The sequence below is a fragment of the Sciurus vulgaris genome (assembly GCF_902686455.1).
Source record: "Sciurus vulgaris genome assembly, chromosome: 9".
Lineage (NCBI taxonomy): Eukaryota > Metazoa > Chordata > Mammalia > Rodentia > Sciuridae > Sciurus > Sciurus vulgaris.
In genome coordinates, this window is record NC_136469.1 from 71,920,204 (window position 1) to 72,428,246 (window position 508,043).

General features: G+C 39.4%; 3 protein-coding genes, 1 long non-coding RNA gene and 5 pseudogenes across 9 annotated transcripts; 2 read left to right on the top strand and 7 right to left on the bottom strand.

Annotated features, from left to right (window-relative positions):
• Positions 1 to 42,056: 42,056 nt before the first annotated feature.
• LOC306669405 lies at positions 42,057 to 67,953 on the top strand. Its single transcript, XR_013766104.1, has 3 exons — positions 42,057 to 42,170; positions 53,506 to 53,645; positions 66,871 to 67,953. It is a non-coding gene; the product is annotated as an uncharacterized lncRNA (long non-coding RNA).
• On the bottom strand, positions 60,678 to 63,030 carry LOC306669264 (large ribosomal subunit protein eL32-like; annotated as a pseudogene). Its single transcript has 2 exons — positions 62,947 to 63,030; positions 60,678 to 61,281 (listed from the first exon to the last, which is right to left on the bottom strand). The product of its transcript is annotated as a large ribosomal subunit protein eL32-like (transcript).
• An 18,566-nt stretch (positions 67,954 to 86,519) lies between the features above and the next one.
• LOC306669365 (calumenin-like) lies at positions 86,520 to 87,501 on the bottom strand (annotated as a pseudogene). Its single transcript has one exon. The product of its transcript is annotated as a calumenin-like (transcript).
• A 28,706-nt stretch (positions 87,502 to 116,207) lies between these two features.
• On the bottom strand, positions 116,208 to 118,367 carry LOC306669366 (calumenin-like; annotated as a pseudogene). Its single transcript has one exon. The product of its transcript is annotated as a calumenin-like (transcript).
• Positions 118,368 to 167,037: 48,670 nt separating this feature from the next.
• LOC306669807 (protein-L-histidine N-pros-methyltransferase-like) lies at positions 167,038 to 167,969 on the bottom strand (annotated as a pseudogene). The gene has a single exon. The product of its transcript is annotated as a protein-L-histidine N-pros-methyltransferase-like (transcript).
• Positions 167,970 to 194,076: 26,107 nt separating this feature from the next.
• Positions 194,077 to 482,513, bottom strand: LOC306669808 (broad substrate specificity ATP-binding cassette transporter ABCG2-like; the record flags this gene model as incomplete). The annotated part of the gene is made up of 21 exons (XM_079153964.1): positions 194,077 to 194,215; positions 194,301 to 194,440; positions 195,471 to 195,556; positions 196,717 to 196,803; positions 199,495 to 199,649; positions 200,752 to 200,876; positions 202,121 to 202,210; positions 211,528 to 211,610; positions 216,567 to 216,814; positions 217,141 to 217,230; positions 219,098 to 219,249; positions 391,880 to 391,962; positions 396,140 to 396,387; positions 396,710 to 396,799; positions 398,210 to 398,361; positions 402,315 to 402,451; positions 410,021 to 410,173; positions 410,719 to 410,833; positions 411,499 to 411,558; positions 417,957 to 418,165; positions 482,253 to 482,513. 21 exons carry the CDS (start codon positions 482,511 to 482,513, stop codon positions 194,109 to 194,111), a joined length of 2,871 nt encoding a protein of 956 aa, XP_079010090.1. The 3' UTR covers positions 194,077 to 194,108.
• LOC306669381 (broad substrate specificity ATP-binding cassette transporter ABCG2-like) lies at positions 255,487 to 264,822 on the bottom strand. Its single transcript, XM_079153356.1, has 3 exons — positions 264,751 to 264,822; positions 256,245 to 256,359; positions 255,487 to 255,677 (listed from the first exon to the last, which is right to left on the bottom strand). The coding sequence occupies exons 1-3, from the start codon at positions 264,810 to 264,812 to the stop codon at positions 255,516 to 255,518; spliced, it is 339 nt and encodes a 112-aa protein (XP_079009482.1). The 5' UTR covers positions 264,813 to 264,822; the 3' UTR covers positions 255,487 to 255,515.
• LOC306669357 (N-terminal EF-hand calcium-binding protein 2-like) lies at positions 256,830 to 257,977 on the top strand (annotated as a pseudogene). Its single transcript has one exon. The product of its transcript is annotated as an N-terminal EF-hand calcium-binding protein 2-like (transcript).
• On the bottom strand, positions 376,973 to 383,148 carry LOC306669265 (broad substrate specificity ATP-binding cassette transporter ABCG2-like; the record flags this gene model as incomplete). Its single annotated transcript, XM_079153121.1, has 4 exons — positions 382,772 to 383,148; positions 380,180 to 380,269; positions 378,938 to 379,020; positions 376,973 to 377,120 (listed from the first exon to the last, which is right to left on the bottom strand). The coding sequence occupies exons 1-4, from the start codon at positions 382,892 to 382,894 to the stop codon at positions 376,973 to 376,975; spliced, it is 444 nt and encodes a 147-aa protein (XP_079009247.1). The 5' UTR covers positions 382,895 to 383,148.
• Positions 482,514 to 508,043: the final 25,530 nt, after the last annotated feature.

Below are 508,043 nucleotides of genomic sequence, written 5' to 3' on the forward strand. Positions count from 1 at the left end.
TTTCTCAATCTTCCTATGCCTGGTTTCCTCAGGTATAATGGAGATGGTGTAATTTTTGAATCATACTTTTTGGGAGGATTAATAATCTAACTTGTCTAAAATACCTACAGTCATTCTTGACTCCAGATAATCTGGTCAATGTTTGAAAGTTTTGTTATTCCCTGTTATTGCCTGGAAAACCCTACCTTGCTCTAAGTTAGCTTGTCCTGACATTGTCCCCTGCCTATAACAGTGGTCCACTTTATGCTTTGAATGTAACCCTTGCTGCTCTCCAACTGCAACTTATTTTTAAAATGGCTGTGTTTCTCTTCCTCTCTTCCTGTGCCTCCCTAATCTTTCCTCCTCCCTAATCTCTGGGGAAATAGGATTGCCTTTCTGCCCCCATGTTAGGCAGATTTACCTGTCCTTGAGTGCACAACCACCATAGGAATGAAGTAATCCAGACTTTGGGGATGGTGGCAGAAAATCTCCAGAAATGACTATCTCTGAAATTAACAAGTGAATTACAACGAACAGAGAACAGGTGGAATGTACCCTTTGAATCAACTGTTTAAAAGTTCCTCTTCCTGCTGACGGGTAGTCTTGAGTTTCATCCACATCCAGCGTGAGTGAGGGAAGGGTTTCTGTTGGAGGGAGGGGCTGGTTGTAAATTAATCACTAAGAAACATTTAATAGAAGAAAACACAGGAGACAATTATCTCTTGAATCAGGGGCATGACCGATTGAGCCATGCTGATCTCTGGCTCTGACAAAAAATGGAAGAGCCCACCTTTCCTTTATTTATAGTCATATAGGTAAAGAGGGGGACCAGGAGGAGCTTCTTGTGTGAGAAACAGGATGGGGTGGAGTTAAGGAAGCCATTTGCTCTAGTGGGTTACCCCAGCAGGACTTGCAAATTCCGGCAGTGAACCACTGCACAGATACCACATACTCCAGGGGATCTGGAACAATATCTTAATGGTTGTCAGTTCCTGTGAGCCAGATTTCCATGTCTGACTGCTTGCCAAGCCTGGTTTTATTTGCTGGCCATGGATGACTCCCCTCAGGGCAGAATCACAGCCTTTGGGACAGGCATCTCTGTGTTTCTCCTTTGCTGGCAAAGCAGCAAAACTTTTTACCTGTCCTCAAAACTGTGTCCTCATTATTGGATTGGCATTGGGGACAAGGAAGGAGCTTTTGGCAACATGCTAACACATGTCCATCCTCTGTTCAGTCAGAGTTACTCTCCTCATTTGTTCGGTAAATGACTCATTTGTTCATTCATTCAAATAATATCAGAAAAAGGTAAAGAATAAATTAGGGAGAAAAAGAACAAAAGGAAACATATAGAACAAATGATATACAGAGACAGGCATAGTAGTATGTGCCTGCAGTCCCAGCTACTAAGGAGGTTGAAGCAGGAGGATCATTTGAACTCAGGAGTTGGAGGCCAACCTGGGCAACACAGTGATGAAGCCAGAATTAAAGATAGGTAGTTAGTGTAGAATAAGTGATTGGGTCAGATAGAGAATATGGAGGCCGATTTGAGTCTGGGAAGTTGGAAAGCGCCCCTAGGAGATTGGAACATCCCCCAAAGCCCATTGATACTACCTTTCCCAAAAAGGTTGTTAATGAAATGACTGCTGAGCAGAGAGCTACTAATCAATGCCTCCTGGACTGCCGCTCCCTTCCTGCCTCGCCCTCCACCTTGGCCCTTCCAGCCCCCCTGTTCACCCCTCCACATTCCCTCCAACTCTGGCCCAGGCCATTCCACCTACATCTCCCAGTCACTATGCAGGTTTGTGGGAAATGAACAAGAGAAGGGAGAAGAATGCAGGAGAACAAAGGAAACTTTATAAGAGGGGCAGGGTGCTCCCAATCTTGGGATACCAGAATACCAGACATGGCCCCCTTCTCCCTCCCAGGAGAAGTCTGTGTTACTACCTTTAAATAAAGCCTGCTCTTTTTGCTTGCTTCGGGGTGCTTCTCTAATGTTCACACTTCAACACTTAAGGAAGCAGAACTCGTCACTGACTACCCGCAGTATCAGTGAGATCCCATCGCAAATAAATACATAGAATTTACCTACTGTATCTGCCTATGTGCCAGAAACTGTTCTAGGAGCTGAGGACACAACTGTGAATGAAACAGACAAAATCTCTGTCCTTGTGGCATATACACTGTAGGTGAAAGACACAGAAGACAGAACAGATAACTATATCCTTTGATATCCATAAAAATAAATGATCTGTAGGGGAACATGATGAATAACAAGAAAGAGATGGGGAGGTGTGCTATTTTAGGAAAGAAAGCCTCTCCAAAATTCGGGGCTTCTGGGGCCAGAGACCATAATGAAGGCAGAAAACAGGCCACACATATTTGAAGGAAAATTATTCTAAGCACAGGAAAGGGCAAGCAAGGTCCTGGCAGGGCTCAGGCAAGGAAGCCAGCATGAATGTGAAACTGAGAAGAAAGGAGCTCAGAGAGCCAGACACCGTGAGGTGTAAGAGATCAAGATAAGAAATTTGGATTTTATTCTCAGTGTTGAAAGATAGGTTTTTTTTTTTCTAATTTGTTTATTTATTTTTTTGTTGGCAGCACTGGGGATTGAACCCAAGAGTCACTACTGAGCTACATCCCCAGTCCTTTTCATTTTTTATTTTGAGATAGTCCCACTGAGTTACCCAGATTGGTTCCAAACTTGCTATGCTCCTGCCTGGGCCCCCTCAGTAGCTGGGAATGCAGGTGCACACCATGTGCCCAGCTATAAATATCGTTTGTTCCTGTAGTTGAGATTACAGGTGTGTGCCACCACACCCAGTTTAAGAGCTGATTTGTGATTAATAAGCATCACTCAATTTGCACACTGCAGGAAGCCAGGGTAGCACAAGGGATCCAGGAGGGTTAAATCCTTTAGGTGGATTTGGAGGAGCATCAGGTCTGCCTTTGGTGAAGTTAAGTTGGTGAAAACAAACTCACAATGAGGATTCTGTGTTAGGCACTTAGATATGTTCATCTGTTGTTCCAGGGAGAAGTCACTTGTGTGTAGATAGTATTTAAAGCCATGTGGGTGAGGTCTTCTTGGGAGTAAGTATGGAGGGAGAAGAGAGGAGATCAGAGCTTGGAAATCTTGCATTATTTAGAAGGTTAAAAAATAAAAGAAAGAGGATTGTCAAAGGAGAATAAAAAGGAGGAGTGTTGAGGTAGGAGGATGACAGATAAAAAGTGAGATAAAGGCAAAAGAAGAAAGTTTCAAGGAGATTGCTCTGTGTCAAATGTAGTTAGAGGGGAAGTTAGAGGAAGCCTCTGAATTGATGATTGGACTTCAGCTAGAGGTCAGTGAAGGATAAGAACAATTTCAGTGCCATGAAGCACATGAGTCTGGACAATGAGACCTCACGATGTAACAGGGATTCACGTGATGCTTTGACTATATCCCTTGGCACTTTGAAAATTACATGTTTTTTTTTTTTTTTTTCTTTTTCCCAACCTTCTCCCTGATCTTCTTTCCCCTAACCTTCTCCTCCTTGTTCTTCTTTTCCCTAATCTCCTCCCTGGTCTCTCCTCCCTGATCTCATTTTCTCCAAGTCACCTCTTTCAAAGCCTGCTAATGGGCAGAATCACAGCCTTTGTGACAGGAGTTCCCTGTGTTTCTGCTTTGCTAGCAAAGCAATAAACCTTTTCCTTTTTCTCAAAACTGTGTCCTCACTATTGAATTGGCATCGGAAATAAGGATCAAGCTTTTGGCAACAAAGAAACTGGATGCGCTTGAGGGGTTTCATTTGCAGGTAGGACACAGGAATGACATAGCAATGGAAGGGGATTCTTGTTGTTGTTGTTGTTCTTTGGGGAGTATTGTTCATTTTGACTTAAAATAAGAGAAATTTATTCCTTCACAGTTTTGGAGGCTGAAAGTCCCAAATCAAAGTACAGGTGGGGCCATGTTCTCTTAAAGTCTCTGGAAAAATTCTTTGTTTCTTCCTAGCTTCTGGTGGTTGCTGGAAATCTTTGGCCTTTCCCTAGGCAGGTAGATGTATCACCCCACACTTTACACCCATCTTCAAGTGGCTCCTCCCCTGTGTGTCTCTGTGTTTCTGTCTTCACATGGTGATCACCACCATCAGAGGATATTTTAAATTTTATTTTGAGACAGGGTCTCACTAAATTGCATAAAGCCTCACAAAGACACTGAGGTTGGCCTCAAATTTGTGATCCTCCTGCCTCAGCTTCCTGAATCACTGGTATTACAGGCATGCACCACCACACCCAGCTAGAAGGGTTTCACTTATTTATTTTGGTACAGGGAATTGAACCTAGGGACGCTTTACCACTGAGCTACATCTCCAGCCTTTTGTATTTTTATTTTGAGACATGATCTCACTATGTTGCTTAGGGCCTCACTAATTTTCTGAAACTGGTCTCAAACTTGTGATCCTTCTGCCTCAGTCTCCCAAATCATGGGAATTATAGGCATGTGCCATTGCACCCTAGTAGAAGAATAGTTTTTAATGAAAAATATTATTAAATGTATGCATGCTGATTGTGATGGGCTGACAGATCTGGCTCCATGAGAATGTTATAGGCCAGACTCTAAGGGAAATGACTAAACAGACTCCATTTTGCTCTGAGACTCCATGTAACGTAGGAAATAAGCTTCTCCCTTGGGAACACCCTGTTCTGTACCCATCAACAGTTACTTAGTGTGACATGTTTAATACAGAATGATAATTCCTATGTAAAGAAAAATTGTTCTCTTTTGATTCCTATTGCTCCTAAACAATGTACCCTGTGAACAGTGATTGTGTGGATGTTAGTAACCATTCTTTAGTTTGTATCTAGGTAAGGGTCATTTTGACCCACTTCCCCCTATGTTGATGATCTCATGATGTTAATGTGTAATTTCGAATCATAGCAACAGACACTTATGATAAGAACTCCTACAACCCTGTGGTCAGGGCTGTAATACAAAGCTGCTCCCCTACCCTTTCCACTGCATCACAACCTAGCTTGTCAGTCTGAATGCCTCCCCGCCCTTTCTGGTGCAGCCATTTTCCCCGCCTCCCAACTACTGTCAGTCTGTGAACATCCTAGCTAGCTATTGGTTCATCAGTCAGCTTGCAAGTATCCTTCTCCATTATTGGTCCCCTGTTAGCCCAGCAGGATTCTTTTTTTTTTTTTTAATTTATTTTTATTGTAAACAAATGGGATACATGTTGTTTCTGTCTATACATGGAGTAACAGCATACCATTTGCCTAATCATACATTTACATAGGGTAATGATGTTTGATTCATTCCATTATTTTCTCTTTCCCCCAACCCCTCCCACCCCTCTTTTCTCTCTATATAGTCCCTCCTTCCTCCATTCTTGTCCCCTCCCACCCCCCATTATGTGTCATCATCCGCTTAGCTGCGAGATCATTCGTCCTTTGGTTTTTTGAGATTGGCTTATCTCACTTAGCATGATATGCTCCAATTTCATTCATTTGCCTGCAAATGCCATAATTTTATCATTCTTTATAGCTGAGTAATATTCCACTGTATATATATATATATATATCACAGTTTCTTTATTCATTCATCAATGAAGGACATCTAGGTTGGTTCCACAGTCTGGCTATGGTGAATTAAGCAGCTATGAACATTGATGTGGCTGTATCTCTGTAGTATGCTGAATTTAAGTCCTTTGGGTATAGGCCAAGGAGTAGGATAGCTGGTCAAATGGTGGGTCCATTCCAAGTTTTCTTAAAGAAGCTTCACCGCCATCTTTTCTCTCTTGCTTTTCTCTCCCCCAACTCACTTTCTTTCTCCTCTTTGCTCTTCCACTCTCTCTCATGTGTGCTCTTTCTCTTTCCTTTCTATTTTCCTCTCATTTTCTCTCTTACTCTGTTTGCTTAATAAACTCCCTTATGTGATTTCCTGTGTCCAGCATGGTTTTTGTGGGTTTACTTATAGGGGCTGTTCTCCCAATAGCCATTTTTTGAGGCATTGTGTGAGACAGTCAGCTGGCTGGCTTAATGAAGACTCTCAAATTTGGACTTCTCAGTGGTGACCGGTCTGTTCTTAAGTTGCACCCCATAACTCTGATAAGAAGAATTTTGAAGAGAATGAAAGGCTGATTTACAAAGGAGAAAGGGATAATTGAAGGAGCTAAGTGCCTCCATAGGTGGGAGGGGATGGAATTCAGAGAACAATTGGAGCAGTTATGGTTACAACTGATAGTTTCTCTATTATGATGAGATGCAAGGGAGATAATGGACACAAATAAAGGATGGATGGTGGTAAAACAATAAAAATAATTTCTTCAGATTGCTTTTTTCTTTGACAGCTCTTGAGATCAAACCCAGGGCCTCACACATATTAGGCAAATCCTCTACCACTGAGCTATTTTCCCCAGCCATGATTACTTCTATTTTCTCAGGACATTAGGACCCAATGTTATCAGCAGATTGGAGATGGAGAAGGAGGTATGGAGGCTGAAGGACAGAAGAAAAGGGCAAGATGGTCATCTAGGATGGGGAGAAAGTTAGAGGACTGGGAGACACCACAGGGTAACTAGATAGCTCTAAGAGCCCACTAGAGGTTAGGCTCATGAATTTGGAGAGAGGCCAGTTAGCATGCACTGTTTTTTTTTTTGTTTTTTTTTTTTGTATTTTTTCCCCTCTCAAGCCAAATCCACCTGCCTGAGTGCAGATGTAGATTAGGTCAAGGGTTAGATTTGGCCTGGTTAAAGGTTAGCTAGCTGGGTATACTAAAACAAAAGAGGGGCAAAGAGCTGGGTAAGAATTTTTTTATTAATATGTTTCCCAGAAGAAAGAACATAAGCAAAGGTAGATCACTTTTTTAATTAATTTCTTTTGTTTGTTCTAATTGGTTATACATGACAGTAGAATGCATTTTGACACATGGATCATCTTAATAACTAAATTTAGTCATAATTTAGTGGCCATAGTGGGTTTTGTGGTGATATATTTATTTATATAAGTATATAATATATTCTGTACTTCAGAGGAATTTATAATCTTAGGTATACAGTCATGAACCTGAAAAATTATAAGGTTTGTATAAGAAATTTTTAAAACTATAACCTTGGTACTAATAATGAGAGTAGATAGATCAGGACTGAAAGAGATCATAGCAATGTTGTCATTATAAAGAAATTAACAGAGTTGCCCCCAGGAGATATGAGGCATTACATATCATGGCAGTGATGACTAAATGCTAATCAAATATCCATTCTATCCTTCTTCCTTAGTATCAGAACCGTGTCCCTGTTTTTTTGTCTGTTTGTTTCTCCAGCGCTGGGGATCAAACCCAGGACCTCAGGCATGCTGGACAAGTTCTCTACCACTGAGCTGCATCACTAGCTCATGACTTTGCTCTTAAAATCCCGCTGTGTAGACTTCTGGAAAGCCACTATACAAGGAAGGAAGTGTCCCTTTTTGTCATCTTTCTTTACTACAATATGGGCATTGATGATTGGAACTTGAGAATCATCTTGGATCATGAAATGACATGGTAGAGATGGCAGAGGCTGTGTCTTTGAGCCCAGGCAACCACAACAACGCTGGAATGCTCACCTTTGGACTTCTTTTATATGAGAGGAATAGGTTCTGTATTCTTAAGCCAGTCTCAATTTGGGGCTTTTTGTTGTCTCCTGTCAAACCTAACAATAACAAATATGTTTATATATCACATGTACCACAGTCTCTACCAAAATTTTGGGGTTGGGGACATATCTCAGTTGCTTAGAATGGAGGAAGCCCTGGGTTCAATTCTTAGTATTGAAAGGGGGGGGGGGGGAAGCCATTTAAATTGAATTTGCCTACATTCATTTTTATCTTTAAAGAGGAATGTTCTTTATATACCAAGACTGGAATAACCTTAAGCACAAGGGACTGATGATTGAGGCTTCCATGAACCTGAATAAGCAACTCTTTGAAGTAACACTTTTCTTCTACTAGCTTCTACACCTGTCCCTGCACATATCTCTTAGTGGCAGCATTCAAATTTACTACACTAGTTCAAAATCCATTTGTCCTGTCATTCCTTCACAAATTTTTTTTCTTTGTCTAAAAGCATGAAAGTATCATGCTTTGATCATTTCTTTGGACTTTACTCTCTTATAAAGATCCCCATGTACATGTAAAATTAATAAAACTCATACAATTTCCTCTTGTATAAAATTAATGGAACTCAATTAATTTGGTTCCTTGATCTAAAGAGACCATATGAGAAGTAAAGTGGGTTGAGGAGATCTCTTTCTTCCCTCCAAAACCCACAGAATTTTACATAGCTATTTTAAGCCTCTTCATTTAGGGATGGTTTAGTATTATTAAAAGTTTATGAGAGGACCCGTAGGACCTCTGGCTGGACTGACTGAGCCCCGACTCCAGGATCCCTCAGCCCGACTGATCACTCCCTGCCTCTGGGGCCCTCACATCGGCTGACTGTTCCCTACCACCAGGACCCACAGGCCAGTGGTCTGTGCACTATCACCAGGACCCCAGACCGACTGATTGCACCCAGCCTCCAGGATCCCACAACCACACCAAACACACCCGACCTCCAGGACCCCTGCCTGACCAACCGCATTCTGCCTCCAGGACCTCCAGCTGACCATGTCCACATCCTGAGCTGCAGCTCCCCATTTGCCAACACATTTGGAAGCCAGAGTGGCCATCTTGGATAATCCTGGAAGCTGTAGCTCTGATCCTTAGATGGAGCAAATCCCATCCTAAGACACCTGCTGGAGACTTGAAGATCATTGTCAGGTACCTCTCATGCATCAGGCTACTGAAGACTGGGAGGTTTCATTACTATATGACTGTTATACTATAGATTTCTTTTTTTCCTTATTGAAAAATTTTAAGTTTTTATTTCTTTACTTTTCTTCCTTTCTTTTCTTTTTGTTTACCTGTTCCCTCAGTCTCTTTCTCCCTTTTTTGCATGCTAACATCCAATTCCTTTTGATTACACTCTCACACTTTCTATTATCTAGAACTTCTGTATATTATTTTCTTATCCCATTAACAGCCACATTCTACATCCCTCTGCATCCTCTTTGTCCTCCATTAGAAACTGCAGACCTTATTGCAAATCTGTTTGTTATACTGAAGATAACATTTGAACTCATTCTGATTATTATGACAATATTGTTATTGTCCTCGTAGGGGCTATTTGGTCAAGGATTGCATAGTGTTTGATTTGGGCACTGGTAATATACATCTCCCCCTAAAGAAAGGGTTTTGGAAACCTATAGGACCACTATAAGCCTATAGGAGGAAATCTGCAATACCCCAGATCTGCACTGCTAGAGGGGAAGATACATGAACAACATGAAAAAACAATGGAAGAAAATGATCCAAACAAATCTAGATTCTATAGTAATAGAATCCAATGACAGTGTGTTAGAAGAAATGTCAGAAAAGGACTTCAGATTATACATGATTAAGATGATTTGCGAAGCAAAGGATGAGATAAGAGAGCAAATGCAGGCAATGAATGATAATACCAATAAGCAGAAAGAGCCCCTGCAGGAAGCAAAAGATCATTTCAACAAAGAGATAGAGATTCTCAACAAAACAAACAAACAAACAAACAAAAACAGAAATCCTTGAAAACAAGGAAACAATAAACCAAATAAAAACTCAATGGAAAGCATCACCAAAAGACAAGACCACATGGAAGACAGAACCTCAGACCATGAAGACAAAATATTTAAGCTTGAAAATAAAGTTGCCCAAACAGAGAAGATGGTAAGAATCTCCAAGAACTATGGGATATCATGAAAGACCAAATTTAAGAATTACTGGATTGAGGAAGGCACAGAAATACAAACCAAAGGAATGAACAATCCATTCAATGAAATAATATCAGAAAAATCCCAAACCTGAAGAATGAAATGGAAAATCAAATACAAGAGGCTTACAAAACACCAAATGCACAGAATCACAACAGATCCACACCAAGGCACATTATAATGAAAATGCCTAACATTCAAAATAAAGATAGGGTTTTGAAGGCTGCGAGAGAAAAGCATCAGATTATATATAGGGGGAGACCAATACAAATAGCAGCTGACTTCTCAACCCAGACTCTAAAAGCTAGAAGAGCCTGGACCAACATATTTCAAGCTCTGAAAGAACATGGTTGCCAAGAAAGAATCCTATACCCAGAAAAACTAACCTTCAGATTTGAAGAAGAAATAAAATCATTCCATGATAAACAAAAGTTAAAAGAATTTACAAATAGAAAGCCTGTGCTACAGAATGTTCTCAACAAAAATTTCTATGAGGAGGAAATGAAAAACAACAATGGAGGTCAGCAAAGGGAGGAACTACCTTAGAGAAAAACCACTCAAAGGAGAAACCAAGCCAACTTAAAAAACAAAAATGAGCCAAATGACTGGGAATACAAATCATATCTCAATAATAACTCTGAAGTTAATGGCCTAAACTCATCAATCAAACGACATAGACTGACGGAATGGATTAAAAGAAAAACCCAACAATATGCTGCCTGCAAGAGACTCATCTCATAGAAAAGGACATCCACAGACTAAAGGTGGAAGGATGGGAAAAAAACCTACCATGTCCATGGACTCAGTAAAAAATGAGGGTTTCCATCCTTATATCAGATAAAGTGGACTTTAATCCAAAGTTAGTCAGAAGGGATAAAGAAGGACATTTCATACTGCTTAAGGGAACCATAAATCAGGAAGACATAACGATAGTAAATATTTATGCCTCAAACAATGGTGCATCCCTGTACATCAAACAAATCCTTCTCAATTTCAGTAATCAAAAAGACCAAAACACAATAAGTCTGGGCAACTTTAACGTGCCACTGTCACATTAGATAGATCTTCCAAATGAAAACCAACCAAAGAAAACATAGAACTCAATAACACAATCAATAAACTAGACTTAATAGGCATATATAGAATATTGCATCCATCAATGAGCAGATTCACTTTCTTCTCAGCAGCACATGGAACCTTCTCAAAAATAGACCATGTGTTATGCCACAAAGCAGCCCTTAGGAAATGCAAAAAAATAGTGATACTGCCTTCTGTTCTATCAGATCATAATGGACTGAGAGTAGAAATCAATGACAAAATACAAAACAGAAATTACTCCAACTCCTAGAGACTAAATAATATGCTATTGAATGAAACATGGATAATAAAAAACCTCAGGGAGGAGATAAAAAAAAATTCTTAGAGGTCAATGAGAATGATGACACAACATATCAAAATCTCTGGGACACTATGAAAGCGGTACTAAGAGGAAAATTTATTGCATGGAGCGCATTCCAGAAAAGAATGAGAAGTCAATAACGAAATGACCTAACATTACAGCTCAAAGCCCTAGAAAAAGAAGAACAGAATAACAGCAAAAGTAGCAGAAGACAGGAAACAATTAAAATCAGAGCTGAAATAAATGAAAGTGAAACAAAAGACACAATTCAAAAAATTGAGAAAACAAAAAGTTGGTTCTTTGAAAAAGTAAACAAAATAGACAAACCCTTAGCCACAATAACAAAGAGAAGGAGAGAAAAAACTCAAATTACTAAAATTTAATATGAAAAAGGAAATATCACTATAGGCACCACTGAGATACATAACATAAGGAGAAACTACTTTGAAAATCTGTATTCCAACAAAATATAAACTACCAAAGACATTGACAAATATCTAGTGACATATGCTCCTCCCAAACTGAACCAGAAGGACATACGAAATTTAAACAGATCAATATCAAGCAATGAAATAGAAGAAGCCATTGAAAAACTACCATCCAAGAAAAGCCCAGGACCAGATGGATTCTCAGTTGAGTTCTCCAAGACCTCCAAAGATAAATTCATTCCAATACTTATCAAAGTATTCCAGAGAATTGAAAAGGAGAGTATCCTACCAAACTCATTCTATGAAGCTAATATCACCCTCATACCCAAACCAGGAAAAGACACATCAAGGAAAGAATATTTTGACCAATATCCTTGATGAATATAGATGCAAAGATCCTTCACAAAATATTGGCAAACCATATCCAAAAACATATTAAGAAAATCATGCAGCATGATCAAGTGGGGTTCATCCCTGGAATGCAAGGATGGTTAAACATCCATAAATCAATAAACATAATCCATCATGTCAATAGGCTTAAAGATAAGAAGCTTATAGTTATTTCAATTGACGCAGAAAAAGCGTTCGACAAAACACAACACCCCTTCATGCTCAAAACAATAGAAAAAATAAGCATAGTAGGAACATAACTGAACATTGTAAAGGCTATTTATGCTAAGCCCATGGCCAACATCATTCTTAATGGAGAAAAACTGAAACCATTCCCTTTAAAAACTGGAACAAGACAGGGATGTCCTCTTTCACCACTTCTATTCAACATTGTCCTCGAAACTCTAGCCAGAGCAATTAGACAGACTAAAGAAATTAAAGGGATATGAATAGGAAAAGAGGCACTTAAGCTGTCACTATTTGCGGATGACATGATTCTATATTTAGAGGATCCAAAAAACTCCTCCATAAAACTTCTAGACCTCATCAATGAATTCAGCAAAATAGCAGGCTATAAAATCAACATGGATAAATCTAGAGCATTTTTATACGCAAGCAAAGAAACTTTGGAAAGAAAATGAGGAAAATAACTCCATTTATAATAGCCTGAAAAAAAAAAATACTTGGGTATCAATCTAACCAAAGAGGTAAAAGATCTCTACAGTGAAAACTACAAAACACTGAAGAAAGAAATTAAAGAAGACCTTAGAAGATGGAAAGATCTCCCATGTTCTTGGATAGGCAGAATTAATATTGTCAAAATGGTCATACTACCAAAAGTGCTATACAGATTCAATGCAATTCCAATTAAAATCTCAATGATGTACCTTACAGAAATAGAGCAAGCAATCATGAAATTCATCTGGAAGAATAAGAAACCCAGAATAGCTAAGGCAATCCTTAGCAGGAAGAATGAAACAGGGGGTATCGCAATACCAGAACTTCAACTCTACTACAAAGCAATAGTAACAAAAACAGCATGGTATTGGCACCAAAATAGATAGGTAGATCAATGGTACAGAATAGAGGACACGGACAGAAACTCAAATAAATACAATTTTCTCATACTAGACAAAGGTGCCAAAAATATGCAATGGAAAAAAGATAGCTTCTTCAAAAAATGGTTTGGGAAAACTGGAAATCCATATGCAACAGAATGAAACTAAACTCCTATCTCTAACCCTGCAGAAAAATCAACTCCCAATGGATGAAGTACCTTGAAATCAGATCAGAGACCTTGCATCTTATAGAAGAATAAGTAGGTCCAAATCTTCACCTTGTTGGCTTAGGATCAGACTTCCTTCCCATAGCCCAAGAAATAAAAGCAAGAATCAACAACTGGGTTAGATTCAAACTAAATAGCTTTCTCTCAGCAAAGGAAACTATCAGCAATGTGAAGAGAGAGCCTACAGAATGGGAGAATATATTTGCCACTCATACTTCGGATAGAGCACTAATTTCCAGAATATATAAAGAACTCAAAAATCTCTACATGAAGAATACAAATAACCCAACCAAAAAATGGGCTAAGGATATGAACAGATGCTTCACAGAAGATCTACAAGCAATCAACAAACATATGGAAAAATGTTCACCATCTTTAGTAATAAGAGAAATGAAAATCAAAACTACACTAAGATTTCATCTCACCCCAATTAGAATGACGATTATCAAGAATACAAGCAACAATAGGTGTTGGAGAGGATGTGGGGAAAAAGGTACACTCATACATTGCTGGTGGGGCTGCAAATTAATGCAGCCACTCTGGAAAGCAGTGTGGAGATTCCTTAGAAAACTTGGACTGGACCTACCATTTGACCCAGCTATCCCACTCCTCGGCCTATACCCAGAGGACTTAAAATAGCATACTACAGAGATACAGCCACATCAATGTTCATAGCTGCTCAATTCACAATAGCCAGACTATGGAACCAACCTAGATGTCCTTCAATTGATGAATGGATAAAGAAATTGTGATATATATATACACAGTGGAATATTAGTCAGGTATAAAGAATCATAAAATGATGGCATTTGCAGGCAAATGGATGAAATTGGAGAATATCATGCTAAGTGAGATAAGCCAATCTCAAAAAACCAAAGGATGAATGATCTTGCTGATAAGCGGATGATGACACATAATGGGGGGTTGGATGGGCAAGAATGGAGGAAGGAGGGACTGTATAGAGGGAAAAGAGAGGTGGGAAGGCAGGGGAAGCAAAAAAATACCAGAATGAATCAAACATCATTACCCTATGTAAATGTGTGATTATGCAAATGGTATGCTGTTACTCCATGTACAGACAGAAACAACATGTATCCCATTTGTTTACAATAAAAATAAATTTAAATAAAAGTTTATGAGAGTGTTGGGGCTGTAACTCAATGGTGCAGCCCTTGCCTCTGATGTACAAAGCATGGGTCTGCTTCTCAGTATCACATAAAATAAATAAATAAAGGTAGTGTGTCCATCTACAATTAAAAAAAAATTATGAGAGGCCAGTGTTTGGGACTACCCTACACTAGACCCCAGCAAAACAGACCACATCAGATTGAATCTCTTGTGCTAAATGCCATGTAATCAAACTAAACTTTAGATGAGCACACTTGTAATTCCAGCAACTCTGGAGGCTGAGCCAGGAGGAGAGCAAGTTCAAGACCAGACTTGGCAATTTAACAAGACCCTTTCTCAAAATAAAAAGGGCTTAGGATGTGGTTCAGTGATAGAGCATTCATCAGTTCAATCCCCAAACTAACAAATGAAAAATAAAACTTTAAAGCAGTGTAGTTTTCCAAACTACAGGAGAACCTGAATCATCATAATAAGCAAGTATCTTGTTTTAACCCTATAAGAAAAGCAACTTAGATAATGTGCAACTGCTTTTTGTTGCTGTTTTTGGTACTGGGGATTGAACCCAGGGATGCTTTATAACTGAGCTGCATCCCCAGCCTTTTTTTTGAGACAGGGTCTCACTAAATTGCTGAGGCTGGTCCCCAGTGCAATAATGTTCAAAGGTGGGACTTTGGGGAAGTCATTGGATCAGGAGGGCTCTGGCCTCATAAGATTAATGATAGATTAATAATTTGACATTAGTGGGAGGTGGTGGAAACTTTGGGAGGTGGAGCTTAGCTGGAGGATAGGTCACTGGAGGTGTACCCTAGAAAGTGTATATCTTGTCCCTGGCCACCTCCTCCGGCCATCTTCCTTCCTCTTTCCTGCCTTCTTCTGTTTCCCAGGTGTCATAAGCTAAGCAACTTTCTTCCTCCATACCTTTCCACCATGATATTCTGCTTCATCTTAGGCCCAAAGCCATGGAGTCAGCTGACCAGAGATTGAAATCTCTAAATCTGTGAGCCAAAATAAATCTTCCTTCCCTAAGATGATTTTCTCAGCTGCTTAAAACTGACCCTCTTTAATTTCAAGAGGAAGTTTTAGATAGCATTAGCTGGAGATGGGTGAATTTGTGTTAATTCTGATTCTCTTCCCCATAGTTATTTTATCTCCCACATAGTTATTGAGGTAATGTTTGTGGAGTAGCTACTGTGCTGGACATTTGCCAGGCCTTGGAGACCCTGAAATTACAAAAACACTTCCTGCTTCTAGTGTTTTACCATGTGAGCAGTCTCTAGTCACCATTTATATTGTGATTGTGAGCTTTTTGCAGGGTCTCTATGGGTTTAAAACAGCTTGCATGTAGTATTTATTCATGTGGGAAGTGGATTAAGCTGGATTGATAACCAATCTGAAATCCATTTTCTTTCTTCCACTGACTTCTCTCAGTCAAATCTCTGTGTACTCCAGGAGCATCCTATGAGTTGTGGTAGCAACGGTTCCATTTTTGACATAAGATTTGTCGAAGGACAAAATTTCAACAATTGAAAGGTCTTTATTGGCTTTTTAAAAAAAAATTCTTAGTTGTAGATGGACACAATACCTTTATTTTATTTATATGTTTTTATGTGGTACCGAGGATCAAACCCAGTGCCTCACACATACTAGGCAAGCACTCTACCACTGATCTACAACCCCAGCCTGGCTTTATTTTTTGATTGTATGATTGGGCAAGTCTTCATTCCTTAAATTAGAATAAGTATTCAGTAAGTTGAGCCGAAGAGGTTGGTTTTATAGACAGATAAGGGCTGAAGATGGTAGAAAAAAGAACAAAGAACCAATTGATCATTTCACTTGCAAAGCCAGCACCCTATGGGATGGGCTATATTGTCAGCATCCAATTGGTCATTTCCAAGTTAATAAGTAATGCCAGAACAGGCAGACAGAAAAACAGAAAAATAACTGATTGGTACACATCAGGATACTTCAGATTACTTTTTTCATGTAAGGATCAAGTCAGAGGAAAGCTCATTATTATGCCAAATAAGACTGGCTTCTTTGAAAACTTTCCTGATTTCTCAGAAGTTCAGATAACAACTTAGTTTCAAGTTGGTGACATGGCCCATTAGCACTGGTGACTGTTTTGATTTTAGGCAGGTCTGTTAGGACCCAGTACAGGTGGCTAGGTCCAAACAACAACATAATAACAAAGCTAGGCTAAGAGACAATTAGCCCCAGCAAATTATGGATGGCCCTTTGTATTTGTAGGTTCTCCATCTGTGGATTCAACTAATTGTGGATTGAAAATATTCACAAAAAAATACAGCATCTGTACCAAACATGTACAGACATTTTCTTGTCATTATTCCCTTTTATAACATACAATATAAGAATAGAATACAACAAAGCATATGTTATGCTTTGTCTTTGTCTCTGATTCCTATCACAGAGCAAGAAAAACCCTTGGAATTTCCCAAGGGATAGGAGTCTCTTTTGTTAGTCAGGGATCACACCTGCATTTATGCTAATGAGATGACTTAGGGTAAGGGCCCTAGATAGCCTCAGGATGGGAAATTTTAGTCCTACCAACTTCAGGGACTAATTCTATAGAAAATATTAGAGAATGATATTTCATGAGTTCCAGGTCACTAAACAGATAGTGGTGCTGGAAGAGTTGCACTCCAGAGAGGACACAAAAGCATGGTGCCACCACTATACCTTGCCCTATTCATCTCTCCATTTGACTGTTCATCTGTATCCAATATAATATACTTTTTTCTTTTTTTTTTAATTTATTTTTATTGTAAACAAATGGGATACATATTGTTTCTATTTGTACATGGAGTAACAGCATACCATTTGCATATTCATAAATTTACATAGAGTAATGATGTTTGATTCATTCCATTATTTTTTTCCTTCCCCCCCACCCCTCCCACCTCTCTTTTCGCTCTATACAGTCCCTCCTTCCTCCATTCTTGTCCCCCTCCCACCCCCCATTAAGTGTCATCATCCGCTTATCAGTGAGATCATTCCTCTTTTGGATTTTTGGGATTGGCTTATCTCACTTAACATGATATTCTCCAATTTCATCCATTTGCCTGCAAATGGCATAATTTTATTATTCTTTATAGCTGAGTAATATTCCATTGTATATATATACCACAGTTTCTTTATCCATTCATCAATTGAAGGGCATCTAGGTTGGTTCCATAGTCTGGCTATTGTGAATTGAGCAGCTATGAACATTGATGTGGCTGTATCTCTGTAGTATGCTGATTTTAAGTCCTTTGGGTATAGGCCGAGGAGTGGGATAGCTGGGTCAAATGGTAGGTCCAGTCCAAGTTTTCTAAGGAAATCTCCACACTGCTTTCCAGAGTGGCTGCACTAATTTGCAGTCCCAAAAGCAATGTATGAGTGTACCTTTTTCCCCACATCCTCTCCAACATCTATTGTTGCTTGTGTTCTTGATAATCGCCATTCTAATTGGGCTGAGATGGAATCTTAGTGTAGTTTTGATTTGCATTTCTCTTATTACTAAAGATGTTGAACATTTTTTCATATATCTGTTGATTGCTTGTACATCTTCTTCTGTGAAGTGTCTGTTCATTTCCTTAGCCCATTTGTTGATTGGGTTATTTGTATTCTTAGTGTGGAGTTTTTTTAGTTCTTTATATATTCTGGAAATTAGTGCTCTATCTGAAGTATGAGAGGCAAAGATATTCTCCCGCTCTGTAGGCTCTCTCTTCACATTGCTGATAGTTTCCTTTGCTGAGAGAAAGCTATTTAGTTTGAATCTATCCCAGTTATTGATTCTTGCTTTTATTTCTTGGGCTATGGGAGTCCTGTTAAGGAAGTCTGATCCTAAGCCAACAAGGTGAAGATTTGGACCTACTTTTTCTTCTATAAGATGCAGGGTCTCTCGTGCGATTTCAAGATCCTTGATCCATTGTGAATTGAGTTTTGTGCAGGGTGAGAGATAGGGGTTTAGTTTCATTCTGTTGTATATGGATTTCCAGTTTTCTGTTGAAGAGGCTATCTTTTCTCCATTGCATATTTTTGGCACCTTTGCCTAGTATTAGAAAATTGTATTTATTTGAGTTTGTGTCCATGTCCTCTATTCTGTACCATTGATCTACCTGTCTATTTTGGTGCCAATACCATGCTGTTTTTGTTACTATTGCTTTGTAGTAGAGTTGAAGTCCTGGTATTGTGATACCCTCTGTTTCATTCTTCCTGCTAAGGATTGCTTTAGCTATTCTGGGTTTCTTATTCTTCCAGATGAATTTCATGATTGCTTGCTCTATTTCTGTGAGGTATGTCATTGGGATTTTAATGGGAATTGCATTGAATCTGTATAGCACTTTTGGTAGTATGGCCATTTTGACAATATTAATTCTGCCTATCCAAGAACATGGGAGATCTTTCCATCTTCTAAGGTCTTCTTTAATTTCTTTCTTCAATGTTTTGTAGTTTTCACTGTAGAGATCTTTTACCTCTTTGGTTAGATTGATGCCCAAGTATTTTATTTTTTTTGAGGGTATTGCAAATGGAGTTGTTTTCCTCATTTCCCTTTCAGCTGTTTCATCACTTGTGTATAAAAGTGCTGTAGATGTATGCGTGTTGATTTTATAGCCTGCTATTTTGCTGAATTCATTGATGAGGTCTAGAAGTTTTCTGGAGGAGGTTTTTGGATCCTCTAAATATAGAATCATGTCATCCGCAAATAGTGACAGCTTAAGTGCCTCTTTTCCTATTCGTATCCCTTTAATTTCTTTAGTCTGCCTAATTGCTCTGGCTAGAGTTTCGAGGACAATGTTGAATAGAAATGGTGAAAGAGGACATCCCTGTCTTGTTCCCGTTTTTAAAGGGAATGGTTTCAGTTTTTCTCCATTAAGAATGATGTTTGCCATGGGCTTAGCATAAATAGCCTTTACAATGTTCAGGTATGTTCCTACTATGCTTATTTTTTCTAGTGTTTTCAGCATGAAGGGGTGTTGTATTTTGTCAAATGCTTTTTCTGCATCAATTGAAGTAACCATATGATTCTTATCCTTAAGTCTATTGACATGATGGATTACGTTTATTGATTTACGGATGTTAAACCCTCCTTGCATTCCAGGAATGAACCCCACTTGATCGTGGTGCACAATTTTCTTAATATGTTTTTGGATACGGTTTGCCAATATTTTGTGAAGGCTCTTTGCATCTATATTCATCAAGGATATTGGTCTAAAATTTTCTTTCCTTGATGTGTCTTTTCCTGGTTTGGGTATGAGGGTGATATTGGCTTCATAGAATGAGTTCGGTAGGGTACCCTCTTTTTCTATTTTCTGGAATACTTTGAGAAGTATTGGAATGAGTTCTTCTTTGAAGGTCTTGTAGAACTCGGCTAAGATCCATCTGATCCTGGGCTTTCCTTGGATGGTAGATTTTTAATGGCTTCTTCTATTTCATTGCTTGATATTGATCTGTTTAAATTTTGTATGTCCTCCTGGTTCAGTTTGGGAGGAGCATATGTCTCTAGAAATTTGTCAATGTCTTTGGTAGTTTATATTTTGTTGGAATACAGATTTTCAAAGTAGCTTCTCATTATGTTCTGTATCTCAGTGGTGTCTGTTGTGATATTTCCTTTTGCATCATGTATTTTAGTAATTTGAGTCTTCTCTCTCCTTCTCTTTATTAGTGTGGCTAAGGGTTTATCTATTTTGTTTACTTTTTCAAAGAACCAACTTTTGTTATGTCAATTTTTTGAATAGTTTCTTTTGTTTCAATTTCATTGATTTCAGCTCTGACTTTAATTATTTCCTGTCTTCTACTACTTTTCTGTTATTCTGTTCTTCTTTTTCCAGGGCTTTGGGCTGTAATGTTAGGTCATTTAGTTGTTGACTTCTCATTCTTTTCTGAAATGCACTCCATGCAATGAATTTTCCTCTTAGTACCGCTTTCATAGTGTCCCAGAGATTTTGATATGTTGTATCATCATTCTCATTGACCTCTAAGAATTTTTTAATCTCCTCCCTGATGTTTTTTTGTTACCCATGTTTCATTCAATAGCATATTATTTAGTCTCCAAGTGTTGGAGTAATTTCCTTTTTTTACTTTGTCATTGATTTTTACTCTCAGTCCATTATGATCTGATAGAACACAAGGCAGTATCTCTATTTTTTTGCATTTCCTAAGGGCTGCTTTGTGGCATAACATATGGTCTATTTTCAAGAAGGTTCCATGTGCTGCTGAGAAGAAAGTGTATCCACTCGTTGATGGATGGAATATTCTATATATGTCTATTAAGTCTAGGTTATTGATTGTGTTATTGAGTTCTATGGTTTGTTTGGTTGGATTTTGTTTGGAAGATCTATCTAATGGTGACAGTGGCACGTTAAAGTCACCCAGAATTGTTGTGTTGTGGTCTATGTGATTCTTGAAATTGAGAAGGATTTGTTTGATGTACAGGGATGCACCAGTGTTTGGGGCATAAATATTTGCTATCGTTATGTCTTTCTGATTTATGGTTCCCTTAAGCAGTATGAAATGTCCTTCAATATTCCTTCTGACTAACATTGGCTCGAAGTCCACTTTATCTGATATAAGGATGGAAACCCCTGTTTTTTAACTGGGTCCATGGGCATGATAGGTTTTTTTCCCATCCTTTCACCTTTAGTCTGTGGATATCTTTTTCTATGAGATGAGTCCCTTCAGGCACCATATTGTTGGGTCTTTCTTTTTAATCCATTCTGCCAGTCTATGTCTTTTGATTGATGAGTTTAGGCCATTAACATTCAGGATTATTATTGAGAAATGATTTGTATTCCTAGTCATTTGGCTTATTTTTGGTTTTTAATTTGGCTTGGTTTCTCCTTTGAGTGGTTTTTCTCTAAGGTAGTTCCTCCCTTTGCTGACCTCCATTGTTGTTTTTCATTTCCTCCTCATGGAATATTTTGTTGAGGACATTCTGTAGTGCAGGCTTTCTATTTGTAAATTCTTTTACCTTTTGTTTATCATGGAAGGATTTTATTTCATCTTCAAATCTGCAGGTTAGTTTTGCTGGGTATAGGATTCTTGGTTGGCAACCATGTTCTTTCAGAGCTTGAAATATGTTGGTCTAGGCCCTTCTAGCTTTTAGAGTCTGGGTTGAGAAGTCTGCTGCTATCCGTATTGGTCTCCCCCTATATGTAATCTGATGCTCTTCTCTCGTGGCCTTCAAAATCCTATCTTTATTTTGAATGTTAGGCATTTTCATTATAATGTGCCTTGGTGTGGATCTGTTGTGATTCTGTGCATTTGGTGTTCTGTAAGCCTCTTGTATTTGATTTTCCATTTCATTCTTCAGATTTGGGAAATTTTCTGATATTATTTCATTGAATAGGTTGTTCATTGCTTTGTTTTGTATCTCTGTGCCTTCCTCATTCCCAATAATTCTTAAATTTGGTCTTTTCATGATGTCCCATAGTTCTTGGAGATTCTGTTCATGATTTCTTACCATCTTCTCTGTTTGGGTGACTTTATTTTCAAGATTAAATGTTTTGTCTTCAGTGTCTGAGGTTCTGTCTTCCACTTGGTCTTGTCTGTTGGTGATGCTTTCCATTGAGTTTTTTATTTGGTTTATTGTCTCCTTCATTTCAAGGATTTCCGTTTGGTTTTTTTTTTTTTTTTGAGAATCTCTATCTCTTTGTTGAAATGATCTTTTGCTTCCTGCAGGTGCTCTTTCAGCTTATTGGTATTATCATTCATTGCCTGCATTTGCTCTCTTATCTCATCCTTTGCTTCGCAAATCATCTTAATCATGTATGATCTGAAGTCCTTTTCTGACATTTCTTCTAACACACTGTCATTGGATTCTATTACTATAGAATCTAGATTTGTTTGGATCATTTTCTTCCCTTGTTTTTTCATGTTGTTCATGTATCTTCCCCTCTAGCAGTGCAGATCTGGGGTATTGCAGATTTCCCCCTATAGGCTTATAGTGGCCCTATAGGTTTCCAAAACCCTTTCTTTAGGGGGAGATGTATATTAGCAGTGCCCAAATCAAACACTATGCAATCCTTGACCAAATAGCCCCTATGGGGACAATAATATCATGTAAATAAGGGAGAAAGCCACTCTGAGGGAACAGGTAAACTGAAATGAAAAGAAAGCAAGAATTGTAAAGAAATAAAAACTTAAATATTTTTTTAAAAAAGGAGAAAAAAGAAAATCTACTGTATAAGAGTTATATACTAATGAAACCTCCCAGTGTTCAGTAGCCTGATGTATGAGAGGTACCTGACAATGAGCTTCAAGCCTCCAGCAAGCATCTCAGGATGGGATTTGCCCCACCCATAGATTGGAGCTACGGCTTCCAGGATTATCCAAGATGGCTGCTCTGGCTTCCAAATGTGTTGGCAAATGGGGAGCTACAGCTCAGGGTTGGACGTGGTCAACTGGAGGTCCTGGAGACAGGGTGCAGTTGGTCCGGCAGCGGTCCTGGAGGTCAGGTGTGTTTGGTGTGGTTGTGGGATCCAGGAGGCCGGGTGCAATCAGTTGGTCTTGGTTCCCAGTGATAGGGCACAGTCTGTTGGTCTGGGGGTCCTGGCGGCAGGGAGCAGTCAGTTGATGTGAGGGCCCCAGAGGCAGGGAGTGATCAGTTGGGCTGAGGGATCCTGGAGACGGGACCCAGTCAGTCCAGCCAGGGGTCCTACAGGGCCTGGCTGTTGTCTCAAAATGGCAGCAGCCATGTGTAATCAAACCTGCAGGTACTGTAACAGTGAACTTCCAGGCAGCAGCAGGCAGCTGGTTCTCCACTGGCGGTCTGTGGTCAATTTGCTGGCAGCTGTGGGACGATTGGGAGGTGAACCTCGAGCGTTGGGTGATGGGTATGGGTAAGGCAGGCGATGGACAGGTGAGAGGCAGCAAATGGTGGATGATAGACACCTGACAGTGAGCAATCTGCTCTCAAAAAAGGCGTCGATATGCTGGCAGATTGCAGGTGATCACAGCAGAGAAATGGGGTAAAGAGCAGGGGATCGATAAGCAGCAAAAACTGCCTCACCGAGAAACAGATATCCTTGGCTTGAATCCGGCGTTGTGGAGCAACAAGGAACACAGCCTCCCTCTAGACCACCATCTTGGATCCCCAAATATACTTTTTAATCCATTGATAGCATAGCCAGTTGTAGTGGCATGTACCTGTAATCTCAGCAATTTAAGGGTCTGAGGAAGATCCCAAGTTCAAGACCAGCCTCAGCAATTTAGCAAGACCCATCTCAAAAAAATTTTAAACCAGGTGTGGTGGCTTGTACAGGAGGATTGCAAGTTCAAAGTCAGCCTCAGTAAATTGGCGAGGCCCTAAGCAGCTTAGTGAGACCCTGTCTCAAACTAAAAAAATATAATGAAAAAGAGGGCTGGGATATAGCTCAGTAGCTAAGCACCCTAGGGTTCAATCCCTGGTACCAAAAACAAAACAAAACAAAACAAAAATTTAAAAGGAGGGGTGGAGATAGGGATATAGTTCAGAAGTAAAGAGGTCCTATTTCTAGTCCCAGTACTACAATAAATAAATAAATAAGTAAATAAAAACTGATAGCATACCTGTCTCCCTAAGTTCTTGAGTCATTCTTGCAAATTAATTGAGTTCAAGGAGGGAACAGTAGAAATTCCAATTTATACCCTGTTAGTCAGAAGTATATGTGACAACTTACTTCTTGGATAGGTATGGGAAGTTGTGACCAGTAGTGGGACTGAGCCCTTTACCTGTGTGGGATCTGACACTCCCTACAGGTAGATAGTGTCAGAATTAAATTATAGGACAACCTGCTGGCATCCAATGTTAAATATAGTTAACAGCAGCTATTCCTAGATATATACCCCAGCAGTGAAAATATATTTACACAAAAACATGTACACAAATATACAGAGCAGCATTATCCATAATTGTGAAAAAGTATAATAACCAAATGTCAATCAGCAGATGAATGGATAAAAAATTGGTATATTCATACAATGGAATATTATTTAATATAAAGAGAAATTATGCAGTACTGATACAGACTATGACATGGATGATCCTTGAAAACATTATGCAGAGTAAAAGAAACCATTCTCACAAATTGCACTATTCCAGTTATATGAAATATTCCAAATAGGAAATCTGTAGAGATAGAGAGTAATTCCTGCAGTGGCTTACACCTATAATCCCAGTCACTCTGGAGGCTGAGTTCAAAGCCAGCCTCAGCAACATAGCGAGGACTTAAGTAACTCAGCAAGACTGTTATGGCTTGGATGTGAGGTGTCCCCTGAAAGCTCACACGTGAGAAGATGCAAGAAGGTTCAGGGGAGAAATGATTTGTTGTAAGAGTCTTAATCCAATTAGTGAATTAATCCCTGATAGGAATTCACTGAGTGGTAACTAAAGTGGTAGGGTTGTGACTAGAGGAGGTGGAAATTGGGGGTGTGGCTTTTGGATACATATATTTGTATCTGGCAAGTGGAAACCTCTCTCTCTCTGTGATTTCTGATCACCATGTGAGTTGCTTCCCTCCACCACACTCTTCTGCCATAATGTTCAGCCTAACCTCAAGCCCAAACCAATGGAACCGACCTTCTATGGACTAAGACCTCTGAAACTGTGAGCCCTCAGATAAACTTTTCTTCCTCTACAGTTGTTCTGGTTGGTTCTTTTAGTCACAGCATTGCAAAAACTGATTAAAACAGAGAACCTGGTCTCTAAATAAAATACAAATAAGGGTTGGGGATATGGCTCAGTGGTTGACTGCTCCTGGGTTCTATTCCCAGTACTGCTCGCCCCACCAAAAAAAGATAATTCTTGATTGCCTTGGGTTGATAGGTGTGAGAGTTTGGGGAGGAGCAGGAAGTGAATACTAAAGCATAAGGGATTATTTTGGGGGGTGGGGTGGAAATGCCCTAAAACAGATTGTGGTGATGGCTGTAGAACTCTGTGAATACATTAAAAACCATTGAATTTTCTACTTTAAGTGGGTGAATTCTATGGCATATGAATTATACTTTAATAAAATGTTAAAATTCATAAATAGACATATATGTAAAATATGGGCGTAGCCTAGAGAGCAGAGCAAGGAGTGCAAGAAACTGAAACAACAGGATCTACCTGTCTCTTCTTGGTGCATCCACTTTAGTAAGGCTGAGTCATTTACTAAAAATATGAGTCATTAAAAATAAGAGAAATGAAAATGAAAACATTCTGAAGGATATCACGTTACACCTTTCAGGCTAACAAAAGTCAGAAACTTGAATGATGCCAAGGTTGGAAGGGATGCGAGAAAAGAGGAGCACACTGTCCTCTGCATCTTAACTGACACAGCTGGACAGTGACCTGGCAGGATTTATTCTTTTTTTTTTTTTTTTCACATATGGAGTTTATTAAGCAAACAGAGTGTCTCCCTGCAGGGTAAGAGAGAAAATGAGAGGAAAAGAAAGAGAATGAGAAAGGGCACATGCTAGAGAAAGTGTGAAAGCCAGGAGGATAGAGAAAGTGAGGAGGAGAGACAGAAGGATGAGAAAAGATGGCAGGGGTAGCTACAGTAAAGCAGTTAAATTGCACCAGGCTAACAGGGGACCAATAACAGTGAACGATACTTGCAAGCTGACTGATGAACCAATAGCTAGCTAGGATGTTCACAGATTGACAAGTGGTTGGGAGGCGGGGAAAATGGCTGTAATGAAAAGGGTGGGGGAGCAGCTTTATACATTACATTCCCCTGTTTCTGTTTTTATAAGAAAAATCTTTTATCTCCAGTTCTTTCTGAAGCCTTCTCTCCCCTTCCTGCCTAAGTGACTGGGGCTGGTTTTGCAGGTGAGATATAAAAAGCCCATTCTCCCAGGGGCAGTCTTGCAGACTTCCAGAGGCAGATGGCTTTCATGGACTTCATTTCCTCAATTTGACTGATTCCCTATTTCTACATTAACTGCCCATCCCCAATTCTGGCTTCATTTACCCCTCTAATTTTAGGAACTCCTTTGCTGTAGGGAAAGGGGGCCGATGACCACTCTGGCTTCATCAAGCTGAAAGGGGGCAGCGTGGGGCAAGCAGTTTGGAGTTCCCTGTTTAGAAATTGGGTCAATTGAGCGGTCCAAGGTAGAAGTCCGGTTGGGGAAGAGCAGGTTGTAAAGGCATCTGGGGATGGGTGCTTCTATGAGAGAAGAACAAAAAGACATGAGTACTGAGATGACATTGATACAATATAAATGTTTCAGGATCTGGAACGTGCCAATGCATATTATAAAGATGACAGAAGTCAGTAATTTCTCACTAGGAGGTGGAAGAACTGAGACGTTTTTCCCCTAACAAGGCCTAGCAAAGGCTGGAGAGGATAAGGCCTTTATTTGGGGACTTTAACATTGTCCAGGTTCTCAGGAATGTAAACACAACATTTAGTAGAGATCATTATACTTCTGTTACTAGCAAACATAGATTAAGCCTACCTGTGTCTGTAGGCCTTAAACTGACTAAAACTTTGACTCTGGCAGTTTCTCTTGATAGTTATCAGGCATATTTGCCTAAGAATCTCTCTTTTGTAGCTTTTAGTCTTTATTCTAGTGGGCTAACCCAAGTGTACATCTCAAGTTACATTTAACTATTATTTCTTTTAAATGCCCAAGAATGGCTATATTTTGGTTTTAACGGTTTTGCTAGGTGTTTAAGATCAAGTTGGTCAAAGTGACCTGTTCCTGTCTGTTAAAGAGTCAGCTGAATTCCCACAGGGGTAACTCATAGAGAATTTAAGAGAAGCTTTTTAGCTCCACAGTGCCATTGGTTAGGCAGGGTCTCCTTGATGAGTGGCTTCTCTTGGAAGCATTAGGGGTGTCTCACTTTTTCTATGACCCTCCTCTGCAGCAGGTGCACTGAGTGGCTTTTCATTCTCTAGTGGCCTCATCAATCTCCTTGATCAGGATGTTGTGTGACCCACCCAGAGTTGCAAAGCTCCTGAGAGAAGTCCTCTTGTTCCCTGGGTTCAGGCTGACTTTGAGGGCAGGACCCAAATATGAACTTTTCTTGACCTCTGTATTTAATCTCAATCTCTAAATTTGATCTTAACCATCAAGCAAGCCAGTCTCACCAGTCATAAAGTAAGAGTACTGGGCTTTAACTTCAATGTCTATAACTTTACAGTTATTTACCCCCTTTATCTAATTCGGGTCTACAGTATCTGTCTTATAGGTGAAGGCTTTTCAAGTATATCTATGGTGTGCTTCTGCAAAACATCAGGCAACAGAGTTTACAAGGAAATACAAAATGGAATCACCAACAGTAAAACATTCAGTTTGTGCAATAGTTATCTTGAATTTTGGCTGAGTTATTCATTATATTCCCTGTTTGAGATCACAGTAATCTTTACAACAAATATCAAACTTTTGAACACAACTTTAAATGAGTTAAAGTCTGGCTTACTTTGGAGCCATTCTGACATGCAGCAGGGTTGTGAGGCAGAGTCTTGTCTCAGGTAAGGCAAAGCTTTTCACAAATCTTAGGTAAAATGTTTTAACCCTGAAGATAATTTTTCCTCTTTTGCCATGACCAGCATGACCAAATTCTCAAGTTCAGTGAGGGGCAAAGGAGTATTAGAAAATAAAGATTTATAAACAGATTTTGAAGATTAAGCTGAGATCAGATGGAGCTCTGTTCTCTGGTGGAAATGCAGATCTAAAGAGCTATGTCAGTGATCTTTATATATGTATGTAAGCATTATTCTTTGTTCTCAGGAAAGTTACAGAGACTAGGACATTAACTTAACTTTTTTCAGAGCTGCCAAGTGCAATGTTAAGAGCTTTGTGTAGCTCTCAAGGAAGTCCTATGTCCAACGTTCCTGTAAGGTGGGCAGGAACCAGAGAAGGGAGCCGATGAAACACTGGTTATCTAGCCAAAGAATTCCTTCCTGCCCAAGAGCTGTGTGCCTGAGATCAATGTCAGAGCTGATAGGACTCCTATATAGAGCCTCCCCAGGGAGGGTACTGCCACAGCAGTTAGGCATCTTGTGCCCCTGCACAGGAACACTCCCAGGCACCAAGCATGCCACAGTCATGAGGTCAGAGACCCCAATCTAAATCACTGTTGTCCCATTTTTGTACTGCGTATTACACTCTTTCTTAGATGTCATTTTAAGAAGTTTACATATATTGACTCCTGAGTCTATATGAACATTAGTTAGCACAATTTAACATTATATCTAAAACGTGAATCAAAGAAAGTCTGAGAGAGCTTTTAACTTTCCTTTGTGTGGCAAAGAGACAAAATGCTTTCATGTTTCACGATATTAAACTTTAAACAAATCAGGCTCTCACTAATTTTTAGAAATACATTTACATTTAAATTTCTTTTATCTCAGTGTAACAAATTTTACATATACCCTCATTGATGACAGGTCCTATAATAGAACATTAAATGATGAGTTTAAAATTACCATTACAGACAAGTTTAATTTGGAGAATAGGAGCTTGATAAATTTTCTGCTTTAAAGTCTTGTATACATGGAAAATATGAACACATTTAATATACAAAGAATAATGTTTAAGTATGTTACTCCATGGGATAACTTTATAAATTAATCAGATGTCTCTAACAAACACATTTGAGTAATCCCATACATGTCGACTCTAATTCACTCATCTTATTGTAAAAAAACCAAGATATCAGAAAAGTGTAAAAAAACCAAGATATCAGACAAGTGTACCAACAGTATTTGCCGTCTCTTTCCTGTGGAAGAAAAGTCCTAGAAAAATTGATGTTCGACATTTTATAAACATCAACATTTAATGAGTTTGACCACATAGAGACTTGTGAGTTAATTTTGAAGACATTTTGCTTCTACTAGTTTACCCAATTCATATTGAAACTTTTAAATCACATGAATTAAAAATATTTGGATCCATTTTTTAATTTTTAATTTTATGCACATTTATATTTAACACAAAAGCAAAGGCCTTGTAATGCTTATCTCCTTTGCAATGTAACAGAAGTTCAAAAATAACTCTAGAGTTGGATAAAAAGAAATGATCAAAAATGATTAACCTAGGTATGTAGGATCAAAATTGTGAGCTCAAAAAATAGCATTTAAGAAAAAAAATTCCTAGAAGAAAAATGATAATGGCCATTAATTATAGCATGAGAGAGTGAGAAGGAGAGAAGTGGTGAAAGGGAGAGAAAAAGTATTCTGAGTTGCAGCCCAGGAGAAATTTAAAATGGACACTTTTTTCCTTGGGTTTGAGACTGGTTTCCTACTGAGCATTCTGGTTTCCTCCATTTACATTTCAATGTAAGCCTTGACTGAGATCTGGATCTGAAAGGAGCTAACAGTTTCTAGCAGAAACTTGATGCCTAGGGCATTTTAGCCCTTTTTCCTGGTTAGTAATCAATTCAGTTTTGGACATAGAAAATTGTCAAACAATTATCTCCCACTACTTGTGGGGAATGGGGCTGCTTATATCATACTCCTTACTGGGACATGCCACTGATGGGTGGGCTGGTTACTCCCTCAACACCAGCGTATGTGGGACCTCTTGTCTGGAGGACTAGGTGGGCTGGGCTGGGGAATGGAAGCAGAAAACAGCTGAGTCGAAGTTGGAAGAGGAGGAGGGATTAAGAGGGGGAGAAGAAGGAGGCTTTCGAGTTTGCAGGAAGAGCATAGACGCGCAAGAAAGAAGAGACTTGAAGATAAGGAATCCCTTTCCATCTGCCTGCTCTCTCACAAAAGCTGTGTGCCATTATGCAAATGAATTTTGATGGCTTTAAGCTGGGGGTTAGGTGAAGGGGTCCCAGGGTTGAATCTGCCAGATTGGAGGACCCAGGTCCCATGGTGGAGACTGATACACCCGAGTCTGTGGCCAGGGCATATGTGGCCATTTTGGATTGATTATCTAAAGGGTACCGTGGCCAAATATAAACCGGGAGTCAGGCGAGGGGTTGAATCTGCCAGAATGGATGACCCAGATCCCATGGTGGAGGCTGATATAGCCGGGTCTGTGCCCCGGCGTCCCGAGGCCACAGAGTAGTTGACTGGAGATGAGAAGGCAGCACATAGATGGTGTCATCACACAAACATCAATGTGGGGCCAGGCAAAAGCCAAGAAGAGTTGAAGACCTGATATCAGGGTTTTTGAGTACAAGTGCGCGAGTGCGAGATGAGCCTCAACCCTGTGAGAGAATCTCCACCACTAAATCAGATATCCACCCAGCAGATGAGACTGACTGTAGGGGCCAGCTGTAACTATACAAGTTGTGGCTGGGGGTACCCCCACCCCTCAGCTGCCTTGAGGGTCCTGGATAAATTGGCCTAGGGGAACCGGCCTAGAGGACTCACCAATCTGAAGTTCGGTGATGAATGCAGAGCAGAGCGTCCAGGCAGAATGGAAGGTGAGGCTGTGTCCGGGGGGCACTGGGGCTTAGATGGGGTTCCACTCGCTTAAGAGACAGTGGAAGGACCCATCCGAGTCACGGCACCAATGTAAGGAATCCCACGGAAACCATGTAGGACACAGGAAATCACATAAGGGAGTTTATTAAGCAAACAGAATGTCTCCCTGCAGGGTAAGAGAGAAAATGAGAGGAAAAGAAAGGGAAAGAGAAAGGGTGCATGCTAGAGAGAGTGCAAAAGCCAGGAGGAGAAAGTAAGCAAGTTGGGGGAGAGAAAAACAAGAGAGAAAAGATGGTGGTTGAATGCCATCGGGCTAACAGGGGACCAATAACGGAGAAGGATACTTGTAAGTTGCCTGATGAACCAATAGCTAGCTAGGATGTTCACAGATTGACAAGTGGTTGGGAGGCAGGGAAAATGGCTGCAATGGAAAGGGCAGGGGAGCAGCTTTATACATTACAATATGAAACTCTGCAACGGATGTCAGAAATTAGTCAAAACCAAGTCCCTATTTGTGAAGCCAGAATTAAGGACAGGTAGTTAGTGTAGAAATATGGGATCAGGTCAAATCGAGGAAATGAAGCCATGAAGCCATCTGCCATTGGAAGTTGGAGACTGCCCCTGGAAGAATGGAATGTCAAGGATCTCCAGAGCTCATTGATTACCAAATTTACCTGCCTTTATCAAGAACTACAAGCAAGGAGCTGCGAATTAATGCCCCCTGGGCCCTTGTCTGCCTGAATCACCTTGGCCCTCCCCCTGCCCATGGCTTCTCACTTAATGTAAAACCAGGCCTAGTCATGTAGGCAGGAAAGAGAGATAAGCGGGGAGAGAACTGGAGAACAAAAGAGACTTTAACCTATAAAAGATTTAGGGTGCGCTCACTTCTTGGGACTTTAGAATATCAGCCATGGCCCCCTTCTTCCTGCTGGGAGAAGTCTGTATTATTACCTTTAAATAAAACCTGCTTAATATGCTTGCCTTGGTGTGCTTCTCTAGTGTCCAATCTTCAACATTTGAAGGAGCAGAACTCGTCACCGTTAAATGGCGGTATCATTTGCATGGAGTTCACTGTAGTTCTCTCTCCATGAACATCAGCAACAAAAATAACCAATATGTGTAGCAGGCTTACTGTATGCCAGACACTTGGTTGTTGTACTGGAGATTGAAGCTAGGTGTACCCTACCAGTGAGTTACATTAAGACCTCTTTATTTTATTTTGAGACGGGATGTAAGTTGCAAAGGCTGACCTTGGATTTAAAATGCTCCTGCCTCAGCCTCTTAAGTAACAGGGATTGCTGGGATTATAGGTGTGCACCATGATGCCCAGGTGCCAAACACTTCATAGTTGTCAGAAGCAATGGACGAATTATGGGTCTTGAGCTGCCAGAGACAGAGGTGATACCTCTCTTGGGAAATTCTCGATGCAAAGGCTCCAATTGAAGATTGCCCAGTTGCTATGCTGAAGCCCTGTTCAAAGGGGAATTCTGTTCCAGCCACAGAATTTTTCAGCTCATAGGAACTAAGGTTCAAATGCCAGCCACCCAGGGGTAGAGAATTATGGGTGCAAGCTGTTAACTATAATTGGGCTGTTTATACCTAACCTTGGTTCTGTTTGTTTTAAAATGACTTTCTCACAATAAATCCTTTTGATGTTAAAACCTATATAATAAACATGCCAAGCTTGCTCATTCATGGTCAGTCTTCCTCCATCAGAGGTTGTCTGAACCATCAGTCCCAGCTTTTTCTCTACTTTTGTGTCTGATTGCCTTTTCTCAATCCCCTCACCACCAGGTTCAGGTGTGAATAAACAGCCATGCAGGACACAGCAACAGTTATTAATTAATGCAGTCCTCACATACACATATAGGTATTATTGTTGCTCATTTGACACTGCAGAATTTCTTCAATGTCACATGGCTGGGGTGGAGGAGGCTGTGTATTATTTGCCTCTCCTTTACTGTATTTATTCACCTGCCAAAGTCATGTCACCTGAGATGATATACTATTCCATTCATTTACTCATTCACTGGCCACATAGTTACTAAATATCTTTGATGAGTCAGATATGTGGCATGGCTCTGGGCAAAGAAATTAGCCCAGTCCCTGCCATTGGGTAGATCAGAGCCTACTGAGGAAAAATAGACCCATAAATACATAATTCCAACATAACCTGAAATGTTGCAGGGTGATGTACAAGAAATGGAAGTGGTGCATACCTGTAATCCCAGCAACTCAGGAGGCTGAAGCAAGAGGATCACAAGTTCAAGGCCAGTCTCAGCAACTTAGTGAGACCCTATCTCAAAATAAAACACAAAGGACTGGGGTTGTAGCTCAGTGGTAGAGTGCACTGGGATCAATCCCCAGTATCAAAAAAAATATATAATTTAAAAAAGAAAGAAAAGTAATGGCAACAGTGAGGAGGAAATGTTTGAGATTGCTGAGGAAGACTTCACAGAAGAGAACATTTTTATTAGTGTCCTAAAGTCTAAATAGCAACTCATTAAAGAATCACAGGGAGATCAATCCCAAGAAAGGAGAGGACACTTGGAAAAGCCTGGAGTCCTGCCAGTGCCAGCACGTATTTGCAATGATGATCTAGGTGGAAGGGAGGTATCAGGACTTGAGTAGAGGTTGAGTTAGAAATGAATAATAAATGTTGACTCAAGGGAGGTAGGCTTGCGAGGAAACCATGTGGTCTGAGTTTTAGAGAGCCCTCTCTTACCACTTTGAAGGACATAAAGGTTAGAAGATTCTGAGGAAAGGAAGAACAAGTTTGTACTTATTGCAGAGATTTAAGCAGGAGTTAATGAACCATCTAAGGCATTGGAGAAAAGAGATTTAGGGGGGTGAATCAACAGAATTTGATGACTTCTTAAATTTGGGATAAAAGGAGTGATTGGGTAGATAATGGTGACAACCCATGTAGCATACAAGTTTACTCTTTCCTTCCCTCTCTCCCTCTTTCTTTCTTCCAGTACCAGGTATCAAATCCAGGGCCTCATGCATGCTAGGTAAAAGCTCTGCCTCTCGGCAACATCCTCAGTCCTTTTATTTTGAGGCAGGATCTCACTAAATTGCCCACACTGGCCTTGAACTTGTGATCCTCCCACCTCAGCCTCTTGAGTAGCTGGTATTACAAGGAGACTTTTGAGCCAGCATTGGCTTAGAGTACATTCAACACAGCATAGTTGGATTCTGAAGGCCCAAAAAAAACAATAGCCAGCTCATGCATAGCTGCATAGCTCTCACAACATAGTCAATGTTTCAGTTATGGAAGTGGATTAATTCAGGATTAATTCAGTTAAGCCTTACCATAACCTTATAAGGTAAACAAGACTATATCCCTACTTTACAGATGAGAAAATCAGTTCTGTGAACTTAGAGCCAAATTGGCTTGCCCAAGACCATGCAGCCTTTAAGTAGTGCAGTCGGGGTTTTTTTTTTTTTTTAATTTATTTTTATTGTAAACAAATGGGATACATGTTGTTTCAGTTTGTACATGGAGTAACAGCATACCATTTGCATATTCATATATTTACATAGAGTAATGATGTTTGATTCATTCTGTTATGTCTTCCTTCCCCCCACCCCTCCCACCTCTCTTTTCCCTCTATACGGTCCCTCCTTCCTCCATTCTTGTCCCCCTCCCACCCCCCATTAAGTGTCATCATCCGCTTATCAGTGTGATCATTCCTCTTTTGGATTTTTGAGATTGGCTTATCTCACTTAACATGATATTCTCCAATTTCATCCACTTGCCTGCAAATGCCATAATTTTATTATTCTTTATAGATGAGTAATATTCCATTATATATATATATATATATATATATATATATATATATATATATATATCCCACAGTTTCTTTATCCATTCATCAATTGAAGGTCATCAAGATTGGTTCTGTAGTCTGGCTATTGTGAATTGAGCCACTATGAACATTGATGTGGCTGTATCTCTGTAGTGTGCTTATTTTAAGTCCTCTGGGTATAGGCCAAGGAGTGGGATAGCTGGGTCAAATGGTAGGTCCATTCCAAGTTTTCTAAGGAATCTCCACACTGCTTTCCAGAGTGGCTGCACTAATTTGCAGTCCCACCAGCAATGTATGAGTGTACCTTTTTCCCCACATCCTCTCCAACACCTATTGTTGCTTGTATTCTTGATAATCGTCATTCTAATTGGGCTGAGATGGAATCTTAGTGTTTTGATTTTCATTTCTCTTATTACTAAAGATGTTGAACATTTTTTCATATATCTGTTGATTTCTTGTACATCTTCTTCTGTAAAGTGTCTGTTCATTTCCTTAGCCCATTTGTTGATTGGGTTATTTGTATTCTTGGTGTAGAGTTTTTTTAGTTCTTTATATATTCTGGAAATTAGTGCTCTATCTGAAGTATGAGTGGCAAAGATATTCTCCCACTAGTAGGCTCTCTCTTCGCATTGCTGATAGTTTCCCTTGCTAAGAGAAAACTATTTAGTTTGAATCTATCCCAGTTGTTGATTCTTGCTTTTATTTCTTGGGCTATGGGATTCCTGTTAAGGAAGTCTGATCCTAAGCCAACAAGGTGAAGATTTGGACCTACTTTTTCTTCTATAAGATGCAGGGTCTCTGGTCTGATTTCAAGGTCCTTGATCCATTGTGAGTTGAGTTTTGTGCAGGGTGAGAGATAGGGGTTTAGTTTCATTCTGTTGCATATGGATTTCCAGTTTTCCCATGAAGAGGCTATCTTTTCTCCATTGCATATTTTTGGCACCTTTGTCTAATATGAGAAAATTGTATTTATTTGAGTTTGTGTCCGTGTCCTCTATTCTGTACCATTGATCTACCTGTCTATTTTGGTGCCAATACCATGCTGTTTTTGTTACTATTGCTTTGTAGTAGAGTTGAAGTCCTGGTATTGCGATACCCCCTGTTTCATTCTTCCTGCTAAGGATTGCTTTAGCTATTCTGGGTTTCTTATTCTTCCAGATGAATTTCCTGATTGCTTGCTCTATTTCTGTGAGGTATGTCATTGGGATTTTAATTGGAATTGCATTGAATCTGTATAGCACTTTTGGTAGTATGGCCATTTTGACAATATTAATTTTGCCTATCCAAGAACATGGGAGATCTTTCCATCTTCTAAGGTCTTCCTTAATTTCTGTCTTCAATGTTTTCTAGTTTTCATTGTAGAGATCTTTTACCTCTTTGGATAGATTGATACCCACGTATTTTATTTTTTTTGAGGGTATTGCAAATGGAGTTGTTTTCCTCATTTCCCTTTCAGCTGTTTCATCACTTGTGTATAAAAGTGCTGTAGATTTATGCGTGTTGATTTTATAGCCTGCTATTTTGCTGAATTCATTGATGAGGTCTAGAAGTTTTCTGGAGGAGGTTTTTGGATCCTCTAAATACAGAATCATGTCATCCGCAAATAGTGACAGCTTAAGTGCCTCTTTTCCTATTCATATCCCTTTAATTTCTTTAGTCTGTCTAATTGCTCTGGCTAGAGTTTCGAGGACAATGTTGAATAGAAGTGGTGAAAGAGGACATCCCTGTCTTGTTCCCATTTTTAAGGGGAATGGTTTCAGTTTTTCTCCATTAAGAATGATGTTGGCCATGGACTTAGCATACGTAGCCTTTACAATATTCAGGTATGTTCCTACTATGCCTATTTTTTTCTAGTGTTTTCAGCATGAAGGGGTGTTGTATTTTGTCAAATGCTTTTTCTGCATCAATTGAAATAACCATATGATTCTTATCCTTAAGTCTATTGACATGATGGATTACATTTATTGATTTACGAATGTTGAATCATCCTTGCATTCTAGGAATGAACCCCACTTGATGGTGGTGCACAATTTTCTTAATATGTTTTTGGATACAGTTTGCCAATATTTTGTGAAGGATCTTTGCATCTATATTCATCAAGGATATTGGTCTAAAATTTTCTTTCCTTTATATGTCTTTTCCTGGTTTGGGTATGAGGGTGATATTAGCTTCATAGAATGAGTTCGGTAGGGTACCCTCCTTTACTATTTCCTGGAATACTTTGAGAAGTATTGGAATGAGTTCTTCTTTGAAGGTCTTGTAGAACTCGGCTAAAATCCATCTGGTCCTGGGCTTTCCTTGGATGGTAGATTTTTAATGGCTTCTTCTATTTCATTGCTTGATATTGATCTGTTTAAATTTTGTATGTCCTCCTGGTTCAGTTTGGGAGGAGCATATGTCTCTAGAAATTTGTCAATGTCTTTGGTAGTTTATATTTTGTTGGAATACAGATTTTCAAAGTAGCTTCTCATTATGTTCTGTATCTCAGTGGTGTCTGTTGTGATATTTCCTTTTGCATCATGTATTTTAGTAATTTGAGTCTTCTCTCTCCTTCTCTTTATTATTGTGGCTAAGGGTTTATCTATTTTGTTTACTTTTTCAAAGAATCAACTTTTTGTTTTCTCAATTTTTTGAATAGTTTCTTTTGTTTCAATTTCATTGATTTCAGCTCTGACTTTAATTATTTCCTGTCTTCTACTACTTTTCTGTTATTCTGTTCTTCTTTTTCCAGGGCTTTGGGCTGTAATGTTAGGTCATTTAGTTGTTGACTTCTCATTCTTTTCTGAAATGCACTCCATGCAATGAATTTTCCTCTTAGTACCACTTTCATAGTGTCCCAGAGATTTTGATATGTTGTATCATCATTCTCATTGACCTCTAAGAATTTTTTAATCTCCTCCCTGATGTTTTTTTTTTTTACCCATGTTTCATTCAATAGCATATTATTTAGTCTCCAAGTGTTGGAGTAATTTCCTTTTTTTACTTTGTCATTGATTTCTACTCTCAGTCCATTATGATCTGATAGAACACAAGGCAGTATCTCTATTTTTTTGCATTTCCTAAGGGCTGCTTTGTGGCATAACATATGGTCTATTTTCAAGAAGGTTCCATGTGCTGCTGAGAAGAAAGTGTATCCACTCGTTGATGGATAGAATATTCTATATATGTCTATTAAGTCTAGGTTATTGATTGTGTTATTGAGTTCTATGGTTTGTTTGGTTGGATTTTGTTTGGAAGATCTATCTAATGGTGACAGTGGCATGTTAAAGTCACCCAGAATTGTTGTGTTGTGGTCTATGTGATTCTTGAAATTGAGAAGGATTTGTTTGATATACAGGGATGCACCAGTGTTTGGGGCATAAATATTTGCTATCGTTATGTCTTTCTGATTTATGGTTCCCTTAAGCAGTATGAAATGTCCTTCAATATCCCTTCTGACTAACATTGGCTCGAAGTCCACTTTATTTGATATAAGGATGGAAACCCCTGCTTTTTAACTGGGTCCATGGGCATGGTAGTTTTTTTTCCCATCCTTTCACCTTTAGTCTGTGGATGTCTTTTTTCTATGAGATGAGTCCCTTCAGGCACCATATTGTGTCTTTCTTTTTAATCCATTCTGCCAGTCTATGTCTTTTGATTGATGAGTTTAGGCCATTAACATTCAGGGTTATTATTGAGAAATGATTTGTATTCCTAGTCATTTGGCTTATTTTTGGTTTTTAATTTGGCTTGGTTTCTCCTTTGAGTGGTTTTTCTCTAAGGTAGTTCCTCCCTTTGCTGACCTCCATTGTTGTTTTTCATTTCCTCCTCATGGAATATTTTGTTGAGGACATTCTGTAGTGCAGGCTTTCTATTTGTAAATTCTTTTACCTTTTGTTTATCATGGAAGGATTTTATTTCATCTTCAAATCTGCAGGTTAGTTTTGCTGGGTATAGGATTCTTGGTTGGCAACCATGTTCTTTCAGAGCTTGAAATATGTTGGTCTAGGCCCTTCTAGCTTTTAGAGTCTGGGTTGAGAAGTCTGCTGCTATCTGTATTGGTCTCCCCCTATATGTAATCTGATGCTTTTCTCTCGTGGCCTTCAAAATCCTATCTTTATTTTGAATGTTAGGCATTTTCAGTATAATGTGCCTTGGTGTGGATCTGTTGTGATTCTGTGCATTTGGTGTTCTGTAAGCCTCTTGTATTTGATTTTCTTATCTCATCTTTTGCTTTGCGAATCATCTTAATCATGTATAATCTGAAGTCCTTTTCTGACATTTCTTCTAACATATTGTCATTGGATTCTATTACTATAGAATTTAGATTTGTTTGGATCATTTTCTTCCCTTGTTTTTTCATGTTGTTCATGTATCTTCCCCTCTAGCAGTGCAGATCTGGGGTATTGCAGATTTCCCCCTATAGGCTTATAGTGGCCCTATAGGTTTCCAAAACCCTTTCTTTAGGGGGAGATGTATATTAGCAGTGCCCAAATCAGACACTATGCAATCCTTCTCCAAATAGCCCCTATGGGGACAATAACAAAATTATGTCATAATAAACAAAATGAGTTCACATGTTATCTTTGGTAAAATAAACAGGTTTGCAATAAGGTCTGCAGTTTCTAATGGAGGACAAAGAGGATGCAGAGGGATGTAGAATATGGCTGTTAATGGGATAAGAAAATAATATACAGAAGTTCTAGAAAATAGAAAGTGTGAGAGTGTAATCAAAAGAAATCAGATGTTAGCATGCAAATAAGGGAGAAAGAGACTCTGAGGGAACTGGTAAAGAAAAGGAAAAGAAAGCAAGAAACGTAAAGAAATAAAAACAAATTTTTTTTTTAAAATGGAGAAAAAAGAAAATCTACTGTGTAACAGTCATATACTGATGAAACCTCCCAGTGTTCAGTAGTCTGATGTATGAGAGGCACCTGACAATGAGCTTCAAGCCTCCAGCAGGCGTCTCAGAATGGGATTTGCCCCACCGGAAAATCAGAGCTACGGCTTCCAGGATTATCCAAGATGGCCGCTCTGGCTTCCAAATGTGTTGGCAAATGGGGAGCTGCAGCTCAGGGTTGGACGTGGTCAGCTGATGGTCCTGGAGATAGGATGCTGTTGGTCCGGCAGGGGTCCTGCAGGTTGGGTGTGTTTGGTGTGGTTGTGGGAACCTCGAGGCCGGTGCAATCAGTCGGTCTGGGTTCCCGGTGATAGGGCACAGTCAGTTGTTTCTGTGGGTCCTGGCGGCAGGGAATAGTCAGTTGATGTGAGGGCCCCAAAGGCAGGGAGTGATCGGTCGGGCTGGGGATCCTGGAGACAGGACTCAGTTGGTCCGGCCAGGGGTCCTACAGGGCCTGGCTGTTGTCTCAAAATGGCAGATTTTATATTTTTTTCCTACATGTTATATCCCTATCCATAAAATTTAATTCATAACAAATTTTTAAAAATAGGCAAAAACCTCCCAAAAACAAACAAGAAAAAATTAATTTATAAATTAGCTACAGTAAGATATTAACAACCATAACTAAAAATAAAACAGAATAATTATAATAACACTGTATTTAAATTTGCCAACCTCACTAGTCTTGTCCATTGAAAGCAGTATTAAGTAGAATAAGATCACTTGGCACAAACACTGTGATCCTGACACAGTGTATCTGATAACCTAGATGGCTACTAAGTGACTTAAGGGATGGGTAGAGTACACAGGGTGGAAACACTGGACAAAGATGGTTTATGTGCTGGGTGGGATGAAGCAGGATGGTGTAACTTTCATTACACTAAGAATAGCATACAGTTTTAAGCATATTGATTGTTTATTTCTGGAATTTTCCATTTAATATATTTTAGCCACTGAAAAACAAGTTAACTCCTGCAAAGCTGTGAATAACTGAAACTGTGAAGGCAACACTGCAGGTAAGGGGGACTACTGTACTATTTTGTTTTCGACCTTGGGACTAGGGATGGAATGCTGTTCTGGGGAAGTGCTGAGTGTTAGGCGATAAAAGGCACAGTTATGGTTCTTCACTAGCTCCCAGAAACGCTCCACAGATACAGGTCTCACACAAGGAACCTTTTATTTGCGCAGACGATTCACATCTGCACAGGGGAAGGGGAAGAAAGAAAAGGAGCAAGATGGTGCAAGGTTTCTCTCAGACATAGGAATTTCGCGGACTGAGAGGAACCAATCGCGGAGGAGAATTCTTGCAGACTGACTGATGGACCAATGACATATTAGGACTAACCGTGAGAGGCAGGAAGATTACATCTATGTAAGCTGGAAATTCCTCTACCGTGAGAGGCGGGGAAAACACAGATTGACAGATCGTTGGGAGGTGGGAAATTCCTGTCACGGGAGAGAAAGGTGGCTTTATATCTTACACTGAGGATTGCTGCACATCACATATCACAGGAGAAATTTTCATACAAGTCCCCTTGTCACTTAGATCCAGATCCTTCTGCTCACTCTCAAAAGCCAATACTTGGGACACAAGAGTTGGTAGCAAAGAAATCAGGTTTATTTAATGGGTTGTCACCTTTAAGATGGGGCAAGGGCTGTTGTCTGCAAAACAAAGACCATGTTGGGAATTCAAGTATGTGAAAGTGCTTTTATACCAGGGAAACAGGAGCCAGTGGGCACTGGCAAAGAAGACCACATACTGAGTCACCTGTCCAGGCTTGATAAACATCTCTCTCACTCAAGGGACACATTTTTTTCTTTTTTTGCCAAAATATCCTTGCAATAATTATTGTTCATCTCCTAGATTATTCCCTAGTATGTGTTTACATTATTTCCCTGTATATCAAACATTAGCTATACTTCTGCTTTTATTTATTAAGTTTTGGTACTGGGGATTGAAACCACAGGTGCTTTACTACTGAGTCACACCCTCAGTCCTTTTTATTTTTTATTTTGAGGCAGGGTCTCACTAAGTTGAGGGTTTCCTGAATTGCTGAGGCTGACCTTGAACTTGTGATCCTTCTGCCTTGGCCTCCTGAATCACTAGAATTATAGGTTTGTGACCAGCCTCTATGGCTTTTAGTAAAAGAAGAGAAATGCAAATTGCAAATTTTATGTTAGGTGATGCACATTTTAATGTATCTGAAAGCTATCAGATAACATTACTGATGAGTAAGTTTTATGACTGATGGCTTTTTAGTTTTTTTCCTGGGAAAGGGTTAACCTTGCAGTTTAACATACAGAACAATGGAGGAGAACAAAGAACAACTTTTGTTGGAAAATCATTTTAACGCATTATCTGGCTTCTATCAGAGGTAGCAGCTGGCAGCAAAACTAATGGGAGACATTTAAAAAATTTCCCAGCTATGTTACCTCCAAAATTAGTGATTTTTTTAAAGTCAACTAAAAGCAAATGAAGCTAGCAGGATTGTTTAGGGTTTTCCTTGGTTACATTCCCCCAGCTGCTAAAGGGAGCTCCTCAGGGTTGCTGCTATTGTGCTGCTCTCATTGAGAGCTGCCTCCCTTGCCTGTCAGTCTCTGTTTCACTTTTAGCTGAAAGAAGTGATCCTCCTGGTTTACTGCCCTCTTAGAGGTGAAGTTCCTTCAGATCAGACTGCTTTTGCTGTAGAGAATCAAGGCCTGCTTTCATTTCAGAGGAAGGTAAGAGGAAGAACAAGAATCTGGGATAGTGAAGGACTGAGATGTTCATTTGTATATACAAAAAATTTGTGATCACATGTATGTAAGTGTAAGTACATATTTTTTCATATATAAGTACTATGAACATTTTTTGATATATTCTCTTGAGATTTTCCTCTTTTAAATACTGTATTTCCTTTATTTTATAATTGTAATTATGGTTGTTCCATTTCAAACAGGGCTTTTCTCCCATATGATGCATAACCTGCTGCTTTAAAAAAAAATCTTTGTTTGCTAGGCGTGGTGGTGCACACCTGTAATCCCAGCAACTCAGGGGGCTGAGGCAGGAGGATTGTAAATTCAAGGCCAGCCTCAACAAGTTAGGGAGACCCTAAGCAACTTAGTGAGACCCTGTCACAAAATAAAAAGAACTGGGGATGTGACTCAGTAGTAGAACACCCCTAGGTTCAATCTCCAGTACCCCCAAAAAATTGTTTAAAAAAAAAACTTTAAGTAACTATAAAAAGTACATTCTTATTGTTTCAAAAAATAAAAGTCTTGCACTAAAAAATATATAGTAAAAAATGTACATTTTCTGCAGAATAGAGTTTTTTCAAGGAATTCTAAAAAGCCAAGCATAGTGTCATGCACTTATAATCCCAGCTACTTGGGAGGCTGAGGCAGGAAGATCTGGTAAATTCAGGAGTATGAGACCAGACTACAGAACATAGAGATCCCATCTCAAAAATAGATATTTTTAAATTAAATATTAGAGACAGAATACAGACTGATCCATTTGAAGGGAGGCTGCAATCAATGGAATTTGGAATTCCTGGTTAATGTTATTTTACCTATTCATCCTGCATCTTTCAGGCAAAGGTGTGTGAGGGGTGGCTCCACCAAATGTCATCTGTGAGTAGAAATCCTCATGCTGTGATTTCAGAGATGAGTGATGTCGGACATGACTCCATTCACCTACCCATCAAACATTCTGCTTGAAATTACAGCAGCAAGGGGATTTGTTTACCACTCTGAAAAAAGATGCTTCCAGCCGGGCAAGGCAGTACATGTATATAATCCCAGCTACTCAGGAGACTGAGACAGGAAGATCACAAATTGGAGGTCAACCAGGGCAATTCAGTGAGAGAGACCCGGTCCCAGATATTTAAAATAAAATAAAAAGGGCTGGGGATGTAGCTCCATGATAGAGTGCCCCTGGGTTCAGTTCCCAGTATCACGAAAAAAAAAAAAAAAAAAAAAAAAAAGAAAGAAAAAAAAGAAAAAAAAATTAAATTAAAATAAAATTTAAAAATGCTTCCATATTACTTCCTTAAAAGTATAAATCTCCATCTTAATTTATCAGGTCCATTTCTTCAGTGCATTGTTGGACAAGGCTGTGTTGGTGTAAGAGACAGTGTGTATAGGACTGGTTTGGGAACACAGGGAAGAACCTGAATCATATCCAGATGGTGATGTTGAAAGAAATCAGGGTGTTCTCTTGGGAACTGGATGCCTGGAGGTGGGTGTAGGGGAGTGGTTCGCAGGTAGGAAGATTAGAGAGCAGGGAACAATGCAACTGTAGGTGGGAGATACATTTCCATAAGATAAAATGGGGAAAAGCAGGTTTTGCTTTCTTTCTAGCTCTTCATACAGTTAAATCAGTGCTGTATGGAACACAGTGCACGGAGCACCCAGGAGGAGCTGGGAAAGCAGCTCAGGGGTCGAGGGCATCTTAACATGCATTGGTTCAATCCCAATGCCACAGACACACATGTGAAAATCCATGAATGTGGTTGGTATTCAGCAAGTTTACCTTGATACCATCACATTGAAACAATTCTACTTTAACTGGTAATGCAACTGCTACCAGAGCTTTTTCACTCTCCCTTTTCATGCCCTAGTTGCCCTGCCTCCCCAGAGACCCCTGAACCTCCTGTGATTTTGCAAGAAGATTAACAGTTGGCATAGCAAGGAAGCCCCCCCCCATCCTTTCTGATGACTTTGCCAAAGTAGTGATAAATATATGTATATCATTCCTACTGAGGAAGACAGGACCACTTGCCATGTCTTAAAAGGTGACTATCGAAGTTGAGAAGATCCCACTGGGCATGGTGGTGCACGCCTAGAATCTCAGCAGCTTGGGAGGCTGAGGCAGGAGGATCGCGAGTTCAAAACCAGCCTCAGCAGAAGCAAGGCACTAAGCAACTCAGTGAGACCCTGTCTCTAAATAACATACAAAATAGGGCTGGGGATGTGGCTCAGTGGTCTAGTGCCCCTGAGTTCAATCCCTGGTACCTTCTCCCCCTCAAAAAAAATTTAGTTGAGAAGATTCCAACTATCAGAGCTTCCAGACAAAAAGCAGGCTTTTACAACGTAGATAGATCCATTCACATATTGGTCTTATCTTCCTTTTTTAAAACTATTATGGTAAAAAATCTCTATATATTTTTAAGTATCTTATTAGCTGTTGAAGAAACTTTATTTATTTGTATGTGGTGCTGAGAATCGAATTAAATTTTTGCACCTTAACCTTTTTTCTCTTCTCCTTTTTTTCTTTGTGTGTGTGTGTGTGTGTGTGTGTGTGTGTGCGCGCGCACGCACGCATGCACTGAGAATTGAACCCAGGACCTGTACATGCTACATGCTAAGCATGCACTCTACCACTGAGCTACACTTCTAACCTCTGGTCCCTACCATTTTCTTTTTTCTTTTTTTTTTTTTTTTGTACTGAGGATTGAACCCAGGGGCATCCAGGGGCATCTTACATGCTAAGCAAACACTCTACTACTGAGCTATACACACAGACCTTTTTTATTCTATTTTGTTTTTTGAGGTAGGATCTTGTTTAGTTGCCCAGCAGCTTGGAATCCTCCTGCATCAGCCTCCTGTAGCTGGGATTATTGTGTACACCATTATGCGCAGCCACTATCATTTTTTAGGCTGATTTGTTATTGTTTTTGGGTACTGGGGAATGAGACCAAGGTCACTCTACCACTGAGCTACATCTCTAACCCTTTTATTTTATAAGAGAGTCTCACTAAATTGCCCGGGCTAGACTCAAACGTGAGATCCTCCTGCTTCAGCTCATGAGCAGCTGGAATTACAGGTATGCACCATTATGCCTGGCTATGTTTCCTTTTAATCTCTGTGTAATAAATAACTTTCTTTTGATTTTATGTTTTTGCAGAATCAGCATTTATTCATACTCAGTTGTTTGTAACATTTATTTAATTTTTAAATTTATTTATTTTTCCTACTCATCTTTTAAATTATTATTTCCTTAGGGAAACCACTTCCTCCTAGTATTCTACTGTGTAATTCATATGGTGATAAATCTACTCCCTGGCTCCAGAAGTATGAATGCTATACAGGCCACCCCTAGAGGAGTAACAGATTCTCCTGGCCACAGTGATTGGTTTAGAGGGTTATACACACAACCCGAGCTGAAACAGAAGAGTAGAGCTTGGCACAGGAGTAAACTCTATCTGTTGGGATTGCTATACTGGAGTCATGAAGTTTGAAGCCACCACATAGATGCCTGAGAGTGGAACCAGCACAGAAGATAGTAGAACCTAGAGATGTGTGAGAAAAACAATGTCCTAATGCCATCATTTCAGTACCTGCATCAAGCTTTGCCTGAATTTTCTATATTTTCTTTCTTTCTTTCTTTTCTTTTCTTTTCTTTTCTTTTCTTTTTTGTATGGGGGCTGGGGAACAGGGGGCTTGTATTTATTTATTTATTTTTATTAAAATCTTTTTTAATTTTAAAAAATGCATTTTGATTCATTTTATACAAATGAGGTACAACTCACACCATTCATGTAATCATACATGTACATAGGGTAATGCTGTCTGTTTCATTCTGCTATCTTTCTGTCCCCTACCTCCTCCCACCCCATTTTCCTCTAACCATCAAAATTACCTTCATTCTTCTCTTCCCCCCCTCCTTATATATTTTCATGCACTTAAAAGAGACAACATTTGGCTTTTGGTTTCTTGGGCTTAGCCTATTTCACTTAGCATGATATTTTCCAACTTCATCCACTTACCAGCAAATGCCATAATTATATTCATCTTTATTGCTGAGTAATATTCCATTGTTTATATATACCACAGTTTCTTTATCCATTCATCAGTTGAAGGGCATCTAAGTTGGTTCCACAATCTAGCTATTGTGAATTGAGCTGCTGTGAACATTGATGTGGCTGCACCACTGTAGTATGCTGATTTTAAGTCCTTTGGGTATAAACTGAGGAGTGGGATAGCTGAGTCAAAAGGTGATCCATTCCAAGTTTTCTGAGGAATCTCCATACTGCTTTCCAGAGTGACTGCACCAATTTGCAACTCCACCAGCAATGTATGAGTGTGCCTTTTTCCCCACATCCATGCCAACACTTATTATTATTTGTGTTCTTGATAATAGCCATTCTAATTGGAGTTAGATGAAATCTTAGAGTGGTTTTAATTTGCATTTCTCTAATTACTAGAGATGATGAGCACTTTTTCATATAGCTGTTGATCACCTGTATATCTTCTTCTGAGAAATGTCTGCCCATTTCCTTAGCCCATTTATTGATTGGGTTCTTTGTATTTTGGGTGTAAAGTTTTTTAAGTTATTTATAAACTTTGGAGATGAGTGCTCTGTCTGAGTGTGAGTGGAAAAGATTTTCTCCCAGTCTGTAGGCTCTCTTTTCACATTATTGATTGTTTCCTGTGCTGAGATAAAGCTTATAAGTTTGAATCTATCACATTAATTGATTCTTGCTTTTATTTCTTGCACTATGGGGGTCTTATTAAGGATGTCTGGTCCTTAGCCAACATGATGGAGATTCGGGTCTACTTTTTCTTCTATTTAGGGAAGGTTCTCGGGCCTAATTCCTAGATCCTTGATTCATTTGAGTTGAGTTTTGTACTGAGTGAGAGATAGGGTTTTAATTTCATTTTACTGCATATGGATTTCCAGTTTTGCCAGCACCATTTGTTGAAGAGGCTATCTTTTCTCCATTATATGTTTTTGGCACCTTTGTCTAGTATGAGATAACTGTAATTATGTTGGTATGTCTCCATGTCTTCTGTCCTGTACCATTGGTCTACCTGTCTATTTTGGTGCCAATACCATGCTGTTTTTGTTACTTCTGCTGTATAGTAGATTTAAGTTCTAGTATTGTGATACCTCCTGCATCACTCTTCCTGCCCAGGGTTGCTTTGGCTTGTCTGGGTCTTTTTTTCTTCCAGATGAATTTCATGATTGCTTTTGCTGTTTCTATGAGAAATGTCATTGAGATTTTAATTGGAATTTTGTTAAATCTATATAGCACCTTTGGATAGTCATTTTGACAACATTAATAATATTAATTATGCCTATCCAAGACATGGGATATCTTTCCATCTTCTAAGGTCTTCCATTTCTTTCTTCAATGTTCTGTAGTTTTCATTATAGAGATCTTTCACCTCTTTGGTTAGATTGATTCCCAAGTTATTTTATTTTTTTGAGGCTATTGTGAACAGAGTTGTTTTCCTCATTTCCCTTTCAGATGTTTCATTGCTTATGTATAAAAATGCTTCAGATTTATGCATGTTGATTTTGTATCCTGCTATTTTGCTGAATTCATTTATGAGGTCTAGAAATTTCTGGTGGAGTTTTTTGGATCCTCTAAATAGAGAATCATGTCATCAGCAAATAGTGACAGCTTGAGTTCCTCTTTTCCTATTTGTATCCCTCTAATTACTTTGGTCTGTCTAATTGCTCTGGCTAGTATTTCAAGGACAATGTTGAATAGAAGTAAGTAGTGAAAGAGGGCATCCCTTTTGTCTTGTTTTAGTTTTTAAAGGGAATGGTTTCAGTTTTTCTCCATTAAGAATGTTGGCGGCCATAGGCTTAGCATAAATAGCCTTTACAATTTTGAGGTATGTTCCTAACTATCCCTGTTTTTTCTAGTGTTTTGAGCATGAAGGGGTGTTGTATTTTGTAGAATGCTTTCTCTGCATCAATTGAAATAATCATATGATTCTTAACCTTAAGTCTACTGATGTGATGAATTTCATTAATTGATTTCTGGATGTTGAGCCAACCTTGCATTCCCGGGATGAACCCCACTTGATTGTGGTGCACTATCCTCTTAATGTTTTTGGATGTGATTTGCCAGGATTCTGTTAAGGATTTTAGCATCTATATTCATCAGAGATATTGGTCTAATATTTCTTTCCTTGATGTGTCTTTATCTGGTTTGGGTATGAGGGTGATATTAGCTTCATAGAAAGAATTTGGTAAGGTTCCCTCCTTTTCTATTTCCTGGAATACTTTGAGAAGTATTGGAATGAGTTCTTCTTTGAAGGTCTTGTAGAACTTGGTTGAAAATCCATCTGGTCCTGGGCTTTTCTTGGAGTGGAGGCTTTTGATGGCTTCTTCCATTTCATTGCTTGCTTCTTCCATTTCATTGCTTGAAACAGATGTGTTTAAATTGTGTACATCCTCCTGGTTCAGTTTGGGAGGATCATATGTCTCTAGAAATTTATTGATGTCTTTGAGATTTTCTATTTTGTACAAGTATAGATTTTCAAAGTAACTTCTCATTATGTTATGTATTTCAGTGGTGTCTGTTGTGATATTTCCTTTTTCATCATGAATTTTAGTGATTTCAGTTTTCTCCTTCTCTTTGTTAGTGTGGCTAAGGGTTTGTCTATTTTGTTTAATTTTTCAAAGAACCAACTTTTTGTTTAGTCAGTTTTTTGAATTGTTTCTTTTGTTTCAATTTCATTGATTTCAGCTCTGATTTTAATTATTTCCTGCCTTCTACTACTTTTGGTGTTGTTCTGTTCTTCTTTTCTAGGGCTTTGAGCTGTAATGTTAGGTCATTTAGTTGTCAACTTTTTTTCTTTTCTGGAATGCACTCCATGCTATGAATTTTCCTCTTAGTACTGCTTTCATAGTGTCCCAGATATTTTGATATGTTGTGTGTATGACATTTGATATGTTGTTTGTATCGTCATTCTCATTGACCTCTAAGAATTTTTTTATCTCCTCCCTGATGTTTTCTGTTATCCACACTTCATTCAATAGCATATTATTTATTCTTCAGATGTTGGAGTAATTTCTGTTTTTTATTTTGTCATTGATTTCTGATTTCATTCCATTATGATCTGATGGGACAAGGTAGTATCTCTATTTTTTTGCATTCACTAAAGGCTGCTTTGTGGTATAACTTATGGTACATTTTTGAGAAGGTTCCATGTGCTGCTGAGAAGAAAGTGTATCTGCTCACTGATAGGTGGAATATTCTATATATGTCTGTTAAGTATATGTTATTGATTGTATTATTAAGTTCTATGATTTCTTTGTTTAGTTTTTGTTTGGAAGATCTACCAGTGGTGACAATGGTCTGTTAAAGTCATCCAGAATTATTGTGTTGTCATCTACTTGATTCCTGGAATTGAGAAGTATTTGTTTGATGTACATGGATGCACTGTTGTTTGGGGGCATAAATATTTATGATAATTATGTCTCCCTGATTTATGGTTTCCTTAAGCAGTATGAAATGTCCCTCTTTATCCCTTCTGACAAACTGTGGCTTGAAGTTCACTTTATCTGAAATAAGGATGGAAACCCCTGCTTTTTTACTGAGTCTGTGTGTGTTGTAGGTTTTTTCTCATCCTTTCACCTTTAGTCTGTGGATGTCCTTATCTATGAGATGAGTCTCTTGAAGGCAGCATATTAGTGGGTCTTTCTTTTTAATCCTATCTGCCAGTCTTTTGTTTGATGACTTTAGGCCATTAACATTCAGGGTTATTATTGAGATATGATTTGTATTCCCAGTCATTTGGGCTTATTTTTGGTTTTTAACTTGACTTGGTTTCCCCTTTGATTGGTTTTTCCTTTAAGGTAATTCCTCCCTTTGCTGACCTACATTGTTGTTTTTCATTTCCTCCTCATGGAATAATTTGTTGAGAATATTCTGTAGTGCAGGCTTTCTATTTATAAATTCTTTTAACTTTCATTTATCATGGGAAGATTTTATTTCATCTTCAAATCTGAAGGTTAGTTTTGCTGGGTATAGGATTTTTGGTTGGCAACCATGTTCTTTCAGAGCTTAAAATATGTTGTTCCTGGCCCTTTTAGCTTTCAGAGTCGTGGTTGAGAAATCTGGTGATATCCATATTGATTTCCCCCTATATGTAATCTGATGCTTTTCTCTCACAGCCTTCAAAATTCTACATTTATTTTGTATGTGTAGGCATTTTCATTATAATGTTCCTTGGTGTGGATCTGTTGTGATTTTGTACATTTGGTGTTCTGTAAGCCTCTTGTATTTGATTTTCCATTTCATTCTTCAGGTTTGCAGAATTTTCTGATATTTCATTGAATAGGTTGTTCATTCCTTTGGTTTGTATCTCTGTGCCTTCCTAAATCCTGATAATTCTTAAATTTGGTCTTTGCATGATGTCCCATAGCTCTTGGAGGTTCTGTTCATGATTTCTTACCATCTTCTCTGTGTGGTCAACTTTATTTTCAAGTGTAAATATTTTGTCTCCATTGTCTGAGGTTCTGTCTTCCAAGTGTTCTAGTCTGTTGGTGATGCTTTCCATTGAGTTTTTTATTTGGTTTATTGTTTCCATCATTTCAAGGAATTCAATTTTTTTTGAGAATCTCTCTTTGTTAAAATGATCTTTTGCTTCTTGCAGTTGCTCTTTAAACTGCTTATTGGAGTGATCATTCATTGCCTTCATTTGATCTCTTATCTCATCCTTTGCTTTATGAATCATTTTAATTATGTATATTCTGAACTCCTTTTCTGACATTTCTTTGGCCATACTGTCATTGGATTCTGTTAATATAGAATCTAGGTTTGTTTGGATCATTTTCTTTCCTTGTTTTTTCATGTATCTTCCCCTCTTGCAGTGCAGATCTAAGGTATTGCAGTCCACCACCCCCATAGGCTTATAGTGGCCCTATAGGTTTCCAAAATCTTTTCTTTAAGGGAGAAATTAATATTAGCAGTGCCCAGTATAGACAATATGCAGCCCTAAACCAAATAGCCCCTATGAAGATGTTAACAATATTGTCATAATAAACAGATTGAGTTCAATTATTACGTACAGTATAACAAATAGATTTGCAATAAGGTCTACAGTTTCTAATGAAAGTCAAAGATGATGGGGAGGGGTGTAGGATGTAGCAGTTATGGGATAAGAAAAGAGTATATAGAAGTTCCAGATCATATAAAGTGTGAAAGTGTAATCAAAAGAAGTTAGTTGTTTGTATAAGAAAAGGGAGAAAGAGACTCTGAGAAAACAAGTAAACAAAAGGAAAATAAAGCTAGAAAAGTAAAGAAATAAAAACTTAAAGATTTTCAAAAAGTAGAAAAAAGAAGAAAAAAGAAAAAAAATCTACACTATAACAGTCATATAGTATTTTACCTCCCAGTCTTCAGTAGCCTGATGCATGAGAGGTACCTGACAATGAGTTTCCAGTCTCCAGCAGGTGTCTCAGTATGGGATTTACCCCACCTAAAAATGGGAGCTACTGCTTCCAGGATAATCCAAGATGGCTGCTCTGGTTTCCAAATGTGCTGGCAAATGGGGAGCTGCAGCTTGGGATGTGGGTGTAGTTGGCTGGAGGTCCTGGAGGCAGGGTGTTTTCGTGTGGGTGAAGGATCCTGGAGGTGGGGCACAGTCAGTTGGTCTGGGGGTCCTAGAGGCAGGGAGTGGTCTGTCAGGCTGAGGGGTCCTGGAGATGGGGCTTGGTCAATTGGTTCAATGGTGTTACAGGTCGTGGTTGTTGTCTCAAAATGGTGGCAGCCAAGTGTAACCAAACCTATAGGTATTATGACAGTGAATTTCCTGGGAATGGCAGGCAGCTGGGGATCCACTGGTGGTCTGTGGTTGGTCTGCTGGCTGACAATTGGCAGGTGAACCTTGGGTGGTGGGTGATGGGTTGTGAAAGGCAGTTGATGGGCAGGCAAGAGGCAGGAAAATGGTGGATGATAGGCGCCAGTCAGTGAGCAATCTGCCCTCAAATAGTAGTTGATATGCTGGCAGACTGCAGGTGATCACAGTAGACAAATGGGGTAAACAGCAGGGAATCAATAAGCAGCAAAAACTGCCTCACTGAAAAAACAGATATCCTCTGCTTGAAACCCAAGTTATGGAGCGGCAAGGAACGCAGCCTCCCTCTAGTTCGGCATCTTGAATCTCCCCCTCCTGAAGTTTATTTCTTGAATGTTCATATATTGAGGCAATTTATCCCCTTTCTAACTGAAGCTAATTTAAGTTAATTTGAGTTGACTTTCTTTCAAATACAACAGGAATGCTGACATTACATTCTGTTTTGTTTTGTTTTCAACAATACTAGGGATTGAACCCAGGGGCACTCTATCACTGAGCTACATTCTCAGTCCTTTTTAATTTTCATTTTGAGTCAGGGCCCTGCTAAATCACCAGTGCTAGCCTGCAACTTGTCATCTTCCTGATTTAACCTTGCTAGTAGCAAGTAGTACCTTGCTAGTAGCAGGGATGACAGGTGTGCACCACCATGCGGAGCCTGATATACATCTTTCCTGTTGTCTTTTACTACCTCGCATTATGATTGAACAACTTCAAGTCTTAGACTTTCCAGACTTCTCTATTGCCAATGCTAAGTGGTTTCACAATTACGGTTCTGGCCTGTTCAGATTTCTCTATTTCATGCAAACTTGTGAAAGGATATGATTTAAATCTGTTGGAACAGCCTGTACACAGTCTTGTTTGTGAAATGAGTGATTGACTAACCTAGATAAGGACAGTCTAGTTGTCATCTTTCCTGGGAGAATTCCCTGGTTCCCATACTTCCCTCAACTCCAGATTAGGAGGGTCTCTGGTCTTCTATGCCCCCACCTTACTCTAGCTACCTACCTCTTCACTTTCTATTAGTTATTTCTCACCAGCTGCCCCACATGGAGTTCCCTTGTCTTTTCTTTCTTTATAATCTCCAACATCATGGCTAGTGGGCTATATTTGACATACAATTATTAAATGAATAGATGAACAAATGATGATAACTGCATAAATTAGAGATAACTGTTCTCTTTTTCCCTATCTTCTCTTAAAAGGATGCAGAAAATCAGTCATTATATTCTCACATTCTGCTCCTTGATCTGGAGGCCTTGTCCACAAGCCACACTTAGAGATGGATATTGACAACAATATATTCAAAAAGCTGATAATCAGTTGTGATGTGTTGAAAACATGATAAAGGAAGATTGATTGAAGGGAACAGAAATGGTGTAGAAAATAATATTTCTTCAAATACTTGTAGTGGACAAGAGCCAGGGACAGTAAATTCAGGCTAAAGTTTTGTTTTGTTTGTTTTGTTTTGTTTCAGTGCTGGCAGTCAAATGCAGAGGGCTCTACACTGCACCCAAGTCCTTTCATTATTATTCAGACAGTCTCACTAAATTGTTCAGGTTGATCTCGAACTTACCATTCCTCCTGCCTCAGCTTCTTGAGTCACTGAGATTAGAGGTATGTACCACCTCAGGCTAAAGTTCTCCTAGTGAAAGAAAACTCTAATAATGAGGGTTGGAAAAGATACAATAGGATGCCTCTGCACTCCCTAAGCTTTCTACTCCTAGGGGTCTCCTGAAGACCATTTGATAGGAACTCTGTGAAACAGATTTCTGCATTAGGTGGTAGGGATTAGGAATTTGAATATCTGGGGCCTTTACAAAGGTCTTCAGTCACCTTGAGAACATTAAATTTTAGAAACTTTAAAAGCATTCTAAGAATCATAGAATTTTAAAAAGAATTTTAAAATATTTCATTGAGCCTGTGTCCCTTCTTTCATAAACACAGATGAAGAGTTCCACCTATGTCTTGCTCCAGTGCTGTGGTGATGGACAAGGTCACTGTGTAGCCTGAAGGGGTGGCTGATTTTGGTTAAAATGGGCTCAGAGATATGAAATTATCCAATATATGCCCTGCATTCTGTGCGAACCCAACCATAGGGTTTTATAAGTATAAGCTTTGCTCAAGTTTGTGTGCATGTTTGTGACGTATGAGTTTTTTGTTTGTTGTTTTAAGGTGGCTGGTTAGTTAATGATACAGGCCCTTCATATGTGAACCAAAGACTGTAGTTCAAGGGCCACGTGCATCAGTCTTTTGGGATATTTTAACTGTAAGAAAAATGCTGCTCAACTTGGGTCCCAAGGCAGTTCAGACCCTTAAGTCAAGGGGAGCAAGCACTCTGGGGTGCCCGTTTGAGTCACGGTCCAGTAGCAGCACCCAGAAAGCCACTCCGGACACGGGAACTCGCACCAGAGATTTTATTAGGTGGATGACTAGAGTGTCGGCTTGGGGCTAGAAAGAAAGGAAAAGAGAAAAAATGGCAGGGGCTTCTCCTAAATATTGGAATTCCGTGGGCTAACAAGGGACCAATAACTGAGAAAGATACTTGCAGGCTTACTGGTGAACCAATAGCTAGCTAGGATGTTCACAGATTGACAAGCTAGGTTGTAAGTTGGGAGACGGAAAAATGGCTGTAGCTAAAGGGCGGGAGAGCAGCTTTATATTATATTAACAATGCATATTCCTGTGTCTCCCCTAGATTCTTAAATCTGACTCTGGGAATTGGGTCCAGGAATCTGCTTGTTAAGAAGCAGATGAGTATGCCTGGTGTGGTGGCACACACCTATAATTCCACCTACTCAGGAGGCTGAGGCAGGAGAATTGCAAGCGTGAGGCCAGCCTCAGCAGCATCTTGAGACCCTGTCTCAAGATAAAAAATAAAAAGAGCTGGGGATGTAGCTCAGAGGTAGAGCACTTGCCTGGCATATTTCAGTCCAATACCTGCTCCCATGCACACACACAAAAGAAGAAACAGATTAGTGTTACGGCTGATTTAAAAATTAGCCCAGACTTATCCCATTTTGTTCAGACACCTCACACTGTATGAAATTGGCCCCTTCCTCATGAACCCATTTGCATAGAAGGCTAGCACCTCCACCCCCACCCACTTGCACCCTGACCACAATATCCTTGATCTATGAAACTAATGCAAGATTATTTTTCTGAGAACATACATTCTACTATTCTAAAAATGTAATTTCTGAGAATATGTAGCCTGATACTTTTCCACTTTATGAAATGTATCCCATAATTATAATTACCTCTCCAGCGCCCCCTTCTTTGTGGTTTTAATTCTTACAAGCTTGTTCCTACTCTAATTGTGGTCGAGAGTTGCAGAACTGCTGGCTTCTCTGCACTCTTGACCCTGGCCAGCAATAAATCCTTTGTCTTTACCTTCAAAGGACTTGGAGAATTATTTGGGAATTTGGGAAAAGCACCTTAACATTAGTACCCCAGGGCCTAATGAAAAACTTCATGTTTAAAGGTCACGACTTTAGTAGGTAGCAGGAGAGCTGTGAGAAGAACTTATCTCTTTTGAACACAAAATTATTCTTTGGGGAAAACTGAACTGTTTTCAAACTTCCAAAGGCAGTCTGGTTCATTGGAGAATGGTTCAGCTACATTTTTTTCATTGTTAATTCCCTGAAAACAAATATGCCTTAAAATAAAAAGATGGACATAGTGCTGGGAATATAGCTCAGTGATAAGAGTGTATGCTTAACATGCAGGAGGCCTTAAATTCAATCCCCAGCACTACCCCTCACACATACACAAAAAAAGTGGGACATGGGGATGTGGTGGCACACGCATGTAATACCAGCAGCTCCAGAAGCTGAGGCAGGAGGACTTTGAACTTTTGCAAGTTTGAAGCCATCTTCAGCAACTTAGCAAGACCCTGTTTCAAAGTAAACATAAAATGGGCTGTGGCTGTGGCTCAGTGATTAAGCATCCCTGGGTTCAATCTTTGGTACCAAAAAAAAAAAAAAAAAGAAAAGAAAAGGAAAAATATAGATGGACATAAAATTGCATTTTAGTTGTTAAATTATTGAAAATATACTTAAATTGTGATTATATAGAACCACATATTATGTAACTGATTTAAAAAGAAATTGGGGGAAAGTTGGGTGCATGACATATTTAGTCTTCAAACTATTATGAATCTTACCAAATATCTTATGTGATAATCATGAACAATGAGAAACATGGGAAATCAAATGACTTGCCTTTCAAACTGATAGTGATAAAATCTTATGTCCACACTGGATATCAAGCCCTTAGTACAACAAGAAAATTATGTGACACTTCTCATTTGACACCAAGACATTATATCTCCTAACGGGCACTGTTCCAGGTCACAGAGAGCTACGCTGTTTGAAAGCAATTCCAGAGATTTACATTTTTGTTTTGATTAGGACACACCTGTTTATCAGGAAATATCTCTAGTCCAGTGACCTTTGGAAGAAATTGCTATTCAGAATCTGAGGTATCAGACATACTCTCACCAATAGTGACTAAAACCTTAAAATGGACTTCAAAAGCCTAGGATTTTAAACCAAAGGACAGCTTCCACTGAGAAGATTCTTGAGACGTAGCTTTCCAACGTTCCCTCTCTGCTACCTTGCTTTCATTGATTTTTGTAGCGTTGGGAACTGAATCCAAGTCCTCACACATGGCTAAGTAAGCACTCTACCACTGAGCTATACCGTAGTTCCAAGACCTAGCTTTTTTTTTCCTGGTGTTTTGAAAAAGTAGTCTGCTCCTAATCTCCATCTATGTTTTTCTTTCATTATACCTATTGCTGTTACTACAATTCATATCAGGTAGAAGGCTTACATCCTTTTGTACTGACTACCAAGTTGTCAATGAAAAAGCATATTCAGAGACAAGAGTTTTCAGGAAATTAGGCATTGGTAGGTAAGAATGCTATGCATTTTGTTTTTGTTTTTGTCTTTGGGATTATAAAACAGGACACCTCCCACCGACACACACACACACACACACACACACACACACACAGGGGATTGAATCCAGGGTTGTTTAACCATTTAACCACTGAGTCACGTCCCTCCATCTTTTTATTTTTTATTTTGAGACAGGGTCTTGTTAAATTGCTGAGGCTGGCCTGGAACTTGTGATCCTCCTGCCTCAGCCTCCTGAGTTGCAGGGATTACAGGCAGACACCACCACGTCTGGCTTAAATATCAGGAATATTATACTGTGTTGTGTTGATAAAATGCTGATATAAGCAGAATATATAAAGAACTCAAAAAACTCTACACCAAGAATACAAATAATCCAATCAACAATGGGCTAAGGAAATGAACAGACACTTCACAGAAGAAGATATACAAGCAATCAACAGACATATGAAAAAACGTTCACCATCTTTAGTAATAAGAGAAATGCAAATCAAAACTACCCTAGGATTCCATCTTACCCCAATTAGAATGGCGATTATCAAGAACACAAGCAACAATAGGTGTTGGAGAGGATGTGGGGAAAAAGGTACACTCATACATTGTGGTGGGATTGCAAATTATTGCAGCCACTTTGGAAAGCAGTGTGGAGATTCCTTAGAAAACTTGGAATGGACCCACCTTTTGACCCAGCTATCCCACTCCTTGGCCTATATCCAAACGACTTAAAATCAGCATACTACAGAGATACAGTCACATCAATGTTCATAGCTGCTCAATTCACAATAGCCAGATTATGGAACCAACCTAGATGCCCTTCAATTGATGAGTGGATAAAGAAACTGTGGTATATATATACAATGGAATATTACTCAACTATATAGAATAATAAAATTATGGCATTTGCAGGCAAATGGATGAAATTGGAGAATATCATGCTAAGTGAGATAAGCCAATCTCAAAAAACGAAAGGACCAATGATCTTGCTGATAAGTGGATGATAACACATAATGGGGGTGGGAGGGGGGCAAGAATGGAGGAAGGAGGGACTGTATAGAGGGAAAAGAGAGGTGGGAGGGGTGGGGGGAAAGGAAAAAAATAACAGAATGAATCAAACATCATTACCCTATGTAAATGTATGATTATGCAAATGGTATGCTGTTACTCCATGTACAAACAGAAACAACATGTATCCCATTTTTTACAATAAAAATAAATTTTAAAAAATGCTGATATAAGTACAGAAAGAATTATAAGCAACTTCATTTAGTCAATACACTTTGTTTTTATTTACTTATTTAGAGATGAGGGTATCACTAAATTGCTCAGGTTGGCCTCCAACTCAAAATCCTTCTACAACTTCATAAATAGCTGGAATTATAAGAGTGAACCATTGCACCTGGTTCTTATATACTTTAGATGATACTTTTTGGATTAAAAATTTTAAAATTCTTTCATTAAGTTATACATAAGCACTCATAATTACATTAATCATACCTATGCACTTTGATGAATTTTTATTATGTATACATCCAGGCAACCTCTAATCATACCAAAGTATAGAAAAATTTCAGTCCTCCAAAAGTTATGATTTTTATTGTATTTAAAAATTAAATGTAAACCCAGTGCAGTGGCACACCCTGTAATCCCAGTGGCTCTGGAGGCTGAGACTGGAGGATTATAAATTCAAAGCCAGCCTTAGTAACTTAGTAAAGTACTAAGTAATTTAGTGAAACTCTGTGTCTGAAAATTAAAAAAAAAAAAAATAAATAAAAAGGGCTGCAGACATGGCCCAGTGGTTAAGCACCTCTGGGTTCAATTCGTAGTACCAAAAAAAGAAAATTAAGAAATAATCTGCCAGCTACATGCCTGTAATCCCAACTACTCAGGAGGTTGGGTCAGGATGATCACAAATTCGAGACCAGCTGGGGAAACTTAGTGAGACTGTCTCAAAATTAAAATATAAATTAATTAATTTTTAAAAGGGTTGAGGATGCAGATCAGTAGTAGGACACTTGCCTAGCACATGTAAAGCCCTAGATTCAATCTTCAATATTGCAAAAATAAATAAATAAAGAAAGTTATCTTCTGTTATGATTTAGATCTAGAAATGTCTCCTGAAAAGCTCATATTTCAAAACTATGATCTCCAATGCAGCAAGGTTCAGAGGTAGGGCTCTTAGGCAATGATGAAATATGTAACCTCATCAATGGATTACTCCATTTCATGGATTAATAATTTGAATGGATTACTAGGTGGAAAATGTGGGCAGATTGGGGTGTCTGGAGGAAGTAGGTCACTGGCTACATACCCTTGGGGATTAAACCTTGTCTCCCTGTCATCATCATTGTCTTCTTCTTTTTCTCCTCCTCCTCCTCCTTTTCTCTCCACCCCCCTGCCCTCTCTCCTTCCCTCTCTCTTCTCTCTCTCTCTTTCCTGGCTGTCATGAGGTGAATAGCTTTCTTCCCCCATACCCTTCTGCCATCATGTTCTGCCATGATGTTCCACCATTACCTATGCCTGGAGCAATGGAGTCCCTGACTGTGGACTGAACCTCTGAAACTGTGAGCCCAAAATAAACTTTTCCCCTTCTAAGTAAGTCATTCTTGTCAAGTATTTTGGCCACAGAAATAAAAAGCTAACATATCTTTCATTGTCTTATCACTTAATAATATCATTTTAATTTCTGATAATTTCATTTGCCTTTTTCATATACTTTTTAAAAAATTGGGGATGTAGTACATATAAAATTTTGAATCCTGATTTTTCCACCTTAAGTTGTATGCATTTCTATGCTGTTTCATAATTTCTTGGGTTGGTTGTTTGTTTGTCTGCTTTTGTGGTGCTAGAAATTGAACCCAGGGCCTTTTGCATGCTGGATAAGTGCTATACTGCTGAGAAACACTCCTAACCCCTAATTCCTTGAATTCATAATTGTATGATCCTGCAAAGATTGAACTAAAGAAACATACTGCCATCTTCTTAACTATTCTCCTACAGTTAAGAAATAGTTTCTTTCAACATTTTGCCCTTTATCATGATGAATATTTTTTGTGTGTAAGTATTTTTGCAGTTTGACCATGAGTTTTCCATTATTTGTTTTACTAAAACAAACAAAACAAAACAGGGGGGAATAAACAGGTCTTTAGTACCTCCGCCAAGGCATTAACTTATTTGACTTTCTGTTCCATAAATACAGGGTCAGGCTGGGCGTGGTGGAGCATGCCTGTAATTCCAGCAATTTGGGAGGCTAAGACAGGAGGATGGCAAGTTCAAGGAGGTGGCTCAGTGGTAAAGCATAACTAGGTTAAATCCCCAGTATCAAAAACAAAAAACAAAAACAAAATACATAAATATAGGATCATTTTATTATTCTGCTCTAAAAAGAACCTTAAAATAACCTGATTCTTGGAACTTTAGTAAGATCATTTCCATTTGTTTTAGAATTGCATTTGCTATATTCATTTTTAGCACATAAAACTTGAATCAGTCTCTTAGGCTTCCTATGAAACCATTGCCATCACCCCACCCACACCCTAGCAGCTTCTGTCCACAAATTTTAGTCATTGACTTGCCCATCTTCCCCTTGGTGCTTGCTGTCCTCAACTTTGTCTCTCTAATTCCTCCCCTCCTTTACTCTCCTTCTCTCTAACTCAGGAGACTGACCACTACAGTCAGCAATTGGCTGGTGCCCCCAGCAAGGAAGAAGCAGCAGGAAGCAAGGATATTTACTCTGCTGAGCACCCCTCTGCTGGGTCACTTAAAGATGGCCATCAAAAGTCACAAAAGTCACAGCTTCTCTCAAGGAAGTCCTCTCCACAGAACTTTTTTTTTTTTTTTTTTTTTTTTTACGGTTTTAATTAAGCACACAAAAAATGTGCCCATGAACTGTCTATTCATTTTCTTCACTGTGCAGCTTGGTGTTGGGACTGGTGACTCTGATGGCCAGTTGGGCTGCTCCTTTCACAATGGCTTTGCGGTTCTTGGAGGAAACGTTGTGAGCAATCTCAGCACAGTAAGATTTGTTGCACATGAGCTCCAGCTGGATTTGTTGCTTCCAGCTCCTTGATGTTGTGGACCAGGAACTTCCAGAAGCCACTGGGCAGCATGTGCTTTGTCTTCTTGTTGCTCCCATAACCAATGTTGGGCATCAAGATCTGGCCCTTGAATCTTCTCTGCACCCTGTGGTCAATACCTCTGTGTTTCCGCCAGTTGCGCTTAATTTTGACATATCGGTCTGACTGGTGCTGGATGAACTTCTTGGTCCTCTTTTTGATGATTTTGGGCTTCACGAGAGGTCTGAGGCAGTCATGATGCCGAATACAGATGGCGGTCACCTCCGTAGGCAGCACCAAGGAAGAGAGAGCTCCACAGAACTTTCTACAGTTTCTCTTTCTGGGTCTTTTTAACCATCTCTCACTTTATCCCTTCGTGCTTCCAGATAACAGCAGCCCAGGATATGGCACCATTCCTTTGGCTTCCCATATCCTTCCCACATGTATAAATAGTCCCTTTCATTGACCTGTTTGATTATCCTAATGTGAGTGTGCCATCTTTTTCCCATTTCCTGCTGAGATGTGCCTCACTCACTTCAGATACACTTTTAATATAGTATAATTCAGACTGCCACAAAATTGGAGCAATAAACATTTGCTTTGTTGATACTTATGGTCCAGAAAATATTGACCATGGCTCACACTGCCTACATTTTTAGCTTTCAGCTCTGTGTTGCTCAGTTATTTCACAATTCCCTTTTAAAACCAGAAAGGAATTTTACTAATGAACTTACATTCAGGCTGGGTACAGTGGCTCATGTCTGTAACCCCAGCTGCTCGGGAGGCTGGGTCAGGAGGATCTTGAGTTTAAAGACAACCTCAGTAAGTTAGCAAGGCCTTAAGCAACTTAGCAAGACCTTATCTCTAAATAAAATACAAAAATGGCTGGTGATGTGATTAAGTGCCTGTGGGTTCCAAAAAAAGAAGTTTATCCTCCGTGGTCCATGAACTAAGAGTTTTATTTTGCTTAAGGAAAGCAAAATAAATTTTAAATTTTTGTCTCATAAAAATTCTTGTGTTAAACAATGATCTATGTCAGAACTTCTTTAGTAATAGTAGGGATAGATGTTAAATAGGTATTTTCCCTTAGTCAATGTGCAATCCTAGCAGGCCGTGATGAAATAATAACTCTGGAAATCACAACTTGAAATATAATAATCCACCTCTCTTGAGTGTTCCAGTTATCCCATATCTGTAAAACAATCTCATGTAGACACTGAAGTAAGTCTTCCAGGCCTTCATTTTCATTTATTTATTTATTTATTTGTAAGAATTGAACCCAGGGGTGTTTTACCACTGAGCTACCCTCCCAACCCTTTTTATATTTTATTTGGAGATATGGTCTCTTACTAAATTTCTTAGGTTTCCCTACAACTTGTGATCCTCTTGTCTCAGGTTTCCCAATCACTGGAATTACAGCTGTATGCCACCATACGTGGCTCTTCCAAACCTTTAAAAGCATTATCTGACAAGTCATTTTCTGAGTGTGCTTAGTCTTAGGTTGTGATTTCATAGAGAAAATGATTTTTTAGTGTTAAGAGACATTAATTTAATTAAAGGCAAATAGAATTGCTGGATAAATTATTTCCTTTTATAAGTGCTTGATGAAAAAAGACAAGTAAAGGTGTCCAAGGGTGAACTCAATCCATTATTTTATTTTCTTTATAGGTTTCTCCTGATTTCCACTTGAACTTGTTTTGCTCTTACAAAGGAGAGGGTGTGGATTAGTACCTTTAAAAAACAATGAGAAAGGAAAGGGCTGAATCAAGGCCAGGGGAATCTTGGTTTTCCTCCCAGCTATTAGGCAATCTTCGCTCCACACTTTCCTTAAGCAAACTCGTCTATCCCCAGGTCTCTAGTTATCACAGATGACTCTCAGACTTAATCTCTAGCACAGACCTATCTGAGCTCCAAACTCACAAATGCAACTGTCTTCTAGACACTCACCAGTGGCGAATGACCTTCCTTCTCACACCCAGATTCATTCCTTTTCCTAGGTTCTATGTACAAAGGAATGACACCACCATTCATGCAGTGACACAAGCAGGAAGCCTAAGGATCATCTGGACACCTCCTGCCTCTCCTTCCCTCACCCACTTTATCTCCAAAATATATCTCTCACACAGCCATTCTGTCCAACACCAGTACAAACTCTCCATTCCTGCTACTCTCACCTCTTTCCCAGACAACAGTAGTCAACTCTGTATTAGTCAGCTTTGAGAAAATCAATTTACTAAGAGAAAAGGTTTATTTTGTCTCATGGTTCTGAAGTACCAGTCTAAGACTGGGATACTCCACTGCTTTGAGCCTGTGCTGAGGGCACCAGTTGGCAATAGCAGGGAGTTCATGGTAGAGCAGTTTACAACAGGAGCCAGGAAAAAGAAAGGGAGAAAACAAAATCCCTTTTGAAGGCACAACGCAGTGACCTAAGGACCTCTCAAAGCACCCTCCCTCAGAGGTCCCCTCATGACCTGGGGACCACACCTTTAAGACATGGGCCTTTGGTGGACCCTCATCCAAACCATAGCACCTCCTAACTGGTGTCTCAGCACTCACCTTTCCCACCCTTTCTGCCAATTCTATGTGCTAAGGTAGAGCGACTGTTTTGAAATGCAAAGGTGTTCATGTTACACACACACTCCTCTTCCATTTTCCTTTGGTGACTTCCTATTTCTCTTTACTTCTTTTATCATAAGTCTTTTAACCTGGCCTAAAAATCTAAACTAAACTCCAAACTAATCATCATTTCATCTTTACAGATGTATACATCTTACTGGATGGTCAATTTTGGATAAATTACTTCTGTATGCCTCAGTTCCTTCATCTGTAAAAAGAAGGATAGTAATAGTATCTCCCAGGTAGGATTGTCGTGAGGATCAAGGTGAAGTACTTAGAACTTAGTTGGTAGGGCTCGACATCATTAAGCTCTTGTTAGGATGTCTTTGCTTCCTGCATCATTCTGCCTTTTCTTAAGGAGTCATGCTTCATTCTAACCCTAGGATCTCCACGTGTAATGTTCCCTTGGCTTAGCATTGACCTCTTCCATCAACTTCAGGAGGCCTTCCATGGTCTCCTCAACTGTATGTCTATTACACTCTTTCATCGCATCACTTTTCCTTAATAACACCACAGTTGTATTTTTACATTTATTTAGGTGATCATATGATTAATATCTCTTTCCCACAGGACATTGACCTGTCCATGATGGCAGGGCAGGACCAAGGGGATCTTTGTTTCCCCTTTAGCACCATATTTTCACCTTGTAGCTTCTTTCTTGGCACAGAATAGGTCTTCTACGTTAACTGATTGAAAGAAAATGAATCTCCTTGTATATTGGGAGAGTTCAAAGGGAAAGGGCCTGGGCACAGTAGCATATGCCAGTCATCTAAGCGACAAGGGAAACCGAGGCAAGAGGATTGCAAGTTCAAGGCCAGCCCAGGATACATAGTGAGACCTTGTCTCATGATAAAAAGTACAAAGCCATGGCTGTAGTTCAGTGGTAGAACACTCGTCTGTCACCCACAGGACCCTGGGTTTAATTCCCAGTAACACACACACAAAGGCAAGCACATGTAGGCTCCTGCCTCTCCCCTCTGCCAGACAGCAGCACTTGCCAGTTAATAAGGATAGGTGTTCCTTGGGGAAGCCTGCCTGACAATCACCCCTGTTAAACTATTCCAGAATAGTGATGGTTACCCCCTTCTCTAGGTGTAGGCCATCCCAAAGAGAACCAATCCAGTAGACTTATGGTTCCAAATCATGCTCCTTAAGAAGGCCTAACCTAATCATGCAAAACCATAACGTCCACCTGGAAAAATCCTCCTAGGAAAGCTCAGTCACTGACCAGGAGATGTCAGACTAACTGTACTTCCGGTATCTTTGATTTTCTTCCTCTCAGGACTGAGTCTAGTTTGCTCCCTTTTAATGGGCTCTTTTATAGTGTTATACAGGATAAAATAATAATAACAATAATAATATTAGCTAACATTTATTTACTGTTGGCATTTGCTATTGCCAAGCCCCATGCAAGATATTTCTTACATATTACTTTATTTAATTAGAGAAAATTAAGGCAAATGCTATTATAACCTCCATTTTATAGTTGAAGACAGAGAGATGATGTTTAGAGAGATAAAGAAACTAATATTATTTGGCCAGTCAGTAGCAGCACCAGACTTTGAACCCAGGGAGTATTATACCACAGTCCACACTGCCTAGTTACAGCTAATGAAGTCTTAGTGATCCTAACTCATAAGCCTCATCCAGTGAGGTAAACTCCAAAGACCTTTAAATTGCCTTACCCTGCCAAACACATCATGAACATAAATGACATAAATTTTAGGACCAAAAGGCAGTTACCCATATTCAAAACACAATATATCTTGATTTGTGATTGAGCATATCATGAGTGCCAGCATAATAATTGGTAAATGCTCAAGAAGGGGCATTTATTTAATGAATAAATTAATTGCACCAGTCACATTAAGTGCCCTTTAGTTGAATTGTGACTACTTCCTCATACAATTTCTCCACAACATAAGATCCTCTCCAAAAATACAGAATGAGGGAATTCCTTCTTTTTCTACCCTTTTTTTTTTTTTTATTAACTTTCTTTTTTCAGCACTGTGGATCCAACCAAGGGCCTCCCACATGCTCCATGAGGGTTCTACCACTGCGCTGCATTTCCAGCCCAGGATTTCCTTCTTCATTCATTTTCCAGGGCCTAGACAATCAGATTACCAATAGGAATGCAAACTGTGCTCAGGAGGTTTCAGAGGGAAATGAGAACTCTATTGGAAATTGGACTAGATGCTACTCATGTTATATTCTGTCAAAGAAATTGCCTGAATTTTGCCCATTTCCTGAGATTTTGTGTGAGGCTGAATTTAAAAGTGGTGAACTAATTAATCTGGTGGAGGAAATTTCTCAACAGCACAGCATTCAGAGAGTAGCATGAATATATCGCTGTCAGGTTATTATGGGAACTAGGAGCCAATAGTAGAGCTAAAGGATTTTTAAAAATCTGCAACCTAACCAGAAAAGTGTAGGTAAAACTGGAACTAAGAAAGTTGTGCTTGTTGAAGAGATTATAGCTCCTAACAATTTGCTAAGTAATTTTCACAGAGATAGTAGGAAAGATACCTCAAGTGTATCTTGGAATTTGCAAGACCACCCCCATTGCAGGTTTAAGGATATAGAAGGGGAAATTCCTTTGAAGAGTTCCCCTAATTACCTAGGGGAACTAGGAAGTTTTTTCACCATGCCAAGTTGTGTGCAGGCATTCAAAGACCACTGCAGCTAAGGTCCCAGGAAGTTCACCCACTGCATGAGCTGGCAGCAGAACTTGGCATCATCCTTCTGGTGCTGGTTCTGCAGGAATGAAGGATTCTTAAGTTAAGGGGGTGTTGGGGTTTCTGTCAAGATTTCAAGGGAAGGCCTGGGAGGCCTAAGAAAGCATAGAAGGGTTGTGGTTGCTGTGTACTGTTCCTGAGACTGTGATACATGATGCTGTAAAGGTAAAGTCAAAGCTGGAATGGGGACCCCGGAAATTAAGAGGTACCTGTTACATGAACTGTCTGACAAAAAAAGCTGCTGACCATGGAGAAAGTCAGGCTAAAAAAGACTTCACATATGCTGAAACCAGTAAAGCCAAAGGCACAGAGTTGCACAAATCCTTTGGAAACAACATCTCATAGCAATGAGTTTTAGATATTATACTTAGAGTTACAGGACCCATTTGCCCAGCTGGGTTTTGGGCTTGTTTGGGTCCCATCCCTTCTTTCTATGTCCCTATTTGTCCCTTTTGGAATGGGAATGTGTACTCTGTGCCACTTTAAATTGGATAGATGTAACTTATTTTTATTTTTACAGGGGCTCACAGACAAGAGTTTGCCTTAGGTCTCAGAGGAGAGTTTGGGCTTGGACTTTTGAGCAAGGCTGGAACTCTTGGAAATGATCGAATGCAATTTGCATTTTGAAATGAACTTGAGCTTTTGGGGGCCAGGGTGGAAATATTATGGTTTGGATATGAGTTGTCCCCAAAAATCTCCTGTGTTAATGCAGGAATGTTTGGAGGTAAAGTGATTGGGTTTTGAGAGTCATAAACTAATTAGTATATTCTAATTTGAACTGACCATGGTTACTGAAGGCAGTGGAATATGGCTGGAGAAGGTGTCACTGGGGGTATGCCCTGTATTTTTGTCAGATTTGTTTCATCATGCCTGACAAGAATAACTTAGTGGAGAAAAAGTTTATTTTGTCTCATGGTTTTAAAGCTTCTGTCCATGGTTAGCCAATTCCATAGCTCTGAACCCAAGATGAGGCAGAATCTCATGGTGGAAGGACATGACAGAGGAAAGTGGTTCAGGACATGGGAGACAGGAAGCAGAGAAAGAGAATCCCACTCACCAGGGACAAAATATAAACCCCAAAATCATGTCCTCAGCGACCTACTTCTTCCAACTACACCCTACCAGCCTAGAATTATCACCCAGTTAAACCATATCAGTGGATTAATCCACTGATTAGGTTGCAGCTCTCAAAATCTAGTCACTTCACCTCTGAATATTCTTTTGGGGGACACCCCCAAATCTAAACCATAATATCCTGAAAGGATGCATCTTTCCTATGGCCTCTCCCTCCACTGCTTCCTGGCTGCCATGAAGTGAGGAGCTTTCCTCTGCTGTGCCATTCAACCATGATGCTCTACCTCACCTTAGGCCCAAAGCAATAGAATTAACCATCTATGAGCTGAGAACTCTGAAACCATGAATGCCAAATAAGCTTTTTCTCCTCTAAGCTGTTCTGCTTATGTATTTTTGTCACGGTGGTTAAAAAAAAAGTTGAGTAAAACAATAGTGATGCTGGCAATTCAGAGATGCCAAAGAGAAGCTCTAAAATATCCCCTTTAAAATCTCAATCAGAAAACTTAAAAAAAATTAATTAATTAAATAAAAAATATTTCAAGGTTGCTAAGATCTATGCTCATTACAGAACTTCTACCTGAAAATTTGAGGAAGGAAAAAGAAACTCATTCTAGTTTTCCTGTCACACCTCAAGCTGCAAAAACCATGGTCACAGTGTGTCAAATTTCGTGAAGATGTAAAATGCAGCCCCTAGGAATGGTGGTTCACACCTGTAATCCCAGCAACTCGGGAGACTGAGGCAGAAGGATGGCAAGTTTGTGGTCAGCCTTATCAACTTAGCAAGAACCTGTCTCAAAATAAAAAGGGATGGGACGTAGTTCAGTGATTAAATTCCCCTGGGTTTAATATCCTGTACAAAAAGAAAAGAAAACAAACAAACAAAAAGATGTAAAATGCATTAAAGTACAGAGTTAAGTACCATTTTTACTTCAGGCATCTATTTTCTGGAATAGTTGACACTAGCAGTTAATATCTCAGTCATTTAAAGGTTTTTCTTTAGAAGTTACAATGCTGGGCAAAGAAAAGAAAAAACTTTAAAAAGTCTAATGCTGCAAAATAAGGCTGATCTTGAGTAGGGCAGCATAAAATAAAGTGGTGTTGCCATTGCCACAGTTCCATTGATTGTTGGCACCTTCTTTGTGTCCTTGTGTGGCAGAAGTGGCAAACCATCTCCTTGGAGTTTCTTATAAGGGTGCTAATCCCATTGATGAAGCTGGAGTGCTCATAATAATCACTTCCTGCAGGTCCCACACTACTACCATCATATTGGGGGTTGGATTCCACCATATTAATTTGGGGAGAGGGGCACCAACATTCAGACTATCATACTATATTTTTAAAATCAAGGAATATATGAAATTCAAGGGAGAAAATAATTATTGCATCTACCACTCAGTAATAACCCCCTCATCATCTTACCGATCACAATTTTATGTCTCTTTTATCCAATACTATGTATAATTTCTCATGAACAAAACCTTATCTCTCTTTTACTACATTCCCTAACTCCCACCCAACAAATGTTATAAATGAAAGTAGAAAAGGGGTTTATTATTTATTTTTAAAAAATGGGGATTGTTTTATACATACTTCTCTTCAATTTTCTCTTCTCACTCATAAATACATTTTGAAAATCCCTCAAAAACCACATCTGCTCTTTTTAATGACTGCATAATATTCTATTGTGTGAATATGCCACAATTTATTCAACTATCACCCCTATTCATTTAGGTTTGAATGAAAGAAAATGAAATGAAAGAAATTTGAATGAAATTCAAATTTCATTTGAATGAAAGAATGAATGAAAGAAAATTCATTTAGGTTTCTTTCCCCAACCTGCTTCCAAACCAAGAAAACTTTAATCAACAACCCTACACAAATGTTCTTGCCTACTGGAGCCTCTGGAATAGATTCCCTGAGGTGATAGTCTTGTGTGACTTTTAAACCTAAGCCAGAGTTGGGCAAACTATGCCCCATGGGTCAAATCTGGCTTTCTTCCTCCCACCCACTCCCATCCCCCACTTCTGGGTCTATAAACTAAGAATGAATTTTTACTTTTCTTTTCTTTGTGGCACTGGGGATTGAACCCAGGAACTCACTTGTGCTAGATAGGCACTCTACCACTGAGCAGCATCCCCAGACCTTTTGGTTTTATTTTGAGATAGGCTCTTGTCATGTTACCCGGACTGGCCTTGAACTTGTGATCTTCCTGCCTCAGTCTAAGTAGCTATGATTACAGGTACACACCACCAATTCTGGCTACCTTTTATGTTTTTGTAATGGTTGAAAACAATCAAAAATAACTTTTGACTCATGAAAATGATATGATATTCAAATTTTAGTGTATATCTGATGAAAAAAAAAAAGGTTTTTTTTCACCACCACACACTCTGTGACCAAATGTGTGAGAATTTCCCCTACATTCACAAGCAATTCTCCAGTGAACACCAACTGGGCATTCTATAATTCAATTCTTCAATTCAACTCTGAAATTATCTACTGGAGATAGTGTCAGATCCTACAAGTTAAGGGCTCCGTCTCACAAGACTGTTACTTCAAATGCCCGTTTTAAGCCTCAGATTGACTTGTGCTTCTGACTGACCAGATCCCCTCCTCTGGTCTGACAAATTTGCTCCAGTGGCTCATGTTACTAAGGAAAGCATTTTATTTCCATTAACTAGTTTATTACAGTGATGATATAAAGTTCCTTTTTAAAATACATTTTTTAGATACTGGTTTTCTACTTATGATGATGATATAAAGTTCCCCCATTACTATTTTATTATAAATGATGTTACAAAGAATACAGATGAATAGTCAGATAAAGGGGTGCAGTTTCCATGCTCTTCTCAGTGTGCTACCTTCCAGGCACCTCCATGTGTTTGGCAGTTGAAATGTTCTCCAAACCTAGTCCTTTTGGCTTTTTTATTTTTTATTTATTTTTTTCCCCTCAACTTCCATACTGAGGATTGAACCCAGGGATGGTCTAACAGTGAGCTACATCCCCAGCCCTTCTTATTTTATTTTGAGATAGGGTCTCACTAAGTTGCCCAAGCTGACCCTGAACTTGCAATCCTCCAGCCTCAGCTTCCTGAGTCACTGGGATAGCAGGCGTGCACAACCACCCCCCTGCCATTTTGGGTATTTATGAAGGATTCACTCTGTGGGTATGATTGACTATATCATTGGTCACTGGTGATCAACTCAACATTCAGCCCATCTCTCTTCCCTCCCTGGAGACTTGAGTGGGAGAGCTGAAAATCCCAACCCTGTAATTGTGCCTTGATCTTTCTGGAGACCAGTTTCCATCCAGAATCTACATAAAAGCCACCAGCCATCTCATAGCATATATTTAAAAAAAACAAAAACAAACTCTCCTTATTCCTGAAATTTCAAGGATTTGAAGAGATGTATGTCGGGAACCAAAGGCAGAGTCAAATATATTTTTCTTATTATATCACAATACCACAGCATAGTAAGACTTTTGGAACACAGTCATACTTACCCATTTATGTTTCATCTGTGGCTACTATCACAGATAGTACCATGACAGAGCTGAACAATCATGCCAAGAATGGGCAGCCCACAAAGCCTATTAGAATGCTTACATTTTAATCTGGCCCTATTCAGAATAAGTTTGCTGACCTCTGCTGTGGGCAACAATGCAATTAAATGGACAGAATAACTATTTTAAAATGCATATATTTTAGAGTAGGAGAGGAAAAACAATCAATACTAGGAATTTGGCAAAGTATTTAAGGCCGTATTGGGAAGAAAATACACATATTGATTACTTCCTGTGAATAAAAATAAATTTGATATTCAGATTTTAATAGTTATCTACATGGGCATAAAATCTACGGTGATGCGAAGGTACAGTCTTTTTATTGAAATTTATTTATTTTGATTCATTATAAAAAAAGGGGGTAAAATTTATTTCTCTGGTTGTAAAGGTACAGTCTTTGGACAGGTTGCAGTAAGGAAAAAAAGATCTTGTTCTTCCAACACACACTGAAGACAGGAAACTTAGCATCCAACCTAGTTTCTATTCCTTCCCTTCTCATGTCTTTAGCTGCCCACATGCCTTCAGCTGCTGGGATAACTAGGCAATTCACTCTTTCCAACAGCAAACTAAAATAAGTAGGGACAAGAGGGGGGATTCTGGTGAGAAGCAGTTGTTGGAAGTGTTAATGAGCAAGCTGAAGGACTTGTGACTCATCCTTGGCAGAATCCAGAAAAGTGACATGAGACCACAGACATGTGAGCTCAGTCCTGAACAGAAAGGCAAGCAGAGTAAGAGAGAGAAGGAAAATGCCAATGGGGGGTGGGTACCATGTTTTTTATAGTTAAACATCGTGAAATAACAGATTTCCTTTTTATGTAGATGCACTATAAAGCTGGTTTTCTAATAGAAGGCACCCTTGGAAAATAAAAGCAATTAATTAGGGTTTAACTACAAACTAAGAATTCTAGGAGATGGGAAAAATAGGTGAGCAGGAAGGCAGTGCAGCTGTGAGCTGGGTACAGTGGCCCACTCCTATCATCCCAGCGGCTGGGAATACCGAGGCAGGAGGATCAGGAGTTCAAAGCCCATCTCAGCAACTTAGTGAGGCCCCTAAGCAATACAAGGAGAGCCTGTCTCTAAATAAAAAAGGACTGGAGATGTGGCTCAGGGATTAAGCACCCCTGGGTTCAACCCCTGGTACCCAAGTATATAAAAAAAAAAAAGCAGCTGTGATATTTTAACATTTTGTATCCTATGGTTTTTTGTTTGTGGGAGGAGCTTATTTGTCCACTGCTAGTGGAAGTAATGACCACAGGCCTTAAAATAAAACAAATCCCTCCTATTTTCTTCACCACCACAGGTTCACTGGTTTAAATTTCCTCTGCTGCTGTGGAAAGGTTGGTCCTTATTCCGGCAACCAATCCAATAATTAGGATGCAGTTTAGAGAAAAAAGAAAAGAAAAAAAGATTTATTGCTTTACTAGTAAAGGAGAAACATGGGACTCCTGTCCTAAAGGCTGTGATTCTGCTCATCAGCAGGAACAGGGGCTTTTAAAGAGATGACTCAAAGGCTACATTCCACATGTCCTCTGTTGGGGTTGTAATTCACTTGTTAATTTGGGAGAGTCATTTCTGAGGTCTTCTGGTACCATCCCCAAAGTCTGGATTACTTCATTGCTAGGGTGCGTGTGCACTCAAGGACAGGTAAATCTGCTTGGATGGGGAAGAAAGGTAATCCTGTTTCCCCTGAGATTAGGGAGGGGAGAGATTAGGGAGAAGCATGGAGAGAGGAAGAGAAAGAAACATGTCCATTTAAAAAATAAGTTGCAGTGGCACAGCAGCAAGGGTTACATCCAAAGCATAAAGTGGATCACTGTTACATGCCAGCTGTGGAGTATTGCTGAAGTTCTGACATTCAATATTCTACCAAGCACAGAGCATTGCACAGTAGTAACACAGATCGCCTGCCTTGGTGGCTCATGCAGTCCAGTGGAGGAAGAGAAAATATAAATCAGAGCACTGTGGTATTCAGAGGCTGATGGAAGCTATAGGAAAAAAATTAAACAGCCAGAAAGGAGGCGGGGAAGGGGTTGGTTTAACAAACCCTCAAATAGCAAGGTCCTCAGAAGCCTTACTTAGAAGTTACAGCAGGAAGACTCTCTCGGGCATGCGCAGAGGGGTCCTCCAGCTCAGAGGATCCAGTGCAGTGGGTCTGCCACTGTGCAGGGATGGAAGGCATCTTGGGTGGTGAGAGGAAAGCAGAAGAGGAGGGGAATACTTGGGGATGGTGTTGGAGAGTTAAGAGCTGGTGGCTGGATTGTACAACCTTGCAGGCTTTGACTTTCTTTCTTTTTGTTTTAACATTTTTTTTTTAGATGTTGATAAACCTTTATTTTTCACTCATTTATTTATATGTGGTGCTGTAAGAAATCCCATGAAAACCACGCTGGACACGGGAAATCACATAAGAGGGTTTATTAAGCAAACAGAGTGTCTCCCTGCAGGGTAAGAGAGAAAATGAGAGGAAAAGAAAGGGAAAGAGAAAGGGTGCACGCAAGAAAGAGTGTGAAAAGCGAGGAGGAGAAAGTAAGCAAGTGTGTAGGAGAGAAAAGCAAGAGAGAAGATGGCGGTGAAGCTATCTTTAAGAATCCTGCCAGGCTAACAGGGGACCAATAACGGAGAAGGATACTTGTAAGTTGACTGATGAACCAATAGCTAGCTAGGATGTTCACAGACTGACAGTAGTTGGGAGGTGGGGAAAATGGCTGCACCGGAAAGGGCGGGGAAAGCAGCTTTCAGACTGACAAGCTAGGTTGTGATGCAACAGGAAAAGGTGGGGGAGCAGCTTTGTATTACACCCACTGCCTCACACATGCTAGGCAAGTGCTCTACTGAGCCACAACCCCAGCCCAGGCTTTGACTTTCACTGTGGATGAAATGAAATGAATTCTCTCCTTTAAGGTGGAGATTTGAGATTGAAGATCTATGATCCACTCCTGTGTTTCCATGCCTGTCCCTAATCAGACCCCCCAACACAGACAGACAGACACACACACATACCTGGGGACAGCTCACTAAAGCCTGGATTAGGGGGAAGTGAATAAAGCTTTGCCTCCTTTGCAAAATTGAAGTGGGCACCAAAATCTCAGTATGACTGAGTTTTCTTTGCCTGGGGTGCTGGTAAGGTACATCATAGCACTGTTATTGATCCTGTATTTATATTTTCATATTTTGTATGTCACGGATCTTTTGCACATTTTTTATTTTCAAAATAGTACATTAAAATATTGTTTGGTTACTGCTAATTTTTTTTTTCTGGCACATCTTCCCCTTACATTTTGTGCCCAAGATGTGTAACTAATCATAGTTTCTCTGTTCTCCCTTGTCAGTCCAAACCAGGGTTCTGTAAACAGTTTCTATTAAGGCCAGATAGTAAATATTTTATGCTTTGGGGACTGTGGTTTCTATCTCAACTAAAGCTGCCATAGATAATAGGGAAACAAATGGGTGTACTTATGTTCCAAGAATACTTTATTTATGGATACTGAAATTTTAGTTTCAAATCATGTTCACAAGTCATGAAATATACCTCTCCTTTAGATTTTCTCCTCCAATCTTTTTTTTTTTTTTTTTTTCTTTTTGTACCGGGGATTGAACTCAGGGACACTCGACCACTGAGCCCCAGCCCCAGCCCTATTTTGTATTTTATTTAGAGACAGGGTCTCACTGACTTGCTTAGCACCTGGCTTTTGCTGAGGCTTTGAACTCCCGATCCTCGGGTCTCAGTCTCCAAACCACTGGGATTACAGGTGTGTGCCACCATGCTTGGATTCCTTCAATTTTTTTTTTTTGTTCTTTTTGTTTGTTTGTTTGTTTTATTTTGTTTTGCGGTGCTGGGGATTGAACCCAGGATCATGTGCTTGCAAGGCAAGTACTCTACCAACTGAGCTATCTCCCCAGCCCCCCAATCATTTAACAATGTAAAAATCTTAGCCCATGGGCCATTCTGAAATGGGAACAGTTGGGTCTGGAAACTCTTGATCTAACTTGTTGATGCCTCAGAAAACTCCTTCAACAGTACAGTATTCTCCAGAGCTGCTCAGCCTCCTCTGGTGAATCATTTAGAAGGCAAACTTTCAAGGTCTTTATGTTTTGGCCCATGCTTTCTAGTGAAACTTGTTTTCTCTCCTTCCCTAAATACACACTCCACGTGGAACCAGAAAGTTCATTTTATTGTCCTCTAAAAGCTGGGTTTGTTGTTTGCTCTGTGCTTTTGATCTTGTTGCTCTTATCTCTAGAAACTTCCTCTCTTTCTCTCCACATACACAAATTCCAGGGTCCTCCAAGGTCATTCTCCTTTTCTGCCTCCACTAACTTGTAGCAGGGCCACTTTTTCTCTGAATTCTTACTGCACCTGTCAGTAATACTCCTCTGAGTTCTAACTTACAATGTGTCCTTGTTTTTCTTGGTTTTGTTTTTATTAATATGTATGCAGTGTTCCTAATGGAATGTGAATCCTGAGGGTGCCTAGGCCAGAGTTGAGAACAAGGTGGAAGCTTGATACACATGACTAACTCAACCCAGTTCTATGGCATTTTCTCTTAAAATCAACCTTCAAATAGTCCAATGGACCTGATGATTTCCCTTCTGAATTGGGGAAGACTGAGAATTTGATTCATGCACAGATTACCTGTGCCCTCTTGCTTTCCTTGCTCCGTGATTGGTGACATTTTGGGACCAGGTGATTTATGTAATGTATAAAGCTGCTCCCCTGCACTTTCTGGTGCAGCCATTTTCCCCACCTCCCAACCACTTGTCAATCTGTGAACATCCTGGCTAGCTATTGGTTCATCAGTCAGCTTGCAAGTATCCTTCTCTGTTATTGGCCCCGTTAGCGTGGAGGAATTCAACCACCATCTTTTCTCTCTTGCTTTTCTCTCCCCCTGATTTGCTTTCTTTCTCCTCCTTGCTTTCCACTCTCTCTAGCGTGCGCCCTTTCTCTTTCCTTTCTCTTTTCCTCTCATTTTCTCTCTTACCCTGCAGGGAGACACTTTGTTTGCTTAATAAACTACCTTGCGTGATTCCCTGTGTCCGGTGTGGTTTCCGTGGGATTCCTTACATTGTTGCCTCTTGGGTAAGTGGAACCCCATCTGACATCCCAGTGACCCCCGGACATGGCCCCACCTTCCATTCGCCTGGACGCTCAGCTTTTTGCATGCAACACCAGACTTCAGATTGGTGAGTTCCCTTAGACAGGTACCCACTCTAGACCACTTAAACATACCTCTGCTGACCTGAGAAGCAACCGTCAAGTGTCTGGGGCTCTCGAGGCAGCTGAGGTGTGGGGTACCACCAGCCACAACTTTTATAGTTATGGCTGGCCCCTATTGGTCTTATCTGCCGGGTGGATTCCTGATTTTATGATGGAGATTCTCTCTCAGGGTTGAGGCTCATCTCGCACTCATACACTTGTTCTCGAAAACCCTGATATCAGGTCCTCAAACCCTTTTCAGCTTTTGCCTGGCACACATTGGTGCTTGTGTGATGACACAATCAATGTGCTGCCTCATCTCCCGCCCCGTACTCTGGCCTCAGGACACCATGGCCACAGACTCAGCTGTATCAGTCCCCACCATGGGATCTGGGTCCTCCAATCTGGCAAATTCAACCCTGGGAACCCTTCGCCTGACCCCCGGCTAAAGCCATCAAAATTCGTTTGTGTAATGGCACACAGCTTCCGTGAATGAGTGGGCAGATGGATAGGAATACCTTATCTTCAAGTCTCTTCTTTCTTGCGTTGAGCCTGCAGGTACAAGCGTGTCCGGCCCCTGTTTCTCAGTCTTCCCCTGCTTCTCCATCTCCTTTACCCCGTTCTGTTTCTGCTTCCATTCCCTGACCCAGCCCACCTAGTCCCCCTGCCAAGAGGTCCTGCATACACGGGTGTGGAGGGAGTAACCAGCCCAACCATCAGTGGCATGTCCCAGTAAGGAGTATGACCTGTTAGCCCCTTTCAAATCTGAGTCAAAGCTTACATTGAAATGTAAATGGAGGAAGCCAGAATGTTCAGTGGGAGTCTCAAACCCAAGGAAAAAAAAGTGTTCGTTTTAAATTTCTCCTGGGCTGCAACTCAGAATACCTTTTCTCTCCCTTTTCACCTTTTCTCTCTTTCTCATTTTCTCATGCTATATTAATGGCCATTATCATTTTTCTTCTAGGACTTTTGTTTTTCTTAAATGCTATTTTTTGAGCTCACAATTTTGATCCTACATACCTAGGTTAATGATTTTTTGACCAGTTCTTTTTATCCAACTCTAGAGTTATTTTTGAACATCTATTACATTGCAATGGAGATAAGCATTACAAGGCCTTTGTTTTTGTGTTAAATATAAGCGTGCATAAAAATTAAAATTTTAAAAATGGATCCAAATATTTTTAATTCACTTGATTTAAAAGTTTCAATATGAATTGGGTAAACTTGTAGAAGCAAAATGTCTTTAAAATTAACTCACAAGTCTCTATGTGGTCAAACTCATTAAATGTTGATGTTTATAAAATGTCTAACATCAATTTTTCTAGGACTTTTCTTCCACAGGAAAAAGACGGCAAATATTGTTGGTACACTTGTCTGATATCTTGCTTTTTTTACAATAAGATGAGTGAATTAGAGTCAACATGTATGGGATTACTCAAATGTGTTTGTTAGAGACATCTGATTAATTTATAAAGTTATCCCATGGAATAACATACTTAGAAACATTATTCTTTGTATATTAAGTGTGTTCATATTTTCCAGGTATACAAGCCTTTAAAGCAGAAAATTTATCTAGCTGCTATTAAACTTGCCTATAATGGTAATTTTAAACTCATCATTTAATGTTCTATTATAGGACCTGCCATCAATAACGTATATGTAAAATTTGTTACTCTGAGATAAAAGAAATTTAAATGTAAATATATTTCTAAAAATTAGTGAGAGCCTGATTTGTTTAAAGGTTAATATTGTGAAACATGAAAGCATTTTGCCACTTAGCCACACAAAAGGAAAGTTAAAAGCTCTCTCAGCCTTTCTTTGATTCATGTTTTAGATATAATGTTAAGTTGTGTTAACTAATGTTCATGTAGACTCAGGAGTCAATATGTGTAAGCTTTTTAAAATGACATTTATGAAAGAGTGTAATGTGCAGTAGCAATAATAGGACAACAGTGATTGAGACTGGGGTCTCTGACCTCATGACTGTGGCATGCTTGGTGCCTGGGAGTGTTCCTGTGCAGGGGCACAAGATGCCTAACTGCTGTGGCAGTACCCTCCCTGGGGAGGTTCTATATAGGAGTCCTATCAGCTCTGACATTGATCTCAGGCACACAACTCTTGGGCAGGAAGGAATTCTTTGGCTAGATAACCAGTGTTTCATTGGCTCCCTTCTCTGGTTCCTGCCCACCTTACAGGAACGTTGGACATAGGACTTCCTTGAGAGCTGCACAGAGCTCCTAACATCGCACTTGGCAGCTTTGAAAAAAGTTGTTAATGTCCTAGTCTCTGTAACTTTCCTGAAAACAAAGAATAATGCTTACATACATATATAAAGATTGCTGACATAACTCTTTAGATCTGTATTTTCATCAAAAACAGAGTTCCATCTGATCTCAGCTTAATCTTCAAAATCTGTGTTTATAAACCTTTATTTTCTAATGCTCCTTTGCCCCTCACTGAACTTGAGAATTTGGTCATGCTGGTCATGGCAAAAGAGGAAAAATTATCTTCAGGCTTAGAACATTTTACCTAAGATTTGTGAAAAGCCTCGCCTTACCTGAGATAAGGCTCTGCCTCACAACCCTGCTGCACGTTAGAATGACTCCAAAGTAAGCCAAACTTTAACTCATTTAAAGTTGTGTTCAAAAGTTTGATGTTTGTTATAAAGATTACTGTGATTGCAAACAGGGGATATAATTAATAACTCAGCCAAAATTTAAGATAGCTATTGCACAAACTGAATGTTTTACTGTTGGTAATTCCATTTTGTATTTTCCTTGTAAACTCTAATTGTTACCTAATCAATATTTTGCAGAAGAATTGCTTCAAGAGCGCACACCATAAATTAACTTGGAATAGTAAGCCATCACCTATAGGACAGATAATGTAAACCCCAATTAGATAAAAGGGGGTAAAAATTGTAAAGTCATAGACATTGAAGTTAAAGCCCAGTACTCTTGCTTTATGACTTGTGAGACTGACTTGCTTGATGGTTAAGATGAAATTTAGAGATTGAGATTAAATACAGAGGTCAAGAAAAGTCCATATTTGGGTCTTGCCCTCAAAGTCAGCCTGAACCCAGGGAACAAGAGGACTTCTCTAAGGAGGTTTGCAACTCTGGGTCACACAACCTCCTGATCAAAGATAGATGAGGCCACTGGAGGAAAAGCCACTCAGTGCATCTTGCAGAGGAGGGTCAAGGAAAAAGGGAGACATCCCTGGTGCTTTTAAGGGAAGCCACCTCATTGAGTAGACCTTACCTAATGGACAGCACTAAAGTTAAGGCTCTCAAGTTCTCTATGAGTGACCCCTGTGGGAACTCAGCTGACTCTTTAACAGACAGGAACAGGTCACTTTGACCAGCTTGATCTTAAACACCTAGCAAACAATTAAAATCAAAAATATAACTATTCTTGGGCATTTAAAAGAAATAATAGTTGAGATGTACACTTGGGTTAGCCCACAAGAATAAAGACTGGAAGCTACAAAAGAGAGATTCTTAGGCAAAAGCGCCTGACAACTATCAAGAGAAACTGCCAGAGTCAGAAGTGTTAGTCAGTTTAAGGCCTACAGACACAGATAGGCTTAATCTATGTTTGCTAGTATTGCTACTAAATGTTGTGTTTACATTCCTGATAACCTAGACAATGCTGAAGTTCCCAAATAAAGGCCTTGTCCTCTCCAGCCTTTGCCAGGCCTTGTTATGGGAACAACTTCTCAGTTCTTCCACCCCCTAGTGAGGGATTATTGATTTCTGTCACCTTCATGGTAGTCATTGGCATGTTCCAGATTCTGCAACATTTATATTGTATTAATCTCATTTCAGTACTCATGTCTTTTTGTTCTTCTCTCATAGAAGCACCCGTCCCCAGATGCCTTTACAACCTACTCTTCCTCAACAAGAGTTCTACCATGGACCCCTCGATTAACCCGCTTTCTAAAAAGGGAACTCAAAACTGCTTGCCCCATGCTGCCCCCTTCCAGCTTGATGAAGCCAGAGCGGTCATCGCCCCCCTTTCCCTACAGCAAAGGAGTTCCTAAAATTAGAGGGATAAATGTAGCCAGAATTGGGGATAGGTAGTTAATGTAGAAATAGGGGATCAGTCAAATTGAGGAAATGAAGTCCATGAAAACCATCTGCCTCTGGAAGTCTGGAAGACTGCCCTTGGGAGAATGGACTTTTTACATCTCACCTGCAAAACCAGCCCCAGTCGCTTAGGCAGGAAGGGGAGAGAAGGCTTCAGAAAGAACTGGAGATAAAAGATTTTTCTTATAAAAACAGAAATGGGGGAATGTAATGTATAAAGCTACTCCCCCGCCGTTTCCGTTGCAGCCATTTTCCCTGCCTCCCAACCACTTGTCAATCTGTGAACACCCTAGCAAGCTATTTGTTCATCAGTCAGCTTGCAAGTATCCTTCTCCGTTATTGGTCCCCTGTTAGCCCAGCGGAATTCAACCACCATCTTTTCTCTCTTACTTTTCTCTCTCCCTGACTTGCTTTCTTTCTCTTTCTTGCTTTCCACTCTCTCTAGCATATGCCCTTTCTCATTCTCTTTCTTTTTCTCTCATTTTCTCTCTTACCCTGCAGGGAGACACTTTGTTTGCTTAATAAACTCCCTTATGTGATTTCCCATGTCTGGCGTGGTTTCCATGGGATTCCTAACAATTGATTAATTTCCTTTCTTGCTTTCTTTCTTCCTTTCTTCTTTCTTTCTTTCCTTCTTCCAGAGCATTGCACATGCTAGGCAAGTGCTGTACCACTGATCCATCCCCCAGCTAAGCTAGGTGATTTCTAAAGCTAAGTGAATCATTGCCTGTTGATGTCCTTCATGCATACCTCCTCCCTTTTCCTGATACACCAATTTATAATATGAAACTGTGAAAAAAAAATTAGGACTTCCTCTGTTAGACTAAACAGAGAACCATTTGGTCACTTAGTTAATGAAAGAGGAAAAAGGAATAGTCATTTATTAAACACTTAAATGACAAGCAGTCTGTTAAGTAATTGATATAACATCAGAATAGCTATCCTGTTCTTCAAAGGAAGAGAGTGAGGTTCAGAAACGTTCAGTAACTCATCTGGGCAGGAGTGATAGGAATAAAATCAAACACTCAGGAAGTATTGTTATTGGAGTCCTAGACCGGGAGCTTGGCTACAGGGGTCCTAACAAACTAGATCTGGCCACTTGACCTAAAAAACAAACAGAAAACTTAATGTTGAAAAGCAAGAAAAGAACTTTAATCAATATGGTCACATGGATGGCCACGTGAGATTAGAATCTCAGCTCACTGTGCTGACAGGAACTTTAGGTTTAAATAGATGAAGAATGGTGTGGGGGTGGTGGCAAGTGGAGGAATGCATAATTAAGCTGTCTTGGTCAACTGGTGGTCTGGATCATCATTATCTCAGTTCTGGTTCTGCCGGATGGCTCCAGAGAAGTTCTTGTCACCTAAGGGAGCAATGTCCATATCTTGCTCAGAATGTTTATCTTTTGGCTGTGATCCTGGAAGGGGACAGTGCAGTTCCCATGAGATAATTTCTCCTACTTAGGGGGGAACTGTCTCATTGTGGGAAGATGTGCCTACCTCCTACTGTTCCTGGAAGGTGTACGACAATGACTGAAGACTTCTAGTTGCCACTCTTGGGGACAGAAACAGGATACTATAAAAGTTGAAGGTCTCCATCTTGGAACAAGATGAGATAGGTTCAGCAAACTTAGGGCCAGTACACCTTGTGTTACCAGTTCCTAGACGTGCACTTCTTAGCATGTATTCATGCTGAAAGGAGCGGACACCTGACCTAAAGTTTAAGGTGATAAAGGAGATAGAAAATGAAGGCAGAAATACCAAGCTTGATTCTGCTTCTCATTACGCAGTGGTCATATTTGCAGGCCTAAGTAATGAGACACTGTTTTCAGCAAAGGCAGCCTCTCTAAGTCCCTGTTACAGTTCCTGCAAAAGGATTTTGTTGTTGTTGTTGTTGTTGTTTTGTTTTGCAGGTTTTATTTTATTTTTCTTCAAAAATAATTTAAAAAGAGAATTAGCCTCACTGTTGCGTTAGGTCAGTGGACTCTTCCCATCCTTGCTTCATCTCTGTGTTACACTACCGCCCTCTCCTCTTCCTTACTTCTGCTAAATTTCCTGATATTCATGCTGCATTATAACTAAGAGGATTAAGTGAGGGAAGGTATAAGGTTCATAGCACAGTGATACCTACTCCAAAAATACTGTTTTCTTCCTCATAATCTCTTTCACTTCAATCTCCCAACCACTACATGTCTCCTTAAATTGAATGGCTATTTTAAATCCATGACTAAATTATAATTTATATGTGATTCATCATAGTATGTTTGAAGTAGAAAAGTCACAAGGGAAGATATTTAAATGTGTAGCTCCAGTACAACCTAGGGCCTGGAATATGTGGCATGTGCTCAGCAAATTCTTGTTGAGCTGAATTGGCCTTGGAGGCATTTCTCTAGATTTCAATATAACGTAAACAGGCTTCTTGGTAAAATTATGGTGCTCCTGTGTTCAACTCCTGTCAATACTACTCCATTGCTTGCTAAAATCCATGTGAAGGGCCTGGCCACCCAACCCTGTCATGATGGCAGTATAATATCCCATTGTATGGCCTTCTTATCTTTCCAGGTGATCACCTGCACTTTTATTTCCATTCCAGGCTCCAGGCAAATTGGCCTAATCAGTATCTTCAGATAGTAGTGTTTAAGGACCTTTGCCTCTTTGGCTTTAAAACTTGGATATTATTTAGGAAAACACTCCGCATATTTCACCTTATCTGTGTGTCTTTGTTCATGCCATTTCTCTATTCTGGATTGCTTTACACCCATTTCTACCACTTGAAATCCTCCATATTCTTTTTTTTTTAAACTAAATCCAAGAAAGATCTAAAAAAAAAAATCTATCAATTTTATGCAAAATAGTTGTTCAACATATGGCAAAATAGGATACATGTCACATAGTTGAAAGTGATGGTGGTCCAAAGCATATGGGGGATATTTAACCTAGAAATGAATTCATCATTAAATGAGTATATTTGGGCCTCCATATTAACATGTTCTGCATCTGCAGATTCTGCAAACAAAAGATATAAAGTATGTTTATCTAAATTTTATCTGTCCTGAACAAAGACTTTTTTCCATGCCATTATTCACTATACAATATAGGACAATATCTACTTATATAGCATTAGCATTGTATTAAGTATTGTAAGTAATGTAAAGATGATTTAAAGAGCATGGGAGGACGTGTATAAGTTACATGCAAAAACAATGCCAGTTTATATAAGGAACTTGAAACAATCTGATATACTGTAATCAACCCACTGCAGAAATGGAAAGAAGAGAGTACATTGGAAGTTATTAGTAGATTGAAAGAAACCATAATTTTTTGTATCTTATCTCAATGAAGATTTAAAGATTGTCTTCAATCCTGAGTAATAATAGATAAACAAATATCAAGCAAAATAACTGGCTAGTAATGGAAAATTTTAGTTCCACCTATTGAATCAAAAAGTTATTGTGTTTATATACCAGTTTCTTTATCCATTCATCTATTTTTTTTTGTTTAAACAAAAGGATACATGTTATTTCTCTATTTGTACATGAAATCAAGGCATACCATTTGTGTAATCATAAATTTACATAGGGCAATGTGTTTGATTTATTCTGTTATTTTTTTTCCTTCCCACCCACCCCTCCACCTCTCTTTTCCCTCCATACAGTCCTTCCTTCCTCATTCTTACCACCCTCCTTATCCCTAATCCTAAACCTAACCCTAACCCTAAAACTAACCCCTCATACCCCCCCATTATATGTCCTTATCCACTTATCAGTGAGATCATTCATCCTTTTTGGTTTTTTGAGATTGGCTTATCTCACGTAGCATGATATTCTCCAATTTCATCCATTTGCCTGCAAATGCCATAATTTTATCATTCTTCATGGTGGAGTAATATTCCACTGTATATATATGCCACAGTTTCTTTATCCATTCATCAACTGAAGGGCATCTAGTTTGGTTCCACAATCTGGCTATAGTGAATTGAGCAGCAATGAACATTGATGTGGCTGTATCTCTGTAGTATGCTGATTTTTAATTCCTTTGGGTATAGGCCAAGGAGTGGGATAGCTGGGTCAAATGATGGTTCCATTCCAAGCTTTCTGAGGAATCTCAATACTGCTTTCCAGAGTGGCTGCACTAATTTTGCAACCCAACCAGCAATGTATGAGTGTACCTTTTTCCCCACATCCTCGCCAACACCTATTGTTGCTTGTGTTCTTGATAATCACCATTCTAATTGGGGGTGAGATGAAATCTTTAATGTAGTTTGATTTGCATTTCTCTTATTACTAGAGATGTAGAACATTTTTTCATATATCTGTTGATTGCTTGTGCATCTGATTCTGTGAACTGTCTGTTTCATTTCCTTAGCCCATTTGTCGACTGGATTATTTGTATTCTTGGTGTAGAGTTTTATATATATATATATATATATTTATTTATTTATTCATCTTAGTAACCTGAGGGTTAAAGATTTGGAATACAATAGTTCTTCTCAGAAGAGGTCCATCAGTAAGAAAGGGACTAAAATGGACAGTTTGTTACATAAAATATGGTTAAATGGAGTTGGAAAGAGGGTGGTTTCTTCAGCTCCTTCTACAGGTATTCTTCTCTTTGATAATAACAGATACCTGCTGATCCAGGATAAATCTTTTTTGTTTTTTTGGCAGCAGCAGAGAAGGAAGGAATGAGGGAATGGGGTGTGATGGTCAAAGGCAGGAAGAGTGAGCAATGGTCCTCAAACCAAAGAGTCCCCTATTTGTAGGTCCTCCTACCCTTGACTCTGAGCTCAAGCTCTAGGGTAGACACAGAGGCGCCTAGTAGTGAGTGGTTTGCATTCTGAGGTATGAGGATCCCTGGTAAAGTCAGCGCACCTGGTTTTTGGAAACCAGCCCACAAGATAAGTACACTGCAACCAAGTTTATAACTAATACTGCTATTTAACTATCATCCCAAAGAGAAAAACGGGGGAAATCCCCACTATATTGGGAGGTTTTAAGCTTTCATATAGATGGTCTAATAATCTCTTCATTTGATCTTAGGGTTTCTTAAGAAGATTCTCATTCAGTAATCATACCTCTAATTAAAGGCACTTTTGATGACATGATTGGAAAGGATGTGAATTTTTTTTTTTTTTTTTTTGGTACTGGGAATTGAACCCAGGTATGCTCTGCCACTAAGTTATATTCAGCCCTTTTTGTTTTTTATTTGAGACAGGGTCTTGCTAAGTTGCTGAGGCTGGCCTCAAACTTGAGATCTTCTTGCCTCAGCCTCCCAAGTTGCTGGGATTACAGGCATGTGCCACCATGCTGGCAAGGAGTGAATTTAACTGCAGTGACATCAAGATTAATTCCTGGGAAAGAGGAGCCACATGGAGCACTTACAGTGATTTCAACAGGCAAATAATTTTGTTGTGAGCATTTCAACAGATGCATACCCAGAAAAAAAAAAATGGATGCCCTGAACACACTTGTATTCTTCCTTTAGTTTTCCAGCTGTTTCTAGCTGGAAACTGGTCTATAAAAAGCTAGAAATAACTCTGTAAAGAGATCACACTCACTACTGATTGATTTTCAAGACACTGGCCCTAGCTTCCTATCACAGCTGTGCTTGACAAATTAACAAATAGCTAGTTCTACAGGGGAAAAAAGAATGAAGCCAAGTTGAGCCAAGCTTCTTAGAGCACAGGGATTCTGTTCCTGACCAGATAATGGCAGGACCGGTTGCTGGACCCATACCAACTGAATGCAATCTGAAATGTCAGACTTTCATAGGCAAGATTAAGTGTTATCTCTCAAAACATAAATCATGGAGCATGTAATTTTCCTTTCTCTCAACATTTCTTATTGATCTCAGGTTTAAAATATTGTTAAGTGAGGAATTACAAAAATTATATAAGGGGTTGAGAAAGAGTAAAGGGCTAATTTTTGCCTACAAGTGTGGGTTGAGGATCTTGATCCTTCATATAATACTCCCAACTAGAAAACAAATACAAAAATAAACACACCATGTTATACATTATACAAAGTGTAAATCTACAAACACAAGTGTACTAATTAGAGTTGTTCCTCAGAAGCACAGTTCCCTCCAGTCCCTTAGAGAGGAGGAGGAATGGGGGACGGGATGATTTTCATTATTTCATACGCCTTTTCATGTCTTAAAAAGTTGTAATAACAGTATCAGTAGCGCAAACAATTTCATGTGAAACGAAAGCTGTAAAAATAAATTACTTTGAAGCAACACGGGTTCCTCTGTCTGCAGCTCAGAATTCATCATGTCGTATTAAAGCCTCCCCCAAATCTGTGGCCTGGCTGCCCACAAACAAATCATACTTGTCGACGATCTCCTCCTTAGTAAGCTTGCCATCCTGTTTTGATCTGACTCATAGACTAGGTGCCTAGCTTCTGCCTCTGCATGGTCATAGTCTGAGGGAAGTATCCAGTCTTTGGTTTCTTCCTTGTCCATCTTCCCATTACGGTTCTTATCTCGAAACTCAACGAACTGCTCTCGCTGTCTTCACCCATTCTGGCTCATCTACATTTCCATCATTGGCTGTACATGTCACCAATATACTCTTCTAGATCAATGAAACCATCCAGCATTCTTATCTATATCCTCCATTGTTCCTGCCACTACTATGTCCTTCATATAGTCATATTCCTCAGGATGCAGGAAAGCTGTGAATTCTTCCTTTGTGGCAATGAGATCTCCATCCTTTGTCTGCCATCTTAAACCCTCGTTCATCTCTAACCATCATTTCGTTTATAGTTAAATCCATCATCAGGGTCTGGATCATCTAAAACATAGCCGTAGGTGGCCTTTTTATACTCTTCCCAGGAAACGAGGCCGTCCTCATTGAGGTCATGCCCCTTCACTGTCGCTCTACATCCTCGTAAATCCAGCGCTTTTGTGCAAATTTAATCCAGTCTTTGAGTTCATCCACAGTAACAAACCCGTCCTTGTCGCCATCTATTTTACTTACAATCTTTCCAAGCCTTTCTTTGCTCTCTTTGGTGTCAGCTGATCAAAGGTCTTTGCTTCTTCAGCACCCAAGAAGGCATCATGATCATAATCAAAACTCTGAGCATCATTGTGAACTTTATCGCTAAGTTGAGGCTCATGGATGTACACAGTCCTTTCTTTTCTGTGGGCTTGCTCAAGGCAAAGGACTGGTGCACAGGGACAAGCACATAAGGAACTGTCGCAGGTCCATCATAATCAGATCTTTTTCCGCAGCCTCACAGCCCAGGTTACAGTGCGGTGTAGAGTTTTTTGAGTTCTTTATATATTTGGAAATTAGCACTCTATCTGAAGTATGAGTGGCAAAGACATTCTCCCACTCTGTAGCTCTCTCTTCACATTTACTGATAGTTTCCTTTGCTGAGAGAAAGATTTTAGTTTGAATCTATCCCAGTGGTTGATTCTTGCTTTTATTCTTGTGCTATGGGAGTCCTGTTAAGGAAGTCTGCTCCTAAGCCAACAAGTTGAAGGTTTGGACCTACTTTTTCTTCTATAAGATGCAGGGTCTCTGGTCTGATTCCGAGGTCCTTGATCATTTTGAGTTGAGTTTTGTGCAGGGTGAGAGATAGGGGTTTAATTTCATTCTGTTGCATATGGTTTTTCCAGTTTTTCCAGCACCATTTGTTGAGGAGGGCTATCTTTTCTCCATTGCATATTTTTGGCACCTTTGTCTAGTATGAGAAAATTGTATTTATTTGGGTTTGTGTCCGTGTCCTCTATTCTGTACCATGATCTACCTGTCTATTTGGTACCAATACCATGCGGGTCTTTGTTACTATTGCTTTGTAATAGAGTTGAAGATCTGGTATTGCGATACCACTTGCTTCACTCTTTCTACTGAGGATTGCTTTAGCTCTTCTGGGTTTTTTATTCTTCCAGATGGATTTCATAATTGCTTGCTCTATTTCTGTAAGGTACATCATTGGGATTTTAATTGGAATTGCATGAATCTGTATAGCACTTTAGGTAGTATGGCCATTTTGACAATATTAATTCTGCCTAACCAAGAACATGGGAGATATTTCCATCTTCTAAGCTTTTCTTTAATTTCTTTCTTTAGTGTTCTGTAGTTCTCATTGTAGATTTCTTCAACTCTTTTGAGATTGATTTCCAAGTATTTTATATTTTTCAGGGCTATTGTGAATGGGGTAGTTTTCCTAATTTCTCTTTCTGAAGATTTCATCACTTATGTATAAAAATGCATTGGATTATGGGCATTGATCTTGTAACCTGCTACTTTACTGATTCACTTATGAGTTCTAAGAGTTTTTGGTGGAATTTCCAGGTTCTTCTAAATATATAATCATGTAATCAGTGAACAGGGATAGTTTGAGTTCTTCTTTTCCAATTCGTATCCCTTTAATTTCTTTGGTGTGTCTAATTGCTCTGGCTAGAGTCTCAAGAACAATGTTGAATAGAAGTGGTGAAAGAGGGCATCCCTGCCTTGTTCCAGTTTTTAGGGGGAATGCTTTCAGTTTTACCATTTAGAATGATATTGGCCATGGGCTTAGTGTAGATGGCCTTTACAATGTTAAGGAATGTTCCCACTATCCTATTTTTTCTAGTGTTTTGAGCATGAAGGGGTGCTGTATTTTATCAAATGCTTTTTCTGCATCTATTGAAATAATCATGTGATTCTTGACTTTAAGTCTATTGATATGGTGAATTATGTTTATTGATTTCCTGATGTTGAACCAACCTTGCATCCCTGGGATGAAACCCACTTGATCGTGGTTGCACTATCTTTTTAATATATTTTTGTATGTGATTTGCTAAAATTTTGTTGAGAATTTTTGCATCGATGTTCATTAAGGATATTTGTCTGAAATTTTCTTTCCTTGATGTGTCTCTGTCTGGTTTTGGTATCAGGGTGATATTGGCTTCATAGAATGAGTTTGGAGGGTTCCCTCCTCTTCTATTTCATGGAATAGTTTGAGGAGTATTGGAATGAGCTCTTCTTTAAAGGTTTTGTAGAACTTGGCTGAGAAACCATCTGGTCCCGGACTTTTCTTTGTTGGTAGGCTTTTGATGATCTCTTCTATTTCCTTGCTTGAAATTGATTTATTTAAGTTGTGTATGTCAGCCTAATTCAGTTTAGGTATTCATATGTCTCTAGAAACTTGTTGATGTCTTTGAGGTTTTCTGTTTTGTTGGAGTATAGATTTTCAAAATAGCTTCTAATTTTGTTTTGTATTTCAATCGGTGTCTATTGTGATATTCCTTGTCTGATTTTGTTTTCAAATCTGAAAGTAAGTTTTGCTGGGTATAAGATTCTTGGTTGGCATCCATTTTCTTTGAGGGCTTGGTAAATGTTGTTCCAGGCCCTTCTAGCTTTTAGGATCTAGATGAAAAATCTGCTGATATTCTTATTGGTTTACCCCTGAATGTAATTTGATTCTTTCCTCTCGCGGCCTTTAAAATTCTGTCTTTATTTTGTATGTTAGGTAGATTTGGGAAATTTTCTGATATTATTTCATTGAATAGATTGTTCATTCCTTTGGTTTGTTTCTCTAAGCCTTCCTTAATCCCAATAATTCTTAAATTTGGCCTTTTCATGGTATCCCATAATTCTTGTAGATTCTGTTCATGATTTCTTACCATCTTCTCTGTTTGGTCAACTTTGTTTTCAAGATTAAATATTTTGTCTTCAATATCTGAGGTTCTGTCTTCCAGGTGTTCTATCCTATTGGTTATGCTTTCTATGGAGTTTTAACTTGGTTTATTGTTTCCTTCATTTCAAGTATTTCTGGTTTTTTTTTTTCAGTATCTCTAACTCTTTATTGAAATGATCTCTTGTTTCCGTATTTGTTCTTTTAATTGTTGTTTGGCCCTGATCATTTAATGTCTGCATTTGCTCTTTCATCTCCTCCTTCAATGCCTGCATTTACTCTTCATCTCCTTGTTTGCTTCCCTGATTGTTTTAATTATGTACATTCTGAACTCCCTTTCTGACATTTCTTCTGCTGTGCTGTCATTGGGTTTTATTGATCTAGTATCTAGGTTTGTTTGGGACATTTTTCTTCCCTTGTTTTCTCATATTGTTCAGATATCAGTGGGACTCCTGTGATATTGCAGATTTTCTCTATTGGCTTATAGTGTCCCTGTAGATTTCCAGTGTATCCACCTCCCAGCCTTCAGTACCCTGAAGTCTTGGAGGAACTTGATAATGCAGTGCTTCCAAAGAAAGCTGCCCCTAGCCCGCTACTGGTTTCAGGGCTTGGAGCTGGCTCTGTATGGGAAGGCTCTCACTAGGGGGCCTGCTTCCAGAAGTTGGCGGTGTGGGAGGAGCCCACTGCTGGAGGCTCAGGGCTGCCTGGTGAAGACTCTAGCTGCCCTGCCCTACTCTTATATGCCACCCGTATCTGGGCCTGCTGCCCAGGCGAGCTTCATCGGGTGGGAGAGACTCACCCCATGGCTCTATTTTAGTCTGAGTCTCTCAATGCCTCCCCTTCTTGAATCCTGAGTTCTGGAGTGACTGGAGATGCAGTCACCCTCTAATCCACCATCTTGGATCGCCCCGTGGAAAAAGCCTGTGGCCGAAGGGGCATGGCCACCTGGAGAGGTCTCTGACTGCCCTGCCCTGGTCCCAGAGGCTACTTGCAGGCCGGAGCTCTCCACTGGCTTGGGGAATTGTGGCTGGCTCTGTGTAGAAAGGTTCTCACTGGGCGGTGTTCTCTGAGAAGCTAGCCTAGAAATGCGCTTCCTGCTGGAGGGAGCCGGGCTGCTTGGGGAAGTCCCTGGCTCCCCTGTCCTGCTCCCTGAAGCAAGCTGCGGGCCGGAGCTCGCCGTGCTGGCTCAGGGACTTGGAGCTGGTTCTGTGCAGAAAGGCTCTCACTGGGGGGGGCCTGCTCTGAGAAGCTGGAGAAGCTGGCCATGTGGGAGAAGCCCACCGCCTGAGTGCACAGTGCTGCCTGGGGAAGACTTTAGCTGCCCTGCCCTACTCTAATAACCCACCCGTATCTGGGCCTGCCACCCAGGCAAGCTTCACCAGGTGGTGGAGACTCACCCGATGGCTCTATTTAGTCCGAGTCTCTCAATGCTCCCCTTCTTGAATCCTGGGTTATGGAAGCGACTGGAGATGCAGACACCCTCTAGTCCATCATCTTGGATGACCCCGTGGAAAAGCCACCATATTCTTTTTTTTCTTTTTTTTTAAATTTATTTTTATTGTAAACAAATGGGATACATATTTTTCTGTTTGTACATGGAGTAGCAGCATACCATTTGCATATCATAAATTACTAGAGTAATGATGTTTGATTCATTCCATTATTTTTTCCTTCCCCCCATCCTTCCCCACCTCTCTTTTCCCTCTATACAGTCCTCCTTCCTCCATTCTTGTCCCACTCCCACCCCCCATTAAGTGTCATCATCCGCTTATCAGTGAGATCATTCCTCTTTTGGATTTTTGACATTAAGCCACCATATTCTTTAAGGTACTTTACAGTGGAAATTTACCCTGATCTCTGAAGGGAATCAGAACCTGCAATCCCAAAATATGCCACTTTGGCATAAGGATAATTTTAAGCTGAAGGCAGTTGAGGATCCACATAGACAGGAAGAGGTTTCTGCCCTCCCCTTATCTAAAAACAAGGTATAAATTTCTCTTTGAGGAAGGTATAGGTATCCTACTCCAATCATGGAAAACAGAGTTACTCTTATCAGCAAAGAGAGGAGTATATGCCAAGATGAATTTACATAAATAGGTTTTTACTAAAGTAGTCCTATCTTTCTTTTATTTGCCCCATTTATTTCCTAGTTGCTTTCCCAAAATTGTCCCTTCAAACCCAAACCCTTTTTCCTTCCTTAAGGAGAGGAACTGTGAACTCCCCTGCACATGAGTATTAATTTAAAAAGTGCATGCCTGCTCAATTCACAGTAGCTAAGTTATGAACCAACCTAGGTGCCTTAAACAGATGAATGAAAAAAGAAATGTGGTATACATGTACTATGGGATATTACTTGGCATAAAAGAAATGAGTTTATGACTTTTGCCAGTAAATGGATGGAACTGGAGAATATCATGCCAAGTGAAACAAGCCAATCCCCAAAAAATCAAAGACCGAATGTTCTCTCTGACATTTGGATGCTAACACATAATAAGGGGGGGGGGGGTTGGTGAATAGAAGTTCATTGGTTTAGGACAAAGGGGAATGAAGGGAAGAATTGGGGTTAGGAATAGGAGGACAGTAGGATGAACCAGATGTAACTTTCCTATGTTCATATATGAATACCTGACCAGTGAAACACCACATCATGTACGACCATAAGAATGGGGCTCTAATTAGAAAAAGTTATACCCCATGTTGTATGTATAATATGTCAAATATGTTCTACTGTCATGTATATCTAAAAAGTACAAATAAATATTTTTTTAAAAAGTATTGCTTTTTCTCCTGAGAATCTTGTCTTCTGTTAATTTAATTTTCAGGCCCCCAGAAACAGGGAGTATTTCTCCCTGACCCCTCTTTATCCAGAGATTATACCTTTTATCTATAAGTGCCTAAAATGCTTTGCTCGCCAAGCCCAGCACTCTTAAGAAACCTTACTAAAGCTATTAATGTGTACATCTCATCTCAAGGCAGAAACCATGAAATTTCTCAGTGATTGCTTGTATTAGTGGAGCACTCAACAAATGAAATTAAGGGATGAAAAATGGACACATCCCCCAAAATAATGTAGATAGTCCCCTCCCCACCCTTTAGGAATAAGACTTTAAGTTACCCTAAAAAGCTACTCTCAAGGAGGAAACACAGCTTTTCCTCAGTTTGAATTGCTGTGAACAAGGCACAGTTGGGACAGATCTCCTTAGCAAAAGACAGATTAACAAGAGGAAAAAAACTAATCAGTTTTCTAATGTGTGCTGTTCAATCATGGAGGAGAAACTTCAGTGAATGGTAGCTGACAACAGTGGCTTAGAATTCGGCTCTTATATAGCATCTTCCACAAAGGACAATAAACTTTTAGAGAATAGTGGAAGAAAGGAAAACTGTTTTGGCCTTCCAATGATGGGAGAAGACTGAGAAGGCAAATATTTGGGAAGACACCAGAGGGATAGAGTTTATTTATAAACTTGGGCACCCCTGTCAGCTGATAAGAGTTGTCTCCAGTACAGGAGAATTTAAATCTGTCTTTGGGTGGAATAGAGAAGGATAGAGAGAGCTCATCCTCCATTTTATACTGCTCCTTCATTGCTGTCAGCTCAAAACTATTTGTCCAAGGAGGTGGATTTGGGGGTGACACATTCTGTTTTCCTTCAAAACTTACAGTGAATGCCTTTCTTAATGGAAGAGTGACATTTTTTAAAATTTATTTTTATTGAAAACAAATGGGATACATATTGTTTCTGTTTGTACATGGAGTAACAGCATACCATTTCATAGTCATAAATTTACATAGAGTAACGATGTTTGATTCATTCCATTATTTTTCCCTTCTCCCCCACCCCTACCACCTCTCTTTTCCCTCTAAAGAGTCACTCCTTCCTCCATTCTTGTCCCCCACCCACACCCCATTAAGTGTCATCATCCACTTATCATCCACTTTGCCTCTATACTTCAGATAGAGCACTAATTTCCAGAATATATAAAAACTCAAAACTCTACACCATGAATACAATAACCCTCTCAACAAATGGGCTAAGGAAATGAACAGACACTTCACACAAGAAGATGTACAAGCAATCAACAGATATATGAAAACATGTTTCAACATCTTTAGTAATAAGAGAAATGAAAATCAAAACTACACTAAGATTCCATCTCACCCCAATTAGAATGGCGATTATCAAGAACACAAGCAACAATAGGTGTTGGAGAGGATGTGGGGAAAAAGGTACACTCATACATTGCTGGTGGGACTGCAAATTAGTGCAGCCACTCTGGAAAGCACTTTGGATTTTGAGATTGGCTTATCTCACTTAACATGATATTCTCCAATTTCATCCATTTGCCTGCAAATGCCATAATTTTATTACTCTTTATAGCTGAGTAATGTTCCATTGTAGATATATACCACAGATTCTTTATCCATTTATCAATTGAAGGACATCTAGGTTGGTCTCCATAGTCTGGCTATTGTGAATTGAGCCACTATGAACATTGATGTGGCTGTATGTCTGTAATGTGCTGATTTTAAGTCCTTTGGGAATAGGCCGAGGAGTGGGATAGCTGGGTCAAATGGTAGGTCCATTCCAAGTTTTTCTAAGGAATCTCCACACTGCTTTCCAGAGTGGCTGCACTAATATGCAGTCCCCACCAGCAATGTATGAGTGTACCTTTTTCCCACATCCTCTCCAACACCTATTGTTGCTTGTGTTCTTGATAATCGCCATTCTAATTGGGGTGAGATGGAATCTTAGTGTAGTTTTGATTTCATTTCTCTTATTACTAAAGATGTTGAACATGTTTTCATATAACTGTTGATTGCTTGTACATCTTCTTTGTGTGAAGTGTCTGTTCATTTCCTTAGCCCATTTGTTGACTGGGTTATTTGTATTCGTGGTGTAGAGTTTTTTGAGTTTTTTATATATTCTGGATATAGTGCTCTATCTGAAGTATGAGAGGCAAAGATATTCTCCCACTCTGTAGGCTCTCTCTTTGCATTGCTGATAGTTTCCTTTGCTGAGAGAAAGCTATTTAGTTTGAATCTATCCCAGTTGTTGATTCTTGCTTGATTTCTTGTGCTATGGGATTCCTGTTAAGGAAGTCTGATACTAAGCCACCAAGGTGACGATTTGGACCTACTTTTTCTTCTATAAGATGCAGGGTCTCTGGTCTGATTCCGAGGTCCTTGATCCATTGTGAGTTGAGTTTTGTGCAGGGTGAGAGATAGGGGTTTAGTTTCATTCAGTTGCATATGGATTTCCAGTTTTCCCAGCACCATTTGTTGAAGAGGCTATCTTTTCTCCATTGCATATTTTTGGCACCTTTTTCTAGTATGAGAAAATTGTATTTATTTGGGTTTGTGTCCGTGTCCTCTATTCTGTACCATTGATCTACCTGTCTATTTGGTGCCAATACCATGCTGTTTTGTTACTATTGCTTTGTAGTATAGTTGAAGTTCTGGTATTGCAATACCCCCTGTTTCATTCTTCCTGATAAGGATTACTTTAACTATTCTGGGTTTCTTATTCTTCCAGATGAATTTCCTGATTGCTTGCTCTATTTCTGTGAGGTACGTCATTGGGATTTTAATTGGAATTGCATTGAATCTGGATAGCACTTTTGGTAGTATCGCCATTTGACAATATTAATTCTGCCTATCCAAGAATATGGGAGATCTTTCCATCTTCTAAGGTCTTCCTTAATTTCTTTCTTCAGTGTTTTGTAGTTTTCAGTGTAGAGATCTTTTACCTCTTTGGTTAGATTGATATCCAAGTATTTTATTTTTTTTTGAGGGTATTGCAAATGGAGTTGTTTTCCTCATTTCCCTTTCAGCTGTTTTATCGCTGCATATAAAATGCTGTAGATTTATGCGTGTTGATTTTATAGCTGCTATTTTGCTGAATTCATTGATGAGGTCTAGAATTTTTCTGGAGGAGGTTTTGGATCCTCTAATATAGAATCATGTCATCTGCAGTAGTGACAGCTTAAGTGCCTCTTTTCCTATTAACATCCCTTTCATTTCTTTAGTCTGCCTAATTGCTCTGGCTAGAGTTTCGAGGACAATGTTGAATAGAAGTGGTGAAAGAGGACATGCCTGTCGTGTTCCCATTTTTAAAGGGGAATGGTTTTCAGTTTTCTCCATTAAGAATGATGTTGGCCATGGCGCCTTAGCATAAATAGCATTTACAATGTTCAGGTATGTTCCCTCTATCCCTATTTTTTTCTAGTGTTTTGAGCATGAAGGGGTGTTGGATATTGTAAATGCTTTTTCTGTGTCAATTGAAATAAACATATGATTCTTAACCATAAGTCTATTGATATGATGGATTACGTTTATTGATTTATGGATGTTTGAACATCCTTGCATTCCAGGAATGAACCCACTTGATCGTGGAGCACAATTTTCTTAATAAGTTCTTGGATACGGTTTGTCGATATTTTGTTAAGGATCTTAGCCTCTATATTCATCAAGGATATGGTCTAAATTTTTCTTTCCTTGATGTGGTCTTTCCTGGTTTGGGTTTGAGGGTGATATGGCTTCATAGAATGAGTTCGGTAGGGTACCTCTTTTTTTCTATTTTTCTGGAATACTTTGAGAAGTATGGAATGAGTTCTCTTTGAAGGTCTTGTAGAACTTGGCTAAGATCCATCTGGTCCTGGGCTTTCCCTTGGATGGTAGATTTTTAATGGCTTCTTCTATTTCATTGCTTGATATTGATCTGTTTAAATTTTGTATGTCCTCCTGGTTCAGTTTGGGAGGAGCATATGTCTCTAGAAATTTGTCAATGTCTTTGGTAGTTTATTTTGTTGTAATACAGATTTATCAAAGTAGCTTCTCATTATGTTCTGTATCTCAGTGGTGTCTGTTGTGATATTTCCTTTTGCATCATGTATTTTAGTAATTTGAGTCTTACTCTCTCCTCTTATTAGTGTGGCTAAGGGTTTATCTATTTTGTTTACTTTCTCAAAGAACCAACTTTTTGTTATGTCAATTTTTTGAGTAGTTTCTTTTGCTTCAGTTTCATTGATTTCAGCTCTGATTTAATTATTTCCTGTCTTCTACTACTTTTGCTGTTATTCTGTTCTTCTTTTTCTAGGGCTTTGAGCGTAATGTTAGGTCATTTAATTGTTGACCTTTCATTCTTTTCTGGAATGTGCTCCATGCAATGAATTTTCCTCTTAGTACCACTTTCATAGTGTTCCAGAGATTTTGATATGTTGTATCATCATTCTCATTGACCTCTACGAATTTGTTAATCTCCTCCCTGATATCTTTTGTTATCCATGTTTTATTCAATAGCATATTATTTAGTCTCCAAGTGTTGGAGTAATTTCCTTCTTTTACATTGTCATTGATTTCTACTCTCAGTCCATTATGATCTGATAGAACACAAGGCAGTATCTCTATTTTTTTGCATTTCCTAAGGGCTGCTTTGTGGCATAACATATGGTCTATTTTCGAGAAGGTTCCATGTGCTGCTGAGAAGAAAGTGTATCTGCTCGTTGATGGATGGAATATTCTATATATGTCTATTAAGTCTAGGTTATTGATTGTGTTATTGAGTTCTATGGTTTCTTTGGTTGGATTTTGTTTGGAAGATCTATCTAGTGGTGGCAGCAGTGTGTTAAAGTCGCCCAGAATTATTGTGTTGTGGTCTATGTGATTCTTGAAATTGAGAAGGATTTGTTTGATGTACAGGGATGCACCATTGTTTGGGGCACAAATATTTACTATCGTTATGTCTTCCTGATTTATGGTTCCCTTAAGCAGTATGAAATGTCCTTCTTTATCCCTTCTGACTAACTTTGGCTTGAAGTACACTTTATCTGATATAAGGATGGAAACCCCTGCTTTTTTACTGGGTCCATGTGCGTGGTAGGTTTTTCCCATCCTTTCACCTTTAGTCTGTGGATGTCCTTTTCTATGATATGTCTCTTGCAGGCAGCATATTGTTGGGTCTTTCTTTTTAATCCATTCCGCCAGTCTATGTCTTTTGATTGATGAGTTTAGGTCATTAAAGTTCAGAGTTATTATTGAGAAATGATTTGTATTTCCAGGCATTTGGCTTATTTTTGGTTTTTAAGTTGGCTTGGTCTCTCCTTTGAGTGGTTTTTCTCTAAGGTAGTTCCTCCCTTTGCTGACATACATTGTTGTTTTTCATTTCCTCCTCGTGGAATATTTTGTTGAGAACGTTCTGTAGCACAGGCTTTTATTTGTAAATTCTTTTAACTTTTGTTTATCGTGGAAGGATTTTATTTCATCTTCAAATCTGCAGGTTAGTTTTGCTGGGTATAGGATTCTTGGTTGGCAACCATGTTCTTTCAGAGCTTGAAATATGGTGGTCCAGGCCCTTCTAGCTTTTAGAGTCTGGGTTGAGAAGTCTGCTGCTATCCGTATTGGTCTCCCCCTATATGTAATCTGATGCTTTTCTCTCGCGGCTTTCAAAATCCTATCTTTATTTTGAATGTTAGGCATTTTCATTATAATGTGCCTTGGTGTGGATCTGTTGTGATTCTGTGCATTTGGTGTTCTGTAAGCCTCTTGTATTTGATTTTCCATTTCATTCTTCAGGTTTGGGAAATTTTCTGATATTATTTCATTGAATAGGTTGTTCATTCTTTTGGTTTGTATCTCTGTGCCTTCCTCAATCCCAATAATTCTTAACTTTGGTCTTCTCATGGTGTCCCATAGTTCTTGGAGATTCTGTTCATGATTTCTTACCATCTTCTCTGTTTGGGCAACTTTATTTTCAAGATTAAATATTCTGTCTTCAGTGTCTGAGGTTCTGTCTTCCAAGTGGTCTAGTCTGTTGGTGATTCTTTCCATTGAGTTTTTATTTGGTTTATTGTCTCCTTCATTTCAAGATTTCCGTTTGGTTTTTTTTTTTTGAGAATCTCTATCTCTTTGTTGAAATGATCTTTTGCTTCCTGCAGGTGCTCTTTCAGCTTATTGGTATTATCATTCATTGCCTGCATTTGCTTCTTATCTCATCCTTTGCTTCGTGAATCATCTTAGTCATGTATAATCTGAAGTCCTTTTCTGACATTTCTTCTAACATACTGTCATTGGATTCTATTACTATAGAATCTAGATTTGTTTGGATCATTTTTCCCTTGTTTTTTATGTTGTTCATGTATCTTCCCCTTTAGCAGTGCAGATCTGGGGTATTGCAAATTTCCCCCATAGGCTTATAGTGGCCCTATATGTTTCCAAAACCCTTTCTGTAACAGGAGATTAATATTAGCAGTGACCAAATCAGACACTATGCAATCCTAGACCAAATAGCCCCTATGGGGACAATAACATCATGTAAATAAGGGAGAAAGCAACTCTGAGGAAACAGGTAAACAGAAGCAAAAGAAAGCAAGAAATGCAAAGAAATAAAAACTTAAAATTTTTTTAAAAAAAAAGGAGAAAAAAGAAAATCTGCTGTGTAATAGTCATATACTAATGAAATCTCCCAGTGTTCAGTAGCCTGATGTATGAGAGGTACCTGACAATGAGCTTCAAGCCTCCAGCAGGCATCTCAGGATGGGATTTGCCTCACCCATAGATCGGAGCTACGGCTTCCAGGATTATCCAAGATGGCCGCTCTTGCTTCCAAATGTGTTGGCAAATGGGGAGCTACAGCTCAGGGTTGGACGTGGTCAACTGGAGGTCCTGGAGACAGAGTGCAGTTGGTCTGGCCTTGGTCCTGGAGGTCCGGTGTGTTTGGTGTGGTTGTTGGATCCAGGAGGCCAGGTGCAATCAGTGGTCTGGGTTCCTGGTGATAGGGCACAGTCAGTTGGTCTGGGGGTCCTGGCAGCAGGGAGCAGTCAGTTGATGTGAGGGCCCTAGAGGCAGGGAGTGATTGTTTGGGCTGAGGGATCCTGGAGACCGGACTCAGTCAATCTGTTCAGTGGTCCTACAGGGCCTGGCTTGTCTCAAAATGGCAGCAGCCACGTGTAATCAAACCTGCAGGTACTGTAACAGTGAACTTCCAGGCAGCAACAGGCAGCTGGTTCTCCACTGGCGGTCTGTGGTCAATCTGCTGGCACTGTCGGACGATCTGGAGGTGAACCTCCAGCGTTAGATGATGGATAGGGTTAAGGCAGGCGATGGACAGGTGAGAGGCAGGCAAATGCCGGATGATAGATGCCTGACAGTGAGCAATCTGCTCTCAAAAAAGGCGTCTATATGCTGGAAGATTGCAGGTGATCACAGCAGACAAATGGGGTAAAGAGCAGGGGATCGATAAGCAGCAAAAACTGCCTCATGGAGAAACAGACATCCTCTGCTTGAATCCGGCATTGCGGAGCGACAAGGAATGCAGCCTCTCTCCAGACTGCCCGAGTGATATTTTTATTAACTAGGAAACTTTTGTTTAAAGGAAGAAAATATATTAAGAAGGAAATATATTAAAGCTCTGTTTGCAGGCTGAGAAAATGAGCCCCAGTAATAATCTCTTTATTTACAGTAAGTATCATATTAAGAAAGCAAAGTTACACTAGGTCAGATCACCTGACCACCAGAGTAGTTCAGTTCTTAGCATTATCCTCCAGCAGAAGAAACTGATGCGTAAATATTAATGAGGTTCCCACTTCAAATTGGTGGGTTTTAAAATATCTCGTTTCTGATGTAACTCCTAGGGAGACAAAAACTTGCCTCTGATTTCAAGGGAAAATATGTTAAGTAGATGAAGGTATTGAGGTAGGATAGAAAAATTAAGAAATAGAAATGAGATGCAAAGGAAGGAAAAGGGGAAAGGATTTCAATTCAGAAGTTCTGCATTTTATTTCAGGCCTGTTACCCCCTGAGCCTGTTCCCTTAAGGTCTATTATTCCCAGGTTCCAGGGAAATCTATAAATCTACCTGTGCACTGCTAATTAACCACCACATAAATCAATTAAGCAAAAAGAGCTATGTTATCTTGAGATACCCATGTTTTAGGGGACTTTCCAGCTCCATCTAGTGATCCAATGATGACCACGTGAACCTGAGTATCCTGAGACTGACCAAGCCACCAGAAACTGTCTTGAGACAACTGGACTAAAATCTTTCCTATGTACCTTCTCATACCCACCCTTCACCAAATTTCCTTTAAAAAATAAAGTAAAAAAGAGGAACTCCAAAAGTCTCAACATGTCTGCATTCTTCCTTGAATGTGTATTCCTTGCTTTACCCCAAAGGCATCCATCCCCCTTTTGAGATGACCTCGCTCCCCCTTGAATCTGCACCTACTTTCCTAAATAAACCTCCGTCTATGCCTCTGACTGTCATCTGCTGAGATTCTTTTCCCTCACATGTGGCAAGGACCCCATGGTCCTTAGTCAAGTTCCCCTTCTCTCCAAGAACTCCTCAGGCCCCTCCTGGAAGACACATATTCTCTGGTGACAGTCAGTCTGATCACAAGGTGGGATTGTTATAGATACCTCATGTCTCTCCATCTTCCCTGGGTAAGGGCTGCCTCTGTTGAGTTCTTCTGGAAGCAGTTTCAGATTTAGGGTGTGAACTAACTTATTAGAAAATATTCCCAGGGGGGGAAAAAAAAAAAAAAAACTCCACAGAAACAGGAAATCAAAACTGGGAAGGACAGAGTCCCCAAAAGGGAATTTTGAGGAAAATCCTGTGAAGGGTAATCTTGAGTCAGTCCTATAAGAAGTTCTGGAGACAGTGGAGGTCAACATTGTCTAACAGAAACATAATGAGAATCAAATGTCATTTAAATGTTAATATATTCACATTTTAATATTTATTTATTTATATTGAAGTACTGTGAATTGAACCAGAGCACTTACACTGAGTTACATCCAGTCCTTTTTTATTTTTTATTTTGAGACAGGGTCTTGCTAAATTGCTCAGGCTGGCCTCAAACTTGCAATCCTCCTACCTTAGCTTCCCAAGCACTGGGATTACAGGTGTCCATGACTATAATGGGCAAGATATCTACATTTAAAAAGGAAATTGGAAGGAGATCCAAGATGGCGGACTAGAGGGAGGCTGCTTCCTTATCACTCCATAACTCGGGTTTCGAGCAGAGGATATCTGTTTCTTGGTGAGGCAGTTTTTGATGCTTATTGATCCCCTACTGTTTGCCCATTTGTCTACTGTGATCACCTGCATTCTGCCAGCATATCAACTAATTTTAGAGTGCAGATTGTTCACTGATTGGCACCTGTCATCCACCATTTGCCTGCCTCTTGCCTGTCCATCACCTGCTTTTCACGTACCCAGCACCCACTGCCTGAGGTTCACCTACCAATTGTCTACTAGTAGCCAGCAGACCACCAGTGGATTGCCAACTACCTGTTGTTGCCTGGAAGTCCACTGTCACAGTTCTTGCAGGTTTGGTTACACATGGCTGCTGCCATTTTGAGACAACAGCCAGGACCTGTAGGACCCCTGGCTGGATAGCAGAAATTCCATTTTATTTGGGGTTTTAATGTTCTCAGATAAGGATACCTTGTATATCCCAGCATCTTCTACATCTACTATAATAATGTATATAAATTTTGGTTAATAGGATGGGTGAAGAAGTGTCATTTGGGATTTCTGGGATAGTGGACTCATTCCTTTTTCCAGCTGCTTGGAATACAGTTGCAATAGCTAGAACCCCAGCTAGAATCTTAGATAATGTGAGGTGACCTGTGGGTAGATATTAGGTTCCCAAATGAAGGCAAAAGGTAGAAGGTGCTAATGTCCCTGAAAACCATGGTGTTGTCAAATGAGCCCTGAGCTGTTGCCTCTAGATTTTTTATGTGAAAGAAATAAACTTGTATTTGTTAAATGATTGATAGTTGCAGTTTTATTCTGTGCATGTAATGCTAATCTTAACTTGTGTGAAAGTTTCCATGAGTAATAGGTTAACAAATTCAACAATAGATTGAATTCAAAGTTCAAAGAAAAAACTTGTATTTGTTAAATGATTGATAGTTGCAGTTTTATTCTGTGCAGGTAATGCTAATCTTAACTTGTGTGAAAGTTTCCATGAGTAATAGGTTAACAAATTAAACAATAGATTGAATGCAAAGTTCAAATAGTCCTCAACTGGCTTATTGGGTAAGACATTGAGAGGTCTGTGATTTGACTGACAATCATTTCTAGGATTTAGAAGTCCTTTCCTCCTCCTTTCCAATTCAGGACTGTTTTTTGGAGACTTGGGATTGCAGGAATACTCTGGGGGAAAAATGCTGTTACTTCAACAACAATGATACAGTAATAAGAGAAATAATATGTGAATATAGCATTTAATATTTTTCCTAAACAATTTAAATACAAGAATCTTGCAACATACATGGGGAAGAAAAAAATCCGTGTAGGTAATTCTAAGATTATCTATAGAAAATTGATGTCAATTTTCCATTCCTATTCAGGTTGGAAAAGTGGCCTAAGATTGAAGCAATCAAGTTGACTAATTCTGCCATCTAGAGTTTAAAACTCAAAACTACCTTTTCTTGCCTGTAAGGAGAATATGAAAATTCTATTTTGAGGGTTTTCCCTGAAACTTACACTTACTTATGCCTGGTCATCCTATTTGTCTTGCACATTTCTTTCCTTTTTTTTTTTTTTGGCAGTGCTATAAACTGAACCCAGGGCCAACACATGTTAGGCAAGCACTTTCCCAATGAGCTATGTAACTACCTTGTCTATTTGCAAAAAAACAATAGAGACAAAATTTCCAGGAAGATACCTGGAAGCAGTTGGGATAGTCATTAGAAAGTAATAAAAAGCTAAGCAAGTTTAGAGAGTGTGTTCTATTTTATTTTCCCTGAAGGGCTGGGAGTGCAGTGAGGGTTGAACTCAGAACAATGGGAATTAAAGCAGAAGAGAGTCAGGAAAGAAGAGGGTAAAGGAAAGTGGAGAAGGGAAATTTTCCTCTACCCTCTGAAGGTTCACTGGAATAAACTAACAAAGGTTAAATAGGAGAAAAGGCAAATAAATTTATTAACATGTGAAAGGAAAAGAATCACAACATGCAGGAAATCACAGGAGTGTGATGATCCATAGGCCCAAAGTGATTCATCGTATATGCCCTATTTCTAAGGAGATGGAAAGGATAGGAAGGCAATTATTTTTTAATTTTTTTTAATTTAAATTTTTATTTTTACAGACTCAATTTTCATTCATTGTAAACAAATGAGGTACAACTTTTCATTTCTATGGTTGTACACAATATAGATTCACACCATTCATGTTATCGTACATATACATAGGGTAATAATGTCTGTCTCATTCTACTATCTTTTCTTCCCCCACCCACTCCCACCCCATTGTCCTCTTCACCATTCAAAGTTCCTTCATTCTTCTCTCCATCTCCCCCCTCACCCCTTCTCATTATGTATCGTCATCCATGAGAAAACATTTGGTTTTGGTTTTTTGGGCTTGGCCTATTTCACTTAGCAAAATATTCTCCAACTCCTTCCATTTACCAGCAAATGCCATAATTTTATTCTTCTTTATGGATGGGTAATATTACATCGTGTATATATACCACATTATATATGAGGCAATGGAAGTGATGTTTGGGGAAACTCAATGAGTTTGGAGGATATACAATGACCTGGGACAAAATCTGTTTGGGGCAATCATTTATAAATAACTCTATGGGTCTGAAATAGAGGAAAATGGCATGTGACAAGTCTCTCCAGGTGTGTTGATAGACCTAAGTCTTTCTCCCTCCAGTATGAGGTTAGTTAACAAACACTTGCAGAGGTATTTGGGTTTTTCTTTAGGTTTCCAGTCTGTAAGCAGACAAATGGATACAGAGGAAAGCCTCTTTCAGCACTTGCTGCTCTCTACATTCCTTTTATTCAAAATAATCATCATATGCCATGTTTGGGGTGACAGTCCCTGGACTTTTTCAAAAACCGTGGAAAACCTGCAGCACCGGAACCTCTTCTCCATGTTCTTGCAGCTGAGCCTTGAACTGCCTCAGAACCATTTTTCTCCTTTCTACTTATTCTTTCCTCAGTCCCACACACTTAATCATGGCATTTATAAGCTCATCCTCTCTCTCACCCCTGTTTCCCAAGTGTCACTGAGTCCCCGCTATTGGGTGGCAGGAGGTTTGAATCAGGGCTCCCCACTTACCTTACTATTTACCCTGAGCAAATCACTTAGGCTTTCTGAGATTTAAACTATTTATGCTGCATGGGGGTGCATAATATGTACTCAATGGGGCAGTCCTATAAATAGGCAAGTGTATTGTGAAAGACACTCGCATGTGGTAGTTACTCAGGAGGTTTTACTTTCTTTCCCATCTCTCATTCTCTTGTCTTCTATAAATCACTGTACATTTTGTGCCCAAGATGTGTAACTAATCATAGTTCTCTGTTCTCCCTTGTCAGTCCAAACCAGGGTTCTGTAAACAGTTTCTATTAAGGCCAGATAGTAAATATTTTATGCTTTGGGGACTGTGGTTTCTATCTCAACTAAAGCTGCCATAGATAATAGGGAAACAAATGGGTGTACTTATGTTCCAAGAATACTTTATTTATGGATACTGAAATTTTAGTTTCAAATCATGTTCACAAGTCATGAAATATACCTCTCCTTTAGATTTTCTCCTCCAATCTTTTTTTTTTTTTTTTCTTTTTGTACCGGGGATTGAACTCAGGGACACTCGACCACTGAGAGCCCCAGCCCTATTTTGTATTTTATTTAGAGACAGGGTCTCACTGACTTGCTTAGCACCTGGCTTTTGCTGAGGCTTTGAACTCCCGATCCTCGGGTCTCAGTCTCCAAACCACTGGGATTACAGGTGTGTGCCACCATGCTTGGATTCCTTCAATTTTTTTTTTTTGTTCTTTTTGTTTGTTTGTTTGTTTTATTTTGTTTTGCGGTGCTGGGGATTGAACCCAGGATCATGTGCTTGCAAGGCAAGTACTCTACCAACTGAGCTATCTCCCCAGCCCCCCAATCATTTAACAATGTAAAAATCTTAGCCCATGGGCCATTCTGAAATGGGAACAGTGGGTCTGGAAACTCTTGATCTAACTTGTTGATGCCTCAGAAAACTCCTTCAACAGTACAGTATTCTCCAGAGCTGCTCAGCCTCCTCTGGTGAATCATTTAGAAGGCAAACTTTCAAGGTCTTTATGTTTTGGCCCATGCTTTCTAGTGAAACTTGTTTTCTCTCCTTCCCTAAATACACACTCCACGTGGAACCAGAAAGTTCATTTTATTGTCCTCTAAAAGCTGGGTTTGTTGTTTGCTCTGTGCTTTTGATCTTGTTGCTTATCTCTAGAAACTTCCTCTCTTTCTCTCCACATACACAAATTCAGGGTCCTCCAAGGTCATTTCTTTTCTGCCTCCACTAACTTGTAGCAGGGCCACTTTTTCTCTGAATTCTTACTGCACCTGTCAGTAATACTCCTCTGAGTTCTAACTTACAATGTGTCCTTGTTTTTCTTGGTTTTGTTTTTATTAATATGTATGCAGTGTTCCTAATGAATGTGAATCCTGAGGGTGCCTAGGCCAGAGTTGAGAACAAGGTGGAAGCTTGATACACATGACTAACTCAACCCAGTTCTATGGCATTTTCTCTTAAAATCAACCTTCAAATAGTCCAATGGACCTGATGATTTCCCTTCTGAATTGGGGAAGACTGAGAATTTGATTCATGCACAGATTACCTGTGCCCTCTTGCTTTCCTTACTCCGTGATTGGTGACATTTTGGGACCAGGTGATTTATGTAATGTATAAAGCTGCTCCCCTGCACTTTCTGGTGCAGCCATTTTCCCCACCTCCCAACCACTTGTCAATCTGTGAACATCCTGGCTAGCTATTGGTTCATCAGTCAGCTTGCAAGTATCCTTCTCTGTTATTGGCCCCGTTAGGTGGAGGAATTCAACCACCATCTTTTCTCTCTTGCTTTTTCTCCCCCTGATTTGCTTTCTTTCTCCTCCTTGCTTTCCACTCTCTCTAGCGTGCGCCCTTTCTCTTTCCTTTCTCTCTTTCCTCTTTTCTCTCTTACCCTGCAGGGAGACACTTTGTTTGCTTAATAAACTACCTTGCGTGATTCCCTGTGTCCGGTGTGGTTTCCGTGGGATTCCTTACATTGTTGCCTCTTGGGTAAGTGGAACCCCATCTGACATCCCAGTGACCCCCGGACATGGCCCCACTTCCATTCGCCTGGACGCTCAGCTTTTTGCATGCAACACCAGACTTCAGATTGGTGAGTTCCCTTAGACAGGTACCCACTCTAGACCACTTAAACATACCTCTGCTGACCTGAGAAGCAACCGTCAAGTGTCTGGGGCTCTCGAGGCAGCTGAGGTGTGGGGTACCACCAGCCACAACTTTTATAGTTATGGCTGGCCCCTATTGGTCTTATCTGCCGGGTGGATTCCTGATTTTATGATGGAGATTCTCTCTCAGGGTTGAGGCTCATCTCGCACTCATACACTTGTTCTCGAAAACCCTGATATCAGGTCCTCAAACCCTTTTCAGCTTTTGCCGGCACACATTGGTGCTTGTGTGATGACACAATCAATGTGCTGCCTCATCTCCCCCCGTACTGGCCTCAGGACACCATGGCCACAGACTCAGCTGTATCAGTCCCCACCATGGGATCTGGGTCCTCCAATCTGGCAAATTCAACCCTGGAACCCTTCGCCTGACCCCCGGCTAAAGCCATCAAAATTCGTTTGTGTAATGGCACACAGCTTCCGTGAATGAGTGGGCAGATGGATAGGAATACCTTATCTTCAAGTCTCTTCTTTCTTGCGTTGAGCCTGCAGGTACAAGCGTGTCCGGCCCCTGTTTCTCAGTCTTCCCCTGCTTCTCCATCTCCTTTACCCCGTTCTGTTTCTGCTTCCATTCCCTGACCCAGCCCACCTAGTCCCCCTGCCAAGAGGTCCTGCATACACGGGTGTGGAGGGAGTAACCAGCCCAACCATCAGTGGCATGTCCCAGTAAGGAGTATGACCTGTTAGCCCTTTCAAATCTGAGTCAAAGCTTACATTGAAATGTAAATGGAGGAAGCCAGAATGTTCAGTGGGAGTCTCAAACCCAAGGAAAAAAAGTTGTTTTAAATTTCTCCTGGGCTGCAACTCAGAATACCTTTTCTCTCCCTTTTCACCTTTCTCTCTTTCTCATTTTCTCATGCTATATTAATGGCCATTATCATTTTTCTTCTAGGACTTTTGTTTTTCTTAAATGCTATTTTTTGAGCTCACAATTTTGATCCTACATACCTAGGTTAATGATTTTTGACCAGTCTTTTTATCCAACTCTAGAGTTATTTTTGAACATCTATTACATTGCAATGGAGATAAGCATTACAAGGCCTTTGTTTTGTGTTAAATATAAGCGTGCATAAAAATTAAAATTTTAAAAATGGATCCAAATATTTTTAATTCACTTGATTTAAAAGTTTCAATATGAATTGGGTAAACTTGTAGAAGCAAAATGTCTTTAAAATTAACTCACAAGTCTCTATGTGGTCAAACTCATTAAATGTTGATGTTTATAAAATGTCTAACATCAATTTTTCTAGGACTTTTCTTCCACAGGAAAAGACGGCAAATATTGTTGGTACACTTGTCTGATATCTTGCTTTTTTACATAGAGAGGAATTAGTCAACATGTATGGGATTACAAATGTTTGTTAGAGACATCTGATTAATTTATAAAGTTATCCCATGGAATAACATACTTAGAAACATTATTCTTTGTATATTAAGTGTGTTCATATTTTCCAGGTATACAAGCCTTTAAAGCAGAAAATTTATCTAGCTGCTATTAAACTTGCCTATAATGGTAATTTTAAACTCATCATTTAATGTTCTATTATAGGACCTGCCATCAATACGTATATGTAAAATTTGTTACTCTGAGATAAAAGAAACTTAAATGTAAATATATTTCTAAAAATTAGTGAGAGCCTGATTTGTTTAAAGGTTAATATTGTGAAACATGAAACATTTTGCCACTTAGCCACACAAAAGGAAAGTTAAAAGCTCTCTCAGCCTTTCTTTGATTCATGTTTTAGATATAATGTTAAGTTGTGTTAACTAATGTTCATGTAGACTCAGGAGTCAATATGTGTAAGCTTTTTAAAATGACATTTATGAAAGAGTGTAATGTGCAGTAGCAATAATAGGACAACAGTGATTGAGACTGGGGTCTCTGACCTCATGACTGTGGCATGCTTGGTGCCTGGGAGTGTTCCTGTGCAGGGGCACAAGATGCCTAACTGCTGTGGCAGTACCCTCCCTGGGGAGGTTCTATATAGGAGTCCTATCAGCTCTGACATTGATCTCAGGCACACAACTCTTGGGCAGGAAGGAAATTCTTTGGCTAGATAAACCAGTGTTTTCACTTGGCTCCCTTCTCTGGTTCCTGCCCACCTACAGGAACGTTGGACATAGGACTTCCTTGAGAGCTGCACAGAGCTCCTAACATCGCACTTGCAGCTTTGAAAAAAGTTGTTAATGTCCTAGTCTCTGTAACTTCCTGAAACAAAGAATAATGCTTCATACTATATAAAGATTGCTGACATAACTCTTTAGATCTGTATTTTCATCAAAAACAGAGTTCCATCTGATCCAGCTTAATCTTCAAAATCTGTGTTTATAAACCTTTATTTTTAATGCTCCTTTGCCCCTCACTGACCTTGAGAATTTGGTCATGCTGGTCATGGCAAAAGAGGAAAATTATCTTCAGGCTTAGAACATTTTACCTAAGATTTGTGAAAAGCCTCGCCTTACCTGAGATACGGCTCTGCCTCACAAACCCTGCTGCCACGTTAGAATGACTCCAAAGTAAGCCAAACTTTAAACTCATTTAAAGTTGTGTTCAAAAGTTTGATGTTTGTTATAAAGATTACTGTGATTGCAAACAGGGGATATAATTAATAACTCAGCCAAAATTTAAGATAGCTATTGCACCAACTGAATGTTTTACTGTTGGTAATTCCATTTTGTATTTTCCTTGTAAACTCTAATTGTTACCTAATCAATATTTTGCAGAAGAATTGCTTCAAGAGCGCACACCATAAATTAACTTGGAATAGTAAGCCATCACCTATAGGACAGATAATGTAAACCCCAATTAGATAAAAGGGGGTAAAAATTGTAAAGTCATAGACATTGAAGTTAAAGCCCAGTACTCTTGCTTTATGACTTGTGAGACTGACTTGCTTGATGGTTAAGATGAAATTTAGAGATTGAGATTAAATACAGAGGTCAAGAAAAGTCCATATTTGGGTCTTGCCCTCAAAGTCAGCCTGAACCCAGGGAACAAGAGGACCTTCTCTAAGGAGGTTTGCAACTCTGGGTCACACAACCTCCTGATCAAAGATAGATGAGGCCACTGGAGGAAAAGCCACTCAGTGCATCTTGCAGAGGAGGGTCAAGGAAAAAGGGAGACATCCCTGGTGCTTTTAAGGGAAGCCACCTCATTGAGTAGACCTTACCTAATGGACAGCACTAAAGTTAAGGCTCTCAAGTTCTCTATGAGTGACCCCTGTGGGAACTCAGCTGACTCTTTAACAGACAGGAACAGGTCACTTTGACCAGCTTGATCTTAAACACCTAGCAAACAATTAAAATCAAAAATATAACTATTCTTGGGCATTTAAAAGAAATAATAGTTGAGATGTACACTTGGGTTAGCCCACAAGAATAAAGACTGGAAGCTACAAAAGAGAGATTCTTAGGCAAAAGCGCCTGACAACTATCAAGAGAAACTGCCAGAGTCAGAAGTGTTAGTCAGTTTAAGGCCTACAGACACAGATAGGCTTAATCTATGTTTGCTAGTATTGCTACTAAATGTTGTGTTTACATTCCTGATAACCTAGACAATGCTGAAGTTCCCAAATAAAGGCCTTGTCCTCTCCAGCCTTTGCCAGGGCCTTGTTATGGGAACAACTTCTCAGTTCTTCCACCCCCTAGTGAGGGATTATTGATTTCTGTCACCTTCATGGTAGTCATTGGCATGTTCCAGATTCTGCAACATTTATATTGTATTAATCTCATTTCAGTACTCATGTCTTTTGTTCTTCTCTCATAGAAGCACCCGTCCCCAGATGCCTTTACAACCTACTCTTCCTCAACAAGAGTTCTACCATGGACCCCTCGATTAACCCGCTTTCTAAAAAGGGAACTCAAAACTGCTTGCCCCATGCTGCCCCCTTCCAGCTTGATGAAGCCAGAGCGGTCATCGCCCCCCTTTCCCTACAGCAAAGGAGTTCCTAAAATTAGAGGGATAAATGTAGCCAGAATTGGGGATAGGTAGTTAATGTAGAAATAGGGGATCAGTCAAATTGAGGAAATGAAGTCCATGAAACCATCTGCCTCTGGAAGTCTGGAAGGACTGCCCTTGGGAGAATGGACTTTTTACATCTCACCTGCAAAACAGCCCCAGTCGCTTAGGCAGGAAGGGGAGAGAAGGCTTCAGAAAGAACTGGAGATAAAAGATTTTTCTTATAAAAACAGAAATGGGGGAATGTAATGTATAAAGCTACTCCCCGCCGTTTCCGTTGCAGCCATTTTCCCTGCCTCCCAACCACTTGTCAATCTGTGAACACCCTAGCAAGCTATTTGTTCATCAGTCAGCTTGCAAGTATCCTTCTCCGTTATTGGTCCCCTGTTAGCCCAGCGGAATTCAACCACCATCTTTTCTCTCTTACTTTTCTCTCTCCCTGACTTGCTTTCTTTCTCTTTCTTGCTTTCCACTCTCTCTAGCATATGCCCTTTCTCATTCTCTTTCTTTTTCTCTCATTTTCTCTCTTACCCTGCAGGGAGACACTTTGTTTGCTTAATAACTCCCTTATGTGATTTCCCATGTCTGGCGTGGTTTCCATGGGATTCCTAACAATTGATTAATTTCCTTTCTTGCTTTCTTTCTTCCTTTCTTCTTTCTTTCTTTCCTTCTTCCAGAGCATTGCACATGCTAGGCAAGTGCTGTACCACTGATCCATCCCCCAGCTAAGCTAGGTGATTTCTAAAGCTAAGTGAATCATTGCCTGTTGATGTCCTTCATGCATACCTCCTCCCTTTTCCTGATACACCAATTTATAATATGAAAACTGTGAAAAAAAAATTAGGACTTCCTCTGTTAGACTAAACAGAGAACCATTTGGTCACTTAGTTAATGAAAGAGGAAAAAGGAATAGTCATTTATTAAACACTTAAATGACAAGCAGTCTGTTAAGTAATTGATATAACATCAGAATAGCTATCCTGTTCTTCAAAGGAAGGAGTGAGGTTCAGAAACGTTCAGTAACTCATCTGGGCAGGAGTGATAGGAATAAAATCAAACACTCAGGAAGTATTGTTATTGGAGTCCTAGACCGGGAGCTTGGCTACAGGGGTCCTAACAAACTAGATCTGGCCACTTGACCTAAAAAACAAACAGAAAACTTAATGTTGAAAAGCAAGAAAAGAACTTTAATCAATATGGTCACATGGATGGCACGTGAGATTAGAATCTCAGCTCACTGTGCTGACAGGAACTTTAGGTTTAAATAGATGAAGAATGGTGTGGGGGTGGTGGCAAGTGGAGGAATGCATAATTAAGCTGTCTTGGTCAACTGGTGGTCTGGATCATCAGTATCTCAGTTCTGGTTCTGCCGGATGGCTCCAGAGAAGGTCTTGTCACCTAAGGGAGCAATGTCCATATCTTGCTCAGAATGTTTATCTTTTGGCTGTGATCCTGGAAGGGGACAGTGCAGTTCCCATGAGATAATTTCTCCTACTTAGGGGGGAAACTGTCTCATTGTGGGAAGATGTGCCTACCTCCTACTGTTCCTGGAAGGTGTACGACAATGACTGAAGACTTCTAGTTGCCACTCTTGGGGACAGAAAACAGGATACTATAAAAGTTGAAGGTCTCCATCTTGGAACAAGATGAGATAGGTTCAGCAAACTTAGGGGCCAGTACACCTTGTGTTACCAGTTCCCTAGACGTGCACTTCTTAGCATGTATTCATGCTGAAAGGAGCGGACACCTGACCTAAAGTTTAAGGTGATAAAGGAGATAGAAATGAAGGCAGAAATACCAAGCTTGATCTGCTTCTCATAGCGCAGGTGGTCATATTTGCAGGCCTAAGTAATGAGACACTGTATTTAAGCAAAGGCAGCCTCTCTAAGTCCCTGTTACAGTTCCTGCAAAAGGATTTGTTGTTGTTGTTGTTGTTGTTTTGTTTTGCAGGTTTTATTTTATTTTTCTTCAAAAATAATTTAAAAAGAGAATTAGCCTCACTGTTGCGTTAGGTCAGTGGACTCTTCCCAATCCTTGCTTCATCTCTGTGTTACACTACCACGCCCCTCTTCCTCTTCCTTTACTTTCTGCTAAATATTCCTGATATTCATGCTGCATTATAACTAAGAGGATTAAGTGAGGGAAGGTATAAAGGTTTCATAGCACAGTGATACCTACTCCAAAATACTTGTTTTCTTCCTCATAATCTCTTTCCTCTCAAGTCTCCCAACCACTACATGTCTCCTTAATTGAATGGCTATTTTAAATCCATGACCTAAATTATAATTTGATATGTGATTCATCATAGTATGTTTGAAGTAGAAAAGTCACAAGGGAAGATATTTAAATGTGTAGCTCCAGTACAACCTAGGGCCTGGAATATGTGGCATGTGCTCAGCAAATTCTTGTTGAGCTGATTGGCCTTGGAGGCATTTCTCTAGATTTCAATATAACGTAAACAGGCTTCTTGGTAAAATTATGGTGCTCCTGTGTTCAACTCCTGTCAATACTACTCCATTGCTTGCTAAAATCCATGTGAAGGGCCTGGCCACCCAACCCTGTCATGATGGCAAGTATAATATCCCATTGTATGGCCTTCTTATCTTTCCAGGTGATCACCTGCACTTTTATTTCCATTCCAGGCTCCAGGCAAATTGGCCTAATCAGTATCTTCAGATAGTAGTGTTTAAGGACCTTTGCCTCTTTGGCTTTAAAACTTGGATATTATTTAGGAAAACACTCCGCATATTTCACCTTATCTGTGTGTCTTTGTTCATGCCATTTTCTCTATTCTGGATTGCTTTACACCCATTTCTACCACTTGAAATCCTCCATATTCTTTTTTTTTAAACTAAATCCAAGAAAGATCTAAAAAAAAAATCTATCAATTTTATGCAAAATAGTTGTTCAACATATGGCAAAATAGGATACATGTCACATAGTTGAAAGTGATGGTGGTCCAAAGCATATGGGGGATATTTAACCTAGAAATGAATTCATCATTAAATGAGTATATTTGGGCCTCCATATTAACATGTTCTGCATCTGCAGATTCTGCAAACAAAAGATATAAAGTATGTTTATCTAAATTTTATCTGTCCTGAACAAAAGACTTTTTCCATGCATTATTCACTATACAATATAGGACAATATCTACTTATATAGCATTAGCATTGTATTAAGTATTGTAAGTAATGTAAAGATGATTTAAAGAGCATGGGAGGACGTGTATAAGTTACATGCAAAAACAATGCCAGTTTATATAAGGAACTTGAAACAATCTGATATACTGTAATCAACCCACTGCAGAAATGGAAAGAAGAGAGTACATTGGAAGTTATTAGTAGATTGAAAGAAACCATAATTTTTTGTATCTTATCTCAATGAAGATTTAAAGATTGTCTTCAATCCTGAGTAATAATAGATAAACAAATATCAAGCAAAATAACTGGCTAGTAATGGAAAATTTTAGTTCCACCTATTGAATCAAAAAGTTATTGTGTTTATATACCAGTTTCTTTATCCATTCATCTATTTTTTTTTGTTTAAACAAAAGGATACATGTTATTTCTCTATTTGTACATGAAATCAAGGCATACCATTTGTGTAATCATAAATTTACATAGGGCAATGTTGTTTGATTTATTCTGTTATTTTTTTCCTTCCCACCCACCCCTCCCACCTCTCTTTTCCCTCCATACAGTCCTTCCTTCCTCCATTCTTACCACCCTCCTTATCCCTAATCCTAAACCTAACCCTAACCCTAAAACTAACCCCTCATACCCCCCATTATATGTCCTTATCCACTTATCAGTGAGATCATTCATCCTTTTTGGTTTTTTGAGATTGGCTTATCTCACGTAGCATGATATTCTCCAATTTCATCCATTTGCCTGCAAATGCCATAATTTTATCATTCTTCATGGTGGAGTAATATTCCACTGTATATATATGCCACAGTTTCTTTATCCATTCATCAACTGAAGGGCATCTAGTTTGGTTCCACAATCTGGCTATAGTGAATTGAGCAGCAATGAACATTGATGTGGCTGTATCTCTGTAGTATGCTGATTTTAATTCCTTTGGGTATAGGCCAAGGAGTGGGATAGCTGGGTCAAATGATGGTTCCATTCCAAGCTTTCTGAGGAATCTCAATACTGCTTTCCAGAGTGGCTGCACTAATTTGCAACCCAACCAGCAATGTATGAGTGTACCTTTTTCCCCACATCCTCGCCAACACCTATTGTTGCTTGTGTTCTTGATAATCACCATTCTAATTGGGGTGAGATGAAATCTTAATGTAGTTTTGATTTGCATTTCTCTTATTACTAGAGATGTAGAACATTTTTTCATATATCTGTTGATTGCTTGTGCATCTGATTCTGTGAACTGTCTGTTCATTTCCTTAGCCCATTTGTCGACTGGATTATTTGTATTCTTGGTGTAGAGTTTTTATATATATATATATATATATTTATTTATTTATTCATCTTAGTAACCTGAGGGTTAAAGATTTGGAATACAATAGTTCTTCTCAGAAGAGGTCCATCAGTAAGAAAGGGACTAAAATGGACAGTTTGTTACATAAAATATGGTTAAAATGGAGTTGGAAAGAGGGTGGTTTCTTCAGCTCCTTCTACAGTATTCTTCTCTTTGATAATAACAGAATACCTGCTGATCCAGGATAAATCTTTTTTGTTTTTTTGGCAGCAGAGAAGGAGGAAATGAGGGAATGGGGTGTGATGGTCAAAGGCAGGAAGAGTGAGCAATGGTCCTCAAACCAAAGAGTCCCCTATTTGTAGGTCCTCCTACCCTTGCATCTGAGCTCAAGCTCTAGGGTAGACACAGAGGCGCCTAGTAGTGAGTGGTTTGCATTCTGAGGTATGAGGATCCCTGGTAAAGTCAGCAGCACCTGGTTTTTGGAAACCAGCCCACAAGATAAGTACACTGCAACCAAGTTTATAACTAATACTGCTATTTAACTATCATCCCAAAGAGAAAAACGGGGGAAATCCCCACTATATTGGGAGGTTTTAAGCTTTCATATAAGATGGTCTAAATAATCTCTTCATTTGATCTTAGGGTTTCTTAAGAAGATTCTCATTCAGTAATCATACCTCTAATTAAAGGCACTTTTGATGACATGATTGGAAAGGAGTGAATTTTTTTTTTTTTTTTTTTGGTACTGGGAATTGAACCCAGGATGCTCTGCCACTAAGTTATATTCAGCCCTTTTTGTTTTTTATTTTGAGACAGGGTCTTGCTAAGTTGCTGAGGCTGGCCTCAAACTTGAGATCTTCTTGCCTCAGCCTCCCAAGTTGCTGGGATTACAGGCATGTGCCACCATGCTGGCAAGGAGTGAATTTTAACTGCAGTGACATCAAGATTAATTCCTGGGAAAGAGGAGCCACATGGAGCACTTACAGTGATTTCAACAGGCAAATAATTTTGTTGTGAGCATTTCAACAGATGCATACCCAGAAAAAAAAAAATGGATGCCCTGAACACACTTGTATTCTTCCTTTAGTTTTCCAGCTGTTTCTAGCTGGAAACTGGTCTATAAAAAGCTAGAAATAACTCTGTAAAGAGATCACACTCACTACTTGATTGATTTTCAAGACACTGGCCCTAGCTTCCTATCACAGCTGTGCTTGACAAAATTAACAAATAGCTAGTTCTACAGGGGAAAAAAGAATGAAGCCAAGTTGAGCCAAGCTTTCTTAGAGCACAGGGATTCTGTTCCTGACCAGATAATGGCAGGACCGGTTGCTGGACCCATACCAACTGAATGCAATCTGAAATGTCAGACTTTTCATAGGCAAGATTAAGTGTTATCTCTCAAAACATAAATCATGGAGCATGTAATTTTCCTTTCTCTCAACATTTCTTATTGATCTCAGGTTTAAAATATTAGTTAAGTGAGAATTACAAAAATTATATAAGGGGTTGAGAAAGAGTAAAGGGCTAATTTTTGCCTACAAGTGTGGGTTGAGGATCTTGATCCTTCATATAATACTCCCAACTAGAAAACAAATACAAAAATAAACACACCATGTTATACATTATACAAAGTGTAAATCTACAAACACAAGTGTACTAATTAGAGTTGTTCCTCAGAAGCACAGTTCCCTCCAGTCCCTTAGAGAGGAGGAGGAATGGGGACGGGATGATTTTCATTATTTCATACGCCTTTTCATGTCTTAAAAAGTTTGTAATAACAGTATCAGTAGCGCAAACAATTTCATGTGAAAACGAAAGCTGTAAAAATAAATTACTTTTGAAGAAACACGGGTTCCTCTGTCTGCAGCTCAGAATTCATCATGTCGTATTAAAGCCTCCCCAAAATCTGTGGCCTGGCTGCCCACAAACAAATCATACTTGTCGACGATCTCCTCCTTAGTAAGCTTGCCATCCTTGTTTTGATCTGACTCATAGACTAGGTGCCTAGCTTCTGCCTCTGCATGGTCATAGTCTGAGGGAAGTATCCAGTCTTTGGTTTCTTCCTTGTCCATCTTCCCATTACGGTTCTTATCTCGAAACTCAACGAACTGCTCTCGCTGTCTTCACCCATTCTGGCTCATCTACATTTCCATCATGGCTGTACATGTCACCAATATACTCTTCTAGATCAATGAAACCATCAGCATTCTTATCTATATCCTCCATTGTTTCCTGCACTACTATGTCCTTCATATAGTCATATTCCTCAGGATGCAGGAAAGCTGTGAATTCTTCCTTTGTGGCAATGAGATCTCCATCCTTGTCTGCCATCTTAAACCTCCGTTCATCTCTAACCATCATTCGTTTATAGTTAAATCCATCATCAGGGTCTGGATCATCTAAAACATAGCCGTAGGTGGCATTTTTATACTCTTCCCAGGAAACGAGGCCGTCCTCATTGAGGTCATGCCCCTTCCACTGTCGCTCTACATCCTCGTAAATCCAGCGCTTTTGTGCAAATTTAATCCAGTCTTTGAGTTCATCCACAGTAACAAACCCGTCCTTGTCGCCATCTATTTTACTTACAATCTTTCCAAGCCTTTCTTTGCTCTCTTCTGGTGTCAGCTGATCAAAGGTCTTTGCTTCTTCAGCACCCAAGAAGGCATCATGATCATAATCAAAACTCTGAGCATCATTGTGAACTTTATCGCTAAGTTGAGGCTCATGATGTACACAGTCCTTCTTTTCTGTGGGCTTGCTCAAGGCAAAGGCTGTGCACAGGGACAAGCACATAAGGAACTGTCGCAGGTCCATCATAATCAGATCTTTTTCCGCAGCCTCACAGCCCAGGTTACAGTGCGGTGTAGAGTTTTTTGAGTTCTTTATATATTCTGGAAATTAGCACTCTATCTGAAGTATGAGTGGCAAAGACATTCTCCCACTCTGTAGGCTCTCTCTTCACATTACTGATAGTTTCCTTTGCTGAGAGAAAGCTTTTTAGTTTGAATCTATCCCAGTGGTTGATTCTTGCTTTTATTTCTTGTGCTATGGGAGTCCTGTTAAGGAAGTCTGCTCCTAAGCCAACAAGTTGAAGGTTTGGACCTACTTTTTCTTCTATAAGATGCAGGGTCTCTGGTCTGATTCCGAGGTCCTTGATCCATTTTGAGTTGAGTTTTGTGCAGGGTGAGAGATAGGGGTTTAATTTCATTCTGTTGCATATGGTTTTCCAGTTTTTCCAGCACCATTTGTTGAGGAGGCTATCTTTTCTCCATTGCATATTTTTGGCACCTTTGTCTAGTATGAGAAAATTGTATTTATTTGGGTTTGTGTCCGTGTCCTCTATTCTGTACCATTGATCTACCTGTCTATTTGGTACCAATACCATGCGGTCTTTGTTACTATTGCTTTGTAATAGAGTTGAAGATCTGGTATTGCGATACCACTTGCTTCACTCTTTCTACTGAGGATTGCTTTAGCTCTTCTGGGTTTTTTATTCTTCCAGATGGATTTCATAATTGCTTGCTCTATTTCTGTAAGGTACATCATTGGGATTTTAATTGGAATTGCATTGAATCTGTATAGCACTTTAGGTAGTATGGCCATTTTGACAATATTAATTCTGCCTAACCAAGAACATGGGAGATATTTCCATCTTCTAAGCTTTTCTTTAATTTCTTTCTTTAGTGTTCTGTAGTTCTCATTGTAGATTTCTTTCAACTCTTTTTGAGATTGATTTCCAAGTATTTTATATTTTTCAGGGCTATTGTGAATGGGGTAGTTTTCCTAATTTCTCTTTCTGAAGATTCATCACTTATGTATAAAAATGCATTGGATTTATGGGCATTGATCTTGTAACCTGCTACTTTACTGATTCACTTATGAGTTCTAAGAGTTTTTGGTGGAATTTCCAGGTTCTTCTAAATATATAATCATGTAATCAGTGAACAGGGATAGTTTGAGTTCTTCTTTTCCAATTCGTATCCCTTTAATTTCTTTGGTGTGTCTAATTGCTCTGGCTAGAGTCTCAAGAACAATGTTGAATAGAAGTGGTGAAAGAGGGCATCCCTGCCTTGTTCCAGTTTTTAGGGGGAATGCTTTCAGTTTTACCATTTAGAATGATATTGGCCATGGGCTTAGTGTAGATGGCCTTTACAATGTTAAGGAATGTTCCCACTATTCCTATTTTTTCTAGTGTTTTGAGCATGAAGGGGTGCTGTATTTTATCAAATGCTTTTTCTGCATCTATTGAAATAATCATGTGATTCTTGACTTTAAGTCTATTGATATGGTGAATTATGTTTATTGATTTCCTGATGTTGAACCAACCTTGCATCCCTGGGATGAAACCCACTTGATCGTGGTGCACTATCTTTTTAATATATTTTTGTATGTGATTTGCTAAAATTTTGTTGAGAATTTTTGCATCGATGTTCATTAAGGATATTTGTCTGAAATTTTCTTTCCTTGATGTGTCTCTGTCTGGTTTTGGTATCAGGGTGATATTGGCTTCATAGAATGAGTTTGGGAGGGTTCCCTCCTCTTCTATTTCATGGAATAGTTTGAGGAGTATTGGAATGAGCTCTTCTTTAAAGGTTTTGTAGAACTTGGCTGAGAAACCATCTGGTCCCGGACTTTTCTTTGTTGGTAGGCTTTTGATGATCTCTTCTATTTCCTTGCTTGAAATTGATTTATTTAAGTTGTGTATGTCCGCCTAATTCAGTTTAGGTAATTCATATGTCTCTAGAAACTTGTTGATGTCTTTGAGGTTTTCTGTTTTGTTGGAGTATAGATTTTCAAAATAGCTTCTAATTTTGTTTTGTATTTCAATCGTGTCTATTGTGATATTTCCTTGTCTGATTTTGTTTTCAAATCTGAAAGTAAGTTTTGCTGGGTATAAGATTCTTGGTTGGCATCCATTTTCTTTGAGGGCTTGGTAAATGTTGTTCCAGGCCCTTCTAGCTTTTAGGATCTAGATTGAAAAATCTGCTGATATTCTTATTGGTTTACCCCTGAATGTAATTTGATTCTTTCCTCTCGCGGCCTTTAAAATTCTGTCTTTATTTTGTATGTTAGGTAGATTTGGGAAATTTTCTGATATTATTTCATTGAATAGATTGTTCATTCCTTTGGTTTGTTTCTCTAAGCCTTCCTTAATCCCAATAATTCTTAAATTTGGCCTTTTCATGGTATCCCATAATTCTTGTAGATTCTGTTCATGATTTCTTACCATCTTCTCTGTTTGGTCAACTTTGTTTTCAAGATTAAATATTTTGTCTTCAATATCTGAGGTTCTGTCTTCCAGGTGTTCTATCCTATTGGTTATGCTTTCTATGGAGTTTTTAACTTGGTTTATTGTTTCCTTCATTTCAAGTATTTCTGGTTTTTTTTTTCAGTATCTCTAACTCTTTATTGAAATGATCTCTTGTTTCCCGTATTTGTTCTTTTAATTGTTGTTTGGCCTGATCATTTAATGTCTGCATTTGCTCTTTCATCTCCTCCTTCAATGCCTGCATTTACTCTTTCATCTCCTTGTTTGCTTCCCTGATTGTTTTAATTATGTACATTCTGAACTCCCTTTCTGACATTTCTTCTGCTGTGCTGTCATTGGGTTTTATTGATCTAGTATCTAGGTTTGTTTGGGACATTTTTCTTCCCTTGTTTTCTCATATTGTTCAGATATCAGTGGGACTCTGTGATATTGCAGATTTTCTCTATTGGCTTATAGTGTCCCTGTAGATTTCCAGTGTATCACCTCCCAGCCTTCAGTACCCTGAAGTCTTGGAGGAACTTGATAATGCAGTGCTTCCAAAGAAAGCTGCCCCTAGCCCGCTACTGGTTTCAGGGCTTGGAGCTGGCTCTGTATGGGAAGGCTCTCACTAGGGGGCCTGCTTCCAGAAGTTGGCGGTGTGGGAGGAGCCCACTGCTGGAGTGCTCAGGGCTGCCTGGTGAAGACTCTAGCTGCCCTGCCCTACTCTTATATGCCACCCGTATCTGGGCCTGCTGCCCAGGCGAGCTTCATCGGGTGGGAGAGACTCACCCCATGGCTCTATTTTAGTCTGAGTCTCTCAATGCCTCCCCTTCTTGAATCCTGAGTTCTGGAGTGACTGGAGATGCAGTCACCCTCTAATCCACCATCTTGGATCGCCCCGTGGAAAAAGCCTGTGGCCGAAGGGGGCATGGCCACCTGGAGAGGTCTCTGACTGCCCTGCCCTGGTCCCAGAGGCTACTTGCAGGCCGGAGCTCTCCACTGGCTTGGGGAATTGTGGCTGGCTCTGTGTAGAAAGGTTCTCACTGGGCGGTGTTCTCTGAGAAGCTAGCCTAGAAATGCGCTTCCTGCTGGAGGGAGCCGGGCTGCTTGGGGAAGTCCCTGGCTCCCCTGTCCTGCTCCCTGAAGCAAGCTGCGGGCCGGAGCTCGCCGTGCTGGCTCAGGGACTTGGAGCTGGTTCTGTGCAGAAAGGCTCTCACTGGGGGGGGCCTGCTCTGAGAAGCTGGAGAAGCTGGCCATGTGGGAGAAGCCCACCGCCTGAGTGCACAGTGCTGCCTGGGGAAGACTTTAGCTGCCCTGCCCTACTCTAATAACCCACCCGTATCTGGGCCTGCCACCCAGGCAAGCTTCACCAGGTGGTGGAGACTCACCCGATGGCTCTATTTTAGTCCGAGTCTCTCAATGCCTCCCCTTCTTGAATCCTGGGTTATGGAGCGACTGGAGATGCAGACACCCTCTAGTCCATCATCTTGGATGACCCCGTGGAAAAAGCCACCATATTCTTTTTTTTCTTTTTTTTAAATTTATTTTTATTGTAAACAAATGGGATACATATTTTTTCTGTTTGTACATGGAGTAGCAGCATACCATTTGCATATTCATAAATTTACTAGAGTAATGATGTTTGATTCATTCCATTATTTTTTCCTTCCCCCCATCCTTCCCACCTCTCTTTTCCCTCTATACAGTCCTCCTTCCTCCATTCTTGTCCCACTCCCACCCCCCATTAAGTGTCATCATCCGCTTATCAGTGAGATCATTCCTCTTTTGGATTTTTGACATTAAGCCACCATATTCTTTAAGGTACTTTACAGTGGAAATTTACCCTGATCTCTGAAGGGAATCAGAACCTGCAATCCCAAAATATGCCACTTTGGCATAAGGATAATTTTAAGCTGAAGGCAGTTGAGGATCCACATAGACAGGAAGAGGTTTCTGCCCTCCCCTTATCTAAAAACAAGGTATAAATTTCTCTTTGAGGAAGGTATAGGTATCCTACTCCAATCATGGAAAACAGAGTTACTCTTATCAGCAAAGAGAGGAGTATATGCCAAGATGAATTTACATAAATAGGTTTTACTAAAGTAGTCCTTATCTTTCTTTTATTTGCCCCATTTATTTCCTAGTTGCTTTCCCAAAATTGTCCCTTCAAACCCAAACCCTTTTTCCTTCCTTAAGGAGAGGAACTGTGAACTCCCCTGCACATGAGTATTAATTTAAAAAGTGCATGCCTGCTCAATTCACAGTAGCTAAGTTATGAACCAACCTAGGTGCCCTTAAACAGATGAATGAAAAAAGAAAATGTGGTATACATGTACTATGGGATATTACTTGGCCATAAAAAGAAATGAGTTTATGACTTTTGCCAGTAAATGGATGGAACTGGAGAATATCATGCCAAGTGAAACAAGCCAATCCCCAAAAAATCAAAGACCGAATGTTCTCTCTGACATTTGGATGCTAACACATAATAAGGGGGGGGGGGGTTGGTGAATAGAAGTTCATTGGGTTAGACAAAGGGGAATGAAGGGAAGAATTGGGGTTAGGAATAGGAGACAGTAGGATGAACCAGATGTAACTTTCCTATGTTCATATATGAATACCTGACCAGTGAAACACCACATCATGTACGACCATAAGAATGGGGCTCTAATTAGAAAAAGTTATACCCCATGTTGTATGTATAATATGTCAAAATATGTTCTACTGTCATGTATATCTAAAAAGTACAAATAAATATTTTTTTAAAAAGTATCTGCTTTTTCTCCTGAGAATCTGTCTTCTGTTAATTTAATTTTCAGGCCCCCAGAAACAGGGAGTATTTCTCCCTGACCCCTCTTTATCCAGAGATTATACCTTTTATCTATAAGTGCCTAAAATGCTTTGCTCGCCAAGCCCAGCACTCTTAAGAAACCTTACTAAAGCTATTAATGTGTACATCTCATCTCAAGGCAGAAACCATGAAATTTCTCAGTGATGCTTTGTATTAGTGGAGCACTCAACAAATGGAAATTAAGGGATGAAAAATGGACACATCCCCCAAAATAATGTAGATAGTCCCCTCCCCACCCTTTAGGAATAAGACTTTAAGTTACCCTAAAAAGCTACTCTCAAGGAGGAAACACAGCTTTTCCTCAGTTTGAATTGCTGTGAACAAGGGCACAGTTGGGACAGATCTCCTTAGCAAAAGACAGATTAACAAGAGGAAAAAACTAATCAGTTTTCTAATGTGTGCTGTTCAAATCATGGAGGAGAAACTTCAGTGAATGGTAGCTGACAACAGTGGCTTAGAATTCTGGCTTATATAGCATCTTCCACAAAGGACAATAAACTTTTAGAGAAATAGTGGAAGAAAGGAAAACTGTTTTGGCCTTTCCAATGATGGGAAGACTGAGAAGGCAAATATTTGGGAAGACACCAGAGGGATAGAGTTTATTTATAAACTTGGGCACCCCTGTCAGCTGATAAGAGTTGTCTCCAGTACAGGAGAATTTAAATCTTGTCTTTGGGTGGAAATAGAGAAGGATAGAGAGAGCTCATCCTCCATTTATACTGCTCCTTCATTGCTGTCAGCTCAAAACTATTTGTCAAGGAGGTGGATTTGGGGGTGACACATTCTGTTTTCCTTCAAAACTTACAGTGAATGCCTTCTTAATGGAAGAGTGACATTTTTTAAAATTTATTTTTATTGAAAACAAATGGGATACATATTGTTTCTGTTTGTACATGGAGTAACAGCATACCATTTCATATTCATAAATTTACATAGAGTAACGATGTTTGATTCATTCCATTATTTTTCCCTTCTCCCCCACCCCTCCCACCTCTCTTTTCCCTCTAAAGAGTCACTCCTTCCTCCATTCTTGTCCCCCACCCACACCCCATTAAGTGTCATCATCCACTTATCATCCACTTTGCCTCTCATACTTCAGATAGAGCACTAATTTCCAGAATATATAAAAAACTCAAAAACTCTACACCATGAATACAAATAACCCTATCAACAAATGGGCTAAGGAAATGAACAGACACTTCACACAAGAAGATGTACAAGCAATCAACAGATATATGAAAACATGTTCAACATCTTTAGTAATAAGAGAAATGAAAATCAAAACTACACTAAGATTCCATCTCACCCCAATTAGAATGGCGATTATCAAGAACACAAGCAACAATAGGTGTTGGAGAGGATGTGGGGAAAAAGGTACACTCATACATTGCTGGTGGGACTGCAAATTAGTGCAGCCACTCTGGAAAGCACTTTTGGATTTTTGAGATTGGCTTATCTCACTTAACATGATATTCTCCAATTTCATCCATTTGCCTGCAAATGCCATAATTTTATTACTCTTTATAGCTGAGTAATGTTCCATTGTAGATATATACCACAGATTCTTTATCCATTTATCAATTGAAGGACATCTAGGTTGGTTCCATAGTCTGGCTATTGTGAATTGAGCCACTATGAACATTGATGTGGCTGTATGTCTGTAATGTGCTGATTTTAAGTCCTTTGGGAATAGGCCGAGGAGTGGGATAGCTGGGTCAAATGGTAGGTCCATTCCAAGTTTTCTAAGGAATCTCCACACTGCTTTCCAGAGTGGCTGCACTAATATGCAGTCCCACCAGCAATGTATGAGTGTACCTTTTTCCCCACATCCTCTCCAACACCTATTGTTGCTTGTGTTCTTGATAATCGCCATTCTAATTGGGGTGAGATGGAATCTTAGTGTAGTTTTGATTTTCATTTCTCTTATTACTAAAGATGTTGAACATGTTTTCATATAACTGTTGATTGCTTGTACATCTTCTTGTGTGAAGTGTCTGTTCATTTCCTTAGCCCATTTGTTGACTGGGTTATTTGTATTCGTGGTGTAGAGTTTTTTGAGTTTTTTATATATTCTGGATATTAGTGCTCTATCTGAAGTATGAGAGGCAAAGATATTCTCCCACTCTGTAGGCTCTCTCTTTGCATTGCTGATAGTTTCCTTTGCTGAGAGAAAGCTATTTAGTTTGAATCTATCCCAGTTGTTGATTCTTGCTTGTATTTCTTGTGCTATGGGATTCCTGTTAAGGAAGTCTGATACTAAGCCACCAAGGTGACGATTTGGACCTACTTTTTCTTCTATAAGATGCAGGGTCTCTGGTCTGATTCCGAGGTCCTTGATCCATTGTGAGTTGAGTTTTGTGCAGGGTGAGAGATAGGGGTTTAGTTTCATTCAGTTGCATATGGATTTCCAGTTTTCCCAGCACCATTTGTTGAAGAGGCTATCTTTTCTCCATTGCATATTTTTGGCACCTTTTTCTAGTATGAGAAAATTGTATTTATTTGGGTTTGTGTCCGTGTCCTCTATTCTGTACCATTGATCTACCTGTCTATTTTGGTGCCAATACCATGCTGTTTTTGTTACTATTGCTTTGTAGTATAGTTGAAGTTCTGGTATTGCAATACCCCCTGTTTCATTCTTCCTGATAAGGATTACTTTAACTATTCTGGGTTTCTTATTCTTCCAGATGAATTTCCTGATTGCTTGCTCTATTTCTGTGAGGTACGTCATTGGGATTTTAATTGGAATTGCATTGAATCTGGATAGCACTTTTGGTAGTATCGCCATTTTGACAATATTAATTCTGCCTATCCAAGAATATGGGAGATCTTTCCATCTTCTAAGGTCTTCCTTAATTTCTTTCTTCAGTGTTTTGTAGTTTTCAGTGTAGAGATCTTTTACCTCTTTGGTTAGATTGATATCCAAGTATTTTATTTTTTTTTGAGGGTATTGCAAATGGAGTTGTTTTCCTCATTTCCCTTTCAGCTGTTTTATCGCTTGCATATAAAAATGCTGTAGATTTATGCGTGTTGATTTTATAGCCTGCTATTTTGCTGAATTCATTGATGAGGTCTAGAATTTTTCTGGAGGAGGTTTTTGGATCCTCTAAATATAGAATCATGTCATCTGCAGTTAGTGACAGCTTAAGTGCCTCTTTTCCTATTCACATCCCTTTAATTTCTTTAGTCTGCCTAATTGCTCTGGCTAGAGTTTCGAGGACAATGTTGAATAGAAGTGGTGAAAGAGGACATGCCTGTCGTGTTCCCATTTTTAAAGGGAATGGTTTCAGTTTTTCTCCATTAAGAATGATGTTGACCATGGGCTTAGCATAAATAGCATTTACAATGTTCAGGTATGTTCCCTCTATCCCTATTTTTTCTAGTGTTTTGAGCATGAAGGGGTGTTGTATATTGTCAAATGCTTTTTCTGTGTCAATTGAAATAACCATATGATTCTTAACCATAAGTCTATTGATATGATGGATTACGTTTATTGATTTATGGATGTTGAACCATCCTTGCATTCCAGGAATGAACCCCACTTGATCGTGGAGCACAATTTTCTTAATAAGTTCTTGGATACGGTTTGTCGATATTTTGTTAAGGATCTTAGCATCTATATTCATCAAGGATATTGGTCTAAATTTTTCTTTCCTTGATGTGTCTTTTCCTGGTTTGGGTTTGAGGGTGATATTGGCTTCATAGAATGAGTTCGGTAGGGTACCCTCTTTTTCTATTTTCTGGAATACTTTGAGAAGTATTGGAATGAGTTCTTCTTTGAAGGTCTTGTAGAACTTGGCTAAGATCCATCTGGTCCTGGGCTTTCCTTGGATGGTAGATTTTTAATGGCTTCTTCTATTTCATTGCTTGATATTGATCTGTTTAAATTTTGTATGTCCTCCTGGTTCAGTTTGGGAGGAGCATATGTCTCTAGAAATTTGTCAATGTCTTTGGTAGTTTATATTTTGTTGTAATACAGATTTTCAAAGTAGCTTCTCATTATGTTCTGTATCTCAGTGGTGTCTGTTGTGATATTTCCTTTTGCATCATGTATTTTAGTAATTTGAGTCTTCTCTCTCCTCTTTATTAGTGTGGCTAAGGGTTTATCTATTTTGTTTACTTTCTCAAAGAACCAACTTTTTGTTATGTCAATTTTTTGAGTAGTTTCTTTTGCTTCAGTTTCATTGATTTCAGCTCTGATTTTAATTATTTCCTGTCTTCTACTACTTTTGCTGTTATTCTGTTCTTCTTTTTCTAGGGCTTTGAGCTGTAATGTTAGGTCATTTAATTGTTGACCTTTCATTCTTTTCTGGAATGTGCTCCATGCAATGAATTTTCCTCTTAGTACCACTTTCATAGTGTTCCAGAGATTTTGATATGTTGTATCATCATTCTCATTGACCTCTACGAATTTGTTAATCTCCTCCCTGATATCTTTTGTTATCCATGTTTTATTCAATAGCATATTATTTAGTCTCCAAGTGTTGGAGTAATTTCCTTCTTTTACATTGTCATTGATTTCTACTCTCAGTCCATTATGATCTGATAGAACACAAGGCAGTATCTCTATTTTTTTGCATTTCCTAAGGGCTGCTTTGTGGCATAACATATGGTCTATTTTCGAGAAGGTTCCATGTGCTGCTGAGAAGAAAGTGTATCTGCTCGTTGATGGATGGAATATTCTATATATGTCTATTAAGTCTAGGTTATTGATTGTGTTATTGAGTTCTATGGTTTCTTTGGTTGGATTTTGTTTGGAAGATCTATCTAGTGGTGGCAGCAGTGTGTTAAAGTCGCCCAGAATTATTGTGTTGTGGTCTATGTGATTCTTGAAATTGAGAAGGATTTGTTTGATGTACAGGGATGCACCATTGTTTGGGGCACAAATATTTACTATTGTTATATCTTCATGATTTATGGTTCCCTTAAGCAGTATGAAATGTCCTTCTTTATCCCTTCTGACTAACTTTGGCTTGAAGTACACTTTATCTGATATAAGGATGGAAACCCCTGCTTTTTTACTGGGTCCATGTGCGTGGTAGGTTTTTTCCCATCCTTTCACCTTTAGTCTGTGGATGTCCTTTTCTATGATATGAGTCTCTTGCAGGCAGCATATTGTTGGGTCTTTCTTTTTAATCCATTCCGCCAGTCTATGTCTTTTGATTGATGAGTTTAGGTCATTAAAGTTCAGAGTTATTATTGAGAAATGATTTGTATTTCCAGGCATTTGGCTTATTTTTGGTTTTTAAGTTGGCTTGGTCTCTCCTTTGAGTGGTTTTTCTCTAAGGTAGTTCCTCCCTTTGCTGACATACATTGTTGTTTTTCATTTCCTCCTTGTGGAATATTTTGTTGAGAACGTTCTGTAGCACAGGCTTTTTATTTGTAAATTCTTTTAACTTTTGTTTATCGTGGAAGGATTTTATTTCATCTTCAAATCTGCAGGTTAGTTTTGCTGGGTATAGGATTCTTGGTTGGCAACCATGTTCTTTCAGAGCTTGAAATATGGTGGTCCAGGCCCTTCTAGCTTTTAGAGTCTGGGTTGAGAAGTCTGCTGCTATCCGTATTGGTCTCCCCCTATATGTAATCTGATGCTTTTCTCTCGCGGCTTTCAAAATCCTATCTTTATTTTGAATGTTAGGCATTTTCATTATAATGTGCCTTGGTGTGGATCTGTTGTGATTCTGTGCATTTGGTGTTCTGTAAGCCTCTTGTATTTGATTTTCCATTTCATTCTTCAGGTTTGGGAAATTTTCTGATATTATTTCATTGAATAGGTTGTTCATTCTTTTGGTTTGTATCTCTGTGCCTTCCTCAATCCCAATAATTCTTAACTTTGGTCTTCTCATGGTGTCCCATAGTTCTTGGAGATTCTGTTCATGATTTCTTACCATCTTCTCTGTTTGGGCAACTTTATTTTCAAGATTAAATATTCTGTCTTCAGTGTCTGAGGTTCTGTCTTCCAAGTGGTCTAGTCTGTTGGTGATTCTTTCCATTGAGTTTTTTATTTGGTTTATTGTCTCCTTCATTTCAAGGATTTCCGTTTGGTTTTTTTTTTTTTTTTTTTTTTGAGAATCTCTATCTCTTTGTTGAAATGATCTTTTGCTTCCTGCAGGTGCTCTTTCAGCTTATTGGTATTATCATTCATTGCCTGCATTTGCTCTCTTATCTCATCCTTTGCTTCGTGAATCATCTTAGTCATGTATAATCTGAAGTCCTTTTCTGACATTTCTTCTAACATACTGTCATTGGATTCTATTACTATAGAATCTAGATTTGTTTGGATCATTTTCTTCCCTTGTTTTTTTATGTTGTTCATGTATCTTCCCCTTTAGCAGTGCAGATCTGGGGTATTGCAAATTTCCCCCATAGGCTTATAGTGGCCCTATACGTTTCCAAAACCCTTTCTTTAAGGGGAGATCAATATTAGCAGTGCCCAAATCAGACACTATGCAATCCTAGACCAAATAGCCCCTATGGGGACAATAACATCATGTAAATAAGGGAGAAAGCAACTCTGAGGAAACAGGTAAACAGAAGCAAAAGAAAGCAAGAAATGCAAAGAAATAAAAACTTAAATATTTTTTTAAAAAAGGAGAAAAAAGAAAATCTGCTGTGTAATAGTCATATACTAATGAAATCTCCCAGTGTTCAGTAGCCTGATGTATGAGAGGTACCTGACAATGAGCTTCAAGCCTCCAGCAGGCATCTCAGGATGGGATTTGCCTCACCCATAGATCGGAGCTACGGCTTCCAGGATTATCCAAGATGGCCGCTCTTGCTTCCAAATGTGTTGGCAAATGGGGAGCTACAGCTCAGGGTTGGACGTGGTCAACTGGAGGTCCTGGAGACAGGGTGCAGTTGGTCTGGCCTTGGTCCTGGAGGTCCGGTGTGTTTGGTGTGGTTGTTGGATCCAGGAGGCCAGGTGCAATCAGTCGGTCTGGGTTCCTGGTGATAGGGCACAGTCAGTTGGTCTGGGGGTCCTGGCAGCAGGGAGCAGTCAGTTGATGTGAGGGCCCTAGAGGCAGGGAGTGATTGTTTGGGCTGAGGGATCCTGGAGACCGGACTCAGTCAATCTGTTCAGTGGTCCTACAGGGCCTGGCTATTGTCTCAAAATGGCGGCAGCCACGTGTAATCAAACCTGCAGGTACTGTAACAGTGAACTTCCAGGCAGCAACAGGCAGCTGGTTCTCCACTGGCGGTCTGTGGTCAATCTGCTGGCAGCTGTAGGATGACCGGGAGGTGAACCTCGAGCGTTGGGTGATGGATAGGGGTAAGGCAGGCGATGGACAGGTGAGAGGCAGGCAAATGGCGGATGATAGACGCCTGACAGTGAGCAATCTGCTCTCAAAAAAGGCATCGATATGCTGGCAGATTGCAGGTGATCACAGCAGACAAACGGGGTAAAGAGCAGGGGATCGATAAGCAGCAAAAACTGCCTCATGGAGAAACAGACATCCTCTGCTTGAATCCGGCATTGCGGAGCGACAAGGAATGCAGCCTCTCTCCAGACTGCCCGAGTGATATTTTTATTAACTAGGAAACTTTTGTTTAAAGGAAGAAAATATATTAAGAAGGAAATATATTAAAGCTCTGTTTGCAGGCTGAGAAAATGAGCCCCAGTAATAATCTCTTTATTTACAGTAAGTATCATATTAAGAAAGCAAAGTTACACTAGGTCAGATCACCTGACCACCAGAGTAGTTCAGTTCTTAGCATTATCCTCCAGCAGAAGAAACTGATGCGTAAATATTAATGAGGTTCCCACTTCAAATTGGTGGGTTTTAAAATATCTCGTTTCTGATGTAACTCCTAGGGAGACAAAAACTTGCCTCTGATTTCAAGGGAAAATATGTTAAGTAGATGAAGGTATTGAGGTAGGATAGAAAAATTAAGAAATAGAAATGAGATGCAAAGGAAGGAAAAGGGGAAAGGATTTCAATTCAGAAGTTCTGCATTTTGTTTCAGGCCTGTTACCCCCTGAGCCTGTTCCCTTACAGGTCTATTATTCCCAGGTTCCAGGGAAATCTATAAATCTACCTGTGCACTGCTAATTAACCACCACATAAATCAATTAAGCAAAAAGAGCTATGTTATCTTGAGATACCCATGTTTTAGGGGACTTTCCAGCTCCATCTAGTGATCCAATGATGACCACGTGAACCTGAGTATCCTGAGACTGACCAAGCCACCAGAAACTGTCTTGAGACAACTGGACTAAAATCTTTCCTATGTACCTTCTCATACCCACCCTTCACCAAATTTCCTTTAAAAAATAAAGTAAAAAAGAGGAACTCCAAAAGTCTCAACATGTCTGCATTCTTCCTTGAATGTGTATTCCTTGCTTTACCCCAAAGGCATCCATCCCCCTTTTGAGATGACCTCGCTCCCCCTTGAATCTGCACCTACTTTCCTAAATAAACCTCCGTCTATGCCTCTGACTGTCATCTGCTGAGATTCTTTTCCCTCACATGTGGCAAGGACCCCATGGTCCTTAGTCAAGTTCCCCTTCTCTCCAAGAACTCCTCAGGCCCCTCCTGGAAGACACATATTCTCTGGTGACAGTCAGTCTGATCACAAGGTGGGATTGTTATAGATACCTCATGTCTCTCCATCTTCCCTGGGTAAGGGCTGCCTCTGTTGAGTTCTTCTGGAAGCAGTTTCAGATTTAGGGTGTGAACTAACTTATTAGAAAATATTCCCAGGGGGGAAAAAAAAAAAAAAAACTCCACAGAAACAGGAAATCAAAACTGGGAAGGACAGAGTCCCCAAAAGGGAGATTTTGAGGAAAATCCTGTGAAGGGTAATCTTGAGTCAGTCCTATAAGAAGTTCTGGAGACAGTGGAGGTCAACATTGTCTAACAGAAACATAATGAGAATCAAATGTCATTTAAATGTTAATATATTCACATTTTAATATTTATTTATTTATATTGAAGTACTGTGAATTGAACCAGAGCACTTACACTGAGTTACATCCAGTCCTTTTTTATTTTTTATTTTGAGACAGGGTCTTGCTAAATTGCTCAGGCTGGCCTCAAACTTGCAATCCTCCTACCTTAGCTTCCCAAGCACTGGGATTACAGGTGTCCATGACTATAATGGGCAAGATATCTACATTTAAAAAGGAAATTGGAAGGAGATCCAAGATGGCGGACTAGAGGGAGGCTGCTTCCTTATCACTCCATAACTCGGGTTTCGAGCAGAGGATATCTGTTTCTTGGTGAGGCAGTTTTTGCTGCTTATTGATCCCCTACTGTTTGCCCATTTGTCTACTGTGATCACCTGCATTCTGCCAGCATATCAACTAATTTTAGAGTGCAGATTGTTCACTGATTGGCACCTGTCATCCACCATTTGCCTGCCTCTTGCCTGTCCATCACCTGCTTTTCACGTACCCAGCACCCACTGCCTGAGGTTCACCTACCAATTGTCTACTAGTAGCCAGCAGACCACCAGTGGATTGCCAACTACCTGTTGTTGCCTGGAAGTCCACTGTCACAGTTCTTGCAGGTTTGGTTACACATGGCTGCTGCCATTTTGAGACAACAGCCAGGACCTGTAGGACCCCTGGCTGGATAGCAGAAATTCCATTTTATTTGGGGTTTTAATGTTCTCAGATAAGGATACCTTGTATATCCCAGCATCTTCTACATCTACTATAATAATGTATATAAATTTTGGTTAATAGGATGGGTGAAGAAGTGTCATTTGGGATTTCTGGGATAGTGGACTCATTCCTTTTTCCAGCTGCTTGGAATACAGTTGCAATAGCTAGAACCCCAGCTAGAATCTTAGATAATGTGAGGTGACCTGTGGGTAGATATTAGGTTCCCAAATGAAGGCAAAAGGTAGAAGGTGCTAATGTCCCTGAAAACCATGGTGTTGTCAAATGAGCCCTGAGCTGTTGCCTCTAGATTTTTTATGTGAAAGAAATAAACTTGTATTTGTTAAATGATTGATAGTTGCAGTTTTATTCTGTGCATGTAATGCTAATCTTAACTTGTGTGAAAGTTTCCATGAGTAATAGGTTAACAAATTCAACAATAGATTGAATTCAAAGTTCAAAGAAATAAACTTGTATTTGTTAAATGATTGATAGTTGCAGTTTTATTCTGTGCAGGTAATGCTAATCTTAACTTGTGTGAAAGTTTCCATGAGTAATAGGTTAACAAATTAAACAATAGATTGAATGCAAAGTTCAAATAGTCCTCAACTGGCTTATTGGGTAAGACATTGAGAGGTCTGTGATTTGACTGACAATCATTTCTAGGATTTAGAAGTCCTTTCCTCCTCCTTTCCAATTCAGGACTGTTTTTTGGAGACTTGGGATTGCAGGAATACTCTGGGGGAAAAATGCTGTTACTTCAACAACAATGATACAGTAATAAGAGAAATAATATGTGAATATAGCATTTAATATTTTTCCTAAACAATTTAAATACAAGAATCTTGCAACATACATGGGGAAGAAAAAAATCCGTGTAGGTAATTCTAAGATTATCTATAGAAAATTGATGTCAATTTTCCATTCCTATTCAGGTTGGAAAAGTGGCCTAAGATTGAAGCAATCAAGTTGACTAATTCTGCCATCTAGAGTTTAAAACTCAAAACTACCTTTTCTTGCCTGTAAGGAGAATATGAAAATTCTATTTTGAGGGTTTTCCCTGAAACTTACACTTACTTATGCCTGGTCATCCTATTTGTCTTGCACATTTCTTTCCTTTCTTTTTTTTTTTTGGCAGTGCTATAAACTGAACCCAGGGCCAACACATGTTAGGCAAGCACTTTCCCAATGAGCTATGTAACTACCTTGTCTATTTGCAAAAAAACAATAGAGACAAAATTTCCAGGAAGATACCTGGAAGCAGTTGGGATAGTCATTAGAAAGTAATAAAAAGCTAAGCAAGTTTAGAGAGTGTGTTCTATTTTATTTTCCCTGAAGGGCTGGGAGTGCAGTGAGGGTTGAACTCAGAACAATGGGAATTAAAGCAGAAGAGAGTCAGGAAAGAAGAGGGTAAAGGAAAGTGGAGAAGGGAAATTTTCCTCTACCCTCTGAAGGTTCACTGGAATAAACTAACAAAGGTTAAATAGGAGAAAAGGCAAATAAATTTATTAACATGTGAAAGGAAAAGAATCACAACATGCAGGAAAATCACAGGAGTGTGATGATCCATAGGCCCAAAGTGATTCATCGTATATGCCCTATTTCTAAGGAGATGGAAAGGATAGGAAGGCAATTATTTTTTAATTTTTTTTTAATTTAAATTTTTATTTTTACAGACTCAATTTTCATTCATTGTAAACAAATGAGGTACAACTTTTCATTTCTATGGTTGTACACAATATAGATTCACACCATTCATGTTATCGTACATATACATAGGGTAATAATGTCTGTCTCATTCTACTATCTTTTCTTCCCCCACCCACTCCCACCCCATTGTCCTCTTCACCATTCAAAGTTCCTTCATTCTTCTCTCCATCTCCCCCCTCACCCCTTCTCATTATGTATCGTCATCCATGAGAAAATATTTGGTTTTGGTTTTTTGGGCTTGGCCTATTTCACTTAGCAAAATATTCTCCAACTCCTTCCATTTACCAGCAAATGCCATAATTTTATTCTTCTTTATGGATGGGTAATATTACATCGTGTATATATACCACATTATATATGAGGCAATGGAAGTGATGTTTGGGGAAACTCAATGAGTTTGGAGGATATACAATGACCTGGGACAAAATCTGTTTGGGGCAATCATTTATAAATAACTCTATGGGTCTGAAATAGAGGAAAATGGCATGTGACAAGTCTCTCCAGGTGTGTTGATAGACCTAAGTCTTTCTCCCTCCAGTATGAGGTTAGTTAACAAACACTTGCAGAGGTATTTGGGTTTTTCTTTAGGTTTCCAGTCTGTAAGCAGACAAATGGATACAGAGGAAAGCCTCTTTCAGCACTTGCTGCTCTCTACATTCCTTTTATTCAAAATAATCATCATATGCCATGTTTGGGGTGACAGTCCCTGGACTTTTTCAAAAACCGTGGAAAACCTGCAGCACCGGAACCTCTTCTCCATGTTCTTGCAGCTGAGCCTTGAACTGCCTCAGAACCATTTTTCTCCTTTCTACTTATTCTTTCCTCAGTCCCACACACTTAATCATGGCATTTATAAGCTCATCCTCTCTCTCACCCCTGTTTCCCAAGTGTCACTGAGTCCCCGCTATTGGGTGGCAGGAGGTTTGAATCAGGGCTCCCCACTTACCTTACTATTTACCCTGAGCAAATCACTTAGGCTTTCTGAGATTTAAACTATTTATGCTGCATGGGGGTGCATAATATGTACTCAATGGGGCAGTCCTATAAATAGGCAAGTGTATTGTGAAAGACACTCGCATGTGGTAGTTACTCAGGAGGTTTTACTTTCTTTCCCATCTCTCATTCTCTTGTCTTCTATAAATCACTGTTGGAGAAAATTAGTTTAACAAAGGAATAAAGGAAGGGAGGAAGGGAGGAAAGGAAAGAAGGAGGAAAGGGAGGAGGGTGGGAAGAATGAAGGGAAAAAATAGGCTATTGGTATGAAAAATTAAGTACAAATAACTAAAGTTTGATTTTAAAGATATCATGACAATAAATTTTGACTGACTTTTGGTTTGACACACAAATGATGGGGGCAGGAAGTGGGAAGCAGACCTTGAATCAGCAAGCTCTTTATTTTGTTGCAGAGCCAATCTGTCCAACACCTAGTGTGGCTCATTTTGGGGGCCAAAAATGGTGGCCAGCTGAAGCAAGGGTCTGGGTTAAATAAACTTCATTTAGGGTGGGACAGGAGGGTGGTTCCTGCAGCTTATTGTATTGGGGTCAGCTGACCCATTAGAATGGGGGAGTCAGGTGTCAGGTGTGAGTTCCTTCTCTGTTCCTTCCTCTTACTGAGACCTAGGCATTTAAAAAACAAAAGCTTTAATTATACCCTGGACAAGGCAGATGGAAGAACAGCTGCAGATGGTGGAAATGTCCTTGGACTCATTCTCCATAACCTTTATTCCAGACTCTGAAAGGGGATAATGAATTGGGCATCCATATCAAATCTGGCTTCTTCTGCTGAGAAGGGGCAAAGTAGGGCCACCTCCTACTTTCAGAGTTCTGGAAGAGAACATGGAGACTCTAGTGGTTGAGGCTGAAGGGGGTATTTGTGGGAGAAGCCTCAAGATTGTTGTGAACAAAGTCCTCCTTTTCAAAAAGCCAGGTGATGGTCATGGGAGAGATGTGTCCTGGGAGACTGCGAGATTGGGCAGATCACCTCCCTAAGAAACTGTTTCTCTACTAAAATTAAGAATAGGGAAAGAGAGGTTATTATGAATGTAAGTGCAAAAAGGCAGGAGGTAGACCTCATACAGTTCAGAGAAGCCTTTTTGCCTTCCCAGACTCAGGTGCTGTTGTGGCCCATGGGATTTTGGTTTTATAGGGTACAATGAGGATGATGTAATTATTGGAAACCATGCACATGCAGTTTTGACCATCAGGAGCTAGTTGTATAGGTTAAAACCAGACTCCAAGGAATGAGTACACAAATCTTGCCCATTGTCCAAATTTAGGACTAATTTGCCATATGTGTAAGAACCCAGAAAGCCATGCTGGACATGGGAATTGACATAAGAGGGTTTATTAAGCAGACAGAGTGTCTCCCTGCAGGGTAAGAGAGAAAATGAGAGGAAAAGATAAAGAGTGTGCACAAGAGAGAGTGTGAAAAGTGAGGAGGAGAGAGAAAGAAAGTGAGTAGGAGAGAGAAAGCATGAGAAAAGATGTCAGGGGAGCTATCCTTAGGCAGTTGAATTCTGCTGGACTAACAGGGTACCAATAACAGAGAAGGATACTTGCAAGCTGACTGATGAACCAATAGCTAGCTAGGATGTTCACAGACTGACAAGTAGTTGGGAGAAAGGAAATGACTGCAGCAGAAAGGGCATGGGAGTGACAAGAAGTTGGGTGGCGGGAAAATGAATGTGGCGGGAAAATGAATGCAGCATAAAGGGCGGGGGAGCAGCTTTATATTATATTACATTCCCCCATTTCTGTTTTTATAAGAAAAATTTTTGTTCTCTAGTTCTTTTCTGCCTTATCTCTCCTTCCTGCCTACTTGACTAGGCCTGGTTTTGCAGGTGAGATGTAAAAAGTTCATCCTCCCAGGGGCAGTCTTCAACTTCCAGACTTCCAGAGGCAGATGACTTTCATGGACTTCATTTCCTCTATTTGACTGATCCCCTATTTCTACACTAACTGCCTGTCCCCAATTCTGGCTTCATTTCCCCCTCTAGTTTTAGGAACTCCTTTACTGCTGTAGGGAAAGGGGGGCGATGACTGCTCTGGCTTCTTCAAGCTGGAAGGGGGCAGCATGGGGCAAGCAGTTTGGAGTTCCCTTTTTAGAAATCAGGTCAATTGAGGGGTCCATGGTAGAAGTCTGGTTGGGAAAGAGCAGGTTGTAAAGGCATCTGGGGGTGGGTGCTTCTATGAGAGAAGAACAAAAAGACATGAGCACTGAAATGAGATTAGTACAAGATAAATGTTGCAGAATCTGGAACATGCCAATGAATATCATGAAGATGATGGAAGTCAATAATTACTCACCAAGGGGTAGAATAACTGAGAAGTTGTCCCCATAACAAGGCCTAGCAAAGGCTGAAGAGGACAAGGCCTTTATTTGGGAACTTTAACATTGTCCAGGTTATCAGAAATGTAAACACATCATTTAGTAAAGATCTCTATATTTCTGTTAATAGCAAACATAGATTAAGCCTACCTGTGTCTGTAGGTCTTACATTGACTAGAAACTTCTGACTCTGGCAATTTCTCTTGATAGATATCAGGCACATTTGCCTACAAATTTCTCTTGTGTAGCACCTGGAAAATATGAACACATTTAATATACAAAGAATAATGTTTAAGTATGTTACTCCATGGAATAACTTTGTAAATTAATCAGATGTCTCTAACAAACACATTTGAGTAATCCCATATATGTTAACTCTAGTTCACTCATCTTATTGTAAAAAAAAAAAAACAAAAAAACCAAAAAAACAACAACAACAACAACAAAAAAACAAGATATAAGACAAGTGTTAAAAACCCCAAGATATCAGACAGGTACACCAACAATATTTGCCATCTCTTTCCTGTTGAAGAAAAGTCCTAGAAAAATTGATTTAGACATTTTATAAGCTTCAACATCTTATTAGTTTGATCACCTAGACACTTGTGAGTTAATTTTAAAGACATTTTGCTTCTATTAGTTTACCCAATCACATGAATTAAAAGTATTTGGATACATTTAAAAATTTTAATTTTATGTGTACTTATATTTAACACAAAAGCAAAGGCCTTGTAATTATATCCATTGCAATGTAACAGATGTTCAAAAATAACTCTAGAGTTGGATAAATAGAACTGATAAAAAATCATTAACCTAGGTATGTAGGATCAAAATTGTGAGCTCAAAAATATACCATTTAAGAAAAACAAGAGTACTAGAAGAAAAATGATAATGGCCATTAATTATAGCATGAGAGAATGAGAAATAGAAGGGCAGAGAGAAGAGGTGAGAGGGAGAGATAAAGTGTTCTGCGTTGCAGCCCAGGAGAAATTTAAAATGGACACTTTTTTTTTCCCCTTGGGTTTGAGACTGGTCTCCCACTGAGCATTCTGGCTTCCTCCATTTACATTTCAATGTAAGCCTAGACTGAGATCTGGATCTGAAAGGAGCTAACAGGTTCTAGCAGCAATTTGATGCCTAGGGCATTTTAACCCTTTTTACTGGTTAGTAATCAATTCAGGTTTGGATGCAGAAAATTGTGAAATATTATCTCCTACTAATTTTGAGGAATGGGGCTGCTATATCCTACTCCATACTGGGACACATCACTGACTGTTGGGCTGGTTACTCCCTCCACACTGGCCACGTCCCATAGGGGGGACTAGAATATGTGTGTGGGAGCTTGTGGCAGGAGGACTAGGTGGATTGGGCAGGGGAATGGAAGCAGAAACAGAGCTGAGTTGAAGTCAGAGGAGGAGGAGGGATTAAGAGGGGGAGAAGAAGTCGAGTTTGCAGGAAGAGGCAAGAAGCAAGAAAGAAGAGACTTGAAGATGAGGAATCCATTTCCATCTGCCCACTCACTCACAGAAGCTGCGTGCCATTACGTGGCCATTTTGGATTGATTAACTAAAGGGTACACAAAGGGTCAGGTGAAGGGTTCCCAGGGTTGAATCTGCCAGAATGGAGGACCCAGATCCCATGGTGGAGACTGACAGTCGAGTCTGTGCTCTGGAGTCCCAAGGCCACAGATTAGAAGGCTGGAGATGAGAAGGCAGCACAATGATGGGGTCACCATCCAAGCACCAATGTGGACCAGGCAAAAACCGAGAAGAGTTGAGGACCTGACATCAGGGTTTTCAAGTGAGAGCATGAGCGTGAGCATGAAGACAAACCTCAACCCTTAGAAAGAATCTCCACCATAAAATCAGGAACCCACCCGGCAGATAAGACTAAGGGGGCCAACCATAACTATAAATCGTGGCTGGGGGTACCCTCACTCCTCAGCCACCTTGAGGCCCCCAGACACTCAATGGTCACTTCTCAGGTCACAGAGGAGTGTTTGAGTCAGCCTAGGGGAACCCACCTAGGGAACTCACCAATCTGAAGTCTGGTGATGAATGCAGAGCAGAGCAGAGCGTCTAGGCAAATGGAAGGTGAGGCTTTGTCTGGGGGGCACTGGGGCATCAGATGGGGTTCCATGTGCTTAAGAGACAGTGGAAGAACCCATCTGAGTCACGGTACCAATGTAAGAACCCAGAAAACCACGCCGGACATGGGAATTGACATAGAGGGTTTATTAAGCAGACAGAGTGGCTCCCTGCAGAGTAAGAGAGAAAATGAGAGGAAAAGAGAAAAGGTGTGCACAAGAGAGAGTGTGAAAAGTGAGGAGGAGAGTGAAAGAAAGTGAGTAGGAGAGAGAAAGCATGAGAAAAGATGGCGGGGAGGCTATCCTTAAGCAGTTGAATTCCACCGAACTAACAGGGTACCAATAACAGAGAAGGATACTTGCAAGCTGACTGATGAACCAATAGCTAGCTAGGATGTTCACAGACTGACAAGTAGTTGGGAGGTGGAAAATGAATGCAGTGGAAAGGGCAGGGGAGAAGCATTATATTACAATATGGGAAGGTCAAAGTTTATGGTTTGGCTTTTCATATCCACACTTTCCTTTAGGACCCATTGTTATCAGGAATGCACTGTGAGAGGTTTAATATTTGGCCAATTCCCCTCCCACCTCCCAAGCCACACCTTCCCTCCATCTCCTTGAGGAACTATCCTATAGAATAATATTTTCCATAACCCTTCATTTCGGATTCTGAAAGGGGAGAAAGAATTGGGGCACTGAGTCAGATCTGGCTGCTTCAAACTGAGAAGGGGCAAAGTTGGGGGACCCCTCCTTTCAGAGTTCTGGAGACCCTAGTGGGGAAAATTGTGGGGGAGGGTACCTTGATGTCATTGTAGGTGGAGTTCCCCTTTGTGGTCTTAGCGAGTCAGGAGGTGAGCTGGAGAATGGTGTCCACATGTTCCTGGGGGCTGCTGGGGCCATGCAGATAAACTTTTATTAAGAAATTGTTCCTGAGTTGTCATGAGGAAACCTTCTCTGTGTGCTGGATTGTCTCCGCCTGGATCCAGAATTTGCTGGAAAAGAAGAAAAAAAAAAAAAACACATCTGGAGATTGCTCACTTACTGGTGCCTATCATCTGTCATTTGCCTGCTTCTTGCATGCCCATCACCTGCATTTTACGTACCATCACCAACTGCCCAAGGTCCACCTGCTGATCATCCACCAGTAGCCAGCACACTGACCACAGACCATTGGTGGATTGTCACCTACCTGCTGTTGCTTGGAAGTCCACTGTCACAGTACCGGCAGGTTTGATTAAATGTGGCTGCTGCTATTTTGAGACAAAGCCAGGACCTGTAGGACTCCCAGCCCAACTGATGACTCTCCTGTCTCCAGGACCCCTGCCCGACCATGCTAACACCCCATCCTCCAGCTCCCCATTTGCCAACACATTTGGAAGCCAGAGCAGCCAAATTGGATTATCCTGAAAGTGGTAGCTCTCATCTTTAGGTGGGAAAAATCCCATCCTGAGATGCCTGCTGGAGACTGGAAGCTCATTGTCAGGTACCTCTCATACAACAGGCTGAAGATTGGGAGGTTTGAATACTATATGAGTGTTAGAGTGTAGATTTTTTTTCCTTTTTCTTCTTTTTTTCTCTCCTTTTTAAAAATTTTAAGTTTTTATTTCTTTACTTTTCTCACCCTATATTCCTTTTGTTTACCTATTTCCTCAGAGTCTCTTTCACCCTTTTATCATGCTAACAACCAACTTCTTTTGATTACACTTTCACATTTTCTGTGATCTAGAACTTCTATATACTTGTCTTATCCCATTAGCAGCTATACCCTACACCCCTCCCCATCATTTATTAGACATTATTAGAAACTGTAGACATTATTAGAAACTGTAGACATTATTGCAAATCTATTTGTTATTCTGTAGATAATAATTGAACTCATTCTGTTTATTATGACAATATTGTTAATGTCTTCATAGGGGCTATTTGGTTTAGGGCTGCATATTGTCTATACTGGGCACTGCTAATATTGATCTCCCCCTTAAAGAAAAGGTTTTGGAAACCTATAGGATCACTATAAGCCAATGGGTGTGGGGGACTGAAATAACACCAATCTGCACTGCTAGAGGGGAAGATTCCTGAACAACATGAAAAAACAAGGGAAGAAAATGATACAAACAAAACTAGATTCTATACTAACAAGATTCAGTGACAGTATTGTAGAAGAAATGTCAGAAAAGGAGTTCAGAATATACATAATTAAAAAGATTCATGAAGCAAAGGATGACATAAGAGAGCAAACGCAGGCAATGAATGATCACTCCAATAAGCAGTTGAAAGAGCAACTGCAGGAAGCAAAAGATCATTTCAACAAAGAGATAGAGATTTCAAAAAAATTCAAACAGCAATTCTTGAAATGAAGGAAACAATACACCAAATAAAAAACTCAATGGAAAGTATCATCAACAGACTAGACCACTTGGAAGACAGAACCTCAGACAATGAAGACAAAATATTTAAGCTTGAAAATAAAGTTGCCCAAACAGAGAAGATAGTAAGAAATCATGAACAGAATCTCCAAGAACTATGGGACATTATGAAAAGACCAAAGGTAAGAATTAATGGGATTGAGGAAGGCACAGATATACAAACCAAAAGAATGAACAACCTATTTAATGAAATAATATCAGATGTACCAAACCTGAAGAATGAAATGAAAAATCAAATACAAGAGGCTTACAGAACACCAAATGAACAAAATCACAACAGATCCACACCAAGGCACATTATAATGAAAATGCCTAACATACAAAATAAAGATAGAATTTTGAAGGCTGTGAGGGAAAAGCATCAGATTACATATAGGGGGGGACCAAAACAGATAGCAGCCGACTTCTCAACCCAGACTCTAAAAGCAAGAAGGGCCTAAAATGACATATTTCAAGCTCTGAAAGAACAAGATTGCCAACCAAGAATCCTATACCCAGCAAAACTAACCTTCAGATTTAAAGATGAAATAAAATCCTTCCATGATAAACAAAAGTTAAAAGAATTTACAAATAGAAAGCCTGTGCTACAGAATGTTCTCAACAAATTATTCCATGAGGAGGAAATGAAAATGACCTACAACAATGTAGATCAGCAAAGGGAAGAACTACCTTAGAGAAAAACCACTCAAAGGAGAGACCAAGCCAACTTAAAAACCAAAAATAAGCCAAATGCCTGGAAATACAAATCATTTCTCAATAATAACTCTGAACTTTAATGACCTAAACTCATCAATCAAAAGACATAGACTGGCGGAATGGATTAAAAAGAAAGACCCAACAATATGCTGCCTGCAAGAGACTCATATCATAGAAAAGGACATCCACAGACTAAAGGTGAAAGGATGGGAAAAAACCTACCACGCACATGGACCCAGTAAAAAAGCAGGGGTTTCCATCCTTATATCAGATAAAGTGTACTTCAAGCCAAAGTTAGTCAGAAGGGATAAAGAAGGACATTTCATACTGCTTAAGGGAACCATAAATCAGGAAGACATAACGATAGTAAATATTTGTGCCCCAAACAATGGTGCATCCCTGTACATCAAACAAATCCTTCTCAATTTCAAGAATCACATAGACCACAAAACAATAATTCTGGGCGACTTTAACACACTGCTGCCACCACTAGATAGATCTTCCAAACAAAATCCAACCAAAGAAACCATAGAACTCAATAACACAATCAATAACCTAGACTTAATAGACATATATAGAATATTCCATCCATCAACGAGCAGATACACTTTCTTCTCAGCAGCACATGGAACCTTCTCGAAAATAGACCATATGTTATGCCACAAAGCAGCCCTTAGGAAATGCAAAAATAAAAAAAAAATAGGGATACTGCCTTGTGTTCTATCAGAGCATAATGGACTGAGAGTAGAAATCAATGACAAAATAAAAAACAGAAATTACTCCAACTCCTGGAGACTAAATAATATGCTATTGAATGAAACACAGATAACAGAAAACATCAGGGAGGAGATAAAAACGTTCTTAGAGGTCAATGAGAATGACGATACAACATATAAAAATCTCTGGGACACTATGAAAGAAGTACTAAGAGGAAAATTCATTGCATGGAGGACATTCCAGAAAAAAAATGAAAAGTCAACAACTAAATTACCTAACATTACAGCTCAAAGCCCTAGAGAAAGAAGAACAGAATAACAGCAAAAGTACTAGGAGACAGGAGTAATTAAAATCAGAACTGAAATCAATGAAATTGAAACAAAAGACACAATTCAAAAAATTGACAAAACAAAAAGTTGGTTCTTTGAAAAAGTAAGCAAAATAGATAAACCCTTAGCCACACTAACAAAGAGAAGGAGAGAGAAAAGTCAAATTACTAAAATTCGTGATGAAAAAGGGAATATCACAACGGACACCACTGAGATACATAACATAAAGAGAAGCTACTTTGAAAATTTGTATTCCAACAAAACAGAAACTACTGAAGACATTGACAAATTTTGAGACATACGCTCCTCCCAAACTGATCCAGGAGGACATACACAATTCAAACAGATCAATATCAAGCAATGAAATAGAAGAAACCATTAAAAGCCAACCATCCAAGAAAAGCCCTGGACCAGACAGATTCTCAGTTGAGTTCTACAAGACCTTCAAAGAAGAACTCATTCCAATACTTTTCAAAGTATTCCAGGAAAAAGAAAAGGCGGGTACCCTACTAAACTCATTCTATGAAGTTAATATCACCCTCATACCCAAACCAGGCAAAGACACATCAAGGAAAGAAAGTTTTAGACCAATATCCTTGATGAATATAGATGCAAATATCCTTAACAAAAATATTGGCAAACCATATCCAAAACATATTAAAAAAATCCTGCACCATGATCAAGTGGGGTTCATCCCTGGAATGCAAGGATGGTTCAACATCCGGAAATCAATAAAAGTAATCCATCATGTCAATAGACCTATGGTTAAGAATCATATGGTTATTTGAATTGACCCAGATAAAGCATTTGACAAAATACAACACCCCTTCATGCTCAAAACACTAGAAAAAATAGGGATAATAGGAACATAGTTGAACATTGTAAAGACTATTTATGCTAAGCCCATGGTCAACACCATTCTTAATGGAGAAAAACTGAAACCATTCCCTTTAAAAATGGGAACAAGATGGGGAATGTCCTCTTTCACCACTTCTATCCAACATTGTCTTCGAAACTGTAGCCAGAGCAATTAGGCAGAATAAAGAAATTAAAGGGATACGAATAGGAAAAGAGGCACTTAAGCTGTCACTATTTGCTGATGACATAATTCTATATTTAGAGGATCCAAAAATTCCTCCAGAAAACTTCTAGCCCTCATCAATGAATTCAGCAAAATAGCAGGCTATAAAATCAATATGCATAAATCTAAAGCATTTTTATACACAAGCGAAGAAACATCTGAAAGGGAAATGAGGAAAACAACTCCATTTGCAATAGCCTCAGAAAAAATAAAATACTTGGGACTCAATCTATCCAAAGAGGTAAAAGATCTCTACAATGAAAACTACAAAACTTTGAAGAAAGAAATTGAGGAAGAACTTAGAAGACGGAAATATCTCCCATATTCTTGGAAAGGCAGAATTAATATTGTCAAAATGGCCATACTACCAAAAGTACTATACAGATTCAATGCAATTCCAATTGAAATCCCAATGATGTACCTCACAGAAATAGAGCAAGCAATCATGAAATTCATCTGGAAGAATAAGAAACCCAGAATAGCTAAAGCAATCCTTAGCAGGAAGAGTGAAGCAGGGGGTATCGCAATACCAGACATTCAACTATATTACAAAGAAGTAGTAACAATAATGGCATGGTATTGGCACCAAAATAGACAGGTAGATCAATGGTACAGAATAGAGGACATGGACACAAACCCAAATAAATACAATTTTCTAATACTAGACAAAGGGGGCCAAAAATATGCAATGGAGAAAAGATAGCCTCTTCGACAAATGGTGCTGGGAAAACTGGAAATCCATATGGCAACAGATTGAAACTGAACCCCTATCTCTCACCCTGCACAAAACTCAACTCACAATGGATCAAGGACCTTGAAATCAGACCAGAGACCCTGCATCTTATAGAAGAAAAAGTAGGTCCAAATCTTCACCTTGTTGGCTTAGGATTAGACTTCCTTAACAGGACTCCCATAGCATAAGAAATAAAAGCAAGAATCAACAACTGGGATAGATTCAAACTAAATAGCTTTCTCTCAGCAAAGGAAACTATCAGCAATGCAAAGAGAGAACCTACAGAGTGGGAGAAAATCTTTGCCACTCATACTTCAGATAGAGCACTAATTTCCAGAATATATAAAGAACTCAAAAATTCTACATGAAGAATACAAATAACCTAACCAACAAATAGGCTAAGGATATGAACAGACACTTCACAGAAGAAGATCTACAAGCAATCAACAAATGTATGAAAAAATGTTCACCATCTTTACTAATAAGAGAAATGCAAATCAAAACTACCCTAAAATTCCATCTCACCCCAATTAGAATGGTGATTATCAAGAATACAAGCAAATTCATTGCATGGTGCGCAATCAAGAAAAGAATAAAAAGTCAACAAGTAAATGACCTAACATTACAGCTCAAATCCCTAGAAAAAGAAGAACACAGCAACACCAAAAGTAGTAGAATATAGGAATAATTAAAGTCAGAGCTGAAATCAATGAAATTGAAACAAAAGAACAATTAAAAAATTGACATAACAAAAAGTTGGTTCTTTGAAAAAGTAAACAAAATAGACAAACCCTTAGCCACACTAACAAAGAGGAGGAGAGAGAAAACTCAAATTACTAAAATTCATGATGAAAAAGGAAATATCACAACAGGCACCACTGAGATACATAACATAACAAGAAGCTACTTTGAAAATCTATATTCCAACAAAATAGAAAATACTGAAGACATTGACTAATTTCAAGAGACATATGCTCCTCCCAAACTGAACCAGGAGGACATACACAATTTAAACAGATCAATATCACGCAATGAAATAGAAGAAGCCATCAAAAGCCTACCATCCAAAAAAAGCCCTGGACCAGACGTATTCTCAGCCACGTTCTACAAGACCTTCGAAGAAGAACTCATTCCAATACTTCTCAAAGTATTCCAGGAAATAGTAAAGGAGGGTACCCTACCAAACTCATTCTATGAAGCTAATATCACCCTCATACCCAAAGCAGGAAAAGACACATCAAGGAAAGAACATTTTAGACCAATATCCTTGATGAATATAGATCCAAAGATCCTTAACAAAATACTGGCACATTATTAAATATTAAGAAAATTGTGCACCACGATCAAGTGGGGTTCATCCCTGGAATGTAAGGATGGTTTAACATCTGTAAATCAATAAACATAATCCATCATGTCAATAGACTTAAGGATAAGAATTATATGGTTATTTCAATTGATGCAGAAAAAGCATTCAACATAATACAACACTCCTTCATGCTCAAAACACTAGAAAAACTAGGGATAATAGGAACATACCTGAACATTGTGAAGGCTATTTATTCTAAGCCCATGGTAAACATCATTCTTAATGGAGAAAAACTGAAAGCCTTCCTTTTAAAAATAGGAACAAGACAGGGATGCCCTCTTTCACTACTTCTATTCAACATCGTTCTTGAAATACTAGCTAGAGCAATCAGACAGACTAAAGAAATTAAAGGGATACAAATAGGAAAAGAAGAACTTAAGCTGTCACTATTTTCTGATGACAAGATTTTATATTTAGAGGATCCAAAATCTCCTCCAGAAAACTTCTAAACCTCATAAATAAATTCAGCAAAATAGCAGGTTATAAAATCAACACACATAAATGTAAAGTATTTTTATACATATGTGGTGAAACATCTGAAAGGGAAATGAGGAAAACAACTCTGTTCACAATAGCCTCAAAAATATACAATACTTGGGAATCAATCTGAGCAAAGAGGTGAAAGATCTCTACGATGAAAGCTGCAAAACATTGAAGAAAGAAATTGAAGAAGAGCTTAGAAGATGGAAAGATCTCCCATGTTCTTGGATATGAAGAATTAATATTATCAAAATGGTCATACTTCCAAAGGTGCTATACAGATTTAATACAATTCCAATTAAAATACCTATGACATTTCTCATTGAAACAGAAAAAGGAATCATGAAATTCATCTGAAAGAACAAAAGACCCAGAATAGCCAAAGCAATCCTGGGCGGGAAGAGTGATTTAGGAGGTATGCCTATACCAGATCTTAAACTCTATTATAGAGTAACAAAAACAGCATGGTAGTAGCACCAAAATATACAGGTAGACCAATGGTACAGAATAGAGGACACAGAGACATACCCACATAAATACAGTTATCTCAAACTAGACAGAGGTGCCAAAAACATACAATGGAGAAAAGACAGCCACTTCAACAAGAGGTGCTGGGAAAACTGGAAATCCATACAGAGTAAAATGAAATTAAACCCCTATCTCTCACTCTGTACAAAACTCAACTCAAAATGGATCAAGAAAAAGTAGGCCTGAATCGCCATCACGTTGGTTTAGGACCAGACTTCCTTAACAAGATCCCCATAGCACAAGAAATAAAAGCAAGAATCAATAAATGGGATAGATTCAAACTAAAAAGTTTTTCTCAGCACAGGAAGCAATCAATAATGTGAAAAGAGAGCCTACAGAGTGGGAGAAAATCTTTTCCACACACACTTCAGACAGAGCACTCATCTTCAAAGTTTATAAAGAACTTAAAAAACTTTACACCCAAAATACAAAGAACCCAATCAATACATGGGCTAAGGAAATGGGAAGACACTTCACAGAAGAAGATATACAGGTGATCAACAGCTATATGAAAATGTGTTCATCATCCCTAGTAATTAGAGAAATACAAATTAAAACCACCCTAAGATTCATCTAACTCCAATTAGAAGAGCTATTATCAAGAACACAAGAAATAAGTGTTGGCGTGGATGTGGGAAAAAAAGGCACACTCATACATTGCTGGTGGAGTTGCAAATTGGTGCAACCACTCTGGAAAGCAGTATGAAAATTTCTCAGAAAACTTGTAATGGACCCACCATTTGACCCTGGTGTCCCACTCCTCGGTTTATACCCAAAGGACTTAAAATCAGCATACTACAGTGGTGCAGCCACACCAATTTTCCTAGCAGCTCAATTTACAATAGCTAGATTGTGGAACCAACCTCGATGCCTTTCAATTGATGAATGGATAAAGAAACTGGTATATATACACAATGGAATAGTACTCAAGCATAAAGAAGAATAAAATTATGGCATTTGCTGGTAAATGGATGAAGTTGGAAAATATCATGCTTAGTGAAATAGGCCAAGCCCAGAAAACCAAAGGCAGAATGTTTTCTCTGATAAGTGCATGACAATCTATAATGATGGGGGCTGGCAGGGGGAAAAGAAGAATGAAGAAACTTTGGATGGTGTAGAAGAAAAAGGGGTGGTAGGTGGTGGGTATAGAAAAACAGTAGAATGAAACAGACAGTATTACTCTATGTATATGTATGATTACCTGAATGGCATGAATATACATTGTGTAAAACCATAGAAATGAAAAGGTGTACCCCATTTGTGTACAATGAATCAAAATGTGTCTGTAAAAATAAAAAAATATTTTAATAAAAAAAGTTTAAAAAAAGATTTTTGGCTCTGTTTAAATTGAAGTACTGTAAATAACATAAGATATTTCATCTTATTAAAATAGAGTAATTTAGGGGTTTCAAGATGGCGGCCTAGAGGTTGGCTGCATTTCATGTTGCTCCAGGACTCAGGATTCAAAAGAGGAGATATTGAGACGCTTGGGACCAACTCAAAGCAGCCGGGTGACTCTCACCCCTTGGGAAGGCGTCCCGAATGGGACGGTGGTCCTGGAACGCAGGAAACTTTGTGAAGTAGAGCTGCCGGCGAGACACCCCTCCCCCCGCTGGAGCAGTGAACGCGGACAACTGGGAGCATCGTAAAGGAGGCCGCTCAGCACAGCGCTGGGACTCGGAGCAACCCCTGGGGCGCCGGCGGCTGCCCAGGGGAGGAGTGGCGAGGAGAGCTGTGTGGACTCAGGACACCGGGGCCTGCGCTGAGGAGGAGGAGGAGGAGTGTGGCCACTTGGATTCGGAGTGACTGCACCAGAGCTACAGGCGGTTGCCAGAGGAGAAGCTGCGCGGCGAGCTGTTTGGACTCACAACGACGCTTCTGAACACCAGGGCCTGCCCTGAGGACGAGGAGGAGGAAGAGGAGCGCGGCCGCTTGGATTCGGGGTGACTACACCAGAGCTACAGGTGGTTGCCAGAGAAGGGGCTACGTGGCGAGCTGTTTGGACTCAGACCACTTCTGAACCCCGGGGCCTGCCCGGAGGAGTAGGAGGAGGAGGAGGAGGAGCACGGCGGGACCTTTGGACTCGCAGTGACTGCATTAGCGCTCCAGGCGGCTGCTCAGAGGAGAAGGCAAGTGGTGAGTTGTTTGGACTTAAAGTGACAGCTCCTGAACACAGGGGGGCTGCCTGGAGGAGAAGCGTGGTGGGATGCTTGGTCTTGAGTGGCCGCACCAGAGCTCCAGGCGGTTGCCCAGAGGACCTGTGCTGCGGGTCACGTGGACTCAGAGCCACTCAGAGCGACCGCTCCTGAACACCCGGGGGGTTATCTGGAGAAGGAGGAGGAACGGGGAGGGTCACTTCGGCTCGGAGTGATTGATTGCCCAGGGCTACGGGTGGTTGGTGGAGGTGGAGGCACGCAGTGAGTTTCTTGGACTCCTAGTGACTGCACCGGAATACTGGGTGGCTGTCTGGAGGAAGAGGCGAGTGGCCAGTCTCTGGGACTCAGAGCGATTGTACGGGGCCCCAGGTGGCTGCTCAGAGGAGGGGCCGCATAGCCAGGCGATTAGGTGCAGAGCAGGGTCCCAGGATCTAGGAGGCTTCTTGGTGGAACAGCCGCACAGAGACAGGCTTAGGGCGGAGCGAAGGTTCCAGGCCTGCGGGCAGATTCTCTGAGGAAGGGCAGCCTAAGGAGAGTCATCTGCAAAGGGTGAGGCTCCCAGGCCCAGGAGGTAGGGCCGGGCCCCTGGGAACTTTGCAGAGGAAGGCAGCCCAGCCCAGGCGGTAGCTGTAAATTGAGGGGAACCTCTAGGAGGGAACTGACCAGCGAGACCTCCCCACCAGGTGAGTCTTCCCTGCTGGGTGAGGTTTCCCCACAAGGACGGTAAAACCAGAGACTCAGGCCCAAACAGCCTTGCCTCAGCCCGCAGCCTAGGTCCCCTTTGGATGACCATTGGTCAACAAGTGGAGGCACCTCTGCCCACTAGCAGGGATTATACCCCACCTGAAGGCCACCACTCCTAGAGAGGCAGCTTCCTTGTGGAGCACCGCATTATCAACTTCCTCCAAGACTTCAGCCTACTGAAGGCTAAGGGGGCATATATATAGAAATCTTCAGGGACATTGTAAGTCAATAGAGGAAATCTGCAATATCTCAGCGGTCCTCTGATACCTGAACAATATGAGAAAACAAGGAAAGAAAATGCTGCAAACAAATCTAGATGTTACATCAATAAAACCCAGTGAGAGCATGGGAGAAGAAATGACAGAAAAGGAGTTCAGAATGTACATAATTAAAATGATCAGAGAAGCAAACGATGAGATGAAAAAGCAAATGCACGCACTGAATGATGAGATGAAAGAGCAAATGCAAGCATTGATTGATCGCACCAATCGACAGTTAAAAGAGCAAATACAGGAAGCAAAAGATCATTTCAACAAAGAGTTAGAGATATTGAAAAAAAAACCAAACAGAAATCCTTGACATGAAGGAAAAAATAAACCAAATTAAGAACTCCATAGAAAGCATATCCAATAGGATAGAACACCTGGAAGACAGAACCTCAGACATTGAAGACAAAATATTTAACCTTGAAAACAAAGTTGAACAAACAGAGAAGATGGTAAGAAATCATGAACAGAATCTACAAGAACTATGGGATATCATGAAAAGGCCAAATTTAAGAATTATTGGGATTGAGGAAGGCCTAGAGAAACAAGCCAAAGGAATGAACAATTTATTCAATGAAATAATATCAGAAAATTTCCCAAATCTGAAGAATGAAATGGAATATCAAGTTCAAGAGGCTTATAGGACTCCAAATACACAAAATTACAACAGACCCACACCAAGGCACATTATAATGAAAATAACGAACATACAAAACAAAGACAGAATTTTAAAGGCTGTGAGAGAGAGGAACCAAATTACATTCAGGGGGAAACCAATACAGATATCAGCAGATTTTTCAATCCAGACCCTAAAAGCTAGAAGGGCCTGGAACAACATTTTTCAAGCCCTGAAAGAAAATGGATGCCAACCAAGAATCTTATACCCAGCAAAACTTACCTTCAAATTTGACGATGAAATAAAATCCTTCCATGATAAACAAAAGCTAAAAGAATTTACAAAAAGAAAGCCAGCATTACAGAACATTCTCAGCAAAATATTCCATGAGGAAGAGATGAAAAACAAAGAAGTAAATCAGCAAAGGGAGGAATTATCCTAAAGGAATTGTCAAATAAAGGAGGAAACAAGTTGTGTCAAACAAATAAATAAATAAAATTTAAAAAATGAACCAAATGACCGGGAAACCAAATCATATCTCTATAATAACCCTGAATGTTAATGGCCTGAATTCATCAATCAAAAGACATAGACTGGCAGATTGGATTAAAAAGAAAGATCCAACAATATGTTGCCTGCAAGAGACTCACCTCAAAGAAAAAGATACCCATAGACTAAAGGTGAAAGGATGGGGAAAAACGTATCATGCACATGGACTCAGCAAAAAAGCTGGAGTATCCATCCTCATTTCCGATAATGTGGACTTCAAGTCAAAGTTAGTCAGAAGGGATAAAGAAGGTCATTTCATACTGCTTAAGGGAAGCATAAATCAGCAAGATATAACAATCATAAACATCTATGCCCCAAACAGTGGCTCATCCATGTATGTCAAACAAATCCTTCTCAATTTCAGAAACCAAATAGACCATAACACAATAATACTAGGTGATTTTAACACACCTCTCTCACCACTGGACAGATCTTCCAGACAAAAATTGAACAAAGAAACCATAGATCTCAATAACACAATCAATAATTTAGATTAACGGACATTTATAGAATATACCATCCAACCAAGAGCGAATACACTTTCTTCTCAGCAGCACATGGATCCTTCTCTAAAATAGACCATATATTATGCCACAAAGCTAATGTTAGCAAATACAAGAAGATAGAGACACTACCATATATTCTATCAGATCATAATGGATTGAAGTTAGAAATAAATGAAAGAGTAAAACACAGAAACTATTCCAACATCTGGAGATTAAACAATATGCTATTATATGATGAATGGATAACAGAAGATATTAGGAAAGAAATTAAAAAATTCTTAGAGGTAAATGAGAACAAAGAAACATCATATCAAAATCTCTGGGACACTACGAAAGCAGTACTTAGAGGGAAATTTATTTCATGGAGCGCATTTAATAAAAGAAGTAAAACTCAACAAATAAACGACCTAACACTACAGCTCAAAGCCCTAGAAAAAGAAGAACAGAACAGCACCAAAAGTAGTAGAAGACAGGAAATAGTTAAACTCAGAGCTGAAATCAATGAAATTGAAACAAAAGAAACAATACAAAAAATTGACAAAATAGTTGGTTCTTCGAAAAAATAAACAAAATTGATAAACCTTTAGCCACAAAAAGAGAAGACGAGAGAAAACCCAAATCACTAAAATTCGGAATGAACAAGGAAATATCACAACAGACAGGATTGAAATACAAAACATAATTAGAAGCTATTTTGAAAAATCTATACTCCAACAAAATAGAAAATTTTGAAGGCATCAACAGGTTTCTAGAGACATATGAATTGCCTAAACTGAACGAGGAGGACATAAACAATTTAAATAGACCAATTTCAAGTACTGAAATAGAAGAAGTCATCAAAAGCCTACCAACAAAGAAAAGTCAGGGACCAGATGGGTTCTCAGCCGAGTTCTACAAAACCTTTAAAGAAGAGCTCATTCCAATACTTCTCAAAGTATTCCATAAAATAGAAGAGGAGGGAACCCTCCCAAACTCATTCTATGAAGCCAATATCACCCTGATACCTAAACCAGACAGAGACTCATCAAGGAAAGAAAATTTCAGACCAATATCTTTAATGAACATCGACGCAAAAATTCTCAACAAAATTTTAGCAAATCGCATACAAAAACATGTTAAAAAGATAGTGCACCGTGATCAAGTTGGTTTCATCCCAGGGATGCAAGGTTGGTTCAACATCAGTAAATCAATAAACGTAATTCACCACATTAATAGACTTAAAGTCAAGAATCACATGATTATTTCAATAGATGCAGAAAAGGCATTTGATAAAATACAGCACCCCTTCATGCTCACAACACTAGAAAAAATAGGGATAGTGGGAACATTCCTTAACATTGTAAAGGCCATTTATGCTAAACCCATGGCTAATATCATTCTAAATGGTGAAAAACTGAAAGTATTCCCCCTAAAAACTGGAACAAGGCAGGGATGCCCTCTTTCACCACTTCTATTCAATATCATTCTTGAGACTCTGGCCAGAGCAATTAGACAAACCAAAGAAATTAAAGGGATACGAATTGGGAAAGAAGAACTCAAACTATCCCTGTTCGCTGATGACATGATTATATATTTAGAGGAACCTGGAAATTCCACCAGAAAACTCTTAGAACTCATAAGTGAATTCAGTAAAGTAGCAGGTTACAAGATCAATGCCCATAAATCCAACGCATTTTTATACATAAGTGATGAATCTTCAGAAAGAGAAATTAGGAAAACTACCCCATTCACAGTAGCCTCGAAAAAAATAAAATACTTGGGAATCAATCTCACAAAAGAGGTGAAAGACCTCTACAATGAGAACTATACAACACTAAAGAAAGAAATTAAAGAACACCTTAGAAGATGGAAAGATCTTCCATGTTCTTGGATAGGAAGAATTAATATTGTCAAAATGGCCATACTACCTAAAGTGCTATACAAATTCAATGCAATTCCAATTAAAATCCCAATGACATACCTTACAGAAATAGAGCAAGCATTTATGAAATTCATCTGGAAGAATAAGAAACCCAGAATAGCTAAAGCAATCCTTAGCAGGAAGAGTGAAACAGGGGGTATTGCAATACCAGATCTTCAACTCTACTACAAAGCAATAGTAACAAAAACAGCATGGTATTGGTACCAAAATAGAAAGGTAGATCAATGGTACAGAATAGAGGACACGGACACAAACCCAAATAAATACAATTTTCTCATACTAGACAAAGGGGCCAAAAATATGCAATGGAGAAAAGATTACCTCTTCAACAAATGGTGCTGGGAGAATTGGAAATCCATATGCAACAGAATGAAACTAAACCCATATCTCTCACCATGCACGAAACTAAACTCAAAATGGATTAAGGACCTGGGAATCAGACCAGAGACCCTGCAGAGTATAGAAGAAAAAGTAGGTCCAAATCTTCACCTTGTGGGTCTAGGATCAGACTTCCTTAACAGGACTCCCATAGCACAAGAAATAAAAGCTAGAATCAACCACTGGGATAGATTCAAACTAAAAAGCTTTCTCTCAGCAAAGGAAACTATCAGCAATGCGAAGAAAGAGCCTACAGAATGGGAGAATATCTTTGCCAATCATACTTCAGATAGAGCACTAATCTCCAGAATCTATAAAGAACTCAAAAAACTCTACTCCAAGAATTCAAATAATCCAGTCGACAAATGGGCTAAGGAAATGAATAGACACTTCACAGAAGAAGATCTACAAGCAATCAACAAACATATGGAAAAATGTTCAACATCTCTAGTAATAAGAGAAATGCAAATCAAAACCACCCTAAGATTCCATCTCACCCCAATTAGAATGGCGATTATCAAGAATACGAGCAACAACAGGTGTTGGCGAGGATGTGGGGAGAAAGGTACACTCATACATTGCTGGTGGGGCTGCAAATTAGTGCAGCCACTATGGAAAGCAGTGTGGAGATTCCTTAGAAAACTCGGAATGGACCCTCCATTTGACCCAGCTATCCCACTCCTTGGCCTATACCCAAAGGACTTAAAATCAGCATACTACAGAGACACAGCCACATCATTGTTCATAGCTGCTCAATTCACAATAGCCAGACTGTGGAACCAACCTAGATGCCCTTCAATTGATGAGTGGATAAAGAAACTGTGGTATATATATATACAATGGAATATTACTCAGCCATAAAGAATGATAAAATTATGGCATTTGCAGGCAAATGGATGAAATTGGAGAATATCATGCTAAGTGAGATAAGCCAATCTCAAAAAGCCAAAGGACGAATGATATCGCTAATAAGTGGAGGATGACACATAATGGGGGGGAGGGAAGGGTTAGTGTTAGGGTTAGAGTTAGGGTTAGGGAGGGGGGCAAGTATGGAGGAAGGAAGTATGGTGTAAAGGGTAAAGAGGGGTGGCAGGGATGGGGGGAAGGGAAAAAAATAACAGAATGAATGAAACAACATTTTTCTATGTAAATTTATGATTACACAAATGGTATGCCTTTACGCCATGTACAAACAGAGAAACAACATGTATCCCATTTATTTACAATAAAAAAAATAGAGTAATTTATCTAAATTCAAAAATTTCATAAGAGTTGTTTCAGAATGTAAACAAAAATGTGTCAGCAGATAGGAAAGAGAAAATAAAACGTTCTTGGCATGGAAATATATTTAGTAGAGGGAGGTATTTCTGGGTAAGAAAGTGCTTGTGTGATGAAATACATGAGGGTCTAATAAGTGTTAAGAAAGTGTGTGTAAATAAAGGACCAATTTCAACAAGTTTGTATGTAATTAAGTTGGTTATATATGTATGTGAGATGAACAATTAAAAATTAATGTTTTTCCTTAAGGTAAAATATTAATGTGCTGATATAAACCAGAGTTTAATCTATATTTTAAAATGACAAGGATTTCTTTAAAAAACTAATTTACTCAACATTATGTGTGTTATTTTATTCTTAAATTAGTCTTGAAGAAATTGGGGTTTATACAATTAAGTTTAAATAACTGTTAAAGTATTGCACTACATTATGGAGTCTAAATTTTTCTTTGAAAGCAAATTTGGTTAGTGGAGTTATCACTCTTCTTTGCATATTAAATATGTTTATATCTTCCAGGTACACAAGTCTTTAAAGCAGAAAATTTATCAAGCAGCTGTTCTCCAACGTAAACTTATTGGTAATGGTAATTTTAAATTTATAAGAATACAAATTTTATTGGGGACTTATTTATATCATTTAATGTTTTATAATAAAACCTGTTATCAATAAGGTATAGGTTGTCTTTTTACACTGAGGTAAAAATATTTTTAAGGAAAGATGAGTCTGATCCATTTATATTGTGAAACAAAAGCATTTTGCTACTTTTCCACACAAAAGGATAGTTAAAAATCTCTCAGTCTTTCTTTAATTCATATTTTAAATATAATGTTATATTATGTTAATTAATGTTTATATAGACTCTGAAAGCAAAATATGCAAACTTTTAAAATGACATTTAAGAAAGAGTGTAAAAGAGTGGAGGATGGGACAGCAGTGACTGAGATTGGGGGTCTCTCAGGTCCCATGGCTGTGACATGCCCAGTGCCTGGCAGTGTTCCTGTGGAGGGGAGTGAAATTCCTGCTTGCTGTGGCAGTGCCCTGCCTAGGGAGGATCTGTGCAGGAGTCCTATCAGCTCTGACCTTGATCTCAGGCTCACAGCTCCTAGCAGGAAGGAATTCTTTTGCTAGACAAGCACAATGTTTCACCAGCTCCCTTCTCTGGTTCTTGCCCACCCTACAGTAACTTTGGACAGTGAACTTTCTTGAGAGCTACACAGAGCTCCTAACATTGCACTTTGCAGCTGTGAAAAAGTCACATAGATATCCTAGTTTCTGTAACTTTCCTGAATACAAAGAATAATTCTTACATAGTCTTTATCCTGATAGTAAGACATATATAAATAAAGGTTATTTGTATAACTCTTTAGATCTGCATCTCCATCAGAAAACAAATCTCTGTCTAATCCCAGCTTAATCTTCAAAATCTTCAAAATTTATAAATCTTTATTTTTCAATCCTCCTCTGCCCCTCGCCAGCCCCTCGCTGGACCTAAGAGTTTGGTCATACTGGTTGTGGTAAAAGAGGCAAAAATCAGCTTCAGAACTAGAACACTTTATCTAAGATTTGTAAAGAGTCCTGCCTTACCTGAGAGAAGGCTCTGCCTCCCATCCTGCTGCATGTTACAATGACTCCAAATTACTTCAGCTCATTTAAGGTTTTATTCAAAAGATTGATTTTTTTGTTGTAATGTTATTGTGATCTCAAACAGGGGATATAATACATAGCTCAGTCAAAATTCAAGATAGCTATTACACAAACTAAATGTTTTACTGTTGTTAATTCCATTTTGTATTTTCCTTATAAACTCTATAGCTGCTGCCTGATTAATGTATTGTAGAAGTACTACTTCAAAAACAAACTACCTAAATTAATTTGAGATAATAAGCCATCACCTATAGGACACATAATATATACCCCAATTAAATAAAAGGGGGTAAAGAATTGTAAAGTCTTAAACATTAAAGTTAAAGCCCATTACTCTTACTTTATGACTGGTGAGACTGGCTTGCTGGATGTTTAAGATCAAACTTAGAAATTGAGGTTAAAACAAAGGGACCAAGAGAACCAGTATTTAGCTCTTGCCCTCAGAATTAGCCTGAATCCAGGGAACAAGAGACTTCTCTAAGGAGCTTTTCAATTCTGGGCCACACAACCTCCTGATCAGGGAGATTGATGAGACCACTGGAGGATGAAAAACCAATCAGTGCATCTGCTGCAGAGGAGGGTCATTGAAAAAGGGAGACATCCCTGATGCTTCCAAGGGAAGCCACCTCATCAAGGAGACTCTACCTGGTGAATAGCAGTAAAGGAGCTAAGAAGCTGCTCTCAAGTTTCCAATGAGTGACCCCTATGGAAACTCAGCTGGCTTTTAAGAGAGAGGAACAGGTCAATTTGACCAGCCTGATCTTAAACACCTAGCAAAACAGTTAAAACCAAAACATAGCCATTCATGGGCATTTAGAAAGTAAAACAATAGTTAAATGTAACTTAAGATGTACACTTGTGTTAGCCCCCTAGAATAAGTGAATACTGCAATCTACAAAAGAGAGATTCCTAGGCATGAATGCCTGATAACTATCAATAGAAATTGTCAGAGTCAGAAATTTTTAGTCAGTTTAAGGTATACAGATCTTCCTAAGCTACACAGGTAGGCTTAATCTATGTTTGCTAGTATGATTATCTAGCCCTAACAGAAATATAGAGATCTCTACTAAACACAGGTTATACCAATAAAAGAATATTTCTAAAAACTCAGATGGCATCCATTATGTAGCTTAACTATATTTCCTGGAGATATCAATGAAATTAAAAATTAAATGTTGTGTTTACATTCCTGATAACTCTGACATTGTTAAAGTTCCCAGATAAAGGCCTTGTCCTCTTCAGCCTCTGTTAGGCCTTGTTATGGGAACAACTTCTCAGTTCTTCTACCTCCTGGTGAGAGATTGACTTCTGTCATCTTCATGATATTCACTGCCATGTTCCAGAAGCTGCAACATTTGTTCTGTATTAATCTCATTTCAGTACTCATGTCTTTTTTGTTTCTCTCCCATAGAAGCACCCATCCCCAGATGACTTTACAATGGGCCATTTTCCTACCAGTGGTGGTGGGACTCTCCCTAACCTCCTCATTCACTGCTTCCAGGTTGGGGGTTGGGCCACTTGGTTATGCAGTCACCACCACCCGGAGACAAGAACAGTGACTCCTAGAAGCAGTAGAAGCATCTGCTGCCCCTTTAGCCTCCCTACAAAGACAAATAACATCTATTGCCCAAGTTTCCTTATAGAACCGCCAAGTGCTAGATCTTCTGATGGCCGACAAAGGGGGGAACATGCCTATTCCTAGGAGAAGAATGCTGTTACAATGAAGCCAGGCTGGTGGAGAAAAACTTTGGAACCCTCAGGTGCCTAAGTGAAAGTATCGAATAACAGTAGTAATTAGATGGCCCCTGGCCAAGATGGCTGAACGCCACTCTTGCCACCTGGCTAACTCCCATCCTTACTCCCATATTGGTGATAGGACTTCTATTGGTGATTGCTCCCTGTCTCCTCAGGTTCACCCGAAATCGTCAAGGTTGCTACAGTTACTGTCAACCAAATGCTTCTACACCCATACAGCCGCCTCCCTACCAATCCCACATCCAAGCCTTCTCCCCACGACAGGAAGTAGCCAGATGGACTCTGGAGCCCTATATCATCAAAAAGACCAAAGTGTTAGGGTGGTCCGAGGTGGCTGAATGGGGGGCAGGGCATCAGGCAGCCTGCGCATGTGCAAACATTCAATCAGGTGCTGACAGGTAAACCCTTAGGCACTCACAATCACCTGGTGGTCGGTGGAGCCCTGGGTCAATCCCAGGAGGACATGAGGTCCTTGGGCTTTCCCTGCCCACCCTGGACTATAAAGGTGCCACCCAGCTGGGACGGTGCGGGACTTCGCCGGTCCTCACCCAGGTGGCTCTTGCCCAAGAGCCAACCCAATAAAGTTCTTTTTAAAATTACATCTGGCCTATCTATCCTTTGGTTACCTCCATCTGATCTTACAAGGATTAGTTAGTTTAATGGGTAAAATTTAATAAAATGTTAAGAGCAAATTAATGTTTTAAGAAATCATTGTTTTCATTTGGGGTACTGGGGATTAAACTCAGGGGCACTCAACCACTGAGCCACATTCCCAGCCCTATTTTTATTTAGAAACAGGGTCTCACTGAGTTGCTAAATGCCTCACTTTTGCTGAGGCTGACTTCGAATGAGCATAATTTCTCATTCCTTTGGGCTGTACATGGTGTTGAGTCAAACCAGTAGTGTAATCATAAATGAATATAGGGTAATAATGTCTGTCTCATTCTACCATCCTTTCTACACCCACTGCCCCAAACCTCCCCTCACTCCCCTCTACATAATCCAAAGTTTCTTCATTCTTGCCTACCCACTCCCCATTATGGATCAGCATCTGCTTATCAGAGAAAACATTTGGTCTTTGATATTTTGGGATTGGCTTATGTCACCTAGCATGATATTCTCTAGTTCCATCTGTTTACCTGCAAATGCCATGATTTCATTCTTCTTTAAGGCTGAATGAAGTAACATTCCATTCTGTTTACATACCACATTTTCTTTATGTATTCATCTGTTGAAGGGTATTATGTTGGTTCCATAGTTTAGCTATTATGAATTGAGCTGCTATAACCACTGATGTGCCTGTGTCATTGTACTATGCTGATTTTAAGTCCTTTGGGTATAAACTGAGGAGTGGAATAAGTGGGTCAAATGATGGTTCCATTCCAAGTTTTCTTAGGACTCTCCATTCTGCTATCCATAGTGGTCACACCAATTTGCAGTCCCACCAACAGTGTTTGAGTGTACCTTTTTCCCTACATCCTCGCCAACACTTATTATTCCTTGTATTCTTGATAACTGCCATTCTGACTGGAGTGAGATAAAAACTTAGAATAGTTTTGGCTTGCATTCCTCTAATTGCAAGAGATGATGAAAATTTTTTCATGTTTGTTGGTTGATTGTATTTCTTCTGTGAAGTGTCTGTTCAGTTCCTTAACCCATTTTTTGATTGGGTTATTTGTATTTTTGGTGTGAAGATTTTTGAGTTCTTTATACATTCTAGAGATTAGTGCTTTATCTGAGGTGCATATGGTAAAGATTATTCTGTAAGCTGTTTCTTTACATTCCTTTTTTTTTTGATGCAATCACCACTAATTTATTTTTTTTTTTATTTTTTATTTGTAAACAAATGGGATACATGTTGTTTCTCTGTTTGTACATGGCGTAAAGGCATACCATTTGTGTAATCATAAATTTACATAGAGTAATGTTGTTTGATTCATTCTGTTATTTTTTCCCTTCCCCCCATCCCTCCCACCCCTCTTTACCCTCTATACAGTACTTCCTTCCTCCGTACTTGCCCACCTCCCTAACCCTAACTCTAACCCTAACACTAACCCTTCCCTCCCCCCCATTATGTGTCATCCTCCACTTATTAACGATATCATTCGTCCTTTGGCTTTTTGAGATTGGCTTATCTCACTTAGCATGATATTCTCCAATTTCATCCATTTGCCTGCAAATGCCATAATTTTATCATTCTTTATGGCTGAGTAATATTCCATTGTATATATATACCACAGTTTCTAATATCTTTGCCAATCTTTACATTCTTGATTGCTGAGAAGAAGCTTTTTAGTTTGAGTCCATATTGTTTATTGATTCTTAATTTTACTTTTTGCACTTTAGGAGTCTTTTTAAGGAAGTCAGGTCCTGAGCCAACATGATGAGGATTTGGGCCTACTTTTTCTTCTATTAGGTGCCTAAGTCTTTGGTCCACTTTGAGTTGGTTTTTGTGCAGGGTGAGAGATAGGGGTATAATTTCATTTTGTTACATATGGATTTCCAGTTTTTCCAGCACCATTTGTTGAATAGGCTACCTTTGTCTAGTATGAGATAACCATATTTGTATGGGTTTGTCTCTGTGTCTTCTATTTTGTACCATTGGTCTACATGTCTATTTTGGTGCCAACACCATGTCAGTTTTGTTACTATTGCTCTGTAATATAGCTTAAAGTCTTGTAGTGCAATGCCTCCTGCTTCACTCTTCTTGCTACAGATTGCCCACTATTCTGGCTCTCTTATTTCTCCAAATGAATTCCATGATTGTTTTTTCTAGTTCCATAAAGAATGTCACTGAAATTTTAATAGGAATTGCATTGAATCTGTATAACATTTTTGGTAATATGGTCATTTTTGACAATATTAATTCTGCCTATTCAAGAGCATGGGAGATCTTTCTATCTTCTAAGATCTTCTTCAACTTCTATCTTTGATGTTCTGCAGTTTTCATTGCAGAGGTCTTTCACCTCTTTTGTGAGATTGATTCCCACATGTTATTTTTTTTTTTGAGGGTATTATGAATGGGGTAGTTTCCCTAATTACTCTTGCAGAGGATTTGTCACTTAGGTATAGAAATGCATTTGATTTATGGTATTTAATTTATATCCTGCTACTTTGTTGAAATAATTTATGAGTTCTAGAAGTTTTCTGGAGGAACTTTTTGGATATTCTAAATATAGAATCATGTCAACAGCAAATAGTGACAGCTTGAGTTCTTCTTTTCCTATTTGTATCCCTTTAATTTCTTTCATCTGTCTGATAGCTCTGGCTAGAGCTTCAAGGACAATGTTAAATAGAGGTGGCAAAAGAGGGGCATCCCTGTCCTGCTCCAGTTTTTAGAGGAAATGTTTTTAATTTTTCTCCTTTTATGATAATATTTGCCATGGATTTAGCATATATAGCCTTTATGATGTTGAAGTATGTTCCTACAACCCCTAGTTTTTTCTAGTGTTTTGAACATAAATAGGTGCTGTATTTTGTCAAATGCCTTTTCTGTGTCTATTGAGATAATCATGATTCTTGTATTTAAGTCTATTGATGTGATGTACTATATTTCTTGATTTCCAGATGTTGAACCAACCCTGCATCTCTGGGATGAACCCACTTAATAGTGGTGCACTCTTTTTAATATGTTTTTGTATGTGATTTATCAGAATTTTATTGAGAATATTTCCATCTATGTTCATGAGGGAATTGTTCTGAAGTTTTCTTTCCTTGATATGTCTTTGTCTGGTTTTGGTATCAGGGTGATATTAGCCTCATTGAATGAGTTTGGAAGGGTTCCCTCCTTTTCTATTTCATGGAATAATTTGAGACATTTTGGTGTTAATTCTTCTTTGAAGGTATTGTTGAACTTGGTTGAGAATCTATCTGGTCCTGGGCTTTTCTTGGTTGGTAGACTTTTGATGTCATCTTCTATTTCATTACTTAAAATTTGTCTGTTTAAATTGTTTGTCCTCCTACATCAGTTTGGGTAGATGTATGTCTGTAGAAATTTGTTGGTGTCTTTGAGATTTTCTATTTTATTTGAGTTCAAATTTTCAAAATAGTTTCTAATTATCTTCTGTATTTCAGTAGTGTCTGTCATGATAATTCCTTTATCATCACAAATTTTAGTAATTTGAGTTTTCTCTCTCTTCATTAGTGTGGCTAAGGGTTTATGAATTTTATTTAGCTTTTCAAAGAACCAACTTTTTGTTTTGTCAATTTTTTCAATTGTTTCTTCTGCTTCATCAATTTCAGTTCTGATTTTAATTATATCCTCTTTTCTGCTGATTTTGGTGTTGATTTGTTCTTCTTCTTCTATGAGTTTGGGATGAAATGTTAGGTCATCTATTTGTTGACTTTTTATTATTTTAATGTATGAGCTCAATGCAATGAGCTTTCCTATTAGCACTGACTAAGTGTCCCAGAGGTTTTCATATGTTGTATCAGTGTTCTCACTTACCTGTAAGAATTTTTTAAATCTCCTCTGTGATGTCTTCTGCTATCCATTGTTCATTCAATAGCATATTATTTAGTCTCCAGGTGTTGGAGTAGCTTCTAATTTTTATTTTATCATTGATTTCTAGTTTTATTCCATTATGATCTGATAGAATGCAGGATAGTATCTCTATTTTTTTGTATTTACTAAGAGTTGGTTTGTGGCATAACATATTGTGGGAAGCCATCCTTATTTAGCAGAATCAGACTAGGTTGAGCTATGGGACACAGAGGCCTGGCTTCCAGGAACTAACAGTCATTGCCAGGAAGCAGGTGGCGCTGTGTGGGAGTGGTTTTCTATCTCCTTCAGGAGCATTCCTCCTAAGAGAATGGCTCCCCTAACTCCACCCTATCCTGTCCATCACAGAAGCTCCCCCTGGGGGTCCTGGCCCCCTTTATCTATGTATTACAAATAAAAGAGAATTGGGTAATTGTTGTTTTTGTTTTTGTTGTTGTTGTTATTAGAGGTCAGAGCTGGTATGGCCAGAACTCATCATGCCCCCCTCTCTTTTAACAAGAGTATTGGCTCTTGTGTGTTTATTGAGTAGACAAGTTTTTGGATAATTGAGTGATATGCAGCCAACATCCTCCTCCAGCAGTTAACCCTTTTCTCATCCATGCAGGACATGGCAGAGAGCCCCTCCCCCCCCAATATATGGTCTATTTTAGAGAAGGATCCATGCGCTGCTGAGAAGAAAGTGTATTCTCTTGTCAATGGATGAAATATTCTATATGTGTCTGTTAAGTCTAAATTATTGATTATATTATTGAGCTCTATGGTTTCTTTTTCAGTTTTTGTTTGGAAGATCTATTCAGTGGTGAGAGAGGTGTGTTAAAGTCATCCAGAATTATTATGTTGTTGTCTATTTAATTCTTGAAATTGAGAAGTGTTTGTTTGATGTATGTAGATGCTCTATTGTTTGGGACATATATATTTATGATTGTTATGTCTTGTTGGCGTATGATTCCCTTACACAGTATGAAATATACTTCTTTATCCTTTCTGACTAACTTTGGTTTGAAGTCCACTTTGTCTGATATGAGGATGGAAATCCCTGCTTGTTCATACAGTCCCTGTGAGTGATATATTTCTTCCAAACCTTTCACTTTCAGTCTGTGGATGTTTTTTCTTAGGAGATGAGTCTCTTGAAAACAGCATATTTTTGGGTCTTTTTTTTTTTTTTTTTTTTAACCCAATGTACCACTCTATGTCTTTTGATTGATGAATTTAGGCCATTAACATTCAGGGTTATTATTGGTATGTGATTTGTATTCCTGGTCATTTTGGTTTATTTTTGGATTTTAACTTGACTTAGTTTCTCCTTTGATTGAACTTTCCTTTATTGTGGTTCTTCTCTTTGCTGGTTTCTACTTTTTTTCCCACTTCATCTTCATGAAATATTTTGCTGAAGATGTTATGTAGTGCAGGCTTTCTAGTTGTGAATTCTTTTAACTTTTGTTTTTCATGGAAGGCTTTTATTCATCCTCAATATGAATATTAAGCTTTTGCTGGATATAAAATTCTCAGTTGGTATCCATTTTCTTTTTTTCTTTTTTTTATCTCCAAAAAAAGTGTGTTAGCATGATTAAAAACATTATCTTGAATAACAGAGTTTCTAAGCATGAAAGAATATCAGTGGTTATACCTTATAACCAATATTTGGTATTGAATGGACAGCTTTATTGCTACTCTTCATTTTATTAAGAGCAATCTGTTTATTGGCTTCATGAAGTCATGACTATTGCTTTGTCCGGGAATGAGTCCCAACTGCAATTAAGTATAAAAAAACTTCCATCATATCTGGAGTGCAACCTGCATTGAAGAATGGCTCTGAGTAAAGATTTGATAAAAATTCAGAGCTGGGTTTTTGTTTTTAAAAAGCATTCCTTTTACACACTACAAAGAAATAATTAGTATTTTGACTTTTTAAATTCTTACAGGATATTCAGAATAGCAGTACCCAAAGGTCCTCCCATCACATAATTGTGGACTCTCTTCAGGAGGGTAGATCCTAGGGTGGACTCTGAAGACTTTGGCCTCCAAAAGTCTATGTTGGTTTGAGAACAAAGACAGAATCACCCAGAACTTAGTAGTCATTATACATGTCACCTTTGCACAGATATGGTAGTCTGGTGAAAGCATCAATGACCTAACCAACTTTTCTGAACACCTCAGGCAGGCTTTCACTTGTTCTTCCCAATTCTGTCCCTTAATTTCCAATATTTCTGATGATTTCTCCCACTTTTCACCTGTTTTCCACATAGGAATGAAAGGGCAGGACCAGGGTAAGGATGACTCTGTCTCTAGGTGACTCCAAAACACTTCTGATTTTTTTTTTAACAAAGTCAGTGGCTGATTATAGCTGTCCAAAAATTTCAAGCAGCTGATGACATCATACTGGAATACTGTTCTGCCATTCATTGATTCCAAGCACTCATTCTTTCTTCTTCTGAAGCCACCATATCACAATTTCAGAGAGTTCAGTGGCATAGAAGTCTTCAAAATGAGGGCTCATTTTTGTGATTTTCCATCTCCATCACCTAAATCAAGAAGTCTGTGGGTTTTCCAGTCTGGATTAATTTTAAACTGTCTCTGAAACAGATCTGGTGAGAATACAATCATTGACCCTCTTCTTAGCAACCCATTGATAGATGTTCTAGACATAAACAGGCTAAAAACAGATGACACAAAAGAATGAAATAATTGGATAAATAGCCAGCTCAATTTATCAATGCTGTTGTTTAAGATCTGTGTTCCTTGATCAAGGTAACTGAACAAGACAGCCTGGAGTAATACACTATTTCTATTGCACACATGTCACTGGTCCTCTCTGCAGCCTGCAGCTGCCACTGACTCACCCAGGCCACTCGTCATGTTCACATACAGGGAACAGGTGAGAAGTCTCCATGGTGGCCACATCCTCCATGCCAGCCACATGGATGCCAGACTCAGGCACAGCCAGCCCACCAGCAGTCTCATCAGGGGCTACGACCACTCAGTCAGATCACCACTGGCACCAGGGCAAGGAGGAGAAGAAGGTTCCGCCACTTCCAGCTACTGCTGCTGCCACCTGGGCTGGAGCCATCATGCTTAATTCACCCATTCAGCCCCTTCAGGGCCAAGACATGGGGAGGAGAGGCTGGAAGTCAACCTCCAGCTTCCCTTTTGTCGATGGAACGTCAATGCCCTACATCCATTTTCTTTCAGAGCTTGATATATGTTATTCCAGGACCTCCTGGTGTTGAGGTCCTGGATTAAGAAATCAGCTGAAATCTGAATTGGTTTCCCCATATGTGTAATTTGATTTTTTTTCTGTCTCAGTATTTAAAATTCTATCCTTATTCTGTATATTCATCATTCTCATTATAATGTGCCTCGATGTAGTTCTGCTGTAGTTTTGTACATTTGGGATCCTGTAAGCCTCTTGTAGTTAATATTCCATTTCATTCTTTAGATTTGGAAAGTTTTCTGATATTATGTCATTGAAAAGATTGGGCATTTTTTTGGTTTGTTTTTCCATACCTTCATCTATTTTGATAAACCTTAGATTTGGTCTTTTCATGTTATCCTATAGTTCTTGGAAGTTTTATTCATGGTTTCTTACTATCTTCTCTGTGCATCAACTTTATTTTCAAGAGTGTATATTTTGTCTTCATTGTCTGAGGTTTTATCTTCCAAGTGATCTAGTCTGTTGGTGATACTTTACATTGAATTTTTAATTTGGTTCATTGTTTTCTTCATTTAGAGCATTTCCATTTGATTCCTTTTAATAATCTCTGCCTCTTTATTGAAGTGATCTTTCACTTCCTGTATTTTCTCTCCAATACTATTCTTTATTTTGAATATCAGTCTAACTATGTATTTCCCAAACTCCTTCTCTGACATTTCTTCTGTTGTCTATGGATTCTATTGTTGGAACATCTTGGTTTGTTTGAGGTGTTGTGTTCCCTTGTTTTTCCATGTTGTTTGTGTGTCTTCTCATCTACTGATATGGAGCCATGCCCTGAGATGGCTGCAGTGGCAGTGGCAGACCGCCGGTCCTGGCTGAAGTCCCAAGATGGGCAGCCATGTGTAACCAAATTTGTGTGTACTGTGACAATGGACTTCAGGCAACAGAGGGCAGCAGGTGATCTGCTGATGGTCTGTGGGTGGTCTTTTGGCTAATGGTGGAAGATGGACAGGTGGACATCTGGTGGTGGGTGATGGGTAGGTCAAAAGCAGGCAATGGGTGAGCAAGAGGCAGGCAAACAGACAAATAGCAGATGATAGGGGGTGGTCAGTGAGCCATCTGCACTCAAAAGGCTGGCAATATACTGGTAGACAGAAAGTGATCACAGCAAGTGGACAAATGAGGGGTAAACAGCAGGGGAGTAGTGGGCAGCAATGACCACCTCACAGAGAAACAGTATTTCCTCTGCTTGAATCCCAAGTTACAGAGCGACAAGGAATGCAGCTTCCTTCTAGTCTGCCATCTTGGATGCTCTCCTAAACTGGCATTACTTTTTTCTTTTTTCCTTCAGTCTCAGATCGGTCTCCTGCTGAGTCTGCCATTTACGTTCCAATGCAAGCCTCAGTGATCCCCAACTGGCAGGAACTGAGAGAAACTGCTTTTTCCCTTTACTTTTGAGGATGAGGCTGCTATGTCAAGCTCCTTACTGAGACATTCCAGTGGCTGTTGGACTGGTCAGGGTTAAGGGAGAACATTTACCAGCTAGTTGTTCCCTTAAACTTTTTTCAGAAGGGAAACATTTGCCTACTGCTTGGCCATTCACTATCCCTATAACTTGGGATGTATTATCTGCTCCTCAGATGTATTATCTGGGGTGACTGGGGAAGTGGAATTTGGGTCCTCTTGTTCCAGCAACACAGTTTATGAGACTTGGGAAGCTGGCTACACTAAGGGGAGGAGTGTTTTTTCCTGGTGACAGTCTTCCTTACACTGTCACCACTGCCCAATTTGGGACATGCCTTGGTGGGGGGCCTTGGGTTACAACAAGCTTTTCCCCAATGTCCAGCCCACTCACATTGGAAACAGGGCCAGGAGGTATATTAGAGAGTCTGGTGGAGTCATGGGCAATAGTGGCTTTTTTTAGGACTGTGGATGGCTGAGGCTAAGAGCTGATGTTTAGTTTTTTTTTTTTTTTTAATTTATTTTTATTGTAAACAAATGGGATACATGTTGTCTCTGTTTGTACATGGAGTAATGGCATACCATTTGTGTAATCATACATTTACACAGGGTAATGGTGTTTGATTCATTCTGTTATTTTTTCCTTCCCCCCACCCCTCCCACCTCTCTTTTCCCTCTATACAGTCCCTCCTTCCTCCATTATTGCCCCAATATATGTCATCATCTGCTTATCAGTGAAATCATTCATCCTTTGGGTTTTTGAGACTGGCTTATCTCACTTAGCATGATATTCTCCAATTTCATCCATTTGCCTGCAAATCCCATAATTTTATTATTCTTTGTAGCTGAGTAATATTCCATTGTATATATATGCCACAGTTTCTCTATCCATTCATCAATTGAAGGACATCTAGGTTGGTTCCACAGACTGGCTATTGTGAATTGAGCAGCTATGAACATTGATGTGGCTTTATCTCTGTAGTACACTGATTTTAAGTCCTCTGGGTATAGGCCAAGGAGTGGGATAGCTGGGTCAAATGGTAGGTCCATTCCAAGTTTTCTAAGGAATCTCCATACTGCTTTCCAGAGTGGCTGCACTAATTTGCAGCCCCACCAGCAATGTATGAGTGTACCTTTTTCCCCACATCCTCTCCAACACCTATTGTTGCTAGTATTCTTGATAATCACCACTCTAATTGGGGTGAAATGGAATCTTAGTGTAGTTTTGAGTTTCATTTCTCTTATTACTAGAGATGTTGAACACTTTTTCATATATCTGTTGATTGCTTGTAGATCTTCTTCTGTGAAGTGTCTGTTCATTCCTTAGCCCATTTGTTGATTGGATTATTTGTATTCTTGGAGTAGAGTTTTTTGAGTTCTTTATAGATTCTGGAAATTAGTGCTCTATCTGAAGTATGAGTGGCAAAGATTTTTTACCACTCTGTAGGTTCTCTTTTCACATTGCTGATAGTTTCCTTTGCTGAGAGAAAGCTTTTTAGTTTGAATCTATCCCTGTTATTGATTCTTGCTTTTATTTCTTGTGCTATGGGATGATGTTTGGTTTTAAGATGGCTTTCTTTCTCCTGTTTAGCCTCATCTTTCCTATTGTTAAAGGTCTTGAAAGCAATATCTAGAATCTGCTTCTGGGAAGGCTAGGTGTCCCTCTCTAACTGTGTTAAGTTTTTTATGAGCATCAGGAGCAGACTCACTGATAAATTGGACAGAGAGAAAGTTGGTACCAACAGGAGTGTGAAGGTTTAAGATGATATGTTTGGTAAATGAGTGAAGGAAAAAGAAAGCCTGGAGGTAGGAAATCTCAGACAACTTGCCATACTGCAATAAGTAAGGTTTTAAATTTTGGAGAATTTCTTCATCAGATGTCCCACACTTGAACCATTGGTGCAGATTATCTAATTTGTATTGTGCATAAATTTGAGTGCTGAGCTTAATGAAGCATTTGATTTTGAGGTCAGTTTGGGAGTAACTTGTCTTAAAATTACTAATGAGACAACCCAAAAGGGAGTCCCATGGAATTGACTGACTGATTTGCATGTTGGAGAGGTGTGACCAGGGTGTTGGATTGAGTGGGCAGCAGGCAATCCACTGACAGTCTGCAGGTGGTCTACAGGCTAAAGGCAGATGATCAGCAGGTGGATGTTGGGCAGTGGGCGATGGGTAGGTGAAAGGCAGGCAGGCAAGAGGTTCCTCTAAGTATCTTATCAGGTAATTCGGGCATGATAACAGCAAGCTAAAACATGTTGATTCAACAAACTACTTGTGTTTGTGGACACCTAATGTTTTGAAGTCTCCAATGAAAGCTGTGTTAGATCTGGATAGTAGGATTAAACTTGTTCAATAATCTGGATAAAATCATAAATGCATACGTTAGCATCAGTGGGAAACACAGTGACTGGGTTTAAGTCTATCCTAATTTCAGGATGATATTAGAATTGCTTAGTGATGGGCTGGGGAGATAGCTCAGTTGGTAAAGTGCTTGTCTTACAAGCATAGGGCCCTGGGTTTGATCCCAAGCACTGCAAAAAAAAAAAAAAAAAATTGCTTAATGATGTAGTTTTAAAAATGCCTGTCTCCCCACGTAAGTCAACATCCCCCTTTTGTTCTTGCAAGGGGAGTATGTACAGTGATAAGCTGGCTGGAGTGTAACTTCTCTGCTTCTTGCAGCAAATCCCAGGGAGTGCTACCACATTCTGTCATATGGGTATCCTTAGTGATGATATCCAGTTGTTTTGAAAAATAGGCAACAGTCTTCTCCTATCCCCTAAATTTCTTATTTAGAAATGACTGTGATGTTGTCTCAATATTCAACATAACAGAACTTAAAGATTTTAAGCTATGGGAGGAATACATTTGTAAACATTCATCTCATTTCTATTCATCTACTCTAACTTTGACAGTTATACCTGCATTACTGAGATATCAGACAAACATTTAAAGTTATTTGTTTGTCAAAGAAATCCCCTATAAGTTAACATGCTGTACATGATGGACATGAACCCAGGAGTGATAAAGAAATATGAATTCACCAGTTTATTAAAGGACAGTTCAATTCAAATTATATTTATGACAAAATGGAAGAAGCTAAGGTAACCTCTTTACACTACTAAACTTTAAAATATTCCTTTCTAGAAAGTTTGTGGGCCACATATTTTTAGGTAAAACAGATTTGTAGCAGCCTGATTTCTTGAAAAGATTGTGGACTTTTCTCCCCCTCCTCCTCCTTCCTCCTCCTCATCCCCACTTCCTCCTTCTCCTCTTCCTTTATTTCTTCTTCCTCCTTCTTTTTTTTCCCTACTTCTCAAATGAATTTACAAGTTAACTCCTAGATGATTGCATTCCACATAGAGCTGTGTAATAAACCTGCAAGTGACCTTGAATAACAGTTATCCTCAATATAAAAAAGAAATTCAGTAGAAGAAAAAGTAGAAAGTTTAAAACTTTTACATGTTCATCCTAAATTGTGGTTTAGGATTAATTTTAAAGGTATTCCCAAGAAGTATTTAAATTAGGCATGCTGATAAAACATTAAATTAGGCATTTTCACCAGAAAAATGCCACTAGATGTTTTTGTGAGTCAATTGTGTTAAAAAGTGCAGGGGAAAGGCCTGGAAAAGGGCGGAATAGCCTCAGGAGACCCTGCTAGAGCTACTCCTCAGAATTAAGGGCAGAGTTTACTTTGTCAGGTTTAAGTTGAATTCTTCCCAATGTGTCTCCACAGCCCATTTTGATGCTAATACCAACCTTATTTCAAAGAATATGAAGTTCAGGCAATATTACCAATAATAATAATAATAATAATAATAATAATAATAAATAATAATAATAATAAAACTTTATACTTCTCATGGATTCATAGCTGCAGAAGATTCAATTATGTAGAATGCCAACAAATGGTCTGCATATGGAGATGTGATTCATATTTTTACAGAATTGTGTCAAAATTATATTCTTCCATTACTTATGCTTCAGTTAGAAACAGATCTCAGGTCACTTGCAATGAAGGTCAAACTGGATCAGACCAGGTTTAATCACTCTCTGACCCAGAACCACATCCCCATCCCCATCAACGAAGGTCAAAGCAGACCTTCTTTCAGATGTCAAAACTTGTGTGTCCCAAATTCAGCCTCCTCACAAGATAAGTCAAACTAGATGGAAAAAGAAATAGGAATCAGATCACTTGTACCAAAGTGACTCACCAGATAGAACATCTTCGACCCAGAGTGCAAAAGTGAAACAATGTGCTGAGGGTCCACAGTGCTGAACCAGGGGAAAGTATTGGGGATGGACCATGGGACAAGTGGCCTGGAAGCTTGTTTTAACTTGTCCACAGGTCTCTATAGCAACAAAGGGCTGGCAAGTCATGTTAAATGTTCTTCTGGATGTTATTCTTGGCTCTTTCATCAAATTGTTACCAAACAAGTTCCATTTTACACACTGCCCAGTATGCCAGTCACTGTAATGACAAGTTTTTAAAAAGGAAAGAGTGTATTTGTAAGTTGACTAAGCATGTGGAAAGGAGAAACCCTCCTGAGACTAAGATTTATGGGGTTTTCTGGGATAAAGATGCAGGGTGATGTAAGGCATGAGGAAAGTTGGATGGAGGTGACTAATCAGTGGCCTACACATGTGCCATACAAAATTGTGGTTTCTCTCAGGATACTTGTCCAGAAACCAAAGGTGTTAGCAGATATGAGTGTGGAATTTCTGGAACTCTGATATCAAAATTTCACCCATATGACACCTATGTAGCCCAAGTGAAGTCATTGACTTCGAATTCCTGAAAAGCAACCTGGGCAAATGATGTCGCCATGCCCACACCTGTCCACACCTGTCATTTTATCTACAGCAAAGCTAGTGAGAGGTTAATAATATATTGCTCAGATCCATGATTTCCAAAATTCATGATTTTCAAGTCAAAGTAATAAAGAAAAACAAGTGAAGCTGGAAGATATATTTGGATTTTCAATTTTGTTTCACAGGAATTGGGACTGAATGCCAAAAGTGGAAGGGAGGCTCTATGCAAAGTGTTCACTCCCTTGGTTCTGCTCACTACTACTGGGGGCCTCTGAAGAACTGGGAAAGTCCTCCATAATGGTTCAAGTAGTGATAGTTAGTAAAGGAATGGAAACAGCTGAAACAGCTCACCCTCCTGCTTTCACCACTAGTAGAAAGAGATAAGGTATGGCCGTAGGCTATCTTGGGGCTCAGAGAAAACATTAATTTGGAGTGAATTAGGCCAGAATGTGTGTGCATTTCAAGAGGATAAGCCATAGTGAAGTCTCTTAGGAAGCAGAATTCAAGGGTGAAAGGAAGATCAGTAGAGTAGGGGAAGGAGAAAAGGAGGAGGGCCAAGGGGAGGGAAAGTGGGCAGTGGAAGTGGGGAACCAGGGTGAAATCAAATTCCATGCATGTATGATTTTATCAAATATAACCCAACTACTATATATAATTATAATTGTCCAATATTAAAAAAGGACATGGTAAAAAAATGATAGAACTAAAAAGTTATGTTTATTATTTCAGATATACAGACTGAATTGCTTTGCTATTATTACTATCTTGCATTTTTCTGGCCTAAGAACAGACTTTTCCAAAACTCTGTTGCTTAACATTGGCTAAACTGAGGTCTTCTGACAGTGAATCGAAGTGTCATTTCTCTAAATTGGGACCACTGAGATCAAAGAACAGGACAAGGCTCCCATACCATGGGAAAAAATGTGCTTGGCAAATAATCCACAGTGTCTTCAAAGGTCGTAGTTCAGAGACAGTGGGGAGATTACATGGAGCAACCTGTCCAACCCCACCAAAATAAACAGCTGTGAAGTCATGGAAGGAGTAAATACACAAAGTAACAGTAAAGGCCTTCCCCTAGCTGGAACTATTAAATATTTCAGAACTCACCTCCTTTAGAAATAAGCATCTAACTCCTTATATTCAAGTTCTGTACAGTGGTCCAATGATGGATAGCTAGCCAGAGGACATGGAGCACAGAGTTGCTCAGAAATGAAGGCTATGAACAGGAGAATTTGAAACAGACTCCTTCTAAAATTAAGAGAATGCACCTAAAATTAAGGGGAATTAAAGCTCAAAACTGTTATAACTTCTGAACTTCCTTATGCTGAGAACAGAAACTACCCGTCCTGGCCAGGCACCACCGACGTGTTCTCTAACACAAACTAGCTCAACCTTCAGATGCATTTTTTTCTGCCTCTTGTCCTACTTCTTCACCTTCTCTTATAAAAGCTTTCTTGGCCCTTGAGTTTTCTGAAGATGGAAATTGAAAACAAGGATTCTTTTATTTTTCTTCAAAGCTGACTTTGAATAAAATCTATTTTCCTGCAGATTTGAGCAGTAGATTCTAGATTCTGAGTCCTTCCAGAGAATACTTCTGCTGGGTAATAACTTGATACCGAAGGTTGACTATCCGTTATCCAAAATACTTGGAACCAGGAGTGTTTGGGTTCAGGAACTTTTTTCAGGGGTTTATATATAAATAAATAAATATATAGATATCATATGTTTTATATACATTTATCTATATTGTTTGGGGTGGACCCCAGATATTTATATATAACATATATAAATATAAATATTTAAATATATTTTACATATAAGTATATACATATATGCATATATATATGTATTTCATTGGGGTGGACATTGTATGCATAACCTGAATGCAATTTTATACAATAATTTTTAGCAATTTGGGGCATGAAGCAAAGTTTCATGGTGTGGAATTTTCCAGTTTTGGTGTCATATTGAGCAATCAAACATTCTCAGATTTTCAAACAATTCCAGATTTCAGATTATTTCAGATTTTTAGGTTACTGATGCTCAACCTGCATGAAGTTTGATGTACATATAGTAAGTCACATTCAATTCAAACCATTATGCCTGGGTAATTTTTGTCTACTTTCTCCATCAGAGATTGAGAGAGGTATTGTTAACTTTCCAATTGCAATGTGATTGTGCTAATTCTCCTCATACAACTAGCAGGTATTGTTTTCTGTGTTGAAGCTCTACTATTGGATCCATATGATTCATGGTGGTTAAATCCTTGAGTATGGTGCCATATATCAACATTAAAAAGTCTTTCATCAGGCCCAATGTTCATCTTATACTTTCATTTATCAAGTGAGTATAGTACCACTTAACACCTTTTAAAAATATTTTGTCCCTTGTATATCTTTGCAAAGATTTATTTATTTATTTATTTATTTATTTATTTTTGTGGTGCTGGGGATTGAAACCAGGGCCTTGTGCTTGGGAGGCAAGCACTCTGTCAACTGAGCTATATCCTCAGCCCAAAATTTATTTTTTAGCATTATTTTGTACAGTTGTCTTTTCATTTTATACCATTTATTGGAACTTGGTCATCAGTAAGAATTTATTCCATTTATACTTCATGCTTTTGTCAAATTTCTATCATCTTATTTTTCCTTCTTCACACTCTCTGATATTTTAACTATTTTTTCTCTTCTTAGATTAGAGATTTGTTTGATCTTTTCAGTGATTAATTTTTACAATAGATATGATTCTGAATATCTTTATTTGTATTTAATGTTTGTATCATATTTTCTCAAGACTGTTAAGAATAGATGAATAACCATTAACTATTTTGAAATGATACACCATGTTTAAAGGCAGGTTTTGGTAGTTTACTTACTGCTTGGTTGCTTGTGTTTTCATGGTTTGCTCTGGTTTAGTTTATGGAAAATTGGAAACTCAGGGTTAGGACTACAGATAAATAGCAGAATGACTATGTACACATGGATGTATAAGTGTTCTTGACCTGTTGTGTATTAATATTCTCCTCTTCTTTCCAGCACTCTTTTCAGGTTGTCTGTTTCTTCTCATAGCCGTGTCCTTCACAATTCCTTTCATTTAGAGGAAGTGGGTGGCAACTTCTCAGTGGCATATTCCATCAAAGACAGAAAGGAGGAAGTGATGGAACTATTAAGTTTCTATTGCATTTTAGAGTGTGCAAATCTCTTCACATTTCTTTAGTTGAGCTTCACCAAGGTCCTAGATAGTATTGTACTCATTTTCTACAAAAAATAATTTAAGCTCAGGAGAGTTATTAGCTAACCAGTACCCAACATCCCCAATCATGAATCCCAGAGTCTTCTTGTTCCTGTCATCTGATTACAAATCCACAGTTCATTTAACTGCAACCTACATAGACTCATCCTGTTACTGATTCATGTCCAAGTGTAGAACTGTCACTCAATGACAACTGGGACAGTCCAAGGACTGCCCCAGAAAAAGGACTGGGTTCATGTTGTATGTCAAAATAATCATCCTTCAAAACTAGAAGGCATTGTTTCCCTGAATGTCAGGCAGGTGGCCATGCACAATCAAGGTGATTCATTCCTTCTCTACTCAAGCAAGGAAAGCTAAACAGATTCTGAGACCTTCAGGATCAAAATTCAGTATTGGATCTTAAACAGAGTAGGAAAAATAAAGGAAATATGTCTTTAATTGATGACTGGAATACTCACATTTAAATATTATTTCAACAATACCATATTTAGGAATCAAAATTTGAGAATAAAGTATCAACATTTCTTTTTAAGAATAACAAAGTCACTAGCAGAATACCCAGAGTGCTCCATATTAATCCATTCAAATTACCTTCTCATTTTATGTCAGTTGAAAGTAATCTATTCAATCATTTAGTTGGCTTTGTGAGCTTTCACTTCTTACTCTTTCATGTCAGTTTTTTTCCCTTCAACAGGCTCTGGATCCACAAAAAATCCTCTGCGGAGTGCACCATACATGTGTCAATCACTCTTCCAGAGCTGGGCAGGAAGCATGCTCCCCACTGCTACTCTCCATTATGTCAATATGATAGAAAGAACAGGAGATTTGACAAGAATAGCAATTCCCACTTGCCTCAGTTCCTCCTTTACTAGTCATTGCTAAATCTTGTGTGAGTGCTGGAAGTTCAGGTTCTATTTCTAGATTGATAGGAACATGCTAACATCATGTGAATCACTTTACTTTCTCAGTGTGACACCAATGAAATGGGAATTTGGCAAGAAAAATCCTCACCTCAGTTTCAGGAAAGCCTGAAAGATCAGTGACATCAGTGTGAGGGTAAAATATGCATGTTACTCTTTCAGCCAATATGCATTTACTGCAAACGAATGAATCATCAGGCTCTGGGCAGGAGAGGAAAAGCACCCCAGTATAAAAATTCAGTGCTAATCAGGAGTTGCCTACTGATTTAATGAACAAGAGACTTGGTCTCTCTATTTATATATTATAAAATATATATACCTCTTTTCAACCTGATGATGTGTGCTTGTATTATACGGTTTGCATCTCTTTATTCTTCCTTCCACCTTGTAAAATGACTTTACATCCAAAGGAAATCTTAATAAGACTTTTTTTGTTAAAGTCTCATTTTAAAAAAATTGTACAGGATTTTGAGCAGTATAAATCCCAGAAGACTGAGTGGAGGCCCAAAAAGAAGGAATTCTTTTGGATAGAGGCCCTGAGAAGTTTGGTTCTCCTTTTAGCACAAGATTCTACAAGTATGGAGGTATTGGCCTGGTAAATATGACTTGCTGCTAACTTGTAGCTGTAGGTGTACTTTTTTTTTTTTTTGCTTTATAAAGGCAGGGGAAGAAGAGATAGATACTCTTTTGGACACATTTATTGTTGTTGTTTTACTTGTTCTTATTGCAATGCAGGTTATTGTTTGAATTATCAGCAACATATGGTGTAGTTCATTCTTGGCAATTTATATAGGTGAAGCTCATCTGATATCTGACATATCACCAATTTTGTTTTTTTCCTGGCATCCTGTGAGATTTTTTTTCCTTGCCTCTTTATCTTTTACTATGTAATGAAAGAAATGTTAGACATATACACTCACAAAGGACAATTTTCCAGGAGTTTCTGGATTTGTCTGAATATGGTGATCATTATGGTAGTTTGGAGAACACCAAATTACCTAAATTCTAAAATGAGTTAATTACAATCTTGGATTTCCTTAGCACTTTTTATCTGAATATTCTCAGAAGAGAACCTGAAATTTTATTTGACTTATTTCCACTTGTGGGTCATCACTTAATTTCCAAATTGTGAGATAAAACATTTCTGAGTACCAAGAGGCATTTACAGTGAGCTCTCAACTAACCACAATTGTCACAGAAAAACTTGTAATTCATATTTGTGTTTGATCTGCCATATGAGATAAAGGCAAAATTATTTATTTGGGGATTTTGCTAATGAGATTTTCTCTACCTGCTGAAAAAATTGTTTTTCTGCACAAATCAGGTTATGACAAGAAAAAACATCTTGAAAATATTTTGAGTGACAGAGTAAATTCCCTGCTGTTTAAACTTTTCTGAAAATAGTCTACAGAGAACAAAATTTCTGATATAACCATGAAAGTTCTCTGTATAGGGCGCACCTAAACTAAAACAGAGATCTACAGTCAAGATCATGGTCCCTCTTATATGCTATACCTGCCCTTGGCTGTATTATAGATTCTAGCATTTGTCCATTTGGTTTTCCTTCCATCTGAATCAAATAATCGTATAATAAGTGAGGGAAGAATGTAATACACATAGATTAACAATTATCCCAGAGCACATTTGTTTGCATCTCTTATGTATATGTACCCCACTTTTTGGTCTATGTGGATTTAATTATATTTGTTATCATTAAGGTTTAATGATAAAAGTGTGATATTTTGCCAGTGAATAGCAGAATTCTTTTCTTTTTCACCAAATAGCTTCAATGTTGATCAAACACTAGTCAGCACAATTCCACACTTTAAATTTGCATGCCTATTAGTGAAATGCATGATTGATATCCCAATTTTTTTAATAAATTGGGCCTGTGTATTGGTAAAGTAGATGTATTTGTAAAAACATACACATTTAAAGGAGAAGGATATATAATCAAATTCATTAGAATTCTAACACTTTCCCACCACCTACCTACATGCTTTCTTGTTCTCTTCCCTTACTCCAGTGAGTTGCCTTGAACCCACTGTGCACGCTTCTGGGAAGATAGCTAATGATGTCACAGGGGTCACTGACAATGTCTATGGCTCAGCAGTCATAGCAGTTTGCATTTCTTGTAAAACTTGCTGCTTTTGCTCTTCCTTTATAATTAACTCTTATACAGCAATGGCAACAATTCAGACAGTGAATTCTGTGAAGAACAGGGAAGGGCGACCGCCATCCCACTTCTCCTATGGAGCCTCTCTGAGCAAGTAGAGTAAGTCTTGCTTTCTGCTTCCCCAAGTGCACCCCACACACCATCGCACCATCAAACCTATGAAAAGACACAAGGCTTTTAGTTTATCTGGCTCAAACTCATTTAAGTTCACCTGAATCCTAAGAAAAGTAACTACATTCTACACACTGCATTCAAAGTGATCTTGACATCACTTTGAAATTGTGTCCTCTATTTTCCTATTTGGTTTCTCCAGTGAATACTCTGAAGTCTACGGGTTTATGTCATTCAGACATTTGTCCTAAGCAGTAGTCTTTAAAAACTATAATAATGAGTCTTTAAAAACTCATTATTTACTTAATAAAGTGCAGGAGTAAAGTATAAATCTTTTTTTTTTAAGTTTTCTAATTCTCAGTGGTAGTTCATACAAATACATTTATGTCGGGTCAAACTAGTGGGTCTCATGTGACCATTCCTCTACATATTGGTGATGCTATTTGGGCTGCTAGAGCTCGTCTACTATATGAACATGTGAGTTTCATTTATCACCTGCAAAAGAAGCCTTTTCATTATGTAACTGGGCTAGGGAACCAGGCCCAGTTCTGAGTATCTCATAATATAAGATTGCCTGGGAGAAAAAAGACCCTAGAGTGAGAGAAGTACTTTTTCAGGAGAGGGACAGGTGCTGGACCTGGAAATGCTAGAAGAATCCCCTGCTCCAGGAGGAGGCCAGAGACAAAGTTAACCAAGAACTGAGGTTGGAACAGAAACTTCCTCTCTAGAGTTCCTCACTCACAGGTTTCCCTCTGTTCCCAAGGTATTATGTGACAGATTAGGGCATTTAGTGTACACTGATCCCCATTTCTGCAGATGTTGGAAATTTCAATACTTCTGCAGAAACAACTAATCTGCCATCAGCTCTAGTTCTTATTGTGCTGTGTAGACAGTGGCTGCTGACCACAGGAGGTTAATTGCACTGAATTTCAGTTAATTAAGACTTTATGCAATAAAAATTCAGTTCCTTAGTCCCACTGGTCACATTTTAAATATTCATCATCTCCATGTTACTAGTGATGATTATACTGGGAAATTGAAATAATAGAACATTTCCTTCATCACAGAAAGTTGTCTTGAACAGCTGTTCTAGAAGGTTCTTACAAGAGCTGTGTGTTTTCCTGAACTGATGTTTACACCTGGAAGGCCTGAGGTTTATTGGAAGGAGAAGATTTCATCTTGTGTTTTTCATTCTGCTTACTCAATTATATTACTGTTCAGGAGAAACCGTAACTAAAGCACCAAAGCTTTATCAAAAAATAGTAAAACAAAACAAACAAAACAAAACAAAATAGGGTATCAAATGAATAGCATCTTGAGTGATATCAAGAGTAATGTTGAATTGCATCAGCCCTCACGTTTTTCTTTTACTGTGAACAGAAACAATTTATAAGAGACCATTAAGAAAAATTCCTGATTTTTTCCCCCATCATATACCTTTGGTGGTTGTGTATAATTTTGTTGTTGTGTTAATTCTTTCATTTCCCAAAACTCGACCATCAAGTTCTTTGAAGCAGAGATCTGACTTCACTTCTGACATCCCCGAGGTTCTCTTCCACGAGGCCTCTACCCAGAGCTGTGCAGGTGTTGCTGTGAAGTGCATACCTGGGCAGACATGCTTGGGCCTTGTCTCGAGCGGTGCTCCACTGGCTCTCACATCAGGCTTGGCAAGGTCCCTTCTTTCTCCCCAGTCCCAGATAATTTCTGGGGATAGAATGCCAGCATTTCAGTCACTGTGGAGACTGAAGGTAGTGACATAAACCATTGTTTCATCCACATAATGATGAACAAAGAAATGAGATACTAATACACAAATAGCATTTCCTGAAATTTTTTTTGTGGTTTATTTGTCATTTTTTTTTTTTTGGTTTTATTGTGCTTTTATTATCACTAGTCATTGTAACTATAAGGAAGCCCATTTTCACGATATTTTAATCATCCTGGAAAATTGTCAACACATGAGGTTGCAGTTGTGTTCTGTCCCCTGTTTCCTCCCAGCAATGGGTACAGTCCCTGGCATGGGAGAGGAACTCAGCAAACCCTTTTTGAATAAGAAAATAGAAGTGCTGGATTTGAAAAACAACAAAACCAAGTCTTTTCTCTCTTCTCACTTTTATTCTTACTATGGTTAATATACAAAACACAGAACTTGCCATTTTCATATTTGTGAGTGTGTAGTTCAATGGAGTGAAGTGCATGTAAAGTACTGGGTCACTATCACCACTGTGCAGTATCAGAATTTTATCACATCTTAAAATGAGCTATTCAGCACTGCTTCCCTTCTCCCCCTCACCTTAGCCCCTGGTAACATACTTTCTGCATTCTATTTATGAATTTGACCACTCCAAGTGCCTCATATAAGTGCAGTGGTACAGTTTTGACTTTTTATAAAACACAGTTTCCCTTAGTATAATGTTTTCAAGGTCTATGTGGTATTATCTACTGAAATCTCATTCTTTTTTTTGTGTCAGAATAATATTCCATTGTATGCATGTGCCACATTGTCTTTATCCATTCATTGTGGATGTCTTCCCTCTTTACAGCTCTTCAAATTCATCAATTCTAACAGGACCATGAGCCAACTGTCCACAACCATGTCTTGGTATGCCAAAGACCTCTTTAGTGTTGCCATTATGTTCTTCATTATTTTCTTAACATACTCTCAGTCGACATACCTAGCCTTTGGTGCTCAAGTTGATGATAGCAGTACTTTCCAAAATGTATGAAAGTACATATAAAATTAAGAAGAAAAATATAATCAGATAAAATATAAAAATGACCATCTAAAGGATAAAGAAATCTTTACAGCTGGTATTTGAGCACCATGACAGTGTTAAAAATATTCAAGGTATGAATGAGTCACCTTTCTCAAAGCATCTACTCAATAATGCGAAGTTAACATATTCTGAAATGTTGATGCTTTAGATTGCAGCCCTCAAGTAATGAGATATAGTGGAACAGCCACAGAAAACCAACACTATTCCAAGGCCAAGCACATTGTAGTGCCCACTGCACGTTAGAGGCTCTGAAAGGTCATTTGTGTGTATTTTTATTCTTGGTGAATATGTTGCCATATGTTTTGATGTTCACATTATAAGTAAAGGAATATGTATTTCTAATATTCTAGAATAAATTTAGAAGTGCACAGAAATATCAATTTCTCCCCCAAATTTCCAAAATATGACAAAACAAAAGCAAATAAATAGCTAGTATTACATTTCTGTATCATTTACAAAAGTATTCGTAGTTAGGAAAGGAGAGGAATAACTTGATGGTATAGTTGATATGACTTTGTTCATGGGGAGACCTAATTCACCTTGCTGTTTGATAAAAGTTAATAATGAAAATGATTTTATTAAAACCCAGAACTCACTATGTCCAGCCACTTTTCCTTCACTTTGAATGAAAGTGAGAATATTGGCTATTTTACACATAAAATTCTGGTCATCCTTTAAACAATTTTTTTTTTCTTTTAAGAGATTTTGTCTTCAGGCCCAGAGTGACCATTGTAGATGTATAGAATTGCCATATTTACCAGATTATGTTTTGGATTGTTAGAACCAATTACTATGTAAGTGACCTAATAGTAATTATATTTAATATTAAGCAGATGGAAATAACATGTAGTACGAAAGCTTATTATTGCTGATCCATGCAGCCAGACTTTTCTAATGGAGTTGATGATTTTCTAATATTTGGCAGCTATCTATGCTGCCACAATGATCCCAAAATGTGAAATCGTCTTTAAGAAATGTTGTATCAGTTACTGGACATTCTCTGTTTCTGTATTGTGGTGTTTTCTTTTTCTTTTTGTTGTTGTTGTTTTGCTTTGTTTTGATAGTGTTACTCCATTTTGTGTCATTTTAGGTGTTATCAACTTTGCAAAGATTGAGGAAGCTAATTGAGTTTTGGGGTCACTGTATTTCACTATCTTCTGTTCTTTATGATCTTCATCTTTTTGTTATGTACACTTATGTTTATAATGAAGGAATTTAAACTTTCATAAATCACCTCCTCTTGTTTCTCATACTTCATCTCTCCTTGTTTCAAATAAAGATCAGGAAATAGAAAAAAAATGTTGAGTTTGGAAAATTTATGTTACTTTTCATTCATTCAGAGTTTTAAGTATAAATAAAATATTTCATATTATTGCCTTTCATTTATCCATATGCATGTTTCTACTAAATGAAAAAAAAATTAGAACAAGTACAGATTAATAAAGTTATAACAGTGCTTTGCCTCAAACATAGAACATGCTAACACTCATGGTATTTTTTAACATGAATGTCTACACTTTATAGTCACTTGACAGTGCCTAGGCTACTTTGTACAAGAAGGGTACCACTCTTGTCTCTAATCTAAAGAATTTTCCATATTTACTCCCTTGAGCCCAAGATGGGTGTGGTCTTGCCAGAGCCTGAGCCTCAAGCCATCTTTCTTATGGTCTCTGGGCCAAGTTGTAAGCATTTCTTTAGTTGCAGTAATGTCTTTAACAATAGTGACTTCCTTAGCTCCATTTTACTCCCCACTTTCATGTCCAAGTTTTTCAAATCTTTCTGCTCTGCTTTCTGATCCTGAATATCATAATAAACTTGCTAAAAGCCACCAGCAATATCCATGCCTCTACCTGAATGCTATGCTGCCTAGATATTTCTTCCACCAGATTAAATAGTCCACCATTTTAAAAATCAGCTTTGCAGGAAGTCTCAGGACATGGGCAAAATGCAATTTCTCAGCCAGAACACAAAATGAACGGCCTCTAGTCCAATTACTAACGTGTCCTTCTTTTCCTCCAAACCCTTTTGAGCATTTCCATCTTGCACTGCTAAGCATCCCAAAACTCCTACCACCAATTTCAAAAAGCTCCCAAAGCTTCTCAACCACATGATCTGGGTTAGTCATAGCAATGACCCCACTTCTTGGTACCAATTTCTGTTGTAGTGGATGTTTTTGTTGCTGTGACTGAAAGACCTGATCTGAAAAGCCATGCCACCAATGCACACACCTCCTCCACCCACACCCTACCCTCCTTCAGTTACCACTCAGTTAATCCCTATCAGAGGATTAATTCACTGATTAAAACTCTCACAACCTGGGGGCTGACAGTTGTGTCCGGACAGCTGATACCGCCGGGGCAGCACTGACCGAGCGTCGCCTTCTGCCTCCATGGACGCCGGCCAGCCTTGACCTATGGAGGGTCCGGGTGTGCCTCTGGGCCTTATCGGGCCACGAAGTTGTGGAATAAAGTCCCTACATCTTTTCAAGCAGGAATACCTCTATGAAAACACAGGCAACACTTTAAAAAATATGGCAATTGTTTCACAGCAGGAGAAGCAGTGGATTGACTTTGTGACCTATTAAGAAATAATAGTAATTTTGGTCCTGAAGTTACAAGGCAACAAACTATTCAACTGTTGAGAAAATTTCTGAAGAATCATGTAATTGGAGATATCAAAGGCAGATGGGGATCAGAAAATCTTGATGACAACAATCAGCTATTCAGATTTTCTGCAACTTCTCCACTTAAAACTCTTCCATGAAGACATCCAGAATTGAGAAAAAAACAGCATAGAGAACTTTCTCAAAGATAAAGATAGTGTTTTTAAATTAAGAAACTTATCTCGTAGAACTCCTAAGAAGCATGGATTACATTTCTTCCAGGAAAATACAGAGGAAAGGAATCGTGAAATGATCAATGAAGATCAAGAAAACTCAGCTGATAAGAGAGAAATAAGCCAGGAAGATATTGAAGAAGTTTGGAGATACATTATTCTGATCTAGTAAGATGAACCTAAGCTAATATGAAATTCCTGAAACATTCTGATTATTAATTTGACATTTTCTAAGAATATGTAAATAAGAACAGATTAATTATCAAAACTTAGAATTTAACCTATATATGTTTCCTAATAAATAAACATTTGCTGCAGAAATAGATACTTTCAGTATAATTTGCTTTTTCACTGAATTGAATTGAAGTCATAGCTATAGTTTAATGTTTCATATTGGAATATTTGGAATGTTATTGGGATAAATATATTTAAAATTAAACGCTTTGGGAGTTTGTTTAAGAACTAAATAAAATGTTCTGATGACTTTGTTCTCAAAAAAAAAAAAAAAAAAAAAAAAGACTCTAACAGCCTAATCACTTCTCCTCTGAATCTTTTTGCATCATCTCACATGTGAGCTTTTAGGGGACAGCTCACATCCAAACCACACCACATTACCACTGAGGAAGGGAAAGTCAGGATGGTGAACAAACTGGCCAGGGATGAGTAATAACAGTTGTAAATAATGTAATCCTTCCCTTGCATTAGGACCCATCCTGACCACTTTGCATAGTGTCCCATTTGACATTACTAATCTGTAAGAGAAATACTTTTACTTTCACCATTTTATGAATGCTAAACAAATCCTAAAAATGAGACTTAAAAAGGTTGAACCACATATTCTCAGCAGATGCAAACCTGAAAACCAATTTTACTAGACTAAGAAGTCTTTATCTTTCATGCAAAGTTCATGTTCACTATCTTTCTACTAGGCCTACTATATTCCTATTTGCAAAGATCTTTTTCCCATATATTTTAATTGGTGCTTTATAGCTGCACATAATGGTGGGATTTGTTGTTACATATTTGTGTACACACAATAATAATAATATGATTTGGCCAATTATTTGTCAATATCTTATTAACTCTATAAAATTATTCTATTAATCTCAAATATGGTCACATAATTAAACTTGGTAGCAACATAAAATTATATTTGTTTATGTTGATTGTTGATATGTGAAGAGCTTTTTAACTATTGACACCCTTCCTAGGTAAAGACAGTATTTATTAAAATCTACTATCTCTTTTTCAAACCATATCATAATATGTGCTCTTAAAAGTGAAAATGTGTAATATATTTTCCTTTGGCATGACTTAATGGAGAAAACAATCTTTTCAAAGAAGATGATAGCAAAACTACTTTTGACAATTGAGGGAAAAACAAATGTGAACAAAAAACCTGTGTCAATTATTGGATTAATGTTTACAAAGTATATTTAGACTTTCTTCCTTAACTTCTACGTCTTTGATTTACAAACAGAACGTGCTTTTGGCCATCATCAATGACACTCTGAAGTGAAATCTGATTTTGCCCAGCTGAAAGCTTAAATGGAGCCCTCATATCTTACCGGTAAGATAGGACAGTCCCAAATTCACTGAATTTAAAATTTCCTATATAAATTAATAATTGCCTCAAGTTTCCTAATCAACACTGATCCACTGAAATTGAAGAGTAGATTAAGAGCTGTACCCCACCCAGTACACAGCTTTACTGCTGGCACAGAACCCAGCACCTGGCCCTGACACACCAGGCACAGGCCAGCTGGGATCCCTGAATGTGACCCACCAGGCCTTCCCCTGAAGTGTCCAGCTGATTCACTGCTTATCTGCAACCCAGCTTCCCCTGCATGCCAGTTTGCCTCCAGGACTGCAGCCCAGCTGGCCCATACTAATCTCCAAAGAAGGAAATTTGGAAAGTGTTAAACCCCAACCTTCAACCCCTTGAGCGAACAATAAGAAGGAAGGACACGACAACTCATGGCCCATATTCCCACGCTTAGTTCATACCTTAAGAAACAAAAAGAAAATCAGGTAGGCACAGATGACAACATATACACTCACTGACTATTTTGTCCACCATAGTGGATATGACTCCTTAATTTCCTAACATTCCCCAAGATTCTTTTGTTGTTGTTTTCTGTGGTTGCAGCTCTGGTTTACCTTTTGATTTTTATTTTCTATATTGTATTTTTGTTTTATTTGAATGTGTACTGACTGATTCAAGGACTCCTACACATATTCATATTTGTTTCTTCTCCTCATTTCTAGCCTTTTTTTCTTTTTCTTTTTTGGAAGAGGTTATTTTTCCATGCTCTGTTTGCAGAGATTTAAGGGGTTTGATTAGCTTATTTTGATTTTTTTTTGGTATTGTTTTTCAGCTACTCCTTCTTCCTTTTCTACCCTCGTTTTTTCTATCCCTGACACCCAAATACCATTCCCTCTCTCTCTCTTCTTTTAGATTCTTCTATTCTTTCCCCTTTCACATTAACAGCATGTCCTAAGTTAACCCTGCATCTGCCCAATTCACCTTTGGAATCACAAACACAAGCTGAAATCATTGAAATTGAAACAAAAAATTCAAAATACAGACAAAGAAAAAGTTGGTTCTTTGAATAAATAAATAAAATCAATAAACTCTTTCTTAAGCTAATAAATAAAAAGAGAAAACTCAAATCACTAAAATTAGTGATTAAAAAGGAAATATCATGACAGACACTATTGAAATACAGTAGGTTTTTACTACTATACATGTAATATTGTCTTCCATTATTTTATTAGATGTTACAATTACAAAGGGAAATGACTAATTTTCCTTTGTAATTGTAATGACATTTTCACATTAAACTGACACTAGGTATGCTTTTTGAAATAGTTTTCTAGCTCTGGATCCCTGTTGAGTCCTCAGGTTATCTATAGATCATCTTTTCTGTAAATAAAGACTGTCCTGTGTTGGGGAGTAGCAGTCATAGCAGATACTTGTTTTGAACCTTAAAGGAAATGTGTTTTGGCTTGCATTTGTGTGAAAAAAAGAACCGAGACAAAGACTTGGTACATGTAATTTACTTGAGAACTGATATTGGAAAACTGGAGTAGAAAATTAGATGGAAAAGGAGGAAACGCCAATACGTGGGGGCGGCTGATATTTCCTCTGCAGGCATGGGACTGGAGTCCTCTTCTGAGAGCATGATGGAATGCATCCCATAACTTCCTGTCTGAAAAACCTTATGCTGGGGCATTTCTCTTTGGCCCTACCCCTGTTGGTTTTAAGTACTCCTGGGGTGTTAACCTTAACATTCCCCACCACACTTGGCACACAAGCTGAGCTTCTTGCAACTTAGAAACAGGACTAAGAGCAGAAACATGGAGAGAGGTGTGGTGCAGTCTTAAGGAAGCATGCTGTTGGAATGAGCTCAGCCCACATGGAGCTGCGCACCACAGCTGCAACCAAAAGTGGAGGTGACACAGAGGAGACGTGACAGCACCAACAGCACCTTCTTCAGCACCTACTTCACATACCTCACATGACCCAGATCCACTTATGCCACTTTAAGTCCACTCTGAACAGTTTGAGGGAGAGGACAGTTGTAATGTCTAGAAAACACATAACCACAGGGTCAGTGGAACTAGCTGGTCCCCATCGCAGCTACTGTTCACAGGTCATTGTCACATTTTCTATATTTAATTTCCACCATCCTTTCTAGATCTTCTTCATTCTTGGCCTTTATTTTAGCTGTACTCTAAGCTGCCTGCCTGGTATAGTTATCTACCTCTTCACTCTGGAGGCCTCGGAGACTTCATTGCAGAGAAACACTGAGTTACTTCTGTGAATTCTCTGCCCATTATGTGGCAGTAACCCTAGCCTTCAGTGCTACAAGGATGACCAGTATAATAATTCCATTCTTTGCTGCTGTTACACCAGTGTGGAAATCCCAATGTGACTAAGTGACAGACACTGTCAGATTTTGTGGAACATTTCCTGTATTTTAATGTGCCCCTGTCTACATATTCTTCAGGATTCAGGACTTCTAATACACCAGGTCCTAAAGGTGTAGAGATCTAAAGCATAAATTTTGCAAATGAGTTTATGGAAATGATGTTGAGAGAGGCTGGTATTGCTTGGTTCATGGACCTGAGATTCCATGTTTTGAGAACAGAACCTATGGGTTTAATGTAGGATTCTGCAACCTTATATAAAGGCTCATATAGTAAGTATTTTAGACTTTGAATATGATAGTGGTGTTTATTTCAATGACTTTACCCTCAAGGGGCAAGAACAGTAATAGACAATACAAAAACATAGCTCCATTAGGACCTATATTCCAGTGCAGTTGTGTCCAAAGACATCAGGGATATTCATTCAGTTATTGCATGTTTTCATTTTACAACCAAGTTGCTGGCTAGTCAGGTGTCCTGGAAGGGTAGGACACACTGAAATCTTAATATCAACAATAGAGGTGGCCCTCAGTTGATCAACCTTTAGGCCAGCCCAGGCTGTTGTAGGATTCATTGACAGTATCCATCCCTGCCCCCTCCACAATTCTCTTCTAAAGCCCATTGAACATGCATTGGAACCAGCAAAAGACATGTCAAAAACCAGTATCACTACATTGAAATGTATATAAATACAAAAGATTTTAATAAAATTCAAATCTATAGTGCATACGAATGGCTTCAAAGTCAGAGAAAGTGGTATATGATCTTCCTCTTTAACATCTGTCCAAATTCCCCACTCTTTCTTCCCTTTCTCCCTCTCTCCCCAGCATATTGAGGAACCTTCCATAGCAGCAGTCTTCTTGCAGTTTTGGTTGTCATCCCAAGAAAATTAACTGGGAGTAAATATCAACTGACATTTTATTTATTCCCGCATAATAGATTAGTTTCCCACCATTACAGATTAGTTCTGACATCCAAGGAAATAAAAAGAAATTACATAAGTATACATACATATTCTTAAGAAAATTTCTATTAACTAACATTTTATTTTTTAACATGTGGAAAATAATACTAAACTTTCTAAAATATTCCTAAATTTAGAAGACAATAAGATGATAATTTTATTGTGCATTTGTTGCCACAATAAAAATTAAATAAAAAGGCAATTATAAGGCAAAGAATAAATAAAATATGGTATGCTTAAATGATTAATAATTTTAAAAGAAGATATTAATAATTTGGACTATTTTTTTAACCTAGCAAGTGTATGTTGGGTATAAACATGAATATATAGTTCTCTTTGTGTAATGAAATGTATATGCAGAAAATTATAATGCACAGATACAGAAAAATTCTACCAAACATAGGAAAAAATTATTTGACCTTGGTGTTCACATAATAACTTAGTGAAACAAATATTATAAGATGTGTTAATCAAATATCACAAAAAGAAATAACATTATTTAATGTATAAAGAAAAATCGTCTAAAGCCATGTCCCTAGACTGACATTGCAGCAACATGAAAGGGCACCCAGTGGTGACTAAATGCTGTTCTAAGACAAACGCAGTCACGGGGGTCTACATCTGGTGATCCCAAAGATCCTTTCATTCCTATATTTCCTTCTACAAAGGGGAGCTAGACACAATGCGGTGTCCTGTATTGGACCCCAGAACAATAAAAGATTATTAGTCAAAAAATGCTGGAATCCTAAACAGTCATGCAGTTGATTCTACAATGATGTCCCATTGTTAATTTCTGACCTTTGGTGGAGCTCTGTATGTTAACATTAAGGGAATCTGGGCAAAGCACTCATGGAAAATTTGCTCACTCTTTGTAGCTTTTCTGTAAAAACAGAATTATTAAAATATTAAAAGCTTATTAAAGTGGACGAGGGACTTAAGGATGTACCTGTGCTTAAAATAACACAAACCTGAGCTGAAATGATGTTCTGATAGCAATGACACAGAGGAATACACGTGGATCATTTCAAAAACAACCCATGGAGAGAGGAGGAAGCAGTGATTAGGTAGGTGCCTGTGTGTCTTCATTTTATGGTAACTCATGAACTGCATGTTTTGTTACATTGATCTTCAATAAAAGAGAAGTTTTAAAACACATTCATAATACTAGTAAATAGTTCTCTACTACAAGGTAATGAATGAAGAAAATATACAGAAATAAATTAGCTATACAATGCTAGAGGAGTCTTGTGTAGGCACAGATATCCAAGTTATTAAACCATAAGCATAACATTTTCAGAGCTGAAAGAACATTCAGAATGGCCAAATTCAACCCTGACACGTTCTTCATGGAGGTGTCTCTGCAGGTGCTCCTGTGGTGGGACAGGTAAGACCAGACATCTGTGTCTTAGCAGAGCTCTTAGGAGATTCTGAAGCAATCAGATTATATACCAGTGAGATATCCTAGGAGATGAAGTGAATTTTCAGATCCAGAATGTCCCAGAAATGGCACAAGAGCCACATGCAGCCCATGTTCCCCAGCTAAGACTCCTGAGTTCTTAACAATTCCATTAGACAATATATGTAAGATCCATCAACCTCAATTATTTTATCCAAGACATCATGAGTTTTTTAACTCTAGAAATAGCAGTTTTTCCAAAGTAATTTAGTTTTTGTACTTCTAATACAACATATAGACATGAGTTATTCATATAATGGCAGAGCATAGGTTCACAGACTATTAAAACTGCAGGGTTACTAATCTGCTTACTCATTTTGTACATGAGAAACCTGATAATACAGATATTAGAAGCCTGTCAAAAGGTTCTAAAGATAAATTCTCCTTTTCCAGATCAATAAATTATCCTGAATTTCTTCCTCCTCCTTACTTTCTGATAGATAAATTACTATGAAATATCATTAGATTTGGGCTTTGATTCTTTCATGTATAATATAGTTTCATTGTTTTTTGATTTTTTCTATTGGAAATAATTGTTGCTGATCACCAATGTGATGAAACTGAGCATGAGACAATAGAAAAAACATCAGATACTTACAGTAAATCAAGGTGCTTTTTTAATGTGAAAGTAATTTCTGGTAAATGAAATTGAAAATTGGGATTTTAAGAAATACATTTTCAGGTAGGCAATTATGAGAAAGATAATCATCAGAATAATCAAAGCCACGTGGTTCTGCCAAAAGCCCCACGGTGAGAGATCAATGCCATTTGTTATCAAGAATTCTTCACCAGAACATCTGAAATTAAACAGAAAGAATATAAATTCATTCCTAGCATCTGTGAAATTTTGGTTGATATATTTGCTGTTCCTTAAAGAAACCTATATAATAACAAAATCTTCAGTAATTATCCTTTCATAAACAATAACTATTAGTAATTGAATGTGAACATGTTACTTGATACTATGCTACGCAACTTGCATATAATATAGTACTTAATCCCTAAACTGATCCAAAGGGGTATAGATATCATATTCATTTAAAAGTGGGCTTAATGAACTTGGCCAAGATTGCAGTCATACTATGAATCAAATTTCTACTATGACTGTAAACCAAATACATTTGTTTCTAAGACTAAAATGCTGCCCTCTTCAAAGGGCAGAGATAATTATCAAGTGACCTTTCACTTACTCCTGATGTGGACAACCTGCTTACCCATAAGACAGCCATCCTAAAAACATTGGCTAAGAATTCTAAAACCAGGACCAGAGGGGAGCAAGGGCTTTCAGCAAGTCAGTTCTGTCAGCTGTCATTCCAACACTGTGAAGAGCATTGCAGATACTCAGATGCAGAATGTCACCTGCAGGCCCAGAAATCAGACTCAGACCTTAAGAACCATGTGCAGCGAGCAGGATGGAGCATTCCTCCCACAGGTAGAAAAGCACCTGATTCTAAAACATATGGTGCAGCCACAGTTATGGCCTGCGGCCATTCTTGTGCATCTGGGCATTTAGCAGTTCTAAAATAGCCATGGCTTCTTTCTGTTGAAAGAGTAGATTCCTCCTTCCTCTTGTGAGGATGAGGCCTATGTGAGCAGGAAGGCTGTGGTCACTCCTCCTTATCTAGTCCCACATTTCCAACCACTACATCCTGCACAGCAGCAAGCCTGCTGGTGACTGTGTTACAAAAATGCCACACCCAGTTCAAACCAAGGACAGGCGGCCCAGTATAGAAAACCTCTCTTCCTAGAGGTTTTTCTGTCAGTAATTAAAAATAGGAACTTTTATTACTCAGAATTATTTCTATGTTATTCGAACATTTGAAATGGATTTAGGATACCAGCATTCTATTTTCTCTCATTAATTATTGTATCATTATCAAATTATTAGCAGCAATAATAGAAAAGTAAAACATTAGACTGTAAAACATGTAAAACGAGGTCTTCTAATTTTACTGACACCTGCATTGCTGTTTTAAGGACATTATGCAAAAATAATGTTTCCTTCTTAGCTTCCTGAGGTATGTGTTCCTTTCATTGAAGAACATAGTCACTGAGAGGTAGTGTTCCAAGTCAGTGCACACATGCACACACACAAACACATACACTCATACACATATAACTTTATGACTTTGGATCTTACATGTCTTCCAATGGCATGAGCAAAGGGAAGGGCCAGGATCTTGGGGGACAATGCTTACTCCTCTACACTACCCCTGCCCTGTTAGTTCTTACTAACTTGAGCTAAGCTGACATGTAGCACAGAATCCACACACTGAGAGATTATAAGCCTTTGCTAAATTGTCAAAGCAACCCATTTTAACCAAAAATGTTTTGAAAACTGAGAACTCAAAAACACTCTAAACTGTAAGTTCAAATGATCTTTTGAAATGGCCCAAATATTTCTCCACAATCAATAAAATTTTGACAGTAGCAGAATACAACTACAACATGTTCACATCCATTAGTGCACAATGACTCACTTTATGAGGGAGAAAATGTAGGCTCAGAATGTTTGTTGACCTTGAAAGTTCTCATACAGCTTTAAGTCCAAGGGACTTTCTGTATTTTATTACAGGAATAAGGAAATCCCTCATGACATTGGATACAAACTTACATTACATAGCCAGGACAGATATTGCCATGTGTTGTACTGAGTGATGGACAGAAGTCTCTTCCCCAAAATTCATTGTGCTGCAAAGCCTATATGACACAAAGAGCAACACATGATGGTTTTAACTTCAAAAACTTTCCAAAGAATTATCATAATTAAGTCCTCAAGTTTAATCTTTATAATTATTTTTTACTTGTTCTTTTTAGTTATACATGACAGTAGAATGTATTTTGGCATATTATACATACATGGAGTATAACTTATTTGAATTAGGATCCTATTCTTGTGGTTGTACATGATGCAGTTACCCTGGTTTTGTATTCAAGTACAAGGCTAGGAAAGTTATGTCCAGTTAATGCTACTCTCCGTCTTTATTCCCCTCTCCCATCTCTTCTTTTAGCTTCCATTTGTCTAACCAATGGACTTCTATTCTTCCCCTCCCCACTCTCCCTTGTTGTGGGTTAGCATCCACATATCTTAGAGCACATTCAGCCTTTGGTTTTGAGAGACTGGCTTATTTAACTTAGCATATTTTAAAGACAAACCAGGTTTTCTATTCAGAGTCTGTCAAAACAAAGTGACTGAAGTTATTTATCAAGAGGTCCAGGGCTAGGATGTTGTTTCCAATTGACCAAGAAGGAAGACCTCTTGCTAGATGACCCTAAAACCCCGTCCTTCTTCTCTCTCTGTGTAACCCTACAACTTTATAATTAAAATGGCACATTGTTGGTCATTGAATACTGAAGATTTATTATAATGATATTTCTTGTTCTTTTCATTAAAACCACTTATAATTATAGGTGGCAGAATCATGTTTACACTGTATTAAGACACCATTTGTTTGGGGTTGATTAGCTTGCTAGAGTCAGTAGGGCTGAGTGTTACATAGCCTTTGTTTCTCTTATAATTTCACTTTAAACATGATCTGTGTATGCTTCTCTCCCAAATTTTCTTTTCCTTATTGAATGGAAACAATGTTTTTTACAAGTCAGTCTTTCTGCTTTACTATGAGATTTATCTTCACCCTTCCTCACCCTCGAAAAACAGGATGACAGATGGAAAGCCCCAGATGACTCCATGACCTAGTGCTAATGAAGGCTATTAGGAAATCCTCATCCATTGCTCCTGAAAGGAAATTTCTAGGTGGGAGATGGTCACAGGTCATACCAGGGGAAGTGAAATGGGTAGGCTTTATTGTCATTGTTCCCATCTTGGAGGCCCACTCACAGGGTGGATAAGCACAGCTTACCATGAAGCCATAATAAGGAATGCTGAAGTACTGAAGCCACTGGAATTCAGGTGTCATGATTTTAAGGACTGACAGGCCCAAAAATATCTAGGCAAAGAAAAAAGTATGAATTAGAACAGTCCAGGGATTTCAGGAAGAACTGTAGAGAAGATGCTTTCCAAGAACTCTACAACCTTCTAAACATTTCTGCTAGGAATAACTCTTGAAATTCTGTGCACTTATTCTAAACATTAACCTTCCATTGCATGTGTAAGCCTCTGCATGGCTATGGCTGTTTGTAGTTAAGTTAAGGAAAATATTCTGTAAGCTGTATTATACATTTCACTTATTTGAAAGATCATTAATGGTCAATATTTAGTCCTCAACTTCCTCTGCAACTGTACACAATGATAGATTAAGAAATATGCTTGTCTCTTGTTATCCGAAGAAGACCAACTCGAGGACTCATGCACACAGATACACAAATCTACAGATGTTCAAGTCCCTTTATTTTCAAATAGCTTAGTACTTGCATGTAATCCCAAGTAAATACCTTATACTTTAAATATATGTATCCTTTATATTTTAAATCACCACCACGATTCTTATAATGCCTAATAGCACAGAAATTCTATGTATGTAGTTTATACCATATACATATGACCATATACATTATATAGCTTAGGGAATAATTAATAAAAAGGAAAAATTATACATATTCCATACAGACACAATTCTTGTTTTGTACGTGTTCTGTTTGTGGTTGTTTGCACCTTCCAATGCAGAATGCATGTATTTGAGGGGCTGACTATATTCACTATTCTAGTTATACTCCTATCATGTATTGCAGGCTTCAGGTTACCCAAAGCCTAGGACTGATAAACACCACAATGCTGTGTAGTGCAGCAGAAAACATGGTCAATCCCTGTATTTAAAGCTATGAAAAAACAATATTGCGATGCTGATTCAAGAAGGAATGTTGGAGATGAACAAGAGATGGCTAAGCCCACCTAACACCTGTGCTAACTGGTACAAGGTGGTATGCTGGGATATGCCCAATGATGACAGTGCTAGTGAAGCAAGAATTAAAGACAGGCAGTCAGTGTAGATAGGTAATCTCGTTGGATCCTAAAAATGGAGGCCAGTTTCAGTCTGGGAAGTTGGAGATCACTCCTGGGAGTTTGGAATTTTAATGCCTCCCAAGCCCTTTGATTTCCAAGATTACCTGCCTTTATTGCCCTTCTCAGAAGGTGGAGCACCCCCTGAGCAGACAGGGAGTTGCTAAGTAATGCCCCCAGGGCTGCCACTACCTTAGGCCCACATCACTCCACCTTGGCCCTTCCAGCCCATCTGCTTCTCACCTTTTGATCATCCCACCAGCATCTCCTTGGCCTTGTCAGGTATGTAGGAAGGAAAGAGATAAGGGGGAAGAGGGCAGGAGAACAAAGAAAACCTAAAATGTATAAAAGGGGTGGGATGCTCTCACTTCTGGGCATTCCAGAAGTGAGAGCCCTCTTCTCCCTCCAGGGAGAGGTCTGTGTTACTACTTTTTAAAATAAAACTTTCTTTCTATGCTTGCCTTGGACATTTCTCTAATGTTCAAACTTCAACATTTGAGGAAGCAGAACTCTTCATTGATAACCGGTACTATCACTGGTGTGCCTGCAAATATCTGACTTGACCTAACAAGTGCCTGGTGTATAACATGGCATCTCTGAAAAAAAATGCAATTTTATGACTGGCTTATAAAATTCTACAAAAAAAAAAAAAAAAAAAAAAACTCTAAAAAATATCAAAGTATCAAATAAATTAAAAAATCTTTATTTATTAAAGTACATTTCCTTTATAGTAGATGAAATATAAACAAGACATCACTCTCTCAATCATATTCATTGATAATTGCCAAATTCAGAAACAAAAGAAGTAAACATGCCAAGCCATGCTTCAATGGCTATGCCAAAATGAACCCCAATATTATGGGTAACTATAATTAAAAAATAAAAAAGTTATTATTAATAAAAAATTTAACAAAGAGTATTTGCTCCTTAAGTGTCACTGAAAGACATCTCTTTCTTCTGTAGGCTAAGCATGTCTGTATACCTGATTTTGTGGAGGGGCAAATGTGGCAATAGATTCTGTTTATCTGTTGATTCATCTATGTTCCTGCAAAGGTTGGGAGCATGAAAGATTAAGACTAAGTAAACATTTTTTTAAAAAAAGATAAATCAGAAATATATTATATAAGAGATTCTCAGAACCTGGACAATTGGTGACCTAATACTATGGACTTCAGAATTCTTTACTAATCTTTAAAACATTTTCAAATAGTAAGAGATGCCCATGCTGGACACCTTGGTATAAGAGTCATGCACCCTAGACCCCCTGTTACACTTCTCATGGAGCTTCACTTTCACTTTGGGGAGTAGTGAATCCTACCAATCTTTAAACAGCTGGCACCAGCATGAAAGGCAGGCAGACAGCCTGTGGTTTCTGTGAGGGAATCTGTCAATAATTCTGATTTTTGACATTTCAATTTATCAAGGTTTTAGATGTCACCAAGAAATCTCTTTCAAAAGCTCATTAGTAAGGACATAGAAACTAATTTAAGTAACTATGTTAGAAATTAGAAAAAAGAATGGATAAGAGCAAAGAGCAAAGTGGTACATTCTCTAAAATTAACCATAAAAATAAGCTCCAGAGTGCCTTGCCCAGAATCCAGAAAGCAGGATTTACATAACAGGAGGGTGCAGGAGAAACAAGAGGAAAAATTTATCCCAGAGAAGAACCATTCACACTCACCATCGTAAATACAAAATAGACGTTCATAACACATCTTTGGAAAGTGATGTCACTATGACCTGCTGCTACGGCCAGGGTCATAGAAATGGATGAAAAAGCCACCATCATGAGGGTAAAGATCATGATAAAGAAAGTCTCCACCACTAGTTTTGTTCCTTAAAGAAAAGAAGGGAGCAGTTTAGCTGTGTAGCTCCCTGAGTATGTGGGAATATTTATTGTGCCAATGTCAGGATACTATGGAGAAAACAGTAACAGAACAAAAAAGTCACCCACTATCCCAACTCCCTGGGTCAACACTTTAATTGTTTCCTTCCACATAACTGAGAATGGTATCTTCATAATTAAGTCCTCACAGACAGATTGCCTCATGGCTCTGGGATTGAGAATAGGGTGGTTATGTTTCTTAAACTACTGAAAATGATCATGAGCTAATAATGTTCTCCGTCATGTGATCTGAAGATTTGGGAACAGCTGCAAGAGCGCTGATCAGGAGCCTCGGGCTCCAGATTCCATGCCTAATTTTTATGACATACCTATTTGTAAAATGAAAGGTTTCAGCTCTATCTGTGGTTCAAATTGCATACTGCTCTGTCAAAGATGCTTGTGGTGTGTGTGAACATGTGTGTGTTGGGGGGGGGTACCAGTGAAACATATAAAGTAATAATTCAGTGAGCCTGGGGGGAAGCCAGAGTATAATTTACAAATGATATTGTCTACTTCATCAAACAAGTAATTTCACTAAACCAACAAACCCCAAAGTCACCATCTTTCTCTTATTAGAAAAGTGAAAAGGGAGAGAATATATGTGTACGATGAGTTTTTTACCTGTCTCTACATGTCTCTACAGATATTAGAGATATTACTGCCTATCTATATTTTATCTCTATATTGAGATACATGTAGAGAAAGAGAAAAAAAATTGTACAAATAGGCAATAACTATCCTGATTTCTCTAGCAAAGTTTCAAATAGTTTTATAAATTTGGTCAATGTTTGTGTAAGACCCACAGCATCAGTGTAGTTTTATAAGTGGCAATAAGTACATTATAGTTTTATAAGTAGTTTTTAAAGTTCAGTTGGGAAAAGTGTAGAGTACAGTGTCCACATTAAACATCTATTTTAAAGAGTACACAATTGAAATGTTTTCTTCTTTATAGCCTGTTTTGCAGGTTTGGGACCCCAAAACAAGTTTGCTAAAAGAAGTTAACTTTTCCACATATCCAAGACTAAAGACACATCCTCTTTTCTTGATACTTACCGGCTATGAAGTATACGGTAAAAATAAATATAAAACTTGGCAATAATTCGTTGAGTAGTAAATCAGGCAGAAGATTTCCAAAGAAATAAGGTGACACTCCATAATATCCACTGATAGACTCATGTCTATAGAATAAAGATATATGTCACACATGCCAGGTTCGTTTAAACAGGCACAGCCCAGAGGAGATGCTGCTGTGCAGACTCCTGCTGCCACAAGGTCTAACTTTGCAGCTGCCCATAGGCTCCATGCTGGTCCCCAGGTCCTTCCCCATCTCAGGTGCAGCCTTCCAGGGTCATTAGTCCCATGAGGCTCTTCCTGGGATCCTCCCTCATGACAGCACCCTTCCTACTGCCACCCACTCAGGTCCCACATACTCCCCCCCCCCCAACCCAGGGACAGAGAGTCTACATCTCCTTACTCTCCTCAGAGACTCTCCTTCGTCTCTGAGTCTGGTTCTGCCTGAGGAGCACAGAAAATGCTAATCTCAGTGGTAACAGAGGTTTTTCTTCTCTCCGCTTCTGAAAGTGGAAGTGATGTTATACTCTAAGCCTCTAATGTAGCTGAAGTTCCTAGAAACTCTTTTTAATTATATTCTCATGTTAAAACAAGAAAATGATTTCTTTCTTCAATGATCCTGCCTTCCAACAAGACACCCTTGTCAGATACCAAATCTTAATCTTTTCTCTTCCTAGAACCTCTCTTTCCTAATTCTAAACTCTTTCAGGAATATCTTCATTCCTTCCCTCTCTGGTGATTCCTATCCTGGGCATGTAAGCATGGGCAGACCTCCTCCATCGTTGAAGATACAAGGAACAAAACCATCCTGCTCTTTCTTGTAAGCCTGTCCCTGGCTGTCTCCTCTCTGATCCACCAAGGGCTATGCTTGGCCACATACTTTATCAACTTAATATCCCCCCTCCATTTTGCTGCATAAATATTTCCCAAAGCCCCTGAAAGTTTCCTTGAGAAGAATCATTATGACCTATTACTTTCTAAAAACAAAAGATACTTCTCGACCCCTTTATTCCTCACTTTCTCTGAAGAATTGGGATTTGTTGGCCACACCCTATCCTAGATATTTCCTTTCCCTTGGTAGCAGGCCTCACATGCTCTTGATTTTCCATTCCATTGAGACTGCTTTTCTCAATTAACATTGGTAATCCTCATATATACTTCAAAAGTATGTGTCGTATGTGATAAATATATAAAATCTAAAAGTCAATTAAAAATATACGAAATGGAGGAGAACTGTAAAGGAAAGAAATCTTCCAGTAATCCTCGTTATCAAATCTTTGGCCTAGTTGTGGATGTGACCAGTTTGCCCACCAGCCAGCAACGCCCCTTTTCTGAACAGAGGCCAACTCACAGAAACTGCTTCTTCTGGAACATGAAGAGATCCCCTGCTGATATGCTGCTGCGACACTGGTAGGCCATCAGGAAGAAGAGCATCAATGCTCTGTGAGGACAGAATGGTAAAAATGTATCTGAGTCAACTCAGTACTCTTAGATGGGTTTCTTCCCACAGAATGCCTTCCAGAAATAATGTACTACCAAAGACATTTTTTTAAAGGTAGAACTCTTCAGGTTTAAATAGACAGGAAATCACGATCCATCAGGTCTTGCCTTGTGTCTCCTCAGAGGTGCCCGTTACTCCGCACTATAGCACATATTGAGGTTTCTGTGTGGACTGCTGTGCACTGCCTTGTAGTCCTTAATATTCATATGTTGAAAAAATAACCCCCAATGGGCTAGTACAGGAGGTAGGTCCTTGGTGAGTAATATGGTTTAGATGAGGTCACGAGAGTGGAGACCCCATGATGGGACTGGCGCCCTTATAAGAGGAAGAAACACCGGACCCGCTGAGCCATGAGAGATGCAGAGTGAGGGCACCATCTACAAGCAGGGAGGGACCCTCACCGGAGCTCGACCTGCTGGAAGGGATCTCTGACCCCAGACTTCCAGACTCTAGATCTGAAACACAACAAAGTTTTGTCATGTAAGTCACCAAGTCTAAGGTGCTTTGCTATGACAGCCTGAGCTAACACATAGGTCATAAAGATACTCTCACCTTCAACTTCACTCACAAAAATGCTGAGTATCATTCCTAACACATGAAGAGAAACATTAAGTTAAAGAAGCTCCAAAGGGTTAAGGTATTCAATTATCTAGTTTTGTTTTAAAGTGAAGTAAGAAGAGAGTAAGGCTCATGGAATTAAAATGCCAGACAGCAGAGGGCGCCGACTCATGACCACCAGAAAGCCTAGACACCATCCTTGGTGTGGGACAGCCACCTTCCTATGGGGTTTCCAAAGTGATAACAAAAGAAATCAAACTGATACTTTTTGATAATAAAAATTAGTTTGATCACCTGTATGAAGACTATTAATATGTATACATCAGTAAAATAACTGAGAGTTAGGAAGGAAAGTATTCAGTTAGTTTACACTTCAACATAAATAAGGACTTCTTGGGAGCTTGCCAATATCCTTGAAATAGGGATGGGCTTCCCTGCCTAACCAGACAACTAAACTGACATTCAGGAAATTAGTGTGAACATATAAAGAGAGGATGTGCGCATCATTCAGGAGAGCATTTTTCAAATGTAAACAAAAGTGAACAATTCCAATTACCTTAAAAATAAGAATCCACAGACATTTTTTTTCTCATTCCACATGACAAGGTTTATTTGAAACCTATGTATCATCCACGCTTTTACCAGCCCATATATTTGTTACAGCAACAGCTATCCTCCACAGAACCAGCAAGCAAACTTCACTTTATTCAGGTGTATTGTGTGAATGTGTGATTTCCTTTGAAATAAATACATCACCTCAATCAACCACATAAGGCCACACTATTCCACAACTGCTTCGAATTGACTGAAAATTATGGCACAGCTTGACTTCTCTACATAGATATTTTCTTACATATAAAGAATGAAGAACTAATGGTGCAGGATGTTTTAAATATCAGAGTTCATGCAATAATTAAAAGGAATGGAAAATAGCCAGACCTAAGAGACAGAGAGCTATATGACCTTTAGTACATTATAAACCTAATATCTAGGTGAATGTCAAATTCAAAACATGGACAGAGAATTTCAATTAAATTTGTAGTCTCACATTTAACAATACAGAAATATTCATAATTCTGAAACAGAAGATAATGAAATTCCTTCTTCTACAGATGATTTACTCTATAAGAAACGGGTTTGTATTAATGCATCCAGTGCCTTTCAGGGTGGCAATCCATGTGTCATATCTAAATATAAATCTGATTTATTCTTATTTCTAAATTGACAAATTATACTCTTACATTTGTGGGGCAAAAATGATATTATGCTTCAAAAAAAACAATACTAGCTGGGTGTGGTACTGCACACCTTTATTCCCTGGGACTCAGGAGGCTGAAGTAAGAGGATCTCAAGTTCAAGATCAGTCATAGTTATTTAGGGAGACCCTAAGCAACTGAGTGAGATTCTTTTCTCAAAATAAAAAAACAAAAAGGCCTGGGCATTTAGCTCAGTGATAGAGTACCCCTGGAGAATATAATGCAAAAGAATAATAAAATGACTATTATGAAGATATCCATTACTTCAAAATTTCATATACTTCAAATTTTCATCATTTTTATAATGAGAATATTTGAAATTTATACTCAGCAATTCTGAATTGTTCAGTAGTATTTGCTGCATTCACCACCCTGTCCAATGTATCTCAAAGGAAAGAAAAACAGTCTTCCTGCCTCACTGAGATTTGTACCTTTGACTTTCTTTTTTTTTTAATTTGTCTAATTAGTTATACATGACAGGAGAATACATTTTAACACACTGCACACAAATGGAGTACACTTTCTCATTCCTCTAGCTTTACATGATTCAGGGTCACATGAGTCATGCAATCATATATGTACATATAGTAATAATGTCCACGTCATTCCACCATCCTTCCTACCCCAACACCCTCTCCTCTCCCCTAACTCCCCTCTTCCCAATCTAAAGTTCTTCCATTCTTCCCTAGTGCTCTGACCCCACTATGGATCCACTATGGATCAGCATCTGCATATCAGAGAAAACATTCAGCCTTTGGTTTCTTGGGATTGGCTTATTTCACTTAGCATGCTATTCTCCAACTCCGTTCATTTACTGGAAAATACCATATCATTCTTCCTTAAGGCTAAGGAATATTCCATTGTGTATATATACCACATTTTCTTTATCCATTCATCTGTGAAGGGTACAAAGGTTGTTTCCATAGCTTGGCTATTGTGAGTTGAGCTGCTATAAACATTGATGTGGCTGTGTCACTGTAGTATGCTGATTTTAAGTCCTTTGGTATGAACCAAGAAGTGGGATAGCTGGGTCAAATCGGGGTTCCTTTTCAGATTTTCAGAGGAATCTCCATACTGCTTTCCATAGGGGTTTCACCGATTTGCAGTCCTACCAGCAATGTATGAGTGTACCTTTTTCCTCACATTCTCACCCACACTTATGGTTACTGGTATTCTTGATAATTGCCATTCTGACTAGAGTGAGATGAAATCTTAAAGTAGCTTTGATTTGCATTTTTTCTAATTGCTAGAGAAATTGGTCATTTTTTCATATATTTGTTGATGGATTGTATTCCTTCTACTGTGAAGTTTCTGTTCAGTTCCTTAGTCCATTTATTGATTGGGTTATTTGTTTTTTGGTTTTAAGTTTTTTAGGTTCTTTATATATCCTGGAGCTTAATGCTATATCTGAGGTGCAGATGGCAAAGATTTCTCCCATTCTACAAGTTCTCTCTTCACATTATCAATTGCTTTCTTTGCTCAGAAAAAGCTTTGAGTCTGAATATATCCCATTTGATTATTGATTTTACTTCTTGTGCATTAGAATTTTTGTTAAGGAAGTCAGATTCTAAGCTGAGATGGTGAAGATTTACATCTACTTTTCTTATGTTATGTGTAGGGTCTCTGTTCTAGAGGCAAAGTCTTTGGTCCACTTTGAGTTGAGTTTCATGCAGAGTGAGAGAGAGGGGTTTAATTTCATTTTGTTTCATGTGGATTTCAAGCTTTCCCAGCATCATTTGTTGAATAGGCTATCTTTTCTCCAGTGAATGTGTTTGGTGCCTTTGTCTAGTATGAGATAACCATATTTAGGTGGGTTTGTCTCTGTGTGTTCTATTCTGTACCATTAGTCTATGTGTTTGTTTTGGTGCCAATACCAAGCTGATTTTGTTACTATGACTCTCTAGTATAGTTTAAGGCCTGGTATTGTGATTCCTCCTGGTTCACTCTTCTTGCTAAGGATGTGCTTTTCAAGCAAAATTTTGAATAGAAGTTATGAAATAGGGCATCCCAGTCTTGTTTCAGTTTTTAGAACGAATGTTTCAAATTTTTCTCCATCTAGAATGATGTTGACCTTGGGCTTAACATATAGCTTGTAGAATGTTGAGGCACATTCCTACTATACCTAGTTTTTCTAGTGCTTTGCATATGAAGGAGTGCTTTTTTCTGCATCTATTGAAATGATTATATGATTTTTTTAAGTCTGATGTGATGTATTGTGTTTATTGATTTCTTTATGTTGAACCAACCTTGCATCACTGGGATGAACCCCACTTGATCTTAGTACACTTTTTAATATGTTTTTGTATGTGATTTGTCCAAATGGTCAACTCTGTTGGTGATACTTTCCATTGCATTTTTAATATGGTTTATTGACTCCTTCATTTTGTGTATTTCTGCTTGATTTCTTTTTCAAAATCTCTTTATTGATCTTCCACCTCCAGAAATTTATCTCTGATTTCACTACTTACATTGCCTTTACATCATGGATCAGTTTAACAATGTACATTCTAAATTCCTTCTCTGACGTTTCTTCTTTTGTGTTGTCAATGGATCCTAGTATTGGATATCTTGGTTTGTTTGGAGTGCTTTGCTCCTCCTCTTTTTTTTTTTCATGTTGTTTTTGTGTCTTCCCATCTAGTGGCATGGCTCTGAGACAGTACAGTTTCTATGCTGTAGACTTATATAGTGTCCCTGAAGGTTTGCAGTACATCACCTTTAAGGAGGAGACTAATATTAACAGCACCCAATGCAAACCACATACAGCCTTAAACCAAACAGCTTCCTATTAAGACATCTACAGTTTTGTCTCAATAAACAGAAACAATGTGTTCAATCATTGTCTACAATATATACAGTAAGTTTGATAAAAGGATTTACAATTTCAAACGGCAGACAAAGAGAACAGAAGTGGTATAGGATGTGATGTTTATGAGTGAACATTAGAGAAGTTAGAAGTAAAAATTTATAGGAAGAGTGAAAGAGAAGTTTATAGAGGTTGGGTGTTAGCAGGAGAAAAGAGAAAAAGAAAATCCAGAGAAACAGATAAGTGACAGAAAAAATACATACAAAGTAAGAAAAAAAAAAAGAAAAAAGAAAAATAGTAAAAATAAAAGAATATGCAACAAAACTGTAATACACCTTTCAGACATCCTAGTCCTCAATAAACTGATGCATGAAAAATACTTGGTTTCAATAATGGTAGAGATGTGAGGGAGATGAGAAGAAAAAATTCTCAAAGGAAAATCGAACAATTGTTTCCACTGGCATTCAAAATTTTCTCAGCTTTCCTTCACTGCCAATAGATGGGATTGTCTGGAGTTTGATGGTCGCTTGAGTACAGTGGGTTGTGGACCAGCTGGCTGGGTGAGCTGATAGCAAGATGCCCTCATACCCTCTTCCACCCTTCCAACTGGTTGTACATAGCCCTGTCTGTCCCCATGCATTTTAGGACTGGGGTAGTTGGGGAGATCCTGGCTCTTACCAGCCTTTCCAACTGTGCTCCCCCTGGCAAAATGCCCCACTCACCAACTTTCCACAGGATTGCCATGCCCAAGACCAGCCTACATAGACCCAGTTGCAATATGACAGAACTGGGCTTCAAATTCCACAGGATCCACCATGATACAGTCTCAAGATCTCAATACCTTTCCAACTTGCAACCAGATAAACCACCAGGGATGCACTCACCCAAAGGAGTGACCATGAGAAGAAGTAGTAGTAAGATGGCAGCCATTAGCATGCCCAGCAGGAACACCTCAGGTGCACTCAAACCCACAGGCATCCCAACACTGGACTTCAGGCCCTAGCCAGTGTTCCAACATGGAGGCAGCCACATGCAACCAAACCTGCAGGCACCCTGAAAATAGACCGCCAGGCCCAGGGTGGCAGTGGTGGAAGTGGCAGCAGCAGACCTTTGACCTTTGCCATCTCATTTCCCCATAGTTTATCTTCTGGCAATGACCATTATACTCTGTTTTTAAAGTCCAATATAGTCAGAATTTTCATGTAAATGAGAACATGTGGCTTTTGTCTTTGTCTGGATTATTTGCCTTATCATAACATTCTCTAATTTCTTCCATGGTGTCACAAATGGCAAAATTTCTTTTTCTGAGTCTGAACAGCATTCCCTTGTGAATACTTGCATTTTCCTTATCCATTCCTCAGCAGGTGGACACTTGGATTGATTCCTGACTATTGTGTATAGTGTAGCAATGAACACAGGAGTGTACATACCTCTAAAACAAATTGATTTCAAATATTTTGTGTAAATACTCTAAAGTGGGATTACTAGAACCATATATGTTTTTTAAAATCATCTTTTTTAAATGTTTTTTATGTTTTTGGGGTTTTTTTAAATGTTTTTTCCCTAATTTGTTTAGCTGTCCTCACAACCCAATTAGGCTATAAAGTCAAAGGAGCTCACAGTCTACACAGGATTCAAATGTAGGCCCTCAGTTACACAGGTTAGAGAACGTGCTAAGACAGCTCTTGATTTCAAAGAAAAGTACTAAACCGTTGGTCTTTCCAGCAATTTCAATGAAGGACTGGTGTCCAAAGAAAACATGCCCAAAGAAAATTCTGACCACCTGGTTCTAGAGATGAAACTGAGATATCATTTTCTAACGAAACCCATCAATCAGCAATCACCTGATCATCAAAAGCAGAGTCAAATGAACCACACTTAGAGGTCCTTTCACATAGTCCAAAATCTTCTAAAAAAATGTAGCAAATGACCCTCAACAATGCAAATTAAAATAAGGTTAGTGTTCAATTTCTGCAGAAAACATTTGAAGAAATGACTACACTCCTGTATTTCTCTGAATTTTTCTAGCAACACTTGTGGTGGTTAGCTATTCACTTCTTTAAAATTGCAGTTTATGACAGATATCTCAATATTCTTTCTGAGCACTTCCTGCTACACAATATACATGGTTCCCAGGCTCAAGACCCTGTGATTATGCTGAGCTTTGTTAAGAAATGGCACCTATACAGGGAACAAGTACTTACAGGGTTGTAAAAAAGTCCATAGAACTCTGCCTTTGAAGGCAAAAAAGTGACTTAACTCTGGAAAATAGTTGTAATAATTCTTTTTATGAAAACACTATGTAATTAAATAAAAAGGAAAATTTACTTTACCTGAGTAAAGAATTCATTTTATGCTTATTCTTTCATTAAAATACAATTGGCCTGTATCTGGGGTTTACTCCAGTCTTTTAGTATGCATTTTGCTACTCAAACACAGGAGGCTTATTTAACAACTGACATGATTTTTATCTGTTCCTTATTCTTTTGCTTCTCCGATTTCCCTATCTGTGGGAAATCAAGATTAACATTCTTCCTGTCCCAGGCTGGGTTATTGTGTCCTTCAGTTTATTAACATGAAGAGTAAGGAAATAATTGTCATTAAGATGTGCAGACCTGAGAACTGGTGCTACAGTCTGACAAAAGCTACCTCAAACATCATGTAGACATTATTCATATTACTTTAATAGGCACACAATGAATCTGTCCCAGATTTCTCCTTCAATAGCCCTTAATTTCCCCTTATAGAGAGGACCATAGGTCTGGAAATGTTAGTCTGTTATTTTCCTCATATGCTAACAAATCAATAAAATTAATAATTTTCTTTTTCTCAAAACCTCCTCACCAGGTGTGGTGGCTCAAGCCTGTAATCCCAGCAACTTGGAAGGCTGAGTAAGGAGGAACACAAGTTGGAGGCCAGCCTCAGCAACTTAGGGAGGTCCTAAGCAACTAAGTGAGACTTGATTCAAAATAAAAATATTAAAAAGGGTGCAGGGGCTAGTGATGTGACTCTGTGCTTAGGTACATCTGGGTTTTATCCTCAGGATCAAATTAAAACAAAACAAAACAAAAACAAAAAACATCACTCGTTTCATTAATTGGACCAGGATCAGCATCTGGGACAAGGACCAAGGTTTGCTAACAAGCCTTTTCCAGGCATCAAAATAGATTCAACATAATATTCCTAGCAATAAAATGGCCATGAGACCACCCACTCCTCTGGCCCTTGTGAGGTAACATTAGCTGTAGTTGTCAAGCATGGAGTCCAGTATCTAGTGATGAGTGGTTCTCCATACATGAATTATGATGAGAATTCCAAAGTCTGGGATGTTGAGAACCAAGGTTCAGAACATGATGCAACTGTTTAAAATAACATCAGGGGATGAGGGTTTTAAGGGCACATTATGACTAACATTAGAAAGGATCATAACACTGATGTAAGTGCTTTCCATATGACAGTCAGAAACTACTGATTCTCATCCACATATACACTCCCAAGTGACACAAATACCAAAATTGAGGAAACTGGCTCACAAACTATCAAAGAAAATACATTAACTGGATGATTTCAAAATTAAAAACACCTATAGATAAAAGGCATCATGAACTAGTGAAAAGAAACCCACAGAATCAGAAAAAATATGTATAAATCATATATGTGAAAAGGGATGGATAACCCATAAATACAAAGAGCTCCAATCATCATCAACAACAAAACACCCCCAAAACAATTTTAAATTGCAAATGCAATTTTAAATTTGGCAAGGGACTTGTATATTTCTTCATGATTCTGTGGATCTCTGTTTACATTCAAAAGGAAAAAGGTTTTGTGAGAATGTGATGAGAACTCTGTGTGCTGCTTGTAAGAATGCAAAATGCAATAGAAGAGACTTTGACAGGCCTTCAAAAAATTAACAAAATTGCCACATGATCCAGCAATACTACTGCTGGGTATCTGCCCCAAATCACTGTTGAAAGAAGGATTCAAACAGGTGTGCATACACCCATAGCAGCATCACTCCAATTGCCAAAAGGTGTGAGCAACCCAGAGTTTCAGCAATGGATGAGTTGATAAATAAAATGTAGCTTATACACATATACTATTTAGCCATAAAAAGGAAGGAAATTACAACACATGCTACAACTTGGAAGTAACTTGAGTTCTTTATGCTTAGGAAAATAAGGCAGTCATGAAAAGACAAGTGCTGTCTGACTTCACATTTGTGAGGTTCCTGGAATGGCCACATTCAGAGACAGAAAGCTGCAGATGGCTGCAGAGGTGGCAATGGTGGGTGTGGGTAGTTACTCTTAGGTGGGCTGAAGATTCCCTCTGAGAAGATAAAGAAAAGGTCTGGAGTTGGATGGTGGTGACAGGTGACAATGTGAATGTACTTCATGGCACCGAACTTAAACATTGGATAGGATGTGCATGTGATGTGTGTAACTGACCACCATACACACATGTACACGTGGGAAACCGAAAAGTAACTCTTCAATTTTCAATACACTAACTGATCCTGCCCCATGATGAAATAGCAGCGTTTACACTATATTGTCATAGATTTCAAATTCTTAACAGATATGCATGTGCTTAAACAAAGTGACAGCATTTTCTCAAACGTGAGGTTCAAATTTACTTACCTATTATTGATTTCATAACAATCATTCTTCATCAAAAGGAACATGACACCTAAAATCAGTCCCACAACCAATGTGGCAATTATCTTTAAAAAAAATTAAAAAGAAAGGAAAGAATTTTAATTACAGGTAAAACTTTTTATTACCTAATCAAATCAAATACATACTTTAAATGGATTGACTAGAGTCACTGAGGAATTATCAAACAATGATTGTTATTAGACCACTTTCTAAATTAAATTGAAAACGTAAAGATTCTGTTTTTTGGGTACTGACAGGACAAGAAAGCAGATGATCAGACAAGTAAACTTCTTCCCAATGCCCACCAGGCACGGTCCAGATATGCCACACAGGCTAGCAGCACAAGGAAGGCATCTGAGGAAGATGTTTTGGGATCAAACTAAGAATTTTGACTTGAACTGAAGTCTCATCTTTCATGCCAATGAACATGCACAGCTTTATACTTGAAGGCACTCAAATTAATACAGGATGACTTAACTCTAATTGTTAGAAATAAATGAAATTTCAGGGCTGTGAATGTAGCTAAGCAATAGAATGCTGCCTAGCATGTGTCAGACCCAGGGTTTGATCTCCATCACTGCAAAATGAAGAGATAAGTAAAATTTTAATACCACACTTGAATTCTAACAATGGAATTTTGAATGCTAAGGAAGCAGTGAGATGCTCCTATCCAGCCTGTGGGGAATCCCCACCTGCACAGGAAAAAGTGCATTGTCACTGTCACCAAAGTACTTGGCCAGCTGTGGGCACCCAAGTGCTTCCGTGACCATTTCTGACATTGCTTGTCTTTCGATCCCAGCCAATGATGCCTACAGTTAACGTGGCACACCTGAGCTGCAGATTCTTTGTCTTTCTCACCCATCTTCACCTATTCAGTGTGTGTGAATGTCTCCCACAGAAAATGGACCAATATTACATTTGCTTTTAGAATAAAAAGTGCTTCAGTTGGCAAAAGGTCAAGGGTCAAGGTAGAACACATTTTATGTGAGGAATTTATCTTATAATTATTTGTGGGTTAACCATAATAGTAGAGGAGATTGAAATGTAGAGAAAATTAAATATCATACCATTTATCTTGGAAATGTAAAAGTTTTTTTAAAAAAGTCTCAATATTACAAAAATATCAACCCATAAATTAATTTGTAATGGACAATTGGCCAAAAGGCAGCCAATATGCAAAGAAAAGAACAATCATCTGTAAAGAATAATTTGTAAAACCAGACTCTGGAGAGAAGACTACTGAAATGTTTCACCTATGAGATGTATTTAAATTTCTTTTGCTAAGAAGACAGAAATTTGGTGGAGGGTGAGCTACAAATCCATTCCCATAACATATTTCCAAAAGCCCAAGAATCTGCTCTTTGTTTCAATTAATCAACTTTCCACAATCAATGCTGATGGCTCTACCAATATGCAGCATGCAATCTATGCAAGAGTCTATGTTTTCTTGCAGTGTAACTTTCAAGATATTCAGAATTTAAAATAGATGCTCTGCATGCTTCATTTCTTTTGCATCCAAACTTGACATCTTTCACTAAGACTGAATATTATTGTTAGAATATTTCTTAGTTATTTTCAGTCGATTTTCTCAAACATATTGACAAAATGATGAAACCTGGGATCATGGAATGCTTTTATGAAGTTCACATGTGTCGTTATTCTTGCATGAAGAAAAAGAAAGTGATTGAGCACACTGAACATTTCAAAACAGAGCAAATGACACTATCTACAACCTTTATGCATCTGTATTCTAGTCTCTGTTCAAAATTGATTAAAAAAAAAAAGAAAAAGAAATTCCCCAACTATGTTATTCTGTCTTGTTCAGATGTATTTACAAAACATTTCTCAAGGTGTGTTATGAGGGATATTTGTAGCTTGCACTAAAAAAGTAAAAAATAAAAATTGAGTGCATGGTCAAATGTCTAATATGCAAATAGAAACAATGAATCTCAGAGAGATTAGTAATAATGTTTTACAAGTATACTTAAATGAACAATAAACCTGTTTTTCAACTAATCCATTCATTCCAATATCTTCCCAATATATCATCTGGTTAAATATCAAGTCTAAATAATGGCAATAAATAACTAGTTTGGAACAAAATACAATAAGGCAATAAATACAGAATTATCATCAGGAAGCCCTTAAACATTTTAATAAGTTCATTTCCAAAAACTCAAAGAAATAAAAATCATACAAGACTAAGAACCCTATGTCAGAGCCAGGCATGGTGGCACATGCCTTTAATCCGAGTGACTGGGAGATTGAGGCAGGAGGATCACAAATTCAAAGCTAACCTCAGCAACTTAGCAAGGACTTTCTATTTCTTTCAATACCTGGGTGCAAAAAAGTCAAGAATAACATTTCTTTCAATATGAAATTCAAAATTCAGTGTCCATGAATAAAGTTTTATTGGAATGCTGCTATGTTCATTTACTCATGAATTAACTGTGGCTGCTTTTGTAATGAAGTAGCAGAGTTGACTTTGTGAGACAAACACCATATGTGATCCTGAAAGCCTAAAATATTTACTTTCCAAGGCTTTGCCAAAAAGGGTTTGCCTACACCTGAGCTAACATTTCAACTTTAAAAATCTGAGCAAGAGCTGTCCCACTAAGCTCAGGGAACTACAAGACTCTAGAGACTGCTTCTTCTCTGAACATTGGTGAAACTGCTTTTGTAGAATGGAGCTCACTGATGAGACAAGTAGGCTGAATGTGTCATCTGGAGGCTCTGGGCCTGCTGTTCGAATCTTAAGGAAGCCGAGACCCAGACATGCACAATCCTGGTGTTGACAACCTGGGTTCTGATAATCCCTTGCCCAGAACTGCCATATGTTTCTTGAATAAGACACATATCAGTTTAGAGACAAGTAAGAAAAACCTAATGAATAAATCACTCTAAAGAATCAACTTATTACAGCATCTCCCTTTTAAACACTAGGCTACCAAAGTTAATGCATCTGATTGACCTGACATTTTTCCAAATGATGTCAACTCTATTTTCTAAGAATAAAATATTGCCCTTGGACAACATGACACAAAATACTTGAGAGAAATGCCAAATCACAAGGACCAAAGAAGTTTGAAGCAATGAACATCATCCCTGAAATGAGGATGCAGGCTCTCAGATGCATTTGGAGAGCAACAATACTTAAATATGAAAACTCTGGTACTCATGCTGAGAAGTCAGTCCATTAAAGCAAACAACATGCCATATCATAATACTCCACAGAAATACAATGCTTGATAATAAAAATAATAAATCAAAATAACCAGCTAAACTGATTTCCCTATAAATGTTGGATAAATGAACTGGGAGAGCTAGAGTTTTGTGTGACATAGGGGTTAAGATTAACTAAAAAAATGGACTGAAGATGTAACTCAATGGCAGAGCACTGGCCTAGCATGTGTGAAGTTCTGAGTTGAGTCCCCAGCATGGCAAAAAAACCCAAACAAAACAAAATGCAAACCTTGAAGTGTGATAACATCTATCACAGAGTTGATCAAAAGGAGAAAAGAACACCATCACATCTTATTTAAGGGAGTTAACCCAACCATGAATACTTTTGTTAAGTCTGGTTACTTCCTGTGCATAAACTGCACATTCTTTGCTATTGCTTTGCCAAGATTAGAACCTCTCGATGAGGAGAATCAATTATAAGGAACAAAATTCTGCCTACAGGCTCTTCCCTCAGAGAGTGGACAGAACAAACTACCTTCAGGAATAAAAATGACACTAGGTTCCTTCAACACCTGTTCAGTGGCACTTACCTTCTCCCTACCTCCATCCCTCTCCCTCTTTCATTTTTACCTTTTCATTCCTTAAACCTTCTTCAAAGTTCACACTACCATCTCACATGCTCAGTATTTTTATTTGGCTAACATTCCCCTTCACTCATAAGGACATAAAATCCATAAAAGCACAGATTTTTATTTTTACCCATTCACTACTGTAGTATAGTGTCCAAATGGAACATAAGACATTGGAATGTATCTTTGGGATGAATGAATAAATGATAATGGACAGCTACTAGAAAATGTCATATGTGGATGGTATTGCCTTGAATAAAGATTTTTTTAAAAAATAAAATTTTGACTAAGATCCCTTCTAGTTCATATCTATCAACATTTTTGAGTTATATATTACAGGAAACCACTTAAAATTCTTTACATGAATAAAATTTAATTGCTTTTTACCTGTTGTGGTTCTCAACTTTGACCATTTTGACCAAATAATTATAAAAATCAAGAAAGAAGGTGTTATTATTTGGATATGAGGTGCCCCCAAAAGCTCTTATTATAATGCAGAAATATTCAGAGGTGAAATGATTGAATTGTGAGAGCTGTAACCTAATTAGTTCCTCTTAGTTTGAATGGACAGATTGGGTTTTAACTGCAGGCAGGAGTGGGTGTGGCTGGAAGAGATGAGTCTTTGGGGGTGAAGTAGGGAGTGCTTTGAAAACATTGCCCCTTCTCCTTCTCTCTCTGCTTCTGGACCCTACCATGAGCTGAAAAGCTTTTTGTGCTGGGCCCTTCCTCCATGATGTGCTGCCTCATCTTGGGCCCAGAACAATGCAATCAGTTATCTCCGGATTGAAACTTATGAAGCCATCAGCCCCAAATAAATGTTTCTTCCTCTAAGTTGTTCTTCCCAGGTATGCTGGTAACAGCAACACAGAAACCAGTTAAAATGAGATGAAGTTTATTTTGGCTCAGAGTTTTAGAGATGTCAGTTCATAGTCTGCTGGCTAAGTTGTTTCGGGAATAAGGTGATTTGGGTTCTTCCAAAGAACATTGCTCCTTTGCAGATGAGCCTTCAACCATGAGTCTTTGGGCAACAATTCATATCCAAGTCAACATACTAGATTGCTTGGTTGTTTCTAAATTCCCAATAGTGCGGGAATGACAAATAAATGGAAAGATGGGTAGATATAAAATAATCCTGAATAACTCCATAGTAGAAACAAATTACTTCCCCTTGGGTATTTCACAGCATAATTGGAAGGATCTGTCACTTACCTTAGTTATCCAATCCTTGGGATTATGCACAAAATTTTGGAAAGAACGCCTAGTGATGCTAATGAACTGATGACCAAAGGAGGAGGCACAGGGAATCTCCTTCCTCTCTAAGCACCTCTTATTCTCATCTCTTGAGCGTTCTTCCAGTTCAGATTTTGTGTCATTGTAGAAAGTGGACTTGGCAAAATTATTAGCTAGTGCTTTTATCTCTGAATAATCTATCTTTGAAGGCATTTCAGTCTGGTTACCTTTGGAATGAAAGTGGATAACAGACCACTGATTACTACACAGAATACTAACTCATTATTGACGGATTACCATAGATTTCACAAGATTTCTTGTGACCTCTATTTGTATAACTGCTACATTCAAAACTTGAGTACAAAAAATAATTAACATGCTTATTATAAATTAAATAAAAATACCCACAGCACTCACCGACAACAATGTCTATTTGTTCATCACATTAACATGTAAATTCCCAAAGCCATGTTTTAATATTGACATCATCACATTGCTAAACCTTGGGCAAATCAATTGGGTCAAAATATGTAAATATGAAAGGTTCACATACCTTCATGGTCTTCTGACTCTCTCTTTATTACACCATAAAAGAAATCCAGGAACAATTCTGCAGGATTACTGTAGAATTCACAAGGAAAACCTACAAAATCAGACATCCCAAGAAATCAGACAAATAGTCTTGGAAAATAAAGATTCACTTGCAGAGGATGCTGGAGGTGAGGCTACGGAAGACAGACTCAACAACTTCTCCTCATCTTCTGGCTCTCTTCTCCCCTCACAGATTTATCCTTTCCTCTTATTTATTCAGTCACACAATTTTTCAACAACTATCTGTCTCCCAGTCAAAACAAAAACAAATTGCAAACCATTCTTGGAATGTCCAGACCATCTTACACTAGTCCTTACCTCTCATAGATCTTCAAACTCCAAGCAGCTATCAATATGTTCTCATGCTTATCAATACCTCTTCAAAAATCTAACTGTAGGTTCAAGAAAAGGTATTAAGTTTCTGGGAGCACTGTGCTATCTGAGTTCACCTAGAGAATGCTGGAACAGCAGTAGCCATGTAACCAGAGATTGCTTTGCAACCTACTAAATTCAGAGATCCCAATTATCATCTTTTGAGCTGTCATAATTCCAAATAAACAACAAATTCCCAGAGCAGCATTATCTAGAGAACATTACTACCAAAGCACACCTGAATTCTAGCCTCACATTCCTGTGGCACAATCATTTAAACTTGGCCTGAGTTCTGATATTTTAGTTCATGTTCCCTAGACTCCCCAGACTTGCATGCATTTGATGCTTTTTTAAGTGACAGAGATTTAATTTAAAAAATTAAGAAATAGTGATTTTTTATAACTTTATTTGGTGTCATACAGAACATCTATAATCATATCCAAACACCTCTAAAATGAAGCAATATTTAATCTGAAATTAGAAAGAACCACGCAGCCCAGAAATTTTGGTGCATTAAATCAGATTCAGGGACAGCGGTTATATTGAGTAATAGTAGTAATAGTCACTCACAACATTCAAGACCTAAATCTTCAATCTAATATTACTAGAAAAGGCAGCAGCATCTCCATGAACCCTCAGGAAGACAGAGCAAGATCATGAGTCAGGGAAAATAATAGAAAACCACAGTATGTTACATGGTCAGGAAGGCAATGACTTGGGACTTTTCAAAAATGTTCAACTGACAGAATCCTAGGTGTGAGTCCAACATGTTAATTACTGAACATTCAGAGAAAGCTCACTGTAAAGATAGAAAGAGCCCGCACCTGTGTAAATACAAATACAAGGCTCTTCCCAAACTGCCCTCAACCCCTCATAAAAGCTGCAAAGAATTTTCGTCTCTTATCTTATTTGTAAAGGCCAGGTGGCTGAAAAGCAAACTTTGCTGGCACAAAAGCAAACTTAAAGATAATGACGACCCTCTTCTTGGAGATCAGGGTGACCCAGAACTTAAAATAACATGCTTTGTATACAATTTTATATGTTAGCCAATCAAAAAGAGCACTGTAAAACTGCTTGCCTTTCATTATAAAAACCCTGCTAAACAAGGGCTCGGGGTCTCGTAGCATCACCGGTTACTGAGTGCACGAAGGACCAGGCTCGAGCTTGCTAATAAATGACTCTTTGTTGCTTGCATTGATCGTGGTCTCTGGTGGTCTTTGTGGGGTCTCGAGCCACTGGGCACAACACTCAACACATCTGGGAAGAACAGACAAAGGCCCATGAGAAACACACACACACACACACACACACACACACACATACACAAATACACAAACACACACACACCACGTATACTCAAATAGGAAAGGAGAAGGGAAAAGACCTTAACAACAATTTGTCTGCAAAATGAAGACAAATTCTGGCACCAAACTTATCAAAAATGTTTTAGAGGGAGGCACTCTAGTTAAGTCTATGTCCTGTTGACTCCCGTGCTCCTGAAGGAGTCTATGAATGAAGGATCAAGTGCATGAAAAGGTCAACCACACCTGCTGATTTGAAGTACTCCAAAGCCTTCTGTGCAGGACCATGGTACATTAGCTCTCCTGAGGCCAATATGGTAAGGCTGTCAAACAGCTGGAAGATGGAATAGCGAGGCTGATGGATGGAGAAGATGATCGTTCGTCTCTGTTCAGAAATCCTAAGTGAAAAGGGGAAAATAATGAATCTAAATATTGGAACCTTGCACTTCTTGGTAAAATACTCATTCATGCCAGGAGAGCTTTTCCTCTCAGTTCAACTTGATTTTCTCTTACAAACTTTTCATCTCAACTTATTACATACTTGGCAGTAGGAAACTTAAATTCAATGGTTTTATTCAAAGACAAAAAGTTCTTAAAGTTTGGTTCATCAGCAGTCTAGAATTGACTAGAATTTCAGTGAAAACACAGATTCCTAGAGAGTCTTCCCAGACAATGAATTCAGAGAAGTTGGTATACTATCTTTGGGGGTTCTTATAGGAAACCCATATTATTAATAAGTTTATCAGATAATCTCTGAGTACATTCACTTTCAAGAATTAGTTATTGATTAAGTATTAAAAGAATGGTCATATAACCAATTTTCACTGATCATTTGTCAGGGTCTTTAGCCCCCTTGCTCTTCTCGACCAGTGACAAGGGAAGGGAGCACTCCCCAACAAGGCCAGACGGGGAAAGGTAGGGTCGACTGACCGCTGGCACGCAGCCCTCTGGGCAGGGGACAATCAGACGCGTCAGGGAGACCAGTTACAATAGGAACTCGTTTATTGAGGAAGTCACACAGCTTTTATGTAGGGTGGAGGCTAGGCGGGAACCAATCAGCTTAAAGGTCAGCAAGGCATGGGGGGTTCACACAGGCGAGAGTCCCATAAGACTATATGGCAAGCACGAGCAGCTCGCAGAACTGTTGTTAACCAATCCCTGACGGTGGTCCGATTTATTGTCATGAACCTTTGAAACCGCCTTTGAGGCCTTGATCTTGCTCACTCGCCAGGGAGTAAGGAGTCAGCCTGAGTTAGTTAATGTGTCATTAGTCCCAACAATCATTTAAAAATTCTGACTCTTTAGTAATTGGTTTTCATCCTACCTTAGTAATACATTAATATTATTGAGCACTCAGAATGCACTTAGCACTTAGCTAAATGTTTTGGAGATAAATTCAGTTTCACAATGTTGTTATAAGGCTGTAATGATATTAGTATTTCCTTTTTTTTACAGATGTCTTAAAGGTTGAGTAACTGACAAAGGGCTTACAGTTACTAAGGGGCAAAGTTTGGATCTGATCTCTGGTTTGATTTGATGGTAGAAACAGTTCTACACTACTTCTATAGGAGTTATGGGTAAAAGAAACAATGGCCAAATTCACTATCCCAAAGTGTTTTTTAAACTATTTTATAAGAAGAATCACTTCAATTTAAGCAATTGAAAAGTACCTTGTATATGTAGTGTACCAAAGATGTTCTCCATCAAAGAGAAACAGGAGATAAGATCTATAATTTCAGTACAGTGTGGATTAGAAGTAGCTCATGGCTTCTTATAAACAAATGCAGAGTGATAACCCATTGTGAAGGTGACATAAGTAGAATATCAAAATTTCCATCAACAGTGACCTAAGGAAAGAGATACTCAGAGTGAAAGAAGAGAGTGTGAAGTGATCAGGATCATCTCAAAACTATAAGTGGTTGCATGTAACACAACAAGTAATATTTATGTGTCCACTTATACTGGTGTTAATGTTCTTTTGGGTGAAGAAGATAACTAAGAGGGAGAGCAAAACAGGCCCATAGAGACCCCTTCACTGAGAAACTGGAAATTAAGCCAATAGGAAATAGGGAACTCAGAAAGTATTGGAAGATGGATGTAGTATTCCTGAGAGTTCTAACATTCAGTATGTGCTCTGAGGACTAACAGCATCAGATTAGTAATCATATATTCTTCAAATCTCCTGAGCATAATTTTGAACCCTATCTGAGACCTGCAGTATGCACAGCAGTGCTTGGAAGGATTGATCAGAGCTCTTTGCATGAGGAAGGATGCCTGTGTGCTAAGCAGAGAAAACCACAAATAAAATGTCTATGAATAAAAATATACATATGTTTAAATGGAGCCAGAGCTCCAGATCCATAACTTGGCATTTTCACTTATATGTGGAAACAATGTTTTAAACTTAAGATATTTAAACCAGAATATACATCCCTTTTTGCTGTTTCTTCTCTTCTAGCACAGACACTTGCTCATAGGGTCATAGGCATCAGAGGAAGCTAGGCTGTGATAGAAAGAGGAAGCCATGAAGCCATTGTGATTGGCAGCTTGAAACAATGGGCAGAGGAGTTTCTAGATGGTGCACAAAGGGAGACCAGAGCAACTGGGAGACTGGTTCCCTTCAACAATTAAATTACTTCACTGAGCCAGTAAGTAAATATTTTAAGATAATGGGACCAAACCTCTCCCTGTGTGAATTCACTTGCAAACATGAAAATGGCAAAGAATAAAAATAAGACAGGCTAGGCATGGTGGTACATGCCTTTAATCCCAGTGACTCAGGAACCTGAGGCAGAATAATTGTGAGTTCAAAATCAGCCTCAGCAAAAGCAAGGTACTGAGCAACTCAGTGAGACCCTGTGTCTAAATTAAAACAAAACAGGACTGAGGATGTGGCTCAGTGGTAGAGTGTTTTTTAGTTCAATTCCCTATACTAAAAAAGAAATGCATTAGATTGGATAGATTGGAGTCAGAAATATTTTTTTGAATTCATATGCTTTTCAATGTGTACACAATATCAGAAACAGCAATAGTTCTAGATCTTTGTTCATGCATGAAATTGTATAGGAAATATATATGTATCCATATATGTGCAACACAATCAGATAAAGGCTGACACCACCTGTGGAGGTTGCATCCCAGGTCTGTTGCACTGAGAACTCAGCATCCTTTCATGTCTGAGTCAGCTCATGCAACACTCACTGGGATGGACCCAGAGGGTCACACCATGAACTGCTCCACACTGAAAGAAGACAGGAACAGTGTGTTTCTGGAGAGGATCCTGAGCAGACAGGAAACAGAGACAGTAGGGAGAACTGGGGAAATTTGAGTAGTTCTGATTGGATATTGGCAAAGCCATGCTCATTGACTTGGGAGTGCAGATGATAGTGAGTCCTCCCTGATTGGAATTTGAGGAAGGAAGTATTTGGGTGAAAGGCATCATGGCAGAAAAAACTATGTGGGGAGCAGCAGAGGGGGAAAGAGGGGCTGCAGATGCAGTGAAACAGAACAGAGGGGAATCCAGGTGAGAAGAGTAGGATTTCATTTGTATTGTTCTTGAATTCTTTCTGTCAGTTTGAAATATGTTTCTCTTTTTAAAATGACATCTAAATCTCAACTATTGAAATGTTTCCTGTGAATATTCCTTCATATTTTTCTTTCTTGATAAGGTAATGCCATTTCTTTAATTTTGTACTTCCACATCATCAGGACCCAATCTCATCAGTGCCTGTCTCAATCATTCCATGCCAGGTGCAAATCCTGAGCTGATCACACTGGTTCCCTTGAAACAGACCAGCAACCACTCACTGTTTGCCATGATCAGAGCTCCATCATCCTTCAGCAGCTCCTCCATGGGGTCTTCCCTCACCTTGCACAACTGCACAGGCTCCACCACAGCCATTGCATTGCTGTGAAACTCTCAGAACATCCCCATGTCCCCTAATGACAGGAAGAGCCATACTTCTTACATGACCTATGAGGTCTATGCAATCTGCCACCAGGTGAATACCACCTCGTGTCTAATCCATCTGTGATGGGCTGAACTGGGTTCTCCCTTAACTCAGATGCTCAAGTCCTATCACCCAGTGCCTCAGGATGTGGCCTCATTGGAGACAGAGGTTTCAAAGAGGTCATGAAGGTTAAATGAGGTCATTGAGGGTCCTCATCTGACGGTTCAATTAGTAGATTAGGGCACAGAAATGCAAGGGAGAAAATTGCTATGTTCAAGCGAGTGAGTGAGGACAAGGAAGAAATAACCCTGAGGACACATTGGTTTCAATTTTCTGCCTCCAGAGTTTTAAAAAAACCTAATTTTTAGTTGTTAAGGCCTAAAACTGAGGTATTGTTTTCACAGTTAACCTACCAACCTCCATTCCCCTTAGTCCCGGTCTGACCCTCTGGTCTCACTGATGTTCCACACACATCAGGCATGCTCTGCCTCAGGGCCCCTGGCTGTGTTTCCAACCTGAAATCTCTCCTGAATTACAGCATATTTCACTCACTCACTCTCAGCTCATGTGTCACTTGCTTGTGGCCTTCCCTGACCCTCACCATGATTTTCCTTCCCTATGCTCTTATTTTTTCTTTTTGGGTCACTTCTTGTTTATTGACTATATCCCAGTAACAAAGAAGAAACTGTTTTTTTTTTAGCTTTTGAATCCCCTGCACCAAGAACACCTGATGCACAGAAGTGATCAGATAGTAAATGAACAAAAAAGCAATGTTGTCACAGCATTTACCTTTTCAGGAGTCTAATGACATCATTTGCTGTTCTCCAGTCTAACCCAGTTGTGGGCTTGACCAGGAATAAGATGGAAGGATAAAGGATCAGCTCCATTCCTATACTCGTCTTTTTCCTTAATCCTTTAGATCTTACCTAAAACAGAAATCATTATTGTCATCCACATGAATGACCATAGACGCTGTCATTTGGTGAATTAACCTGTACCAATCCCAACTGAGACATGTTATGTAATTATGCTGATTATTCTGTGCATCATGTAAAAGATACCTGGGAGAAAGAGGAGGTTTCTCTTTCACCACATGCATAAGCTGGACCCCAGTGCAGAGTTGTCAAGTGACTGTGCTGGATATGAAGCTCAGACTTTTAATAGTCCTGTATATTCCTCTCCAAGTCAAATATTTAATTTTTGTTAAGATAATAAAGTACAACACTAAAAATATGACTGCCGTGGTGAAATCACGACTAATATAAAATGGTAAAACGATGGGAGAAGACGTAAACAAATGAGAAATTGAATGGAATGATATTATTATTAGAGTGACATTAATTATTAGAAAATCAATCACATCAAAACTGCCTTTGTAGTTTCCCCTGGAAATCCAAGCAAGGGAGTGCCTACTTGGATCTGAATAAGAGTAAAGAAACTGTCTTCCTAGAAAGATAATATCAGATAAATATGCAGAGTCAAAGTAAACACAAACCGAATCACTCAGCAAGCAAAAATAATTGGTGAAAGGGTCATTTTTATTTATTTATTTATTTATTTATTTATTTTATTGTAAACAAATGGGATACATGTTGTTTCTCTGTACATGGCATAAAGGCATACCATTTGTGTAATCATAAATTTACATAGAGTAATGTTGTTTGATTCATTCTGTTATTTTTTCCCTTCCCCGCACCCCTTCCACCCCTCTTTACCCTATATACAGTAGTTCCTTCCTCCATCCTTGCCCCCCTCCCTAACCCTAACTCTAACCCTAACACTAACCCTTCCTTCCCCCCCATTATGTGTCATCCTCCACTTATTAGCGATATCATTCGTCCTTTGGCTTTTTGAGATTGGCTTATCTCACTTAGCATGATATTCTCCAATTTCATCCATTTGCCTTCAAATGCCATAATTTTATCATTCTTTATGGCTGAGTAATATTCCATTGCATATATATACCACTGTTTCTTTATCCACTCATCAATTGAAGGGCATCTAGGTTGGTTTCACAGTCTGGCTATTGTGAATTGAGCAGCTATGAACATTGATGTGGCTGTATCTCTGTAGTATGCTGATTTTAAGTCCTTTGGGTATAGGCCAAGGAGTGGGATAGCTGGGTCAAATGGAGGGTCCATTCCGAGTTTTCTAAGGAATCTCCACACTGCTTTCCAGAGTGGCTGCACTAATTTGCAGCCCCACCAGCAATGTATGAGGGTACCTTTCTCCCCACATCCTCGCCAACACCTGTTGTTGCTTGTATTCTTGATAATCACCATTCTAATTGGGGTGAGATGGAATCTTAGGGTGGTTTTGATTTGCATTTCTCTTATTACTAGAGATGTTGAACATTTTTCCATATGTTTGTTGATTGCTTGTAGATCTTCTTCTGTGAAGTGTCTATTCATTTCCTTAGCCCATTTGGCAACTGGATTATTTGAATTCTTGGAGTAGAGTTTTTTGAGTTCTTTATAGATTCTGGAGATTAGTGCTCTATCTGAAGTATGATTGGCAAAGATATTCTCCCACTCTATAGGCTCTTTCTTCGCATTGCTGATAGTTTCCTTTGCTGAGAGAAAGCTTTTTAGTTTGAATCTATCCCAGTGGTTGATTCTAGCTTTTATTTCTTGTGCTATGGGAGTCCTGTTAAGGAAGTCTGATCCTAGACCAACAAGGTGAAGATTTGGACCTACTTTTTCTTCTATAATCTGCAGGGTCTCTGGTCTGATTCCGAGGTCCTTAATCCATTTTGAGTTTAGTTTCGTGCATGGTGAGAGATATGGGTTTAGTTTCATTCTGTTGCATATGGATTTCCAATTCTCCCAGCACCATTTGTTGAAGAGGCTATCTTTTCTCCATTGCATATTTTTGGCCCCTTTGTCTAGTATGAGAAAATTGTATTTATTTGGGTTTGTGTCCGTGTCCTCTATTCTGTACCATTGATCTACCTTTCTATTTTGGTACCAATACCATGCCGTTTTTGTTACTATTGCTTTGTAGTAGAGTTGAAGATCTGGTATTGCAATACCCCCTGTTTCATTCTTCCTGCTAAGGATTGCTTTAGCTATTCTGGGTTTCTTATTCTTCCAGATGAATTTCATAATTGCTTGCTCTATACACTTTCTTATCAGCAGCACATGGATCCTTCTCTAAAATAGACCATATATTATGCCACAAAGCTAATGTTAGCAAATACAAGAAGATAGAGACACTAGCATATATTCTATCAGATCATAATGGATTGAAGTTAGAAATAAATGAAAGAGTAAAACACAAAAACTATTCCAACATCTGAGATTAAACAATATGCTATTATATGATGAATGGATAACAGAAGATATTAGGAAGGAAATTAAAACATTCTTAGAGGTAAATGAGAACAAAGAAACATCATATCAAAATCACTGGGACACTATGAAAGCAGTACTTAGAGGGAAATTTATTTCATGGAGCGCATTTAATAAAAGAAGTAAAACTCAACAAATAAACGACCTAACACTACAGCTCAAAGCCCTAGAAAAAGAAGAACAGAACAACACCAAAAGTAGTAGAAGACAGGAAATAGTTAAACTCAGAGCTGAAATCAATGAAATTGAAACAAAAGAAACAATACAAAAAATTGACAAAATAAATAGTTGGTTCTTCGAAAAAATAAACAAAATTGATAAACCTTTAGCCACACTAACAAAGAGAAGACGAGAGAAAACCCAAATCACTAAAATTCGGAATGAACAAGGAAAAATCACAACAGACTGGATTGAAATACAAAACATAATTAGAAGCTATTTTGAAAATCTATACTCCAACAAAATAGAAAATTTCGAAGACATCAACAGGTTTCTGGAGACATATGAATTGCCTAAACTGAACGAGGAGGACATAAACAATTTAAATAGACCAATTTCAAGTACTGAAATAGAAGAAGTCATCAAAAGCTTACCAACAAAAAAAAGTCCGGGACCAGAAGGGTTCTCAGCCAAGTTCTACAAAACCTTTAAAGAAGAGCTCATTCCAATACTTCTCAAAGTATTCCATAAAATAGAAGAGGAGGGAACCCTCCCAAACTCATTCTATGAAGCCAATATCACCCTGATACCTAAACCAGACAGAGACTCATCAAGGAAAGAAAATTTCAGACCAATATCCTTAGTGAACATCGATGCAAAAATTCTCAACAAAATCTTAGCAAATCGCATACAAAAACATATTAAAAAGATAGTGCACCATGATCAAGTGGGTTTCATCCCAGGGATGCAAGGTTGGTTCAACATCAGGAAATCAATAAACGTAATTCACCATATTAATAGACTTAAAGTCAAGAATCACATGATTATTTCAATAGATGCAGAAAAAGCATTTGATAAAATACAGCACCCCTTCATGCTCAAAACACTAGAAAAAATAGGGATAGTGGGAACATTCCTTAACATTGTAAAGGCCATCTATGCTAAGCCCATGGCTAATATCATTCTAAATGGTGAAAAACTGAAAGCATTTCCCCTGAAAACTGGAACAAGGCAGGGATGCCCTCTTTCACCACTTCTATTCAACATCGTTCTTGAGACTCTGGCCAGAGCAATTAGACAAACCAAAGAAATTAAGGGGATACGAATTAGAAAAGAAGAACTCAAACTATCCCTGTTCGCTGATGACATGATTATATATTTAGAGGAACCTGGAAATTCCACCAGAAAACTCTTAGAACTCATAAGTGAATTCAGTAAAGTAGCAGGTTACAAGATCAATGCCCATAAATCCAACGCATTTTTATACATAAGTGATGAATCTTCAGAAAGAGAAATTAGGAAAACTACCCCATTCAAAATAGCCTCGAAAAAAATAAAATACTTGGGGATCAATCTCACAAAAGAGGTGAAAGACCTCTACAATGAGAACTATACAACACTAAAGAAAGAAATTAAAGAACACCTTAGAAGATGGAAAGATCTTCCATGTTCTTGGATAGGAAGAATTAATATTGTCAAAATGGCCATACTACCTAAAGTGCTATACAAATTCAATGCAATTCCAATTAAAATCCCAATGACAAAAGGGTCATTTTTTAAAAATACACTTAACATGAAAGAGTATCAGCAAAGTCCATGAGAAGCAGCAGCCAGTAGAATCCCCATCTTCATTGCCTCTATAAGGAGGGAGGTCACAGGGGGATCGCCCGTAGCATTTACTGTCTTTGTTGGTTTGTTTTGTGGTGCTGGGAACTGAACCCAGAGCTTCATGCATGCTGGTCAAGTGCTTTACCACAGAGCCTCACCACCAGTCCCCACAGCCAATACAATCTAAACACCTTATTTTTGCACCAAGCTCCAAATGTCTAGTTACCAAACCTTCTACACCTATTAGTCAACTGGAAAGTTCACTCCTTTGTCTCCCTTTATCTGCCTGATCCTGCACAACCCTGAAAAGAAGCAGTTTGCTTTTCTACTTTGTTACTCTTGCCCACAACTATCTCTCTGAAACCTCACACAAGACTGCACCCTCCAAACAGTCAGCTGCAGGCCCCTGAGTTGAAAAACCAGAATTAGCTGGTGGAGGTTCATAGCAGCTCGGGAATTGGCTCCTATGCCCCTGTAAGTCAGAAGAGATCCACAGCCAACAAATGATAGTAATCTGCAAAATGTCCAAACCTCACTAAAATCCAAACCAAGATTCAACAAGATTTTTTTTTTCACTTTGGCATGGTATACAATAAATAACTAACATTGACTTTGATCATATATATAACTCTTTAACTTGAATAATAGTTGTCACCCCAATAACTAACATTGTACCTCAAACCATTTGAATGAATTTCATTTCCTGGTTTAAAGCAATAAATGGAAACAATCCTCCTATCTTGGTTTTCCTAGCTCTAGTTGATAAATGCTCTTCTTACCCCCAATCCATCCTCTTGCATTATCTAGTATTATCTCAGATACTCACCATCCATTTTACCTTTATTTCTTGGTACAAATCATTGTTTTATATCTTTTCCCTCTTTTTTACTTTCTGTCTCTTTTCCCTCTTTTTTTGCCCTACCTTTCTCTCCCCCCCCCCCGTTTTAGCTTTAACTTTATAATTTAGTATAACTTCATAAAGTTATACTAATTTTACTAAATTTAGTAAGTAATTTTTTGACCTATTCCAGAACTTTATTACAAGTTTTACTGGGATTTGAGGAACCATGGAGAACAATAGCAACAATTTTTATTTGTCATAAGGTTGGATAGCATGAGGCTTGGCTCTGTAGTGATTATAGTAAATAGGGTTCCATGGCATATCTGAAATTGGTCCTGATATTGGGATCAGCAGAGGTCAAATGCAGACTAAAATATCAATATATGGATAGTCAACCAACCAGGTCTCTTAAGAGAAAGAAACTCACATAGTTTTCTGGCTTAAAGTAAGGAAGTAAGAATTATACCAAGAGATGGACAGACATATAAACAGTATAAAAGGAAAAAGAATGGACCATCCCAAACAGCCCATAATGCCTTAACAACAATGCTTTCAAATATAAAAAATAGAGATAATACCTTGCATTCTATCAGGTTGTAAAGAAATTAAATTGGAAATAAATAAGATATGAAATAAACTAATCTAACACCAGCAGATTAAATAATACATATTTGAATAATGAATGCATAGCAGAAGATATCAAGGGAGAAATAAAAATGATTTAGAAGTAAATGAGAATAGTGATAAAATATATCAAAATCTCTGGAACAGTGTGGAGACATTTCTAAGAGGAAAGTTTAAAACATTGAGCTCATACATTCAAAGAATTGAAAGGTAACAAATAAATAATCTAAAATTACATCTCAAGGTCCTGAAAAAACAAGAACAAACCAACACCAACATCAGTAGAAGATAGGAAATAATTAATATCAGAGCTGAAACCAATGAAATTGAGAATCAAAAACTATTCAAAAGATCAATAAAACAAAGAGATGATTTAGTGAAAGGTAAACAAATTTATATACCCTTAGTGGAACTAACCAGAAGAAAGAGGAAAAAACTATAAACTAACAAATATTTGAGATGAAAAAGGAAATATCACCACAAACACTACTGAAATCTGGAAAATCATCAGAAATTATTTTGAAAATTTGTACTCCAAACACCTAGAAAATTTTGAAGATATTAACAAATTCCTGGAGACCTCGTGACCTACCCAAATTAAACCAGGCAGATATAGAAAACTTACACAGATCAACATTAAGAAATGAAATTACAGCAGCCATAAAAGCCTTCCAACAAAGAAAAGAGTAGGACCAGACAGAGTTTTCAGCTGAGTTCTATGGGACCTTTGAAGAACCAATACTAAAACTCCTCAAATTATTCCATGAAATAGAAAAGGAGGACATACTGTCAAACTCATTCTGTGAGCCAATATTACCCAGATAACAAAACCAGACAAAGACACACTAAGGAAAGAAAACTTCACACCAATTTCCTTGACAGACATAGAGGCAAAATTCTTAATAAAATATTGGCAGACCACCCACAAGAACACACTGAAAAGGTCGTTCACCAAGATCAGGTGGGTTTCATCCCAGGGATGCAAAGTTGGTTCAACATACAGAAATCAATAAATGTAATTCACCACATAAGTAGACTTAAGGATAAGAATCCACATGATTATCTCAATAGATGCAGAAAGAGTATCTGACAAAGTACAGCAACCATTCATGTTTAAAACCCTATTAAAACTATAGATAGAAGGAATTATAAGAGCCACATGTGACAAACCCCAAACCAGCATTCTACTGAATGGAGAGAAACTAAAAGAATTTAATCTAAAAGGAGAAACAAGAAAAGGATGCCCACTTTCATCACTCATATTCAACACAGTCCTTGAAACTAGCCAGAATATCAGGCAAAAGTAGGGAATTGAAGAAATATGACAAGAGCACAAATCATCTCTGTTTGCTGATGACTTGATCCTATATTTAGAAGACTCAAATAATTCCAGCAGAAGCCTTCAAAAGATTGAACGTGAATTCAGTAAAGTAGAAGAATACAGATTAACAACCATAAATCAATCCTGTTTCTGTACTCCAATGAAAAATCGGCTGAGAAAGTAATTAGGAAGATTATCCTACTCATGATAACCTAAAAAAAAAAAAAAAAGACAGTTGGGAATCTTTCTAACTATAGAAGTGAAGTATCTATACAATGAAAACAAAAGAACACTTAAGACAAAAACTGAGGAAGTCTTTGGAAGATGGAAAGCACTCGCATGTTCTTGGATAGGCAGAATTAATATTGCCAAAATAGCCATAGTACCTAAGTGCTACACAGATTCAATGTAATTCCCATCAAAATTCCAATGACATTCTTTACAGCACTAGAAAAAGCAGTTATAAAATTCATTTGGAAAAAAAAGAGACCCAGAATATCCGAAGCAATCCTTAGTGAGAAAAGTAAAGTGGGAGGCATCTTTAAAACACCAGACCTCAAAGTGTAGTACAAAGCTATAGTAACAAAAACAGCATGATACTGGCACTAAAACAGACATGAAGACCAACAGAGTAGAATAGCAGACACAGAGACAAACCCACATAAATACAGCTATCTCATACTAGACAAAAGTGCCAAAAACATACACTGGATAAAAGATAGCCTTTTAACCATTGTTCCAGAGAAAGTTGGAAATCCATATGGAATAGACTGAAATTTAACTACTACCTCTCATCCTGAATAAATGTCAACCCAAATTTAATTGAAGACCTAGGAATTAGACCAGAAATCCTGCACCTGACAAAGACAATATTGGACCAACACGCCAACATGATGGCACATAAACCGACTTTTTATATAATAATACTAAAGCACAATAAATAAATTGAAAAATCAACAAGTAGAACCTCATCAAATTAAAAGCTTCTACACAGCAAAGGAATTAAGAGCATAAAGTGAGAGCCCACAGAATGTGAGAAAATCTTTGCCACCCTCTCCTCAGATAGGGCATTAATAATTAAGATATACACATAATTCAAAAAGCTAAACATCAAGTAAACAAATGAACCAATCAGTCAATGGAAAAGGAATCAAACAGACACTTCAAATAAACAAACAAAAATATATATACATATATGTGTGTGTGTGTGTGTGTGTGTCAAAAAATATAAGAAAACAAGTTCAATATCTCTAGCAATTAGGTAAATGCAAATTAAAACTACACTGAAATTTCATCTAATTCTAGTCACAGTGGCAATTATCAAATCATAACTGTTCATTAGGATGTGGGAAAAAGGTACATTCACACATTGTTGGTGGGACTGCAAATTAGTACAACCACTCTGGAAAGCAGTATGGAGATTCCTCAAATCAAGGAATGGAACCACCATATACATCAGCTATCCATTGCTCAGTATATATCCAAAAAATTTAAAATCAGTGCACTACAGCGATGCAGTCACATTGATGTTACAGCAGCACAATTCACAATAACCAAGCTGTGGAACAAACCTAGGTACCTTTCAGTAAATGAATGGATAAACAAAAGGTGGTATATATACATAAAGGAGTATCACACAGTTATAAAGAATGACATTATGGAATTTGCCAGTAAATGAATGGAAAGAAGACAATCATGCTAAGTGAAAGAGGCTTGTCCTCAAAGCCAAAAATAAACAGAAGAAAGTTCAGTGAAATAGAAAAAGGAGAATGAAGGGAGGGAGCAGGGAAGGAATAACAAAAAACAGGGGAATGAATCTGACCTAACTTTCTACTGCACATATGCGATTATACAACAGTGAATCTCACCATCATGTATATACACAAGACACTAATTAAAAAAAAATAAAACAGTAGAAGTTTCAGTAGAGTGAAGAAAATGGGGAGGGAGGGAGTGAGGGGAAGTAGAAGCACTGGGGAATGAATTAGAACAAATTACATTCCATGCTTTTATAATTATGTCAAAATGAATCCTAATGTTCTGTATAACAAAAAAGTATCAATAAAAAAAGGAATCTCTTGTTTCTTGTCATTCATCAAATCCAGAGGTATCCCTCAAAAAACAAAGCAACAATGTCCCCCTGAGCAAGAGAGGGAGAAGAGCAGCTAAAAGAGGGAAGAGAGAAACAAGAAGGAAAGTCAGTACAAAGGCATCAAATGAGCTTGACTTAACAGCGAGGGTGGGAGGACCAGGGAAAAGGCTCAGAGGGGCCTCTCCACACAGACCACACTCCATCCCCAGGACTAGACCACAGGCAAGATGGTTTCTCCCTCAATTTCCCTCTTCATAGTAGGAATCTAGTCACTATGCTCATCATTACAGAAAGCAGCCACTGTTGACCACACACCTTAGGAAACTGCTGATTAAGGTCACATTGGATCTCCACACAGGGAGGTCCTCTCTCCTGGTTATGACTCTGTCAGGATTTTTCACATTACCTTGGAATCTGCCACTTCAACCAGACCTAACTCTTCAATGACCTCATCAATCCTCTCATTTTTTTCCTCTTTTGTCATAGTTGATGGAAGCCGAAGAGCCGCTGAGAACTGCAGGTTTTCTCTCACCGTCAGGCTGTCCATCACGACATCATCCTGAAGGAGGTGCAATTTCAATGTAAAACACAGTCTTTTCTACGACCGTCACTTCAGTGTATGTCAGTTAATGCACAAACATAACAAACACAAAGAAAATTTCTAGCTAACGGTAAACTTTCAACTCTAAAAATTTAGTGACTCCACACACAGCTTCAGAGCCCAAGGGAATCATTTTCATTCTCCATTTGCATACCCAGGTGGAGCAGAGGTGGTTATAATGACTTCTAGACCATTTCAGGTTGCTTTGTGAGAGACATGCCAAAGGCATCTTCTAAGAGGAGAGAGGAGAATGAAGGGCAAAAAGAACAGCAGTAGACCATTTCAGAAATGATACAAAAGCTAGAACTGATATCACCACTTACAGGTTCATATTCCAGGTTCTTTCTGTTTCTCCTTTGAACTCCTCCCTCAGTCTTATGGGAGATTATATAAACAAGTTGTTTCCTAGAGCGTATTCAATTGGAAGCATGCTAACTTAAAAGCCAAGGCTCTTGCCCATACAGAAACAGGGGGAATCTAGAAGGCAAACCCACTAATACTCACGTGCACCATATAGCCTGAACTATGTGGACGACTGGCCTCCTCAGGTACTTCATGTATACAAACATTTCCAGATAATCCACTTGGATCTTTTCTTGCAGCTAGGATTTCTAGCAACCTGTAAAAGGACATATATGTTGTGAAATTTTTTTTCTTCCCACAAAGGCCACATCTTTCAACTACTCTGAATCCAAATAATGTTCAAAATAGAAAATGAACTAGTCAAAAAATTCTGTGGTTTTCCATATACGTGTATACATGCACATACTAACAAATTCTTGCCAACTGTTTCATTATGTGAAAAAAAGAAACAAAGCCCCAAAATACTAAAGCACACTATCAATGGCTTACACAGTGTAGACATCCCAAATGACCCTCATCTTGATGTTCCCAGCCTAGGCAATAGGCTCATTTATCTCTAACATATGTCTTACAGAGACCTTCAGCTCCTTCTCTCTACTTTTAATATTATTCCCTTCTCTTCCTTGCCTGTTAGCAGCTAACATGGCCAGCTGCTATATGCTAATCACTTTATCATACTCTATAAGTACAACTGAATTTAATAGGACTTCCTGGTCCTCAGATTAAATTTATAAACTAGTCCACATCCAAGGCATCCATAGGTCCCAGGACCAGTCAGGTATGCACAGCAAATGCATGTGATTTTTAAAAGCACACTGAAATGGCACCTAAAAGGCTCCCTTATGCTTGCTGCCATACTCACAAAGTTTCTCCTCCACCTGAGGGTTCCATAATGGCATTAAGGCCAGGTTTCATGATCCCACTGGAAACACAAAAATGTACTCATTTATTATTTCACCTTTTAAAGAGCATGGTAGTTTTAGGGTATGTAATGAATATATGTCATGAATGTTGATGAAATTGCAGACAGATAACATGCACCAAGACTTAAAGAAAAAAAATATTGTTTAACAGAAGTCTAGTGTATGTAGGGTATCCATCACTAGTCAGGACCTATAAGCAACATGACTCAGACCCCTGAAAATTTATTCAGATCCCTTTCATTTAGTCTTGAAACTAGTAATCCCTGTTGAGAAATGACACATTTCATGTTATAATCCACAAAATTAGTAGAAAATTCTCATGAATCATATACATTACTCTTACTCCTCTTAAAACAGCTCCTGAGTAGTGTTTGATGACCAGCCTCTTCAAATTGCCTCACCTGCATTCCAGTCAAGTTAAGAGTAGTTAATGAACTACTGATTTGTACACTATCAGCACTAGGGTTCTCAGTTTTACAATCTAATAAGAACAAAAATCAATGCATCTGAAGTAGAAACCAAAGACTAGAATAAAGCACTCCAGAGAATAAGAAACCATCACCTGCTCCTAACATTCAAGAAAAGCATCCTACCAATCTGAAAAGTAAAACACATCCCAGAATACATGCTTTACTACTTTGTTAAGTGCCTGATAAATGGTGAGTTTAGAATTGGGAGATATCTTCTAGCATGGATGTCCTTTGGGGATCACAGGCATAGAATAGACACGAGTATGCTTCAATCGAATTAAGTGTATGGGTGAGGGTAGTGGACATTCAGAGAAGAAGGGGTTGCTTATGGTGGTGTTGATAGTGCTATGACCCAAGATGGAATCAAATAGTTTAGATTTTGTCCTAAGTGTAAGAGGAGGAACTGTTAAGAAGAGTGAAACCAAGAGGAGAGCTAAGGGCAGGACCACTGCAGGTGCACAGGAATAACAAAAGAGGCCTGTCCTCACCCACTCTGAACTCTGGTGTCTATGCCAGGCTCTCTTTAGAATTGCGAGGTATATCAAGATGAGTTCTACAGTGGAATTGGAATCTATTCCAAGTGTAAGATCTAAGCCTACAGCTATGCATCCTCACATACAATTCCCATGGAGGTCAATCCCATGTCTGCACAGCTGTCATGGGTGACTAATGACCCAGGATAACTGTCCCAGAGTGCTCATCCATGAGGAGCTCAGCATTCATGGCCTGTGGCACCTGATCTGTTACAATGAAACTTGGGGTGTTGGCTGAAATGTATCTTTCACTTTGCTCATTATCAGCGGAAACTCACTGAATCACTGGACTAATATGAGAGTGTGGTAAACCAGTAGCAAGCTGTGACTCAGAGAATTCTTTTGGTAACCTTCCTCTCCCAGGGTAAAGATATGCTGGGTATGTCTGGGAGTGTAGGTCAGTGCTAGAGTGGGTGCTTAGCATGCATAAAGTCTTGGGTTCAATCATCAGCAACTCCCCAAATTCAAAATACTTGGGTAAAATCTCTAAGTACATTTGTCCGTAGTTCTTTTTTTTTTAAATTTATTTTTATTGTAAACAAATGGGATACATGTTGTTTCTGTTTGTACATGAAGTAAAGGCATACCATTTGTGTAATCATACATCTACATAGGGTAATGGTGTTTGATTCATTCTGGTATTTTTTCTTTCCCTCCCACCCCTCCCACCCCTCTTTTCCCTCTATACAGTCCCTCCTTCCTCCATTCTTGCCCCCCTCCCACACCCCATTATGTGTCATCATCCGCTTATCAGCGAGATCATTTGTCCTTTGGGTTTTTGAAATTGGCTTATCTCACTTAGCATGATATTCTCCAACTGCATCCATTTGCCTGCAAATGCCATAATTTTATTGTTTTTTATGGCTGAGTAATATTCTATTGTATATATATGTACCACAGTTTCTTTATCCATTCATCAATTGAAGGATATCTAGGTTGGTTCCACAATCTACCTATTGTGAACTGAGCAGCTATGAACATTGATGTGGCTGTATCTCTGTAGTATGCTGATTTTAAGTCCTTTGGGTATAGGCCAAGGAGTGGGATAGCTGGGTCAAATGGTGGGTCCATTCCAAGATTTCTGAGGAATCTCCATACTGCTTTCCAGAGTGGCTGCACTAATTTGCAGCCCCACCAGCAATGTATGAGTGTACCATTTTTCCCCACATCCTCACCAACACCTATTGTTGCTTGTATTCTTGATAATTGCCATTCTAATTGGGGTGAGATGGAATCTCAGGGTAGTTTTGATTTGCATTTCTCTTATTACTAGAGATGTTGAACGTTTTTTCATATATCTGTTGATTGCTTGTAGATCTTCTTCTGTGAAGTGTCTGTTCATTTCCTTAGCCCATTTGTTGATTGGATTATTTGCATTCTTCATGTAGAGTTTTTTGAGTTCTTTATATATTCTGGAGATTAGTGCTCTATCTGAAGTATGAGTGGCAAAGATTTTCTCCCACTCTGTAGCTTCTCTCTTCACATTGCTGATAGTTTCCTTTGCTGAGAAAAAGCTTTTTAGTTTGAACTATCCCAGTTATTGATTCTTGCTTTTATTTCTTGTGCTATGGGAGTCCTGCTAAGGAAGTCTGATCCTAAGCCAACAAGTTGAAGATTTGGACCTACTTTTTCTTCTATAAGATGAATGGTCTCTGGTCGGATTCTAAGGTCCTCGATCCATTGTGAGTTGATTTTTGTGCAGGGTGAGAGATATAGGTTTAGTTTCATTCTGTTGCATATGGATTTCCAGTTTTCCCAGCATCATTTGTTGAAGAGGCTATCTTTTCTCCATTGCATATTTTTGGCACCTTTTTCTGACAATGAACTTCAAGTCTCCAGCAGGCGTCTCAGGATGGGATTTGCCCCACCTAAAGATTGGAGCTACAGCTTCCAGGATTATCCAAGATGGCCACTCTGGTTTCCAAATGTGTTGGCAAAATCTGTCCATAGTTCTTAATGCTTCTTTTTATTATTATTAACTGCTTCTAAAATGATCAGAAAAAGCCTTGTGATTCCCTAAGTCTTCTTTGCCTGGAAAACTTCCTAGGTTTTTAAGGTACATACTCAAGGAAAAAGGAAGCCATCCTGAACAATTCTACCAGAAATCACATGCAAATATGTTGGGGGAAAATGTTTCACAGTTCCATGGCTTGGCTTCCTTTAACACTAAACCCCAGTGTTATAGAAAACAGCAGTAGAGTACAAACCCAAATGCTAGAGTTCAATGTAAAGCAGTGGCTGATTTCACGTTCATTCAGGCAACACAATTATTATTTTTAAAAATTTTAAAATTTTTATTTTTTATTTTTAGTTACACATAACAAAATGCATTTTGGCAGAATATACATACATAATGTATAACTTTTTAAATTTAGTTTCCCACTCTTGTGGTAGTACAGGATGTGGAGTTTCCCTGGTCATGTATATAATACAAGGCTGGGAAAGTTATGACTAATGAATTCTACTGTCTTTCCTATTCGCTTGCCACATCCCTTTACCTTCATTTCCCTTTGTCTAGTACAGTGGATTTCAATTATTCCTCTCCCTAACCTCCCTTGTTTGTGTTAGCATCTGCAAATCAGAGACAACACTTGGCCTTTGGTTTTATGGGATTGGCTTATTTCACTTAGCATGGTATTTTTCAGTTCCATTCATTTACCAGCAAACACCATAATTTCATTCTTCTTTATGGTTGAGTAATATACCACATTTTCTCTATCCAACATCCATTGAAGGACACCTTAGCTATTGTGAGTTGAGCTGCTATAAACATGGATGTGGCTGTGTCACTGTAGTATGCTGATTTTAAGTCCTTTGGATATATACCCAGGAGTGGGAGAGCTGGATCAAATGGTGGCTCCATTCCAAGCTTTCTGAGAAATCTCCATACTGCTTTTCAGAGTGGTTGCACCAATTTAAAGTTCCAAAAACAATGTATGGGTGTACTTCTCTCCCCACATCCTTGCCAACATTTATTGCTACTTATATTCTTTATAATTGCCATTCTGACTGGAGTGAGATGGAATCTCTGCAGCTTTAATTTGCATTTCTCTAATTGCTGGAGATGTTGAACATTTTTGTCATTGTTCTTTCCGGGGTTTTTTTTAAACAAACAAACAAACCTTTGTTTTATTTATTTTTATGTGGCACTAAATATGGAACCCAATACTTCACACATGCTAGGCAAGTGCTCCACCTTGAGCCACAACCCCTGCCCCTCATATGGTTTTTGACCATTCTTACTTTTTCTTCTGTGAAGTGTTTGTTCAGGTCCTTTGTCCATATATTTATTGTATTATTTATTTTTCTGGTGTTAAATTTTTTGAGTTCTTTGTATATCCTGGAAATTAATCCTTATCTGAGGTGTTGGTGGTGAAGATTTTATCCCCATCTGTAGGATCTCTGAACATGTTCTTGATTGTTTCCTTTGCTGTGAAGATGCATTTCAGTTTGATGTCATCCCATTTATTGATACTTGATTTTATTTCTTGTACTTTAGGAGTGTTGTTGAGGAATTCAGTTCCCAAGCTGACATGTCGGAAAGTTGGACCTACTTTATATTCCATAAGTGCAGGGTCTCTGGTCTAATGCCTAGATCTTGATCCATGTAGAGTTGAGTTTTGTGCATGATGAGATATAGGGGTTTAATTTCACTCTATTACATATGGATTTCCAGTTTTTCCAGCACCATTTGTTGAATAGGCTATTTTCTACAATGTAAGTTTTTGGTGACAGGCAACACAATTATACAGTGTCTACTGTATATGTACAAGCTAAACTTCTAGCACACAGGATAGAGCTGAGAACAAATCAGGTGGATAAACAACTGGAAAAACAAATTCCTATCCCACTGGAGTTCACACTGTACTCCAGGGATGAGCACCCTATGAATGGTCATTTATTTTCTATTTTCATAAAAACTGGTTGGACAGATTTCATGCTCATTGGTTTAAGTACAATCTAGAGCTGCTTTCATACAGCAAAGACACTTAGGTCCATCCACTATGGTCCACCGTTCCTTGGCCCCACCACCTTCACCTCCACCCTTCTCTCATCCCTCAAATCCTTTCCCCCTTATTTTCTGCATACAGAGGTCTGCCTTACTCATACTGTAAACACTTGCCAACAAGACTGTCTCACTGTAAGCACTTCTTCCTCCTGTTCTCCCCGTTACACGCAGGACACTGAATCCTGAATACTGAGTACATGACATGAAAGGCACCTGAAGGATCCTGTCAGATCTGCAACCTTTACTAGACATTGGATCACTCTTCGGTCTTGTTTTGCTTATGATCAGAGGAGACAAATGCCATTCCTGGGGCAGGTCAACTTCCCTACACACATGTATTATTACTTTCTCAGAATCCATTCACCTGGCCCTCAGTTCAGAGTGAGGAGCTTCTGTTCTGCTTTTATATCCTCTGACTACAGCAGAACAATAAGGGAAACTGCTCTAGTTTACTAATATTTCCATTAGGATACAAGATTTCCAAGAACAGAGGGCCTATCTCTGTCACTATCATCTTGTACAATACCAGACACCAACTAGGTACCCAAATTTGTTGAATAAGTAAATTTCCACTTTCACGTATGAGGTCCTTAGTTTAATGTAGGAAAGGATAAGTGAGGTGAATGAATCCTCACACGGTGTGTGCTTTACATATATTCAACCTGCACATATTCAAAGCATGGTACCTTTTACCTCTTTCATCACTAAATCTGTAGGGACAACCATTTCTTAATTATTGTTTCACAAAAACCTTGTCAGTTCTTCATAAGTCAAGTCTACCTAATCCTATAGCACAAGATCAAATTTTTCCATTCACCATTTCTCTCTTTATTCTCCAGTCAGTATTTCTAAGCAACACAAGAGAGAGACAAGAAGTAGGAAAGACAGCAGGTGTTCCTGCATGGACAGAGTTTCATCCTCACAGCATACCTGGCTTCAGCCCAGTCAGCCCTTAGATCCTCACCATTTCTCTCCCACCCATGCCTCAACAATTTCTATGCTTTCTTGTCCCTTCCTTGCCCTGTGAAGGGAGTTTGCTAGCAGTAACAGATAAGTGTAAAGTCATTAAAATATCAAGTAAACAGATTAAAGTCTGAAGTCCATAAAGTTCTGCAGTCACACTGAGCCAAGGCACTCTCTTATAACCTCTTCCCATCCTTGAAGAGCCAGGGAAAAAGTTCTTGCTTTGACTAGGAACAATATTTCCCTTATTACACAAATAGAACTCATGCCATGGTATCTGGGCAAAGCCAAATTTACATCCTGACACATAGAGGGGAAGCACAGTCTCACAAGTATCAGAAACATATTGACACCCCTGATCACCAGCATCTGTGAACTGACGGAGGTACCTGGTTAGTGATAGTTACATAGAAATATTCATCTCCCTCCCACTTTGGGTCCCATTTCAACATCACACTTTGAATTCTGAATTTGTTGCTGAATGAAAAGAATAAAAATTATAATTACTAGGTACTTTAAAAATAGAATTGATTCAAGATTATAAATTCTCAGTACTTTGAACTTTACATAACTTCAATGAATCTGTAATGGTCCTACATTTAAATATGTTCTACCTGTCTTTATTAGAGCAAGTAGTAAGTAAATTGTTATAGACTATGAACGACTATAAATAGACCATTCATTTAAAACAAGTCTATTTGAAAAAAAAAAGTACTTTCACAATATACTATCATTTCAACCTGCTTGCTTCTAGAACATAAAGGACATAAAGTGCACAAGTACCTAAAACACATCTATCTCAGAAAGCACTTTGGAGTAGTGAAATAGAAACACATTCCATGTCACAATTTGGAAAGATCAGAATTACAATTATATACTCATGACCAAAAGGCCTCTTTCCAACAAAATGCAAGGCTTACCCATGAAAAACTAAGTGGCACATTCATATCTCAGTCTCTCAAACAAACATTGATGCACATAGTAAAATCACTTTTAGGAATAGTTTGTCAGTTCACTTCCTTTCAAAGTTAAGCACACACTTAAGTGATTCAATCATTTCAGTTCTAGTTTAGCCAAAAGAAATGAAAAGAATTTGTAATACATCTGTACAAAGTCTTGAACACAAATATTCATAGCAGTTTATCGGTAATAACCAAAACCTGAAAGCTCATTGCAGGCCAATAAAATGGTCCCTTAAAAAGTTCATGCACATACTTGATATTTGATAGTTTCTTTCTCTTGATTATTTTCTGAGTAAACTGAAAACCTTTCTTCTCTTTACTTCATAACAGAGGTTGTGAAAACTTAACACAGGCCCTTTCAGGTCACTGGAGGTTGTCCCAGGGAGGACATCAGAGTTTCTTTGGGTCATGTGGATTATAACTGGGTCATTATTGGAAGACATCTGGAAGGTTCTGTTTTTCTGGGAAGGGAAAAGCAATAGTAAGTTGAAGTCCAGGTAATGAGATTTTAAATACTAGACAACACCAAATGAACACATTTAAACCAAGCTTTTTTTAAACTGCTGCAGTGAGTAGGTTCCTTTCCAAAGAACAGCCTGCATTCCTGTGATAAGAGCAATTTTAAAGCCTTTAATGAGAGGCAGATACAAGTTAAATACCTGCACTCCAATGAGATGTCCATTACCAAATTAAGGGACCTAAAAAGTAAACTGTAGGAAACTATTCAAATTTCATACTGAAAAGAAAGTAAAGGAAGGTGAGGGTTGTCTTGTCTGGTTTGAAAACACATACTCATGATACAACTTGAGTTCAGGGACAGCCTCTACATGATCATCATACAGCTCCTGCACTTTTTAATGTTGGAGTTTATAATATTGGTTAATACCAAAAGGAGTTTAGCTAGAAGTCATGGGCAACTTGTACAACTCTGCAACATTTATGTTTTACACTGACTATTATTTCCTTCAAGGGCAAACCAATAGTAGGCACCTTAAGGCCTTTAAGAAAATTGAGTATAAGTTAATGAATGAAGTTTAAAATGTTTCATTAAAGAAGGTAAGGTCTCTTCTTAAAGGATTTAATCAGGGTTAGACCTGGTGCTGAACGGTACTTGTTAAAGGTTTTGAAATACTAACTGCAATAATTCTAGTTTTCATGTTTTTAAGTCAAAATCATCCATGAAGTACTTTCTCTCTGCCTATGGTGACTAGTTGCTCCAAACTAATCATCCTCCTGAGAACAATCATAGAAGAGACAGAATATGGGAAGCAGTGTGTGAAGAGTTCTCTGATGAAAACAACAAGCCTCAGGGATTGGAGGAACCAAATCCCATTATGGAGGAACACCACTGGGCAATCCCAGAATTCCATTCCTTTCCTCTCCAGGTATTTGCATATGCAAACTTCACACACATAGGGCAATACTTGGGATTCAGTCAGGAAGAAAACTGCTAGAGGCATCTTCCAGAAGTCCTAAATATTTTCAAGCAAATATCTCAGTAGTCTTTCAGCAAGGGAGACAGAATTGGATTTGTGGACCAGCAAGGTGAGGATCCATGGAAACCTGAGTTTTCAAGATCCCAGGAAACATTATGGCCTGGACTACAGGAAAACAAAAAGGAGACAATTCTCTGCTCAATCAAGGTCATCTGCTCAACTTTGCTAGAAGAAAGATAAATCCAGTCACAAAACAGATTATCATCATCCAGGCATGGTGGTGCACACCTGTAAGCCCAGAGACTCAGGAGGCTGAGACATGAGAATCACAAGTTCAAAGCCATCCTCAGAAACGTAGCAAGGACCTAGCAACTTAGTGAGAACTTGTCTCCAAAAAAAAAAAAAAAAAAATAGTATCATCTGAATTGACAATCTTAAAATTACCAGGCATGCCAAATATAGGAGCTAAAGTTCCAAAAATCAGAACTTACAAGAAGTCCTATTGCTCATCCCACACTGGAGTCATCAAACACTGACATTAAAACAATGATTAATATGTTCAGGAAAACAGATTATCACCAAAACCATATCTTAAAAATAATATAAAATAACAATTAAGAGTTCAAGTTAGACATGGTGATTCAAACTACTCTACCCAGCTACACAGGAGACTGAGTTGGGACAGGGGTTCAGGAAAGCACTCTCTAATGAGGCTATTGAGCAGTCACTGAGGGTGTCATCTGGGTGTTCATCTGGGGGAGCAGTGCTAGTCTAAGCTCCAGTCCAAGGAAGCAGCAAGAAGGCCAGAGGATCTACAGAATGACACTGGCAGACACCATGGGAAAGCCTCACCCTTTGACTCCTCTCTGTACCAAGCTGACCACACCCTACTGCACCCTACTGAGACCTTCTGTGAGAGGTTAGATAAAGTTGGTACCTCTCAGTCAGTCCTTCCTCTTTCTCTGTGACACTCACCTCTAGTGGCTTCAATGGTCTCACTTGTTCCTATCTAGAAACTTCTTTTTCACCCTCTGGTTAAATTGGAGTGTATTACCAAATGCTAGGTGGGCCTAAGAACTAAATTCCAGGAAGACCCTACTCTAAAAAGCAGCAAGGTCTTTCCAGTCATAAATCCAAAGGATTGAGCTAGTGATCAATAAAGCGCTATAACCTGTTTCAGTAGGGTCTCTGACCAAGCCAAGACTTCATTCCCTTCTTGTGAAAACAAGCTTATTTCATAGAGACCAGGATGGGAAAGAAGTAGAATAGCAATTTCTCTTTCATTTTTCTCCCCTCCTGGCCCTAAGCAACTGTACACTGCTAACTTTGAATACAACTCACTGAATAAGTTCCTCTCTGTAAATAAATTAACTAACTCAAAATTAAATATCCATTCTTTCAGCCTCTAGTGAGTGGGAGAGTAAATACTCATTGGTTTGGGTTTTTGTGGGATCATGATGCATGAATGAATATGAATATATATTAATATTAATGTCAATAGGTATTAATAACCACAGACATGTACTTTGAGTAGGAAAGATATGTAGTATGTGAATAAAATTATACAAGACATTTGAAAGGGGAAAATGTTATAAGACCAAAATCAGCTAGACTATCAATTCTTCCCACCCTGAGGTGAACTCAGCATTGATTATTTTAAAGAACAGATGAGGTCTATATAATATGTACATACAGGTAGGGAGGCCATTTGGGCTTTTTAGTTTTCACTAAACACTTCAAGACTAACTTCTCATCCCACAGTATATGGTTTATAATTAACACAATATAAACTTTCCTCCTTGATACTGACTTCTGCTACTACCAAACTCACAACAAAAACTGTCAGCACAATGTCTGAATTGACAGATAAACCCATTGCCCTCATCTGAGCATTACATACTGTAGATGTGTAAGGAAATGTCACACCAAACGCTATAGCTATGTAAAATTGTTGTGTCAATATGCATCTGTATTTTTAAACTAATAACAAGACATATTTACAGAGTATTTCAAGAACCTGAGGTTCACCTATTCCTCTATAAAATCCAGGTTTACCCCCAAATAAAACCCAGCCATCTGCAGTAGCATATAAACCACAGGGGCTCAGTGTTCAAGTGTGGCCTGTAACAGAGTAAGGACAGTTACAACTACAAGTCATTTGAGGAAGTGCACTTAGGACATGCACTACTGCATGCATATGGATAGCACTGAGGGTGCTCTTCATTGCCATCCCTCCTCTGCACATCCATGTGACAAACACACAAAACACATTAAAAATAATTTTAAAAAATTGCCCTTAAAAATAATTGCCATAAAAACAGACACATAGACCAATGGTACAGAGAGAACACTCGTAGACAAACCCACTCGGATAACATCATCTGATCCTTTTTGATCAAGGTGCCAAGCACATACATGGGGAAAAAGGACAACCATTTTTAACAATAAAGCTTAGAAAAGGGGCTCTCTATATATAGAAGAATGAAACTAGATGATTATCTCTCCCCCTGCAGGAAAATGAAGCCAAAATGAATCAAAATTATAGGAATTAGACCAGAAGCTATGCAACTCCTGGAAGAAAATATAGGGTTAACACTCTATTTTTTAGCACATAGACACAGGTAAAGACTTTCTCTGTAAGATCCCTAAAGCTCAGGAAAAATGCCAAGAGTTAATAAATGGGAAGACATCATTTAAAAACTTTCTACAACAGCAGAGGAAATAAGAATGTGAAGACAGAACCTACAAAATGGTAGAAAATCTTTGCTGGCTACTTTTCTGACAGAGCATTAATATTCCCAATATGTAAAGAATTCAACAAGCCTAATACCAAAAAAAAAAAAAAAAAGAAAGAAAGAAAAAAGAAAAGAAAAGAAAGAAAAAAGGGAAAAAGTGGTTGACTGTAAGTTAGGGATGGGGTATTCTCATGAAAATGGAAGGGAGAGCAACAGAGTAGAGGAAAGACATCAGTGGGAGGCAGGAGGGGAACGAAAGAGAAATGCTAGAGAACTATATTGGCCAAATTATATTTTTACAGTGTATGCATGTATGAAAATGTAACAACAAATCCGGTCCCGGTCGTTAATGTACAACTATAATACACCAAAAATGTAGGGAAAAAATAAGAACTTTAAAATTAAAAAAAGCAAAGAAAATGCTAGGCAAAGCTTTTCTAAAAAGCCAGCTTCAGAGGAAACACGGATTTATCAAACTTTTCGAAGTGCTGAGGGCCTTTCGGTTCACCCACCCACCTTTCCTGTCACACAAATTTGCTCACTTAATTGTATTTCAAGTGACCAAGGGCACCAGTCTCAGGAGGCATGTGCTCAGAACAAAGTATTAAAACCCATGGATGTAAAGCATGGATTTGTAGGTGGAAAGGAGGCAGTTCGATCTTCCACAGCAGCTTTGCCAGGAATCTGTGCCACTGTGAAAATCCTGAAGCGCTTCCCCAGCTCCCAGGGCTTTTCCCTCCTGGTTCCTTCCCGCCCCTCTCTCCTCACCAGAGCACACAGTGCCTCCCCTGTCTTCCTACCCTCTGGGGACAAGGTCTGTGCGGACCCAGGGCACTGCCTGGGGGCGCGGCACAGCCTTGCCATGACCCGACTCCCCTATCACGCCGCCGCCCTGGGACCCGCACTCACCACCCGCGGTGCCTGGGAAGGTGGGGGGAAGCACAGTTCAGGGCTGCTGGCTGCCAGGTGGATGGTGAGGCAGCTGGGTGGAAGCTACTTCCGAGCGCAATGCTTAGACTGCAGGGTCAGAATGCCGGTGGACTCCTATCTCTTGAGGTCAGGCTCCACGGGTCAGGGCCAGGGCAGAAGGCAAAAGCCATGGAGCCACCTGACACACTGTGATAAGCCCCTGCACCCTGTGCCCACGTGGTCTGTGAGCGCCGCCCTCCCACGGAGTACAAGTCATGGAGAAGACTGTCCCTGACCAGGAAGAGACGAACCCAAAACCCCCACCTCTGGTGCCTTTTCCAAATGCACAGAAGCAGTTTGCTCTGCTATTAGGGGGTACTGCCTGGGCTGCTGGACACCTCATGTGACTTGGATGGTTTGGCGCTGCTGCTCCCCTGGCCCCTGAGCACTGGGAACTCTGACACCTAGGCTTCTCCTCTCACTTCTTTGCCCATTCTAAGGGCAATAGTTGTTTTCTTGTCAAAGTGTTTGGGACAAATTAGATGGCTGTGCCCCAGGGCCAAACTAATCAGGAACTGAATCTAAGGGGGAGGGGCTTGAATGAAAGTGTCCCTGTGGATGGTTTCAGTGTCTTCACGCTGCTGAAATCATTACTTCTCTGCCATATTTGGAGACTGTGGAAACCCAAGAAGACGGTATGCAGGGTGCAGGAGAAGGGCTGGTTACCAGGCTCTGGGAGCTCCGCCATCCCAGCATTCACCCTGCGCTTCCACCCTCAGGAAGTAGCACCTGCATGGAGAATCTGCGGTTTACAAAGAAAACCCACAGCGTCACATTGTTGACTCCGAGAATTATTAATTTTCTGTCCCATTCAGGAAAGTTTCAGGCATGAAGGAAAGATAAGAAAATGAATGGTACATCATGTTTCAGAGTATTGAAAAAAGTACATTGTAGACTTTTAAAGAACTTTATATATCCATGATGCACCCAAGCATTATGTGAAGTTGTTCTTCTGGATTCATCTGTCAGTTTAAAGACTCAAAAACTCATATAAAAATACAATTTATTCATGTTTCATTTTAAACCAAAATTAGGATAAATCGACATAGCTACTACTCTCAGTGACTGTTGTGGTAACAGCAATCTCAGAAACAGTTCAAAGAAGAGATCTAGTTTTTAAAAAAGGAGAAAGTAAATGTGAAATTGAGATAAAGCACAAACAATAGAATCAGGATTATAGGCTGTATATAGCATTTTGGAATTATATAACCAAAAGAAATCAGAGTGCTGGGGATAAAACTAAATGATAGAGGATTTAACCTAGATTTATCCCCTGCACATAAATAAGTAAATAAAACCAAAACATAAACTGAAAACTTCTATGTAGAAAATATATTGATGAAAACAATGAAATGTTTGTTGCAGGTAATAACATGAACATGTTTTCTTTTTTCTTCTTCCTCTATTTTAATGTATTTTTACATTTGATTTAATATAAAAGTACAACTTTTATAACTAAAAAATCATTCCTTTTAAAGGTAAAATCAAGGGCTGGAGTTATGGCTCGGTGGTAGAGCACTTGCCTAGCTTGTATGAGGCACTGGGTTTAATTCTCAGCACTACATATAAGTAAATTAATAAATAAAGGTCTATCAACACCTAAAAATATTTTTTTTTAAATAAGATAAAATCAATTGGTAAAATGAACACATAAGAAGACACAATGCTTAGAGTCATACCCTTACCCACACAGAGCCAAAACAAGTGAAGTTTTTGCCTAATTTTTTTTATCTAATTTATGAAATAGTTTGTGCTCTTTGTTTTATGTTGTTTATGAGGATTTTTTTTTTTTTTTATATGGCAGTTATTCTTTAGATAAGTGGAGGGGCCTCTGTGACAGTCATAAGCTCCTGCCTTATGTGTGGAGGTACTGGGTGGAAGGACATCTTCCAGTGCTTTTTCTTGGTTATCACCCTATATCCAGCTCTGTGTTGTCCTTGTTTTATGGTTTGGATCTTTAATGTCCTTGGAAAGGCTTATTTAATGCAGTCTTGTTCAGAGGTGAAATTATTAGAATATGAGCGATATAACCTAATTAGTAGACAGTGTTATGAAGGGTTAATAATTTGAATGTATTACTAGGTGATAACAGTAGATCAGTGGGGCCAGTGGAGGAAGTAGTAGGTGATTGGAGACGTGCCCTGGGGATCACACCTTGTCCCCTAGTTGCACCCTCACTACCTCTTGCTCACTCTATTATCTATCTATCTATCTATCTATCTATCTATCTATCTATCTATCTCTTTCACTCCATGTTTTCTCACTTCTAAGATGTGAGCAAATTTCCTCCAGCAGGTCCTTCTGCCGTGAGTTCTACCTCACTTGGACCCAAAATATTGGAGTTCTCTGAATATAGACTTAACCTCTAAAACTTGAGCCCAAAATAATTTTTTCCACCTCTAATTATTCATATGAGGTTTCTTGGTCATGGTGACCATAAGCTAACACACTGTGATTCAAAATTATCTCAAGATTTGGATTCTTCAAAGGTCATCTATTAGATCAGGATGTCTGGATACAATTGTTCAATAATCTGGAGTATGATCATGAATGAGTACTTTAGCATTAATTGGGAAAACAGATAGTTGGGTTTAAACTTATACTGAATTCAGGGGTAATATTAGAAATACTTAGTATATAGTTTTTTTTAAAATTCATTTTTATTATAAACAAATGGGATACATTTTGTACATGAAGGAGAGGAATAATATTTGTGTAATCATACATTCACATAGGGTAATAGTTATTGATTCGTTCTGTTATATTTTTTCTTCCACCCCACCCCACCCACCCCTCTTATCCCCTCTATATTGTCCCTCCTTCCTCTATTCTTGCCCCCCTCCCATCCCCCATTATGTATCCGCTTATCAGCGAGATCATTCATCCTTTGTTTTTTGGAGATTGGCTTATCTCACTTAGCATGATAGTCTCCAATTTCATCCATTTGCCTGCAAATGCCATAATTTTATTGTTTTCTATGGCTGAGTAATATTCTATTGTGTATATATGTACTACAGTTTCTTTATCCATTCATCAATTGAAGGACATCTAGGTTGGTTCCACAATCTACCTATTATGAACTGAGCAGCTATGAACATTGATGTGGCTGTATCTCTGTAGTATGCTGATTTTAAGTCCTTTGGGTATAGGCCAAGGAGTGGGATAGCTGGGTCAAATGGTGGTTCCATTCCAAGATTTCTAAGGAATCTCCACACTGCTTTCCAGAGTGGCTGCACTAATTTGCAGCCCCACCAGCAATGTATGAGTGTACCTTTTCCCCCACATCCTCGCCATCACCTATTGTTGCTTGTATTCTTGATAATTGCCATTCTAATTGGGGTGGAGATGGAATCTTAGGGTAGTTTTGATTTGCATTTCTCTTATTACTAGAGATGTTGAACATTTTTTTCATATATCTGTTGATTGCTTGTAGATCTTCTTCTGTGAAGTGTCTGTTCATTTCCTTAGCCCATTTGTTGATTGGGTTATTTGTATACTTCATGTAGAGTTTTTGAGTTCTTTATAGATTCTGGAGATTAGTGCTCTATCTGAAGTATGAGTGGCAAAGATATTCTCCCACTCTGTAGCTTCTCTCTACACATTGCTGATAGTTTCCTTTGCTGAGAGAAAGCTATTTAGTTTGAATCTATCCCAGTGGTTGATTCTAGCTTTTATTTCTTGTGCTATGGGAGTCCTGTTAAGGAAGTCTGATCCTAGACCCACAAGGTGAAGATTTGGACCTACTTTTTCTTCTATACTCTGCAGGGTCTCTGGTCGGATTCCAAGGTCCTTGATCCATTTTGAGTTGATTTTTGTGCAGGGTGAGAGATAGGGGTTTAGTTTCATTCTGTTGCATATGGATTTCCAGTTTTCCCAGCACCATTTGTTGAAGAGGCTATCTTTTCTCCATTGCATATTTTTGGCACCTTTGTCCAGTATGAGAAAATTGCATTTATTTGGGTTTGTGTCCGTGTCCTCTATTCTGTACCATTGATCTACCTGTCTAGTTTGGTGCCAATACCATGCTGTTTTTGTTACTATTGCTTTGTAGTATAGTTGAAGGTCTGGTATTGTGATACCCCTGCTTCACTCTTCCTGCTAAGGATTGCTCTAGGTGTTCTGGGTTTCTTATTCTTCCGGTAGTATGGACATTTTGACAATATTAATTCTGCCTATCCAAGAACATGGGAGATCTTTCCATCTTCTAAGGTTTTCTTTAATTTCTTTCTTTAGTGTTCTGTAGTTCTCATTGTAGAGGTCTTTCACCTCTTTTGTTAGATTGATTCCCAAGTATTTTATTTTTTTCGAGGCTATTGTGAATGGGGTAGTTTTCCTACCTTCTCTTTCTGAAGATTCATCACTTATGTATAAAAATGCATTGGATTTATGAGCATTGATTTTGTAACCTGCTACTTTACTGAATTCACTTATTAGTTCTAAAAGTTTTCCGATGGAATTTTCTGGTTCCTCTAAATATATAATCATGTCATCAGCAAATATGGATAGTTTGAGTTCTTCTTTTCCTATTCATATCCCTTTAATTTCCTTTGTCTGTCTGATGCTCTGGCTAGAGTTTCAAGGACAATGTTGAATAGAATTGGTGAAGGAGGGCATCCCTGCCTTGTTCCAGTTTTTAGGGAGAATGCTTTCAGTTTTTCACCATTTACAATGATATTGGCCATGGGCTTAGCATAGATGGCCTTACAATGTTATGGAATGTTCCCACTATCCCTGTTTTTTCTAGTGTTTTCAGCATGAAGGGATGCTGTATTTTATCAAATGCTTTTTCTGCATCCATTGAAATAATCATGTGATTTTTGACTTTAGGTATGTTGATATGGTGAATTACATTTATTGATTTCCAATGTTGAACCAACCTTGCATCCCTGGGATAAAACTCACTTGATTGTGGTGCAATATATTTTTGTATGCGATTTGCTAAAATTTTGTTGAGAATTTTTGCATCAATGTTCATTAAGGATATTGGTCTGAAATTTTCTTTCCTCGATGTGTCTCTTGCTGGTTTAGGTATCAGAGTGATATTGGCTTCAGGGTTCCCTCCTCTTCTATTTCATGGAATACTTTGAGGAGCATTGGAATGAGCTCTTCTTTGAAGGTTTTGTATAACTTGGCTGAGAATGCATCTGGTCCCGGACTTTTCTTTGTTGGTAGGCTTTTGATGACCTCTTCTATTTCAATGCTTGAAACTGATCTATTTAAATTGTGTATGTCCTCCTGGTTCAGTTTAGGTAATTCATGTATCTAGAAACCTGTTGATGTCTTCGAGATTTTCTATTTTGTTGGAATATAGATTTTCAAAATAGCTTCTAATTATGTTTTGTATTTCACTCGTGTCTGTTGTGATATTTCCTTGTTCAACCTGAATTTTAGTAATTTGGGTTTTCTCTCTCCTTCTGTTTGTTAGTGTGTCTAAGGGTTCATCAATTTTGTTTATTTTTTCAAAGAACCAATGATTTATTTTGTCAATTTTTTCAATTGTTTCTTTTGTTTCAATTTCATTGATTTCAGCTCTGAGTTTAACTATTTCCTGTCTTCTACTACTTTTGGTGTTGCTCTGTTCTTATTTTCCTAGGGCTTTGAGCTGTAGTGTTAGGTCGTTTATTTGTTGATTTTTTCTTCTTTTATTGCATGTGCTCCATGAAACAAATTTTCCTCTAAGTACTGCTTTCATAGTGTACCAGAGATTTTGGTATGTTTCTTTGTTCTCATTCACCTCTAAGAATTTTTTAATTTCCATCCTAATATCTTCTGTTATCCATTCATCATACAATAGCATATTATTTAATCTCCAGGTGTTGAAGTAGTTTCTGCTTTTTACTCTGTCATTTATTTCTAATTTCAATCCATTATGATCTGATAGAATATAAGGTAGTATCTCTATCTTCTTGTATTTGCTAACAGTAGCTTTGTGGCATAAAATATGGTCTATTTTAGAGAAGGATTCATGTGCTGCTGTGAAGAAAGTGTATTCGCTCTTTGTTGGATGGTATAATCTATAAATGTCCATTAAGCCTCAATTATTGCTTGTGTAAGAAGGTAATAGGGAGCTGGACTAGAAGCAGGAAAAGGAATTGCATGACAGTCCTGCTACCCAAAATGTGGTCTCAGGACCAGAGGCAACATTATCAGAATCCCCATTTTGATTCTCCTGTGGAAAGTCTTAAGTTCTGTCTCAGACTTACAGAAACAGAATCTGCATTGTAACCAGACCATTGATGACGAGAATACACAGTAGTCATTTAGAATGACCAATTAGAGCTCTCTGCATGAGGCAGGGGATGCTGATGTGCTACATAGGCCAAAGCATGAAGAAAGCAGTTATAGTAGTATTTTGTATCAATCCATCATTTGCTAACAAACATCATTAGCATATTTCTAAATAATAGAAATATCATAGATATATTCTGAAATGGTACCTGAATGCCAGACCCATAACTTGGCATCTTCATTTATATGTGCAGTTTACATTTCAAAATTAAGATGTTTAAACCCTTAACCAACCTTGCATTTTCAAGTTTCTTCTCTTCTACCATAGAAACTTGCTCATGGGGTTATGGGGACCAGAGGAAGCAAGGTATTGATAGAGAGGGTGAGCCATGAAGACAATGTGTCTGGCAGCTTAACCTATGAGGCAGAGGGGGTTTCAGGGGTGGGAGACAAAGCAATTGGGGGACTGACTGCATTAAATAATTAAATTATATGACCAAGAAAATAGGAAAATATATCAAGATAATGGGCCATAACTCTCACTGTCTAAACTCACATGGAAAGATGGAAAGGACAAAATTTAAAATAACAGTGAAGTGGTAGATTGGAATTAGAAATATTGTGAGATCATGGGATTTTTACTGTATAACATTAAATGCTAACAGAAATATCAATATTTACAGATTATGTTTATTTATGACCATCAGAAATTCATATATAGGTGTTGGTAATGTAGCTCAGTGGTAGACTGGGTACATAGCATGTACAAACCACACAGAGACACACGAATACACATATAAAACATAGTTATAATTAATATATGAACAGATGAAATATAGAAGCACATTTTTATATTATATGTGTACAACACACACACACACACACACACACACACACACACACTTACACATGTATATTCAGAGCTCCCAAAGAGTCTCTATACAGGATTGAATCAAGGGTCCTATTTGACAATGAACTATAAAGGATAACTGGACACAATTTGGAAAATATGAAATAATATGGATTTGATATAGATGATGACATAAATACATCACTCATTTTGTTAGTTGATAATGGGTATTGTACCAAGGAAGGCAATGTTCTTATTTGTTCTAGGTGCATAATAAGTATTCAGAGGTGAAATATTATATATATATATATATATATATACATACACACACACACATATATATATATGTTTCCATAAAATGCTTCAGTAAGAAATGGCTACAGTAACTAAGGAAAAAGATATTAACAACAAAGAACTCTAAGGAAATAGAATTAGCAATTATACTATTCTATTAATAACTCAACAATCACATCACAATAGACTATCTTTTCTACATTGTAGCTATGTTTGAAATATCATACAAAGTTAAAAAAGAAAGTTGGAATTATTCTATTCAGTTAGATTATTTGAATATAAGCAGCCAACGACTGCCTCTGCATATCTTCCCAGCAAATATAAGCAAGCAACTTAGGGCAGTGAGTGCTTAATGTTAAAGAATGGAGTAAAATACCACACGAGAAACTCAAAATCAAGCCAATAAACACAGATAAAGCAAAGACAACCTAATCACTCATTAAACAAACAAACAAAAATGGTAAATGGTGGCATATCTTCCATAGCAAATATATATCACATGCACAACTATTCACAAATACAAAAGGAAGAATCAGCCAGTAGAACCCCATCTTTCATTGCTTCTAAGGAGGGGAGATCACAGGGGGATGAACTACATGCATTCTAAATACCTCATTATTACACACAGCTTCAAATGTCTGCTCAGAAATCCCTGCCTACTGATTGTTCAACTGTTGAATTAAGTTGACTCATTCCACTCAATTTCTCTCCCTGAACGCTAAGAAAGCATTAATTGCCTCACTCTTTGTCACTCTTGTTCACAACTGTACCTCTCAAACTAAAGGAGCCTGGACTATAGGTCTGGAAATAAATATTGGCAAAAGAATGGAAAGAAGGGAGAGAGTGAGGTGGCAGATGAGAGGAAAAACTGACAAAGAAAGGCTACAAAAAAACTTGGTGATTACACAAAATAACAGTAAATTCTCATTTGGCCAAATACAATTTTGAAAGTCAAATTATAAGGAAGTTAAATATACAAAACAATAATCTTTGGATTCTTGTCATTTATCAATTCCAGAAATATACCTGCAAAAAGTCATGGAACAAAGGTCCCAGAAGGAAGAGAAAGAAAAGAGCAGCTAAAATCAGGAAGAGAACCAGGAAGAAGAAGAGTTAGTTCAAGGACATCCAGTGAGCCATGGCTTGAACAACGAGGGTGGCAAAGGCCACGTGAGGAGTACTCCCCACACTAGGCCACACTCCATTCCCAGGATTCAACAATCTTTAAGGTTATTTCCCACTTAATTTCCACTTTCATACTATGTAATTGTTCTCACCATTACAGAAAGCAGTTGACCACACATATTTAGGAAACTTCTCATTAAGGTCACATTGTCCACACGGTGATGTCCTCTTTCATAGTTACGATACCATCAGGTTTTTTCACATTATCTTGGAATCTGCCACTTTTTCCAGATCTAAATCTTCCATGATCTTGTTGATCCTTTCATTCTTTTCATGATTTGTCATAGATGTTGGAAGATGAAGAGCTGCTGAGAACTGTAAGTTTTCTCTTACTGTCAGGGTGCCCATCACGACATCATCCTAAAGGCAAATGGAATTTTAATGAGACACGCTGAGTCTTTTCGAAGACCATCACCTCAGTGGATGTAACTTAATCCGTAATCTATACAGATGACACACCCAAGGTAAAGTTTTAGCTAACAGTGAACTTTCAACTCTACCAATTGCAGTGACCCACATAAGACAGCTGCAGAGACCAAGGGAGTCATTTTCATCCTGTCTGAACACCAAGTTTGAGCCCAGGTAATCATGCTGACTACAACTAGACACATCCAGGTTGCTTTGGTCAAGGATTTGACAAACACATCTTCGAGGGGAAGGACAAAGGTGCCAGAAGGGTCAAAAGGAGAGTAAGAGACCCTTTGGAAATGATACAGAATTGGTACCACTGTCCTACATGGTCATATTCCAAATCCTCTCTGGCTTTCCATTTAACTCCATGATGGAAGATTATCAAAAGCTGATGGAATGAAAGCTGGTAATGTGAGCATGTCACATAAACAACTGGACGCACAATAAACCATAAGTTAAGGAGCCTGCCTATATGGAGAGAGATGAAACATAAAAGGCAAGTCCACGAATTCTTACCTGAACCACATAACCCGAAATACACTTAAAATTGTTAGATAAAGGGGTTCCATTGATCAAAACATCTCCAGATAGTCCAGCTGGATCTTTCCTGGCAGCTAAGATATTTAGCAAACTATAAAAGGACATACATGTTATTGTTTTCTTTCCTCTAATACAGGCCATATCTCTCATATTCTGCTAAAGTTAGAAAATTAACTATTCAAGAACTCCAAGGTTTAACTAAATTTATTTATATGTGCATATACATGTTTAAATTCTCACCATCTTTTTTTTTTGTTGCTGTTACAAGAAAACCCAAAAGTATGTGGCAAAGCCACATTGGCTGATCCAGTACACACATCCCAAATGAGCTTCTGGCTGGTTGACCTTGGTGGACTCAGCTCAGGCAATGTGCTCCTTTACCTACCTAAGACTCTTGTCTTCAAGTATTCCTTTAGCTCCATCTTCCCATTTTTGTCATTATTACCTTTCCCCCCTTCCTCACTGGCTTCTAATATGGCCCATAAGTCTGTGTTAATTGCTTTATCATGTCCTCGTAAAGCTTAAAATAATCATTTTTAAAATCACACTACAGGCGGCGCGATGTGCGAGCAGGCGGCGCGCCTGTGCAAGGCTAGTGCGCACAGGCTGCTCCCGGGGGCGCTGGGCGGGCTGCTGTGCTAGGTGGGCACCAGGATGGGTGAGTCCCGGGCACCGCTGGCCCCCGACTCCCCCGCCATGGGCCCTGGCCCCGATGCGCCGCGCTGGGGCACCGCCATCATCCTGGACATTTTCCCATGTGCAGACAAAAATCATGACTGGAAGTTGTCCTTGGAGGAATTTCAGCTCTTCTTTGCAGATGGCGTCCTCGACGAGGAGGAGCTGGAGGGCCTTTTCCACACCATCGACTATGACAGCACCAACCACGTGGACACCAAGGAGCTGTGCAATTACTTGTGGACCACATGGGAGACTATGAGGCGTCTTGGCCTCCCTTGAGACATTGAATCACTCTGTGCTAAAGACCATGGGCTACACCAAGAAGGTGTATGAGGGCAGGAGCAACGTAGACCAGTTTGTGACCCGCTTCCTCCTGTAGGAGACGGCCCATCAGATCCAGTCGCTGCTCAGCTCTGTGGAGAGTGCAGTGGAGGCCATGGAAGAGCAGACCAGCCAGATCCGACAGAGCACAGCAAACCTGGCCACAGTGGCACAGGCACCTGGTATGGAAGCCCCTCTCCTCTCCAAGCCCCCAACCACAAGCTCATGGCCACGGAGACAGGGAAGAGCCTGCCATCTACCACCAGGGACCGGACCCAAAGAAGGAGAGTCTAGAAGCCCAGATCAGCCGGCTGGCAGACCTGCTTGGGAGGCTGGAGAACAAGACGCTCTGGTTTGACCTGCAGCAGCGCCTGTCGGATGAAGAAGGCACCAACATGCACCTGCAGCTCATTCAGCAGGAGATGGCCCGTGGGCCCTGAGCAGCTGAGCAAGTTCCTGGACTCCCTGCGACAGTACTTGCGGGGCACCTCTGGAGTAGGGAGCTGCTTCCACATCACCTCTGTGAGGTTGTTGGACGGCTTCACCTTCATCATCTATGAGTCTGGGAGACAGAAGAGGAGTGGAAGAGGCACCTGTAGAGCCCCATGTGCAAGGCATTCCGGCATGTTAAGGTGGACGCGCTGAGCCAGCCTCAGGACCTCTCCCGGATCTCAGTTCCAGCCGCCTGGTGCACGGTGGGCCGAGACTGACTACCTCCGTGCCTGTGCAGGCTGCCACCACCCCCTTCTCCTCGAGGACCCCCCTTTTCTAGAAACCTTCGTACACCGCGCTGTCTTTTCAAAATACTTCTCAACAAGAATGTATTTCCCCTGCGGTTTGAAGTGAAAGCGGCCCCTGCCCTGGGCACCTCCCCTGCCCCCACCCAAGCTGGCAGAGCACCTGTGCTCTGGGATCCTACCGAGGCTCCTGGGGCGGGCATCCCACCTTCCTTCCTGCCCCCAGTGGCCTCGCAAGCCCAGCCTGCTCCAGCTGGGGAGGACTGGCCCCTCCACCTAGACATTCCTCTCCCTGGTAGGAGCCGTGACCCTGTAGTGCCCAAGCTAGGCCTGGGATGAGCCCAGGAGTGGCAGTAGTGCTCATGTAACAGTGCCAGCCAGCACCAAATAAACCCTAGCTGGGGAAAAAAAAGTCATACTACAGCTGCACAGAAATGGTTGACTATACTTTCTATTATACTCACAAAGATTTCCCTCGATTTTTGTGTGCCAGAATGGCATTGAGACCAGGTTTCATGATTCCACTGTAAACAAAAAAGCATAGTGATTTATTGTTCCATTTTAAATGTAGTACTATTTATTTAGGTTTGCACTGAATACACTCAAGGAAGACTGAAGAAAATGCAGACAGAAAACAAGAACCGAATGAGAGAGAAAAAGACATTGTTTAATAAAATTCTTGTCTACAATAGATGTTATTGATACCGCTGTTCACGAGTGAGGAATTCTGCTCCTTCTAATGTTGAAGACTGAACACTAGAGAAGCACACCAAGGCAAGCATATTAAGCAGGTTTTATTTAAAGGTAATAATACAGCCTTCTCAGGGCAGGAAGAAGGGGGCCATAACTGATGTTCTAAAAGTCCCAAGAAGTGAGCGCACCCTCCATCTTTTATAGGTTAAATTCTCTTTTGTTCTCCAGTTCTCTCCCCCTTGTCTCTCCTTCCTGCCTAAGAGACTAGGCCTGGTTTTGCATTAAGTGAAAAGCCTTGGGCAGGGGGAGGGCCAAGGTGATTCAGGCAGGTAAGGGCCCAGGGGGCATTAATTAGCAGCTCCTTGCTTGCAGTCCTTGATAAAGGCAGGTAAATTTGGTAATCGATGGGCTCTGGAGATCCTTGACATTCCATTCTTCCAGGGGCAGTCTCCAACTTCCAGAGGCAGATGGCTTCATAGCTTCATTTCCTCCATTTGACCCAATCCCCTATTTCTACACTAACTACCTGTCCTGGCTTCATTATTACTACTCAAAACTTGTAAGAAAGATGGCTCAGGTCCCTCTAAATTCCTATCAATTATTCTTTAAACCAATATCCCTTTAGGAAAACTATTCCATTCACAATAACCTCAAAAGTAAAATAAAGTGCTTGGGAATTAATCTAACCAAGGAGGTGAAAGACCTCTAGAATGATAACTGTAGAATGTTGAAGAAAGAAATTGAAGGACTTAGAAAATGGAAAGACATCCCATGCTCTTGGATAGGCAGAATTAGTATTGTCAAAATAGCCATACTACCAATTGCCATATACAGATTCATTGTGTGTAGGTACCTGCAAATACATATTCTCTAGACCTGTCCATTGAGAAGGCTTAGGAGTGATGAGTACTCAAATAGCAGCGAGTTTTCAAATCACTGATATCTTGTTTGGTCAATACCATCCTCCACAAAAATGAAGATTGGATGATTCCAGTTCTGGGAGGGCAAGTGTTGTGCCCAGCGGCTCGAGACCCCACAAAGACCACCAGAGACCACGATCAATGCAAGCAACAAAGAGTCATTTATTGGCAAGCTCGAGCCTGGTCCTCCGCGCACTTGGTAACCAGTGACGCTAAGAGGCCCTGAGCCTTTGTTCAGCAGGCTTTTATAAGGAAAGGCAAACAGTTTTACAGTGTTCTTTTTAATTGGTTAACATTTGAACAGCTAAACATTAGTCCTCTGGTTGGGTCCTGCCAATCTATTTGATTCTCATTGGGTCCCACCAGAACTGAACGGCCCTAGAGGAAGAAGGGAGGAGGGAAGGGGTGAACTGTGCAGGAGATGAGTTGCCGTTAGGCCCCCCTGTCCTTGATAGATAAGGTTTCTAGGCAGCTGCACATTTCTCAGGCAAATATTTCTTAACAACCTCGATAAGCACGGGGGCCCAACAGTCCTGTTTGCGCTGTATTGGCTTTTGAGGGAGCAGTCCCAACTGCCTGCATCCTGGTAATTAAGACAGCTAGCTGCACAGATATCACCCTGTTCTCAACACAAGTACACAATAAGTTTAGAACTTCTTGCTATGCTAAGCAGTTAAGAATGGAGGGATAAGTCAAAATATGATGAAGGAATCCATCTTGAAATCAGAAACAATAGGAGTATGAAAATAAACAATAATAATGACACATTACAATTGAGTGTTATTGTATAGAATACTAATCCATGCTAGACACGGTGGTGCATTCCTATAATCCCAATGACTCATTAGGTTGAGGCAGGAGGATTGTAAGTTCAAGGCCAGCTTGGGAAATTTAGCAAGATCCTGTCTCAAATTGAAATATAAAAAAGGACTGGGGATGTAGCTTAATGGCTTAGTAACTCTGAGTTCAATACCCAGTAAAGAAAATTAAAAAATAGAATCCATGAATCTATACAGTAACTGAAAGGAGAAATGATGAATGAAGATTTTTCCTATTATTAGAATGCAAATTTTGAGATGATGAAAACAAAAATCACCCATTATCAATTATCATTATAATGTATAAAGCCGCTCTCCCGCCCACCAGGTACAGCCATTTTGCCCACCTCTCAACCACTTGGCAATCTGCACTCCACCCGCCTCTCCCATTACAGGAATTTCCGGCTTACTCTGCTGCCATTTTCCTGCTTCCTATGTTACATCCTAACATGCTATTGGTTTATCAGTCAGCTTGCAAGAATTCTCCTCCACTATTGGTTCCTTCCAGCCTGTGAGATTCCAATATCTGGGAGAAGCCATGGGCCATCTTTCTCTTTTGCCCCTTCTTTTCGCCCTGAGCGGATGCTGATCATCCGCATAAATAAAGTCTCTTGCGTGAGATCTCATGTCTGAGGAGCGTTTTTTCTGGGAGCTATCGTGAGCCACAACTGCCCCTAACAATCATAAAGTTTGCTTATTCAGACAGGTGTCATCAAAGGGGAATGAAGATGAAGTTTACTGAAGAACAAGATTCTGATATCAGTGTGTCTCCATACATACTAATCAAGTACAAAGAAGAAAATGGTGACATGATGGTGAAGTTTGGCAGACAGAAACATAACCAGGTTATCAGTTTTAACATCACCTGGATGTGATGGGACTAGAAAGTACCAGGTTGGACAAGACTGAAGAGACATGATGTGGTGGTCAGTCACCTATGTGAGCAGTACAGTGAAGGCTGGTCCTCAGGACCTCTCCGGCCTTCATTCTGAGAATACATCATTTCCTTGATTGCTTCCAGAATACAATTGAGTGATTATACAGGACAGGGACCATTGTTCTAGAAAGTAATACTAAAGGAGCTAGGGATAAAGGTGTATCATGTGGACAGTCTGCACTCAAACGATTCACAAAAACCAGTAAAAACAAAGGACACAAAAGGAGACAGTGATATAGCAAATGCAATGCAGTGTGGACAGTTAGGTAATCTGATGAAAGGGATATGCACATACAGGTTTATGTTTGAAATTATTTAAAAATAAATTGTTAATCAGAAAAATCTCTCAAATAGGATAAAGAATTTTTCTCACAATTATAGGTATCCACACATCTGCTGGAAAGAATGATTTTTTTCATTATCTTTTTTTGTTATGTTTTTAGTTGATGGCTCTTTACTTTTTATTTACTTATATGTAATGCCGAGAATTGAACCAATAGCTCCCACATGCAAGGCAAGCACTCTACCATGGAGCTAAAACCCCAGCCCTTTTTCCATAATTTTTAGCATTGGTGAGAGAAAGCACAAATGCTGGGTATGGAGAAAAACTAAGCAAAACAGAATTCTTAGAAGGTAGGGAAAATTCTTGGATTTTCATGGTCAATTTTTGTTCTATATTCTTATACAATGAACAGAAAAGCAAAAATTCAAAGGAAAAATCAAGATTCTCATAACCTTTTTTGAAATGTTGTCACCACTTTAAATAAGGATAGTGCTATCAAACAAATCAAAAATAAGTTAATGAGAGCAACCCTTCACAAACCAGAGACTATTTGAAGAAGGACAAAGTTTGCAAACCCTCTAGCCAGAAAAATGATGACCTTCTCATGAACATCTAAACCAGAAACATGAATAAGCATGAAAACCAATCCATATTGTCTTTTAAACAGGAAAAAAAAAGTAAAAGAACTTAAAGACTTACTACATTTTATAAGCCTAATAAAGCACAAAACAATGGCCTTCTCCTTTTCTGAGATGCACACCACTGAGCCATAGACTCAATGTCAAGTCTTGAGTAAGGGAAGACCCTTAGTATATTGAGTCAGTAGTCTACCAGGTGGAAAAGGTAAGCAAGATGAATTGGGAGTGTGGCTGAGTGGTAGAATGATGGCCCAGTGTGCACAAGGCCCTGGGTTTGATCTGTAATCCTCACCAAATAAAGAAAGGAAGAATAAGGAAGGAGGAAAGGAGGGAAAAAGGAAGAATGAGAGAAATGAAGAGAAGGAGGGATAAAGGGGAAGAGCAAGGTATAAACTCCCACAGTACGCTTGTAAATCTATTCAACATGCATGTGCTCAAATCACATTACCTTCTACAAAAAATCTTGCCAGCATTTCAGGAGTCAGTTTTGCTGATGGAATCATTTTAGTCCTTGTTTAGTCAAAAGGAATGAAAGCATGTGTCTATTTACCAGTGTAAAGACTTAAACACAAATGCTCACAGTAACATTGGTAATAGGCAAAGCCTGTGAAGACTATGATAGGTCAGTAAAGTGGTCGTTTGAAAAGTTCATATACACACTTGATATTTGATAGTAATTTTCCTCAACTGTTTTCTGACCAAATAGAAAGCCAGTCTTCACTTTCCCTGATAGCAGATGTTATGAAAACTTAACACAGCCCCTTCAGGAAATGTCTCCAGGTCACTGGAGGTCATCTCAGGGAGGTCAGTGGAATTTCTTTGTAAAACTGGGATAAAATCCTGGTCATTACTGGAACACATCTTGAGCTACTCTGCCTTTCTGTAGAGGGGAGAACAATAGTAAGTTGATAGTCTATATAAATGTGATTGTAAACCCTTGAAAATACATTTAAATCAAGTCTGTTTTAAACTGTGCTTCAGTGAGTAGATTCCTTTCTAATGATCAGCTCACATCTCTGATGAGAACAACCTCAGAACCCATAATGGGAGGAAAGACAACTTGGAATCCTTGCACTCAAATTAGATACCAAATAATTTCCTAATAAATAAAGAGTATGTAAGCTACCCAAAACTCACAAGGAGGGAAAAGACAGGTGAGCTTTAGACTTGCCTGGCATAGTACTTGAAAACATAGTTGGACACAAATTTAGTTTAGGGATAGCCTACATGATCATCCTGTGCCACTTTTTTTTTTTTTTTGAGTTTATAACATTGTTATTACAAACACAAGCTTAGTCAAGCAGTCGAGCACATGGAAATCTTTCAAATCTACAATTCCGGATTTTATATTTTGGTTGTTATGCACCTTTCAATCAGTCGAGAAGGTCAACTCCAACATAATTTTGTTTTGAGAAATTACAGATATAGGAAACAAATAATGAAGAAGGAAGACAGTTTAATACAAAAGAGGAATATCCATGTCTTTGCTGGGAGTAGGCAAGATCTTCAACAAACTCAAATCTCACCTCTTTTCATTCCTTTCATGAAAACCCCAGGGAAAGTCACTGTGAGAGATCAAGGCCATCTGTGGAGCCAAAACCACCCTAGATGTCTTTGGTCACTGGTTCTTTGTGATCATGCTGGAAAGATTTCAGATGAGTTGCTCAGAGTAACTCAAGTATGAGTTTATTAGAAGGGACAGGGAAAGGAAAGGAATACTGTCGAGGGAGACAATGGATCCTCTCAAGGAAGAGAGGGAGAGTGCAGCCCTCCTGACCTTTAGTTCACTGGGGATTCCAGGGAAGTTTCTAGAGGGTCACGCCAGGTTCACCTCTTGATTCTCACTGATAGGATGATTGCCTTAGACTTTCAAGTCACCACTGCACATGATCTTTCTCCATGAGGGGAGATTTTAATATTATAAGAATATGTTAAAATTTCAAAGCATTACTGGGTCACATTGGCTCATGCTGACCAGTTTAATTAGATTGTTCTTAACAGATTTTATTGGTAGCATGCTTTGCTTTTAATTATTCTGCTCATTTTTTAAAAAGAACTGTCATTTAAGGCCACATTTTCCTTTTATATTTTATTTGTTCTTTCTAGGTATACATGACGTAGAATGTATTTTGGCATATTATACATCCACGGAGCATAACTTATTCCAATAAGGAGCCTATTCTTATGACTGTACATGATGTGGAGTTACTCTGGTCCTGTATCCAAATAAGAGGCTAGGAAAGTTCTGTCCAATTCACTCTACTGTCCTTCCTATTCCCCTCCCCACTTCCTTCCCTTCATTCCCCTTTGTCTAATCCAATGGATTTCTATTCCTCCCCTCCTCGCTATCCCTCGTTGTGGATTAGCATCCACATAATAGAGAGATCAATCAGCCTTTGGTTTTGGGGAACTGGTTTGTTTCACTCAGCTTGATAGTCTCCAGCTTCATCCATTTACCTGCAAGTGCCATCATTTCTTTCTTCTTTATGACCGAGTAATATTCCATTATTCTGTTTCATTGAGTCTTGGAATCTGGCCTGCATGAAGGTCACAAAAGTCCTTCTTCATAGAACTTGTGTTCTTCTTAGCAGGAAGGAGCCTTTTGCCCTTCCATTTCTCCTGCAGATGACAGGTTGTTTACTGAGGAATCTTAGGCCAGACAGAGCTGCAGGTAAATTGCTTTTTAAAAGAAAGCACGTGGGAGTCAGCATGGTTTAGAGAATTGTCCCCTAGGCCCCATGTTTCCACCACTCACATCTCCTGTTGTTCATCATCATCACCCCTTCTCTTCTCCTTTCACAAGGCTGGCCTCACCAAACTGGCACTCTGACAAGATGACCAACAGCAGAGAGGAGTGATTAGAAAATTTTAGAATCATGAGATCCACCGGGAAAACAAGAGGAACAGGCTAAGGTCAAGCTGAGTGCTTGTTAGAGTTTACCAGAAGCTTTACAGCACTGGATCTAAAATCCAGTCCTTCTGAAAAAAAGAGCTCCTGAATTTGATATGAGAATAAAAACTCCCACAGGCTGAAGACAGATGCCAAGGAGATGAAGACTGGCATTCACTGGTTAGGCATAGCCTGGCTCTACCTACATATATATATATATATATATATATATATATATATATATATATATATATATATATATCACTTGCCTTATTTTTCTATGAATTGTAGCCCTTCTTGTGGCACCAGCAGAAAAGCAACTAAGCTCCTTATCTTCAGTTTGACTAAAGTGCATAAAATTCAATTTTTCCTTTTCCCATCACTTCCCTTTTATGTGTGTGAGCAGCCTAATGTGGTCAGCAGGGATGCAGGATGTTATTCAGATTCTTCACTTTTGAACTTTTCATGAAGTCAACAATTATTTCAAAATTAAATAATCTCAGCAAATTAGCAAAGCTCTGAGCAATTGAGTGAGATCCTGTTTTAAAATAAAAATAAAAAAAAAGGTCTGGGGATGTGATTAAATGAAAAATAAAACAAGCAGCATTTTTCAATGTTTCTAATAGAAGCATAGTGTTGGACTTAACCTACCATCATTGTTCCTGAAGTTTTCCTTATGAAAATCTGTTCAGTCAGTCAAAGCTTTATTCTCTAAAGCATTCTTTTGTGAAGTAGGACATATCAAAAACCTCTCTTCCTGCTAATCTGGCATATTTATGATTAACAGATATTCAAATGACATAAGTCATGAGATCCTTCCAGAAATCAGGCGTGTGGAGAGGTCTCTGGCACACAGAGAGGAGTTGGAGCAGGAAGCTTGTGGCTTTGTAAACTGTTCAGAAGTGCTTGTACCTCTTCCCTCTTAGGTGGAAGGAATGGGAGAAAGGGTGGCAATTGCTTTTTGCTGGAAAATTCAAGGCACTTGAATTATCTCTTGCTATGGATCAGTTACTGATGATTTCTGAAGACAGTTACTGAGGGAGCCTCCACTTCCCAAGGGGCATTCTGTGAGGCACATGGAGCATGTCTTCCTGGGAGAAGGCAGATCTCTATCTATGTGTGAAGTCAAACACAGTGACTGATCTCTAAACCCCAGAGAAATGGCCAACTAGCAAAACTAAGACTATTCAGAAGAAACTGCACCAGGTCTACAGGCCCAAGGTGATGGCTTATCCCTGGCTATTAATGGACACTGCACGTGTCAGATGCTTTTTATTTGTAGCTTAGATTTGAGGATGGAGATTGGTAAGCAGTTTGGCATGAGTGAAATATTACCATTAGGTCTAGGTACAACTGAAACGATATCACTACATTTCAACTAAAAGTGGCCTACTGCCTTTTAGTTTCTGAAGCACACTTATGTTTTACTTGAGTAATTTTATATGGGGTATATTAGACAGATACCACACATAAACTGTTTCACTGCCGCTGAACTCCCACAACACAGAGAGTATCTGTGACACACACTAAGCAAATCTCCAATGGACCCAGAGGGATATCCAGTTACTTAAGTTCTACTTAGAGTACAGCTTCAGATGCCTCAGGTTAAGGGCTCAGTCCTACCAGAGTGGCCCCCAATTCAGACAAAACTCCCAATAGTAGGTTGACCCACATACTTCTGATTACTAGATATACATCATGGTTCCTAGGATCCCCTCTTCAGGTTGGGTGAATTTGCTAGAATTACTCATAGAACTGGAATGCAAAGGTACTAAACAGGACACCAATGGATAGACAGGAGGAAAAATGCAGAGTGAAGTTCGAAAGGGTCCTCAGTAAGAAAGCTTCTGTCCCTGTAGAATTGGGAGGTGCCCTTCCGTGCGCATAGATGCATTCACCAAACGAGAAGTTCATCAAATCTTACTGTTCAAGAGGTTTTAAAGAGTTTAAATTCCCTTCCCAGAGGTGAATGGGTAAGGCTAAAATTCCAACCCTATAACACTTTCTTCAGATCAGCCCAACCTGAAGCTATCAAGGATTACCACCCTCAGTCACCTCACTAGCATAAATTCAGGTGTAATAAAAATGGCCTCTTTGGTGTTGGGGTATAGCTAAGCGATAGAGTCTTGTATGCAGAGACTCTGAGACTAGCCTTGTTATGAATTATAAAAGACACTCCTATGAATCAGGAGACTCCAAGGGCTTCAGAGTTCTGTGACAAGGAAAAGAATGGAGACCAAATCCCTCATTTTATGCAATAGGACACAAGGATCAGAAAGATCATTAAGTTCAAGTCAGGTTGGCATAACCAAGAGTTGGTTTTCTTAGACTTTCCTACCACAGTAAGCATGCACTAAAATAATGAACAAGTCTTACCTCCTAGATTCCCACAATTGTCTGGCTTCTGCACTTATTAAGAACAATCATGTTTTACAAAGAAGTTATTAGTTATTAAAAGCAAGAGACACTTCTACAAATACATTATCTTCAGGATAAAAAAGGCATCGACCCAATTGATTTCTATCAGTCTGATCAATTAATTGGTACTATCTAAAATGGCAACCCATAACCACATATGGCTATTAAGGATTTGAAATATAGAGTCTAACATTGATATATGCTGCACATATACACACCAGATTTTGAAGAATTACTATGAAAAAGATGTAAACTATCTTAATAATTTTTATTGAAAACTGAAAGTATATTATTTTTAAAATACTGTTTTATACATTTTAGTGTACAGATTCATATACATTTTTCAGTTTTCAAACAACATTGCTGTATTATCTCCTTTGACCCTTACAATCATGAGGTTAGCTGGGCAGGAGAGGTGATTGGCTAGTTACTGACATGCCAGTACCTGATACTAGGGCCTTAGACTCTTAGCAGGTCATGACTCCACTGGCTGAACACTTACAACAGCTGGAACTGAGAAGCATCTAGCATTCCTAGTGAAGGGTCAGGCAAGAAGAGTAAATGTTGTTAGCCCACTTCACACTGGACTGCTTTCCTGGAACTGTCAATTGACCCATAACTCACTTCTGGGCTCCTTAAATAAAATACAGATAATCCAGACAATCTCATATGTTCCCTGGTCCTAGGAAGAAGTTGTCATCTAAGATGAAGTGATTTAATCAAAGGCAGAAAATGAAGAAGACGTGTAGGTTACAGTTAGCTTGTTAGGTCTGCATCCCCCTGTTCCCTGTCAACTCATACACTTCTCCCTCCTCCCTATTGGCCTTCATCCTGAGCTGCTCTATGAACAAGCAGGAGAGATAAAACTCACTACCAGGTTAGGGGAGGGGAAGAAGAGAAGGAAGAAAGGAAGAAAATAAAGGAGGGTGACAGGAAGAAAGGGAGACAGGGAGGAAGAAAAGATGGAAAGAGAGATGGACAGAGAGACATGGTGAACATTAATAAAGTTCAATAGTCTTTTGTGCCCCGTGAATTCTCACCTACCTTATCTGGACCAAACCATCTACCCGGAAAGCTTTGCCCAAGATTTGTGTGTGCATATGTATGAGTGTGTGTGCACACACATGCTTGTGGAGGGAATGCATGTGCACACATGCACATGTCAGCTAGGAACAGAACCAGGGTCTTGTATACACTGAGCATGTGCTCTACCACTGAACTACACCCTGAACCCCCACTTTGTCCCAGCTTTAAGTGACCCTAGGAATGCTCACATTCCTCCTGAACATATGTGATGACTAAAATTCCTACCTAGAAACTTAGAGTAAGCATGAGAAAGGTTATAAAACACAATTGTACACAGTAAGCATTCAATTGCTCATTAATGGCCACTTTCTTCTATTATTCTATGAACCTAAAGAATTTTTTCAGAAATTTTTTCCACATTTTTATTAGTGCATTATAGTAGTACATAATGGTGGGATTTGTTATTAAATATCCATCCATGCCTGCACACAATATAACAATATTATTTGGCCAATATAGGATATAAAGATCTTAAGTCATTCTGAACTAATGGAAAGGGTGAGGTAAAGTATAATGTTTTCTTCTTCCTTCTCAGTATTCTGCTGTCCCTTCTTACTTTTCTATCCCTTCTCTCCACCCTAAAGTACAAGTAAGGTGGGCCTGAGTGCTGTAGTACCAATGGACACAGGAAGCAGAAGGAACTGACCTCTAGATGAAGGTATGATGAGTTTGGGTAGTTCTCAGACTCTCTTCCCACATTTCCTCTTTTTAGACTGGGAATTGAACCCAAGGCCTCACACATGTTAGGCTCTCCAGCCATTTGTTTTTTATTTTGAGACAGAGTCTTACTAAACTGCCTAGGCTGGCCTTGAACTGGGAGTCTGGATGCTTCAATCTCAAGTAGCTAGGATTACCAGCATAGTTCACCAGGCCTGGGTAGTCCTTTCTCTTTCTTTGTAAATCACTTACTTTCAGTGGCCCAGAGGGAGAATCAAAGGTTTATTAACGTTCTAGACACACCTGACATTTAGTTTTGAAGAATATATGTTGTGTGTGTGTCACATTGGGATATAAAGGAGATGAGGAATGGCAATGGGAGCATCCTGAGGGCTGTCCTATAAAGCTTGAAATAGTGAATGAGCTAAGTGAGCTTCTTAAGATGCTTTACTACAGTTGTAATTTTTCTTGTTCTAAGTGTTTTTAGCAGAATCCTATGCCTGATTCTCAAAGTTCCAACCAGTCAGGTCTGGGTGCTTGCCCCAAAAACAAAACAGAAAAAGTAATGGTGAAAAGCAGGTATTAGGCAGGAATTCAGGGACACCAAGATGATGGAGGCAGAGTCCAAGAAAAATGCCACTAGAGGAGAAGACAGGGAGATGAGGCATTGTGTCCCTATTTATAAGTCCCATTACCATGACATCTCCCGCCACTGAAGTCTTATGGCTCGTGATAACTTCTGTCATGGCTTTGGTGTTCTAAAATAACCAGTGGGGGTAAAGTGGACAGTATTCTAGTTTGATTTTCTAAAGTAACCCATGGGGGGAAATTGAACACTATTCTAATCAGGTATTACAAATAAAACAATGGAAGCAAATGGGGTAAGGTCTTTAGGGAGGTCCGTATAGGGAAAAGAATGCCTCACAGCTCACTATATAAAACACTGATTTCCAGCCACTGGGATCTTGAGCCATTCTCATTAGCTCAGCTTGATCCACTCTACACTACGGAGTGCTACTTCCACCTTCACCTTCAGCAAATCTGTGCTCTGCCTGTTACTCCTGTGTGTCTTGCTCAATTCTTTGTTCAGGACATGAAGAACATGGATGTCAATGGAACTACACTGATTAAAGTTATACTTAATCAGTATAATTATACCAGAAGCAAAGGTGACCAGAGTTTCCGGCATTGTCATTGAGTATACTGACATGGGCTTTCAAATCAGGTAGACAAGGGGGACCAGTAGTCCTGGGAAAGCTGTGGTAGAGTGATCATTATGTCAGAATTTATCAGATGGGGTCTTTTCTCAAAATAGAATGTTGGGATGCATGTATTTATAATTTTAGAATCTGAATTTTTAGTCTCACATTTTTCTGTAGTGTTTGAACTTTTCATATTATTTTCAATATGCATTGTAACAAGCTGGGTAATTTTTAAAGTTAGTTATTAAAATTCAACTATTCACAGAAAAATTACAAGCAGGAGCTTAATAACTCTTCAGCAAACCATTCAAACTTGGGGACAAATTTTATATCCTGGGAGTAAAAATAAGACAAAATATATTGGTCAATACTTTTAAAATAATTAGGTTAAGGAATTTCTTTTCCATTCTTAGTAACTCCCATGCTCAGTAAGTTTTTGGCCATCCAATATCAACCCTATTTATCTTCACATGTTTGGAGACAGGTTAAGATTTCATCTTAACCAAGACACATAGAACATACTACAAGACCCAGGATCAAGGTGCACCACCGTACCATTTTCTGAAAAAGCACTCAGAATTGTCAGTTTATATTTCATGCTTTCAACTGAAACTGCCAGGGGTTACAAATGTAACAAGACCCAGACTTCATTGCTACTTACAAATGACCAACGGGTAACAAAAGATAGGATTTAAAAAAAAAAAAAAAAAAAAAAACAACTTGGCATCTCTGCCTCCATTTTTCAACTTCTTTGTTCTGAGTCACCCTGGATTCCAGGACTAACACGGCTGATGGATAAACACCCTGTGGTGAATAAGAACTACTAGCAGACATCAGCAACTTTACTATCTCTAATAAGACTCCACGGGGTTAATCCAGACATAATGATTCTCCAGGCCACAGTTTGATCAGGACAGCTTGACTATGCTCACTTCTATTATAGACCCTAGATGTTCATGTCAGTACCCTGAAGACAAGTTTGAGAATGCTAGTCCCCTTTGTCTTTCTCATGTAGCTGTACTGATTAAAGTTCCTTTTGCAACTTTTCACCATTAATTTATCCATTGGATTTTGGGGGCAAGTCACCAGACCTCAGAGATCCCCAGAGTTGGACCTCTGGTCAAGCAACACAAACTTAGTCATCTCATTCTAGCTGTGTGCTATTATCTAAAAAACGGGTACATAATACCCGGCTACCTTTCCTGCCACACAAATTTGCTCACTGTACTTAATAGTGGTTGGTAACCAAGGGCCTATTTCTCAGGATGTGTGTGCTCAGACACAAAGCATCCACAGTCTTTGTATAAAGTTTTAAAGGAGTAAGTGAACATTCCCAAGAGACCTAAAGAAGGAGCTTCTTCTCAACAATGATGTCAAACATCTCTGCTGTGCAGTTCCTGAACAGCTTTCCCCAAATACCCTTGGCTCCTTTCCAGACTGCTTTTCCTCCAGGGTGTCCCTGAGACAGTCCAGAATCCCCATGAAAAACAGAGCCCCTTAAGATTAAGAGAGAAATGAGACAGTCAGACCCAACCCCCACCCTCCAGCCCAGCTAGAGGAAATGCACTCCCAGGACCTTAAGTTAACCTGTCTGCGTATGTGTTCTTCCAGGCTGCTCACCCTCTCAAGCAATCTTTGGACTTCAGAACCCAGATACCTCATTAAAGCCAGGACGCCTTCTCCATAATACCTCCAAGGATAAACTAGCTAAAGAATGAAAGTGTTGGGGAATCAGTACTGGGGTAAAGGTTAACTCCCAGGGCCTTTAACTTATTACTTTGCATGATTTGTACTTTCTTCTACCCCCATCTTTGTGGTCTCTTAACAGCTGCCATGACTTCTCCTTATCACAAGGCAAGGATGTTATACAAGATGCAGCACTGATACAAGGAGTGCACATGCTCTGGGCTCCAAACTCATAGTTCATTGGTCAGTGTTTGCACACACAAAACAGTGCCACCCTTTGAAAATGCACACCAAACCAATGAAAATTCCTGCACTCTAGCCCACGCCTGCAACAGGTACACGTGAAAAAGAACCAGTCCCTTCCTTTTTTCAAGCAAGCAGCCTAACAGGGTCTGAGCTGGGGCTTTGTTCTGGCTACAGAAGAAGCCCAATCCAGCTTCACTGTGTTTCACTAGATGCACTTTCGGTTTCACCAAGGAAAGGCAAATTCCTGTCCTGGGTACCATCCCTTAGTATTGGAGTTCGGGGCTCCCCTTCCCTCCTGCATTCTGGGGTCGCAGACTGTGGACCCAGGACATCGCCCACAGGCTCAGCAGAGACCTTGCCAGGACCTGGACCCTGGAGACTCTACTGCACCCCTGCCCTGGGGGCGGGGGGGCGGGCGGGAATCACCACCAGAGGCCGCCTGGGAAGGCGAGGGGCGGCCCCCCTCAGGGCTGCGAGCTGCAATGAGGTGGCAAGGAGACTTTGTGGAGGCAGCGTGGATTCAGTTCCGCCCTGCAAGGCTCGGACTGCAGGACCAGGGCGCCGGGTAACCTCTCCCTGGCCGGCCTGATAGCCTGGTGGTGGCCAAGGCCAAGGGCTGAAGGAGGAAGGCACAGCGCCGCCTGCCAGTCAGCAACAAGCATCCTGGGACCTGAGAGCCAGATTCAAGAAGAGTGCCCAAGCCCCAATTACATTTTCTCTTTCTCTCTCCTCTCTCTCTCTCTCACTCTCTCTCTCTCTCTCTCTCCCTCCCTCCCTCCCTCCCTCCCTCCCTCCCCCTCTCTTTATTTCCTTTTTTCTTTCTTCTATCTTTCTCCTCCTCCTCCTCCTCCTCCTCCTTCTTCTTCAACAAAGAGAAAGTGCTATATGATTAAAATAGAGAGGGAAAGCACAGAGTGTGCCTGTATTGGGATGGGAGATAGGACACATAGATGGCACTATAGGACCACCTTGGTTCTTATAATTTGCTTTATACAGCAGATAGTGAACAACTAAGAATTCTTTTGAGCCTGGTGTCATGGTGCAGGCCAGTAGTCCCAGCTACTGAAGAGGCTGAGGCCGGAGGAGCTCAAATTAAAGGCCACCCAGGACAAGTTAAGAGATCCTGTCTGAAAACACAAAATAAAATGAAGTGGGGCTGTAGCTGAGTAATAGAACGATTTCCAAGTATACATCAGGCCCTAGGTTCAATATCTAGAAGTGCTAAATAAATAAATAAATAAATAAAAATAATTCCTTTAATTGTGAGGTTGACAAATAGTTACATCCTGTGAATAAGTTGAGAAAAACAAATATAGATGTTGATAATTAACCTGGAGAGTCAGATAACACAGCAGAAGATATAACAATAGTTCCTGTTTCATAGGCTAAAAAGTTAAATGTTGACAATTCACCATACTAAAATTTCAACACATATAGAGGTCTTTTGTTTAATTTCTTTTTATTCAAGTAAGTGTGCCTACAAAAAAAAAAAAGTAGAGGATATCTTAGTAGAAAACTTGATGTACATTTGTAACATGTATAACTGTATATCTGTACATATCTGCTAACCCAGTTTTCATAAAGGGCCTTAACAATGACTTAAAAGCTTCCTTTACACTCACTCCATCCTAGCCATTATCCCTTACCAAGGTTACCATTATGCTGACATCTGTACATTAGTTTTGTCTGCTTTACATTGCTTCATATCTATTTATTTAAATGTTAGTATTTTAGATGGCCCTGTGGATTGAACCCAGGGCCTTAGCCATACACTAACTCATTGCTGAGCCGCATCCACATCCTGTGAGGATCCAAACAACTCTCTTCACTCTCCAGATGATTCTGTGGGCTTTCCTCCACATCTCCGACAGGCCCTCTCCAATGTCATGGGAGGCAGTCGGGGGCCAGATCCTGTAAGTCTTGTGAACTTCGATAGGGTCTTATGGTAGGAAGCTGGGGTTTAAGTAATAGTGTGATACAATTCATTAAAATGCGAAGATTCTCAAAACCACAGGAACCACATGATGGAAGGGAGCCATTACCTTTTGTCTGGACTTGAGCATCTCCATGTTTGCCTCGAGGCATTACTGCTTCTGAAAGCTGATTGATGCAGGCTGTTCCCCAAGAGACATGCTGTAAGCACCTCACCTTGAGGATAAATGCAAAATATGTGGATAACAGATTAGAATTTCACTGTGTGGTCTTTGCTTACTTCTTCAGAACAGCCAAACCCTATAAGCACTTAGTTTAAAGAAGGATAAAAATAACATAAAAATTTAAACCACTTGGCCATAATTAATTTTCTCAAAATTATATATGAGACAATGAAGAAATCAAAGTGTCATAAAAATATAACTGTACGAGATGTAAAAGGAATAGAAACAAAAGGCTTCAGTCCCAGATTTCAGGCCAAATGCCACAAAGTGAAGCTGCTACTTTGCACAGGGAAACTAAATTCCTTGCCAGCTCCATATCATACTGTATTCTCACAGAGTTGTCCTAGGAATAAAATAAGGGCTCATGGATTGGGTATGATGGTGTGCACCTGTAATCCAGCTATTCCAGAAATTTTAACCTCATCAATTTTTGATTCTCAAAAAGATCTCCATGTACACTATTACAATCCTGTTGATCTGCTAAATATCTGTGGTTTAAAAAAAATCAGTAATAATTTTTAAGACACAGTAAGGTAAACTTTATTCAAGACCACCGTGATAGGTATGGGGACACTGCAGCAGGGTCTTACAGTGGACAGAGAGACTGGGCTGGATTCTGAATTGGCAAGTGGGAATTTACAGCCAAGAAGGAAGGTGAAGTCAGTGGACAGAAAGTTACCAAGAGGAAACTGCAGGGGCCAGAGGGATTCTGGCTAAACCCACCTGACAGGATTCTTGCTGAAGACTGGCCAGAGTGATCAGACATCACCTGAGTGATATCAGAGGGTAAGGAATCTGATCAGATTGTCATCTTGATAAAGTGATTTAGCCAAATTCTTTGTTAAAGTTGGACTTTACCAGGAAGTACACAGATGGGCCTCAGAGAAGCTTCAGGAGTCTGACTATAGTGTAGCAAAGCAAAGTTTGTCACCTCTCATCCTTCAAGACATTTCAGGTCCAGACCCAGAGAGAAGCTACATTATTGGGCAAATGATGGAGTGCTCCTGAGGTTTGTTGATATCCTGGGACCCCTATTTCATGCATCGTCAGGCTGGATTGTCATATTGGTTCACGCACTTATCACCCTCACAGAGAGGGAGGAAAGGACATTGTCACTTTCATGGCTGTGTAGGCACATGGAGTTTCTCACTTATTGTTGGCAACATTGCCTGCATCCTCTTGTTCACCACTTCTTCTCTGTCACTAGTGTACAGAACTTTCCTTGAGGTTGATAACAAGTAAGTCAATTCCAGGCTAATAATTCTTTGGTTTATATGTGTCACTTCTAGTTTATGAAGTCCCTTCAAATATATGTTCTTTTTTTTTTTTTTCAGTACTGAAAAGAGGACATTCTGGGCAAGTGCTCTATCATTGAACAACATTTTTAGACCCCCCCTGACCTTTGTAAATACAGGATCTCATAAAATTTCCCAGGCTGGCCTCAAACTTTCAGACCCCTGCCTCAATCTCCTGAATAGCTGGACTATAGGTGTGCACCATTATGCCCAATCCAGGATCCCATATTTTATCCCTATCACAACTCTGTGAAAAAACAATATGATACAGAACGATCAAAGGATTTAAGTCCCTACTGCAAAGTGACAGCTTCACTTTATGGCATATGGTCTGAAATCTGGGACTGAGGCCTCTTGGTTCTACTCTCTTTACATATGGTACGGTTATATTTATATGGCACTTTGGATGCTTCTTTGGCTCACAAGTAATTATGAGAAAATATATTATTCCCCTCTCCAGCACCAGGAAGAGAAGACAAGTGACCATGCAAAGCTGTCTACAGAGTAAACTTTGCATTCAGTTCCCTGACATATTTTCCTTTTCAGAATCTTCCTTCCTGAGAATCTCAACCCCTTTTCCTTTATCTCTTCATTCCTCTACAGATTTATTGCTCTTTGATAAATCTTTCAGACCCAACTGCTATGGGGGGCTTTCACTTCCTTTTTCTATGAGATTCCCATATATGCCTAACAAACTAAAATACATCCTGCATGGTGGCAACCTCAGAGGGTGAGGTAGGAAGACCACTTGAACCATGAGTTTGAGACAAACCTGGGCATCACAGGTAGACCCAGGTTTTGACAACATGGAATCAAGCAGAGCAAATAAAATGAAGACATTAATATGAAGTAGCCAAGCATGGTGGTGTTGGCCTATGATCCCAGTGACATGGGAGGCTGAGATGGAAAGATTGCCAAGTTAGAGGCCAGTCTTAATAACTTAATAAGACCCTGTCTCCAAATAAAAAAAAAAATATATAAAGGGCTGGGGATAGAGCTCAGGGATAGAGTGTCCCTGGGTTCATCCCTAGTACCACCAAAAAATAATTAAATTAAATTCCTGTTCATTTGTCTTTTGTTCAATTAATTTGCAGGGCCCCAGCAGAGAACCAGTGTGTTTCCTCCCCCAAAGCCACATCCAGTTGGAAAAGCCTATTAGTTGGATGGTCAGGAAGAAATGTTGGTCCACAAGCCTGGAGCTCAGGAGCCAGCTTGGTTTGAAGAGGCCTCTCCTATCCCAGGAACCATGTGGACCCCAACCGCCCTCACTCCTCACAGCCAATGGACTCTCCAGTCTTTTATCCACCTGGATCTTCAGCACGTTTACACCCACTTCTCTCCACCCTTTGCCACCTCGGCAGCTCCACTGTCCCCTGTTGCATGGATGCCCAAGCGACCTGGCCCTCCCTGACTCCTCTCCACCACCACAGTAGAGCCAGCACAGATCTGATCATGTCCTTCCTCAGCTTCAATCCCCTTCTGCCAGCCTCTCCTTGGCTCCCAACTCCAGGCTCACCAATGACTGTTGGCCCCCACCCCGCTCCCCAGTCTCAGACCCTCTGCTGTACCCCACAACTTCAGCCTCCTCAGGGTCCATGTTCCCTGCCTTCTCCCGGCTTCGGCACAGACTGTGTCATCTGCCTGGAGACCTCTCTGTTCCTCCCACACTCTTCACTCCCTAATTCCCAGCCCTGTTTCAGGTCTTCTTCTGGAGCACACTTCCTGACCCCTGCCTCTGGGAACATCCTTCCAGGGTCCTAGAGACCCTGACCCTCACCCTCATCGAGCTCTTCACATGGTGTGCTGGGATTGCCTGCAGGTGCCTGACCCTACAACAAAGGGAGCCACCTGAGTACAGGAGGGAGACTTTGCACACCTAATGCCTGCATGCAGTAGGTGGAAAAAAAAAAAAATCAGTTTTGAATGAATGAACAGGCAACTTATCTATTGATTTCTACCCTTGCAACTTAGATTGCTGCCACCTTATGCCTCTCTCAGTAATTAGTTATTATCAGTTGGGAGCTTATAGCTCCACTACTAAGTCAAGCTCACCCACCTCTGACTTTTTCAGAATGTGCTCTCTACTCATTTCTACTGAATATTTTACATAGCCGTTTGGGTCATATTACTTCATTTCAGGGGGGAAGAAGAAAATCTTTCCATGTTCCAATTCTCAGTTCCCACTTTCTGGCTGGGCTATGTCATCAGTGTACACTGTCTGGTACCAGCGAGAGGAAAAACTGGATTCCTGTTCAGGTGAGATGTATTCATGAAAGGCTGCCTCTGTGACCAAGAAGATAAAGACGGTGTTGTGTCTGCCCATCTGGATGGTCTTGACCAAGGAACCTGAAACCCACGCTCTCCTGGCAGCTTCCCCTGACAAAACTGAATGCCCCAAATCAGGTCCAGACACCCTCATCTCTGGTGGCCTTGTTTTGGAAGTTCTGATTGCTGGGAAGAATTGAGGTTGCCAGATTAAAATATAGAATACCCAGATAAACTTGAATTTCAAAAAACAACAAATATTTTTAATATGGATAGGCCCCATATATTGCAATGGGACATGGTTATACAAAAAATTACTTGTTTTGGATCTGGAATTTGAATTTAATTGGACATCTTCTCCCCCTATCCCGCACTCCATCTGACAATCCTAAATAACGATGCGAGCTGGGATTCTGAGCCAGCGTCCCACTTGAGGCTGCCCAGGAGCATGGCACTGATTTCCGACCTTGGCAGGAAGGACATGAGTAGTCACAAGGCCTTCTCCACTTAGGACAAGACTGTCCTTTGGACTAGGAGAGAGACAGAGGAGGATAGCCTCAACTGCACATGGAATCACTTGGATAACTTCTAGAAAGTTTGGAGCACAGGCCACCTACAGATCAAGTGGAACAGAAACCTGGGTCTGAGACACAGCCTTGATGTTTTTTAAGTCTCCTAGAAGGTTCCTCAGAGCCAGTGGAGAGGACCACTAATCCACCACCCGCTCTCCTCTCTTCCCACAAGGTGCCTGCTCCTTCCTCTCTCCCTCCGCACCCCAGAAACTTGTCACTCAACTCCATATTCATGGAGGCTCCTGATCCTAATCCTCACAGCCTGGTATCTGATGCCAGAGGGGTGAAGTTACCTGTCCTGCTGGGCTGCATGATGGCCTTGGAGTTTTGGGTGAGAGGGGGCTTCACGACTCCCCACCTTAGTTTCTAGTTTGTAAGACTTCCTCAAGCAGAGGTAAGGATGCCCAGCCAGTCCATGGTGAAAGGCAGGGTGAGATCCAGAGTTAAAAGGCAAAAATACAGGCTGTATGTGGTGGCACATACCTATAATCCCAGGTACCTGGGAGGTTGAGGCCGGGGAACTGAAGTTACAGGTTAGCCTGGGCAACTTAGCAGGTCCATGATTCAAAATAAAATCAAAAGGGTTGAGAATGTGGCTCAGTGGTAAAGTGCCCCTGGGTTCAATCCCCACTATAAAAATGTCACTTCCTGCTGAGTGCAAAGGCACACACTTGTAATTCCAGTGACTCAGAAGGCTGAGGCAGGATGTCATGAGTTCAAAGCCAGCTTCAGCAAGTTAATGTGACCCTAAGCAACTTAGCAAGACGCTGTCTCTAAATAAAAATTAAAAAAGGGCTAGGGATGTTGCTCAGTGGTTAAGCACCCCTGTGTTGAATCACGAGTACCAAAAACAAAAGGCATTTACTAGTCTGCTGACAGCCTAGTGACCCAGGGGCAGATCTAACTTAGAATTCAGGAAGACCTACAACAGAGTCTGGATTTTGACAAGATACCTAGGTAGCTTCTTGGCACACTGAAGTCTGAGAAGCACTTGGATGGAAATATGGCTTCTGTGGACCTTGGGTGGGGCCTGAGAATCTGCATTTCCAGCAAGGTTTCAAGCTGCTCATGCTGCAGGTTGTGGGCCACACCTTGAGTGCTGTTTAGATTCGTGATGCTCAGCTCTTGCTGCCCTCTACCAGCACAGGATAGGCTGCAGCTGACTCCATTCCAGGGCACTCAAAGCAGAATCTGAGGCACAAGCATTTTTAAAAGCTCCTTGGAGACACATAGCACATGGAAAACGGGCTCAAAACCAAGGCTAGCCTGTGTTCCAGACACCTGGAGACATGGAAACCTCACAGACTAACTGAACCCTTTTCTGGTCCATGTTCCCTGTGTCCAGTTGCCGTAGATTGCATTGGTAGCTGCAGAGGATCCACAGCCTTCTTCCTTTCTACAGTTACAGCAGAGTCCTAACATAGATAAAATGTGGAGGTATCTGCCACTCTGGAGATGGAACCAGGGGTGCTTTACCACAGAGCCACGTCCCCAACCGTTTTTACTTCTTATTTTGAGACAGGGTCTCCCTAAGTTGCCAAGGTTGGCCTCCTGCCCTAGCCTTCTAAGTCACTGGGCTTATAGGAGTGCGCCCCTGTGCCCAGCTAAGACAGACCTTTCTGGTGTCCTAATCCTGAGTCTCCTCCCAGCTCTGTAACTTGGCAACAGCAAGGTGACTCCTCCTCTAAGACTTCTAATTAGTATACAGAAAGAGTTCATTGTGATCTACAGCTGAAAGCCTGCTCACTATGAGATGTCTTTATAATGAATAGAGTTTCTGCATCTGTAAAATGGACTTTAATGAAGCAGCTTGTTTACAGAGCTCCTGAGATGAAAAGGCCAGTGAACTGGCAGGAGGCCACAGAGCTGGGGAACTAGCCTGGTGCCTCTGCTGACTGGCCAAAGAAGAGGAAGGAGGAGCCTGAGTTTGGACAGAGCAGGGGTAAACCTGGAGAGGAGCAGGAGGGGTCAGGAATGAAAGAAGGGTTACTGATGCCCACAAAGGGACATCGGAAGGGAGCTGGAGGGGGCAAGCAGAGGATTCGGCCTGTGCAATAGGGGAGTTTGTGTTTATGGAGGACTGAGGGGTTGTGTGTGTTCATTACCAGGCGGTAGGTAAGGGCCCAGCCTTGAGGTCAGGAAGACAGCATGTGCTCTGCAAATTCCAAGAACTTATTGAGTTCAACCTCCAATCAGCTCTCTCCCAGGGGAAGTTGCTGTCATGTTTTCAGCCTGAGCCCTGCAGAGCCCCTCCAGTGTCAGATGCACTGACAGGGGTGGGGGCAGAGAGGAGCCAGGTCTGGACACACACAGACTCTCTTCCAACCCACGTGCCCCTGTGCACCTTTTTCCTTGCAAAATTTCATTTGGAGAAAAGGTTCTCAAGGCTAATACATGCTTGAAAAAAAAAGTTGTTTTTTGTTGGGGGAGTAAATGCAAAGGGCTCTCCCTACTGTCAGAACAGCATACTGGTGTCTTAGCTGTGTGACCTTTGGCAAGCGACTTCATATCTCTATGCTATTTTCCTATACAGTAAAATGTGAATTTTAATATAGCTGTCTCCGAGGGGTGCTGTAAGGATGAAATTAGTTTATACATAGTTTATAAATCATTAAATTAGTTTATACAAAGTGCTGAAACCTCTGCCTGGCACATGGGTAGTGCTCCAAAGAGGCCTCTCCCACCCCCATGGTTTTCAGAAGCCCTGATTTCCTCTAACCAACCTCACTGGGCCTAATATTTGATACCCCCACAGAAATTCCTTTATGGGGTCTTCTCAAGGATCCTGCAAGCTAAAAACACATGATGAGTCATTGTACAGATGTGGACACTGAGGCTCAGAGAAAGAAGAGGCAGTGTGGGAGCCAGGAGACCCAGCTCAGATCTCCAGGGCCAGGCAGAGGGCTGCTCTTAGGTGGGTGCAGCCCCCTCTCCACCATGCTCCTCCATCTACAGGGCCAAGTGACCAGCTCAAGGGAATAGCTCATCTGTCTTCCAAAACCCAGCAGCAGGAGGCTCAGCATGACCCGGGAAAGTGGAGGGACCTTGGCAGCCAGGATGAGCTGGGCCCATTTGCTCCAGGTCAGTGTGGCTCCCATGATGAAGAGGGTGGGTGGTCTGTGGTCTTCTCTGTCAGAACTTCCAGGGGCTGTCATTCCAATGTAGCATTCTTAGGCTGGGCATGGAGTTCCCTGGTAGAGCATTTGCCTAGCCTGGTAGAGTATTTGCCTAGCCGGGATTTGATCCCCAGCACTGAAAAAAAAAAAAAAAAAAAAATGCAGACTTCTTAGCCTCCAATGAATTGAATTCCAATTTCTAGAGGAAATCCAGGGGTCCAAGTTGGCCCAGGGGACTGATGTTACAAGGGTAAAGCCCCTGGGCAGGATAAGGCTGTACTTGTTCACCTGAGCTGCTCACTGCACCTCCTGCTCCCTGGAACCCTGACCCCAGAGCAATGGAACATTTCCTTCCTGGCACACAAAGTCGCCACCCCACTTTATTTTTTATTGTTGTTCCAGAGATTGAATCCAGGGGCACTTAACCACTTAGCCACATGTGCAGCCCTTTTTAGATTTCATTTAGGGACAGGGTCTTGCTAATTTGCTTAGGGCCTGGCTAAGTTGCTGAGGCTGGCTTTGAAATTGCAATCCTCCTGCTTTAGCCTGTCAAGCTGCTGGGATTACCAAAGCCACCTCCCTTTGCAAAACTGCCTGACATGAGTGGTCACTGGGCCTCTGATTCCCCTGAGCCAGCTGTGTGGTTGCCTCAGCCTGTCCCAAGCTGGCTTTTGCCTACAGGTGATCTCCCCCTCCCTTTTGCCAGCTCCTCCTCTCCAGCCTCTCCTACCCCTCCACCCCTGAATCCCAGAACTTCCCTCTTCTCATCTGCAAAATGTAGAAGTTGCTCTCATTTTTCCTTAATTTTCAGAACACTGAAGGACCTAATGGTCAACACTGGTGGCCCCTTTCTAGGTATGGCAACACCTGTCCCCTGTTTTCATGAAGTGATTATGGATGGCCCCCAGCTGGGATTTGGAGGGAGGTGGCACATGACTGGTATAAATGTCTGGGCACGATCACCAAGAATTACCCGGAACTAGATTACGACTCTCTTCCACCCAACAAGAGGAGCATTGATGGGAACAGATGGAAAATCCAAGTGTGAAGAACACACCACCTGAGAGAAATCTGTTGGGAGGTGTTTTATAAAAAATGAAAACGACGAAAGCCGAAAAACCTACAACGAGCAAATGTGTCCTTCCCGTATGGAGAAGAAATGGAGGCTTTCCTAGATACCTGAGTCCCTTCCTGCTGCTGTAACAAAGTACCCAGGGCCCAGAGCAATAGAGTCAGCAATCTGTGAACTGAAACCACTGAATCCTTGAACCCTAGTATCACAAAGTCATTAACACACAGCCATAGGCCACTGTTCCCAGCTTGACAAATATACTCAAGTATGTATGTGTGAGTGGCTGGGAAGTGCACCACATTCTTGAGCATGCTGGGGAAGCACTTTTCCCATTCACCTCCTATTCCTGTGACTAGAGCCTCATGGCCTGAGCACACTCTTGTGGACTTGGTCCCCACTAGATGTGCCTGTGTGAGGGGAGTTCTTCAGGAAGGACATTGGATCAAGTACTCAGATATGAGGAACAAAGAAAGATCTCTGGAAAAGCAAATCCAGGACAATTAGAAAAGTTAGGGCCACTTTTGTTTTCTACAAGATGTAAGAGATTAATATTGCAGAAAACCCCAACTTTATTCTATGGTATCCAATATGATGTGTCCACATTAACATTGTGACATCACTGAATGAGGAGATGGGGATAGTGAGTCACAGCAGCAGCATTCACTACACTCCTGAAGTTTCCCAACCACTGATTCCCATTGGGGTGGGGTTCCTATCTCATGGGAAATAGAACCCCCATGAGAACCCCAAAGAAATACCTATAGGACATACCAAACATGAGAGGCAAGGGAATTCAACTGTTTCACTACAAACATCAACATAACAGGAGAGAAGGTAGTCACATAACTTAAGTCACACTGAATCAAACTTGCCCTGGCCTCCTCATACGGAAGCAAGCCACGCTGAACCCTGAGCCTACTCTGGTCCCTTAGGACCCTGTCTCTGGTAATCACATCCTAACAATGCCAGTTCTGACCAGAGAGACCTTAATTCTTCACTGGGGAGCTTTGAGCCCATACATGTCTTTGGGGCATAGAATTTAGTCCCTAATACTCCCTGGTCCTACCTGTCTCACAGTTTTTTTCAACAGGTGTTGAATTTTGCCATGTAATTATTCTACACGAATCCATACCATCATGTCATTCCTGACTTTTTAATAAAATGCATTGTAGAGGGATATTTTGTCCATATTCAGGATGGTCTGTAGATTTGGAGTTTCTTTGATGGTTTTATTCTGGCAGCTTCTTTTCTGGTTTGATGGTGGGGTCATTCCAGCACCACAAAACACATTGGGATGCTTTCCTGTGCTTCTGCTTCCTGGAAATGTTTGTATACAATTGGTGCTAATTCTTCCTCAAATGTGTGGTGGAATTCTTCAGGGATGTCATCTAAACCTGAAGATCGTTTTGGAGCTCTTCCTATGAGGAACTTTATTTCCTTGATATTCACTTGTTAGTAACAAGCCTGATGATTTAAGATCTCTAGTGCCCAAAGCCCATATGGTGCTCACTCTCCATGACCTTTAGGAGTGACCAGGAGGAGATTTTGGTTTCAGAGGCTGTGGGGCATGTGGTGAAGCCCCCAGCCCCTGCTGCAGGCAGGCCGGCCCCTGCCCACTGGCCCACCTTGGGCCTCCCTGCCCACCAGATTATGGAGACAATGCCACAGCATACTCTGAAGTGGCCAACACTTTTCCAGATGCTGCTTCTCTAACACCTGCCACACACTCTGTCCTCCCACCTCAGGGAAGGCCTGCAGAAAGGGAAAGGGATTTGTTCTGGCCAAAGCAATTGGCTCCAGGGAATCAAGTCTACAGCAGCTCAAGGAGAGAATCTGTCTAGAGTAGGTCAAGGGGAGAGGGTTGCCATCTACACTGGCTTAGGGCAAGCAAGTCACCATCGACAATGAACAGCAGCAGGAGGCCCAGTGGTCCTGGGCTTGAACTGGTTGGGAACTGAGCTCCTGCTTTTGTCCTGAGGCCTTTGTTTTGGAGTTTTTCTTTGTAAATTTTCTCTTTGAATTTTAAGCATGCCTTTTTAAAATAAAGCAAAACAAAAACAATGCTTGGAACATCAATTTTATTATACAATTGGTGAGAAAGAGAAATTAAGAACCATCTCTACGATCCCAGAAATTGAGGAGGAAGGCCAGGGAAGGGTAGGGCAGGGGGAAGTGTCCCAAGGGACAGAGTCTCTGATGTCTGTAGGTGGGGGCACAGAGTCCTGGAGGACGCAGACTGGAGTCCAAGGAGGGGAAGCCAGGCCAGCTGATGCACATCATGGCTGAAGCGCTTGGAGTTCACTCGGGGTGGGTGCCCGCTCCACCAGGTCAGGATGCTCAGAGCTCGGGGATCTCTTGCTGTCTGTTGGTCTCCACGTACCCTGGAGCCACTCTGTGGCCTGGGGCCCTGGGGCGTCCGTGGCCTCCTTGCATGGGTGCCACTCTCCTTGGGGAGGCGGGCCAGCAAAAGCAGGGCACCCAGCAGCAGAGTTTTTGAAGGAAGGTGGCCATCCTCCCAGTGACCTGCCTCCAGCCCCCGTGGCTGTCCCAGGATCGGCCTGAGGAGGAACCCTGGGAGGACGAGCTGAGGCCTTCTGCCACCTGCCTGCTGAGGCTGGGCCTGGGGTGCTCGGGCCTGTGGGGTGCAGGGCCTCGCGGGCAGGTGGGGCTGGGTGGGGCCGAGTGCACACGGAAGCTCAGAGGGACAGCGGGCCCGCTGGCACCGGCAGCGCCCTTCTGGCCCTCCGACCTGGCCTCCGCAGGCTGCTGCTTCTCTCTGGGCACGGGAAGGGCAGGCTGGCTGGCACACTTGTTGGCGCGGGTGCTGGGGGCATCTGTGGGAGCCGGGAGAGGTGCGACCACGCGACGGCCCACAGGCCTGGAATGGAGCTTGCGGCCCGCACCCTGCGGTCCCTGGTGCTGGAGGAGGCGGTAGGTAGCCGCGGCCTCGTCCCACTTCCGCTTATCCAGGGACACCCAGGCTTCGTAGGGGTCGAAGCCCATGTCCAGCATGAGGGTCAGGATGGCGGGGTCGGGGCGTTTGGGGAACGGCTGGCTGCCAGGGCTGGGTGGAGGCTGCTGCCCCAGGCTCAGCCACGGGTGGCCCATTACCTGCTCGAGGGTGGGCCTCTGGGCCGGGTCCAGCGTCAGCATGAGCTGGATGAGGCTGCGGGCGTCGGCGGACAGGCGCCTGGGGAGGGTGTAGCGGCCCCGCAGGATCTGCTTCCGCAGGCCCTCGTCGGTGCACGCCCGGAACGGTTGCCTCCCCGTGAGCAGTTCAAAGAGCACGACTCCCAGGCTCCAGACGTCCGCTGGGGGCCCCTCGAAGTCCTGCCCCCGCACCAGCTCGGGGGCCCAGTACGGGAGCGTGCCCCAGGAGGTGCTGAGCCTCTGCCCAGGCGTGAAGGTGAGGCTCAGGCCAAAGTCGATGAGCTTCACGCTGCGGCGCCGGGCGTCCAGCATCAGGTTTTCGGGCTTCAGGTCCAGGTGCGCGATGCCCCTGTCGTGGCAGTGGCGCACGGCGCACACGGCCTGCCGGAACAGCCTGCGGGCCTTCCCCTCCTTCAGGCCACCACACACCGGGATGTAAAGTGTCAGGTGGCCCCCACCTGCGCGCTCCATCACCATATACATGTTGCGCGGGGTCTCGATGACCTGGAAGAGCTGGATCACATTGGGGTGTTCCAGGGACATCAACCTCCGCGGTTCACACAGGACGTGCTGGAGCGCCTTGGTCTTGGCCACGACTTTCACCGCCACCTCTGCCCCGGTGAGGAGATGGCGGGCCAGGACCACCTGGCTCAAGCCCCCCCGCCCGAGCTTCCTCACCACCTGGTAGTGGTCCGTGAGGGCCGCCTCGTAGCAGGAGCTGGGCCCCTGCCCCTCTACTCTATGCTGTCTACTCTGACTGCCATGCATCCTAAAGCCGGAACGCCGACGGAGGACGCTAGCTAAGAAAAAAATAACAAACCCAAACAAAACACCAAAACCAACAACAAAAGACAAAAGACAAAACAAACAAACCAACCAAAGCCCAAATCAAAAAACCAAAAGCCCCAAAACCCCAGCCACCAACCACCAGCCACCAAATACCAACCACCAGCCACCAACCACCAAACGCACTAACTATCTGGGAGTCCGACAGGTCACCACCAAGAGCTTCCTGTACTTATGGACGAAGAGCCCAGCCCAGCCACCCGCTTATATGGCCGCGGTGGGACGACGCATCACAGTGGCTGCTTGTGAGGTCAGAGCAGGGGGTGACCCAGTCACACATGGGCAGAGTCCCCACTGGCCTTCTCATTTTGGGGCCTCCAGGATCTTTGCCACTGTCATCATAAGAATAAGAAAGGACCCCAGAAGAGTTTTTCTCTCAGAGGATTATGGAGAATGATAGTTCAACATTTAGAGATTAAACCCTGTGGCGTCCTCCAGTGGTCTTTCACCTGGAGTCTGATGAGACTCCCTAGTCACTTGGGGCTCATGGGCAGAGGCTCCTGAGCTAACCCAGGGAAATTCAGAGGTGAAATGATTGTGGTGGGAGAGCTGTGACCTCAGCCCAGCCTAGGTAGAGAGGACTGACTCTCTGGTTGCTCTAGGCAGGTGGGACATGGCCGGTTACTTTGGGCCGAGACTCACAGTGGTCATGTCCCCACCCTCCCCCTCTGTCTGCCTCAGTCTCTGCCTCTTTGCTGCTCTGAGGAGAGAAGCCTTCCTCCATTGGGCCCTTCCCCCATGATGGGCTGCCTCACCTTTAGAGCAAAAGTCAGCAATCTATGGACTGAGACCACTGAAACCTTGAACCCCAGTAAACATTTCCTTCTCTAAGCTTCTCTTGTTTAGTGTCTGGGCCACAGTGATCATGAAGTTATTAACACACGGCCATAGGCCATTGTTCCCAGTTTGAGAGATATGCTCCAGTGTGTGTGTGTGTGTGTGTGTGTGTGTGTGTGTGTGTGTGTGTTTTGCAGGGAAGTGAACCATGTCCTTGAGCATGCTGGAGAAGCCCTCTTCCATTCACCTGTCATCCCTGTGGTTGGAGCCTCATGGCCTGAGCACACTTTTACGGACTTGGTCCCCACTGGATGTGCCTGTGTGAGGGGAGTCCTTCAGGTCGACCTGAAGGACATTGGGTCAGGTCCTCAGGTGTGATGAAGACAGAAAGATCTCTGGCAAAGCAAACCCGTGACAATGATAATAGCCAGTGCCACTTTTGTTTTCTACAAGATGTAAGAGACTAGTGTAGCAGAAAAGCCCAACTTTATTCTGTGGTATCCAACACGGTGTGTCCACATTAACATTGTGACATCACTGACCGAGGGGGTGGGGCTGGAGAGGCACAGCAGCAGCATTCTCTACACTCCTGAAGTTTCCCAACCACTGATTCCCATCAGGGTGGTGTTCCTGTATCATGGGAAATGGAACCCCCATGGGAACCACAAAGAAGTAACCAAAAGATATGCCCAAAGTGAAAAGCAAGGGAATTCAACTGTTTCACTACAAACATCAACCAAACTGGACAGTAGATAGTCTTATATTGACATCAGTCACACAGAATCAAAATTGCCTGGCCACCTCATAAGGATGCAAGCCACACTGAACCCTGAGCTCCCTCTGATCCCTTAGGACACAGTCTTTGATAATTATATCATAATAATTAATATCTGACCAGAGAGACCTTACTTCTTTAGGTAGATTTAAGCCTATATGTATTTTGAGGAACATAATTTAATCCCTAATACTTTCTGATCCTACTTATCTGAGCAATTTTTTTCAATAGATGGTGAATTTTGCCATGTAACCAGTTTGTGTGTCCTTCAGGAGAGGAAGGGATAAGGAAAATGTGGTACATGTACACAATGGAATATTGCTCAGGAATAAAGATGAATGAAATTATGGCATTTGTCAGTAAATGAATGGAACTGGACTGGTCATTGTAAGTGAAATAAGCCAATCCCAGCACACCACAGGCCACATGGTCTCTCTGATGTGAAGTTACTAACACACAATAAGGGGGAGGGGGGGACAATAGAAGTTCCTTGGACTAGACAAAGGGAAATGAAGGGAAGGGGTTGGAATGAGAATAACAAACTTTAGAATGAACTGAACATAAGCAACCAGTGTAACTCCACATCATGTTCAACCACAAGAATGGGAAGTTATACTCCATGTATGTATAATATGTCAAAACACACTCTACTGCCATATATATCTCAAAAGAGAAAATAAAAAATTTTTAAAATACCTGTGCACAATGTGGAGATCTTCTATACGTGATGGAGATTGAATAAAATGCAGGCAACTGTGATGCTGAATTCAAGACAACAGGGATCTTAGGTCCCATCTAAGGGATTTTAAAAATCTGGAATTTTTCCTTACACCATGATCCATAGACAATATGGTCCAAGCCTTGACCAAACAGGAAACGCAGTGAAGGATCCATCCTATCTACTAACATGAAGTTGGACAACAAACAGTGTATTTCCAAATTCTTTATTTATTATCATGAACATTTTACTATCAAATGTAGAAATCACATGGAGAAGAATGAAGCCGCCCCATCTCCCTGTCCTGCCCTCTGTTGAACAACTGGCCTGAGAAGCTGAGGAAGTGAGATTATTAAGAGTTGAATTCAGGGACTGGGTTGTGACTCAGGGTTGGAGCACTCGCCTAGCATGTGTGAAGCACTGGGTTTGATTTTCAATGCTGCAAAAAAATAAATAAAATAAAAGTATTGTGTCAATCTACAACTGAAAAAAATATATTAAAAAAAAGAGAGTTGAATTCAGGGCATAAAAGGATTCCCCAATTTTATTTCCAAGCCAGCACTACCACTTAAAACCTCAAGATAAAGAACATTCAAATTATTCCTGAAATACTGCAGTCTACTTTTTATTTTAAACAATTTCAAAAGGTCAGTGTTGATTAGGAAACTAGAGAATTATAATTTTAAGTAGAAAATTTGGAAATTCAGAGAATTTGGGACTCTCCTACCTTTCTGGTAAGGTCTGGAGAGCTCCATTTCAGTTTTCTGCAGAGCAAAACCAGATTTCACTTCAGAGTAAATGTCATTGATGATGGACAGAAACAGGTTCTGTTTGGTAGAGCCGGGTGTCGTAGCACACACCTTTAATTATCGTGGCTTGGGAGGCTGAGGCAAGAGGATCACTAGTTTAAAGACAGTCTAAGTTGGAAGACTTTTCCAAAGGCGTTGACAATTTTCTATTATTTGGCAGCTATCCCTACTGCCACAGGGATCCCAAATGTGAAATCATTTTTAGCAAATGTTGTGTCAGTTGCTAGACATTCTCTGTTTCTATATTGTGGTATTATGTTTTCTTTCTACTGTTTTTTATAGTGTCACCCAATCAGTTTGGTTGATATCAACTTTGCAGAGATAGAGGAAGTTTACTGAGTTTTGAGACCACTGTCACAACCTTTGTGTTCTTTATGGGCTTCATTCTCTTGGTCTGTACGTTTTTGTTTACAGTGAGGTGTTTAGATTTAATGTTCATAAATCACTACCTTCTCTTTTGTCTCATAATTTTTTCCAATTTATTTCCAATTAAGTCCAGGAAGTAGAAAAAATGATCATTTTAGAAACTTTATTTTACTTTGCATTCATTTGGACTTTTAAGTCTTAACAAAATATTCTTATGCATTGCCTTTCATTCATCTTCATATATATATATATGTTTCTACTCTATGCAAAAATATTAGAACAAGTGCAGATTTATAAAGGTATCTATGACAGTGCTTTGCTTCGAAAGTAGAATATGTAAGCTCATGTTAACATTATTTTTTTATCACAAATATCAGCTATCATATAAATAGTTACTTGGTAGCATGTCTTTTCATTTCTCTACTTGAAAAAAAAATGAACTGGGGCTGGGGTTGTGACTCCATGGTAGAGTGCTCACCTAGCACATGTGAGGACCTGGATTTGATTCTCAGTACCAAGAAACAAAATAAATGCATCATGTCCACGTACGACTTAAAAAAAAAAAAAAAAAAAAAAAGTTTATGTTAAAAAAAAAATGGTAGCTGAAAATCAAGCTAGAATCAGGATGTCACAGGATGTGTTTGAGTGAATTATTGCGATTAAGATATTCTTTTTTAACTCATTTGTATTTCACACTTTGTAGATATCTAGAGACTACTTACAAGGAATCTGCATATATTACCTGTAAAACACAATTCAAAAATGAATGTAAATTGCTTTAACAATTATTCTTTAAAAATATTTTAAATCTTTTTATTTGATTCTTTTTAAAAGCTATTGATCTAAGTTGATTAAGATAGTTTTAAAAGTTTTTCATTGCACTTTGTCTTAACATTTGTGCATTCAATTAGTCCACTGAAAAGTATCAAATTAAGTCAGTTTAACTGAGGCACTGGGTGTTTTTCATCTAACAGTAACATTTTAAGCTGTCCTTAAGTCATCTTAAGAAAATCACTAAATTTTATGTTTCACTCAGTTTTTTTTTTTTTTTTTTTTTTTTTTACTGCTGTGGCGGAAAGAATGAACAAGAACAAGTGTAGAGAAGGAAGTTTATTCCTGGGCCCAGGGTTTCAGAGGTCTCAGTCCATGAGCAGCGGACTCCATTTCTCAGAGCTCCAGGTGAGGCAGAAGAACAGGGTGGAAAAATGAGGCAGAGGCAGATGGCTCGAATGATGATCAGGAAGCAGAAAGAGAAACTCCGCTTGTCAGATACAAAATATATACCCCAAGCCACACCACTAAGGACCTCCTCTGCCCACTCTCTTCCTGTACTGAGTTACCACTCAATAAGCCCTATCTTGGAATTAATTAACTGATGGGGTTAAGGCTCTGGTAACCCAATCATTTCTCCTCTAAACCTCTTTGCATTGTCTCACACATGAACTCTGGGGGACACCTCTCATCCAAACCATAACAGTTTCCATTTTTGGTAAACTGTGTAAAGATCCTTTGTAAAGGGTTGAAGGATTACATTCTCAGTAATTGAGAGTAACATCCTGGAGGAGGACCCAGGTATTCCTGGCTAGTAGGCTCAGATATTCCTAGTTAGCAGATGGCATTCACGGATGGAGTCAAGATTCTCTTGAGTAGGACCAAAGGTACTATGGTCTCTAGCAAGTCCTTGGGTATCTTTCTGTGTGCCAGCATCATGGCTAGTTTTTAAACTGTTCAGTTTAAAATTGTCTCCTAATTGTCTTCTTCCTACTATAGATATATTAAGCCTTTGTCACCTTCTCACATTGGTGGTGCTTTGGATTCTGTGCACCTGGATGTCTCCTCAGAAAACTGACCAGGTATTGAGTGTCCTGCAGCAGATCCCCTAGTTGATCTCTGGCTACATAATGTTCTTGGTGATCACTCTGACAGAACTGTGATGAGTTGAACTGCTCAGATGAGGATTTATTTGAACGTTCGACTTCAGAAGGCAGCACCTTGAGATCATTCAGTCATTTTATCAGATCAATCAGCAGAACATGAAAGCAAGATTTTATTAATTGTCTTTATACAAAAATGCAATGTTTATAGCACTTCATTACAAGGAACTTCTCTCCCTGCATCCCATAGATATAAATAGATGGGTAAGTGGATTGATAATAGATAGTTTGCCTTTGAGGAAATAACAAGCTGAGTGTAGGCTTTGATCCCTTTGCAATCTGTCTGCTTATGTTAGCTCACTGCCTCTGTTTAAAGGTAGGGAGTGTGAAGAGGCTTATTAACCACCTACCCCAGTTCATGAGTGCACACACACACACACACACACACACACAGAAAGACCTCCTAGCACAGAGGCCCATCTGACAATTAGTGACCCTAGTTTGAGGGATGTGGAGGAAGATGGTGACTCTCCTCTCCCCACTCCTTCAAGAGCCTTTCTCTGCCACCATCTACTTTACAAAATCTCTTGGGAGGACCCACCCTTGAACTTATATTGAGTAAGACATTTACAGGTATCAGTTAGTCATTTGAAAGCCACAATACACTGTTAGACACCTGGGTTGGGAAGGAGAATGTAGAAGACATTCTGACTGAAATTATCATCCCTTCTAATGGAGCATTTAGCCAGGAATTTATATGTATCCTATGTTTTGTTCCTGCATCTGCTTCAGAACATTAATATACTTTCTGAATGACATTCAGTAACCTTCTAAAATAAAAGAGTCATGCTTTGTTTATGTACCAATGATTCAGTAAATATCAACTCCATCACTTTATCCCTATTACATTTCACACAGTGCATAGTGTATATAGTGCTTAGTGTACTTTGTACAGTAACAGGCATGTGGAGGATGCGGAGGATGCCATGGTGAGGCAAGCGGAACTTGACTTTCCTGATGAAGAGTTCATGGACTTTCATGTGGGGAAACAAATAATTACACACACCACTCTATCCTTACAAACCACACTTAGGAACAAAGAGGAATGACATGTAAAAGAGAAACCTGATCTATGGGGTGCAGTAACAGGAGAAAGTTTATTGCCAATAGATGTAGTGAATACATAGCATTGTGTTTTAGTCATAATGTGAATTATGACTAAATAATAAAAATATTTGATCAGAACAATTGTAGAGGCGGAAAAGTTTGAGGGGTTACAGAGGTCTCAGTCTGGATTAAGTCTCTCACAACCCAATCATTTTACCTCTGAAATTTCTTACATTGTCTCACATGTGAGTTTTTGGGGGACACCTCACATTCAAACCATAACATCAAAACCCCCAAAAGTTCACAACCATCTCAAAATACAAAATATATCTTGTTCATCTCCAAGTTTCTCTATGGTCTCAACAGTTTCAGGATTGTCCAATATTTCAGGTCCAAAGTGTCCTCTGAGACTCAAGGCAACCTCACATCATGGGTTCCCATAAAAACAAAAACCAATTTACAAATATCCATAATATAAGGTACGGAATAAACATTTCCATTCAAAAGGTTGCATCACATAGTCTTCACTATTGCAAAACTGAAAACCAATTTTACTTAACTACACGATCTACATCTTTCATGCAAATATCTATTTACTATATTTCTGCCAGGTCTACTATATTCCTATTTGCCAAGACATTTTCCCCTTATTTTTTTATTGGTGCCTTATAGTTATACATAATGGTGGGATTTGTTGTTACGTATTTTTATGCACACAACAATAATAATATAATTTGGCCAATTATTTGTCAATATCTTCTTAACTTTTTAAAATATATTCTATAAATCTCAAATATGGTCATATAATTAAATTTGGTCGAAACATAAAATTCTACTTGTTTTTACTGACTGTTGACATTTGAAGAACTTTTTAGATACCTACATGTTTCCTAGGTAAAGACATTAGTATTGTATTGCATGTTACTAGCTCTTTTTCAAACTATATCATAATATATAGTTTTCCAAGTGAAAATGTGTAGTGTATTTTCTTTGCAGGACTTAATGGAAAAGAATAGTCTTTACAAAGAAGATGATAGTGAAACTCCTTTTGACATAAAGTCTTCCAATTGAGGGGGAAAAGTGTGGACAAAAAGGCATGTGTCAATTATTGGATTATTGTTTACAAATATATTTAGGCTTCCTCCCTTAATCACTACTTTTCTTTTGTTTAGAGTTTGTTTTTTGGCCATCATCAATGACATGAACTTTGAAGTGAAACCTGACTTTGCCCAGCAGAAAACTGAAAGGTAGCTCTCAGACCTTGCCAGAAATGTAGAATTGTCTGAAATTCTCTGAATTCTAAAATTTCCTACATAAAAAATTATTGTCTCCAGTTTTTGGATCAACAATGATCCATTAAAATTGTTTCAAATAAACAGTAGATTGAGAAATGTACTCTGCCCGGCATACAGCTTGTCCTGCAGGACTCAGCACCAGGTCCTGACTCACCTGGCTTTACTCACCTGGAGCAGGACAGCTGCCCCACCCCCTCATGACTGGGCCCCAGTTTGCCCTACACACTACTTCACTGCAAGTCATTTTACTTTCAGGCCTGCATCTCCATCCACCCACACTAAGCTCCCAAGAAGGGAAATAAGAAAGTTTTAAACACTCAACCTTCTACCTGATGAGCAACACAATTAAAAAGAAGGATGCAATAAGACATGGCCCATCCTCCTATGCTTAACCATATTTCAAGAAGAAATGAAAAGAAAATCAGGTGGAGAGAGACAGCAAATCTATAGGCTCACTGATTTTTGTCCTCCATCATGATTATGACTCCTTAATTTCTTAGCATTTCACCATGATTTTTGTGCGTGTGTGTGATCATAGTTCTTTTTTCTTTTAATTTGGTTTTCTATATTTGGGTTTTTGTTTTATTTGAATGTGTACTGACTCAATCAAGGTCTCCTACACATATTCATATGTGTTTCTCTTTCCTAATTTCTACCCTCTTTTATTCTTTTCTTGTTAATTGTTTTGTTTTTCTTTCTTTCTTTCTTTCTTTCTTTCTTTCTTTCTTTCTTTCTTTCTTTCTTTCTTTTTTTCTTTCTTTCTTTCTCTCTTCTTCTTCCTTTCTTTTTGAATATAGTATTCCCATGCTCTGTATACTGAGTGTGAGGGTTTTTGATTAGTTTATTTTGATTTCGTTTTGTATTATCTTAGTGTCTATTCTGTTTTCTTTGTCTCCATCTCATTTTTCTATTTCTGACACCCAAACTCCATTCTCTCTCATTTTTTAGATTCTTCTGTTTTTTCTCCTTTCACATTAACAACATATTCTGCATCTGCCATATTCACCTTTGAGATTGCAAACACTTTTCTACACTCCTCTTTCTTTTCTTTACTCACATTCAACTCTATCTTTAACATTTCTTAAAAAATTAATTGACATATATAACATCTATCTCTACCATCAATGTCACAGCAATAATGAATACAGCTGAAGTCATAGACAACAGCTATTGTTAGATTTCAAGCCAGACTTAATGCATGATTATCTCTACGTATTGTACCAATTAATGCTAGATATCCAAAGAGGAACTAAGGACCTATCCTACTGCTATGTATTGTTTTCATAAATTGTTACTATCATTGGGCTCCCTCACCCCAAATTGTAACATGGAGGGATACCATAAACTTTAAAGGTAGAAACTCTATAGCACCAGATACATCCAAATAGATGGGTAGACACCCAAACAACATGAAAAGGCAAGGGAAAAGACTAGACCAAATAACACAGAATACCTCAACAATATACTCCATTGACACCATTGTGGAGAAAATGTCAGAGATGGAAATCAGAAAGTTCATGGTTAAACTGATCTATGAGAGAATGTTCAAAAAGAAGTCAGAGAGAAAATACAAGAAGTAAAATATAATTTCAATATGGAGAAGAGTCAGATGGAAATCTTTCAAATGAAGGTATCAATAGACCAAATTAAAAAATTCAATGGAGTCAGAAAGGGAGTTCAGAATGTACATAATTAAAACAATCAGGGAAGCAAACGAGGAGATGAAAGAGCAAATGCAGGCATTAAATGATCGCACCAATCAACAGTTAAAAGAGCAAATATGGGAAGCAAGAGATCATTTCAATAAAGAGTTAGAGATACTGAAAAAAAGTAAACAAAAATCCTTGAAATGAAGGAAACAATAAACCAAGTTAAAAACTCCATAGAAAGCATAACCAATAGGATAGAACACCTGAAAGACAGAACCTCAGATATTGAAGAGAAAATATTTACTCTTGAAAACAAAGTTGACCAAACAGAAAAGATGGTAAGAAATCATGAACGGAATATACAAGAATTATGGGATATCATGAAAAGGCCAAACTTAAGAATTATTGGGATTGAGAAAGGCTTAGAGAAACAAACCAAAGGAATGAACAATTTATTCAATGAAATATCAGAAAATTTCCCGAATCTGAAGAATGAAATGGAAAACCAGGTATAAGAGGCTCATAGGACTCCAAATATACAAAATTACAACAGACCCACACCAAGGCACATTATTATGAAAATACCTAACATTCAAAATAAAGACAGAATTTTAAGGGCCACGAGAGGAAAGAATCAAACTACATTCAGGGGGAAACCAATAAAAATATCAGCAGATTTTTCAATCCAGACCCTAAAAGCTAGAAGGGCCTGGAACAACATTTACCAAGCCCTGAAAGTAAACGGATGCCAACCAAGAATCTTATACCCAGCAAAACTTACTTTCAGAATGACGATGAAATAAGATCCTTCCATGACAAAAAAATGTTAAAGGAATTTACAAAAAGAAAGCCAGCATTACAGAACATTCTCAGCAAAATATTCCATGAGGAAGAGATGAAAAACAATGATGCAAATCAGCACCGGGAGGAACTAGCCTAAAGGAATAGCCAAATAAAGGAGAAATCAAATCATGTCAAAAAAAACAAATGAGTCAAATCACTGGGAAAACAAATCATATCACAATAATAACTGAATGTTAATGGCCTGAACTCATCAATCAAAAAACATAGACTGGCAGAATGGATTAAAAAGAAAAATCCAACAATATGCTGCCTGCAAGAGATTCACCTCATAGAAAGAGATACCCACAGACTAAAGGTGAAAGGATGGGAAAAAACATACCATGCAAACGGACACAGCAAAAAAGCTGGAGTATCAAGCTTCATTTCAGATAAAGTGGACTTCAAGCCAAAACTAGTCAGAAGGGATAAAGAAGGACAATTCATACTGCTTAAGGGAAGCATAAATCAGCAAGACATAACAATCATAAATATCTATGCCCCGAACATTGGCTCATTCATGTACATCAAACAAATCCTTCTCAATTCCAGAAATCAAATAGACCACAACACAATACTACTAGGTGATTTTAACACAGCTCTCTCACCACTGAATAGATCGTCCAAACAAAAATTGAATAAAGAAACCACAGATCTCAATAACACAATCAACAATTTAGACTTAACCGACTTATATAGAATATACCATCCAACAAAGAACGAACACACTTTCTTCTCAGCAGCACATGGATCCTTCTCTAAAATAGACCATGTTTTATGCCACAAAGCTACTGTTAGCAAATACAAGAAGATAGAGATACTACCTTGTACTCTATCAGATCATAATGGATTGAAATTAGAAATAAATGACAGAATAAAAAACAGACACTTCTCCAATACCTGGAGATTAAATAATACACTATTATATGATGAATGAATAACAGAAGACATCAGGAGGGAAATAAAAAAATTCTTAGAAGTAAATGAGAGCAAAGACACATCATATCAAAGTCTCTGGGACACTATGAAAGCAGTACTTAGAGGAAGATTTATTTCATGGGGTGCATTCAAAAAAAGAAGTAGAAATCAACAAGTAAACGACTTAACACTACAGCTCAGAGCTCAAGAAAAAGAAGAGCAGACCAACACCAAAAGTATGAGAAGACAGGAAATAGTTAAAATCAGTGCCAAAATCAACAAAATTGAAACAAAAGAAACAATCAAAGAAAATAACAAAATAAATACTGGGTTCTTTGAAAAAATAAACAAATTGATAAACCCTTAGCCACACTAACAAAGAGAAAGAGGGAGTAAATTCAAATTACTAAAATTCGGAATGAACAAGGAAATATCACAACAGACACGAGTGAAATACAAAACATCATTAGAAGCTATTTTGAAAATCTATACTCCAACAAAACAGAAAACCTCAAAGACATCAACAAGTTTCTAGAGACATATGAATTACCTAAACTGAACGAGGATGACATAAACAACTTAAATAAATCAATTTCAAGCAATGAAATAGAAGAGGTCATCAAAAGCCTACCAACAAAGAAAAATCCGGGACCAGATGGGTTCTCAGCCGAGTTCTACAAAACCTTTAAAGAAGAGCTCATTCCAATACTTCTCAAAGTATTCCATGAAATAGAAGAGGAGGGAACCCTCCCAAACTCATTCTATGAAGCCAATATCACCCTGATACCGAAACAGACAGAGACACTTCAAGGAAAGAAAATTTCAGACCAATATCCTTAATGAACATCGATGCAAAATTTCTCAACAAAATTTTATCAAAGTGCATACAAAAATATATTAAAAAGATAGTGCACCACAATCAAGTGGGTTTTATTCCAGGGATGCAAGGTTGGTTCAACATCCGGAAATCAAAAAATGTCATTCACCATATCAACAGACTAAAAGTTAAGAATCACATGATTATTTCAATAGATGCAGAAAAAGCATTTGATAAAATACAGCATCCCTTCATGCTCAAAACACTAGAAAAAATTGGGGTAGTGGGAACATTCCTTAACATTGTAAAGGCCATCTATGCTAAGCCCATGGCCAATATCATTCTAAATGGTGAAAAACTGAAAGCATTCTCCCTAAAAACTGGAACAAGGCAGGGATGCCCTCTTTCACCACTTCTATTCAACATCGTTCTTGAGACTCTAGCCAGAGCAATTAGACAAACCAAAGAAATTAAAGGGATATAAATTGGAAAAGAGGAACTCAAACTATCCCTGTTCGCTGATGACATGATTATATATTTAGAGGAACCTGGAAATTCCACCAGAAAACTCATAAGTGAATACAGTAAAGTGGCAGGTTACAAGATCAATGCTCATAAATCCAATGCATTTTTATACATAAGTGATGAATCTTCAGAAAGAGAAATTGGGAAAACTACCCCATTCACAATAGCATAAAAAAAATAACTTGGGAATCAATCTCACAAAAGAGGTGAAAGACCTCTACAATGAGAACTACAGAAAACTAAAGAAAGAAATTAAAGAAAACCTTAGAAGATGGAAAGATCTCCCATGTTCTTGGATAAGCAGAATTAATATTGCCAAAATGGCCATACTACCAAAAGTGCTATACAGATTCAATGCAATTCCAATTAAAATCCCAATGATGAACCTTACAGAAATAGAGCAAGCAATTATGAAATTCATCTGGAAGAATAAGAAACCCAGAATAGCTAAAGCAATCCTCAGTAGAAAGAGTGAAGCAGGGGGTATCGCAATACCAGATCTTCAACTCTATTACAAAGCAATAGTAACAAAAACGGCATGGTATTGGCACCAAAATAGACAGGTAGATCAATGGTACAGAATAGAGGACATGGACACAAACTCAAATAAATACAATTTTCTAATACTAGACAAAGGTGCCAAAAATATGCAATGGAGAAAAGATAGCCTCTTCAACAAATGGTGCTGGGAAAACTGGAAAACCATATGTAACAGAATGATATTAAACCTCTATCTCTCACCCTACACAAAACTCAACTCAAAATGGATCAAGGACTCGGAATCAGACCAGAGTCCCTGCATCTTATAGAAGAAAAAGTAGGTCCAAACCTTCAACTTGTTGGCTTAGGTTCAGACTTCCTTAACAGGACTCCCATAGCACAAGAAATAAAAGCAAGAATCAACAACTGGGACAGATTCAAACTAAAAAACTTTCTCTCAGCAATGGAAACTATCAGTAATGTGAAGAGAGAGCCTACAGAGTGGGAGAATATCTTTGCCACTCATACTTCAGATAGAGCACTAATTTCCAGAATCTATAAAGAACTCAAAAATCTCTACACCAAGAATACAAATAATCCAATCAACAAATGGGCTAAGGAAATAAACAGATACTTCACAGAAGAAGATCTACAAGCAATCAACAGATATATGAAAAAATGTTCAACATCTCTAGTAATAAGAGAAATGCAAAACAAAACTACCCTAAGATTTCATCTCACCCCAATTAGAATGGCGATTATCAAGAACACAAGCAACAGTAAGCAACAATAGGTGTTGGCGAGGATGTGGGGAAAAAGGTACACTCATACATTGATGGTGTGGTTGCAAATTAGTGCAGCCACTCTGGAAAGCAGTATGGAGATTCCTCAGAAAGCTTGGAATGGAACCACCATTTGACCCAGCTATCCCACTCCTTGGCCTATACCCAAAGGACTTAAAATCAGCATACTACAGAGATACAGCCACATCAATGTTTATAGCTGCTCAATTCACTATAGGCAGATTGTGGAACCAACCTGGATGTCCTTCAGTTGATGATTGGATAAAGAAACTGTGGCATATATATACAATGGAATATTATTCCACCATGAAGAATGATAAAATTTTGGCATTTGCAGGCAAATGGATGAAATTGGAGAATATCATGCTAAGTGAGATAAGCCAATCTCAAAAAACTAAAGGACAAATGATCTCACTGATAAGCGGATGATGACATATAATGGGGGGTAGGAGGCGTTAGCGTTTTGTTAGGGTTAGTTTAAGGGTTAAGGATAAGGAGGGTGGTAAGAATGGAGGAAGAAAGGACTGTATAGAGGGACAAGAGGGGAAGGGGTGGGGGGAAGTGAAAAATAAGAGAATAAATCAAACAACATTGCCCTATGTAATTTTATGATTTTTAATTTAAAAAAAATTAAAAACAAATCATTGGAAAGTATCACCACCAAACTAAAACACTTGAAAGACAGTTTCAGGTAATGAAGATAAAATATATAATCTAGAAAATATTGTTGACCATGGAGGAAGGATGAGAAGAGACCATGAACTGAACTTCTAAGAAATATGGAATATCCAGAAAAGATCAAACCTAAGATTTATCAGGATAGATAAAGGCTCAGAGATAGAAAAAGGAATGCAGAATGTTTTAAATGAAATAATATCAAAATACTCCCCCAACATAAGGAATAAAATGGAAAATCAGATACAGGATACTTACAGAACCCCAAATATAAAAAACTATAAGAGACCCACCCCATCGCACATTATGAAAATGCCTAACATGCATACATACAGAAAGAATAGAATTTAAAACGTTGTCAGAGAAAAGTGACAAGTAACATTTAGAGCGAAATCAATATGGATCTCATCTGATTTCTCAATTTGATCTCATCTAGATCCTCAAAGCCTAAAGGTCTTGAAATAATATATCCCAAACTCTGAAAGAAAATGGATGCCAGTCAAGAATGCTATGCATAGCAAAATTAAGCTTCAGATTTGATGATGAATAAAAACCTCCCATGATAAACAAATGTTAAAAGAACTCACAACCAGAAGGTCTGCACTAAAAAACATACTCAATAAGATATTTCATGAAGAAGAAATGAAAAATAAAAATGCAAGAGAGCAAAAGGATGAACTATACAAGAAGAATAGTCAATTAAAAGAGAAAATAATTCAAATTAAAAAACAGAAATAATTCAACATGACAGAATAAAAATCATTTCTTGACAATAACTTTGAATGTAAATGATAGATTGATTAAAAAACAAGACCCCAAAATGTGCTGTCTTCGAGACACTCACGTTATAAGCAAAGATATCCATTGACTGAAGGTAAAAGGATGGGGAAAAAATATATATCATTCACATGGATCTCATAAAGAAGCAGGGATTTCTATTCTCATGTCAGATAAAGTAGACTCCAAGTCAAAATTAACCAGAAGGAACCAAGAAGGTCATTTCATACTGCTTAAGGAAATCAGGCATCTATGAGAGATAACAATCAGAAGTATTTATTCCCCAAACAGTGAAGCTCCTATGTACATAAAACAAACCCTTTACAATTTCAAGAATCGAATAGACCACAACACAATAATACTGGGAAACTTTAACATACTGGCCTTATCAGTAGATAGATCCTCCAGACAAAAATTAAATGAAGAAGCTATAGAACTAATAAATATAATTTATAATTTAGACTTAACCAATATATATAGAATATTTCATCCACCAAGGAATGAATACACTTTCTTATCAGATATTTTCTTCTCTAAAATAGACCATAACTTAGGCCACAAAACAGTTCTCAGCATATACAAAAAAGAGATAATACTTTACATTCTATCAGATCATAATGGAATGAAATTATAAATCAACAATAAAATAAAAAATAGAACCTACTCTAACACCTGGAGACTAAATAAAACACTACTGAATAACCAATGGATAGAAGAAGAAATCAGGGATGAAAGAAAAAAAAATACTTAGAGGTAAATTAGAATTGCAACACAACTTATTAAAACCTCTGCAAAACTATGAAAGCAGTTCTAAGAGGAAAGTTCATTGCAGTGACAGCCTTTTTAAAAAGAATAGAATTCACAAAATAAAGAACCTACCTTTACATTTCAAAGTACTAGAAAAAGAACAAATCATACTAAAAGCAGTAGAAGATAGGTACTAATTAAAATCAGAGGTGTGATCAATGAAATTAAAACAAAAAAGAAACAATTCAAAAATAGACCAAAATATTGGTTCTTTGCAAAAATAAATTAAATTGATTCTTAGTCAAACTAATGAAGAAAAAGAGAGAAAAACTCAAATGACTAATATTTGTGATGAAAAAGGAAATATCACGACAGACACTAATGAAATAAAGTAGATTTTACTGATGTGAACATAATATTGTCTTCCATTATATTTATTAATTATTATAATTATTAAGGAAAATTTCCTTAATAATTATAATAATATTTTCACATTACACTGACACTGAGCACATATTTTGAAATTGTTTTCTAGCTCTGGATCCCTGTTGATTCCTCTTGTTATCTATAGCACATCTTATCTGTAAAAAAAGACAGTACTATGTTGGGGAGTAACAGTCATAGTAGACATACTTGTTTCTGGTCTAAATGGAAATATGTTTTTTTTTGCATTCTTCAGAAAAAAAAGAGCCAAGATGAGGATTTGGTGGAGATAATTTGCTTGGGAGCTGATATTAGAAAACTGGAGTAGAAAATAAGATAGGAAAGGAGGAAAAGCCAATACACAGGGGCTGCTGAGGTTGCCTCTGCAGGTAATGGGCAGAATTCCTCCTCTACAGCATAAAGGAATGCATTCCATAATTTCCAGTCTGAAAAAAAAACAATATTATACTGGGTCATTTCTCCTTGGCTGTATCCCTGTTGGGTACAGGTGCTGATGGGATGTTAACCTTGAAATTCCTCAGCACACTTGTGCACAAGCTGAGTTTCTTGCAACTTAGAAACAGGACTAAGGGCAGAAATGTGGGGAGAGGTGTGATGCAGGCTGGAGGAGGGATGCTGTTGGAACAAGCTCAGTTCACATGGAACTGCCCACCACAGTTGCAACAAAAAATGGAGGTGCACAGAGGAGATGTAACAGCGCCAACAGCACCCATTTCAGCCCACCCCTCACACCATGCAGATCCATTTTTATTTATCTTAAGTCAACTCTGGACAGCTTGAGGGAGAGACCAGTCACAATTTCTACAAAACACAATACTGGGGGGTCAGTGGACTACCTGGTCCCCATTACTGCTACTGCTCAGACATGATCACATATTTTTACATTTCTCTTCCACCACCCTTTCTAGAACTTCCTCATTATCTGCCATTATTCAGCAGTATTCTAATCTGCTTCCTGGTGTAGTTATCCACACCTTCACTGTGGAGGACTCAGAGATATTATTGCAGAGAAATACTGAGTTTCTTCTGTGAATTCTCTGACCATTATGTGGCAGTAACTCTAGCCTTCAGGGTTACACAGAATACCAATATTATAAGTCCTTTTGTTACTGCTATTTCACCAGGGTGAAAATCCCAAAGTGACTCAGTGGCAGACACTGTCAGATTTTGTGGAACCTCTCCTATATTTCCATGTGTCCCTTTCTACCTACTTTTCAGGATTCGGGACCTTTAGATCCTAAAGGTGCAGAGACCTAAAACATAAATTCTGTAAACAAGTTAATGGAAATGATATTGAAAGAGGCTGGTATTGCTCAGTTATGGACCTGAGTTTTCCAGCTTCTTGGAACATACCTAAAAGTTTAATTCAGGCTTCTGCAAGCTTATATAAAGGGTCAGATAGTAAATATTTTAGATTTTGTAGGTGATAATGGTTTTGCTTCAATGACTTTGCCTTCAAAGGGTAAAAACAGCCATAGCCAATATAAAAACATTGCTCCATTAGGACCTATGTCCCAGTGCAGTGGTCCCCAAAGACATCAGGAATAGTCATTCAGTTATTGCATACTATCATTTTACCACCAAGCTGTTGACTAGTCCTGTATCCTAAAAGGGCAGGACCATAGTGAAATCTTAACATCAGCAACCATGGTGACCCTCAGTTGATCAACCTTGGTGCCAGCCTCCGCTGTTGTAGAATCCACTGACAGCCTCCAGCTTCCATCCCTGCCCTCTTGACAATTCTCTTCCAAAGTCCATTGAACATGTACTGGAATCAACAAAAGACATCTCAAAATTCAGTATTACTACTTTTCAAATGTATGTAAATGCAAAGGATTTTAATAAAATTCAACTCTAAGGTGAATGAGAATGGCTTCAAAGAGAGGAAGTGGTATGTGTGCTTCCTCTTTAACATCTCTCCAAATTACCCACCTTTTCTTCCTTTTCTCACTCCCTCCCCAACATATTGAGGGAACTTCCATAGCAGCAATATTCTTGCAGTCTTGAATGGCATTCCAAAAGAAGTATCTGGAGAATAAATATCAACTGACATTTCATTTATGCCCACATAATAGATTGGTTTTCCACATTATAGATTAGTTCTGACTTCCAATGAAATAAAAACAAATTACATAAGTATACATACAAATTCTTAAGGAAATTGCTATAAATTAACATTTTACTTATGGAAAATAATATCACACCCTTTAAAACATTCCTCAACTTAGAAGCCAATAAGATGATAATTTTATTGTACCATTATTGTCACAATAAAAAAGTATATAAAATGCAACTATAATGCATAACTAAATAAAATATGGTATGCTTAAATTATTAATAATTGTAGAAGATATTGATAGTTGCCATTTCTTTCAACCTGATGGGTATATGCTGTGTATAAATATGGATATATATTCTTTTCTCTCTGTGTAATGAAATGTATATGTAGGGAACTATAATGCACAGATATAGAGAAACTCTACCAAAAATAGGAAAGGTTAATTGACCTTGATATTTATATAATAACCTGGTAAAACAGATGTTATAAAATGCATTAATCAAATGTCATAAAAGTAAATACTATTACTTAAAGGGAAACACCTACATCAATGTCCCTAGACTGACATTGCAGCAACACGGCAGGGCACCCAGTGGTGGCTGAATGCTGTTCCAAGACAACCCCGTCACCACACAGGTCTGCATCTGGTTATTCCCGAGATCTTTGCATTCCTGTGTTTCCTTCCGCAAAGGGGAGCTAGAAACAATGGGATGCTCTAAACTGGATCCCGGAACAATAAAAATATTAGTCGAAACTGGTGGAATGTGAAACAGTCGTGCAGTTTGATCAACAATGATGTCCCAGTGTTAATTTCTGACCTTTGGTGGAGCTTGGTATATAAAATATTAACATTAAGGGATTCTGGGCAAAGGGCACACGGGAGATTTCCACACTATCTTTGCAGCTTTTCTGTAAATATAAACATATTAAAATATTAAAAGTGTTTTAAAAGTGGAAGAGGGACTTAGGCATGTACCTGTGCAGAAAGAAGCACAAACCTGAGCTGCTGTGATGTTCTGATGACAGTACTGGAGAGGAATATGCAGGGACAGTCTCACCACCACCTGCACAGCGGAGATAAGTAACCGTCGGAGGGGTGGGGCAAGTGGAAATGAAAGGCTGAAAAAGCAGTATTAAGAAGAAAAACAAAGAACACAAGAAATGTATTTTTATGTGGGAGTTTATTGAGTGGAAAAGACCTGATGGTCTGATCCTAATAAAGGGAAAAAGCCCTGTGAATGTTTTATTTATAGTGAAACTCATCAGAGTGATTTATTGTGACCAAGGGTTCTTCAAGGTAAACAAGAAGAGAGGCTGTGGGGCAGTTGGCCTGATGGGAGATTTAGTACTTGCACAGTACTCCTTCCTCCTCCAGGCAGCTGGTGTTTTGAGGCTCGCGGGCTGATCTCCCTCTCCATCTCCCAGAGATGCATTGCTTTGAACCTAGGGCTGTCTGAACCAATAAATTCCGCTATATCTCAGAATTCTATTTGAGCAGGATATTGCCAAGGCAATGAGCAGTCTGAAATCGGTGAGTGAATACCATGAATTCTCCAAGAGGCACACCTCTGCTTAGAGATGGCTTAGACATGGCCACAATTCTCTTGTGGCTCTTAATCATTTCAAAAGCAACCCGTGGAGAGAGGAAGCAGTGATTAGGAAGGTCCTGCGGGACTTCCCTGTGCTGGTCACGTCCTACTTCTTGACCTGGATTGATGGCTGCACACGTGTCTTCCTTTTATGGTAACTCACTGAACTGTACTTTTTGTTACCTTGCCCTTCAATAAAAGAGAAGTTTTAGAACATTCATAGTACCAGTAAATAGTTCTCTACTGCAGGAAAAGAAAGAAGGAAGAATACAGAAATAAATTAAGTGTAAAATTGTTGAGGGGGCTGTTGGCACAGATAATCAAGTTATTAAACCACAAGCATAATATTTTCAGAGCCAAAAGAACATTAGAAATGTCCAAATTCAACCCTGATGAGTTCTTCAAGGAGGTGTCTGTCTCTGCAGGTGCTCCTGTGGTGGGACAGGCAGGACCAGACATCTGTGTCTTAGCAGAGCTCTCAGGAGATTCTGATGCCACCAGATAATATACCACTGAGGCATGCAAGGCGGTGAAGTGAATATTCAGAGCCAGAAAGACCCAGAAATGGCCCAAGAGCCACATCCCCAGGTCCTGGCCCTCAACTCCATCTGCAGGCAAAAGTCTGCAGCTAGATTTCTAAGCCCTACAAGTCTACTTAGAAGAGCTGCAAGTTCCAACAACCTCAATTACCTTACCCAAGACATGATTTTTTAAAATCATAGTTTTTTTTTTACCCTAGAAATAGCACTTTTTTCAAAGTAATTCAGGTTTCATACTCCTAATATAACATTTACACTTGTGTTATTTATTTAATAGCAAATCATAAATTAAAAGACTATTAAAAATGGAGGGCAACTAACCTGCTACTCATTTTGTACATGAGGAACGTGATGCCAGAGATAGTACAAACTTGTCAAGAGTATCTAGAGATAAATTCTCCCTTATCAAGTTAATAAATTAGCCTGAATTACTTCCTAATGCTTACTTTTTGATGGAACAAATTACTATGAAATATAATTAGATTTTGGCTTTGGTTCTTTGATGTATAATTCAGTTCGTTGTTGTTTTATGCCTTTTTTTTTTGTTAAAATAATTGTTCCTGATCAACAGTGTGATGAAACTGAACAGAAGGCAATAAAAACACATTAAAGTAAATCAAAATCAAGGTGCTCTTTTAATGTGAAAGTATTCACAGTAAGTGAAAGTAAAATTTAAGCATTTCTTTTAAGAAATAACATTCGTAGGTAGGCAATTATGAGAAAGATAATGATCAGAATAACCAGAGCCACATAATTCTTCCACAAACCCCAAGGTGATGGATCAATGTCCTGCTTTTTTAAGAAGACTTCACCAGAACATCTGAAATTAAACAGAAAGAATATAAATTCATGCCTAGCATCTGTGAAATTTTGATCAATTTATTTGCTGTTTCTTAAAGAAACCTATGGGCTAAAGAAATCTTCAATAATTATCCCTTCATATACAATAGCTATCAGTCATTGAATGCATATATGTTACTTCATACAATAGTAAACAACTTGCATGTAATATCTTACTTAATCCCTAAAATGACCAAAAGGGGTATAGATATCATAGTCATTTAGAAGAAGGGGAGGCAGGCATAATAAACTTGGCCAAGTTTACAGTCTTACAATGAACCAAATTTCTAATATGACTGCAAACCAGATTCATTTGCTTCCAAGTCAATAATGCTGCCCTCTTCAAAGGGCAGAAATAATTATCAAGTGACCTTTCACTTACTCCGCATGTGGACAACCTGCTCACCACAAGGCAGCCATCCTAAAAACACTGGCTAAGAATTCTAAAACCAGGACCAGAGGGGAGCAAGGGCTTCCAGCCAGAATCAAGTCTCTTAGCTGTAACTCCAGCACTGTGATGAGCATCACAGGTACGCAGCTAGAGGATGTAACCTTCAGGCTCAGAAATCAGACTCAGACCTGAAATACCAGCTGGGGCAGAGCAGGATGGAGCATTCCTGCCATAGGTAGAAAAACACCTGATAATAAAACACATGGCACAACCACAATTATGGCCTGCTGTCATTCATGTGCGTCTTGACATTTAATAGTTCCTAAAATACCCATGGCCTCTCTTTGCTGTAAGAAGAGCTTCCTCCTTCCTCTTGTGAGGATGAGCCCTATGTGAGGAAGGCTGCGGTGGCTCCTCTAATGTGGTCCCACATTTCCAACCACTGCATCCTGCCCAGCAGCCTGGTGGTGACTCTGTGTTCCAAAGATGCCATACCCAGATCAAACCAAGGATAGGGAGCCCCGTATAGAAAATCTCTCTTCCAGAGATTTTTCCTATGAGTAATTCAAAATAGGAACTTGTCTTATTACTAAGAGTTATTTCTGAATTATTTGAACATCAAAAATGGATTTAGGATGCCAGCACTCTCTTTTCTTTCATTGGTTTTGTGTCAATATCAAATGATTAGAAGCAATAATAAAAAAGAAAATATTAAAATGTAAAACAAAGTCTTCTAATTTTATTAAAACCTGCATTTATGTTTTAATGACATGATGAGAAAACAATATCTCCTTCTCAACTTTCTGAGATATGTGTTTCTTTCATTGAAGAACATAGCCTCTGTGAGGTTCCACATCAGTACACACACACACAGACACACACACACACGCACACACATAAATTCATGGTCTTGGATTTTACATGTCTTCCAATGGCATAAGGAAAAGGAAGTGCAGGATCTTGGGGGACAATGCTCACACCCTCCATGCTAGGGCTGCCCTGTTCTTACTAACATGAGCTAGGCTGACATGTAGCACAGAATCCATACATTTAGAGATTATAAGCCTTTGATAAACAGTCAAAGCAACCCATTTTAAACTTAAATGTTCTGAAAATTGAGAACTCAAAAACACTGAAAACTTGGAACTGGGGTTGTGATTCAATGGTAGAGTGCTTGCCTAGCATGTGTGAGGCACTGTTTTCAATTTTTAGAACCGCATGTAAATAAATAAAATAAAGGTCCATTGACAACTAAAAAAATGTTTTACAAAACACTCAAAACTCATCTGAAAACTAAGAATTCAAAAACACTCAAAACTAAACTGTACGACCAAACATCAAAATGATCTTGTGAAAGGCTCCTAATATTTTTCCACAAAAAATACAATTTTGACAGCAACAGAATACAAGAACAACATGTTCACATCCATCAGAGCATAATGACTCGCTTTATGAGGGAGAAAATGTTGGCTTGGAAAGATTGTTGGCCCTGAAAGTTCTCACATCAGCTTTAAGCCCAGGGGCCTTGCTGTATCTCACTGCAGTTCTGACATTGGACACAGACTTACATTACATTGAAGGGACAGTTAGTGTCCTGTGTTGTACCAGGTGCTGGATAGAAGTTGCCTCCCAAAAATTCATGCTGCAAAGCCTGTATGACACAAAAAGCAAGACATGATGGTGTTAAATTTCAAAAATTTTCCAAAGTATTATCACAATTGAATCCTCAAGTTTAATCTTGTTATTTTTTATTAATTCTTTTTAGTTATACATGATAGTAGAACATATTTTTGCATATTATACATACATGGATTATAACTCATTCTAATTAGGATACTATTCTTGTGGTTGTACATGACGCAAAGTTACCCTGGCCATGTATTCAAACACAAGACGAGGAAAGTTATGTCTGATTAATTCTATTCTCCTTCCTATTCCCCTCTCTTCCCCTTCTTTGTCTAAACCAATGGACTTCTCTTCTTCCCCTCCCCACTCTCCCTTGTTGTGGGTTAACATTCACACATTACAGAGAACATTTGGCCTTTGGTTTCAGGGGGATTGGCTTATTTAACTTAGCATGATATTTAAAGACAAACCAAGTTTCATATTCACAGTCTGTCACAACAAAGTGAGTGAAGTTATGGATCAAGAAGTCCAGGGTTGGGATGTTGTTTCTGATTGGCCAAGAAGAAAGACCTCTTGCTAGATGACCCCATAGCCCTTTCCTTCTTCTCTCCCTGTGTAACCCTACAATTTTATGATTAAAATGGTACATTGTTGGTCACTGAATCCTGATGATTTATTTTCATGACATTTCTTGTTCTTCGCATTAAAACCACATATAATTACAGGAGGTAGAATCTTGGTTACACTGTATTAAGACACCATTTTTTTGGAGTTGATTAGCTTGCTGGAGCCAACAGGGCTGAGTGTTAAATAGCCTTTGTTTCTCTTAAAATTCCCTTTTCAACATACTCTATGTATTCTAGTCTCCCATCTCCTCATTTCCTTATAGAATGGAGACAGTGCTCTCATCAATCAATGATTCTGCTTTTCTATGTGATTTATGAAGACCCCCTTCTTCCTCACCCTCAAACAGCAGAATGAGAAATGAAAAACCCCAGATGACTCCCTGACCTTGCACTAATGAAGGCTATTAAATCCTTACCCATTAGTCCTGAAAGGAAATTTCTGGGTTAGAGATGGTCACAGGTTATACCAGGGGACGTGAAATGAGTAGGCTTTGTTTTCATTGTTCCCATCTTGGAGGCCCACTCACAGGACAGACAAGGATAGCTTACCGCGAAGCCATAATAAGGAATGCTGAAGTACTAGAGCCATGGTAACTGAGATGCCTTGGTTTCAAAATCCAATGACAGACCCAAAATAGCCTACAAAAAGAAAAATGTATGAATTCGAACAGTTCAGGAATTTGAGGAAGAATTGTAGAGAAGATACTTTCCAAGAACTCTAAAACCTTCTAAACGTTTCTGCTAGGAACAACTACTGAAATAAAATTCTTTGCCCTCATTCTAAACATCAACCTCCCTTTGCATGTGTAAACCTCTGCATGGTGAAGTCTGTTTATATTTTTAAGGTAAGGAAAATGTACAATAATATATCTTCCACTTGTTTGGGAGATCCTTAATTGTCAATACTTTGCCCTCAAATTTCTCTGCAACTGTACAGGATGGAAGATTAAGTACAGTTGTCTCTTGGTATTCGAGGGAGACCAGTTCAGGACCCAGGCACACAGATACCCAAATATACAAATGGCTTAAGTCCCTTTATTTTAAAATAGCGGAGTATTTGCATGTAATCTCAAGTAAAACTTTATACTTTAAATATATGTATCCTTTATATTTTAAATCACAGCCACATTTCTTATAATATTTAATAGGATAGAAATGTTATGTATGTAGTTTATACAATAGACACCATATGAACTATATAGTTTAGGGAATAATGAATAAAAAATTGTACATATTCAGTAAAGACACAATTTTTGTTTTATACATGTTCTGTTTGTGACTGATTGCATCTTCCAATGCAGAATGCATGTATTTGAGGGGCTGCTTGTACTCAGTATTCTAATTACACCACTATTTATTTGTTGCCCCCAATACTGAAAATCTAGGAATATATATAGGAACATTCCTGAACATCATGTACCCCTCTCTACTTCCATACAATAATAAAATTTATTTGCAAGGTTTAAAATTTGTATCTATGATGTTAATAATAATTAAGGCTTAAGAATTGCAGGGTTCAGGTTACCCAAAACCCAGAAATGATAAACAGCATAATGCTGTGTAGTTGAGCAGAAAACATGGTCAATCCCTCCATTTAAAGCTATGAAAAAACAGATTGAAATGCTGATTCAGGAAGGAATGTTGGAGATGAAGGAGAGACAACTAAGTGGCCCACCTAACACTTGTCCTAAGTGGTGTGAGGTGAGCTGGGATATGCACAATGACAGTGCTGGTGTGCCTGCATATATCAGACGTTACCTAACAAGTTCCTGGTACAACACAGGATCTCTGTGTGAAATGCAATTGTATGACTGGTTTTCAAAATTCTACAAGGAAATTTTTAAATAGATAATCAATCAAAGCATCAAATAAATCAAACAAAATATCCTTATTTATTGAAGTATATTTCCTTTCAAGAGATGTAATATAAATAAGACATCACTTTCTCAATGATATTCATTGGAAGTTGCCAAATTCAGAAGAGGAAGAACTAAACTTTGGCAAGAGTTTGTGGTAAGCCATGCTCATATGGTTATGCCAAAGTGAACCCCAATACTGTGGACAACTATAACACACTAGTAAACAATGTTTAACAAACAGCATGTACTCCACAAGCATCATTGAAAGGTATCTTTTCCTACTGTAGCCTGAGCATGTCTGTGTAGCTGGTGTGGGGGGGACAGTTAGTAATAGATTCTGCCTATCTGCTAATTCACCTATGTGAGTGCAAATTTCGGAGCGTGAACGATTAAGACTTAGTAACCACTTTTTTCTTTTTGAAAAAGATGAAACAAATATATTAATATAAGAGAGTCTCAGCAACTCAGACAAAAGGTAACTTAATACCATGGAGTTTAGAATTTTCGATAATTTTAAAAATATTTTCAAAATGCAAGAGGCATGCAAGTGAAACCCCCTTTTACACTATTCATGGAGCTCCACTTTCACCTTGAGGAGTAGTGAATCCCACCAAACCACCTCTGCTGGATAAACAGCTGGCAGTTCTCTATAACCAGCACGAAAGCCAGGCAGAGAGCTGTGTTTTTTGTGAGGGAATCTGACAATTATTTTGACTTTTGAAGTTCCAGTTTGTCAAGTTTCATAATATGTCACCAAGAAGTCTCTTTTAAAAGTTAATTAGTAAGGACATGGTGCCTAAGATAAGGTGCCTAAGATAAGTAACTACATCAGAAACTAGCAGATAAGAGCAGAGGAATGTGATATGTTCTCCTAATGTAAACTATATTTCAGTCTTTGGCCTGCTGAAAGCACGAGATTCCACCCACAGAATCCTCAAAGCTGGCTTTACACGTCAGGAAGGTAAAGGAACAAACAAGGGGAATAATTCTATCCCAGAGAAGCACAGTACTTACTGACCATTGTAAATGAGAAATAGGTGTTCACGACACGTTTTGCTATTTTTACGTCATTCAGAATTGTCACTATGGCCAGTGCCAAGGAAATGGATGAAAAAGCCACCATCATGAGGGTAAAGATCATGATGAAGAAAGTCTCCACCTCTGGTTTCGGTCCTTAGAAAGAAAGGAAGGGATCAGTTCAACTCTGTAGTTTAGTGTATATTTGAAACTATTTATTGTGCCAATGATGCTACAGTATTCTGAGAATATAAGAGAAAAAAAATCTCAGCCACCATGCAACTATCCTGGATCACAACTACCCTGTGTATTTGGGACTATTTATCATGCCAATATCAATATAATATTGAGAAAACAGTAACAGAACAAAAAAGTCAACCACTATCCCAACACCCTGGGTCACCAATCTCGTCGTTTCCCTCCATGTAACTGAGAGGGGTTGTCTTCATAATTAGTCCTTATAGACAAATTGCCACATGGCTCTGTGATTGAGAATAGGGCAGTTAAGTTTCTTAAAGTACTTTATAATTATCATGAGGCAATGTTCCGTGTCATGTGATCTGAAGATTTGGGAACAGCTTCAAGAACACTGATAGGGAATTCCGCCCGCCCCTCCACCAAGGTTGGACGCCATCGCTGAGTCCGCCCACTCTACACTGAGATCAGATGCATGGAGCTGAGTCCACCCCCCACCGCAGTCTTACTGGTGCTGAGCACCCCCAGCCCGCTCCCACACTGAGGACGGAGGCCAGTAGCTGAGCCTGCCTGCCTGCCCCCTACTGCTGAGGGACACTGCGCCTACCTCCAGGCTGACTCAGCGCACCCTTGCTTCTTTGGGGGCTGGTGCAGGCATTTTGAATTATTCCTGAGGGTGTGGCCATCATCATTGGAAGGGCGGCTCCCTTCCTGAGACACCTATAGGAGACTGGCGGCCCTTTGACAGGTACCTCTATTTACTCACTTACATCCTACACCCTTACCCATCCTGTTGTTCACAACTAGAAACACTGTAAATAGTAATCAAACTCATCCTGTTCATCACAATAATGTTAAAGTCTTTATAGGGGCTATCTGGTTCAGAGCAGCATTTTCTCTGTATTGGGTGCTACTGGTATTTATATCCCCTTCAAAGGAGAGGTAGGGGAAAACTGCAGGGTCATAATAAGCCTGCAAGGGGGAACTTCAGTATCTCTTATCTTCACTGCTAGAGGGGAATACATAGAAACAATATGAAAAAACAGGGGAAGAACGTGTCCCTAACAAACCAAGATGCTACTGTGATAGAATCCAATGACAGCATGGCAGTAGAAATGACAGAAAAAGAGTATAGAATCTATATACTTAAAATGATCCATGAAGCAAAAGACGAGATAAGAGAGCAAATGCAGGCAATGCATGATCATTCCAGTAAACAGTTAAAAGAGCAAATGCAGGAAACAAAAGAACACTTCAATAAAGAGATAGAGATTCTGGAAAAAAAAAAAAACTAAACAGAAATACTTAAAATGAAAGAAAAGATAAACCAAATTAAAAACTCAACAGAATGTATCACCAACAGAATAGATCTTATGGAAGACAGAATCTCAGAAAATGAAGACAAAATATTTAATCTCAAAAATAAAGTTGAACAAACTGAGAAGATGCTAAGGAGTCATGAAGGGATGCCTAAAAAATTATGGGATATCATGAAGAGATCAGATTTAAGAATTATTGGGATTGAGGAAGACACAGAGATATAAACGAAAGGCATGAACAACATGTTCAATGAAATAATATCAGAAAAATTCCCAAACCTGAAAAATGAAATGGAAAATCAAATACAAGAGGCTTACAGAACATCAGGTGCACAAAATAGATCCCCACCAAGACACATTATAATGAAAATACCTCACATACAAAATAAAGATAGGATTTTAAAGACTGAGAGAGAAAAGTGTCAAATTACATATAAGGGGAAACCAACAAGGATGTCAGCAGATTTCTCAGCCCTGACTCTAAAAGCAAGAAAGCCCTGGAACAATATATTTCAAGCTCTGAAAGAACATGGATACCAACCAAGAATCCTATACTCAGCAAAACTAATCTTCAGATTTGATGATGAAATAAAATCTTACCACAATAAACAAAAGTTAAAGGAATTTACACAAATAGAAAGCCTGCCCTAAAATAACATTCTCAGCAAAATATTTTGTGAGGAGGAAGTGAAAAGCAACAATACAAGTCAGCATAGGGAGGAACTACCCTAAAAGAAAAGCCAATCAAAGGAGAAACTAAGTCAAGTTAGAAATCAAAAATAAGCCAAAATGACTGGGAATACAAATCATATCACAATAATAACTCTGAATGTCAATGGCCTAAACTCAATAATCAAAAGACATAGACTGGCAGATTGGATTAAAAAGAAAGACCGAACAATATGCTGCCTTCAAGAGACTCATCTCATAGAAAAAGACATCCACAGACTAAAGGCAAAAGGATGGGGAAAAGCATACCATGCACATGGACCCAGTAAAAAAGCAGGGTTCTCCATCCTCATATCAGATAAAGTGGACTTCAAACCTAAGTTAGTCAGAAGGGATAAAGAAGAACATTTCATACTGCTTAAGGGAAGCATAATACAGCAAAATATAACAATTTTAAATATTTATGTCCCAAACAATGGAGCATCTATGTATATCAAACAAACCCTTCTCAATATTAAGAATCAAGTAGACCAAAACACATTAATATTGGGGGACTTCAACACACCACTCTCATCACTGGATAGATCCACCAAACAAAAACTGAACAAAGAAACTATAGAACTAAATAATACAATCAACAATATAGTCTTAATGGATATTTAGAGAGTATTTCATTCATCATGGAGTTAATATACTTTCTTCTCAGGAGCTCATGGATCCTTCTCCAAAATAGACCATATGCTATGCCACAAAGAAGCCATTAGTAAATACAAAAAAACAGATCCTGCCCTGTATCCTGTCAGACCATAATGGAATGCAATTAGTAATGAACAATAAAATAACAAACAAAAACTACTCATACACCTGGAAACTAAATAATATGCTTTTGAATGATACAATGATAACAGAAGACTTCAGGGAGGAAATAAAAAAATTCTTAGAGGTAAATGAGAACAATGACACAACATCTCAAAATCTCTGAGACACTCTGAAAGCAGTACAGAGGAAAGTTCATTGCATTGAACTCATACATTAAAAAAATAAAAAGTCAATAACTAAATGACTTAACATTACATCTCAAAACCCTAGAAAAAGAAGAACAGAGCAACACCAAAAATAGTAGAAGACAGATAATTAAAATCAGAGCTGAAATAAATGAAATTGAAACAAGAGAAACAATTAAAAAATTGACAAAACAACAGTTGGTTCTTTGAAAAAGTAAACAAAATTGATAAACCCCTAGTCACAATAATGAAGAGAAGGAGAGAGAAAATTCAAATTAGTAGACTTTGTGATGAAAAAAGGAAAAATCATGACAGACACCACTGAAATACATAACATAATTAGAAGCTACTTTGAAAATCTATACTCCAACAAAATAGAAAATATTGAAGACATTGACAAATTTTTAGAGACATATGATCCTCCCAAACAGAATCAGGAAGACATACACAATCTAAACAGATCAATTTCAATTTCAAGCACTGAAATGGAAAAAGCCATCAAAAGCCTACCAACCAAGAAAAGCCCAGGACCAGATGGATTCTCAGCCAAATTCTACAAGTCCTTTAAAGAAGAATTTATACCAATACTCCTCAAAGTATTCCAGGAAATAGAAAAGGAGGGAACCCTTTCAAGTTCATTCTATGAGGCTTATATCACTCTGATACCAAAACCAGACAAAGACATGAAGGAAAGAAAACTTTAGACCAATATCCCTGATGAACAGAGATGCAAAAATACTTAACAAAATACTGGCAAATTGCATACAAAAATATATTTAAAAGATGGTGCACCATGATCGAGTGGGGTTTATCCCAGGGATGCAAGGTTGGTTCAACATCCAGAAATCAATAAATGTAATTCATCATATCAATAGACTTAAAGTTAACAATCACATGATTATTTCAATAGATGCTGAGAAAGCATTTGATGAAATGCAGCACCCCTTCATGATGCTTAAAACTCTAGAAAAAATAGGATTAGTAGGAACATACCTCAAAATTGTAAAGGCTATCTATGCTAAGCCCACGGCCAACATCATTCTTAATGGAGAAAAACTGAAAACATTCCCTCTAAAAACTGGAACAAGGCAGGGATGCCCTCTTTCACCACTTCTATTCAACATCATCCTTGAAACACTTGCCAGAGCAATTAGACAGACCAAAGAAATTAAAGGGATACAAATAGGAAAAGAAGAACTAAAGCTGTCACCATTAGCTGATGACATGATCCTATGTTTAGAAGATCCAAAAAACTCCACTAGAAAACTTCTAGAAGTAATAAATGAATTCAGCAAAGTAGCAGGATATAAAATCAATATGCACAAATCTAATGCATTTCTATTTATAAGTGATGAATCCTCTGAAAGAGAAATTAGGAAAACTACTCCATTCACAAAAGCCTCCAAAAAAAAAAAAAAAAAAAAACTTGGGAATTAATCTAACAAAAGAGGTGAAAGACCTCTACAATGAAAACTATAGAAGATTAAAGAAAGAAATTGAAGAATACCTTTGAAAATGGAAAGATTCCCCCATGTTCTTGGATAGGCAGAATTAACATTGTCAAAATGGCCATTCCAAAAAAGGCACTATACAGATTGATTAAATGCAATGCCAGTTAAAATCCCAATGACATTCCTCATAGAAATAGAGAAATCAATCATGAACTTTATCTGGAAGAACAAGAGACCTCAAATAGCAATAACAATCCTGAGTAGAAAAAGTGAGACAGGAGGTATTACAATACCAGACATTAAACTACACTACAGAGCAATAGTAATAAAAACAGCATGGTATTGGCACCAAAAGAGACAGGTAGACCAATTGTACAGAATACAAGACACAGAGACAAAACCACATAAATACAGTTACCTCATACTAGACAAATGAGCCAAAAACATACAATGGAGAAAAGATAGTCTCTTCAAAAAATGATGCTGGCAAAACTGGAAACCCATATGCAGTAAAACGAAATTAAACCTCTATCTCTCACCCTGCACAAAACTCAACTCAAAATGGATCAAAGACATAGGAATTAGACCAGAGACCCTGCACCTAATAGAAGACAAAGTAGGCCTGAATCTTCATCACATTGGCTTAGGATCAGACTTCCTCAACAAGACTCCCAAAGCACAAGAAATTGAAGCAAGAATCAATAAATGGGATGGAATCAAACTAAAAAGCTTTTTCTCAGCAAAGGATACAATCAAGAATGTGAAGAGAGAGCCTACAGAATGGGAGAAAATCTTTTTTCCACGTGCACTTGTCTCCAAAATTTACAAAGAACTTACAAAACTTTACACCAAAAATACAAAGAAACCAATCAATAAATGGGCCAAGGAATTGGAAACTTCACAGAAGAAGACACATAGGCAATTAATAAATATACGAAAAAGTGTTCAACATCTGTAGTAATTAGAGAAATGCAAATTAAAACAACTCTATGATTTCATCTTACTCCAATTAGAATGGCTATTATCAAGAACACAAACATTATAATAGATGTTGGCATGGATGTGGGGAAAAAGGCACACATTGCGGTTGGAGTTGCAAATTGGAGCAGCCACTCTGGAAAGCTATACGGAGAATCCTCAGAAAACTTCAAATGGACCCACCTTTTGACCCAGTTATCCCACTCCTCGGTTTATACCCAAAGGACTTAAAATTAGCATACTACAGTGACACAGCCACTGTGATAGCAGCTCAGTTCACAATACCTAGATTGTGGAACCAACCTAGATGCCCTTCAATAGATGAATGGATAAAGAAACTCTGGTATATATACACAATGGAATACTATTCATCCATAAAGAAGAATAATATTATGGCATTCGCAAATAAATGAATGGAATTGGAGAATATGATGCTAAGTGAAATAAGCCAAGCCCAAAAAACCAAAGGACGAAAGTTTTCCCTGATAATTAGAGAATGATATATATAATGGGATTGGGTTGATGGGAAGTGAGAGATGAATGGGGGAATTTTGGATTATGTAGAGGGAAATGAGAGGGAGAGGGGTATGAAAAATAGTGGAGTGAGACAGACATCATTACCCTATATATGTGTATGATGTACCCCATTTGTGTACAATGAATCAAAATGAAGTCTGTAAAAAATTAAAAGATAAATTTTAAAAAAAAAACACTGGTAAGAATCTAGGACTCTACATTCCATGCCTAACTCTTATGCCATACATATTATTTGTAAAATGGAAGGTTTAAGTTCTATCAGTGGTACAAATCTTATAGTGCATTGCCAAGAAACTTGTGATGTGTGTGAGTGAGGTGGAGGGTGGTGTGTATCAGTGTAACATATGGAAATGCTGATTCAGTGAGCCTGGGGTGAAGCCAGAGCAAATGCACAAATGCTATTGTCTACTTCATCCAAAAAGTGATTTCATCAGACCAACAAACCCCAAAGTCACCATCTTCCTCTCCTCAGAAAAGTGAATAGGGGGAGAATATACATGTACAATGGTTTTTAATCTCTCTCTACATGTCCCTAAGAATATTAGAGATATCACTGCCCATCTATATTTTATCTCTATATAGATATACACATAGAGAGAGAAAGTAAACAAGTGGAAATAGGCAATAACCATCCCAGCTTCTCTCACACAGTATCAAATAGTTTTTTAAATTTGGTCCAAGTTTGTGTAAGACACACAGTATCTGTAGAGTTTTATAAGTGGCAATAGGTAAATTATAGTTTTAAAAGTAGTTTTTAAAGTTCACTTTGGAGAAATCTAAGAGTGTCCATGTTAACCAGCTATTTTAGAGAATTTACAATTGATATATGCTTACTCCCTTTACTATGTTTTATAAAACATAGTTTTATAGGTTTGGGAACCCAAAACATGTTTGCAAAGAGAAGGTAACTTCTCCACATATCTAAGATTAAAGACACATCCTCTTTGCCATGTTACTTACCAGTCATGAAGTATAGTATGCAAATAAATATGGAACTTGTCACGAAAATCCTGAGTAGTATATCAGGCAAAAGACTTCCCAAGAAATAAGATGACACTCCATAATATCCACTGATAGACTCATGTCTACAGAATAAAAATATATGTTACACATGCCAGGTTAGTTTAAATAGGCACAGCCCAGAGGAGACGCTGCTGTGCAGACTGTTGCAGCCACCAGATCTAACCATGAAGCTGCCCATAGGCTCCAGGCTGATTCCAGATGCCCTTCCCCATCTCAGGTGCAGCCTCTCTGGGCCCACTCTGGTCCACATAACCCCACCAGGGACACAGAGTCTGCATCTCCTCACTCTCCTCGGAGACTCTGCTTCTCCTCTGAGGCTGGCTCTGCCTGAAGAGAAAGGGTTAATCTCTGTAGTGACAGAGCCTTTTCTTCTCCCCACTTCTGAATGTGAAGGTGATGTTATATGCCAACCCTTCACTGTAGCCAAATATCCTAGAAACTCTTTAATTTTATTCTCATGTTAAAAGAAGAGAATGATTTCTTTCTTCAATGACTCTGCCTTCCAACAAGACACCCTCGCCAGATAACGAATCCTAATCCTTCCTCTTCCTAACACTTCTCTTGCCAAATTCCAAACTCCTCCAGCAGTATCTTCATTCCTTCCTTCTCTGGTGACTCCTCTCCTGGGCATGTAGGCATGGGCTAACCCCCTCCACCTTTGAAGATACAAGGAACGAAGCCATCCTGCTTTTTTCTCGTAAGGCTGCCCTCCTGCTCTCTCCACACTGATCCACTCAGAACTAGGTGTGCCACAATACTTCATCAACTTCATATCCCATCTCCAATTTGCTGCTTAACTCAACACTTAACAAAAAAAGGCCTGAAAATTTCCTTGAGAGAGTTGTTATGACATATTACTTTCTAAAAACAACATACTTCTCAGCCCATTTTTTCCTCACTTTCTCTGCAGAATTGGAATTTGCTGACAACACCCTGCCCTTGATTGACAGTTTTTCCCTTGGTAGCAGGCTTCACATGCTCTTGATTTTCCACCCCGCTAGATTACATAGAGGGAAATGAGGAGGGTATAAGAAATGGTGGAATGAGACAGACATCATTACCCTATGTACATGTATGATTTCATGAATAGTATGAATCTACATTGTGCACAACCATAGAAACGAAAAGATGTACCCAATTTGTGAACAATGAATCAAAATGCAGTCTGTAAAAATAAAAAAAAAATAAAGAATGCTTTTCTCTATTAATATTGGTAATCCCTATACATACTTCAAAGTTTCATGTTGTATATGATAAATATAAACAATTTAAATGTCATTTAAAGCATAAGGAATGGAAATGAAATGCAAAGGAAAAAAAAATTTCCAGTATCCCCATTATTAAATCCTTAGCCCAATTTTGAATGTGGCCACTTTGCCCATCAGTGAACAATGCCACTTTCCTGAATAGAGACCAACTCACATAAACTGCTTCTTCTGAACCTTGAAGACCTCCAATCCCAGCATGTTGAAGCCATAGTGGAAGGTCATCAGAAAGAAGAGCATCAATGCTCTGACAGGAGAGAAAGGGAATAAAAGCACCTCAGGCAACACAGCACTCTTAGGTTGGTTTCTTTCTACAGAACTCCTTCCAGAAATAATTTAACATCAAAGACATTTTAAAAAAATAGAAATCTTTGTGTTTATACAGACAGGATAGCATCAGCTCCTCAGGTCTCTCCCTGTGTGTACTCAGAGGTGCCCCAGTTACTCCACACTATAGTACACATTGAAATTTCTGTGTGGGTTGTTGTGCACTGACTTGTATTCCCTAAAATTCATATGTTAAAGAAATAACCCCCAATGTGGATATTACTGGGAGGATAGAACTCAGGAGGGTGATGATGGGATTGGTGCCCTTGGAAGAGGAAGAAACACCGTACCCTCTGAGCCATGAGAGATGCAGAGTGAGGGCACCATCTACAAGCAGGGAGGGACCCTCACCAGAGCTCGGCCTGCTGGAAGGGACCTCTGACTCCAGACCTCCAGACTCTAGAATTGAAACGAAACAAAGGTTTGTCATGTAAGTCACTGAGTCTAAGGTGCTTTGCTATGACAGCCTGAGCTAAATCTTAGATCACAAAAATACCCTCAACTTCAATTTAATTCACAAAAATGCTGAGTATCGTTCCTAAGGTATAAAGAGAAACGAGTTAAATAAACCTCCAAAGGCTTAAGGTATTCAGTTATCCAGTTTGGTTTTAAAGTGAAGTAACAAGACAGTAAGGCATGTGGAAGGAAAATGCTGGACAGTGGAGGCACCCACTCACGACCACCAGAAAGCTAGACACTATCTTTGACATGGGACAGCCACCTTCCTTCCTACTGGGTTTCCAAAGTGATAAAAAAGAGATCATGGAAGAAATTTAGATTATGTAGAAGGCACCAAAAGGGAGGGGGTGTGAAAAATGGTGGAATGATACAGCCGTCATCACCCTATGTACATGAATGATTACATGAATGGTATGAATCTACATCATGCACAACCACAGAAACGAAATGATGTACCCCATTTGTGCAGTCTGCAAAAATAAAAAATAAATAATTAAAAAAGAAATCAAACTGATGCTTAGTCATAATAAAAATTAATCTGATCACTTGTATGAAAAAATTAATATGTATATCTCAGTAAAATAAGGGTTATGAAGAAAGTGTTCTGTGAAGTGGGATTACTAGATCCAGTTATTTATTTTAACAACATCTTTTTCCTAATTTGTTTAACTGTCACAATTCAATATAGCTATGAAGTCAAAGTAGCTCACATTCTACACAGGATTCAAACCCAGTTCCCCAGTAACACAGGTTAGAGAAAATTACTAAGATAGCACTTGACCCTATGGATCTCCATTATTTAAAAGAGAAAAAATAGTATGTTTTGGTGAGAATGTGAAGATATTGGAACTCTGTATGCTGCTGGTAAGAATGTAAAATGTCACAGAACAGTTGTTGGCAGGTCTTCAAAAAACTAACAAAATTACCACATGATCCAGCAATTCTACTGCTGGTATCTGCCCCAAATCACTGTTGAAAGAAGGATTCAAACAGGTGGGTATACACCCATAACAGCATTGATCCAATAGCTAAAAGGTGTGAGCAACCCAGATTTTCAGCAATGGATGAGTGGTTAAATAAAATGTAGTTAATACACATATACCATTTAGCCGTAAAAAGGAAGGAAATTAAAACATGTGCTACAAGTTGGAAGAAACCTGAGTTCTTTATGCTTAGGAAAATAAGACAGTCATGAAAAGACAAGTGCTGTCTGACTTCACATTTTTGAGGTTCCTGGAATGGCCACATTCATAGACAGAAAGTTGCAGATGGCTGCAGAGGTGGCAATGGTGGGTGTGGGTAGTTATTCGTAGATGGGTTGAAGATTCCCTCTGAGAAGATAAAAAAAAAAAAGGTCTGGAGTTGGATGGTGGTGACAGGTGACAATGTGAAAGTACTTCATGGCACTGTATTTAAACATTGGATAGGATGTGCATGTGATGTGTGTAATTGACCACCATACACACATGTACACGTGGGAAACCGAAAAGTAACTCTTCCATTCAGTTTTCAATACACTAACTGATCCTGCCTCATGATGAAACAGCAATGTGTACTCTGTGTTGTCATAAGTTAAAATTCTTAACAGATATTCATGAGCTTAAACAAAGTGACAGTGTTTTCTCAAATCTGAGATTCAAATTTACTTACCTATTTTGGATTTCAGAACAAACATCTTTCAGCAAAATGAGATAGGCAGCTGTAACCACTCCCAAAACAAATGTGGCAATTACCTTTACAAAGAGAAAAATGAAAATAAACAAGAAAGAGTTTCAATTACATGTAAAACTTTCTATTTCTAATCAAATCTCTCCACTGAAATATACACTTTAAATGGATTAACCAGAGGCACTGAGGAATAACATTGTTCTAATGAGAGTGATGGTTATTAGAAAACATTCTAAATTAAAATTAAAATGTAAGGATTCTGTTTTTTGAGTACCGATGGGATAAGAGAACAAACTAAACAAGCTCAGATTCTTCCCAGTGTCCACCAGGCATTGTCCACAAATGCCACACAGGATAGTAGCATGAGGAAGGCATCTGAGGAAGACATTTTGGGAACAAAATAAGAAATTTGACTTCATCTGAATTCTCAACTTTCATACTAGCAAACATGCACAGTTTTATACTTCAAGGTGTTCAAATTTAAACTGGATAACTTCACTCTAATTGTGAGAAATAAATGAAATTTCAGGGCTGTAGATGTAACTAAGCAATAGAATGCTTGCCTATTATGTGCCAGACCAAGGGTTTGATTCCCATAAATGCAAAGTGAAGAGAGAAGTAAAATTTTAATACCACAATCGAATTCTAAGAATAGAATAAGGAAGTAGTGATATGCCCCTATCCAGCCTGTGGGGAATCCTCAGCTGAACAGGAAAAAGTGCATTGTCACTGTCACCAAAGTACTTGACCAGCTGTGGGCACCCAAGTGCTTCCATGACCATCTCTGACATTGCTTGTCTTTCAATCCCAGCCAATGAGGCCTGCAGTTAACGTGGCACATCTGAGCTGCAGATTCTTTGCCTTTCTCACCCATCTTAACCTATTTAGTCTGTGTGTCTCCCTGAGAATATGGACCAGTACTACATTTGCTTTTAGAACAAAAATCTCTTAAGGAAGCTTCACTTGGCCAACGGTCAAAGGTCACATTAGAACATATTTTGTGATAGGAATTCTCATTATAATTATTTGTGGGTCAAATACAATAATACAGGAGACAGGAATCTAAAGAAAACAGAATACCCTACCATTTATCTTGGAAACATCAAAGTTTTTAAAAAAATCTCAATATTACAACAATATCAAGCCATGAACTAATTTGTAATGAGCACTTGTCAAAAAGGCAGCCAAGTTGCAAAGATAAAACCATCATCTGTAAGGAATAATTTGTGGAGACGTGACTCTGGAAAGAATATTATTGAAATATTTCACCTATGAGATGTCTTTTAAATTCCTTTGCTAATAAGACAGAAATGGGGTGGGGTGGGAGACCCTTCCCCCTCCATCTGTCCAAAACCCTTATAATTTGCTCTTCCTTTCAACTAATCAAGTTTCCAAAATGAATCCTGATAGCTCTGCCATCTTGCAGCAAGCACATGCGTGTAAGAGTATATGGTTTTTCACTGTATAACTTTCAAGATATTTAGACTTCAAAACAGATGCTCTGCATTCTTCATTTTGTTTGCATTCAAACTTGATGTCTTTCCCTAAGACTGAATATTATCATTAAGTTTTTCTTAGTTATTTTCAGACATATTAACAAAATGTTGAATCCTGGGATCATGCCATGCTTTTACAAGGTTCATATGTGTTGTTTCTTCTTGCATGAAGAAAAAGAAGGCCGCTGAGCAAACTGAACATTTGACAACACAGCAAATGACACTATCTATACCATTGTGCATTTGTCTTCTGGTCTCTGTTCAAAATAGATTAAAAAACATTCTCCAACTACATTATTCTGTGGTTGTTCAGATGTATATAAACAACATCACTCAAGGTGTGTTCTCAGGGATGTTTGTTGCTTGCACTAAAAAATTTAAAAATTGAAATCACAGTCAAATATTTGATATGCACATACAAACAATGACTATCAGGGAGATTAATGATAATGTTGTCCAAGTAGATTTAAATGAACACTAAATGTACAATAAACTAGTTTTTCAAATGCTCCATCCATTCCTGTATCTTCCCAACATATTATCTGGCTAAATGTCAAGTCTGAATCATGGCAATAAATAACTAGTTCAGAACATACCACAACAATAAGGTAATAAATACAGGATTATCAGCAGGAAGCCATTAAACATTTTCATAAATCCATTTCCAAAAATGTAGAGAAATAAAAATTGTACAAGATAAAGAACCCCATGTCAGAACTGGGCACAGTGGCACATGCTGGTATTCCCAGCAACCCAGGAGGCTGAGGCAGGAGGATCACAAGTTCAAAACCAACCTCAGCAATGTAGCAAAGCCCTAAGCAACTCAGCAAGATCCTGTCTCAAAATAAAATGTAAAAAGCTCTAGGAATGTGTCCCAGTTGTAAAGTCCCTGGATTAAATCCCCAGTACCTAAAACAAACAAACAAACTAACAAGAAACACCAACAACAAACTTATACCAAGGATAAGTAAACTATGACCCACAGGCCAAAAAGGGTCAGTCATTAATTTGCCTAAGCCTACAAGCTAAGAATGACTTTTCCATTGTTTTCAATATTTGGGGTGTAAAAGGTCAAGAATAATATTCGTTTCAATATGGAATTCAAAATTCAGTGTCTATGAAAGAAGTTTTACTGGAGATCTGGCTACTTTTATAATGAAGTGGCAGAGGTGACTTTGTCAGACAAACACCATATGTGTCCCTGAATGCCTAAAACACTTATCTTCTGAGCCTTTACCAAAAAGGATTTGCTTACACCTGAGCTAACATTTCAACCTTTAAAAACCTGAGCAAGAGCTGTCCCACTAAGCTCAGGGAACTACAAGACTCTACGCTTATTCTAGAGACTGCTGCTTCTCTGAACATTGCTGGAATTGCTTTTGTGGAAAGGAGTTCACTGAAGAGACAAGTAGGCTGAATGTGTGACCTAGAGTCTCTGGGCCTGCCGTTCGAATCTTAAGGAAGCCGAGACCCAAACACGCACAATCCTGGTGTAGAGCACCTGTGTTCAGATAATACCTTGCCCAGAACTGCCATAAGTTTCTTGGATAAGACACTTATAAATCAGTTTAGAGACAAGTAAGAAAAGCTTAATGAATAAATCACTCTAAAGAATCAACTTAATATAGCACCTTCCTGTTGAAAAATGGGCTACCAAAGTTCATGTGTCAAATTGACCTGACATTTTTCCAAATGAGGTATTATCTATTATCTAAGAATAAAATATTGCCCTTGGACAAGAACACAAAATTGTTTGAGAGAAATTTCAAATTACGAAGACCAAAGAGTTTGAGGCAATGAACATCATCACTGAAATGGGGATGCAGGCTATCAGGTGAGAGCAACAATACTTAAATAAGAAAACTGTGGTACTCATGCTGAAAAGTCAGTCCACTAAAGCATACAACAAGCTATATTTTAATACTCCACAGAAATACAATGCCTGCTAATGAAAAATAATAAACCAAAATAACCAGCTAAATTAATTTTCCTACAAATGATGGACAAATGAATTGGGAGAACCAGTATTTTGTATGACATAAGGGTTAAGCTTAACTAAAAAAATGGGTTGAAGATATAGACCAATGGAAAAGCACTGGCCTAGAATGTGTGAGGTTCTGGGATCAATCCCCAGTATTGCAAAAAAAAAAAAAAAAAAAAAAAAAAACACCCAAAAAACCTTGTGGAGTGATAACACCTACCAAAGAGTTGATAACAAGGAGACAAGAACATCATTGCATCTTATTTAAGGAATTAACCCCACCATGAATACTCTTGTTAATACTTCCTGTGCATAAACTGCACATTCTTTGACTTATCTTTTGCTTTGCCAAGATTAGAATCTCTTAATGAGGAGTGTCAACCTTAAAGAACAGCATTCTGCCTACAGGCTCTTCCCTCAGACAGTGGACAGAACAAATGACCTTCAGGAATATAAACAATGCTAGGTTCCTTCAACACCTGATTTCAGTGGCAAACCAATCCTCTTCTCCCTACCTCCAGCCCTCTCTCTCCTTCATTTCCACATTTTCATTCCATAAAACTTCTGTGAAGTTCATTCTGCCATCTCACATGCTCTATATTTCTTCTATTCAGCTATCATTTCCCTTCTTTCATAAGGAAATAAGATCCACGAGAGCAGAGATTTTTATTTTTACCCATTTTATTCACTACTGTAGTAGAGTCTTCAAATGGAACACATGATATTGGAATGTATCTTTTGGAATGAATCAATAAATGATAATGGACAGCCATTAGAAAATGCCACATGTGGTTGATATTGTTTTGACTAAACATTTTTTAAAAAATAGAATTTTGACTAGGATTTTCCATTCTAATTTGTCATCAATGTTTTTAAGTTACACAGTCCAAGAAGTCACATAAAGTGCTTTATATGAGTAAGAATTTAACTGCTCTTAAACTATGAAAAAATAATTTATAAAATCAAGAAAGAAGATATTGTGCTTTGGATATGAGATATCCCCCAAAAGTTCCTATGATATTACAGGAATATTCAAACATGAAATTATTGAATTGTGAGAGGTGTAACCTAGTGAGTCCATCCTAGTTTGAATGGACAGACAGGGCTGTTACTGCAGGCATGTGGAAGTGTGGCTGGAGGAGATGAGTCACTGGGGGTGAAGCAGGGAGTGCCCTGAAAGCATTGTACTCCTGTGGCCCCTTCTCCCTCTCTCTCTGCTTCTGGACACCACCATGAGCTGGGCAGCTTTTTGTGCTGGGACCTTCCTCCATGATGTGCTGCCTCATCTTGGGCCCAGAACAATGCAGTCAGTTCTCTATGGACAGAAACTTCTAAAGCCATGAGCCCCAAATGAATATTTCTCTCTCTAAGTCCTTCTTGTCAGGTATACTGGTCACAACAACACAGAAATCAACTAAAACAAGAGATATATTTATTTTGGCTCACAGTTTTAGAGATGTCAGTTCATAGTGTGCTGGGTAAGTTGTTTTGGGAGTAAGGTAGGGCAGAACATCATGGCATGTGGGTGTGGTAGAGGAAAGCTACTTACCTCATGGCAGCCAGGAAACAGAGAGAACAAAGAGGGAATCAGGGACAAGATAACCCTCCAAGGCATGCAACAGTGACCTACTTCCTCCCACTAGGCCCTGACTGGTACAGTTGACATTATCTCCCAATAATGCCATCAAATTTTGAATCCAGCAATGGATCAATCCTTTGATGTCAAATGATACAGCCACTTCCAAAGAGCCCCACCTCGGAACAGTGTTCCTTTGGAGACTAGCCACTAACCATGAGTCTTTGGGGGACTATTCATATCCATGACAATGAACTAGATTAATTGGCTTTTTCTAAATTCCAAAGAGAGTGGGAATGAAAAATAAATGGAAGGATGGGAAAAAGATAAAATAGTCTTGCCTAAGTCCATATTAGAAAAAAATTGCTCCCACATGGGTATTTCACAACATAATTGAAAGGATTAGTCACTTACCTTATGTATACTTCTCCAGATATTAACCACAAACTTTTGGAATGAACGTCTGGTGAAGCCAATGAGTTGATAATCGAAGGAGTTGACATAGGGAAACTTCTTCCTCTCTAAGCATCTTTTATTCTCATCCCTTCAGCATTCTTCCAGTTCAGTTTTTATGGCATTGTAGAAATTAGACAAAATTATCAGCCCTTTGTTATCTCTGAATCATCTGTCTTTGAAGGCATTTCAGTCTTGTTAGCTTTCAACATAAGTGGATAAGAGGACACAGATTACTACACAGACTACTAAGTCGTTATTAACAGATTACTCTGATTTCACAAGATTTTCTGTGAGTTCTTATTTGTGTAACACCTACATTCTAAAGCTTGAGTACCAAAAATAATTAGCATGCTCTTTCATAAATTATAAAAATACCCACAGAACTCACTGATGACAATTTCTATTTGTTAATTGCATTAACATGTAAATGTTTGTAATGCCATGGTTTAATGATGATCTCACCATGTTGCTAAACCTCAAATTAATTGGGTAAAAATTTGTAAATGTGAAAGGTTCACATACCTTCATGGCCTTCTGGCTTTCTCTTTACTACACTATGAAAGAAATCCAGGAACAGTTCTGCAGGATTACTGTAGAATTCACAAGGAAGACCTACAAAATCAGACATCCCAAGGAATCAAGTTGATAGTCTTGGAAAATAAAGATGACTCACTTGCAGAGGATGCTAAAGTGAGGCTAGGGAAGACAGACTGAACAAGTTTTTCCTCCTCACCTTCTGGCTCTCTTCTCCCCTCTCTAATTTACTGTTTCCTCTTATTTATTCAATCAAACAACTGTTTAACAACTGTTGGTCCCCCAGTCAAAACAACAACAAATTCTAAATCATTATTGGACTCTTTAGAACATCTTACATTAGTCTTTATCTCTCATAAATCTTCAAGCCCCAAGTAACTATCAACATGCTCTGGTTCTTATCAGTACTTCTTCAAAAATCTAAGTTTAGGTCCAAGAAAAGCTATTAAGTTTCTGGAGGCACTTTGTGAGTTCAACTATAGAATGCCGGAACAGCAGTAGGCATGTCACCAGAGATTGCTTTTCAACCTGCTAAATTCAGAGATCCAAATGATCACCTCTCAAGCTGCCACAATTCAAAATACACAGCAATTTCCCAGAGCAGCATTATCAAGAGAACATGACCGGCAGAGCACACCTGAGCTCTCGCCTCACCTTCCTGTGGCACAATCATCTAATCTTGACCTAAGTTCTGACTCTTTAGTTCATCTTCTCTGGACTCCCCAGACTCACATGTTTGCTGCTTTTTAAGTGACAGAGGTTTAATTAAAAACAAATTAAGAAAACATGATTATTTACCACTTTATTTGGGTTCATGGAGAAACATCTATACTCATATCCAAAAAGGTCTAAAGTGAAGCATAAGCCATTAAAGAAATCACTGTATTCAGTCTCAAATAGAAAGAACTAGGTAGCCCAGAAATGGTGGCCCATTAATGTCAGATTCAGGGCCAGTCATTCTATTGAGAAATAGTCACACACACCATTCAAGATTTAAATCTTCTATATAATATTTCTAGAAAATGTAGCAGTATCTCCATGAGCCCTCAGGGAGGCAGAGCAAGATCATGTGTCAGGGAAAACCTGGAATACCACAATCAGTTACCTGGTCAAAAAGGCAATGATTTGGGACTTTCCAAAATGCTCAACAGACAGAATACTAGGTGTGAGTCCAACATGTTAATTACTAACGATTTGGGGAAAGGTAACCATAACTGGGAAGGAGAACAGAAAATTTCCATCACACACACACACACACACACACACACCATTCATACTGAAATAGGAGAGGAGAATGGGAAAGAACTGAACAACAAGCAATTGCCTCATACTGAAGAAAAATTCTGGCACTGAACTGATCAGAGATGTTTTAGAGTGGAAGTACCCCAGTAAGTCCATGCAAAGATCAAGTAGCATTGCAGGGGACTCCTCTGCTCCTCCAGGAGTCTGTGAATGAAGGATCTAGTGCATGAAAAGGTTAACCACACCTGCTGATTTGAAGTACTCTAAAGCCTTCTGGGCAGGACGATGGTACATTAGTTTTCCTGAGGCCAGTATGGTAAGACTTTCAAACAGCTGGAAGATGGAATTTGGAGGTTGATGAATGGGAAGATGATTGTCTCTGCTCAGCAATTCTAAGCGAAAAAGGAAAAATAATGAATCATTAAACATCTGAATCTCCCATTTCTTGGTAAAACACTTGTTCCTGCCAAGAGAGCTTTTACTCTCAGTTTAACTTCTCATCCCAACTTATTCCATACTTGGTAGGAGGAAACTTACATTCAATGCTTTAATTAAAAGACTAAAGATTCTTAAAGTTTGGTACACCAGCAGTCTAGAATTGACTAGAATTTGAGTGAAAATGTATTTTCCTAGAAAGTCTTTCCAGATAGTGTATTCAGGGAAGTTGATATACAGTCTGTGGGGATAGATAGAGGGAGTCCATATTATTAACAAGTATCTCAGATAATCTCTGAGTACACTCACTTTCGAGAACTAGTTAATACTAGACTAAGTATTAAAAGAATAATCATGTAACGAATTTTCACTGATCACTTAAGTATTCTGGTTCTTTAGTAATTGGTTTTTATTCTGTCTTAGTAATACATTAATATTATTAAGCCCTTAGAATGTCCTTGAGCACTTAGCTAAATGTTTTATAAATTCAGTTTTTCCAATATTGTGAAAAGGCTGTTATGAGATTAGTATTTCCTTCTTCTTACAGATAAGTCCGAAAGGACAAGTAACTGACCAAGGACTCATAGTTACTTAGGGGCAAGGTTGGGATCTGCGCTCTAGTCTGATTTAATGTTTAGAAACAGCTCTAAACTACATTGTATAGAAGTCATTACTTATGGGTAGAAGAAGCCAAGGCCAAAAATTACTATCCAAAACAGTTTTTAAAAATATTTTATGGGAAGAATCACTCCAATTTAAGTATTTGGTAAGCACCTAATGTATCTAGTGTATCCAAGGGTGTTCTGCCTCAGAGAGAAACAGGAGATAAGATCTATAAGTTCAATATGATGTAGGTTAGAAATGGCTAGTGGTTCCTTGTAAACAAAAAAGGAGAGTGATAATCAAGAAGGTGATATAAGTAGAATCTCAAAATTCCCAACAACAGTGAGCTAAGAAAGGAGATGGTCACAGTGAAAGAACGAGGTGAAGTAAGTGTGAAGTGAACAGGTTTAATCTTAAAACTACAAGAAGTGGTTCCATGTAACATAACAAGTAGTGTTTATGTGTGAGCTTATATTGGTGTTGGTGTTGTTTTGGGTAAAGAAGAGAGCAAAGAGAGAGCAAAAATAGGCCCATGGTGAATTCTTCATGAAGAAAATGAAAATTAAGTCAGTAGGAAGCTGGGCAAGGACTGGAAGGACGTGGGATTGCTAAGAGCTCTGACACTCAAAGTGTGCTCTGAGGACAAGTGGCATCAGGCCAGTCATTCTTCAAATCTCCTGTGCAGAATTTTGAGCCCTTTCTGAGACCTACAGAAACAAGAATTGCATTTCAACCAGACCTCAGGTGACGAGTATGCACAGCAATGCTTGAGAAGGACTGATCAAAGCTCTCTGCATGAAGAAGGACGCCTGTGTGCTAAGCAGAGCAAACCACAAAGAAAAGTCTATGAATAAAAATATCATACACATGTCCTATAATGTGGCCTGAACTCCAGATCCATAACTTAGCATCTTCACTATTTTGTGCCAATGACATCTTAAACTTAAGATGTTCAAACCCGTACATATCTTCCCTTCTTGGCTGTTTCCTCTCTTCTAAAATAGAGACTTGCTCATAGAGTCATGGGCATCAGAGGAAGCAAGGTTGTGACAGAGAGGGTAAGCCATGAAGGTAGAGTGATTGTCAGCTTCAAACAATGAGCAGAGAAGTTTCTCGAGGGGGCAGACAAAGGGAGAGACCAGAGCTACTATGAGACTGGTTCCATTAAAGAACTAAATTACTTCACTGAACAAGTAAATATTTTGAGATAATGGGAGTAAAACCTATCCCTGTCTGAATTCACTTACAAACATGAATATGGCAAATCATTAAAACAAGATAGGCCATTGCAGTAGTATACACTGGCAATCCCAGGGGCTCAGTGGGCTGATGCAGGAGGATCATGAGTTCAAAGCCAGCTTCAGCAAAAGTGAGGTGCTAAGAAACTAGGTGAGATCCTGTCTCTTAATAAAATAGAAAATAGGGCTGGGATGGTCAAGTGCCACTGAGTTCAATCCCTGGTACCAACAAAAAAAAAGAAAAGAAAAAGAAGTGTTAGGTTGGAGCCAGAAATATTATTATGAATGCATGGGCTTTTCAATGTATACAAAATAACAGAAATAGCATAGATATAGTTATAGATCTATGTTCATGCACGAATTTTTATAGGAAATATATATGTATCCATACATGTGCAACACAATCAGGTGACAAAGGCTGACACACCTCTGGAGTTTGCATTCCCAGGTCTGTTGCACTGAGAACTCAGCATCCTTTCATATCTGAGTCAGCTCATGCAACACTCACTGGGATGGACCCAGCAGAGGGTCACACTGTGAACTGCTCCACACTAAAAGAAGACAGGAAAAGTGTGTTTTTGGAAAGGATCCTGAGCAGACAGGAATCAGAGACAGTAGGGAGAACTGGGGAAATGTGAATAGCTCCAATTGGTTATTGGCAAAGCCATGCTCAAGGACTGGGGAGTGTAGATGATGGTGTGTCCTCCTTGATTGGAGTTTGAGGTAGGAAGTATTTGGGGTGAAAGGAGGCAGATGCAGTGAAATGTAACAGAGGAAAATCCAGGTGAGAAGAGTAGAATTTCATTTGTATTGTTCTTAGATTCTGTCAGTTTGTCCTCCACACACACACACACACACACACACACACACACACATATATATACACACACATATATGTGTGTGTGCATATACATATATATGTATTTTTTTTTTTTTTGGTACTTGGGATTGGACTCAGTGGTACCCAACCACTGGGTCACATCCTAGCCCTATTTTATATTTTATTTAGAGATATGTTCTCACTGAGTTGCTTAGTCCTCGCCATTGCTGAGGCTGGCTTTGAACTCACGATCCTACTGCTTCAGCTTCCTGAGCCACTGGGCTTACAGGCATGAGCCACGATGCCAGCTTGTTTATGTATTTTTAAAATGATGTCTACATCTCTTGAAAAGTTTCCTGTAAGTGTTCCATTTTATTTTTCTTTCTTTATAAAAGGAAATGCCATTTCTCTTTCATTCTTCTACTTCATCAAGTTGCAAATCTCAGCAGACATTTTCTCAGTTCTCTCATCTTAGGTGCAAATCCTGAGCTGAACCTGTTGATTCAATTGAAAACACACCCAGAAACCACCTACTCCTTGCCATGACCATCTTGGTCAAAGCTCCATTATCCTTCAGCAACTCCTTCATGGGGTCTTTCCTCACCCTGTACAACTGCGCAGTCTGCCCTACAGCCATGGCTCTGCTCTAAAACTCTCAAAACCTCCCCATGTCTCCTAGTGACAAGAAAAGCCATACTTCTTACATGACCTATGAGGTCTATGCAGTCTTCCACCAACTGAACACCATCTCACATCCTAATCCACATGTGATGGGCTGATCTTCATTCTCCCCAAAGTCCTATGTTGAAGTCCTATTCCCAAAGTGCCTCTGAATGTGGCTAAATTAGAGGTTAGCACCTTCAAAGAGGTCTTTCAGTTTATTGAGGTCATTTCATTTGGGGTCTTAATCTTAATGAGGTCATTTAGGGTCCTCATCAGACTGTGTCCAGTTAGGACACAAACAAGGGAGAAGGTGACCATCTACAAGGCAATGAGAGGCCAATTAAGAAACAACCCAGAGGACACTGTGGTTTCAACTTTCTGCCTCCAGATCCATAATTAATTTTTATTTTTAAGCTCCCAATCTGTGGTAATTGTTATGACAGTTCACCGAACTCCACTCCCCTTAATCTCTGGGTCTGACCTCTGGCCTATCTGATGTTCCACACACCTCAGACAAGCTCTGCCTCAAGGTTGCCGGCTGCTTTTTCAAACCAGAACTCTCTTCTGATTTACAGCACATCACACTCATTCTCTCCCAGCTCATGTGTCCCAGGCTTGTGTTGTTTTCTGACCCTCTATTTTAAACAGCCCCCTGCCCTCACCATGACCTTCCTTCCTACGTTCCTGTTTCATCTTTCTTGAACCACTTCTTGTTTATTGACTGTGTCCTACTAACAAGGAAGGAACTTTTTATTTTAGCTTTTGAATCCCCAGGACCAGGAAAAACAGTAAATAGAAGTGATCAGATAGTAAATGAATGAAAAATAATGTGGCCATAGCATTTACCTCTTTAGGAGTTTAATGACATCATTAGCTGCTTTCCTGTCTAAACCAGTTGTGGGCTTATCCAGGAACAAGATAATAGGTTGGAGGATGAGCTCTACTCCTATATTAGTCTTTTTTCTTTCTCCTTCAGATTCAACCTGAAACAAATTATTATCATTTTCAAGAATTCCCATGGTAACCATCACTTAGTGAATTAGCCAATACCACTCCTGCTACAGACATTTTATCTCATTTTCCCCATTATTCTGAACAGCAAGTAAGTGACACCTGGGAGAAGCAGGAGTTTTCATTCGTACCTCATGTGTAAGTTGAGGCCCAGTGCAGAGTTGCCATATGACTGCACCTGATATGAAGCTCATTCTTTTAATAGCCCTGTACATTCCTCACCAGTCAAATACTGAGTTTTAAGAGAGTAAGGGAAAACTTACAAAATAAAACAAAAGATAATTATGACATATGGAAATAAGTATTAAGACAGGAGAGGAATAGGAAACCACCTTCTGTGATCTTTTAAAGTTTTCCAACCATCTCCTCCAGACACACCATCTCCATAAAAAGGTCCCAGTTGAATTGAAAAGAAGAGAGTCACTTTGGAGCCAGGAACATATACTTTCCATCATACCATATTAGCATCTTTTTAATTTCATCATTTTTTTTTTCCAAAATGATTGTTTCTACACCTTAACTTACTTTGGAATTCCTGATTCATCTTTTCAGAAAAGTTCAGAACCGGATATTCTACAAGGTGACTGGCCCAATCTTTGCAAGCAGTAAATGTGTGGGGAGGGGAGAAAGAAGGTTTGGGGGAAGTAAGAAGTAGGACACACATCTGGAATTTGTAGTCTCCAAACAGACCATCATCAAATGCTCTTCATGGGCCTCAACTGGTTTCTGTTAACACTTGAAGTATAAAATCCATTTGGTACTTTGTTCAAATTATTATATGCATGTATAAATATGCCATAATGACATCAGTTTTTCTGCATACTTATTATAAACTAATATAAAGACCTTTGGGAATAACTAAAGAAATGTGACTGAATATAAATATTGATATGAAACAACTGGTAATACAGAGAAATTGTTCAGTTGGTTCATTGATAATGGTATTGGTAAGGTAAAGAAATGTGCTTATTTCCTCATGCAATTATGGGATAAGAGGGAAACAAATTACAAATTGAAGGAAATTATACTATTACTAATACAGTGGCAATAATTCATTAATTATTAGGTAATCAATCATATCATTTGAGTAATCAGACTGTTTTTCTACATTTTTGTTATGTTTAAATTTCATAAAGAGCTAAAATATAATTATTTTGAGTCAATGATATGTATGATAGAAAGACAAAATGAGTTAAAAAAGCAGGCCCAAAGTAAGCCTAACTTAATCACTCAGCAAACAAAAACAAGTAGGGAAAGGCAGCTCCTGTACCCCTGTAACTCAGGAGAGAAACACATTCAAAGAATGATGTTAGCTGTTACATGTTAAAACTCCACTGAAATTCAAACCATGATTTAACAAGATTTTCCTCACCTTTGTAGGGTTGACTATAAATAACTCTAATATCAACTTTGATCATATACATAACGCTTAAACTTGAATGAGAGTTGTTACCAAAATAGCCAACATTGTACTTTCAATCCATTTGAAAGTATGTCATCTAATGATTTAAAGCACTAGTTGGAACCAATCTTCCTATATTTGTTTCCATATCTCTAGTTTACTGTTCCTCTTACCCCCAATTCATCCTCTTGCAGTGTCTGCTACTGTCTCACATACCCACCATCCATCTATTTTGCCTTTGTGTCTTGGTGTGAATTCTTTGGTATGTTTTCTCTTTGTTTCTTACTTTGTTTTGTTCTTTTCCCTCTAATTTTTGGACTATCATTCTTCTTGACCCTCTCTTATTCCACGTTTAAGATTATAGTAATTATACTAAATTGAATAACTTTTTTTGAGCTATCCTAGAACTTTATTACAGGTTTATACCTAAATTTGAGAAATATGGAGAAAAATAGCAAGAAGGTTTTTCTTTCTTACAAGGTTGAATAGTATGAGGTTTGGCTCTGAAGTGATTATAGTAAATAGGGTTCAGGGTCATCTATTAAAGTGGTGCTGACATTGGGATCAGCAGAGGTCGCACACTGACAAGAAAAATTGATATCTGTATATTTATCATCCAGGGCTCTTAAGACAAAGAAACTCACAAAGTATTCCCTCCCTTAAAAAAGAAGTGAGAACTATACCAATATATGGGTAGACATGGAAATGGTATGAAAAAGCAGGAGAACAAATCATCCCCAAAGCCCATAATGTTTCAACAACTGACTCCATAGATCCCACCATAGAGGATATGTCAAGGAAAGAATTTAGAAAGTTCATAAATGAAATATTCTATAAACTAAAATGGTGTAAAAAGTAAAATTATAGAGAAAATACAGGAAGTGAAATATCATGTCAATAAAGATAAAGGAATTCTAAAAAAGAACCAAATAGAAATCCTAGAATTAAAAGACTCAGAAACAAAACTAAAAACTCAATGGAAAGCATCACTAGATTAGACCAATTTCAAGATAGATTTTCAGGCCTTAAAACAAAGTATATAATCTTGAAAATAAAGATTTGCACCAGGAAAAGATGTTACATGACCATGAATAGAATATTTAAGAAATAAGGGATAACCTTAAAACACCAAATTTAAGATTCATTGGAATAGATGAAGCCTCTGAAATGTAAGCAAAAGGCATGCACAATCGTTCTTAAGTTCTTTACACATTCTAGAGATTAATGCTTTATCTGAGGTGCATGTGGTAAAGATTTTCTCCCATTCTCTAGGCTCTCTCTTCACATTATTGCTTGTTTCCTTTTCTGAGAAGAAGCTTTTTAGTTTGAATCCATCCCATTTATTGATTATTGGGCTGGGGAGATAACTCAGTTGGTAGAGTACTTGCCTCTCAAGCACAAAGCCCTGGGTTCAATCCCCAGCACCACAAAAAAAAAAAAAAAAAAAAAAAAAAAAAAAAAAAAAAAAGAAAGAAAAGAAAAAAAAAAAAAGAACAGAGCCATTTATTGATTATTGATTTTACTTCTTGTGCTTTAAGGGTCTTGTTAAGGAAGTCAGATCCTAGACCAACAAGGTGAAGATTTCAGAACTGCTCTAAGATTTCATCTCACTCTAGATAATGAAATTATCTAGAAAGTAAGCAACAATAAATATTGGTGAGGATGTGGAGAAAAAGGTACACTCATACGTTGCTGATGGGACTGCAAATTGGTGAAAGCATTATGGAAAGCAGTATGAAGATTCCTCAGAAAACTTTGAATGGAACCACCTTTTGACCCAGCTATCCATATACTTCTTAGTTTATACTCAAAGGACTTAAAATCAGCATAGTACAGTGATGCAGCCACATCACTGATTATAGCAGTTCAACTCACAATAGTTAAAATATGGAACCAGATTACATGCCCTTCAACAGATGAATGGATAAAGAAAATATGCTGTGTGTGTGTGTGTGTGTGTGTGTGTGTGTGTGTGTGTGTATGATGGAATATTACTTAGCTTTCAAGAAAAATGAAATTATGGCATTTGCTGGTAAATGGATGCAGTTGGAGAATATCATGCTAAGCAAAACAAGCCAAACCAAAGGTCAAATGTTTTCTCAGACATGTGGATTCTGATTCACAATAAGGCAGAGGGAATGCTAGGGAAGAATAGAGTTACTTTAGATTAGGTAGAGGAGATTTAAGGGAGGGGAAGGGGTATGATATGTAGGAATGATAGTAGAGTGAAACAGACATTATTACATCAGGTACATGTATGACTGATGTGATCCTACAATATGTACAATCAGAAAAATGAGAAGTTTTACTCCATTTATGTATGATTTATCAAAATCCATAAATGCATTCTACTGTCATGTACAACAAATTAGAACAAATAAATACTTCAGAAAATAAAAGGAGATGCACCAAGATCAAGTGGTTTTCTTCTCAGGGATGCAAGGTTTGTTCAACATACAGAAATTGATACGTGTAAGTTACCACATAAATAGGCTGAAGGACAAGAATCACATGATTATCTTAATAGATGCAGATGAAGTATTTGACAAAATACAACACCCATCCATGTTTAAATACTATAAAAACTACATATAGAAGGAATTTACCACAACATTGTAAAAGCTTTATGTGACAAACCTAAGGTCAACGTAATATTGAATGGAGAGAAAGCAAAAGCATTTCCTCTAAAAATGGGAACAAAATAAGAATGTCCTCTTTCATGATTCCTATTCAACATAGTCCTTGAAATTCTAGCCAGAGTAATCAGGCAAGAGAAGGAAATTGAAGAAATGCAAATATGAAAAGAAGAGTACACATTATCTCTGGTTACTGACAACATAATCCTATATTTAGAAGATCCAAACAACTCCAGCAGAAGACTTCAAGAGCTTTTACATGAATGCAAGAAAGTAGCAGGATACAAATCAACATCCATAAATCAATCATATTTCTATATTTCTATAATGAATCTGCTAAAAAGGAAATTATGAATTCTATAATGAATCTGCTAAAAAAGAAATTATGAAGATTCTCCAATCACGATAGCCTTAAAAAAAGCTTTGGAATCGATTTAACAAAGGAGGTGAAGTATCTCTACAATGAAAATTATACAACATTGAAGAAAAAAAAATGAAAAGACCTTGAAAGATGGAAATGCCTCCCATGTTCTTGGCTAGGCAGAATTAATATTGTCAAAACAGTCATTCTACCAAAAGCACTGTACAGATTCAATGCAATTTCCATCAAAACTCTGATGATATTCTTCATGGAAATATAAAAGGCAGTTATAAAATTTACTTGGAAAAATAAGAGACCCACAACAGCCAAAGCACTCCTTAGTGAGAAAAGCAAACAGGAGGTATCTCAGTATTGGACCTCAAATTATACTACAGAGCTACAGTAATACAAATATCATGGTACTGGCAACAAAAGGGACATGAAGACCGATAGAATAGAAAACCCACAGACAAAGCCACATAAATACAATTACCTCATATTAAGGTAATGCAAAGTTAAGAAAAAGTGCCAAAAATATATGTCAGAAAAAGACAGCCTCTTCAACAAATGGTGCTTGGAAGACTGGAAATCCATATGGCGTAGAATGAAATTTAGCTTCTATCTCTCATTCTGCACAAAGCACAACACAAATTGGATCAAAGACCTAGGAATTAGATCAGAAACCCTGCACCTGCAAGAAGAAAATGTTGGTCCAATACTCCAACATGTTGGCCCAGAAAACATCTTTCTTAATAACACTACTAAAGCACCAGAAATAAAATAAAAAATCAATAAGTGGCATGGCATCAAATTAAAAAGTTTCTGCAACTAAAGAAAGAACTAAGAGCATGAAGAGAGAACCTCAGAATGGTAGAAAATATTTACTACCTGCTCCTCAGATAGGGTATTAATTTCAGAAAATATAAATAACTCAAAAAACTTAACACCAAATAAACAAATGAACTGATCGGCAAATGGACAAAAGAATTAAATAGACACTTCTCAAAAGAAGAAATACAAACAAAATAAATACATGAAAAAAATGTTCAATATCTGTAACAATTAGGGAAATTCATATTAAAACTATACTGAGATTTCGTCTCATTATTGTCAGAATGGGGATTATCAAGAATGTAAACAACAATAAATGTTGGTGCAGATGTGGGGAAAAAGGAATGCTCATGCATTGTTGGTGGGACACCAAATTAGTGCGAATGCTATGGAGTATGGAGATTCCTCAGAAACTAAGACTGGAAACACCATATGAATTAGCTATCCCACTCTTTGATATATATCCAAAAAAAATTAAAATCAGCATACTATGGTGATACACATCAATGTTTATAGCAGCTTAATTCACTTGGCTATTGCCAAGCTGTGGAACCAAACCAAATGACCTTCAACAGATTAATGGATGAGGAAAATGTGATATATATACACAATGGAGTATTTCTCAGTCAAAAAGAATGATATTGTGCCATTTGCCAGTAAATGGAACCAAAGACTATCATGCTAAGTGAAATATGCCAATTCCGAAAAAGACAAAGGTTGAATGTTTTCTGATATGTAGAAGCTGATTCAAAATAAGGAGAGAGGGGATTAAAAAATAGAAAAATGTTCAGTGGAGTAGACAAAGGAATTGAAGGAAAAGAAAAAAAATGAGATAAGGAAAGACAACAGAATGAATCTGACCAAAGTTTCCTATGTACACTTATGAACATACCACAGTGAATCTCACCATCATGTATATACACAAGACACTGATTTCTTTATTAGTAAATAGAAAGATCAGTAGAGTAGAGGAATAAGAACAGAGAAGGCGGGGGGAGGAAGAGGGAAAGAACTGGGGAATGAACAAGAACATACTATATATCATGCTTTCATAATTTTGGCAAAATGAATCCTAAAGTTAAGTTTAACTAAAAAGAAACAATAAAAAAAGAAAATCGTTAGATTCTTGTCATTTATCCAATCCAGATGTACACATCAAAAAAAAAAAAAAAGTAACAATATTTCCTGGGGTAAGATACAGAGAAGAGCAGTTTAAATAAGGAAAGAAAAACAGGAAGAAAAGTCAGTACAAAGTCATCAAAGGATCTGTGTCTTGAACAATAAGGGTGGGAGGAAAAGGCCCTGAGGGGTGGACACTCCATCCCCAGGAATAGACCACAGTTAATATTGTTTCTCCACATATTTCCCTCTTCAGAGCACGTAGCTAATCATGTTTCTCATCACTACAAAGCAGTCAGTTTTGACCACACACACCTTAGGAAACTTGCTTAAGGTCACATTGTCCATACAGGGAGGTCCTCGTTCCTGGCTGTGACTATTGTTTTTTTTTACATTACCTTGGAATCTGCCACTTCCTTCAGATCTAAATCTTGAATGACCTTGTTGACCCTCTCATTTTTTTCTTGGTACGCCATAGTTGCTGGAAGCTGAAGAGATGCTGAGGACCATAAGTTTTCTCTCACAGACAGGGTGCCCATCACGAGATCATCCCGAAGGCAAATGTGATTTCAACGAGTTACACTGAGTCTTTTCTATGATTGTTGCTTCAGTCTGTGTAACTTAATATGTGAAAATAAGAAACCCAATGGAAAGTTCTAGCTATTGTGAACTATCCACTCTAGAATTTCAATAACTCCAAACACACACAGCATCAGAGCCCAGGGAATCGTTTCACATTCTATCTGCATATCTAAAGATTGTGATAATTTCTAGATGCTTACAGAATGCTTTGTATGAGGATTTGATGAAGGTATCTTTTAGGAGAAGAAGAGTGAATGAATGACAGAAAGGACAGAAGTAGACCCTTGTGGAAATGATACAAAAGCTAGAATTTCTACCACTGCCTAAGTGCATATTCCAGGTCCTTTATGCCTCTCCTTTTAATGCCTCTTTCAATCTTACAGGAGATTATATAAAGGTACTATAAAGAAAGTTGGTTCCTTGAGCATGTTTAATTGGAAGCATGCTACACTATAAGCCAAGGTTCTTTCCAACGAGAAACAGGGGAAACCTAAAAGAAAAACTCACTAATACTCACCTGTAACACATACCCGGAATCACATTGGAAATCGGCATCCTCAAGTACTTTATGTACCCAAACATTTCCAGATAAACCACTTGGATCTTTCCTTGTAGCTAAGACATCTAACAACCTATAAAAAGACACACATGTTGTGATGTTTCCTTCCTATAAAGGCAACTCACCTACTCTGCGTCCAAATTCTGTTCTAGTTAATAAATGGACTACTTTAAAAATTCTGTGGGTTAACATATATGTGTTGTGTGTGTGTGTGTTCACATGCATGTACATACAGATATTCTTAACTTCCTTTTCATTATGTGCTATAAGAAAGCCCAAAAATATTAAAGCAAGATATCATTGGATTATCCAGTATAGACTCCCAATGACCCACACCTTGCTGGTCCCAACCCAGGGAATAAACTTCTTTATCTCTGATGCGTGTCCTTACTGAGACCTTCAGCTCCCTCTCGCCATTTTAATATTTTCCCCTTATCTTCCTTTCTCACTAACTCATAACATGTCCAACTGCTATAGGTTAATCACCTTATACTGTGTTATTAAAGCTGAATTTAAAAGATTTCCCGGTCCTAGGATTAAAATCATAAGCTAGTCCCAATGCAAGTTGTGTGTAGTACTTAGGAAAACACAGGGAATGCACAGCAAATGCACATAATTTTTTGGGGGGGTACCAGTGATTGATCTCAGTGGCACATGACCACTGAGGCACATCCTCAGCCCTATTTTGTATTTTATTTAGAGACAGGGTCTCACTGAGTGGTGTAGCACCTCACCTTTGCTGAGGCTGGCTAGGAACTCTCCATCCTCCTGCCTCAGCCTCCTGAGGTGCTGGGATTACTGGTGTGTGCCACTGCATCTGGCAAATACATGTGGTTTTTAAAAGCATACTGAAATTGCCCCAAACCCTTACTTACACTTTCTTTTGTACTCAAAAAGTTTTGCCTGCCCCTGAGGGTCCCATGATGGCATTAAGGCCAGGTTTCATGATCCCACTGTAAACACAAAAATGTACTCATTTAGTATTTCACTTTTTAAAGAGTTCTATAGGTTTAGGGTCTGCATTGGATATATTTAGTAAAGGCTAATGAAATTGCAGACAGATAAAAAGCACCAAATCTGAAAGAAAAAAATCATTGATTAATATGTCTAGTATACAGAGGATGTAAACCCTAGTCAGGACCTATAAGGAAACTGCCTCAGATCCCTGGAAATTCTTGAAACCACTAATAATTTTCGGGAAATGACAAATTTCCCATTCACAGACTACAAAATATGTAGCAAGTTCTCATGAATCATCTCCATTACTCTTACTCCTCTTCAAACAGCTTCTGAATATTTGATGATGTGCCTCTTCAAATCCCCTCACCTGCATCCCAGTCAAGTTATATACAGTTAATGAACCACTGCTTTGTAGACTTATCAGCAGTAGTGTTGTCACTTTTAAATTCTAATCAGAACAAAAATCAATGCATCTAAAGTGGAAAGCAAAGACTGGAGAAAAGCACTCCAGAATATAAGAAACCATCACTTGTTCTTTACATTCAAGAAAAACACTAATTAAAATAGCAAAACACACCCCAGGATGGATGATTTACTTCTGTTTTGTTTCTGATCAGTGGATTGGAGAATTCTCTGTTTAGAATTGGGAGAAGTCCCTCTAGCATAGATGTCCTTTATGGGATGCACAGCCAGAGAATGGATACAAGTCTACTTCAATCAAATGAAGTGTATGCAGGAGGGTAGTGAGCAATCGAATAGAGTAGACGGGGTGATTACTGTGCTAAGACCCAAGGTGAAGTCAAATAGGCTGAATTTAGTCCTAAAGTTAAGAGGAGGAAGAGTTAGGAAGAATGAAACAGAGGAAGGAGGACTAAGGGTGGGGCCACCGCAGGTGCAAAGGGGTGAATACAGCAGTCTGACTTCACCCGCAGAACTCCACTGTCTATGCCAGTCTTTCTTTAGAATTGCTGGGTATGTCACGATGTGTGGAATTGTTACCTATTCCAAGTGCAAGTCCTCACATACTGAGTATCACCCAGGGATGTCAATCCTCTGATTGCACACTCTCATGAATGATGAACATCCCAGGACAACTGCCCCACAGCACTAACATCCACAAAGACCTCATCATTCATGGCCTGTGGCAACCGAGGTGTCACAAAGGAAGTAGGGCTGCCAGGGGCTGAGGTGAAATGTACCTTTCTCTTTGCTCATTAACGGAGGAAACTCTCAATCACTGGACTAATACAATGAGAGTGTGGTAAACCATGAGCAAGCTGTGCTCAGAAAACTTTTACTCTCTTGCTAATCTTCCTCCCTCAGTGTAAAGACATACAAATGACTGGACAGTGCTAGTATGGGTATTTAGCATGCATGAAGTCTTGGGTTCAATCATTAGCAACCCCAAATAAGAAATTCTTGGGTATACTCTCAAAGTGCATTTTTTTTATTGTAAACAAATGGGATACATGTTGTTTCTCTGTTTGTACATGGCATAAAGGCATACCATTTGTGTAATCATAAATTTACATAGAACAATGTTGTTTGATTCATTCTGTTATTTTTTCCTTCCCCTCACCCTTCCCACCCCTCTTTTCCCTCTATACAGTCCTTCCTTCCTCCATACTTGCCCCCCTCCCTAACCCTAACTCTAACCCTAACACTATCCCTTCCCTCCCCCCCATTATGTGTCATCATCCACTTATTAGCGATATCATTCGTCCTTTGGCTTTTTGAGATTGGCTTATCTCACTTAGCATGATATTCTCCAATTTCATCCATTTGCCTTCAAATGCCATAATTTTATCATTCTTTATGGCTGAGTAATATTCCATTGTATATATATGCCACAGTTTCTTTATCCACTCATCAATTGAAGGGCATCTAGGTTGGTTCCACAGTCTGGCTATTGTGAATTGAGCAGCTATGAACATTGATGTGGCTGTATCTCTGTACTATGCTGATTTTAAGTCCTTTGGGTATAGGCCAAGGAATGGGATAGCTGGGTCAAATGGAGGGTCCATTCTAAGTTTTCTAAGGAATCTCCACACTGCTTTCCAGAGTGGCTGCACTAATTTGCAGCCCCACCAGCAATGTATGAGTGTACCTTTCTCCCCACATCCTCGCTAACACCTGTTGTTGCTCGTATTTTTGATAATCGCCATTCTAATTGGGGTGAGATGGAATCTTAGGGTGGTTTTGATTTGCATTTCTCTTATTACTAGAGATGTTGAACATTTTTCCATATGTTTGTTGATTGCTTGTAGATCTTCTTCTGTGAAGTGTCTATTCATTTCCTTAGCCCATTTGTCGTCAAAGTGCATTTGTCTACAGTTCTTATGCATCTTCTTTATTAACATCCACCTAGCGACTGATTCCAAAATGACCAGAAAAAGCCTTGTGATACTCTAAGTCTTCATTGCCTGCAGAACTTACCAGGTTTTTAAGATACATACTCAAGGAAAGAGCAAGCCATCCTGAATGATTCAACCAGAAACTGAAAGTGAAGATGTTAACACAAAGCAGTTCATGGGTCACAGTATTTGTCTTTCTTTGTCACTAAACTCCAGTGTTAACAGCAAACAGCAGTAGTGTAGAATCCCAAATGCCACAGTTCCAATGTGGAGCAGTGGCTAGTTCCACATTCATTCAGGCAACATGATTATGATGTGCCTACTCCATATATACAAGATTCTCTTCTAGGACATGGGACTAAGCTGAGAACAAATCAAGTAGATAAACAAAATGAAAAAGAAAATCCTAGCCCCCTGGAGTTCACATTGTAGTCCAGGGATGAGCATGCTACAGTTGGTCACTTATTTCCTATTTTCACAAACACAGTGATTGGACAGAGCCATGTTCATTTATTTAAGTGTACCTAGGGCTACTACCATGCCACAAAGACAGTTAAGTCTACCGACTATGACCCACCATCCACGTGTCTTCCCCCGTTTACCTCCACCCTTCTCTCACCCCTCACAAGACAATTGCCACTTATTTTCTGCTTTATTGCATATGCCTGCAAAGGTCCCTTCTCATATTGTAACACTTTACCAACAAGACTGTTACTGTAACCACTTCTTCCTCCTGCCCTCCCTGATTACACACAGCACATTGAATCCTGAATACTGAGTACAGGATATAAAATGCACCTAAATGATACATGTTGGATCTATGACACTTTACTAGATCATGGTCCACTCTTTGGCCTTATCTTGTTTATGGTCAAAGTAGGTAAATGTCGTTCTTGGGGCAGGTTACTCCCTACACACACACACACAGTTTTCATGTTCTCAATATCTGTGTATCTGCCCTTCGATGCAGGATGAGAAGCTTCTGTTCTGTCTTGAATACTTCAATGATCACTCAAAAAAAATGCAGGGAAACTCATGTAGTTTTCTGATTTTTCCACTGGACTCCAAGGTTCCCCAAAACAGAGGCTATATCTCTGGTGTTGTGTATCTTGCACAACACCAGGCACCTACACGGAACCCATATTTTGGAAAGGATAAACGAAGTGAACGAGTCCTCACATGGTGTGTGTTTTCCATCTATTCAACCTGCACACATCCAAGGCATGGTGCGTTCTTCCTCTTTCAACACAAAATCTGTAGGGACAACCATTTACTAATTATTGTTTCACAAAGGACTTGCCAACTTTCCATAAGTCAAGTCTATCTAATCATGTAGCAGAAGATCAAAGCCTTCTATCCACCATTCCTCTCCTTAGTCTCCTTGTCAGGATTTCTTAACCAACACAAGAGACAGGAAGTAGGCAAGACAGCAGGTGCTAGTGCGTAGACAGAGTTCCAATCCTGCATAGCAGCTCTGGTCTCAGCCCAGTCAGACCCTCACCATTTCTCTCCTACCCATGCCTCAACATTTTTCATGCTGTCTTGTCACTTCTTTAATTCCTAAAAGGAGTTGGCTGGCATTAACTGAAAAGTGTAAAGTCGCATAAAATATATACAGCTTCTTTAAAACCGTGCTGCAGTGAGTAGGTTCCTTTCTAAAGGAGAAAATAGAACAAATGTGTAATTCTATATAGATTTGCAGCCACACTGGGACTCTTATAAATACCCTAGCCTTGCAGAGCCAGGAAAAGGTGCTTGCTTTGACTAGGAATAATTATTTTCCTTATTACACAAATAAAATTCATAGGCCAGGATATCTTAGCAAAGCCAAATTATGTCCCAACACCACAGAAGGGAAGCAGAGGCTCACAAATATCAGAAAAACATTAACACTGCTAATGGCCAGCATCTGTGAACTCATGGAGGTGCCTGGAAGTGATAGGTTCTGTAGAAACACACATCTCCCTCCCACTCTGGGTCCCACTTCAACATCACGCTTTGAATTCTGAATTTGTTGGTGGATGAAAGGAATAAAAATAAATCATAATTACTAGGTACTTTAAAAACTAGATAACTTCAATTCCATTGTAGGGAATCTTATATTTAAATATGTTCTACCAGTTTTTGTTAGAGTAAGTAATAGGTAAATTGCCATAGACTGTGAACAACTATAAATAGACTATTCATTTAAAACAGGTCTATTTGAAAAGTCCTTTAACAATATACTGTCATTTCGACCTCCTTGCTTATAGAATATAAAGGACATAAAGTGCACAAATATGTCAAACCCATCTATATTAGAAAACATGTTGTAGTAGTGAAATAGAAACATTCTGTTCAGAGTTTGGAAAGATCAGAGTTACAATTATATACCCACAATCAAAAAGCAATAAACTAGCTCGGTGTAGTGGCTTATGATTGTAATCCAGGCAGCTCAGGAGGCTGAGGCAGGAGGTTCCTGAGTTCAAGGTCAGTCTCAGCAACTCAATAAGACGCTGTCTCTAAATTTAAGTGCCATGGGATTCAATTCCTGGTACAAAATAATAATAATAATAATAATAATAATAATAATAATAATACCAGCAATAAACTATACCACCAGACCTCTTTCCACCCAAACACATGGCTTACACATGAAAAACTAAATTGCACCTGAGTTGTTCAGTTTCTCAAGCAAAATGGGACAATCATTTTTGGGAATGGTTTGTCAGTTCAGTTTCTTTCAAAGCTAAACATACATATCAATGATCCAATCATTTCAGTCCTAGTCTAGTCAAAAGAAATAGAAGCATTTGTCAATACATCTGTACAAAGTCTTGAACACAAATGCTCATAGCTATTTGTTGGTACTAACCAAAACCTGGAAGTCTATTTTAAGTCAAAAAGTGGTCCTTTAAAAGGTTCATGCACATACTTGATATCTGATAGTTTCTGGTCATTTTCTGCAGTTGTTTTCCGATTGAATAGAAAGCCTCTCTTTTCTTTTACTTCATAACAGATGTTGCGAAAACTTAACACAGGGCCTTTCTGATCACTGGAGGTCGACCCAAGGACATCAGAGTTTCTTCGGGTCGTGTGGATTAAAAGCAAGTCCTTATTGGAAGACATCTGGAGAGTTCTTTTTCTGTAGAGGGAAAAGCAACAGTAAGTTGATAGTCCAGGTGGATGAGATTTGAAACATTAGATAACAACACATTTAAACCAAGATTCTTTAAAACTGTGCTGCAGTGAGTAGGTTCCTTTCTAAAGAACAGTCCACATCCCTGTGATAAGAACAACCTTAGAACCTATAACTGAGGGCAGATACAAATTAGAATACCTGCACTCCGATTAGATGTCACATTCCCAATTAAGGAGTAGTAAAAAGTAAACAGTATGAAATCATGCAAAATCCAAGAAGGAAGAAAAGGTAGATGAATGTTAGTCTCATCTGGCTTGAAAATCATATTATGATACAACTTCAGTTCAAGGACAGCCTACATGGTCTTCATGAAGCTCCTGTATTTTTTTAAAATATTGATCTTTATAATATTGTTAATACTAAAAGGAGCTTAGTCTAGGACAGAGGCAGGAGAGATTTCTCTGAATTTATCATTTCAACTTGTACAGTTCTGCTTGTTGTGCACCTTCAATCAGCTTAAAAAGGGAAATTCTAACATAGATTTTCACTGACACTATTATTTCTTTAATGAACAAACATATGAAAATGATTAAGTAATTCAAGTAAATAGTTAAACAGTTCAAGGTTTTAAAGAAAAAAGAATATTTAGTAAATGAGCAAAGTAAAAATTGTTTCATTAAAGAAGTTACAAAGGGCTCCTTAAAAGATTTAGAGTAAGACCTGGTGCTGAACTGAGGTTGTTAAGTAGGCTTGAAATGCTAACTGCAATCATTCTTGTTTTTATTTTTTAAAGCAAAGGTCATCTGTGAAGTAATTTTTCTCAGCCTATGGCAGAATAACCACTCCAAACTAATCATCCCCCTGAGAACAACTACAGGAGCAGACAGAACGTGAGAAGGAGTGTTGAAGAGTTATCTGATGAGAGCAACAAGCCACAGGAACTGGAGGAACCCAAGTTCCAGCAAGGAGGGAGCAGCACTGGGCAATCCCAGCAGCCCAGGCCTTTTCTTCTCCAGGTATTTACAAATGCAAACTTTGCAACATAGGGCAACACTTGGGATCCAGGTGGGAAGAGGCTGCTAGAGGCATCTTCCAGAAGCCAAGCAAATACCTCAGCACTCGTTCAGTCAGGGAGACAAAATTTGGACTTGTGGGTCAGCAAAGGTGAGTATTGAAAGTTACAGAAAATAACATCTCCCAAGAAAGGAGAAATGACAGCCGCCAGGGAGGAAAGGAGGACAGTGACCTGTGAGGAAGAAGGGGGAAGAAGACAAACATTAATCCCTTCCCAGTGAGGATGAGTCCTGAAGAGAATGAGCACAAGGCCTTGGACTTTACCTTCCCCTATTGTTGATTAGTCCTGGAAGGAGGAAAAGTGAATGCCGAAGCTCTGGGAATCACTGAATCCCAGAGGAAGAGGATGAGCAGTGAGTGGCTGGTTCTCAGCTTTCATCCCTTTCCAGTAACAATGAGTTGGAAATCTTTACAGCTCTGCCCAGACCAACACGTTTTGCCCAAGACTCTGATAATTAGCCACTCAAATTGTTCCTATGTAACACAGAGCCCTTCTGGAACCAGGGGCCATTTTCTACTCTGAAAATGAACCTGTGCTACGCTCGACTGATGGACTTCCCTGCTGAATAAAGGAAAGCGTGCTGATCTGTTTGAGGTCTGCTCTGTTTTTGGTTATTTGTGCTTATAAGGATCCCTAGAACTCCAACCTTCTGAGATCTCAGAAGCATTATGGCCTGGAATAGGGGAAAAACATAAAGAGACCACTCTTTCCTCAGTCAAGCTCATCTGCTCAGACTCTGTGAAAAGGAAGTTAAAACCACTCTCAGAGAGGATATCATCAGCCAGGCGTGGTGGCATACACTTGTCATCCCAGCTACCCAGGAGGCTGAGGCAGGAGAATCACAAATTTAAAGTCAGCCTCAGCAACTTAGTGAGGCCCTAAACAATATACTGAGATGCTGCCTCAAAATCAAATAATAAAAAAGCAGGATGTGGATGTGGCTCACTGGTTAAAGATTCCAGATTAAATCCCTGGATCATCATCCAAATTTTCAGTCTAAAATTACCTGGCATGCCAGAATAGAAGAGCTAACATTTCAAATCAGAACATAAAAGAAGACCCACAAGAAAACCAGACTGGTGTTATCAAGCACTGACATTAAAAACATTGATTAATATGTTTAGGAAAACATAAATTATCATCAAATAAATAGATCTTAAAAGAAATGAAGAACTCAAGTTACACATGATGAGTCAAAACCCTATAACCAGCTACACTGGAGACTCAGGTAGGACAGGTAGTCAGGAAAGTGCTCTCCAATGAGACTGTTGAACAGTCACTGAGGGAAGCCAAATGGGTGAGCAGTGCTTGTCGAAGCACTTGTGTAAAAAACCAGCAAAGAGGCCAGAGGGTCTGGAGAGAAAGGGAGGGAAAGAGGACAGGACTTAAGTTCAGAGGAAAGACACCTCAGGCAGATTCCACCGCGGACCACCATAAGCAATTTGACTTGGGCTAGAAATGAGAATGGGAGGTAGCAGAAAGTTCTGAGTGAAGAAATGGCATGATTTAACTATGTTTACAAGGCCTACTCTGACTTTTGCAAGTAGGGATGGAGCAAGGAGATCATGTAAGACTACTGTAACAACTGAAGAGGTAACATGAGGACACTGTTCTGTACCCCTCCTCTATCCCAAGAACTCAGAAGACTTCTTTATCTTTGTATGTGCTGCTCCAGTGCAAAACCACTCAGAAACTCCAAGAACAGAAACAGCCCCAGGTTCATCAGACACAGCACACCAACTACAGATCACCTGCAGCATTCTCTCCAGTCCCACAAAAAAAAATGGGGTGCAGGTGGGGAAAGCACCAAACTTCAAGAGGAGGAGAACCTCATTCACACAGCAAAGGCACAAATAAACAGAGGATTTGTAAGGGTTCTTTATGGATTTTTCCCAAAGCAATCCAGTGCCCTGCCTCACCAAGCCCATGATCATTTGGGGGAATAAAAAGAGAACAATACATAATAATGGTTGACATTAGGGCCCTTGGAAACTACAGAAAAACTCATGTAAATTTAAAAGGCTTCCTATTGAGAAACTCCCATGAATTCAAATAAGAAGAGTGGTAACAAGACTTGGGGGACAGGGTGTCTGAGAGAGTCAGGAGAATGACACTGGCAGACACCCTGGGAAGTCCTCAGCCTTTATCACCTCTCTGCATCAAGCTGATCCCACCCTAAGGCACCCTCTTTAGACCTTCTTGAGAGGGAAGATAAAGTTGGCTCCTCTCATTCAGTCCTTCCTCTTTCTTTGTAAAACTCATCTGCCCTGGTTTCAGTGGCAGGTCACAAGCCTTGTTCCTTTCTATAAACTTCTTCTTTTCACCCTCTGGATACATTGAAGAGGATTACCTAATGCTAGCTGTGCCTAAGAACTGAATTCCAGCCAGACCCTGATCTAAACAGCAACAAGGCCTTCCCAGTCACCAACCAAGATATTGAAGTGATCAATAAAGTAGAGGAACACTGGTTCAGTCGGATCTCCAAGTACAGACTCCATTCCCTTTTTGTGAAAACAAACTTATTCATATACACCAGGATGAGAGCAGAAGATAGAATGAAAATTTTTCTCTGTTCTTATTGCCCATTCCTGGCTTAAACTACTACTATTCTAATAACTTTGAATATGATCTACTGAATATTTTCTCTCTGTAAATAAATAAACTGTGAGTTCAAAATCATATATCCACTCTTCTCAGCCTCCCAGTGAGTAGGGAAAACAAGTACGCATCAGTTTGGGTTTTGTGGGATCATGATACATGAATGACTTTGAATATACATTAATATTAATATCAATATATATTAAAAATCACAGAAATGTACCTTAGGAGAGATATGTGGTGAGTGAATAAAATCATATAAGACATTGAAGAGAAAAAAAGTCATGAGACTGAACTCATCCAGATGATCAACTTTTGATTCACATTCTGAGACAAACTCAGCATTGATTATTTTAAAGAACAGACGAGATTCTTGTAGGTCTATAGAACCTGTACAGTTAGGGAGGTCATTTGGGCTCTTTAATTTTCATTAAAACATTTCCCTCCTAACTTCCTACCCCCACAGTGTATGGTTCACTCTTAACACAATATAAACCTTCCTCCCTGATACTGTCTTCAACTGCTACCAAACTCATATCAAAAACTATCACACAATAAGGTGACAGATAAACCAATTATCCTCATCTGATCATTGCACATTGTGGATGTGTAAGGAAATGTCACACCAAACACTTACCTATGTCAAATTAGTGGGGGTCAATTGAAAAATATATACATATATTCTTTGAACAAATGATATACATATTTTACAGAATATTTAAAGAACATGAGGAACACCTAACCCTTGATAAAATCTAAGTTTTTCCTCATAGAAGCTCCAGCCATCAACAGTAGCATAAGATCACAGGTTCTTAGTGTCCAAGTGTGTCACGTAACAGAGTAAGGACAGTTACAACTACGACAATCTTCCTTAGGAAGTGCACTTAGAACATGCACTACAGCATGTGTTGTGGATAGCACTGAGGATGCTCTCCATTGCCATTCCTCAGTCTCTGCATCCCTATGTGAAACATATACAAGACATATTCCTCAAAAATAATTGCCATGAAAGTAGACATCTAGACCAATGGTATAGAATAGAAGACTCTTAGACAAAACCATTCAGAAATCCTCATCTGATTCTTTTTGAAAAAGATGCCAAAAGCATACATGGGAGAAAGGACAGCCTTTTTGAAAATTTTGCTTGGAAAACACGTTATTCATGTAGAGAAGAGTGAATATACAGAGGAATGAACATAGAAGCATGAAAATACAACAATTCTTGTCATTATGTACAACTATAATGCACCAAAAATGAAAAAAATTAAAAATGCTAAAATAAAAAAAGTAAATGCCAGGTAAAACTTTTCTGAAGAACCATCGTCAGAGGGAATGACTGATCATTCCCTTTCTATTATTGCCTCCAAGGTGCAAGTTTGTTAAGTGCAAAAGGGCCTTTCAGTTTACCTCTGTCTATTCTAATGTGCTCACTCAGGAAATATTTCCCTCTAGGAGGCATTTTATTTTGTCTTCCTTATGCTTACTTCAAATACTTCATGGATGCCTAAGGATGATAAATGCAGAAATAGGTTTTGCATGCAGGTGTGTGTATTTTAATACACCTTAGGTAAAACAATGTGTTCTCTAAGGGAACTCCTGAACAATGGTCTAGTTCTTGGAACAAGTATGTCCAATTAACATTTGTTACTATGAATCTAAATTTTTTCTGAAAAAGGAGTGAACAATTACAATTCTAAAATTATGTATATAATATTATAATATTAAAATCATATATATAATATATATAATATTGCCTTCTTATACCCACACATTTAAAAACTGATTTACAATGTAGATTTTGGTCTGCATTTTTTGGATTATTTGAATGTTTTAGTATTATTTTTAGTAAGTGTTATAAATAGTTGGTTAATTTTTTAAGTAAACTATCAAAACTGAAATATTCACAGAAATATCCTGAAAGAGAGCTCAAGAACTCTGTAGCAAGTACCCTAACTTGTGAGCAAACTTTGTGTCCTGGGAATAAGAAAAAGAATAGATTGGCCAATCCCTTTAAAATATTAGTGCTAAGAAATATTTCCTCCACCAGCAGTAACTCCCGTGAGCAGTAAGTTTTCATCCATCAATATTAACTGTCCTCATCTTCACACGTTTGGGGACAGGCAAGAGTTTTATCTTAACCCATCTGTGAGTAACTCCCCACCAGACCTGACTTCAGTTGCACCACCACATTGTTTTCTGAAAAACATTTTGAATGTGCAGTTTTTATTTCCTACACTCAACTCCAACTGCCAAGGGTTCAAATCCAGTCACCTCACTTGAGCAAGGTGCTCTTTTCTAACAAAATGTGCACTCATTACCCACCCACCTTTCCTGTCATGCAAATTTGCTCACCTATGTACTTGAGGTCTAGAAACACTGCCCTCCCGTGGAGTTTATGTCATGAAGAAGACTGTTCCTGACTGCAAAGGGACCACCCAAACCCAACAGAGTACTGGAGACTCTGATACCCAGGCTCTTCCCCTTACACTTCACCCATGCCAGGGACAATGGTGGCTTCTGGTCAATGATTCGGGACAGATTAGATAGTTGTGTCCAAAGGCCAAATAAATCCAGAACTGAATTTAAGGAGGGGGAGTGTTTAAATGAAGGTATTCCTGTGGGTAGTTTAAATGTCTTCGCATGCTGTGTTACTTCTCTGCCATATTTGGAGACTGTGGAAACCCTAGAAGACAGTATGCAGGGTGCAGGAGAAGGGCTGGTTACCAGGCTCTGGGATCGAGCTCGCCATCCCAGCATTCACCCTGGGCCTCCACCCTCAGGAAGTAGCATCTGCTTAGAGAAACTCTTCCATTTGTGGTTTACAAATAAAACACACAGGATCATGTTGACCCTGAGAATTATTAATCTTTTGTCGCATTCAGGACAATTTCAGGCATGAGGGAAGGTAAGAAAATTGATAGTACTTCATGTTTCAAAACAGCGAAAATACTATATTGTAGACTTAAAGAACTTTAAGTATATGTCCATAATGCACCCAAACATTTTCATGGAATTATTCTTTTAGGATTCATTCTGTCAATCTAAAGACATAGCTAGATTGTGAAACCAACCTAGATGCCCTTCCACGGATGAATGGATAAAGAAACTGTGGTATATACACACAATGGAATATTATTAAGCCACAATAATAATAATAATAATATTATGGCATTTGCAGAGAAATAGATGGAGTTGGAGAATATCATGCAAAATGAAATAAGCCAATCCCAAAAAAACAAAGGCTGAATGTTTTCCCTGGTATGTGGAGGATGATACATAATGGGGGTGGGGAAGTGGGAGCTGGGGGCTGAGAGAAAAATGGAGGAACTTTAGATTATGTAGAGGGAAATGAGAGGGAGGGGGTTATAAAAAATGGTGGAATTGTGACAGACATCATTACCCTATGTACATGTATGATTACATGAATGGTATGAATCTACATCGTGCATAACCATAGAAACAAAAAGTTGCACCCCATTTGTGTACAATGAATTAAAATAGAGTCTGTAAAAATTTTTAAAAAAATTAAAAAATAAAACATAAAGACACTGGGAAGACTCACATAGAAATATATTTTATTTTAAACCAAAATTAGGATACATTGTTCATAGCTGGCTCTTATTGATTATTGTGGTATCAGCATTCTCTGAAAGCAGTTCAAAGAAGGTATCTGTTTATAACAAAAGAGAAAAAAATGTGATATTGAGATAAAACATAAATAACAGAAAGAGGAAAACAGGTTGTATTTAGTATTTTGGAATTACATAATAAAAGAAATCAGAGTGCTGGGGATGAAGCTCAATGACACAGACTAGATTATAGCCTAGATTTATCCTCTGCTCACACATAAAGTAGTAGGTAAATATATGCAAAACATTTACCAAAAACTTGTATATAGAAAATATTTGAATGAAAATAATGAAATATTGTTGTGGGTAATAACAGGGATATCTTTTTTTCTGTATTATTTTTACTCTAATAGTGTAATTTTTTACATTTGATTTAATGCAAATGTAGAACTTTTGTTATGAAAAAATCATTGTTTATAATGTTAAAATTCATTGACAAAATGAAGATATAAAGAGAAATAGTGCTAGAGTCATACCCTCACCCAAAATAGGGCCAAAACAAGAGACTCCAAGAAGTTTTCACCTTATTTTTCATCTAATTTATAAAATAGTTTTGCTTGTATGTGTGAGTTTTGTGGGCCAGTTATTACTTAGCTAAATGGAGGGACATTATATATGAGAACCACAAGCTCCTGCCTTGTGTGTGGAGGTACTGAATGGAAGGACTTCTGCTCCCTGTGTTTTTTTCTGGATTACCACACTATACCCACCTCTTTGCTGTCCTTGTTTTATTGTTTGGATCTTTAGTGTCCCTGGAAAAGCTCATGTGTTAAGACAGATATGTTCAAAGATGAAATCATTAGATGATGAGAGCAATAACTTACTTAGTAGACTAAGCCTTTAAATAAAAGGAATAAAAATTTGAATAGATTACTGGATGATAAGAGTAGGTAGGTGGAACATGAGTGGAAAAAGTAGTTCCTTGTGTATGTGTCCTTGGGGATTGTATCTTGACCCTGGATCTCTTCTCTCTTCTCTCTTCTCCTCTCCTCTCCTTTCTGCCCCTCCCTCTTCTTCCTGGAAATCAAGAGCTGAGCAACTTTCCTCCACCCTGTCTTCCTCCATGATGTTCTGCCTCACACAGGACCCTAAGCAAGAGAGTTACCTGATTACAAACTGAACATCTGAAACTGTGAGCCCAATATAAACTTTTACTCCTCTGAGTATTCTATCAGGTATTTTGGTCATGATAACAGCAAGCTAACACACCTTGGTTCAAAAAATGGTTTCTGTATGTGGACACCTTAAGTTTTGGGTTCTTCAAAGTCAGCTGTATTAGCTCAGGTTGGCAGGATTAAATTTGATCAATAACCTGGATACAATCGTGAATGAGTACTTTAGCATCAGCGGGAAACATGGTGGCTGGGGTTAAGTCTATCCTGAATTCAGGCTGACGTGACAACTGCTTAGTGACATAGTTTGATACTTGCCTGTCTCCCCAGGTAAGTGAACACCCCAGCTTTTATTCCTGAAAGGGGAGTTTGTACAGTGATAGCCTGGCAAAGGTTGACTTCTCTGCTTCTTGTGGCAAATCACGAGGAGTGCTGCCACACTCAGGCATACGGGCATCCTTAGTGATGATATCCAGCTGTTTTTAAAAATAGGCAACATCTTCTCCTATCCCCTAAATTTCTTATTTTGAAATGACTCAGATATTTTATCAATATTCAACATAACAGAACTTTAGGACTTCAAGTTACCTGAGGGGTACATGTATAAACATTTATATCATTTCCATTCACCTAGTCTATCTTTGTTAGTTATACCTGCATTAACGAGCTATGAGAAAAGCATTTGAAGTTATTTCTTTGTCAAAGAAAACCCCTATAAGTTAACTTGCTGTACTTGATACAAATGATACACAAGAGTGATAGAGCAGTATGAATGACCAGTTTATTGAAGGACCGTTCAATCTAAATTATATATATGATGAAATGGAACGAACTAAGGTAAACCTCTTTCTACAACTACACCTTAAGATATTCCTTTGTTAGTCTCATGAAGTTTGTCGACCAAAATTTTTTATGTAAAGCAGATTTCAGAACAGCCTGATTTCTGAAAAAGACTGTGCCCTTTTCCACCACTCCCCCTCCCTTCTTGCTAAACTTCCCCTCTCCTCTTGTCTCTTCTCCTCATTTATTTCCCCTTCCTCCTGCTTCTTTTTCCTTTTCATTCTCAAATGAATTTACAAGTTAGCTCTTAGATGTTTGTATTCCATATAAGACCCTGAAATAAACTGCAAGTGATGTTGAATAACAGATATCCTTAATACAAGAAGAAAGTCATCAGAAGAAAAAATTGAAATCTAAAACTTTTACATGTTCACCCTACAATTTCAGTTTAAGATTCACTTTAAAGGTGTTTCCAATAAGTTTTTAGATTAGACATGCTGATGAAACAAAATATTAAGTTAAGCATGCAGAACACAAAGTGAATTAACCAGAAAAGGTCACAAAATATAACTGTGAGTCAATTGTGTTAAAAAGTGCAAGAGAAACCTCTGCAAAGAGCAGAGTAATCCCAGGAGCATCTGCCAAAGCTATTCCTCAGAATTAAGGGGACAGTTTCCCTTGACAGGTTGAAGTTAAATTCTTCCCAATGCTGTCTCCAGTACACCTTTTGAGAATGATACTATCCTTATTTCAAGGAAGCTGAAGATCAGGCAAGATTAACAAATCATAATAATAATAACAATAGTTTTTCCTTCTTATCAATTCATAGCTATAAGTGACCCCATTTTGGAGAATGCCAACAAATGAGCTGCATGTGAAGATGTAATTAATATTTTCCATTGTTTCAGAATTGTTGTTAACAAAAGCAGTCAAAATTGTATTCTTTCATCACTTATTCTGCAGTTAGAATTAGATCTCAGGTCACTTGCAGTGAAGGCCCAAACAGATCAGATCAGGTTTCTGCAATCAAATATGGGATTTCTCCAGCCAGAACCAGATGAACCCAGAGAGAAACCAAAGAGAACTTCTGTAGACAGAGAATTTTTAATCAGTCTCTGACCTGCAACCATACATCTGCCAATGAAGGTCAAACCAGAGTTTCCTTTCAGTTGTCAAATATGTCCATTGCAAATCCAGCCCCCTCACAAGAAAAGCCAAACTAGAGGGAAAGAGAAATAGGAATCTGATCACTTGTTCCAAAGTGACACAGGATAGGATGTCTTCACACCCAGAGTGCAAAAGTAAAAACTATGTGCTGGAGGTCCACAGTGCTGACCCAGGGGAAAATCCCAGAGATGGTCTCTGGGACTAGTGGCTTAGACACTTGTTTTAACTTGTCCAACAGGTCTCCATAGTAGCATGGTGCTGACAAGTCCTGGAAAACATTCTTTTGGAATTTCATCTTGGCTGTCTCACCAAATTGTCACCATACCAGGCATATTTTGCAAACCACACAGTATGTCAGTCACTGCAATGACAAGTTTTGTAAAAGAGAAAGAGTGTATTTCTAAGTTGACTAAGCACTAGGAAAGGAGAGACCCTCCTGAGACTAAGGTTTATGGGGTTTCGTGGGATAAAGATGCAGGATGATGTAAGCATGAGAAAAGGTGGCTGGAGGTGACTAAGCAGTGGCCTACACATGTGCAACTCAAAGTCATACCTTCTCTCAGGATACTTGTCCAGAAGCCACAGGTGTTAGCAGATATGAGTGTGGAATTTCTGACACTCTGATATCAAAATTTCACCCATATGACACCTACACAGGCCCAAGCGGAGTTACTGCTTCAACAATAGTACGCTTCAAATCCCTGGAAGGCAACTTAGGCAAAAGATTTCACCATGCCTACACATAGCCTTCGTTTTATCTCCAGCCAGGCTAATAATATATTGCTCAGCTCCATGATTTTCAGATTTAGGGATTTAAAGTCCATTAAAAGTAATAAAGGAAAGCAAGTGAAGCTGGAGTATTTATTTAGATAATCAAATCTGTTTCACAGGAATTGGGACTGAATACTTTTCTTTTACTGAAAAGTAAAAGAGAGTCTGTGCATAGCGTTCACTTCCTTGGTCTGTTCACTACAACTGGGGGCCTCTGAAGAACTTGGGGAAAGTCCTCGATAATGGTTCAAGCAGTGATGAGTTAGTAAAGGAATGGAAACAGCTGAAACAGCTCACCCTCCTGCTTTCACTAGTAGTAGAAAGAAAGAAAGTCTGGCTGGAGGCTGTCTTGGGGCTCAGAGAAAACATTAATTTGGTGTGAATTAGGCCAGACATGTGTGCATGCCAAGAGGAGAAGCCATAGTGAAGTCTCTTAGGAAGCAGAATCCAAGGGTGAAAGGTAGATCAGTAGAGTAGGGGAAGGAGAAAAGGAGGAGGGCCAAGGGGAGGGAAAGTGGGCAGTGGAAGGGGTGAACCAGGATTGAATTCAAGTTCCATGCATGTATGCTCTTGTCCAAATGAACCCAACTAATATGTGTAACTATAATGTTCTAATGAAAAAGAAGAGCAAGGTAAAGAAAGATGTTAGAACTTAAAAAGATGTTTATTAGTTGAGATCTATTTATAGAGAATGAATTGCTTTGTTATTATTAATATTTTGTATTTTTCTGGCCTGAGGACAGATTTCTCCAAACCCTCTGTCACTTAACATTGGCTAAAATGAGGCCTTCTGAGAGTGAATCAAAGTGTCACATCCCCTCCAATATGGGACACTGAGATCAGAGAACAGGACAAAGCTCCCATTCCATGAGACAGTGTCTTCAGAGGACATAGTTCAGAGACTGGGGGAGATTATACGGAGCAACCTGTCCAAGCCACCAAAATAAACAGCCATGAGGGCATGGAAGGAGTAACTACACGAACTAACAGTAAAGCCCTTCCCCTAGCTGGAACTATTAAATATTTCAGAACCTGCTGCCCTGAGGAATAAACCTCTGATTCCTTATGTTCATGTTCTGCACACCGATCCAATGATGGACAGCCAGCCAGCCTGAGGACATGGAGCACCTACTCCCTCAACACTGACGGCTGAACTAAACAGGAGAATTTGAAACTGACTCCCTCTATGATGAAGGGAATGCATCAGAAATTAAGGGGAATTAAAGCTCCAAACCGTTATGACTTCTGAATTTCCTCATGTTGGGAACAGACACTCCCCCGGTCCTGGCCAGGCACCACTGACATGTTCTCTAACACAGACCAGCTCAACCTTCAGATGTTTTCTTCCTGCCTCTTGTCCCACTTTATCACCTTCTCTAATAAAAAGCTTTCTTAGCTCTTGAGTTTTCTGAAGATGGAAAACAAAAGAAAAGAATACCAAAAGGGTTCTTTTATCTTTCTTTAAAGCTGGCATTGAATAAAACCTATTTTCCTGCTCATTTGACTCTGCATAATTGTGAAACATTATGAGCAGTAGATTGTAGACCTGAACTGTGCTCGGCAATTCTTCTGGTGGGTAAAAATTTGGTAGTGAAGGTTGAATATCCCTTATCCAAAGTACTTGGAACCAGGAATAATTGGATTTGAGATTTTTTTTTTCAGGTGTTGTGATATCTATATCTATATCTATATTTATATACCTATCTATATATTTATATACACATATATACATACACACACAAACATATATATATATATATATATATATATATATATATGACAGAGAGAGAGAGAGAGAGAGAAATTACTTGGAGGCTGGATCCAGGATTTTTTGCACATTGTACACATAACCTGAAGGTTATTATACAATATTTTTAGTAGTTTTGTGCATGAAACAGAGTTTCATGGTGTGGAATTTTCCAGTTGTGATGTCATATTGACCAATCAAACATTTTCAGATTTTCAAGCAATTTCAGATTTCAGATTTTGGGGTTAGGGATGCTCAACCTGCATGAGGTTTGATGAACATATAGAAAATCTCATTTTAAATTCAAACTCTTGTGCCTAGGTAACTTTTGTCTACTTTCTCCATTAAAGATTGAGAGATGTAGGGTTATCTTTCCAGTTGCAATGTGATTTTGCTAATTCTCCTCATACTACTAGTGGGTACTATTTTCTGTGTTGAAGCTCTATTAATGCAACCTTGTGATTCATGATAGTTAAGTCAGTGAGTATGGTGCCATTTACCCTGTTATTAGCTGGCCAATACACCAATATCCACAAACATGAATCTCTGAGGAAGACATTCAGGATGGAGCAAAGTTGAAAATCTGGTTCATGTCACCAGACTTCAAACCCAGGGGTCATTTAACTGCCACCTATATAGACTCATCATGTTGATTATTCATGGTCACGAGTATAACTGTCACTCAAGGACATCTCAGACAGCACAAAGCCAGTACAAGGGAAAAGGCTGGGTTCATGTTTTATGATGTCTGTTAAAATAATCATCCTTCAAAGTCAGAGGCATTGTTTGCCTGAATTTCCAGCAGATGGCGCTACACAACCATGGCCATGCATTAACCCTTTACTGAAGCAGTGAAAGCTAAACAGATCCTGAAACCTTCAGGATGGAAATTCAGATCTTAAGCATAAATGAAAAATAAAGGAAATATATCTTTAATTGATGACTGGAATACTTATATTTGATCATTATTTTAACAATACCCTATTCAGGAATCAAATTTTTAGAATAAATTATCAACATTTCTTTTTCAGAATAACAAAGTCAATGGTAAAATTCCTCCAAAGAGTCCTGTATGAATCCACCCAAATACTTTATAATTTTATGTTAATTGAAAATAATCAACTTAATCATAATTATCTAGCTGGCTTTTAGAGCCTTCACTTACTACTCTTTCTTGACAAATTTTCCCCTCAATAGGCTCTGGATCCACAGAATGTCCCAGCAGAGTGCAGCATACCTGTGTCAGTCCCTCTGACAGAGCTGGGCAGGAAGCATGCTCCGCACTGCTACTCTCCATCATGTCAAGTATGATAGAAAGAACAGGAGATCTGAAAAGGACGGGAATTCTCACTTGCCTCAGTTCCTCCTTTACTGATGATTGCTAAATTGTGTGGGTGCTGGAAGCTCAGGTTCTGGGTGTGGCCCCCCCTCCTGTAGCAGAGGAGAAAGTGATGCCTAATAGCTGAGTAGGGACTTTTAAATGTCTGAAATTATGAAGCTAGACCTTCTATTTCCAAATTGATAGGAAGTTGCTACCATTAATTGAATCATTTAACTGTCTCACTGTGACACAACTGAAATAGGAATTTGGCAAGAAAAATTCTCACTTCAGTTTTGGGAAAGCACTAAAGATCAGGGGCATCAGTGTGAGAGTAAAATATGCATGTTACTGTTTCAACCGATATGCATTTACTGAGAACCTATGAACTATCGGGCTCTGGGCCGGAGAGGAAAAGAACACCAGAGTAAAATTTCAGTGCTGATCACAAGTTGTCTACTGATTGAATGAATGAGAGACCTGGATCACTGTATTTACATATTATAGACTATATCCTATTTCTCAACTAGATGATGTGTGTTTGCAGTACATGGCTTGTATCTCTATTTTTCTTCCTTCTACCTTGTAAAATGACTTTACATCCAGAAGAAATCTTAGTAAGACTATCTTTGTTAATTTTTCATTAAAAAATGTATATGTTGAGTAGTATAAATATGGGAAGACTGAATGGAGGCCTAAAAGGAAGCAATCCTCTGGGACAGAGGCCTTGAGAAGTCTGGTTCTTCTTTTAGCACAAGAGTCTGTAAGGATGAAGGTATTTGATAAAAACGAATTGCTGCTCACTTGGAATGAGCTGGACCTGTAGGGTTTTTATTTTTGCCTCATAAAGTCAGGGAAAGAAAAGAAAAGATAGATACTCTTTTGAACACATCTTTGTATTATTGTTGCTTTAGTTAGTCTTATTTTAATGCAGGTTATTGGTTGAATTACCAGCAGCATTTGGTGTGGTTCATTCTTGGCAATGATATTGGTAAAGTTCATCTGATACATCACCAGTTTGGGTTCCTCCCTGGAGCCTGTGAGATTTTTTTTTTTTTTTTCTGCTTTATTTTTAACTATGTGGTGGAGGAGATATTGGACATCTACACTCACACAGTATAATTTTTAGGAGTTTCTGGAGTTGTCTCTATATGGTGATCATTGTGGAAGTTTGGAAAACACCAATTTCCTACCCTATTCTAAAATGTGTTAATTATAATCTTTGATTTTCTTAGCACTTTAGATCTCAATATTCCCAGAAGAGAATCTGAATTTTCTTTGACCTAAATTTACTTGTAGGTTACTACTTATTTTCCAATTTGTGAGGTGAAATCTTTCTGAGTATCAAGAGGCATTTACAGTGAATTCTCAATTGACCACAATAATCACAGGAAAATCTGCTAATTCATATTTGTGTTTAGCTTGCCATAAATCATATAAGGAAAATTATTTATGGGCATTTTGCTAATGATATTTTCCCCACTTACTGGAAAAAAAAATTAGTGTTTTTCTGCACGCCTGTCAGGTTATGACAATAAAAATATCCTGAAATATTTAAAGTGGCAGAATAAACCTCTTGCAGTTTAAACTTTCCTGCAAACAGTCTACAAGGAACAAAATTTCCCATATGTCCATCAAAGTACTCTGTCTAAGGTATAAGAAATCTAATGCAGAGATCTACAATCAAGATCATGGCCCCTCTTTACTGCTGTGCCTGCCTTGACTGTATTGTAGCTTCTAGCATTTCTCGAGATTATTAATTTATAAGATCAACCAGCAGAACATGAAAACAAGATCTTAGTATTTCACTTTATACAAAAAATATAACTTTTACAGTGCTGCATTAGCAGGAACTATTCTCCCTGCATCCCATAGATATAGATAGATGGGTAAATGGACACTTTTAATACAAACTCGTCTTTTGAGCACAAAACAATCTGAGAAAGGATTTGCTCCCTTCGCAAGCTGCCTGGTGTTCACTGTTTGCCTCTGTTTAAAATAATCCATGATGCTGTGAAGAGGCTTATTTGAGTCAGGACCAGCCTCTAATTCCCCCAATATCTTCCTCTCCTTCCCCCACATAGACACAGAGAATGGTATCCTGGTACAGAGACCCATTTGACAATTAGTGACCCTGGAAAGCTGAATGTGGAGGAAGATGGTGACTCTCCTCTCCCCACTCCTTCAGGAGCCTTTCTCTCCACCATCTGCTTTACAAAATCTCTTCCGAGGATGAACCCATGAACCCATTTCAAGTGAGATATTTCCAGGCATCAGTCAGTCATTTGAAAGCTTGATCACTAGTTAGACAACTGGGTTGGGAAGGAGAAGGGAGAAGGCATTCTAACTGAAATTATTATCCCTTTTAATGAAGCATTTAGCCGGGAATTTATGTGTATTCTATGTTGTGATCTCATTGCTTCAGATATTAGTACTTTTTTCTGTTGGAGATTTAGTAACCTTCTAAAAAGAAAGCCCACTTAATTTATGTATCCCTGATTCAATAAACATTGACTCCACCATTTATTCCTATATTATTACATATAGTTGACAGTGGACAGTGGACAGTAGGAAGCATGTGGGAGACAGTGAGGATGTCATGGGAAAGCAAGAGAGCCTGACTCTGCCTGATGAAGAGCTCATGGACTTTCATGTGGACAAACAGAAATAATCACACAATCCACTCTATTCTTCAAACCATTAAACACAAGGAGGAAAAGCACGTAAAAGAGGACCTGATATTTCTGGTGCAGGGCTAGGAGAAAATTTATTGCATACAGATGTTGTGAATACAAAGCCTTACCACTGGGGAAGGAAAAGTCAGGAAACTGAGTAAACTAGCTGCCACTGAACAATAGTTGCAAGTGATTTAGCCCTTTCCTTGAATTAGGACTTCCTGAACACTTTGCATAGTATCCCATTGTCCCACACTACTAATCTGTAAAGGAAATATTGTAACTTTCCCATTTTATAAATGCAAAACAAATCCTAAAATGAGACAAGAAGATTGAACCACATATTATTAACAGTTGCAAAACTGAAAACCAGTTTTATTTGACTACAAAGTCTACATCTTTCATACAAATATTCCCTTTACTATCATTCTACTAGGTCTTTATATCCCATTTGCAGAGATTATTTTTCTTCCGTATTTTCATTGGTGCTTTATTGTTGTACATAATGTTGGGATTTGTTGTTACATATTTTTATGCACACAGTATAATAATATAACTTAACCAATATCCTCTTAACTCATAAAAATGAATTCTCTAAATATCAAATATGATCATATAATTAAATTTGGTAAGCATAAACTTCTACTTGTGTTCAGTGTTAACATTTAAAGACTGTTTTAGATATTCACACTGTTTTTAGGTTAAGATGTTCATTTTTTATTGCAGTCTAGTGTCTCTTTTTCAAACCATATTATTATATATGGTTTTACAAGTGAAAATGTGTAGTATAGTTTCCTTTGGCATGTCTTAATGGAGAAAATAATCTTTTCAAAGAAGATCGCAAAAATACTTTTGACATCATAAAGCCTTCCAATTGAAGAAAATGGATGTAAATAAAAAGGCATGTCAATCATTGGATTAATGTTTAAAAATATATTTAGGCTTCCTCCTTTAACCTCAACCTTTCTTTGATGTACAGACAGAGCATGTTCTCGTCCATCATCAATGACATTTATCTGAAGTAAAATCTGATGTCTTCCCAGCAAAAAGCTGAAATGGAGCTTATCAGACCTTATCAGTAAGGTAGGATAGTCCCAAATTCTCTGAATTTTTAAATTTTTCACATAAAATTATGATTGTCTCAAGTTTCCTAATCAACACTGATCCATTGACATTGTTTAAAATAAAGAATACACTGCTATTTCTTTGGAAGAATTTAAATGTTCTCTATCTTGGAGACTTAAAGTGATGCTGTTGACTTGGACATACAATTGGGTAAGCCTTTATGCCCTGAATTCAACACTTAATAACCTCTGATTCTTTGGAGCTGAGCTACTTTGTAAGTTTAGACACTTCCTCTGGTGGAGACTCACTTTCAGATCCTAAGTTCAGAATAAACTGGAAGGCAAAATTGTGTAAACCCTCTTCCAGCTCTTACCTCAATTACTATTTGAAAAAAGAAAAAAAAATTTGGATGACAATATTTAGTGCCTTTCCCATTACCCTTGACCTCCCAAGGGCAGTGGTAAATCTGCCAAAGGACAAGGCCCCTGGATTGAGACCACAGCCTTGAGCCTGAGGACTTCCACTTGCCAGCTTCTCAGGCAGGACAATACATTGAACAGAGGGCAGGACAGGGAAATGGGGCAGCTTCATTCTTCTATATGTGACTTCGTTTTTTGGTAGAAAATAAATTTCCACAGTAACTATAAAGACTTTTGAAGTACACTATGTGTTGTCCAACGTCATGTTGGTAGATAGGGGTGGCTTCTTCACCTGTTTTCTGTCGAATCAAGCCTTGGGATCATGTTGTTTGTGGATCGTACCTTAAGGGTAAATTCCAGCTTCTTAAAATCTCTTGGATGTGACTTAAGGTCCCTGTTATCTTGAATTCAGCATCACAATTGTCTGCGTTTTAGTGAACATCCATGCATAGAAGGTCTCCACATTGTGCAGATTTGATACACAAAATGTTCAGTTACCACAGTTTTGTTAAGTAACAGGAGGTCCTCAAAAACCTGATTCATATTGAGTTATCACACTCTGTGAACTGTAAGTAACAGCACACAGTACAAACTCCAGTGCTGGATCTTCAGTCTACACATCAATACCCGTAGCAGATGTGCATCATACTTAGGGACCAGTGGTGACACTGCTTCCTGTCTGCTTCTGATTGGTCACTGGACATCTGCTGCTCAGTTCACACAATGACAAAGTGTGTAGTGTTGCTTTCTTGTCCTCTGTGATAAACCTATGTGATATTTTACAGACATGGTAATAGAAAGTGATTGGGCCCCAAAAGATGAAAACCTAAGAAAGAAAGGGAACAGGGTAAACGGGGAATTGGAATCAAAATCAGTGCCATGCTTTTCCAGAAGAAACAGCTGAGCGTGGGAATGTTTACACTGCCACCACTTAAGAGATCCAAGTGAACAGCCAGAATGACGATTCATCAATATCAATAAGGAACATGTTGGTGATGAAAAGAAAGAAGCTATCTTGGAGGAGGTGATGCCAGCAATGATCTTTCCATAAAAGGAAAAATTATTAGAGATATTTCAGAATAGTGAAAGTGCAAAGAAAAATGTTGCAAAGTGATATGTATTTAGAAAGGAATATGTCATTCCATCAATGCGCAAAAAAAATTCAGTTCATATTGTGAGGGATAATATAATGAAATATATGAGAAGGTGACCTCAAACTGGTCTTGATACATTTTATTTCCCAAGGAATTATAACACTTTGCAAATTTTGTAGTATCTTAAATCCCAGTGCACTAAGTATATATTCTATTCACTTTTTTATTTCTGTGTAAGTTTGTTACTGATACTAAAACTTTTGCTGTTAATTATATGGTTCACTTTTCACAATTCCAGTCTGTGAGATCACTTTTACAGAGCTGCATTAACTTGCAAAGCAACCTCTGCCTGTACTTTATTTGCTTGTTTGATTGATTGATTCTGTGGTTCTGGGGATCTAGCCAGGGCCTCACACATGCTAGGCCAGCACGCTACCATTGACTCCATCCCAACCCTGACTAGTTTCTCAATGAAAAATCCTCATCCATATTTCACTGGGATTTCTTTTTTTGCATGCCTACCATGTATAAGGAAATGACTCATTGTGAGATAATGGAAAAGATAATTAATAAATGACTTTTTTCTTGGCCTCCTCAAGAACTGTTGCATATTCCTTTATATTTGGAAGCTGATAACTATGGGATATGTAGTGATTTTTGTTGTCAACCAAACTGAAAACACATATGAAGGAAAGGGCCTTAGTTCTTGATGTACTGAAAATGCCTCATTCTTTCCATATAAATTCTTCTACAACGGTTTCATGGAAAACTAAGGGTATGCTCACTATTCATTTATTCAGCACCCACTTGAGTGATCCCGTTCCACCAGGCACGGGTTTATGTTGTTAAAGCTACAAATGAGAGGTAAAGCAAATGCAGAAAAAACTAAACCAAGGTTTTTTGTTGTGGTTGGTTTTGTATTTGTTTTTTCCAATAAGGTTGCCATAAAGCTTTGGCCAAAGTAAAACTAAAAATAAAAAATACTGTGGATGCCATTTCAGAGGGTAGCGAGGGGGAGGTAAGTTAAATTCTGATGAACTTTGGCAAGATCTCAAAGAGTGAGAGTGACACATCCTGGGTCTCTAGGAACTTCTTGCTGCTAACGATAAATGCCTGGTACAAGGGGTTTCTGGCCCTAATACTCCTAGAGAAGCTCAGTTTTTGATAGGCAGGTATATTTCTGAAACATACTCTGAGAGGAAGACAGGGCCCCTTCAGTGGTTTCTCTTTCCTCCTGCATTTTCATTTCTCTGTGTTGTGGCTGGACCATGTACAAGAATGAGTTCATCTGCAGCCTCTCAATCATTTCAGGAAGGGCCATACTGATGCAGAGACTGAGGCAATATTCACCAAGTATGACCACGATGGAGACCAGGAGCTAACTGAACATGAGCACCAGCAGATGAGAGACGACTTGGAAAAAGAGAGGGTGGGTCTAGGTTAGGAGAACATGATTGAATTCAGCACCACCATGAATCACACTCTGCACTAAGTGGTGGCCTACTGGAATCAATCATCCTCCCCTTCTCGCTTTCTGTTTCTCTCTCAACATACATTTCACTGCTGTTTATTTCAAAAGGGATATATAACACAAGAATATATAGTGTAATAAAACAAATACATGAAAGAAAACCAAAGTGAAAAGTGAAACAAAAGTGGGGGGAAATGCATTATGGATAAGGCTAAGAAAAATATGTATGTCAAAGATTGGACAACAATCTAAGCATTTTGCTAATTTGGGATATATAGAAAAATTAATCATTTTTATGTGTTGGAACACATGGGTTTATGCCATGATACTAGGATCTTTTCTTGCGTGGCACAGTGTAACTTTATATTGCACAGCTCCAGCAAGTGATTCTGATGATTTATGGTATTTCCTAGCATGCAGGCACCATATTTCACTTATCCAGTCCTGTAGTGAATGTTGTCTCTCAGGTCTCCATTTAAAATCTTTACACACACATAATTCCCTTTTCTCCTTTACTTTAGTGTCTCTATGGGTACAGAATAGGAGTTGGAGTGTGAGACCCACGTATATAAATATGTTCACATAGAAATTACAAGTTAGCGTCCAGAATGACTTTCCAGTTCACAATTCCAGTAAGGAATGAGGACACTAGTTTTACCTGTCCCCTTATTTACCTGACCCCTTACCATCAGTGGACAGTGAGCTTCCTAATGGAATGGGTTTAAAGTGAGACCTCATTTGTTTTGAAACTCTTTGATTCCTAATGAAGTTTAATCTGTTTTTATACACCTGAGCTTCCCTTTTCATAAGTTGTCTATTCACATCTTTAAAGTTTTATGTTTTGATAAAAAAGAAACCAGTACGTTTTTGTTCATTGCTTATTGCTCAAATGGGTCAAGTTTCTTTTGTTGATTTATGAAAGTTTCCTTTTGGGCTTAAGCAAGGACCCCTTTTCTCTTCCATGTGATCATTTGGTCAGTGTTTACTTGTTTTTAAAAAGTGAAGTTCATTAAGATTTTGGCATTATTTGCTTTGGGGGAGGTTTAAGAGACCTTCATAAGATTACAAAATTCTTATTAAATCTATGGTTTTTACCTTTCACATTTAACACATCTCAAAATTAACTTTGGATAAGGTCCACGGATATTTTGTCCACATAATGAGCCATAAATAAGTCATTTTTCCTTATTAGTTCCATGGTGTCACTGTGTCACTGATAGGCCCAGTTCTCATGGGATGGCAAAATTGAAATTCCCCACCACACCTGCACACAAACTGGGCTTCTTGCAAATGAGAAACAGGACTAAGAGCAGAAACATGGAGAGAAGTGTGGTGCAGGCTGGAGGAGGGATGCTGTTGGAATGAACTCAGCTCACCTGGAACTGTGCACGGCAACTGAAACCAAAAGTGAAGGTGCACAGAGGAGATGTGACAGCACCAGCAGCACCCGTTTCAGCCCACCTCTCACACCATGCCACTTATGCCCACCTTAAGTCCACTCTGGACAGCTCAGGGAGAGGCCAGTTAATATTTCTAGAAAACACAATACAGGAGGTTCAGAGGTTCAGTGGAACTCTCTGGTCCCCATTGCTACTACTGCTCATGATTACAATATTTTACTTCTCAGTTCCACAATCGTTTCTAGAACCTCCTCATTCTTGACCATTACTTCAACCATACTTTAAGCTGCTTGCCTGGTATAGATATTCACACTCTCACTCCTGAGGCCTCTGATATTTTATTGCAGAGAAACATTGAGTTACTTCTGTGAATTCTCTACCTATTTTCTGACAGTAACCCTAGCCTTCAGGTTTCAGGAATGAACAGTATTATAACTTCTTTCTTTGCTGCCATTACACCACTGTGGAAATCCCAAAGTGACTAAGTGGCAGTCACTGTCAGATTTCAAGGAACTCTTCCTTTATTTCCATATGGCCCTGTCCACCTACTCTTTAGGATTCAGGACCTCTAATACGATAGGGCCTAAATGTGCAGAGACCTAAAGCAAAACTCTGCAAATGAGTTCATGAAAATGATATTGAGAGGGACTGATATTGCTTGGTCCAATTGAGTATTCCAATTTTGGGGAACAAATCGTGTAAGCTTAATGTAGCTTTGTGCAAGCTTCCATAAAGGGTCAGATAGTATTTTAGGCTTGGCAGGTCATAATGGTCTTTAACAACTTTGCTTTCAAAGGGCAAGAACAGCCACAGTCAACACAAAAACGTAACTCTATTAGGACCTATATCCCAGTGCAGTGGTTCCCAAAGACATCGGGAATAATCATTCACTTATTATGTATTATCATTTTGCCACCAAGTTACTGGCTAGTCCAGACACTTGGAAGAACATGATCATACTGAAACCTTAACATCAGCAACAGAAGGACCCTCAGTTGATCAACCTTGACCAGCCCAGGCTGTTGTAGGATCCATTGACTGCCTCCCTCCCTGCCCCTTGACATTCTCTTCTAGAGTTCATTGAACATGCACTGGAATCAGCAAAAGACATCTGAAAAATCAGTATTACTACTTTCAAATTTGTATAAATGCAATGGATTTTCAGAAAATTCAAAACTAAAGCGCATGATGATGGCTTCAAAGACAGAGCAAGTGGTATGTGTACTTCCTCTTTAACATCTCTCCAAATTACACACTTTCTTCCCTTTTTCCCTCCCTCCCCAAGTTATTAAGAAACCGTTCATAGTTGCTTTCTTCTCGCAGTTTTGCTTGGCACCCCAAGAGGAGTAACTAGTGAATAAATATCAAGTGACATTTCATTTATTCCTGCATAATAGATTAGTTTCCCTCCAAGGAAATAAAAATAAATAATGAAATTTCTATAAAGTAACATTTTATTTTAAAACTTATGGACAACAATATCACACTTCTTTAAATGTTCATCAATTTAGAAGTCGATTAGATGATAATTTTATTCCGTGTTTGTGGCCACAATGAAAAGGCAATTATAATGCAAAGAATAAATAAAATGTGGTATTTTCAATGATTTATAATTTTAAAAGAAAATATTGATAATTTCACCTGTTTTTAACATGATAGGTATATGTTGTATGTAAATATGGATATGTTTTTCTCTCTTTGTAATGAAATATATATGTAGGGAACTGTAAGCACAGATACAGAAAAAGTCTACCAAAAATAGGAAAATTAATTGACCTTGATGTTTACGTAATAACATAGTAAAACAGATATTATAAGATGCATTAATCAAATGTCATAAAGATAAAGTTCAAAGATAAAAATCTAAAGCCATGTCCCTAGACTGACATTGCAGCAACATGGCAGGGCACCTAGTGGTGGCTGAATGCTGTTCCAAGGCAACCGCAGTCACAGGGGTCTGCATCTGACGATCCCGAAATCCTTGCATTCCTGTATTTCCTTCTACAAAGGGCAGCTAGACACAATGCCATGCCCTAAATTGGATCCCAGAACAATATAAATATTAGTCAAAAATGGTGGAAAGTAAAACAATCATGCAGGTTCATCGACAGTGATGTCCAAATGTTAAATTTCTGACCTTTGGTGGACCCTGGAATTAAAATGTCAACATTAAGGGAATCTGGGCAAAGGGAATATGGGAGATTTCCACACTATCTTTGCAGTTTTTCTGTAAATATAAAATTATTTGATTATTTAAAGGTTTTTAAAACTGGAAGAGGGACTTAAGGATGTACCTGTGCACCAAAAAACACAAACCTGAGCTGAAGCGATGTTCTGATAGCAGCAACACAGAACATTCATGGATCTTTTCTAAAGAAATCCGTGGATAGAGGAGGAAGCAGTGGTCAGGAAAGTGCCTATGGGACTCTCCGGTGCTGCTCATGTTCTTCTTCTTGACATGGATCGGTGGTTGCCATCATTCCTCATTTAATGGTAACTCGTGAACTGTACTTTTTGTTACACTGCCCTTCAATAAGAGAGAAGTTTTAAAACACATTCATAGTACCAGTAAATAGTTGTCTACTACGGGTAAAGAATGAAGGGAGAATACAGAAATAAATTAGCTGTACGACGTTGGAGGGGTCTTGTGTTGGCACAGATATCCAAGTTATCAAACCACAAGCATAGCATTTTCAGAGCTGGAAAACACTGGGAATGGCCAAATTCTGCCCTGACAAGTTCTTCACGGAGGTGTCTCTGCAGGTGCGCCTGTGGTGGACAAGCAGGACCAGATATCTGAGTCTTAGCAAAGATCTCAGGAGACTCTGATGCCACCAGATAATACATCACTGAGGCATCCAAGGAGAGGAAGTAAATTTTCAGAGCCAGAGAATCCCAGAAATGGCATAAGAGCCACATGCTGAGACACTGGCCCTCAACTTACTTGTAGCCCAAAGCCCCCAACCAAGACTCCGGAGCTCTTACAATTCCACTAGAGAATATCTACGTTCCACCCACCTCAATTATCTTATCCAAGACATGATTTTTTATCATCATGGATTATTTTTGCTATAGCATTAGCACTGTTTTTCAAAAGTAATTTAGTTTTTGTACTACTTCTACAACATTTACATATGTGTTACTTATTTAGTGGCAGATTGTAGATTCACAGACTATTAAAATTGTAGGGCTACTAACATGCCTACTCATTTTGTACAGGAGGAACCTGATACCAGAGATACTAGAAACATGTCAGAAGTTTCTGGAGATATATTCTCCCCTTTCAGATCAATAAATTAGTCTACGTTTCTTCCTAATTCTTACTTTCTGATGAGAAAAATTAGTATGAAATATCATTAGATTTTGGCTTTGGTTCTTTGATGTATAATTCAGTTTGTTGTTGTTTTGTGATTTTTTTTCTTTTTTTTGATTATTCTTTTTTTTATTTTTACAGACTACATTTGGTTCATTGTACACAAATAGAGTACAACTTTTCATTTCTATGGTTGTAAACAATGTAGTTTACACCATTCACGTAATCATAAATATACATAGGGCAATACTGTCTGTTTCATTCTACTATCTTTCCATCCCCCACCCCTCCCATTCCATTTTCCTCTACACCATCCAAAGTTCCTCCATTCTTCTCTTCTCCCCACCACCCCCTCTCATTATATATCATCATCCACTTATCAGAGTAAACGTCTGGCCTTTGGTTTTTAGGGCTTGACCTATTTCACTTAGCATGATATTTGAAATAATTGTTCCTGATCAATAGTGTTATGAAACTGAGCATAAAATAATAAAAAAAATCATTAGGTACTTAAAATTAATCAAGGTTATTTATTAATGTGAAAGAAATTCATAGTAAATGAAATTGAAATTTAAAAATTTCTTTTAAGACATAATATTCTTAAGTAAGTAATTATGAGAAAGATAAGGCTCAGAATAGCCAAAGTCACGTGATTCTTCCACAAACCCCAACGTGACAGATCGATGTCCTGCATTAACAGGAATTCTTCACCAGAACACCTGAAATTAAACACAAAGAATATAACTTCATTCTAGCATCTGTGAAATTTTGGTCAATATATTTGCTGTTCCTTAAAGACACCTATAAAATAAAAAAATCTTCAATTATCCCTTCATATACAATAGCTCCCAGTCATTGAATGCATACATGTTACTTGATACTATGGTAAGCAACTTGCATATAATATCTTACTAAATCCCTAAAATGATTCACAGGGGTAGAGATATCATATTAATTTAAAGAGGAGTGGAAGTATGCTTAATGAACTTGCCTAAGTTTACAGTCATACTATGAACCAAATTCTAATATGACTGTAAACCAAATTCATTTGTTTCCAAGTCTAGAATATTGCTCTCGCTAAACGACAGAAACGCTTACCAAGTTACCTTCCACTTACTCCTGATGGGGATGACCTGCTCACACTCAAAACAGTCATCCTAGAATCACTGGCTAAGAATTCTAAAACCAGGACCAAAGGGGAGCAAGGGCTTCCAGCCAGTGTCAACACTATCAGCTGTCAGTCTAACACTCTGATGAGAATTCAGATACTCAGCTACAAGATGTCACCTGCAAGTCCAGAAATCATACTCAACCCTTAAGAACCAGGTGGAGCAAAGAAGGATGGAACATTTCTGCCACAGGTAGAAAAGCACCTAATACGAAATCATGTGGTACAGCTACAGATATGGCCTGATGCTATTTTTGTACATCATGGCCTTTAGCACTTCTTTTAATAGCCATGACCTCTCTTTGCTAATAGGAGGTTCCTCCTTCCCTTTCTGAAGATGAGCCTTATGTGAGTCTGAAGCCTGTGGTGGTATCTCCTTATTTGGTTCCACATTTCCAACCACTGAATCCTGCCCAGCAGCCAACCAGCTCGTGACTGTGTTCCAAAGATGCCACACCCAGATCCAACCAAGGAGAGGGGCCCCGGGATAGAAAACCTCTCTTCCTACATGTTTTTCCTTTCATTAAGTCAATGTAGGAACTTTTCTCATTACTGAGAATTATTTCTATGTTATTTGAACATCCAAAAGGGATTTAGGAGTCCAACAATCTCTTTTCTCTCATTAATTTTTGTATCAATATCAAACGATTAGCAGCAATAATAGAAAATATAATACATTGTAAAACAAAATCTAATTTTATTAAAACCTATATTTATGTTTTAAAGACATGATGCAAGAACATATTTCTTTTTCAACTTCCTGAGATATGTGTTTCTTTCATTGAAGAACATAGCCAATATGAGGGAGTATTCCCAGTCAGTACAAACACACACACAGGCATACACACAGTCGTACACATATAACTTAGTGGCCTTGGATTTCATATGTCTTCCAATTACATGAGCAAAAGGAAGGACCAGGATGGGGGACAATGCTCACTCTCTCTGTGTTAGTGTTGCCCTGTTAGTTATTACTAACATGAGCTAGGCTGACATGCAGCACAGAATCCATACATTGAGAGATCATAAGCCTTTGCTAAACTGTCAAAGCAACCCATTTTAACCTCAAATGTTCTGAAAACAGAACTCAAAACACTCAAAACTAAAATGTAAACTGAAATGTCAAAAGGATCTTTCGAAAGGGCCCAAACATTGCTCCACAATTAATACAATTTTGACTACAGCAGAATACAAGTTCAACATGTTCGCCTCCATTAATGCTCAATGACTCACATTATGAGGGAGAAAATGCAGACTCAGGATGTTGGTTGACATTGAAAATCCTCATGTCAGCTTTAATCTAAGGGAACTTCTGTATCTCATCATAGTAATAAAAAAAAACCCTTAGGACATCAGACACCCACTTACATTTCATAGCTGGGATGGTTGCCCTGTGTTGTATTGAGTGATGGACAGAAGTTTAGTCCCCAAAATTCATTATGATGCAAAGCCTATATGACACAAAGAGCAAGACATCTTGGTTTTAAATTTCAAAACTTTCCAAAGTACTATTATAATTAAATTCTCTAGATTAATGTTTACTTGTATTTTTCATTTCTACTTTTTAGTTATACATGACAGTAGAATGTACTTTGGCAGATTATACATACATGGAGTATAACCCATTCTAATTAGGATCCTATTCTTTAGGTTGTACATGATGCAGAGGTACCTGGGTTGTGTATTCAAATACAAGGTTAGGGAAGTTATGTACAAATAATTCTACTTTCCTTTCTATTTGCCTCTCCCCTCTCTTCTCTTACTTTACCTTTGTTTAATCCAATGGACTTCTTCCCCTCCCCACTCTCCCTTGTTGTGGGTTAACATTCACACATTAGAGAGAACATTTGGCCTTTGGTTTCAGGGAGATTGGCTTATTTAACTTAGCAGGAAATTTAAAGACAAACCAAATTTCATATTCACAGTCTGTCACAACAAAGTGACCGAAGTTATAAATCAAGAGGTCCAGGGTTGGGATGTTGTTTCTGATTGGCCAAGAAGGAAGACCTCTTCCTAGATGACCCCATAGCCCCTTCCTTCTTCTCTCCCTGTGTAACCCTACAATTTTATAATTAAAATGGTACATTGTTGGTCATTGAATCCTGATGATTTATTGTCATGACATTTCTTGTTCTTCGCATTAAAACCACTTATACTTATAGGTGGTGGAATCTTGGTTCCACGGTATTATGACATACTTTTCTTTGGAGTTGATTAGCTTGCTACATCCAACAGGGATGAGTGTTATATAGCTTTTGTTTCTCTTATACTTTCCCTTTCAACATGATCTATGCATTCTAGTCTCCAATCTTCTCATTTCCTTATTAAATGGAGACAATGTTTTTATCAATCAGTGTTTCTGCTTCACCATGTGATTTATTCTCCATTCTTCCTCACCCACAAAAAACAGAATGAGAGATGGAGAAAGCCAGATGACTCCCTGACCTTGTGCTAATGAAGGCTATTAAGAAATCCTCATCCATTGTTCCTGAAAGGAATTCCTGGGTAGGAGATGGTCACAGGTCATACCAGAGGAAGTGAAATGGGTAGGCTTTATTTTCATTGTTCCATCTTGGAGACCCACTCACAGGGCAGATAAGGACAGCTTACCGTAAAGCCATAATAAGGAATGCTGAAGTACTGAAGCCATGTTAACTGAGGTATCATGGTTCCAGAATACAATGGCAGACACCAAAAAATCTACACAGAGAAAAAGTTATGAATTAGAACATGCCAGGGTTTTCTGGAAGAATTGTAGGGAAGATGTTTTCCAAGAACTCTAGAACCTTCTAAACATTCCTGCTCAGAACAACTCTTAAATTTGTACTTATTCTAAACATTCCTTTGCATGTGTAAACCTCTTCATGACTAAGGCTGTTTTTTGGTTTTAACTTAAGGAAATATACTAAAATATATTTTATATATTCCACTCATTTAGAAGAAACTTAATGGTCATTACTTTGTCCTCAACTTCCTCTGTCCTCAAATTCCTCTGAAACTGTACACAATGGAAGATTAAGAAGTACACTGTTTCTTGGTATCTGAAAAAGGTCAGCTCCAGGACCTATGCATACAGACACCCAAATCTAGTCCCTTTATTTTAAAATAGCATAGTATAGCATGTAATCCCAAGTAAATCATTTATACTTTAAATATATGTATCCTTTATATTTTAAATCACCTTCACAGTTCTTATAATACTTAAGGGGCTAGAAATGCTATGTGTGTAGTTTACACCATATACATATAAGCATATAAACTATATAGTTTAGGGAAAACTGAATAATAAAGGAAAATTATAAATATTCAGAACAGACACAATTCTTGTTTTGTATGTTTTCTGTTTGTGATTGATTGCATCTTACAATGTAGGATGTTTGTATTTGAGAGACTGACTCTACTCACTATTCTAATTATATCCCTACCATGTGTTGTCCCTAATAATCCGGAAAATCTAGGAACATTCCTGTGCATCACAACCCCCCCCCCATACTTCCATACAATAATAAGTGGTGTTATTTACAAGGTTTGCCGTTTGTATCTATGAAGTTAATAATAATTTGGGCTTCAGAATTGCAGGCCTCAGGTTACTCACAGCCTGGAACTAATAAACAGCATAATTCATTGCAGTGCAGCAGAAAACATGGTCAATCCCTGCATTTAAAGCTATGAAAAAGCAGTCTTGTAATGCTGATTTGGGAAGGAATCTTGGAGATGAAGAAGAGACAGCTAAGTAGCCCACCTAACACTTGACCTAAGTGGTGTGAGGTGAGCTGGTGTATGCACAACAATGACAGTGCTGGTGTGCCTGCATATATCAGACTTGACCTCACAAGTTTGTGGTGTACAACACAGTAGTATCTCTGAGTGAAATGTCATTGTATGACTGGCTTTCAAAATTCTACAAGGAAACTTTTTTAAAAAGTCAACCAAATTATCAAATAAATCAAACAAAACATCTTTACTTATTGAAATACATTTCCTTTACAATAGAAGAAATATACACAAGACTTGTCACTTTCTCAATGATATTCATTGGTACTTGCCAAATTCAGAAACAGAAGAACTAAAGTTTGGTAAGAGTATGTGCTAACCCACGCTTGTATGGTTATGCCAAAATGACCCCCCGTATTATGGATAACTATAACACACTAATTAACAATTTTAATGAAGAGTATGTGTTCCATAAATGTCATTGAAAGACATCTCTTCCTACTGTAGGCTGAGCATGTCTGTATAGCTGATGTGGCTGATGGGGGAGAATTGTGGTAACAGACTCTGCTTATCTGTTGATTTATCTGTGTGAGTGCAAATTTTAGGAACATGAAAGAATAAGATTTAGGATGCATTTTTTAAAAATTATGAATCAGATATATATTAATATAAGAGGTTCTTAGGAACCGAAGACAATAGGTGACCTAATGCCATGGACCTTATAATTTTTCAGCAATTTTAAAAACATTTTCAAAATGCAAGAGGCATCCAAGCTAGAACCCTGGTATAAGAGGCATCTAAGGGCTACCCCTGTTACACGTCTCTTGGAGCTTCACTTTCACCTTGGGGAGTAGTGAATCCTATCAAACCACCTCTGCTGGTTAAACAGCTGGCAGTTCTTTAACACCAGCACGAAAGGTAGGCACAGAACCTGTGTTTCTTGTGAGGGAATCTGCCAAGTTTTCTGGTTTTTGAAATTCCAATTTATCAAGGTTTTATGTCACCAACAAGTGTCTTGTTTTGCTGGGGAGGGGGTTACCAGGAATTGAACTCATGGACACTCAAAAACTAAGCCACATCCCCACCCTGTTTTGTATTTTATTTAGAGACAGGGTCTCACTGAGTTGCTTAGCGCCTCACTGTTGCTGAGTCTGGCTTTGAATTTGTGAGCCTCCCACCTCAGTCTTCTGAGCCACTGAGATTACAGGTGTATGCCACCCCACTCAGCTAAGAAGTCCCTTTTAAAAGCTTATTAATAAGAACATTGTAACTATTTTAAGTAACTATATTAGAAACTAGCAAAAATGACTAGAAAACAGTAAGGAGGAAAGTGGTATATTCTCTAATATAAACTGTATTTCAGTCTATGTCCTCTGGAACTCATCAGAGTACCATGCCCAGAATCCTCAAAGCAGGTTTTATATGACAGGAAGGTGCAGGAGAAAGAAGGGGAAAAATGTGTCCCAGAGAAGCACAATACTAACTCACCATCATAAATGTAAAATAGGTGTTTATGACATATAGTGGTAGAGAGACGTTACTATGACCTGTTACTATGGCCAGGGTCATGGAAATGGACGAAAAAGCCACCGTCATGAGGGTAAAGATCATGATGAAGAAATTCTCCACTGCTGATTTTGATCCTTAAAGAAAAGAAGGGATCAGATCAGTTGCATAATTCCCTGTGTATTTAGGAATATTTATTGTACACATATCAGTGTAGTATGGAGAAAACAGTAACAGAACAAGAGTCACCCACTATCCCAACACCCTGGGTCACCAGTTTCATTGTTCTCTTCCACATAACTGAGAATGGTATCTTCATAATTAAGTCCTCACAGACAGATTGCCTCATGGTTCTGGGACTGAGAATAGGGCGGTTAAGTTTCTTAAACTACTTTATAATTATGATCAGCTGATGATTCTCTGTGTCATAGGATCTGAAGATTTGGGAACAGGTGCAAGAATACTGATCAGGAGCCTCGGGCTCTAGATTCCATGCCTAATTCTTATGACATACATACTAGTAAAATGGAAGATTTAAGCTCTATCTGTGGTTCAAATTGTATACTGCTTTGTCAAAGACACTTCTGGTGTGTGTGAATGTGTGTTTGTGGGGGGTACTAGTGAATTGCATGGAAGTGATAATTCAATGAGCCTGGGGTGAAGCCAGACCATAATGCACAAATGATATTGTCTATTTCATCAGATAAGTAATTTTATTAAACCAGCAAATCCCAAAGTCACCATATTCCTCTCATCCTGAGAGTGAACAGGGAGAGAATATATGGGTACAATGATTTTTATTCTCTCTCTACCTGTCTCTACCGATAGTACAGATATCACTGCCTATATATATTTTATCTCTGTATCAAGATACAGAGAGAGAAAAACAAGTAGAAATAGGCAACAAATATCCTGGCTCTTCTAGCACAGTTACAAATAGTTTTATAAATTTGGTCATGTCTGTGTAAGACACAGAGCATCAGTATAGGTTTATAAGTGGCAATAAGTAAATTATTATTTTATAAGTAGCTTTTAAAGTTCAATTGGGAAAGGTGTAAACAGTGTCCACATTAAACATCTATTTTAAACAGTACACAATATGTATGTTTTCTCCCTCATAGCCTATTTTACAGATTTGGGAACCCAAAACATGTTTGCGAAGAGAAGTTAACTTCTCCACATATCCAAGTCTAAAGACACAACCTCTTTGTCTTGTTACTTACCGGACACGAAGTATACTGTACAAATAAATGTAGAACTTGTCACGAAAATCCTAAGTAGTATTTCAGGCAAAAGATTTCCAAAGAAATAAGGTGACACTCCATAATATCCACTGATAGACTCATATCTATAGAATAAAGATATATGTCACACATGCCAGGTTAGTTTAAACAGGCACAGCCCAGAGGAGATGCTGTTGTGCAGACTCCTGTTGCCACAAGGTCTAACTCTGCAGCTGACCATAGGCTCCACACTGGTCCCCCAGGCCATTCACCATCTCAGGTGCAGCCTCCCTGTGGCATCAGCCCCATGAGACTTTTGCTGGGACCCTCCTTCCTGACAGCACCCCTCCTGCTGCCAAAAACTTTGACCCCACAATCAACCCCTCAGGGAGTCTGCATCTCCTCACTCTCCTCAGAGACTCTGCTTCTCTGAGTCTGGCTCTGCCTGAAAAACAAAGAAAGGGATAATCTCAGTGGTAATAGAGGCTTTTGTTCTCCCCACTTCTGAATATGAAGGTGAGGTTATTATACTCCAAGCTTCCAATGTAGCTGAAGTTCCCCAAATCTCTTTTAAATTCTATTTAATTCATGTAAAAACCAGAAAGTGATTTTTATTCATTGATCATGCCTCCAGCAAGACACCTTTTTCATATACCAATTCTTAATCTTTTCTCTTCCTAGAACCTCTCTGTCCAAATTCCAACCTCTTCCACCAGTATCGTCATTTCTTCCCTCTCTGGTGATTCCTTTCCTGGGCATGTTGGCAAGGACAAATCTCCTCCATCTTTGAAAACCACAAGGAACAAAACTATCCTGCTCTTTCCTATAAGGCTGCTTTTAGTCAGCTTTTTCACTGCTGTGACTGAAGACCTGACTCGAGCAACTGTAGAGGTGGAAAAGCTTATTTAGGGGCTCATGGTTCTAGAAGTCTCCATCCATATGCAGCTGGCTCCATTCATCCTATCTCAAGGTGAGGATGAACATCACAGCAGAAGAGTGTGGCAGAAGGAAGCAGCTCACCTGATGATCAAGAAGCAGTGACAGAGAGAGATCTCCACTTGCCAGATACAAATGTGTACCCCAAAGCCATGCACCCAATGACCACCTCCTCCAGCCATGCTCCACCTGCCTTCAGTTATCACTCAATCCCATCAGGTAATTAATTCACAGATTGGGTTAAGGCTCTCAGAACCCAATCATTTCTTCTCTGAACCTTCTCACCTTGTCTCACACTTGAACTTTTGGGAGTACCACACATCCAAACCATAGTCCTCTGGCTCTCTCCACTTTTGGATCCACTAACAGCTATATGTGGCCACATACTTTATCGGTTTCATATCCAATCTGCAGTTACTGCTTAAGTCAATATTTTTATCCTCGAAGCCTCTGAAAGTTTCCTTGAGAGGGTCATTATGACCTATTGCTTTCTAAGAACAAAACATATTTCTCATCCCGTTTTTTCCTCACTTTCTCTGCAGAATTGGGATTTGCTGACCACACCCAAACCTTACTGTTTTTTCCTTGGTAGCAGGCCTCACATGCTCTTGATTTTCAACTCCACTCAAGATTGCTTCTTTCAATTAATATTGGAAATCCTTACATAACCTTCAAAATTTTGTGTTGATGTGATAAATATATACAATTTAAATATGTCAATTTAAAGAATAAGGAATGGAAAAGAAAAGAAAAGGAAAGAAATCTTCCAGTAATCCCCATTCTCAAACCATTGGCCCAATACTGGATGGGACCAGTTTGTTCACTACCCAGCAATGCCCCTTCCCTGAACAGAGACCAACTCACATAAACCGCTTCTTCTGGCGCCCAACGACATAAGCTGCCAGTGATGAACTCCTGCGACAGTGGTAGGCCATCAGGAAGAACAACACCAATACTCTGTCAGGAAAGAATGAAACAAGAGCACTCAATCAATCAGCACTCTTAGATTGGTCTATTCCCACAAAACTCCTTTAAAAAATAATGTAACATCAAAGATATATAAAAATAAGGAGTAGAACTCTTCAGGTTGAAACAGGCAAGAAAGCATGACCCCATCAGGTCTCTTTGGTGTGCACTTAGTGGTTGCTCAGTTACTGCACACTATGGTGCATGTTGAAATTTCTGTGTGGATTGCTGAGCAATGACTTGTATTCCCTAAAATTCACGTTAAAGAAAAAAATTGCAATAGTACTGGGGGGAAGGTCCTTAGGGAGGTAATAAAATTTACATCATTATAAGAGTGGAGCCCCTCCATAGTATTGGTGCCTTTGTAAGAGGAAGAAACACCAGACACTCTGTGTCTTGAGAGATGCAGGGTGAAGGTGCCACCTAAAAGCATCGAGGGACCCTCACAGGAGCCTGACCTGCTCAAAGGGAGCTCTGACCCCAGACTTCAAGACCCTAGAATTGAAACAAAACAAAGTTTTGTCATGTAAGTCACCAAGTCTATGGCACTTTGCCATGACAGCCTGAGCTAACACTCTTACCTTCAATTTAACTCACAAAAAATGCTGAAAATCATTCTTCATGCATGAGGAGAAATATTAGGGTAAATAAGCTATAAAGGGTTAAGGTATTCAATTATCCAGTTTGGTTTTAAAGTGAAGTAAACAGAGAGTAAGGCATATGGAAGGAAAATGCTAGACGCTGGAGGCACCCACTCACGACCACCAGAAAGCCTCCGCACCATCCTTGACGTGGGACAGCCTCCTTCCTTCCTGCTGGGTTTCCAGAGTGATGACAATGAAATGAAACTGGTGCTTCGTCATAATAAAATTAATATGATGACTTGTATGAACACTATTAATATATATCTCTCAGTAAGATAATTGAGGATTAGGAAGAAAAGTGTTCAGTTAGTTTACACTTCAAAATAAATAAGGATTTCCTGGGAGCTTGCCAACATCCATGAAATAGGGACGGGCTTCCCTGTCTAACCAGACGACCACACTGACATGGAGGATATTAGTATAAACATATAAAGAGGATGTGTGCATCATTCAAATGACCTGAAAACAGGAGAGCATTTTTAAAGATGTAAATGCACGTGAATAACTCCAGCTACCTAAAGAAGAGTTCATAGACAATTTTTTCCTCATTCCTCAGGACGAGGTTATTTGAAACCTATACATCATCCACATATTTCCCAGCCATATCCTTGTTATAACAACTGCTATCCTCCATAGAACCAGTAAGTGAACTTCACTGAATTCAGGTGTATTGTGTGAATGTGTGTTTTCTACTGAAATAAAAATTCTATTGTCACCTCAAATCAGCCACATCAGGCCACACTTGTCCTCAGTAGTGTCTAACTGACAAAAAATTAGGGCACCACCTGGCTTCTCTACAAAGATATTTTCTTATACCTCAGGAATGAAGAACTAAGGGTGCAGGATGTTTGAAATATAAGAGTTCATACACTAATGAAAAGGAATGGAAAATAGGCAGGCCCAAGAGACAACCAGCTATATAACTTTTAGTATTTGTAAATGCAATATCCAGCTAAATGTCAATTTCAAAACCATGGGACAGAGAAAAATTCAATTAAGTTTGTTGTCTCACATTTCACAATACAGTAATATTCATAATTATGAAAAAGGAGACAGTAAAATTCTTTCTAATACATAAGAGGATTTACTTTATCATAGACAGGCTTTTATGATGAACAATAATGCACCCAATGATTTTCAAGGTGGCAATCATGGGCCATATCTAAATGTAGATCTGATTTATTTTTATTTATGAATTGAAAAATTATACTCAAACATTTGTGGGACACAAAGTAATGTTATCCTTCAAAAATAAAATGCCATATGTGGGTGGTAGAACACACCTTTGTTCCCTCAGAATGTTTGAAATATAAAAGTTCATACAATAATGTAAAGGAGTGGAAAACAGCCAGGCCCAAGAGACAACCAGTTATGTAACTTTTAGTTTTATAGACTCAGGAGGCTAAAGCAGGAGGATCACAAGTACAAGGCCAGCTTCAGCACCTTAGGGAAACCCTAAACAACTTAGTGAGACTCTGTCTCAAAATAAAGAATAAAATGGGCTGGGGACTCAGATCAGTGAAAAAGCACTTCTAGAGAATTATAATGCAAAAGAATAATAAAATGACTCTGTTATGGAGATATTCATTACCTCCAAGGTTCATTACTACCTCATTTACATAAATGACTGCATGACTGATGTGATCCTACAATATGTATAATCAGAAAAATGAGAGATTACATTCCATTTATGTATGATCTCATTGAAATGTATAAATGCATTCTACTGTCACATACAACAAACTATAACAAACAAAAAAATTTTTTAAAGGTTCATATACTTCAAATTTTCATCATTTTTATGGTGAGTACATATGAAATTTACGTTCAGCAATTCTGAATTGTATAGTATTATTTGCTACATTCACCATCCTGTTCAATGTATCTCAAAGAAAAGAAAAACCTATTCCTACCATAATGAGATTTAGACCTTTGACCTTCATTGCCTCATTTACCCCATACTTTAGCTTCTGGCAATGACCATTCTACTCTGTTTTTAAAGTCCAATAAGGTCAGAATGTACATATAAGTGAAAACATGTGTCTTCTGTCTTTCTCTGTCTGGATTATTTGACTTAGCAGAAAGTTCTCCAATTCCATCCATGTTGTCACAATGGGCATGATTTCTTTTCCTGTGGCTGAACAGCATTCCCTTGTTCATACATGCATTTCCCGTATCCATCTATTGGCTGATGGACACTTAAATTGATTCCTCAATTATTGTTGTACATGGTGCATATACCACTTAATCCAAATGACTTCAAATATTTTGTGTAAATATCCTGAAGTGGGATTACTAGATCCAAATATTGTTTTAAAAACATCTATTTCCTAATTTCTTTAACTGTCCATACAACCCAGTTAAGCTATAAAGTCAAAGGAGCTCACGCTGTACACAAGATTCAAATGTAGGTACTCAATTACACAGGTTAGAGAACCTGTGTAATTGATTCCAAAGAAAAAGTACTAAACCACTGGTCTTCCCAAAAATTTCAAATGAAGGACTAATATTCATGCCCAAAGAAAGCTCTAACCACTTGGTTCCAGAGATGAAACTGAGACATTGTTTTCTAACCAAGACAATCAATCACTAATCACCTGAGCATGAAAAGGAGAGTCAGATAAACCATACACAAGAGGCCACTTTCGCATAGTCCAAAATCTTCTAGAAATGTAGCATATGATGGTGAAAAATGCAAGTTCAAGTAAGGGTAGTATCCAATTTCTCCAGAAAACACCTGAAGAAATGGCTATATTCCGGTATTTCTCTGGATTTTTCTAGAAACACCTGTAATAGCTTTTCACTTCTTTAAAATTGCAGTTGATGACAGATATATCAACATTTTTTCTAAGCACCTCCCACTACACAGTGTGCAAGGTTCATCACCTCGAGACCCTGTGATTATGCAGAACTTGGTTAAGAAGTGGTATCTACCCAGGGAACAAGTACGAACAGAGTTGTACAAAAAATACAGAGATCTCTGTCTTTAGAAGGTAAAAAAGTGACTGAACTCTGGAAAAATCTGTAGTGATTGTCTTTTTTATAGTAAAACACTATCTAATTCAATAAAAGGGAGAATTCACTTTACCTGAGTAAAGAGTTGACTTTTATGGTTATTCTTCCATTCAAGAACAATTGGCCTGTATCCAGGGTTCACTTCAGGTTTTCAGTATTCATCTTGTTGCTCAAACACAGGAGGCTTATTTAAAAACTGACATGATTTTTTTTTTCTTTTCCTTACTCTTTTCTTTCTCCCCTTCCCTATCTGTGGGAAATTAAGATTACCATTCTTCCTGCCAGAGCCTGGGTTATCATATGCTTCCGTTTATCAACATGAAGAATAAGAAATCAGTGTCATTAAGATGGGCAGACCTGGGAATTGGTGCCAACAGGCCTGACGAAAGGCTACCTCAGTACCAAGTGGACATTGCTCATATTTGTCTTAAGAGGCACACACTGAGTCGGACCCAGATTTTCCCTTCATTAGACCTCTGATCCCCCTTATTCAAAAGGCAAGAGCTCTCAAAATGTTACTACGTTATTTTCCTCATATGATAGCAAATCAATAAAATTAATATTTTTCTTTGCCTCAAAACTGCCTCACCAGGTGTTGCGCCCCATGCCTGTAGTCTCACCAATTCTGAATGTTGTATAAGGAGGATTACAAGTTTGAGGTCAGCAAGCAAATTAGCAAGGTCCTAAGTAACTTAGTGAGACCTTGTATCAAAATAAAAATGTTAAATAAGGGGTGGGGTCTAGGGATGTAACTCAGTCGTTCAGTACCCCCGACAAATACCAAACTTTCAATAACAAATATTTTTCAGACAAAAAAAAAATAGATTCAACATAAAATTCCTCAACTGTTCTTAACAGTACAAGGGGATGAGACTACTCACTCCTCTGGCCCTTGTGAGATAACATTGCCCATTGCTGTCAAGCATGGAGCCCAGTGCCTCACTAGTAGTGCTATACCGTATATGAATTATGATGAGAACCCTGAGGTCTGGGATGTTTAGGATTGACGTTCAGAACATGATGCAGCTGTTTAAAATGGCATCATGGGATGAGAGTTTTAAGGACCTATTATGACTGACATTAGAAAGAATCATAACAGTGATGTAAGTGCTTTCCATATGACAGTCAGGAACAAGTGATTTCCATCCATCTATCCTACAATCCCAAGTGACACAAACACCAGAATTGAGAAAGTGGTTCTCAAACCACCCAAGAAAACAGGTTAACTGGATGATTTCAAAATTAAAAACATCTCTGCATAAAATACATCATGAATTAGTGAAAAGAAACCCACAGAATCAGATAAAATATGTGTAAGTCATATATCTGAAAGGGATGAAAATCCATACATATAAAGCACTCCAATCATCATCAAAAACAAAACATCCCGAAACCACACACTACAATTTTAAATTAGCAAAGTACTTAAAACAAATATTTCTTCACAGATACTGAGGATCTGTTATTTTAAAAAAGAAAAAATAGTAAGTTTTTGTGAGAATGTGAAGAAATTGGAACTGTGTGTGCTGCTGGAAGGCAAAATGCCATAGAACAGTTGTTGGCGGGACTTCAAAAAATTAACAAACCTGCCACACAATCCAACAATTCTACTGCTGATATGTGCCCCAAATCACTGTTGAAAGAAGGATTCAAAGAGGTGTGCGTACACCCATAGCAGCATCGCTCCAAATGCCAATACGTATGAGCAACCCAGATTTTCAGCAATGGATGAGTGGATAAATAAAATGCAGTCTATACACATATACTATTTAGCCTTAAAAAAGGAAGGAAATTACAACACGTGCTACAACTTGGAAGAAACTTGAGTTCTTTATGCTTAGGAAAATAAGGCAGTCATGAAAAGACAAGTGCTGTCTGACTTCACATTTGTGAGGTTCCTGGAATGGCCACATTCAGAGACAGAAAGCTGCAGATGGCTGCAGAGGTGGCAATGGTGGGTGTGGGTAGTTACTCTGAGTGGGTTGAAGATTCCCTCTGAGAAGATAAAGAAAAGGTCTGGAGTTGGATGGTGGTGACAGGTGACAAAGTGAATGTACTTTATGGCACCGAACTTAAACATTGGATAGGATGTGCATGTGATGTGTGTAACTGACCACCATACACACATGTACACATGGGAAACCGAAAAGTAACTCTTCAATTTTCAATACACTAACTGATCCTGCCCCATGATGAAACAGCTGTGTTTACCCTATATTGTCATAGATTTCAAATTCTTAATGGATGCTCATGAACTTAAAGAAAATGACAGTGTTTTCTAAAAGGTGAGATCCAAATTTACTTACCTATGTTGGATTTCAGCAGAAACGAACTTCAGAACATACAAGAAGACACCTATACACAGTCCCACAAGCAATGTGCCAACTGCCTTTTCAAAGAGAAAAATGAAAATTGAAGGAGAGAGTTTCAATTACAGGCAAAACTTTTTATTACCTAATCAAATCTCTCCACTGAAATACACACTTTAAATGGATTGAGCAGTGTCAATGAGGAATTATCAAACAGTGATTATTATTAAAACACTTTCTAAATTAAATGGAAAATGTAGGATTTTGTATTTTGGGTACTGACAGGACAAAAGAGCAGGTCACCAGACAGGTTAAGGTTATTTGTCCAGGCATTGTCCACAAATACCACACAGTTTAGCAGTGTGAGGAAGGCATCTGAGGACGATGTTTTGGGAACAAACTCAGAATTTTGACTTGAACTGAATTCTCAACTTTCATGCCAGTGAATGAGCACAGCTTTCTACTTCAAGGTGTTCAAGTTAAAACAGGATAATTTTGCTCTAATTGTGAGAAATAAATGAAATTTCAGGGCAGTGGATGTAGCTCAGCAGTAGAATGCTTGCCTAGCATGTGCCAGACCTTGGGTTTGATCCACATCACTGAAAAATGAACAGATAGGTAAAATTTTAATACCACTCTCAAATTCTAACAATGGAATTTAAAATGATAAGGAAGTAGTGATATGCTCTTCTCTAGCCTGTGAAGAATCCCCACTGCACAGGAAAAAGTGCATTGTCACTATTTTTATAAAAGATTCAGAACCCTACATCACAGTCAGGCACAGGGGCACATGCTTTTAATCCCAGTGACTCAGGAGACTGAGGCAGGAACAATGCAAGTTCAAGATCAGTCTCAGCAACTTAACTAGGACCTAAGCACCTTAGCTAGACCTTGTCTCAAAATAAAACTTAAAAAGTTCTGGGGAGGTATCTCAATGATAAAGCCCCTGGGTTAAATCCCCGGTACTGCCAAGTAGAATGGAATGGTGCATGCATATAATCTCAGTTGCTCCAGAAGTTGAGGCAGGAGGATTGGGAGTTCAAAGTCAGTCTCAGCAAAAGCATGGTGCTACTAAGCAACTCAGTGAGACCCTGTCTCTAAATAAAATACAAAATAGGACTGAAGATGTGGCTCAATGGTTGAGTGCCCCTGAGTTCAGTTCCTCTATGAAAACAAACAAACAAACAAGAAAAAAAAATTTCCAGTACCTAAAAAGGAAAAGAAAAACAACAACAACAACAACAAAAAAAACCCCTATATCAAGGATCAGTATACTATGGCCCAAAGGCCAAAATGGTCAGCCACTAATCTGGTTAAGCCCAGAAGCTAAGAATGGTTTTCCATTTATTTTCAATACTTGGAGTGGGTGGGAAGATCAAGAATAATATTTCTTTTAATATGACAAATAAAGATCATTGGATCACTGCCATGTTCATTTGCTCATGTATTAGCTTTGGCGGCTTTTATAATGAAGTGGCAGAGCTGACTTTGTGAGGCCCTGAAAGCCTGAAATATTTACCTTCCCAGCATTTACCAAAAATGGTTTGCCTACATCTAAGCTAACATTTCAACATTTAAAACCTGAACAAGAGCTGTCCCACTAAGCTCAGGGAACTACAAGACTCTACCCTTATTCTAGAGACTGCTGCTTCTTTGAACACTGCTGGAATTGCTTTTGTGGAAAGGAGTTCACTGAAGAGACAAGTAGGCTGAATGTGTGCCCTAAAGGCTCTGGGCCTGCTGTTCGAATCTTAAGGAAGCCAAGATCCAAATATGGAACAATCCTGTGTTCCGATAATGACTTGCCATATATTTCTTGGATAAGACACTTATAAATCAGTTTTAGACACAAGTAAGAAAAGCCTAATGAATAAATTAAAGAATCAACTTATTAAAGTATCTCCCAGTTGATCACTGGGCTACCAAAGTTAATGCATCTGATCAACCCAACATTTTTACAAATCATGTCAAGTCTATTATCTAGGAATAAAATATCCCGTGGACAACAGGACACAAAAGTGCTTGAGAGAAATACCAAAACGCAAGGACCAAAGTAGTTTGAAACAATGAACACCATCACTGAAATGAGGATGCAGGCTCTCAGATCCATTTGGAGAGCAACAATACTTAAATATGAAAACTCTGGTACTCATGCTGAGAAGTCAGTCCATTAAAGCAAACAACATGCCACACATAATACTCCACAGAAAAACAATGCTGGGTAATAAAAATAATAAATCCAAATAACCAGCTAAATTGATTTCCCTATAAATGGTGGATAAATGAACTGGTAGAACCAGTATTTTGTGTGACACAGGTGTTAAGATTAACTAAAAATGGGCTGGGGATGTATCCCAATGGCACAGCACTGGCCTAGCATGTATCAAGTTCTGGTTTCAATCCCCAGGATTGAAAAAAAAAAAGTGTGTGTGTATATATGCACAAATATATATATAAACCTTGAAGAGTGCTAACTAACACCTACTACAGATTTGATCAAAGGAGAAAAGAACATCATCACATCTTATTTAAGGGAGTTAACCCCACCATGAATACTCTTATTAAATCTGGTAACTTCCTGTGTACAAACTGTACATTCTTTGACTTTTATATTGCTTTGCCAAGATTAGAATCTCTCAATGAGGAGAGTCAATCTTAAGGAACAACATTCTGCCTACAGACTCTTCCCTCAGACAGTGGATGGAACCAACCACCTTCAGGAATAAAAAGGACAGTAGGTTCCTTCAACACCTGATTTCAAAGGCAAACAGTTCCTCTTCTGCCTACCTCCAGCCCTCTCCTCTTTCATTTCCACATTTTCATACATTAAACCTTCTGCATAATTCATTCTGACATCTCAAATGCTCTCTATTTTCTATACTTGGCTAACATTTCCCTCCACTCATAAGGAAATAAGATCCATGCGAGCAGAGATTTTTATTTTTGCCCATTTCATTCACTACTGTAGTAGAGACTTCAAATGGAACACATGATATTGGAAGATAATTTTGGAATGAATCAATAAATGATAGTGGACAGATGCTAGAAAATGCCATATGATTGATATGGTTTTCACTATACAGTTTTTTAAATAAAATTTTGACTAAGATTATCCATTCTAATGTGTATATATCATCATCATTTTTGAATTATATAGTCCAGAAAACCACTTAAAGAGCTTTACATGAATAAGAAGTTAATTGCTTTTTACCTGTTGTGTTTCTCAACTTTTACCACTGTGACAAAATAATTGTCAAAATCAAGAAAAAGCTGTTATGGTTTGGGTGTGAGGTGTTCCCCAAAAGCTCCTATAATAATGCAGGAATATACAGATATAAATGATTGAATTGTGAGAGTTGTAACCTAATGGAAAGACTGAGTGGTAACTGCAGGCAAGAGAAATGTGCCTGAAAGAGATGATTCACCGGGGACAGAGAAGAAGGTCCCCCCAAAATCATTGTTCTGTGGCCCCTTCTCTCTTTCTCTCTGCTTCTGGACCCCACCATGAGCTGGGCAGCATTTTGTGCTGGGCCCTTCCTCCATGATGTGCTGCCTCATCTTGGGCCCAGAACAATGCAGTCAGTTCTCTATGGACAGAAACTTCTGAAGCCATGAGCCCCAAATGAATGTTTCTTTCTCTACGTTCTTCTAGTCAGGTATACTGGTCACAGCAACACGAAAACCAAATAAAACAAGAGATAGATTTATTTGGGCTCATAAATATACAGATGTCAGTTCACAGTCTGCTGGGTAAGTTGTTTTGGGAGTAAGGTGAGGCAGAACATCATGGCATGTGGGTGGGGTGGAGGAAATCTACTTACCTCATGGCAGCCAGGAAACAGACAGCAAGGAAGAGGTCAGGAACAAGATAAACCCTCCAAGGCATGCAACAGTGACCTATTCCTCCCACTAGGCCCTGACTGGTACAGTTGACATTGCCTACCAAGAAAGTCATCACATTATGAATCCACCAATGGATCAATCCTTTCATGTAGTCAAATGATACAGCCACTTCCAAGAGCCCCACCTCTGAACATTTCTCCTTTGGAGACCAGCCTTCAACCATGAGTCTTTAGGGGACAATTCATATCCAATCCAATTCACTACATTGACTGGCTCTTTCTAAATGCCAAATAGAGTGGGAATGACAAATGGAAGGATGGGTAGAAGAGAAAATGTTCCTAATAACTCCATAGTAGAAACAAATTGCTCCCACATGGGTGTTTCACAGCATGATTGAAAAAATCTGTCACTTACCTCATTTTTCCATTCCTCGTAATTACCCACAAAGTTCTGGATTGAACGCCAGGTGAGGCTAAAGAGCTGATGACAGCAGGAGGTGACACAGGGAATCTCCTTCTTCTCTAAGCACCTCTTATTCTCATCCCTTGAGCGTTCATCCAGTTCAGTTTTTGTGTCGTTGTAGAAAGTGGATTTGGCAAAATTATCAGCTAATTCTTTTATCTCTGAATCACCTGTACTTGAAGACATTTCATTTTTGTTACCTTTGGAATGAAAGTAAGTAACAGGCCACAGATTACTACACAGAATACTAAGTCATTATTAACAGATTACGATAGATTTCACAAGGTTTTCTGTGATCTCTTATTTGTATGACTCCTACATTCAAAGCTTGAGTACAAAAAATAATTATCAAGCTCATTCATAAATTAATAAAGATACCTACAGCACTCAATAACAGCAATGTCTACTTGTTCATCGCATTAACATGTAAATTCCCAAAGTCATGTTTAATGAGTCACCACATTGCTAAACCTCAGCCAAATTAATTGGTCCAAAATATGTAAATGTGAAAGGTTCACATACCTTCGTGGTATTCTGACTCTCTCTTTATTACACCATGAAAAAAATCCAGAAACAATTCTGCAGGATTACTGTAGAATTCACAAGGAAAACCTACAAAATTAGACATCGCAAGTAATCAAACAGTGTGTCTTGGAAAATAAAGACTCACTTGCAGAGGATGATGGAGGTGAGGCTATGGAAGACAGACTCAACAACTTTTTCCTCATCTTCTGGCTCTCTTGTCCCCTCACTGATTTATCCTTTCCTTATTTATTCAACCACAAAAGTTCTCAACAACTATCTCTCTCCCAGTCAAAACAACAACGAATTGCAAACCATTCTTGGACTGTCCAGACCATCTACACTAGTCCTTACCTCTCATGGATCTTCAAACCCCAAACAGCTATCAATATGTTCTCATGCTTATCAATACCTCTTCAAAAATCTAACTGTAGGTTCAAGAAAGGTATTAAGTTTCTGGGGCACTGTGCTCTCTAAGTTCACCTAGAGAATGCTGGAATAGCAGTAGCCAGAGATTGCTTTGCAACCTACTAAATTCAGAGATCCCAATTATCATCTTTAACGCTGTCATAATTCCAAATAGACAACAAATTCCCAGAACAGCATTATCTAGAGAACATTCCACCACAGAACACCTGAGTTCTAGACTCAACTTCCTGTGGCACAATCATTTAAACTTGGCCTGAGCTCTGATACTTTAGTTCATGTCCCTAGACTCCCCAGACTTACATGTGTCTGTTGCTTTTTTAAGTGACAGAGATTTAATTTAAAAATATTAAGAAATAGTGATTATTTACACTTTATTTGGTGTCATACATAATATCCATAATCATATCCCAAAACCTCTAAAGTGAAGCATTATTTAATCTGAAATTAGAAAGAACCACGCAGCCCAGAACTTTTGGTGCATTAAATCAGATTCAGGGACAGCGGTTACATCGAGTAATAGTAGTAATAGTCACTCACAACATTCAAGACCTAAATCTTCAATCTAATGTTACTAGAAAAGGCAGCAGCATCTCCATGAACCCTCAGGAAGGAAGAGCAAGATCACGAGTCAGGGAAAATAATAGAAAACCACAGTATGTTACATGGTCAAGAAGGCAGTGATTTGAGACTTTTCAAAAGGGTTCCAATGACAGAATCCTAGGTGTGAGTCCAACATGTTAATTACTGAACATTCAGAGAAAGCTCACCACATCTGCAAAGAACAGACAAAGGCCCATGAGAAACACAAAAACATGAGAAACACACACACACACACACAAACACAAACACAAACACAAATACACACACACCATGTATACTCAAATAGGAAAGGAGAAGGGAAAAGACCTTAACAACAAGCAAGTGCTGCAAAATGAAGACAAATTCTGGCACCACACTGATCAACGATGTTTTAGAAGGAGGCACTCTAGTTAAGTTTATGTCCTGTCGACCCCTGTGCTCCTGAAGGAGTCTATGAATGAAGGATCTAGTGCATGAAAAGATTAACCACACCTGCTGATTCAAAGTACCCCAAAGCCTTCTGGGCAGGACCATGGTACATTAGTTCTCCTGAGGCCAATATGGTAAGGCTGTCAAACAGCTGGAAGATGGAATAGCGAGGCTGATGGATGGAGAAGATGATCGTTCGTCTCTGCTCAGAAATCCTAAGTGAAAGGGGGAAAATAATGAATCTTTAAATATTGGAACCTTGCGCTTCTTGGTAAAATACTCATTCATGCCCGGAGAGCTTTTTCTCACAGTTCAACTTGATTTTCTGTGACAAACTTCTCATCTCAACTCTTTACATACATGGTAGTTGAGGAAACTTAAATTTGATGCTTTTATTAACAAGAGTAAATATTCCTAAAGTTTGATGCATCAGCAGTCTAGAATTGACTAGAATTTGACTGAAAATGCAGATTTCAGAGAAGTTGGTATACAAACATTAGGGGCTGGTGTGGAGAGTTCACATATTAATGAGTTTATCAGATAATCTCTGAATACAAACACTTTCAAGAATTAGATGTTGACTAAGTGCCAAAAGAATAATCATATAACCATTTTTCATTGATCATTTAAATATTCTGGATCTTTAGTAACTGGGTTTCATCTTACCTTAATAATACATTAATATTACTGAGCACTTAGAATATCATTTATCACTTAGCTAAATGTTTTAGAGATAAATTCAGTTTTCACAAAGTTGTGATAAGGCTGTTATGATATTTTTATTTCCTTCTTTTTTCAGGTGAGGCTTAAAGGTTGTGTAACTGACTAAGGGCTTACAGTTACTAAGAGGCAGAGTTGGGATCTGAGCTCTGGTCTGATTTTATGGTAGAAACAGTTGTAAACCACATTTCATAGGAATTATTACTTATGGGTAGAAGAAACCAAGGCCAAAATCACTATCCAAAAATATTTTTAAAGTTAGATTATGGGAAGAATCATTTTGAAGAATTTGAATAGTAGCTAGTATATGTAGTGTGTCAAAGGGTGTTCTACATTAAAGAGAAACAGAAGATAAGATCTATAATTTCAATATACTATGGATTAGAAGTAACCCATGGCTCCTTATAAACAAAAAGGAGAATGATAACCCAGTCTGAACGTGATATAAGTAGAATATCAAATTCCCAGTGACAGTGAGCTAAGGAAAGAGATATTCAGAGTGAAAGAATGGAGTGTGAAGCAAGTAGGTCTAATCTCATACTCTAAGGAGCAGTTCCATGTAACACAAGAAGCAGGGTTTATGTGTGCATTTATGTTGGGGTTGGTGTTCTTTTGGGTGAAGAAGACAACTAAGAGGGAGAGCAAGACAGCCCTATAGAGAACCCTTCACCACGAACCTAGAAAATAAGCCAATAGAAAATAGATGGCTCAGAAAGTACTGGAAGATGGATGTCGTATTCCTGAGAGTTCTAACATTCAATATGTGCTCTGAGGACTGACAGCATCAGACCAGTTATTCTTCATCAAATCTCCTGTGCAGAATTTTGAACCCTTTCTGAGATCTACAGACAGAACCTGCATTTCAGCAATACCCCAGTTGATGAGTATGCACAGCAGTGCTTAGGAAGTACTGATCAGAGCTCTTTGCACAAGGAAGTATGCCTGTATTTAGCTAAGCAGAGCAAACCACAAATAAAATATCTGTGAATAACAATATCATACATATGTTATGTAATGGGGCATGAACTCCAGACCCATAAGTTGTCATCTTCCCTTACATGTAAAATGACATTTTAAAGTGAACATGTATAAACCCACAAATATCTTCCCTTCTTGCTGTTTCCTCTCTTCTAGAATAGGGACTTGCTCATAGGGTCATGGGTATCAGAGGAAGCTAGGTTTTGATAGAGACAGGAAGACATGAAGTATGGTTGCTGGCTTAAAACAACGGGCAGAGGAATTTCTAAAATGGAGAGAGCAGAGCAACTAGGAGAATGGTTCCCTTCAACAATTATATCAATTCACAGAGCCGTAAGTAGATATTTTGAGATAATGGGAATCAAAACTCTCCCTGTCTGAATTCACTTACAAATATGAAAATGGCAAAGAATAAAAATAAGACAGGTCAAGCATGGTGCTGCACATATGTAATTCCAGTAGCTCACGAGGCTGAGGCAGGAGGATCATGAGTTCAAAACCAGCCTCAGCAAAAGTAAGGCACTAAGCAACTCAGTGAGACCCTATGTCTAAATTAAAACAAAATAGGCCTGGGGACATGGCTCAGTGGTTGAGTGCTCCTCAGTTCAATCCCCAATACCACACACACAAAAAAAAAAAAGAAAAAGGAATTGTTAGAGTGGAGTCAGAAATATTTTTTTGAATTCATATGCTTTTGAATGTGTACACAATATCAGAAACAGCAATAGTTCTAGATCTATGTTCATGCATGAAATTGTATAGGAAATATATATGTATCCATATATGTGCAACACAATCAGATAAAGGCTGACACCACCTGTGGAGGTTGCATCCCAGGTCTGTTGCACTGAGAACTCAGCATCCTTTCATGTCTGAGTCAGCTTATGCAACACTCACTGGGATGGACCCAGCAGAGGGTCACACCATGAACTGCTCTACACTGAAAGAAGACAGGAACACTGTGTTTCTGGAGCGGATCCTGAGCAGACAGGAATCAGAGACAGTAGGGAGAACTGGGGAAATTTGAGTAGTTCTGATTGGATATTGGCAAAGCCATGCTCATTGACTTGGGAGTGCAGATGATAGTGAGTCCTCCCTGAATAGAGTTTGAGGTAGGAAGTATTTGGGTGAAAGGGCATCATGGCAGAAAAAACTACGAGGGGAGCTGCAGAAGGGGAAAGAGGGGCTGCAGATGCAGTGAAATGGAACAGAGGGGAATCCAGGTGAGAAGAGTAGGATTTCATCTATATTGTTCTTGGATCCTTTCTGTCAGTTTGAAATATGTTTATTTTTAAAATGACATCTAAAGCTCAACTATTGAAATGTTTCCTGTAAACATTTCTTCTTATTTTTCTTTCTTGATAAGGTAAGGCCATTTCTTTAATTTTGTACTTCCACATCATCAGGACCCAATCTCATCAGTCATTGTCTCAATGCTTCCATGCCAGGTGCAAATCCTGAACTGATCACACTGGCTCCCCTGAAACAGACCAGAAACCGCTCACTGCTTGCCATGACCATCTGGGTCAGAACTCCATCATCCTTCAGCAGCTCCTCCATGGGGTCTTCCCTCACCTTGCACAACTTCACAGGCTCCACCACAGCCATTGCATTGCTGTGAAACCCTCAGAACATCCCCATGTCCCCTAATGACACGAAAAGCCATACTTCTTACATGACCTATGAGGTCTATGCAATCTGCCACCAGGTGAATACCACCTCATGTCTAATCCATCTGTGATGGGCTGAACTGGGTTCTCCCTTAACTCAGATGCTCAAGTCCTTTCACCCAGTGCCTCAGGATGTGGCCTCACTGGAGACCTCTGTTTCAAGGAGGTCATGAAGGTTAAAGGAGGTCATTGAGGGTCCTCATCTGACTCTTCAATTAGAAGATTAGGGCACAGAAATACAAGGGAGAGAATGTTATCTTCAAGCCAGTGAGTGAGGACAAGAAAAAAATAACCCTGAAGACACATGGGTTTCAACTTTCTGCCTCCAGGGTTATGAGAAAATTACTTTTCAGGTGTTAAGGCCTAAAACTGAGGTATTGTTTTCACAGTTAACCTACCAACCTCCATTTTCCTTAGTCCATGGGTCTGACCCTCTGGCCTCTCTGATGTTCCACACACATCAGGCATGCTCTGCCTCAGGGCCCCTGGCTGTGTCTTCCAACCTGAAATCTCTCCTGAACTATAGCAGATTTCACTCACTCGCTCTCAGCTCAAGTGTCACATGCTTGTGGTCTTCCCTGATTCTCTCACTCTTTTAAAAATCTTCCCCCCTCAACATGATCTTCTTTCCCTATGCTCTTGTTTCCTGTTTCTGAGCCATTTCTTGTTTATTGACTGTATCCCACTAACAAAGAAGGAACATTATTTTTAGTTTCTGAATTCCCTGCACCAAGAACATTGGTACATAGAAGTGAACAGATAGTAAGTGAATGAAAAAGCAATGTTGTCACAGCTCTTACTTTTTCAGGAATCTAATGAAATCATTTGCTGTTCTCCAGTCTAACCCAGTTGTGGGCTCATCCAGCAACAAGATGGAAGGATAAAGGATCAGCTCCATTCCTATACTCGTCTTTTTTCTTAATCCTTTAGATCTTACCTAAAACAGAAATCATTATCATCATCCACATGAATGACCATGGTCACTGTCATTGGGTGAACTAACCTGTACCAATCCCAATTGAGACATGTTATGTCATTATGCTGATTATTCTGTACCGCAAGGAATGATACCTGGGACAAAGTTTCTCCTTTACCAATGCATAAGCTGGGCCCCAGTGCAGAGTTGTCAAGTGACTGTGCTGAATATGAAGCTCAGGCTTTTAATAGTCCTGTATATTCCTCTCCAAGTCAAATATTCAGCTTCAAAATAATAAAGTAGAACACTAAAAAATATGATTGACATAGTGAAATCACTACTAATATACAATGAAACTACCTATGGTCATCTTTTAGTGTATTCAAAACACCTCCCCTAAACCCACTGCCTCCACAAAGGGATCCCCAGTGGATTGAAAAGAAGAGAGTCAACATGGTGCCAGAATTGGACACTTTCTACCGTAAAATTTTAGCATCTTATCAATTTCATGATTTTTTTCCCCAAAATGATGCTTTCTACACCTTCACTTACCATGGAATTCCTGATTCATCTTTTCAGAAACATCTAGAAAAGGGGATATTCCACAGGGAAATTAGCCTGATCTATGCAACAAATAAACGTGTGGGGAGGGAAGAAAAAGGTTCTGGGATGGCAGGAAGTAGGAAACATGTATGGAATTTTGTCTCCAAACAGATCATCATTAAATGCTACTCATTACCCTTGATTGGGTAATGACAAATGAACGATAAAAGACATTTCAGTATTTTGATCAAAGGTCGTACACATGTACAAGTAAGACACATGGAGTCTATTATTCTGTATAATCATTTTAAACTCATAAAAAAGACAAATACAAATATGGACTTGAAACAGCTGATGATTCAGAGACATCACTCAATTTGTTCATTGATAATGGTACTGATAAGGTAACAAACTGTGCTTATTTACTTATGTCGTTATGGGTGAAGAAGTAAACATATGAGAAACTGAATGGAATGATATTATTATTTACATAGTGACATTAATTACTAGACAATCAATCATATCATTTGAGCAATCATATAGTCATAATATTTTTGCATTTATGTCATATATAAACAACATAAAGAGATATACAAATTATTTGAATCAATTATATTATACAACTCTAAGAATCCAACAAATGCCTTTGTAGTTGTCCTTGAAATAACAAGCAAGGGACTCAGGGAAGTGCCTTGTTGGAGTTAAGTAAGAGAGCAAAGAAAGTGTCTTCCTTGAAAGATAAAATGAGATAAATAAGCAGAGTCATAGTAAACACAAACTGAATCACTCAGCAAGCAAAAAAAAAAAAAAAAAAAAAAAAAGTGGTGGAAGGCAGCATCACAGGGTTATTTTTTTTAAATACAGTTAGCATGAAAGAGTATTAGCAAAGACCATGAGAAGCAGCAGCCAGTAGAATCCCTATCTTCATTGCCTCTATAAGGAGGAGATTACAGGGGGATGCCCCATAGCATTTACAGCCTTTGTTTGTGGGTTTGTTTGTGGTGCTGGGAACTGAACACAGGTCCTCATGCATGCTAGCAAGTCTTCTCCCACAGAGCCTCATCACCAGCCCCACAGCCAATACAATGTAAATACCTTATATTTTCACCAAGCTCCAAACCCTCTACACCTATTAGTTAACTGAAACGTTCACTCCTTTGTCTCCCTTTATCCGCCTGATCCTGCACAACCCAGAAAAGAAGCAGTTACCTTTTCTATTATGTTAATTTTGCACACAACTATATCTCTAGAACGTCAAAGATCTTGGCAGGTAAGAGTCTCAAAATATATACTGATTTAAAAAAAAAAATGGAGAGAGTGAGGGAGGGAATGAGGGAAGAAAAAGGCAAAAAAAAAAAAAAAAAAAGGCTCTTGAAAAGTAACTTTATCAATACCCAAAATAGAAGTAACTACTGATGTGAACAAATATTTGGAAGCCAAATTGTAACAAAGGGAAACAACACAGAGCGAGAATCCTTGGATGAGACTGGTGAAGATGGCAGAAGGGAACTAGGCAGCAGGTCCCAATCACCTCACAATGGAAAGAGGATGCAGCAAAGGAAAAGCAGAATTGAGATTCTCATGACAAAATAAATGCTTTAAGATGCAATATTACCAAGTGTGAGGCCTGGAGAGACGTAGGTTACCACAGTAGAAAATAAACACAGAGTCCCCTAACCCTGAACTGGAACCATGTAGGTGAGGTGGGGAGAAGCTACAGACAGCAAAGGTGGGAACAGGAAAAACTCTTAAGCTCACTCACATAAAAATATATAGAACATCACAAAAATTTTAATGTGTGACAACAATAGAACAGAAGTATCCTTAAAACAGTAGAAATGGCTTAAAACCAAATCATGAAAAACAAAACAACAACAACAAAAAAACTGAACCCAGGGCCTAAATGGTAATATCATGGAGGATTTAGCTGGCCAGTCACACTCTTAAATCAACAGGTCACTTTCCATGTTGACAGAACTGCACCACAGAACACAGAGTTCTGTGTTCATAGAGTTCCTGAACACACAGCCACAACACCAAGATCTCCACCACCACTAAAATGACCTTATAGAGAGGAACAGGTACATAGTGAACCACAGCAGTCACAGGGACATTCCAGAAATGACATCCAAACTCCTGCATACCATAAAAACATCCAAAACACAATACTGCACCCTCCAGGCAGTCAGCTGCAGGTTCCTGAGTCGAAAAACCAGAACAAGCTGGTGGAGGTTCACAGCAGCTCAGAAATTGACTCCTCTGTAAGTCAGGAGAGATCCACAGTAAAAGAATGACAGTAATCTGCTAAATGTCCAAACCCCACTAAAATCCAAGCCAAGATTCAACAAGATGTTTCTTTCACTTTGGCTTGGTATACTATAAATTAACATTAACATTAACTTTGATCAAATGTATAACTCTAACTTGAATGAAACTTGTTACCCCAATAACCAACATTGTGCCTTCACACAATTTTAGTAAATTTCATCTCATAATTTAAAGAATTAAATGGAATCAATCCTCCTATCTGGATTTCCCTAGCTTTAGTTGTTAAATGCTCCTCTTACACCCAGTCCATCCTCTTGCATTACCTACTATTACTTCAGATACTCACCATCCATCTAGTTTGCCTTTGTGCCTTTGAGTGAATCATTCTTTTATATTTTTTCTCTCTTTCTAACTTTCTGTCCCTTTTCCTTCTCCTTTTTGCAACACCTTTCTCCCCCCACAGTTTAGCAATCATGTAAGACTGTAGTAGTTTCACTAAATTTAGTAAGTCATTTTTTTTTCCTATTCCAGAACTTTATTACAAGTTTCACCAGAATCTGTGGAACCATGAAGAACGACAGCAACATGTTTTTGTTTGTCAAAAGGTTGGATCGTATGAGGCTTGGTTTTGAAGTGATTGAAGTAAATAGGTTTCAGTGGTGTATCTGAAAGTGGTGCTGATATTGGGATCAACAGAGGTGAAGTGTGGATTGAAAAGTCAATATCTGGATATTTGACCAACCCAGGTGTCTTAAGAGAAACTCACAAAGTAGTCTCTCACTTAAATGAAGAAGTCAGAACTATACCAATGGACAGACATATAAACAGTATGAAAGAAAAAAGAATGGATCATCCCAAAGAGCTCACAAAGCTTTAACAACTGATTCCATTGGCACCACAGTGGAAGAAATCTCAGAGAAATAATTTAGAAAGTTTGTAGCTAAAATGTTCTATTACCTAAAGGAAGATGGAGGAAGTGAAATTGTAGAGAAAATGAAAGATCATTTCAATAGTGATGAAGAAATTCTGAAAAGGAACCAAATGGATATATTAGAAATGAGAGTCTCAAGAAACCAAATTAAGAGAGCATCAAAAATAGATTAGACCACTCTGAACACAGGTTTTTCAGGCCTTGAAAACAAAGCATATAAACTTGAAAAAAAGTTATACATAGAGAAAAGATGTTAAAAGACCATCCAAAGAATATTGAAGAAATATGGAATAACATTAAAACACTAAATTTAAGATTCATTGGGATATATGAAGGTTCATTAATTCAAGTTAAAGGATGCACAATCTTTTCAATGAAATAATATTATAAAATTATCCAAACCTTAAGAATGAAACAGACATTCAAATGAAGGAGGCACCCGAGGACTCCATCGAGAAAAAATCAAACGGATTCAGTCCAAGAAACATTATAATGAAAATGCCTTAAATAGAAAATAAGGTTAGATTTGTAAAAAGGAGCCAGTAAAAAATGGCTGATCACATTCACAGGTAAACCAAACTTGATTTCAACTGATTTCTCAACCCAAACCCTAAAAGCAAGGAGGACTTGGAATAATGAATACAAAGTTCTGAAAGAAGATGGATGCCAAGCAACAACTCCAAGGCTAGCAAAATTAAGCTTCGGAATTGAAGATGAAATAAAATCCTTCCATGATAAACAGAAGCTAAAAGAATTCATAACTATAAGCCTGCACTACAAGACTCACCTGATGAAATATTTCATAAGGAAGAAATGAAAAATAAAAATGAAAAACAGCATAGAAATGAAGAGTACTAGAAGAATAGTCAATTACAGGAGACTCAAATCTGATTTAAACATCACAAATAAATCAACATGTCGGGAAATAAAAATCATCTCTCAATAATAACATTGAATGTAAATGGTCTAAAATCCTTAACTGAGAAACGTAGGTTGGCTGATTTGGGTTGCTTTAACAAACAAGACCCAACAATGTGTGTCTTCAGGAGAGACTCAGCTCACAGGCAAACACATCCACAGACTGACGGTGAAAGGATGGGAAAAGACTTACCATTCAAATGGTACTCATGAACAATCAAGACTAGCTATTCTCAGATCAGATAAAGTAGACTTCCAGCCAGATTTAATCAGAAGAGCCAAAGATAGTCGTTCATATTGCTTAAGGGATTCATATATCAACAAGATAATGCCCCAACCAACAGAGCATCTACACATATCAGATAAACCCTGCTCAATATTAAGAACCAAATAGACCATGATACAATAATACTGGGTGACTTTACCATGGTTCTTTCACCACTGGATAGATCATCCAAACATAAAATTAAATATTTTACAGAACTATGAAATACAATCAATAATTGGAACTAACATTCATCTATAGAATGCTTCATTCTTCAATGACTCACTTCATTTCTCCTAAACAACACACAGAACATTTCCTAAAAGGGACAGCATTTTATAGCAAAAAGCTAATGTCTCCAAATATTAAAAAATAGAGATAATGCCTTGCATTCTATCAGGTTGTTGCTGATGACATGAACCTATATTAGAAGATTCAAATAACTCCAGCAAAAGCCTTTGAGAGCCCATAATTGAATTCAGCAAAGCAGAAGGATACAAAATGAATATCCATAAATTAATCCCATTCCTCTACTGCAATGATGAATCTGAAAAAGCAATTAGGAAGATTATCCTGTTAATAATAACCTAAAAAAAATCTACTACAGAGGGGAAGTATCTGTACAATGAAAAAAAAATACACTTATCAAAAAATTGAGGAAGTCCTTGGAAGATGGAAAAACCTCCCATGTTCTTGGATAGGCAGAATTCATGTTGCTAAAACAGCCACAGTATCAAAGTGCTACACAGATTTGATGCAGTTTCCATCAAAATTCCAACAATATTCTTCACATAACTAGTAAATTAGTTACAAAATTCATATGGAAAAATAAGAGAGCCAAAGTAGTCAAACCAATCCTCAGCCACAAAAGCAAAGTAGGAAGCATCACAATACCAGACCTCAACATATATAGTACAGAGCTGTAGTAACAAAAACAGCATGGTACTGGCCCCAAAACAGGTAAGAAGCCAATGGAATAGATTAGAAGACACAGGAACAAAGCCACATAGACACAGTTACCTTATATGAGACAAAGGTGCCAAAAACACACTGGAGAAAAGTAATCTCTTAACCATTGTTCCTGGGAAAGTTGGAAATCAATATGAAAGAGAATGCAATTTAACTCCTACCTCTTACCCTAACTAAATGTCAACTTGAATTTAATTGAAAACCTAGTAATTAGACCAGAAACCCTGCACCTGCCAGAAGAAAGTTGGCCCAACACACCAACATTTTAAGCATTCTAAAGCATAACAAATAGATTTTAAAAATCAACAAGTAGATCTCATCAATGTAAACAGTTTGTACACATGAAAAGAAGGAATTAAGAGTATGAAGAGACAGCTTATAGAATGTGAGAAAGTCTTTGACACCTACTCCTCAATTAGGGCATTAATATTCAGAATGTACAAATAATTCAAGAAGCTTAACAACAAGTAAACAAATGAACCAATCAGTCAATGGCAAAGGAAGTAAACAGACACTTCTCAGAAGAAGGCATCTATATATACATAGGTATGTATATGTATATATACATATATATGTCAAAAATTACATGAAAAAAGTTCAATATCACTAGCAATTAGGGAAGTGCGAATTAAAACTGTACTGAGATTTCATCTCACTTTCATTACAGTAGTAATAATCAAAAAACAAATAACCATAATTGTTGGTTAGGATGTGGGAAAAATTTGTTGGTGGGACTGCACATTAGTACAACCACTCTGGAAAACACTATGGAGATCCCTCAAATCAAGGAATGGAACCACCATATAAATCAGCTATCCATTGCTCAGTGTATATCCAAAAAATGTAAAATCAGCACACTATAGAGATGCAGCCACATCAATGTTATAGCAGCACAATTCACAATAACCAAGCTGTGGAACAAACCTAGGTATCTTACAATAAATGAATGGATAAACAAAAGGTGGTATATATACATAAAGGAGTATCACACAGTTATAAAGAATGACATTATGGAATTGCCAGTAAATGAATGGAGAAGAAGACGATCATGCTAAGTGAAAGAGGCTTGTCCTCAAAAGCCAAAAATAAACAGAAGAAAGTTCAGTGGAGTAGAAAAAGGAGAATGAAGGGAGGGAGCAGGGAAGGAATAACAAAAAACAGGGGAATGAATCTGACCTAACTTTCTACTGCACATATGCGATCATACAACAGTGATATCATCATGTATATACACAAGACACCGGTTAAGAAAAAGAATCAATAAAAAAAGAATCCCTTGTTTCTTGTCATTCATCAAATCCAGAGGTATCCCTCAAAAAACAAAGCAACAATGTCCCCCTGAGCAAGAGAGGGAGAAGAGCAGCTAAAAGAGGGAAGAGAGAAACAAGAAGGAAAGTCAGTACAAAGGCATCAAATGAGCCTGACTTAACATAGAGGGTGGGAGGACCAGGGAAAAGGCTCAGAGGGGCCTCTCCACACAGACCACACTCCATCCCCAGGACTAGACCACAGGCAAGATGGTTTCTCCCTCAATTTCCCTCTTCATAGTAGGAATCTAGTCACTATGCTCATCATTACAGAAAGCAGCCACTGTTGACCACACACCTTAGGAAACTGCTGATTAAGGTCACATTGGATCTCCACACAGGGAGGTCCTCTCTCCTGGTTATGACTCTGTCAGGATTTTTCACATTACCTTGGAATCTGCCACTTCAACCAGACCTAACTCTTCAATGACCTCATCAATCCTCTCATTTTTTTCCTCTTTTGTCATAGTTGATGGAAGCCGAAGAGCCGCTGAGAACTGCAGGTTTTCTCTCACCGTCAGGCTGTCCAACACGACATCATCCTGAAGAAAGTTAAATTTCAATGTGAAACACTGAGTCTTTTCTAAAACATCACTTCAGTGTATGTCAGTTAATGCACAAGCATAATAAACACAAGGAAAATTTCTGCTAATGGTGAACTTTCAACTCTAAAATTTAGTGACTCCACACACAGCTTCAGAGCCCAAGGGAATCATTTTCATTCTCCATTTGCATACCCAGGTGGAGCAGAGGTGGTTATAATGACTTCTAGACCATTTCAGGTTGCTTTGTGTGAGACATGCCAAAGGCATCTTCTAAGAGAAGAGAGGAGAATGAAGGGCAAAAAGAACAGCAGTAGACCATTTTAGAAATGATACAAAAGTTAGAACTGATATCTCTACTTACAGATTCATATTCCAGGTTCTTTCTGTTTCTCCTTTGAACTCCTCCCTCAGTCTTATGGGAGATTATATAAACAAGTTGCTTCCTTGAACGTATTCAATTGGAAGCATGCTAACCCTACAAAATAATGTTTTGCACATGCAGAAACAGGGGGAACCTAAAAGGCAGACCCTCTAATACTCACCTGCACCACATATCCTAAACTATGTGGGAAATCAGCATCCTCAGGTACTTCATGTATGAAAACATTTCCAGATAATCCACTTGGGTCTTTTCTTGCAGCTAGGATTTCTAGCAACCTGTAAAAGTACATATATGTTATCAGATGTTATCAGATTTTTCCTTCCTATAAAGGCCACGGCACTCACCTACTGTGAATACAGAATCTTTTCAAAATACAAAATGAACTAGTCATAAAATTCTGTGGTTGACCATATATGTGTGTGTATGTACATTCACACACACACACACACACACACACACACACACACACACACACAAATTCTTGTCAACTTTTTCATTATGTGCTACAAGAAAGCCCAAAACATTAAAGCAAGATATCACTGGATTTATGCAGTGTAGACCTCCAAAATGACCCTCAACTTGATGCTCCCAACTCAGGCAATAGGCTCCTTTTCTCTGATTCATGTCCTTACAGAGACCTTCAGCTACTTCTCATCTCTTTTAATATTATTCCCTTCTCTTCCTTCCTCATTCGCTGGTAACATGGCCAACTACTATATGCTAATCACTATATCAAATTGTATTAGTAAAGCTGAATTTAACAAGATTTCCTGGTCCTCAGAATAAAACCATAAGCTAGTCCAAATCAAGTCATCCATAAGACCTAGGACCAGACAGGGTATGCACAGCAAATGATATGATTTTTAAAAGCACACTGAAATGGAAAAAAAAAAAAAAAAAAAAAAAGACTCACTTATTCTTCTTATTCTTTTGTACTCACAAATATTTGCCTCCACCTGTGGGTCCTGTGATGGCATTAAGGCCAGGTTTCATGATCCCACTGGAAACACAAAAATGTACTCATTTATTATTTCAGTTTTCAAAGAGTTCTGTAGGTATAAAGTTTGTATTGAATTTACTCTGAATGCTGATGAAATTGCAGACAGATAAGATGCACCAAGACTTATAGAAATAAAAATCATTGGTTAACGTAAGTCTGTACATAGGATATCCATCACTAATCAGGACCTATAAGTAAAAAGTCTCAGATACCTGAAAATTCCTTTCATTTATTCTTGAAACCACTAATCACTTATGGAAAATGACACATTTCATGTTCACAGTCCACAATAGAAGTAGAAAATTCCCACAAATCATCTGCATTACTCTTAATCCTCTTCCCCCCCCCCCCAATCCTCTTACAACAGCTTCTAAATGTTTGAGGATCAGATTCTTCAAATCATCTCACCTGATTCCCAGTCAAGTGTAGTTAATGAGCCAGTGATTTGTAGACTATCAGTACTAGTGTTCTCACTTTTCAAATCTAATCAGAACAAAAATCAATGCATCTGAAGTAGAAAGCAAAGACTGGAATAAAGCACTCCAGAGAATAAGAAACCATCACCTGCTCCTAACATTGGACAAAAGCATCCTTCCAATTTGAAAAGCAAAACACATATGATTTACTGCTATTTAAGTGTCTGATAAATTGGCTGGAAAATGGCAGGTTTAGAATTGGGAGACATCCGTGTAGCATGGATATCCTTTGGGGACGCACAGGCATAGAAAGACTCAAGTATACTTCAATCAAATTAAGTGTATGCGTGAGAGTTGTGAACATTCAGAGAAGAAGGGGTTGATTATGGCAGTGTTGACTGTGCTATGACCCAAGATGAAATCAAATCGCTTAAATTTTTTTTTTAATTTTTTTTTAATTTTATTGTAAACAAATGGGATACATGTTGCCTCTCTGTTTGTACATGGCGCAAAGGCATACCATTTGTGTAATCATAAATCCACATACAATAATGTTGTTTGATTCATTCTGTTATTTTTTCCCCTTAAATTTTGTCCTAAGTGTAAGAGGAGGAACTGTGAAGAAGAATGAAACCAGGAGAACTGAGGACAGGGCCACTGCAGGTGCATGAAGAAACAGAAGCCTATCCTCACCAATTCAGAACTCTGGTGTCTATGTCCGTCTCTCTTTAGAATTGCTAGGTATATCAAGATGAGTTCTACAGTGGAATCGGAATCTATTCCAAGTTTAACATCTAAGCCAACAGTTATGTGCCCTCACATATGATTCCCAAGGAGGTTGATCCTATGACCGCAGAGCTGTCATGGGTGATGAATGTCCCAGCACCACTGGCCCAGAGCACTCTATCCATGAGGACCTCAGCATTCATGACCTATGGCATTGGGTCTGTTACAATGAAACTAGCGCTGCTGGGGCCTGAGGTGAAAGGTACCTTTCACTTTGCTCATTAACAGAGGAAACTCACTGAAACACTGGAATATTATGAGTGAGATAAACCAGGAACAAATTATGACACAGAAACCTTTTGGTAACCTTCTTCCCCCAGGGTGAAGACATGTTAATGACTGGGTATGTCTGGGAGTGTAGGTCAGTGCTAGAGTGGGTGATTAGCATTTATGAAGTCTTGGGTTCAATCATTAGCACTGCCCAAATTCAAAATGCTTGGGTAAACTATCAAAGTGCATTTGTCCACAATTCTTAATGCATCTTTTTATTACTATCTACCTAGAAACTGCTTCTAAAATGGTCAGAAGAAGGCTTGTGATTCCCTAAGTCTTAATTGCCTGTCAAACTTCTGGGGATTTAATATACATACTCAAGGAAAGAGGAAGGCATCATGAACAATTCTTCCAGAAATCCTATGCAAATGTGTTAAGGCAAAACATTTCACAGGTCCCACTCTTTGGTTTCATTTGATGCTAAACTCCAGTGTTACAGAAAACAGCAGTAGAGTACAAATCCAATTGCTGTGGAGTGGTAGCTACTTCCACGTTCATTCAGTCAACACAATTATTATTTTTTTTTATATTTTTTTATTTTCAGTTATACACGACAAACTGTATTTTGGTAGAATATACATACATAAAGTATAAGTTATTTTATTTAGTTTGCCACTCTTGTGGTGGTACATGATGTGGAATTTCCCTGGTTGTGTACACAAAGACAAGGCTGGGAAAATTATGACCAATTAATTCTACTGTCTTTTTTATTCACTTGCCCTCTCCCTTTCCTTTACTTCCCTTTGTCTAGTTCAATAGATTTCTACCATTCCCCTCCCCAACCTTTCCTGTTTGGGGTTATCATCTGCAAATCAGAGACAATATTCAACCTTTGGTTCTGGGGGATTGGCATATTTCACTTAGCATGATACTTTCCAGTTTCATCCATTTACCAGCAAACACCATAATTTCATTCTTCTTTATGACTGAGTAGTATACCACATTTTCTTTATTCCTTCAACCATTGAAAGACACCTAGGTTTTTTTTTTTGTTTTTTGTTTTTTGTTGTTTTTTTTTTTTTTTCCATAGCTTGGCTATTGTGAATTGAGCTGCTGTAAACATGGATGTGGCTGTGTCACTGTAGTACGGTGTGTTTAAGTCCTCTGTGTATAAACCCAGGAGTGGGATAATTGGGTCAAATGTTGGATCCATTCCAAGTTTTCTGAGGAATCTCCATACTGCTTCCCAGAGTGGTTACACCAATTTGCAGTCCCACCAACAATGTATGAGAGTACCTTTCTCTCCACATCCTTACCAACATTTATTGCTACTTGTATTATTTATAACTGTTATTCTGAGTGGAGTGAGATGGAATCTCAGTGTGGTTTTACTTTGTATTTCTCTCATTGCTAGAAATTTTCAAAATTTTTTCATATGTTCTTTTTCTATTGTTTTGTTTTCTTTTAAACCTTTTCTTTAATTATTTTTATGTATTTCTGAGGATTGAACCTAATACTTCACACATGCTAGCCAAGAACTCCATCTTGGTGGCACAACCGCAGGCCCTCATATGGCTATTGAACCATTCTCATTTTTTCTTCTATAATGTGTTTCTTTAGGTCCTTTGTCCATTTATTTTTATTGTGTTAATTATATTTCTGGTGTTAAGGTTTTTGGGTTCTTTGTAAAACCTGGAAATTAATACCTTATATGAGGTATTAGTGGTGAAGATTTTATCCCCATCTCTAGGATCTCTGTTCATGTTGTTGAATGTTTCCTTTTCTGTGAAGATGCTTTTCAGTTTGGTGTTATCCCATTTATTGATACTTGATTTTACTTCTTGCACTTTAAGTGTATTGTTGAGGAATTCAGTTCCCAAGCTGACATGTTGGTAGTTGGGCCTACTTTATCTTCCATAAATGCAAGGTCTCTACTCTAATATGTAGGTCTTTGATCCATGTAGAGTTGAGTTTTGTGCAGGGTGAGGCACAGGGGTTTAATTCCCTTCTATTACATATAGATTTCCAGGGTTTCCAGCACCATTTTTTGAAGAAGCTATTTTTCTACAATGTACATTTATGGTGAAAGGCAAAACAATTATGCATTGTCTACTATGTATGTACAAGTTAAATTTCTATCACATAGGAAAGAGCTGAGGACAAATCTGGTGGATAAACAACTGGAAACCAAATTCCTAGCCCATGGGAGTTCACACTGCAATCCAGAGATGAGCACCCTATAACTGATAACTTATTTTATATTTTCACAAAAACTGATTGGACAGAGCCATGCTCATTGGTTTAAGTAAGGTCTAGAGCTGCTTTCATACAGCAAAGACACTTAGGTCCATCCACTATGGTCCACAGTTCCTTGGCCCCACCACCTTCACCTCCACCCTTCTCTCATCCCTCAAATCCTTTCCCCCTTATTTTCTGCATACAGGGGTCTGCCTTCCTCATACTGTAAACACATGCCAACAAGACTGTCTCACTGTAAGCACTTCTTCCTACTGTCCTCTCCGTTAACAGGCAGCACACTGAATCCACAAAACAGAGTACATGACATGAAAGGCACCTGAAGGATCCTGTCAGATCTGCAACCTTTACTAGACACTGGTTCACGCTTCGGTCTTGTTTTGCTTATGATCAGAGGAGGCAAAACCATTCCTGGGGCAGGTCAACTTCCCTACACACACAAACACAGAACTTTCACTTTCTCAGATTCCATTCACCTGGCCCTAGTTCAGAGGGAGGAGCTTCTGTTCTACAGTTATATCCTCTGATTACAGCAGAACAATGCAGGGAAACTGCTCTAGTTTACTAATTCCCACGTCAGAATACAAGATTTCCAAGAACAGAGGGCTATCTCTGTCACTTGCTATCGGGTTTCTGACACATCCAGGGTGGGTGAGGGAAAGGGTTTCTGTCAGAGGGATGAGTCAGCTATAGATTAATTGCTAAGAAACTTATTTAATAGAAAAGTCACAGGAGACAATTATCCTTTGAAGCAGGGGGACATGATGGATTGAGCCATACCAAACTGGCTCTAATGAAAATGGAGCCCAGCTTTCCTTTATTTATAATTGTACAAGTAAAAAGGGGGACCAGGAGGAGCTTCTTCTGTCAGGAACAGGAAGGAGTGAGGTTAAGGAAGCCATTTACTACCTAGTGGGTCATCCCAGGAAAATATATATATTCCCAGTGGTGAGCCATTATGTACAGAAGTCACATAACCCAGGCTATAAAAGCGTCTCTCAAGACTGCCAGTTCCTGGAAGTGAGATGTCTGTGTCTCATGGTTCAGCCAAGCCTGATTTCACAAGTCATGGATGGCTCCCCAGAACTACCATCTTGCACAACACCAGACACCAACTAGGTACCCAAATCTGTAGAATAAGTGAATTCCCACCTTTGTGTACAAGGTCCTTAGTTTGATACAGGAAAGGATAAGTCAGGTGAGTGAATTCTCACACAGTGTGTGCTTTACATCTATTCAATCTGTGCATATTCAAAGCATGGTGTCTTCCACCTCTTTAACACAAAATCTGTAGGGATAACCATTTCTTAATTATTGTGTTTCACAAAAGCCTTGTCAGCTTTTCATTGGTCAAGTCTATCTAATCATGTAGCATCCATCATTCCTGTCCTTATTCTCCTAGTCTGGATTTCTTAACCAACACAAGAGAGACTGAAGAAGTAGGCAAGACAGCAGGTAATGCTGCATGCACAGAGTTCCAATCCTCACAGCAGCCCTGGTCTCAGCCCTGTCAGCCCTCAGACCCTCACCATTTCTTTCCCACCCATCCTGCAACATTTTCTATGCTATCTTGTCACATCCTTGATCTCTGAAGGGAATTGCCTGACATTAACAGAATTGTGTCAAGTCACATAAAAAACATCAAGAAAACAAACATCTAATTCCTTAAAAATGTGCAGGCTCACTGAGTTAAAGCACACTTTTATAACCACCGCCCTGCCTTGAGGAGCCAGGGGAAGGTGCTCCCTTTGACTGTGAAAAATTATTTCCCCCATTACACAAACAGAACTCACAGGCCATGATATCTGAACAAATCCAAATTCACATCCTGATATCATAGAGGGCATTGAGAGGCTCACAAATATCAGAAAACATTGACACCCTAATGGCTAGCATCTGTGAATTCACAGAGGTACCTGGTAATGACAGGTTACCTAGAAACACTCATCTTCCACTCTGGGTCCCACTTCAACGTCACACTTTGAATACTGAATTTGTTGCCGCATGAAAAAATAATTACTAGGTTCTTTAAAAATACAATTGATTCAAAATCATAAAATCTCATTACTTCAAACTTTATATAATGTCAATAAATTTGTATGGTCTTATATTTAAACATGTTCTACTTGTCTATATTAGAGCAAGTAATAAGTAAATTTTTAGAGACGTAACAGCTATAAATAGACCTTTCGATTAAAACTGGTCTATTTGAAAAGTACTTTCACAATATACTACCATTTAAACCTCCTTGCTTCTAGAATATAAAGGACGTAAAGTTGCATAAGTATCTAAAACCCATTTGTCTCAGAAAGCGCTGAAAGTAGTGAAATAGAAACACATTCTATGTCACAGATTGGAAAGATCAGAGTTACAATTATATACCCACGATCAAAAGGCAACAAACTATACCACCAAAATGCAAGGCTTACCCACGAAAAACTAAATGGAACATTCATTGTTCAATCTCTCAAACAAACATTGATGCACATAGTAAAATCACTTTTAGGAATGGTTGGTCAGTTCACTTCCTTTCAAAGCTAAGCATACACTTCAGTGATTCAATCATTTCAGTTCTAGTTTAGCCAAAGGAAAGGAAAGGAATTTGTAATACATCTGTACATTTGTGTCTTGAACACAAATATCAATAGCAGTTTATTAGTAATAACCAAAACCTGAAAGTTCATTGCAGGCCAATAAAGTGGTCCCTTAGAAAATTCATGCACATACTTGATATTTGACAGTTTCTTTCTCTTGATTGTTTTCTGACCAAATAGGAAACCTCTCTTCTCTTTTACTTCATAACAGAGGTTGTGAAAACTTAACACAGGCCCTTTCTTCTCACTGGAGGTCATCCCAGGGAGGACATCAGAGTTTCTTTGGGTCGTGTGGATTACAGCCAGGTCATTGTTGGAAGACATCTGGAGAGTTCTGTTTTTCTGTGGAGGGAAAATCAATAGTAAATAGTAAATAGTTCAGGCAGTGAGATTTTAAACACTAGATAACAGCACATGAACACGTTTATACAAAGTTGCTTTAAAACTGTGTTGCAATGAGTGGGTTCCTATCTAAAGAACAGCCCACATCCCTGTGATAAGAACAACCTTAGAACCTACAACAGGAGGCAGATACAAATTAGAATACCTGCACCCAACTTAGATGTCAACTTCTCAATTATGGGGTTCTAATAAGTAAACAGTATGGGAATTATTCAAAACTTCTGAAGGATGAAAAAGACACCTGTGGGTTAGTCTTGCTAGCTTGAAAAACATATTGTTACGCAACTTCAGTTCAGGGACAGCCTATGTGATCATCTTGCATTTCCTGCATTCGTTGAATGTTGGAGATTATCATATTTTTACTATCAAAAGGAACTTAGCATAGCATTCTGTGGCAGCAGAGATTTCTCTGATTTTATAGTGACAATGTGTACAACTGTGTTGTGCACCTGCAATCAGCTACGAAAGTAAACTCCAACATTCTTTGATTTACACTGACATTACTATTTCCTTCATGGGAAAACATAAAAGGGATGAACTAAATCAAACTAATAGTTACACAGCTCAAGGCTTCCCAGCTAAACTGAATATTAACTTGATGAATGAAGTTAAAATTATTTTATGAACGAAGGTACAAAAGTCTCCTTAAAAAGATGTAGCACATAAGACCGTGTGCTGAACAGAGCTTGTTAAATAGGTTTGACATGCTAATGACAATTATTCTAGTTTTCATTTTAAAACACCAAAGTCATTCATGAAGCACTTGCTCTCTGCCTACGGTGGACTAGCTGCTCCAAACTGATCATTATGCTGAGAACAACTACAGGAGCAGACAGAACTTTAGCAGAAGTGTTGAAAAGTTCTCTGATGAGAGAACAAAGCCACAAGGACTGAAGGAACCAAAGTCCCAGCAAGGAGGGAGCAGCCACTGGGCAATCCCAGCACTCCATGCCTCTTCCTTTCCAGGTATTTGCAAACGAAAACTTTGTACACAAGGGGCAATACTTGGGATCCAGGCATGGAGAAGCTGCTAGAGGTATCTTCCAGAAGCCCCTAATATGCCTGAGCAAATATCTCAGTGGTCTTTCAGTCAGGGAGACAAAATTTGGACTTGTGGGCAAGCAAAGGTGAGGATTCCTGGACACCCAAGCTTTTTTTTTTTTCTTTTTTTTTTTTTTTTGTGGTGCTGGGGATTTGAATCTAGGACCTTGTGCTTGTGAGGCAAGCACTCTACCAACTGAGCTATATCTCCAGCCAAAACCCAAGCTTTTCAGATCCCAGAAACATTATGGCCTAGGAATATGGGAAAACTGAAAAGAGACCATTCACAGCTCAACAAAAGGGATCTGTTAAAAAGAGACCATTCTCTGTTTGATCAAGGTCATCACTCTCATAAAAGTTATCATCAGCCAAGCAGGATGCAACATATGTGTAATCCCAGGAACTCAGGAGGCTGGGGAAGGAGAATCTCAGGTTCAAAGCCAGCCTCAACAATTTAGTGAGGCCCTAAGTAGCATATCAAGATGCTGCCTCAAAACAAAAACAAACAAAAAAAAAAAATGGAAGAAAAAGAAAAACAGCATGTGGATGTAGCACACTGCATAAGTACTCCAGATTAACTATAAATAAATAAATAAATAAATAAATAAATAAATAAATAAAATCCTTCAACTTTTCTTCTTAAAATTATTAAATATGACAGAATATAGGAGCAAACGTTCCAAAAATCAGAATATAAAAGAAGACCCACAGGTAATCCACAATGGATTTATCGAACATTGACATTAAAACCACTGTAATTTGTCAAGGAAAACATAGGTTATCACCAAATGACCAGATCTATAAGGAAAAAGATAAAAATTAGGAATGCGAGGTAGACATGGCGGTGCAAACCTCTCTGTTCGGCTACACAAGAGACTGAAGTGGGACAGGTAGTCAGGGAAGGGCTCTCTCATGAAGCCTGTGAGCAGTCACTGAGGGTGGCCATCAGAAGGAGCAGTGCTAGTCAAAGTCCAAGTCAAAGGAAGCAGCACAGAGGCCAGAGGGCCTGAAGTGGGAGGGAGGGCAAGAAGACAGGACTTCAGGTCACAGGAAGGACAGCTCAGACAGAGCCCACTACCAATCACCATAAGGATTTGACTTAGACTAGGAATGAGACTGAGAGGTACCAGAAAGTTCTGAGTGAAGGAATGGCCTGATTTAATTGTGCTTAAAAGGATCACTCTGACTATTTTCAGGGGTAGGGATGGAACAAGGAACTCATGTAAGAAATGACCATAACAACCCAAGAGGCAGCATGGGAACACTGTTCTGAACCCCTCCTCTACTGGAAGATACTGGAAGACTTTCTTTATCTCTGCATGTGCTGCCCCAATGCAGCAACACTCAGGAACTCCAAGACCAGAAACAGCACCAGGTTTATCAGACACAACACACCAAGAATGCACCACCTGCAGCACTCTGTCCTGTCCCACAAGAAAATGGGAGGGCGGGTGGGGAAGGCACAGAACTTTGGGAGGAGGAGGACCTCATTCCCACAGCAAGGGCACAACCGGAGGATTTGTAAGGTCTTTATGGTCTTAACTCGTTCCAAAACATCCCACTGCCCTGTCTCATCCAGCCCATGAGCAATCTGAGGGCAAAAAGTGTACAAGATATTAATGGCTGAATTTAGGTCCCATGGAAATGAGAGGAAAACTCATGAAAATTTAAGAGGGATCCTGTTGAGAAGCTCCTATGAATTCAAGTAAGAGTATTAGGTAGGAAGACTTGGGGGAGGTGTGTCAAAGGGAATCAGGAAGATGACACTGGCAGATGCCCCAGGAAGTCCTCAGCCTTTGTCTCCTCCTTTCATCAAGCTGTCCACACCCTACTGGCATCTGTTGAGACCTTCTTTGAGAGGACAGATAAAGTTGGCACCCCTCTTTCAGTCCATTCTCTTTTTTTATAAAACTAACCTCCTTTGGCTTCAGTGGGAGATCACAAGCCTTGTTCCTCTCCTTAAACGTCTTTTTCACCCTCTGAAGGAATTGAAGTGGATTACCTAATGCTGGTTGAGCTTAAGAACCAAATTCCAGCCAGATGCTGCACTAAATCGCAGCAAGGCCTCTGCAGTCCCAAACCCAAGGGATTGAGGAGTTTTCAGTAAAGTACAAGAATCCTGGTCCAGTAGGGTCACTCACCAATGAAGACTCCATTCCCTTCTTGTGGAAACAAGCTCATTCATACAGTCAGGATGGGAGCAAGAAGGTAGAGTAGCAATTTTTCTCTGTAGTTATCACTCATTCTTGGCTTTTAAACAATTAGTACACTGGAAACTTTGAATACAATTCACTGAATACTTTCTCTCTGTAAATAAGTGTGTAGCTCAAAATCAGAAATCCCCACTTCTCAGCCTCCTAGTGCATGGGGAGAATGAGTACTCATCAGTCTGGGTGTTGTGGGGTCATGATGCATGAATGGCTCTAAATATATATTAATATTAAAATCAATATATATTAACCACAGAAGTAGGAGAGAGATGTAGTATGTGAATAAAATTATACAAGGCATTATTGAAAAAGAAAAAAGTAATGACACCAAAATATTTAGGCTATTAACTTTTGGTTCACATTCTGAGTTGAACTTAGCATAGCTTATTTTAAAGAACAGATGAGGCTTTCATAACTTGACATAACCTGAGGATACACATAGGGATGCCATTTTGATTTATACATTTTCACTAAATATTTCAATCCTAACTTCTCATCCTATGATATATGATTATTTTAAATTTTATTTTATTGTAAATAAATGGGATACCTGTTGTTTCTCTGTACATGGCGTAAAGGCATACCATTTGTGTAGTCATAAATTTACATAAAGTAATGTTGTTTGATTCATTCTGTTATTTTTTCCCTTTCCCCCACCCCTCCCACCCCTGTTTTCCCTCTATACAGTGCTTCCTTCCTCCATACTTGCCCCCCTCCCTAACCCTAACCCTAACCCTAACACTAACCCTTCCCTCCCCCCATTATGTGTCATCCTCCACTTATTAGTGATATCATTCGTCCTTTGGCTTTTTGAGATTGGCTTATCTCACTTAGCATGATATTCTCCAATTTCATCCATTTGCCTGCAAATGCCATAATTTTATCATTCTTTATGGCTGAGTAATATTTCATTGTATATATATACCACAGCTTCTTTATCCACTCATCAATTGAAGGGCATCTAGGTTGGTTCCACAGTCTGGCTATAGTGAATTGAGCAGCTATGAACATTGATGTGGCTGTATCTCTGTAGTATGCTGATTTTAAGTCCGTTGGGTATAGGCCAAGGAGTGGGATAGCTGGGTCAAATGGAGGGGTCCATTCCAAGTTTTCTAAGGAATCTCCACACTGCTTTCCAGAGTGGCTGCACTAATTTGCAGTCCCACCAGCAATGTATGAGTGTACCTTTCTCCCCACATCCTCGCCAACACCTGTTGTTGCTCGTATTCTTGATAATCGCCATTCTACTTGGGGTGAGATGAAATCTTAGGGTGGTTTTGATTTACATTTCTCTTATTACTAGAGATGTTGAACATTTTTCCATATGTTTGTTGATTGCTTGTAGATCTTCTTCTGTGAAGTGTCTATTCATTTCCTTAGCCCATTTGTTGACTGGATTATTTGAATTCTTGGAGTAGAGTTTTTTGAGTTCTTTATAGATTCTGGAGATTAGTGCTCTATCTGAAGTATGATTGGCAAAGATATTCTCCCACTCTGTAGGCTCTTTCTTCGCATTGCTGATAGTTTCCTTTGCTGAGAGAAAGCTTTTTAGTTTGAATCTATCCCAGTTATTGATTCTTGCTTTTATTTCTTGTGTTATGGGAGTCCTGTTAAGGAAGTCTGGTCCTAAGCCGACATGTTAAAAATCTGGACCTACTTTTTCTTCTATAATCTGCAGGGTCTCTGGTCTGATTCCGAGGTCCTAAATCCATTTTGAGTTTAGTTTCCTGCATGGTGAGAGATACGGGTTTAGTTTCATTCTGTTGCATAGGGATTTCCAATTCTCCCAGCACCATTTGTTGAAGAGGCTATCTTTTCTCCATTGCACATTTTTGGCACCTTTGTCTAGTATGAGAAAATTGTATTTATTTGGGTTTGTGTCCGTGTCCTCTATTCTGTACCATTGATCTACCTTTCTATTTTGGTACCAATACCATGCCGTTTTTGTTACTATTGCTTTGTAGTAGAGTTGAAGATCTGGTATTGCAATACCCCCTGTTTCACTCTTTCTGCTAAGTATTGCTTTAGCTATTCTGGGTTTCTGATTCTTCCAGATGAATTTCATAATTGCTTGCTCCATTTCTGTGGGGTACGTCATTGGGATTTTAATTGGAATTGCATTGAATTTGTATAGCACTTTAGGTAGTATGGCCATTTTGACAATATTAATTCTTCCTATCCAAGAACATGGAAGATCTTTTCATCTTCTAAGGTGTTCTTTAATTTCTTTCTTTAGTGTTGTATAGTTTTCATTGTAGAGGTCTTTCACCTCTTTTGTGAGATTGATTCCCAAGTATTTTATTTTTTTCGAGGCTATTGTGAATGGGGTAGTTTCCTAATTTCTCTTTCTGAAGATTCATCACTTATGTATAAAAATGCATTGGATTTATGAGCATTGATCTTGTAACCTGCTACTTTACTGAATTCACTTATGAGTTCTAAGAGTTTTCTGGTGGAATTTCCAGGTTCCTCTAAATATATAATCATGTCATCAGCGAACAGGGATAATTTGAGTTCTTCTTTTCCAATTCGTATCCCTTTAATTTCTTTGGTTTGTCTAATTGCTCTGGCTAGAGTTTCAAGAATGATGTTGAATAGAAGTGGTGAAAGAGGGCATCCCTGCCTTGTTCCAGTTTTTAGGGGGAATGCTTTCAGTTTTTCACCATTTAGAATGATATTAGCCATGGGCTTAGCATAAATGGCCTTTACAATGTTACGGAATGTTCCCACTATCCCTATTTTTTCTAGTGTTTTGAGCATGAAGGGGTGCTGTATTTTATCAAATGCTTTTTCTGCATCTATTGAAATAATCATGTGATTATTGACTTTAAGTCTATTGATATGGTGAATGACATTTATTGATTTCCTGATGTTGAACCAACCTTGCATCCCTGGGATGAAACCCAATTGATCATGGTGCACTATCTTTTTAATATGTTTTTGTATGCGATTTGCTAAAATTTTGTTGAGAATTTTTGCGTCGATGTTCATTAAGGATATTGGTCTGAAATTTTCTTTCCTTGATGAGTCTCTGTCTGGTTCAGGTATCAGGGTGATATTGGCTTCATAGAATGAGTTTGGGAGGGTTCCCTCCTCTTCTATTTTATGGAATACTTTGAGAAGTATTGGAATGAGTTCTTCTATAAAGGTTTTGTAGAACTCGGTGAGAACCCATCTGGTCCCGAACTTTTCTTTGTTGGTAGACTCTTGATGACTTCTTCTATTTCAGAACTTGAAATTGGTCTATTAAAATTGTGTATGTCCTCCTCATTCAGTTTGGGCAATTCATATGTCTCTAGAAACCTGTTGATGTCTTCAAAATTTTCTTTTTTGTTGGAGTATAGATTTTCAAAATAGCTTCTAATTATGTTTTGTGTTTCACTCGTGTCTGTTGTGATATTTCCTTGTTCATTCCGAATTTTAGTGATTTGGGTTTTCTCTCATCTTCTCTTTGTTAGTGTGGCTAAAGGTTTATCAATTTTGTTTATTTTTTCGAGGAACCAACTATTTATTTTGTCAATTTTTTGTATTGTTTCTTTTGTTTCAATTTCATTGATTTCAGCTCTGAGTTTAAATATTTCCTGTCTTCTACTACTTTTGGTGCTGGTCTGTTCTTCTTTTTCTAGGGCTTTGAGCTGTAGTGTTAGGTCGTTTATTTGTTGAGATTTACTTCTTTTATTAAATGCGCTCCATGAAATAAATTTCCCTCTAAGTACTGCTTTCATAGTGTCCCAGAGATTTTGATATGATGTTTCTTTGTTCTCATTTACCTCTAAGAATTTTTTAATTTCCTTCCTAATATCTTCTGTTATTCATTCATCATATAATAGCATATTGTTTAATCTCCAGATGTTGGAATAGTTTCTGTGTTTTACTCTTTCATTTATTTCTAAATTCAATCCATTATGATCTGATAGAGTACATGGTAGTGTCTCTATCTTCTTGTATTTGCTAACATTAGCTTTGTGGCATAATATATGGTCTATTTTAGAGAAGGATCCTTGTGCTGCTGAGAAGAAAGTGTATTCAGTCTTGGTTGGATGGTATATTCTATAAATGTCTGTTAAGTCTAAATTATTGATTGTGTTATTGAGATCTATGGTTTCTTTGTTCAATTTTTGTCTGGAAGATCTGTCCAGTGGTGAGAGAGGTGTGTTAAAGTCACCTAGTATTGTTGTGTTATGGTTTATTTGGTTTCTGAAATTGAGAAGGATTTGTTTGACATACATGGATGAGCCACTCTTTGGGGCATAGATGTTTATGATTGTTATATCTTGCTGATTTATGCTTCCCTTAAGCAGTATGAAATATCCTTCTTCATTTCTTCTGACTAACTTTGGCTTGAAGTCCACATTATCTGAAATGAGGATGGATACTCCAGCTTTTATGCTGAGTCCATGTGCATGGTGTGTTTTTCCCCACCCTTTCACCTTTAGTTTATGGGTATCTTTTTCTATGAGGTGAGTCTCTTGTAGGCGACATATTGTTGGATCTTTCTTTTCAATCCAATCTGTCAGTCTATGTCTTTTGATTGATGAATTCAGGCCATTAACATTCAGGGTTATTATTGAGATATGATTTGGTTTCCTGGTCATTTGGTTCATTTTATAAATTTTATTTATTATTTGTTTGACACAACTTGTTTCCTCCTTTATTTGACAATTCGTTTAGGATAATTCCTCCCTTTGCTGATTTGCTTCTTTGTTTTTCATCTCTTCCACATGGAATATTTTGCTGAGAATGTTCTGTAATGCTGGCTCTCTTTTTGTAAATTCTTTTAGGTTTTGTTTATCATGGAAGGATTTTATTTCATCGTCAAATTTGAAGGTAAGTTTTGCTGGGTATAAAATTCTTGTTTGGCATCCATTTTCTTTCAAGGCTTGAAAAATGTTGTTCCAGGCCCTTCTAGCTTTTAGGGTCTGGATTGAAAAATCTGCTGATATCCATATTGGTTTCCCCCTGAATGTAATTTGGTTCTTTTCTCTCACAGCCTTTAAAATTCTGTCTTTCTTTTGTATTTTTGTATTAGGCATTTTCATAATAATGTTCGTTGGTGTAGGTCTATTGTAATTTTGTGTGTTTGGAGTCCTATAAGCCTCTTGAACTTGATTTTCCATTTCATTCTTCAGGTTTGGGAAATTTTCTGATATTATTTCATGGAATAGATTGTTCATTCCTTTGGTTTGTTTCTCTAAGCCTTCCTCAATCCCAATAATTCTTAAATTTGGCCTTTTCATCATATCCCATAGTTCTTGTAGATTCTGTTCATGATTTCTTACCATCTTCTCTGTTTGTTCAACTTTGTTTTCAAGGTTAAATATTTTGTCTTCAATGTCTGAGGTTCTGTCTTCCAGGTGTTCTATCCTACTGGATATGCTTTCTATGGAGTTCTTAATTTGGTTTATTGTTTCCTTCATGTCAAGGATTTCTGTTTGGTTTTTTTTCAATATCTCTAACTCTTTATTGAAATGATCATTTGCTTCCTGTACTTGCTCTTTTAACTGTTGATTGGTCCGATCATTCAATGCCTGCATTTGCTCTTTCTTCTCATCATTCAGTGTGTGCATTTGCTCTTTCATCTCCTCATTTGCTTCCCTGATCATTTTAATTATGTACATTCTGAACTCCTTTTCTGTCATTTCTTCTGCCATGCTGTCATTGGGTTTTATTGATGTAACATCTAGATTTGTTTGCGGCATTTTCTTTCCTTGTTTTCTCATATTGTGCGGGTATCAGTAGACTGCTGAGATATTGCAGATTTCCTCTATTGACTTACAATGTCCCTGAAGATGTCTATATATATCCCCTCTTAGCCTTCAGTAGGCTGAAGTCTTGGAGGAAGTTGATAATGCGGTGCTCCACAAGGAAGCTGCCTCTCTAGGTGTGGTGGCTTTCAGGTGGGGTATATTCCCTGCTAGTGGGCAGAGGTGCCTCCACTTGTTGACCAATGGTCATCCAAAGGGGAAATAGGCTGCAGGCTGAGGCAAGGACTGTTTGGGCCTGTGTCTCTGGTTTTACCGTCCTTGTGGGGAAACCTCACCCGGTAGGGAAGACTCACCTGGTGGGGAGGTCTCGCTGGTCAGTTCCCCTCCTAGAGGTTCCCCTCAATTTACAGCTACCGCCTGGGCTAAGGGGCCTTCCTCTGCAAAGTTCCCAGGGGCCCGGCCCTACCTCCTGGTCCTGGGAGCCTCACCCTTCACAGATGAATCTCCTTAGGCTGCCCCTCCTGAGAGATTCTGCCCGCAGGCCTGGAACCTTCGCTCTGCCCCTAAGCGTGTCTCTGTGTGGCTCTTCCACCAAGAAGCCTCCTAGATCCTGGGACCCTTGTCTGCACCTAATGCCTGGCTATGCGGCCCCTCCTCTGAGCAGCCACCTGGGGTCCCGTACAATCGCTCTGAGTCCCAGAGACCTGCCGCACGCCTCTTCCTCCAGACAGCCGCCCAGTATTCCGATGCGGTCACTAGGAGTCCAAGCAACTCACTGCATGCCTCCTCCTCCCACCAACCACCCGTAGCCCGGGGCAATCACTCCGAGTCGAAGTGACCCACCCCGTTCCTCCTCCTCCTCCAGGTAACCCCCCGGGTGTTCAGGAGCGGTTGCTCTGAGTGGCTCTGAATCCACGTGACCCACTGCAAGCGTCCTCTGGGCAACCACCCAGAGCTCTGGTGCGGCCACTCGCGACCAAGCGACCCACCCCGCTTCTCCTCCAGGCAGCCCCCCCTGTGTTCAGGAGCGGTCGCTTTAAGTCCAAACAACTCACCACTCGCCTTCTCCTCTGAGCAGCCGCCTGGAGCTCTAACGCAGTCACTGCGAGTCCAAGCGATCCGCCGCGCTCCTCCTCCTCCTCCTACTCCTCCGGGCAGGCCCCGGGGTTGAAAAGTGGTCTGCGTCCAAACAGCTCACCATGCAGCCCCTCCTCTGGCAACTGCCTGTAGCTCTGGTGCAGTCACTCCGAATACAAGAGGCCATGCTCCTCCTCCTCCTCCTCAGGGCATGCCCCGGTGTTCTGAGTCCACACAGCTCTCCTCGCCGCTCCTTCCCTGGGCAGCACCGGAGCCCGAGTGGTTGCTCCGAGTCCCAGCGCTGTGCTGAAGGGCCTCCTCTACGACGCTCCCAGTTGTCCGAGTTCACTGCTCCAGCGGGGGGAGGGGCATCTCGCCGCCAGCTCTACTTCACAAAGTTCCCTGCATTCCGGGACAACCGTCCCATCCGGGACGTCTCCCCAACAGGAGAGAGTCACCCGGCTGCTTTGAGTTGGTCCCAAGTCTCTCAATATCTCCTCTTTTGAATCCTGAGTCCTGGAGCAACATGAAATGCAGCCACCCTCTAGGCCGCCATCTTGAAAACACCAATATATGATTTATACTTAACACAATATAAGCTTTCCTCTTTGATAGTGTCTCCACCTGCTACCAAACTCTCATCAAAACCTGTCAGCCCAACATCTGAGGTGAGATAAACCAATTTCCCTCATCTGATCATTACTCATTGTAGATACGTAAGGAAAGGAAATGTCACACAGAGAGTATACATATGTTGAATCTGTGGACAATTATATATATAGACAGACACATTCCCAGAGTACTTGATGGACAGGAAGCTTTCCTATGAGGGAAGAAAAAACTTAATTCATTTGTGAAATTTATAGTACAAAGTCTCCGTCTTATTAGGAGACTTGTAACCATTCATAGAACTGCAGTATATTTCTACAGATGTCTGAATGTTAGTGTCCCTCCAGAGGTTTTTTGTTGAAATCTGATTCCCAGTGCAAAACCATTTCAAGGGGGTTTTTAGGAGGTGGTTAGGCCATCAGGATACTGCTCGAGTAAATGGGAACAGTGCCATTGAAAAATATCCCAAGGTAGCTTCTTGTCCCTTCTACCCTGTGAGAATACATAACAGGTGCCACCTATAAACAGACGTAATTATATCCAGAGTCTACTGGCTCTTTGTCCTGGACTTGCAAGACTCCAGAACAGTTAACAATACATTTCCACTCTTTATAAATCCCTCAGTTTGACATTTTGTTACAGTAACACAAATGGACTAAAACAACTTGCTCTCCCCACATGCTTTACACCCACATTAATAAATGCATATACCTGCCATGTCATTTTGGGCTGGGAAAAACATCTTAAAACATTCTTATTGGCAAGAAACACATTTTTCAAGTGACAAAGTAGTTCTCAGAACCAAAGATACTGGGATGTTAGAATCATCATAGGGAATTTTAAAAGTCTGCTTTATACACTAAGAGTTCTAATGTTAAACTAAATGCATACAAGACCAGATAGGTCCAACAAGATCAATCTACAGACTGCCCAAATGAAATTGACTGTAAATATAAAGATGCACAATGCCTGGTGTGGTGGTGCCTGCCTATAATCACAGTGACTAGGGATGGTGAGGCAAGATAATCACAATTTCAAGGCCAGTCTCAGAAATTTAGGGAGACCCTATCACAAATAAAATGTCAAAAAGACTGAAGGTGTAGTTCAGTGATAAAAGTTATCCTGGGTTCAACCCCTAGCACTACAAAATGCACTCATGCTTAGGGCTTAAAAGTAAATGCATGGAGAAAAATATGCCATGCCTACCCTAAAAATATCAAAGCAGCAGTACCTATGTTTATTATAGACAGAGCAGACATCAAAGTAAAGTTATCAGGGACAGAGTATGATATGATGACAAATGGTCAAGATGATGTAACTCTTAAAATGCATACACCTAAAAACAGGTTATCAAATATATATATATATATATATACACATATATATATATATACACACACATATATATAATCACAAACTTAACACTATAAAAATATAATTACAAAAAGATTAAAGAAAGAAACTCAAATAACCCAATCAATAAATAATCAAATTAAGTAAACAGAGACTTCTCAAAAGAAGTGATACAAATGGCCAACAAATATATGAAATACAGTTCAATATCATTAGTAAGTATGGAAATGCCAATTTAAACTACCCTGAGATTTCATCTGACTTCAGTCAGAATGGTAGTTATCAATAATACAAATAATAAATGTTGGAGAAGAGGTACAGAAATAGGAACACTTTTACCTATTGGTGGGATTGTAAATTAGCATGACCATATGAGAATCAGTATGGAGGTATCTCAAAAGACTAGGAATGGAACCTCATATGTCTAATCTGTACCACTCCTTGGTGTTTATCCTAAAGAGTTAAGGTCAGCATACTGCAGTGAAACACATTCTCATGTTTATAGCAGCTCAGTTCACAAGAGTCAAACAATGGAGCAACCCAGGTGTCTACCCACAGAAGAATGGATTTTAAAAAAAATGTGGTATATAAACAAATGGATTTCTATGTAGTAAATAGGAAAAAAAAACATGAATTTATGTCATTTGCAGGAAAATGGATATAAGTTGAAGCCATTAGGTTAAGCAAAATAGGCCAAACTCAGAAGACAAGTGTCACATGTTTTCTCTCATCTGTGGTACATAGAGAAGAAAATGAGAAGGAAAGGGGTGGGAATGGATGGTCTAGTGAAAATAGCAGTGTGATATGTAGATAAAAGGGACAGTGAGAGGGAGGAGGGGAAGGAAGGGAAAATAGTAAAAAAAAAAATTGGTCAAATTATATCATTATATTGTATGCATGTATGTGTATGTAGCAACAAATCCCACTGTTATGTACAAATATAATGCACCAAAAATAGAGAAAAAATGAAAATATTAAATTTCAAAAATGAGAGGGAAATGCCAGGCAAAGCTTCTCTGAAGAGCAAGCTTCAGAGGAAATGACAGATCATTCATTCCTATTATGGCTTCCATATACTGCCTGGAACATATATGCCCAAAGAACCACTTGTTGTTACTATGTATATGTATTTTTTACTCTTTTACTATTATTATATGTATAATATTTCCAATATTAGATAATAATATATATAACATGTTATATTACACATGTACTATATATAAAATACATTACCTTCTTATGCACACACATTTTTAAACTCATAGATTTACAATCTAGTTTTTTGGTTTGTATTTTTGCATTATTTGAATGTTTTCAGTATTATTTTTAATGTGTTGCAAATAGCTGGAGTAATTTTTAAAGTACATTTTTAAAATGAAAATATTCACAGAAAAATTCTGAAAGAGAGCTCAACAATCCTGCAGTAAACTATCAAAACTTGTGAGCAAACTTTATGTCCTGGGAATAAGAAAGAAACAGTTTGGCCAATTCCTTTAAAATACTAAAGCTAACAAGTTATTTCCTCCATCAGCAGTAACTCCCATGCTCAGGGAGCTTTCATCCATCAATATTAACTCTCCTTATCTTCACACATTTGGGGACAGGCAAGAGTTTCATCTTAACCCACCAGACCTGGAAACAGTTACACCCTCACATTATTTTCGAAAAAACATCCCGAATGGACACTTTTTATTTCCTGCTCTCAATCAAACTGCCAGGGTTCAACCTCAGTCATCCCATTTGAGCATGTGCTCTTTTCTAACAAAATGTGCACCCAACACCCACCCACCTTTCCTGGTACACAAATATTGCTCACTTCATAATAGTTCAAGTGACCAAGAGCACCAGTCTTGGGAGGCGGGTGCTCTGAGAAGACATAAAGCTCTTGGATGTAAAGCAGGACATGGAGGTTGGAAGAGTCAGCTTAATCTTTCCGACATGCCCCGAGGCCGCAGCTTCCACTCCACAAGGGCACCAAGCATCCTTGCTGCTGTGGAGACCCAGAAGCACTTTCCCCAGGTCCCCTGGCTCCTTCCCTGTCTCCTCCTTCCCACAGTCCCTAGCCAGTGGGGGACTGAGTGTCTCCCCTCCCCTCCTGCGCCCTGGGGACATGGTCCTCGAGGACCCTGGAGGCCTTCAGTGGCCACTGCAGACCCCATCCCGGGACTGTGTCGACCTCACCGGGACACTGCCCTGGGGCCGGGCACTCACCGTGGGTGGCACCTGGGAGAGAGCCAGAGGCCCTGCCTTCAGGGGTGTGAACAGACAGCTGGACTGCGGGGACCCTGTGGAAGTGACTGTCCTGAGAGGTTCAGGCTGCAGGGCCAGAATGCCCACTGCGGCCTCTCCCCAAAGGTCAGGCTCCAAGGTTCAGGCGTGGTCAGAAGGCAACAGGGGCGGCGCTGCCTGGCAGACTAGGATAAGCCCCAGCGCCGTGGGTGTGCATGGTAGGGGACCTCCACCCTCCCTCAGAGTCCAACTCAGGGAGATGACTGTCCCTGACCAGGCAGGGACAAACCAAAACCCCCACCTCTGGTGCCTTTTCCAAATGCACAGAAGCAGTTTGCTCTGCTATTAGGGGGTACTGCCTGGGCTGCTGGACACCTCATGTGGCCTGGATGGTTTGGCGCTGCTGCTCTCCTGGCCCCTGAGCACTGGGAACTCTGACACCTAGGCTTCTCCTCTCACTCTTCACCCATCCCAAGGGCAATAGGTGGTTTCTTGTCAAAGAGTTTGGGACAAATTAGATGGCTGTGCCCCAGGGCCAAACAAATCAGGAACTGAATCTAAGGGGGAGGGGCTTGAATGAAAGTGTCCCTGTGGATGGTTTCAATGTCTTCACGCTGCTGAAATCATTACTTCTCTGCCATATTTGGAGACTGTGGAAACCCTAGAAGACAGTACGCAGGGTGCAGGAGAAAAGGGTGGTTACCAGGCTCTGGGAGCGAGCTCCGCCATCCCAGCATTCACCCTGGGCCTCCACCCTCAGGAAGAAGCACCTGCATGGAGAAACTCTTCCATCTGCAGTTTACAGAAAACCCACAGGCTCATGTGGACCCTGAGAATTATTGTTAATCAGGAAAATCAGGCATGAAGTGTAGAAGACTCATATAGACATAGATTTTGTGTTTCATTGTAAACCAAAATTAGGATACATTGTTCATAGCTAGCCCTTAATGAGTGTTGTGGTATCAGCATTCTCTGAAAGCAGTTCAAAGGAAGTATCTGTTTATGAAGAAGGAGAAAGAAAATATGATATTGAAACGAAGCATAAATAACAGAAACAGGATATTAGGTTGTATAATGTGTTTTGGAATTTATATAAACAAATCAGAGTGCTGGAGATGAAGCTCAGTGATAGAGGGATTGCAGCCTAGATATATCCCCTGCTGACACATAAAGAAGTAAATAAATACATCCAAAACATATACCAAAAACTGCTATGTACAAAATAGTTGGATGAAAATAATGAAATATTTGTTGTGGGTTATGACATGAATATCTTCTGTCCTTTTCTATTTTAATGTAATTTTAAACAGTTGATTTCATGCAAATATACATCTGTTATAAGGACAGAATCATTGTTTTTAAAGGTAAGATCCATTAATAAAATGAACATATAAAGAGACACAATGCTTAGAGTCCCACCCTCACCCCAAATAGGGCCAAAACAAGAGAATCAAAGAAGTTTTCACTTTATTTTTCATCTAATTTATGAAATAGTTTTGTGTGTGTGTGTGTGTTTAATGTGCTGATTATTCTTTACCCAAATGGAGGTACCTTTGTGAGAGCCACAAGCTCCTGCCTTGTGTGGGGAGACACTGGGTGGAAGAATTCTGCTAACCGTGTTTGCCCTGGATTACCACACTATACCCAGCTCTGTGCTGTCTTTGATGATTTGGATCTTTTTGTCGCTGGACAGCACATGAGTTAATGCAGCAATGTTCAGAGTTGAAAATTTTAGATTACAATACCTACAACCTAGTTAGTAGACTAACCCATGTAAAGGATTAATCATTTGAGTGGATTACTGGGTGATAACAGTAGACAGGTTGGACATGGGTAGGAAAAGTAGTTCGTTGTTTATGTGTGCTTGGGGGCTGTATCTTGCCCTGGTCCTCTCCACTTTTCTTCCTCCTCTTCCTCCTCCTCCTTTTCTTTCTCCCTGCTTCCTGGCTTCCAAGAACTGAGGGACTTTCCTCCACCATGCCCTTCTGCCATGATGTTCTGCCTCCTATTGGGCCCTAAGCAAGGGAGTTAGCTGACTGTGAACTGAACATCTGAATCTGAGACCAACAAAATCTTCTCCTCCACTAAGAAGTCTTATTGAGTATCTTGGCCACAATGACAACAAGCTAACACACATTGGTTCCCAATACCACTCCTGTATGCAGACATCTCATGTCCTGGATTCTCCAAAAGCAGCTTTACTAGATCAGAATGGAAGGAATAAATTTGTTCAATAATCTGGATGCAATTGTGAATGTGTACTTAAGCAAAAGTGGGAAACACAGTGGATAGGTTTAAGTCTATCCTGAATTCAGGGGGACATTAGGATTGCCCAGTAATATAGTGTATACTTGCCTTCTCTCCCTAGGTAAGTCAACACCCTCCTTTAGTTTCAGCGAGGGAAGTATGTATAGTGGTAGACTAGCTGGAGGTTAGTGACTCTGCTTCTTGTGACAAATCACAAGAGGTGCTACTGTACTCAGGCATGTGGCATTCCCAGTGATGACACCCAGCTGTTTTGAGAAATAGGCAACTGTCTTCTCATATTCCCTAAATTTATTATTTACAAATGACTCAGATATTTTATCAAAATTCAGCATATTAGAACTTAAAGTTTCACGAGGAGTACATGCATAATCATCTATCTCATTTCTGTTCACTTAATCTATCTTAAACAATTTTTCCTGCACTACTAAGATATCAGACAAGCATTTCAAGCTATTTCTTTGTCAAAGACAAACCTGTAAGTTAATTTGCTGTACTTGATGCACAATACACAGGAGTGATATAGCATTATGAACTAACCCACGACTGACATGTTCTCTAACACAGACCAGCTCAACACTCGGATGTATTCCTCCTGCCTTTTGTCCCACCTCTTCAATTTCTTCTCTTAAAAAGCCTTCTTGGCCCTTGGGTTTTCTAAATAAGGAAATTCAAAACAAAAAGGATTATTTCATCTTTCTACATAGCTGACTTTGAATAAAACCTATTTTCCTGCAGATTTGACTCTGAGAAATTGTGGAGCATGATGAGTGTAGATTCTAGATTCTGACCCCTGCCAGGCAATATTTCTGCTGAATACTTAAGGTTGAATATCCCTTATCAAAAATTCTTGGAACAAGATGTGTTTGGGTTTTGGAATTTTTAGGGGGGTGATGTGATATGTAAATATAAATTTCTTTGGGATGGAACAAAGATATTTGCACATTATGCACATAACATGAAGGCAATTTTATGCAACATATTTTTAGCAATTTTGGGCACAAGACAAAGGTTCGTGGTGTGTAATTTTACAGTGATTGTGTCATATTGACCAGTCAAACATTTTCAGATTTTCAGGCAATTTCAGATTTAAGATTTGGGGGTAAGTGATGCTCAACCTGCATGAAGTTTGGTGAACATATAGTAAGTCATATATTTAATTCAAACCCTTATGCCTAGGTCATTTTTGTCTACATTCTCCATCAAAGATTTCCAGCTGCAATGTGATTTTGCTAATTCTTCTAATACTACTTGCGGGTATTTTCTATGTTGAAGCTCTATTTTTGAATCCATATGATTCATGAGAGTTAAATCAGTGACTATGGGACAATTTAGCTAGTTATTAGTTAGCCAGTACACCAACACCCACGATCATGAATCCCAGAGGAAGACATTTCAGGATAAAGCAAAATTGAAAATCTGGTTCATATCATCTGACTCCAAATTCAGGGGTCACTTAACTGCTACCTACCTACATTCATTGCTCTATCACTCCAGGACATCTGAGACAGCCCAAAGCAGGACCAGGAAAAGGATTGGGTTCATATTTTACGAAGTCTATTAAAATAATCATCCTTCAAAGCTAGAAGGTGTTGTTTCCCTGAGTGTCCAGCAGGTGGTGTGCGCGCGCGCACACACACACGTGATCCTTCAGTTCCCCTGTATTGAAGCAATGCAAGTCAAACTACTGAGAACTTCAGGATCAAAATTAGGTATTAGATCATAAGCACAGTAGGAAATATAAAGGAAATATATCTTTAACTGATGGCTGAAATACTTGTATTTCGTGATTATTTTATCTACACCACATTCAGCAATCAAAATTTTAGAATAAATTTATCATCATTTCTTTGTAAAAATAACGAAGTACTGGTGAAATAGCTCTGTATTAATCCACACAAAGTACTTTATGATTTTATGTTAATTGAAAGTAATCAAATAAATCACAATCGCTTAGTTGACTTTTAATGCCTTCATTTACTACTCTTTCATGTCAGTTTTTTCCCCTCAATAGGCTCTGGATCCACAGAGTGTCTCAGCACAGGGCAGCATACCTGTGTCAGGCCCTCTGTCAGAGCTGGTCAGGAAGCATGCTCCCCACTACTACACTCCATCATGTCAAGTATGATAGAAAGAACAGAAGATCTGAAAAGGACGGGAATTCTCACTTGCCTCAGTTCCTCCTTTACTGATGATTGCTAAATTGTGTGGGTGCTGGAAGCTCAGGTTCTGGGTGTGGCCCCCCTCCTGTAGCAGAGGAGAAAGTGATGCCTAATAGCTGACCAGGGGTCTTTACATGTTTAAAATTATGAGGCTTGACCTTCTATTTCTAGACCGATAGGAAGGTGATACCATTAACGGAATCATTTAACTTTCTCAGCGTGACACCTAGGAAATGAGAATTTGGCAAGAAAAATCCTCACCTCAGTGTCAGGCAAACACTCAGGATCAGTGGCATCAGTGTGCGGGTGAAATAGGCATGTGACTGTTTCAGCCAATATGCCTTTACTGAGAATCTATGAACCATCAGGCTCTGTGCAGGAGAGGAAAAGTACCTCAGGGGTAAAATTTCGGTGCTGATTAGAAGTTGTCCACTGATTTAATGAACCAGAGACTTGGTCCCCATATTTATATCTTACAGAATATATACCCTGCTTCTAAACTAGATGATGTGACTTTGCAGCACATGATTTCTATCTCTCTCTTCTTCCTTCTACCTTGCAAAATGACTTTACATCCAGAAGAAATCTAAGACTTCTGTTTGTAAAGTATTCATTAAAAAAAAAAAAAAAAAAACTGTACAGTATTTTGAGCAGGAAAAATACCAGAAAATGGAATGGAGGTATGAAAAGAAAGGCATCCTTAGGGACAGAGACCTTGAGAAGTCTGGTTCTTCTTTTAGCACAAGATTCTACAAGCAGGAAGGTATTGGTCCTGATAAAAACGACTTGCTGCTAACTTGGAATGAGCTGTGGGAATGGGGTTTTTGCCTTTGAAAGGCAGGGAAAGAAGACATACATACTGTTTTTGGACACATCTCTGCCTTGTTGTTGTTTTAGTTGCTCTTATCGAAGTGCCGGTTATTGGTTGAATTGCCAGGAATATTTGGAGTGGTTCATTCTTGGCAAGTACATTGTTAAAGCCCATCTGATACATCACCAATTTTGGTTGCTTCCTAGCAGCCTGTGAGATTTTTTTTCTTTTTGGCCTCTTTATCTTTGACTATGTGGTGGAAGAGATAATGGACAAGTAACTCACAAATGTATAAGTTTTTAAGAAGTTTTTGGAGTTGCCCAGATATGGTGATCATTGTGGAAGTTTGGAGAACACCTAATTTCCTACCCTATTCTAAAATATGTTAATTATGATCTTTTATTTCCTTAGCATTTTGGATCTCAATATTCCCAGAAAAGAATCTGAAATTTTCTTTGACATTCCATTTGAGGGTTGCCACTTAATTTCCAAATTGTGATGTGAAAACTTTCTGAGTATCAAGAGGCCTTTACAGTGAGCTCTCAATTAACCAGGATCATGAGAGAAAATCTAGTAATTCATATTTGTCTTCGGCCTGCCACATAAGATATGGGGGGAATTATTTATTTGGGGATATTGCTAATGATATATTCTCCATCTTCTGAAAAATTTTAGTGTTTTTCTGCACACCTGCCACTTATGAAATAAAAATATCCTGAAAATATTTTGAGTGACAGAGTAAACCACCTGCAGTTTAAGATTTCCTGCAAATAATCTACAGAAAACAAGAATTTCTGATATGTCCATCAAAGTTTTCTGTATAAGGTACAAGAAATCTAAGGCAGAGATCTACAGTCAAGATCATAGTCCCTCTTTCGTGCTCTACCTGCCATTGACTGTACTGTAGCTCCTAGCATTGTCCAGATGGTTTTCTATTCATCTGAATCACTTAATTAGTTAACATCATCTCCATCACTTCCATCCAGAGGCCTCAGTGTACTGAACTTTAAAAAAACCTGGAAATAATTTCCCCAAATAATTATGTAATAATTGATGGTGGACTGCAGTCCACATAGATTGACAATGATCCCAGAGTACAGTTATCATTTGCAACTCTTAAGCACATATACCCTGCCTTTTGATCTATGTGGATTTAATGTATACTTAAGTTATTGAGAATAACGTAAATGTGTGATATTTTTCTAACAGCAGAATTCTTTTCACCAAATAACTTCATATTGAAAAAAGATTCATCAGTGTAATTCCACATTTTAAAATGTGCATGCTTATTAGTGAAAAGTTTCATTGCATACATAAATTGAATATCTATATTGGTAAAGTAGACATATCTGTAAACACATACACATTTAAGAGGACAGGATGTAGATAAATACAAATAGTATTCTAACACTTTCCTACCACGTACCTACATGTTTTCTTGTTCTCTTACTCCACTGAGTTGCCTTGATCCTACTTTGCACACCCGTGGGAAGATAGCTAATGATGTCACAGGAGACACTGTCTTTTGCTCACAAGTCACAGCAGTTTGCATGTATTTCTTGAAACACTCGCTGCTTTTGCTCTTCCTTTTTAATTAACTCTTACGCAGCAATGGCAACAATTCAGACAGTGAATTCTGTGAAGGACAGGGAAGGGCGACCGCCATCCCACTTCTCCTATGGAGCCTCTCTGAGCAAGTAGAGTAAGGCTTGCTTTCTGCTCACCCAAGTGCACCCCACACGCCCTCACACCATCAAACCTGTGAGAGGTCACAAGGCTTTTAGTTTATCTGGCTCAAACTCCTTTAAGTTCACCTGAATCCTAGGAAAAGTAACTACATTCTACACACTGCATCTTGACATCACTTTGAAATTGTGTCCTCTATTTTTCTATTTGGTTTCTCCAGTGAATACTCTGAAGTCTACGGGTTTATGTCAGTCAGACATTTGTACTACGCTGTAGTCTTTAAATACTAGGAGAGTTTATAGGTGAAGAAAGTAAACTAGTCATTTTAAGATTCATTATTCATTTGTAATGTGCTGGAGTAAAGTACAAATCTTTCTTTTTTTCAATTCTCAGTGGTGGGTAGTAGGAATTCATTTAAGTCTAGTAAAACTAGTGCGTGTCATGTGACCATTCCTTCAGGTGTGGAAGATGATACTCCCGCTGCCAGAACTCTTCCGCAATCTGACCATGTGGGTTTCATTTATCACATGCAAAACAGGCCTTTCCAGAATGTAGCTGGGCTGGGGAACCAGGTGACTCTCACGCAGGGGCAGATCTGAGAATCTCAAGATATAGGGTCACCAGGGAGGAAAAGGAACCCAGAGTAAGAGAAGTTCTTGTCCAGGGGAGGAGAGATGCTGCGCCTGGAAATGCTAGAAGGATCCTCTGCTCCAGGAGGAGACCCGAGAGAAACTTTACCCAGAACCGAGGTTCCTCACTCACGCTTCCCTCTGTCCCCAATGTATAATGTGCATTTCTAGGTGTGTGACGGACTAGGGTTTTTAGGGTGCACTGGATATGCTGGAAATTGTAATAATTTTGAGGCAGCCACTAATCTGCCCCCAGTTCAGGTTCTTATTGTGCTGTGTAGACAGGGGCTGCTGGACACAGTTTACTATTTTCATTTCAGTTTTGATTAATTAAGATTATGTGCCATTAAAAATTCAGTTCCTCAGTCCTCTGGTCACATTCTAAGTGCTCAGTGTCTACATGTTGCTAGTTATATTTTATGTGGAATTGAAATAAAAGAACATGTCCTTCATCACAGAAGTTTCTCTTGAACAGCTGTTCTAGAAGGTTCTTACCAAGAGCTGGGTGTTTTCCTGAAATTGATGTTTTCACCTGAAAGCCTTAGGTTTATCAGAAGACACAGACTTCACCTTGTGTTTTTCATCCTGCGTACTCAGCTGTATTCCTGTTCAGGAGAACTCGTAACTAAAGCACCAACCTTTTATCATAAAATAGTATAGATAACCAGGATGTCAACGAAAAGCATCTCAACTGACATCAGCCCTTACGTTTTTCTTTTACTGTGATGAGAAACCATTTATGAGGCCATTAGGAAAAATTCTTGAGGGTTTTTTTTTTTTTTTTCATCACATACCTGAGATGGTTGTATATAATTTTGTTTGTTGTGTTACTTCTTTCATTTCCCAAAACTTGACCATCAAGTTCTTTAAAGAAAGGATCCTGACTGCACTTCTGACACCCACCCGGGTTCTCCTCCACAAGGCCTCTCCAGAGCTGCACAGGTGTCCTGCCCCCAGGGCTGTGCACTGCACAACCTGGGCAGATGTGCTTGGCCCTTGTCTAGAGCAGAGCTCCAGGTGGCTTTGCCAGCAGGCACTGCAGGTCCCTTCTGGCTCCCAGTTCCACCTAACTCTAGGGATAGAATGCCAGCATGTCAGTCACTGTGGAGACTCAAGGCACTGATATAACCATTGTTTGATCCAAATAATTGGTGCACAAATAAATGACAGTTACTAATACACAAATAGCATTTCCTAAAATTTTTGTGGTGTTTATTTGTTCTGGTTCATTTCTCCTTTATTGTCTTTGGAGGAAAATTATCACAAATTGTAATTATAAGGAAGCCTAAAGAACGAACAAGAACGATTGGAGAGAAGGAGGTTTATTCCTGGGCTCAGGGCTTCAGAGGTCTCAGTCCATGGGCAGCTGACTCCATTTCTCAGAGCTCCAGGTGAGGCAGAAGAGCAGGGTGGAAGAACGAGGCAGAGGCAGATGGCTCACATGATGATCAGTAAGCAGAAAGAGAAACTCCGCTTGCCAGATACAAAATATATACCCCAAGCCACGCCACTAAGGACCTCCTCCACCCACTCTCTTCCTGTGCTCAGTTACCACTCAATAAGCCCTATCTTGGGATTAATTCACAGATGGGGTTAAGGCTCTGGTAACCCAATCATCTCTCCTCTAAACCCCCTTGCATTGTCTCACACATGAACTTTGGGGGACACCTCTCATCCAAACCATAACAGTTTCCATTTTTGGTAAATTGTGTAAAGATCCTTTGTAAAAGGTCGAAAGATGACATTTTCAGTAATTGAGGGTAGCGTCCTGGAGGAGGACCCAGGTTTTCCTGGCTAGTAGGTCCAGGTATTCCTAGCTAGCAGATGGCATGCACTGATGGAGTCATGATGCTCTTGAATAGGACCAAAGGTGCTGCAGTCTCCAGCAAGCTTGGGTATCTTGCTATGTGCCAGCACCATGGCTGATTTTTAAACTGAACCCTCCTAAGTGTCTTCTTCCTATTATAGATAAATTAGCAGAAACTTAAGCCTTTGTCACCTTCTCCCATTGGTGGTGTTTTGGATTCTGGGCACCTGGATGTCTCCTCAGAAAACAGACCAGGTATTGAGAGAGTCCTGCAGCAGATCCTCCAGTTGATCTCAGGCCACACCGTGTTCTCGGTGATCACTCTGACAGAACCGTGAGGAGAACTGCTCGGATGAGGACTCATTTGAATGCTCGACTTCAGAAGGCAGCACCTTAAGATCATTCAGTCATTTTACCAGATCAATCAGCAGAACATGAGAACAAGATCTTATTGTCTTTATACAAAAATGCAATGTTTATAGTGCTTCATTACAAGGAACTGCTCTCCCTGCATCCCATAGATATAAACAGATAGGTAAGTGGATTGATAATAGATAGGTTGCCTTTGAGGAAATAACAAGCTGAGTGTAGGCCTGGCTCTCTTTGCAAACTGCTTGTGTTAGCTCACTGCCTCTGCTTAAAGGCAGTGAGTGTGAAGAGGCTTATTAACCACCTGCCCCAGCTCACAAACACACACACACACACACACACACACACACACCTCCTAGCACAGAGGCCCATCTGACGATTAGTGACCCTGGTGAGAGGGATGTGGAGGAAGATGGTGACTCTCCTCTCCCCACTCCTTCAAGAGCCTTTTTCTGCCACCATCTACCTTACAAAATCTCTTGGGAGAACCCACCCTTGAACTCATTTCGAGTAAGACATTTACAGGCATCAGTTAGTCATTTGAAAGCCAGAATACACTGTTAGACACCTGGGTTGGAAAGGAGAAGGTAGAAGACATTCTGAATGAAATTATGATCCCTTCCAATGGAGCACTTAGCCAGGAATTTTTATGTATTCTATGTTCTGTTCTCATTGCTTCAGAATGTTAATAGTTTTTCTTTTGGAGATTCAGTATCCTTCTAAAAAGAGGGCCCTGCTTTGTTCATGCATCAGTGATTCAATAAACACTGACTCCATCACTTTATTACTGTATCATTACATATAGTGGACAGTGGACAGTAGGAGGCATGTGGGAGATACTGAGGACTCCATGGGAAGCCACTCTAAGGAAGAGCTCATGGACTTTCATGTGGGCAAACAGAAAGAACTCCACAGACCACTCTATCCTTACAAGCCAGTAGGTACAAAGAGGAAGAGCATGAAAAAGAGGACCTGATATTTCTGGCGCAGAGCTTGGAGAAAGTTTATTGCAAACAGAGGTTGTGAATACAAAGCCTTACCACTGGGGAAGGAGAAACCAGGAGCCTGAGTAAACTAGCGGCCCCTGAATAACAGGGGCAAGTGAGGTAGCCCTTGCCTTGCACCAGGACCCATCCGGAGCACTTTGCACAGTGTCCCATTGTCCCACACTACTAATCTGTAAAAGAAATATGGCAAATTTCCCATTTTGTAAATGCAAAACAAATCCTAAAAATGAGACTTGAGAAGATGAAACCACCTAGTTTTAGCAGTTGCAAAACTGAAAACCAATTTTACTTGACTACAAAGTCTACATCTTTCATGCAAATGTTCTTTTTACTATCTTTCTACGAGCTCTTTATATTCCTTTCTGCAGAGATTTTTTTTCCATGTTTTTATTGGTGTTTTGTAGTTGTTCATATGTTAGGATTTGTTGTTACATATTTTTATGTATACAATATAATGATATAATTTAGCCAATATATTAACTCATTAAAATGCATTCTCTAAATCTCAAATATGATCATGTAATTAAACTTGGTAAGCATAAGCTTCTACTTTTTTGTTTACTGCTGACATTTAAAGAGGTTTTTAGATATCCACACTCCTTTTAGGTGAAGATATTCATGTTTTATTGCATTCTAGTGTCTCTTTTTCACACCCTATCATAATATATGGTTTTACAAGTGAAACGTGGTATATTTTCCTTTGGCACGACTGAATGGAGAAAATAATTTTTTCAAAGAGGTTGATCGAGAAACTACTTTTGACATCATGAAGCCTTCCACTTGAAGAAAAGAGATGTGAACAAAATGACACACGTCAATTACTGGGTTAATGTTTACATCATGTAACGTGGCTTCCTCCCTTAACCTTTACCTTTTTTGGGGGGTGGATATGAGGGATTGAACTCAGGGGCATTCGACCACTGAGTCACATCCCAGCCCTATTTTGTATTTCCATTTTTCGAGACAGCGTCTCAGTGAGTTGCTTAGTGCCTTGCTTTTGCTGAGACTGTCTTTCAACTGGCGATCCTCTTGCCTCAGCCTCCCAAGCCACCGTAATTAAAGGTGTGTGCCACCGCACCCGGCTCTTCCAAACAGACCGTGTTTCTGTCCATCATCAATGACATTTACTCTGAAGTGAAATCTGGTTTTGCTCTGCAGAAAACTGAAATGGAGCTCTCCAGACCTTATCAGAAAGGTAGGAGAGTCCCAAATTCCCTGAATTTCCAAATTTTCTACTTAAAATTATAATTCTCTAGTTTCCTAATCAACATTGACCCTTTGAAATTGTTTAAAATAAAAAGTAGATTGCTGTATTTCAGGAATAATTTGAATGTTCTTTATCTTGGAGGTTTGAAGTGGTAGTGCTGGCTTGAACATAAAATTGGGGAATTCTTTTATGCCCTGAATTCAACTCTCTTTTTTTTTTTTTTTTTTTTTTTTTCAGTTGTAGATGGACACAATACTTTTATTTTATTTATTTTTTTGCAGTGTTGAGAGTCAAACCCAGTGCCTCACACATGCTAGGCAAGTGCTCCAACCCTGAGTCACAACCCCAGTCCCTGAATTCAACTCTTAATAACCTCACTTCCTCAGCTTCTCAGGCCAGACGTTCAACAGAGGGCAGGACAGGGAGATGGGGCGGCTTCACTCTTTTCCATGTGACTTCTATATTTGATAAAAAATAAAATGTTCATGATAATAAATAAAGACTTTGGAAGTACACTGCTTGTTGTCCAACATCATGTTAGTAGATAGTAGATAGGATGGATCCTTCACTCTGTTTCCCGTTTGGACAAGGCTGGACCATGTTGCCTGTGCATCAAGCTGTAAGGAAAAATTTCAGATTTTAAAAATCCCTTAGATGGGACTTATGATATGATCCCTGTTGTCTTGAATTCAGCATCACGGTTGCCTGCATTTTATCCAATCTCCGTCATTTATAGAAGCTCTCCACATGGTGCACAGTTTTAAAAATTTTTTTATTTGCTTTTTTGAGATATACGTGACAGTAGAGTGTGTTTTGACATATTTTACATACATGGAGTATAACTTCCCATTCTTGAGGTTGAACATGATGTGGAGTTACACTGGTCGGTTATGTCCGGTTCATTCTAAGGTTTCCTATTCTCCTCCCAGCCCCCTTCCCTTCGTTTGCCTTTGTCTAATCCAAGGAGCTTCTATTCTCCCACCTCCCCTTATGGTGTGTTAGTATCTTCACATCAGAGAGAACATGTGGCCTATGGTGTGCTGGGATTGGCTTGTTTCACTTACAATGAACAATCCAGTTCCTCCCATTTACCAACAAATGCCATAATTTCATTCATCTTTATTCCTGAGCAATATTCCATTGTGCACCTGTACCATATTTTCTTTATCCCTTTCCTCCCCTGAAGGACACATAGACTGGTTACATGGCAAAATTCAACACCTATTGAAAAAAATCTCTCAGATAGGTAGGACCACAAAGTATTAGGGATAAAATTATGTTCCTCAAAACACATATAGGCTCCAATCTACACACCAAAGAATAAGGTCTCTCTGGTCAGATGGTTAATTATTAAGATATAATTACCAAAGACAGTGTCCTAAGGGACCAGAGTGAGCTCAGGGTTCAGCGTGGCTTGGGTCCTTATGAGGTGGCCAGGGCAAGTTTCATTCAGTGTGACTGATGTCAATATATGACTATCTACTCTCCAGTTTGGTTGATGCTTGTAGTGAAACGGTTGAATTCCCTTGCTTCTCACTTTGGGCATATCCTTGGGTATTTCTTTGTGGTTCCCATGGGGGGTTCCATCTCCCACCAGTGTAGAGAATGCTGCCGCCTTGCCTCTCCAGCCCCACCCCCTCGGTCAGTGATGTCACAGTGTTAATGTGGACGCACCGTGCTGGATACCATAGAATAAAGTTGAGCTTTTCTGCCACACCAGTCTCTTACATCTTGTAGGAAACAAAAGTGGCACTGGCTTTTTATCATTGTCACGGGTTTGCTTTGCCAGAGATCTTTCTGTCTTCATGGCACCTGAGGACCTGATCCAATGTCCTTCAGGTCGACCTGAAGGACTCCCCTCACACAGGCACATCCAGTGGGGACCAAGTCCACAAGGGTGCGGTCAGGCCAGGAGGTTCCGACCACAGGGATGGGAGGTGACTATAAGAGTGCTTCTCCAGCATGCCCAACGACATGGTTCGCTCCCAGCAACACACACACACACACACACACACACACACAAGCACACACACACACGAGTGTATTTGTCAAGCTGGGAACAATGGCCTATGGCTGTGTGTTCACTAACTTTATCATCGCCGTGGCCCAGACTCTGAACAGGAGAGTCTTAGAGGGGAAATGTTCACTTGGGAGTCACGGTTTCAGTGGTCTCAGCCCATCGGTTGCTGACTCTATTGCTCTGGGCCCAAGTAGAGGCAGCCCATCGTGGGGGAAGGGCCCAGGGGACCAGGGGAGGAAAGCTTCTCTCCTCAGGGCAGCGAAGAGGCAGAGGCAGAGAGAGGGGGAGGTTGGGGACATGACCCCAGTGAGTCTTGGCCCAAAGTAACTGGTCATGTCCCACCTGCCTAGAGCAACCAGTGAGTCAGTCCTCTCTACCTAGGCTGGACCGAAGGTCACGGCTCTCCTCAGCCAATCACTTCACCCATAAACTTCCCTGCACTAGCTCGGGAGCCTGCGAGTGTGTGGCGGGGTGTGTTGGGGGGGGGCACCTCGCACTCAAAGCATCACGGGCTATGATCCTCTCTACTCGAACTCCAAGTCGGGAGGATCACACGTGCAAGCCGGACCTGAGCAGCTGAGGGAGAGCTTGTCTCAAAGGAAATAATGAGAGAGAAAACAAATTAAAAAAAAAAAAAAATCTGTGCAAGTACCTGAGAGACAGAGCACTTGCCTGACACACCTGAGGCCCTGGCTTCAATGGCCAGTATGTCAAAAAACCAAAAAACGCAAAACAAAACCAACCCAAAGCCAGGCTTGAGAGAATGAGCTCAAGCCTCCTGCCCCTCCCATCCTGCAAGGACACCGCAACAAGGTGCCTTGACCTGGGACTCGCCAGACTCCAGAACCCCGGGAATTTGACTTGTATTGTGAATAAATGGCACGGCCCAAGGTTCTTGGTTACAGCATCAGGAAGGGACCCAGGTACCTGGGAAGGCCTCCACTTCCTCCCCATATGGGAAGGACATGTTTGCTGGTTCTAGGATTCTCGGCCTGGGCATTTTATCCTTTCTTACTTTGAGCTTCTCAGCCAGTGCTTTTGGCGAGCCAGGGTTTCTAGAGTGAAATCCGGTGGGAACCTTTGTGGGGAGAGGCTGATGAACGTCCCTCCCTCTCAACAGGTGTTAATGCCAAGCCCTAGAGCATCTGAGGGGACAGAGCACTATGGGGTAGCTTCACCACGCAGGCAAAGCGCTACCACGCCTTGGATGCCAAGCATTCCGAGTCCGGAAAAAGTAGGAATTGAATGAACACTTTGCATGTAGACATGAGGCGTCCCGTAAGAGACCCAAGTGACTAGGGAGTCTCATCAGACTCCAGGTGAAAAGACCACTGTGGGACGCCACAGGTTTTTAAAAAATCTCTAAATGTTGAACTATCATTCTCCACAGCTCCCGGAAGGAAAAACGCTTCTGGGGTCCTTTCTTATTCTTATGATGACAGTGGCAAAGATTCTGGAGACCCCAAAGTGAGAAGGCCAGTGGGGGCTGTGCCCATGTGTGACTGGGTCACCCCCTGCTCTGACCTCACAAGCAGCCACTGTGATGCGCCGTCCCACCGCGGCCATATAAGCGGGTGGCTGGGCTGGCTTTTTGTCCATAAGTACAGGAAGCTCTTGGTGGTGACCTGTCGGACTCCCAGATAGTTAGTGCGTTTGGTGGTTGGTGGCTGGTGGTTGGTGGCTGGGTTTTTGGGCTTTTGGTTTTTTGATTTGGGCTTTGGTTTGTTGTTTGTTTTGTCTTTTGTCTTTTGTTGTTGGTTTTGGTGTTTCGTTTGGGTTTGTTATTTTTTTCTTAGCTAGTGTCCTCCGTCGGCCTTCCGGCTTTAGGATGCGTGGCAGTCAGAGTAGAGAGCATAGAGTAGAGCGGCAGGGGCCCAGCTCCTGCTACGAGGCGGCCCTCACGGACCACTACCAGGTGGTGAGGAAGCTCGGGCGGGGGGGCTTGAGCCAGGTGGTCCTGGCCCGCCATCTCCTCACCGGGGCAGAGGTGGCGGTGAAAGTCGTGGCCAAGACCAAGGCGCTCCAGCACGTCCTGTGCGAACCGCGGAGGTTGATGGCCCTGGAACACCCCAACGTGATCCAGCTCTTCCAGGTCATCGAGACCCCGCGCAACATGTACATGGTGATGGAGCGCGCAGGTGGGGGCCACCTGACACTTTACATCCCGGTGTGCGGTGGCCTGAAGGAGGGGAAGGCCCGCAGGCTGTTCCGGCAGGCCGTGTGCGCCGTGCGCCACTGCCACGACAGGGGCATCGCGCACCTGGACCTGAAGCCTGAAAACCTGATGCTGGACGCCCGGCGCCGCAGCGTGAAGCTCATCGACTTTGGCCTGAGCCTCACCTTCACGCCGGGGCAGAGGCTCAGCACCTCCTGGGGCACGCTCCCGTACTGGGCCCCCGAGCTGGTGCGGGGGCAGGACTTCGAGGGGCCCCCGGCGGACGTCTGGAGCCTGGGAGTCGTGCTGTTTGAACTGCTCACGGGGAGGCAACCGTTCCGGGCGTGCACCGACGAGGGCCTGCGGAAGCAGATCCTGCGGGGCCGCTACACCCTCCCCAGGCGCCTGTCCGCCGACGCCCGCAGCCTCATCCAGCTCATGCTGACGCTGGACCCGGCCCAGAGGCCCACCCTCGAGCAGGTAATGGGCCACCCGTGGCTGAGCCTGGGGCAGCAGCCTCCACCCAGCCCTGGCAGCCAGCCACTCCCCAAACGCCCCGACCCCGCCATCCTGACCCTCATGCTGGACATGGGCTTCGACCCCTACGAAGCCTGGGTGTCCCTGGACAAGCAGAAGTGGGACGAGGCCGCGGCTACCTACCGCCTCCTCCAGCACCAGGGACTGCAGGGTGCGGGCCCCGAGCTCCAGGCCAGGCCTGTGGGCCATCGCGTGGTCCCGGCTCTCCCGGCTCCCACAGATGCCCCCGGCGCCCGCGCCAACAAGTGTGCCAGCCAGCCTGCCCTTCCCGTGCCCAGCGAGAAGCAGCAGCCCGCGGAGGCCAGGCCAGAGGGCCAGAAGGGCGCTGCAGGTGCCAGCGGGCCCGCCATCCCTCTGAGCTTCTTCCGTGTGCACTCGGCCCCGCCCAGCCCAGCCTGCTGGAGAGGCCCTGCGCCCCGCAGGCCCGAGCACCCCAGGCCCAGCCTCAGCAGGCGGGTGGCAGAAGGCCCCAGCTCGTCCTCCCAGGGTTCCTCCTCAGGCCGATCCTCGGACAGCCGCGGGGGCTGGAGGCGGGTCACTGGGAGGATGGCCACCTTCCTTCGAAAACTCTGCTGCTGTGTGCCCTGCTTTTGCTGGCCCGCCTCCCCAAGGAGAGTGGCACCCATGCAAGGAGGCCACGGACGCCCCAGGGCCCCACACAGAGTGGCTCCAGGGAACGTGCCCTGATGGGACAGGCAGACCAACAGACAGCAAGAGGTCCCCGAGCTCCAAGCATCCCGACCTGGTGGAGCGGGCACCTGCCCCGAGTGAACTCAAAGCCTTTCGTCAACTGGCCCTGGCTCCCCCCTCCCCTCAACCCTTCCCCTGCGGACTCCAGTCTGTGTCCTCCAGGACTCTCTGACCCCACCTACAGACATCAGAGTCTCTGTCCCCTGGGACACTTCCCCCTGCCCTGCCCTTCCCTCGCCTTCCTCCTGGGCTTCTGGGACGGCAGAGATGGTTCCTGAGAAATTTCTCCTCCTCACCAATTGTATAATAAAATTGATGTTCCAAAGATTATTTCATTTTGCTTTGTTTTAAAAAGGCAGGTTACAAAATACAGAGAAATTTTAAAGAGGAAAAAATAAATCACACACACAGAACAACAGAGGGGCCTCAGGGCAAAGGCAGGAGCCCAGCAGCCATCCAGGCCAGGGCCAGTACCACTGGGCCTCCCACCAATGTTCAGTGCAGACAGAGACTTGGGCACCTTGAGCCAGGGTAGATGGAGCCTCTCTCCCCTTGTCCTTAGTGTAGACAGATTCTCTCCTTGAGCCACTGTAGACCTGATTCCACTGCTTTGGCCAGAGAGAATCCCTTTCCCAGTCAGCGGGTCCTCCCTGAGGTTGTGGTTCGGGGTCAAGGGTCGGGGGTGGGGTGCTGGTGTTAGAGAAGACACATCTGGAAAGGTATCAGAGACTCCAGAGTGTTCTGTGGCATCACCTCCATAATCCCATGGGCAGGGAGGCAGGAGGCGGGCCTGTGGGCAGGGGTGGGCCTACATGCCTCAGGGGCTGGGGGCTTCACCGCATACCCCACTGCCTCTGAAACCAAAATCTCCTGGTCACTTCTAAACGTCATGGAGAGTGAGTACATGGGCTTTGGGCGCTGCAGAGCTTAAACCTTCTCAGGCTTGCTACTTACCGAAAAGCCAAGTGAATTTCAAGGAAATAAAGTTCCTCATAGGAAGAGCTCTGGAAAGATCTTCAGGTGTAGATGACATTCCAGGAGAACCGTACCACGCTTCTGAAGAAGAATTAACACCAGTTGTATACAAACATTTCCAGGAAGCAGAAGCACAGGGAAGCAGCCCCAATGTGTTTCGTGGAACTGCAATTACCCCTCATCAAACTAGAAAAGACGCTGCCAGAATAAAACCGTCAGAGAAACCCAAAATTGACTGACCAAAGTCCATCCTGCATATGGACACAAATAGCCCTCTAGAAGGCACTTTATTGAAATGCCAGGAAAGACAGACGATGGTATGGATTCGTGTAGAATAATCACATGTCAAAATTCAACACCTGTTGAAAAAAAGCTCTGAGACAGGTAGGACCAGGGAATGTTTGGGACTAATTTCTATCCTCCAAAAACACATATAGGCTCAAACCTCCCCAGCAAAGAATTAATGGCAAATAAACAAGGTTCCTGGACAGGTGGAAACATCAAGTCAAGAATTTTGAGGGCGATCCAAGATGGTGGACTAGAGGGTGACTGCATCTTCAGTCGCTCTAGAACCCAGGATTCAAGAAGGGGAGGCACTGAGAGACTTGGACTAAAATAGAGCCTCGGGGTGAGTCTCCCCCACCCGGTGAAGCGCTGCCCGAGCGGCAGGCACAGATTCAGGTGTCTTTATTAGAGTAGGGTAGTCTTCCCCAGGCAGCCCTGCGCACTCCGGCGGTGGGCTCCTCCCACAGTACAAGAATCTCCAGCATCTCGGAGCAGGCCCCCCAGTGAGAGCCTTTCTGCACAGAACTAAGCTTCAAGTCCCTGATCCAGTGCGGCGAGTTCCTGCCCGCAGGTTGCTTTAGGGACCAGGACAGGGCAGCCAGGGACTTCCCCAAGCAGCCTGCAGCCTGGCCCTCCGGCGGGAAGCGCCTTTCCACGCTAGCTTCTCGGAGCAGGCCCCCAAGTGAGAGCCTTTCCACACAGAGCCAGCTCCAAGTCCTGGAACCAGTAGTGGGCTAGGGGCAGCTTTCCTTGGAAGCACTGCATTATCAAGTTACTCCAAGACTTCAGGCTACTGAAGGCAGGAAGGTGATACACTGGAAATCTACATGGACAATATAAGCCAATAGAAGAATTCTGCAATATCACAAAATCCCACTGACATCAGACCAATATGAGAAAACAAGGGAAGAAAATGTCCCAAACAAACCTAGATACTATATCAATAAAACCCAATGACAGCACACCACAAGAAATGTCCGAAAGGGAGTTCAGAATGTACATAATTAAAATAATCAGGGAAGCAAACGAGGAGATGAAAGAGCAAATGCAGGCATTGAAGGAGGAGATGAAAGAGCAAATGAAGGCATTCAATGATCGTACCAATCAACAGTTAAAGGAGTAAATACGGGAAGCAAGTGATCATTTCAATAAAGAGAGATATTGAAAAAAAAAAAAAAACAAACAGAAATCCTGGAAATGAAGGAAACAATAAACCAAGTTAAAACTATTTCGAAAGCATAATCAATAGGATAGAACACCTGGAAGACAGAACCTCAGACATTGAAGACAAAATATTTAATCTTGAAAACAAAGTTGAACAAACAGAGAAGATTGTAAGAAATCATGAACAAAATCTACAAGAATTTTGGAATATCATGAAAAGGCCAAATTTAAGAATTATTGGGATTGAGGAAGGCTTAGAGAAACAAACCAAAGGAATGAACAATCTATTCAATGAAATAATATCAGAAAATTTCCCAAATCTGAACAATGAAATGGAAAACCAAGTACAAGAGGCTTATAGGACTCCAAATACACAAAATTACAACAGACCCACACCAAGGCACATTATTATGAAAATACCTAACATACAAAATAAAGACAGAATTTTAAAGGCCGTGAGAGAAAAGAATCAAATTACATTCAGGGGGAAACCAATAAGAATATCAGCAGATTTTTTAATCCAGACCCTAAAAGCTAGAAGGGCATGGAACAACATTTTTCAAGCCCTGAAAGAAAATGGATGCCAACCAAGAATCTTATACCCAGCAAAACTTACCTTCAGATTTGATGATGAAATACGATCCTTCCATGATAAACAAAAGTTAAAGGAATTTACAAAAAGAAAGCCAGCATTGCAGAACATTCTCAGCAAAATATTCCATGAGGAAGAGATGAAAAACAACATTGAAAATCAGCAATGGGAGGAACTAGCCTAAAGGAATAGCCAAATAAAGGGGAAACCAAATCATGTCAAAAAACAAAAATGAGTCAAATGGCTGGGAATACAAATCATACCAGAATAATAACCCTGAATGTTAATGGCCTGAACTCATCTATCAAAAGATATAGACTGGCAGATTGGTTTAAAAAGAAAAATCCAACAATATGCTGCCTGCAAGAGACTCATCTCATAGAAAGAGATACCCATATACTAAAGGTGAAAGGATGGGAAAAAACATATCATGCACACAGACGCAGGAAAAAAGCTGGAATATCCATCCTCATTTCAGATAATGTGGACTTCAAGCCAAAACAAGTCAGAAGGGATAAAGAAGGACATTACATACTGTTTAAGGGAAGCATAAATCAGCAAGACATAACAATCATAAATATCTATGCCCCGAACATTGGCTCATCCATGTACGTCAAACAAATCCTTCTCAATTCCAGAAATCAAATAGACCACAACACAATAATACTAGGCGATTTTAACACACCTCTCTCACCGCTGGATAGATCGTCCAAACAAAAATTGAAAAGAAACCATAGGTCTCAATAACACAATCAACAATTTAGACTTAACTGACTTATATAAAATATACCATCCAACAAAGAATGAATATACTTTCTTCTCAGCAGGACATGGATCCTAATCTAAAATAGACCATGTCTTATGCCACAAAGCTACTGTTAGCAAATACAAGAAGATAGAGATACTACCTTGTACTCTATCAGATCATAATGGATTGAAATTAGAAATAAATGACAGAATAAAAAACAGAAACTTCTCCAATACCTGGAGATTAAATAATACACTATTATATGATGAATGGATAACAGAAGACATCAGGAGGGAAATAAAAAAATTCTTAGAAGTAAACGAGAACAAAGACACATCATATCAAAATCTCTGGGACACTATGAAAGCAGTACTTAGAGGGAAATTTATTTCATGGGGCGCAGTCAACAAAAGAAGCAGAAATCAACAAATAAACGACTTAACACTACAGGTCAAAGCCCTAGAAAAAGAAGAGCAGACCAACACCAAAAGTAGTAGAAGACAGGAAATAGTTAAAATCAGAGCCGAAACCAACAAAATTGAAACAAAAGAAACAATCGGAAAAATTAACAAAATAAAGAGTTGGTTCTTTGAAAAAATAAACAAAATTCATAAACCCTTAGCCACAGTAACAAAGAGAAAGAGGGAGAAAACTCAAATTACTAAAATTCGGAATGAACAAGGAAAACCACAACAGACACGAGTGAAATACAAAACATAATCAGAAGCTATTTTGAAAATCTATACTCCAACAGAACAGAAAACCTCGAAGACATCAACAAGTTTCTAGAGACATATGAGTTACCTAAACTGAACGAGGAGGACATACACAACTTAAATAAATCAATTTCAAGCAATGAAATAGAAGAGGTCATCAAAAGCCTACCAACAAAGAAAAGTCCGAGATCAGATGGGTTCTCAGCCGAGTTCTACAAAACCTTTAAAGAAGAGCTCATTCCAATACTTCTCAAAGTTTTCCATAAAATAGAAGAGGAGGGAACCCTCCCAAACTCATTCTATGAAGCCAATATCACCCTGATACCTAAACCAGAGAGACATCGAGGAAAGAAAATTTCAGACCAATATCCTTAATGAATATCGATGCAAAAATTCTCAAAAAAATTTTAGCAAATCGCATATAAAAGTATATTAAAAAGATAGTGCACCACGATCAAGTGGGTTTCATCACAGGGATGCAAACTTGGTTCAACATCCAGAAATCAATAAATGTCATTCACCATATCAACAGACTAAAAGTTAAGAATCACATGATTATTTCAATAGATGCAGAAAAAGCATTTGATAAAATACAGCATCCCTTCATGCTCAAAACACTAGAAAAAACTGGGGTAGTGGGAACATTCCTTAACATTGTAAAGACCATCTATGCTGAGCCCATGGCCAATATCATTCTAAATGGTGAAAAACTGAAAGCATTCCCCCTAAAAACTGGAACAAGGCAGGGATGCCCTCCTTCACCACTTCTATTCAATATCGTTCTTGAGACTCTAGCCAGAGCAATTAGACAAACCAAAGAAATTAAAGGGATATGAATTGGAAAAGAGGAACTCAAACTATCCCTGTTCGCTGATGACATAATTATATATTTAGAGGAACCTGGAAATTCCACCAGAAAACTCTTAGAACTCATAAGTGAATTCTGTAGAATAGCAGGTTACAAGATCAATGCTCATAAATCCAATGCATTTTTATACATAAGTGATGAATCTTCAGAAAGAGAAATTAAGAAAACTACCCCATTCACAATAGCATAGAAAAAAATAAAATACTTTTGAATCAATCTCACAAAAGAGGTGAAAGACCTGTACAATGAGAACTACAGAACACTAAAGAACGAAATTAAAGAAAACCTTAGAAGATGGAAAGATCTCTCATGTTCTTGGATAAGCAGAATTAATATTGTCAAAATGGCCATACTACCAAAAGTGCTAGACAGATTCAATGCAATTCCAATTAAAATCCCAATGATGAACCTTACAGAAATAGAGCAAGCAATTATGAAATTCATCTGGAAGAATCAGAAACCCAGAATAGCTAAAGCAATCCTCAGTAGAAAGAGCAAAGCAGGGGGTATTACAATACCAGATCTTCAACTCTATTACAAAGCAATAGTAACAAAAATGGCATGGTATTCATACCAAAATAGACAGGTAGATCAATGGTACAGAATAGAGGACATGGACACAAACCCAAATGAATACAATTTTCTCATACTAGACAAAGGTGCCAAAAATATGCAATGGAGAAAAGATAGCCTCTTCAACAAATGGTGCTGGGAAAACTGGAAATCCACATGCAACAGAATGAAACTAAATCCCTATCTCTCACCCCACACAAAACTCAACTCAAAATGGATCAAGGACCTTGGAATCAGACCAGAGACTGCATCTTATAGAAGAAAAAGTAGGTCCAAACCTTCAACTTGTTGGCTTAGAATCAGACTTCCTTAACAGGACTCCCATAGCACAAGAAATAAAAGCTAGAATCAACCATTGGGATAGATTCAAACTAAAAAGCTTTCTCTCAGCAAAGGAAACTATCAGTAATGTGAAGAGAGAGCCTACAGAGTGGGAGAATGTCTTTGCCACTCATACTTCAGATAGAGCGCTAATTTCCAGAATCTATAAAGAACTCAAAAAACTCTACACCAAGAATACAAATAACCCAATCAACAAATGGGCTAAGGAAATGAACAGACACTTCACAGTAGAAGATGCACAAGCAATCAACAGATAGATATATGAAAAAATGTTCAACATCTCTAGTAATAAGAGAAATGCAAATCAAAACCACCCTAAAATTTCATCTCACCCCAATTAGAATGGCGATTATCAAGAACACAAGCAACAATAGGTGTTGGTGAGGATGTGGGGAAAAAGGTACACTCATACATTGCTGATGGGGTTGCACATTAGTGCAGCCACTCTGGAAAGCAGTGTGGAGATTCCTCAGAAAGCTTGGAATGGAACCACCATTTGACCCAGCTATCCCACTCCTTGGCCTATACCCAAAGGACTTAAAATCAGCATACTACAGAGATACAGCCACATCAATGTTCATAGCTGCTCAATTCACTATAGCCAGATTGTGGAAACAACCTAGATGCCCTTCAGTTGATGAATAGATAAAGAAACTGTGGCATATATATACAATGGAATATTACTCCGCCACGAAGAATGACAAAATTATGGCATTTGCAGGCAAGTGGATGAAATTGGAGGATATCATGCTAAGTGAGATAAGCCAATCTCAAAAAACTAAAGGACGAATGATCTCGCTGATAAGTGGATGAGGACATATATGGGGGGTAGGAGGGGTTAGCGTTAGGTTTAGGTTTAGGGTTAGGGATAAGGAGGGTGGTAAGAATGGAGGAAGGAAGGACTGTATAGAGGGAAAAGCGGGGTGGGAGAGGTGGGGGGAAGGGGAAAAATAACAATGAATCAAACAATATTGCCCTATGTAAATCTATGATTTTAATTAAAATAAATAATAAAAAAATAAAATAAAATAGAAAATTCATAACTGGTTAAATAAGGCTGGTTTGGGGCTAATTGGAATCAAGAAAAAGTCTACCTGAAACTGATACTTAATATTTCATGGTAGATATTGAGAAGACAAAAGGTTTGTTTGCAAAGTAAGTAAAGTTAAAATTAACTGTAAAAAAAAAATAAAAAAAAAAGGAAAACAAAAAAACGAAATTTGAAGTAAGGGATTCAATGAATCTTACAGCCAAACTACTTGTTGATGCTTTCCTTTATATCATTAATGGATCTTTCTGGATATTTCTATTAATTGTTAATGAGTATTTCAGGAAGTTTTCTATGATGAATAATGGAGCCATTTCCTGGGCAATTATCTACTGAATTATAAAGTCACTATTATTTCATTAGTCCACTGCTAAGGAAAACAATGCAATTGCAAAGTTATATAAATAGAAATGGTACTGTATGTGGATTGTACGTCGCTCTAGTTATCAGTAATGCAAACCAAGTGTGGGGGGTAGCTGTTTTCAGATCTCATAATCAACATAAAATCTTACTAGAGTTGGGGATATAATTTAGTGCTTGAGTGCTTGCCTGGCTTAAGTACCTGTGTTCAGTCCCCAGCACTGGGGGGAAAATTTGCTAATAGTGTAGCTGAAACTTGGTGATGTAACTAATATAGAGGTAATAGCCTGTTACTGTCTTTTAACAAGAAGAATATAAAGTTTGTAAAATTTATTGTGTCATGTAAGTTGATTATTTTGGAAGGAGGCAAGATAAGTTTATATTTTATATGTCATAGGTTCGTCATAGATATATTTCTTGTCAGTATAACAAATAATAACATACAAAGTTTAGAAATATCCTTTTCTATCTGTTTACATGTTGTTTTTTTCTTTTACATTCTATTCAAAGAGGAACCTAAGAAAGGATTTCCATTGATGTGGACTTACAAATGGCAAGAGATATCTTCAAGTAGATAACAAAAAGGAATGGGTTTCTTTCATGGTAGGAGCCAATACTTAGTCAAGTAATAGAATAAATATTAGATAAATAGAATAAATATAAATATAGGAATAAATATTGCAGTTTAGTTTCATGGGGAGTTGAGTCAGAGACTGGTTGGGGCTGGAAGAGGGGCTACTGTTCATTATGAAGATCCTACATTCTGGACACTGCCTTAGGTGCTACCATTTATTTTCTTATTCAACCCTAAAGTGTACAATGGACACAGTATTATTTTCTGTATGAGAAAAGCAAATATTTGGGAGTCTCTAGAATGATGCATGAGAAGAGCATTAGTTTGGGAAGCAGGGTAGCTTTGCCCTGAAGTGGTGTGTTGTCTACTTTGAGATGAATCAATATATTTGAGATAAATCTATGCTACTGATCCATCCCTGCTTCTCTTTGTTTCACATTTTGGATTCAGGAGTGTGTGGGACAAGGGGCTTCAAATTAACAATAGGCAGATAATGATGACGTCCTAGTACTTTGTGACAACTGTAACAGAAGACCATAGTACCATAGTCTGGGGCTGGGGGTGTGTAGCTCAGGGGCAGAGTGCTTGCCTAGCATGTGTGAGGTCCTGTGGTTCTATCTCTAACACTGGAAAAGAAAAAAAAATTAAAAATAAAAAAACACCATAGTCTTTTAGTCTATAAGTTTATAAACAATGGAAACTTCTCAAATTTTTGAAGGCTGGGAAGTTCAAGATCAAGGTGCCAGCAAATTTTGTATTTGAAGGGGGCCAACTTTCTGATTTATGGAGATTATATTTTTGCTTTATCCTCATGTGGTAAAAAGGAATTGGGACTCTGTCTTAGATCTGATCCCATTAATGAGGGCTCTGCCCTTAAGACCTAATAACCTACAATAGCTTCTACTTTTTGTATTTTGATACTTGGGATTGAACCCAGAGGCACTTTACCACTGACCTATAATCCCAGTCCTTTTTATTTTTCATTTTGAGGCAGGGTCTCACTAATTTGCTCAGGGCCTTTCTAAATTGCTAAGGCTGCTCTCAAACATGGAATTCTTCTGCCTCGGCTTCCCGAGTCTCTAGGATTACAGGTATGAGCTACCCCTGCTTCTTAACACCATAATATTGGGTGATAGCATTTGAACTTATGAATTTTGGGGAGACACATCAGTCTATATAGCACAGGAGGAAGGAGGACAAATGGCATTCACGCACATTTGAGGACACTTGGAGAAGAGGCTCCCTGAAAGCTGACGAGTAGGGTTTATGTACTAACTCAATAATGGAAAGGAAGGAGAGAGCAAAGCCTTGTGTGGAAAGAACAAAGGGGCTTCTGTGGGCCAGATGGAAGGCATGATAGTTTGTGGTAGTGCTCATTTATGCAGTTTCTCATACAGGTGCCAGTCCTGAATGGTTTACCTCCTTCCTGGCACTATAGCTCCTGGAGAAGGGACTTGTGAAAGCTCCATACCCCAAAAAACTCCGTTTCAGTCATAAGGGAAACTCCACAAAAGACTTCTTTCTACATCATTTAGAAGGGAACATATGCATTTAGAAGGGAAAGGAGGAGAGTGTTCTTTACTATAAGATACTATTTTTTTTCTGAGATAAGAAGAGTAGATGTTATCAAGTATATTGAAAAGTAAATTTATTTAGGTGATATGGGAGATAACTTGGGGTGGTATTCCCAGTGTGAATTCTGATGAATATTGGTTTCCTGGGCTCTATGGAAAGGGGTTCTTAATAAAATCACTTTGGGAATGTTACATACTGTTATGGAATCATGATATGCACATTAGTAAATCCAATATTCTACAGTGTTGTACACTGAAATCTTTTTTCACCCCATTTTTCTCAGAGTTGTTGACTTCGTGATGTTATTTTTCCATATTTACTAGTATTCCACAGAAATTGTGTTCTTATTAGACGTGTGCAAAAATGAGTCATAAGGATATTAGTGTGATGAAAATAATTTGTAGCATTTCATGGTTTATTTTCACACATATTATCTTATTTAGTCCTTATGACATGTATAGGCAGATACTAGAGTTAAAAGAATATTGACCTGTTAGATAGAACGAACAATACTACCTGTTGTAAGAAAAAAATTTCCACATCTTGGGGGTTTAAAACAATGAAGATTTCTTTCTCATCATTATTCAGTGAAGGGTGGGGACAGGAATCACCTCTCACAGATTCTTCCTTGACATAAGCTCCTTCAGAAGAGTCTCTAGAGCCAGGCATTGTGGCACACACCTGTAATCTCTGATTTGGGAAGCTGAGGCAGGAGGATAGCAAGTTCAAGTCCAACCTGGGCAATTTAGCAAGGTCCTTGGCAACTTGGTGAGACCCTATCTCAAAAATAAAAAATAAAAAAGGATGGGGATGTATCTCAGTGACAAAGTACCCCTGGGTCCTGGGTTCAATCCCCAGTACTGAAAGAAAGGAAAAAAGGGGGAAAAATCAGTTGTAAAAATCCTCCATCACTGAATCTCTAGTATTTGGCCTATGAACACTCACAGGAGAAGTTTTAGGGGCCATTTGTCAGCTAGGACTAAATCACATGGTCCCACCTAAATGTAGTGGAATCTGGGAGAGTTCATCCTTTTGTGAATCTGGTAGGAAAATGAGTCAGATCAGTGAAGTGAACATATATGGTCTTCTTGCCGGGGTAGATTTGAGGTCAGAGAGGTCTGGGTATGGAACCTTGATTTGTCACTAATTGAATGACTTCCTTCCTCTACTTTTAACTGAGTATCTACCTCATCTGTGAAAACAAGGTTAAAAAAAAAAAAAAGGCAAAACCTACTTTACAAAGTTATTAATAAGATTAAATAAAGTGATTTACATGACATCACCTGACACATGGTGAGACCTTAGTAAATGATTGACAAATATAAATATCATACATGGGCTGGGGGAGGCTCAGTGCTTGTTTGCCTGGTATGCATGAGACCTTGAGTTTGATCCCCAGCACCACACACACACAAAAATTATTCCCACTAATATACATTATTATATATGTTCTACCTTTACTGTTTGTCTGGTACTAGGAATGGATCCCAGGGGTGCTACACCATTAAGCCGCATTCCCTGCCTTTTTTATATGTTGAAACAGGGTCTCCCTAAGTTCCCCGGGTGGGCCTCAAACTTGTGATCCTTCTGCCTCAGCCTCCTGAGTAATGAGGATTGGATGCATGTGCCACACCACACCTGGTTATGTTCTACCTGAAAAGTTCACCTCTGGGTAAAATAAATAATATAAAAAATCAGAGCTATTTTTGCTCTGAAAAATTTCTACTGATATGGGTGGGGGAGGAAGGAAGAAATGGATTTTGTGTGTGTGTGTGTGTGTGTGTGTGTGTGTGTGTGTGTGTGTATGTGTGTGTGTGTTGTGTAACAGTTTCACATTCCAGTAATGGAAATATTAGTGACCTATATAAACGATGTTGCTCTTTTTTGTTGTTTGTTTGTTGAGAGGGTCTCACTGAGTTACCTAGGTTGGTCTTGAAATGGTGGGCTCAAATGATCCTCCCATATCAGCCTCCCAGTAGCTGCAACTACAGGCATACCTCTGCACCCAGCTGCAATATTGCTTTTGGGGGGCTTTGTATTAGTTTTGGAGTCACAATTCACTCAGTATGACCATGGACCTGTAATTTCACTTTATTTCCTTCATGTTCCCTGATATCAAACGGGGAGATGGCTCTTACAAGTACTACCTCAGGGGCATCTGGAATGTAAGGAATAATGGAGTTTCATCAACAGATTTGAAAAAGAGTAAACAACTGTTCCAACTGAACTTGGTAGAATGAAACCCCTGGTCCCAGAGCTTATTTGTCACATCACTCTCTATCTAATATAACCGGGGCCTTTTCCCTGATCTATGTTGACCACAGATGACTGCAAGTCTCCAGGATAATCTGTTGAGAGCTCTCCCATGCCATTCTCCACACCAGGAAGCTCTGTCAGTTTTTCTCCTTCTCCCAGAATGCCCTGTGATGCAAGATTCTCAGAACCAGAGCCTGGTGGTTTCATTTGCAAAGGCCATTTGTAAAATGAGTAACCAATCTTTACAAGTCCTGAATAAGTTTTATGTCACTCTGTATATACTCAATTGAGAGTCACTGTCTGAAATAGAAGTGGTAACAAATTTTGGATATAAGATTTCAAAATACACATATATATGAGTACATGGTATGGGAATTATTACAAAGATTAACCTAAAGCTATTATAACCATTACTCTTATCATTAAAAGTAAATGTAGTCCTTAGACTTGGACATGGCTTGACATCTATAGAGTGTCCAGTCAAGATAAATTCATGCTTTAAAACTTTTTATTTGCATTGTTTTGAAACTTTAGACATTTTGACCAGAGGTGAGGAAAAAATGAATGCTAATAAACTTTGATATTATTGTTTATGTTATTCAATATCATGGAATGTATTTTTACAATTTTAAGCTAATGTTGGAGGCCTAAAGCTGAAAATACGCAAAGCATATGTACAGTAAAATATAAGCCACCCAGTTCCCCTCCTTGAAGATGATTATGGTTTCTTATGTTAACTTCAAAAGATCTTCTATGCATATAAACATATAAAGAATCCTTTCTTCATTCTTTTATTTTTTTAATGAGGACTTAGACCCCATTAAAGTTTAGTTACCTTAACACCTTAACTACCTTAACACCTTACAAAGGTAGCCCCCACCCTGACCTCTCACTAGTCCCTGTCTCTTAAAAATCCAACCACCTCTACACTGCCACCATGAAACCCAAGCTTCAACCACAAAGTCCATTGGGGGACAAGTCACATCCAAACAGTAAGACTGACTGAGGAGTATTCTACTGGGAGACAAACTATGTATGGTTTTTCCTACTCTTTTGCAATTATAATAGTGCTAACATGTACTTCTTTTTACACAGATAAACTTATACATTCAGGAAAATTTTCTGGAAGTCAACTACAGGATCAAACTGCATGTACATTTTTATTTTGATAAATTTTCAAATGAACTTTCACAGAGGTCAGCGCCATGATGTCACTCACCTTTCAGTGGCTATAGTTCACACAGTTGTTTACGTAAATAGTAGCCCTGGGATTGGTTAACAAGGCAGGCTTGACAAGACAATGTAACAGTGTAAACTTCATCAACAAATAACAACCACATATTTTTCAATGGTATCATCAAAGTTTGATCTTCACCATTCCAAAAGAAAAATCTCTTAATTTAAGTTTGAATTTTTATTATGAATGAGGCTGTGCTGGTTTTCTTATAGCTCAGATCCATTTGTGTCATATTCTGTGAACTAATGGTTATTCCCTCTTAGCCCTTTTTTTTTTTTTTAGTTGCACATTAGTGTTTTTGTTTTACTATAGAAGCTTTTTAACTATTAAGGCAATTAATCCTTTATTAATAAAATTAATTGAAAGCATTTCCCCCCTTAGGGTATTTTTTTTCTTTTACTGTGTTGTATTTTTGCCATGTAAATTATTTTTTCTAAATTTTTATGCAGACTGATATAAGAATATTTTCTCTTATCGTTTCAGGGCTTAAGGACTTTCTAGGTTTGCAAAAATCCTACCTCAATCTGGAATTTTTAAAAATGTTCATGCTCCTACTATAATTTGTATTATTTTTATTTTTTGGTACTGGAGATTGAACTGAGGGGCCCTTAACCACTGAGCCACATTCCCAGCCCAATTTTTTTTTTTTTTTTTTTTTGAGACAGGGTCTCTCTCCTTGACTGAGGGCCTCACTTAGTTGCTGAAGCTAACCTTGAGTTTGTATCCTCCTGCGTCAGCCTCCCAAGCCACTGAGATTACAGGTGTGTACCACCATGCCTAGTTTATTTCTTTAAATATATTTTTACCTTACATGTCACAAAATAATTGTACAAATTTATAGGATACAGTATGATACTTCTTTTTTATTTTTATTTTTTGGCAGTAGGGATTGAACCCAGAGGTGCTTTACCACTGAGCTACATCTGGCAGTCCTTTTTATTTTTCATTTTGAGACAGGGTCTCACTAAGTTGCTGAGGCTGGCCTCAAACTTGTGATCTTCCTGCCTCAGACTGCGGGGTTGCTGGGGTTATAGGCCTGTGCCACCATGCCCAACACAGTCTGCCTTGTCAGTGCAGTTATACAATGTGTAATGTATGATCAGATGAGAGTAACTGACATTTGATCACCTCAGACAGTTATCCTTTCTCTGTGTTGGAATCATTCAATTCCTCTCTACTAGCTATTCTGAAATATTTAAAATTAATTTTAAATATTAATTGTTGTCAACCATTGTTGTTATCCTATTGTGCTTTACAACATTAGAAGTTGTTCCTCCTATCCAGCTGCACCCCTGTACCAGCTAACTGTCCTCTCTCCATAGCCCCTCCAACCACACCTCCTGGGTTCTGGTAGCCACTGTTCTGTTCTTTACTTCTATGAGATCAACTTTTTAGCTTCCACATGTAAGTGGTAAGGGTGTTTTTGTCTTTCTGTGCCTGATTTATTATTTCGCTTCACTAATGTCCTCCGACTCTATCCATGTTGCTACAAATGGCAGAAATTCCTTCTTTCCTAACTATAATTTTTATTATTTAATTTTTAGGGGGTGGGTACCAGAGATAGACCTCAAGGGCACTCGACCCCTGACCTACATTCAGAGCTCTGTTTTGTATTTTATTTAGAGACAGGTTCTCTCTGAGTTGCCTAGCACCTCGAGGTTGCCAAGGCTGGCTTTGAACTTGCGATCCTCCCACCTCAGCCTCCCAAGACTCTGGGATTTCAGGAGTGTGAGACCTTTCCCAGCTTTTATTATTAATTTCTTACGTTTAAATGTTTGGTCCATATGGAGTTTATATTGGTTAATTTTTTTCCTAGATCAGTTTTTAGTTGTCCCTACACATTTATTAAATGATCTGTTTCATTCTCACTAATCATAAAGTCTCCTGTGTATGTCAGTCCTTTTACAGAATTTCTACTCTGATGTCTTCATCTTCTTTACATGTATCAGTGTAAAACTGTTTTAATTACATTAGTTTGATCATTTATTTTACCAAAGGTAATTTATTTTACCATTTGATAGAGTTGTTTTCTGAGAATTGTCCTTTAAAGATGCCAAAATCCAGGTTTTAATCTCAGTAATATTTGGATATAGTTATTGACTGTTTTTAGAATATCCATATGTAATAGTAGCTCATAAAATCTAAGAACAGAGATAATACTGTTTCATTTTTTTTACAGATTAAAAATGAGCATGAGGCTGGGGGTATGGCTTGGTGGTAGGGTGTGTGCTTAGCAAATGCCAAGTCCTGGGTTCAATCCCCAGCACCACCACCAAAAAAAAAAAAAAAAAAAAAAAAAAAAAAAAAAATTGATATAGAAGTGACCTTTGATAAGCAATGTGTTTATTCACCTATGTGTGTATTATTTTTTTAGATTTTAGAAACCTCACTTTGAAAATCATGAAGTCAATGTAAATATGAACCACCAAATTTCTTCAAATCCTGAATTTGAACTTTTAATTCTAATGATACTTAATCAGAAGATCTTTTCCCCCCTCACATTGGTAGTAATATCCTTAGAAAAGATATTTTATGGGTTATGCCCTCAGAAATGGAAAATATTATCTATTTCTTACATTAAAGAGCTCCAGTAGAAACTGAGGGATTTGGGAGTTGAGAGGAGGACCATATTAAGCATGGTTGATTTTTATACCCCTCAGAAAAGTGTTGGGCATCAGCAGAAGCACCTTCTCTGAACACGCTGGTCCAGATGCTTAAAACAGCTATCGTCTCTCAACTGCTTTTACCCACTACAATGGAGCAGAGTCATTTAAATTTTAAAGCACTTCTAGAAACAATGAAAGAAGTATATAAGGTTAGGTCATCTAAAGGAATGTATATACTAATTTATTAAATAACAATCCCTTAGGTATATCAGAAGCTTTTGGAAGTGGTTTGCAAGAAGAATTTGGAAAAGTTCAGAGATGTAGACTGGCAAAGCCCTAGAATATGGTAAGTGGAGCATAATGGGCGATTCTACTATTAGCCCAAAAGACCAGAATGCTGATAGAAATGTAGATATTAAAGACTGTGCTCATGAATCTCATAATGCAGAATGCATTTAGTCTATTTCCAAGAGTCTCCATAGTCTTTACAATTCCAATATTGCTCAAAAGTCTAAATCCAAAGACTCTTCTGAGACTGAAGGCAAATTCATAGCTATGAGAGATTGTAAAAATAAATAATACAAAAAAAAAAAAGCAAGTTACATGATCTATGCCATTCCATATTGGTATATATTTCCTGTGTTAGATAGCTGTGGGTAACTGTGACAAAATACCTGAGTGGAAAAATCAAAGGATGCAGATTTTTTTTTTTTTTTTTTTAGTTAACAGTTTTAGAGGTTTCAGGCCATGATTGGCTGGCTTCATTGCTCTGGGCCTGTGGTAAGGCAGAATATCAAAATGGAAGGGCAAGTGTTGTAGCTCAGTGGTAGAGCACTTGCCCAGCATGTGTGAGGCACTGGATTCAATTCTCAGCACCACGTATAAATAAATGAATAAAATAAATGTCTATCAACATCTAAACATATTATATATGTATATGTATATATACATATACTATATATATTTTTGTTTGTTTGTTTAAGATGGAAGGGCACGGTAGAACAAAGCTACTCATTTCATGGCTGCCAGAAAGTAGAGAGGTGGAGGAGGAAGGGCCAGGGACAAGACATACTCTTCCATGGCATGCCTACAGTGATGTACTTCTTCCAACTAGGCCCATGACCTCCAGTTTCTGCCACCTCCCAACAGTCCATTCAATTATGAACCCACTGGTAGGACAAATCCACTGATGAGATCACTTCCCGAAAGCCCCACCTCTAGACATTGCTGCACTGGGGACCAAGCCTTCAACACATGAGCCTTTCAGGGACATTTCATATCCAAACTATAATGGTGTAGCAAATTAATATTCATTAGTTAGTCAATAAAATGTCAAATTTGCCAAATTACTTTAGTACTTTTGTTTTAGAAAGAGTTTCTAGTAAACCTGAACCCTTGGGATTTTTATCAGTCTCTCTACCAACCCATTATGTGTACTTTTTCATTTCTATTTTTTATTGGTGCATTATACATGTACATAATGGTGGGATCATTGTACATATCTGTACATGCTCACAATATAATAGAATTTGACCAATATCATTCCCCAGTATTTCCCCTTTCCCTTCTTTCTCCCTCCCCTGGTCCCTTTCTGCTGCTTTCCCTTCAATTTTCATAAGATCCCCACACACATTTCCTTTTTCCTCTTTTAACTTCTACATATGAGAGAAAACATAGAACCCTTGACTTTCTGAGTTTGGCTTATTTTGCTTAATACAATGCTCTCAAGTTCCATCCATTTTCCAGCAAATGACATAACTTCATTCTTCTTTATGGCTGAATAAAACTCCAATGTGCATATACACGGTATTTTCTTTATCCACTCATCCACTGACGGGCACCTAGGCTTGTTCCATACTTTGGCTACTGTGAATTGTGCTGCTATAAATGTGGGTATGCATGTATCACTGGAGTAAGATGGCTTTAATTCTTCAGTTATAGATACAGAGGAGGCGTATAGCTGGGTCCTGTGGTGGTTCCACTTCTAGTCTTTTGAGGAATCTCCATACTGATTTCCATCGTGGCGGTACTCATTTACAATCCCAGCAATAGAGTAAAAGTGTTCCTTTTTCTCCACCTTCCCTTCAGCATTTATTATTTGTATTCTTGATGGCTGTCATTCTGGCTGGAGTGAGATGAAATTGCAGAGTAGTTTTGACGTTCATTTCCCTAATTGCTAACAATACAACATGTTATATTTTTGACACTACTACTCCAAGAAAATTGGAAAAACTATAGGTCAGAAAATGGACTTTTATAGAACTCTACTTCATTGTCAACAAACATCTTTCACTCATAAATGTATTTTCTTAGAAATGTGTTCTAGGGTAATTTGATTTTTTGTTGTTATTTTTGTACCAAGGATTGAACTCAGGCGCACTTGACCACTGAGCCACATCCCCAGACCTATTTTGTATTTTATTTAGAGACAGCGTCTCACTGTGTTGCTAAGTACCTCACTAAGTTGTTGAGACTGGCTTTGAACTCATGATGCTTCTGCCTCAACACTGCCACCCGCCCACAAGAGCCACTGGGATTAAAGGCATGCACCACCATGCCCAGTGGTAATTTGGACTCTTAACAGATTCCAAAAGCACAGTGGGAAATAAGGAAATGAGGTGAAGGAATGGATTTTTTCTTTTAATTATTAAAACTATTCTCTCTTTGTTTTTAGGTGCCTGCAGAAACCCCCAGTCCTGTTGTTTTCAGTGATTTTCCATTTATCTGTAATTTGCCATGCAAAATTAAATTATTGAAAGCTGATTCAGAAACTAAAATGTTGGTATGTATGTTGTATTAGGCTGGTTTTTGTTGCTCTAACAAAATACCAGAGACTATTTTATAAAGAAAACAGATTTATTTAACTCAGAGTTCTGAAGGTCTAAGAGCATGAAACCGGCATCCTGGTGAGGATGACCCCCGCCCCTGCATTACCACATGATAAAGCAGCAGAAAGGGTATTGGCCATGTGCTGAAAGGCCGGTTATGTCCCATAGCCTAGCTTTATAACAACCTGCTCTCAAAGAACTAACTCCTTCTGTGAGACCAGCATTAATCCCCTTGGGGGTTGCCCCTGTGACCTAATTATCTTCCACTAGAGCCCATCTCTTCAAGAGTGTACCAATTCTCAAAATCAACACAGAACACCAAGCTTTTCATGAATCTTTGGGGGGACACACAAATCAGATCCAAAGCATAGCATATGGCCTACTTTTTTATTTTGTAAAATTTCACACACAAATTAAACAGAGATAATGAGATAAGGAACCCCAACACCAAGATGTAGTTATTTACATTTTACCAGTTTTTGTTCTTCAATCACTTTTCTTGTTTTTGTAGTTGTTACTATTTTTTGCTGAAATATTTTGCAGCAAATCCCAATTTCTTCTCACCTTGCCATACTTTACTCCACTATTTCTGGCTGACACTCTTGTTTATGCTGAGGTTCATCAGTGGGTCACTTGGTTACCACATGATTCTTTCATTTTAATGTTTCCCATCAATCTTTTGAACTTTTATACAGATAGAAAATTATTAACAATTTCATTCTTTTTTTTTAATAAGTCATATTTCTAATATTATTAATTCTGTTGAAGTCATTAATTGGAATTCTATAAAGAATTTTTCCTCCTCAGGAAGGACTATTTGGTTACCGTAAAATTGTTAAAAAAAAAAAAAAAAAAAAAAGAAAGAAAGAAAAACTAAACATTCACCTGGGAAAGTACTGTTTAGTCCTTTTCCTCTGTTAAGTGTTAACAGGTTCCGTACAGTTATACCAATAAATGTGCCTGCAGCAGCGTACGAAATGCATCTTTCATGTGTTATCATCAGTGCTTTGTGATCTCTGATAAATTAAATCACATTTCAATTTAGGTGTGCATGTCTCTTATTTAATTCCCTAGTCCTCACTTTTTTAGATAAGACGTTATTTTTCTATTGTGAGAAATACTGAAACTATCTAGTAAGCTCATCTTTTCCTCTCCAGTCTCTCTCTCTTCCTCTATCCAGTTTTAGTTACTAATGTATCAGTCTTTGAATTTTTATACCCCCTTTAGCTTCTTGGACTTGGATTTATAAACCCTGTCTGATAAGCTTTTATTCCCACATGATGAGTTTATTCTGTTTTCTACTTATTCTCACCCTCTGCTCCTTTCTTGTAGTTATATCAGTCTCAGGTAACATTTACTTAGTATTTTGTTTCTTTTCGCCACCAGCCTTAGTTCTGTTAGGAATACATAATGCTCACCCATCCAGACATTATGCTAAAGATTTTCCTAACTTTTTTAAAATTGGCCTCACATTAGCTCGTCTATGCTAGGCCTGCGTGGGGCAGTCTGGCTCTGCTTAGAATATCCTTCATCCATATATAAAAGCTCCCAGGAAAAGAGTAAAACCAGAGCAAAAAATCGAAAGAATGGAGCTTAAAGGTGCTTACATTAAAAAGATAAGGGCCGATGGCACACGCCTGTAATCTCTGACTCAGGCAGCTGAGACAGGAGGACCACAAGTTAGAGGCCAGCCTCAGTAATTTAGTGACTCCCTAAACGACATAGCAAGACCCTGTCTTGAAATAAAAAAAAGGGAGGGGGGTGGGATGTGGCTCAGTGGTAAAGCACCCCCAGGTTCAATCTCCGGTACCAAAAAGAGAGAATCTGAATAACAATAATTGCTGATGAGGATAACACCAGAAAAGCATACTTAATACACTCTTAGTGGGACTGAAAATTACCAGTGCTTTGGAAGGCAGTAAAGAAATTACTCTGAGTTTCAAGATGGCGGCCTAGAGGCTGGCTGCATTTCATGTTGCTCCAGGACTCAGGATTCAAAAGAGGAGAAATTGAGAGACTTGGGACCAACTCAAAGCAGCCGGGTGAGTATCTCGCATTGGGGAGGCGTCCCGGATGGGGCGGTAGCCCCAACACAGGGATCTTTGTGAAGTAGAGCTGCCAGCGAGACGCCCCTCCCCCCGCTGGAGCAGTGAACTCGGACAACTGGGAGGATCGTAGAGGAGGCTGCTCAGCACAGTGCTGGGACTCGGAGCAGCCACTGGGGCTCCGGAGGCTGCCTAGGGGAGGAACGGCGAGGAGAGCTGTGTGGACTCAGGACACCGGGGCCTGCCCTGAGGAGGAGGAGGAGGAGCGCGGCCGCTTGGATTCAGAGTGACTACACCAGAGCTACAGGCGATTGCCAGAGGAGGGGCTGCGTGGCGAGCTGTTTGGACTCAGACCACTTCTGAACACCGGGGCATCCCGGAGAAGTAGGAGGAGGAGGAGGAGGAGCGCGGCGGGGCGTCTGGACTCGCAGTGACTGCATTGGAGCTCCAGGGGGCTGCTCAGAGGAGGAAGCAATTGGTGAGTTGTTTGGACTTAAACCGACCGCTCCTGAACACAGGGGGGCTGCCTGGAGGAGAAGCGCGGTGGGTCGCTTGGTCTCCAGTGGCCGCACCAGAGCTCCGGGCAGCTGCCAAGTGGACACGTGCAGCGGGTCACATGGATTCAGAGACACTCAGAGTGACCGCTCCTGAACACCCGGGGGGTTACCTGGAGGAGGAGGAGGAAAAGGGAGGGTCATTTTGACTCGGGGTGATTGATTGCCGCGGGCTACGGGTGGTCGGTGGGAGGAGGAGGCACGCAGTGAGTTGCTTGGACTCCTAGTGACCGCACCGGAATACTGGGCGGCTGTCTGGAGGAAGAGGCGTGTGGCAGGTCTCTGGGACTCAGAGCGATTGTACGGGGCCCCAGGTGGCTGCTCAGAGGAAGGGCCGCATAGCCAGGCGATTAGGTGCAGAACAGGGTCCCAAGATCTAGGAGGCTTCTTGGTGGAAGAGTCGCACAGAGACAGACATAGGGGCGGAGCGAAGGTTCCAGGCCTGCGGGCAGACTCTCTGAGGAGGGGCAGCCTAAGGAGATTCATCTGCGAAGGGTGAGACTCCCAGGCCAAGGAGGTAGGGCCGGGTCCCTGGAAACTTTGCAGAGGAAGGCAGCCCAGGCCAGGCGGTAGCTGTAAATTGAGGGGACCCTCTAGGAGGGAACTGACCAGCGAGACCTCCCCACTGGGTGAGTCTTCCCTAACGGGTGAGGGTTCCAAACAAGGACGGTAAAACCAGGGACACAGGCCCAAACAGGCCTTGCCTCAGCCCGGACCCTAGTTCCCCATTGGATGACCATTGGTCAACAAATGGAGGCACCTCTGCCCACAAGCAGGGAATATACCCCACCTGAAGGCCACCACTCCTAGAGAGGCAGATTCCTTGTGGAGCACCACATTATCAACTTCCTCCAAGACTTCAGCCTACTGAAGGCTAAGAGGGGATATATATAGAAATCTTCAGGGACATTGTAAGTCAATAAAGGAAATCTGCAATATCTCAGCGGTCCACCGATACCTGAACAATATGAGAAAACAAGGAAAGAAAATGCTGCAAACAAATCTAGATGTTACATCAATAAAACCCAATGACAGCATGGCAGAAGAAATGAGAGAAAAGGAGTTCAGATTGTGCATGATTAAAATGATCAGGGAAGCAAACGATGAGATGAAAGAGCAAATGCAGGCATTGAATGATCACACCAATCGACAGTTAAAAGAGCAAATACAGGAAGCAAAAGATCATTTCAATAAAGAGTTAGAGATATTGAAAAAAAAAAAAAACAGAAATCCTTGACATGAAGGAAACAATAAACCAAATTAAGAACTCCACAGAAAGCATATCCAGTAGGATAGAACACCTGGAAGACAGAACCTCAGACATTGAAGACAAAATATTTAACCTTGAAAACAAAGTTGAACAAACAGAGAAGATGGTAAGAAATCATGAACAGAATCTAAAAGAACTATGGGATATCATGAAAAGGCCAAATTTAAGAATTATTGGGATTGAGGAAGGCTTAGAGAAACAAACCAAAGGAATGAACAATCTATTCAATGAAATAATATCAGAAAATTTCCCAAATCTGAAGAATGAAATGGAAAATCAAGTTCAAGAGGCTTATAGGACTCCAAATACAAAAAATTACAACAGACCCACACCAAGGCACATTAGAATGAAAATGCCTAACATACAAAATAAAGACAGAATTTTAAAGGCTGTGAGAGAAAAGAACCAAATTACATTTAGGGGGAAACCAATACGGATATCAGCAGATTTTTCAATCCAGACCCTAAAAGCTAGAAGGGCCTGGAACAACATTTTTCAAGTCCTGAAAGAAAATGAATGCCAACCAAGAATCTTATACCCAGCAAAACTTACCTTCAAATTTGACGATGAAATAAAATCCTTCCATGATAAACAAAAGCTATATAAGAATTTACAAAAAGAAAGCCAGCATTACAGAACATTCTCAGCAAAATATTCCATGAGGAAGAGATGAAAAACAAACAAGCAAATCAGCAAAGGGAGGAATTATCCTAAAGGAATTGTCAAATAAAGGAGGAGCCAAGTAGTGTCAAACAAATGAATAAATAAAATTTAAAAAATGAACCAAATGACCGGGAAACCAAATCATATCTCAATAATAACCCTGAATGTTAATGGCCTGAATTCATCAACCAAAAAACACAGATTGGCATATTGGATTAAAAAGAAAGATCCAACAATATGTTGCCTGCAAGAGACTCACCTCATAGAAAAAGATACCCATAGACTAAAGGTGAAAGGATGGGGAAAACATACCATGCACATGGACTCAGCCAAAAAGCTGGAGTATCCATCCTCATTTCAGATAATGTGGACTTCAAGCCAAAGTTAGTCAGAAGGGATAAAGAAGGTCATTTCATACTGCTTAAGGGAAGCATAAATCAGCAAGATATAACAATCATAAACATCTATGCCCCAAACAGTGGCTCATCCATGTATGTCAAACAAATCCTTCTCAATTTCAGAAACCAAATAGACCATAACACAATAATACTAGGTGATTTTAACACGCCTCTCTCACCACTGGACAGATCTTCCAGACAAAAATTGAATAAAGAAACCATAGATCTCAATAACACAATCAATAATTTAGACTTAACGGACATTTACAGAATATACCATCAACCAAGAGTGAATACACTTTCTTCTCAGCAGCACATGCATCCTTCTCTAAAATAGACCATATATTATGCCACAAAGCTACTGTTAGCAAATACAAGAAGATAGAGACACTACGATGTATTCTATCAGATCATAATGGATTGAAGTTAGAAATAAACGAAAGAGTAAAACACAAAAACTATTCCAACATCTGGAGATTAAACAATATGCTATTATATGATGAATGGATAACAGAAGATATTAGGAAGGAAATTAAAAAATTCTTAGAGGTAAATGAGAACAAAGAAACATCATATCAAAATCTCTGGGACACTATGAAAGCAGTAATTAGAGGGAAATTTATTTCATGGAGCGCATTTAATAAAAGAAGTAAATCTCAACAAATAAACGACCTAACACTACAGCTCAAAGCCCTAGAAAAAGAACAACAGACCAGCACCAAAAGTAGTAGAAGACAGGAAATATTTAAACTCAGAGCTGAAATCAATGAAATTGAAACAAAAGAAACAATACAAAAAATTGACAAAATAAATAGTTGGTTCCTCGAAAAAATAAACAAAATTGATAAACCTTTAGCCACACTAACAAAGAGAAGACGAGAGAAAACCCAAATCACTAAAATTCGGAATGAACAAGGAAATATCACAACAGACAGGATTGAAATACAAAACATAATTAGAAGCTATTTTGAAAATCTATACTCCAACAAAATAGAAAACCTCGAAGACATCAACAGGTTTCTAGAGACATATGAATTGCCTAAACTGAACGAGGAAGACATACACAATTTAAATAGACCAATTTCAAGTACTGAAATAGAAGAAGTCATCAAAAGCCTACCAAGAAAGAAAAGTCTGGGACCAGATGTGTTCTCAGCTGAGTTCTACAAAACCTTTAAAGAAGAGCTCACTCCAATACTTCTCAAAGTATTCCATAAGATAGAAGAGGAGGGAACCCTCCCAAACTCATTCTATGAAGCCAATATCACACTGATACCTGAACCAGACAGACACTCATCAAGGAAAGAAAATTTCAGACCAATATCCTTAATGAACATTGACACAAAAATTCTCAACAAAATTTTAGCAAATCGCATACAAAAACATATTAAAAAGATAGTGCACCATGATCAAGTGGGTTTCATCCCAGGGATGCAAGGTTGGTTCAACATCAGGAAATCAATAAATGTCATTCACCATATTAATAGACTTAAAGTCAAGATTCACATGATTATTTCAATCGATGCAGAAAAAGCTTTTGATAAAATACAGCACGCCTTCATGCACAAAACACTAGAAAAAATAGGGATAGTAGGAACATTCCTTAACATTGTAAAGGCCATTTATGCTAAGCCCATGGCTAATATCATTCTAAATGGTGAAAAACTGAAAGCATTCCCCCTAAAAACTGGAACAAGGCAGGGATGCCCTCTTTCACCACTTCTATTCAACATTGTTCTTGAGACTCTGGCCAGAGCAATTAGACAAACCAAAGAAATTAAAGGGCTACGAATTGGAAAAGAAGAACTCAAGCTATCCCTGTTCGCTGATGACATGATTATATATTTAGAGGAACCTGGAAATTCCACCAGAAAACTCTTAGAACTCATAAGTGAATTCAGTAAAGTAGCAGGGTACAAGATCAATGCTCATAAATCCAATGCTTTTTTATACATAAGTGATGAATCTTCAGAAAGAGAAATTAGGAAAATTACCCCATTCACAATAGCCTCGAAAAAAAAAAAAATACTTGGGAATCAATCTCACAAAAGAGGTGAAAGACCTCTACAATGAAAACTATACAACACTAAAGAAAGAAATTAAAGAACACCTTAGAAGATGGAAAGATCTTCCATGTTCTTGGATAGGAAGAATTAATATTGTCAAAATGGCCATACTACCTAAAGTGCTATACAGATTCAATGCAATTCCAATTAAAATCCCAATGATGTACCCCACAGAAATGGAGCAAGCAATTATGAAATTCATCTGGAAGAATCAGAAACCCAGAATAGCTAAAGCAATCCTTAGCAGGAAGAGTGAAACAGGAGGTATTGCAATACCAGATCTTCAACTCTACTACAAAGCAATAGTAACAAAAACAGCATGGTATTGGTACCAAAATAGAAAGGTAGATCAATGGTACAGAATAGAGGACACGGACACAAACCCAAATAAATACAATTTTCTCATACTAGACAAAGGTGCCAAAAATATGCAATGGAGAAAAGATAGCCTCTTCAACAAATGGTGCTGGGAGAATTGGAAATCCATATGCAACAGAATGAAACTAAACCCATATCTCTCACCATGCACGAAACTAAACTCAAAATGGATTAAGGACCTCGGAATCAGACCAGAGACCCTGCAGATTATAGAAGAAAAAGTAGGTCCAGATCTTCAACATGTCGGCTTAGGACCAGACTTCCTTAACAGGACTCCCATAGCACAAGAAATAAAAGCAAGAATCAATAACTGGGATAGATTCAAACTAAAAAGCTTTCTCTCAGCAAAGGAAACTATCAGCAATGTGAAGAAAGAGCCTACAGAGTGGGAGAATATCTTTGCCAATCATAGTTCAGATAGAGCACTAATCTCCAGAATCTATAAAGAACTCAAAAAACTCTACTCCAAGAATTCAAATAATCCAGTTGACAAATGGGCTAAGGAAATGAATAGACACTTCACAGAAGAAGATCTACAAGCAATCAAGAAACATATGGAAAAATGTTCAACATCTCTAGTAGTAAGAGAAATACAAATCAAAACCACCCTAAGATTCCATCTCACCCTAATTAGAATGGCGATTATCAAGAATACGAGCAACAACAGGTGTTGGCGAGGATGTGGGGAGAAAGGTACACTCATACATTGCTGGCGGGACTGCAAATTAGTGCAGCCACTCTGGAAAGCAGTGTGGAGATTCCTTAGAAAACTTGGAATGGACCCTCCATTTGACCCAGCTATCCCACTCCTTGGCCTATACCCAAAGGACTTAAAATCAGCATACTACAGAGATACAGCCACATCAATGTTCATAGCTGCTCAATTCACTATAGCCAGACTGTGGAACCAACCTAGATGCCCTTCAATTGATGAGTGGATAAAGAAGCTGTGGTATATATATACAATGGAATATTACTCAGCCAAAAGAATGATAAAATTATGGCATTTGCAGGCAAATGGATGAAATTGGAGAATATCATGCTAAGTGAGATAAGCCAATCTCAAAAAGCCAAAGGAAGAATAATATCGCTAATAAGTGGATTTTGACACATAATGGGGGGAGGGAAGGGTTAGAGTTAGGGTTAGGGAGGGGGGCAAGTATGAAGGAAGGAAGCACTGTATAGAAGGAAAAGAGGGGTGGGAGGGGTGGGGGAAAGGGAAAAAATAACAGAATGAATCAAACAACATTACTCTATGTAAATTTATGATTACACAAATGGTATGCCTTTATGCCATGTACAGAGAAAGAACATGTATCCCATTTGTTTACAATAAAATAAAAAAATAAAAAATAAAAAAAAATAAAAAAATAAAATAAAACAAAAAAAGAATGTGGTACTAGGAAAAAAAAAAAAAAGAAGAAGAAGGAATTACTCAAAAGACCATGAATGGAATCACCAAATGACCCAGCTGTTCCACTCTTTGGTATTTATCCAAAAAATCTAAAAATCAGCATATCATAATGATACATGCATACCAATATTTAAAGTAGCATAATCCACAATATCCTGGTTATGGTATCAGCCCAGGTAACCATTAACACACAAATGGATAAAGAAAATGTGGTATATATACTCAGTGAAGTTTTACTCAGCCATAAAGAAAAATAAAATTATGTCATTTGGAGGTACATAGATGGAGTTGGAGAACATCATGCTAGAAAAGTCAGGAGTTGTTATATTTTCCCTCATAAATGGAAGATAGAGAAAAACAGAAATAATAAAAGCGGGGAGAGCCCTCCAATAGAGGTGACTGTATTGGAAAGCCAATAGAGTAAAGGAAGGAATCAAGAGAGGGAGGAGGGAAGTTTTTGAGGAATTACTGGGGAATAAAAACTACCAAATTATACTGTATCCATGTATGAATATACCACAATGAATCCCATCTAGAGATAATTATAACACAATAATTAAAATAGCAATAGTAATATAAGGGAGATTGGTAGAACAGAGCAGGCAGATTGAGGGCAGGAAGGAAAAGGAAGGTGCTGGGGAATGAGGTTTATCGAACTATGTGCATGTATGATATGGCATAATTGTTGTGCCCAGATCACAAATCCCCAAAGACCACCAGGGAGCCATCTCCAATGCAAAAGCAAGAGGGTCTTTTTTGCAAACTCGAGCTTGGACTCACAGTGTTCACTGACGCAGCAGTTACTGGCTAAGAGCCTCCAGTCTCGATTGAGCAGGATTTTTAGGAGCTCCACAGTATAGTGGGAAATTTGAACACAGCAAAGTACACGATTGGCTGATCTTTCAGCATGTGTGGTTTGGCATGTTTCCACTGGCTTAGGGTACCCAGGTCTTAACATATTGACATATATGGTTTGGAATGTTAGGCATTGGCTCTTTAGCTTCCGATAGAAACCTAGGCCTGAAATCTTTCATGTCCTAAACGTAGCCTGTCATGGCCACGGTTCAGCTCCCTTTTCATAATGAATCCTACTATTATGCATAATTATAATGTGCCAATAAAAAACATTTGGGCTTGGGGTGCAGCTCAGTGGTGGAATGCTTGCCTAGCATGTATAAGCCCTCTCTTCAATCCCCAGCCACCCACGCACACACATACACACACAGATAAAAGGAAATCAACCAGAAAAGTAGAAAAGGAATAGTTAGAAAAGTAGGGGGGAACCAAGTGAGTAATCAACCACAAAACTCAAATCCAAAAACAAAAAGAGCTTTAAAAAAAAAAGGACTATTAATATTGATTTCTCACAGGAGGTTCTGTGAGCCACAAAGTCTCATGGTCCCTGCAAAGATCTCGTGCCCAGACTGACTGGAAGGGCTGTTTAGTGGAAGCCCTAATGATGATAGAGGAGAAACGGAATAGCTGCTAACCTCAACCAAGAGATTAGATGAAGACAGATAAGAAGAAGGAATAATTGGGGGTGTGAATGGCCCAGGAGTTTGAAGCACGTCAAAATTTTGGTTCGAGATACTGGTCAACCTAGTTGGCAAACACCATGTCTTGCTGGAGTTGCCCTTCTCCTGGTACATGTGGCAGTCTAAAGGATCCTTGCACTCACTACAGCAACCTGAGCATAAGTGGGCTCCTGGCCTCCCTGCCTAGCAGCAAACTGAGGGAAGGTAGACTGCAAGGAGGTAAGGACTTGTGTGACTCTGGTAACTCTAATGACTGCAGCAATGGCCATGAGCAGTTGGACACTTTTCCATAAAGATCACAGCATCGGATTTTACATCAGAGCTGGAGAATATGTTCTTTTTCCTTAGGTTGAGTTTATTAAAGAAATTCGTCCTGAGTGTGGAGGGGTCAGTTCAGAGTTCTTCCACTGTATATTTGAAGAGATGACCAAGCCAACCTATGGAATGTTCATGTATCCTGAAAAGGATTCCTGCATGTGGTTTCCAGTCAATGTAAGTCATTTCTTTTCTCATAGTTTTCAGAACAGAAAAAGTATGCCATGTACTGCAACATGAAAACATAGACAATAATGTAAAATGAGGTCATGCAGAGGTGCAATGCCTATATTAAGTAGTAATCATATGGTGCAAGAAGCAGCAGCCATAGCTCACCTGGGAGTGTGTAGAAAAGCAGCATCTCTGGCTCACACCAGACCTACAGAACTGCAACATTGATTAAGGTCCCCCAGGGGCTGAAGATACAGCTCAGTTGGTAGAGTGCTTGCCTTGAAAGCTTTGTGCTTTCAAGGCAAAAAGCTTTTCAATCCCCAGCATGGGGAAGAAAGGAAAATAAAATGTCATGTATACATGCTTTTTTTTTTTTTTTTTCAGGGGAAAGGCAGGTACCAGGGAGCTAACCCCATGGAAGTGAAGGGAGTGAACTTAACCAACTGAACCACATCCCTGGCCCTTTTTTTCTGAGGCAGGTTTTTGCTAAGTTACTTAGGACCTCACTAAATTGCTAAGGCTAGGTCTGAATGCATAATCCTCCTGTCTCAGCCTCCAGAGCCTCTGGGATTACAGGTGTGCCCCACCACACTCAGCTTCATTATTATGATTGCTGATATTCAGCCATATTTTGGCATGCATCCATTGTGTATTTATTTTCTTTTTTTTTGGGGGGGGGGCATTGAATGCAGGGGCACTTTACCACTGAGTCACATCTTCAGCACTTTTTGGTTTTAACTTTGAGATAGGGTCGTGCTGAGTTGCTTAAGGACTCACTAAGTGGCTGGGGCTGGTCTTATACTTTAGATCCTCCTGCCTCAGCCTCCTAGCCATAGGATTACAGGCATGCACTATGGCGTCTGGCAAGAAATTTTAAATCACATCATAAGCTATGAAAAAACCTCAATTTTTAATTTTCCTGAAGCTTGTTTTCAATTTGTAATTTTAAAAGAGGGAACTAAGAAATTTTCTTTACTAATGTAATTATCCCTTTGTGTAACTGATATTTATAATAACTTGGGTTTTGTTTTGTTTGTTTGTTGTACCTCTTTTTCCAGCCCACATTTGAGAAGAGATATTTCCTCTTTGGGATGCTGTGTGGACTCTCTCTATACAATTTAAATGTTGCCAACCTTTCTTTCCCACTGGCTCTGTATAAGAAACTTCTGGACAAAAAGCCATCATTAGAAGATTTAAAAGAACTCAGTCCTCTTTTGGGGAAGTAAGTAAATATATTTGCTTTTTTAAGACAATATCTAGTAAGTCTCAGTGGTTCAGGCACAAATAATAGATGATGTGGAAAGAACTTTTACTGGCACTAGGGCATACTTAGCCCTTTCCAATAGTTAGATTGTAAACAGTTACCATTTAGTCTCCCTTAATTTGTTCACAAAAATTGAAAGAGGATAGTTTGAGGACTTTGTTTCACTCCTTAGTTCTAATAATATAGAATCTACCCCTTTGAAAATCTTTCGAAGCACAAACCATATTACAAATACTAGAGGAACAAAAACAGTTTGGTAGAAGAAATGGCCCAACATAATAACCCCCCCCCCCTTCTTTTACTTATTTGTCTATATTTTTAGAGACTAAGTATTTCAAATCAGTCGAAAAAGAGGGATACTTAAGAAATGATAGTGGGATACTTATTTAGCCCTTTGAAAACACGAATAAATTCAGATCCTTTCTCACACACCTTAAGTCAAAATCAATTCCAAACATACCCACAATTTTAACTTTAAAAATAGAACTTGAAGCTGGGGGCTGTGGTGAACCCTGTAATCCCAGCTCCCTGGGAAGCTGAGGCAGGAGGACCACAAAGTCTAGGGCAGCCTGGGCAATTTTGAGATCCTCTCACAAAATGAAAAGGGCTGGGGATGTAGCTAAGTGATAGAGCACCCGAGGTTCAATCCCCAGTACCACAACCCCCAACAAAATAAAAATACCGCTTTAAAATTAATACGAGGATGACAATAGTTTTCAAATCTCAAAGTGCAGATAAACTTCCAATTTTAAAATCCATACACCCCCCAAAAAGAAAAACTTGATCATTTAGAAAGTGTAAATTATGCACGGAAAGAAATAAGGTCAACAAAAGGCAAGGAAGGAAAATATCACGACGGCAGTTATTGTTTAATATCCAATTACCTCTTACAAATAAATTAGAAAAAGATTCACAACTCAGTTTTTAAAAAGTCAAGTAAGGCTATGAGCAGGCAGTTCACCGAAAAAGGAAAGCAAATGGCCAACGGAGAAAGCAAAAACTGCACAATTTCACTCCAGTTAAGTGCGAAACAACACAACAGCAAGACACCATTTTCCTCACTCCAGAGATGGGAAAATTTCTAAAGATTAATAAGGGTGCGGACGTTTGTCCCCACCTGTAAAATCAGAACCACCATACCTAACAGGTAGGAGGCTTAGGACCTGGGCCAAGGGCAACTCAAGGCCGGTGTAAGATCCTATCGCGGATAAAGATGACTCAAGTCTCTAAAAGGTCCACAAAATCGGGGTAGGTAGGTGGTGGTGCTGAGTGTGGGGAACAGGGGAAATCAACTTTGGACAGAAAGCAAGCTACAGAGCGACCCTAGTTCAGATGGTGAGGATGCTCCCGTCCACTCCCGCGCGGGTCAGTCTGCAAAGTACGGTCCAATCCACGTCCACACCCTGCGGACGCGGGGCCAGCGGGATCGGGATAAGGACAGCTCAGGTCGCTGCCCCGCTAAACCTCCTGGGCCCGGCGGGCGTCTGCAGCCAGACAGCAGCGGCCCAATGCCCTTCCGACCGCTGCAGCGGTGTAAGCGCACTCCAGCCTCTGAGGGACAGCGACCGTGCCGTCGCGGACCCCGCCCTGCGCGCCCCAGCCCGGGACCCAGGCGACCTGCCCGAAAGCTCCACTTACTCGGCGTCCAGCATCGTCGCTCCTCGGCGGCAGCTGGTGGACCTCGACGCCGGCCCGCCGCGCTCCAGCACCGCCAGGCGCCTCCGCGTGCAGCAAACCTGGCGCGTCGTCTCGGACCTTCGGAGCCACGCGCCGCGGAGAACCGAGCGCTGGGGAAGAGCCAGAGCTGCGCGCTGTGCGGCTCCGCGCAGCGGGACGCGGAGGCTCTGCCGGGAGTCCAGCGCACGAGGCCCGCGACCTCCTCGGCAGCCTGGGCTCCATCACTGTTGTCTTGGGCTCCGCGGCCGCGAGGGAACGAGAGCGCCCAGGACGCCAGTTCCTCGCCCGCGTCCCACTGCGGAGCTGGAGCTAGCTGGGCGGCGTCCAGGAACCGCGACTGCCTCTGCCCCGCCCCCGCCCAGACTCGGGCCCCACGTGCTGTTTGGGGGCGGGGCCGGCGGTCGCCGGAGAAGACCAAACGGATGGGTTTTGTGGGGGGTCGAGGCGAAAAGGAAACGAAAGTAGGAATTCAAGCGCTGCGAGAGGCCTGGCAGGCGGCCACAGAAACAGGTCCTTGGTAGGTGGTCAACCGCTGTAGGACTGAGGAGCTGTCACGGGCAGCAGCCACCTGAATTCAAGACGAATGGCTTTAGAGGAAACTGCGATTCCGCTAGGAGGCACCTGACACTTGCCAACTCAGAATCTAGACGATGCTGGGTTGTGAAAACAAGCCAAAGTGTGCTCAGCTTCTGTTCCAGACTCAAGCCTGAGGACCGCAGTGAAACTGGAGAAAGCTGGGCAGTCAATCCACCCCGTCTCACGCCGCATCTCACCTCTTGAAAACAGGGATCCGCCCTATGTTAATACGTTTTTGCCTTTTCTAGAATTTTATACGATCGAATAACAGGAAAGTAGTCTTTTGTGTCTGGCCTTTTACATCGCAGAATGCTTTGAGATTCAGCCTGTTGTGTTGCATAAGTATCCCCCTTGTTAATGCTGTGTGGCCTTCTGTGACATGGGTACATCACATTTATTTATCCATTCACCAACTGATGGGCGAGTTAGTCCTTTCCAGGTTTTGGTTACAATGAATAGAGCTGCTATGAATATTTGTGCACAAGTCTTTGAGGAAACAAATGTTTTCATTTCCTCTGGCTAAGTACCTACAAGTGGAATTGCTGAATCTTTTGAGAAATGTTTAAATTTCTTTAAAAGAAACAGCTAAATTTCTGAAGTGCTCTACCATTTGGCGTTCCCTCCAGCAATTTATGAGCATTCCAGTCACACTACACACTTCAACAGTTGTAGTGTTACCCTGTTTTGGTTTTAACTTTCATTTCCCGAATGACTAATGATCTTGAGTGTCTTTTGAGTGTGCTTACTTGCTATCTTTAGTTCTCTCTTTGGTGTAGTGACTATTCAAATCTTTTGCCCATTTAGTAAATCAGTGACTTCTCTGATTGAAGGGTTCTTTCTATACTATATTAGAGCTCTTCATTATGTTTTATGCCATGCCCCTTATTAAATATATATTTTATAATGTTTTCTACCAGTCTGCAGCTTACCTTCTCATTTTATCGTCCTTTGAAGAGCTAGGTATATTTTTTATGCAGTTCATTTGTTTTTGTTTTTTTTTCCTTTTATGTAGTTCATGATCTTTTTTATCCCCTTTAAATCTTTACTGAACACAAGATTGCAAGATATTCTCAAACATGTTAAAGAAGTTTTATAGATTTAGGTCTTTATTACATTTCATTATTTTTTATAGTGTAGGGGAAGGGTAGATGAGTATTTATTTTTTCCATGTAGACTTTTAGTGGTTCCAACTTGCCTATCTCCATTAATTTGCCTTTGTCAAAACTCATTTGGCCATATATGATTGGATTTGTTTCTGGATTTTTAATTGTTCATCTGATCTACTGACCTATATAGCTATTTTACTCTACTCACACACTGTCTTATTTACTATAAACCTCAAGTCTCAAAATCAGTTCACTATCCTTTTTCAAGGTCATATTGTATATTCTAGGCCCTTTGCATTTTGATATATACTTTTGGATAAATCAATGATCATCACATTCCATAAAATAGGCTGCTGGAATTTTGCTTGAGATTGCATTAAATTATACTTTAGCTGGATGCATTAGCTAGTAGTCCCAGCTACTCAGAAGTCTGAAGCTAGAGAAAAGCTTCAGTCCAGGAGTTAAAGGACAGCCTAGAAACATAAGAAGATAATCTCAAAAAATACACACACACACACACACACTTTTTTAAATATATATATATATGTATATATATATATATATATATGAATTTGGGAAGAATTGAAGCTATTTTATTCAGTGAACATGATATATTCCTCTACATTCAAAGCTTTCTTTCAACAATATTGTATAGTTTTACATGCATAGTCATGCATATTTATTAAAAATATCCTTAGATAATTTTTGAGCTTGTGAATGGAACTTTTAAGAAAATTTGATGGTGGGGTAATTGCAGTTCCACAAAACACATTGGGGCTGCTTCCCTGTGCTTCTGCTTCCTGGAAATGTTTGTATACAACTGGTGTTAATTCTTCTTCAGAAGCGTGGTACGGTTCTCCTGGAATGTCATCTACACCTGAAGATCTTTCCAGAGCTCTTCCTATGAGGAACTTTATTTCCTTGAAATTCACTTGGCTTTTCGGTAAGTAGCAAGCCTGAGAAGGTTTAAGCTCTGCAGCGCCCAAAGCCCATGTACTCACTCTCCATGACGTTTAGAAGTGACCAGGAGATTTTGGTTTCAGAGGCAGTGGGGTATGCGGTGAAGCCCCCAGCCCCTGAGGCATGTAGGCCCACCCCTGCCCACAGGCCCGCCTCCTGCCTCCCTGCCCATGGGATTATGGAGGTGATGCCACAGAACACTCTGGAGTCTCTGATACCTTTCCAGATGTGTCTTCTCTAACACCAGCACCCCACCCCCGACCCTTGACCCCGAACCACAACCTCAGGGAGGACCCGCTGACTGGGAAAGGGATTCTCTCTGGCCAAAGCAGTGGAATCAGGTCTACAGTGGCTCAAGGAGAGAATCTGTCTACACTAAGGACAAGGGGAGAGAGGCTCCATCTACCCTGGCTCAAGGTGCCCAAGTCTCTGTCTGCACTGAACATTGGTGGGAGGCCCAGTGGTACTGGCCCTGGCCTGGATGGCTGCTGGGCTCCTGCCTTTGCCCTGAGGCCCCTCTGTTGTTCTGTGTGTGTGATTTATTTTTTCCTCTTTAAAATTTCTCTGTATTTTGTAACCTGCCTTTTTAAAACAAAGCAAAATGAAATAATCTTTGGAACATCAATTTTATTATACAATTGGTGAGGAGGAGAAATTTCTCAGGAACCATCTCTGCCGTCCCAGAAGCCCAGGAGGAAGGCGAGGGAAGGGCAGGGCAGGGGGAAGTGTCCCAGGGGACAGAGACTCTGATGTCTGTAGGTGGGGTCAGAGAGTCCTGGAGGACACAGACTGGAGTCCGCAGGGGAAGGGTTGAGGGGAGGGGGGAGCCAGGGCCAGTTGACGAAAGGCTTTGAGTTCACTCGGGGCAGGTGCCCGCTCCACCAGGTCGGGATGCTTGGAGCTCGGGGACCTCTTGCTGTCTGTTGGTCTGCCTGTCCCATCAGGGCACGTTCCCTGGAGCCACTCTGTGTGGGGCCCTGGGGCGTCCGTGGCCTCCTTGCATGGGTGCCACTCTCCTTGGGGAGGCGGGCCAGCAAAAGCAGGGCACACAGCAGCAGAGTTTTCGAAGGAAGGTGGCCATCCTCCCAGTGACCCGCCTCCAGCCCCCGCGGCTGTCCGAGGATCGGCCTGAGGAGGAACCCTGGGAGGACGAGCTGGGGCCTTCTGCCACCCGCCTGCTGAGGCTGGGCCTGGGGTGCTCGGGCCTGCGGGGCGCAGGGCCTCTCCAGCAGGCTGGGCTGGGCGGGGCCGAGTGCACACGGAAGAAGCTCAGAGGGATGGTGGGCCCGCTGGCACCTGCAGCGCCCTTCTGGCCCTCTGGCCTGGCCTCCGCGGGCTGCTGCTTCTCGCTGGGCACGGGAAGGGCAGGCTGGCTGGCACACTTGTTGGCGCGGGCGCCGGGGGCATCTGTGGGAGCCGGGAGAGCCGGGACCACGCGATGGCCCACAGGCCTGGCCTGGAGCTCGGGGCCCGCACCCTGCAGTCCCTGGTGCTGGAGGAGGCGGTAGGTAGCCGCGGCCTCGTCCCACTTCTGCTTGTCCAGGGACACCCAGGCTTCGTAGGGGTCGAAGCCCATGTCCAGCATGAGGGTCAGGATGGCGGGGTCGGGGCGTTTGGGGAGTGGCTGGCTGCCAGGGCTGGGTGGAGGCTGCTGCCCCAGGCTCAGCCACGGGTGGCCCATTACCTGCTCGAGGGTGGGCCTCTGGGCCGGGTCCAGCGTCAGCATGAGCTGGATGAGGCTGCGGGCGTCGGCGGACAGGCGCCTGGGGAGGGTGTAGCGGCCCCGCAGGATCTGCTTCCGCAGGCCCTCGTCGGTGCACGCCCGGAACGGTTGCCTCCCCGTGAGCAGTTCAAACAGCACGACTCCCAGGCTCCAGACGTCCGCCGGGGGCCCCTCGAAGTCCTGCCCCCGCACCAGCTCGGGGGCCCAGTACGGGAGCGTGCCCCAGGAGGTGCTGAGCCTCTGCCCCGGCGTGAAGGTGAGGCTCAGGCCAAAGTCGATGAGCTTCACGCTGCGGCGCTGGGCGTCCAGCATCAGGTTTTCAGGCTTCAGGTCCAGGTGCGCGATGCCCCTGTCGTGGCAGTGGCGCACGGCGCACACGGCCTGCCGGAACAGCCTGCGGGCCTTCCCCTCCTTCAGGCCACCGCACACCGGGATGTAAAGTGTCAGGTGGCCCCCACCTGCGCGCTCCATCACCATGTACATGTTGCGCGGGGTCTCGATGACCTGGAAGAGCTGGATCACGTTGGGGTGTTCCAGGGCCATCAACCTCCGCGGTTCGCACAGGACGTGCTGGAGCGCCTTGGTCTTGGCCACGACTTTCACCGCCACCTCTGCCCCGGTGAGGAGATGGCGGGCCAGGACCACCTGGCTCAAGCCCCCCCGCCCGAGCTTCCTCACCACCTGGTAGTGGTCCGTGAGGGCCGCCTCGTAGCAGGAGCTGGGCCCCTGCCGCTCTACTCTATGCTCTCTACTCTGACTGCCACGCATCCTAAAGCCGGAAGGCCGACGGAGGACACTAGCTAAGAAAAAAATAACAAACCCAAACGAAACACCAAAACCAACAACAAAAGACAAAAGACAAAACAAACAACAAACCAAAGCCCAAATCAAAAAACCAAAAGCCCAAAAACCCAGCCACCAACCACCAGCCACCAACCACCAAACGCACTAACTATCTGGGAGTCCGACAGGTCACCACCAAGAGCTTCCTGTACTTATGGACAAAAAGCCAGCCCAGCCACCCGCTTATATGGCCGCGGTGGGACGGCGCATCACAGTGGCTGCTTGTGAGGTCAGAGCAGGGGGTGACCCAGTCACACATGGGCACAGCCCCCACTGGCCTTCTCACTTTGGGGTCTCCAGAATCTTTGCCACTGTCATCATAAGAATAAGAAAGGACCCCAGAAGCGTTTTTCCTTCCGGGAGCTGTGGAGAATGATAGTTCAACATTTAGAGATTTTTTAAAAACCTGTGGCGTCCCACAGTGGTCTTTTCACCTGGAGTCTGATGAGACTCCCTAGTCACTTGGGTCTCTTACGGGACGCCTCATGTCTACATGCAAAGTGTTCATTCAATTCCTACTTTTTCCGGACTCGGAATGCTTGGCATCCAAGGCGTGGTAGCGCTTTGCCTGCGTGGTGAAGCTACCCCATAGTGCTCTGTCCCCTCAGATGCTCTAGGGCTTGGCATTAACACCTGTTGAGAGGGAGGGACGTTCATCAGCCTCGCCCCACAAAGGTTCCCACCGGATTTCACTCTAGAAACCCTGGCTCGCCAAAAGCACTGGCTGAGAAGCTCAAAGTAAGAAAGGATAAAATGCCCAGGCCGAGAATCCTAGAACCAGCAAACATGTCCTTCCCATATGGGGAGGAAGTGGAGGCCTTCCCAGGTACCTGGGTCCCTTCCTGATGCTGTAACCAAGAACCTTGGGCCGTGCCATTTATTCACAATACAAGTCAAATTCCCGGGGTTCTGGAGTCTGGCGAGTCCCAGGTCAAGGCACCTTGTTGCGGTGTCCTTGCAGGATGGGAGGGGCAGGAGGCTTGAGCTCATTCTCTCAAGCCTGGCTTTGGGTTGGTTTTGTTTTGCGTTTTTTGGTTTTTTGACATACTGGCCATTGAAGCCAGGGCCTCAGGTGTGTCAGGCAAGTGCTCTGTCTCTCAGGTACTTGCACAGATTTTTTTTTTTTTTTAATTTGTTTTCTCTCTCATTATTTCCTTTGAGACAAGCTCTCCCTCAGCTGCTCAGGTCCGGCTTGCACGTGTGATCCTCCCGACTTGGAGTTCGAGTAGAGAGGATCATAGCCCGTGATGCTTTGAGTGCGAGGTGCCCCCCCCCAACACACCCCGCCACACACTCGCAGGCTCCCGAGCTAGTGCAGGGAAGTTTATGGGTGAAGTGATTGGCTGAGGAGAGCCGTGACCTTCGGTCCAGCCTAGGTAGAGAGGACTGACTCACTGGTTGCTCTAGGCAGGTGGGACATGACCAGTTACTTTGGGCCAAGACTCACTGGGGTCATGTCCCCAACCTCCCCCTCTCTCTGCCTCTGCCTCTTCGCTGCCCTGAGGAGAGAAGCTTTCCTCCCCTGGTCCCCTGGGCCCTTCCCCCACGATGGGCTGCCTCTACTTGGGCCCAGAGCAATAGAGTCAGCAACCGATGGGCTGAGACCACTGAAACCGTGACTCCCAAGTGAACATTTCCCCTCTAAGACTCTCCTGTTCAGAGTCTGGGCCACGGCGATGATAAAGTTAGTGAACACACAGCCATAGGCCATTGTTCCCAGCTTGACAAATACACTCGTGTGTGTGTGTGCTTGTGTGTGTGTGTGTGTGTGTGTGTGTGTGTTGCTGGGAGCGAACCATGTCGTTGGGCATGCTGGAGAAGCACTCTTATAGTCACCTCCCATCCCTGTGGTCGGAACCTCCTGGCCTGACCGCACCCTTGTGGACTTGGTCCCCACTGGATGTGCCTGTGTGAGGGGAGTCCTTCAGGTCGACCTGAAGGACATTGGATCAGGTCCTCAGGTGCCATGAAGACAGAAAGATCTCTGGCAAAGCAAACCCGTGACAATGATAAAAAGCCAGTGCCACTTTTGTTTCCTACAAGATGTAAGAGACTGGTGTGGCAGAAAAGCTCAACTTTATTCTATGGTATCCAGCACGGTGCGTCCACATTAACACTGTGACATCACTGACCGAGGGGGTGGGGCTGGAGAGGCAAGGCGGCAGCATTCTCTACACTGGTGGGAGATGGAACCCCCCATGGGAACCACAAAGAAATACCCAAGGATATGCCCAAAGTGAGAAGCAAGGGAATTCAACCGTTTCACTACAAGCATCAACCAAACTGGAGAGTAGATAGTCATATATTGACATCAGTCACACTGAATGAAACTTGCCCTGGCCACCTCATAAGGACCCAAGCCACGCTGAACCCTGAGCTCACTCTGGTCCCTTAGGACACTGTCTTTGGTAATTATATCTTAATAATTAACCATCTGACCAGAGAGACCTTATTCTTTGGTGTGTAGATTGGAGCCTATATGTGTTTTGAGGAACATAATTTTATCCCTAATACTTTGTGGTCCTACCTATCTGAGAGATTTTTTTCAATAGGTGTTGAATTTTGCCATGTAACCAGTCTATGTGTCCTTCAGGGGAGGAAAGGGATAAAGAAAATATGGTACAGGTGCACAATGGAATATTGCTCAGGAATAAAGATGAATGAAATTATGGCATTTGTTGGTAAATGGGAGGAACTGGATTGTTCATTGTAAGTGAAACAAGCCAATCCCAGCACACCATAGGCCACATGTTCTCTCTGATGTGAAGATACTAACACACCATAAGGGGAGGTGGGAGAATAGAAGCTCCTTGGATTAGACAAAGGCAAACGAAGGGAAGGGGGCTGGGAGGAGAATAGGAAACCTTAGAATGAACCGGACATAACCGACCAGTGTAACTCCACATCATGTTCAACCTCAAGAATGGGAAGTTATACTCCATGTATGTAAAATATGTCAAAACACACTCTACTGTCACGTATATCTCAAAAAAGCAAATAAAAAAATTTTTAAAACTGTGCACCATGTGGAGAGCTTCTATAAATGACGGAGATTGGATAAAATGCAGGCAACCGTGATGCTGAATTCAAGACAACAGGGATCATATCATAAGTCCCATCTAAGGGATTTTTAAAATCTGAAATTTTTCCTTACAGCTTGATGCACAGGCAACATGGTCCAGCCTTGTCCAAACGGGAAACAGAGTGAAGGATCCATCCTATCTACTATCTACTAACATGATGTTGGACAACAAGCAGTGTACTTCCAAAGTCTTTATTTATTATCATGAACATTTTATTTTTTATCAAATATAGAAGTCACATGGAAAAGAGTGAAGCCGCCCCATCTCCCTGTCCTGCCCTCTGTTGAACGTCTGGCCTGAGAAGCTGAGGAAGTGAGGTTATTAAGAGTTGAATTCAGGGACTGGGGTTGTGACTCAGGGTTGGAGCACTTGCCTAGCATGTGTGAGGCACTGGGTTTGACTCTCAACACTGCAAAAAAATAAATAAAATAAAAGTATTGTGTCCATCTACAACTAAAAAAAAAAAAAAAAAAAAAAAGAAGAGAGTTGAATTCAGGGCATAAAAGAATTCCCCAATTTTATGTTCAAGCCAGCACTACCACTTCAAACCTCCAAGATAAAGAACATTCAAATTATTCCTGAAATACAGCAATCTACTTTTTATTTTAAACAATTTCAAAGGGTCAATGTTGATTAGGAAACTAGAGAATTATAATTTTAAGTAGAAAATTTGGAAATTCAGGGAATTTGGGACTCTCCTACCTTTCTGATAAGGTCTGGAGAGCTCCATTTCAGTTTTCTGCAGAGCAAAACCAGATTTCACTTCAGAGTAAATGTCATTGATGATGGACAGAAACACGGTCTGTTTGGAAGAGCCGGGTGCGGTGGCACACACCTTTAATTACGGTGGCTTGGGAGGCTGAGGCAAGAGGATCGCCAGTTGAAAGACAGTCTCAGCAAAAGCAAGGCACTAAGCAACTCACTGAGACGCTGTCTCGAAAAATGGAAATACAAAATAGGGCTGGGATGTGACTCAGTGGTCGAATGCCCCTGAGTTCAATCCCTCATATCCACCCCCCAAAAAAGGTAAAGGTTAAGGGAGGAAGCCACGTTACATGATGTAAACATTAACCCAGTAATTGACGTGTGTCATTTTGTTCACATCTCTTTTCTTCAAGTGGAAGGCTTCATGATGTCAAAAGTAGTTTCTCGATCAACCTCTTTGAAAAAATTATTTTCTCCATTCAGTCGTGCCAAAGGAAAATATACCACGTTTCACTTGTAAAACCATATATTATGATAGGGTGTGAAAAAGAGACACTAGAATGCAATAAAACATGAATATCTTCACCTAAAAGGAGTGTGGATATCTAAAAACCTCTTTAAATGTCAGCAGTAAACAAAAAAGTAGAAGCTTATGCTTACCAAGTTTAATTACATGATCATATTTGAGATTTAGAGAATGCATTTTAATGAGTTAATATATTGGCTAAATTATATCATTATATTGTATACATAAAAATATGTAACAACAAATCCTAACATATGAACAACTACAAAACACCAATAAAAACATGGAAAAAAAATCTCTGCAGAAAGGAATATAAAGAGCTCGTAGAAAGATAGTAAAAAGAACATTTGCATGAAAGATGTAGACTTTGTAGTCAAGTAAAATTGGTTTTCAGTTTTGCAACTGCTAAAACTAGGTGGTTTCATCTTCTCAAGTCTCATTTTTAGGATTTGTTTTGCATTTACAAAATGGGAAATTTGCCATATTTCTTTTACAGATTAGTAGTGTGGGACAATGGGACACTGTGCAAAGTGCTCCGGATGGGTCCTGGTGCAAGGCAAGGGCTACCTCACTTGCCCCTGTTATTCAGGGGCCGCTAGTTTACTCAGGCTCCTGGTTTCTCCTTCCCCAGTGGTAAGGCTTTGTATTCACAACCTCTGTTTGCAATAAACTTTCTCCAAGCTCTGCGCCAGAAATATCAGGTCCTCTTTTTCATGCTCTTCCTCTTTGTACCTACTGGCTTGTAAGGATAGAGTGGTCTGTGGAGTTCTTTCTGTTTGCCCACATGAAAGTCCATGAGCTCTTCCTTAGAGTGGCTTCCCATGGAGTCCTCAGTATCTCCCACATGCCTCCTACTGTCCACTGTCCACTATATGTAATGATACAGTAATAAAGTGATGGAGTCAGTGTTTATTGAATCACTGATGCATGAACAAAGCAGGGCCCTCTTTTTAGAAGGATACTGAATCTCCAAAAGAAAAACTATTAACATTCTGAAGCAATGAGAACAGAACATAGAATACATAAAAATTCCTGGCTAAGTGCTCCATTGGAAGGGATCATAATTTCATTCAGAATGTCTTCTACCTTCTCCTTTCCAACCCAGGTGTCTAACAGTGTATTCTGGCTTTCAAATGACTAACTGATGCCTGTAAATGTCTTACTCGAAATGAGTTCAAGGGTGGGTTCTCCCAAGAGATTTTGTAAGGTAGATGGTGGCAGAAAAAGGCTCTTGAAGGAGTGGGGAGAGGAGAGTCACCATCTTCCTCCACATCCCTCTCACCAGGGTCACTAATCGTCAGATGGGCCTCTGTGCTAGGAGGTGTGTGTGTGTGTGTGTGTGTGTGTGTGTGTTTGTGAGCTGGGGCAGGTGGTTAATAAGCCTCTTCACACTCACTGCCTTTAAGCAGAGGCAGTGAGCTAACACAAGCAGTTTGCAAAGAGAGCCAGGCCTACACTCAGCTTGTTATTTCCTCAAAGGCAACCTATCTATTATCAATCCACTTACCTATCTGTTTATATCTATGGGATGCAGGGAGAGCAGTTCCTTGTAATGAAGCACTATAAACATTGCATTTTTGTATAAAGACAATAAGATCTTGTTCTCATGTTCTGCTGATTGATCTGGTAAAATGACTGAATGATCTTAAGGTGCTGCCTTCTGAAGTCGAGCATTCAAATGAGTCCTCATCCGAGCAGTTCTCCTCACGGTTCTGTCAGAGTGATCACCGAGAACACGGTGTGGCCTGAGATCAACTGGAGGATCTGCTGCAGGACTCTCTCAATACCTGGTCTGTTTTCTGAGGAGACATCCAGGTGCCCAGAATCCAAAACACCACCAATGGGAGAAGGTGACAAAGGCTTAAGTTTCTGCTAATTTATCTATAATAGGAAGAAGACACTTAGGAGGGTTCAGTTTAAAAATCAGCCATGGTGCTGGCACATAGCAAGATACCCAAGCTTGCTGGAGACTGCAGCACCTTTGGTCCTATTCAAGAGCATCATGACTCCATCAGTGCATGCCATCTGCTAGCTAGGAATACCTGGACCTACTAGCCAGGAAAACCTGGGTCCTCCTCCAGGACGCTACCCTCAATTACTGAAAATGTCATCTTTCGACCTTTTACAAAGGATCTTTACACAATTTACCAAAAATGGAAACTGTTATGGTTTGGATGAGAGGTGTCCCCCAAAGTTCATGTGTGAGACAATGCAAGGGGGTTTAGAGGAGAGATGATTGGGTTACCAGAGCCTTAACCCCATCTGTGAATTAATCCCAAGATAGGGCTTATTGAGTGGTAACTGAGCACAGGAAGAGAGTGGGTGGAGGAGGTCCTTAGTGGCGTGGCTTGGGGTATATATTTTGTATCTGGCAAGCGGAGTTTCTCTTTCTGCTTACTGATCATCATGTGAGCCATCTGCCTCTGCCTCGTTCTTCCACCCTGCTCTTCTGCCTCACCTGGAGCTCTGAGAAATGGAGTCAGCTGCCCATGGACTGAGACCTCTGAAGCCCTGAGCCCAGGAATAAACCTCCTTCTCTCCAATCGTTCTTGTTCGTTCTTTAGGCTTCCTTATAATTACAATTTGTGATAATTTTCCTCCAAAGACAATAAAGGAGAAATGAACCAGAACAAATAAACACCACAAAAATTTTAGGAAATGCTATTTGTGTATTAGTAACTGTCATTTATTTGTGCACCAATTATTTGGATCAAACAATGGTTATATCAGTGCCTTGAGTCTCCACAGTGACTGACATGCTGGCATTCTATCCCTAGAGTTAGGTGGAACTGGGAGCCAGAAGGGACCTGCAGTGCCTGCTGGCAAAGCCACCTGGAGCTCTGCTCTAGACAAGGGCCAAGCACATCTGCCCAGGTTGTGCAGTGCACAGCCCTGGGGGCAGGACACCTGTGCAGCTCTGGAGAGGCCTTGTGGAGGAGAACCCGGGTGGGTGTCAGAAGTGCAGTCAGGATCCTTTCTTTAAAGAACTTGATGGTCAAGTTTTGGGAAATGAAAGAAGTAACACAACAAACAAAATTATATACAACCATCTCAGGTATGTGATGAAAAAAAAAAAAAAACCCTCAAGAATTTTTCCTAATGGCCTCATAAATGGTTTCTCATCACAGTAAAAGAAAAACGTAAGGGCTGATGTCAGTTGAGATGCTTTTCGTTGACATCCTGGTTATCTATACTATTTTATGATAAAAGGTTGGTGCTTTAGTTACGAGTTCTCCTGAACAGGAATACAGCTGAGTACGCAGGATGAAAAACACAAGGTGAAGTCTGTGTCTTCTGATAAACCTAAGGCTTTCAGGTGAAAACATCAATTTCAGGAAAACACCCAGCTCTTGGTAAGAACCTTCTAGAACAGCTGTTCAAGAGAAACTTCTGTGATGAAGGACATGTTCTTTTATTTCAATTTCACATAAAATATAACTAGCAACATGTAGACACTGAGCACTTAGAATGTGACCAGAGGACTGAGGAACTGAATTTTTAATGGCACACAATCTTAATTAATCAAAACTGAAATGAAAATAGTAAACTGTGTCCAGCAGCCCCTGTCTACACAGCACAATAAGAACCTGAACTGGGGGCAGATTAGTGGCTGCCTCAAAATTATTACAATTTCCAGCATATCCAGTGCACCCTAAAAACCCTAGTCCGTCACACACCTAGAAATGCACATTATACATTGGGGACAGAGGGAAGCGTGAGTGAGGAACCTCGGTTCTGGGTAAAGTTTCTCTCGGGTCTCCTCCTGGAGCAGAGGATCCTTCTAGCATTTCCAGGCGCAGCATCTCTCCTCCCCTGGACAAGAATTTCTCTTACTCTGGGTTCCTTTTCCTCCCTGGTGACCCTATATCTTGAGATTCTCAGATCTGCCCCTGCGTGAGAGTCACCTGGTTCCCCAGCCCAGCTACATTCTGGAAAGGCCTGTTTTGCATGTGATAAATGAAACCCACATGGTCAGATTGCAGAAGAGTTCTGGCAGCGGGAGTATCATCTTCCACACCTGAAGGAATGGTCACATGACACGCACTAGTTTTACTAGACTTAAATGAATTCCTACTACCCACCACTGAGAATTGAAAAAAAGAAAGATTTGTACTTTACTCCAGCACATTACAAATGAATAATGAATCTTAAAATGACTAGTTTACTTTCTTCACCTATAAACTCTCCTAGTATTTAAAGACTACAGCGTAGTACAAATGTCTGACTGACATAAACCCGTAGACTTCAGAGTATTCACTGGAGAAACCAAATAGAAAAATAGAGGACACAATTTCAAAGTGATGTCAAGATGCAGTGTGTAGAATGTAGTTACTTTTCCTAGGATTCAGGTGAACTTAAAGGAGTTTGAGCCAGATAAACTAAAAGCCTTGTGACCTCTCACAGGTTTGATGGTGTGAGGGCGTGTGGGGTGCACTTGGGTGAGCAGAAAGCAAGCCTTACTCTACTTGCTCAGAGAGGCTCCATAGGAGAAGTGGGATGGCGGTCGCCCTTCCCTGTCCTTCACAGAATTCACTGTCTGAATTGTTGCCATTGCTGCGTAAGAGTTAATTAAAAAGGAAGAGCAAAAGCAGCGAGTGTTTCAAGAAATACATGCAAACTGCTGTGACTTGTGAGCAAAAGACAGTGTCTCCTGTGACATCATTAGCTATCTTCCCACGGGTGTGCAAAGTAGGATCAAGGCAACTCAGTGGAGTAAGAGAACAAGAAAACATGTAGGTACGTGGTAGGAAAGTGTTAGAATACTATTTGTATTTATCTACATCCTGTCCTCTTAAATGTGTATGTGTTTACAGATATGTCTACTTTACCAATATAGATATTCAATTTATGTATGCAATGAAACTTTTCACTAATAAGCATGCACATTTTAAAATGTGGAATTACACTGATGAATCTTTTTTCAATATGAAGTTATTTGGTGAAAAGAATTCTGCTGTTAGAAAAATATCACACATTTACGTTATTCTCAATAACTTAAGTATACATTAAATCCACATAGATCAAAAGGCAGGGTATATGTGCTTAAGAGTTGCAAATGATAACTGTACTCTGGGATCATTGTCAATCTATGTGGACTGCAGTCCACCATCAATTATTACATAATTATTTGGGGAAATTATTTCCAGGTTTTTTTAAAGTTCAGTACACTGAGGCCTCTGGATGGAAGTGATGGAGATGATGTTAACTAATTAAGTGATTCAGATGAATAGAAAACCATCTGGACAATGCTAGGAGCTACAGTACAGTCAATGGCAGGTAGAGCACGAAAGAGGGACTATGATCTTGACTGTAGATCTCTGCCTTAGATTTCTTGTACCTTATACAGAAAACTTTGATGGACATATCAGAAATTCTTGTTTTCTGTAGATTATTTGCAGGAAATCTTAAACTGCAGGTGGTTTACTCTGTCACTCAAAATATTTTCAGGATATTTTTATTTCATAAGTGGCAGGTGTGCAGAAAAACACTAAAATTTTTCAGAAGATGGAGAATATATCATTAGCAATATCCCCAAATAAATAATTCCCCCCATATCTTATGTGGCAGGCCGAAGACAAATATGAATTACTAGATTTTCTCTCATGATCCTGGTTAATTGAGAGCTCACTGTAAAGGCCTCTTGATACTCAGAAAGTTTTCACATCACAATTTGGAAATTAAGTGGCAACCCTCAAATGGAATGTCAAAGAAAATTTCAGATTCTTTTCTGGGAATATTGAGATCCAAAATGCTAAGGAAATAAAAGATCATAATTAACATATTTTAGAATAGGGTAGGAAATTAGGTGTTCTCCAAACTTCCACAATGATCACCATATCTGGGCAACTCCAAAAACTTCTTAAAAACTTATACATTTGTGAGTTACTTGTCCATTATCTCTTCCACCACATAGTCAAAGATAAAGAGGCCAAAAAGAAAAAAAATCTCACAGGCTGCTAGGAAGCAACCAAAATTGGTGATGTATCAGATGGGCTTTAACAATGTACTTGCCAAGAATGAACCACTCCAAATATTCCTGGCAATTCAACCAATAACCGGCACTTCGATAAGAGCAACTAAAACAACAACAAGGCAGAGATGTGTCCAAAAACAGTATGTATGTCTTCTTTCCCTGCCTTTCAAAGGCAAAAACCCCATTCCCACAGCTCATTCCAAGTTAGCAGCAAGTCGTTTTTATCAGGACCAATACCTTCCTGCTTGTAGAATCTTGTGCTAAAAGAAGAACCAGACTTCTCAAGGTCTCTGTCCCTAAGGATGCCTTTCTTTTCATACCTCCATTCCATTTTCTGGTATTTTTCCTGCTCAAAATACTGTACAGTTTTTTTTTTTTTTTTTTTTAATGAATACTTTACAAACAGAAGTCTTAGATTTCTTCTGGATGTAAAGTCATTTTGCAAGGTAGAAGGAAGAAGAGAGAGATAGAAATCATGTGCTGCAAAGTCACATCATCTAGTTTAGAAGCAGGGTATATATTCTGTAAGATATAAATATGGGGACCAAGTCTCTGGTTCATTAAATCAGTGGACAACTTCTAATCAGCACCGAAATTTTACCCCTGAGGTACTTTTCCTCTCCTGCACAGAGCCTGATGGTTCATAGATTCTCAGTAAAGGCATATTGGCTGAAACAGTCACATGCCTATTTCACCCGCACACTGATGCCACTGATCCTGAGTGTTTGCCTGACACTGAGGTGAGGATTTTTCTTGCCAAATTCTCATTTCCTAGGTGTCACGCTGAGAAAGTTAAATGATTCCGTTAATGGTATCACCTTCCTATCGGTCTAGAAATAGAAGGTCAAGCCTCATAATTTTAAACATGTAAAGACCCCTGGTCAGCTATTAGGCATCACTTTCTCCTCTGCTACAGGAGGGGGGCCACACCCAGAACCTGAGCTTCCAGCACCCACACAATTTAGCAATCATCAGTAAAGGAGGAACTGAGGCAAGTGAGAATTCCCGTCCTTTTCAGATCTTCTGTTCTTTCTATCATACTTGACATGATGGAGTGTAGTAGTGGGGAGCATGCTTCCTGACCAGCTCTGACAGAGGGCCTGACACAGGTATGCTGCCCTGTGCTGAGACACTCTGTGGATCCAGAGCCTATTGAGGGGAAAAAACTGACATGAAAGAGTAGTAAATGAAGGCATTAAAAGTCAACTAAGCGATTGTGATTTATTTGATTACTTTCAATTAACATAAAATCATAAAGTACTTTGTGTGGATTAATACAGAGCTATTTCACCAGTACTTCGTTATTTTTACAAAGAAATGATGATAAATTTATTCTAAAATTTTGATTGCTGAATGTGGTGTAGATAAAATAATCACGAAATACAAGTATTTCAGCCATCAGTTAAAGATATATTTCCTTTATATTTCCTACTGTGCTTATGATCTAATACCTAATTTTGATCCTGAAGTTCTCAGTAGTTTGACTTGCATTGCTTCAATACAGGGGAACTGAAGGATCACGTGTGTGTGCGCGCGCGCGCACACCACCTGCTGGACACTCAGGGAAACAACACCTTCTAGCTTTGAAGGATGATTATTTTAATAGACTTCGTAAAATATGAACCCAATCCTTTTCCTGGTCCTGCTTTGGGCTGTCTCAGATGTCCTGGAGTGATAGAGCAATGAATGTAGGTAGGTAGCAGTTAAGTGACCCCTGAATTTGGAGTCAGATGATATGAACCAGATTTTCAATTTTGCTTTATCCTGAAATGTCTTCCTCTGGGATTCATGATCGTGGGTGTTGGTGTACTGGCTAACTAATAACTAGCTAAATTGTCCCATAGTCACTGATTTAACTCTCATGAATCATATGGATTCAAAAATAGAGCTTCAACATAGAAAATACCTACAAGTAGTATGAGAAGAATTAGCAAAATCACATTGCAGCTGGAAATCTTCGATGGAGAATGTAGACAAAAATGACCTAGGCATAAGGGTTTGAATTAAATATATAACTTACTATATGTTCACCAAACTTCATGCAGGTTGAGCATCACTTACTCCCAAATCTTAAATCTGAAATTGCTTGAAAATCTGAAAATGTTTGACTGGTCAGTATGACACAATCACTGTAAAATTACACACCATGAACCTTTGTCTTGTGCACAAAATTGCTAAAAATATGTTGCATAAAATTACCTTCATGTTATGTGCATAATGTCCTGTTTTGCAAATATCTTTGTTCTATCCCAAAGAAATTTATATACATTTACATATCACATCACCCCCCTAAAAATTCCAAAACTCAAACACATCTTGTTCTAAGAATTTTTGATAAGGGATATTCAACCTTCAGTACTCAGCGAAAATATTGCCTGGCAGTGATCAGAATCTAGAATCTACACTCATCATGCTCCACAATTTCTCAGAGTCAAATCTGCAGGAAAATAGGTTTTATTCAAAGTCAGCTATGTAGAAAGATGAAATAATCCTTTTTATTTTGAATTTCCATATTTAGAAAACCCAAGGGCCAAGAGGCTTTTTAAGAGAAGAAGGTGATGAGATGGGACAAAAGGCAGGAGGAATACATCCGAGTGTTGAGCTGGTCTGTGTTAGAGAACATGTCAATGGTGCCTGGCCAGGACAGGGGGTGTGCCTGTTCCCACAATGAGGAAGTTCAGAAGTTAAAACAGTTTGGTGGTTTAATTCCCCTTAATTTTAGAGGGATTCAATTTCAAATTCTCCTGTTTAGTTCAGCCATCAGTTCTGAGCAAATCCGTGCTCCATGTCCTCTGGCTGGTTGGCTGTCCATCATTGGATCGGTGTGCAGAACTTGAACATAAGGAGTCAGTGGTTTATTCCTAAGGGCAGCAGGTTCTGAAATACTTAATAGTTCCAGATAGGGGAAGGACTTTACTGTTAGTTCGTGTGCTCACTCCTTCCATGCCCTCATGGCTGTTTATTTTGGTGCGTTGGACAGGTTGTTCCATGTAGTCTTCCACAGTCTCTGAACAATGTCCTCTGAAGACACTGTATGTCCCACTGAAGACAAAGGAGGTGAGTTTTATAAAGAAAGAGAATGAACTGAAAGAGGGGTGCCAACTTTATCTGTCCTCTCAAAGAAGATCTCAACAGATGCCAGTAGGATGCGGACAGCTTGGTGAAGAGAGGAGACAAAGGCTGAAGACTTCCCAGGGCATCTGCCAGTATCATCCTCCTGACTCCCTCAGACAGCCCTCCCCCAAGTCTTCCTACCTAATACTCTTACTTGAATTCATAGGAGCTTCTCAACAGGATCCCTCTTAAATTTTCATGAGTTTTCCTCTCATTTCCATGGGACCTAAATTCAGCCATTAATATCTTGTACACTTTTTGCCCTCAGATTGGTCATGGGCTGGATGAGACAGGGCAGTGGGATGTTTTGGAACAAGTTAAGACCATAAAGACCTTACAAATCCTCCGGTTGTGTCCTTGCTGTGGGAATGAAGTCCTCCTCCTCCCGAAGTTCTGTGCCTTCCCCATCCGCCCTCCCATTTTCTTGTGGGACAGGACAGAGTGCTGCAGGTGGTGCATTCTTGGTGTGTTGTGTCTGATAAACCTGGTGCTGTTTCTGGTCTTGGAGTTCCTGAGTGTTGCTGCATTGGGGCAGCACATGCAGAGATAAAGAAAGTCTTCCAGTATCTTCCAGTAGAGGAGGGGTTCAGAACAGTGTTCCCATGCTGCCTCTTGGGTTGTTATGGTCATTTCTTATATGAGTTCCTTGTTCCATCCCTACCCCTGAAAATAGTCAGAGTGATCCTTTTAAGCACAATTAAATCAGGCCATTCCTTCACTCAGAACTTTCTGGTACCTCTCAGTCTCATTCCTAGTCTAAGTCAAATCCTTATGGTGATTGGTAGTGGGCTCTGTCTGAGCTGTCCTTCCTGTGACCTGAAGTCCTGTCTTCTTGCCCTCTCTCCCACTTCAGGCCCTCTGGCCTCTGTGCTGCTTCTTTTGACTTGGACTTTGACTAGCACTGCTCCTTCTGATGGCCACCCTCAGTGACTGCTCACAGGCTTCATGAGAGAGCCCTTCCCTGACTACCTGTCCCACTTCAGTCTCTTGTTTAGCTGAACAGAGAGGTTTGCACCACCATGTCTAACTTGCATTCCTAATTTTTATCTTTTTCTTTATAGATCTGGTCATTTGGTGATAACCTATGTTTTCCTTAGCAAATTACAGTGGTTTTAATGTCAATGTTCGATAACTCCATTGTGGATTACCCGTGGGTCTTCTTTTATGTTCTGATTTTTGGAACGTTTGCTCCTATATTCTGGCATATTTCATAATTTTAAAAAGAAAAGTTGAAGGATTTTATTTATTTATTTATATATAGTTGATCTGGAGTCCTTACGCAGTGAGCTACATCTATATGCTGTTTTTCTTTTTCTTCCATTTTTTTTTTTTTTGTTTGTTTGTTTTTGTTTTTAGGCAGCATCTTGACATGCTACTTAGGGCCTCACTAAATTGCTGAGGCTGGCTTTGAACCTGTGATTCTCCTTCCCCAACCTCCTGAGTTCCTGGGATTACACATATATTGCATCCTGCCTGGCTGATGATATCTTTTATGAGAGTAGTGACCTTGATCAAACAGAGAATGGTCTCTTTTTAACAGATCCCTTTTGTTGAGCTGTGAATGGTCTCTTTTCAGTTTTCCCATATTCCTAGGCCATAATGTTTCTGGGATCTGAAAAGCTTGGGTTTTGGCTGGAGATATAGCTCAGTTGGTAGAGTGCTTGCCTCACAAGCACAAGGCCCTAGGTTCAAATCCCCAGCACCACAAAAAAAAAAAAAAAAAAAAAAAAAAAGCTTGGGTGTCCAGGAATCCTCACCTTTGCTTGCCCACAAGTCCAAATTTTGTCTCCCTGGCTGAACGACCACTGAGATATTTGCTCAGGCATATTAGGGGCTTCGGGAAGATACCTCTAGCAGCTTCTCCATGCCTGGATCCCAAGTATTGCCTCTTGTGTGCAAAGTTTTCATTTGCAAATACCTGGAAAGAAAGAGGCATGGAGTGCTGGGATTGCCCAGCAGCTGCTCCCTCCTTGCTGGGACTTTGGTTCCTTCAGTCCTTGTGGCTTTGTTCTCTCATCAGAGAACTTTTCAACACTTCTGCTAAAGTTCTGTCTGCTCCTGTGGTTGTTCTCAGCATAATGATTAGTTTGGAGCAGCTAGTCCACCGTAGGCAGAGAGAAAGTGATTCATGAATGACTTTGGTGTTTTAAAATGAAAACTAGAATAATTGTCATTAGCATGTCAAACCTATTTAACAAGCTCCGTTTAGCACACGGTCTTATGCTACATCTTTTTAAGAAGACTTTTGTACCTTTGTTCATAAAATAATTTTAACTTCAATCATCAAGTTAATATTCAGTTTAGCTGGGAAGCCTTGAGCTGTGTAACTATTAGTTTGATTTAGTTCATCCCTTTTATGTTTTCCCATGAAGGAAATAGTAATGTCAGTGTAAATCAAAGAATGATGGAGTTTACTTTCGTAGCTGATTGCAGGTGCACAACAGAGTTGTACACATTGGCACTATAAAGTCAGAGAAATCTCTGCTGCCACAGAATGCTAGGCTAAGTTCCTTTTGATAGTAAAAATATGATAAACTCCAACATTCAACGAATGCAGGAAATGCATGATGATCAAATAGGCTGTCCTGGAACTGAAGTTGCATCACAATATGTTTTTCAAGCTAGCAAGACTAACCCACAGGTGTCTTTTTTATCCTTCAGAGGTTTTGAGTAGTTCTAAGGTTGTTCTTATCACAGGGATGTGGGCTGTTCTTTAGAAAGGAACCCACTCATTGCAACACAGTTTTAAAGCAACTTTGTTTAAATGTGTTCATGTCCTGTTATCTAGTGTTTAAAAATCTCACTGCCTGAACTATTTACTATTTACTATTTACTATTGCTTTTCCCTCTACAGAAAAACAGAACTCTCTAGATGTCTTCCAACAATGACCTGGCTGTAATCCACACGACCCAAAGAAACTCTGATGTCCTCCCTGGGATGACCTCCAGTGAGAAGAAAGGGCCTGTGTTAAGTTTTCACAACCTCTGTTATGAAGTAAAAGAGAAGAGAGGTTTCCTATTTGGTCAGAAAACAATCAAGAGAAAGAAACTGTCAAATATCAAGTATGTGCATGAATTTTCTAAGGGACCACTTTATTGGCCTGCAATGAACTTTCAGGTTTTGGTTATTACCAATAAACTGCTATGGATATTTGTGTTCAAGACACAAATGTACAGATGTATTACAAATTCCTTTCCTTTCTTCTGGCTAAACTAGAACTGAAATGATTGAATCACTGAAGTGTATGCTTAGCTTTGAAAGGAAGTGAACTGACCAACCATACCTAAAAGTGATTTTACTATGTGCATCAATGTTTGTTTGAGAGATTGAACAATGAATGTTCCATTTAGTTTTTCGTGGGTAAGCCTTGCATTTTGGTGGTATAGTTTGTTGCCTTTTGATCGTGGGTATATAATTGTAACTCTGATCTTTCCAATCTGTGACATAGAATGTGTTTCTATTTCACTACTTTCAGCGCTTTCTGAGACAAATGGGTTTTAGATACTTATGCAACTTTACGTCCTTTATATTCTAGAAGCAAGGAGGTTTAAATGATAGTATATTGTGAAAGTACTTTTCAAATAGACCAGTTTTAATCGAAAGGTCTATTTATAGCTGTTACGTCTCTAAAAATTTACTTATTACTTGCTCTAATATAGACAAGTAGAACATGTTTAAATATAAGACCATACAAATTCATTGACATTATATAAAGTTTGAAGTAATGAGATTTTATGATTTTGAATCAATTGTATTTTTAAAGAACCTAGTAATTATTTTTTCATGTGGCAACAAATTCAGAATTCAAAGTGTGACGTTGAAGTGGGACCCAGAGTGGAAGATGAGTGTTTCTAGGTAACCTGTCACTACCAGGTACCTCTGTGAATTCACAGATGCTAGCCATTAGGGTGTCAATGTTTTCTGATATTGGTGAGCCTCTCAATGCCCTCTATGATATCAGGATGTGAATTTGGATTTGTTCAGATATCATGGCCTGTGAGTTCTGTTTGTGTAATGGGGGAAATAATTTTTCACAGTCAAAGGGAGCACCTTCCCCTGGCTCCTCAAGGCAGGGCGGTGGTTATAAAAGTGTACTTTAACTCAGTGAGCCTGCACATTTTTAAGGAATTAGATGTTTGTTTTCTTGATGTTTTTTATGTGACTTGACACAGTTCTGTTAATGTCAGGCAATTTCCTTCAGAGATCAAGGATGTGACAAGATAGCATAGAAAATGTTGCAGGATGGGTGGGAAAGAAATGGTGAGGGTCTGAGGGCTGACAGGGCTGAGACCAGGGCTGCTGTGAGGATTGGAACTCTGTGCATGCAGCATCACCTGCTGTCTTGCCTACTTCTTCAGTCTCTCTTGTGTTGGTTAAGAAATCCAGACTAGGAGAACAAGGACAGAAATGATGGATGCTACATGATTAGATAGACTTGACCAATGAAAAGCTGACAAGGCTTTTGTGAAACACAATAATTAAGAAATGGTTATCCCTACAGATTTTGTGTTAAAGAGGTGGAAGACACCATACTTTGAATATGCACAGATTGAATAGATGTAAAGCACACACTGTGTGAGAATTCACTCACCTCACTTATCCTTTCCTGTATCAAACTAAGGACCTTGCACACAAAAGTGGGAATTCACTTATTCTACAGATTTGGGTACCTAGTTGGTGTCTGGTGTTGTGCAAGATGGTAGTTCTGGGGAGCCATCCATGACTTGGGAAATCAGGCTTGGCTGAACCATGAGACACAGACAACTCACTTCCAGGAACTGGCAGTCTTGAGAGACGCTTTTATAGCCTGGGTTATGTGACTTCCATACATAATGGCTCACCACTGGGAATATATATATTTTCCTGGGATGACCCACTAGGTAGTAAATGGCTTCCTTAACCCCACTCCTTCCTGTTCCTGACAGAAGAAGCTCCTCCTGGTTCCCCTTTTTACTTGTACAATTATAAATAAAGGAAAGCTGGGCTCCATTTTCATTAGAGCCAGTTTGGTATGGCTCAATCCATCATGCCCCCCTGCTTCAAAGGATAATTGTCTCCTGTGACTTTTCTATTAAATAAGTTTCTTAGCAATTAATCTATAGCTGACTCATCCCTCTGACAGAAACCCTTTCCCTCACCCACCCTGGATGTGTCAGAAACCCGATAGCAAGTGACAGAGATAGCCCTCTGTTCTTGGAAATCTTGTATTCTGACGTGGGAATTAGTAAACTAGAGCAGTTTCCCTGCATTGTTCTGCTGTAATCAGAGGATATAACTGTAGAACAGAAGCTCCTCCCTCTGAACTAGGGCCAGGTGAATGGAATCTGAGAAAGTGAAAGTTCTGTGTTTGTGTGTGTAGGGAAGTTGACCTGCCCCAGGAATGGTTTTGCCTCCTCTGATCATAAGCAAAACAAGACCGAAGCGTGATCCAGTGTCTAGTAAAGGTTGCAGATCTGACAGGATCCTTCAGGTGCCTTTCATGTCATGTACTCAGTTGTCAGGATTCAGTGTGCTGCGTTTTAACAGGGAGAACAGCAGGAAGAAGTGCTTACAGTGAGACATTCTTGTTGGCAAGTGTTTATAGTATGAGGAAGGCAGACCTGTGTATGCATAAAATAAGGGGGAAAGGATTTGAGGGATGAGAGAAGGGTGGAGGTGAAGGTGGTGGGGCCAAGGAATGGTGGACCATAGTGGATGGACCTAAGTGTCTTTGCTATATGAAAGCAGCTCTAGACCTTACTTAAACCAATGAGCATGGCTCTGTCCAATCCGTTTTTGTGAAAATAGAAAATAAGTGGTCAGTTATAGGGTGCTCATTTCTGGACTGCAGTGTGAACTCCCATAGGCTAGGAATTTGGTTTCTAGTTGTTTATCCACCAGATTTGTCCTCAGCTCTTTCCTATGTGCTAGAAATTTAACTTGTACATACATAGTAGACACTGCATAATTATTTTGCCTTTCACCATAAATGTACATTGTAGAAAAATAGCTTCTTCAAAAAATGGTGCTGGAAAACCTGAAAATCTATATGTAACCGAAGGGACTTAAACCCCTATATCTCACCCTGCACAAAACTCAACTCTACATGGATCAAAGACCTACATATTAGAGTAGAGACCTTGCATTTATGGAAGATAAAGTAGGCCCAACTACCAACATGTCAGCTTAGCAACTGAATTCCTCAACAATACACTTAAAGTATAAGAAGTGAAATCAAGTATCAATAAATGGGATGACATCAAACTGAAAAGCATATTCACAGAAAAGGAAACAATGAAGACCATGAACAGAGATCCTAGAGATGGGGATAAAATCTTCATCACTAATACCTCAGATAAGGTATTAATTTCTAGGTTTTACAAAAAAACCAAAAACCTTAACACCAGAAATATATTTAACACTATAAAAATAAATGGACAAAGGACCTAATCAAACACATCATAGAGGAAAAATTGTGAATGGTTCAAAAACCATATGAGGGGCTGGGGTTGTGCCACCAAGATGGAGTTCTTGTCTAGCATGTGTGAAATACTGGGTTCAATCCTCATCAACATGTAAAAATAATTAAAGAAAAGTTTTAATAGAAAACAAAACAATAAAAAAAGAACATATGAAAACATCTTGAAAATTTCTAGCAATGAGAGGAATACAAAGTAAAACCACACTGAGATTCCATCTCACTCCACTCAGAATGACAGTTATAAATAATACAAGTAGCATTAAATGTTGGTAAGGATGTGGAGAGAAAGGGACCCTCATACATTGTTGGTGGGACTGTAAATTGGGAAGCAATTTACACTCTGGGAAGCAGTATGGAGATTCCTCAGAAAACTTGAAATGGAACCAACATTTGACCCAATTATCCCACTCCTGGGTTTATACACAAAGGACTTAATCATACCATATTACAGTGACACAGCCACATCCATGTTTATAGCAGCTCAGTTCACAATAGCCAAGCTATGGAAAAAAACCTAGGTGTTTTTCGTTGGATGAAGGAATAAAGAAAATGTGATATAATACTCAGTCATAAAGAAGAATGAAATTATGGCGTTTGCTGGTAAATGGATGAAACTGGAAAGTATCATGCTAAGTGAAATAAGCCAATCCCCCAGAACCAAAGGTTGAATATTGTCTCTGA

Bases quoted from the DNA above. Each gene is read 5' to 3' on its own strand.
- LOC306669381 (XM_079153356.1), bottom strand. From the start codon at position 264,812: ATGAAACAGAATAATGGAATATTACTCGGTCATAAAGAAGAAAGAAAT. The intron at 256,360-264,750 runs GTAAATGGATGA...GTCCTTTTATAG, and splicing joins AGAAATGATGGCACTTGCAG to TTTGCTAAATATCTTAGCTG. The intron at 255,678-256,244 runs GTAAGAATTCGT...ATTTGCCTTTAG, and splicing joins TTTCGGGTTATGTGGTTCAG to GATGATGTCGTGATGGGCAC.